Source organism: Chelonia mydas, chromosome 9 (genome assembly GCF_015237465.2).
Source record: "Chelonia mydas isolate rCheMyd1 chromosome 9, rCheMyd1.pri.v2, whole genome shotgun sequence".
NCBI classification, from domain to species: domain Eukaryota; kingdom Metazoa; phylum Chordata; order Testudines; family Cheloniidae; genus Chelonia; species Chelonia mydas.
Window position 1 is genome coordinate 15,129,255 of NC_057855.1, and position 436,113 is coordinate 15,565,367.

Consider the following 436,113-nt stretch of genomic DNA (forward strand, 5'->3'; position numbering starts at 1 on the left):
GATAATGTCCCAGTAGACTGCTCATTCAGGAAGGTGCAACTCTTCTGTTGGGAACAGCAGTATCTGGGATAGAAATCGGAATGGAACTTGGGTTAAAAAAAACAAAAAAACCCCAAACACCAGGAGTTTGGCCAGCTTGCTCATCCCTAGTTTAGTGAGTTTTAATTATTCCAAGGCAGTATTTAGTGACCTTGTGGGACTACAGCATCCATTAGGAAAGCTATAGAAAATTAATGGACTTTGACAAGCACTTACAAAGCATTCTCTTTATAGTCTGAAAAGATGGTCCCAATATAATGACAAAGACAGGCAGATAATCACTCTGAACAGGAAAAGGAAGGATGAACCCTTTTAAAAATCTTTAAGATTCCAACTCAGCAACATACTGGGCTTGATTCATAGCTATTTCTCCAGTTTTAGGCTGCTGTAACTCCACTGGCAGGAAACAGACTAATACCTATAAGGATGTAAAGGACAAAGTACTCAGTTAAAAATAGCCATTGCTAATATCAGAAAGAATTAAAACATTTATTGGGCATAAATATATTACATATACACTACAGATACAGTTAAGTCTTACATACATAGCGTAGTATCTGCAAAATCTATACATTAAAATAGATATGGCAGTTTTAATACAATGCATATGAAATAGTCTAAAATTTACAATACAAGAAAACAGGATTATTTTTTCTCTTAAAGTTGAAAAGCTTGGAATGTATGTTCCCGTAGTGAGGTAAAAACATTTTTATTTTTTTTTCAATTTAAAGAATTGTGCAAGGATAATGTTCATACACATTCAGTTAGGGCACTTTTCAATTGTGACATTGAATACTGAACTACTGTAGCCAACAAAACAGGATTAGAAAACTACAACATTTCAAGTTCATAAAGAAAAAGGCAGATAATATAAAAATGTTTCTTTCCATTTTTAATATATTTTAAATACTTATTTTTCCTTTTTTTATTTTAATTTATTTTTACACTTTCTTGGAGAGCACAGGGTTTTTGGGTTTGGTTCACATGACTGATATTTACTGGGCCAGGGAAAGGATATAAAGACGCACAGGGAACTAAAAAGCATCAGTAAATTGTTGCAATCATTGATAATGGAAGTAGAAGCGGGAATGGTTTAAAATCTGTAACACTTTATGGTTACATGAAAATGGATTATAATGGTATTACTAGGATTATAATGAATTATAATGGCAGTATATACAAAGTAAATACTGATGTCAAATTAACTTAATATGGGCCTGATCCAACTTGCATAGAAGACTTTTTCCATTAACTTCAATAGGAGTTGGATTGGGCTCTTTGATTACTGTGATTATAATGGATACCAAATGAATTAGAAATGCTTAAAGTGTTACAGATTTTTGTTCTCCAACCTTTGCTCACTGCTTGTAAAACTGCGCCATACTTTCAAACTTGCAGAAGAAAACAAATTATCCAAAGCAAGTTTTATTTATTACAGTATTTTTTTTAAAAACACACCAGGCTTAGATTTTGTAGCAGCACTGCGAAAACAGTATTCCAAAAATTCAAAAAGGGAATCTATTCAAATCTGTGGGTTTTCAAACTACAGATGACATTTCATTGTTTTAAAAAATACATCTTCCCCCCCATTGAAGACAGCTGTGTATGCTTTGCTCACAAAATAGATGCAAGATCACAAAGTTTCATATCACAAATAAATTTAAATAAAATGTAAATAAATTTGACAAGCCATGACTTTGGCAAAAACAAAAACTTATATTTAGCTCAATGCCATCAGTTTGCAAGGCTAAATTAAACTAATTATAGTCAATAACAAAATACAGAACATTTGTAATATTTGCTACATCTAGAGAGGCACATGGAATCATTCATTAATCTTAGCACTTTCTTTCAAGAGATGATTATGTTTTTTGGATACATGTAAACGTTTCAATCACTGATAACCTTTTTGTTTTTTGGCATTTAATGCACTAGATGCTCCCATCTTTAAAAACACATGAAAATGTAAGAAGGTTAATAATACTAGGAATGCTGCCAGGTAAAAAGTTGACCTAAAGTACGACAGTATAAAACAGACAAAATGTAACATGCTACAAGGGGAAAAAAATTAGTACATAAGTACACTTCTTTATTTTTTATTTTTTTTTACAATAAATAAAAGATTGCACTGTAATTGGCATTTAAAGTACTGGATGCAGTATATTGTATAAATAAACCTAAAACAAAAATAATGTGGGTTTCCCCATTACTTTGGTTAAGGGAATATTATGCTAATATAGGACACTGCATCTTAGACAATGTAGAGAGAGCACAAAACAGCTATGACAGAAGCAAAACCAAGTAGCAAAAATATACAAAAACAAGAGGAAGGGATATACATTGTGTATCTGTTGCACCCTTTTGGAATTGATTTGCACCTCCAGCTCATTACTGTCCCTGAGGTACTCATACATTGTTGACTTCAATATAAATAATCCAATGATTCGTGAGTTAAAAATCTAGTATTTTGATGGATTAACACATGTATGTGTGGGCCACTGCTGTAAGAAGAGAAATGATAAATTCGGATAACTTACTCTGGCTTTTGCAATGTATCAAATATTTTGACTGACTCTGTTTAAGGTACTTAAATTAACTGACCTAATTTGTGATACTCCCAAGACAGGTCTATAAAATGGATCTTCCTCCAAATGTGACTGATTGACTGTAAAGATTGTTTACACTGAGCGTAAATCTTACATAATCAGTAGAGGCAGTAAGCTGTCACCAGCTCTAATCTTAGAAATCAGGCTGAACAAAATAGAATATAATAAATCTATTGATTAAAAGTAGTTATATATACACACACAACAACAAACAAAGTTAAAGCAGCTTTCCAACAGCTGAACATGGGAATAACTAACTATTGCACAATGCCCTCTTACTTAAAGTTACTGCTACGAATCAAAATGCTTAAAAAAAAATCTATAATGCTTCATAATTTATATGCAGTTTGATTATCTGATTTCTTATACAGGCAGTTCATAGTGTTGTAACCATAGAAATAACAGATAATTAAAAAAGTTTTAGATGGCAGTACATTGTTTTGATTTAAATGCACTAAGCAGTTAAAATAATTGAGTGTACATTTTATCTTGAAAAAAACTGGGACAAATGTATTGTAGTGAATAAATCATAGGTAACATTGGTAATACTGGTCGGTGAAAGACTGGTACTGTTGACTAACACTGCATTCTAGCCTTATTACTATACACACTTGTGATTAATGTTTACAGATACAGAAGAGACAAAATAAGTGACTGAGGATTATAATTTACTAAATTGTAACATATATGAAAGACTATAAGGACGTCAGTGGGGAAAAAAAATCAAAACCAAATCAACCAAACAAAAAAAACAGTAAAGGTAAATTGATTGCAATTCCGAAACTTTGAAGGAAAAAAATCTTGCTTTTGGTATCTGGTTTGCTTATTTCTCCAGTTTGACCTCTTCCTAGTTTTGAATTTCAAAAAGGTGCACCAAAACACTGATTTATCTTTTTCCTAGCTAGAACTGTAAAAATAAGAGAAGTATATAAAATGCATGGTAGAACAAAAAGATTTCAAGGAATATCTGAATAAATGTGTGGATTATAATGCGTAGCATTAGTTAAATTTATACCTCAAACTTTCATTGGATTCTCTACTTCATAAAGAAGTATTGTAATATAAAGGCAAATAAAATTGACAAAAATGCAAAGCCAATAACAATAAGGGTTGCCCACTGTCCATCAGTAAGCATCATGCTCTTTATCTTAGGATCATCTATGCTTCCCAATTCCCCTGTAAGCATGATCTCCCTTCGTTGGAGCATAAAGGCAACAGACGGGCTGAAAGGTCCACTAAGTTCCTGTGAGGTATCCAAGCATCGGCGACATACGCAGACACGGAATCGGTAGTCTGTGTTGGTCTGAAGGCCTGGGATTTGGAATGTTGTCTCATCTCCCTTGTACACCTGCAAAACAAATTAAAATTCACAATCAAATTTAAAAATCAATGGACATTCATGTGCCAAAGATTTTTTTCATATCAACACCATTCATAAATAGCATTATGCTATCCTTGACAGAACATCATTTGTGAGAGATTTAGATTTCAAATACTCAGTTTACTACTTCATAATCTAAATAGTGGTATAGGCATTTTATGAAACCAACTGCCTGATCCTACATTACATACATAGCTACAAGTTCCAATGAAGTTTAGGAGAGTTTTAGTTCTGCAAGGGTTTGTCATCAGACCTTTAAAGCAAACCATTAAAGCTGAGTTCTTTCAGGAAGCATCCAAACTAATTTTAGGGCAAGAACTTAGTATGTCACAAGCAGTCAAAGAAGCCAGAACGTGGAGCAGAGAGGATTGTACAATAGATGGTCAAATATGGCAATTCTCCATATTCAGTACTTGTGAACATCTAGTGAACACACAGAGAAAGACAAAAACAAAGGCAGGAAAGATTTCAAGCAATTAGTCCATCTCAGGTGGCAAAACTTTCCGAACATTTTGGTGGTTCAGTAAATAATATAAACAACATAAAAGTTATCCTTTATCAACATAACAATATAAATACAGATTTGGGGCCAAATTCTGCCATATGATGCAGTCCACTCACAGGTCTGAGGGCAATATTTGGCCAACAAATGGAGAAAACCTGCAAAATCATGTTATTGGAAGGCAGTTTTAGAATAATCCTAAACTAGTTACAAGTTTTGTTTCGATGCAACTTATTTTTCAATTGTTTTCTTCATATTTCCCTTAAGAGTTATGGCCTATAACTTTACAATTTTACAGTAGTAGCAGTAGTCCATAAATGGCCCTAGCCTTTTATATATACAAAAGGATGAGATGTTTATTAGAACAGCATACACAAAGTGTTGGGAGTTTATTGATTGTTCAAAGCTAACAGTTACTTTTCAACAGAGAGATTCATTTCCTCTTTAATGACAGTCACCAAACGCTAGCATATGTGAGTAAAAATACATTGGTTTTTACAGCTGACAGGTGAAATCACTTTTCCAAGATTACCTACAGTATGAATCATGGCCAGAAATAAAATCTGATGATCTCCAAAAAAGAAGCAAAGGGCCAGAGATAAACTGTTTCTTGAAATATGTATGACATCCTGAGAGTGGGAAAACAAAATATACAAAGCATGTGGACAAGGTTGATCCAGTTGATATACTTGGACGTTCAGAAAGATCCCACACCAAAGGCTCTTAAGCAAAAGTAAGCAGTCATGGGATAAGAGGGAAGGTCCTCTCATGGATCAGTAACAGGTTAAAAGATAGTAAATAAAGGGTAGGAAAAAAAGGTCAGTTTTCACAATGGAAAGAGAACTAGCAGGTACTGGGACCTGGGCTGTTCAACATAGTCATAAGGAAAAGGGGATGTACAATGAGATGGCAAAGTTTGTATATGATACTAAATTACTCAAGATAGTTAAGTCCAAAGCTGACTGATAGGAGTTTCAAAGGGATCTCACAAAAACTGGTTTACTCAGCAACAAAATGGCAGATGAAATTCAATGTTGATAAGTGCAAAGTAATGCACACTGGAAAATATAATCCCATCTATACATCTAAAATGATGGTCTAAATTAGGTGTTACCACCCAAGAAAGAAATCCTGGAGTCGTGGATAGTTCTCTGCAAACATCCGCTCAGTGTGCAGCGGCAGTCAAAAAAGCTAACAGAATGTTAGGAAACATTAGGAAAGGGATAGACAATAAGACAGAAAATATCATAATGCCACTAAATAAATCCATGGTGCCTTGATGACTGTGTGCAGTTCTGGTTGCCCCATCTCAAAAAATGCCCATTTTAGATGTATAGATGGGATTATATTTTCCAATGTGCATTACTTTGCACATATATTAGAATTGGAAAGAGCACAGATAAGGGCAACAAAAATGATGAGGGTGTGGAACAGCTTCTATATGAGTAGAGATTAAAAAAGAGTAGGACTGGTCATCTTATAAAAGACACGACTAAGGGGAGATATAATAGAGGTCTATGAAATCATGAATGCTGTGGAGAGAAAGTGTTACTTATCTCTTCACATAATACAAGACCAGAGGTCACCCAATGAAATTAATAGGCAGCAGGTTTAAAACAAACATAAGGAAGTATTTTTTCACACAACACACAGTCAACCTATGGAACTCATTGCCGGGGATGTTGCAAATGCCAGAAGTATAAATGGGTTCAAAAAAGAATTAGATATTAGATACAGAGTTATCTGTGTGTTCAATTGCTATTCATTTGAGCTATTCCTTTTATTTGGATGTGCAATGTTGTATTTTGTTTTCTAGCTCTACATATAAGAAGTTTTCTGTCAGCTCAGTTTTAATTTCTCTTTTGTTTCCCATTTATAAACCAGAACTCTCCCATTCAAGTGAATGGAGCCTCTCTTGAGGCTTCCATTCCTGCTGTGGGAAAATTAAAAACTGATTAAACAGCAAGAGGCAAGACAAGCTCTTCAACCTCTGAAGAGATGGAGGCAGTCTAGTTTTTGCACAGGAGGCTTATGTGGCATGCAACACATTGTTTTGCGTTTCAGTGTTCAATAAAATACCAACCTTAACAATCCTTTGCTACATAAATTGTTGTCAATGGTTATGTGTTTGTAGGATTAACATTAACTCCATTTCACTTTTTCCACTTAAATCTCAACACTCACTCCCAGTTATTTATGCAGATTCATATTTTCTCCCACTTACTCTGATTCATACTCACTGAGTCATAAATTCTCTAAATTGTATTACCATTAACAGGTTAAGTTTTGGATACATTAAAAATTGGATAAAATGCAACCAAGAGGAACTTTACATAAGAATGGCCGTACTGCATGAGACCAATGGTCCATCTAGCTCAGCATCTATCTTCCTACGGTGGCTAGTGCCAGATGCTTCAGAAGGAATGAACAAAACAGGACAATTTTGAGTGAGCCACCCCATGAGGGCCAATCCTAGCTTCTGGAAGTGGGAGATTTAGGGACACCTGGAGCATGGCGTTACGTCCCTGGAGCATCTTGGTTAATGGCCATTAATGGACATATCCTCTGTGAACATATCTAATTCTTTTTTGAACCCAGTTATACTTCTGGTATTTGCAACATCCCCTGGCAATGAGTTCCGTAGGTTGACTGTGTGTTGTGTGAAAAAATACTTCCTTATGTTTGTTTTAAACCTGCTGCCTATTAATTTCATTGGACGACCTCTGGTCTTGTATTATGTGAAGAGATAAGTAACACTTTTTCTCCACAGCATTCATGATTTCATAGACCTCTATCATATCTCCCCTTAGTCGTGTCTTTTATAAGATGACCAGTCCAACTCTTTTTTAATCTCTACTCATATAGAAGCTGTTCCATACCCTAATCATTTTTGTTACCCTTATCAGTACTCTTTCCAATTCTAATATATCTTTCCTGTTAAGCGGGGTGCCTTTACAAAGCTTAAATTGAAATAGACATTCAAGACCTCAATAATGGACCAATCATCATGTTCTCCCCTGCATTTACATCTCAGCCAAGAAATCAGTATTTCATTACCAGCAAAGGCCTGGGTCAAGACGTGCTATGGATTTTTAATGCCTCTAAGCCAGCTATAATCTCTCCATATAACCTATTGATGAGGTTCATTTTAGAAAGCAATACTACTTGGCTCCAAAAGTTCAATAAAAAAATAAAACATGTAAACTAAGACTCATATTCTCCCCCTATTTCATGGTGTTCAACATTCATGGAGAGTTTGGCATCAAAGCAGTAGGTAGAAAAGACAGTTACCTTTTCCGTAACTGGTGTTCTTCGAGATATATTGCTCATGTCTATTTCACAGTAGGTGTGCGTGCTCGCCACATGCACCAGTGTCAGATGTTTTTCCCCTAGCAATACCCATAGGGGAGCACCCCTAGCAACCCCTGGAGTGGTGCCTCCATGGTGCGGTATAAGGGGCATTGCACGCTCCCCCCACCCTCAGTTCCTTCTTGCCAGACAACTCCGACAGAGGGGAAGGAGGGTGGGAAGTGGAATAGACATGAGCAACACATCTCGAAGAACACAATTACGGAAAAGGTAATTGTCTTTTCTTCTTCAAGTGATTGCTCATGTGTATTCCACAGTAGGTAATTCCAAGCTATATCTGTTGGATATAGGAGTTCACAAACTCTCAGGATGGAGCATAGCCCTGCTGAAGCCGGCATCTTCCCTGGTCTGGGAGAAGATCGCATAATGCGAGATGAACGTGTGAACTGAAGACCATGTGGCAGCCCTGCAAATGTCCTGAATGGGGACATGGGCTAAAAAGGCAGCTGATGAGGCTTGCGCCCTAGTAGAGTGTTCCCTCATAATCGACGGTGGAGGGATTCCCGCCAGGTCATAACAAGTATGGATACACGAGATGATCCAGTTGGAGAGCTGCCAACCCCTCCTGTGCTTGGCCGAGGCGATGAACATCTGTGAGGACTTCCTGAATGGCTTAGTCCGCTTCAAGTAAAAGGCCAGAGCCCATCTCACATCCAGCGTGTTGAGGTGGCGCTTCTCACTGGACACATGGGGCCTGGGGCAGAGGACCGGCAGGAAAATGTTCTGACCCATGTGGTAGGTGGAGATCACCTTTGGGAGGAACGAAGGGTGTAGGCGGAGCTGGACCTTATCCTTATGGAACACCATGTACGGGGGCTCGGAGGTCAGGTCCCTGAGTTCCGAGACCCACCTAGCTGACGTGATTGCTACCAGGAAGACTACCTTCCACAAGAGGTGCGACCAGGAGCACGTAGCTAATGGCTCAAACGGGGGGGCCCGTCAGTCGGTCCAGCACCAAGTTAAGGTCCCACTGCGGGACCGGGGGCCTAACATACGGGAAGAGACGATCCAATCCTTTAAGGAATCGGCCTAGAAGAATACCATGTGCCCCACACCGGCGGGTGGAAGGCCGATATGGCCACCAAGTGCACCTTGATGGAAGAGGGTGCCAGGCCCTGGGCTCTAAGGTGAAGGAGGTAGTCCAAAATGAGCTGGATCGGGGCAGTCATGGGGGAAAACGTCCCGCTCAGCTGCCCATCGGGAAAACTGAGACCACTTTGCCAAGTAGGCTCGGCACATGGAGGGTCGCCTGCTTTCCAAGAGGATGCGCTGAACCCTTTCCAAGCATGTCCGTTCCTCCCGGCCTAACCACTGAGCAGCCATGCCGTCAGGTGGAGAGCCGCTAGGTTGGGGTGGAGGAGGCGGCCCTGGTCCTGGGAGAGGAGGTCTGGGCAGGATGGTAACAGCCATGGTGGGGTGACCGGCAGGCTCGTGAGTGTCCCGTACCAATGCTACCTGGGCCACGCTGGGGCAATCAGGAGGACCCAGGCCTAGTCCGCCTTTATCTTTTCCAGGACCTTGCCGATCAGCGGGAACGGGGGAAAGGCACAGAGAAACTGGCCTGACCAGGGCAGGAGGAAGGCATCGGAGGTAGTGCCCTGTCCCAGCACCCCCGCCCCTGGAGCAGAACTGGGGACAGCGACGGTTCTGCCGAGTCACGAACAAGTCCACCTGGGGAGTTCCCCACTCTTGGAAAAGTCTGTGCACCACCTCTGGGTGAAGAGACCACTTGTGCTGAGAGGAGAAGTCCCTGCTCAAGCAATCTTCCCGCGAGTTCTGTGTGCCCGGAAGGTGATAGGCCTGTGGGCAAATGTCATGGGCTATAGAGAAGTGCCACAGCTTGAGGGTTTCCAGGCAGAGAGCAGAGGATCGGGCCCCACCTTGCCTGTTGATGTAAAACATCGAGGCCATGTTGTCCCTGAGAACTCTGACCACCCTGCCCTCCAGGTGTGAGCAGAAGGCCATGCATGCTAGCCGGACCACCTGAGCTCCTTGACGTTTATTTGGAGGGCCAGGTCCTGTGCAGACCACAGACCTTGGGTCTGAATGTCTCCCACATGGGCTCCCCAACACAGGTCCGATGTGTCGGACACCAGCTCCAGAGACGGGGGCCTCCCTCTGAACGGGACCCCACAGAACATGTTCCTCGGGGAGGACCACCATCGTAGGGAGGTGATCACTGGTTCGGGCACAGTGAGGACCTTGTCCATCCTGTCTCTGGCCTGGGAGAACACTGAGGCCAACCAGAGCTGTAGGGGCCTCATCCTGAGCCTGGCGTGATGAACCACATATGTGCACGCCGACATGTGACCCAAGAGTTGGAGACACGCTCTGGCTGTTGTCACTGGGAACCTTGTGACTGTGTCGATGAGCCCTTTCAGGGTCTCAAACCTGTCTGGTGGGAGGGAGGCTGTGGCTGATGTGGCATCCAGGACTACCCCGATAAACTCTATGCGTTGTACTGGGACTAACATGGACTTGGTGTTGTTTACTAACAGGCTCAGAGTGGTGCACGTGGTCAGGAGGAGTGCCACGTGGCCCTGCACCTGTGACCGGGAGCTGCCCTTGAACAGCCAGTTGTCCAGATAGGGGAAGATCTGGACCCCACAGCACTTGAGGTAGGCCACCAACAGACATACACTTTGTAAATACCCTGGGGGGCAGTTGACAGGACAAATGGGAGGACCGTAAATTGGTAGCGTTTCTGCCCAACCATGAAACGGAGGAAGTGTCTGTGCCCGTCAAATACATGGATGTGGAAGTATGTGTTCTGCAGATCGAGGACAGCGTACCAGTCCCTGGGATCCAGGGAGGGAATGATGGAGGCCAGGGAGACCATGCAGAACTTGAGCTTCATCACGTACTAGTTCAGGCCTCGCAGGTCCAGGATGGGCCTGAGCCTCCTCTGGCCTTCGGGATAAGGAAATAGAGGGAGTAGCACCCCTTGCATTTGAACTCTGCTGGCACCACTTCCACAGCTCCTAGGCCAAGGAGCCGCTCCCCCCTCCTACTTGAACAGAGCCTCGTGAGAGGGGTCTCCCAGAAGGGATGGGGGCAGAGGGTGGTTGGGCGGGGTAGAGGTAAACTGGAGGGTGTAGCCCAGGGAGATGGTGCTGAGGACCCATTGGTCTGAGGTCAGCCGTGACCACTCCGGGAGAAAAGCACTCAACTGGTTGGAGAAGGGAAGCTTTATTGAGGGTGGATCCCTGATGAGAACTGGTAGGTTCTGGTAGGTTGCCCTCATCAAAACTGCAGTTTCCCTGCCTGTTTGCCTTTGGAGGACCCAGGAGGGACTGTAATCACCTCATCAGGGGAGGGCGAGGAGACAGGCGTGGTACTTTGCGTGTCCACTGGCACCGGAGGATCCACCCCCTGATCGCTCTCCGGGCATGGTGCCGAAGACGTGTGTCCTACCGACTCCTTCCTCGGAGGCCTGGAGAGGGAGGCCAATGGCCATTCAGAAGTTCCGGCCACCGAGCGAGCCCTGACTGGGGGCTGCATCGGGGGTCATGGTGCCCACTGGTACCACTGTGCCGGCCACAGGGCCCAGTGCCACTGCACCTGCTGTGGCACCGGCGGAGCAGGCTGCTGGGCCTGGCTGGCCTCACCCATCGATGGACGACTACGAAGGGAGACCAGGCTGACATATGACCTGCCGCTGTCCCTGAACTGGGAGAAGTGGCAGCACTGGGAGTGGTGCTGACCACGAGACTGCAACCCCAATGTGGAGGAACGGTACTGTTGGTAGCAGCTGCTCTGTGATTGGCTCCGGCGGGCGGATCCACGACAGCAAGGCTCCAGCGATCGATGCCCGGGGCTATGGGAGCGGTGCCATGGCGGGGTCCTGGAGTGAGACAACGAACGAGAACAGCGTCGATGTTCATGTTGCGACTGACTACGGTAGCCCTGCTGAGACGAGGACCTTCGGCGTCGTCTGCCTCGGTCCTGTTGATATCTGCTCCTCGAGGCGGAGCGGTGCCTAGAGCCTCTGTTAGATGGAACCCAGCCAGACAACCTGGTGGGGGTCAATGGCGACCTGTGTGGACTACACACGGGACGGTCACTGAGCGGCGAATGGCATCGGGAACATTTCCTTGACCGAGACCGAGTTGGGGGCGACTGCGGAGATCCTGGTGGTGGCTTACCTCTGGACCATGGGGCCAACACTGGTGGTGCTCCTGGTACCGGCATGGACATAACGTCCTGAGCCGCTTGCAGGGCCTATGGCATGGAGGACATCTGGGGAAGCCTGCTCTGAACGGGCTGGGCTACTCCGCTTGACCTGAGTCAGAGGCCTAGAGGCCGATGGGGACCGAGGACTGCCCAACATGGGTCTAGCCTCTCCTGCAGTCTTGCTCCGGTGCTGCGGTGAAGAAGGCCTCTTCTTAGCCTTCTTGGTGTGCCCCGTGGACAGGGAGCAGTTCCGACTGGTAGTTGGGGCCGGTGGGTCGCAGCGTACTGACACTGCGGTACCTGGTGCCAACTTGGAGCTGCGTGCTGGAGTCGGGGTCAACGCCAACTCCATCAGGATGGCCCGGATTCTAATGTCTCTTTCTCTCTTGGACCGAGGCTTAAACGACTTGCAAACCTTGCAGCGATTGCTAAGATGGGTTTCACCCAAACAGCATAAACAATCTGCGTGCGGATCACTCACTGGCATCGGTCACCTACAAGTGTCGCACGACTTAAAACCTGGTGTGTGGGGCATGCCCCGGCCCGGGCGCACTAACTAAACTAATCTAAAACTAATCAACTACTAACTACAGGTACCATAAACTGAACGAACGAGTTCTGGGGACAAGCTGCAGCAAAGCTGGAGCAGAGCAGTTCCGAAGCATCTTCACTGGCGGCAAGAAGGAACTGAGGGTGGGGGGAGTGCGCAGCGACCCTTGTACCGTGCCATGGAGGCGCCACTCCAAGGGTTCCTGGGGCGCTCCCCTACGGGTACTGTTGGGGGAAAAACTTCCGACACCCGTGCACATGGCGAGCACGCACACCTATTGTGGAATACACATGAGCAATCACTCGAAGAATAATATAATCCTTAACACATGTAATCTGTCTTAAATTCTAGCACTATACAACATATTTTCTTACTACAAATCTCCATGATTCACCACATCTTTCTTCTCTTGTCATATTGGTGATCTTTCCTTGTCTTCCCATGCCCAAAAAAGAACTTAGCCATTAGGGTCAATATGCTATGCAACAGAAGGTGCCAAAACATGCAAACGTTGTAACCGTCTGTAGAAATAACCTGATGACTGAAATTCCTATTGCAAGTGCATGTCACTCTTTTTAGGTGTCTCCATTCTTATATCAACTAGTCATTGCTACCATATGGCCAGATAACAATCCTGTTACTAATGGCTGTTGGGCAGAAGTAACTGCCTGATTATCTCTCTATGCCATATGATTTGGGTAGTTAGTGCTTCAACCTACACAGAAATACAAGCTGTCAAACAAAGAAAAAGAAATAGAAATCTGAAGAGGAAACGTAGGTTACATGAGTAGTTGAAGGAGGATAACTTGCTTAGGCAATCCCACTCTTAGAATGTATCTATCTATTTATCTATCTTAGATACTTACATCCCCTGTCCCTCTTACTGTAGTACCTGAGTACCTCACAATTTTTAATACATTAATACTTACCAAACCTCTTTGAATAACTTATGCCATCAGGACTGTCATTTAATTTAATTTATTTATTTCAATTTTAAGAAACATAAATAATGCCCCTCCCAGGTCTCTAGCCGCCCTTGCCATAAATTAACACTCTTGCTGTCACAACCAGGACTCCTAAAACAAAATGAAAACCTAAAAAAAAAAAAAAAGAAATCTAATTAAATAGGAAGCTTACACTTAAATAATGGTAGGGCTGGGATGAATACAAACAATCTTCATATTATTCAAAAAGTTAGTTGGGTAAATTGATGATGTTACCTGTTTTCCTGTAAGGATGTTACATCCTAAGGTAACTGGGAAGCTAAATACAGTTAAATCACAGATAGAGAAAGATTTAGATCTTCATTATGGGGTAATAAATATAGATGACCAAGAAAGTCCAATTAAGCAGAACAAATGATGACACTTCTTAGAATCAGACCAGAGACTCAGAAGTGAGACAAGAGTGAATTTAAAAAAGGACTACAAACAGTTTGAAACTCAGTGCTGACCAAGAGTGAAGACGATAAATAACTACAACTCTCTTTCATTAGAAACAGCAGGTCAGTCCTCAGCTCATGTAAACTGGCATGGTTCCAAAGATTTCAATGGTAGGTGAGTTCAACGAAGCTATGCTGATTGGCACCCACTGAGGATCTGGCCCAGAAAGGACAACAATAAGGGAAATGGCAACTTTGGTCTTTGAACAAGAAAAGGAAATAGGCAGCTTGTTAAAGAAGTTTAGTTAAAATCTAACAGAACCAGCAATTATAAATTGTGGTGTATAAGGCAAATGCTAATGAGCAAGTTTATCAGCTTAATGATCAACATCTTAGAGCTTGTGGGAAAAAGGAAAATAAAAACCACACTAAAATAAATTTAAGAAATGTTTTGGTTAATATTTCTCTCTCTAATACTCTTCTAAGAGAGGAAGGAAGCCCCCTAACTGAGGTTCAGTTCCTTGCTCTGCGACACACTTCCTGTGCGACCTCACACAAATCACTCTTTGGGCTTCCATTCCCTGTCTGTAAAATGGGGATGCTAGCACTGCTCTACCTCACAGGGGGTGTTGTGAGGATAAACACAGTGAAGCACTATGGTTATGGGGGCCAAGTACCTAAGATTGACTGTAGACCCTTCACCTATGACTGTAGAGCACTTAGCACAATGAAACCCCAATCTTCAGGGTCCTAGGCACTACCACAATATACATATTTAATAATAAATAATAATAAAAATCTGAGTAGGTATTCATATGGTCGTCATCACTGTAACATCTTCTGGGTCAGGTGTTGATTCTAGCTATACATGAGCTGCCTATTAAAGCATGCATGCTTTGTATCCTCTCTCAGCAATGGGTAGGCAATTATTATTGTGTATACCATTGACACATGGCTGCAGCAGCTGCTTCATTCACATCTGGCTGCAGTGGCAACCCTGGAGTCATTACACAGACAAATATCCCACTGATGTCAATGGAAGTTTGTCTTCATTACAGTTCCAGGACCGGGTGGGGTCAATACAGAGTTTCACCCTGCTCTATATCAGGGGTTCTCAAACTTCATTGCACCGTGACCCCCTTCTGACAACAAAAATTGCTACACGACCCCAGGACGGGGGACTGAAACCTGAGCCCCGTTGCCCTGGGCTGGAGGGCCAAAGCTGAAGCCCAAAGGCTTCAGCCCCGGGCAGGGGGCTTGTAACCTGAGCCCCACCACCAGGGCTGAAGCCATCGGGCTTTGGATTCAGCCCCAGGTGATACGGCATGGGCTTCAGCTTCAGCCCTAGGCCCCAGCAAGTCTAACACCAGCCCTGGCGACCCCATTAAGACGGGGTGGCAACCCACTTTGGGTCCCAACCCACAGTTTGAGAACTGCTGCTCTAAGCAGAGAAGAAATCATTTTCTTTGACAGTTCTTTGGGCTGGGGCATCTCTCTCTGGAACCGACTAAATGGATCACTGAACTGAAGTTTATTTTATATAGAAGCAGAGGCAGATTAAGGTTTCTTGGGGTTGTGGGCTGGAGCAAGTGGGGAGCCCCCCACCCTTTCCGCTTACAGTCCTACCTCCATTCTGCCTCTTCTGCCTGTGGCCCTGCCCATGGCTCCACCCCATTCTGCCCCTTTCTCGCTCCGCCCAGCCCCGTTCCACACACAGTCAGCCCCAGTCTGCCCCTCCACGGTGGCCCTGCAATGTTGCTCCTTTCTGCCCCTCTCTCCCCGTGGCCTCAAGACGGGAGAAGCTCTGTCCCCCACCCCCATGACCCCAGGCCGCAGCAGGGAGTGAGAGCTCCTCCAGTCCTGGGGCCGTAGGCGTAGTTTGACGGTTATATTTGGGAGGGTAAAGCGCACCGATGCACATGTGCATGCTGAAGCAGGTCCCCTTGGTTCACGGGCTCTCTCGCCGCCAGTGGTACCTATGCTGCCGGTGGTGGTGGGGACAGGACTGCTCTGGTGCTGCTGCAGTTGCCTCCCTGCTGGGGCTGCTGCTGCCCAGGGAATGTCACATGCTGGACTCCTGCTTCCCCCCGCCCATTCCTGTATCCCTTTCTCTTCCCTTCTCCTCACCCCACTCACGGTTGTAGAGGAAAAAGGTGGGCACTAGGACCCAGGAGGCAGCATCCAGCTGCTGAGGCAGGACCCAGCAGTCAGTGGAAAAACTGCTCAGTCTGCTCCCCGCTAGCTGAAACATGCCAGGGGGCGGGACCCTCTTAGAAATAGAGGCGAGTGGTGCGTGACAGCCCCACCTACCACCTCACCTTTGTTTGGGAGGGAAACGCCCCCCCTGCACCCTCCCAAACTACACCTATATGCTCGGGGCTGCAGCTGGGGTTGGGCGCTGGGGCTTTCCCCGCCACCCGGTGCTCCTGCCGACGAGCAGGGTAGGTGTGCAGGGGCGCCCATTTTTACGGGGCCACTGGGCACGGGCCCTGTCAGCCCAGTGGCTAATCTGCCACTGTACAGAAGCAGGAGTTGTTGTTTGGGAGCTTGGGAACATAACACAAGTGTGCTGAGCTTTTCTGCTGGACCCCTCTCTGAACCTACCACCACAGCAAGTTATTATTATTTGTATTACAGTAGCACCTAGAAGCCCTAGTCATGGTGCAGGACTGCACTGTGCTAGGTGCTGTACAAACGTCGGACAAAAAATGAGACTTACAATCTATGTACATCATACACATCCTGCTGGACCTGACATTCAATACTACTGATCAGCAGCAATCAGACTGAATTCAAAGGGTTTTGTGGGCAACTCTTTCTTCCCCTCCATACTCCCTACCAGGAAAGTTCAATCCTGGTCATATAACAAAACGAGTCCCCCTGTTCTCCTATGGTTGTTAAGTACTGGGCACTAATGTTGCCAAATTGAAATGTGCCTGATATAAGTGTATGAGAAGCACAACGTGGCCTTAGTGAGAATGAGGCTTATTGTGAATACTAGGCGTGATTTTCATTATTACTAAAGCCACTTTACACTGACAGAGAGATAATGAGAATGATACCCAATATTTCCAATACTTTAATGTCTCCTTCCAAGCCAGTGCAATGCCTTTACTGTGGAATCTCCCACTGAAATGAACAGTTTTGAAGGCCCTATCATGTGATGTATTAAAATAAGAAAAAATATTTTATGCTGCTCATCAAGTTATTTTCTTTTGTGTATATGTCTGTTTTTTTTCTTTCTTGGTAATATTTAATTACTCTGATCCTCCACGAGGAAAATAGAGATACAGAATGCTATCCTGGTGATTGGAACGCGGGCTAAGGCATCACATTAGTTAGTTAGGTTCTCTCCTTAGCTTTCCTATTTCCACCAGCAGAGGGACTGAATCACTCCAGATGGCATTTTCACATCCATCTCCTGTTGGGAATGCTTCCAGATTTTTGAAGATGCTTGGAGGGTTTTTTCTTCATACATAGATTTGCCCCAGGGAGTAATCTCTATGCATGAGACAAACCTGTGAAGTAGTAGTGCGAGCCCTTCACTTTATCTTCGTGCACAGCTGAACTACTCCTGAGCCCAGTTTCCTGTGCGTTGCATGTTTTATACTTGTAGTGAACATTTACCCATATCAACATACTGGAAATGAAGGGGAGCTTAATGAATATGTCGATCGCAAATGATTCTGATGAGCACAATAACATTTGCCTGCAATTTACTAGCTATGCCACTTGTAACAATTTAAATATTTTCCTTTTATTTACAGTATATTTACTTAACTTAGATGCCATTATATAAAAGACTTTTGACTGCACTGACAGGAGAGCTTTAGGCAGGGTAATTTTATTTAGGTGGCAGCATACAAAGGTGCATTTGAGACAATATACTGTATATTTTCTACTCTTATTAAAATAATACAGAGTGAGTGGTGGAGCAGCACAGAACTGTCAGTCTTCCCAAACTCTCACCAACACTATTTATGCTTAAACTTTTTCTTTAGAAGAGAGACGAAAAAGTTTAATACTTTTAAAATGTTAACTTTTAAATCAAACATCAAATTCACTTAAAATAGTTCTAGATAGGCTTTTAGGTATCTATAAAAGATACACACACACACTCTGCACTTAATATTTAGGTCCTGATTCTTGCTACTTTAAAGACAGTCATTCAGATGCCATAATGATGGCATGCTATGAGAACATAGAAAAATAGGAAAGACTCCCATTGGGAACACTAAGCCAGTCAAGAGTTACTTTTAGTGTTAAAATACTGTATAGGCAGATAACATATACATATACACAACACACACACCGTGCACCAAGAATCTTATTAACATTGCAAAATCAAACATTTAGAAGTTAGGAAATACCACTATTAAGGGTGGCCATTTAACCTTAATTTGGCCCTCTTATTCATATACATGATACATGCTATTTTTTCCTACATGATCCCTGCCTCATATAGTGCACGATGGATGGTGCTTACTGAATGGATGAAGGTAGTAGAGTAGATTAGGGAGTTATTTGTAGGATCTCTGAGCCCTGTGAAAAATGCTAATGTGAGATACCAGGGCAGTGCACACAAAACACTACAGAATGTTGAGGGGTTTTAGCACGCTGCCAAAAGCAAGTTGTAGTTTGCAAACTATTGACGAGAAATGGCAATGGTCAGATCTGAACAGAGTTTCAAGAGGCCAGAAAATAGCACCTTGATCGAATAGTACCTTGGTTCTTGAAAACTGGAAGAATTTTTTATAATGGAAATTCTAAAGGCAACCTTAATATTGTTGTTGTTGCCACTCCCCCACAATTATGACAAGTATATTTAAGTAGCAAAAACTCATTTGGTATGGTGCTCAGAAGCGGAGAATCTGACTTAGAATCCTTATATAGAAAACATTCCTGTAAGAAAGGCTTAATTTCTTCTAAAAGGACTGAAAGATTTCTCTTTATGAAACTAGGTTGAGGATTATTATTATTTATTCAGTCTCTTAATCAGTCTCAGTGACTCCACTGCAGAGATAGTCTTAACAGTTTTGTAGAGAACCTTGTTTCCTAAAAAACCATTTCACAGATAACTGAGAATAGTCAGGTGGCAAGTTAAAATGTCTAATAAAAATAAATTATTTTTCTGTCTCATTACACAAAGCTATGGGGAAGGAAGAAAACACTTGGAGTCAGCTGTACTGATGGTAAGACTCTAGTGAATATTGTGCCATTACATTTTCTGTTGACATGCAAAGTAATCCAGGGTCAATTAAGTATATTGACTTGCTATTTGAAATGAAGAAAGGAAAATGAATTTTTGTTAATTAGAATTTTATGTAAATTAAATGTACCCTGAACACAAATTAGATATTCATATTTTTATCTAAATAAATATGAAACCTAGATGTAACAACAGAAAGTAGAGAAAGGTAAAATCAATTGGGTTCTCTCAACCATTCACCTACCAGTTCAGGACTGTTCCATCCAGTATGTCTTTAATGAAGTTTTAAATAATCAAAGTTACAGGACTTCTTACTTCCTTTGAGAAATTATTACACAGTCTAATGGATCTATAACCATATATTTTCTCTCTATCAAAATAATTTGTAGGGTTACAAATAGGAATATTATAGCAAAGCATCATTATCCCCTTAACCTGAGAGGCTCAGATGTAGCAAATTTTGCTTTGGTAGCAAACAAATCAGGGATAATGAGGTTACTAGGTATATCACCCCCAAGTCTATAAATGTGCATTACTATTTCCCAAAAGAAAAGATGGCCTGTGGTACCATCGATAAGCTAGACCTAAAATCTTGTGAGAAATCTCCTAAGGCAAGACACCACTGTAAATGATAAGACACATACTTGTGTTTACAAACTGAACTGACAAACATGCAGAAACTCAATGAGATGCTTCGTTAAATTACAGTTATGGTTAGACAGGAGTATGTGAGAATGTCACCTCCTTATTCAACATATATTTAGATCATGTCTATTTATTTTACTAACAGAACTCAAACCCAATTATTAGAGAAATATATATTAAATCTATATCTAAATTATCATAGATTATAGAAACTGGGTGCCTAAAGATAGGTTCCAAAGCCCATTATTAGACACCTAGATTAGTGGTCTGATTATCAGAATTGCTGAGCACCCAGCAGCTATTCAAAAGAGTTGGCTGCTCAATAATTTTGAGCAACCTAAATAAGGATTAAGAGCCTAACTTTAGGCTACTAATTTTGAAAACCTTGGCCCAAGTTTTTATTACCGCTAGCACTACAGAATCAATGCAGCTCTTCTGTTTTGCATACTATCAACATAATTGTCAGCTGAGTTCTAGCTGCAGAAGCTCTATCACAGGTGAAAATGCAAGATGCAGAAAGAACAAATTTTGACCGTTGACTCTGAGGCTGAATTTGAAGCAGGTTCACTTTTTGGCTCATAAACAAAGCAAATTTAAATGTCACTGCAAGAGAATAAAGACAGAGCCCCGTGGTGTCATTTACAGTCACTTTTCAGAGTATGACTATCCTTTAAATATAATGAAAAGGAACATTCCATTATCATCTTGAAATGGGAAAAGTAAATGTTTCTTTTTTATAGCATGGTTTTCAGGCACCAAGAGAAAACATAATAAGTTAAACCTTTGGATAAAATTCTAACTGGAGAAGTACATAAATAAGTAGTGCATATGGACCTGCCAGGTTGGGGAGAACAGATAAACTGGTTGGTCACATAGGTCCTTATCATACCCTCTACCTCTCTGGGCAAAGAGGACAAGAACACAGAATACCCAGGAGTGCCGGACTGAAGGAGGGAGTGCTACTTCCATGGTAACTTTCTTCCTCTCTTTAGACCTATTGTGAGTGGAAACTCAATTTCCTGCTCCATATGAAGGAGAAGCACACGCAGGGGACAGGAGGGCTCAGAGCTGTTAGAAACTGGGTCTCCCAGATTAGTAAACTGGTCATTTTTAGTAGTTTGAATGTAATTAACTAACACAACTCCAACAGGAATGTTTATTTTACCCGATTTTAATACATTCTTTCAATCTGACAGAGAGGAATGACTACTCGACACACACATCACCTCAGGAGTGAAGTGAACATCTCCCCTTCCTGGGCATACATCCTGAAATGCCTCTTCCTGGAGAGATCTTTCATTTAATATGCAGCAACAGATCATCATTAATGCTAATACTGTCTGTAAGTGGTAAAACTCACTTGGAGCTACAATTTGCCTAAGGGAATTACTCTCTCCTGCTAATATTTCCTACTGATATTTTGCTCCCCAGCCTATTTGTTACATAGATTCCTGATGCAACACACACTGGGTAGGAGGTGTGATACCCTTATTCACTGTACAGAGTACCTGATTCCACAAATGGTCCCAGTGAAGTCAGTGGGATTATTCACAGAATAAGGAAATGCTGAGCATGAGTAAGGGAGGCAGAATCTGGTCCACTGTTATTTCTAATTTGTACTCTGTCTTTGTCCCTATTAATTTGTGGGAAAACAGAGAGTAAATTGAAACAGATGGCTCTATGCTCAGTATCCACATCAACTGTAGATGTTGTTTTGCTGTTTAATGAAAAATATCACCACTGAGGCAGTGGATTGCATGTTGCATCCTCAGCTGGCTTCCTGGTATTGAGGGGCCAAGATCCATCTGTACCAAATGTGTTTTCCAACTATGGCACTTGATTCTGCGACCCTTAAGTACTCTGAGGGCAGGTCTACACTTAAAATGCTGCACTGGGCAGCTGCACCGATGCAGCGGTGCCACTTTAGTGCTTAAGTGAAGATGCTCCTGCACTGATGGGAGAACTTCTCCCATTGGCTTAGTTAATCGGCCTCCCTGAGAGGTGGTAGTTCTGTCGACAGGAGAAGCTCTGCAATCGCCGCAGCACTGTCTGCACAGGGGGTTAGGTCGGTAGAACTGTATTGCTCAGCGATGTGGAATTTTCACACCCCTGAGCGACGTAGTCATACAGATATAGATCTATAGTGTAGATCTAGGATAGGTCTACAGTGTGATCATTCCAACGGAGTTCAAGGAGACTCCATGTGGAATAAGGAACCACATAGTGTAAGCAAAGGTGCCAGAAAGAGGCCCAGAATAGTCATGCGGTGAGTAACAGGGAAACTTACTTAATATCAACAATTTTCTTTGAACATTCCAGAGAAGGATATTGCCCCACTTGGCTGCTGCTGACAGCAAGGCTTCTTTTAAAAACAACACCACCACCACCACCTTTTTTGAGTTTTAGAAGATGCAAAACTAAGATGACAAAAAATACCCTTACTTGTAAAACCAAGCAGGGCAGTTTAAAACTCCTAACACAAAATGAATGCTGAATCCTATATCATATAGAGCCCACCACCATCTTTATAAACACGCATTTATATTAATAGTAATATCACTGTTAGAGAAGCATGTCAAATCTCAAACATTCCTCCCATTCATTGCACAAGAAAAATGATTCTCTTACAAATGCTATTGAGCACGATGCTTTCTACTCTGAGTACGGTCCCACTGAAGTTAATAGGTAGCAAGGTTGAAATCAAAGGGAGTTAGATGCTTAAATAACATTGAGGATCTAGGCCTAAGTGTTTTGCAGATCAATCCTTTATGTTGCTTAGTTCTGTTCCAGAGAAAGGTGTTTCTGTGTAACTCACACACATACTCTTTTTCTCTACTTTGGTCATCACAAATAACTGCTTTAGCTTGAAGTTAAATGAGCAAAAAAGATGTTCCAGGTACCAGCTAGCTACACTCATCTGAAATAAATCAATTGGCAGCAATCAGAGAGATGCTGTCCCATGGACTTGTAACACGCTTTCCCAATTAAGCTGTTCAGCCCGAGTCTTAAATAGCTGCCCACAGATTGCTGCAAATTGAGTGATCTCTTGACAACTGACAGTTACTGACTGATATGTCACAGGGGAACAGTTTTTGCTTTAGTTGGTTGAACTGACTTCAAACTGTTTATTACTGTTAAAAAACCTGTTTTTATAATGTGTATGTCTGTTTTGAAGGAAATCTGAAAAGTGGATTTCTACTATAACTTTATCTATTATATGTACAGTAATCCTGAATATTACTGTAGTTAGGATTTTTCTTTAAAGGTGAACTAAATAGGAGCCACAATCAAGGATCAGGACCCCACTGTGGACTCTGCAGGCTAGCTTGTCATTTTCCCGAGTGAAAGGGGAAAGGTGTAGTTAGGCTGCACCTGGAGCAGAGTTTTACTTCTCCCTTGCTCAAAGGGGAAAGTAAGCTACTCTAGGCCTTTCCCAGGCACAGATTAATTCCACTTCTATACTCGTTTAGCTGCACTGGCCAGCGTGTTGGGGGCGGGCGGGGAGAGGGGCAGGCTTTGGCCACTCCTTTCCTGCCTGTGTATGAGGGGAAGTAGCAGCCTATCTAAACAGGTAACAACAAAAACATTCCCTCTGCCAGAGATATTAAAATAAATACACAGAGTCTGGGAGGGAAAATTAGAGTCTTTGCTGTCTGCCCCAGCCACACGCAATTCAGTTTTATGAACCATGCAGACTCATGGCCTTGACTACAATGAGGTTTCTAGGGATATCTACCACAGACGCAACCCCAATGCCACTACCATTGGTGAGAAACATAGTGTGGACTGCCAGCTGGCATTTTTACCTCTGTATTGTCTACTGAGACCAAAATAGCTTAGTGCCTAAAACAATTCTGAAAATTTAACCCAAGTGCTAAGAGAGCTGGGACCTTAATGATGCTCCCTTCCTTTGTGAGTCACCAGCTGTATTTCAAGACCTGTTTCTCTAAACAAGCAGCACGGAGTAAATAAAATCCCCCAACAATTCACATAGACAATTCACAAAACAAACTCAAAAATTCTCTCTGAAATTTCTAAAGTGATATTTAACTGTGTACCCTGGAACATGGCTATGTATGGAGGCAGAGTATTTGATAGTCATTGTTATGTCATTCATCAACAATTCTCAGTAACAAGCACTTCCACGAGGAAAGACCTGTTGGCTTCTGTTGCATCTCCGCACTTGAGCAGATCTCAGGTTTTTTACCCCTTAAGTAACCAAATGCCATGGGTCAGAATCAGGCAACACAAAGGGCCCAGAAAGCAGTCAGATCTCCCCATTTAGGGATTTCCCAGAATGGGAGAGTCCCAGCAGGCCTACAGGTAGGATAGCCAGTTCCTACACCAAACTCTTGCAGTCCCCAGCGTAGGAGGCATGTGGAGAGTGTGCTCTATTCTGACAGTCTCTGCCTGGAAGAATGTCTCTTATGGGCCGTAACCTGTTGGCATAAATCATCTATGCTGGGGCTGGTATAAAATCGGGCCCAGAATCAGAAAACTGCAACGAGCTCCTTTGTGCTATCACCCCCCACTCATCTGCATCCCATGGAATTTGGGCACAGTGAGAATGTGTGGCCATGTATTTGAAGCCCTGCAAAGTGTAGAGCTGGCTTCAATAACTATCTTTAATATAAAAAGAGTAAGATAAGCAGAAATAAGAACTGTGGTTTGTTGCATTTATTACCCTACCAATGAGCCATATGTCCATTTAATAAAGGTTACTGATCTCCCTCCTGCCTCCTACATTATTCAAAGTTCTTGGAAAATGCATTGGGGACTGTACACAAGCACCTGATCATTCAGTCATATATTCTTTTTGTGGATGTATTTTGCAGCCTGCACTTCTATCAAACCTTTTATCTGTGTTTCTCCAAAGCTTTTCTTTATAGTATTCTTCTGGAATCAGATGCATTCACACATATCGGTTTATTGCACTTATGAGAGTGCATAAAACAGATTACTAATGTAAATGTAAATGGCACACAGAATTTGTGATGAGAATAAACTGTTTTGAATAGTGAGAGTTTTTTTCTGAGTCATTAAGAGTGTGGATTCCATCCTCTTATTCACTGCTCTCAGCCACTCTCCATTAGTGAATTCAAGGTCTGAAAATGTCAGTTTTGGAACCAGTGCCAGGAGCTTTTTCCAGTGTGTTAGTTGTGAGCACAACAGCTAAACATTTCAAAGCATGAAGAGCTTTTAATTTTATGTTTCTTATATTAATGAGAAATGAAAAGCTTAAACGTAAGACCCTACCTGTTTATATTCAGATTCTCTTCCAACCACTACCTGCACCACATAACTGATAGGATCTCCTTTCATGGGTGGGACCATTTCCCATGTGATTTCACAGGCATTTCCATCCAACTGTGTCACTCGAGGGGCTGTAATAAAATTTGTGTATATTAGACGCTAATGTAAACAATGACATTGCAATAAATGATATATAGGCTTGGAATGATTAGATTTTTTTGCAAATGTCGATTTCACTGTACACACACAAACTGAAGAAAAAATATTTCCATCAATCATAATAGAAATTTACAGATAGGCAAAGTAAGAAAAATGCTGCTTGAGAACTCATTAATTAGAGTTTGATTTAGGGATATTTACTTTGTATATTTGACATATGATGTTGACAATTTGTGTTTTAACAGTTATAAAGCTTTAGCTTTTTGAATCTAAAGATCTACTGTCATTAAATAGGTTTCAGAGTAGCAGCTGTGTTAGTCTGTATTCGCAAAAAGAAAAGGAGGACTTGTGGCACCTCAGAGACTAACAAATTTATTTGAGCATAAGCTTTCGTGAGCTACAGCGTCCGATGAAGTGAGCTGTAGCTCACGAAAGCTTATACTCAAATACATTTGTTAGTCTCTGAGGTGCCACAAGTACTCCTTCTTTTTTGTGTCATTCAATAATTATTGTCTGACCCTGCCATAATCTACTATATCTGGGAAAATTTAAATAAATAAAAATAAAAAATGCTTAAAAGTAAACACAAAAATAAAAATCCAATTCTGCCAAGGGTAATTATATACCTTCTCTATACAAAAACCACAGAACGCTTTACAGAGAGAATTGGAGGACTTCACAAGTCTGGTAAGAGAAACTGGAATGTGTTTATATAGCTAAAATATTAAAAATACCACCTATACACTAGCTTTTTTGTAAATTTCGGACTAGATCCAGTAATCAGGCAAAACTCCCATTTACTTTAAAAATAGTTTTGCTGGAGTATGAGGTGGGGCCTTTAATCTGAATCAAAGTAAAATCAGAATTGATTTCTGACTCTTAAGGCCAATACAAGATCTAAATGAGACAAAATATCTCTTATTCCGCCTCCCTCCTCCCAAAAAACACACACACAATAAACTACAGAAGTGTAGTATGTGAGTGTAGCAAAAGCCTTGGAACTTAATAATTCAACTGTAATGGTATCCATTGTGCTTTTCAAGTGGACGGCAAGCTGACTTTCCATGGAATTCTGTAACACTAGTGAGCTACATCTGTACTACTGGAGCCATCTCTAAGAACATAAGAATGGCCATTCTGGGTCAGACCAATGGTCCACCTAGCCCAGTATCCTGTCCTACTATAGCGGCCAATGCCAGGTGCTTCAAAGAGAATGAAAAGAACAGGACAATTATCGAGTAAGCCATCCCTTATAATCCAGTCCCAGCTTCTGGGATCTCTGTATCATCTCTGTAGCATGGTCCACTTGTGAGGGCATGAGGATGTGGGCAGCAGATACTTGTGTTGGAGCTTGATTACTACTACCTCATCAATTATTTTGCTTAGGAAGGCAAGGTTGGAGATAGAAGGGGGCTAGGTGGAAGATAAATTTGAAAGATTTTCTGCAACAGAAAATTCTGTAGTCAATGAGAGTTTTGCCATTGATCTTTGTAGAGCCAGGATTGCACCTCAGGAGTTGTTTTTTTGGGGAGTTGGATTCAACCTAGAACCAAAATCATATGGATAGGTTCAAATACAGGGATTCATATATAAACCCTGCCCCGATCCTGGAAGTTTCAGGGATTAGATTTGAGGTTTTGGTTTAGCGCATATGCTAGCATCTAGGAAAGCATGATGTATCACAAAATGCTGTCTTCCTCACAAAATGATCTTTCATCAACTGAAAGCCATCAGATTTCACTCTATGCCCACCAGTAACAGCAAGCTGGCAGGTCAACAGACCACAGGGCTCTGAACGATGGCAATATGTTCACATGTACACCTGAGCATCTGTCCCCTGATGATTTCAAAACAACTGCAGCAGCATCCAGATTATAACAACCTTGCTGTTTGTTGCAGAGGGAGCATATGGCTGAAAAGTGAAACCGTGAGGCTGGAGAGAATGACACGTGCTGCAATACACGTCAGGGAGCTGTTAGCCATGCACATGCAAGAACATGTGCACATTAAAAGTAACACATTTCCCAGCCCTGTGGAAATACAGTAATATGAGAAGCCGTCAAAGAAACCGGTGCTGCTACCGCTGCTGTACAAATTACATCAACCCTAAACTAATCCATTACCACTGAAAAGGGGCCTTGTGCATTATATTCAGATCCAACTATAAATATACATTTGCTTCTCATATCAACACCTGCCTACTTGGAGAGACTGTGAATGGAAACTTTCATCTGAGCTGGTACACCTCTCACCCTCACACACTCTCTTAGGTTTTTGTCTGCCAGTTGCAGAACAAAACTGGCATCATATACATTTCCCCTTCTTTAAATGACTATGGACATTGGAGGGAATCAAAAATGGACTGTTTTGTTGCCCAACTCGACAGGACTCATCTCTTTTCCATTCAGTTTCACTTTCCTGTTGCAGTTTCTGTGGCTACAGTGTTTGCCATATTGTGGGGTCTACCACTGCCAGTATTCTGACATTTAGTTATCTCCCTGACACTCCCCCCAACATGTGTGGGATATCATAGCTACTTCACATTCAGTTCAGAATGTGAACCATGCCAAAACTAGGACTGAATACTTAGGCAGAAAGGTACTCTTCCATTTAGATGAAAAATGGAGTTCTGATCCAATTATATTTTGGATATGGGACAGCAGAATTGACAAAGAGTGCTCTCCACTGAACAAATATAATTTACATCTTAACTTTCTGTCACACAAGTACAGCTACAAAACAAAAAAACTAGTAGATTCCAAAAAACAATGGGGTAATCCCTGTAAAGATATTACCTATCACCAGGCTATCAGTAAAGATATTAGCTGTTTGAAGATACAGTACTAAAGCATTACATTGCTCCTGTTGGAATTCCTTGCAGGTGTATAGTAGTTTGTTTCCACTAATTTAAATTGGGTGGTTGCAGTATTTTCCCTCTAAATTCCATCATGATGGTGCTACATCACCACCAAAGACATTTACTTCAAATATACTGGAGCAGATTGACTACACATGGGAAAGAGCAAAGCAGCAGATTCACATGGTTATGATGTAGCCAGGGTGGCATGCAGAATGGACCTCCCTCGTGAACAGTCCCTTGCAAATCTCCTTCCTTTGGCAAGAATCAATATGGGAGGACTTAGGATTCTTAAATCCCTCACAATTGCATCTTCCAACCTCATTCATGGCCGACCTTGCACTCTCTTTCCGTTGACCTCACCCCTATAAAACTTCTGAAAAAGAATACCTTCTTCTGCATGTTGGATGTGTCCCCACCACTGCAGCCATCTTGTTTTCATATAGTGCAAGATTGCAACTTGCCAGGAATGTCTCTCTCCTCATTTGTGAAAAAAATCAAACCAATGGATATTTAAAAAAACACCATAACTTTTGACACTGGAAACTGCTTAGTTTCCTTGCCTCAGCTGTTTTTAACAGCCAAGTTTCTGCTCCATATAACAGGGTTGTAATCACTACTGTGCTGCACATTCATATCATCGTTGTCATAGACATCCTGCCATCCAAATAGAGGCCTTTTAAGATGCTGAATGTCACTGACACAAGACAGATCCGATATGTGACTTCTTTGGTTATAGAATCTCCTGCTGTCAACCAACTACCCAGATACATAAAACTATTCACTCATTCAATGTCATTTACATGGCAGCATTGGCATAACATTAGTTTTACAGGAGGCATGCATAGCATTGGTTTTATCACCACTGATCTTAAGTCCCATTGAATCTGAAGTTTTCCACAGCTTTTCCAGCATTAACTGTAGTGGGTCAGTAATCTCTCCAAGTAAGAAAGTATCACCTGCATACTCAAGATCCTAGAAAGATGAATCTTCAAATTTCACACCTCTTAACTTTTTCCTCAGTCAGCTTCATCAACAGTCTATTAGAATATTATATAATGTAGGTAAGAAAACACATTCCTGGTGTAAACCTGATTCTACTAAAAACAGTCTGTAATACAACCACGGACACTCACACAGCTAAATGTACAGCGGTCCAGTTCCTCCACTAGGCACTCCATACTGGCATAGCAGTATCCATAGTGCTGACTGATGCACTGAGTCAAAAGCAGCTGCAAAGTCTATGAACACGACATTAACTTTTTTCTGTCACTCTAGTCATTCTTCAGTAACATTTCCCAGAGCATATATGGACTGTAGATCCACCTGTGTGGAAACCACACTGGTTGTCTCTAATGTTTGGGTTGAAACAATATTTCAGTTGTTTCAGAAGTATGATCGTAAACACCTCCCCTGGGAGTGACAGCAGCATTATTCCATTATAATTGGAGCAAGCTAATTGCTCTTTTCTTTTTTTAAAAATGGGATGATACAGCCCCTTTTCCAATCTTCTGGAATGTGAACAGTTTCCCAATCTTTTAAGACAGCTCTGTGTAGCCAGTGAACTAAATCCGGGTCTCCACTATTTAGCAATTTTGATGAAACAAAGACTATGTGCTTCATCATTTTGTAACTATTTGATGGCAAGCATCACTTTCTCTAATGTCACCAGCCTGTTTTCTGATGGGTTCATTTTGGGATTAAGTTATAGTAGGAGTTGCATCATGGTGGAAATCTATTAATTAATTCACAAAAATACTCAAGCCAATGCTTAAGTTGTGCATCAATATCCTGGCAGTATTTTCCATTTTTGTCCTTAAATAGGGGAAGCCATGAGAATGGACATTCAACTACGACCTTCAAGCTCTCAAATACTGTCTCTAGCTTCGACACGTGGAAGAAAAGGACATAAAATGTTGGCAGTTTCATATATGTTTGATCTATTTCAGCAGTTTCATCTGCCACTCACAATGGAACCAAGCTTCATCTAAATCTTCTACTAGAGGCAGAGTCATCGGACCATATGATGGATCTTCCATAAACCAGAGATGAGGAAAGATCCCGATATAAAGATGGTATATGCACTTCTCCAACAATGTCAGTATCTGAGGAATGGATTGTGGAACGTTCAAGCATTCAGAGCCCCATTAGAAGAGTGACTTTCCTGGATGAAGAATTGGAAAGACTGAATGCTGACATATGTGGCGTGCAGGAGATACGGTGGAATTTAAACAACGAGAGCACAGCTATGACTTATAGAGGTCAGACTTTTTGATTGTTGAATGTCTGTGATACATTTGATGGGCACACTTGCGTTGTTCTAGTTTTGTTCCTGAGGGTGTAATCTGCACTACTGGCTTTGCAGGTTTATTCTCCATGCCGGATAATGGCCATTTTCAGTTTGAAGGTAGGATGTCTAGTAGTTATTAGTGTACATGCTCCACATGATACAAGGCATGATGCTGAAAAAGATGCTTTTTATCCCATGTTAGATGACATTGTATCTAGTACATCACCCCGCCTTCATATTGTCATCTTAGTAGATATGAACGTGAGAATTGGCTACAATGGAACTGGATCTGAATTAGCACTGGAACCACACGACCTACCAGAAGACAGATCAGATAATGGTGTGCGTCTATTAGAATTTGCTTCTTCACATGGACTATATTTAATGGCTACTTAGTTTCCGCACAAGAATTGCCGTAAGTATACATTTTGAAATCCATTGGGCAACAATGCAACCTTGTATCCCCATTCTAGTTTGGAAATGCTTGACTAAATTCATGTAAGATGTACATGTATTTAGGAGTGCTGATCTTGCTCCGGAATTTGATTGACTCCAAATAGCAACAATGATGTTCCATTTAATAAAGTTCCAGAGACAGGTATCTACTACATTGAAATACTTCAGTGTTGATAAGCTTTATTATGAAGCAATTGCTAATAGTTACATGGTAGAAATTTCCAATAAATATTCTATATCGGATGACCAACTGTCTATCACGGAGGAAGAGTGAACTTTATTTCAAGTTCTGATCGCAGAGATTGCTGGAAAACAACTAATAAGAATAAAGGAGCAACACTGCAATACAGATGATACTATCAAATTATGGGAGAGTAAAAAAGGTGTACTGTAGAATGGATACACTGGACGGTCAAAGTCGAATCAGCAAAGAGAGGAGGAAATGGGCAATAGAGAAAAAGAAATGTCTTGATTAAGACATCAAGACAGCCTGTAGGAATTATCATGAACAGGATAAAACACACTAAAATGGTCAGTATGTCATCTGAATTCAACTCAGTTCATCTAATGTAAAATTATATGTGGCTCCTGTATCTTCTTGGTAATGCAACTTCCTTGAAAGGTGCTGTAAAGTGTGATCATTTTATATATCGCAAAAGGGTTTTAATTATTGAATTTAGTTTGAATGCACTCTGCTTATTTCCTATGGAAAACAAACTTAAATGAGGCTATGCAGATGGGGATAATCTCCCTTCTTGTGCATACAAAATGTGAATGGGAGTTTTATACATTAAAGGAAAACTGAACTCTGGAGTGTTAACTGCATTTTCACAGTTGAACAGCAACATGTAATTCCATTAGTTTTCAAGTCCCATACGCATACCTACATATACATCCTATCAGTTATGCCCCTCATTAAAATATTTCACGGTAATGGTCCCACACCCTGTAACAATACTTTTGTTAGTAACAGTATTTTAGACTATCTCTGTAGAGTAATTAACCTCGTCAGGTTTACATGGGATTTTCTTTGGTGAGAATTTAGTTTCCTATCATAAGTTATTGGAAAGTTATTTAACTAGTCAACCACCATGCCTTCCCTCTTCCCCTCGCCCCCACAGAGCATGCATCAGATCCCATCATTAATCCATACCTTTGATGGCAGGTGGGACAGATTTGGTTGTGCAGAAGGTACATATTTCTGAGAACGGCCCTTCCCCAGCATCATTTACTGCCTGTATTCTAAATGTGTAGCAAGTAGATTCCGTCAGCCTTTGTACCTTGTAGGTGTGACTTGGTCCCCTGTATATCGGAATAAACCTAGAAACCAGCAAATAGAGAATGAAATCAATTGCACTTGGGGTGGCAACAGCTTTTCTGAATGTTATATGCATATAGGCTTTTTATACCCAACCATCCATACTCTGAAGAACTGTAGATCATATCACGGAAATTACCAAATACAATTACAAAGATTAGTACGTAAACAAGCATATATAATAAATCTATTATTAGATATTAGGAAAACCAACAGTTTAATGTATCTTCTGCAAATAATCCTTCATATTTCAAAATAATTATATTTGGAAAACATCTATCTATATGTTGCCTACTAGCGACTTAATCAAAATGGATTAAATTACTTTACCATACACCTTCATTACAGTACAGGGATCAGCAACCTTTGGCACGTGGCCCATCAGGGAAATCCGCTGGTGGGCCGGGCCGGTTTGTTTACCTGCAGCGTCCGCAGGTTCGGCCAATCGCAGCTCCCACTTGACGCGGTTCGCCGTTCCAGGCCAATGGGGGCTGCAGGAAGTGGTGTGGGCCGACGGATGTGCTTGCTGCCGCTTCCTGCAGCCCCCATTGGCCTGGAACGGTGAACCGTGGCCAGTAGGAGCTGCGATCGGCTGAACCTGCGGATGCTGCAGGTAAAGAAACTGGCCCGGCTGGCCAGCGGATTTCCCTGATGGGCCGGGTGCGTGCCAAAGGTTGCTGATCCCTGAAAAAGTAGAACCTCAGAGTTAAGAACACCAGAGTTATTAACTGACCACATCTGGAACAAGAGGTACACAATCAGGCATCAGCAGAGACCAAAAAAACCCCCCAAGACCCCAACAACAACAAAAAAAGCAAATACAGACAAGTACTGTATTAAACGTAAACTACTAAAAAAAAAAATAATAAAAGGAAAGCAGCATTTTTCTTCCTCATAGTAAAGTTTCAAAGCTGTATTAAGTCAATGTTTAGTTATAAACTTTTGAAAGAACCACCACAACATTTTATTGAGAGTTACGAACATTTCAGAGTTATGAACAACCTCCATTCCTGAGGGGTTTGTAACTCTGTACACTGATATAGTGCTGGTAATTTACAGCACTTCACAAACACAGGGCCCAATCCTGCAAACCCTGGCTCACTTGACTAGTCCTTACTCCTACAAGTAGCCCTGCCCCCCAGGCTAGGTCCTGTTCTCATTTACATCAGTTTAAACCCAGTGTAACTCCATTTAAATCAACATGCCAGGATTTGCAGAACTGATCACAGACCAGACAGATTTCTCTGTCCTGAAAAGTTTACAAATTGAAATAAAACAAGACAAACATCCAAGGCAACAGCTCAAAAGAGAGCATGTCACAAGATGATCAATATCAGGAAGGTGGGGGGAAGCTTGAAGAGGTAGGTTTTAAAGAGTGGTTTGTGGGAATGATAGAGACTGTCTAGTGAATGAGATCAGGAAGACTGTTTCAGATGTAGAGAGCAGTTCTTGGGGGAAGACAAGAACTGTAAAAGGAGATAGTACTTAGGCACTGACTTCCAAAACACTGGTTCTGGCTGGGCCAAACACAAAGAAAGAAAACTTACTTGTATAATACAATACCATACATAAAGTACAAGTTGCTAGCCAGAGAGAACCTGGATTCCAATTTACATTGCTGTTTCCACTAGAGAACATGTCAATAACAGTCATACATCAGACAGTGATTTCTAGTTTTTTATGCACTCTGTAAGGGTCTGTCCCTATAAAGGACTGAACAGAATTGGAACTGAAGTTACACAGGACAGCACAGGACACGCTCAGCCTCTTGCAGCAAATGATCCTTAATTCTCAGTTGGAGAACACAGCTGGTTACTTTTTGAATGGACCCTGAATTTACGGGACTATAAAATTCATGACTGAATCATGTGGTCTTCTGATGGTTTAATACATGCATTCAAATATTCTAACTCTTTTAGATGATTTGGAACCACTGGGAAAAAGACAAAATGATTCCTTTTGACTTCCCCTACCCCAAATCTAGAGTTCTATTCTGAATAATAAATCCTGGCCCTTTAGGCTTTTTACAGAATAATCAGGTCAGGGATTTCACAACAAAAGGGCTTGTACCATTAGCTCTCAGGGGACAGAAACCAATTCATGCTAAATTATGGTACAAATCCATAGAAGTACAAAGCACAAAAAGAGGTCAAGAATCATCTGCAATAAAAAGAAATGTTTAGGGAGTTCAAAATTGCTGAATTGTACTTTGAGGTCTAATTAGGTTTCATACTCCCATAAAGCTTTAATGACCCCTCACTTTGATTGTAAATTCTAGATCCATCCTCACAAGTTATGAAGAGTTTAGGAGAGATCAGACTAGGTACTTCTCCTTCAGCCACTTTCTGATTTGATATGAAATTTCTGAAGAGGAAGTGTACTTCTATTCAACTTTAGACACTGAGGTTTTCAGGTCGGATTGTCTTTGCTATCCCACACTTCTGACAGTAATGTAAGCATCAACAGGAAGTTTCAAGTGGCCAGGAAAGAGCCTGTTATCACAGGGTAAGTATTTTTAGAAGTAGTTTTATATTAAATGCTCAAAATGGATATAGCGTAACAGGCTGCAAATTTAGGCCTAGTCTGTGTGTGTGTACACACAAGCAGCATTCCCCTCACCCTGCACATCCCAACTTAAAGACTAGCTCAAAAGTAGTTCCAGCACTCAGGGAAGTGAGAGGATTCTTCATTCCTGCCAATCCAGGGTATGTGGATGGCAAGATGGAGGCAGAGTCCCAGCCTGCTGCTGCCTTTGCAGTGATGAGTAGAACTAGCTGGGTGTACGAAGGGATGCAGATTGAACCAACTAAAGGGATGATGTAGAATGTACTCTCCTCCAGGCTGGGAAGTTGTGGGTAGGTGTTGTGCTTACTGGAGCACAATGCTTTCTGGAGATGCCCAGCCACAGGGTAGCCTTGCATCACCCCCAAGGCAAGCTAGATTGTGTAATTTACAATCTGATCTTTCAAATAAAGGCAAGGAATCCAAAAGTGAAGGTTTTGTAGTGGCATTAAGAAGTGATCCAGTAAAGCACTTATGTTTGTGCTTAAATTTAAGTCAGCGGGACTACTCTGTTTGATGGGGGAATTCTCTGTTTTCCTGAGGACTAGTTTACACATGCTACGCTCTAATCCCTCCTCCCACCCTCCGCAGGAGGTCAGAGGCCCTCAGCATTTGCATGCACAATTTTTGTTTGTTAAAAGAGAAGATGTTGCAAATACCCATGCAAAGCTGTATTTGCACTAGTTTTTGTGGCACAAGTCAAGTCCTCCCGCAGTTTACAAGTGTTTCAGTCAGCCATCCAGAGAGCAAAAAGAATACCATGTGACTTAGGTCACCTAACACTGATAGTGAATGCACAGAGCAATGGGCACAGTGAATATGCTTAATTTTGTTTGCATCCAACATATGAAGAGTGGTCTTTCAACCAGTTATGCATCCATCTTATAGTAATTTCATCTATACCATATTTGCTTATGAAAATGATATGTAGAACTCTGTCAAAAGCCTTATTAAAGTCCTGAAGTATCCAGTCAGTTCCTTATCAGCTATGCTAGTTATCCTGTTTAAGAAGGAAATTAGATTGGTTTGGCATGACTTGTTCTTGACAAATCCATGTTGGCTATTAATTATCACCTCATTATTCTCAAGGTTTGAAGAAACTGATTGTTTAAAAATTTAGGCAAAACTCAGGAAAACTTACTGAGATTATTAACCTGCAATTTTCCACAGAGGACTATGGGAATGCTGCTGGTTAAGTTTTGAGTTGGAATTTCCGGATTTGCTCCATAAATTTCTGTTCTTCGTTTCCTAGACTGATTCTTATTCAGCCCGCTCTGACATTTGGAAATAGGCATAATTATTCCAATTACTCTCTCCCTCCCCCCCCCCCCCCCTTTTTTAATCTCAAGGAACATCTGTCAATGAAAGTAAAATGCTTTCCAGGAAGAACCTGCATCCTCACTGCAATACACAACACTGTAATGTTAGCTGATTTAAACCTTTAAAATGTTGCCATCCTTTCTCAGATGACTTAGAGGAAAACAGGCTGCTTTATTAAGTCAATCAGATTCAATTAGAGTTAGAGTCTGCAATAGCAATAATGGATCTTAATTCTGTCGGAAGATGCATATTGTGATTTAAGAAATGAAAACATTTCATCTTGATTACAAACATTTAAACTTCAAAACACAGCTGACTTTTTGATAATCATGTAGAATTCTATTAGAGCCTGCAGTAGGCACTTTGTATTCCTTGAGAAGTGATCTTCATTACATTTAAAAGCAGTGCGTTTTCCATTTGGCACTGAAGCTTTTAATATCTGAGAGACATGTTCTGCAGTCCCTACTCAAGCAGAACTCCTAGGGGAATGCCTATGGGAGTATTCCCTGGATAAGGATTGCACTGGATTGCACATATCTGGAATCATACTACATCATGCATTGTAAGCTATTCTATGCATTTACAAAGCACACGCTGTTCTGTTAGACACCACTGATTGTATGTTCCTGTGTTGTATAGCCAGTTAATGATTATTAAAGATAAGATTAACTTATTTTCATTCTGACTGTTGCTAGTGAACCGTTTTAAAATCTATAGCTAGTTTAAAATAATGTTAAGCTTCTTGAGCTCTATATAACCCTCCCAGCTTGTCCTCCTTGGTGAACTTCACATTGCCCCTGTCCCCTTTACTCCTGACATTCCAACCCTTGTTGTATGCTCATTTCTCTGCTTCTTGCACAATCCCTTCCATGCCTTTTTCCACACAGCCCCCGGTGCATGAGACAACAGTCCTGCACCCATCTCCCAGGCCGCCATCTTGTCTGCACTTGAGACTCTCTTAAAGGCTGCCTAGCGAGAATGGGTGTGATTTAGACATAAAAAAGTCTTCTCTGTTCTTCCCCTTCTTCTAACCTCTACCCATTTATCTGCCTCTCCTTGGACAGAGAGCAGCTCTGAGCAGTGAATCTCCCTTCATGGATGCTTCCAGGGTACATTATGAGCACCAACATAAACCGATCAGCAGCAGCAGCAAGGGCCGACAAATACCCCGGCTTTTCCTTTTGTATGAACATTTCTCATTTAAACAAAAGCAATTAAAATGCAGATTGGCTTCTGAAAACATACTTAATAAAGAAAACATATCTAAAAAATTTATGCTATCTGATGACTTTGTCATGAGAGATGGGAAACTCATACAAGCACTGAATGCACAATTCCAGAGACTGAGTTTCCCCTGCATGACTACATGCACTTGCCCAGGAGAACTATAAGTTTGTTTTCACTGGTTCCCCCAAGCCCCACCCAAATCTGCTTGCTCAGGCCGGGATAAAGGTAGAGAGAAATCTCAGCCAAGGTGGGCTCACTATCTTATTGGACAAATTGGATTGCTTGATAGATCAACAAAATTAGCAGTTGAAGGGAATGTAAGGATGTTAATGAAGCATGTTTCTCTGAAAACCTTTAACTCAGATTGGTGTAGTTATGAACATTGCCCCATATGGGTTATAAATTGGCTGAAAGAATGTAAATGCTGTAGCCCACCCTTGAAAAATAAACATAGGTTTAAATTATAGAGGAAAAAATGGCTCAGACATCCATCTGGGTGGACCATCTATGTGAACCCAAAAATTAGTCTGTGAGGTTTGAGAAACCTCTGGTTCCATGAGGCTTATTCCCCCCTCAGCCTGAGACTTTGAAGTCTGCAAGCTGTGAAGCTTAAAGTCAGGCTTTGCTCTGTGATGTGTGTGTGGGGATGGTGGTCAACTTTGCTGCCATTTTGTTCAATGGTTCAGTAAAAGATCCCAACAGCATTGTGTTTACCGTCGGAAGATCACACCATGCAAGAGTGAACCATTAGTATTAACACTACATTTTAACTTGAGGTAGTACTCCCTCCCACTCAATAAGAGCCAAAACCTGAAAACAAAAGTGACTTTGTCTAGTGAAGGAGACATCCCCCAGAAATTCCCCCCACCTTCTTACTTTATCACCTTGAATGATTCTCCCTGACATTCTGTCAAACACAGAAATAATTTATTTATTTACACAGATGAAAAGAGAGAACAGGGTGTCCTAGAAAAATTGTTCGGGAGAGATCATTGCTCTGATTTTCTCATCAATACTCTTTTCTCCTCAATAAAGATCTTTCTGGGAAATGGTAGGTATGTCACAGCTATTTTATTACCCCCACTTCAAGCCCTTCCAATCAAACAGAGGATTATGAATGTTCATCCACAAGTCCTCAACTCAGTTTAATCAGCTGGTTCCTCTTTGGGTTTTGTTTAGATTTTGGAAACACATTTTAATGTCCCAACAACTTCATTTAAAAGAAAAATCCAATGCACAGCACTAAATAAGAGAGCAATCTCGAGCAAAGTACAATGGCATAAATAGACGCCTGATGCTTTACTGTCTTGCTGAAAAATATGGTGCTATGCAATATCAATGGGCTGAAGAGAAATTTATCCTGGCAACCTGAGGCTTTTTTCTCCACAACAACAGCAACTGCCTAATTTAAAACCAAGGTTCATGCATTTCATGAATCAACAGCGGTTAATGGCTTAATAAAGCAGGATTATCACAACAGTAAAAATGTCCCTGTTTTCTGCACAATTACCACCCCCGCCTTCCACTTAGTTTTTTTTTTTTTTTATAGATAGCTCCTCTACTCTGTTTACAGAGCACATCAAACCCTCATCTGTTTTTGTGATTTTCTTTTCCCACCAGCAGTTCCACACACTGTGAGGCAGCACCTAGGAAAGCAGAAGCTGCAAAATAGGAACACAGTTCACCGGAGGAGTAAGAGAACATCAAGTTCTTTGCAGGGCTTGAATTGGAAAAACAGAAGCCAGATTCTCAGCTGATCAAAATGGGTGCTGCTCCACTGAAGTCAATGGTGCTACATCCAGTCACATGAGCTTAGGACCTGACCCCAAAGTGCTGACAGACCCTCACCTCTAGACTTCCATCAGCATGAAGTCATTCCTCACGCACAACCCTGCATCATGACGGACATTCAAATCCTGCCTATTTCCAGCCACAATTGGTCTGGAGGTTTACCCCCTTCCAGTCTTCAACTGAACATCTCTCCCATTGATGTGAGAAAGTGTCATTTTGTCTCTTCTGAGACCGTGGGGGCTGATGCACCAGAAATATGAGGGCAAGTGTTATTTTAAACACCTTCCTAGTGAGGGTTTCAGAAAGGCAGGGCAGAGTTAAATTTGCAGCCTGCGCTCCATAGGAGCCCCATGAGCTGGGAAATGTGTTGCATCTGTATATCCCCTGGCACCCTAGTCATAGCCCTCCAGTATGACCCATAATTAATCAATACCTAGACAGACAGAATTCATCTATACATGATGTATATATGCGCATGCACACATATCGTCCTAAGCATTGAGTTGACCAACTGTCTGGAAAATGCCAGAGATTTAAGAGCAGAAGTGAACACAGTATTTAAATATGGTTTTGTTTTGGCTGTTTTGTCAAAGTTTACTGTCTGAGTGGTACCAAATTTTTTAAAACCTAGAGAAATCACTGAAGTCAACAGCAGATTAACTGTAAATACATTTTTTGAACTTAATTTGTGCTGGTTTCATCAGTGTTATATACTGTTATTGGAGAAAATAGTTCGTATCTGACCCCAATGAGTTTAGCACTACTCCTAATTCTGTTAGCACTGGCACAGCAATTCAGTAACCTAAACAAATGTTTTCTTCCAAGTAACCTAAATGAAAGAGCTAGTGCACAGTATTCCAGTTTAAAAGTGTGCTCGAAAACAAAGCCCCTCACTGGTTTTTCTAAATAGCATTTTTTTAAACTGATCCATATAAACAAGTAATGTCTCCTATTAAAATAGGCAGATATTTACAACCATACCATTCTACCCAGCTAATATAATCAAGTGCTTCTTCCTTCAGTATACAAAGACAAAGATCAATCAAAAGAGAAAGAAAGATAAAAAGAGAAATAGGAAAAAATATTTCCTTTCTTCTGCTTAGTCACTGACTGTACTTTACAAACCAAGTGATTTGCAGGAGATCCATGTTGATAGGCTCTGCAGAGTAAACCCATGTTGTCAAAAGATTCGGATCTAACCTGCATTCTGTGGGTCAGCCTTTCATATGCAGCAGCATCTGACAATATTGTAACCCATACTTATGGCTATGTGCCACTTTTCTAATGACTTGGAGGCAATCGGTGGAAGACAGCTATAGCATAGTGTATGCATGTAAACTAGAAGAGCTTGCATTAGGAGGCCTCTGCATCCCAGGGAAGAATTTACCCTGTGGAGTGACAGCCAGCCGTACCAACATCCTCCCATGCAGTTTACAACGTTTGGGAGAGCTCCGATTTATGTTTGGTGCTTTATAAGAGTCCTGTAGGCATAGATGAACTGAGTCAAGGCATCTTCCAACTGCCTCAGCTACACTGCTCTGCCAGATAGTGCTTTTATGGGCTGCCTGACAGAGGGAAGGTTCCAATTGTTTTCTTACACTGCCCCTGGTGCTGAGGCCCTGCATAATCATTTACGCTCTTGGAAATCGCCATAGGGAATGGGTGGGTTTGCATACAGCCCACCTTCTCTGCTCACACTGAGACTGGAACTGGAAATTCCCTATTCTCAGAATTAGCTAACATTTATTTTATTTTTTATTTCCCTGTTTCAGAACCATTAGATTAAAAAGACGTAGAGACAGTAAGGCTCTCTCTTTCATGTACTGTTAGCCTGTCTACTTTAATGACAAACAGAGTCCTACCCTACATCCTCTATGCAAGCAAACCTCCCACTGAAGTCAAGTGGGAGCTTTGTGTAAGTAAGAAGTAAGGAGAGAATGGAGACCAGGTCTCTGCATGCTAGTGATGGATTAAATGCTGATTCCAACTTTCTGGTAAAGAGTAGCATTATAGGTATGAAGAGAAACAAAATAATATTTAAGCATAGATTCATAGATTTCCAAGGCCAGAAGGAACCACTGTGATCACCTAGTCTGACTTCCTATATAATGTAGGCCATAGAACTTCCCCAAAACAATTCCTTTTGAACTACAGCCTACCTTAAAAAAAATTCCAGTCTTGATTTTTAAAATTGTCAGTGATGGAGAATCCACCACAACCTATGGTAAATTACTCCAATGGTTAATTACCCTCACTGTTAAAATTTGATGCCTTATTTCCAATCTGAATTTGTCTAGCACTTCAACTTCCAGTCACTGGAACCTGTTATACCTTTACCTGCTAGACTGAAAAGCCCATTATCAAATATTTGTTCCACATGTAGGTTCTTACAGACTGTGATCAAGTCACTCCTTAACCTTCCCTTTGTTAAGCTAACCTACTTATCCTACTCAAGAGTGACCTACTTGAGTCTATCACTGCATGCTTTCTAATCCTTTAATTATTCTCATGGCTCTTCTCCAAACCCCCTCCAATTTATCAACATCCTTCTTGAACTGTGGACACCAAAACTGGACCCAGTATTGCCGCAATTGTTGCACCAATGTCAAATACAGAGGAAAAACAATCTCTGTTCTCCTACTCAAGGACATCCCCCCACCCCCGCATTTGTGCATCCAACGATAGCATTAGCCCTTTTGGCCACAGCATTTTACTGAGAGCTCACGTTCAGCTGATTATCCACCAGGACCCCCAAATCTTTTTCAGAGTCACAGCCTCCTAAGATAGAGTTGCCTATCCTGTAAGTATGGCCTACATTCTTTGTTCCTAGATGTATAGATTTACATTTGCCCATATTAAAGCACATATTGTTTGCTTGAACCCACTTTACCAAGTGATCAAGATCACTCTGTATCAGTGACCTGTCCTCTTCATTATTTACCACTCCCCCAATTTTAGCATCATCTGCAAACTTTTTCAGTGATGATTTTACATTTTCTTCCATGTCATTTTAAAAAATATTAAATAATGCAAGGTCAAGAACAGATCCCTGCAGGATCCCACTTGAAATGCACTGACTCAATGATGATTCCCTGTTCTATTTTGAGACCTATCAGTTAGCCAGTTTTTAATCCATTTAATGTGTCCAATTTTATATCATATACAGTTTTTTAACTGATATGTCATGCTGTACCAAGTCAAATGTTCTACACAATCTAAGTATACATCAACACTATTACCTTTAGAGATAACAGGTCAATTAGGTCAACAATAACCTGGTCTATATTGGCCATACAAGAATTAATAACAACAGAAATAAGTTACAACAGACTTACTACACTGTCTTTTATTTCACTAACATTTGATAGCATCAATGACTCATCACATACATATGTGAATTTTCATGTCATTCTCAGTACTGTTAGTTATTTTCCTAGCATAATAGTAACTGATAGTTCTATAATCCTTGTAATTAAATCTCATTTGCATGCCACGTTCATAATTGTTGACTGCAATTATGGTGCTCCATAGTACATATAGACAAGCTAATTCAGAAAGCTAAGTTGATTTCTAGCACACCAACTTCGCAGAATGAAGCTAGAACTAACTAAAATAGAGACACATTAGGGAACTATTTGCCACTCACTCTGATCTGGAGCTAGTAGGTATTTTGAATAAAAATTTGTTTTGAAATGGACAAGATATTATCTTTCAAATGTGGCTACTGCAGATGCACAGAAACCATCTTTTATTATGTTGCAGCAGACTGTGGGCTAGACTCTATTCGTATTTACACTTGGTTATACCAACACACTAAATCCTTGTCTACACTATGGGGGGAGATCGATTTAAGTTACGCGTAGCTGAAGTCGATGTACTTAGATCTACTTACCGCGGGGTCCACACTACACTATGTCGATGGGAGATGCTTTCCCGTTGACTCCCCTTGTGCTTCTCATTCAGATGGAGTATAGGAGTCGAAGGGAGAGCAATCTGCGGTCGATTTAGCAGGTCTTCACTAGACCTGCTAAATCGACCGTCGATGCATCGATCGCTGCATGTCAATCCCCCGGTAAGCGTAGACAAGCCCCAAGTTACACCACTGAAGTCACTGGAGTTACTAAAGATGCTCACCAGTGAGACTGAAAGCAGAATTTGATCCTGTGTGTTCAATTTTACTTAGCTCAGTGAGAGAAATTTATTAAATTAGGAATTCTTTGAGACTCCCACGGGGGAAGTAGATAATCCTGCACCTCAGAAGAATCCTAATATAGAGAATATTTTACCTTAGACGTCTAACACACTTATCCCTCTCCCCTCCCTTTGTCTCATCAGGTAAGACATATGTAAATGACTCACATCCACTAAAACAATATTAAAGTTGTGACTAAAAGCAAGAAAAGAAGGGAAATAGAGGTGAAATGTATCTAAATATTCCTCAGATTTTAAGACCTTCAGGGCAGGGATCTCATCTTTTCTGTGTTTGGACCGCATCAACAGAAAGGGGCCCCAATCCTGACTGGAGGCTTTGGACACTGTCCTAACAAATATGTACCAGTATGTGATATAACAACAGCCATCTGTACAACAGACAAGTACAGAAGTAGAACAGGATGCCTGAGACCTGAAAGACTTTCTGAATGTTAACTTCCCGTCAAGTTTAGGTACTGCAGACTAAACAGGAGCATGCATATGTCTCAGTCTTAATTGTGAATTTCCTTTTATCATCTTCTTTTCCACCCTGAGAATCTTCCATGCATTTTTTTGCACTAATGTTCATTTAGCTATTATTATATTTTGAATACATTTTACAACCCAGTAGGTCAGATGTAAATCATAATTGCGGCTAGACTGGGTGTAAATTGTCTTAGTTAAATTAAGAGAGTGAACAGTTTTCTAATTCAACCGCTTGACACCTGCAGTAACTACAAAATTTATGTTAGTGATCAGACAAAGGGAGAAATGTTTAGCAATGCATCTATCTGGGTCTATTTCTACAGTATTTCTATTCTTTCTCTCAGGTACATTATGGGTAGTGAACACAGATTTTATTTTAAAGCTGACATGCTGTAGAAGAAAACTGACCATTTCTTAGTAGAATGGGATATCATAGTTCTGTTCCTTCACTAGGGACTATGCTACTTAAACCCGACCACAACACTTATAAGGGTGCAGCCCTTTTCTACTCAGAGAATGTGTTGGACACATGGGATAGATATACTTATTTTAAACTCAATTTGCACAAAGTCAGTGAAACTTTGTTCTCACTGGCTAAGATAGAGCGAGAAATCGGAGAGTGGCCTCGTGGCAGAATGTTATAACAATTCTGAAGAAATGCATGTATCTTCAATATGGCAAGACATGTTTCCTAAACTTCTGAAAACCGAGGCCCTCTTCAGAAAAAGGATCACAGTTGCAGCCCTGCTTTCTGCTATATAAATTAAGATGTGTGGGTGTTTAACATCTCCCTTCTTTCTAGTCCTTCACGTCACCTCCACTGTAGGACATATTAGTGTAAATCTTTATGATACTTTCTCTTCTTTCTTACATGTTTTAATGAACAGTGAAATACTTACAATCATGAAACTGAAAGTGTCTCTGGCATCTGAGTTGGCAACCACTGAAATGAACTGGGAAGTTCACATCTCAGAGTTACTCAGACTCTCTGCAAACTCAGGCAGATACCTCTTTATCATTTACACTTCCTTCATATTTGGAATATTTTCTTCATAAATTTAACAGCTAGAAACTCTAGAGAACAACTGAGAAGTCTCTCTAGATCTACTAGGGATTCTTCTGTGCTCCCAGGAAGCATGCCTCACATTTTGAAATTTTTTCCGGTAAGGATGGATGGGATCAACGGAGGATGGGATAATCATATGGGTTTTATCTTCTGAAATGACTCTAGTGTTTAGTAATTACTATTAACAAAGGTGGGGAGTGATCCACATACCACATACTCTCTGAGTAACAGATTGCTACTTTAAACAGAGTTTTGGTTAGGTGGAATAAAAAAATTACAATGGCTCTTTTGTTTGCAAGTCTTGCTGCAGCATTTTACTAATGTTTAAAGTTAGGTATGATGCAGCATCATAAGAAAGCCATAGGGTGAAGTTCCAGACAAAATGAAGTCAATGGCAAAACTCCAAATGACTTTAGGAGAGTCAGGATTTCATCCACAGACTCTAATTACTATGATGGAGCATGTATCTCTTGTGGGAAACACAGGGCATGTAATTCCAGGCTCCATACCAAGAGAGGCACACAGTGCAAATAACATGTGTTGTCATTGCATAAGCACTGTTTACAGAGGTTAGGTGAATCCTATTTTTTTGGATAAATTATGCATTCTCCATTTGTTAAAGATTATATAGCCCTTGAACAGTGCAAATACCTATAGTCTAGTAAAATGTTTGTAATGGTTCAATACACACACAAATCATCTTTGTATATTTTTAAAGCAAACTACTACTATTAATAATGTTCTACTTAGCCATTTATGTATATATAGTTTACAGTGAAAGTATTACAGTTTAACTTCTTATCTTAGTGCTTATCTACATGGGGAAGTTATTCCAGAATAAATTCGGGTGTAAATTTAAAGAACAATAGCTATTCCAGAATAAGAGTATCTACATGAGGAGCTATTCTGGAATAGTTGTTCTACAATAGTAATTCCAGCCAATCTTCCTGTGTAGACTAGCCCTTACAGTCTGATTGGTTCATTTGGCCTTCTGAGAATAGTCACTGGCATTTTAGCTGAAAACTCGAAATGCAGACTTTTAAAAAGCATTACTTATTACTAGGGCCCTACCAAATTCACGGCCATGGAAAACCCGTCACAGATTGTGAAATCTGGTCTTTTGTGTACTTTTACCTTATACCTTTCAGATTTCATAGGGGGAGACCAGCATTTCTCAAACTGGGGGTCCCAATCCCAAAAGGAGGCTGTGGGGGAGTCACAAGGCTATTGTGGGGGGGGATGGGGGGCTGCGTTGCCACTTTTCCTTCTATGCTGCCGTCAGAGCTCGGCGGCTGGAGAATGGTGGATGCTGGCTGGCTGCCCAGCTCTGAAGGCAGTGCTACGGCCAGCAGCAGCACAAAAGTAAAAGTGGCAATACCATACCATGCCCCCCTTATTTCTGCACCGCTGCTGCCTTCAGAGCAGCCACGGGAGGTTCCTGGACATGGGTCTGACCTGCCCCCAGGAGTGGCCCCTGCAGGGGAAGAGGAAGTCCCATCCCTCAATAGCCCCTCCAGGACCTGCAGCTGGAGCCTGGCATTTGGTAGGTGCCCTTGGCCAGGGCACCCCCAGCCCTGCCCCTCCCCAGTTCCAGGCCCAGTGCCCTGGTGCTCGGGAGATAAAGGGGCCGTAGGCTGGCTGTGGGTGTGTGGGCACCCAGCTCTGAAGGCAGCTCAGATGCCAGGAATAGCACAGAAGTAAGGGTGGCAATACCACAACCCCCCTAGAATAGCCTTGTGACCCCCACATAAACCCCTTTCGTTTGGGATTCCCCCAGTTTTAACACCGTGACATTTCAGATTTAAGTGTCTGAAACTGTGAAATTTACATTTTTTTAAATCCTGTCACTGTGAAATAGACCAAAATTGATCGTGAATTTGGTAGGACCCTACTTATTACCCATCTGTGATAGGTTGGGGGTCCTGCTCCTGTTTCTTTTCAAGTCACAAACAACTTAGAGACCTTCTTGTGGTTTATTTCACAGTGTTCCCCCACTACCTTTATGTACTTGTGCTGCCCCATATTTACAACAACATACAATCCTTAGCTGCCTTGGCCAAGGAGGGGAGAGACAGAAGGGATCTTCCCCTCTGGGCTCTGACTCTGAAAGCCTGCACCCTCCCCCCACACCTTTGCACATCCTTCCTATCTTCAGCCTAATGGGCTACTGGGCCTCTCAGCTCCCCTCAGCCCATCCCAATTAATCAATTAGGCACAGCTCTTCTTAATCAAGACTACTCTAGAGCAACTAATTGGAGTTGCAGTGACCAGAGTGCTGGATCAGCTGCTGTTGCCCAGCACTCTATCACACACCTATCCCCTACTCCCTCCTTACCTGACAGGAAGGTTTTTTTCTTCCCCCATGCTCTTCCTCACTTACCCTGTGGGGATCTCCCTCCTCCCTAGGGTAATCATTCAAGTCCCTCTTGTGGGGTCTGCTCATTCTCCCCTCTTTTCTCACAGAAGCCACTGGGGGTGGGGGGTAGGTTGTCCCCACAGCTCTGTTTCAGCCCACAAGTCTTCACACCATGGGCATCCTGGGAGCTGCATTCCTCATTCTCTCCCTTCTTACTTGTGGCGGATTGTGTAGTCTCCCCGTATCTCCCTGATTACATGGGGCCCTGGGCTCTCCCAACCCTCCAAACCACACCTAGGCTTCTTCTCCCTGGCATTCAGGAGTGGAGGGATCCAAGGGATCCTTAACCTCTGTTAAGGAGATCGGATTGAAAACCACTGCTCCAGAGCAACTAATTGGAGCTGAAGCAACCAGAGTACTGAATCAGTTGCTGTTGCCCAGCACTCTGTCACACCATACTTGCGAATGACTTTCTTTTAAAACATATGTATAAATTATTCCTAATGTTCATTTCATATTCTAGTGGATTTATCTATCTACACAAAGTTATAAAATACATTTTTATTACTGTATATATCATTGCTAAAATAAACATAGAAATAACTGAAAGTAATCTGCAATTAATGGATTTGTTTATTCGGTCATTTCAGGACTAGCTCTTGTAAGTATTTTGAGCCACCAGTACAAGGGGATGTTAACCCTTTTTGACCTCAGCAACTAGTCAAAGTTCAGGACTCGGGTGACCAGATGAAACGGACAAAATACTGGGACACATGGGGGAAGCAAAACAAAACAAAAAACCGCTGGAGCGGCCAAAGCCACAATATCGGGACAAATGGCGTCCCAACCATGCATCGGTCGGGACGCGGGACAAAGAACTAAAAATTGGGAAATCTGGTCACCCTATTCAGGACCCTGGAGATGTTCTAGTTGGAAGGGGAAATTAATGCAGTCTGGTATTTTCTTTGATGCCATCTTGTTTATTTACAAAGAACATACAAAGTAGTGTTGCCAGGCATCTGGTTTTTGACCGGAATGTCCAGTCAAAAAGGGACGCTGACAGCTCCGGTCAGCTCCGCTGACCAGGCAGCTAAAAGTCTGGTCGGTGGTGCAGTGGGGCTAAAGCAGGCTTCCTGGCTCCACGCAGCTCCCGGAAGCGGCTGACCTGTCCGGCTCCTAGGTGCAGGGGCAGCCAGGGAGGCTCCGCATGCTACTCCCACCCTGAGCGCCAGCGCCACAGCTCCCATTGGCCAGGAACCACAGAAACTGCGAGGGCGGTGCTGGGGGGTGCGGGCAGTGCACAGAGCCCTCTGGCCCCTCTGCCTAGGAGCCAGACATGCCGTCTGCTTCCGGGAGCCGCCTGAGGTAAGTGCCGTCTGGCCGGAGCCTGCATCTTGACCCCTCTCCCACACCCCAACCCGCTGCTGCAGCCTGAGCCCACTCCCGCACCCAAACTCCCTCCTTGAGGCTGCACTCTGCACCCCCTCCCACATCCCAACCCCCTGCCCCAGCCCTGAGCCCCCTCCTGCACCCCAAACCCCTCATCCCTGGCCCCATCCCAGAGCTCAGACCCCCAGCCGGAGCCCGTAGCATCTCCCGCACCCCAACACCCTTCTCCATCCCTGAACCCCCTCCCGCACTCCAAACCCCTCAGCCCTCCTGCAGTGCAAAACCCTCATCTCCGGCCCCACCACAGAACAGCCCCCAGCCAGAGCCCTTAACCCCTCCCACACCCCAACTCCCTGCCCAAGCCCAGATCTCCTTCCCGCACCCTGAACCCCTCATTTCTGGACCCACCCCAGAGCCCACCCCCCCGCCGCAGCTGGAGCCCTCATCCCCTCCTGCACCCGAAACCCCTGCCCCAGCCCAGTGAAAGTGAGTGAGAGTGGTGGAGGGTGAGCGACGGAGGGAGGGGGATGGAGTGACTGGGGGGGTAGAGCGTCAAAGAAGGGGCAAGGCTGTGGCGGGGCCTCAGGCAGGGTGTTTGGTTTTGTGCGGTTAGAAAGTTGGCAACCTTAATACAAAGTCCTCCTTCTCCAAACTCAGAAGGAACCAAGAACAAAAGGAGCAGTTTCTTAGCTTACAGATACAATCCTCTTTAGTCAACACCAACCCAAAAGATCTCTTTCTAGCTTTTTCCGGGGTCATACACTGTGCTCACAGGTACTGCTTGGCTTTCTTGATTTTACCTCAGCCTCTCTCTCTGTTCTTGCCTGTTTTCAGTTTCTGGATATGTCAGTTTTCCCTCCCTCCCAACCCACAACTTTACCCAAAACAATACTCAGCAAAAAATCCAGGGCATGTTCACAGAATCCCTTTATCTAGGTAGAGGCTATATCCTTACAAGGGAGGGTGCTTTAATACCCATCAATCTAATTGAAGTTTTAACTCAACCCATAACGAGGTTTAATCAAGCTATAAACCCAAACCACTGCAACATCCGTCCTCTCATTAAAAGCTATAAAGTTGGCCTTACATAAAAGCCAAGTGCTCCCAATGTTCGCAATGTACTGTGCTTGCCAAAAACAGACTTTTCTTCATTTCCACTGAAGGCTGCACAAAACAGAGAAGACAAAAGATGCTAATCTGATCTTCCTAAATGTCACATAATGAAGAACAAATGAGACATGTGGCAGGTACATTTGTGATGTGCACACCTTTTTAAGCCACTACATTCATCAGTGCCGAAAGAGTTCCAAGTATCTTGTTTCATCATGTCTTGAAATCAGTGAAGCATTTACTCCAAAACAAGTTAACTGTTAAGCTTCATTATTGCTATAGAAAAACTAAGAACTATACTTAATGACCAAGACACACTAAACGGCATTGGCTGACTATTACTTATGTAGATAGATAAGGTGAGTGAGGTAATATCTTTTATTGGACCAACATCTATTGGTGAGAGAAACAAGCTTTCATAGCTGACATTGCAGTGATTGTACGGGTATGTTGCATCCATGCTGGCACAAAACTGATCTGGCCTGAGGACTTAGTCCTATAGCTATCAGGGGTGAATCAAGCTAATTACTGCCTCCCAAAAATCAATTGACGCACTTTTGTGCATGGACACAAGGTAAATTTCAATTAACTGAGGGAAAACAATCAGTGTAGCTTTCTCCAGTGCAGACAAAGCTTGAATAATTCCTGCTGCATCTTGGAGGTCCCCCATGCAAGCTATACTGTAAGGCAAGCTATACTGTAACCCAAGCTTGTGAGAGCTTACAGAATCACAGCACAGAATCACAGAATAGTATTTAGGGGACCATTTGCAGTGGAAGAGGTCTGGGCAGAAGTGATAGGAGCTGTTATGAAAATCAATCTAGCTACTCACTCTCCTGACTCCCTGAGTAATATGTTTTATTCTTACAAAGACAAGGTGGGTGAAGTAATCTTTTATTAGACCAACTTCTGTTGGTCCAATAAAATAAAATAATAAGGCAAGTTATTTCTCCTGTGTATAATCAGATTTAGAGCAAGTTAAAGGTTTATCATCTTATCACCTTCAGTGTTGGGTGAAGGCAAACAGAAGAAGCTTTTTTGAAGTAAGTTTCTTTATATCCCACTTCATCGTATGTGACTGCAGGTAATGGGCTCCTGCCAAGTGTCACTGTGCTGTGAAGCTGCTGTTTTGTCACTTATTATTTCAAGTGGGAATTTATATTAACTGAATGCCTCTTGTTGCTTATTTAGCACCGTGTTGCCATAAAGAGAGTAGATCTGGGAGGTGAGTCTGAGAATCAGACACCCCAATGGGAGAACAGCAGGTCTGAACTCCGCAAAATAAGCAATTGAATCAACTGGTTGTAGACAATGTTATTGTGTATAAATATGTCAAACAAGGTCTTTTATAAAAGCTTGTAATGTCCTACACTTGATAGTTATTAGGAGATACTGTATGTATACAGGTTATGCTTATGAACGTATGCATGGTTATATATTTAAAACATTGTAATTGTAACTTTTACTCCTGACAGAATTCTGTGCTTCTCTGGGGGTGCAAAATTCATATGGCCTGCATATTTCTGTGTTCCCCTGCACAGAAAAATGCAAAAGAAATCTATGGGGGCACACGTGCCTCTTCCCCGGCAGCCCAGACAGTGCATCTGTTCCAGTGTGCCTGGAGCAGCCTCAGAGACGCAAAAGCAGTGGATGTGTTGTTCCTTGACTTTAGCAAAGCTTTTGACACTATCTCCCACAGTATTCTTGCCAGCAAGTTAAAGAAGTATGGGCTGGATGAATGGACTATAAGGTGGATAGAAAGCTGGCTAGATTGTCGGGCTCAACGGGTAGTGATCAATGGCTCCATGTCTAGTTGGCAGCCGGTATCAAGTGGAGTGCCCCAAGGGTCGGTCCTCGGGCTGGTTTTGTTCAATATCTTCATAAATGATCTGGAGGATGGTGTGGATTGCACCCTCAGCAAGTTTGCAGATGACACTAAACTGGGAGGAGAGGTAGATACGCTGGAGGGCAGGGATAGGATACAGAGGGACCTAGACAAATTGGAGGATTGGGCCAAAAGAAATCTGATGAGGTTCAACAAGGACAAGTGCAGAGTCCTGCACTTAGGACGGAAGAATCCCATGCACCGCTACAGACTAGGGACCGAATGGCTCTGCAGCAGTTCTCCAGAAAAGGACCTAGGGGTTACAGTGGACGAGAAGCTGGATATGAGTCAACAGTGTGCCCTTGTTGCCAAGAAGGCCAATGGCATTTTGGGATGTATAAGTAGGGGCATTGCCAGCAGATCGAGGGACGTGATCGTTCCCCTCTATTTGACACTGGTGAGGCCTCATCTGGAGTACTGTGTCCAGTTTTGGGCTCCACAGTACAAGAAGGATGTGGAAAAATTGGAAAGAGTCCAGCGGAGGGCAACAAAAATGATTAGGGGACTGGAACACATGAGTTATGAGGAGAGGCTGAGGGAACTGGGGATGTTTAGTCTGCGGAAGAGAAGAATGAGGGGGGATTTGATAGCTGCTTTCAACTACCTGAAAAGGGGGTTCTAAAGAGGATGGCTCTAGACTGTTCTCAGTGGTAGCAGATGACAGAACGAGGAGTAATGGTCTCAAGTTGCAGTGGGGGAGATTTAGGTTGGATATTAGGAAAAACTTTTTCACTAGGAGGGTGGTGAAACACTGGAATGCCTTACCTAGGGAGGTGGTGGAATCTCCTTCCTTAGAAGTTTTTAAGGTCAGGCTTGACAAAGCCCTGGCTGGGATGATTTAGTTGGTGTTGGTGTTGGTCCTGCTTTGAGCAGGGGGTTGGACTAGATGACCTCCTGAGGTCCCTTCCAACCCTGATATTCTATGATTAAATCACTGCGGGGGAAGGCGGGGTTGAGTGTGCGTGCCTGCTAACAAGCAAGAGAGACTCTGTCCCTCTCGCTTGGTACAGTGGCTTGCCCGGGGGCGTGGATGGGTAGGTCTTATTATTATGAATGAGGAAGGCTCTTTCCCTGAGGCAGAAACGTAGCAGCCTGCCTGCTTGTTAATTGATCTCATTCTCTGAGGCAGAAATGTAGCAGCCTACCTATGTAGTAACATTGTTAATGTTCCTATTGTTAGTTAACTGTTCCCATTCTCAGTCAATTCCCCCAGGAGCATAAAGCCTGTAAAAGTTTTAAGGCCCCTAAATTGCCAGAGTGATGTAAAGCATTATAAATGACAGTAAGGGAATCAGCTAAGAAGATCTATGTGCTTTCTCACTTTTTTCCTGTGCCAAAGTGGCACAATGGGGTTAGATTACAGCTCAGGATTTATTTTACTTACTTGTCTTTTTAAATAAAAAGACTTGGGGACAAATAAAACATTTACCAAGCAGTCAATAAAATGTCAGGACAATCAGAAGCACGCACTTCCCAAAGTATCCAGCCAGGTCCAGGACAATGATTAGCAAAACTGCATGACTTTTATGTGTGAAAGTCTGAGCAATTTAAAATGACATTTTATTTTATTTTTTTTGCTGTTTGCTGTTCTGTAATATAATTTAAATGAAAATCCAGGATAACTGGAATACAGGGTATTAGTTACCAAGTGTTTGTAACTTAACTTTCATGCCTTTAGGAAATGCTGAATAGTTATTCGAACTGGTGTGATTATACTGCATTATTTTGACAAATAAAATATGCAGAATTTTGCAGAATTTTTAATTTTTTGGTGCAGGAATAAACTTTCGTGCAACTACAGCATCACTTCATAGCAGTGTGGTGTGGCAATCAAGCACCTTTCAGATGAGGTGTTTACATGACACTGGCTCCAAGCACATAGCATTGTCCAGTCAGGAAGAGACAATGGTGGACCATTAAAGTTAAAGGGAAAACACTGAAACAAAATGAAACGGGAAAGAAAACCCCAGTCTGGAACCCCCGCCCTGCTCTGCTTAACCATGAATTACCATAGTTTCAGAAAAAGGAAAAAAAGAATGCTAACGCTGTTAAAAGGGAAAGGGTTTTTGAAGTGAAGGCTATCTAGAAACTGAAGGCCAGGTATTTAAGTGGGGTGCTGTCCATGAAGCACTGGATCCCTTCTAGGACAGAGGGCCTGCTGGGAAATTCTTCAGAGGCAATTGGTAACTTGTTTTAGAAAAGGGAATTTAGCTAATATAGAAGTGTAAAGCCCGCGATTGTGTCTTTATGTTTATTTTCTGTGTAACCTGTGTTTACTTTTCTTTTGTATTTCATCCTTGCATCTATGAATTTTCTATTAATACATTTTTTTGTTTATTTTTAGCTCAAGAAGGTATCTGTTGCGCAAATTGTGTGGAGTTTGTGTGCTGAAAGTGAACTAATAATTGAGGGCAGGTTTGATGCCTTCAGGAGTGACGAACTAGAGGGGAAAAGTCTGGTAGTTAAGAACTCGGGGAGCTGGATTTGGGACCAGAAGAGATTGCTGAGGTCACCCTGCAAGAAGAAACTAAGCTGGTGGAAGCCAGGGTGGGACCTCATGCTTGTAGGCTGATCATTGGTGTCAGAGAACTGAACCAGAACAGCGTAGCATTAAGATACCCAGAGTTGCAAGGCAGGTGGTACAGAACCCATTATTGGTCTGGGTGATCTCCAAAACGGTAAAGAGAGAGTGGTCACTTTCATAGTGGTTTTATTACTTCCAATTTGAGCTTCTGAGCAAGATCTTCAGTGGGCAAAAATAAGCATAGCTCATTGAAGTTAATGGAGTGTGCCAGTTTATATCAGCTAAGGATCAGGACCTCTGTGTGAAGCTCTACAAGGATTATCTGCTTTAGATGTCAATTATTTTTCTGATTAAACTGGTTGAAGGCCAGATGTAATTAATAAATCATGAGCTAGCTGTAGCCAATCTGCATGTTGTTAAATTTATTCATTAAAGAGAGCCCACTATTATAGTGCTCTTGTGTGTCGTCTTTCCCCTCACCCTGTCTTATATCTTTCCACCGCTGCAGAACCCACTTTATCCATTCCATTTGTCAGGAAAAGCTGCTTGTGAAGCACATACTGTATAAGGCCTGATTCTGCATTTCTTGCATACCCAAAGCTTCAAAGAGTTTTTTGTAAGCCAGCAATACTGGATTAGGCCCATGCATTCTTATTTTGCAATCAGTGTGCAGTTACCAACCCGATACATTTATATTATTTTTCTAGTGTCCAGAAATATTCTAGATGCCTCACAGAAACACTTACAGACTAAGGCACCCCCCTATCTTGTCATTCAGGTACTTGTTATCCTTGTGACTAGTTTCTTAATTGCCATGTCAGTATCATGCGAATGCCACTTTTGGTGCAATATCACATTACTTTCTGCATTGTATGATATATCCCCAGAGAAGGGGACAAATTAGATATGATTGTGAAACACACGGACTGGTTTTCATAGGGAGGAAAAAAAAATCAGGATATTTGCTAAATGTGGACTATAAAATACTTTTGCAGTTCAACTGGTTTATGACAACAGTGAGATCACACAGATTTATATGCAGGCTAAACTATATGTACAGAACTTAGATCATATGTCTGTAGGTATAAGATAATAAGGAAAACAGCAAAATTCCTTACTGTGATTCATTCACATAAATATCTTATCATGATTCATTCGTTTGTCATGAACATTTAAGAACAGAAACATGCACCTCTTACCTTTTGTTTTTGTCCTCTATCTGCAAGATATATACCATGTCATCGACAGCATGCAGTTTGGAGCTGCTGTCTCCCCATTTCAACTTTAGGCTCTGAGGGCCTGCTGCAGCACACTCTAACCGAGGAGGTAAGGGTGGTAAGGGCCTGGTTTTTGCCGTAATGAAGTGGCTAAATGGTCCAGCTCCAATTTCATTGACAGCCTGGATCCTGATCCTAAAATAAACAACAAAAATAAAGCAGGTTTATGTAATGTGCTTTCAGAAGGCATATTATCTAAAAAGCCCCAAAGGGCAAAGCTGTTCTTGGCCTTCAGAGTTAAATTTGGTATAGCATCAATTTAGTAGCTCATATGTCCACTCCCAATAGTCTATATCCTGTCTTAGCAAAGTGAAGGGCTCTTTAACCTACCCACTCTTTCCTGCTCTATTACGATCTTCTTTACATCATAGCAGCAATGACGACAATGAGCAATGAACAGAAAGGAGAGATGTGCTATACTATCCAGCTTAATTTCAGGGCCTCAGGGCCACATTGCAATACCCTTACTCACACTGAATAGTACCTATGCAATGAGCTGTCCAACTGTAGTCAAGGGGACTGCATGAACAATAAGGCACTTCTCAATGTGAATAAGGGCATCCCAATCTACTTATGCATTCATTTTTGTTACCAATTTAAGGTCAGCCTTACTCATGGTGAGTAGTTAGTCACTACGCCAATAGTAACATTTCTTCAGTTGGCTCCTTGCAAAGAGAGAGACTATTCAGTGTGGGTAGCGTGGCAGAATCTGGTACATGGTGATTATGAAACATGCAATATTGAGACTGAGGTCCTCTTTTTCCTCACAAACGCAAACAGCCTGGAGAATTGTTGGGAAGGCTACTGCAAAGCTATCATCAGACGGTAACACCTTTTTGTCACTACAGACCATGACCAGATTTGAACCACCAGCTAAGTGGTGAATGGCGCCACACCCTGGTCCCAAGACACTGTATTATTCTAATCGATATAGCTCTTCCCACAAAGGGAGTTTTGAAACTGGTATGATCATATCAGAAACCCCAGAATCTAGCTGTTTCTCATACTCTGAAAACTACTGAGAATAAGATTTTTCAAACCAAGTGCCAAGAAAAATGTTAGTAGTACGTAGACAGATTATGGGCATAACTTCCAATATTACATGACCCCTTTGAATTTTGTATGCTTAAATATTCACAGTTAAAGATTTATTTATGAGCTCAGTCAAGAACCTGGTTCATGGACAAAAGCTTACTGAGCCATCTGAATCAAAATAAGTGACACTTGGGAGTAAGAGGAAGACAAATCAGCTATATAGTCCTACAGGTTTTCTTCTGGGAATGTCCCAGTGATTGGGTTAGGCTTCTGAACCCGATTGTTCCACCAGAGTAATGGCTCCTGGCTTCTATGACCATTTCAATCATTTACTTCTCTGTGGCTCAGTTTAATAATTTGGGGATAAGATCATCTCCTTCGATCGCAATATGTGAAACTTCATGTTTGGAGAGAGTTTGGAAATCCTTGAACTATACACTATATAAGCAGTAATACTGGCACAGACAGGGCAGATGTATGCTTCAAAAATCTGTTAACATCTAAGCAGAAAGGAGAAAAACCTAGTGGGCAAACAAAATGATTATGATTTTACAAAGAATGTCCTCGTTTAGATGGCTGGACAGATGCTACCTGCTTTGGAAACGCTATGCACAGCAGTCTAATTTTCTCATGGGCAAAGATTCTTGACAGGAGATGTTGCTTCTTTTGAGAACTACAAGCCACCAAGAAGCCAGTAACTACTAGCAGAAAAACAGTCATTCACAACATTGCCTCTGCCTACTACAAGAGAAGCAGCAGCTATATGGGATCTTTCCACTTGACATAACCACTTACTTAGATTAAAGAACTTGGAAAAAACATAGTATTAAAACTTCAAAGGATTTCTTTGCCTTAGAAGTTTATTTTCTCTCTTTCATTATAAAAAGCAAGAGGGAAATCATAGTCAATCTATGTAGGGAAAAAAATCATTAACAAATACATCAGTAAAGAGAAAGTCTTGCCTGCAAAGTATGCAGATGCAATACCCCCCCACACATAACATATTGCATTAATGCAGTGAGTTATACAAGGGGCAGAGCATTGTTGTGCTGCCCTTGAGAAGCCTGAGAGGGAGTGTATGATTTAGGGAGTCATGCTACTTTGCCTACTATTCCAGGGAGGAAGTAAACTGTGAAAGTATACGCATCTCAGCATATGCTCCCCAGTACACTAGTGTCCCAGGGCACATTGGTGACTCCAGCCTTCTCCCGTCCTGTTACTGCCCACCTTTGTGAGAGGCAGATGGAGTGGCTCTGCAGAGTTCACTTGCCCCCGTGCACAGGAAACAGTAGTACAGCACAGGAGATTAAAGGGGCACCTTATGCCTCCTCTACTGCCTGGAGCTGCTATGCAGGAAGGGCCCTGCTCAAGTTCAAAATCTTTTGCTTTGGAAAAACTCTCATACAAATCCTCACAATGCTCTCTTAGGCATGTATTAACATCTCCATTTTACAGAGGGGAATTCAGACAGAAAAGGGTAAATGTCTTGACAAAGGTCATGAGGTGAGCCAAAGGTCACAAAAGGAGCCAAAGCAGAGATAGTATTAGAACTCAGTATTTCCTGGCTCTCTGAGCTGTGCTCTATTCACTGTCTCTTCCTTGACAGTCTTGTGCTTTTCCATAATCATTTTGGTTCTACTATTCTACTTCTGTACTTGGAAGAAAAGCTACTGAGCGTCTAGCTTTGGCTGGCAGAATTTATTTTGAATATTTATTCCTACTAAAGAACTAATAGTCTGTCCCGCTTTCCATATACCCACATAACGTGCACTGACTTTAGTAGAACTTATGCACATTCTTAAGGGTAGCATAGACCTTTTAACTGAAAATGTTGAAATGCACCATTCTCCCATGTGGCATTGTGAGTAGAATTACTCATGGGATAAAAATAACATGTTTGAAAAAAGAGAGTCACTTTCTGCCCTCAGATGCATACCTGGAACGCTCATTGGCCTCATCTAGATTTGTATGTGTTCTGTACACGTCAGGGCTCAGAGCCTTTTCATATACAATATTTCTTCGAGGTGGCAATGTGTTTAGAGATCAAGTAGTCAGAATTCATTTTCATCTTTATTGCCTCTCACTTGATTGTTCTAAATTAGAAAGAACCATTGCTCTTTATTTCACTTTCTTCCTTTCCTGTTTTTAACTCTGTCCTGTGCTGAAATAAATGTTCCATTTTGTAAACCACTAAGAGGAGGTCAAGAGAGAAGCCAGGAAGATGTACTAGAAGAACTTTGGTTTCCAAATCATGTTTGTCATTCACTGTTTTAAAAATGTGTGGTTTCTGATTGTTCTGTTGCTTTTTAAGATGCATTTCTTTAAAAGTCGCTTTTTTGGATCCTCTAATTTCAACTTAGACAACTTAGTATTAGGAAGTGAAAAAGTGTAGATGTCATTTTATTTCCATTTCTTTACACCCTATTTTCTGGACTACAGTTTAAATTAAGAGGCCACATACTGCATACTAGATCTTTACATTTAAAGTCCTATATCATAGAAACAGCATAGTTTATTGAATGGACTGAACATTGAACTAAGAGCCAGGAATTCAGAATACTATTTCCAGTTCTTGCACTAATTTGCCTCAGGCAAGTTATTTTTCCTCTCAGCATTTATTTGCTCTGCAAAATGGGTCTGATACTACTTATCTCCCATACAACAGTGTTCTGAGGATTAGTTAGATAAAGTTAAAGTTTTCAATGTGCTAAGTAGCAGTAGCATTATAGTGATCTTCAAGATTTCTTTCAGACCAAACAAGTGCAAGTAAGGAGTGTTTCTTTATTTCTTAAGGTTCTGATTCTGATCTCTGTTACATGAGTGTAAATCAGAAATAACTCTACTGAAGAGAATGGAATTACACTAACGTAAAACCTTTGAGATCAGAACCAGGCCTTAACGTTTAAAAACTCAATTTCATTTTCACAATCTACGTTCATAGATTCACAAATAGTGTTCTGCATTTGTTGATGCAATGGAGGTAACTAACAGATACAAAAACTATGGTACGATTAAGACAAAGCAGGTCAAAAAAGCTAAAGAAAAAGAAAAAAGAAGCATAGACATTGAAACAGACTGACTACTTTATTGGTATTATGAGAAGCATAATTAATGCAGACTTTTTTCTTACTTCACATTGTATGCTCATTATTTCAGCTTCGAAAGTCATTGTATTAACTCCTAATAGCTTTCCAAGGTGAAAATAGGCGGAAATAATTTTCAATAGGAAGCTGAGAATTCATCATCTAGTAATGACATATGGATGGTGATATGTGCCTAAATTAAGAAATATCAGCTTTTTGCAGGGAGTTTAAAGCAATGAGTTCATAAATAGAGGTTCTACTACTTTTACATTTTGCAGTAAATAAACCAAACCTCAACAAAAACAAACCACCTGTCTCCAAATCATTTAAGCTTCAACCATTTCTCCATGACAGTATCATATTTTGAAGAAAAAATTATGAGAGCATTAGAAATTTCATGTAAATGTCATCTTGCATTTCTTAAACCTACTTTTAAACGATGGAGCTGTGTGCATGTAAGTTGTATGTACACACATATATATATACTCATGAACTAGGAAAATCAAAAGGATGGTGAAAACTGCATTCAGCCTCAAATCAAAATAAAAGGCATCTTCCCAAACATACACCTCGGAAAAGCAACAACTAGTGGTTTGTTTGACTCTACCAAATTAGAACTTGCCAGGCAAGTCCTCACTGATGCTATCACTTGTAAGTCTTTGCCAAGTTGCTACTGTCAGTGTAATGCTGGACATATGTGGCTGAGTGTATATCCATCTGTTCATACAGCTGGATACGATGGGCCAGACTACACTGGCCTTCATGTGGGTGCAAATGAGGCAGTGAGACTCAAGGAATATTTACACTCTGTCTCTCTTTTTCTCTGTGGTACTGTTATTTATTATTTGGATTAAAGTGGTGCCTAGAGGCTAGGGGCACATTGTGGAAGGCACTGTACAAGTACATAACTACAGCTAAGCAAATAATTCATATTTTGGTTTGGTGGCCGAACTGAAAAATCCCAAATCAATTTGGTTAGTTTTGAGGTTTCCTTGACAAAACAACAAATAGAAAAACATTTACTCAGATTAAATGAAAGGGTTAAAATGTCGACATTTTAAAAACAACATTTCATTTAGAAATGGTTCATTTAAAAAATGTAAAACCGAAATGTTTTGACATTTCTACTTTTTTTTTCTGCTGAAACTATTTGCTAAATTAGAACCAAAGTTGTGAATAGTTTTGGAGTCCTGAAAAATGCATTTTTCAATAAAATTTCTATTTACTGAAAAAATTTCACCCAGCTCTACATATAACACAGCTAGCCCAAACAGCTTTCACTCCAAGTCTAAGGCTACAGGCAACAGATACATAAGACATAAGATACATCAGAACAAGGAAACAGTGAAACAATCACTATAAACATCTATATACACACACAAGTTATTTTTATTTAAGACTTTACATTGAAATATTTGTGTTAAAAACCATTCATAAAGTCACTCTTACCCAGCCTTTAATAGTGATTTCTAAGGTAAACTTAAAAAAGCTGAAACAATGGAGGGTTTTTTAGGGCTACTTTCAAATGAACCAATCATAATTTTAAAACAAATATTTGGAAAATGTAAACAGTAAATTTGGGGGACATTACCTAATGCTTCTAGTCTTGGCATCAGATCTCTCTATCACTTGTATCCATTTTTGTATTTTCCCACTGGCTCTTTTCAATTAGATTCAGGAAACATAATTTTTCAGATCAGGCAAATTTAGAAACTCTTATAGGACCTTCAATAACCGATCATATTTTAAAATGTTCTTGACCCAGGAAAATAAATATGCTGAAAAGGATGTTATTTTCGGTTTGGTAATGGAATAATTTGTATAGTATTCCATGTGCAAGCTGGAAAATCACTTCTGAATTATTCTTAAGCAGCCTGACATGAGAAGAGTTTGATATACAAGTTCTCATAAAATTAACGCAGTGTACCCATTCTTGTGAAAAGCAATGTCTAAGAGCTAGGATAGCAAATATAAACTCTTCCATTTCTAGAAAGGAGAAAGCGCAGAGTGAAAAATAGGATTCATGTCTAATATTATAGCCTAGATTAAGCTGAATTAAATATTTTGTGGTAGAATAAGGTATTATTTCTAGTTTGACAGTGACTAACCTGATCCTTCAGTCCTTAAGAAGGCAAAACTGCATGATTAGACTCAAAATTCTACTTTATCTAAGGTATTAATATGGCCCCCATTGCCTAAGTATCTAAGCACAGGACCATATTTAATGCATTTATCCTCACAACAGTCCTGTGAGGCACCTTTATTCCCATTTTACAGCTGGGAAACTGAGGCACAGGAACGTCTGTAATGGAGGTGTACTTGAACCCATATCTCCCAAGTCTCAGGCTAAGACTAGACCATCCTTCCTCTCTATGAGCCTGCTTTTGAGCATTGAAATGAATGGGGAGGCTTTATAATTATTTTAGCTGGCGTAGTATGAGATCTGCATTCCTTCTTACTCAGGCAAAACTCCATAGTCTTAAAAAGGAAGAAAGAAGCATAATCTATTCAGGACTTTCAATGGTTAAATTACACACATAAATATTTATAAATATTTGTGAGCTCTGGAACACTGAGCCCAATTTTGCAGGTCCTTACTCTGGTAAAACTTCTACTGGTAGCTCAAGGACAGCTGGACTGAGCCCTTTGCTTCAAAACACACAAAGCTCAATCCTCAGAGATATTTTCATATGCATTTCTGTTTTCATTCAGAAAGGTCTTTCCCTTGACATGGTTTACAAATTGCAACTGCAATGTTTTTATTTCCATAGATGCTTATAAGCCAAACTTAAAATAAGTTATCCTATTAAAAGAAATACTCAGTAAGATGGCTAAGTATGTCAGTGATGCATGCGTAAACAAACACTCCTTAACAAGTCTGCCGAATTGCTTGGGGGTGTGGAGTGGCCGGTAGGGAGGGAGGATGGAATCACAACAGTACAGCATCCTTAATCAGGAAAAACAGAAAGACAAAACATAGGAACAAAGTGTACCTAACAGGAAAACAAAAGATAATTTCTCCCCTAAAATCCAGTAGTTAAAAGTAAGTTTTTCACCATTTTCAGCTGGCATACCATGGGCTATTTATTCACTTACAGTCTTATCAAATCATACAAAAAACAGTTAAAGGAAGTTTTGACAGAAATTCCATCTTTTATGTGATAAAAATACTGCTGCAATATGTAATCTCAATTGTTGTAACTGTACTTCAAAAATATACAAGGAGCTGTACTGCAGTAAGTACTCACAGAAAGTCTAGTAAAGAAACTGAACTAGTGGACTTGATGCAGAAATTATGGATGGAATTCTATGGCCTATGTTATACAAGAGGTCAGAACAGAAGAGTTTATTAACTTTCACTTAATAAAAAGTAAGGGTCCCTTTTTGTAAACCTTTACATGCTCAAGTACTTTACACCTCCACTGCAGTCAATGAGATTACTCGTGCTAAGTACAAATTAATTGTGTGAGTAAAGATACGCAGGATCAGGCCCTACATTTGAGGATGAAGATATTTACTTTTTTGCTATTACTGTGAATATACACATACACGCAAACACACAGAGTGATATACATACACACACACACACACACACAGTGATATACACATACACAAAGTTGGGAGTACTGAATAGGAATAAGGAACGGGTACATCCCCCGTACAAGGCATTGGAGAAGCCATTACTGGAAAACTGTGTCCAGTTCTGATGTCCACACTTCAAAAAGGACGCTGAAAATTGGAAGGGGTTCAGATGAGAGCTACAAATATAATTCGAAGAGTGAAAAACCTTTCTGGTGAGAGACTTAAGAAGTTCAGTCTCCTTAGCTTATCAAAGAGAATATACAGAGGTGACTTGATTGTGATCTATTCTGTAAGTACCTACACTGGGAGATTTCAAAATAGGTTTCTTTAATAGCACACAACCACATAAAATCTAATTATTGGAAGTTGAAGCTAAACAAATTCAAATGGGAAATAAGATGCAATGGAGGGTAATTAATCACTAATGTGCCAAGGAATGTGTGTGGTGTATTTTCCATCATTTGAAATCGTTAAATCAAGACTGGATGTCTCTTTCTAAAAGATATGACCTAGCTCAACCAGAAGTTATGGGCTTGATGCAGAAATTACTGGGTGAATTTCTATAGCCTGTGTTATTCAGGAGGTCTGAGTATATAATCATAACAGTTCCTTCTGGCACGAATAGCTATAAGTCTAAGCAACAAAGGCAAGATCTCATTAACATAAAATAGAGAATTCCAAAAAATTCCACTTCTTCTTTAGGTTCAGGGCCTAATCTTGAGAGAGAAGGAATACTTCCTTTGAGGTACTGCATGTTCTCAACACACTGCAGGATCAAACTTTGATTGGAAGACAGTGTGTTCAACTCTACAATTAATCCCATTTCCTTTTTTTAAATGAAAGCTTAGATACTGGAAAACAGCAATATTGGCAGAAAGAAACCATTTTAAAAGAATCCGCAATTTTTTTTGTGCCTGAAGATTTAGGGTTTTCTTTGTTAAACCTTAACCAGGCCTTCATTTTTGCTTATGTTGGCAATTATTTCTATTTACCATTTATGTCATTTTGAAGTCCAAGTTCCTGATTGCCCTAGTTAAATGGCTTATGAGTACAAAAATGAACAAGCCAATAATTTGTGCCTGCAAAAATGAAGGTCAGCACATGAAATTTTGCTCTAATGCGTTAGTACTAAGCAACTGAAATGACTGTTTCCATTTTTGTTACAGAAAAGCAGATCCCAGGAGTTGCATTTTGATATTACATATTTTTCCTCTCTAAAGAGCACAGAAATAAGCACATAATATACAACAAGAGCATCTGAAGCATTCCATTTTATGCCTTTGTTCAGTGACAATGTCTAACTCTGTCATGTGAATTTTAAACAGTCCATTAGTGTGCAGAGTAAACTTGAAATGCACATGGTTGACTATGGGCTTATATAATTAACAAACAGTATGAACCCTTTCAACAAGTCCCTAAACTGGGCTGGAGCCTTGTGACAAACAATTTCCCTAAATTACAAAGAGCTGCACTGAAGAAGAACACTTCAGCATGTACGGATTTTGCTAGCTACGAGTGAACTCAGAAGCAGTTGAAGCAGACATTAGTATTAAAAAGATGGTGGGTAAGTCATTTTCCTAGATTAGGACAATCTTTGTCCCAGTCAAAGCTGAATTTTCCAAAGTTCTCTGGGGCAGGCAGGTAGAGATAAAGTGCAGCTAGTCACATGACCAATTTGACTACCAACCAAACATATCCAAAGCATCTAAATTTTGGGACATATTTACAGATCTTTAAGCGGAAGACTCTGTCACATCCTCTCAGATCATCTTCAGGCTGTTTACAGGGAAGTGCTTTGCATATCTAAGGGTTTTATTTTATTTAAACTATTTTTATACTATCAGCTCAGTGTGCAGACTTACTTGGTAAACTACTGCTGTGCAAAATATGCATTTTTCCAATTTTGGTTCTTGCTAACTAGAGGTTTGCTTTGAGATTCTGGCTTCAAACAAACCCAAAACCTGGCAGTGAAATGCCACTGAAACCACAGAGTTTTGACTAGTTTTGCTGACTTTAAACTCAGACCAGGGTTGCCAAGAGATTTGATAATCTCCAAGGTCTTGCTTAATGTTTGGGTTTGAAAAGAAACCTAATGCCAGGTAACTTTCACTTGCTTTCATTGCACAAATTTAACACAGCTTTACTATACCCCCATATATCGTAAAATAATAATACTTCCAATTCAGAGTAGCTCAAAGGGATTTGCAAATGGCAATTAATTAAACAACCTTCTTATGTTATACCTACGTAATGTTATGTTATGCCTTTCTTATGTTATGCCTAGGTGGTAAATAACAACCTTCTTATGTTATGCCTAGGTAATATGATGATTGGTGTGCTAAAAATATCATGGATAGACTGGATATACACAGATGGGGTATGTGTGTGTGTGAACAAAAATCCACCAACAATTATTTTAAAAGTTTCTTTCTTCAGAGCTATTTTTATTAGCACAATACTACAAAGTATGGTCAGTGCTGCATGAGCTGCTTCTGCAACTTGCTTTGGCCCTTTGCTTTCCAAGACAGCTGAGGTATGGTATTTTCTGAAAAGTACAAGATGCCCCGCTGTGTATTTTTGCTTCCTGACTCAACACTTTCTTCTTCTTGTTCTCATCAGACCATTTTTAGAAGCTTGGTCCCACAGCAATCATTGTGACCAGTTAAATAGTTAATGTTTATGGTTTCACTTTTTCATTCAGATCAGAGACAATCACACTCCTAAGCTAAAATCACATAATTTAATATGGCGCCTTATGAAAAGTAAAGAAGTTAGAATGTAAACTAAGATTCAGGGCATAAATCATAGTATGACCTCAGTATAATACTTCTGCTCAGAGGGAGCCAGAACAAGAGTCTCACAGAAAGAGCTGCTGTATGATTAGTGAAGAGGAACCTAAAGCTTACCACAACTTTTAGTTCTGATCTCTTTTTCCAGGCTTTGGAGATCAGGACACCTACCTAACAGCAGCTATAGAAGAACAAAACATGAGCTAAAAAAAAAAACAAACAGAATTTTTAGATGCCCCATTTTCTGTGACCCAGTTACTAATATTAATGAAAAGTGCTGGCTGATTGTATAGAGTCACTTGGTGCTGATCAAAACCTTTTATTTTGTTTTAGTTGCTCCTGCATCTGATCTCACATGTAATAAGGAGAAAACAAGATGTTCCAGACCAACTAAGGGCAGCTCTTAAAAAAATTAAGTAGCAGCTCACAAGACAAACACAGGTTAGACAAACACCTGTCAGTCATGGTCTAGATAATACTTAGTCCTGCCTTGCGTGCAGGGGACTGGACTAAAAGACTTCTTCAGGTCCCTTCCAGTCCTATGATTCTATGAAGAGGAGAAAGAGATACATTTGATATTTTTCTATTGATGGCTCCTCTTTTAAAATTTCTAAAGTGAATGTAGTGCCCAGGCAACAGAAGCCTCCTCACACCATCCTGTTACTTCTAGGGACCACTGGTAGGGGGGAGAGTAGTTCCATCTCTATACCTAGTCAATCCTTTGAGACTGCTGATAAGGTCACAATTCTGATGAAGAATTTTGTCATGTTGACATTTGTCCAGCTGGATCTGAACTAAAACTTCCAGCTCATTTGATATAAGCCACTGATGGGTTTTTCAATACTAACGACTTTTGGTCATTATCAGTGTTGGCTGGATTTGAACTAGTGACCTGAAAGCGAAAGGCTCCATATCCCAGTAGCAATCCCTGAGCCATCCACTTGCAGTTTATATTCACATTTTACATTTCCACAGGCTGGTAAGAAGCTAGATGCCACTATACCATTCTCAGTGCTGTTGTGTTAAAATCTGAAAACAGAGTGGAGCATTCTAGCTAGGCTGCACAATGTTTGCATGATTATTCATGACAAATGATATTGCGAGTCTGTGCTGTGTCTAATTTCTTCAATTGTACAATCAGATTTTTCTGTATTACGTATCTATAAGAATAACTGTTTTTTTTTTAAAAAGAGCTTCCTTGACATGATCAATGCCACTGTGTATTACTATTCATCTGCTAATCACTGTTTAAGATAATTTAAATTCTAGCAGCAATTAGAAAGACATCATGAAAAGCATGAAAATCAGATTAGTTCAAAGGATGAATACACATTTGGAGAAGACATTTTAGAATAAAATTTAGAATTTGAGTTGTTAAGAGCCAATCACTTAATCCCAAATTTCATCTTCTTTAGTTATTTTTTTCATATTAAAGAGATGGCAAATATAGCTACTCAAAAGAACATACATTAAATCACCATTTTAAACTGTACACAACTTATTTGCCATATAAGAAAATTACTTAGTTAATAATACCTATAAACACTTAAAAGAATATTACTGATTAGAATCTGAAAAATGATACATTGCAATAAACACAGCACTATGGTAGTTAGAAGCATTTATCATTTCCAGATTCTGGAATGTACACTTGTCAACTGCTCTTGGGACAGTCTCTTTGGAGGACTGAGCTTTCCCCTAACCAGTCTCCCCTCTACTCATCTCAAATTAGCCCAGACCATCAACTTAGACTCATTTTAGATTATCAGCCCTTAAACTCCAGGGTTTGTAGTCTTCCTTTGTCTCCCTGTTAGTTTCTTAGAGGCAGACTGCCACAGGGCACTTGCCCCTTCACTAGCCCAGGCCTTTCTGCCTCCCCATCTCTCTCTGTTTTTCCTTTATTGCTACACTTGTCTTCCTTATTGGTCCCAGCTGTTGGTGGATGCCTCCATGACTGGAAGTTCTGGCAGCTATGCTGGGGGCTGGTGAGCCTGGTTGCCTGTAAGCCAGGAAGACTCTCCTCTCCCTTCTACCCGTGTTCAGTATGGGGTTTGTAAACCCCATTAGATTATTATGAATTTTATCTGTCTTGGTATTTGCTTCATAGATTAACTAATACAGTTTCCAAACACATAAGACAAAAACAAGGACAAAGCAAATAGAGAAAATAAAGAAGATAAATGGGGGCGGGAAATGGAGACAAAAGAAGATAGAAAAAGGTGAACAAAGAGAACGCATCTTCAAACCTGAACTATTCCAATTCACTCCATAAAGACATCATTACACTTTTGCTAGATGTTTAAGGATAGTGACTTCTTTTTCTTCTTTATGATACATCCTATAAAGATTCCCCTTATCTAGTTAATCTGTGTGATATCAACATGAGTTTTCATTACTGTACCGAGAAATGGCAGGATGATGACACTCACCGGTATGAGGTTTCTGGAAGCAGATCATCAATAACATAACTTGTAACGTTACTAACTGGAATGCTAATGTCACCAAGGTCTATGTTGTAAGAAGTAATCTCAGACCCATTATTGCACGGTTCTTCCCAGTTTAAAACAAGGCACACAGAGGGCGATATCTGATAGGCATCCATATGCTCATCCTCCAATACAGAGAGGGTACAGACTGCATCAGGTACTGATGCTGGAGTCCTGCAAGTTACTAGATCACTGTAGGGTCCAGCTCCTGCCTGGTTTATAGCCTGTGGAACAAAATAATGTTTTTAGAGCAACACACATTTCATTTCACAAGGCAATCAAATAAACTTAGACCAATGTACCTTGCAGCCTGGAAAAGTTAGATACCTATCACCTTAATAATTCATCACTTAATAATTTATGCCGTTTATCTGTATGAGAACAATTAATATCTTTCTCTATTATCCAGAGGTGTCACTTATATAGTCTGAAGTGTCTTTCAAAATATATATATAATTTCCCTGCATAACCATTTTAATCAAATTTAGCAGTAACCAATTTGCACCCTTCCAGTTTAACAGTGAGCCACTCTGAGCAATCTTTCAACCAGGTGTGCACCCATGTGACAGGGTGCCGTTAGCAGCTTCAAATTGGGATCTGTGGAAGCCAGTACCCTGGTCACTTAAAACACCCAGGGCACTGGCTGTGGTTAAGGTGGAAGGGAGTATTTACACTGCTGGTAGACTAACGAGTTAATGAGATAATTAGCGCACCAGCCAGAGAACCCAGGAAGGAAAGCAGGCAGTTTAAAAGATTGACTCAGGAAGCAGGAAAGGGCTCCTCATAACTGCTGCTATATTGTTGTATTATTTACTCCTGGGGGAATTCTGTGCCACAGCGCAATGCAGAATTTTGCAGAAATTAATGTTGTGTGCGCAAATGGGCTGCAGTGCTGCTGGCCACCATTAGGGGCTGCTGGACCTGGTGGAGCCCAGCTTCCACACAGAAGACACTGCTGGGGGATGGGGAGCTGGATGGTTCCCGGCAGCTGCAGTTCCCCACACACCTCGAGGGAAGGAGAGGGCAGCATGCAGGAAACGCCACACAAACCTAGGACCGAGCATCATACTGTTTCTCCCTCTGGATTCCTGGGCTCTGAGCGATAGGGGGCGCAGGTGCCTGGGCTGAGGGAGGCCCCCTGGCTGGGCTCTGGGGGATAGGGGGTTCGGGCATATTGGCTGGAGGGCTGGGCTCTGGGGGGGAGAGGTTGTGGGTGTCTGGCCCCCCGGCTGGGCTCTGGGCGGGGGTGCAGGTATCTGGGCAAGGGGGGAGGGGTAATGTGGGTATCTGGGTAAGGCTGGTCCCGCCCCCACCTGGTGCCTTCCCGCAAGACACCACCCCACCCCACCCCGCCTCTTCCCACCCCTGTTCCATCCCTGATGCCGCTTCCACTCAACTTCTTCCCCCAAGGCCGTACCCCTGCCTCGCCTCTTCCTGCCCCTGCTCCACCACTTCCCTGCCTCTTTCCACCCCTTCCCCCAAGCACACCCTGTCCCTGCTCCTGCCCCTCCTTCCCTCCCTCCCCATGCCTCCTTCACGCTGCTGAAGAGCTGTTCCGTGGCGTGCAGGATGCCCTGAGAGGGACGGGGAGGAGTTGGGGCAGGAGCAGGGAGTTAGGTGGGGGCGTGGGGCGGGTAGGAAGGGAGCTTGCCTATCAGTGGGCACTAAGCACCTGCTAATTTTTTTCTGTGGGTACTCCAGCCCTGGCGCACCCATGGAGTCGGCACCTATGCTCTGGGGTGAGGGGTTGTGGGTTTCCGGCCCCCTGGCTGGGCTTTGAGGGGGAAGGGGTTAGAGAAATAGGAACTAGGTTGTCATAGAGCAGCGGTTCTCAAACTGTGGGTTGGGACCCCAAAGTGGGTCACGACCCCATTTTAATGGGGTCGTCAGGGCTGGCGTTAGACTTGCTGTGGCCCAGGGCCAAAACCCAAGCCTGAGGACTTCAGCCCTTGGTGGCATGGGCTCAGGGATACAGGCCCCCCACCTAGGGCCGAAGCCCTTGAGCAATGACTTTGGCCCCCCCACCTGGGGTGGTAGGGCTCGGGCTTTGGCTCTGGACCCCCTGCCCAGGTGTGGGCTCAGGCTTCGGTCCCCCTCCTGGGCTCATGTGGTAATTTTTGTTGTCAGAAAGGGGTCACGGTGCAATGAAGTTTGAGAACCCTATTATCCTTTAGGTGCTTATTGATTATTTAATGTTTTGTTCCAGTATTTTTAAGGTATCAAAGTTAAAGCTGACTGGCCTATAATTCCCCAGGTACTCTTTGTTTCCCTCTTTAAAGACATGTACTATATTTGCCCTATAATATTCACCTCTCCTCCACGATTTCTTGAAGATAATTGCTAATGGTTCTGAGATTGCTTCAGCTAGTTCCTGAAGTGCCCTAGAATGAATTTCATCAAACTCCGCTGACTTGAATACACCTAACTTATCTAAATATTCTTTAACCCATTCTTTCCTTATTTCGGCTTGTGTTCCTTCCCCCTTTTTGTTAATATTAATTGTATTGAATTGTCACCATTAACCTTTTTTAAAGATCAGCCCTTCTAAGCCCTTTGCTATCAAAATCCCCATTACTTTATGGTTACATCTGCAAGGCCAGATGTTCTGCTTACTCAGGTAGATCTCCCTCTGACTTCAGTGGTCATTTGGCCTGCTTAAGAGCGGTACAGGGTCCTAATTTAGTGTGCCTACAGGGTCCTAATTTAGGAAGTTAATTTGAAAATTTCATACTAATTATTAATAATTTCATAATTCCCATGAAAATAAAACATTACCTTAGCATGGCATATGCTTTTTTCTAAGATCCCACATATAAACCACAACTAAAGCACTCACAGCTGTTAATTTTTTCCACGAGAAAATAAAGCAACCATTATATCTAACTCCTAGGCCAAATTCAGTGACACCAGTGGAAATCTGAAGTTTCAAAATCTGGCCCAATGTTTCTACCTTTGAAGTACCATCCATTAATCATCAGACTTTGTTATTTCAACTTTTCCATTGGTATACTCTATCACTTACACCGTTACAAAATATTCTAGTAAAATGGATAAAAACAGATTAATAAAACTTTGGTACTTCATTACTATGGTAATGAATTAGCTAGGGTTTACATGTATTATTGCTCTCTACTGATTGGAATCAGAACTGTTACGTGTTACAGTGCAACCCCAGACACGGAATTTGTTATAGCATAGGTCATGAAGGAGTTGTTCTACCAGTGAGCCAGAAATCTGTGCAGAGGCATAGTCTTTGAACAGATGGATTTGAGTCTCCATTACAATTCACACCAAACACCTTGCTTTGTCCGTGGTAGAGTGGGGCAGGCAAACCCCACCTTCCCCAACAGAAGAATAAAGATCTGCTGAGTTGGGCTTTTCAGTGTCTTAAGTGGGAGTAACATGGGCAAAGGACCAACAAGCATGTGTTTTCTCCCCTACATTTTGCTGTATCTGAATAATTTTGTTTACTATGCATGGGATAAATAGAAAACCTCATTCTGTTTTTCTATTAGATGTTTTGTTCAGCTGGTGTGCTGAAGGAAGAGATGATAAAGCTGCATTTGTTAGCCTTTATAAGCCCTTAAAAACAAATCCTGCTCCAGGGACATCTTTTATCTAGTGAAGCGCTCCTATAGCTGCTAAAGCGAGCCTCATTTTGCGGTCTGTCAATGACATTATGTGTCTCGCCTGTAAACCAGTGTTTGGCAATCTGTATCTTGCTCCAAGCAATTTGTTTTAGTGGTGCTTATAACTGTTTTATTGGACAACCTCATCAACATAATTGATGGGTATTTAATTTTCGTTTGCTTACCAGATGTTTCCTCCTCCGTCCCCCACCCCAGTAAATGTCACAATGTTTCCCTGGGTGGAGGGCATGAGTGTTTTAGGGAATTTTCACTAATGCTACTAATTTTTTTTTTTTTTAAATTTAAACAAAGACAAACTGGCCTCCCTCTAGTCATTTATGCCTGATTCTCTCCATTATTAGATTTGTACGGATTGAGATAATGATGTGTGTTTTGTTAGAAGAAAGAGTAACAAGGGTTAGACAAAATTCTTTATATCTTAGAGTGAAAAATTAAGTTTTCCTGTTAATGTCTCTAATAGTCACAAAGGAAAGAATGATTTGTATTTTTGCCCTTTATCCTTTTATTTATTATTTTAAGACACATACCCAAAGCAAATCTCCATTAATTATTAAACACTTCTCGTTTGCCCGTATCTCATAATTCTACTCTCTACCCTGTTACTGTTTAATGCTCTAATGCATTCTGAAATACACTTTGTAAGACAGATACTACTCTACACAAAGTAAGGACCAGCTTGGCAGGCAGAGGCCCTCTAGAATTCTATTGCATGGATTACTGGTGGGCTTTAATAATAAAATGTATCTATGTTGTTATACATTTTTCTTATCTTCTGACTATGGATTAAGTTTTGCTTGAGGCGTTAAAATCTGTTAGACATTAGTGTAGTGGAACATTTCTCTGCTGGATCATTTAAAATAAATGTACACTCCCCCTCCAAAAATACTATACAGTTGGCGGTTTCCATTTTTTAACACTAAAAAAATATTAGAGTTCCCCATGCACCACGAAACTGGTATCACAGTGTCCCCCCAGCTCAATGAAGTCTAAATGCCAATTTAGAAGACAGAAAACAAAAAGCTTTCCTTCTCAGGCATATGGAATGTGATCTCTGGCTTGCAGTGCCACTCCTCTCACACATGCTCTTTCAATTAGTTTCCCAAACTAATGACCATACAAGGTGTAGGTCCTGTGACAATGAAGTCAGACAAATACAGCAGACCATGAGTGAGGATGGGCTGTGGGACTCTATTTGAGGCTCTTTGGCTTTGAATCAGCTGCTGAAGAACTAGAGAGAATCTTACGGGACACTTGACTTGAAAGAGTTCAAAAAGAAAAGAAACACTTGACTGAGGGCTTGTGGCCTTCGATCAAAGTGATGAACCCTAGGTGGTCCAAGCTAAAAGATTTTCAAGGGAAACAATTTTCCACCCTTTGCCAGCTGGGTAGGTATATGAATTCTTGGTTGGATTTATTGCTGGTGTTCTGCCTTTGCACATAAATAAACCTTGTGGAGGAGTCTCCAAAGCTGTGCAGGCTTGGGTGTAGAATTTTGCCTCACTCTTTTTTGCTAAATCTCTTCTATTTTTTCAGGGGACTTGACAGGAGAAGAATCCAGTTCCATCAGAGGATTTATATTTTAATTTGGTTGCTTTTTATTGAAAATAATGGGAGAAGCGTAAATATCAAAGAGAAGAAAATCATTACAGAGACTCACTAGACAATGATATAAATTCAAGAGATGAGGTGGTGAAAATGGCAAGTACATTACATTGCCAGCTGCAGCCACCCATGTGCATAGGAATCTTATCAGCTACTCAGATGGTTTGCTTAACTTAATAAATGAAACAGATGTTGGAGATTACTGTTTAAGATAGGGGAATCTTTAACATCCATTTGGGAGGTAATGTCATTTACATACCATTTCCAAGCTTGAGCCAACTCAAAATTTGGGATTATTTTTTTTAAAGTTTAAAACATTATATTTCTATTTTAGTGCAAGAGTATCGCTATCTGGGCCGGCTGTTTGTCAACAGTATTATTCATTGAAATTAAAGCATGTGATGAACAGGAGCGATTTTCCAAGGCTGAAAGATCTATTAACTCCCTCTGTTCATCAATCTGAGTTGTTTAGAATCTAAATCGTTTGATTACGCATCAGTGCTACACAATTTAGGAGAAAGGTATATTTCTTCTGACTTACAAAGTACCTCATTTCAAAGCAGTTAATGATGACAATAAAAATCCAGTGGAAGTAAATTGTGTTTACATCTTAGATTTTGATCTATACAAAATATAATAAGCTTCTGTACCTGTAATCTACAGCAATAATGTGCTGCTGCTGACAATTCACTAATTTCAAAACTGGTATCTGTGCCATTATACATGAGTTCCAGAGATTCCTCATCTTCTCCCCACTCTAATCTGTATTCAGAGATGTCGGCACCAGAGCATTCAGGACTCTGCAAAACAAATCTTTGTATTTAGTAGTTCAGTTTAAAGATGGAAGCCTACCTCATCACGTTTGACAGGTTAAGGAGAAAAATGCATAAAAACGAGTTCATAATGAGAAACCATGATCACTGCAAATGGACACATTCTGAATTCGTGCCCCAGAATAGGTTACCAAAACGAAGCCTGTTTAGCAGAACTGTGCTAACTCTATCTGCTTGAAAGAAACTAAGGTCTGGTAGACACTGGGAATTTACATCAGCATAGCTATGTCTCTCAGGGGTGTGAGACGTAACTAAGCTTTTCTCACCCCTGGCGTAGACAGCGGTAGGTTGATGGAAGAATTTTTTCAACAGCCTAGAGACTGCTTCTTGGGGAGATGGATTACCTACACCGACGGGAGAACATCTCCTGTCCGCATTAGTAGTGTCGAGACTACACTGAAATGCGATAGTGGTGCAGCTGCAGTTGTGCCGTTTTAGTGTTTTAAGGGTGGAAAAGTCCTAATTCATGGAAGAGAGGACATTTACACAGCAGGCACTATAGGCCTTAATTTCTATCACGACTTTCACAATAAAAATTTCTCCCCACTCGGCTGACTTGGTAGCAGCACAGCCTTAAACCACACAGAAAAGTTTCAGAGTAGCAGCCGTGTTAGTCTGTATTTGCAAAAAGAAAAGGAGTACTTGTGGCACCTTAGAGACTAACCAATTTATTTGAGCACAAGCTTTTGTTTCTAGACCAGAATTAGTGGTCTCAATGCACCTGTGGGAGAGTCATGGTTAAATGACGTACTCAAGTCATTAAAAATGCATAATTATATTTCCCAGAAAATCATACCAACCGAAAAGTACTGCTTCTGGTTTGGAGAGAGGCCTGCAGCGCCCAGTGGAAGTCAGCCATCAAGCTGATGGGCAAGGTACAGGACAGTAGAGTCAGAGAAGCTAACACAGCTAAGGATGATGGTGAAATTTAAGCAGCGTGGCCCTTGATGTGGCACACACGTTAGTATCATAATATTATAAAAGAAGTTTCGCCTTTCATGCCTCCAAGTGAGCAGCAGAGGCGCTCTTCCTTGAGGACCCTCAGGACAATCTGATTACACACTAGAATCTATGTATGTCCGACAGAGTCCCCAGTTACTGGCGAGGGGAGTATGAAAAAAACCCACATAACTCACAGAGGAAGTTGGTGGCAGAGTTGGGAAATGAACTCAAATCTCCTGAGTCCCAAACTAGTGCCTTATTCACAAGACCATCTTTCATCTTTTGTACTAATGATTTAATGTGGTTTTGATATGAAACTAGGTAACACCTGACTATTTTGGGAGATTTCAGAGTAGCAGCCATGTTAGTCTGTATCTGCAAAAAGAAAAGGAGGACTTGTGGTACCTTAGAGACTAACAAATTTATTTGAGCATAAGCTTTGGTGAGCTCCAGCATCCGATGAAGTGAGCTGGAGCTCACGAAAGCTTATGCTCAAATAAATTTGTTAGTCTCTAAGGTACAAGTCCTCCTTTTATTTTGGGAGAGTCGCTTTGACATAGCATATCTCTCAGAGTTTGTTTGATATCAAGGACTCTAGCCTCACATAAAAAGTTGCAGAATAGCTGACTTCATGATTCCAGTTCAGAAGCCAGTCAGTGTATTGGATTCAACATGCTAAAATCCTGGAGAGATCATTCTTTACCGACCTATGACCTATATTAAGATGAAGTGATAGGAGATCCCCTTGTCTCCATTCTCAAGCCCCTAATAAACCTCGGTGACTCAAGATCAACTCTAAAAAAGAAAAGCAGGGAAGATTATTGTCTGTATGTACAAGAGTATTTTTGAGTGGGCTGAGATTGTGAACTGCTCTTGAATTAGCTTTCAAGTACCGATGATCATATTAGTTTGGATAAGCAAGATAGAAATCACACATACAAAGAGTGTTTGTCTTACCTCCCAGCTTACAAGTACACATGTGTCAGACACAAAGGAAAGGAAAGGTGCTTGGCACTGGCCGGGTGGTCCTGCTGCTGTGGTGACTTCTGTAGCTTCAGAATATGGCCCATACTAGGAAGGGGTGGAAAAAAATATTACACACACTTTAAAGGGGTTTCATAAGCCATACATAGAAATATTCTTAATATAACACATTTTCTTGAAGACAGATTAGGCCTCTAATATACACCTTATCAATGTAAAGCTTATCTTGGCATGCTTCACTTCACCTCACTGCTTATAAGTTGCCTTGCTTATTGAGAATACATGGTTTGCCTAAAACACCGTCAGTCCAAAGCTACTTCACAGGAAATGGCTCTCTCTTAGCTTTTATATGTCAGTCAGAACAGTTAGCAAATCAGACTTTGATATATACACCCAATTAATTAATACATAAGAAAGAAATGGATATCTTATCAATTTGCAGGTACTCTTGGTTTCGAATACCTGAACTAATTTTGGTAGTTTTCCCCCGTGATCTGCATTATTTAAAAGCTCTATGTTATGTAAGAGCTGAGTAACTGTCAGCAGGGACCCTACTGTTGAAGCATACAAATCTTTAGAAACCTAATAGATTTCTTGGGAGCAGTCTGATAGCAGAGTAAGCAATGCATTAGACTACTTAGTCCCACTGAGGATACATTTTCAAAATGCTGGAAATGATGCTCAGACAAAAGAAGACAGGGCCCAATCCAACACTGAAGTCAATTCGAATTCTTCTGTTGATTTCAATGGACACAGGATCAGGCTTTTAATTCCTAATGGGATTACGTAAATAGGTTTTTACGAGGAATCTGAAAAAATATATGTACCCTACGTTAAATGAAAGCATATCAAAAACTATTAATGAACAAAACAAGTTTTCCCTAAAATGTCCAAAGACCTACTTGAAATTACTCAAGTATCATTTGCCTCTATAAAGGTAAAGATCTTTTTTGTTGTTGTTAAAGATGTGTGGGCCAATATATCTCTTCAGTACAGTTCTCACACACTTTCAACGGTAGACCAGTTTAGCTGAACCTACGTTTAAACAGAAATGCCATTCTCAACTTTGCTTCAAAGGGCCACTCTGGATGGGGCCCTCTGAGTCTCAATGCACTGCCTTCTCCCTAAGTTTCTCCAACTCTTTCATTTTATTCTCCACTTTTCTCCTTTCCCAGATACCTCCTTTTCTCTCAACTTTTTTCCTTTCCCACATTCCCCTTTCCGTTTCATCCTTCCACTCACCAGCTATAGCTGAACTAGTGTATGCACTGCCAGGATAACTGTTCTCTCATATACATGTGAAGAAACATTCTGGAAAAAACCCTCTCCTGGCATCCTTCTTTGGACACTGCTGTTCATGCTGTGCAGAATGTTAAACCTTACCCCTCCGTCATTCAAAGCTCTCACTCTGAACCGATATGTTGTTCCAGGAAGAAGGTTGCTGACCGTGCACTCTAGATCGGGGCCATGATACACCTCAGAAATAACCTCTTCTGGTTCTGTCATTTCCACACTGTACTCTGAGACTTGACAACCACTTTCTGACACAGGGACATCTGGAAAGAATCAGTATCATTTATTTACTGTTGATATAAAGTCACAGATGTACGTGATGATTATCATACATTGATTCACCTTGTACCACAGATATATACTACCTCTAATGATTTCGCCTCTTTGATAAGTGTTCCACACCCAGACATATGTAAGTGGGATCACTCAAGTGAATCAAGTTATTCATGTCTTTCAATATTTATAGGATAAGACCCACAGCTAGTAGTAGCTATGTGTCCCACGTTGTAAAGCTCTGCTACTCTGGTATTCTAATACTACAAGTAGGCCCATTTATATCAATGGGCTCTACTACTGGTAGAAAGCACAACCCCCATGGTATACTACTGCACAATGGGGGCTGATATCTGCTCTTCCTTTAATTGCAAAGCCATAAAACATAAGAATATAAGACCAGTCATACTGGGTCAGATCAAAGGTCCATCTAGCCCAGTATACTGTCTTTTGACAGTGGCCGATGCCAGGCGCTTCAAAGGGAATGAACAGAACAAGTAATCATCATGTAAACCAGCTCCTGTCACCCGTTCCCAGCTTCTGGAAAACCATGAAGCAGTAACTGTACATTCCTTCAATACAGGGAAAAATTACACTAATATTGCTAAATGAAAACATAAGCATATGGTGACTTTTTAAAGTAACCTTAAAATAAGGAAATAGATTACAAAAGCTCAGTGGGGCTGATTTTGCTGTCAATACACACTGTTTTGTGCAGACCAATAATGGAATGGACTCATTAGCTTTTAAATAATTATAATACATAGCTCTTACATAATGCTTTTCATCCATAGATCTCAAAGCGCTTTACAAAAGGTAAGTCAGTATCATTATCCCCATTTTACAGATGGGGAGGAAGGCTCAGTCCTGCATTCTCTGAGCAATTCAGTAGCCTTGGCGAAATCCACGGGGATTAGGGGTGTGCGAGGATCACTTGGACAGTCCATAAGCTTCTTTTTTTTTTTAAACAGCTCACTGATATCGTGGGCTTTATTTTGGCTATTCACCTCCTTTGAATGGCTCTTCAGGAAATATACTATTATCTGCCACTGAAGCTACCCAGTTCTGAACTCCGCAAAGTGGTGCTCAGCCACAAAGTACAAACCAACGTGAGACCTGGAACATGAGTGCAACTTAGACTTTGTGCTGGACCTGAGATCATTTCCATTTGACAAATGTGTGTTGCGACAGACTATCCGGAGTTTAGCAGTGTCTTAGACACGTCTAACAAATAATTTAACAGCAGGATGTCACCACGCAATGACCTTCTGAAATGCCTAAATTACTATTTCATTCTCACTAAACAGGCAAGGAACTGCTTTTTATAAGAACTATGCTGGTCATGTCAACTTAGTATATTTGTTTTATTGCACATTTGCCTTAATAAAAATTTTAAAATAAAAAGTCACCTAATATTTTCACTGTGTTCTGGCTCAGTATAAATTACTGTGTGAAATTCTAAATGAAACAGTAGAACATTGTGGCTAAGAGCGCAGTGAAATAAAATGGATCTCAAGTGATGTGATGTTTTTGCAATGAAAGGCCAATGGTTAGAAACTCTGTTATAGTACGGACATAGGCAGAACTTCCAATTGACTTCAGTGGGAACAGACTGCAGTATCAGACCCAAAGGAAAAAATAAAGACAACTAATTTCCAAGAGCCTGATACAAAGCACACTGAAGTCAATAAAAAGTCTCTTACTGACTTATAGCAACTTACTTAGTCTTTAGATCTTGAGAGTAAATTCATTCTTTACATGGTGGCTCAAGTTTTGGTTTCAAAATAACCAGAAACCAGGTTTCTGCCTGACAATTAAAATGGCTGCAAGTACTGATCACTTACCCCACTGTAGCTGAACTTCTTTGTGTTTTGGTTTCCCCAACATTCTTGGTGGCCGACAGTGACCCGGTGCAACACTAAGCGTACGCACGGGTAAACTTTCAGAACACTGGAAAAGAATAGGACCTAAGATTAGTAATTCTGCTGAAAACTCATCTACAAACCGGGGACAACGATGTGAGTCATGATCTTCACAACAAAGACATTTCTAAAAAAATACTATTTTGCCAGACAAAAAAGAAACAGTGAGAAAAATGTAGGATCAGAGACTATCAAGTGGTTAGTTAACATTTCATTAATATGAGCATTATTGACACAATTTTATTAGCATCATTTATATACTGTTTTCACTGGTATTTGTGAATATTTTAGTAAAGGATTTTTTACCTTTTTACTGTATTTCTCATGACTCTCAAGAATACTGTGTACAAATGAGCTCTCAAGAATACTGGGTACTAATGAGCTTTCAAGAATGCTGAGTACTAAAAGGCTCTTTAATACAGCAGAGGAAGGCATAAGAAGAACCAATAATTGGAAGCTGAAGTTAGACAAATTCAAATGAGAAATCAAGCTTTTTTTTTTTTTTTTTTTTTAAACTATGATGGTAATTAACAATTGCAACAAACTACCGAGTGAAGAGGTGCATTTTCCCTCTCTTGATGTCTTCAAATCAAGACTGGATGTCTTTCTGAAAGATATGCTTTAGCCTAACACAATTATGCTTTAGTCAAGCACAACCCAGGGTAATTGTGTGAACATTTAATGGCCTGTGATACACAGAAGGTCAGATTAGATGATCTAATAGCCCCTTCTGCCTTAAACTTAAAATATGATTTTTTCATAATAGTACAACAGTAACAGCTGCGAGGACCTCTTCTTGATAACATTCAGTTCAAAAATACTATTTTCCTTTTCCCCCTATACTTCCCATGGTTGATCCCTGAAAAAGCACTTCATCTTAGGTATACTATGCACTCAAATGTTGTCCTTGAACCTAAGGGCAATACTTGTAAAGGTGCCTTGGGAGCCTAAGTTCCAGTGGGGGCCTACAGCACAAAAAGACAGCTAATGAGGTTTGGATCCTTCATATGCATTCCTGAGGAGAAGAGTCACTTGCATCCACTAGTTTGTGCAGCTCTCTACTGTAGTAACAATATCACCTCGACCTTTCAAATACTTAACCAGATGCTTAACTTTATGCAAGTGAGTAGGCCTACTGAAGTCAAAGGGAGTTTTCAGTAAGTAAAGTGTTCAGGATCAGGGTCTTTGTTAGTGTTATTATGTAGAGAAATGAACACAGTGCAACAGTACACTACATTCCAGAGCATCTGAGTCCACATGGATCCAGTCAGTCACAAACACACATGCAAGATCCAAACAGCAGCCAGTCAAACTGAGGAATCCATAACGTTTTTTCATTTATACTTTTGCTAAATATATTTACCAAATAATAAACTGAAATAGGGAGATGTCTGAACACAATGGCAAACTATGAACAACTACACAGAAAGCATAAAAATATAATAGCTGTACACACAAATTACTGGGTGAAATTCTATGGCCCGTGTTATGCAGGAGGCCGGAGTAGATTATCATAAAAGCCGCTTCTGGCCTTAATAATACATGAATACTTAGGATTTTTTCAATATGAAGTAGAACCTCATTAATTTGCATTTTGCTAAACTACAAGGCCCAGATTTTGCATGCACAAAGATAGCAGCACCTTTCAAAATGAAGTAATTTGCACAGGAGCATTAATAGAAATCAGTGAAGTTTTTACTATATCAATAATACTACAATTTTAGCCAAGTACATCTATTATTTAAAGCAGAAATACTAGCAAACTAAATGTACAAATTAAGCAAAACTAAAATGTAGAGCTAGGTGAAGCTCTGGAAAATACAAAAATGACAATTCTCCATGTTAAACTATTCTTACCTGACTGTGTCCACCAGTGCTGATACAGCATGCCCGGAGTTTATACAAAGTGCCTGGTTTCAAGTGAGTACAGGTGTATTCTGTAGCAGATCCACTATATGCCACTTCCCATTGATTTGCTGTAAAATTAAATGAACTCATTCAAGTTTGCTTTGAAAACAACGTGCACACCACACACACACTCGTACCTGGCTACTGTTCTTTAAGGGAGTTATATACGAGAAAGAAAATCTTTAACATGGTTTTATACAAATACTTGAATCCTTTTTTGTGAAAATAAAATGTTCATACATGATTAATGACGATATTATTTTTGCTAAAATAAATCTTTTAAAAATCAAGCTAAGTATAGTCCTGGAACCTTAAATTCCACTGTTCTACAGAAAGGGACGGGGATATGTAAAAACACGAAGAACTTCAAAACAAACAAAAACAAGCCAGGTACTCAGTGTCATCATAATCCAACCTGCAGGCCAGGACAGGTGGCACTTTAAGGCTGCAGATCAGCATCTGTGGCTGGCTCTTACATGGGGTGCAAAGAGAAGCAAGGGCCAATTACTTCTTCCTTCATATCTTCCCCTCAGCACCTATGTGAGGAGCAGCCACAATCTGGTCCTACTTAAAGATTACTTTATTTTCCATTGAAAAGGGGCCACAGTCAAAGTACTCCAGTCACTGGATTGTGGGGTAGCCTCTGATAAGTCACTTTACCTCTGTTGTTTAGTTTTCCTATCAATAAAATTGGTATAATACCACCTACATCACATGGATGTTTGCAGTGCTTAAAATGGTCTGAAAAAAGTGTGTGTGGGGTCCGATCACAATCTGGGAGCAGCAGCTTTAGTAAGACAGTTGCTAATGTGCACCCGTCAGCAACCTGGCTTGATTTGTTTCCTTTTTTTCCAGGTCTGCAACTCCTTGCGCCTGCCTGCATGCCACATCCCGCCCACTTTAAGCAGTGGGTGCTTAATTCATTACAGTTTGAAGTCTTAGGAAAAAGGTGCACAGAAACACAATGTAATAATAATAATATGATATTGGTAGTAATAATATTCAACAAAGTGATAGATTTTAACCAGGCACAAATGGCACATGCTTAATTTACATAGCCTGGCCTAGGAATCCATGATAGTTAATGAAACAAACATTAAACAGTTTAGTAACATTTTAACTCAGGCCCTGTCTACACTAGGAACACTTTACTGGTACAGGAATACTGGTATGCTATACCAGGAAAGTGCTCCTAGCATGGAAGTAGCTATACTGGCAAAGCTGTCTTTGTACTGGTATAGTGAAACCAGACCCTACGAGCAAAACAAGTTTTACTGGTAAAAGCACAGCTCTTTGCCTGTATTATTGTGTCTACAATAGGGATGTCTGCTGCCACACCTGGGTCAGTCAGAGATCACACTTCTTTGCATCTCTGGCTCACATAGCCAAGCAGACAGAAGTCTGTAGTGCAGATATAGCCTAGGCCAGAGATTTTTTTTTTCAATTTACGTTTTAATATGAAACTTGGTTTTATATTTAATGTTTGATAAAATTAATAAAGGGTACAGAAAAGATGCCAGACTAAACTGTTTATCTAATAATACCATCTATGATATTTGATACAATTGTTTCTTGTATTATTGTTATTACATTATTAATTTTAAAAATATTAATAGCTGAAAAAGCCAGGTTTTTTAACTGTAGAATACGTATAACCACAATGTATTGGAATAGATAGATTCTTGTCAATTTTACCTTCAGAATTTCCTTCAGAAATCTCCAATAGGTATTTTAAGATTTCTGAACCGCCATTATCTTGTGGAGAATCTGAAAAATGAGCAACACTTTTGTTAATAAATTAGATTTGAAAAATGGAATCTACAAGAAAATAAAGAATACAGTGACAGATTACAAAATCACACATATATCTAGTAAGAAAAGCACTTGCCAGATGCACTAATTACAGCATAAAGACCTAATGCTGCATGGTGCAGAGGGCTCTCTGGTCAGCACCTTGCAGATTTTATTCTAGTGGATTATACATACTGTAACAGATTCATTAGGGCACAAATAACCCAAAATAGAGTTGATGGAGGATATTTACTGCAAATAGCTGCTGTCTGACTGAATCCACAAGACTAAAGGTGATGATAAAAATAATTAGATGCTGCCAAATGTGGTATTCATAATTCTAAAGATAATGATTTTAGGATCCACTCTCAATCTACAGATCATTTCCAGACAACTTGGAATCTTAGAATACACTGTTGATTTGTTAACCATACCGCATACTTGGACTCAAATATTCTGCTCTTGCTACTTGAGTGGAATCAGGAGCTTTAACAGGTTATTGGAATGTATTTTTACTGTTTATGCAAAGCTGTGATTCCAGGGAGTCTGGTTTTCAAAACTGATGTCTGGAATCCTTTATCATCATCATTGGCTGATCGTAAACATGTTACATAGTCACCTCACCGAAGACATGGTTCCTGTCTCAAAGGGCTTACATTCTATGTGCAACATGACATGCTCAGGAAGGATCATGAATAGACTAACTGAGGTGTGGGGGAAGTTGAGAGGGAGAACAATGGTGACATTAAGAAGACTGCTGAGGTGTGGATGTGCCTAAGCTGTTGCATTACATTATTTGTTTAACCTTTCTTGTCCGTTTCACTTCTCATAGGCAAGACAGCAGAAGTAAGTTTTTAGGAGGGATCTGACGGAGGAAGCTTGGTAGGCAGGAAAGCACTAAGTGAGCACAGAAGAAGACTAAGGGTATGTCTACACTATGAAATTAGGTCGAATTTATAGAAGTCGGTTTTGTAGAAAGCATTTTTATACAGTCGATTGTGTGTCCCCCCACACAAATGCTCTAAGTGCATGTAGTCGGCGGAGTGTGTCCACAGTCCAAATAGATATTTGTGAGGGGTATTGAGACTAACATCACTGGTAAAGCAGATAGGTTGGGCAGGATATACATGATACAGGACCTCGAAAGCAAAGACAGGAAGCCTGAACTTGATGTACAATACAATAGGGAATCAGTGAATTTCTCAAAGGATTGAGTGTGTGTGTGAGTTGGGGGGAGGGAAGATAGCTGAATCACTATGCTTTCACTTTATAAATGTCTTTAAAAATATTTTTGAGCTGTCTGATTATGAAAAAGTCACAGCTTTTCACCACAGGTCTCGGGCATCTCTTAGAATGATCAAATGCTTATCTAACTTTCTGAACAGATTCACCTCTGGGCTGAGAAGCAGCATGTGAAATCTGAGCTTAAGTGCCCATTCGCATAGGTTTTGTTTACACTTAAATTATGTTATGCCATAAGAAAACTGTTACAGCAAACTGAATGGGTTAGCTTACCCCATTTAACACTGAAGCCATGAGATGTTATTGACCCTTTAATAATTGGTCTAGTAGGAGGTCCCGGCCTGTCTGGACTTGTTGTGCAGACCAAAATTTCACTTGGACAACTCTTTCCTTCCACATTAGAAGCAATCAGCTGAAACAAAAACACAACTAATGTAACTATTCAGTTCTCTTTTCTGGCAGCTTTGCATGAATTAATCTAATATAGTCCATACAAATATTGTTTATTAAAATAGACAGCACTATCAAGTCACAGCAAATTGTGTATGATTCTAACAATAGGTAACTGATCATAAAATTGTTTCATTAGTAAGTCCCTTCTGAGTTTTTCTCTGGCCCCACCAGTACTGTGTTGCAGTAAATTAAGATAAGAAAATTCTTAACGTCTTTTTTAAAGCAAGTGTCACATGGCAATCCATTGTTATTTATCCACAGAGAAGGTAAATAATGGTAGCTTCAGAACATATTACTGTTATTTGTACAGTATTACCATAGTGCTTAGGAGCCTAAGTTATGGACCAGGACCCCATGTGCTGTACAAACACAGAACACACAGCAACAAATACATGAGAAGAGTTACAGGGACATCTAACATATACTAATATGCACTTATTGAAGCACAAAAGATGCATCTGAAGCATATGCTCTATAGGCCAAATATTGAAGTCTTTACTCAGGAAAATCTCCGAGTGACGTCAGTGGGAATTTTGCTAGACTGATTAAAGACTTCAGGATTTGGCTCTAAATATGTTGCACAGGAATTGAATATTGAATCAACTATGACAAATAAATACAAACTAGCAAGTTTTTCTACCTGGGAGTGTGGTGGGGCAGTGCCCCACCCCCCTGAGAAGAAGGGCTGAACCAGGCCAGAGAGGCTGCGCAGACCCGCAGCCAATCAGAGAGGGCCTGGGGAGAGCCAATCACGGCAGGGGGAGAGGTAGCCAACCAGGGCCGGCTTAGGCCCTATATAAAGGCTGCCTAGTAAAGAGCATGGCATTCTCTCCCTGGTGGTCAAGGGAAGAGGACTGGCTCCTGAGCTGAAAGGTAGCACCTTGGACAGAGCAGTGCTGGGGAGCTCCGGCCAAGGAAAACCCCAGGCTGCTGGCCTAGCTACCAAGGGCCGGGCAGGTGCATAGGACCGAAGGGGAAGCAGCCCAGGGACAATAGCAGGGCAAGGGGAGAGAAGGAGGGCAGAGAGGCTGCCGCTACAGGGTCCCTGGGTCGGGACCCAGAGTAGCGGGTGGGCCTGGGTCCTCCCCTTCCACCTTGTGCTACACCTGGCTGAAGAGGAGCGTGGCCTGATCCAGGCTGTGGCTGGTCCCTGCAACAAGGGGCTAAACTCAGAGGCTGCAGCTGCCCACTACAGCAGGTGCAGATCATGGACTGCTGATAACACCAAACCCCTGGAAGGGGGTGAGACCAGAGCAGTGGGCACTGCCGGAGAGCAGTGTCCTGAAGTGGACATCACCGAGCAGGAAGCAATGCGGGTCTGGATGCCAACAGCTGGCGAGAGATGGACGGGAAACAACCGGCAGAGGGCGCTCTGCAATGGACAGAGCTGATTCCCAGATGTGCCAGCGGGAGGTGCAGTGGTGCTGAGTCCCAACCCCGTCACAGGGATCCTCAGCTAATCCCCTGATAACCCCCCTTTCAGTCATATCTTCCATCAAAGGACTCAGATTACAAAGATCCTCTCTGCTGAGGGTAAAAAGTTGGATGGGTCTCCCTCCATAGCCAGTTAATATTACCCCCTGCAGTCAGATGGCAGTGAGGGTGTGTGTGTGTTACTAGAAACTGATGTAAGTTCTTGGAACAGCTAGTCCTGAAACCCACACGAGGAGAGGATATTCTTGACTTAGCCCTCAGTGGAGCACGGGATTGGGTCCAAGAGGTAAATATAGCTGAACTGCTTGGTAATAGTGACCATAATATAATAAAATTTAACAACCTCGTGGGGAGGAAAACACCAAAGAAGCCCATTACAACAACACTTCCAAAAGGGGAACTACACAAAAATGAGGAAGATAGTTAGAGGGAAATTAAAAGGTACAGTCCCAAAAGTGAAATGCCTGCAAGCTACATGGAAACTATTTAAAAACACCAGAGAGCCTCAAATTAAATGTACACCCCAAATTAAAAAACATAGTAAGAAGACCAAAAAGGGGCTATCACTGCTAAACAGAGTATAAGAGGCAGTTAGAGGTAAAAAGGCATCCTTTAAAAATTGGAAGTCAAATCCTACTGAGAAATATAAAAGAGCATAAACTCTGGAAAGTCAAGTATAATTAGGCAGGCCAAAAAAGTATTTGAAGAGCAACTAGCCAAAAAGATGCAAAAACTAACAGCAAATTTTTTTTTAAGTACATCAGAAGCAGGAAGCTGCTAAACAATCAGTGGGGCCGCTGGATGATAGAGGTACGAAAGGAGCACTCAAGGAAGATACGGCCATTGTGGAGAAACTAAATGATTCTTTACATTGGTCTTCATTGCAGAGAATATGAGGGAGATTCCCAAACCTGAGCCATTCTTTTCAGGTGACAAATCTGAGGAATTGTCCCTAATTGAGGTATCATTAGAGGACATTTTGGAACAAATTGATAAATTAAACAGTAAGTTCCCAGGACCAGACGGTATTTACGCAATGGAACTCAAATGTGAAATTGCAGAACTGCTAACTGTGATGTGTAACCTATCATTTAAATCATCTTCTGTACCAGATGACTGCAGGATAGCTAATGTGACGGCAATTTTTTAAAAAGGCTCCAGAGGTGATCCCGGCAATTACAAGCCAGTTAGCCTAACTTAAGTACCAGGCAAATTGGTTGAAACTACAGTAAAGAACAGAATTATGAGACACATAGATGAACACGATTTGTTGGGGAAGAGTCAACATGGCTTTTGTAAAGGGAAATCATGCCTCACCAATCTATTAGAATTCTTTGAGGGGGTCAACAAATATGTGGACAAGGGTGATCCAGTGGATATAGTGTACTTAGGCAAAGTAGGCAGTCATGGGATAAGAGGGAAGGTTCTCTCATGGATTGGTAACTGGTTAGAAGATAGGAAACAAAGGGTAGGAATAAACGGTGAGTTTTCAAAATGAAGCGAGGTAAATAGTGGTGTCCCCCAGGGATCTGTGCTGGGGACAGGGCAATTCAACATAATCAAATGATCTGGGAAAAGGGATAAACAGTGAGGTGGCAAAATTTGCAGATGATACAAAATCACTCAAGATAGTTATGTCCAAAGCAGACAGTGAAGAGTTACAAAGGGATCTCACAAAACTGGGCAACAAAATGGCAGATGAAATGTTGATAAATGCAAAGTAATGCCCATTGGAAAACATAATCTCAACTATACATACAAGTGATGGGGTCTCAATTAGCTGTTACCACTCAAGAAGAGATTGTGGAGTCATTGTGGCTAGTTCTCTGAAAACATCCCCTCAATGTGCAGCGGCAGTCAAAAAAGGTTAACAGAATGTTAGGAACAATTAGGAAAGTGATAGATAATAAGACTGAAAATATCATAATGCCACTATATAAATCTATGGTACACCCACATCTTGAATATAGTGGGCTGATCTGGTTGGTCCATCCCAAAAAAGACCAATAAGGGCAACAAAAGCGGGGTATAGAACAGCTTCTGTATGAGGAGAAATTAAAAAAAACTGGGACTTATCAGCTTGGAAAAGAGATGACTGACAGGGGATATGATAGAGGTCTATAAAACCTTGACTGGTGTGGAGAAAGTGAATAAGGAACTGTTTACTCCTTCATATAACAGAAGAACTAAGGGTCACCCAATTAATAGGCAGCAAGTTTAAAACAAACAGAAGGAAATACTATTTCACAGAACACACAGTCAACCTGAGGAACTCGTTGCCAGAGGATGTTGTGAAGGCCAAGACTATAACAGCGTTCAAAAAAAAGAACTAGATAAGTTCATGGAAGATAGGTCCATCAATGGCTATTAGTCAGGGATGCAACCCTATGCTCTGAGTATCCCTAGCCTCCACTTGCCAGAAGCTAGGAGTGGATGACAGGAGATGGATAGCTCGATGATTGCCTGTTCTGTTCATTCCCTCCGAAGCACCCGGCACTGGCCACTGTCAGAAGACAGGATACTGAGCTAGATGGACCATTGATCTGACCGTTCTTATGTAAGACCAGCCCAGGGCTAAGTATGCTGCCCAGTCTGCTTACGAGGAAGGGACCAACATCAACATTTGTCTCAAACCCATCATGCAGTACTGGGTTGTGTTATCACTGCACTGTCAGTCCAGCCTTGAAAAGCCTAGTTTCAGTATATAAGTAACTTGCTAAACTGAAGCTACAGGGAAAACTACAGCCATCCTTTTTACTTATCTAGGGACAAGCAGCAGCATAAACCATGGTAAACTCAAGAGCACAATATTACAGCAGTTCATCCACAACATCCTAACTCTAAAGTTCATGTAATTTTTAATAGTCTTATGTGACATCGAGAGATATTATGTAAACTTGTCTTTAATGCCTGAAGCAATCCTCTTTGCGCAAAACTTTTTGCTTCATCTTTGACCCACTAACGTTGTAGTGCATGTTTTTGAGATGAAAGAAATTTTACCCTCTTTTGAGTTTACAATATTCATACAAAAATTAAACAGGGCTGTTTTCAGATATTTACTCTGTAAAATAATGGTTATGTGCTGGAAGCCCAGTGGATATGAACTTTAGAGGTAATAGCCTCTTTCCACACAATATGCAGTACTTGCAATAAAAAGTGCATGGAGTGATGCCACCTTGTGGAGAAATGATAAATTTACAGGCATGGGCTTTTCAAAGACCTGACAGCCTGGACTGTTATGTTAGCGAGCAGATATTTAACACTCCTCTTCCATAAAATCAGACATAGTAATCTTGGGCATTTTTACTAGTAAATAACACTCAGCACTTGTATTGTGCTTGACGTCTTCAAAGTACTGTACTTCTGAATTTTGTTATAAGTTAAAAGATATATTTTTATAACTCATAAAAATATATCTTAGGGAGCACGATCACTAGAAGAAGAAAATATAGGACATTAAATATAAACTTGTTAGACAATCAGAAATTCACACTTAATAGATGGGAAACCTTCAGTTTCCATATGTTGGGTGAACCTGTCTCCCTGAGTGTTTTCAGGACCTGTTTCAGTGTTCCTGTCTGGTTTCCAAAAACAGTGTTTCTCTGTCCCAGTTTCTGTAACCAGTGCAGTTTGGCCACCTGAGGGAGTTTCCAACAGCTGAATGAAATGCACCACAAGGACCACTGGAGCCCTAAGTCATGCTGTTACATGTTGACACCTTGCCCTCGGAGGAGGCCTTCCAGCAGTACCCCTGCTGTACAAGCCCTTAACCCAGCACCTCCCCTATGTGCACATAGTGAAATCTACAGGGTAAGCCCTCCACCATTACACTCTGTGGTACAAACGACTGTGTCCTCAATCAGTCTAAGCAATTAACATGTTCTGATGTAAAACATTTTAGCTATAACATTATCATTATTGGAAAAGAGGCCAGTCAAGGAAGGAGACACTTTTTCCACACCTATCAGGTTTTAATCAGAGGAAGGATTTGTGTTTGATAGCTCAGTTTTTCAGTGTTAAGGGGTTCTCATTGTGCAGATCGTTTCAAAATGCCCTGCAACAGAAAAAGGAAAGAAACAAACTTACCCTAAATTTGTATTGTGTGCTTCTTCTGAGATTTTTCACAGTACAGGTTAGCTCTTCTCCAGTGTACTTTGGGTGAAACACACTATCCTAAAATGTTAATCAAGAACAAACCAAGTTTCTATATATTATCATCAGCATGTATAGATGACATTTGTGTCATACAACACAACTACAATTCATCGTGTCAGTATGGAGTCCAAAAGTTTCTCTTGTTTTCTGTAATCTACCATTATCATGGTAATTATTTTCTAAAAGGGTAGAGTAACTAATTGAGCTGAATCATGTGTCATTTTGCTATAAAACAATGTGAGAAAGCAATTTGGTTAACAGTTTAATATATTTAATAGAAATGCAAGTGACAGTCTATTCCAGAAAGCAAGTATCGTACATAGACGTAGGCAGAATGTGGCAGACTGAATTGTTTTAAGGATGAATTACTCCAAATCCTATGACATTTTCCTTGTGGATTTCTAAGTGGGATTCTGCATGACTCTGCATTACAGACTTGTACCTGACTTTGCTAAGTCTACGAGGTCCGTATTGTGATGCGAAGCAGAACATTGTCATCTTAGTTATCCTTTCAGACGTGTGTGACTCAGGCATGAACAGCTGCGTAAGTCATACAACTCATGTATGTACACCTGCAAAAAGTTGAGCACACAACAAGATGTTGAGTGCCCCCATCTCCACCTGACTACAATGGGAGTTGAGGGCACTCAGCACTTCACAGGAGGGCTCAGGTCTTTGCAGGATCGCACCCTTACTCAATGATAAACTGTTTCTAGTGAGTCACCAATGTAACAGAAAGCTGTTTTTTCAAATGGAACTAGGAACACAATTTATTTGGATAACGAAAGCTTGAAAGAAAAAGAGAAAGTTTTTGTTTTGGTGATGCACCCCAGGAAATATCCCCTAAATTCAGACGCTGGCCTTTGCTTTGTATTTAGTATTTTATTTTTATTTTTTTTTAAACTCATCCTTCTTTTGAGGAGACTTCAGTGAGATCTTGTACAGTAACTACGTAAATATCAGAACAGAAATGTACTCAATAATACAGGGCATAGTCTCTTCAGTGGGGTTGTACCTGTACAAGTGAGAAGAGAATTTGGTCCACGCTATCCACTTTATAATAATACTAACACAGAACTTACATTATCTTCCTCCTGAATTTCCAGGGTGTAGGAAATCACTTCTTCTGGTGTACATCCTTCTGCCTTATTCCACTGCAATGTGATCCACGTAACACCTGCTCGAACCAATCTTGGTGCAGAAGGGGTCTGAGGAATATTACCCGATGTGTAGCACACCACTTCCTGGCTGTACCCACTGTACAGGAACACAGAGAAAGAAGATATCACAATTTTTTTTTCCAAACTGCACTGTTTGCATATATTGGTATAGAAATATATTGTTAGAATATATAGGCATATAAATGATATATAATCGCATACAAAAATATTACAGTAAAAGGACATTCAGACTGCAAAGTCAAGCACTCAGAAGTTAGGGAATGCCAGAATTAAGAATGCCTGTGCAACCTTAATTCAGACCCCTTGTCCACATGCATAACAACACAATCTTTAAGGACATGTTTGCATGCATTTATTTCTACAGGACCTCTTGCTCATTCAGTGCACAAAGTAAGGATGGTGCTCTCTGAGTGAGCAGTTAATCAATATTTGTTTTCTCCTCATTGTCCAGTATGTTGCCCTATGACTTACTGCACTCCATCCAAACCCCACACTAAACAGCAAATTATTAATTTCCTCACAGATATTTTTATGGATCTCATCACCATCAGACTGCTTCAAAAACATAAATTAATTTATCTCCCCGGTGAGGTAGGAAGGTATTATTAACCCCGTCTTAAAAATGGGAACTGAAGCACAAGAGTGAATAAAGCTAAAAGTGTCCACTAATTTTGGGTTCAAATCACAGCTCCTATGTACTTCAGTGGGAGTTGTGAGGGCTCAGCACTTCTGCAAATCTAGGGTCACAGAAAAATCAGGAATGCACAGTTATTAGCCACCTATAAAATTCTGGTTTAAATGACTGACTGACTTAGCATCACATAGAAACTCTCTGGCATAAGGCAGAGCTAGAATTCTCCAGAACAACATTTAACTGCCTTAATCATGAGACCAGGGTTCTGTTCTCGCATTCCCATGCTGAATTTGCTACACATCTTCCAATTTCTGCAACAAATGAGGCAGGGATCCTGCAGACAAAAGCCTCATTCACTACACAACCTTGATTCATCCCCAGGATATGGCCCATCCTCTGCAATGAATAAGTCAGGCATTGTGTGGAAAATACAATGTGTGATCATGTAATTAAAGACTGTCTCATAAGGCACATGCACAGGCAACCTTAATTCTAGCATTTCTTAACTTTTGTGTGCTTGATTTTGCACTCTTAAGGGGTTTTCTATTTTTGTGTGCTTTTTAAAAAACTGAGAAAATTGCAAACAGGAGAAAAACCAGAAATTTCTTAATGTGGTCCCATATTGACACAGTTCCTTAGCAGGGTTTGAACCTTTTGATTTAAAATAGACCTCTGCCACTTGAGCTAACAGAGCAACTGTGAGTAGTAGAAGTCTGTTAACCTCTGTGTGGGCCAGCCATTAGAAGAGGATGAGAGACATACTGAAAGAGTAGGTTTCAGAGATATTTGCTGAGAACAGACCTAATGTTAGTACTCAGGAAATGAGGGTTCTCTTCCTGGTCTGGAGGGAAGTGTATTCTGGTAAATATAGACCCTTCTGCTCCTGTCCCCTCATATATCCTTGACAAATCTGTCCCCTTGTTTTCCTGTCCCTCCGGCTTCTATTTTCCTCTTCTCTTGTCCCACTCCCCTTCTGCTCTTGTCCCTACCAGCTTCTGTTCCATGGGTCTGTCCCCTGCTAGCCTGTTCCTCTCCAACCCCCTCTGTTCCTCACCCAGGTCTACACTACAGACCTATATCGGTACAACTACATTGCTCAGAGGTGTGAAAAATCCACACCCCCGAGTGACACAGTTATATTGACCTAACCCCCCCATGTACACAGTGCCACATCGGCAGGAGAGCTTCTCCCATCAACATAGCTACCACCTCTTGGGGAGGGGGATTAACTACGCCGATGGGAGAAGCTCTCCTGTTGGCATAGGAGTGTCTTCATTAAAGCGCTACAGCTGTACTGCTGTAGCCCTGTACGTGAAGATAATCCCTGAATCAGGCTGCTTCCTTTTCCTCCAGGCTACCTGGGTTCCAGCAGGGGGATCAGTTAGAGCCCATGGGAGAGACCGTCTATCTGCTCTCAGTTCCACAGCAGGCTCATGCTAAGGAGCAACTGTAGGAATAGTCCTGCTTAGCCCTGGGATAGAGCATGCTCAGTAGGCTCTCAAGGGTGGAACAGAGCTCTGTGGGGAGTAGAACATGCTCAGTGGAGATGGAATGTTTGGATAATTTTGCAATTAGCCTCTAACAAGCCTCCGTTGAGTAAATGCGTATAACTACTTCTAGACAATTATCGGTGGCTTTTCACGGGGACAGCAAATGGCAATTCTCTGACTCTTGCCCCCTCCCTGCTAAGTTTCAAGCCCTTGCTCCAAAGCATGAAGGCATTAGAGCTTCTCCACTAAAAGAGTTATAATATAAAAGGACTGACCATGAATATAACCGCCCCAACCCTCGGCCCACTCCCACCTCAATAATGTGAGAAAAATTGGGTTTTGGAACGTGTCCAGAAGATTAACAAATCTAGGCTCTGGAAAACCAGGGATGGGGAGGACACATTCCAAAACTGAGCACCCTTCACGGACAATGCTCTGTCAGCAGTCCCCTCTCATTTATATTACACCTCTGCTGACAAGAGAGGGGGTGTTTCACAGAGAAAAGATGATCTCTCGGGGTATGTGCATAAGGGAATCCATGTGCAAACTGTTGAGAAATAAAGGCCAATGATATCTAGAGGAAGAAGACATAGACATTAACAGAGCTGCTTTATTAAACCATATATGGCTAGGAACTGCATTTTCAGGACTTTTAAAATGGCACGATTTTCCTCAGAAAAACACATACGTATCTCTCTGGGTATCTGTATTTTTTCCTTCATTCTTTTATTTCCCTCCTCAGCTAAACATTCCAAGTCACAAAACAATGAAAAGGGACTAATTATTTTTAAAATAAGTATTTTGTAAGCTTCAAAAATTATTTTAGCTTCTTCAGTGCATATCCGCCTTCCTCCAATGAGTTTGTATGTGGCAGCTAAAATCCCCACACAGGAAAACTATTGTGTATACTCTGGCATTCTAGCTGTTGTAGCTTCTTCTGTCCAGTGGTTTCTAGCAGCTCCCTGATCTTTCAAAACCCATTAGCCAGAGCTCCCACCGATTCCCACAGGCCTGAACTTAACTCCAGGTGCGAGGGAATGGAGAATCAGGACCCATCTTGCTAAAATCCCCTTGAGCAGCGTTAGCCCACTCTTGCCCCTATCTGCTATTCCATTTGTTTTACTCTGCTGCTGGCTGAGCCACCTAAGGCTTGCCAAAGGAGGAAGTGAGTACAAACTTTGCTGTAGTGCTGAAAGAAGACAAAGGAACATCACTTTAAACAAAAGTGGATTATTTTCCAAAATCTGTAACTCAACTTCCACAGGCTTGTTGCTTTTTTTGGTTCCCCAAGATCCCTAGTGGGAATTATACATAACAGATGTGTGTTCTTTTGGTATTAGAAACAGGCCACAAAACATCATTTAACACCTCCAAAGGGGTCTATCCTCTTAGATCCATTTCATCAGTCTGAAAACTTCAAGTCAGTTCCCTGTGAGGTGAGTGAAAGTTCTCAGAGGATCTATTCTAAGTGCACTATTTGTAGAGCAATAAAACTTTAGCCATTTAATAGGGAGCCCAAAGGGGAAAAAAACTAGCAGCCTCTCAGTAGATACTGTCATTTAGAATGCCTTTGCCATGGCAGAGATAACATCGATAAGAAGTAACTTACCTAGTGCCTATGTCATTCTGAGCTGCTAATCTGAAGGTATAGCCCACAGCTGGACAAAGCTTAGTCAATTTGCAATGCTTTTGGCTCCCGAAGTAACATTCTCTGAAACCACTGTTTCTTTTTCCCTAGAAAGAAAATGATCCATAATTGTTTCTTCTCTAAACAAACCTAATGAAATAAATCCAGACATATTTTATTGATCATTTTATTGCTTACTTTCTTAAATGACCAATTATTGACATTAGGGTTAAACACCTTTGCACAAATTAGCACCAGCAATATAAAAGAGGTCTAAACAATTTAAGCCATGGCAGCTTCATTTTAAATAAGTTTCTAGTGTGTATCGTATTCAGTCTGTAATCAGATTCCCACAGGGCTTCAGTCTTACTCTCGTGACACAGCTCTTCCAGTTCTGTCGCATCACTTATAGCGAATCCATCTACTTCAGTAACTCTTCCATTTATCCTATTTATGAATCAAAATCAGTATGAATACAAACCCAATTAGAGGTGAGATTTTCCCACAAGTCGGTGCCACCTCTCAGCCTGGCTAAAGAACTACACAGAGCCTGCAGCTACCAGTCCTTGTAGATGCCACCTTCTGACCTCAACTACAATTTTAATCCCCATTCTAGATCCTAATTTCTTCCCCACAAGGGGGCTCTCACTCCTCATGTTCTAGAACAGAGGTGGGCAAACTACTGTGCCCATGGGCCCGTCCTGCCTGGCCCTTGAGCTCCCGGCCGGGGAGGCTAGCCTCCGGCCCCTCCCCTGCAGCCTCAGTTCGCCATGCAGCTAGCGCTCTGGGTGGCGGGGCTGCGAGCTCCTGCTGGGCAGCGCCGCTGCATGGCTGGCTCCGGCCAGGCAGTGTGGCTGCCAGTTCTGCTGCTCTGAGCAGCATGGTAAGGGGACAGGGAGCAAGGGGGTTGGACAAAGGGCAGGGGGTAGTTGGATGGGGCAGAGGTTTGGGGGGCGGGGGGCAGTCAGGGGACAGGGAACAGGGTGGGTTGGATAGGTGTGGGAGTCCCGGGAGGCCTGTTAGGGGGCGGAGGTGTGGATAGGGGTTGGAGCAGTCAGGGGATGGGGGGGATTGGATAGGGGGTGGGGTCCCGGAGGGGGCACTCAGGGGACAAGGAGTAGGGAGAGTTGGATGGGTGGGAGGTTCGGAGGGGGGCAGTCAGGAGGCGGGAAGTGGGAGGAGGTGGACAGGGGGCGGTGGCCAGGCTGTTTGGGGAGGCACAGCCTTCCCTACCCGGCCCTCCATACAGTTTCGGAACTCCGATGTGGACCTCAGGCCAAAAAGTTTGCCCACCCCTGGTCTAAAAGGTGCAACATACGAGCAATATTCTACAGAGGGTCCGACCTTTGGCTCCACAGCACAAAGCACTCTTTACTGCCACCCTAAAGGTGCAGCGAAGTCTTCGCCCACCAGAGAGGAATATTTGGGTGGTGCAAAGCTGATATAAGAACAAGTGGCATGCCATGGATAGGAAGGGTGTTTATTAGGGATTGGAGAGGTGACGCAAGGCAGACAACATACTCAGCTGTTGCAGTGCCTAGCTGCTGGAGGTATAATTTAGAGCACCTTTGAAGCTGCTCTAAGTAATGCTGGGAGTCATTTCAGGCCTCAACTTACCCAGGCTTGGAGGAACAGCAAAGGGGCATAAGAGACCCTTTTCCCCCCACGTCTTCCCTCAGCTGCATCAAGGGTAAACTCAGTGCAACTAAGGATTGAGTCTATGGTTTCCAGAAGCCTTTCCCTCCCCCATCCCCTTTTTAATGAATAATTACCAATCCAATCCCACTCTTTAAATACTTCATTCAGTGAAAGAACTGAGCTCAGCTTTACACAAATATATTTCCTCGATATCCTGGACTTTCCTATTGTAAGCAACTTTGTTTGCACATCTGGTAACAATCTCCTTGGAAATCACTTAGGTTCTGAATTTAAAGGGGATCTGAAAAAGAGACTGCTTAAACCTCAAGTAATGTGATTGGTCTGTAGTGCAGTGGCTTTGAGAGGACTTTTAGCTCTTCAGTCTATGAAATATTAATGTAAAATTCATTGAGAATAAGGTTCTGAAGCAGCAGGACACGAGAACAGAGCACAGTCTCCTCTCCCAGGGAAGGAACAGTCATGCTATTGCCCTAAAATTGACCCACGAGCAAACGTAATCCTAATTTCTGCAATCTCTTCTAATGTGAAAATCCCATTATACAGCTAGTTATTTCTGTCACCCTTCTCTGGGCCTTTTTAACTTTGTCTTCTATCTGGGTAAAATTCACACTGTGCGGAGGGCGAATACAAGACCTGTGCGTTTCATGTACTGAATGCTGGGTAATAACATGAGAGGCCTCCATGTTTCTAAAATTAAACTGGCTCTTTATTGAAGAGAACTATTTACAGAGATGCTGCAACTGCACCAAGCAAGTAAGCCACCTGCAAACAGACTGACCTCCCGGTGCTTCCTCAAAACTCTTCCTCCTACAACCTGTGTTCCCCTTTCTCCAAGTGTCATGCAGGTTGCACCACTAAATCCTAGTTTGAGGGTTTCAATGACACCTAAGTGGTGAATAAATCTTGTGCTGGCCCCTCGGCAAAGAGGAGAATTTCACTCTTTCCTTCAGACTGCAACATGGAGAAAAAAGCATAAGAGACGGAAAGGACCAGAAAAGAAATTTCTTCCCCAGGCACAAAGCCTGAATAGATGAGTTTGGTGCAGGGGCTTCTCATGAAATCCTCCCCCAGCAAGCCAAAGCAGTAGAAGGTGTGAATGGCTGCTGTCTCCAGCTGCAGCTTCGTTAGCCCTTCCCCCCATTCCTTCCTCAGTCCAAGATTCAATCACTGGAGTCAGATTTCAGAGTAGCAGCCGAGCTAGTCTGTGTCCTCAAAAAGAAAAGGAGTACTAACAAATTTATTTGAGCATAAGCTTTCGTGAGCTGCAGCTCACTTCATCGGATGCACTCATTGGAGTGTAGCCCATGCAGGGTGCTCACATCAGTGTATTGGTGGAGCTTAAGCCTCTGGCACACTGGTGAGTCATACACAGAGTTCCCCAAATTGTGCCTCTCTCCCCCACACAATGAAATTCCATCAAATGAATGATGGACTTGTCTACACTGGCAAGCTTCTGCGCAGCGCTGCAAAAAAACCCACCTCGATGAGAGTCATAAGGCTATTTGCTCAGAGGCTCCAGCGCTCTATTGCTTTCTGCGCTGTATTTGGCCTCCGGAGCTGTCCCATAATAGTGACCACTCTGCTCATTGTTTTGAACTTGGCTGCCCCTCCCCTTTCAAAGCACCGTTTCTGAGGGCCCTTGCACGCTGTGCTGATCTGCTCTGGGGCACAAAGCAAACCGTTAATGTGGAATGCTCCTGCTGTGGAACCTGTGTGAGTGAGTGACAGATTGCTGTGCAGAGAGCCCGGGGGGTGGGGGTGGCGGGGGGCTGATGTCCGGGTTTCCCCCTCCCCCTGCCTCAGGACTGGTTGCTTCCTGCCACTGTCTGAACACACTCTCTGTCCCTCAAAACACACTGTCTCTCTCCCCACCTCCATAAACACACACACACACACACTCCTCCCTCCCCCCCCCCCCCCCGCTCACTTCAGTTGAAAAGCAGCTGGCAATGTGGTAGGATGCCCATGGAACAATGGGATTGGGAAACCTGCATCATGTGATGCTGTGCCTGCCCCACGAGGCATTGCAAACCCTTCCCAAAGCACCCTGCAGCCAGTTGCACTGTGGGATAGCTATCACAATGCACTGCTGTCTTTGTCAATGTGGATGTTCTCCAGCGTCACAAGCAGCAACAGCGGTTTAAGTCCAGCATTTTAATAAAAGTGGTATAACTTGTGGCGCAGAAACTTGCCAGTGTAGACATACCCTATGTCTAGAGGCCTCTGCAGTTGTGGAAGAAGGGCCAGGATCTTCCCCTGGAGGGAGTGGGACCTGTAATTTTGTTAGCATCAGAGTGTTCTGTCCAAGGATTCTACAAACTGATAACACTTCTGTAACTATTGAACCAAACTACCTTAGTGTAACTGACACTGATCCTGCAAGGATCATTTACATACTGTAGTCACCCGAAAGAAGTGAAATGGCTGCACATATTAACCTTGCACAATACGTTAAAAGCAACCAATTTATTCCCAGAAAGATGTTTGCAGAGCTCAAATGGGCACAATCACAGAAAGATGATTCCAGGAGCATCTTTCATATACTTTAGGTGACTGCATTTCCATAGCAATGATAGTGGACCCAGTTCTCCACTCCATGTGGCAGTAAAACACTTCTATTTTGATCGGATAGCACTTTGCACTCATCAGGCACATATACACACTATATGCATTATGCACAGTGCAGTGCCCTGGAGAATCAGGCTCTGTTTTGTAACGGCTACAGAAGCACATGAAAGGGCCTATGTCACAACTCTGAACTTCTAGTTCCTGAGAACGCAACAAGGAGAGTGTAGCACATCTAGAAAGTATATGTATAAAAGCTCAGAACAATCATGCAGACCTCCTGTGATGCACAGAACTTGAGAGTCACATGAGGGATGTTCAACACATTGACAAACACCCCTATCTTACTTTTAGTCATACAGTACCATTCTCCATTTGCTCAAGAACTCAGTTTAGTGCACAATCTATTAAGACATTTCCCAGCTGCCCTTGTTGTAATTCCGCTACACAGCTCAGCTAAATTAAGGAAACAACACTTTAGGATTTCAGAGTAGCAGCCGTGTTAGTCTGTATCCACAAAAAGAAAAGGAGTACTTGTGGCACCTTAGAGACTAACAAATTTATTTGAGCATAAGCTTTCATGAGCTACAGCTCACTTCATCAGATGCACACAGTGGAAAATATAGTGGGGAGATTTTATATACACAGAGAACATGAAACAATGGGTGTTACCATTCAGACTGTAACAAGAGTGATCAGGAAAGGTGAGCTATTACCGGCAGGAGAGCGGGGATGGGGGAGGGGAGGAACCTTTTGTAGTGATAATCAAGGTGGGCCATTTCCAGCACTTGACAAGAACAGTAGGGGGAGAAATAAACAAGGGCAAACAGTCTTACTTTGTGTAATGACCCATCCACTCCCAGTCTTTATTCAAGCCTAAGTTAATTGTATCCAGTTTGCAAATTAATTCGAATTCAGGATTTGTGACTCTTATCTAAACTGATGCTTATTTAAAAGATACTTATAGCTAGAAGTAGTTTATGACATATTAAAATCAGTTGACAAACAGTTATTGGACAGAAAACATCTTGGAGAAAGAATGGTAGGCGACGCTTCGCAGTTCAGGGGCAGCATGTCTCAGTATCTAGGTTACACAAAATCTATCCACCACACCCACTGTATTAACAAAAAGAAAAGGAGTACTTGTGTCACCCTAGAGACTAACAAAATAGCTCACCTTTCTTGATCACTCTTGTTACAGTCTGTATGGTAACACCCATTGTTTCATGTTCTCTGTGTATATAAAATCTCCCCACTGTATTTTCCACTGTATGCATCCGATGAAGTGAGCTGTAGCTCAAGAAAGCTTATGCTCAAATAAATTTGTTAGTCTCTAAGGTGCCACAAGTACTCCTTTTCTTTTTGCAGATACAGACTAACACGGCTGCTACTCTGAAACCTGTATTAACAAAGTGCAAGTTAGTAAGTGCCAGGTTATTAAGAGAAGGTCTTCTTTTTAAGAAACACACTTCTGCAGACTCAGATCCTTTTAATGATGATTTTATTGTACAACCCTTTAAAAACTTTCCTGATTCTACTACATCTGATGCATTTGCAGCAGTGGTTTTTGTTCCTCTTCTTTTTTGTTTGAACCTCAAGTTTATTTGATTATTTTTCTTTGATTATTAGTTTATAATGATTATTTATCTGGCAGACAAATGCGGACCTGAATGAAAATTCTGCCTTTGCTCCCCTCACTAAAAAAACCTCTTGTAGATTCGCGTGAGCGAATGATGAGTGGATTTATTAAGACATACAGTAAGGGGAGTCCTGGCTGAAAATGAAGCTGTCACGGGTGGTTCTGACACAGCAGTATAAATGGTAATTTCTGAATGAGAAGCAAAGGGTCATCTCCAAAGAATTCCAGCATATTATATCATGCAACTATAATTTTCATAAAGTTTGGTCAAACCTTTGCAATTGTGCAATCTCTTCCCCAACCTCCCCTTCCTCCCCGCCCCCAAAAACCCTCAGCATACAGTAGATGACAATGTTCAACTTTATAACAACATAAATCTGTTAATGTATAAATTTGCTGGCAGAGCTGGTATTGCACATGATGATGACCTAGTCCACGTTTATTGGTATTTACAATTACTCAGACTGCTAGCATTTCAGATTCTGTTGGCACTAATTGGAGAGGCTGGCTGATATTTCTAATGATCCTGGCATTAACAGCCTGGAAATAGTCCTTTTTTGAGATTTATGAAAGCTTTAATGCTGGCATAATTTTGGAGAACAATGGACAAGCTGGCACTGGCTGCTGTCCAGGAGTCTTACAATACTCCCAGAACCCCACCTCTTATCCTTCAAATATTTAGCTTCCAAGTTTTAATCTTATAAAGTTTCATAAATTACTTTCCACACACCTCATCGTTTCCTCAAACACATAGCTTCAGAGGGAGGAAAGACATGCCCTGTGACCCATTCACTATTCCTTCTTTCTCCAGTCCTAAATTCCAAGATGCCAATTCCACTCCTGATCTTTCCAATAGCAAATATCTGCTGCAGTGAGAGTCAAGGCCTGCTCCATGAAACTGGAACAATGCAGCTCCACCAGTCTGGTAGAAGTTGCAAATTAATTATAATAGAGAGTAACTGCAACCAGCTGAGTGGTTTCCAGAAGGAAATTAAAGTTTTTGTCTCTCTATATTGTAAAGGACCTTTAAAAAAAAAAAGCAGGAATGCCTTTGTATGTTCTATTATTAATCTCAGCCCAGTCATCATTTACCTTAGGTTCAGTGCAGGGGTGGGCAAACTTTTTGGCCCGAGGGCCACATCTGGGTATGGAAATTGTATGGCAGGCCATCAATGCTCATGAAATTGGTGTTGGGGTGCGGGAGGGGGTGAGGGCTTTGGCTGGGGGTCCGGGCTCCGGGGTGGGGCCAGAAATGAGGAGTTCAGGGTGTGGGAGGGGACTCCAGGATGGGGTGGTTGGGTGCGGGGTGGTTGGATGAGGGCTCCAGCTGGGGGTGAGGGCCCTGGGGTGGGGCTGGGGATGAGGGGTTTGGGGTGTAGGAGGGTGCTCCGGGCTGGGACCGAGGGGTATGGAGGGCAGGAGGGGGATCAGGGCTAGGGTAGGGGGTAGGAGTTGTGGGGGGGTGGGAGGAGGCTCTGTGCAGCGTTTACCTCAAGCAGCTCCAGGAAGCAGTGGCATGTCCCCCCTCTGGCTCCTACGTGGAGGCACGGCCAGGTGGCTCTGGTGCGTCCTTCTCCATTGGCAGGCACCTCCCCTGCAGCTCCCATTGGCCGTGGTTCCTGGCCAATAGGAGCTGCGGGGGAGGCGTTTGGGGTGGGAGCAGCTTGCGGACCAGAGCCCCCTGGCTGCCCCTACACGTAGGAGCCAGAGAGGGGTCATGCTGCTGCTTCCAGGAGCCGCGCGGAGCGCCCCCAACCCTGTTCCCTGGCTGGAGCGCCAGACCAGGCCAACCCCCAGACCCTGCTCCCCAGCGGGAGCTCGACGGCAGGATTAAAATGGCTGGTGGGCCGTAGTTTGCCCACCCCGGTTTAGTCAGTGTCTGTTCAAAAGGGGGATAAGGGAAAATCTGAGCCACAAGGAGCAGTTTTCACAAATGGCTCGTTCACTGCCATGCTTATTATTGCTGACCTCATATCGCAGGGTGCCCATCTGAATTCCAAAAGAGTTGAAAAGAGGGCCCAGTTCTGATCCTTTCAAAGGCAAGGGGTGTTTTTCTATTAAGCAGGATTGGGTATATAGCAGTAAGCATTAAGTTGGAGCAGTACTTAGTAAGATGCACAGATTTTATTGTTAAAGACCAGGCACTATTAAACCTTCAGCTATTTTAGGAAAACCATTTTTTACTAGTCAGACTCTGACACCTTTACAGGTCTAGGAGCTCATATGAAAAAGAAAAGAAAGGTGCCACTCTAATCTTTGTCATTCTTTACCATTTTCAAATTCTACTAAACAAACAAGCAAACCAACAAACATTAAAGCCAGCCTAATCCAAATAGGAAAACAACAACAACCCCCACCCCCTCACCCCGATTCCTAGTATGGATTGCAGTGGGGAATGTGTTGATGTTCTTAGTCTTCAGTTTCTTCTTGCCATATTGGTAGCAGATCCTGCAGCTTACGAAAACCCTTCAAATCCCTCATTTGGGGAAAAGAAGAAGAAACCAGGATAAAACTGGCATATAGAAATATTGAGGAAAGTAATAACGCTCCTGCTATGTGACTAGGATGGGACACCCCTTGACTTCACTATCTGAGAGCACAACTCAGTAAGTCTCACCACCTTTCTAGCAAGAAAGCAATATCTGCAATTCCGTTAAAGTAGCAAATGCCAATTTATTTGTGCTGTGATCTAAAACTAGTGATCCCAAAGGGTTAGTGAGGATTTTGGAAATCCCCACAAGAAGATGCAGGAAACCAGATAATAAAAACCACACCCCGCTAGGTCAATTCAAGTCTCTTCGTCTAATAAAACCTGTATCCCTTGAGAAGAAACAGTTTTAGAAGAGAATATTAACCCTATACCTCTTACACAGGCTCTCAGGTACCACCCTCATGTGCCTGGTACAGATAAAAACTGTCCAGAATCCAAGCTGGATCCTGTCCCAAATCACCCACTTATATGAAGCATTAGGCTGCATGACTGGGCCTTCTGGATAGTAACTGTCACATTTATTCTCTGTCCTACTGAGAAAATAAAATGATAACACACAGTACATGTAATGATCTGCTCTTTTTGGAAGACAAGAAAATCTGACAGAATGTTCTTTGGATAGCTACTTGAGTCACTTCTGGAGAGCCTTGGGAATGTGGTATGTACACCCCACACAAGGGCAGTTCTGTAGTCCTGCAGAATGCATTGTTCGTGTGCTATGTCCTGATGAAGTGCTAATGACCAGCTGTAATCTTTAAATAAGCACAACCCTGGAAGTTTCAGTGACCGTGGCCATCAATGGATTTAAAGTGCAGTCCTCTTGCTGCATTTTAGGGTACTGCCTAGTCCCTTGACTGGCCAGTGGCATATCCCTTCTGCAGTTTATTTTTAAATTTGAAAATGGTGCTATCTGCATTTCTGGAAGCATTTTAAATGCTCACAGTCTAACCAAAGACAGCTTGTAAAACAGTAAGATATTGCTTCAGACAGAGTTTAACATTAGACACACCCCAAGGTTTGAAACATACCACAGAGTGATAGCACCTGTTACTGGTTGCTGTTATGAAGTGTTAATAAGCTGCTAAAAAACCCATCCCTAGTGTGAACAGATTGCATGCTTTGTTCAGAGGTGGTTCTGTGGCAGTGGCAGTCCCATTCTTTTTCCAGGGGGAATGTGCCAGTTTGCATGAATTTTGGCCCGGTGCCTTCCCTTGATCAGTTTTATTGCTCTCTGGTTTTCACAATGCCAATTTTGTTTCTGTAGCGTGAGCTTTTATTCTTCCAGGAGTAGGTCTGATACTCTGTATTGCACTTCCCATGTTCAGAGGGCTTTTCACGGGGAACTCTCACGCCATCCCTCATTATGAAGGGGTGTAATTTTTTGAAGGCAGATTACCATTCTCAGGGTGGGTTTCTAATTGTATTTATCTGATAGATTTCTCATTCTCCATTCATGCAACGTTCCTTCTGCTTTACAGACACAATTTAATTTCCTTCTCATCACTGATTTTCCTGTGTTTATATTTTATTCTGTGCCCTGTAGCTAATGAATGTTGCTCTAGCTGAGACCTGGCTAAGCCTTTGCTGTTGCCTGGCAAACGTTCTCCTCTTCCCCTATGTATTTGTGTCTTGATTTCACTGAGATACAGTACAGCATTGTAACAGAAAGTCTGTGCTTTCTCTTACATGCATTTGGCATAACTATGTGAGAGGGTATAGAATACTGAATGTGCGCTCTGCTATGTACTTGGATGCCATAACTTGTGTAGTGAAATATGTACGTAAGTATACAGAGACATCAGAACTGCTGAAACGAAGGAGTCAATATCTTGCCTTCCGGAATACATTTCTTTCAGATGGAAAAACAAGATCCTGCAGAGACAACTGTCCTCTTCCACATCACCTTCTGTACTCTGGACCATAATCTACTTTCAGGTCATACATCAATTCAGCAGTCCATTTCTGTCTGCTAATATTATTTTTTTTGTCAATACACTTCAATCTATGCATTAGCTTTCTGACAACTAGGGTACTGCAACAGCCATCTTGTTTACTCCCCACTTCCAGTAGCTCTATATTTTAATCCACTCAGAGTCATGTCAAACCATTATGAGGCATGCCAAATTAATTTATTGTGTGCATTATTCTCTCATGTTCACTGGCTGAGGATCCACTCATGGATCCAACTTCAATGTTATTACTAGGGAAGAAATGTAATCTAGTAAACTAGACCAAAGGTCTGGGAGCCAGGACTCAGCTGAAACACTGTGTTGATTGGAGCAAGTTACTTGAGACTCTCTGTACCTTAACTTACACTTCTGCAGAAGAGTAGTAGTATTACACACTTTTAAAAGATAAAAATGCTGTGTAAATGCAAAGTATTCTTCTTCTTCTTTGTCAAAACCCTTTCTATGTTATTATTTAAGAGCTCTGTAACAGCGAGAATGTTTTTATTGACTTCTATGGGCTCTGGATCAGGCTCTAAGGCAGATGATGCAATTTACACCCTAACCAGGTATTCACATTCTATTAATGGTATGCTATCGGTTTCTGCTCTCTTTCATTCTCTTTTTGCATGTTTTAGAAATATCCCATATTTTGGCACCTCACCCTGGTTTGGTGATAGTCTCCCACTGAAGCGAAGAGGAGTTCTGCATGAGAAAGGTTGGCACTATTTGGATCCGTTTGCAGAAGGTGTGATGTCTTGCAGGACTTATGCCTCTGATTATCCTGGCCTAGATCTTTTTGGTTCTCCTGACTTGTTTTCTGCTTTATTCTCATTTTCATTTTCTGCTCTGCCTTCCCTGGATTATGGTGCATGAATGTGTGTCTGATGCTGAACAAGTAATATATGAGAATAATCAATAGAAGGATTTTTTCCCCCCACTGAACTCTTCTCCAGCTTGCATTTTATTTTATATTTTATTTTATTTTTAATGGTTGCTAACCTTTCCTTCCATTGTGCACTGTGGGCAGTGAGCCATTCTGCAGCTATTGTTTAATTTATTTAGTTCAGTGGGTTTCTCTTCATTCGGGGCATACTTGCTGTGATATTGCATAGAATGAATGTTTGTATAATGTGTGCTTCCAGATGTCAGACGTAGTATAATAATCTGGGAATATGTCAGTAGCCAGCAATTGAAGACTGCTCACAAAATAATATCCTTATATAAGGCAGGTAGATGTTTTTCACACAGCATAACTAAACAACTCCTTCCAGACCTCCCATTCCTGCTTTTGGCACCTCATTTCATGCTGGCCCCAAGCCTGGAAGCCCCTCTGTGATCCCACTGTGATTCTGTCCTCACATCTGTAAAGTCTCCTTTCAATACACACTTATTCCATGAAGATTATATTCCCTAGACCTCCCCTTGGAAAAGTGGTGCCAAAATAGTACTGGCATAATGGAAGAAAACAAGAGGCATGCTCAACAACTCTGCTCCATCAGCTGCTTTTTTCACTGCCCCCCCACCCCACCCCACGGATATATTGTCTACTTAAAATATAAGCTCTTTGGGACACAGACCTCATCTTCTTTTTATAGTCTCTGTAAAGCACCCAACAGCATGGCCACTATATAAATGATAACAGGTTTCAGAGTAACAGCCGTGTTAGTCTGTATTCGCAAAAAGAAAAGGAGTACTTGTGGCACCTTAGAGATTAACCAATTTATTTGAGCATAAGCTTTCGTGAGCTACAGCTCACTTCATCGGATGCATACTGTGGAAAATACAGAAGATGTTTGTGTGTATAAAAACAAATCATGAAAAAATGGGTGTTTATCACTACAAAAGGTTTTCTCTCCCCCCACCCCACTCTCCTGGGGTATTATAAGCTATTACCAGCAGGAGAGTGGGGTGGGAGGAGAGAAAACCTTTTGTAGTGATAAACACCCATTTTTTCATGATCTGTTTGTATAAAAACATCCTCACTGCATTTTCCGCTTTTATGCATCCGATGAAGTGAGCTGTAGCTCACGAAAGCTTATGCTCAAATAAATTGGTTAGTCTAAGATGCCACAAGTACTCCTTTTCTTTATATAAATGATACTATTAATTTGAAGTCAATAGGAATTTTCTATGAGAAAGGATTGCAGGATCAGATTCTAAGCTCTTTGGGGCAGGGATTGTGTTTTTGTTGTGTGTCTGACCCCTAGCAGAGCAGGGTCCTGGTCCGTGACTGGGGCTCCTAGACACTACTGTATTATAAATAAATTAATTAATAAACTGATTGCACCAAACACCTGATCAGGAAATAAATGAACGTTTAAGGTGCAAAATCAAAATGCTACACACAAGAACACGTACGGAAAATCAACTTCCCCCATCTTTCCTTTCTATTGAATGCCATCAGGAGTTCATTTTTCTATGGTTTGCTTCTCCAGTGTTTGATTCTTTTTCTTTAGACAACACATCCATCAAATCAGAATGTTATTTAATAAGTAATTTCATTTTTTGATGTTTCTGTAACTAGTTACCACTCACCTCATCCCACTCTAGCAGGTAGCTGGTGATTTTTGAACCGTTGTCAATGGGTGCCTATAAACAAAACAAACAAACAAAACATGAGATCTTGGAAAGACGTTTACAAACACATTTCCTTCCCCCAGCCAAATGGCTACGTTTTAAAATGAAACCAGAGATCTTGTTTTGCACACAGCTTGGCAAACATTTTAGTGGATAATAACAGGATGAAAGTAATTAAGTACCTTTTAAAAAGTAAGTAATTTTAGTGTTGGTGAAAGGTACTACATTAAGAGATCACAAATATGATGTCTTTAAAAAACCAAAAACCAAACTTACAGCATGGGCAGCAGCAATGCAAGCTGTCATACTATCTGGCCATTATGCCTCACCTGGAGGGACCAGATCTCGGGGTTTGAGGGCTGTCCAGATGCCACGTTCTATTTAATCATTGAGAATGCCAACAGAGTGCTCAGTAGTGCCACCTGTCTACCAGGAAGTGAACTGAAATTGGCAAAATTATGGGTAGGCTTGGAAGGATTAGATTTTTATTGGTAAATGTTGGCAAATGCCGATTTCACTCTACACACACAAACCGACAAAAATATTTCCATGGATAATAATCAAAATACACAGATCAGCAAAGTAAGAAAAACGCTGCTTGAGAACTTATTAGTCATTCAGGATATTTACTTTGTATATTTTGACGTGATGTTGACAATTTGTATTTTAACAATTATATAGTTTTAACTTTTTGAATCTCAACATGTATTGTCATAAAATAATTATTGTCTGGTCGTCCTCCCCTCCAATTTTCCTTCAACTGTGAACAGTTAAATCAATAAAAATACAAAATGCTTAAAAATAAACACTGATAATGTCCATCAAAATTAAAATAAATAAATAAATAAAATTTAATTCTGCCAACCCTAATTATAGATCATCAAACAGACATCATATGGTAACCAAATACCATCACTAGTCAACAAAGTTTGGATTTAGAACTGGCAAAAGGTTTCAAATCTTATTTCCAAACCTCTAATACATGCAGTTCCCCAATATATGTAATTTTTGAATATTATTTTAGGATATCTCAAACAATGCAATGAAATATTTTAAAACACATATTCCCCCAGTGGAAATCAACAGAATCACAGCACTAAATAATTTAAAATGGTTACGTGATTATAGGTAACTGTATTTCACTTTGTTTTTCTAGGTTTCAGACACTTTATGTCACTTACCTTCCATTGTAAGGTTAGAGAACTTTTGGTCCTGTGCGAGGATTTGGGTGGAAAAGGACATTCTGGAGCACAGCTGTGAGTGGTGAAGCTAATTGGTTCTGAACAGGATCCCTTTACTGAATTGTACACTGCATATACCCTGAAAATGAACACATATGAATTTATGAATTTGCTGACAATTAAAAAAGGAGCTTTGCATTTTCTCAACCACAGCATTTCACTAGCAAAGAATTCATACTGCCAAACTGCCATGATTTTTCACATCCCAGCTCTCCCTTGTATATTTTATTCAGTATGAGTGTTCAGAATAATTCACAGCAGAAGGTATGTATTATAGTGCTAGTCTAACTACTTCCACAAACTAATCTTTCCATTGGTGGAAGTTTCCGCCACCATTTTTCTTGACTACTGCAAATATTTGGCCCACTATGCTAGAATCTTCTTGAGGATATAGCAAGAGAGGGCTCAGAAACATGGGGTGAACTTTATTAACCCATTTGCTGCTGAACTGGCATTCAACTCTCATTCAGCAATGTTAATTTAAGTGCAGTATCCATAAGAATGTGCAGTTTGCCTCTTATAGCTGGTTGTCAGTAGAGTTTGTAGATCCTGCACTAATATGCACAGATCCTGGGTTCAAGATTTGCTGTGTGTTGTGTACTTGGGAGGAGGAAGTTTACACAGTGGTCAAACACATTTCCTTCAAACAAGCTACAGCTGAACATCAGCTTAACTTCAGTACCTGGAAAGATAATAGAGCAAATAATCAAGCAATTTGCAAACACCTAGAAGATAATAAGGTGATAAGTAACACCCAACATGGATTTGTTAAGAACAAATTGTGTCAAACCAACCTAATAGCTTTCTTTGACAGAGTAATAAGCCGTGTGGATGGGGGGGAAGCGGTAGATGTGGTAAATCTTGACTTTAGTAAGGCTTTTGATACTGTCTCGCATGACCTTCTCATAAACAAACTAGGGAAATAGAGCCAAGATGGTGCTACTATAAGGTGAGTGCATAACTGGTTGGAAAACCATTCACGGAGAGCAGTTATCAGTGGTTCTCAGTCAAGCTGGAAGGGCATAACGAATGAGGTCCTGCAGGGATCAGTTCTGGGTCCAGTTCTGGTCAATTTTCATCAGTGATTTAGATAATGGCATAAAGAGTACACTTATAAAGTTTGTGAACGATCCCAGGCTGGGAGGGGTTGCAAGTGCTTTGGAGGATAGGATTAAAATTCAAAATGATCTGAACAAACTTGGAGAAAAGGCCTGAAGTAAATAGGATGAAATTGAATAAGGACAAATGGAAAGTACTCCACTTAGGAACCAACGATCAGTTGCACACATACAAAATGGTAAATGACTGCCTAGGAAGGAGTGCTGCACAAAAGGATCTGGGGGTTATAATGGATCACAAACGAAATATGAGTCAACAGTGTAATACTGTGGCAAAAAAAGCAAACATCATTCTGGGATGTATTAGCAGGAGTGTTGTAAGCAAGACACAAGAAGTAATTTTTCCACTCTACTTCATGATAAGGCCCTCTGCTGGGGCACGGTGTCCAGTTGTGGATGCCACATTTCAGGAAAGATACCAATCTTTCAGAGATTCCTGAGGAGAGTAACAGAAATGATTAAAGGTCTAGAAAACATGACCTATGAGGAAAGATTGAAAAAATTAGGTTTGTTTAGTGTGGAGAAGAGAAGACTGATGGGGGACATGATAATAGATTTCAAGTACATAAAAAGTTGTTAAAAGGAAGAGAGTGAAAAATTGTTCTTTTTAACCTCTGAGGATAGGGCAAGAAGCCTGGCCTTAAATTGCAGCAAGAGAAGGTTGGATTGGACATTAGGAAAAACTTCCTGTCAGGATAGTTAAGCACTGGAACAAATTGCCTAGGGAGGTTATGAAATCTCCATCATTGGAGGTTTTTAAGAACAGGTTAGTTCTGCCTTGAGCACAAAGGAGTGGACTAGATGACCTTTTGAGGCCCCTTCCAGTCCTACACTTCTATGATCATTAGTCCAGACATTCCTCTAACCACAGTTGGCATCGCTTCCTCTTCAACGCCAACCCAGAGGATCCCCCTCACTCCCAACTTGTCTTTCTCTTCTTCAGGTAGAAAAAAGTGAACTGTGCGCTAGAAACTCTCCCATTTCTCCTGGACCTTCAAGGGAGTCACGGGTGCCTGCTCACTTTATCTTTTGCCTTTGTGGATCCACCACGCAGGATCACTGCCCACCGCAATCCCAAGAGTCTTCTAGAAGTACCAGAGTGTAACCTGACCCTCCATAAAAGTGAGACTAGATAACTTTTTCTCTCTTACTGTAGGTGTCTAGGAGTCCTCTGAAGGCTCCCTAGCTATTTTACTAGACTTAGCTTAGCATTACTTTCCTTACAGGTTTAGTGCTGAGCTTGAGGGGCTTCCTAGTTTCTGTAGACAGTGTGTATATGTGTGTGCCCACAGACAGGATTGGTGCATACCTCAATAAAACTAGGATCTACTTAGAACTCCAGAAAGAGAAGATGGGGCACTCCTAGCTTACACTTCCCAAAGTCCCAGGAGACTGTCACCAGGCCTCAGCTGAAGATAGTCACTAGAGTTTGCTGGATCGATACATGAGGTGGGATAGTCCTTTGGAAGCATGTAGTTATTGAAACCAAAAACCTCCCAGCCAACCTGAAGCGGCTGGTTCTTAGACAATCCCTTGTGGACTGAAATGAAGGACTATTTTGTAGAACCAAATGCTATAGGTTTGCATACCTGCCCCAGTACTCAACAGGTTGAAGACCTGTCAAAATTTTTATTTAAACTTAACAGTTTTATTTTCCCATGTAGATCTTCTGTACAGCAGAGCAAATTAGTCAGTTGCACAGCTTTCTGCTCAGAAACCGTTCAAACTGCGTCCAGACAGTGACTTCTGGGTTGCCTTTAGCCACTGTGTATTTGAATGTGGAGTTTAAAAATGGGCAATTACCAAATTTGTTTTGGGTAGATAAGAGTAATTTAACCTTTGTGGGGCAACAAACGAGCAACTTGCACTCATGAGAAATGCTTTGTAGAATTGCCTCTGGGATCTTCCAATGAGCAACTAGGAGTCAGAACAAATTTAATTAATTAACAGAGTCCCCACCGGTGGCTTGATTCATTGCGTGTTTGTCTCCTGTGCATCACTGCAACCAAGAGTCAAACCAACATCAACATCAGCTGTAGGCAGCAATTCGAACTAAGTGACTCCAAAGGGAGCCTCTTTTTAGCCAAGACAGCAAGAGCTGCATTGTGGTTTCTCCCAGTTAGAAGTTGTTCTTTGCATATTGACACTCGGGGCACATCTTCACTCACTCAAACTGCTATAACAGCACAGCTACAGCACTGTAGCACTTCAGTGTAGATGCTATCCATGGTGACAGGAGGGCTTCTCTTATACGGAAGAGAGGCAGAAGCTAGGTCAACGTGTTGGATCATATTAAAGAAGTTCTGTATTAAAATCACAAATGAGTTTGATTCCCCATAGTTTAAATTCCAGAGTATTACTAATTAAGAGGTCTCTTGGTTTTTGGTCTCTTGTTTTCCCTGTTTCTCTCCCTCTCTGTGTGAAACTTGCAAGCTGCTAACTGTGTTAGTACATCCTAAGACAGAGTCTGTGCTCAAAGCAATACTTTGTAACAACAACTACTCACACAGAGACTCCCCACCCTTTTGTTGTATTTATCAGGCTTTGTTAACAATTGTAATTAAAATAGAGGTAGAGGATGTATGTGGATGGATGCTTGGTGTGGATAATAAATGAATGATCAGGGAGGTGCCAGCCTAAGAATCCAGTGTCCATCGGCTGAAGAAGGTGTCAAGTGGAAACAACCAGAGGACTCCCAGAGGGCAGACTGGAATCCACCCAACAGCCTCAAGGATGGGAGAACCGAAGAACAACACGGAGCCATCAGGAATGTGTCATCTGCTGATTGATTCAGCAACAGCATGATGAAGCAATTCCCATACACTGGCATAGGAATAAATTGCTATAAAAATGGACTCTAGAAACTGAGAACTTTGGGGTCTGATTCTGCAAATCAACTTCCAGGAGCGTCAGATGTGCATCTGACAAGGCCCTGCTCCCTCCTCGTGTCCAGGCCAATGGCTTGGCACGAGCAACTCTAAGGCTGGTAACTATGATAACAACCTTGCAGAACCTGTGTGTGTGTATGTGTGAATAAATATGAAATTGAATGGAATGTTATACCTATAACTAACTGCTTATTATGATTCTTTCTGTATTCACAATAAATGTGGCATTTTGCCTTATTCCCTTTAATAAGATCCTGCTGGTTTTTATTTTATTGGTATAACAAATGGAAGAATTCTTCTGTCGACCTAGAGCTGTCTATACCAGAGGTTAGGTAGGCATAGCTACATCTCTCAGGGATGTGGATTTTTCACAGTCCTGACAGATGTAGCTAGGCTGATGTAAATTCCCAGTGTAGACTAGACCTTACTCCTTAGTGATTTCATGCCTGAATGGCTACTGACTCCATAGTGTCTCATGTTAGATTTGCAAGATCAGAGAAAGTCATGAAGAAAACCCTTACATTAGTGTTAGGGAAGTGGTTCTAAATTCCAAGTCACCTGTGTTTCTGGAGTTGTAAGGTAGAATGCACCTTAAAAAAAAGACACAAGTGCCTTCAATAAGTCCAGACTTCCCTATCACTGGTAAGTACTATATGATGGACACATGGAATCTCATCAAAAGATGAGGGGGGTTGTATTTGAAATGGTTGCAATAAAATATATTTCTTGAAGAAAAGTAAGATGTAGGTTCATAGTGAAGCTATGTAAGAGCCTGAAGGTTTTTTGTGCCTAATACATCAGAAAAATTTTTCAAGAACAATGTGGGAAAACGTAAAGCCTTAGAAATTTGGCCAAGGTCACTGAGACCTAGGATAATCTCCATATTAAGTGCTGGTCATGCAAGTTTATTTATGGACTTTACACATTTACTAGGGCTGGCCCGAAAACAAGAATTCTGTTTTGTAAACAATTTTAAGGTTTTTACATTTGTTTTCATCAGAATGAAAAGGAGACACTTTCAAATTTCTGATGAGAAAAAAAAAGAGTGAGACTGCACATCAGAATAGCCAATATCCCCGGGGTGGGGTGGGAGGGAAACCGTTAGGGCATTCACCTGGGATGTGGGAGACCCAGGTTCAAGTGCCTGATTCAGAGCAGAACCCCACATCTCCGGTGAGTACCCTTACCACTAGGCTATTGGCTATTCTGGTGTCAATCCATCTCCCTCTCCATACCTCCAACTCCGCCCCCACCCCTCTCACCTCAGATCTGACAAATTCACTACACCAAACACATGCCTTCCAGGATATTTATCAATAAAGAGTAGTATGTCAGGTATCTACAGAAAGTGCATAACTTGTCAAGATTCATAATCATTGAGAGATGTAAGTATGGGTAATATTTGAGGAATGATGGAATTATATTGAAAGTATGCTTTATGGACTTGGAGTAAAAGTTAGTCACCAGGGAGACATTATGTCTTGGTGATGGCCCTTTCAAGCATGGCAAAACATCAAAGACAACTGCAAGTAATCGAAATCACCTGGAGGTAAAAAAAAGGAACTTTACAATAAACACAGGTTTGCTCTGTCTGTGAATAAAGACAAGAAACTGATATATGAGGAGGAGGAGAGAGACCCTCTGCATCCTTTCACTGAGGAGGCATCTTGGAGAGCAGGGATGTTCTCATGAAAAACTGGATCCTAAGTTACTTTATTAGATAGGAAAAGTAACTATTAATAAAGTGTAGACACAGGTTCGCATTTTATGTTTTTTTTTTTATTGTAACCATTTGTTTCCACCATCTTGTTTCTAGTTAACACCCCATTCTATCTTAAATAAACCTCCTTTGGTTTCATTACAAGTGCTGTGTGTATTACAGGAGCGAAAGTTTAAAGTAAAGCTGGTAAGATGGGGTACTCTACTCCTTTGGGAGCAAGGATCTGAGATTTCTGTGAGTAGCCAGTGCCAGGGACTGGATATCACAAGGGAATGCTTCAAAGGGACTTGAGAACTTGTTAACCTGCAAGGCGAAGACAGGGCTGACACACAGTCACCATGGGCAAAGACTCCCTCCCGCTAGAGACACGGTAACTAAGGCTATGGCTACACTGGCACTTTACAGTGATGCAACTTTCCCCCTTAGGGGTGTGAAAAAACACCCCCCTGAGCGCAGCAAGTTACAGCGCTGTAAAGCGCCAGTGTAAACAGTACCTAAACTTTGAGTGTAGCCATGCCCAACGTGACTCACAGTCCTGGGTACCCTGAGAACTACCACAATTATCCGCTAATTATTATGGCTGGGACGCTGGTTTGGGACCCAAAAGCATGCTTGTTCCATAGATCTGGAAGGAGTTATTTACCCTCTTGCTCTTCCACTTGAAAAATAATTATAAGATATTCCTGGAACTCAGTCATGTATTTGTTTTTAAAAAGTTCTAACACCAGCAGATTGACATATGTTTGATATTTTAAATTCAGAAGCAATCTTCTGTTTATTAGGTTAAGCCATTACACAGAGTAGCAGCACTGATGGGAAAAAGTGTGCCAGACTTTGCCTTTGTCTAGAAAACAGAAGGAAACAATAGGCAGAAGGAGTGAAAGGAAATTTTGTTCAGGATATTGAACATAAATGAACAGGATGTGAATTTGAGGCCTGGGTTCATAAGTAAAGTCTTAAAGAAAGCCATAAAAATATGGATAATAAAACTTGGTGTCAAAATATCAGTGTGTGAAACTGAAACACGTGTTAACAATGAAAAATAACTGTGCAACCAACATGTAGCTCTATAATCTAAGGAGAAACACGACCTAGAAGTGAATGCCTTCTGTTGGGTGTTAATTTGTCGGTTTTAAAGAGGCATATAAACATGCAGTAAAACCTTTTAAAGTATCAAGTCAGCTTTATAAAAGCTGCAGATTAATTCTGACATTATCCTTATAGTTTGAATACTGATAACTGATCATGTATGAAGAGTATATCCTTCCATCAATCTGCATATAGAATCTTCCATTACAGACAATCCTAGTTCTGCAAAACAGCTGATCTGGGAATATGAATAAACAGCTTCAACAGAGTTTGCATTTGTCATGGGGTCTCAGCTTAAATTCTGAAATGCAATTTCAGTGCAATTTTGTGCACCAATATTTTTGTGCTCATAATTTCCTCATACTCACACAGAACGTTAGCACAAACTTTTCTTTTTCACCGCCAAGTTTTGCATAGCCAATATCTGCAATATTAGAATGTACTTTTCAAAATATGAGTCTGAGTGTAAAGTTAAAATCTAGGCAGCTCATAATCACAGAGCTGACCTAAAATATTCAGATGCTGGAAAAAATGGTCAAATCCATTTTTTTAGAGACCAGTAAAAGTCAAATTAATAAAGAGTAGGGTAGGCAATGGATGTAACCTACTAGGCAGCCAATACTACTTATAAAAAAAAATGGGAACACTTTGGTTTTATTTTCCTAACAAACAAACATGATGACACATTGGACAGATGCCAGTAGCTTTAGTCAAACACTTTGGTAAGCCTGAGATATACTTTCATACATAGGTACTTTAAGGCCTGTTATATAGTCTCTAGCCAGTTGATATAGCTACACATCTTTTCTTTCACTTTAGTGATGACAACACTATGATAGACAATGCATTGTTTGAAAATCTCTCTCTTAATTTACTGCCTGAGAGATGGAAAGCTACTACTAAATATTTAAGGGCTATTGAGAAAGTACTGTGAAATTCTTGAGTTATATCATGCAGAAGTCAAAAGACTCCATTTTCTTTTTTAGATATAATTGAACAGATTATATTTAAGAGATATTCAGATTCATAACAACTCACCTGACATGATAATCTGTTGCTGGCCTAAGGTCTTTCAGGTTATATTCTAATTCTTCTCCACTGCAGAAAGAAATCATCCATATATCATGAAAAACAGTACCTCAGTTAGTACAGCTATTGAATTTCTGACATCTAGGGGCTCCTACAAATGATGCATTGAAAAAATAAATAATTTCCAGGATAGGAAAATAAAAGTAAATAATATAGGACCAACTTGTCAACAGACTGGAAATCTTTACAAGTTTCCATATTAAAGGAAAGAGAAGTAGCTATGTTTTCCATTTATAAAGTAACCCTATAACATGGATTTGTTTCTACTGTCTTTATCCATACACACCCATGTCAATTTAACTTATAAGGCCTTTCAACTCTCCCTGAGTTATGCTGAAAACGTGACTCAACCATACCCCAGTTCCATGATGTTTTACTTTTATTATTGCAAAGTACCTGCTTCAGAAATGCTGAATCATCAAACTGGGTTGGTGAATATTATATCAAATATTATATCAAAAGATTCTAACATGGCTTGAACTTTAGAATCTTGCATTAATGCTTCAGTTGGGGCCCTCATTTTGAGGTCTTGTCCAATGTTATATGCTATATTTGGGCTCGGCAGGGAAGTACATAATCTCCATTACTAGCAACCACAGCCTGTGCCCATTCAAATCAATGGCAAAACCAGTGGTAGAGGACTGAACTTTAGGTATTGAATGGTTAGTTAACTAAGGGTTTTTTTTAAACTAACACCCAGGCTATCCATAAATCCTTCCAGTGTGTGAGTCCCTAAATTGTAGTGGCAATGGGAGAAGAATCTGGCCATGTATTGTCTTCTCTTCCAGGCCATCTGCTGGAGATGGAAAATTAGAATGATTCACAAATTGCTGAATCTGTGGAGGTTTTGTCTATTATGGGACTCTAAGAAACCTCTCGGATTATTAGGGCTAAAGGTCAACTCTAAGTCCAACAACAACTGTGGAGCACCCCTGTAACATCAGTACTTGGTTTATCCCCACTTTTATTAAAACAAAGAAAAAATAGCATCTCAATACAATAAATACATTTATTACAGTCAAGTGAGGTCTCATGGAGATGTGATACAAGAACAGAAAGTGTTTTGAAAGCAAGGAAGTGTCCTTTCAGGTATGAACATGTGCTTTCTGGGTTGACAGAGGTTAGAGATTGGCAAGGCAGTCCAATTCCCTGCAAATTCAGGATTGTTCCCTATGACACACTGGCACATGAGTTAGCGCAGCCTGACCTCTTGGGCAGATAAGATGGTCAATACTTTGCAAGATTTTCTTTTGATTACAACAATTACCCTAGCTACTTATAATGGAGTATATATATACACACATGGAGTATTGAGCGTGTGTGTGTGTATGTATATATATATCCTATTTACATTATAACTGTGTGATAAGTTACAGGACATGCTGAGAATGGAGATGAAATTGGACACAAAAGGTAATTATTATGCTACCTAGATTCCCTTTAGTGAAATCTGTGGAGGACAATTACTTCATAATAGCCAATCTGGCATCTCAGCTCTTTTTTCCATATTGGTGGTCGGGTGAAGAATATATGGAATTACACTACACATACTTGACCATAAAATGAACTCATAGGATCATAGAATTTAGAAACGGAAAAGTCTCACTAGAATTATAACTTATGTCACAGTTGGGTCTGGTGATAACAAAGTACACAGAGGATGATTTTGTTGGGGAGCCTATGTAATGCACTGGTGAGTGTGTATTACAGGTCCCCCGGTGTGCTGATCTGCAGAGGATATGAGCTGTTACAATCCCTAGCTATAGAGACATGGCTGCTAAACTCAAGCTGTAGCAGCTCATGGTTTTAGCTCTGGCAGGTGGCTGTCACACCTGGAAAGTATATATGAGAGGGTTTTGATAACTTGAGGGACAGGAAATAGTAACTCTATTCTTTGGAGAGGAATGAGGCAGAAAGTGACAACACGGGCCACGTCTGCTGGGGGGTGGAGGGAAGGGGTGGCCTCTCCCACACACATGCTCTCAATCAATTTTCAGGAAGCTTTTTCAGGTGGGGCTAGAATTACAAAAACTGGGACAAAATACTTTTTTGTGAAATTGGCAGGACCTGAAGAACCAGGATAGCTCATCTTTAACTAAAATATAAATATAGAACAACACATGAAAAAAGTACATAGTTACCTGTAAATTATCTTGTATTTTCCATCCCTCCCTTTGTCTGATAAGGCAACCTCGTAAGTACAAGTGTAAGGCAAGCCATTATTGTGTCTATCCACACTTAAAAGGCCAGTTGGAGGACACCATGTAAGTAAAACTGTTCTTGCTTGAATATTTGAAACCTATAAAAGAAATGTTAGTCAGTGTGAATTCCAATGTGTTCTCTTATAAGTATACGAAATATATTTGCTCTTTACCAAGTAATTGCTTGTAAATACCACCCCTAAGAGTTATTAAGGAAACTAAGTAGTCATTGATGAGAGATGAAGAACTGTAAATTTGTTAGTCTCTAAGGTGCCACAAGTACTCCTTTTCTTTTTGTAATGAACTAGAAACTGGCTGAGAGACAGGAAACAAAGACCTAGATTTCACTGTGCGCAGTTCAATGATAACCACTTCTCAGGATGCAACACTGATTCAAAAATATCCACAGTGGTATATACATAGACAGGAGAAACAAAATAATTTAGGAGTGCTTCAGTCATAAGCCAATCTCTAACTGACAATTGCTAAGAAGAAATTTCTCCTGCTGTAGGCTAGTTATTCCATCCATAATTGTCCATTTAGGGATTCCTTGCACCTTCTTCTGAAGCATAAACTGCTGGCTACCACTGGAGACAGCATACTGGACTAAATGGGTCACTGGAGGTGCCCCGTTAGGAATTATGATGGTCCCATCTGACCTTAAAATCTATGAGTCTATATGTCCAAATAATCTTAGTGTAGACAGAGCCTAAAACTAGCACAGCTTTTTTTTGCTCTGGTACATTCCTTAACAGGACAATCCGCTGGAATAATGCCAGAAGCATCATATTAGTCATAGGCCTGTACAGTACAGTAGCTTCCATTTGAACAGACTTCTGATACCGTGCTGAGAGAGGGAAAAAACGTTAATGCTTCTAAAATCAATGCTTACAGTGGCGATCCTGAAAAGAAAGTACGTACTTCTAAGTAACTCTTCTGAAGAAATCCCTGAGAAATCATTTTGTAGCCCTGAGCATTCTGCCACATAATCTCTTGAGTTTAGATAATGAAAATGACTAATCTCTTAAAATTGCAATGTCAAATGTAACAGTGAAAAAAAATTAGCCTATGTGAGGAGGAGCTGAGGTTACATTCCAGCGCACAAAGTTTTATGTTTCTTATTAATTTCTGCTACATGTCAACTTTCACAAGTTTTATTCTAGCAGATTTCTCCAAAATACTTATATAGCAAAAATCTCTGTTATTTCAGAAGGTGTAAGACGCTGAATGATTTAGAGACTCAGTTATAAATTTTCTATACTTTTCCACAGAAATCTGGCACTCCTCTCCCATTAATGATACCAGTACTTGCAAAACTAATGTGCTGTGCAACTGTACTTGGAATTTACTCTTTGAGGTCCAACACAGCTTGCAAAAATGTAGTTTCATTGGGAATGTGGTTGGAATATCCGAGTTTAAAGACGTACTTTCCTGCAAGAAAGAGCTCTGGAAATCTCTAATGTCCATAATGCAGATCATTTAACATCTCATCTGAAAAATACATTGCCTCTAGCTGAAAAGCACCCCAGCTATTGTTCCTGATCATGATATATTAAGCAGATGCCTTCTAAACCAAGTCCTAAATCCTAAGATACTGAGAAGGAGGTGAAAACCATAAAGTGTTTCTCATCTTAATGTAAACATTGCTCTCAAAGTTACCAACATTTTAGTTTAATGTCAGTAAACTTAGTTAACCATGCCCAAAGTAAAATATCTCTGCAACATAAGTTGAAATTGTAGAACATGAAATGTTAAGTCGTATCAAAAAAATTTCTCAAGAACCATTTGCAGGTTAGTCTTACACCAATTTTCCTATAATTTCTTGTTCTCCTACTGTTGTCCTAGAGGTAATACAGTAACTGTTTGCTTCAAACAACTCGACTGGTTAAAAATTGCACTGGATTAGCCAGACATCTATAAAAAAGGCCCAAAGTTTCAAGTCAGACAAAGCAATTGAAATCTCTTAGGTATCTTAATAGAATGAAATCATAGCCAAAACGAAATATATTTACAGTGAAAAAATTACATTTGATGTCAATTAAGTATTTTACAGGCCAAAGAGAATTTCACAATAAAAAGATCCAAGTGATCATTTTTTTTGGACATACATTATTACCAGATGAACTACTGTGAGATTTCTTCTGTTATTATGGACATATGCTTGCATAATTGTTTTTCATACATTCAGACAGGGATTTGGAACTTGATACACAATATCCAGCCAATGTTCCATTGAAATTTTTTTTTATGACTACTAGCTAGGACACACGTATATATGCTCTTTATTTGGTAAAAAGCTTTGTCCTTTAATGAACTTCAGTGATTTGAAGAAAGTGAAGTTTCTCTTAATGTAAGAGAAACAGTAAATCTTATGGGCTACCCCAAGAAAATACTGGAACACATTTAATACTCTGAAGTCAACTTGCACAGACTGGTTCACATAAGGATAAAAGCTTACTATGGCTACCAGCTAAGGGAGTTGTTCCATTAGCTGAAGTGCTACAGGTTTAAGCTTTTGGTGCTGAAGATCCAGGTTTCAGTTCTTCTACTGACATGTGATGGTGGTGGTGGTGAACACACAGCAACTGCTGATGTCACAAATTGAGTTTTAAAATAAACAGGTAGCCGACAATTAAAATAATTCCTAAGTGAACCCTGAAAGTGCCAAACAGGTTTTCTGACACCCTCGCAAAACCTGCATGGCATGCACTAAAGGTTATTTATACATAAACGGGATTAATTGTTAGATGAAGTCAGAAACTGAAATTCTGAGTCCACATTTTTAGCATGGCAAACCACAATAGTACTATCCTCAGGAGAGTGAGAATTTGGAACAAATAAATTTGCATGACTCAAGGGAAATACAATCTGCTGTCCAGTAAGCCAATAGGCTCAGTCTGACACCACAGTTTCCAGCCACACATTGTGTATCTTCAATATTTTCTTTGATGAGTGGCTAAGTTGCTTCTCGGTATGAAGAAATAACTTCTGTAAGGATCAATGAATATTATGCCTGCTATGGAGGAAAGAATATAGCCCCAACTATTCAACTTCCAAACAACAGGCATGATCCTGAAGGGTGCTCAGTGCTCTCAACTTCTATTTGTCCCAATGGCAGTTGAAGAAGCTGAACACCTTTCAGAAGATACTGAGAACTTGGGCAAGATCTGTCCCAATACCCCTTCTTGAACTGTTTCTTTATGCGCACGAGAGCATCATAGCTATTTCATGATGCTGGGTCCAAACCCACTGAAGTCTATGACAAAGTTCCTATTGTCAAGACAATGCAGTTAAGAACATAAGAACAGCCATACTGGGTCAGACCAAAGGTCCATTTAGCCCAGTATCCTGTCTTCTGACAGTGGCCAATGCCAGGTCCTTCAGAGGGAATAAACAGAACAGGTGATCATCAAGTGATCCTTTTCCTGTTGCCCAGTCCCAGCTTTTGGCAAACAGAGGCTAGGGACATCATCCCTGCCAATCCTGGCTAATAGCCAATTGATGGACCTATCCTCCATGAACTTATTTAGTTCTTTTTTGAACTTTGTTTATAGTCTTGGCCTTCACAACATCCTCTGGCAGAGAGTTCCACAGGTTGACTTTGCATTGTGTGAAGAAATACTTCATTTCATTTGTTTTAAACTGCTACCTAATAATTTAATTTGGTGACCCCTAGTTCTCGTGTTATGAGAAGCAGTATATAACACTTCCTTATTTCTCCACACCAGTCATGATTTTACAGACCTCTATCATATCCACTGTTAGTCGCCTCCTTTCCAACCTGAAAAGTCCTAGTCCTATTAATCTCCCCACATATGGAAGCTGTTCCATACCCCTAGTCATTTTTGTTGCCCTTTTCTATACCTTTTCCAATTCCAATAAATTTTTTTTTGAGATTGGGCAACCAGATCTGCTCGCAGTATTCAAGATGTGGGAGTACCATGGATTTATATAGAGGCAATATGATATTTTCTGTCTTATTATCTATCCCTTTCCTGATGATTTCCAACATTCTGTTAGCTTTTTTGACTGCTGCTGCACATTGAGTGGATGTTTTCAGAGAATGACTCCCAGATCTCTTTCTTGAGTGGTAATAGCTAATTTAGACCCCATCATTTTATATGCATAGTTGGGATTATATTTTCCAATGTGCATTACTTTGCATTTATCAACATTGAATTTCATCTGCCATTTTGTTAACCAGTCACCCAGTTTTGTGGGATCCCTTTGAAATAATTTTCTGTCTGCTTTGGACTTAACTATCTTGAGTAGTTTTGTATCACCTGTAAATGTTGCCACCTCACCATTTATCCCTTTTTCCAGATCATTTATGAATATGTTGAATGGTACTATCCCCAGTACAGACCCCTGGGGGACACCACTATTTACCCTTCTCCATTCTGAAAACTGACCATTTTTTCCTATACTTTGTTTCCTATCTTTTAACCAGTTACTGATCCATGAGAGGACTTTCCCTCTTATCTTACTCCAGCTTTCCAAAGCTTAAACCAGGAGGTCAGATTCTGATCCGTTTCATGAATTCTATTTCATTATAACATCTATTCTTCCTCCCTCAGCCAGTGCAGGATTGTTAACCAAATAATTTTTTCCAGACCAGTTTTATATGACTCAAGAGAAGAAGGAGCTTCCACTACTTCTCCATTGGAAATAGAATGCTTTTATTCTATTAAACACTGAACTTGCAGTAGTGGTATAAAATACTTAAGTGTGGTATTAATTCTAAACAGGAAATACTTCTGCAAAGGATTTGTTCATTTTTAATGCTGTCTTAAGTCTACCCTACCAAAATATTACAAACTGGAAGATTTCTTTATCATCTGGGGAGATGATTCCCCTTTGTGTACGGTCCTTACGCAGATGATAAGGCCCATTCTGTCAGAAGTACTTTTTTCCAGTTGAGTAACATGAGCCACTTTGTCCTACAAGCTATTGTATTTGATTTTTACAGATTTTTTTTTTTTTAAGGTCGAGAAATAACTACACATTCTTTGTCACAGGAGTTTTCTGTGCCTAGTAAAAAGCACAGCTAATTAGTTCCTGCAAGTTTCTCAACTTACATGGTAAATGTCTGCTTTATAAGCTACTGAAAAAGTGGTGGAGTAAATAATTATTTTACAAAAGTCCTTATAAAATAATCCCAACCCTTGCACCACTTTATTAAAGTTACAAGACTGATAAATATCAGTCCTTCCAGTCATTCAGGTCATGAACAAAGGCCAACGTTTCCGTACAAGTTTACTTCGAGATTTTGGGTTAGTGTTCACAGGCCTTTTGTGATGGGGGGGGGGGGGGGGTTATTGTATGTGTGCAAACTACACTGAATGAAGCATTCCTTTGCTCTCCAGAGGGCAATGTCTGAAAGACTTGTGGGTCAAATGAGCTCATGGCTTTTACGAGGTCAAGTTTTCCCTTTCAAATCATGGTCTGATGCTGCAGTCCTTTGTCAGGCAAAAATCACAATGACTTGAAAGGACAGCAGAACGGGCTCTTTATTATAAAGCCAATCTTCATTTGAACTCAGACCCAGCATACCTGTATTGCTTCTTTACTCACTGCCCCCCTCCCCCCCCACCACACACCTCCCCACTGCAGTTGTCAGCATTTGCTGAAAGGATGCAATAACCTTTCAAGCTTCTCTGTAGCCACTTAGATCTGTTCCATTGTAGTTGAACACAACAGCGGCACTCAGCCATTTTTGAAGCTTGGCCTCAGGTTTCTCCTCTCTTAGGAAGGTGGCTGCTTCAGAGAATGAGTACCTTGTCTGTGACACTGGGAACTAGAAACTCACTGGGATTTCAGGTTAAACAAACAATCCTGGGAAAAATCTAATCCTTTAAAAGAGCTGCCTTATAAAAGAGAAAATTTTGTTTGAGCTATGTGAAAGTTCCCAAAATAGGTGGCAACATTAGGTATTGTACAATGCACTCATTGCTTGAATTTCAGTCCACTTCCAATTGATTCACTGAAGTAATGCCTCATTACTTCATTGGTTTTACATACACGGTATTTCTTTTATTAAACAATTTTATTTTCTCTTTTATAAATGTTTTGCTTGGGCTACAAATATTTTACTACTATTGAAGCAATGGCATTACATACCGTTTTTCTCACTACCAACTACATGTACACATTATATACACGTAGAGTGTATACGTTACATATATGTACACACACACAGCAAATGATGGTAGCCTATGTTATTGTTATGAGCTGAGTGAAGACTTGTTATGGGTTGAGTTAAAACACCATTGAAATTGATAGGTGTGAACTCACTTTTCAATTAATATAACTATAAGCATATGCACCACCTAAGACAAAAGTTGTCTGCACCCACTCAGGAGCTTTTGTCTGAGTATTGTTTCGGATAGGTGTGTGTAGGAAAAAAGATCACCCAAACTCAGGTCAGACAAGAACAGATAGAGAGAGATGGAGAGAAAGAGACACCCTGAAGGGGCAGCTGAAAATATGGAAGAAACCTGGGAAAAGGTTTTTGGCCCAGGGTGCAGGCTAAGAGTGTGCTCTGGGATTGTGTGCAAAAGAGCTGTTTTCTGCTATTGATTCTCTCTGTGTTCAAAGTCACTGGACTTTGTTTGTTCTTTGTAAATAAACAAAACTGCACCAAACTAATACCGGACCATCAGAAATTTCTACTCCTACCTGGAACGCCCACAGGCCCTCAAACTTTGATTAGCCACTCAGGTGAAAAAAGGGAAACAATATAAGTTTATTATTAGCATGAGGTTGGGATAGCCTTGTTACTTATGAGTGTTAAAGTTACAGGGAAGTGCACGGGACATCCCAAGCATGTACCAATACAAGGGTTACACCACACCATCATGTAATCAGCACATGCCACATATACTACACACACACACACACACACACACAAAACCCAACTATAAAAGCTATTTTAGGAATGTTCTAGAGAGTTTAAAACTTTAATGGTACTGTTGTTTTATCCCTCTGCCTGTAAAGCTAAGTGTCTTAGATTTTGTCTACACTGGACTTTCGTTGGCAAAACTTTGGCCTTCAGGGGTGTGAAACAAACACACACCCTCGAACAACAAAAGTTTTGCTCACGAAAAGCGCCGATGTGAACAGTGCTTTGTCGGTGGGAGAGCTCTCTCCTGCTGACAAACAGCGGCTCCACTGCGCGCCTTTTAGCATAGTGGTGCATAGTGTAGACATAGCCTTAGTTACCAAGAGTCCAATTATACAGGATTCAGAGGTAACCATAAAAACTTCTAAAATAGCTTCTCTCTACAAAAAATACTCACAGATTTAACTTCAGAATTATCAGGATCTTCCAAGATTAGATATTCCTCCTCTCTAATGGTATCAGTCTCTTGTATCTAGCTCTGAAATATTCCATGATACTATGAGTTCCTTTCCCAGGTCTGAAGAAAGCTCTATGTAGCTCGATAGCTTGTCTCTCTTACCAATATAAGTTTGTCCAATAAAAGATATTATCTCACCCACCTTGTCTCTCTAAGCAGACATTAAAACAGTCATTGATGCCATTTTAAATATTGCCCACCCTGGGCAATAGGCCACTGTAACTTTGAGTGGGCACATTTGAGGAGCGGATGATTCCACATTTGAAGTGGGGAAAGGAAGGCAAGTTTCTTTTTTAAAATGGTGGCTTTGGGGACTAGTCAGAGGTTTAGAATGTTGGCCGCAGTCTCAGAGATGGATCAGTGGGCAAAGTGCCTTTGAGCGTATCCCTTCTTGGGCCTCAACCCATGGCCAGTCTTGGGGTGGAATCATACGATTCTCCCACTCTCAGACCAGGCCTTGGGCAGCATTCCCTTGGTACTAACTGCATCTCAACAGGTCTGATTGAGACTCAGACCTTGTGGTTCTGTTCCCTCCAGGGGCAATGACAGTAGCATCTAGTAACCAAACAGCCTTCCTTCTTAAAGCAGAGTGTTACTTATTTTGAACCAAAGCATTTAAGAGAAGACAGATCTTAAAAAATAAACCAGTCTATGTACATGCTTGTCTTTTGTTAAGGCTCGCCATTCCCCGGATCTGAGAAAGCCCCACTCCTCTAGGGGTCCCTCTGGGGAGTCTCTCTCTGTGTCAGCTTTTCTCCCTGAATAGCTGCTGACAAGTGAAACCCACATACCCTCCTCTCCTGAGAAGAGCTTTTTAACTGTTTAGTGTTCTTTTGATCTCTGAGCTTGCTGCCTGGCAATACAAAGCTTGCATCTTCATTGGCGACAGGATATAGGATCCTCAAAGCTAACAGTTTCTCCCACTGTCTAGTCACTGCCCCCCAACCATTTGTTTGGAGATTCTGACCAGGATCCACTTGGTTGCTTCCCTGCTTGTTTTTCCCAGAGCCTCCTATTAACCTAGAACAATACATTCATACTGGAAAGTCTTACAACCCAACATACAATAACAGCATCTTACTGACCAGGTCACAGACAGTGTTCATAAATTATTACATCTCAATATTCTTAGAGTACATTACATAGCAATTCCACAGCAGTCACAATAGTGAACTAGTTTTCCTCTGCAGAACTATCCACTGCTTATGAATATACACCAAGGGCATGTTAATTGCAATAGTAAAGTACAGAGGAGTTAGCGAAAAACTATGAGGTCAATCACTTTTTTCATGACACAGATGTTTCTGGGGAAAAAATTAAATTGGGGGGCTGGGGGCGGAAGGCTGCATAAACCATTGCAACTTCAAGTCAGCAGGGATTTAGATTCCCTATTTATTCCTTTATTGCGTAAGGCCCAAACAGATGCGTTGGTGCAGACTTTAAAGTGTATAGAGTCCAGACTATCATGTGAACATAATGTCTGCACTGGCGCATCTGTTTGCAGGATTGGGGTCTAAACTGCAACAGGAACACATCTTACACACTTTTCAATGTTATTAAATAATAAAATTTGGTTTGTTCTTGTCAGAGTTTTGGTTTTTAATTCCTAATTTATTATTTAAAATTAAAACTTGTTGGGGGCAGGGGATAGGAGAATTGATATCAAATAAATAAGTATTTTTATTATTTATGTCCTTATATGTGCATTACCTTATATAACACATAAAATGAAATAACTAACATTAATAAATTCATCCAAGGATTTTAAAGTGCTCTACAAATAGCCATTAATTAAGCCCCAGCATATGCTATAAGATACCTAGAAATTATGCCCACTGTATGGACTGTGAGTTTTGCTTCAGTGTGTACTTTGGACTGCAGAACTGTGATCCATAAAAATGTTCTTGGATGAAAATACATTTATACAACATTCTGGCATATAATAATTCAGAGGCCATCCGGTATTTTACCAGCCTTATACCATGGACAAAAAAATACACTTGGCATATTTGTGAAGTCATCTTTTTTTGTAAACCTGGAACACGTACCCGTGGTTTCTCTATTCCAGAAAGAATGTCTTGAACTCTTTTGGTTTCTGAGTCATATTCTGTAAAACAGATGGGAAAAAAGTAAATTACCATCATTAGATGTCAATAATGTCACCAAACTCTATATTCCTCCACCGTGAAGTTTTTACTAGGAAAGAGACAGAACAGTAGGACTGGTTCATCAGAAAACAATTTCTTGTGGCACAGTTTGCTCTTATGTAAGTAAGAATGGCAGAAGAAAAACAATGTATGGCTCCTTATACATGAATAGGAAAAATATGGTGTAAGAATGAGTGGCCGACGAAATTTTCAAGCCTTAATGACTGCAGCTACAGAGCTCACATCCTCAGACTTCCTAAACTGATTAATATTTGGTTTCACGTGGCCAAATCCCCCCCTCAAAACTTAGTTTTACAGATATGCAGCAAAAAGACCCAGGGTATTCTATAACTCAATTAATGTTAAGATTAATCTGGCTTATTAACCAAAAATATCTTTATTCTGTCATCCATGGAACTGAACTGCAAGGAGAGTCCTCACTTTCCTACTTAGAGCCTGCTCTACTGGAAAATTAATAGCCTTTTTATTTTAATGGAAGTCTGCTGACCAAACATATTACCTTTCAAAAAAAAAAAATTAAAGCAAAGTAATTATACCACAAACAAACAAGTAAAAACAAAATGAGCAGGACCCTTCATATAGCAGAATAAAATTCTGGCACAGGGAATGTAGAAACTCATGAATAAAAACGGCAGGTTCAAATTAAAACCTCCAGAAACGGCTGCTCCCCAAAAGGTTGACCTACTTCTTGAAACTCAAGAATTTGCCCATTTTTGTCAAAAACCTGCTTGGGAAAAAAAATACCACCACCATTTTAAAAAGTTCCATGTGCGAGCATGCCAAAAAATTAAAACTGGCTGAGTACAGACAGGCAAAACTTCAATGTAAATGCTCATCTCCTCCTGAAAGAATGTACCTCAGTGTATAGCGGGAATGACAGCCGGACTGCCTCCTATGATCTAGAGTGCTTTTCTGTCTCAGCCACTTGACAAAAATTAACCTAAGCTAATTCTGAATAAGAGGAAGATAGAAGGGCCATTTTTTTCCACAGTGTTAACACACTTTACCAGTTGTCTGAAGCGTATAAATTAGCATGCTTCAATACGGATAAGACAAATTTGACTTGACAACTATACAGATGGGCATGACCACGCTGAGAGGAGACCCAGATGTTGATCCAAATACAAAGTTCGTCAATGATTAGGGACTTTGGGGATTCAGTATTCCCTTTAGTCCTGTTGCAGAAGCAGCCCCGAGCCATGAAATTTGGATCCAGATCTGAAAATTTTGAAGGGGTTCAGTGCTGTGGGCCCATCTCTAAAGAATGTCAGTATGGAACTGCTTCTATGCCTACAGTGGGTAAGAGAATGCTGTTACTATGCCATTGGAAGTTTCTTTTATGGTCATTACATCACCCTAAATTACAGCCCCAGAAGCTAAGTTTGAATCCTTCTTGACCTTAAATCCTAAACATGTGGGCTGAATTTTCTCTCCTCGGTCTGCTTTCTAGCAAGGGTTCTATCTGTGGCACACTAACTAAGAGATGAAAATCAACCCTAAAGCTCAATGAAATTTCACTTCCCTCTTCTTGCGGAAAATGATCGCTTTGTATAGTAACTAAGCCCTTTTTGATGCCTTGAAGGGAAGGGCTGCAGGTTTAAGCCATTGCAAGTCCTAGAGCTGGATAACGAGACCTAAGAGAGTACGGTACCCCCAGCAATGACAAGAATGTAAAAGTATCAGCTTTCTAACCAAAGTTAACATATCCCGGATCCTAGGGAAGCTTTTGATTCCAGTTCATTAAGTACACAGTCTGCACATGTCTGCTACCTCAGCCACGCACACTCCTCCAGGCTCAAAATGGCTTGGTACCAGATGCACAATGCCTGTCCTCATGACTGCCCACATGCAGTAGTGGTCAGTTTAGAGCTAGAAACAAGTACAAGAAACTTCATCAGAGAACTCAGGCAAGTAAAAAGACCAACGTCGATGTAAACTCAGAGATGAGAAGTGGCAAGGTGACTCTCACTTCATTCATTCACTTATGAATGAATTTAATCCACATGACCAAACAGCTAGCTCTTTAAAGGACCACTGACGCTCAGCACTGGGTATGGAAGGTTCTGATGGCAAGATGTTTTTCCCACCCCGAGGGCACTCACATAACACTTAAAAATTAATTTATTTAATCACAAAAATAGTCCTGACCCCCATCGCTAACATTTTGCTGTAGAGTGAAATCAGCACAAAAGACTGCAAACCACCAACACTAGTGCTATGGCACCCATGCATGTTGGCGGTTTCATAGGGGGGGAATCAAGGTCTCATGAGTATCAGAGATTGATATGCCCTTTTTTGCACTTCCAGTTGTTTCTCTGGTTTGAAGCATTTAGGCACACAGTGGCAGGGAAACGTATTGAAACTTGCACTGCCATTACTTGTGCTGTTGAATGGACTATGTTCTCAGGGCAGTTAGTCCCACACTCAAATTACAAAACAGTTCCAAATCTGCTTTTATATCAGTTTAATAAACCAAGGAAGAATTTTCGTTTTTGAACATTTATTTAAACATTCAACGTCAAGGGTATTTCTGCACATATTTAACCAGGCAGACAATGGGATACAGAATGCATTGCAGTCCTTTTCCATATCAGCAAAAGTGCCAGGCTTGTGCAGGAAAAATATAAGACTCACAAACTTAATGCAAGTAATATGCAAATGTCACACCCAGTTGAGGACATCTGCATATTCCATTCATGACATTTGCATCATTCATTCATGATCCTTGCACTTTTGGAGGTATGGTTTACCTTAGGCTTACTCCATTGCTGCTAGTACCATAAACCATTCTACCTTTTAAGGAAGGAAATAATTGCAACACCCTACACACAGAGAGAAGAGCTGTCCATCATATGAACTTTCAGATCACTATACTATACAAAGCAGATGCCTGGAAGGTTTAAAAGGCACCAGGCTGCATTCAGACACAAAACAACAGCACAAACAATGATAATGATGATGACAGATCATACACCTTAAATGGGAGGAAATATAAACTAAAGAGACAATGGACAATAGAGATGCACATGAAAGGCAAGTAGTAACACCACCATAGTGGAACTGACATATGGCAAAACAGCAACAACTTTTTAATAATAATAAATAAAATATCACTAATAGTTTTTAATTATTAATTATTATTATTATAAAGGACAAAGTCAGTCACACAGGTGACAGTTCTTATAGCATTTCTTTAGGTTTTTTGTTTACTATTTGATGAACCAGATGAATTCTTATCAGGCTTCTGTAGGCTATTGAGGTCTGTTCAATAAAAAATATGATCACCCACATCCTTCTGGGCTACACTAGTCTGTGGGGAACTAGAGAGATCATGGATCCTTCCCTCAGCAGGATGCTGGTCCTATTTGTCACCAGATGGGGCCAGTCTCTTTGCTAACAACATATTCAAGTATCAAGCTTGAGCTCTTTCTCCTGGGCTAATAAGGAACCTCGGGAGCCCTTTAGAGACAGCCCATGGTGGGGAAAAAAGAGGATCTAACATGATTCTAAGTGACTCCCTCCGGTTAGCTGTAGAACTGCATTGCCAGTCTCTAGAAGGGGCTGTGCTGTGCTTGTAGAGTGGCTTCCACCCTTTAGGCTGAGGAGTACAAGTATCATGCAATGACAGCCAGTATGGTAGGGAAGGGGGATCACAAACTCTACTTCTAATGGCCAGCAAATTTTTCAGACAGAAATATGACCTATGATGGCTTGAGAAATTGGGAGTATGCCCATTTGTTTAAGAGCATCCAGCCTCAAATGGCCACTTTTGTTTGTTTTTAATCTCTGACCCCTTTCTCACTCTTCCTGGCCTGTCTGAAGTCAGCAAATGAAAGCTGTGTGCATCAGTCTCTCCACATTAATACTAGGAATTACAGGGCCAAGTAGCTGGCAAATACTGCTCTCCTTGTTTGACATCAGCAACAGAAGGTCAAGGAAGAACTCACTCCAACACTTTGGATCATTGTCTTTTTAAAAGCTTTTCTACTTCTCATCTGTTTCCTACATCTGCCATGGCAAAACTGTCCATCAGAGCAGGAAGTTGAAGGATTCCTTGAGTGCTCAGTGGAACCCTCCAAGGGAAAATATAAAACCCTCAGTTATTGTTTATGAAAAAGGGATACTTCTGAATGCCTACGAGATGCTATGGACAGTCCCGAGCTATAAAATTTGATTCTGAATCCAGATCCTGAATTACTCCCAAGTTCTGGGTTGTTTTGATTTGACCTTTTATAGTAAAGGGACCAGCTGTAAAATCTAGGCTCACATTCTGGTCCTCTTGCTTCCAAAGTTTGGGGTTTTGATTCTGACTCACCCAACCTCACCAGGAGTGAATTTCCCCGAAAAATATAGGGAGGTGTTCTGGAGCCTGGTGATTATTAAGACTGGAAGCTAGTTTTTGCTGAACTGAAGCCTGCTGTTACAGATTTCTGTTAGCACAAGTCCCTGCTTCTTCCTGCATGTACAGTACAAACATAATTTGTCTACCATTCCAACAGTGCTTTATAAAGCAAGGCAAGTTTAAAAAATACAGAAAAAAAAATATCAAAGTTTAAACTTTCCACAAATACTGGCTTTCACATTTGCTCAAATAGCAGCTGTTTACGCACAATGTTTGAAATAGCTACAAGCCCTAAACTAATTAAAATTTCTCACCATAAATACAGTTTACTGATTTTAGGTTTGTTCTGCATTTTTTCCTTCACAGAAAAAGAAGAGGTTCAGTAGATACTTAGCTGCTGGCTATAGAAAGTATTTACTGTTTCAACAGCCCCTCCATTCCAGTGCAATGACATCAGCATGAATGCCTTGCAAACCTTATGTCTAGTTCTCAAGCACAGCACCACGCTTGCAGATACGCCAGTCATAACACAATATGCTTTCTCAGAATTTGTTCCAGATTTACAAGGGGCTGTGAGCAGCTCAGATACTAGTAACGATCTTTTATCAGTCACATAAAGTGCAACCTACAATTTGAAAGACACTAAACTCCGTGACCTATGCGGATGATATCTTAAATAAGGACATTCCCTAAATGCTTGAAGAGAGCAAGAACAAACGTAAAAAGTGCAAGCATACATTTTTCAGAACTCAAGCACAGCATCCCTATTCAGGACAGCACTTACACACATGCCTAACTCCAACTGAACACAATGGGGCTTAAGCACCCACTTAAGAGTTAGACACTTGCTTAAGTGCTGTCCTGAATGGGGATGGAATTACGGAGGTGCTTCACAGCTTTCCGGTTACTCAAGGTGTATCTCCACACAACGAAAAAGAAAAGACAACCATGCCACAAGCGCAGGTCAACTGACTCAGGCTCGCAGGGCTCACGCTACTGGGGCCATGCAGACGTACCCTCAGTGCTCCTGCACTTTCCACAGTCAATATTCTGCCATTCAGTGGAAACAGGATCAGGCCCGAAAGGATAAAAGAAAAGGAGTACTTGTGGCACCTTAGAGACTAACAAATTTATCTGAGCATAAGCTTTCGTGAGCTACAGCTCACTTCAGCGATTCTTATTTCAATTCACTTTATGCAGCTCTGCCCAGTGCTTAATGAAACTAAAAGTATTCTGCAATATGGGCAAGTACCGGGCTTGTGAGCAAGCTGGTGTGCAGGGAAGTCAAACAGGCACAATGAGAGATACTCCTGTTAGGGCTATTTTTGATCAAATTAAAGTGGATATAATTTTTAAAAAATATTTTCACTTTCGATATTTTTTGTAAATTAGGAAAGTGCAAAGAAGAATATTGGTTGACTCCGCAAGTGGAATGAAATGCTGGATGCAAGGGTCAAATGGAGTGTGTAAGTAGTTTTGTTCTTTTCCACCTCTTCATTGCTACTGCTGGAACACAGCAACAACCACCACCTCCTACTTTACTGGCTAAAAATCTGAGTAAATTCCTGCTGTGAACAAGCAGTTGATCCACCAGAAGGCAAAATGGGTCTTTCTTTGTAAAATGCAAGTACAAAGTCTATATTGCATCAGTTTTACATCTCAAGGAAGTGCTTTGTGTCTTACAAAGACAGTAACAGATGCAGAGTATCACACATGGCTGCAGCTGGTTGTTTTTGAAGAAACACCAAATTAAACAGTGACATAACCCACAAAAATGGATAAAGTACAAGTTAGATCTGCTTGTATGGCAGATAACTTATGCACCAGTCCTTTTCTCCCACTATAATGAATAGCTACATGTTTGACCCTTTTAGCTAGTTTTCTGTGTCAGAAATAGTCTTTTATTTTTGGACAGCTTCTACTACACTATTATACAACAGAAGTCTGCAAGATCTTTGGGCGTATAAAGTAAAGGTTGATACTTTCAGAAAAAAGGAAATAAGGGCTCGCTAAACATGGGTTCATGAACTGTGTGTGTAAAGATTTATGAATGTGGCCACTCAACTTTTTGTTTTTGTAATGTGGATATATCTGTCACACTAAAATAATCTACAAATAAACAGTATTTAGAGGCCCATGTCAGTCAACATATTTAAGTGCGTGTAGTTTCTAAGGGCTACATTTTCAAAGGACCCTTTTAAATTGTGTTGGCAACCTGTTTGAATAGGCAGACTATATGCAAGGTATGTAAAGGTATAGATCTCTCTTTGCACATTCCCATTTGCGGATATGTTACAGTGGCCATCAGGATTTGAACTGGGGAGCTCCAGAACCAAAAAGCATGAGTGTCCCCACAGCTGACAATGATAATAGACTCATCCTTTGTGGATTGGTCAAAGAGGGAACACTCAGCACACTTTGACCAATGGGTTAAACATTCAGATTTTCCAAGAATAAAATAGGAAGAGATTTTAAAATGAAATTACTCTATTGTATTGTTTCTAGTATATGAGCATCATATACAGTGCTATGCTGTATCTCATTACACTTTACAGAGTATAGCTTCAGCTTAGAATGTAGTACGTGACCATAAAAGATCATAAACAAAAATCATCCCTGATATAACTCCACTGTCTTCAATAAAAGGATGTTTTTTGTCATTCCTTCTAATTGTGAAATACCAGGTTGAAAAAGCAAAAGCAATGGCTTTTCCTAAACGCTGCCTTGTTTAATTCCAAGAGTTGTCTCCCCAGTCCCACATTAAGGCTGGTGAACACAGAACTATAGAATAAGTGTGAAAGTCTGTTGTTTTGACAAGCATTTACCTCTGTTCTTACAATTCTTGCTCATGGAATTTTTTCTTTTCTTTACCTCTTCTGATTGGGACATATTTGTAATATTTGTATATATATGGTAGATCACAACAAACTCTCCCCTGCCTATCCTTTTCTGGAATTATAACTTCTCTGACTGGAGTTGCCTTCGTGTTATTTAGTACTTCTCAAACACCAAGGGACAGCACTTACTGATTAGAGAAAGACAGAGACTGGGAAGTCTTTTTATATCTCTTATGTATGGGAATGCAGGTACAGATATAGGATTTGAAAGTAACATTTGTGTGAGCAGTCAAGAAGGAGAATTGCAAGTTATTTTTAACTCCGTCCCCAAGCTCCAACAGTTACTGGTGTAATGCAATGTCCTCAACACTCTGTGATGAATAATGATGACAGTACCACCACAACCTAATGGTAGCATTTATGTATTTCTATTAATTGCTATATTCCATAGTGCTTTTATAGTGAGTAACTATTATTCCCGTATTACAATCTGGAAAATGGAAAGACCGAGCTTAAGTGAATCACCTAAGGTCACAGAGTGAGACAGCAGCACAGCCAAGAACACAGCCCAGAACTCTCAACTTCTCTGTGGGCGTCTCCTTCGTGCTCTTTCAGATACAAACTTGGACAAAGTAAGGTAACCATTTCTCGGAGAAAAGAGGTTCTTAAAATACATTATGCCCTTCTGTAGTGGTTGGGATGTGTGTCAGTTCTACATACTATCCTTCAATTCCCATCATTTATTTGTGCACTATTTCTTATTTTCTTTCTCTTGGTTCTCCTAATTTATTTTCTGTCACTTGAATCTGTGCTTGTCTCTCTCTCCCCCCCTTCATCAGTTTTCAGGAGTGATGGCACACTCTGGCAAGAGAGTCAAAAGCAACCCTGCCAGGCTGATGAACAGAGGAGTCATTCAGAGAAGGCACCTTCTGAAAAGATCACTAAGTTACTACTACTACTACTACCAGTTACCACAAACACCACATGGTCAGAAAATCCCAGGGATTACCCCAGTCCTAGCCAAGATATGCAGAGCAGCAGGGTGGGAAGTCAGGATACTAAGCTTTCTTAAAAATAACAGTGACCCATGAGAAATCCTCATTAGTGCCAGCTGTGAAGTGAAGTTATCTGGACTTTGCTGGTGCAAGTTTTCTCCTCTGACTGATAGGGTTCCCTTAAATCATGGGAACTGGTTTCTCTGATGCCAGGAGAAGTAAGAGGCTAAAACCCAACACAGTTAACAAAAGGAAGTATGGATTTCTTTTTTCCCCCTTAAGTGCATTCAGTGTTAATGAAAAGTGCCAGGCTGACAGCACTGCAAATTGAAGCCCTCTCTTCAGCCACAGGCAGTTTCTCCTGCTACGTGCCTCAGTGCCGGCTCTAGAAAGTCCAGAGCGGGAAAAAGCAACTTTGTCTTTCTACCCTTCAGTCTTCGGTTTACCTGTGAGGCAGCTAACAGGAATGCCAATTCTGGGGGTGGTCTTTGTATCCTCTGGGAATTTAACCAAGACCAATAATTCACATAAGCTGCAGACAGTTACAACTTTCAACTGTTACTGGCATAGCTGGGATTCAAACCGGTTATCTAGAAGTGAAAGGCTCTGTATCCCATTACTAAAAAGAAAAGGAGTACTCGTGGCACCTTAGAGACTAACCAATTTATTTGAGCATAAGCTTTCGTGAGCTATAGCTCACTTCATCGGATGCATTCCGATGGAGTGAGCTGTAGCTCACGAAAACTTATGCTCAAATAAATTGGTTAGTCTCTAAGGTGCCACGAATACTCCTTTTCTTTTTGCGAATACAGACTAACATGGCTGCTACTCTGAAACCTATCCCATTACTGATGCCCAAATGACAGCCAGGAAATATTTTCCTCTGAAATAGGGTTCCAATGAAGGGAAAGGCACAAGGGTGTCCATATTGAACCTGAAAGAACTTATTCTTTCTTAATCTTCAGAAACATAAACATGCCATAAGTGGCCAAAAAGCCTTTGATAATCCACCTTATTATACACAATAACAGCTATTTTATGACCAAACAACCAAAAATTGCAAAATAATCTGCAAATCTGCATATTTGCACAGGAAAAAAAAATCAGACTGCACAGTCGAAATGAACTCCATAGGAGCCCAAAACTTGGTCTGGATTAAAAAGAGCTCCGCAGCCAGAACTAACAATCTGCTTGGCAAGGAACCTTGTAAAGCCATTGAGTTTACTAAAACAACATGAAAGGCAGTAGAGCACTTTACAAATGCAGAGGCAAGAGGCTGCCCATAATAGCCTGAAAACCTTTAAGAGATTACCTGGGGCCAATTCTGCCCTTAGTTATAACTGCGCAGCCTCACCTGAGGGCAGGTCTACACTACGGCAGGGATCGACCGTTGGAGATCAATCCATCAGCGATCGATTTAGCGGGTCTAGTAAAGACCCACCAAATCGACTGCAGATTGCTCTCCAGTCGACCCCTCTACTCTACCCCCAATGAGAGGAGTAAGGTAAGTCGACGGGAGATTTTCTCCCATCGACCGCCCGCGGTGTAGACCCCGTGGTAACTCGACATAAGGTACGTCGACTCCAGCTACATTATTCATGTAGCTGGAGTTGCATAGCATAGGTCGACTTACTGCAGTAGTGTAAACATAGCGCCAGAGAAGTAATTAAGGGAGGAATTTCCCTTTGGATTTTACTCTGAGGCAGCCAAAGGGGATGGTAGATGTCAGTGTTTTAGCAGTACTGTGTCTCTCTCAACTATTTATGGATGGTTGATCATTTGTTAGCAGAATCTAAGCACCCCCCTCAGAAGAGGGATGCAGACTGATGCTGAAGTACACATTCAAAGCCATCATGGATTCAAAGTTTGATTTACTTGCAAACATCAGCCCACGCTTGCCAAAGTTCAATATATAAGGGCTGTCCTTGTTCACACAGCTGGGGAGCCTATGAACCTGCCTCCCTAGAGCTGGCCTCGCTTGCTCCCTCCCAACCAACTCTGGGCCCCTGAAAACAACCAGAAACTGGGTTCCTGGTGCCACTGAGAGGAGCCATGTTACCATGCCAATTCAGTTGGCTTCCAACCTTAGCATCAAAGAGCAGGGTTCACTTTGTGAATCTAACTCCTCTAATGAGACACAAAAAAGGGAGACCGGGGGGGGGGGGGAGGGGGGAATGCTTAAAATATTGTGGATTCCTTCATAAACAACATTCCTATAACCTCTCTTTCATGAGAGTTTAAAGTTTACTTGAGATAAGCCGTATGAATAAAATGGGGTAAAAAATGAGGAATGCTGAGAAGTAGGAAGAACCATATCAATAACATTCCCACCTATAAATTAGTGCTGATCACGTTGAGAACATGCACAAAACCTCATTTCTTAGTCATTTTTGAGGGCTGGCTGGCTGGCTGGCAAGTTAAGCGAGCTCTATTGTTATTCTAAAGGCTAGATGGATAGTCACATGATTCATTGCTGCTCCAGTAAAATGTTTTTATAGGAAAACGCTGTTTCTTCTTTTTATTCTTCTCATCTATGAATGTAACATTCAGGGTGCTTAAACACTGGAATAACATGGATTCTGCAGCAATTGTTTCTTTGCTGCAGAAACGCACGTTAAGTTATTTTTGCAGCTGACAATGACGTTGGTGTAGAGAAACAGCGTGGGTCCAGAAGGGGAGTGAATATATTGATGGGATTAATCATTACAGCTGTTTGCAGTATTCTTCCACTATAACAATTGGTCTGTCTGTCTGTCATCAGTTTCCAGAAGACTTGCTTATGCTGTTGCTATCCTCTATGCTTTTGGCCCGACACCAGTAGTTCTCTTTTGAAGCGTGTGGCATCTTCCTGGGTCTGTCTCTGTGGTACACATTTCTGTCATGGTACAGAAGTGACTTCTTTGTGCATAGTAGCTGTAGTTAAATAATGAGTTCAGAGGACTACTAAAATGTAGCACCATCGCAAAAATAATGATCAATGATCCAGGTGTTCAGATCTTACAGTGATGGTAACAGACTGGATAAATGCAAAGATAGATGGGCTGACAGATCCATTTGCTTCAGCAACAATATCAAGAAACAAAGACAATAAGAATGGAGAAACATGGGAAGTCTAAAGCTAACAATATTTTAAGGCAGCAAAGTTGTTATTTTTTATTATTATTATTATGGAAGCGCTAGTCATGACTCTGTAGTTAAGGATGAGTTCTGTTTTGCACTTGCAATAGGGATTCAACATCTGCCATATATGAAAACTACAACGTAAGCTCCCCAATTTTAGAGCATTCACTCTTTGAATAAAGAATGAATTTTCTGAGAATTTACAAGTAAATTTGATAATTAATGATTTCAAATTAATTAAAAACTGCATTATTTAGAAAAGCACCCTTAACTATGGTCCACTAGTGATGTCATGAGGGAAAAAATATTCAAAATGTGTCTTTAAAAATCACTAACCTAATCTCGGACCACAAATACAATACCCTAATTGCAATTGTTGCATGACACCAGTAGAGGGCAAAATTAAGGTTGTTTGGGTACCTTTAGATGTTCCTGGGTTTATAACATTTGAGTTTGAGATGCATACAACATCCCCGTAATTTCCTTAAAATTGATATATATTCTCAACTCAATTTTAAAAGTTTTTTTCCTGGGATTTATATTATCACAGAGCACAGAAGCTACAGTCATGATCAGGATCCCACTGTGCTAAGAGCTGTAGAAACACACAGGAAGAAACAGTTCCTCCCCCCTCAAGAGCTTACAGTCCAATATGAAGGAAGAGACAACCAAACGTAAGAAACAATCTGATGGATGCATAGTGAATACAAGAGTAATTACAATAAGAGCAAATGCTTGCACAGATTAGTTCTGCATGCATCTTGATGGTTCTAATATCATTTGAGAGTTTTTGGGTATTTTTTTTTTCAGTTACCGCAAACTGTCGATCAACCTTTCTATTATTATAGTTGGCTGATTTCTTATAACAAGCACTGCAAAAAAGTACTTGCTTTGTTTACAACTGCCCACAGCAATATCGGGCTCTAGTTAACTCTACCCAGCTTACTTCATTAGCTAGCAGAGGGTCTTTAAGTGCTCCACTTAACTTGTGTGAAATACTCATAATGAAACCATGAAAAACCTCCTAGGTTAGAGCTGGTTGAAAAACTTACAATAGAACCGTTTTTCAGTGTAAAATGCACTTTTGTTGTAATGAAATTTTCACAGCACTATGTAAATTTGGTCAAAAATTTTCAGTGGGAAAAAGTAAAAAAAAATTTGTTTCAACTTAATCTTGTTTTGACATATTACAATGTTAATTTTATTATATGGAATATTCTGTGCATTATATTAATATTTTAATACAAATAAAGTTTTTCAGAATTTTTGTTTCATAGAAAATTTCAAAATTTTGGCTTTTTGTTCTGATTCAGACCAGTTTTTTCTCCAAAATGTCAGAATTTCCCATGGAATGGAAGTTTCGGTTCCCAACCAGCTCTACTGGTTTCATTAACAATGCATTAAATGAGATGCAAACTTTTTGAATGAACCTCTGGTACTGTTTCAAAGTCAGCCTGAGACACTCTATGTTTTTTTCATGAAAAACCATGAGAAGTCTTCGATTTCAGACTGCTTCAAAATAACACCAGATGAAAATGGGAGGTTTTGAAGGGGTTGCAACTGAACTTCACTTTCACCATTTGGGTTCACTGAAACCCATGTGCATTGAACTTGATTGACTCAAAATGCAAGAAAATATATCACAGTGGCATTGCAACTGTGGTTTTGCAAAGAGTCAGAAGTCAGGCAATGAGGAGAATACCACAGCAATGGGTGATGTATAAAAAGAGAGTGATTAGGTACATCGCACAGAGCTACAAGGTTCAGAGCTACTTTTCTGTTTCACTAATCACTGTAAGAAGCCACTGGGCTACAGCAAGAAGTGTGGTGGGAGGCTGCTCCCTTTCATCCAGCCCGAACATCCATCGCTGGACAAGAAGCCTACGCCAAAATACTGTCCTGCTGATGGGGAAGCACAGTTCATTAACGGCTTCCAAATTAATGATATTGCAAATCTAAATTACACTACAGTCCAGCCTGAATGATAAACTATGACTATCTGAATTAGAAATCTATTAAGTAGAACATATCTTCAGGGCCAAATTTGACTAGAGTTATGATCCTAGTTGGAGAAAAAGAAATGAGCTAGTAAAGAAGCAAACAGACTTTGTGCACATTTTGGTTTATGGCTGAGTTTGGCTTTGAAATTACAAACATTCCATCTGCTCACCAGCTGTGTTCCCTAATCCCCTTTAATAACTACAGCTTGCACCTCACCATGAGAACCCAGAACTCTTCAAAATTTTACTTCACACTCACTGCCAGGATTGGTTTTTAGACATTTGTCTCAAGTGAATGCAGGACAAATAAATTTCACTGACAGGTGCTAGCTTTCTAGTGTACAAGAGAAAAAAGAACAATATGAAGTTATCAGGAACACTGAACTGGTATGGCCTACACCCTACACTCAAGCACAGTGTGTACAAAGAGTCCACAACCAATTAGAAATATAAATTAAATGTAGCCCCCAAGCCCTGCATCTAATACTGCAATTAGCATACTCTACATGAACAAAACAGTAGGGAACACTGAAGATTTACAGGTTAATTTTCACCACTGAGAACCTTTTCAGATGTTTAAAATGTCTCACTGAAATGGATTCCTGAGTACAGCTACCTGAAAAGAATTCAATAAAATTAGGGGAATTCCAGCTTGATATAGATGAAACTCAGACCATGTTTGCTAACATTTTGCTACAGATCACAGATGCTTACCCTAGCCTAGTTTTAAGCAAAGCAGAGTCAAGTTTTTGTCAAAACTAAAGGGAACTCAGTAGCTATCACTAGGGTTCAACTTTGAGTTTTGGGGTTCATTTTGCTCCAGTTTTGGAGTTTGCTCATTCAAAACCACCAAATTAAAATCTGATGGTGCAAATCCAGGTCATGCCAAACCCATGAAAAAGTTCACGTGAACCTCTGTGAACGATGCCTTTAGCACAGCTTCAATTCTGATGTCTTTTTACATAGAGCAGGTCTAAGTCTTGCGTAATATAACTGGGACGGAAAGGAACTGCACTGCTCATTTAATAGAAAGCTGAAGCCATTTGGTTCAATGCAATGCCAAGACTTTGTCTACACTACAAGTGCTACAGCAACTCAGCTGTAGAGTTGAGGTTGTATAGATGCTTCTATATCCACAGAAAGGGTTTTTCCATTGATGTAGTTAATCCATCTCTCTGAGAAGCGGAAGCTAGGTCAATGGAAGAGCTGAGTCTATAGTAACCATTAAGTCAATCTAGCTACGTCATTCTGGGCACAAATTTTTTCACAGCCCTGAGCGACATAGCTAGGTCAATCTAATTTGTAAGTGTAGACCAAGTCTAAGTGAGAGAAGAATCTCAGAAACCTTACAGAAGTACCACTCAGTGCATAAAGACAGCAGATTACAAAACTTTTATTCATTCACACTGGCATCTCAGATAAGACACACCAGGTTACAGAAACCTTGGACATCAATTTCCACTCTGCTTCAGAAGGGAAACTTTAAAGCTGGCATTTTCAAAGGAGCCTAAGAGAGTTAGGGGCTCACATTCCATTGACACTCATGGGATCTGGGCACCTTTAAAAACCCCAGCCAAAAGTTTTGAAACATCTTTTAAAATTTTATTTCTGATTGTTAGACCCAGTAGTGGGGTTTTTTTTTTTTGTTTGTTTGAGTTTTGCTTTGTTTTTTAAATACATAGTGAGGAAGGCAGAGAAGTTTCCTCCCTCTAAATACTCATTCCCCTGGCTCTCAATGTTCCAGATCCTCCAAGCCAGGGAAAGCATTTCCCCCCATCCTCTGTATATACTTTTCTATAGTCTGCATTATCATGTGCTAAATATATTACAATATACTGTTTATTTTGGTCTGAAATTTTGAGACCTTTGTGTGGTTTTCTTCTCCCAGCATAGGGATTTCTGGTAAATCAATATTAAAACACGATGGAGAAGTGTTTGACAATTTCTTTTGTTGGTCTAGTGTCTAGAAATAGTTTAAGTTCCACACACAGGGGAAGCAGTGTAGTAGTGCTTTCCACTGACCTGTTAGAGATCTGGATTCAATTGTCAGTTGCAGCAGTGTCTAAATAGCATTTGGGGAGGGGAGATGTCCCTAACATCCTTCAGCAGCTGCCTTTCTGATAAACTGTGGGACAGAGGTCATAGACCTCAAAAGCCATCCTATCCAGTCTTCCTCCCCCAGAAAGATGGTGGTAGCAATACAAGCCAAGAGCAGGAATAAAAGTAGATGAGGGAAAATAATAAAGGAGTCTACAGGGCTTTATCAGGAATGTGGCGAACAGCCCTGTAAAAAAAAAAAAATTCTAGTCACAGTAAAAAATGTGTTATGCAGTTAGAAATAGGGACAAATGAGAACACTGAATCTGAATCCCACAATCCAGATCTACACTTTGCTAGTCTAACCTCTCTCTCTAACTGAGAAATCAAATGTAAACCTCCACGGACTCTGACAAGGCTCTGGCTTGGGCTTAAATTCAGTGCTGGACCCCATTTGTTATTCTGGAGTTTCTGTATCAGAAATATACTGCAGAGTTTATATCTAACAAACTCTCAACGTGAACTTTCAGCAGGTTCCCAGGGGGCCAAATTCTTTTCTTACTTATGCCCAAGGAACCCATAAAGTCAATGAGATGTGTGATTAGGAGATCAGAAATTTGGCCCACTGCTGTTAAGCAGAGTCGTGAGGTTTCAGTTTCAATCAGTTTCATCAAGCTTTGACAGTTTGCATAGATTTAGGCACAAAGAACATAGACTGTGTATGATTAAACTAAAATTCAAAATGAAACCAATTGGTTTTGTTTATTCTGCTCTGTTGCCTGTAGCTTTGTTCACGTTAGCTTTTGTGGGATCCAGAAAGACCTTTCAATGTGAAGGACTGTCACAAAAATTTTGTTACAAAACCAAACTGGAGCATGAAATTAAGTCTCCAAAATTTTGTTTCTATGCACAGATAATAAAGGGTTTTATTTAGATTTTCAACTACAATTTCAAAGAAACTATAAAAACATTGGACTCTGTAGTTCTGCTTGTTTATGTTCAGCCTGAAACTAGCTGAGTTTTGCAGGATGGTTAGTTTTGAAACTAAATGTTCGCAAGGCTTGGGTATTAAAGACATTATAGCCTAGTGCAGTAGTAAAGTGCAGGATTTCGTAAAGAAGATTGCAAGTTCAAAAGCTGATGAGATTCTGATTTCATTTAAAATTCTAAATAACTATGGTTTTGTCCCTGAACTACGGGTACTGTATGAAATTCTCTCCACGGACCCAATCCTGAACAAGCACGCAAACCTTAAAACGCCGATATTCCCTTGAAATTGTTTTGCACCACAGTGGGCCTAAGGAAAAGAATCCTCAGTGACAAGGTGCTTTGTAAGGCCAATGTAGGGTGGGTGCCATGTAGATAGCCAATGTCAGAAATTCCTGGGTCTGGAGTTGCATGGAACAAGAGACAGACTACACAGCTCAGCACTGTGAATGGGCCCTCTGGCCAGTCCCCTGCTTGGTTTGTGATATGCCTCCTTTACCCCTTTTCATTTTCTCTGCAGAAGCCTATTTTAGAAATGGGCTTCCAGTAAGCAGAGGGGAAGGAGTGCTACGTGAGTTCTCCGAACATTTGTTCCCCAGCAAAGCATCTTTATCAGCTGTATCTGAAAAACATCTTAACAGTTCTCTTTGCTGAAGCAAAGACATAAATTTAGTCTGGTTTTCATAATTTTTTGCATGCATGTAAACTTTGACATGAACTTGAGAGTGCACTTTGCTTGAAATGTCAATATGTTTCTAATACATTTATGGGGCTATATGAGCTCACTCAAGTGGCTAATATACATGACTGTTATTGGCTTTGCTTTACTAAAGTATCTGAGTGCCTAGTGGATACAGCTGACTTTGGTACACAAGGCTGCATGTTCATGGCATAGGAGAGGTACAACAAATCTTTTAACAAAAATGTTAATATTTGTTTTGTTCCGTACAATATGGATACATACAGTCTCAGTACATATTTTAAAGAAAATATAAAAGCAGCAATAGAAGATAAAAAAAATTTAACATGTAGAAAACAGCCAAGTTAGAAAATGAAAAATGCCAAGCTCCATATAAATGTGAGAGCTATTTAACAAAAAGAAGAAGATGATGATAACGGCCCAATTCTGCAATCCTCACTCAGACTGAGCAAGCACTTACTCCCAGGAATAGCCTCACTGACTTCCCTATGATTATGGACTGCAGAATAAGACCCCAATCTTGCAACTGAACCCAAAAGAGCCTTTAAGCCTGCACAGGGCCTCACTGAAGTCAATAGGGGTCTATCAATGCATATGCAGGATCAGGATCTACATTAGATAAAGAACAACATGTGGAATATATTAATACTGCAGCTATAGTTGAAGACAGAAAGAAGGACAACTTCTCCCTGCTTACACCTAAATATGCCTGAAGTCAAGGTGACCCAAAAATCATAGCACATGCAGTTTATTCAAGGTAAGAGAAAATACAAAAACAATGGCGGAACAAGTCCCTGAGATTAATTAAGCTTTTCACATTCACAGATGAACACTTCTCACTATTCTTGATCCATTTATTTGCATCTGTCTATTTTAGGTACTTCTTTTGTCCTTATCACTGTAGTATCTGAGTGCCTTACAATTGTAAATGTATTTATCCTCAGGCATAGACAGACTAAGGTTACTTATGAACTACAAAGCATATAGTGTAGACACAGCATATGCTGACAGAAGGTATTTTTCTGACACGGTAGCCATACTATCTCCCCAAACAATGTTAGCTAAGCCAACAGCAGAGCTATGTTCCTAACAGGTGTGGCTTTTTCCACATCCCTGACAGCCATAGGTATGTCAGTATAAATTTTAAGGGTAGACAAGGCCTAAATGACTTGCACAAGTCTATAGTGGAGCAGAGAATAGAACATAGGTGTCCCATGTCCTAGGTTAGTGCCCTAATCATAAGGTCATCCTTCCTCTCACTCTTACTAAACCTAATTACAAAAAATGAATTTATATTTCCAATTTTTCTGAAATAACTTTTAAGTAGATAAAAAATTGACTGGTTCATCCAGATACTGTTCTTAGTAGAGATCTGTGAAGGAGGGTGCATTGACTAGAAATATCGCTCCATATTTCATACTCAACATTAATCTATACACTCAAGTTTCAGCATGTTACTTCTATATTTGGGGTAAAGGTTGTGTTTCACTGCTCAGCGGAATACTGAAATTCGCATACAATGACAAATCTATTTAAATCTTCACCGGGTGTTTTTTTCAATATTAATGAAGTCTACTGTCGGCTTTGACAGTTTGTCTTCAGGAGACAAATCTGCTCTGTCTCCCTATGTTACAGAAGCAAATACACTGAATGAAACAAAGAGTTGCAAATTCGCCAGAGGCATTGATGAACTAACAGAAGAAACGTTGTTTATGACGTGTTCTGAACACACAGCATTTTTACATTGCCACTACTGAGGTACTGTTCTTATAGTCCTTGGCCAAGTGAACATAATTATTACTATTTCAAGGTGCTTGCCTCAGTGATCAAATGGTAAACAATTAACTGGAGGAACTCACCTTTCTTTAAGCTCTGGAATATTTTTATAAGGAGAACTTGGCTTCCCTAACTTTCCTTAAATTCATTCTACTCAAAAAACATTGTTAGGGTTTCTTATGAACCCTACTAGTCATTAAACTTAAAGTGGTAAAGAAGACTAGAATGTGATCATGTGTACAAGTCCATGAATGCATCTAATATTAAGACCATACCACTGCCCACATGCTGAGCAATATTCTCTCATTGTTTACTTGTACAACACCTTCTGTCTCTATCCATCTATCAGTCTTATGCTTAGATGGCAAGCCCACTGGGGCAGAGCTGCGTTTTTGTTCATTGTTTGTACAGCACCTAGCGCAGTGGAGTCCTGGTCCATGACTAGGGCTCCTAGGTGCTACAGTAATACAAATAATAACGTATTTGCCTCCTTCTGGACACGCCACAAAACCACCACAGATTCTTGCTCAATTCAACATAATTGTGAAGTTCAAGTTCAGGGCTGGAATAGCAACAGTTTGACCAGATCAGGAGTGAGAGGTATTGGAGGATAGCTGCCTGCACTGTGTTACCTCTACCTCAAGTCAGTACTTCATTTCCCTCACTTTCACAAGCTCTAGAGACATTTGTGAGTGTAATAAAGATTTATTTTTAAAAGAAGAACAGATTTATGAGGCCTAACCATTTGTAAAGATGACAGCTCAGCATTTTAAAGTTGTAACAGAGACAAGTATGTCTGTATCAAATTGTGAACTCCATTTTGTATCGTAGCCTCCATTTTGCAATAGGACCTCCATTTTGTATGGGGTGCTGAACACATCGCCTTGCCAAAGGTAAGATTATTGGATTGCATTTCAGACAGCCGCCCTGACCAGGAAATGTACTTGACACCTCACCGAAGAACAATCACAGAACAATCTGGAGCCATCAACTTTAATTGTCTCTCAACTGCTGGCTCAAATCCATGGAACAATGGATCTTCTAAACAGAGGTGCCAGCATGGCTGCTGGACCTGCAGCTTCTCAGCTTGGACACATGGGAAAAGAAAGGAGTCTGTGTTTAAGTGGGGGTGATTCTCTGAGCAGGGGAGCAGACCATCACCATATGTAAGTCAGAATGCCTGGAGAGATAGAAGGCATTCTGCCTAGACTGAAATACTGACAAATAAACCTCAGACTCAGAGGAGAGGTGAGATCAGTCTACGGGAGGGTGTGAGTGTTGTGTGTCAGGACTTTACTTATTTTGCATAGATCTGTACCTTTCTAGGGCTTTTTACAAGTAAAGTGACTGTGGTTAAGAAATGCCTTATCCAAGCCTGTGTTCTTTGCTTCCCTGCCGTATCGTCCCCAAAGGGGTTAAATTAGAAGCCAGAGTCCCCACAGCCATGTGGAACTTTGAGGGAGCAGGTGTCAATGACAGGGGAGGAGGGGGAATTGGAAGCACTGTTTTCAGGGACTAGGTCAAATAGATTGTGGAGTCGCACATCCCAAAGAAGGACTCAGATGAGAGGTTTGAGCCTCAGTGTGCCCTAGGAACCCTAGAGACAGAAAGAGTGATTTGACTCTATCCATACCTAGTGGGCTAAGAAGTATATGGGGCCCGGCTGCTGGGTCCACTTGCAGGAGACTGGTGCGCATACAGTGCGATACCACGCCAGGTTGTGACAAAAATATTTTACATATAATCTTAGCTATCTTGTAATACTCTTGATTTCAAATTTTGTTTTTTCACATGTATTGTCTCTCCATGTTAATTAGTCTTACCAGCTATTGTACCTAACTTGTTAATCAGACAGTCATTTCACAGGTGCACAGATGCATACCATTCTAGGTTATTGCATTAAATAACATACTACAAGAAAATTCATTCTTCTTCTTTGAGCTAGAGTGACTCAGCTAGTTCTGCACCCAACTTTATCACCTACTTCAACTGGCCTGTTGTAATAGACTTAAAGATTATTTATTAGCTACCATAAATGAAAGCGTAGCTTCCGGAAATATTTTCTAAGGATATGTTAGGCAGCAGATAGATATTTATTCTAATGCTAAATAAAGTTTGACCTAAAGTCATTAAACCAATTCTTTATGTTTCCGGAAAAAACACATTGGGCCACATTTTCAAATGCAAGCTTTAAATCTGGGAGCACAATTTCACAGAGAACAGTTTCTGTATGTGCAGGGTTTTTTTCCTTTTTAATAATCATCAGGCTAAGTGAAAAAAACATGGCTGTTTGCACATGCTATGCTATATTTGTATGTGCAAGTCAACTTATGCCTAGGTTTTTACATGCACAAACCCAAGTTTGCAACTATTGGTCATGGGGAAAAAAAATCATTCCTTTGATTTCTGAGGTTTGAGTTGAAGCTTCCAACAATTTGGCCCATGCTGTTAAATAGTTTTTTTAGATTGTAGGGTAAAATTTTCAAAAGCACTGACATGACTTACGAGTAAGTCCCATTTTCAAAAGTGACTTAGGGCCAGGTTTCTAAAGGTATTTAGGCACCTAAAGATGCAGATAGGCACCTACTGGGATTTTCAAAAGCACCTGGGCATCTAATGCCCTTTGAAATCCATGCGAGTTAGGTGCCCAGGTGCTTCTGAAAATCCCACTAGGTGCCTATCTGCATCTTTAGGGTGCCTAAACACCCTTTAAAATATGGCCTTTCGGCACTTTGGAGCCTAATGTCCCGTTGACTTCCAGTGAGACTTGGGCTCTTAAGTACCTACTTTGGAAAATAGAACTCAGAATTCTAAGTCACTAGACTGAAGGGTAACATTGTCAGAAGCGCCTGTTTTGCATAGATACTTAAGTAACTAGCAGTTGCTGAGCTGGACAGTCAAATGTGAATATTACTCCCTATCTTTTAACAAATGACTGAAACCTAGGATTAGACATGAACATATTTTATCAATGGTATGTATGTGTATATGTATAATGATGGTACAGAAAGCTCTTTGATCTATCTTCAGCTATTCTTTTAACTACTAAATCATCTTCTAATCTTCCCCTCTCTCTTTGTTCTCCACCCTCTGCATTAGAGCATGTCAGTGCCACTTACAAGAGACCACCTGCTTGCAGAAATGAGACAGAGACAGAGCTAGTAAAGCACACTCCCCAGTAATCCTGTGGCTGCATTCATCACTCCCTCGGCAGCTGTTAGAGCCATGACTGCTTGCCTGATATGTCTAAATAGGAAACAGCATGACAAGATGTTAGGAACAGAACTGTACACACAATAGCTTCTGCAAACCAAAGTATATTTTAAACCATCTCAAATTTATGAAGTTACCTCCCGACCCCCACAATGGGTTTCTTAATTTATTCTGCCATCCCATTTCCAGTTTCCTCCCTATTCTTGGATGAGGACATATGTAGGGATTCCATTTCTTGTTTCTAGTTTTATTTTTGGCTACTTCAGTATCTTAAAGTTGCAGGGAAAAATCTGTTTTTATGGGTTTACATGTATTATAATTACATCAGTTTGAGCAATGAAATAAACATAAGCATTATAAAACTACTCAAAGCCAACCTATCTTCCCACACTATCTATAACCACACATGCAAAACCTCATAGCCTATTAGGCCGTTGCCCTACATGACCAAGAAGGAAATCATGGCGTTTCTGAACAGGAAGTGACACAGGCTGTAATTTACAGAGGACAATGTGAACGGGACAGGAATTCCACTGACTGCTCCTCTGTAATGGAACCTTGCCATTAAAAAAAAAAAAAAAGATTATTTAAGACAGTTCTTTAAAAAGTTATAATTATGGTTTAAAAAACAGAATCCCTAGAGCATATGCCTAAGAGTGCCGGGTCCATGCAAGGCAGTACTCAAGCTATCTCCAGTGCTCAGAAGGATTTGTTGCACTTTCAGCAGTTTGTTCATATTAAAATCAATCAATTTTCCTTCTTCCTCTCCACATCCCTCACCCTCCCAGGGTCACTCCTACCTTTAAAGCACATCTCACAACTTTCCAGCAAATGCACCATTCTCCGTTACTGACCATCAACAACTTCCACCTTAAGGACGCAATCCTGCCCCCACTGGAACCTGCTAGTCATAAGAGGCTGGGAGGAAAATCTACTGTAGCAGTCAGTAACTCACTCATGCGCCTAAACCGAAATTGTCATCTCTCTGCTAGCTGGGAGATACAGAGACGATAGCATCATGAAGCTTGGCCACAGAGCCAGTCTTAAATAGGAGTTTTTAAAAGAAGCACTGGCAGATTTTTAACATACCAGTAATTATGAATAGCAGTATATCCTGAGGTGTTTAACAAAGGTCATAAATAATTAGTTTGATGGGCTTAAACAACAGATTTTCACATGACTATAAAAGCAAGATCTTCTGGCACCTACGCTGCATGACCATATTTCAACCATTTTAAGCTGTAACCTAGTGATAGCGTATATCTGACCTGTGAAACCCGGCATCGTGCGTTCTCTAGGGTGCTACAGCTTTTCAACAAATCCAGAGAATCTGGCTCAAAAGAAGTAAGTATAAGCCATGCATTCAGAAATCTCCAGGCATGAACTATGTATGTAATTCTTAACTTAGATCTGTCCTTTCTCACAAGATACATAATCATCAAAATAACTTAATGCTGTATTTTAGTCAACATTTTAGTTCAAGCAACACCATCTCGCTGGGTAAAAAAAGGAGAGATAATTATTTGTTATATGCATTTAAAAACATTCTAACATAACAAATAAGAAATATGCTTAAACAACAGTGTGTTTTCCATAAGAAACGATGCTCCCATTAGCAGCCCCTCCTTTCTCATCCCACCTCACTACTCATCTCCCACAAGCTCTGTTGCCATTTTTGTGGGCTCCACCACATTGATTTAAACCTTTTTGGGCAAGGATTGAGTCTTATTTGTCTTCAAAGCATCAAGCAAAATAATGGCACTGTAAAAATAATAGATAATTTGTTATAGGATAGAGGATACTGCTCAGGCAATAGTTACTAATATGAAAAAATGGATATCCAAATAGGATATTACTTTAGCAAACATAACTCACAATTACAATGTATTTTATAGTTCTGTACATTTTGGGTGCTACTGTAATAATTAATAAGCTCCCTTACAGAAAAAGTATACAGAATTCAATAGAGAACAATATGAAATCTCTAAAATCAACCCACAGAAACAAGATCATTCTCTGTTAAATACTATGGAGATTTTAGAGTAGTTTCTACAGAACCTTATTTGGGCCCAGATTCAGGAAAGTATCCCCATTCTAGATCACACTTACTCATGCTTTAAAGGTGCATAAAGCTAAGCACATGTTTAAGTGCTCTTCTGAATCACGGCTTCAATTTCTGTAGAAAGCTATTGATTTCATTCCCATTCAAAGAATAGGGTTTTTCCACAAGGGCGCTGTCACACCATTCCTCTTATTTTAAAAACATATATTATTATTACCACCACCAAGCCATCCCTTCTACCACCAACCTCTCTCCCCCTCCCCGCAAGCTGAATCAGCTCTTTGGAAAGCCCCATACTTCTCTAAGCATGGGAAGGAAGCAATGAAATATTGACACGAGGCCGAGTTTTCCAAAGTGCTCATTCAGTGCTGTGGCGGAAAAGTGGAACACTTAATATACATTTTAAAGATTGAGTGCATCTGTAGTCTGGGAATTACAGACCCTGTGATTTGTATCACACTTTTTCCAATGAATATCATGTATGAATACAAAAATTGTTCTTGCATGGTATAGAGCATTTGTTCCTCCATATATTTATTATTTAGTATTATTATGGTAACATCTTGAGGCCGCATCCAAGTTTGGGGCCCTATTGTCTTAAGTAGTGTCCAGATGCATAATGATACACAGTCCCTGTGTTCACAATTTAAAGACCAAGGGTAAGAGGGGGAAATTACTTGTTTAAGGTCATACATTTTATTTTGCTTTTAACTGTCACCCAAAGTCAGAGCCAGGAATAGAATTCATATCTCCTAATGCCCAGTCCAGCACCCAATCCATTAGACCACATTGCTTCTCCAATAAAACAGCCACTCCAATTACCCTTTAAAAAGTGTCAACTTAGGAGAAACTGCTACTGACAGCATGCATTCAGCTCTGTAAAAGACAAAAGCTTTAAACGTGTCTGTCAGTAAAAACACAGTGCATGCAACCCAGAATCTGAACTGAGAAGCAACAGAGAAAACCTCGGATTCCCAATTTAGAACATAACAACTGTTCTTCAAAAGCCCATTCCCTTGAGGAAACTGATTTCTACACCATATAGTCTAGCATTGGTGTTAAATAGAGTTGTTTCTGCTCTCAAATGAGACAACCAGAATCCACTACCTGAGAGTTTCTGCACCAGTTATGTATAGGGATCCTAAAGCACCATCCCTTGGCAGCCAGTGTGGCAACAAGACTGTTGTTGTTTAAATGACAGCAACATGCCTGCCAAAATCACATCACAGAAGCTGGCTTACCAGATTGCTTTGAATATTCAGAATGAGCCTGCCAGCTACTATTTCATATACACATCAAGCAAATTGAGGATCTAACCTCCAAACTTTAAGTACTATAAAACACATCACACATCTAGTTTTGTGAATTTATGCAAGGAAACCTATCACTTATAGCGCTTCTGTTTAAAAGGTTTCCCTCGCCCAAATTTGTACCTTCCTGTCCGTCTCCTGAAATCCCAAAGATTTTTACAAACATTTGCTAAGTCACTAAAGAGACTGTCAAAATTATTCTTTTCATCCTTTCGGTACTAATAGTTTCCCCCCAGGATTATGTGTAAATTTGGAAGAAGAAGCAGTCAGCCAATCAAACTTCTGACTGTTAATAGGCTTTGATCCACAAAGAAGAGCTTGCAATTTAAACAACTTTGCTACTTGTCACTTTCGGCCATTTTATTTTATTTTAATGCTTTAGTACTGGGTTGGTTCACACTAATAAAGTTATCAGACTCGATGTTTTAGGTTGCTTTTAACACTCATCCTAACTACTAAAAGAGATCATGTTGTTTAACCAGGTATCGATAAATCTGCAAACAATTCAAGCTGAAATACACGTAAATACAAAATAGCAGCTGTAATTAGAGGGATGCATTGTGCAAATATCAAATATGGAACCTGACATGGGGCTCTATTCATTGTGAATTATTCCAAGGCCCCTCTGATTACCTTTCTGCATATCTTGCCACCGCACCTGACAAGTCATTTAGACAGAAAAATGTTCAGTGCAGTGGAGGCTTTTAAAATATATAAATTAGTATTGTGACATGTTTGGCTCCAGGCCTTCCCAAAAAGCACTGCCATGGGCTGAAAAGCTCATACTAACGAGCAGCACATTCCCTGTGGAAAATTCCTCCTAATTCTGAGGAATTGATTTTTATTCCCCTTTTGTTGCCCATAAGCAGTATTTGGGCCATGGACTTAATGCCAGATGATTCTTAGACTTATTTCAGTGCAGCCATAGTTGGGAATGAGCTTGTCACTCAATTTCAAAATGCCAGCGAGTTGTTTGCTTTATTAGGTTGGGAGGAGATAGAGTGATGTTAATTACCTGGTCTCCTGCCAAGAAGGATTTTTTTCCCAGTTTGATGGAAGACACCATGTTATTTTCCATCATTTGGTCCCTTTCCACTTTTAAGACTCTTCTTGGCTGACAGAGTGGACGTTCCATGGCCCTGACTTCACTAATTTTCTTGGCATTTCATTTGTACTCATGTTCCGCAGCTGTGGAGCAGTACCGGCCTGCAGAACTCCCTGGCCTTAGCAACCACAGAGGCAAAACTGTAATGCTGAGAGGCCCCATGATAAAAGAGGAGATGAGAAATGTCCAAAATCCAGAGAAAGGTCCATTTCTCAACATTGTGAGCAAAAGGAGGCACAACGGCCACTGGCAAGAATCAGTATTGTAGGTCTAATTCCTTGTTCAACAGCAGAACATCAAGTCCAAACATAGTTTACAGTGAGAGGCCTATTCTCTTTGACAAACAACCCATTTTGCATTGTCCCTGACAAAGTGGTGAATAAATGAATACGGACGCCCTCCCATTCATTTCTCAAGGACAGCTCCCCTGGCAAGATACTAAAAACCTGTTTTAGTTTTCTAATTTAAACTATAGACATTAAAATTATCTGTTGCAGTCAATGGGCATGGCAAAACGTTCCAAAGCAAAATGAAAGAAAAGCCTTTGTCTGCAGCCTTGACATGCCAGACCCTATTAACATTAGACACTGTCACAGAAACAAAGGGAACTACTGTGAGGACAGCACAGGTGTGCTGTTTCATAAGCTTCATCGTGGCTACAAAATCACGTAGGAGGAAGAACTCGGTCATGCCAAGACAACAAACATTAGAAATCTCCCTTTTTTATTCCCTAGGTAAAACACACGTGTCTAACAAAACCTAACTAATTCCGACTAAGCATAGCATGATGCAACATTTATGAACACAAAAGGTACACACAATTCATATATTTGCTGAGCCAGCTATATAGACAGCAGAATATGAAGAGGCAGGAAAGAGTTATATTTTACTGAGATACATGCATCTGATATGGGATTATATTTGTATCCCCATTATCTTCTCTACTCCTCTCTTTCTCCCTCTTTCTATTTTTCATCCAATTTGTCTTTTCTGTTATAGTTTTTACATGCCTGAGTCTAGCAACACCCAGTGCAAGCCTACACTCAGATTCCTCTCAGGCTAATAATTCAGCATCAGAACTATGTACTGTATTAGCTGCTCAGACGCTTTCTTTGGAAGGAAGGTTGGCAGCTGAAGTGGGGAAGGGCTGGAATTTTCCCATGCCTCTTGAAGATCTTCCTTGGAAACTCAGTACTTCGTGGTAATTATATTCTATCTAGTCAGCAACACTAGTAATCAATTTGAGATACTCAATATCAGTTGGGTTTATAGCACATGCCATCACTTTGCGAACCTAGTAACATGAAGTTTGTATGGGATACAATATTCTGCAATACTAGCAACAAAAAAGTTCCTTTTCCATTTCCATTGAACACAGCTGTACAAAATTAAGGGGCCAGCCTGGCAGCCACTCTGCACATGGAGCTACTATTGGTTTCAATGGAAAATTTATGAACAGCATGGTGTGCAAATTAGGCCCCTCGATTGGAAGACCCATAAGAAAAATCTTTCCACGTTCTGCCAATATAATGCACAAACAACAGCCATTCAAAGGATATAAGATTACAAAGTGCCTGGCCTAATGCAAGAGTGTCCCCCGCTAGGAACTTATCTGCCCCTCCACACATTTTCTTCTGAAAGCTCTGACTCCCTTCTTTGGGTTTACTCTCCTGTTCTGTTGCTTCCCTGTCCTGGAAGCTGTTTCATTTGACTCCCATTTGTGGAGCACATGATGCTTTTACAGAACAGCAAATGGCTTCAACAGTGAAATTATCTTTCTCTGATAAGTTTCACTGCTGTCCACACAGTACCACTGTTTTCCTCATCAGAGGTGAGTAATGACAATCCTATAAGTTTACAGTGAGAAAAAAGAATGATGGGCAGAACTGTGGTGGGGTGGGGGGGGGACAAATAAATAGGAAGACGTAATCCAAATCTCTAGCCTCAAGTAAATCTCCCTCGAGACTCAATAGCTACATCTACACTGCAAAGAAAAAGCCGCAGTGCCGCGTCTCAGACCCCGGGTCAATTGACTCAGGTCACAGGGCTCACTGTGTATCTTCAGGCTCGGGCGGGAGCCCAGGGTTCAAGACCCTCCCTGGGTTTCAGAGCCTGGGCTCCAGTCCAAGCCTGAATGTCTTCATTACTACTTTTATCCCTGCAGCCTGACTCCCTCTGAGATGAGCTGTTGCAGACGAGGTTTCTTCCATAAACACCATTCTGAAAATTAGACAAGTAGAAGGGCCCTAAGACATCCTTAACCTAATAATTAGGATAAAAGGCACACACAGGTCAAGGAAAGGTAAGAGATTTCTAGACCTTAAATTGTGCGACTGTCTGAGCAGGTATTATTTATTTATTTTGATTTATACCAAAGTGTTTATTTGCACTAACACAATCCTACAATTCAAGATAAAAAGCCCACCTATAACAATCCCAATATAAATAACAAAATAATCAGGGAACTAGGTAATCAAATACAAAAAGACCACGCCATACTCTCCAAAGGCCCTAGCAACCCATGCCACGTGCAGAAGAGAATCAGATTATTGACAGTTATTGTAAAATTCAGGATCCAAACAGCATTAGAATCTATTAACACCGTTACAGTCCAGATGGAGTTGAAGGTGGCAAAATTCTATGTTCTATTACAGAGCCAATATTTAAATACTGACTTATCTTTTCACAAATATGAGTTGTCCTCATTTGCTACAGCCTATCAGACACAAAACAATGCAGAATCTTACACAATACTTTACTAACAATCAGATGCCCCTATAAACTTATTAGCAGAAATGCAGTTGAAGTGGCCTGGTGGGTGCACTCAGGTGTAACACAGCCTGTAGTCAGGTCTGCCATAAGCAACTGGTGATACTAAAAGCGAGCAACAAATTAGTGTGCCCCAAAGACTTTCAGGGCACATTGTGCCTTGAGAGATTACCTTAAACAGTAGTAAAATAATGCAACACAGCAGTGCTTAGTCAGCATTCAGGAATTACTTCATGCCTTCAGCCTACCACCACAACTATACTAAAACAGATCCAGGCATCACTGGACACTTCCTTCCCAGCTCACACGTCAGATGACTATTTCCTTGCCTTTGCTCTGTTGCTGAACTTTAATGCTTTTACCACGTCCCCTCGCACATACACTGCACTTTGTTGTTCCAATGAGGACTTCTTTTTTAAATTTCCTGGCTTAAAGTGTCTTAAAACATTATTGTCCCCAATTTTAAAAGCTGAAACAGATGTGTGTGCATGTCTCTCTCTCTCTCCTTTACTATAGTAATTCCGTTCAGTTACACCCATGCAATCTCATGTGACTTTTACATGGGGGTAGCTCAGGCGAAAACTTGGCCAACTGTGTACATATATATATTATACATACCGTGTACGATATGTATACTGAATATCTAAATATAGATGCAAATGGGAACTACTCTGTAATAATTTAATATTGTATTTTCACCAAGCTACTGGGATGTTTACTGTATGAATATACTGGGCTTGTTTAAAAGCAGAGAAAAACAAGCAGGAAGGAAAGTGAATGGCTTAAGATCAGCAACTTCTGTGCAAACACTTGAGGCCTGTTAAGGGACAATGTCCTTACCAGGAAAGGCTGGCGCACACCAGAGATCAAAAAGACTACAGCAATTTGCAAAAGGGTCTCTCTCTCAAGAGACGGAATGTTGTTCAGGAGTCCCAGACTAAGACGCAGACACCCGTTGGAGCGTCTGAAGAAGTTAAGCCTGTCTAGCTCACCATCAGGGGATGGTTAGACTTAAGGTAAAACAGACATGTATAGAGAATTATTTTAAAATCCTGTTTTTCTAAATGTTTTGTTCTTACCACAAAGCTAACAATTCCTTGGTTTAAGAAGATTGTTTGGTCACTATATTCACCACTTGTCTCAGATAGTGAAGATAAGGGAGTATAGCTGATACACAGGGTGTGGTAGGCTAGGGCTCGGTCTAAGAGTGAGAGAATTGTGGAATACCACCTCTAGCAAGACAGGTAAAGGTATGAGGCCTGACACCTAAAGGGATGCACTCAAAGACACTAGAGGGTGGACAGAGGTGCAACTAGCCTAGTACCTGGGACACACACATTACATTATAGGCTGAATTCTTTGCTGGTGTATAAACTGGCACAGCTACATCAGCAGAGAATTTTACCCAATATCTATATCCCTATATTGGGAGGGCGGGATAGCTCAGTGGTTTGAGCATTGGCCAGTTAAACCCAGGGTTGTGAGTTCAATCCTTGAGGGGGCCATTTAGGGTTCTGGGGCAAAATTGGGGATTGGTCCTGCTTTGAGCAGGGGGTTGGACTAGATGACCTCCTGAGGTCCCTTCCAACTCTGATATTCTATGAATCTACATTAATATATGGAAAGAGCCATTTTAAGTCACAGGAGCAAATATAAATGTATTTACACATTATGTGCTTGCTCACTCCTTTGTCTACATTCTTATTTTACTACCTTACCTTATTTCTGTTTTACTCTGTAAAATATTCATATGATCATTTCTATCAGGGATGTTTTAGGGAAACACTGCTTTATTGCATGTGAAATTAAAATACATGTAACTAAGGAACAATTCTCCTTCAAACAATAATTTCACTGTATAGTGAGAGGCTGAAAACTCTCAGTCTGTTTAGTTTATCAAAAAGAAGATTAAGAGGTGGCTTGATTATAGTGTATAAGCACCTTCACATAGAGAAAACACCAGACACTAAAGAGCTCTTTAATCTAGTGGAGACAGACATAAGAACCAATGGATGGACGCAAAGCCAAATTAAAAATAAGGCACAAATGAGGGTGATTAACTACTGGAACAAACTACCCGGGAAATGGTGGATTCTCCATCTCAAGACTGGATGCTGTTCTTTAGACAAAAGTTACTGGGCTGGATACAGGAATAACTGAGAGAAATTTAATTGCCTGTGGTATACAGGAAGTCAGACTAGATGATGTAATGGTCCCTTCTAGCTTTAAACTCTATGAATAGTGTGACAAAGTTCCTCCTCTACTTTGGTGGGTCTTGCGCTTATTGGCGGATTTGCTCGCCTTGGAGCTTCATGGCAGCCCTCAGTTTGGCCGTTTTCATGAATCCACAGTCCAGGTCAACTCCTCCTGTAATTGACCAGGAGTTGGGAGGTTTGGGCGAACCGGGCCCGCCCCCTACTCCGGGTTCCAGCCCAGGGCCCTGTGGAATGCAACTGTTTAGAGTGCCTCCTGGAACAGCTGTGCGACAGCTACAACTCCCTGGGCTACTTCCCCATGGCCTCCTCCCAACACCTTCTTTATTCTCACCATAAGGACCTTCCTCCTGGTGTCTGATAATGCTTGTACTCCTCAGTCCTCCAACAGTATTTATTCTCACTCTCAGCTCCTAGCGCCTCTTGCTCCCAGCTCCTTACATGTGCACCACAAACTGAAGTGAGCTCCTTTTTAAACCCAGGTGCCCTGATTAGTCTGCCTTAATTGATTCTAGAATGTTCCTGATTGTTCTGGAACCTTCCCTGTTTCCTTACCCAGGGAAAAGGGAACTACTTAGCCTGGGGCTGATATATCTGCCTTCTATTACTCTCCTGTAGCCATCTGGCCTGACCCTGTCACAACAGTTAGATTCCAGAAATCGTTGAAGAAACCATTCTTGATTGATGGTACTCCTGGATTGATGAGGTTTAGTCATTTGTGGATTTAAAAAATTTGCCAAGATTAAGCATTTTTGTCCTAGAATCTCTTTCAAATCAACCATTTTGGTTTGCATCACACTCCCCATGAGGCATATTTCTTCAAGTAGAAACAGTTCTAAATTGTCCAATAAATCTCTTAAATCTAACATATACATACTGAGATGCAGTGTAGGGACACAAAGTGCAGAGTTGATTTACAATTCAGAGGTGCTTTAAGGATTTACGTGAAGTGCAAAGTCACTCAGAACCAGAAAGCTACCCAGATCACATGCCGCAAAAAGATGTTTTTAAGAATGGGATTATTAGTGGGAGATACCCACGAAAGACAGGAGGGAGATGGTTTCCTCTTAAGTGCACATTTTTGCAAGCCTGAAAAGTGCAATAAAGAGGAATTTAAAAACATAAAAATAATAATCTTTCAGATTACCATGTGAGTCTTGCTCGTTAGACTTTGGGCTGCTTCTTGCTCTGCGCTCTAGTTTTTTTACTCCTGGTGCTCCCGCCACACCTCCTCCTCCACTGCTTGCTCCATTGTGACTCTTCGCATAACCATTGTACACAGTTGTGCAGTTGCCCAGGTGGCTTTTGTAGATGGATGAAGGAGGGCTGTTGAGGCGGTTCTGGCGATCAATCTGTCTGTCTTTGAGTTTTTTGTGCTGTGGTTTGCTGTACTGATCTTCCCTGGTAATGTAGCTGGACATTCCATATAGTGGTATAATTTCTGAAACAACAAGAATTTATCCACATTACCTTAAAACTAAAATCATCATTATTGAGAAACAGAATCACATCCTGACCTAGATCTTATCAACCCCTCAGCCATCTCTAAATAAAGCTATGAAAAACTTGCCTAAGATGGGTTTTCACAGCAAACCTGAGATTCAGATGGGTTGTTTGCAAGATTGGCAAACCCACTGCATAAACCCTGCCCACATATTATTTCAGGTTTCGGAGAACACTTCAATCTCTTTGGTCACTCGATTACAGACCTAAAAGTGGCAATTCTTCAACAAAAAAACTTCAGAAACAGACTCCAACGAGAGACTGCTTAATTGGAATTAATTTGCGAACTGGATACAATTAACTTAGGCTTGAATAAAGACTGGGAGTTGATGTGTCATTACACAAAGTAAAACTATTTCCCCTTGTTTATTTCCCCTCCTACTGTCCTTGTAAACTGCTGGAAATGGCCCACCTTGATTATAACTACAATAGGTTCCTCCCTCCAACCCCCCGCTCTCCTGCTGGTAATAGCTCACCTTTCCTGATCACTCTTGTTACAGTCTGTATGGTAACACCCATTGTTTCATGTTCTCTGTGTATATAAAATCTCCCCACTATATTTTCCACTGTATGCATCCGATGAAGTGAGCTGTAGCTCACGAAAGCTTATGCTCTAATAAATTTGTTAGTCTCTGAGGTGCCACAAGTACTCCTTTTCTTTTTATGGATACAGACTAACACGGCTGCTACTCTGAAACATGACATAATGTGATTAGCATGGGAAATCAAATAAATGCAGAAGTTTTGCTCTGAGTCTTTGTGCTTCTTATTGGACCTCACAGCAAAACCCAGGAAGAGCTAAAACCCAGGCAGACTGAAATTGAAGAAAAGGTTCCACACAAATTAACAGCAACCAAACCTACAAGGTTTGCACAGCCCTAGCGTCACCAAAATGTGTTGCCGTAGACGGGGTTTGAGGTCAGTTATTGGCTGTGTCCTTCCAGGTTTTCTAGGACAGCCAGACTTTGCAATACTCTCTACCACCAGCCACAATGGCTGATTCATGTAGCTGCAGCAAGTGAAGGCACACCATTATGTGGGAGCTGAGATGAGCAAATGGGACCATTAGGGAGGAAATCTTAAAAAGAAAAGTTAAAATACATAAAAGTTTCAAATAACGTTAATATGAACTTCCAGGAATGGCTGCGTGAAATTTAGTCACTTGGGTTTGCAGGAAATTATGCAAACATTTTTTTCATTTTTTCCCTGACAAGGGTTCATTACCTTTGGATTGTGCTTTGAGCTCGGAGTGTGAACAAATTCAAGTTCAAAGCAAAATGAAAATACACTTTTGCTTTATTTCAATACAAAACGCCGAAGAGACCCAAGTTTCGTTAAAGCCCAGTCTAGATTAATTCAATAATCACCCCAATTTGCAAACTGAGCCAGCATTTTGGTTTCCAAAGCAAACTTTCTGCCCAGCTCTAGTGTTAATCCTTTGTTTTTGAAGTTTGCCATACATACTGTAATTAGAACTTGTTGAATTGCTCCAGTTGCTTGGTTCTTTTACTTCCTTTCTTTTAGAAGTGTCTTGTCATTTATTTTTCCTTATCTAGTAACATGATCACATTAAAGTGCTAACATAAAGTAGCTTTCTATATTTAGTATTCCAAGAATGTGGTACACTAAATGCAATCAATGTTATTTTGGGGGTTGGAGGACGGAGCTGATAAGGAAGAATTTACAAGTAGCATTTTTCAGAAAAGAAAATCCAATTTAATTGTCATTTTGGGTAGTGTATAATCCATTTTGCCTTGAAACATGTTGGGGACAGTGAATTAATATTCATTAATACAAGATGTCATTCAGGTAACCATCAGAGTTTAGATTCTTGTAGTATTGCAAACATATATGACACCACTCCAACAAAGTGGGCATCTACACTATTTTTGTGCACTGTGAATTTGTGCCACTGATTGGTAACCCCAGGTTACAGAAATATTTACCACCTACAGTTCTAGCAGCTGGTTGTCCGAATGTCTACCTAATGTACTGGAGCTTTTGTATTAGCTTCCCTATTAAGCAAAACAATTGTATTAGAGATAAGCAACTTGTGCCTTTGTAAAAGGGAACAGTAAAGTTCCTATCCTACCTGATTGGATACTATCCTACTGATATATCATGCCTAGAAACTGTGGCAGTATCATTTAGCTTTTTTTTTTTTTTTTTTTTAAAACAATGTCCTGACATTTCTAGAACAACCAATGTACAAAAAACTAGAGTTGGTCGGGAATTTTCTGTAAAATCAACATTTTCTGAGGAAAAGGTGGTTTTGGCAAAAAATTTCTATTTTCCCCATGGAAAATCAAAACGAACATTTAGTTTGAATCAGTTCAACATTAATCTGCATCTGTCTGAGCTACTTCAGTGCCTCATGGGAGTCAGTTCGGGTGCACTGTGCCACCATTTTCCCCTGTGGGCCAGGGTCCCTGGCTGAACTACACCTCCCATGATGCATGTTGGTCTCCCTTCTGGCTAAATTGCTGTGGTGCCTCAGGACAATGTTGAAATGAAACGTGTTTCTACTGAAAATGCCAAAGTGAAACAGTGACTTTTCAGTTGTAAAAATATTGTAATTTTTTACAGGATGGACACGCCACAATTTTGTATTAGCTCTCTGTGAAACATACACAAGTTAAGGTATGTGAGCTCTTGAGCTACTTGGAAAATTTGTTCCTAATGTTTTTGGCTATGATATTGTTTCTGATGAGGCAATGACATCTAACAGAGACAGAGTGTAGAGTTTTTCTTTTGTCTAATCAAATTCAGGATAATACTCCACTCTTGATGAGAAAATTAAATATAATAATCAATATAAAATTAAGAGGGGGAAAATAAACCAGATAGATACCCATGTCTATAGCTCTCAAAGGCAAAATTCACTCTGATGATTCAGCTGATTTACAGTTTCATAGTGTTGTTTAGAAAAATTCTATGAATTCTGTGAAATTCCATAATTTGGCAATACAATAAAAAATGTGAATCTACAAAGAGAAACTTGCCATGTTAAGCAATTCAAGTAGTTTTGCTGATGCAGGTACAGTAACTTCATTTCTTTTTGGTTAACACAGTTTTAGACCACACAAAGACGATCTCAAGGGTGGAATAGACATAATAATGCACAGTGCAGACAGAAATAAATTGTGCTTTCACTCCTTTCACTTGAATTATTTACTTAACCTGTAATGATTAGGGCGGTCACGTTACCCTTGGGGACCAGATAGTGCTTTTGAAATGACCTATTGCACATTTTAAAGAAGCAGATTAACCAGAAAATCCCTTTTTGTTATTTCTGAGAAGTCCACTGCAGCTCTAACACGACAAAGGGTCAGGAAGGTGCATCATCTTCATCCATTAGTGTCAAGAGGAAACCTTCTATTAGCTTCCGACAATGATTGCCATAAGACTTGTCAAAACTAATCCCCCTTTCCTATGGCCCCCTGCCTCCATTCCCAAACAAGGGTTGGCAAAATTTGAATACAGGACAAAAAACGCTATGTCACAGTGCTGCAGGATGATACAACAACTTGACTCTCAGAAGCACTTTGAGTCACAGGAGGGAGTACTTTTTTGCCCTTATAACAAAACTGAGTTGGGAATTAGGTTTGCATCCTGCACCCTATGTTTTCAGGATGTGATGTTTTCGAGTTCTTTCAGACTGGGTGCATCCACTCCCCAATACCTTGTCCATTCTGTAGATTAAGGAAGGAGTTCAGTTCATGTGGGGGAAACCACTGAACCAACAGTACAGTTCATCTGCAAATCTCCGCTTTCCCAGCACTGCAAATACGTTGGATACACATCTAAAACACAAGGATTTCTTTCTGCTCACCTTGTTCTCCATATATTGTAGGGGGAAGATGATGCTGTGGGAAAAATTGGGGTGGCATTTCTCCAGGGCCAGTGACAGGAGGGTAGAAAGCCGTATGAGAATTGTGAATGAAATGGGGGTGGTGTGCCAGGTAGGGAGGTAAATGGTGGGTTGGAGAGATGGCGGAGGGATAGCTGGGAGGATAACACTCTGGAGACTGGGGTGTAACCACCACCCTGCGAACGCCCGTGTTGTCTTCTATCACCTGAAAAGGGAAGCAGGGAAATTAATACATCATGTATCATTTCAAATACCATTTTAAAAAATAACATTATTCATCTAAATGAGCTCTCCTTGGCTAGGATCATAACCCACGTTTCTACAGTTACGATCAGCACAAGCAATCTTAGCGGTACTGTGGTTTCCAGTGGAGACTCAGCTAGCCACGCTAATTAATTAATAAACCTATTGCAGTTGGTTAGATCTGCAGGGGTAGTAGGAGAGAAAAGTAGCACAGTAGACGCTTGTTTACAGCAACACCTTGTAAGAGCCACCGCCGCTTAGGGGCAACATTTCCCCAACTGCGAATCGTCCATTTGGTAACAAGAACATAGCCGCCTTATAAAGGCAACATTTGTGACGCTGGAACGTCATATCCAGGGGCAGAGATGGGAGGAATGCAGGGGCATTGCCCACAGCAAACTGCACTTTTCCGCTCCTCTCCCGACCCTGACCCTTCAGCACAGCTCCAGGGCACACAGGCCCATCCTCTTGCCCTGCCTGACCGAGCCTGCCCAGGAAAAGCAGACAGGGCGATGCTCAAAGGCTGGAGTCAGCAGGAGGCCCTGTCCAGCCAGGGGCCAGTACTCATGGGGTGCATCTTTCCACTCCCTGCCCAACCCTGGCCCTTCAGTGCAGCTCTAGCGCACACAGCCCCATCCACTTGCCCTGCCTCACACAGCCTATGTGGAGAGCATGTTTAGTGGGGAGTTTGGCGGGAGGGTCTGGAAGAAAGGGATTGGGGGTGGGGGGGCTCTGGGGAGCAGCAGAGGCACAGCTGGAAGGTTTCCTCCTTGCTTTTCTCAGCATCTGGCTTACAGGTGGCTGGGGGGGAGTAGGGGGGAGGGTTTGCTATTTTGTAGTGGGGCGTATCAGGGATCCCCTGCCCACGCACTGAGCTGTCCCCTCCATTTCAGGTGCTGGCGGTGGGGTGTGGGTGTGCTGTTTTGCAGTGGGGGGTTGTGGGACCTCCCTCCCCAGAGCACTGACCTGTCCCCTTCTGTCTCCGTTAGGAGCTGCCCCCATCTCCACTGCAGACTGCACATGGTGCCCTCCCCATCCATCCATTCATTCCTCGCCAGGGTGGAGCATGAAGCTGCCAGCAGGAGCATCCACAGCCTGTCCCCGGCAGCCAGGCTCACTCAGTCATTTTGCCGATTGGGGGCTCCCCTGCCAGACCCATTGTTCCCCTGCCCCATTCCCCAAACTTGGGTTCCCCCCCCCCCACAATTTGGCTGCCCCACCTCTTCCAACACATTCAACTCTTCATACGCCTTTGGGTAGATGACACTCCCATACCAGCAACAGCTGCAGAGGAGCAACATAGCAAAAGGGCACCGATATGTTGCTCCTAACGAGTGTCTACTGTTTCTGTATTTAGAGCACAGAACAATTCAGACGTTACCAGAAAGTAACAAAATAAGAATGACAGGTTTCAGAGTAGCAGCCATGTTAGTCTGTATTCGCAAAAAGAAAAGGAGTACTAGTGGCACCTTAGAGACTAACCAATTTATTTGAGCATAAGCTTTCGTGGATTCCACTGAATGCATCCGATGAAGTGAGCTGTAGCTCACGAAAGCTTATGCTCAAATAAAATAAGAATGTTTTCATTAAGGGGCAAGTTTTGCCTTACATGAGTTATCCCACTGACGTCAACAGGAGAGAGAACAAGTATTCATCTCCACAGGCAAATTGACCTGCATACCTATAGCAGAATACTGTATTCTGCTAGTTTTTCTGGAATAGCTCCCAATGTGGACACTATTCCAGAATAAAAGTGACTTTACTCCGGAATAATTACTCCACTTAGAAAGTAGATAAATTATTCCACAACAGACTGTCCACACGGTGGGCTCTGCTGAAATAGCTATTACATAATAGCTTATTTCAGTATACAGCTATGCCAGCCAACTTTCCCTGGTAGACAAGCTCCTAGATGTGGATGATTTGGCCCTAAGTATCTTGGGCAAAACATGGGGCAGTGTGTGTTATTAAAGGGGCAAACATTTTTAGCATAAATAGTAATTTTCAGTTGTTTATAATTTTTTTTAGTGGTTTTACTTTTGGACTGAAATTTGGCATGTTTGTTCTCAGATTTGGAGACAATATTTTTTTTCTTATTTAAGCCAACAGATGCTGTCATTTTGGGGAACAAAGACTGACAAAAACCCATCATCATTTGAAAAAAAAAATGTTTTAACCTTTTATTTATTTTCTGAACAGCACTAGATCTTCAGGGGTATGTGAAGATTGCCCCAGGTCATAGGTCTGTTTGTTGATGGTTTGGTGAAAATTGGTTGTGATTTGTCAGAGGTATAGGAATTATAAAATGTACTTTGCTCAAGTAAACTGAGTTTAATACAGTCATGTAACAGCAGCTAATTATTATTATTTACTATTTGCAGTATTATATGGCCTACAGCCCCAGTCATGAACAAGGACCCTGTTGTGTTAGGCACTGGACAAAGACAGAACTAACAGACAGCTTCTGCCCCGAAGAGCTTACAATCTAAGTATAGATAGATTTTTGTCTCACAACTCCAGCTGCCTAACAGTTTTTAAGTTGTCAAATCATGGCAAAGGAAAGTTTTAAGGAGGGGTTTGAAGGAGGAGATAGTTTTGCGGATGTTTACTGTCAGTACTGGGAAAATTTGTAGGGAGTGCTGCCTACATCCCAGCATGTGAAGGTGCATATGGAGGGAGACACAGCGAGCTCGGAATTGAGCAATGGAGACGAATGACACAGACTACCTTCTGTACAATAAATCAGTTTCAGGGTTCTGCCACCTACCACACAGTTAAAGGAAGGATGTAGGGAAGAAGCCAGGGCTTCTGCCCCATTGACTATCCATATAGTACACAGTGTCCTGGAAGTACTACTATTTGTATCTAGGTGTTGTTATCACAGTTCATTCAGGACAGACTCAGTCAGGTTCACACTGTTAACATGAGAGACTATTAATCAAACAAATACACACAGGAGACCCTCCACCTTTAAATGAAATTTTTACAGAGGAAAAATTAGAGTCAAAAGCATTGGTGTGAATTTGAGTTTCTTATGTATTACTAAGTGTCAGTATAATACCTGGTAGGTGCTACTCTGTATAAACCAGAATACAAAGCATTTAGTTTGATATATCTGGTCATTAACCTTTAACCCTACAATGTAGGTCAGCAATTTGAAAATTGTCATTCTTAGATTTCAGAGATTTATAAAACTCCAGACAGACACTGAATGGGACTTCAGGGATTCATTTAGATCATAAGATTACTTTAATTCTTGTAATTTCAGACTGTCGATCTTTTATATTCTGCTCTCTTCAGCTTTCATGATATCCCTTATTCACCAGCCATGTATCAGTTCTGGCCAAGACATTGAAGAGAAATTTGGGGAGTGTCCAAATGCTCAGATTTTAAAATAAACACTTATTTGTGTTGTGTAAGAGTTTGTAATGAAATGTCAACTCTACTTATCTCAAGCTTAGATCACGTTCTAACCTGACTGGCGTTTAAAGCCCAAAAATTCTAGTCGGAGACAGAACAAGTCTTTTCATCATTTGGCTTTAATTAGGCCAAGCCTGAAAGAAGGCTTGGAATGTACCAGGCAAGCTCAAGCTCTTATCTGCAAAGTTAGATTAGATTTTATATATATTTTGTGTTTTCGATGAAGGAGATATATAAATATGTCGACAAACAAAACGAACAGAAAGACTGTGGTGCAATGACAACTGAAAATTAAACTGTGATCTGTCTTCTAGAAGATGAATCCTGAAAAAAAAATGCTCAAGACCCTTTTGAAGACCTTCAGGTGAATTTCTGCCACTGGATGGAGCTAAGAGATATCAGCACATTTGAGAGGTCAGGGGATCAGCTAGTTTTATAACCGACTGCATCAAGGAGCGAACAGAGCACATCTTTTATTTGTTTATTCCAAATTCATAAATGTTGGCAATTCAATTGTGCCTGCAAGCCACACGGCTGTTCCAAATCAAGCCCATATACACCAATGCTCTGTTTACATGGGCAAAAGATCCTCTTCATGACCAAATGTGGGATTTTCAGGTGAAGCATGCACCTGTCAATTTTGCAGGTGCAGGTCAGATGTCTACTTATGACATTATGTTCTTAACAAATAAATGACAACCCTGTATATTATATGTCAGAGGGTAGATAACTAAGCAGAAGTTAAAAAAAAACTTCAGGTGGTTTTGATTTTGTAAAATTCATGTTTGACAGATTTTGGTTTTGCAAATCCATACTTGGAGATGAAATCCAGGTCCCATTTCATCCAAACCTCCCAAATAAAAAGGGTTTAGTCCCATCTAGTTTTGCTCCATTTGTCTAAATAGCACAGAGAATAGGGAAAGTTAAATTTTGCGATTTAAAGAAAGTCAGCAAATGTTTTTGTTCATCTATACCTGTTTGCCTATATTGCCTTATAGACTGTAAGTTCCTTGGGGCACGGACTGTTTTCTATTATGTGTGTGTTCAGTGCCTAGTACAATGGGTCCCAACTCTGACTGTGGCCTTTAGGTGCTACTGGAATATAAACAACAACTAGCTGATAATAACTTGTGCCATCACATTCACAGCTGCCTATTCTATACATATTGAAAAGTATTCATTTGGTACCTAGAACCTTCATTATCTAGTCTGCTTCGAAATTATAACTAGTAGAAAGGCTATTTATCGTTAGTTTTTAAATGCCTTCTGGTCTAACTGGCATGATGCATCTTTAATTACATTATTACAGCATAATTTCTGTGTTTCCTTCATGTTTTGTTTTGGGGGTGTAATTATTGGGTGGGGTAAACTTTCATTGAAATTTGCATGGACATTCATTTGACATAATAAAATGTTCTCTCCCCACTGAGCTCCCACTTATCATCTTGCCACATTCTTGACACCAGTACAGTTTTTAATTTTACTCTCATTTGGTTTTACATTGATGTCATCATTAAGTCACTATGACAATGCCAATTCTATCAAATTGTGGTTGTTAATCTATTCTGAAAACATAACTGCTCTGTATGTTCATCACTGCTTTTGCCCCCACTAAATTAATATCTTAACCAATTAACAAAATTGAAAGATGTTAATTCTACCCATAAACTTTCATGTTCTCCTACAGAAAAAATTGAGAAAGTAGCTGAAACCTACGTTAAGTACAGATATTGCATAAACTTTTTAAAAGGAATTTAATATAGCTCACATATATTGTATTATGTCCATACAAAGGACTGAATCTTAGTTGTATAGAACTCATTTTACATCTTCATTCAAAGTATACTTTAACTTACACACCACAAAATAAATGATACTTCAGAAAGTGTAACTGGAACAATAATTGTTACATCAACATGGTTAATTTCTGATGCACAGCAAGAAGTGCTGATTGTGCAATACTTTATGATGGGGGTTAAACAGTCTGGTTTTTAATTGATATTTTGGGCATTTCATGAACCCATTTGCAAATCAGTTCATATATCAATTTTTAGCCAGGAAAAAGTACTGAATAATGAGCTTGTCTCCAAGAAACTGGGTGCCTTAACATTTTTATTTATTCACTTTGATTTAGTAGACATGTTTATCCAAGATCATGCCAGTCCTGACAATTTCAATGCCAGATTCTTGGCATCCATCACTTAAAAACACTCACTATTAAATCTAGACGTCTAACTTAGCTAGTAGACAGTAGGAATATGCACATTGGCTTCAGTGACATGGTAAATCATTATGGCACTTAAGAAATAATTACTGTATATGGGGTTGATATTTATGATTACTCTACAACATTTACTGTAAGGATATTTGCAATCTGGCAAATCTGCCTTACACAGAGAATTAAGAAAATTAATCTGCTTAGTTTATCAAACAGAAAGTTAAAAGGTGACTCAATCACAGTGTGTTCGTACACAAAGAGAAGAGTTGCTAGCAGAGGACTCTTCAATCTAGCAGGCAAAAACATAAAAGATCCAATGGCTGGAAGCTGAAGCTAGACAATTTGACTGAAAATATGGTGCTTTTTTTTTTTTTTTTTTTTTTTTTAAGTGAAGGTAACTAGCTGTTGGAACAACACACCTAGGGATGTGGTATATTTTCCATTACTTGAAATTTTTAAATCAGGATTGGATGTCATAGACTTCATGCAGAAATTACTGGGTGAAAATGTATGGCTTGTGTTATTCAGAAGGTCACACTAAGATGATTATAATGGCCCCCTTTGGGACTTAAAAAAATTTGTGAATGTATGCATACTGTTTGTCATGTGAGTACAAATAAATCGCACAAGCATGGAGGGACAAAAATCAGAAAGGTTAAGGCACAAAATAAGTTACGACTCCCAAGGCACATAAAATGCAATAAGAAGAGGTTCTATACATTAATTAGAAATAAGAAAAAGACCAAGGACAATGTAGGTCTATTACTTAAGAGGAAACAAGAGCAAATAATGGATGACACACAGAAGGCTGAACTGTTTAATGCCTTTTTGCTTCAGTAAGTTAATTGTAACCAGGTGCTTAACTCAATTAATATTAACAGGGCGGATCTTGGGCCAAAATAAGGAAGTTGTGGAATGCCTGCCATTGAAGATTTTTAAGAACAGGCTAGAGAAAAACCTGTCAAAGATGATCTAGTTATACGGAATCATGCCTGCATGTGGAGGGGCGGGAGGGTGGAGTGTTGGACTACAGGACCTGCTGTGGTCCCTTCCACCCCTACATTTCTATGATTCTATTTCAATAGGCATGTGATTTTTTTTTTAAACTGCTACAGCTATACCAGTGTGGACACTGTTATACCAAGCCTATTTTGCTTTCCGAACCAGAAGAAGCTATACCGGTACACAGTAACTGCGTTCACACTTGAGGGGAGAAGTTCCCACTCTGCCTATACCCGTCTATTTAAAACATCAAATCTTTCTAGTGTACACAAGCAGTTAGAGTTTTACACTGGCGCCGACCGCTGTAGTATCCATGTAACATATAGGAGGTCAGATCTAATGGTCCTTTCTGGATTTAAACTCTATGAATCTGAGCACCTTCCATGTAAAATCAACAGTAATAATGACATTTCTAGCCAGTTTCCCTCGACCAAGGATGCTTTAACTTCAGTTCTCATATACTTCATCCAAAGCTTGGTGCTCTGAGCAGTACACGGACACCCAAAAATTGTTAATTTGGTTTGTGCACACCATTCCTATGCAATGTTTTGAGACATTACCAATGTCTTAATATGATGACACAAACCAATTATTTAATGAAGATCCTGCAAATAAAACTATGTACTGTATTGAACCAAATTTCAGAAATACACCCAAAAAGCTACAGATGAGAGGAGAACTGTAGTGTGCAACCCCCTCAAAATATATGACATTTACAGAGCAGCTCTTCATGGATGGAGCAGAAGAAAGGTACATTTCTTTGCGAAGACTGGAAGGGGCATGTTGGGGGAGACAATCTGTGTCTGTTAGCAAATAGTCCCCCGATCCTTTCATTCTCTCCTCTCATGAGGAACGTTACAGAAAGGTCCTGACATGGATAATAATAATATTAATGATGCTTCTGTGTGTTTATATTAAACATGTGTATGGACTGAATTTGCCCATTTCTATGTGTCAACAGTGTGCTCTTGTTGCCAAGAAGGCTGATGGCATATTGGGCTTTATTAGTAGGAGCACTGCCAGCAGATCGAGGGAAGAGGGTAAGGATTAATAAAGCAGGAGGCTGAAACAGACACAAGCTAGGGATGAGCTACATACATACACAACCATAAAAGGGGAAGATAGCACTTACTGTGAGAAAAATAATATTGTGTGCACTTCGACAGTGTCTTATCTTTAGATCCTGAAGTGCTTCACAAAGGTGGATAAATGTCATTGTAATATGGCAGAGGGGGGTAATGGAGGCAGAGTGTCACACAGCAAGCATCAGTGGAAACCAGGAGTAGATCCTACAGCCCCTGACTTCTTTTACCCAGCAGCTTCCCCATCACAAAGAAGTTGGCTTGCTGAGATGAAAAGGAATCTGGTTGATGTCCTACAGTACAAAGTGACTGGCTATACTGTGCCTTGCTAAAAAAACAAGAACACCCCCCCCCCCAAAAAAACAAAACAAAACAAAAAACAAAAAACCCACCAACAAAACATGGGTGATGAGAGCTGTTGGTGCATGTTTATTTTTCTGGATTTCTTCTCCCCCGCTTAAGACCTTACAGCGTGAAACATTTTCTTGACTTTTATAACAGAGACAAACCCCTCTTCCTAATCAAGACTACTCACGTAGTCCTTGAAGTCTAGAAATAGACTCCAGCTGTTTTACTGTTCACTGCCAATAGACTTGGTCTTGCAGGGCAGAGAGACATCCTGCCAGCTCCCTTTTACCAAACGTTTTTGCAATGTTGCAGAGGTAATGAAGCATTTTAATCCTGGGTTGCAGTCACTGGATGGCAATGTAATGTTCAAGGCTAATACACTCAGCTCCAAAAGCTTGGCATAACAAAATGGAAAAAAGTTTTATGGCTCTCTCTTAACAGACATGGTTATTTCTCCACAGGGTTATTTGCTTTCTGCCTGAGTCTGAGATGTACACTTTGAGGGCAGACAAAAACCAAAATAAAATGTATTTTTATTCACATCTTGGAGTCCCACTTATTTGCTTTATATCCTTGCCCAGGCTCTGCCAAAAGAGACAGAACACAATTCAAATTATCATGCAATAAACCCTATTAAATACCAACACAACAGAGCAAAGTCAAAAGCGAACAACACACACACAGCTAGTACATCATCAACATCAACCAACCAATTTGACTGCTATCTTCTTTCAACTATTATTTAGCATGAAGTCATCTGTAAGGCAAAATATTCATTTTCCACATGACAGAAAGGACATTCTGAGGCTTTTAAAAATTAGTATATAGTTTTCCCTAAAACTTTGCAATATGCATTTCCAGCTGCTTTTCTTAGAAAGAAAATATATTTTAGAAGGTACTTAAAAGGCTTCTTTGGTATAGTTTATTACTGGTGGTCTGCAGAAATGCTTGTGAGTTGAAGTGGCACTGGGTTCAGAAACAAGTACAATCTGTGGATTATTACTGCCAAAGGCAATTTTTGGGAGACACTTCTGTAATATACTGCCATTTATCTTGGTAGAGCCTGAACCAAGATGAGTGAAAAGGAGGAGTTTAGTACTAAAAGGTGTTAAAAAGAGGAGAAAACAAATTCAAAGAGAAAATAAGCAAATCTGTTTTATTTTTTAATAAAACCATTTTAATTATTATAATCTTGTATTTTTTCCAGTACTGTCCACCAGTGCTCAGAGCAAATTTTTTATTTTATTCACTAAATTACAAGATTTTTAAATGGCATTTAGGTACCCAATTCCCATTTGTGTCTGAAAAGATTCCCCTCAGATTTCTGTAAAGTACCCTTCACAATGGCCCACGGTATTTTTATAATACTTAAAATGCAGAAAGAAAGAAAGACAGAAAGAAAGACAGAAAGAAAGAAAGAGATATAGATATAAATATAAATACCCACATCTAATCACCCACATCTCCAAACAATGCCCTTAGAAAAATGATGAGTTCTGAAGTGTGCCCTAAGTATTAACAACTTTGGGCTCTGTTGGACCAAATGAAAAGGGCAGCAAGGTCCAGAGTCAAAACTCCCTCATGGAAAAAGCCCTGCCTCCAGCTCCCGCCCACTGAAAACAAAGGACACCTCCAATGGTACCACAATGGAAAAGAGGTGACCTCTCAGGTAGTCAGGTCTCAAATCAGTTACCCCTTTTCATTCCACTTGGAAGCCAATCAGAAACCAGAGTGGACTATGGAGTATCAGTGTAATGTATTCTCTGTATGACGCTCAGCGGCCAGCAATATTCAGCACCAACTTCAGCTCATGAATGGCTTTAAGGAGTATCATCACTGTTATGCATACTATACGAGATAATCTCAAGGTGACTAGAGTTCGGTTGCATGAAGCAAGGTCATTTCTCAGTGTGCAGAGAAGAAAACAAAATCAATGGCTCTTAGCCACAGCTGCTACCTGAACGCTCAAGAGCAGCCAGGATTTAAGAAGATCCCCAAACGGAGAGCCTGCATAAAAAAGGAACAGATGCTTTCTCAAAGGTTATGATCTTGCATATGGATTCATACGCACCAACACACTCTCCCTCACATGGAGGTCAGCACTTATGTAACCCTTTACATCATCGGTGCTTGCATCAGAAACTCCAACAAACCTGGTGGCCCCATAGAAAATGATTCACATGGTGCCCTAAAACCCATCTCCAGCACTGCTGGCCCCAGAAAGCCTAAGGAATTGTGAGGAAGCTAGAACTCTGCCACAGAAAAGCATAGTGTACTATCTGCTAGGCCTTAGACCAGCCTACAATCAAATTTTTCATGAGGTCCTTTGCAATAACATATTGGTAATCACTTCCCCTGCATTTATGACATTTTGTCTCTGTACTTGAAAATTAAAATCCCACCAAATGACTACAGTATTTTGTGGGATGTAAATGTAATCCCATCGACAGTCTTTCAAACACATATGGCTATTACAGATTCCATTTAAACTCAACCCATACATTGTTTACTGGAGGGGAAAAAAAGACAAAATCCAGTCTATTCCTATTAAAAATACAAAAAGATTTGATATTAAATAACCAAAGAAAATCTTGAATTATTTTAAAAATTCATGTAATTTAAAATATTTAAACATTAAAGGTATGTGTACACTTCAGTGGGACTTTTACCTGACAAAGTCCTATAAGTCACTGAAATGGCGATAGGATCAGGTTTATTGTATCACAACCAGAATCAGGCTATCTTGTCCAACCTCTTTACTTGAAAACTCATACAAGTTTGCAGAAGACGCAAAGAAAACAGATTTTTAATAATCTTATGTGGATGTCTTATATAGAATAACAATTACTGTTTTTAAGAGACCAAGAAGATTATACCCTAAAACATGACATTTTTCTTAACACACTTGCTTTTTTTTTTTTTTTTTTTTTTGCCTTTTTTATAAATTAAAAAATAGGAGACAATTCACAGCCTTTTAAAAAACAATATGCATTAGTTATTCTGCATTATTTCCTGGTGTGATGACAATGATGAGCAATAATACCTTTTGCAGGCAGTATAAATGCACTGGGTTCTTCTCCTCCCCACTTCTCTCTTGGCTCGTACACTTCCTAACTCATTAACTGAAACTTGTTGGATAGGAGATATTTTGAGGAGTTTATTGTCTACACAGTGTGTATGTGTAGCTTTTATTACTAGAATATGGGTACAGATGGTATTTTACTACTTTGTATATATACAGATGTAGAGGGGGAAGAAGAGAATTGCTTTACCTACTGCGGAAATGGTAGTCACCTCTGAGTGAAAATGCATTATACATTTGCCAGCATAACTACACTGTCCAACAGGAAGTGAGGAACATCCTAGCCAGACTTTTGAGAATCAGGGTTATTGCCCTCATATGCAAATGTACACCTTAAAAATCAAAATTAGATTTATGTTGCTGAAGAAACATACCTGTGAGATATAACCTGGAGGCACATGTATAGGGGGAATGGATCCATTGGGTGACATCATGGGAACCTCTGCCGGTCCTAGTTGGAAAAAAGAAAATATATATATATATTTTAAACACAATTAAGCACACATAAATTGTACTGACAAACATCACCACGTTAGAAACCTGTAACAACTGAAATTGAACAGTTCAAATAACTTCTAGTGTCTGGCTAATTTCTCTTGGGCCAATACACTCAAGATGATGCCACTGCCATATAGCTTTTAAAAATACTTTTTAAAATTATTAAATGAATGTTTTCAGTTTAAAAGAACTAAAAATGCAGCCTTTATGCTGTTATCCACCCAGCAAAGAAGATAGAGGTAGGCAGTAATGTGAACTCCCCCTTCCTAGGAGTTCACATTACTTCCTAGGAGTGCACATTACTGCCACAATTCCTATATATCATTAAACTGAATGAATTTTCCTCTCTGAGAGATCTAAGGAAATGGGGACTGCACGTTCTAGACAGCTCCCAAGTAAAGCCTCCAATTATAATAAATTTCACATATATGAAAGAGTCTTTTCAAGAACACACTAGGACCAAACTCTTTATCTCAGCAATTCAGACTAACCTTGGAATGTGACTTATGTAAGCAAGAGCCTTATAACTTCCACTCAGAAACCCAGCCCCAGATGTACTAGCTCCATTTTGAGATATCAAATACAACTATAATAAAGTAAGTGCCATAAGTATTAGATTATTATGAACTGAGCCACACAACTAAAAAGTAGCCAGGTAAAATGGAAAATAGAAATTGTTCACTCAACAATTTAAAGCAATGTTTAAATAGCCGCAGTTAAGATTAGGAAAGGCAATTAATAGAGATGCAAAGTTGTCAACAACAGCAGAAGTTGTCCTGATAGCAAAGTGCCAACCAAATCTCAAGGGATTTTTTACTGGATTGTTTCGAAAAAGTATGATGCTATCTAAGTAAATTCTTATTACAGATCAGTTACAAGTGATATGGTAAATAAATATTGTAGTGGCACCTGCCAGTGGTGCTAGATTAATAAGGTGTATACAGTGAAGCAATCTATAATATCCAAATACACTTGAGAAGAGTATGGGAGAATTCTGCTCCCAGTTACAGCACAGTAAATGAAACTGTAGTTTGGTCCTATATTTCTATACATGAATTATCACCTTCGCTGAGGTCCAACACAGCAGTCAGTTAATAGCATACCTCAGCACTACCCAGCATTTTAGAAGAGGAGTCTACGAATACTGCATCCAATAGCAAATGAAGGGGGGAATGTAGATAGGCAGAATGTAATTACCTAAATTGGAATTTGGCCAGGAGGCTGGCACTGAGTCCTCCTAAAGTTAAGAAAGGTTCTGCAAGATCTCTCATCACCAAAAATTGTCTGGACCTTGTTTTCATGTTTCATTGGGAAGATGGCACCAACAGCAGCAGTGTCATCTAATCACCAGCCCCACTTTTTACAGCAAGCTGGATATTTCTTCTGAGATTTCCTGTGTAAGTAATAACCAGATCTGACCCTGCTGAGATATTCTCGCTAAACACCTCAGAGAAACACATGACATCTGTCAATGGACCAGCTGCAACACAAAGTGATACAAATGGTGATGCAAGTTACACATTGGTAAATGCATCTAAGCTCCCGCCAACCCTCCAAAAGGTGCAGGGATGAGGTTATAGCATGAATAGCAACCAACGAAGTCTTAACTAACCCTGTCTCTATACACCTTATAACATCTGATTTTCCTTTTGCTCTCTCTGCATTTAAATTACACCAACTGACTGGCATGTACCATTTACATCCCCCTTCTGAATTTGGCTCAGGTTCTCAAATTAAATAATTTTTCATCCATCGATTTTGACATTAGGGGTTACACCAGATAGACATAGCTCTGAAATATGATTAACTTGGAAGATTTTGCCAGACAAATAAGAATTTGATAAAGCAGCTTCTGAGATGATCTCGGGACAAAAATATGTGGTCCACACAATGGGCAAGACATTAACAGAAAAAGTGCTCTTGTATCTACTAGCCCCCTTCCTTTTCCATACCTGACCAACCGGGGACCTTACCTGCTGTTCATCCTTTTTCCTAAGGACAAATCCTGATGAAGAATAAAGGAAAAGAGATAATCCATCTAGGCTTTCCCCTTTATATAGTTTGAGCCTAATAAATCCTGGCATTTCTTTTCCTTAAAGATCACATATTGAACTCTTTATCTTGCATATATTTAAGTGGAAATGGAACAAAAGCAACATGGTTAGCATTAAGTAGCAATAAATTTGTGGGAATTATTGCCATCTGCAATGGCTTTATTTTAGTTCATCAAAAATATGAAGTGGTGACCAGTTCAGAGAGGCATGTATCAGAACTCCCGTTTGGATAATTAGATGGGAATAAATTAGATGGGAATAAATAATTAGATTAGAATAAAGCCCTGGCTGGGATGATTTAACTGGGACTTGGTCCTGCTTCGAGCAGGGGGTTGGACTAGATGACCTTCTGGGGTCCCTTCCAACCCTGATATTCTATGATTCTATGGGGAAAATGTAAATTGTCTATGTGGTTTCATTTGTATAACATATTTTTCAATTTCTATCCTAAGCCACTGTAGGCTGCACACAACTGCCACGTTTCACCCCAAAAGTGGTTGTATTTCAGCAAGGAAAAATGTATAGTTTATATAGATATATATAATATCAGATACATTTAACACACATACAGTCAATTTTGCTTATGGAACTTGACCTACATCACAATAATGAGGGTAAATAATTAAATACACCTCTACCCCGATATAACGTGGTCCTCGGGAGCCAAAAAACCTTACCGGTTATAGGGATTAGAGTGTACGAAGAAATAATGTGCTTTGAAATAATGTGCTCCACCCCCCGGAGAGCTGCTTTACCACGTTATAGCCGAATTCACATTATATTGGACCGTGTTAAATTGGGGTAGAGGCGTAATTAAAATGGTCACGGGTACATACTGCAACATGAGTCATTCGCTGGGTTATTTTTACTTGAACAACTGTTAGAAAAAAATTACTGCATAAACTGAAAAGACCATAACTTAGCACTTAAGTGACCAGTAATTCAGTTGCTATATAGAATTCAGTGAATGTTGCTTAATGCAATAAACCCTGAAAAACATTTCATCCATTTGAAGCCCTCCCCAAATTGGGATCCGCTTATAGCTGGAGGGGGTCTAACATGCAATGGCTGCCCTGTGATTATTTCCAATCACATAGAACTACCAGCTCTGAACTAAATTTAAAAAGGAACATTTTTAGTACTTGCAAATACACAGCAGGCTCTAACTACTCTTCAACTAACCGAAACACACTTAACTCCACTTCCTTTAGAACCATTTACACTAAAACATCTGCCAGTTGCTCATATGGAGCAGCAATCTTCTTGCAAGAAGAACTCAAACTCCTGTACAACAGATGCTGTTGACTGTAACGCTACCAGTTCAATAAAAATATCATGTTTTATCATCAAAATGTGAACCATGCAAACAGTCTCTTAACCTCAGGCATGACCCTTAAACTGTTAAAGTCATTTGGATAACAGTTTTTAAGGAATGTCAGACAGGTGAATGATTTGCTGCTAGAAAATCTTTTCTTCGCTGCCTTGATTTCAAGCCTCACCAAATTACTTTAGCATACATTATTTCTTCTCTCTCATCACTGTTATCAAAACAACTTCCAGGGGTATTGTATAACAGACAGAAATCGTCTCCAAAGGGGGACATGTCCTGGGAGTTGTTAAAGTCTGTTCTCTGTAATAAAACCACCTTTAGTGAGTATTGAACAAATACAAAAGGAACTGTCATTTTTAGGGAAATTAAATATTTATTGATTTTAAGAAAAATGGGACTAACAGCTGCAGTTCTACCAATTCTGTTGTTTCGAGTCACAAGTGCATGCCCGTATTTCCTTAAAGGGTTTGAATGCAATGAGTTTTATTTCAAGTTTCTGAACAAAACCACAACATTCAAAGTGAAATTTAACTAAAAGAGCCAAATTTCACTTTGTTTTAATGTGCAGCCATATATTGGTGCCAGGTTCACTTGAATGGTTTACTAAACCAGGGCTGTGTCTTGAGTTTGTAACAAAACCCAAAGCCAGAGGAGTGTGGGACACCTCTTCTTGCAGCACAATAGTCCAAATTCTGCTCCCAGTTACACAGGTGTAAATACAAAGTAACTCCATTGACTTTCAAACGCCTGCCCCCAAATGCCATGGCCAGATCTGTTCAAAATGGAGGAGCCCTTTAAAATGTAAGACTAGGAGGAGTGGTTAAGTAGCAGAGATACCCCAACACACACACACACATACACACACACACACACACAGCAGGCAGCCAGGAGACTGGGGGAGGTGTGAGGGAGGGTATGAGAGTGCACTCTTTCTCTTCTTCCCATAACCACAATGGGAGGGAGGCTTCAAATTTATCAGACACATATTAGCCAGAGGCCATTACAAGATGGCAACCCTGTGGGAAGTACCTGGGAAGATTCCCAGCATCCTCCCAAACTCTCAGCAGATGACAGCTGCAGGATTGATCTTCTCACCAACTACTGACCATGGACCTTCCTTGCTGGTGCTCCTCTCCCCGCTTTCTTCTGCGCTGCCCATTGACTAGTAGGTTTAGTCCTGTGGCAAGCAGCTGCCTGATGAAGTTTTAAAATATTGTGCTGTCTGTAAAGTGCATTTACCTCTATTGTACAACATAAATAATGCTATTTGTAACCCTAAATGTGTCATTGCTTTTTGATGCTATAATGTAATAATACAGCCCTGATGCATGAATTGTAGATTAAAAGTGTGGCTTAACAACACATTCTCCACTTCTGTCTCTCTTCAAAAATGTGTCCAGTTCTGTCATGAGCAGGTTGACAATTCTCCTCTCTATTTCCCCCTCTGTCACCAAGTATAAAGTGATGTCTTGTTTCAGGAAATTCTGACTCAACTGCTTATAGGCTCGCTCTCAGACCATGACTCCTTTTAAAATTAATTACTACACAATGACATTTTTGGCAGAGATCGGGTCCTTTCCTGTTCCTGCAGGACCTTTTATATACACACATTTAATTAAATCTCTCTAGTTTACTCTTTTTTCTTCTTCTAAGGTATAGAGGCCAACTCTAGTTAATTTTTTCTGCCTTGGATCATTTCAGTTACTTTGCACCATGCCTTTGCAATTTGCCAACTTGTTTCTTCTCGTGTGGAATCACACAGAGTCTTTCAAATGAGGCCCCACGAGCATGGCACTATGTTATTCTTCCTTCCTCCACTGTTCCACCTAAATGTATTACTTGTCTTGGTTTTATTGCTAAACAACATTCAGTGTACAATATTATTCACAGTGTGTTCCAGGATCTGGGCATAGGCTCTGTTGTGCGATACCATTAACCATTTTACCTTGGCTTATTATTAGGACTCGGAACCCACCTGGCTTCAGAATAAACTTCACATTCAGACCACATTCACTGAAACCTTCACTGATTTTCATGAATTTAGCGAGAGAATTTGGGTCAACGTACAATTTTACATTGAAATTAGTGAAATTAATGGAGAAATTACCTGACACTTGCTGATTTCAGCTGAGTTTCACTTTGAAATTGAGAGGTGCTGGGAACTCAAAATTTAGGAGGAGTGTGAACTTACATGGATTGATTGGCTCAGTAAACACTGACATAAATCCCTGCAAAGTAAATCCACTGAGTTTTGTTTAGCTTTATGATTATAATTTGAACAGAAAAAGTGCCGTGCATCACTCCCATTCATACTAAAATTTATATGATCTCTGCTTGGAATACAGGGCACATCTCGGGAAACGCATTTGTTAAGCAAAAGGTGTGACCAAAATGGGGAGAAGACAATTAAAGGTCATGTTGGCCAGTGACATACACCTGCTTCTCTAAAACAAATGACCAGAACTTTTTCAGAGAACAGAGCAACCCAGGTCTCATTGACCTTGGCAGCAATCCAAGAGTTTCCACAAAGATGAGCAGCTGTTCCAGAACAATTTCCTCAATGAAGCAGGCAAAAACATTCACTATCGTGAATACAAGTCATCTCTTTACACTCCATTATCATCAAACAAACCTATCATCTACTATAAGGTGGACACTGCAAAGGAGAATCAGACACATCTGTTCACCTCTGGGGCGAATGGGCTTGCTCCCCTTTGCTGGTCAGGTTCCAATAGTGTTTTTTTCTTTGCCTACACAGTGAAGCTGTGTTAGTTAGCACATGCTTGCTGTGGCATGATCAAAAGTGTAAATCATTCAGACTATTGTATAAAATCCTAACTCTTCATCATATTAATCTCAAATACCTTTTGTCTACAACATGTGGCCACAATTTTAAGGTGAGATATTTCACAAACCATCAGGGCTATATCAGATGCTGTATATGTTCCTGGAAAGCCATGAATCATAGCGGTCTTATGAGTTGGAGCTTTTGAACCTGATTCTCCATTGCCTTGCCTCTTGTGGAGTCATTCCCCCCTGTGCTTAATAGGTATAAAATGTTACTAAATCAGAATGGCAGTGATTTCTATGCACTGGGCTCTCTCTCTGCACAGTTGTAAATGACATCACAAGGTGTAAGGTAGTTGAAAAATCAGGCCCTCTGTCTCTAATCTTGGTTAGCGCGACACTAGATCTTAATGTCACTTATCCAGGACTCAATGTTTTTGATTCCAGACGTTGGATTAGATTCCACGTTCAGGAGAAAAAAGGAGAAACTTCTTTTTGGTGGCAGGAGCTTAAAGGGGGAAAAAAGAGCCACTATTTGTAAGCTTCTTAGGAGGGTTGGAATATGAGAAACAATCCACTCTGATAAATCAGTGTTAGCACAGGTGAGGCACTCAAAGGTGCAAAATAAATACAGTAATACAATCTACCAAAATACAGAAGTAGTAAAGGAATTTATCACATGGCTTATCACCTCATATACACATACATTATGCATATATAGACACATGCTGTGTACATACGTACACAGCAGTCAACACTGAAAAGTCCTTAAATGATGCAGAGATGGGAGCCACATAAGCGTCTGGATAAATAAACAGATGTGACACACAAAGGCAGTATTAACCAGCGGCTGATGCACTGTGGTATACTATCTCCCGCTTCCTGAGGTTAAAAATGAATATTAGAGTGTGGTAACTGCTGACTTAATAATGAACACCTCTGTGTACACAGACAGACAGACAGGTAATCCCTTAGGATGGATATACAACACACTCGCAGAGAATACGTACACAGAATCTAATCTGTCTTGTACTGTGTCTAGTCATATACATTTTAATTAGCATTTAAACAAAAGTGCATTTTCTTTAGATCCCCCCCCCCCAAAAAGAAGTATTTGTCTGCTGTGGTAATAATGTATTTAGGCTCTTCAAAAACTGATCATTTTGGGACAATTTGGGGGGATTATGTCTCGGAAATCTACAGGACTTTCAGTTTTGCCCTCTCTGAGACTTATAAACAAAGGGTGAAATCCTGGCTCCACTGAAGTCAATGGAAGCGTTTGTAGCCTCAGAAAAAGGATGGATGAAGGTATCTTAACCTTACACACAAGAGGCACTGGGTGGCAGAGAGTCACACATATGTATCAAAGCTTTAGGTTAAAAACAAGTATGTTCTACAGAGTTCTTTCGTAGAAAGTCTTATGAAAATGTTTTTATCTGACCTGCATGTTTATTAGGTAGATAGTATGGCAGTTTGGTGGGGGATGGGGACAAGGTTAAGGCCATCTGGGTATTTCTAAGGATGCAGGCCAAACTTTGTTGTTGCTATTGTTTTTGAATATATAACTTAAAATAAAACATGAGATGATCATGCTGTCGGTGCCAAAAACAGTCATCAAGGCTGATGATTGTGCTTTTGACAAGTCAAAGGCCTCACTATCTTCTCACATCAGTTTTACATGATTTTAAATACCATTCACTTGTTATACCTGGATTTACATAGGTGAAGTCAAAAACTGATTCTACCCCCTACCATCCAAGTTATAAAACCTTAAGAAAAACTTTTCAAATTAACATACAAAAATTGAGTTGTAAGTGCAGTTACTCAAGTTGTCCAGGCATATGTGGGGTTTGGACACAGATTAAAATACCTTTGTTGTTGCCAAAATATGCCTGCCCAAGTCCTCTGTAACTTTGCTAGGTTCTTTTGCTACACATTAGTGTGAATTCCACCTTTATTAGGAGCGGTGCAGTGAAAAAACAACAACAAGATTTTCAAGTTCATTTGCCAAAAAGTATATTCTAAAATAATTAAACCAAAAGCAGCATTTTTAAAAAAGGTTAGCCTTCAGTATTCCAGTGCCATTTCTCTATGAATATCTAGAGGTATTATTATCTGCATATCTAAACATGCAGATCTGGTTTACCTGTTCAGCACACAGATACTACACTGATGGGTGCTATAGTAAAACCCAAGCTCGAGTCTGGATTTGATTGATGTCAAACATGTGTAGAGAAACTGTCTCAACCAAAAATCAGACCAAAATCACTTAGAATTGGTGCCAAGAATATCAAAGAGACAGTGCTTAGTGCATTCTTTTGGTCTGTGTGCATGAGATCTCTTTGCTCTGTGCTACCGGTCTTTCAGAATACATTACTTGACCTGCTTTTTCTACTTGACCTACAAGTACACAATGGGAAGCTCAAGCAGCTTATACAAAGGTGGATCTGATCTGTAGTTAAGGAGCAGCATAAGACTACATGAGCTAATATTTTTAATAGCAGTAACCAATCCTTAGAAATATTTTAATAATTAACATAACAAATCAAGAGCTTTCCTAATCAAGAGCATGCTATCACATAAGTATGCATATGTGTCCCAGATATAATTTTCTACTTTTAGGCACGTTGTATGTAAATAACAAATTAAGGTACACAGTAACAGGAAATTAATTATATTAGGTCAGTCTCACTGAACATTTTTTGTCCAAAACTAACACAATAGGACATGTTTATTATGAAGAGGCTGTATTGCACCCATAACTGAAGTTGAAACTCGTTTAAATGCTCAATGTGGATCTACATATAACCACAACAAATGGATCCCACCTGACATTTTGCATACCAGATGTTAATCCAGAATAGGATCTTACAATCTGGGAGAAATCAGACCAGATGTTTTAGAAATAGTAGAAGTTCCACAAATGAAGAGGTTTTACCTTTTACACCCCTACTGTTGGACCTTTTCTTCAGTCATCACATTCTTCCCCAGTAATATACCTTTTCTGCAGCACTGGTGAGATTTTTTATTTTCACCAATGCTAGTTTTTATTCTCACCCTCACTAATTTATCCTCATATAGGCCAAACACTTCAAACTCATATATTTAATTTTAGGCATGTGAATAGCCCCTTGAAGTCAGTGAGACTACTCATGCACTGCAGAGATAACCTGAAAATCTGGAAGGGCCCACAGCATTCAAATAGACACACTTGCACGCATCATGAGCATATTTATACTGGTCCCTTTAAAGCCGGGTGCAAACAATGCACCCTCAATGGTGTGCACACCGCACTGAAAATGTGTAGTTAGGTTTGTAGTTAAAAACACCCCTTTGCATGGGCAAATGCAGACCTTTGCAAGCATAGCAGGTGAACATGCATTTATGTAGATGCATTAATTGCATAAGCATTTTGCTAATCTGTCCTTCCAATGTTGCAAGCAGCCACCCATTCACTCTTCACAACTATCTTCTGCCCAAAGCATCAATTTAAGGAGATACCACTAGAGCATAGGAATGTTCAATTGTAATAAGCACTAATAAGATAATTAGTGTGTTTTACAGGTACTAGCAATATCAAATGTATTAAGAAGTGCTATGAAGATTAACTGTTTTGCTGCCCTAACCTGCATGATTACTTAACATGAATAAAGATTTCTGTTCAGCTGCTACAATAAAACTCTTCTGATGGTTGGCTCATCGGTCACCACTGCATAAACACTTGCAAAGAGTATGTTGCAAAAGTTTAAGCATTGAAAATAGGCATAATCCCATGGCAATTCACCAGCTGGGTTACAGTCTGTAAATCTCAACTGTTTAGACCATAAAACAAGAAACAAACATCTGTCTAAAATTAGTTAACTAGAACAGCAAATGCTGTTAAAGAAATTAGGATTACTATTGAAAGAAATGGAAAAAACCCCAAATATATTGAAAATCAACCATCTAAACTAAATCCATTATCCCACAAAAACACTGTGCACATGATCAAATTCTCCTCAGTAACCTGACACGAGCAAGCTGTTGACTATATGATGAATAGAAAGACAAGGTGGGTGAGGTAATATCTTTTACAGTATTGGGCTATCTTCTGTTGGTGAGAGACAAGATATTACCTCATCCAGGTTGTCTCTCTAATAACCTGGGACTGACATGGCAACAGCAAACACAGATTACATGATGAATTTCAGTTTAGACTTTCCAAGACATTTAGATAGAAAGCAAATGTATCAACCCCTTCCTCATTCAGATCACAGGATGGACCTGTTCTGGCGATTAACCAGGGTTGTGTAGTAAAGGAGGTTGTTGTCTGTAGGATCCCTGCCTCATTTGTTGCAGAATTTGGAAGGTGTCTAATGAACAAGTCACAAAGCCACAGAAAAAGAAAGGAGGGTCTCATGGTTAAGACAGTTGAACGTTGCCCAGGAGAATTGTCTTCCATACCCGCCTATGCCACATAGTTCCTTTGTGATGCTATCAAGTCACTTAAACCACTCTTTTCACAGGTGGTAATTAATTGTGTGTTCCTCATTTTGCACGTGCATGATTTGCAGCCCTGGGGTCTGATTTGCAGAAGTGTTGAGGATTCCCACCTGCAACTTAACCCAATAAGAGTTTTGCTTGATCATATTAAATTGGGCACCCAAACTTAGTGGATACCTTTGACCTTAAAATCTCTGTCCCTCAGTTCCCTATCTATAAAATAGGGATGGTACCCCCCCATTTCACAGTTGTGAAAATAATTTCCTCAATATTTGTGAAGCACTCAGATACTAGTGATGAGCGCCATAGAAATACTCATAGGAAAATGACCAATTCTGTATTCATAGCAGGTTTTGAATAATGTGCAGTAAATAAGGCATGGAGCCCCCTGTTTAACCATGAGAAAACGAAATATTGAATAGCTGTTCACTAAGTGAACATGGTCCACCCCTAGCACTGAATGAGACAAACAGTATGTCATCATGTAATTAAAGACTATCATAGTGCATATTCAGTACTCAAGGGATAGAACTAAGACTGCCTGTACAACCTTAATTCTGGCATTTCCTAACTTTTTAGTGCTTGATTTTGCCTACAATGTTCTTTTAACGATTTATATTATAATATTACACACAAAAAACTATCACTGCAGCAGGTACATTTTCAAATAGCATCGGCCCTGAAACAGAGGTACCTCTATCTGCAGAACAGATACAGTTGGAAGGCATGGTTTTGTGCTATCGTAATCCTCATTACAACAAACACATCGACTGGCACAAAAAATCCCAAAAACTTCAGGTCAAGATTTTTTTTGCTAAATCCCAAAACCCTGTTTTCATGCAAAATTGTTTATAAATAGATTATCTTTTCATACATTAGTAGTCTTCCACTTACTATGCACTTCCATTTAAAATTATAAAATGATCAATGCACCATACCTTTATAAAAGCACTTCGTTGCCTACTGATTTGTCCAAATTAGCAGCCAAATGAAACATTCAAGGGCCTATTCCTACATCTAGGGATTCCCAAATTCCTAATGGGAGTTTATGACTCTAGAACCAAACTTTTCAAGCAGGTCCATACACTTAATCTCAGACATGGTGCAAAATATATCTGTTTAATCAGGATTTTTAGGTTGTGAGGAATTTAATGCACTCTAACAGAAACCAAGATGGGGGCAGCTTGATTTTTATGGCCAATATTGATTATGTGTTAAGTAATGTCCATTTTAATGCTTATATTCCAGATAGCTATGTACCATATGTATTACTGTATTAAGTGCCTGATGCTAATATAGATCATTTGTTGGCAGGGGGACACGAAGCCACTAAACGCTGGATATGCTGTAACCACCACAAGGACACATGCTTTTGCCATTGCAACCTCAAGACAACAAAACAACATGTGTCAATGATGCAATGCTTTTTGTTGTGGGTGTTAAATTAGTGGCATGTCACACAGAATGCTTTCATTTACAGAAGTTTTGCTTTGATCACATCCTCTGTGAAAGATGACTATAATCACACTAATACCAGTTTTTTGTGATATTAACAAAACAAGACATGCTCGAATTATTATTTATAATATAATTATTACATTACCATGGCAATACCAACACGATTGTACTGTCAGATGTTGTGTAGGACAGCAGCAGACACTACCAAGAAGATACTTAAAAACAAAAACTTATAATTTTGACACATATTTTCATTAGAAGATAATTAGGTAACAATGGTTATTTGGTACTCATCCACCCACAGCAAGAAACACTGCATAGCTAAACTATGCAACTAAAACTAAAGCCAACTGGCAAGCCAACACCTTTTTGGCCCTAGGAATGACTAATAATTGGAGCAAAGAACTGAGGTGCCAGGACTAATGGGTTCTATTCCTGGCTTTACCACCAACTCAGTGGGGCCTTGAGTGAATCATCTCTCTGGATCACAGTTTACCCACCAGTAAAATGGGTAATAATATCTACATACTTCACAGAAATATTAAACCGTGAGGCTCACATCATCATTGGTACTTCATGTTGAGACCATTAGGTGACAAGCACGATGTAAGCACAAATAAATCAAAAAGTGATCACAGAAATTAGTGTGTCACTGCCCATACAGGAGAGAGCGCAGCCCTGATTCCAGGAAGTGGTGCACTGTAATCTACATTCTGGGAAACCTGAGTTATGATCTAAACCTGGAAGTACAGTTTAGAGTCATCACACCTCTACCTTCTCTTCATCTTGCTATCCATCCGTTATTATGCCAGCAGCAACCTGTCCCTCAATTTGCATATGTACAAATGCTAATTTCAGACTTGAGTAGTGACAAGTATTAGCTCCCATTTGGTACTCACAGGAACCTCAATGAACAGCTTTCTCTATGGTCTAGTTTGGAACTACACTTCCCATTTTAATACCTTTAAAAACAAACAGTGTTTAAAAACTTGCTTCTATGCTGTGATATCACTATATTCTACAAAATAAACATAAGTACCAAACATACAGACTCATTTTTCTATGGCCCTGGACATGCAAACCTCGCTAATCTAATGGCATAGCACGATGCAACAACAGAATTTGACTAAATGCCTAAAGTTCTCTTCAGTACAGAGAACATTAAAGAATTAACTGTTTACAAAATGTAAATATAGTAAATTAAGGTTTCAGAGTAGCAGCCATGTTAGTCTGTATCCGCAAAAAGAACAGGAGTACTTGTGGCACCTTAGAGACTAACAAATTTATTTGAGCATACGCTTTCGTGGGCCACAGCCCACTTCATCCGATGCATAGAATGGAACATATAGTAAGAATATATATATATATATATATACACACACACACACACACTGTGATACAGCAGGGCCAGAGAGCAGCAGGAGAGTGTTAGAAGGGAGCCTTATTTCCTGTAGAGGGAAGAAGGTTTGCTATAGATTAATTAAAGCACCTGAATCCATTCACCTGATAAAACCCCCCTACTCCAATCAGACAGAAGGAGTTGAAGCAGAGTGGATTGGTGTTGGAGCAGAGAGCAGTTTGGAGGAAAGCAGAGGAGAGTTTGGAGAAGTGCTGCAGTGGGCTAAGAAGACCAAGACCCTTGGTAAAGAGACACCTGGTTTGTGCAGAGGGAGGGCAGGAAGCCCCACAAGCTGAAAGGGCAGGAGAGGGAAGTAGCCCAGGGGAAGGAACCGCTAGTTCAAGTGGTTTAGTGCTATCCCTAGGGCCCTTGAGCTGGGACCCGGAGTAGCGGGCGGGCCCAGGTCCCTCCCTCTCCACTCCCTTCCTCTACGACACTAGTGGGGCAGTTAATACCCCAGTTCAGGGGCAAGAAACGGTGCCCTGAACCCCCCCAAGAAGAGAAAGCACGAGACCCATCATAGTAGTGCTGGCACTTTGCCACAATACACATACAGAGAACATGAAAAGATGGAGTAAAAGGCTAATTAATTAAGATGGGCTATTATCACCAGGAGAAAAAAAAACTTTTGTAGTGATAATCAAGATGACCCATGTAGACAGTTGACAAGAAGGTGTGAGGATACTTAACATGGGGAAATAGGGGGGTGGAGGGGAAGTATGTGGGTTATTGACAAGGTTTTTAAGATGTATAAGAATAGCAGTGTCGACTCAGGGGTTTATACTTCTTTGGCTTGCTCATTTTCAGCCAAGAGGAAACAAACACTTTCCTTTCAAGAGAACTTGTTTGTATCATTCACTCAGCTTGGCAAGGTTTTCACGGGTGCAGTTATCGTGGAATAATTACATTGATATGGGTCTCCCAAACAATGACGTTCCCAGAGGGATTACCACTCTAAATAACAGAAAGTCAGCTATGACTAGAAGTCTGGAATCTGTAGAAAGCAAACGGGAAGGCGGGAATGCATCCTCTTTGCCAATATTTAAGGAATGCTCTTGACTTCATCTTAACAACTATAAGTTGAAAACCTAACTAAATATTTGCATGTCTTTGTACTTGACCTTCTATGTTAAGATTTAAGAACTCAGTTACCTGGCTTAACAGTACAGCCTTGAATGGATTGAGGAGTTTTTGTTTTAAACATTTGTTGCTTCAGTATTATGGATATAAAATCTCTCCCCACCAAAAAAAATTTATTACAAGGTTGGGAAATGCAGCTTATTGAATAAATCTTTTTTAAAAATTTTGAGTCACAATTTAACGTTTTTAACTGAATGAAGGTCAAAGTGGTAATAGGCCGAATTCATCTCTGCTCTGGCAAGAGCAAAGAGTTTGCACAGCCATTAGTGTGGGACTGCTGGGAGCTACAAAGCTAGGTTACCATGCATTCTCATTGCAATGGCCCCTATAGACCACTCCAGATACACAGAATTGCTGGGGCAGAAGAATACACAGGCCAACCTCCTTGTACTCCAACCTAACTCCCTCCTTCCTCTCTGCCTGCCCGTATTCCAGAAATCTTCTTGTGCCAGGAGCTGATAGGGAGTGCATAAATTTCAGGGGTTCAGAGTGGAGAGAAAAGGGAGTTAAATCAGTGCTCTGACCCAGATGTGCCAATTTAGCTGGTAAAAAAACCACTGATTTCATTCAGGGCTATTTTCTGGTCCCAGAACATCACTCTTTACAACATTTTTGCATCTAAACATGTGATATTTGAAACATGTTTGTGTTTCAATGAGAAAAATGATTCCACCACCACCACAAGAAACAGATATTATGAAGAGGTTTCTCATTCACTAATAAGACCATATTAAAGAAGGTCCGTTTTCATTCAAAAATGTTTCTTGGAAGAAAGAAGTAATACAGTATTTCACAGGAGATTCCCTCCCTTTCTTCCCCCTAAAGCTGGTAAATTAGTCCAATTTAGTGAAAGGGAATGAAATATATGAAAACCCATAATGAAGTTTTTAGATATCATTGTGAATATGAGCTACAGTTCTGCCTCCCCCGTCTCACACACAAAGGTGGAGATTGTATATTAATCTGGGAGCATGTGAAATTCCATGGACAAATTAATGATAGACAGTGAGGGGGGTCACTTGATTTGTAAAAATCTACAGAATCATAATTTCAATAGTGTCATCCTCTGTGGAGAGTCGGGGGGGACTCACTGCCTCGCCAGTTGGTGGAAATTTTATTAATATGTCATCAGAAATAGGTTGAGTTGCATATCATTCAAAAGCCCTTTCTCCCACAAACAAAATGGTACCAAACATGGCAAACCTGGAACAATTATGTAGCTCCACAGACAAGAAATGTTTTTTAAAAATCGACTGTTTTAAATTATACTTTAATACGAGTATTCAAACACACCGCCCTCACAAACTTAAACTGTGTTATCAGTTAATGCTCAGATACCTGATAAATTATTTTAATGCTACAGAATACTATGAATGGAAAGTTTCAGAGTAGCAGCCGTGTTAGTCTGTATTCGCAAAAAGAAAAGTAGGACTTGTGGCACCTTAGAGACTAACAAATTTATTTGAGCATAAGCTTTCGTGAGCTACAGCTCACTTCATCGGATGCATTCAGTGGAATTCACTTCATTGGATGCATTCAGTGGAATCCAGTGAATGCATCTGATGAAGTGAGCTGTAGCTCACGAAAGCTTATGCTCAAATAAATTTGTTAGTCTCTAAGGTGCCACAAGTCCTCCTTTTCTTTTTATAAATGGAAGGAGTACTTCAAGTTGATTAAAGAAGCAGTTCGGTAGTACTGAATATCAGCTTTATTATGCCAAAAGAGTTGTAATGAGGCACTGGTTAAGATGCTGGTATCCAGCCAGAAATTAGTGGAATCCATCCACAAAATGTATGCACACCGTTACATAACATGCATTAAATAGTTAACTATAATCCCAATGTAATTAATTACAAAATTCTAGTTTTTACTTTGCTCTTGATAATCTTTAAGCATGAAAGGGGAGAGGAAGAGTACCAACTAGCAGCTGAATCTTTGGAAAATACTATCGCGAGGATCTGGTTAAAAACAACACTTGGTGGCATCTTATATGCTATAAGTAGCACACCCATAAACTAAATTTGACAAGGCTGGACAGGAAATACATTGAGCATCAGGAGAAAGTTGAAGATGCTGGGACAAGTGCCAGCTGAGGGTGAGACTCGCCTTATACTAGGTCCCCTGGCATGCATTTTGAGAACACCTGCTTCTTCTGTAGTAAGCTGGAAGCCCGAAGGCATGCATTAAGCACAATTTCAACATGTGAGACAGGAGAGAAACTGTATCAAGCAATGTGATATATGCCATCATGTGCCAGCAATGCCCCTATGCCATGTACGTTGGCCAAACCAGACAGTCTCTACGCAAAAGAATAAATGGACACAAAGTTGACATCAGGAATCATAACATTCAAAAACCGATAGGAGAACACTTCAACCTCTCTGGCCACTCATTAAAAGACTTAAGGGTGGCAATTTTGCAACAGAAAAGCTTCAAAAACAGACTCCAACGAGAAACAGCTGAGCTTGAATTAATATGCAAACTAGATACCATTAACTTGGGTTTGAATAGAGACTGGGAGTGGCTGGGTCATGACACATATTGAATCTATTTCCCCATGTTAAGTATCCTCACACCTTCTTGTCAACTGTCTAAATGGGCCATCTTGATTATCACTACAAAAGTCTTTTTCCTCCTGCTGATAATAGCTCATCTTAATTAATTAGCCTCTTACAGTATGTATGGCAACTTCCACCTTCTCTGTATGTATACGTGTGTGTGTGTGTGTGTGTGTGTATGTATATCTTCTTACTATAGGTTCCATTCTATGCATCCGATGAAGTGGGCTGTATCCCACGAAAGCTTATGCTCTAATAAATTTGTTAGTCTCTAAGGTGCCACAAGTCCTTCTGGGTTTGTTTTTTTGGGGTTTTTTGTATCAAGCTGTCATTCTTAACAAGAATGTTGCATGGAAAGTAAAGGTAAATGGGTGCATGGACCCAAACACGGCCCGTGCATACCACATTGCGTACCACAGAGTGCTACACCAAGAATATACGTAACATGTTGCATCAAAAGGTACAAGCAACAGAAACAAATACTGATTTTACTACTACAAACCATGAGGTGCAGCTGGAGTTCATTAATTGCCTAGCAGAGGCTCTAATGGATGGGAAAGTAGTGACAATGGCCAATGCAGAGGCTGAGTACAGAGAAATGTGCACTTTGAACGGGACTGAAGAGGAACAAATGCTTAGCAGAAAGGCTAAATTGAAGATGAAATGTGGGATATGGATGTAGTTCAGCAATTCTATCCACAGAAATGAATCACAGCGCATATCTTAAAAACTAAAAGACCTGGGGCTATCAAAAGTGGAAAAAAGCATCTCTCTCAACAGTAATGTGAAGACTCTGCTTGAAGCTGCCAAATGTTTATGGAAAAACATTTTGTTTTGCAGTATGTGAGAGTTTCAGGGACCACAGCTGATGCCAAACCTGAAAAAACAATATTGCATGCCTGTTGTATCAACTAGGCAAGGTACTAACAAGCTTCAACAAGACTTTATTTTCAAAGTGGAAACCTCTTTACCAAGCTGCTGCTGCTGCACCCTCTGTAGCTTGCTCCCAGCCTTTCAACTCCTCCCTCCTCCTTCCTGTTTCCTGTCCTTTCAGACTCCCAACAGCCCGTGCTCCCAATTCTAATAATTACAAGCAACATCTAAACACCAATGCCCTGTAATTCTTCTTTAAGTGATGCATCAGCAGTCACAGCGACTTCAGCATCAGCAAGTATGACAATAAGCATGTGGAGCACAAAGCTCCCATTTTATCACAAAGCCTCACTATGAGTGCTTGAATGAAAGGCAGGTTTCACACACACACACCAACTGTGTGGCATATGTGTAATCTACCACTGCAAGTACCTGTCGGAAAGTCCAAATTATGTTACTGGAAGGCATTTGATTCAGCCTCCAAAGACACACTCTTGCTCTGAAGGTGCTTGAAATGGCTGAGACAGTCACTGAGGTCATAAATATACTGGAGGCATTCGAATGCTGAGTTTAACATTTGAAGACCAACAGTACAACACTTGCAGAGCTATGCAGGCGGATGTTTTCCAAGAAGCAGACGAATGAAGAAAAACTGCCACCAACACAGGCTGCATTTATACCTGCTATCAAGAGAGCAAATTATCAAACAATGGAATGGCTCTCAGATGATGAAGTGCATCCAAAACTATCCTCCTCTGTCAAGTATGGATGGATTTTGGAGGATAGACTGATCACACCAGTTGAGTGTGAAATACCATGCACTCCTGAATCAATCCTTCGGCTAATCAAATGCTCCAGGGCAAAGACCAGATGCTCACCATTCTGCAAATATTTGGCTAGCAGCCTGCATTGTATGGAGATGTGCGAGTGCACTGTGGGCGAGGATCAGTGTGACAACTAGACAATGACTTTGATGAATAAATGTTTCCAGTTCTTCATCTCAAGGCTAACTTTCCTAGGATTACCAAAGGTCAATGTGTTGTGGGGTTTTTTTTAATGTAGGCAATGAATCCCTGTGTTAAAGTTTCATTAAAAAAAAACCTGTTAATTTTTATTTTCTCAAATATATAACTACATAATTGTTCTAGGTTTGTCGTGTTTGGTACCATTGTGTTTGTGGGAGAGACAAAGGGCTTTCAAATGATACCCAACTCAGCCCATTTCCAATGACACTGTATTATCAACATTTTCACCAACCAGAGAACCTGGAGCTGGGTGCCAGGGAGTGGGAGCAGCAAGTATTCCCTGCGATGGCATTGAGGGTGACACCACTGAAATTATGATTCTGTAGATTTTTTTTACAAATCGAATGACAACTCCCTCACCTTTCCGTCACTAACCTGCCCATGAAATGAGATTTCACCACTTCGTGCTTCCCAGATGATATAATTTAGTTATAATGCAAAAGTAAGGCTTTAAGAATGAGGCCTCCAGACCAAACCACAATTCCAAGGCTCTCACAGCTTGCTGCACATTTTATTAATAGCATCTTACACAACAGTGACTAAAACAATAGATCGGGTCATACAACTCAGCACATCAATCCTTCCAGTCACAACTAAAACAAATGAAAACAATCAAGACTGGGTGACTCAGAATTCCCATCACTAGTTCTGAAGAAAGCCCTGCTCACGTAATAGCTCTTACTGATTGAGTAATGATGAAGTTCTGTCCCCATGAAGAACTCTGGGCTTGTGACTCAGCTACTTCCACTGTACATGGTTGTGTAAATTACAAATCCAACAGTAACTTTTTTGGTTTGTGAACATCAGTATATAATCTAGGGTAAAAACCAAAGAAAATATACGCTACACTAGACAGTGATGCCAATTGCAACTAAGGACAGGCATTTTATTGAATTAGGAAGACTAAAAAAAACCCCAAAAAACAGCTTTGACCATACGTTAATTCTACTTGAAGTTTACAAGAATTGCAACTCATTAGCTCTTTTCTGGTTTAAGTCTTCACTCTTAGTATAATCTTTCTACTAGAAATTTAAGATTGCACAGATGCTCAGTAACTTATTTATTAAGTGTTTGAGATGCATATTAAGAAAGCTTACTGAAAGCGCACACAAATATGTAAATTTCTTGCCTCTGTTTGCATTATGACTGCACGCCTAGTATCACTGAATACTTAATGCAGTTGCTTCAAAAGCAGAGATCTCAAGTTTGACCATCAGGGAACATGCTCTTTACCCTCAAGGACTCTACTGAAAATCAAGAAGCCACAGAAGTTATGGCTGTGTCCCCTTTCTCTCCACTCTTTGAGCCGATGCTTGGCTCTTCCTCTCTTGTAACAATGTTATGCACTCCAGACTTGGGAGGCAGGTTAGTCATTCAGAGATTGGAAGGAGCACGATGGTGAGCATGAATGCGTGTGACAATAGCATTCACACTTCTTTTTTTATGACTCAAGGTACTTAAGAAAGGCTATAAATTGTGAGGTTATAAATTGATAAGGTTATAAGTTGTTCCATACTACTTAATTTCTTTAATTCTCCTCCACTGATGAACCACTATGGTGAGAGGAGAAAATCAGACAATCTTTAGAAGATAACTTAGTCCAGTGATGATAGAAAAATGTGTACTGCAATCACAGCTCTCATACTTCAGTTATGGAGGTGGGGGTCTCAGGAGAGGACTAAGCATTTCCACAGTCCTTTTCATTCTACCCTACCCTTCAATCCCCACTAGAATTTCCACCTCCATGAGCCTCCCATCTTTCAGCTCTACTGATGTTCTCCATGAGCAATGCATACTTCTCCAGCAGCTGGCAGGTTTGTCCTTTTTAAATAATTCAGAACATTTCAAGGCTTCTTCATCTTAGTTACAGTTATAAAGTGCAGAGGAGAAATGAGGGCTGACACTTTTCTGCTGAGACTGGAAGCCCCAATGACATTTTATTCTAGCCTCTGAGAAGCAGAAGTGCATGAATCTTTAAGTCCAGTACTGAACCCAGGATGTCTAGAAGCTACCAGAAAACAATAAAATTTGTTTATATCAAAGTTATTTACTAGGGAAAAAGGTCAATAATGAATAACACTTTGCACTTCCATAGCATCCAAGAATCTCAATAAAACTTTTCCTGAGTTAGGTAAGTAGGATTATTCCTCTTTTACAGAAGACGAAATTGAAGAATATTTGCCCTCAGTCACACAAGTGAGTGGAAGAGCCAAGATAGAACCAAAGTATCATGATTTTCAATTCTGTGCTCTAATCAGCATATCACACATTCTTATTTCTTGGAGGGCCTCAATAAGTCCTATAACCTTCCATACCCGCTCAGAGCAAACAGTTATAAAGACTTCTCGGAAAACATGGCTTATCATTGTGCATTCTGCAGTACATCTGAATTATATTAACTCAGCACAGATCCTATTGGCAAAATTATATTTTCCAAAACATAGTATTTCAGCATAAATAAAAGCTTATTTTGTACCATATGTTTTAAAGAACTTTTTTGCAATATACATAATTATGAGACGTTACTAATGGCAAAACTTGAATCTACAAATCTGACAATTAACAATTTAAGGTCAAGTATCAATACATTCTCTGTACTATTGTATGATACGGACTCTGCTGTTTGCTGCAGTCCTTTGTGTGTGAAATCAAAAGACATGGGCACTATCTTGCAATATATTAAGTGAAAACATCTCAGTTCTGGGAATTCCTCCGTTTCATAGTGTAAGCAAGCACTACTACTAAGCAAGACCTACACTTTTTTTTTTTTTTTTTTTTTTTTAAGTTAGGGCAAAAATGTGATTAGCCTACTTAAAGGGATAAATTCAAAACACCCTATGGAAACGTATACAAAAATATAGGTGATTGTCTTGAACTGTATTATTTGATAGGGAGTTGAGATCAGCATACATGAATATACGGTCAGTCCAGTTTTAAAAACTTGGGATTCTAAGATGGATGATGAAATTCCTCATTTGAAAATTCAAATCAGCATGGAGGTATATATTTATATTGTATATGTATGTTAAAGGTATATTTTGAGGCCTAAATACCCATTTGAGCACAAACTAGATTTTTCACCTAATTTAAGCGTCTAAAGTTGAGAACACAGTCTCTACTTTCAGTTCAATTCCACATTTGCGGGAGTTATAGATAACCAAGGTATGAGAAGCTAAGAAGTTCACAGGACAAGTGGAAAAAAAAAAAATCAACAGTGCAATTCTCTGATGGTGAAAGTTTCGAGGCTTGCATGGTGCCATTACTCTGTATTGTCATGCAAGGTAAATACCAAGGTTCCATCTTCCATCCCAGAGTTGCAGAGGCAGTCTACCAGGGTCCTGGCTGGGAGAAACTGCCCTGGGTTGCTAAAGTGACCCCCTCTGGCTGATGAAGGAGCATGACTGATAAATTTAAAACTGGAGATGTCTTTTGCTAGAAGACTATTGGCTGCAGTACAGTGTTTATAGATTATGGTTCTGATCTTTTCAGGTGCTGGGAACCTGCAATCATTAAATTAATATTAATTAATCTAAGTATATTACATCAACACTTATCTTTATCACACAAATTTGAAATCTCATAAAAAAATGGCAAGTTAGTTTGACAGAATCTATTTTCCGTAAACCCATGTTGACTGACATTTATTTTATTACCCTCCTTTAGCTCTTGATTAATGAGTCCTGTATTCCATTATCTTGCCTGGGATCAATGTCAGCCTAACAGGCCTACAATTACCTAGGTCATCCCATTTACCCTTTTAAAATATTGGCATAACATTAGCTTTCTTCCATTCTTCTGGAACTTCTCCACTGTTTCAAGACTTATTGAAAATCAGAGACAGTCCAGCAAGCGTCTCGGCCAGCTCTTTTATACCTCTTGGATTAGAGTTATCTGAACCTGCTGATTTTAAAATGTCTAACTTTAGTAGCTGCTCTTTAATATCCTCCTGAGATACTAGTGGAATGGAAAGAGCATTATCATATGATGAGACTACATCATTTGTTTTTTTCCTCAAATACAATGCAGAAATACTTATTGAACACTTCTGCCTTTTCTGTATTATTATTGATAATTCTACCATTTCTATCCAGTAATGGACCAATATCATTGTTAGGATTCTTTTTGTTCCTAATATACTTTAAAAAGCTCCTCCTTTTAGTCTTTAACTTTACTGATCCTTGTGTCCCTTTGCTTCCCTTATCAATTTTCTACAATTCCTAGCCTCTGATTGATATTCATTATTATCAACTTCCCCTTTCTCCCGTTTGTTTTTATTTTCACACACACAACTTGTTATAATAACCTTCACTTCCCCTCTAAACCATGGCTTTTTAAAACACACACACACACACGTCTTCTTCCTCAATCGTGGCTTTTTATGTTCTTAAGCAATTCCCAATTATCATTGACATTTTTCTGATTAAATTCTTCCTCCCAACTGATTTAGCTCATAATTTTTTTCAGCTTTACGAAACTGGCCATTTTAAAAGACCAAGTGTGTATGTGTGCATTTTGCACTTTATTCTATTTGCACATTATAAATGTGATCAAGCCATGATTACTTGTATCTAAGGTACCATTCATTTTTAGCTCTGTAATCAGTTCTTTATCTGTTAAGAACAGATCTAAGACAGAATAATTCCGTGTTGGTTGCAACACTTTTTTTGACGTAGGAAAATACAAAATAGTAAATAATATATGAAATAACAAACAGTGGAAATAAGGAAAAGTTATCTTCAACCAACAGGCCATGAAGGACTTTGCCTGCATTTATTCTCTCAACATCACTACCCCAGGATAAAAATATTTCTAAGTGCTCATGAATAATGTACTAAGACAAGAAATAAAGAGCCCTGTCCTAGGACGCTCACAGTCTAAATGGCAAACACAGACAAGACAAGATAGATGCACCAGCTGAGCCACAAAAAAGTGCCATCTTAGTGTGTTTGTTTTCATTTCTTTAGTTCTAATTATAAAAATTTTCCTCATCCCTTGTTTTTATTTTCCCCTGTCTTTTATAGAATGCTGGGGTGGAGAAAGCATTTTATTGACCTGAGTCAGTATTATTAGACCCACTTTATCAATGGATAAACTCATGTTAAGTGTTTTTACCTAAGGCCAAGTCACAAAGTCAACAGCAGAAATCAGGAGATCCAGTAACCACTTAATCACATATTAAGTCACGCAGCTTTGTTCTTTTAGTAAGAATCATTACATTGATTTTTTTTAAATAAGCAGGAAAATCTAAGATTCAGGAGTCAGGATGAGAGGCTGGATTTTCACAAAGGAAAATTTTTATACAAAGGATTGCTTTTCCATCGTTCATCTGCTTCTGGAAAGTAAAAATAAATTGACAAGCTGTAAATCAAGTTAACGGTGAAGGGAAAAAATATTTTTAAAACTCCTTCAACTTGTCCCGTAAATTCTACTTTCTGTCCCAATTTTAAATGATGCAAGGGTCAAAGACCAACAAAGAACCCCTTTACCATGTCAAGAACGAATATCTGCAGCTTCCCCATGATTCTCTCACTCCTGATTCCACTTGTAGAACTTCAAGAAAATTGAACCATGGTTCTCCAAACCAGCAGAATGAACACCAGCTTCAAGCTGTCTATCATACTGAGCCAAAGAAACAAGTTATAACCAGTAGTTATTCAGTCTTCGGAATGTGTGTAGTTTTACCATAGCATGAAGAATCTGTGCTGTTACGCAAATCATCTCTTCCTCCACTAGAAAAAAGGTGCAAAGTTCAGAAACTTAACTATTTTATGGGTATTTTATAGTCAAGTAATACGGCAGTGAATGCAGAAACCAAGCTCATTTATAGATATTTTACAGTATTGTGTGCTATACTCAGGTAATTAGCCAGTATTTTATCGTGCAGTATATCACAAGAACCTCAGAAAATGAATTAACTTCTAGCTACAATTTATAACGTCCTGTGAAGTGCCTATAAATTTGTGTATTCAGAAGGCACAGTAGAGGAAATAATTAATGTACGGTCTTGCAAAGAAAGTGAAAGGCATGTGCAAATTTAATGTTTTTACTGTCTTGCCATTTAGTTGTGGTTCTGTTTTTTCTCTTTAAATCTTCTTGCCATAAACAACTGACTACACTTTATGACAATAATCTCTTCAGAATCAGCTGTAAATATAGAAACGAGTTGTTGAAGCAGTGACTTTTTTCAACAAACACTTAATAAAAAGAAAAGGAGTACTTGTGGCACCTTAGAGACTAACCAGTTTATTTGAGCATGAGCTTTCGTGAGCTACAGCTCACTTCATCGGATGCATAGCTATGCATAGCATTCGATGAAGTGAGCTGTAGCTCACGAAAGCTCATGCTCAAATAAACTGGTTAGTCTCTAAGGTGCCACAAGTACTCCTTTTCTTTTTACGAATACAGACTAACACGGCTGTTACTCTGAAACCTGTCACTTAATAAAAAGTGCTTCCTTGTTTATCTCCTTTTACATGGGGAGAGTTGTGGACCAGTGGTACAGAACGCAAATCTGAGACCAATTTTGATCCCAGTTTTAAAAGATTTCCTCTTTGGCCTTCGGTAACTCTGTGCTTTAGTTTCACTATCTGTAAAACAGAATACGTCATTCAGTTGTGAGAATTAATTAATAATTGTTTGCAAAGTGCTTTGAAAATGGAAATTGATGAGCCATACTCTAAAAGGGAACCACAGTGCTTATTAAGATTCCATTTTTTAACTACAGTGCGGGAACATTTCTTTTTTCAGTGTAAAGGGGAATTTTAGTATAGTTGAAAGTAAGAGATTAACACAATCAGGCAATGCAGATTTTATGAAAGCTTCCCTATCCAGCTCTCCAAACGCACCTCACTCCTGACAAGCACTAACTGATCTGTACTGTTCCAAAGATATTGCACTGATTTATGGAAAGGATAAGTTAGGCTTGCATAGAGGCCACTGGAGTCACTGGGACTGATATGGGTTCAACACAAATCCTATTGTAGAAGCAGGGCACTACTGTAGTAGTTTTGCATATGGATCAGTGTTGACAAGGAGTAATACCATAACAATATCATATTTAGAACCCAAGTCTCAGAAAACAAAAGGACATGTATAAACCCATCATACCTCAGCCTCTAATAACTGAATTTGTAAAAGAAAATTAATTTTGTTAGAATGAATGTCTCATCTCATCTGTTAGGGACACAGAAGGAATAAATTTTGCAAATAAAATTAATTGTGTATTAATTCTTACATCTACAGTTTTTGCTCAGGGAAAAATTGCAGTGTGCCCCATTCTCTTTGCAAGAACCAAATTTAATTTTATCAAAAACTGGCAACAAATGGTAAAATCAAGACATTGCAATAGTTCCTTCTTTTTACTTCCTCCCCTTTCTATCCCTCCTTTGAGAATGTCATCTTTGGTTCTTATTTGGTCACTAACAGTTTGGTGAGATTATGGATGGATCAGTGAAGGCTGAAAGAAATATTTCTCAAGTCAGAAAGTCTGAACACAAGAGAACCTATTCAAGCCATGATGGAGTGCCTCACAGAGACTGCAATATGTTCGGAGTTGGCAAACACAGATCTGTTTGGACAGTAAGGACAGCCATCCACTCAGCAAATATCAGCATTCCTATTCGTCCACAGCAAGGAGAACCAGACACTGCAAGCCCTTCTCTAGGTTTCTAGCAACCCCTGGGGATAGGTCTCTAGAACAAAAAGGTCTTTGTCTGAAACTTACAATTCAATAAGCACAACAGCTTTTCAAAAAGTGCTGTCTCTCTGCTCAGCACTATGATTAGATCTAAAAATTATTAAAAAGTTAAAAAACTGATGGAAAATACTTTAGAACTACATTTAAGCGCATGCTCAGTAACTTAATCCTCAGACAGAACTACAAATCTGTCTGTCTAGATACTTATCTGGTCCCCACCAACGCAGTATTTAAATGCCTTCAGATAGAAAGGCCAGTGAATGACAAATGCATTGCACAAGGCTATGCCTCATTAAGAATTATTTTTGGAAGATTTTGTTTTTAAATCACCGGCAACCAGCACAACAGCAAGTTTCAGCTTTCACAGGGAGTCCGAGGCTCTTAAAAAAAAAGGTGACAATGTTTGTAAGGGCTGGAAATGTACATAAACTGTCGTGCCCAGGGTAGCATTCATTTATCCCAAAGACCGCAACTTAACTGTCAGCCTCCCCTAATTATGCTCCTGTCACTGATTGTTATTAGCTAGCTCACAGGCAAGGCAATGAAATAGGAACGGTTCATATAATGGTCTTTCAATTCTGGGCTCTTTTCTTTTCATGTTACAGTAGAAAACTCTACCATGTTAATCAATTTCTCTCCCTCCCTCCCCCCCCGGTTATATTTGTAAAGGCATTGCTTCTGCCTTTACAGAATTTCAAACTGATTTGGGAATATGAAATCAGCTCTCACTCCAAGAAATTGAAATGTCTCATTAGCACACAAAGAATGTGACATGATGGGCCTCCATTAAGCCTCCAAGCTAGCAGTTGAACCATTTCGCTTTTCTTCCCCCCATGTACACTTTCAACTATTACTAATTTTTGATTTATAACTATTAACCTTGATAGGGAGGCCTAGTTCACATTATATGTACTTGACAATGGTCCCACTTCGATCAGAACTGTCTCAGGATTTTAAACACAGTTAGGATGTTCACAGTCCCAGCCAACAGATACTTATACTACACTAAAAAACCCCAATACATTAAAGAATGTTTCGGTTGCAAAGTCGTGCACCCAGGCTCCTTGTCTGAATCCACTCCCTCCAATCCCTACACCCTCTACAGTCTGACTCTTATCCCCTCTACATTCCAGTCATGCTGTTTCCTCCTCCATGCTACTTGAGCACCAACAGGAGAGACAAGGAGGGCACAGGCAAGGCAGTGTACCAGTGCCCAGCCCTAGCTCCAGTGCACAAGAGCTTAGAAGCAGGAATTGCAGGGAAAGTCTTGCTCAGCTCCTGCATCCCTGGGCTGGAGCATGCTCAATGCAAACGGAATCTTCGGAGAATTTAGCTGCTAAATTCTAACTACTCCCTGAGTATGTGCAAATTGAGAATTTTCAGAGGCTTTATAACTTGGCCAAATTTGGGGTATTTTTCACATCCACAGCAAAAGACTTGCTTGACAGAAGGGCAATCCTCCTGCCAAATTTCAAGTCTCTAACACCACCAGTCTTTGGAGCAGAGCATCTCAACAACATTTTCCCCTAATCTCTCTCAGAAAAATCTGAACCATTTTTTGCTGAAATGCCAGCAAAAAAAAAAAAAAAAAGAAAAAAAAAAAGGCAGCCAGAGACAGACATCTGGCATAGGAAATTTCAGCTTGAACAGTTGAAGTTTGGCAAAGTTATAAGAAAGTGAAAACAGTTTCATAACTGACAGTGCCAGGCTGCCTTAACTAGAGGTAGTGCTACCATCTCTGCCTTTAACTTATTGAACTGGTCTCATCACTAAAGATGCTATGCTAAACAGGCAAGGGGCTTGTGTCCCTATTCTGATTTTTTGTCCCTTTTTTGCCTTCGGCACACTCTAAACTTGAGCCGGGAGAAGCTGATGCAGGAAGTAGGGGGAGCAGTCAGCCTCTCTCAGCCTCGTGGTTGGCCTGCACAGCAACCAGGGCTGCCAACTCTCCCAATACTGTCTTGAATACTGAGATTTTGCAACATTGCTATCGACCTCTTGCAATCTTGTGAAAAGTTCCCGGCAGTTCGGGATTCCTGCCGGCATAATGGCTGTAGCTGCCACAAGCTGCTGCTGGGAGACGGAGCAGAGCGCTTTGAGCAAGAGGCAGCAGAAGGCACTGCTCTGCTTGCTGCATCTTGCCCCTGCTTTTCTTGCTGGGGTCAGAGACAGCCACCCAAGAGGCAAGTGGAGAGCAGGGAACCAGCTTGTACCCGTCATCTCCCTCTATCTACCACTAAGTGGGATGGAGAGAAGGGGATCCCAGGAGAATGCCCCCTCCCCACTTTCCTATCAAGCCTACAGGGAGTCAGCTGCAGCCTGCTTGCACTCTCCCAGAAATGGGCAGGGGCTGGGACAGGATGGGAGAAAGGGGGTAGGAGGAGGAGAGGAAGAAGTGATTTGGAGCTGGGGAGAGGAAGCTCGGGAGGGGCAGTATTTAGGGGTGGGGATGGAGACCTGGACAGGAGTCAGGAGCAATGTCCTGGGGACAGGAGGAGTTGAGCCGGGGTGGGGTGGGGATCTGAGCAGGCCATAATCCCAGGAGGGAGGGAGAAAGGAGCTGAGCAGGAAGCTGTAAAAGGGGTGAGAAATGGGTAGGGGCTGTGCCCAGCGGAAACAGAAAGAACAAAGTAGGGGGCGGTTGGAGGGAAGTGATGCAGAGGGCAGGGCACTGGGGAGTGAGTGGAGATCAGTGCCTGGGGAAGGGATGGTGTGGGGGTTTTCTGGGGAGAGGGAAAGGCATGGGGGCGGGGAAGATGTCCCATCTTTCAAACACAACTAAAAGGGAGGAGGTCCACCACCGTGTGTGCGCTCATGTATATATTGTTTGTGCACTGAACGAGGAATTTCCTGAAACACTCACTCACAGAAGGGGGTTATTCCACCTCAGGAGTTCAGAAATCACGAAACCGACCAAAAACAGCACGAGGGGTTTACAAAAATAAAATAAAAGCCCATCATGATTTTAAGCCAATCTCACTCCTCCCTCCCTCCCCCCGTCCTGTGATTTTTGGACTTGCGGGTTGGCAGGCAGTATTGTTCCTCTCCTCTCCACCATACACAGTGGACGCATCAATGTAACTTCATGGGAATTAGGAGAGCTCTTTTTAAAAAAAAAATTTTTTTAAAAGCTTATAGAAAAATTCTAAATTCTCACTAATAAAACACCACCCAGTCTAAATCTAAATGCATACACTTCTGTTTAAAAGGACAGAATACAAAATTCTGTCTAAAAGGCTTTTCTCCAAATGTGGGTTTAGGGTATTTTTTTTAAACATACAGTATAACAAAATTATTTCCACAGAAACTTTGGAACTTTGTTCAAACCATCCACTTGAATAACACAGCCCCATTTTAGCCAAATTTTGTTCAAGCTGACTTCAGCTTTCTGTTTAAATAAACCTTAGGCTACACAGACATCATTTGCACGAGAAGGAGACTTTTTTTTTTTTAAATTAAAATCTGAAGGTCTCGGGTAGACTATTGAATAAAGAGCTGATTTTTAAATCTGCAGGATCCTTTATGACCTTGCTTCAAAGGGTGGATTTAGACCGACTAAGCCAATGGAAAACAAACAAATTTAATCTTCTCACCAACACTGAACTACGTATGGAAAATAACTCTGGGAAAAGCCTTTCACTCTCAAGCTGCTACTTAAAAAAGGGGGAAGGTGAAAAAAAAAAACTATTTTAAGAAAACAACCTGCCCCCATTGGCAAAGTTGACTTCTCTCACCCTCTTGCTGGCTTTGTAGCATTCCCCCTCGCTCCTCACATTTTTTATTTTTAGTATAATGCAAGCCATATGGCCTAGATTGACAACCCTGAAGACTAAGACTCCTCTTTGGGCCAAATCTCACATCCATATTTAGGCACCTGAACACCTGGGGGGGGGGGGGAGGTTAGGCGTTTCTGGCCCTAAAAGGTGGCTGGGCACTAGACCTTAAACCTGGCACTGGTCCAGGACATAATACTGCATATCCTACACCCTAGAACAGTGTATGAGGATACGGTCAAAAAAATATTTGGGTGAAAAGAAACATTTTTGTTGAAAAATTTATTTTATTTTATTTTCAAAATAGTGGTTCTCTGCAGTTTCTCAGAAGCTTGGAATGTTAGAATAAATCCCAGGAGAGATGGCTTAGCGGGCAGAGAGCAGGTGAGACAGTCAGATGTAATTTATCCTATGGATACTGCCACCACAAATTGTATGTGATTTAGATAGACAGATCACTATCACAATTCTTCCATCTATCACTGAAATGAAGCTTTCCCTTTGGTGAAATGCAGCAGCTGTTTAACACACAGTAAGAAAATGACAGTCTAGGGCAGAAAGAGAAGAAAGGTACCATAAATTAATTGAAACTACAGGAGAAAATTTATGTAGGCTGAATATATATTGGAATTCACCCAGAACACCATATCTAACAATCCCATCTTTTATTCAAGCTTTAAAGGGGAAAGGGGTAAAAGGTCTAAAAAAGGAGAAAGCAAATTATAAAATTCACACACTTAAGAAAAAAAGAATCACAATATGCCAGCACTTGACTTCTTTCATGTTTTTCTGCTGTGTATATTAAAGTGTATCATTGCCCTTCTCCTACAAAGGAATATCCAATTTCCTAGTGGACAACCTGATGAGCCAAGTCATTTTTGGCACACAAAAAATGCATAAAAAACCCCCGAGGAAAGAAAACTTTAAAAACAATTATTGACCTAAACATTCACAAACGATTAAACCATTGGATATTTATGGACAGCAATTTACATGCTATGCATTAGAATAAATTCCAAAGCTCTAACTCCATATTTTAAACCACTAAACTTGGAATTTAAGACCTATAGCATCAGCAATCTCTTCATTGAGATAAAACCCTGTATTTAACCAGAAACCATGCCTTTGTCCATATATACAAAGTAGCTTTTGTACTAAAAGGAAAACCGGATAAAAAGCATGGAGAAATTGTAATAATCTCTATACTAGAGATTATTTAATTTATACTGAAAAGAACCCAGGCCTTAAGAGTTTTATCTGTGGAGCTTTCTAAGCCCCATGAAGAAAAATGCACAAAGTAATCCTAGTAATTTGATGTTTACAAGAGTATCATACTAAACCACTTACAGGACAGGCTTATATAATACATTGTTTCTTCAGTCTTTTCTGTTAAGCGAGTTGCCTTCTGTTCATTATTTTATCTCAGAGTAGCAATTCTATATAAACATGCCAAGCATGAAAAGAATTCTAATCACACCAGGTAGAGAAACCTGGAAGTTACCAGCCATTCTGGTCCCAGTTTGCTTCAACACATGCTAATACTGTGTGAATCATTTATACAAAAAAGCAGAAATTCAGCGTCTAAATAGATGACAAAGAAAATTATTTTATTTGCATGAGTAACTTCATTTTTTGGAAGCTTAACCTGGTTATCTGTTCATCTTCGTGGCGGAAAAGACACAGAGTAAAACAGCTTTCCTCTGAAACAGATGGTTTTAATACTTGGTGTTATGAGCAGAAGCTCCTAAAATGACACAAAGTTCTTGAAATGGTCAAGTACAGTACAACTTTTAATGAAGTATCACGAATGACATCACTCTACCTACATGCATTTCTAAACACTGATGTTTTTACTTTTTTAAAATTTTAAATATGGAATTAAGACAACCTGCTAGAAATTAGCCTTGTAAGCTCTCAGCAGCCTGACTGGATTCCTTGTACCACCACTACTCATGATAAGCATTAGAGTCATTATAAGCAGAAGATTTCTGGGTTTTAATGAAGCATGCTTTGCCATCTGGAGACTGAACAAATCAGAAGCAACTTCACTACAATCATGGGAATTAATTACACCGGAATAAAATCATTTAAAATTATCTCAAAATCTGGACTTTACTGTTTTAAAATCTTGAAAATAGAACAGGTAATCATATTTTATTTCATTTTGCTTATGCCATCGTAGATTAAATGAGAACTATTGAATTAGTCAATCTATGATGGTTTTTGAGCAAGAAGCAGTTGATTCCAAGAGGCAGCCAACAAGTACCAAAACCAGACTAGAAATTGGATTAAGTGACTGCATAAATACAGAGCTTTAAAATAGAACTCTATCAGTTTATGTAGGTGTTTAAGCTATGCTCATCCCCACAGTATCTGAGCAAGAAAGTTCATTGGTGTAAACACCAGTGCTGATACGCTTAGTCACAATATTAGTCAATCCGCTCTAGCACTCGATCTACACGTCTCAGGAACATTGGCCCTTTCCTAAGGTTCGAAGTGCTTTTCTGTTGTGGGGTTTTGTAGAAATACTACAAAACCCTCAAATAATTTCTGTATTCCTATTATCATTACAGGCCGACTTCCTTATTACTTAGTACCAATACAGAAATCAGCCGGTAATTGTAGTAGTAGATCATTACCTGATAAATTTACATACACAGAAGTGTAGGGTTTTTTAAAATTATTATTATTAATTTTATTTATTTAAAACATACTTTTTGGGCCTCAAGAATATTTTGGATTTGGTGACGGCACAAACCCATGCCCATACCTGCTCTCAGGTAGATGTGAATCTGTAAAAGAAAGAATAAGTGGAAGCGGGGAGAGAAAGAATTTAAATTCAGAATGGATGTTTCTGAATATCTGTACAGCTGATCAGCTTGGGGCAGACTGCTTACTTTAGAACAACATTTGTTAACCCTCTTGCACTTACAGGTGTCCAATGATGGCATAATCAATCTTCCAGTAACCAGTGTTTGACAGATTGATCCAGTGGGCACATGGGCCAGGATGTACTATGTCCTAAAGCAGCATGATGTACTATTCTTCTCAATTTAAACATTATGAAAGTAGCTCCCTTTCAACCACGAGCCAGTGGTGTCCATTAATGCAGTCAGCCATGAGAGGACTTCACTTGTACAGGCTGGGACATCAGTCCACTGGCATTAGGCTTCTTTTTCTGCTTTCATGGTACTCCACTCAGCCATGGCACCACGAAGCCACTCCATCTCACAGATGAGCACTCTGTGAGTGACAAAATGGGGAGGAACAGGCACCACACAAATAAAAAACAATAAAAAGAGCAAAAAAGAAGGTAAAAGAGAATAAACAAAATAAGAGGGTGGAAAGGGGAAGAACAGAAACAGAAAAGGGCAGCAGAGAGATTATGGACAGAAAAAGAAGAGCAGATAGTAACAAGGCATCAGAAGACAGACTGGGGTTGGATCTATCTGCAAATCGCCACTGCAGCGTTTGAAGTGTAGACCTGCCCTTAGGAAACCTTGTTTATTGATACTGTGCATCTTACAAAATGTGAAAACAAATCGGTTCACAACCGCCAGCTCTTTTTTTCCCTCCAAATCCCAGCTCCTCCAAATGTGAGGGTTAGAATTGAATCCCTGGATCCAAACCCAGTGCGAGGTCTTGCTTCTGAATCCCAATCAAACCTGGAAGTTTTCTAGTTCTGGTTCAGAAGCGGCTGAAATTTTCTGTAACTAATTCATTATGCAAGATTTACATACTTTGTGCTAAAATGTCCCAGGCTTCAAATCCAAACTCCAAACCAACCGACTTTCTACTGGGATTCAAATGCAGATTCCAAACATTTTCTATTCAAAAACTAAATATTAAGGTCCCAGTCTTTAAAATGTAGCATGTGTACACCGATCAAGCAGCAAAGAATGCGAGTAATCATATACCCCCTATCAGTAATTTGGATCTTTAAAGATGATGTCAGTGGTTCCAGCCACACAGACTTCCAATCAATGTTGACAACCAGCCAGGTCCTCCTTAGGTATTAAGAAAGCAGGGCAGTCCAAGAACAACTTGGAAGTCAGGCTCCACATCTTTGCTCCACATCTTGGGGCTAACAAAGAGGATTAGCTTTTTGGGTGGTGTTTGTTTATTGCTAACATAAATGTCATGGGGTGCACCACTCACCACCAGTCTAGTGCCTCCTCCTGGTCACTCTGGGATTAGCTCTTGAGGTCCATGCCCCTTCTGTGGCTTGCACGCCGTTGTTCTCTCTCTCTCACAAGTAGAGTTGCCAGACATATGGTTTTCAACCAGAATGCCCAGTCAAAAAGGGACCCTGGCAGTTCCGGTCAGTGGCGCAGCAGAGTTAAGGCAGGCTCCCTGCCTGCCCTGGCTGCGTGCGGCTCCCGGAAGTGGCTAGCATGTCCAGCTCCTAGGCGCAGGGATGGCCACAGGGGCTCCGTGCGCTGCCCCCATACCAAGTGCTGGCACCAGCTCTGCAGCTCCCATTGGCCAGGAACTGTGGCCAATGGAAGCTGTGGGGGTGGCACCTGAGGGCGTAGGCAGAGCCGCCTGGCCCTTCTGCCTAGGAGCCAGACATGCTAGCCACTTCCGGGGGCCGCCTGAGGTAAGTGCCGCCCATCCAGAGCCCGCAGGCCAAACCCCGTCCTGCACCCCAACCCCCTGCTCCAGGTCGGAACTCTCTCCAGCACCCTAACCCCCTCCCAGAGCCCGTACCTACTCCCACATCCCAACCCCCTGCCCCAGCCCTGAGCTCCTTCCTGCACCCCAAAGCCCACACCCCCAGCCGGAGCCCTCACCCCTTCTGCATCTCAACCCCACGTCCCAGCCTAGTGAAAGTGAGTGAGGGTGGGGGACAGTGAGCAACAGAGGGAGAGAGGATGGAGGGAGTGGGGGGCAGGGACTTGGAGAAGGGGCGGGGCAGCAGTGGGGCCTTGGGGAAGGGGCAGGGCAGAGGGCAGGACAAGGGTGTTCGGTTTTGTGCGATTAGAAAGTTGGCAACCCTACTCACAGGTCTGCAGCTCGCCTCTTGTCCCAGGAACTGCAGCATCCTCTTTGTGACTCAGCCCTGCGGCCGGCTCACTCAATATTCCCCCCTTCCAGGATAGCAAAGTTCCTTCTCCCTAGCAATCACAGACAGTCTTCCCTCTCACTGCCCCCTGATACCAGTCCCTCAGTGAGTGGTAGGGAAACCCTCTACTCTGGTTCTAGTCCAGGGACCCTCAGATAAGCAGTTCTGGGCCTTCCTCCACCCCTGGACTGCTTCCTACCACACCTGGTTCTCCTCTCTCTCCGAGTGTACCAGCTCCAAAACCCTCTTCCTAGGGAGTGAGTGATGGCTGGCTGGCTGCCTTCATGCAGTCTTTCCCAGCAGCCCCTGTCAATTGTCAGCTACCTGGATTTATATAGACTCCACCTGTTCCTGCATAGCTGAACCTGCTTCCAGTTAGTTCCCTGCTTCCTGGCTCTCCCTCCAGGAGCAGCCCATGGAGTTAATTGGCCTGCCTGGCCACCTTAACGCCTTTCAGTCCTGTGTGGGGTGGTCACCCCATCACAATAAGGAAAGAATGCAAAGAAGTTATGGTGCTCCCTATTATTTCTTTTGTGTCTCTCACCATCAAAATTAATTTTCAGCCAGGATTGTATCTTATTTCATGAACCATCAGAGAATGTGTTCACAACTACCCACAACTCTGGTTGCATGTGAAGTCGTCTATTACTGCAATCCATTACTTGAAAGGTATCCTTGAAAGGCCACATGCATCAATAGCCATAACTACTTACATCTTCAAACACCCCACCACCACCACCACCAAAGGTAGCAGTGCAAAGAGTGGTTGCAGTCTGAATAGGCATGGTTTTTTTGCACATGAAAAGTACTAAGCCTATTCTAAGTTATTATTTTTTGTTAGTTTGGGGTTGGGTTTTTTGTTGTTGTTGTTTTGCATTAACACCACATACCACTTTTTAATTGGCTTAAATAGTTTGGAATTTACAAATGATGAGTTTCTATAATTTCTAATTCCAAATTCTCTTTTCCCATATCCTCCTGAAACTAAAGTATTAGTTGAACACAAATAATTTCTACCATACATGGAAGGTTTCTAAATAAAGTTCCTAATTTCAGAATTATTCTGATCTCTAAAGAGAGTTTAAAGCTAACTAAAGAAGATTCATTTGGTAGGGTTTTCATGGCTTCTCTCTCTCTCTCTCTCTCTCTCTCTCACTCTCTCCAACCAATCAAGCTCTAATATTCATAATGCCTGGAATTTTTGTATTTCTCCTGTAATAGAATAAATTCTAGTACTTCTTAAACACTTAATATTATCATCCAGATTTTTATGATCAGCATTAGTATATCTTTTTACTAACAGATGCTTCTTTCGTTTGATACACAGTGAACAATACTCAGACTATTTTCCTTGTCTCACCAGAATATACAGTACTTGAAACCACATACAGACATTTTTGATACTCTTGTGCATACAATATTTGAAACATTTTCAAATGGTAACAATGAAAATAAGCAATAACATTTGCCACATTTGTAAAAGCTATGGAATGAAACACTGAAGTCTAATTTAGAGCAGACTTCCTGATTATTAATGTAGCAGAGATGCTGCAGGCCTGAGTTAGTGGGACAGATGCTTTCAGCTCACTGGTTGAGTACTCCATGTTAGAATTTAGGGAAACAATATAATACCATCAATTATATGTTTCTGTAATTAAAAGGATGGTATCAACTTCAAATCTAGTCAATCAAATAAAAAAATAGTTGTAGATATGACAATCTGTCCCTAAGATTTCCTGCCACTTTGTGTGGATTTGCGATTTCTTATTTTAAGTGTTTTTCTCTCCCCTATTGTTGTGTGAAAGATCTATATAAAAATAGGAAAAAATCTCCTTAGTGACCATATAGAGAAAACAATGAATGCAAATATTCACAAAGTACTACCAAAAGCATAAAGTAAACATACAGAAGAACTTCTTCCAAATCATTTTCAGTTGTTATAATACTCGGAGGGGTTATTTGCAGCAATAGTAAATAAACCGAATGATCAGAGAAAAGTGTGGTTTTTAAAAAATTGATCAAGTCCCTTTGCTTTCATTTAAATTTACCTAGTGTCACTTTGTAAAAACAAAAAACACAATAGGGATAGAAGGAAAGAGTATAAACGCAGGTATAACACAGCGAAGTTCACTGTACCTACTGAATGCTCATGTCCGGGGGAGCGATAGCTCAGTGGTTTGAGCACTGGCCTGCTAAACACAAGATTGTGAGTTCAATCCTTGAGGGGGCCATTTAGGGATCGGGGCAAACATTGGGGATTGGTCCTGCTTTGAGCAGGGGGTTGGACTAGATGACCTCCTGAGGTCCCTTCCAACCCTGATATTCTATGATTCTATATTTCTGCAATGCAGTCAAACACATACTACTTTAGGCCCTGATCCTACAAATGTCTGTTTGGTCAGATACCTGTGCCCACATAGAATCCCACTGACTTCAAAAGGAGGGGTGGGTCTGCCTTCACCACGCCAGCTACAGGATCTGGGCCTTAGTGTTTATGTATTAAATTTTAGATTATGAAGCACTGATCACAAACATACAATAAAGATAATCCACAAAATTATAGCTAAACAAAGCTGCCATTTGTGATAATCCAGGTATCAGATCACCCTGTATGTTGCAATGGTTTTCTTTAAAACATGAAGCACATTATGCATTGAGAGGTGCTGTAGTAACTCCAGCTAATGGCCTATCATTTACATCTTATTAATCAATGGTGCATTATTAGCACTTTCATTAGTGGAACCTTTTGTTTTCTCTTAAGCACTCCCTTGGTTAGTGAACGAACAAATACTTACACTGGAAATACTTTATGTAAGGGTTTTGTGAGGATGTTTGCAAACTGTTTTAAACAGAAGAGTATTTGTATATATTACATAATATACACACACACGAGAAAATTGTGTAAGGAAGAAAAATTTCTTAGATGACTTACAAGTAAGGTTTTTACTCTCAAATGGTTTTTATTTGTTTTCAATTAATTTTGATTACACAAAATTGTATAAAATCAGCTTTTTTGTTGCCATTTATTCTAATGTACATTTAGAGAATCATCTAAATGAGGAGCATAGGTTTAGTTGTGCAAGACACATTAACAAATAATGACAGTTGAGCATTAAGCCAATGCAATAAAATATTTCCAATTTTCCAAAGCAGTTTTCTCTAAAAGTAGAGAACAGTTACGACCGCCAGGCTTGTTTTATCAAAGGAAAATACTCGTACTGGTAGCTCTTTAAAAGACCTGTCTAGATATGTAATTTCAGGGGAAGTGTTTATGAAAGCTGCATTAATACTAAATGAGCTCACCATGATTAATGTAATTACAGTAAATATTAAGGAATTAAATTAATAGGCAGCAGGTTTAAAACAAAGATAAGGAAGAACTTTTTCACACAATGCACAAACTATGGAACTCATTTTCAGGGGATACTGTGAAGACCAAAAGTGTAACTGGGTTTAAAAAAGAATTAGATAAGTTGATAGAAGATAGACCTATCAATGGTTATCAGCCAAGATGGTCAGGGATGCAACCCCATGCTGTGGGTATCCCTAAACCTCTGACTGCCAGAAGCTGGGACTGGGTTACATGGGATGGAACCCTCGATAAATTACCCTGTTCTATTCATTGCCTCTGAAGCATCTGGCACTAGCCACTGTCGGAAGACAGGATACTGGGCTGGATGGACCATCTTGACTCAGTACAGCCATTCTTACCATTACATCATCCTATCACATTACAGAACTACTGAATTCCTAGGAATGACAACCACGCTATATCTAGAATTCCTAGAATTCTTTGGCACCATCAGGCCAGTATCATGACAACAGCAACTAAATTCTCGAGTGAGTTTGTCAGAAATCTGTTGCTAGCATAACTATACATGGCAGTTTGGCAGATAATAAATGGCAAGAAATAAGCATTGTCTATAAGGCTTCCAAAGCAACAGATTCCATTTCACAACACAATAATAAATACAGTGAAAAACTATACTGATTATAAAACACCTCAAAAGCATATTAATGCTTACACATTTGCTGTTAATCCTGTGGAAGGATTGCATGTGTCCTGTTTTCCCATATGCCAAGAGACAGCATACAGCTGGAGGAAACAGGAGTGCCATGCTGAATTCCAGTCCTGCATTTTCCCCTGCCATTCACATTACTGGGCATGTGACACTTATCATATGAGAGTACTGGGTTTATGAAATGCAAAGTAACCTGGGTGTGGCCTTCTGCTCAATGGAGACAAAAGAGACAGAGTTTTGCTGCCACCAACTCAAACTGCAGACCAGAATTGTGGAAAGGTTTGCTAAAATTCATGATCCTTTCAAAACCAACCTGGGTATATTTATGAATTTGCATCCATATCCTGCAAAAATTACTCTTTCACATGTTTCATTGTGAATTTTGCCCACTCCAGTGGTGTCACAATGTGAATTTTTGTATTTTATTGAAACCTCAGAGTGAACCTTGGTGGTGACTTGAATCCATGTAGATAAAAACCAAAGGAAACACTCATATGAACTCCTGCAAAGGACGTGTGATACTTCACACAGCTCTAATGGTTACAGTTCAAGTCCAACAAAACAGAAGAGAACTCCACGTAACCTTAGGTGGGTTCAACATGATATACTGTTTGTCAATGTTACAGCAGGAGCACTAGTTTTTCAATTAAGTATTACATTCAAGGGTTAAAATAAGGCAAAAATTTGGCCCAATTTTGTAGCGGTCATTCATATGGGTAATTCGTATCCAGAGAAGCATCCCACTGTAGTCAGCTGACTAAGTAACAAGAAGTTCTGTGAGTCAGTTTTTCAAGTTTGAGCCTATTATGTGTTATGCATTATCAATTATATGGGAAGCGTGGCCTAGTGGATAGGACACTGGTCTTGGACTGAAGAGAGCTGAGGTTTATTCCCAGTACTGCCACTGGTCTACTTGGTAATCTGGGACAAGTTACTTTACCTCTGTATCTCAGTTTCCCAAACTGCAAATTGGGAATAATGACAGTGACTTACTTTGTAAAAAGCTCTGAAATCTACTGATGAAAAACACTGCATTATTATTTAAAAAATACTGTGTCATTTGCAAAATAATAATGTAGCAGTATAAAACCAAAAGGGACACATTCAGAACTAATATTTTTTTAAAATTTAATTCTCTGCTAATCCTTCCCAGTTGAGTTAGCCAGTGCAGCATGCCAACTTCATCAAGTAACTACACATCACAACTTGTACTGATTATGCAATATGTAACATAATCTGTGCATGCTTAAATATGGAGAACAGGGAAATAGTAATTTTTTTTTCTATTTTTAGGGGAATATAACTATATGAAAAAAGTTTAAAGAAATAACAGGTTACTTTAGTATGGTTTTGGGCAGCAGAAAGTCAGAACATGTGACCTCACACAGTGTTTCAAAGTGTCACAGGTTTTAGCAGTCAGGTAAAATTACACTTTAATCTGAGAACTCTCATAATAATTAATAATTCATTTCCATTTATAGGGTGTGTATGCCCAAAGGCCTCATAAAATACTTTAGTAATATAGTAAATCTTTCAAAACAATGCAATCACTTAAACATGTAGCATTAGACATACTTTTTCATTTGATGGCTTCATCTAGTCAGAAATGTGCACACAGAGCCCAATTTCTAAAAAAAACCTGCAAAAATGCACACCGATTCTGCATTTACAGAAGCAAATGAACACTTTAGGCTGCAGAACAGCATCTGCAATTTTGGCAGGCACTTTTCTTTGAAAATTGAGTATCCAATAGAACAAAAAGTACATACAAATGAGCTTCTCAGAATGTAAAACAACAATAATGCAGAGTTTATAAGACGAGACCAGTGTGACACAACAGAAAAGATGACAGCTGGCATATATCATTCTCATTAGCATCTGCAGACTTATTTGTGAATAAATTACAAGACTGCCTTGCAAAGCAATCACAGGATTCACATATTAGCCAGATGTTTATATCTTACTTGGGCAAAAAGAGAAGTTTAAAGATTAACCAGACGTACGTAGAAAGGAACTGGTGAAGAAACACTATGAAAATTTTAGGGTCATGAGAAGTTTTGTGGTTTTTTTGTTTGTTGTCCTGTTAATAAATATAAGGGCTTTATTAATTGTTTGCATAGTGCTGTAATTTTGCTTGGCCCTTTTGTAGAGATTTATTTAAAAGACAGTCTCTGCCTCCAAGAGCTTACAATTAACAGAGTGAAGCCAGCAATCCCTTAATCATGCTAGCTGTTATACTGAAGTAGCTAGGGCTATTTACCTGGGTAAGAATTACTTACATTAGTAAGGGACTTGTAAACAAGGCACAATTCTGTACTAGTGTTCCCACTTAAGAAATTCAGGGTCAGGCCCAAGGTACAGAGAACCCCCACTGGCTTGGAATTAATTGAGAAGCTTAACAGTAACAAGTCACCGGGACCAGATGGCATTCACCCAAGAGTTCTGAAAGAACTCAAATGTGAAATTGCAGAACTATGAACTACAGTTTGCAACCTGTCCTTTAAATCAGCTACTGTACCCAGTGACTGGAAGATAGCTAATGTAACACCAATATTTAAGAAGGACTCTAGAGGTGATCCTGGCAATTACAGAATGGTAAGTCTAATGTCAGTACCGGGAAAATTAGTTGAAACAACAGTAAAGAATAAAATTGTCAGACACATAGAAGAACATAAATTGTTGGGCAAAAGTCAACATGGTTTCTGTAAAGGGAGATCGTGTCTTACTAATCTATTAGAGTTCTTTGAGGGGTCAACAAACATGTGGACAAGGGGGATCCAGTGGACATACTGTACTTAGATTTCCAGAAAGCCTTTGACAAGGTCCCTCACCAAAGGCTCTTATGTAAATTAAGTTGTTATGGGATAAGAGGGAAGATCCTTTCATGGATTGAGAACTGGTTAAAAGACAGGGAACAAAGGGTAGGAATAAATGGTAAATTTTCAGAATGGAGAGGGGTAACTAGTGGTGTTCCCCAAGGGTCAGTCCTAGGACCAATCCTATTCAATTTATTCATAAATGATCTGGAGAAAGGGGTAAACAGTGAGGTGGCAAAGTCTGCAGATGATACTAAACTGCTCAAGATAGTCAAGACTAAAGCAAACTGTGAAGAACTTCAAAAGATCTCACAAAACTAAGTGATTGGGCAACAAAATGGCAAATGAAATTTAATGTGGATAAATGTAAAGTAATGCACATTGGAAAAAATAACCCCAACTATACATACAATATGATGGGGGCTAATTTAGCTACAACTAGTCAGGAGAAAAATCTTGGAGTCATCGTGGATAGTTCTCTGAAGACGTCCACGCAGTGTGCAGTGGCGGTCAAAAAAGTAAACGGGATGTTAGGAATAATTTAAAAAGGGATAGAGAATAAGACAGAGAATATCTTATTGCCCTTATATAAATCCATGGTACGCCCACATCTTGAATACTGTGTACAGATGTGGTCCCCTCATCTCAAAAAAGATATACTGGCATTAGAAAAGGTTCAGAATAGGGCAACTAAAATGATTAGGGGTTTGGAACGGGTCCCATATGAGGAGAGTTTAAAGAGGCTAGGACTTTTCAACTTGGAAAAGAGGAGACTAAGGGGGGATATGATAGAGGTATGTAAAATCATAAGTGGTGTGGAGAAAGAGAATAAGGAAAAGTTATTTACTTGTTCCCATAATATAAGAACTAGGGGCCACCAAATGAAATTAATGGGCAGCAGGTTTAAAACAAATAAAAGGAAGTTCTTCTTCACTCAGCGCACAGTCAACCTGTAGAACTCCTTGCCTGAGGAGGTTGTGAAGGCTAGGACTATAACAGGCTTTAAAAGAGAACTGGATATATTCATGGAGGTTAAGTCCATTAATGGCTATTAGCCAGGTTGGGCAAGGAATGGTGTCCCTAGCCTCTGTTCATCAGAGAGTGGAGATGGATGGCAGGAGAGAGATCACTCGATCATTACCTGTTTGGTTCACTCCTTCTGGGGCACCTGGCATTGGCCACTGTCAGTAGATAGGATACTGGGCTGGATGGACCTTTGGTCTGACCCAGTATGGCCATTCTTGTGTAGGCACCGTGTGCAATGCTACTGGACGAATGCAAGAACAGATACTGTGCACAATTAATATGGCCTATGAATTCAGAATCCTAGTTAGCATAATAGCCAGCTACCTAAAGAAAACAGATCATCATTTTTAGGAATTAGGGATAAACTTAAGAAACGGTGATGCATCTTCTACAATGCTCCTCTCTTTTTTAGGTGGTTTGGTGGAAACACTGAATGCTGAACCCAGTATTTGTTGTTTCTAAGTCTATTCTGTTAATAACTGGGGATGTTAAAAAAAAAAAAAAAAAGATTAACAAAGCATTTTCAATGGACCTTTCAGGGGGTTTGCCCTCTTACTGTGGTGTGTGCAATCGGTACAGATATTGCTGCACACCTTCCTTTTGGTTTAATTATGAAATACTTTATATATAAAATCTTGAAAATCCCATTTGTGGACAACCAAGTAAGGGATAAAGGGTGGAACCCTGCCAAAGAGCTGCTGCTCATTTGCCAGTCTACTGCTCTAATAGTTTTGGTCAGTCTCTACCAGAAAGTATTTGTTGGCTCACATTTGTGAAATTTTTAGATTATAAACAAGCTTCCGGCAGGAAAAGAAATATCAAAGGTGTAAATAAAACCACAAATGTTAACTGAATGTCTGGTATTCTAAAGCCGGACAGGCTGGAATGCATTTTCTTCTGAGTTGTAAGTCATGACCTTCTTAACATTTATACTTTCATTGATCAGCATGTACACCAGGGGTGGGCAAACTTTTTGGCCGAGGGCCACATCTGGGAATAGAAATTGTATGGCAGGCAATGAATGCTCACAAAATTGGGGTTGGGGTGTGGGAGGGGGTGAGGGCTTTGGTTGGGGGTGCGGGCTTGAGGGTGGGGCCAGAAATGAGGAGTTCAGGGTACAGAAGGGGGCTCAGGGCTGGGGTGGGAGAGTGGGATGCAGGGTGGGATGAAGGCTCTGGCTGGGGGTGCGGGCTCTGGGGTGGGGCTGGGGATGAGGAGTTTGGAGTGTAGGAGGGTGCTCCAGGCTGGGATCAAGGGGTTTGGAGGGCAGGAGAGGGATCAGGGCTGGGGCAGGGGGTTGGGGTGCGGGAAGAAGCTCAGGGGTACAGGCTCCAGGCGGCGCTTACCTCAAGCGGCTCCTGGAAGCAGAGGCCATGTCCCCCCTCCAGCTCCTACACAGAGCCATGGCCAATGGGAGATGTGGGGGTGGCGCCTGGGGCGGGGGCAACATGCAGAGCAGAGCCCCTGGCTGCCCCTACACGTAGGAGCCGAAGCGGAGCCATGCCGTTGCTTCCGGGAGCCACATGAAGCGACCCTGCTCCCCGGCTGGAGTGCCGGAGCGGGGCAAGCCTCAGACCCTGCTCCCCAGCGGGAGCTCGAGGGCCAGATTAAAACAGCTGGTGGGCCAGATCTTGCCCATGGGCCATAGTTTGCCCACCCCTGATGTACATTGTAAGCTTATAATTAAGGCTTACATTTTTCATTTTGAACTGATATTTACCTGGTGAGTCTCTTAAAGGGTTTAGTGATTTTTTATTTTTTAAATGTGAGTGACTTTTCAGTAGCGATCCTGATGCTAATCAGTCTCACAAGACATCACAACTCTTCTGCTCAGACCTAATGGATCCTCTTAGCATGAATCTGACTTAACCATGAGATGGATGACCAACAGCAGAGCAAGACACAAGCTAATGGCTAAATGACATTAGGCACCTCTACAAGTAAACAAACCCTAGTGAAAAACATCACACTGTACAGCCTCCTTTTATTTACACAGTGAGTCATATTTTAGAACCCAGAATAAGTACATGCGCCAAAATGGCATCACACCTGTTTTGCTGGAGAAAAATCTACACGCACAAAACCCTGCATTTGAGCAAGGAAACCAGGCAACTGTGTATGCAAAACAGATTTATGCGCTATCACGTGATATGTACGTGCAAATATGAGTCCTTGAACGTACAGTGCAGCGCGCACATTTTTGCAGGTGAACCACTGCATCCTGCTTTGAAAAATTATGGTTAATTAAGCTCTTTATATTGTCAACTCTGGAAACAGGGTGTAAAAATAAATGCATAGTTACACATGAATGTGCGATGACATTTTAAAAATACATATTAGCTATTTAAGGAGTGCTGGAAAAGGTCCAAAATATAAAGATTATAAAAGAAAAAAATTGGAAATCTAGGAATTCACACGTAGGTCTCAGATATCCTACTGTCTATAACTACAACTAACATTTTCTTATGTGACAGTCAGTGGAGAGGTCATTGCTAATATAATCCCAACAGATGGGTATGGGTGCTGAAGGGGAAGCAGAGGTGATCCAATTCTGTCTACACCTGACTCAGAATCTGATGATCCAAATGTGGCAGAACACTCTGAACGTGCATGGTATTGCACTGCTTTTCAGGACTGGCACAACATTCTGTGCACATTGATTACGACGACCTTTATATCTCAGCAAAAATGGAATTAGCCTTGGAATAAAAACAGTTTCATAGTGCCTGTTCACTCAGATAAGCACAGTAAATAGTGTGCACAGTGTATATATAAATAGCAGTTGAAATGAACACAGAGATGGGGAAAAGATAGATATTAGGATACAAATTTCCCAGGAAAACATCACAGAGCAAAAACGATAAGCAGCTTCCTTACATTTCATATATAAATCTAAGACAAAGCAATTACAGAGGTATTTAAATAAAGAATTCCACATTCTTTGACATGCCCTGTTTTCTCAAGCCTGGTCTACACTAGGAAATGAGGTCGGTATCAGTATGTCACTCAGGGGTGTGAAAAATCCTTCCCCGTGAGCAACACAGTTAAACCAATGTAACTCCCCAGTGTAGACAGCACTGGCTAGATCGATGGGAGAGTTCTCCGGTTGACCTGGCTACCACCTCTTGGGGAGGTGAATTACCTACGCCAATGAGAGACCCCTTCTCCTCAGCATAGGTAGCATCTTCACTGAAGCACTACAGGAGTGTGGCCTCAGCAGCACAGCTGCATTGTTGTGGAGTTTTAAGTGTAGACAAGCCCTTAGATTGGTCCACACAAAGTAAGTGCTTGAATGATTTTATATTATAGTTAAAACCTAAAACATTTTAGCAAAGAAAATGAATGCAATTTAAAATTGTTATCTTTGACTGGCTATATCTTGTTTTACTCGTTTCATCTAAGTAGACACCTAATTAATTTTCTACGTGCCAAACACATTACGTGCAATTAAACCATTCCAAAACTGAAAACAGTTGTGCAATATGACTCAGTACGACTTTCCTTCTGTATTATACTGTAGTATCTGAGGTATAAGAATTGTATGGAATAGAGTGGGCTTGAAACAAAACCCTGGATCCAAACATCCCTGTAATTTGGGAAAGGACAGGCCTTGATCCAACCCTGCAGCTATCATCTCTCTCTGTTGTGGGCCAAACCAAATCCCAAATTGAACACCCCAAACTCTGAGGAAACTTGAATCTGAATTTTGTAGCTTGGGCCCACCTGTAACAAGAACAGTTGCCAACTCTCATGATTTTGTCACAAATCTCATGATAATTATTGTTTTCCTTACAGCTCCAGCTCCTGAAGTCAAGTGGTTACGTGATGATTTCAGCTTTCATTCTTAAAAGAAAAAGTAAGTTTCTTGCCCTTGTGGCTGTGGAGAAAGCTTCAAAATGTGACCGCCAGTGCACCCTAAAGGCCCAAAAATCAGAAGGCAAATAAAAAGAACACCAAATCTATTATTTTTACATAATCTCATGATTTTTGGCAAGGTTGACTCAGGATTTCTGAACATTTGGGGCTGGCAATACTGATCCCCTTCTATTATAAAAGGGCATAGTTATAACAGTGGCAAGAAAATAAAAGTCACAGCTTATAAGCATATTGGCATGGCTAAAATAGCTATTGGCATAGGGAAACACACCATATGAAATACTCTGTAAAATGCTGGCAAATTTTAAACATGCATGGGTGACCAATATAAGCTTTTAGAAGTCAGTAACTTTGCTGGGAAACAAAATGCCCAAGCCCCTAGGAACTCCCATGTTTCTGTGGTGATTTAACAACCCGAGCCTCAAGTCCATGAAATTTGAACTGTAATCAATGTTTTAAATTATTTAATGACATTATCATGACAGTTGGTCTCAGAACCATGGGAAGCCAACGAATAATAAAGAATTCTCCACTGGCATCTGTTGAAGAGGGGACATGTAATTGTAATGATTTCATTACTAAAGGCCAAATGACGTTCAGTCTTTGCTCTCTCTACTCATTTCGCACAGGCCACCATAAGTTGGTCAAGACTTTTAGTCACTAAACAATTCTAACCAGTGAAGTAAAAGGCTCTGAGTCCCATTACCAGTGCTTGTAGCCACATTTGCCACTTCCGGCTTTTCCTGCAACCTAAGTTCCCTGTAAGCTGCGCAACCGTGCAGCAGTCTATTTAGCGCCACGCAGGTGCTCAGGGAACCCACCCACGGACCTGCTGCGGCTGGGGTGGCTCCCCAGCCCCAACTATGCCGTGGGCTGGACCTGCTGTGGCTGGGGCGCCCCTACCCTCGTCTGAACCTGGTTGGCCCGACGTGGCCCAGCAGGGACTCAGCCACAGCCCAGGCGGCAGCCCGACCCAGACCTGTCACAGGGCGCCCCAAACCCCGAACCCAGCCCAGCCAGACCTGTGGGGGCTGGGCGCCTATCCTGCAGCCTGAGCCCCAGAGCTGCTGCAGGGAGAGAGAGCTGGGGGGAGTCCTCTCTCCCTGCAGTAACCCCAGAGCACCAGCCTGCACCCCAAACCCCTCATCCCTGGCACCACCCGAGATCCTGCACCCCCAGCCGGAGCCCTCACCCCTTCCTGCACCCCAGCCCTGAGCCCCTTACCCCCAGCCCTACTCCAGAGGCCGTACCACCAGCCGGAGCCCTCACCCCCACCTCAACCCTCTGCTTCAGCCCTGAGCCCCCCACACGCACTCCAAACCCCTCGGCCCCATCCCCACCACATTAATTTTGTTATGTGCACCAATATGAAGGTGATGTGTCACACATCACCTTCATATTGGTGTACATAAGAAAATTAATTCCGCACATGGGTGGGAAATATTAGAGGGAACACTGACTGCAACCCCTCAGGATTGTTTGTATTGTTCAAGCTTTTCCTCTGGATACATTTTTCCTTTGTCCTTTATTCTTATCATTCATCTCCTATCGGTATCTCCTCAAGCAAAGCTTTTTTAGTGTCAACCAGCAGTCCTAAGTTTCTTGCATTTCTCTGACAGCTTGAAAAATAAACATCTGAGAAACTTCTCCCAAAATCTAAAATATGAAAATTCACCAACTATCAGCTGGTAAGGCAGCTGTGAAACAGATGACCCCACTAATACCGGAAATCAAACTACAGTCTCTACTTACTGATGTTCAAGCAATTGTACCAACTTCTAAAAAGCTATTTTGATCATAGTAAACTATTCAATATGTGATCTTTCAAAAAGGAAGGATTGGTTGCTTTTTTTTAAAATGAGTTCTTGAGACAATCACAAGTAATAAAGAACTTCTTGTGCCCCCTTAGATTCCTACACAGTACCAGCTTTTTTTCCTTCCCTCCCTCCCTCTCTAGCTATACAAACTTACTTTGCCTGTCCAGCATAGTGTTCTTTCAGGCCATTTTGTTAGATACACTAGCTGACTGGTGCCCTTTAATAGACTATATTTGTTGAAAATATTCCGTTGTGATGTCAGATGTATATTATACTGCCGCTTGCCAATCAAGCATGGAATTATGATTGTTCTGGTGGGGAGCGGGGAAATGAATTCTTACTACCAGTGTCCTTGCGTGCATTCTGCTGTACAATACATATTTTCCCATGTGTACTCAACAGAAAACAGTTCCACTTCCAGGGAAAACTTGGGAGGTGTGTGGCAAATTGTAAATCCTTTAAATCATCTGTTTACCAACTAACAGTAACAAAATCCTAGGAAATTATTTTGATGCGCTTGGTATTCATGTTGGGAACAGTGTGTGTGTTTGCATCCACAAAATATTTTAGTAGTAAAAAAATAAGGCAGAAACATTTTCTTACAAGATGTTAAAATTTTCCAGCTGATAGATCACCCTTAGTCACAACATAACTATTCCATCATACGCTTATAACAGATGTATCTATTCTTGAAGGCAATATGGCAAACACCACACCTACAAGTCCATAGGAGCATTACACGGTTTGCAGATGTAGCCAACATGGGGGAGGGGGATGGCACTTTCTTGTACACATCTGTCACTTGTGGGAAAAATCCATGCTGGTGTTTTGTCAAATTGCCTCTATTAGTAATGAATACAGCTGTTTTGTGTTGGGTAATAATCAGTGTTGCAACACTTTAAGTAAATTAACTCCAGACAAAATTATGCCATGCTGTTCATGCTCAGCTGTAATTCTGATTATCCAGGGAAATGCCACTGTGCTTTTAAAAAAATGTTTAATGCAGCTGTATTTGCTTCAAGGAATGTTAAAAGAATTTGTTTTTCTCCCATGTATATTCTTCACTCTACTGCAGAGTGTGTTTTCAGACTAACACGTTTGCTCAGTCATGTAGCACAAACATTCATTTTACATAAGGCAGTATTTCTCTGTGCTTTGAGCCTGAGATTAGACTACTGGTCACCTGGGTCCTAGTTTCAACTCTGCCATAGATTCACCGCATGTCCTGAGACAAGTCCCTGCTGCTCCGTGCCTCAATTTCCCCACCAGTAAAAGGGGAATTATGACACTTACCATTAGTTAAGTATACCAAAATCTCTGGATGGAAAAGAATTATCATTAATATTACACATTCACTTGATGACTCACACTAGAATAACTCAGTGCAGGGACACTCCAGGAGATAAACTGCAAAAACTATATACCATTCTTGTACAATATGTTCATGTCTCAGCTCTCAATGAGGTTATATCAAACATGCTTTCTCAGATGCATTTCAGAGAAACATTAACAAATATTAAACCTATCTTCAAGTTAATTATGTGATGAATTTTTAAAACCAGTTGCTGTAGGCACACCACTTCTCCCTTTTGAAATGCTTGCATTACAACCTGAGCATACAGTTTTTGTATACTTTCCCCACAAAGCTCAGTTTACCACCTTTGTAAAGGTACACAAAACAAATCAAGCACAGAAGCCCTTTGTATGCCTGTTCTGGATGGATATCTTTGTGCTGTTATTGGCAAAGGCCTCCATGGACCCTCTTTCTTCAGTGACTGAATGCATCAAGAGTTTTATTTTACAGCAGACACAGTAAAATATTTAACATTACAGAAACATCATTTGCACCATTAAAATAAAATACTTGTGGTCATATTTTCATTATAAACACCATCACATTTTCAGGAGATTTACAGGCAAGTGAAAAGAATGCAAAATGTTCCCGTGGACTGATTTTATTTTTTATTTTTTGCACAGTTTTGGCAGACAGGTGGAGGTGGGGGGGGGAGGGGAACAGTAGCTGTAGGAATGCAAAATTTCTACCTGGAAATTTCCATACACACTTGATTCACTCACACAGTTCAAAGCAGAGCGGAACCATCCGATGACGTTGCCTTTAGAAATACACAAGCAGCTAATTTCTAGGGCAAAATCTGGCCTACAGTACATTTGTTTGTATTTCAAATACCACTTTGGTGGGTGCAGTTCTTATTGTCTCAAGCAGAGCCCCAAAAAAGGGGATGAAGTAGACAGAATCCTCCTCCGACTCATAGCTAAAGGATGGGACACACACACACAGCTCATCTGTGACCCTTACTATAGTCCATTGCCCTTGCAGAGCTGGCTGTGCACCAACCACTTTCCTGGCCTACACACAAACACATGCATGTCCCACCACTTGCTCCCACCTAGTGAGCTGACACAGAGTTCAGTTCCTCAGTACACACAGGGCTGTGTAGCCTTCTTACATGGCCTCTGAAGCTTGGACCCTTCCCACGCAGGGGAGTCACAGCAGCCCTACTGCTTTCGGGTGCCTACCATAGCCTCTCCACAGCAAGAAGGACTTTTCCTTTTAAGCAGAGCATCAACGGAAGCAGATTTTCAGTTTACACATTGTATTGCACTGAACAATCTGGAACTTTCCTGCTACTTCACTAGAGACAGTTTCTCTGTTTCTAAATTCACTCTAAGCAGGTTCCACTGTACAGCTCTTCCTTCTTCCTCTAACTGAAATATTGTTGGACAGTTAGTACAGGTTAGTACACAATGCAGATCCGTAACGCTCTTCCTACTTCCCTTAAGGAAATACACGGCAAAAATGCATGCATGGTCTTCTTTTTAAAAAAAATACAAAAGCTGGATAGGGAACTTCAGTATAGGGAAGAGTTTGGGTTCATGGCATATAGCAGAAACATTTACATGACAGACAGAGCCAGTGTGCTCTAAGATAGGGGTCTCAAACTCAAATGACCACGAGGGCCACATTAAGACTATTACATTGGCCCGAGGGCTGCACCACTGACCCCCGCCCCGCTGTCCCAGCCCCACCTCCACTTCACCCCTTCTGTGAGGCTCCGCCCCGCCTCTTCCCTGCCCCCATTCCAACCCCTTCCCTGAAATCCCCACCCCAACTCTCCCCCCTCCCTGCCCCCCAAGGGGTGCAGGAGGGGTGCAGGGTGCAGCAGGGGGCTCAGGGAAGGGGGTTGGGGTATCCGTCTTATTATCTATCCCTTTCCTAATGCTTCTGTAGCCAGACAGCCAGCCCCCCCCTCAGACCAGCATTGCTGGAAACACACGGGAACCAAAATAACAGGGCACTCAACATAAATTCCAGCACAGCCTTTGAAGCTGTGAGAAGCACAGGTGTGCTGTGACAATGTGCCTCTGGGAACATATACAACGATTAGGCTCACAGCAGACAGAGAAGCTGTGACAGACATGGCTCTTAGCCCCTACTAAATAGCGTGATGCACACACCCCAACATCCTAGGTGGGAAAATATTTACCCTGATAAAAGAAGTGTCCAGTAGTCGAAACTTATTGTTTCTCCCTTGCAAGTGTGAACTACTCTTGCGAGAGCTGGCGTCGCCCAGACAGACCAGCCCCAATTTGGCATAAGAAAGGAGAAAGAGAATAAAGGAGTACAGAGGTATAAGTATGGGACCTACAGCACCATGATTTTTGAGTGCTTTTCACTATCTATCTGCTGGTCAGATAAGTGACAGCCTCCCAAGGCTTCTGCAGCTAAGAGGGTCCCTAAGCCTTGTCCCTTATTCGTCTTTCCGCGGAATTGAGTGACCGATCCTGGCTTGGCACCGCTGGAATCGAGAGATGCAAGGAGGGTAAGAAGCACCCACACCTGATCTCCTATCTTTAGTGTACACATATTTTGAAATAGAGCTCTATACTTTATTTTCTTTCTTTGGGATTGTGGCTTCAGTTTTGTAACTTGTTTGTGTGTGTAACATCTCTACATTTAAATAAGTAGGCACTAGCAATTTTGTAACCACATGATTAGAATCTAGTTTAATAAATTTTGGTAACCATTGTGCATAAGCCTGACTTGTTTCTCTGGTTTACTGTAAAGCAGCCAACACAATTAAAGAACCTCAGCCGTTTTGGCTATAAAGCCTGGCCATTAGGTGAGAGTACTAAGAGCCTAGCGTTGAGTTGTGCCGCCTCCACGGGGCAAACTCTTGGGGCACCTGTCAGTCAATCCTGGCTGCCCGCTGCGAAGGAGCTCTGAGCTCTAGCAGTTAAAGTCACGGGTGTGGAGAGGCTCTTAGTGCTGCCATTGGAGCACCTGTCAGTCAGTGTTGACTGCCCGCTGCGAAGGAGCTCTGAGCTCTAGCAGTTAAAGTCACGGGTGGTTAGGACCTTGGGGCATCCGTCAGCCTAGCCCGGGCTGCCCGCCGCGAAGGGACAGTGCGTCCTAGCGGTTAAAGTCACGGATGGTATAAACGGGCATAGCTGGCACCTCACCAAACATCCCTGGCCATCGGCTAACAGCTTCCTAACATTCTGTTAGCCTTTTTGACTGCCACTCCACATGGAGCGGATGTTTTCGGAGAACTAGCCACGACTCTTGCATCTTGTGGAGTCTTTACACCTGTGCAAAGAGAGCACAGTGGGGCTTGTCTACACGTACAGTGCTGCAGTGGCACAGGTGCAGCTGTGCGGCTCTAGTGATTTAGTGAAGATGCTAGCCGAAGGGAGAGCTATGAGGTGGTAGCTATGAGAAAAGAAACATAGTGCTGTCCAGAGAGGGGGTTAGGTCAGTATAACTACATCACTCAGGGGTGTGGATTTTTCACACCCGAGTGACATAGTTATACCAACTTAAGTTTGTAGTGCAGAGCTTGCCTAAAGCATTGCCATTCTGATTTGGTTATGTTTTATATGCATTTTGCACGAGTGAAAATGACTATACAACGTGTAGTATGCAGTGTTGTTGTAGCAGTGTTGGTCCCAGGACATTAGAGAGACAAGGTGGGTGAGTCAATAACTTTTACTGGACCAACTTGAGAGAGACAAACTTTCAAGTTAACACAAAGCTCTTCTTCAGGTCTAGGAAACTAACTCCAAGCGTCAGTGCTAAATACAAGATTTGAACAGATTGTTTAGCATACATAGTGGACACATATTTCAAGGGACCTTTCAAGGTGAAGTGGCCCATTAATACCCCTCCAATGATTGGCAGGAAAGGAAGGGGGGAAAGCAACTGGGGGTTGTAATAAGCCATAAATCCAGTGTCTCTGTTCAAACCATGACTTTTAGTATCTTGCAAAGTTATGAATTTAAGCTCCCAGGCTAATCTTTTGAAAGCCTTGTGCAGGTTTCCTTTGAGGATGCGGACTGACAGGTCAGATATAGAGTGATCACTTTGTAACAAGTGTTTACCTACAAGTGACGGGGTGGTTTTCTCTTATCTTTTTCCTGTGTAAGTTCATTTACCCACAAAGTTACTATAGGAGGATGAGGTATACCACATGTTGTGATAGGCATGTGTAGAAGGATCCATGAATCTTGAAAGGTGTAGGGATCAGTTCCTAAAGAGGAATTCGAAGCTTCAATACCATTACAAGAAGACTACAAATGCATTAGAAAGGACTGCTCATATCTTTTGAAAATCTCTGCTACAAGGCTGCTGGAAACACTAACATAAATATGAAAACCAAGATCTGAGAACTAACCCTCCTTATCTGCAACATTATGCTGATCTGAGAGTGAAACAGCCAACCACAGTGAACAAGTGTGATTACAATGAAAAATCGAGGTTATTGTGAGGGTTACTTTTTCTTGGTTTTCCCTATGCACAGTGCACTATTATACTACATGAACACACAAGACAACAGGCAATGAAGGCCTCTTTGGGCAAAGAGACAATTTTTCATTATCCAACTATTGCACCTGGGTCATTGCAGCATAAGACTTTTTGCTTACCCATTGTAATATCTATTCCCAGACATCACAGCTGGTTGGACTGAGAGGGGTGATTTTTTTTGCTTTCATTAATTGTATTTGCACCTATGAAAATATTTCTACATCAAATAAACCAGTTACTGCTTATTTTAAATTAACATTTTACACCTTTGTTTTAAGTAGGTAAAACAATTTAATAATAAAAAAAACCTGTTGGAGAAAGTTTCTAAAGATAAAATGCAGTTTGTGCAAATGTAACAACCTGTTAAATATGAATTAACAAGATCAACCATATCATTTGCTTGACACACCCATCCAGGATACCATGGAAAATAAACTAATACAAAACAATGTGCACTTGCTCTTTGCTGTATTAGAGATGGCCACAAATGGAGATGAGACACGGGGCCGGGTGGGTCAGTAATCTGAGGTGACACTGAGTATTCTCTCTCACACGTGATTGGCTGGCTGGCTCTTGTTCACATGCTGAGGGTCTAACTGATCACCACACGGAGGGTCCAAAAGCAGTTTCCCTGACTGGCACTGACCTTAGGGGTTTTTGCCTGCCTGTGCTGCATGGAGTGCGGGTCACTTGCTACGATTCTCTGGGTATATCTCACTTACTCGAGTCCCTGCCATTGTATGGGCCTCATGAATTGGTGCACCGTGGTCACTCCTATTCTCTGTCTGTGGCCCCTAACCATCTAGTCTCTTGTGGGCTGTAATACTTTGGTCTAATTTTGTTTGCTGGGTTTAGTGTGAAGGTGCCGGGTAGTGTTGATGGCCAGGAGGTAAGACCAGATGATCTGGTGGTCCTTCCTGGTATTAAATTCTATGTCTCAAAAGGAAATTCAAATGAATGTTTGCACCTCAGTTGCAAATCTATCCTATTGCGTCTGAGTAAAGTAGTTCACATTATGCAGCATACATACGAGTAAAATCAAGAAGGATTAAGTGTGAAATAATAGATACCTAAGACCTACAATGTGCTATTCATCCATAGATCTCAAAGTGCTCTGCCAAAGGTGAGAAAGCATCATTATTTCCCATTATGCATATGGTGAAACTAGGCACAAAAGGGTTAAGTGAACTGTCCTGTCATGCGTGAACTAGCAACAATGCCAGGAACAGAACCTAGGTCTTCTAACTCCAGGTCCTATGATCCTGCCATTGTACTATGCTGTCTCCACTATCAATCTAACTTTATATATACTTGGTTCATCATTTTGTCTCAATTTGAACATGACACTTATAGAATATAATTAACACTATGGTGTAGTTAGTTGAACATGTGACGGTTCCCCTCCCCACTACCTTATATGTTGGTGTCATTTTGGGAACAATTCAAGAAATCCTACTCTTGTTGAATGAGTGGGTGGCAAAAAGCATTTCCCTAGAGAAGATGATTTTCTGGCTGAATTGGCCAATCCATGAAATTGTTTTTAATTATTTTGTCTTGGCTAAGCAGCCAGGAAATTTGTGACTCATCCTTATGGCCTTTCCAAGTTGGGGTACAAACTGTCACATAAGTCGCTGCTGTAAACAAAACTGGCCTGCTTTCAAGAACATTCCTTCGTGAAAATGTTTAGCCTACAGTTTTACATTTTATAACTTCTCTAAAAGATCTCAAGCAAGATTTCTCATTTGATACTTTAAGGCAGCCCTTCACTGTGCTCAGAATGATGCAACGCAATCCAAAGTAATTCTCAGGCAACCCTTAAAAACTCTTTACTACAAGATCTGTTATGCACCTCTGACCAGGCTTCAACACTGACTTTATTGTTGTAAAGAGCCTTGAAGAGGTATGTGAATGAAGAGGTAGAGAAGTACAGTGTTGGGCTCAGTGATGGAGAACCTGAAATATTAACACAGTTGGCCGAGCATGGCACAAGCAGGGATATGTTTCTTAAAGGCCTCAGTCACCAGTCTTTTACAGCATTGCATGTCATCCTGTTAGTCAAACTACAAAACTTGTATATAATGATAGCAGGCCATGCTTCAAGTCTTTAAAGTATCAGTCAAGCAAGCCACACAGTTATAGAGTAGGGTTGCCAACCCTCCTGGTTTCGCCGGGAGTGTCCTGGAGTCGGGCTCTATCTCCCAGTTTGGCTACTGACGCCAAACCAGGACATTTTAGGCCGCTAAACCTCCAGCAGTGCAGTGGGGCTAAGGCAGGCTCCTTGCCTGCCCTGGCCCCGTGCCACTCCCAGAAGAGGCTGGTACCTCCCTGCAGCCTGTGGGGGCGGGAGGGTGAGAGGGGCACAAGGGGTCTCTGCGCACTGTCCCCCACCCTGAGCTTCGGGGGCAGTGCCTGTGGGTGTGGGCAGCACACGGAGCCCCACCCCTACCCCAGGGATGTGCTGGCCCCTTGGAGTGGCGCGGGGCCCGGGCAGGCATGGAGCCTGTCTTAGCCTCACTATGCTGCCGACCGGGAGCCAACCGAGGTAAGCGCTTCCCACCCAGAGCCTGCACCCCGCTCCCTTTCCTGCACCCCCAACCCCAGGCTCAGCGCAGGGCCCCCTCCCACACTCCAAACCCCTCGGCCCCAGCCCAAAGCCCACACCCCAACTCTCTGCCCCAGCTCGGTGAAAGTGAGTGAGCATGGGGAAAAGCAAGCGATGGAGGGAGGGGGGATGGAGTGAGCAGGGCGGGCCTTGGAGAAGGGCAGGACAGGGGCAGAGCCTCAGGAAAGGGGCAGAAAAGGGGGTGAGGCAATGGTGTTTGGGTTTGTGTGATTAGACAGTTAGCAACCCTACTGGGGAGATATAGCTGGCGGTGCTGAGGGACTGTGGAAAGTGCTGAGAGAGGAGAATCAGGCCTACCATATGCAAGAGGGACTAGGAGACTTCTTGGTTTCTGAAAACACTTTGCATACACTGTTGACACCCACACCACACTCAAGAGGCCTCTGAATGCTGTGCAAGACTGGGACATTACTATGCGATTGGCGTTACTGTAACACAATTATTATTATTGCTACAAAAGATAATAGTATCTACCACAAACCTGCCATCAGTTACTCCTTGCCTGTCCAATGTCTTGTCATGTTTTGTGATAAGACTGTATGTTTCCATACAGAATTTTGAAAAGGTCAGAGTTTAATTCAAATTCTGCCACCTGTTAGACCACTCCTTGAAAAATCTGCTATCACCCTGGTGTACATATGAAGTGACAGATTTTGAACAACACTTATCTGGAGACTTGAATGGTTCTCAATATAAATTTTGTGTGTTTTGAATACTAAAAACTCGAATGAGGAGACTTTATGCACGTCGCTGAGAACCTACTCGCACAAGTCATCTCTTTGATGTGAACAGAACTACTGGCATAAGTCAATTCTCACCAGCACACTTGGGTCCAAAGCATCACTCGGAACAACACTTAGCCCGCCTAGTGTCTTTCTGACGTTCTGTATTGGGCAATAAAACTTCTTATTTATGGATAACTTCCTAAAACAAAAGGTCTATTACAGAACTAGGAGAGACTCCCTCGAAATCTGCCTTTAATATAACAAGACATTTGCAGCAGATTAAGGGACAAGGATACCACATTATTTCCTCCTCATGCTATCATCTGAGGGAAGAGGAAAACATAGTTCAGGAACCTCTGTGATGTTCACTTCATGGTATTTAATGTTTTAACTCTTTTGGGGCACAGTGGATGAGGCCAATACCCCCAGATCCCAGAGAAGGGAAAACACTCTGAAATAGTGCAGTTCTATTCCCTTTTGCTATTTGAGGATGTTTTCAGTCCCATGTTGCTCTTCTGTGTTCCACTCTGCACCTGACAGCTAAGGAAAGCAAATAAATATGGCATGAGTTCTCAGACTGGGCACCATGACTCCCAGGGAGTAATGAACTGATATCAGGAGGCTGCACTCACCTTGACCTTCCCCTTAATGCTAAATAGAAGGGGGATGCCAACCAGATGGATGGAAGCGGCATCTGATTGGGTTCTTGGCATGTACTCCTTGGGGAATTCTGCACCACTCCGCGTGTGCAGAATTCATGTCCCCCGAAGATTTCTTTACTTTCCTGTAGAAAAATGATTTTCTGATAGGGAAGCAAAGGGAAGCTGCAAGAGCAGTCACACACCACACCCTAGCTGTGCAGGTACATCATTTCAGGCACCCGGAGCAGCTGGCAGACAGGTAAATCACCACAGGGCTGGGGACACCCCAGTCAGCGGCTCCTATCCTGAGCCGGGTTCAGCTGCTAGTTCCAGCTGGGCTGGAGGCAGGAGAGGATGGGACTTCTTCTTCCCCTGCAAGGAGTGGCTGGGGCTGTGTCAGGCCCACCCACAGAAACCTCCCCCAGCTGCAGAAAGCTCAACATCCTCCCCTAGTTCCTGCCCCCATCGCTCCTCAGCTGTCGGGGGAGGGGTCGCTCAATGGGGAGCTGCTCTTCCCTCCACCCAACCCCTGTGCATCTGGACCTCCCATAGCCAGACACCCCCACCAAACCTCCCCCTTACACTCAGAACCCCCCTAGCCCTCCATACATGAACTCCACCTCACTGAACCTCAACCCTGCATCTGGAGCTCTCCTGCCTCCAGACCCCCACCCCTGCACCCAGACCATCCCCCACTGAACTCCCTGCATTCAACCCCCCTCGACAAGACACACCCTTGCACCCCTTTGAGCCCCCACATCCAGACCCCCATGCCACTGACCCTAACTAGCTGCACCCAGACCCCCATCCCACCAAGCTCCACTCCCTCAGCACCCAGATCCCCGTGCTGAGACCCTCACACCCAGACTCCTCTGCTGATCTCCAACCACTTTCACTTGGAACTCCTTCAACGAGCCTCTGTGCATCCAGATCCCCTACACCTAGACTCTCCACTGAGCTGCCTGTACCCAGATTGTCCCAAACAGAATCCTCTCTTCCCACACCTGGATTCCCCCCACACTTGGATCCTGCCTGGTTGAGCCTGCCTGCCCCACACCCGGTATGCAGTGTGGCAGGGCCCCAGAGTGTTTCTGGGGCAGGCCGAGGCCTTGTGCTGTGTCAGGGTTAGGTGCAACCTCACCACTAAATCTGTATCCCAGGGGTGGGTGGTGGGGAGGCCGCAAGGTGATCCCCACTTTCATACAGCCCATGGCCTGCGCTCCCCACTGCCATGCTGGAGCCTCTGCATTTATTTTTTGATAAATAAAACTTGCAGAATTTTAAAATATTGTGCGAAGAATTTTTAATTTTTTGGCACAGAATGCCCTCAGGAGTATGGTATGGAAAGGGCTTGGGAAGCACTGAAATAGAACAGTATCTAGCCATCTTTATATTTCTGATCAAAACACTAGACAGTGTTTATTTTATTAGGGGTAACTTCATTGACTGAAGTATTGTTAAGTTAGGCCAAATCTAGAAACAGTAGTTAGCACTTACTTCACTAAATAGATGCAGCTAGTTAACTAAAAAGAGATTAATTGTTATGACAATTGTACTTCAATGAGACCTCAGTTATTAGAATTGTAAGTAATTCTGTACTGGAAGCATTTTGAAAAAAAGCCATCAGAATGTTCTACATGTTAGAGAAAAAAACCTTCCAGTATAGAGTAATAACCACACCCTCTCCAAAAAAGCACTTTGCAGGCCAAGATTCCTTGGCTGGGAAAGTATAGTAAAGCACTCCATTAGAAAGTTAAAAAAAACTCTCTCACAAGCAGAGGATACCAAATCACTGAGGAGAAAAATCCTGTCCTTTAGGCTGAATATTTCTCTTCTCTTCTCAAAAAATATGACCAGGTAAAAGACACATTTTAAAATTTAAACAAATTCTGGTGCCCTGGAACACCATGATCTAGTGATATAGTGTATCACAAATTGAATATGAGCCAATAACATGATGCACTTTTGAAAAAGGCAAACATCATTCCAGGGTATATTAACAGGCGTGTTCTAGGTAGGACACAGGAGATAATTGTTCTGCTGTACTCTGCAGCAGTGAGGCCTCAGCTGGAGTGCTGTGTCCAGTTCTGGGCAAAGATGTGGACAAATGTGGAAAGTCCAGAGGTGAGCTAGAAAACCTGACCTATGACAAATGATTAAAAACCTGGGCATATTTAATCTTGCGAAAAGACGACCCTGGAAAGGGGGGAGCGGGGGGCGGACACCTGGTAAAAGTCTTCCAATATGTTAAGGCTGGTTACAAAAGGGACAGTGATCAATTGTTTTCCATGTCCACAGAAGGTACAAGAAGTAGTTGGCTTACTCTGCAGCAAGGGAGATTTAGGTTAGACATTAGGAAAACCTTTTTAACGATAAGGATAGCTAAGTACTGGAAGAGGCTTCCAAGGGAGGTTGTGGAATCCCCATCACCGGAGGTTTTTAAGAAAAGGTTGGACAAGCAATGGTCAGGGATTGTCTAGGTTTACTTGGTCCAGCGCAGGGGGCTGGACTTGATGACCTCTCAAGGTCCTTTCCATTCCTACATGCCTATGATTGATAGAAGGGGGCACTGGCCCCCATAAAAATAAGCAGAGAGGAGAAGGGGATCCAAAGAAGAAAAAACCTCAATGAATTAAAATGAGTTATGAATAGAGCAAAGGGGAATGACACAGGTACATGCCTGAGAGACATAGAATCATAGAATATCAGGGTTGGAAGGGACCTCAGGAGGTCATCTAGTCCCTGCTCAAAGCAGGACCGATCCCCAATTAAATCATCCCAGCCAGGGCTTTGTCAAGCCTGACCTTAAAAACTTCTAAGGAAGGAGATTCCACCACCTCCCTAGGTAATGCATTCCAGTGTTTCACCACCCTCCTAGTGAAAAAGTTTTTCCTAATATCCAACCTAAATCTCCCCCACTGCAACTTGAGACCATTACTCCTTGTTCTGTCATCTGCTACCACTGAGAACAGTCTAGAGCCATCCTCTTTGGAACTCCCTTTCAGGTAGTTGAAAGCAGCTATCAAATCCCCCCTCATTCTTCTCTTCCGCAGACTAAACATCCCCAGTTCCCTCAGCCGCTCCTCATAAGTCATGTGTTCCAGTCCCCTAATCATTTTTATTGCCCTCCGCTGGACTCTTTCCAATTTTTCCACATCCTTCTTGTAGTGTGAGGCCCAAAACTGGACACAGTACTCCAGATGAGGCCTCACCAGTGTCGAATAGAGGGGAACGATCACGTCCCTCGATCTGCTGGTAATGCCCCTACTTATACAGCCCAAAATGCCATTGGCCTTCTTGGCAACAAGGGCACACTGTTGACTCATATCCGGCTTCTCGTTCACTGTAACCCCTAGGTCCTTTTCTGCAGAACTGCTGCCTAGCCATTCGGTCCCTAGTCTGTAGCGGTGCATTGGATTCTTCCGTCCTAAGTGCAGGACTCTGCACTTGTCCTTGTTGAACCTCATCAGATTTCTTTTGGCCCAATCCTCCAATTTGTCTAGGTCCCTCTGTATCCTATCCCTACCCTCCAGCGTATCTACCTCTCCTCCCAGTTTAGTGTCATCTGCAAATTTGCTGAGGGTGCAATCCACACCATCCTCCAGATCATTTATGAAGATATTGAACAAAACCGGCCCCAGGACTGACCCTTGGGGCACTCCATTTGATACCGGCTGCCAACTAGACATGGAGCCATTGATCACTACCCGTTGAGCCCGACAATCTAGTCAGCTTTCTATCCACCTTATAGTCCATTCATCCAGCCCATACTTCTTTAACTTGTTGGCAAGAATACTGTGGGAAACAGTGTCAAAAGCTTTGCTAAAGTCAAGGAGCAACAAGTCCACTGCTTTCCCTTCATCCACAGAACCAGTTATCTCGTCATAGAAGGCAATTAGATTAGTCAGGCATGACTTGCCCTTGGTGAATCCATGCTGACTGTTCCTGATCCTCTCCACTAAGTTCTTCAGAATTGATTCCTTGAGGACCTGCTCCATGATTTTTCCAGAGACTGAGATGAGGCTGACTGGCATGTAGTTCCCAGGATCCTCCTTCTTCCCTTTTTTAAAGATGGCCACTACATTAGCCTTTTTCCAGTCGTCCGCGATTTCCTCCGATCGCCATGAGTTTTCAAAGATAATGGCCAATGGCTCTGCAATCACATCCGCCAACTCCTTTAGCACTCTCGGATGCAACGCATCCGGCCCCATGGACTTGTGCACGTCCAGCTTTTCTAAATAGTCCCGAACCACTTCTTTCTCCACAGAGGGCTGGTCACCTCCTCCCTATGCTGTGCTGCTCAGTGCAGTAGTCTGGGAGCTGACCTTGTTCGTGAAAACAGAGGCAAAAAAAGCATTGAGTACATTAGCTTTTTCCACATCCTCTGTCACTAGGTTGCCTCCCTCATTCAGTAAGGGGCCCACACTTTCCTTGACTTTCTTCTTGTTGCTAACATACCTGAAGAAACCCTTCTTGTTACTCTTAACATCTCTTGCTAGCTGCAACTCCAGGTGTGATTTGACCTTCCTGATTTCACTCCTGCATGCCCGAGCAATATTTTTATACTCATTCCTGGTCATTTGTTCAATCTTCCACTTCTTGTAAGCTTCTTTTTTGTATTTAAGATCAGCAAGGATTTCACTGTTAAGCCAAGCTGGTCGCCTGCCATATTTACTATTCTTTCTACACATCGGGATGGTTTGTCCCTGTAACCTCAATAAGGATTCTTTAAAATACAGCCAGCTCTCCTGGACTCCTTTCCCCCTCATGTTATTCTCCCAGGGGATCTTGCCCATCAGTTCCCTGAGGGAGTCAAAGTCTGCTTTTCTGAAGTCCAGGGTCCGTATTCTGCTTCTTTCCTTTCTTCCTTCTGTCAGGATCCTGAACTCTACCATCTCATGGTCACTGCCTCCCAGGTTCCCATCCACTTTAGCTTCCCCTACTAATTCTTCCTGGTTTGTGAGCAGCAGGTCAAGAAGAGCTCTGCCCCTAGTTGGTTCCTCTAGCACTTGCACCATGAAATTGTCCCCTACATTTTCCAAAAACTTCCTGGATTGTCTGTGCACCGCTGTATGGCTCTCCCAACAGATATCAGGGTGATTGAAGTCTCCCATGAGAAAAAGGGCGTGCGATCCAGTAACTTCTGCGAGTTGCCGGAAGAAAGCCTCGTCCACCTCATCCTCCTGGTCTGGTGGTCTATAGTAGACTCCCACCACGACATCACCCTTGTTGCTCACACTTCTAAACTTAATCCAGAGACTCTCAGGTTTTTCTGCAGTTTCATACTTGAGCTCTGAGCAGTCATACTGCTCCCTTACATACAGTGCAACTCCCCCACCTTTTCTGCCCTGCCTGTCCTTCCTGAACAGCTTATATCCATCCATGACAGTGCTCCAGTCATGTGAGTTATCCCACCAAGTCTCTGTTATTCCAATCACATCAAAATTCCTTGACTGTGCCAGGACTTCCATCTTCCAACCAATGCCAAACACACCAGCATATAGGAAAGATTTGGGGTGAGCCACAGAACCGCCCACTGGGTCTGTGATTACATGGATCTAGTGGTTGGGAACCTCGGTAAAAACTGAAGCAGCAACTGTAAAAAAGCTGCACTGCAACCTGTCTACAGCCTTCCCATAAATGGGGTAGTTTTCTTTCCCTCACACCTGGCATCCACAAAGCATAGTAGGAGGGAACAGCACCAACGGCACTTATTATTGGGGAAAAATGCGTCACATAAGAATCTGAACACAGTGGTAAAGTATGTTAGTTTTCAAAAGATATATCGCAATATATAAACACCACATTACAAACACAAAAACAAGTGCCATCAGGGAACAGCTAAACAAATCCATCCTAAGAGGTGATGTCTCAGTTAAACTGAGCTGGAGATTTGCCATTGTTTTCCATTAGACTTAGGCCCTGGATGCAATAGAAGTATCACCTATCTATAAATTATTGCATCAAAATACATAAATATTCATAATGGTGTTATAATGTACAAAATAAAGAATAGGTATCCAGATTATGAAAGGAATCAACAGCATGTTCTTAAAGTACGATATTTTCTTCACCTGACATTTAGTTGTTTAGTTGTTCCTGACATTTTGGCCATCATTCAGCTCTTACGAGGAAAGAGCAGAGATAATAAAATCTTTAAACCCAAAAGAAAGCTTCAGGAACAGCTTGATAAAACAATTACGTGTTCCTGACACATAACATTTCCTTTCTGAGACTTTCCCAAGTGGAAATTTTGGAAACCAAGCACAAAGTGTTTAAGTCGCAATTAAATTGTTAAACAGGGATCAAAGTAAGACATTATATGAATTACTCCCTAATTGACTGCATTTGTAGTAGAGCCATGCAAACTGCTATAATAATATTGACTGTATGCTTTATACAAAACGTGTGTTCTCATCGGACATACAGCTCAATGCACAATAAACACCAGTGCCTCATAAGTAATGTAATGTTGCCCAACAAAACACATGCTTGCAACCTCTGCACGATACCTGCACTTAATTTTCTGGAAGTTAGTTTTCCTACCAACATTTCAGACCTATGTCATCTGTGACTACTACTCCAGAGACCAAGAGATCACTTTTCTTGGGAACCTTCTCAAGTTAACTCTGAGTCTTATTTCCAGGGAAGTGAAAATACTTTCATTGACTAAAGGCTTTTAGGTCTACAGTTTATGGCCCAAACAAAGGCAATAAAATGTGACAGGAATCTAATTATATTCATAATTTACTTTTCATGAAAAATTCACGCAAATAGGGGCATCAGAGAGAAAAAGAAACATGAATAATAGGATAAAGATGTGTTTATTACAATCATTGGGGAGATTTTCTTTCTTTTTTTTTTTTTTTTAAGCCTCAGGCTATTATTTATCACTGGATATCTGACTGCATCTTGTCTTCATTGTGTCTAGTCTCCAGGCCCCAATCCTGCAATCTGAGCCATGTGGGTGGTTCCTGAAGTCTGCAAGGAGCCTCGTTATAGTCAGTGGGTTTCCACATGCACACAGGAGTAGGCATGCATGGATCATATTGCTGGATATGGGCCTTGGATTGTAAGATTTTTAGGGCAGGCTCTTTGTATAAAATTAACAGGGTGCTTGGTGCTGTGTAGTAAATCTAAATAAATAAATAAATAAGGTTAATAAGAAACCACATATTTGTAGTTTGCAGCTTTTTAAAAAAAAAAAAAAAAAAGAAGGAAAGAGCAAGACATCCACAATCTGTACAAAAGCTTCCATAACACAACTCTGCATGTCACTAAGCTTGTCCAATTTTAAAAAAGCCACCCACATACAACTTGTTCTTTTTGTGTCTTTTAAATTTTTCTTTACATGGAATTTGCAACTGACACTAACTTACCCTAAGGCTATACAAATACAAAACACAAATCTTTATCTGACAGCTGAGTATAATTGATAATTGAAGCTGTGTTTATAAAGCTAACTTTGTGCTGCAATTCTATCACAAGCTAAACAGGGTCAGGCCAGGTCAGTAATAGGAGTGGAGAGCTCCAGGGAAAATGCAGGTTGCTGCAGGAACTGTTATTGACAATTCAGTAGACCAGTGCAGTATCAAGATCATACCCCAGCACGGTGCTAGGGGCCACAGTGCTATGTTTAAAGGAGATTTAAAACAAAGATCCCGACTACTTGTGGTTATGAAAGATACTACGATGCTTCATGTCAGTAAATAGTTTAGGTGTTCTGGGCAAATTACAACACAACACACGTAATTACATTCTGCTTGCCAATCTGTACACTGTATATGCTCCCTCAGAAAGACACAGTATCAGTCTTCACTTTCTGTCCTGAACTGTTGTGTAGAGTTCTGCATTGTTATGGCTCAGTCCTGCTCCCACTGAAGTTATGGCCAAACTCCTATTGATTTTAATGGGGAAAGGCTCAGACATTAAAATGGCTGACTTGTTCATCCTGCAAAGCACTATAATCAAAACAGGCAATGGTAGCTGAGAACTACTACCATTCAGAGAGCTCTTTAAGTGAAACACCATTTCACTACCTGTAAATTAAAGAAACACCACTGAAAGAATCCAAGGCCCTTTTCCTTCACTTCCCCTTGGCCTGATAATCTAGAAGTAGTCCAACGGCAAGAAGCAAACAAGAGTCTCAGTTCCGCCCAGATACCCAGCTCCCAGTTTGTCTTGTAAAGTAAGATGTCTCCTAGTAAGGTGTGTAATAACTACATCAACTGCAATCACAATGAGAGAGTTTCTGTAAAGTGGGAGTTAGAGCAATTTTTCTAGTCAACATCCTTTGGGCCTCCTACGTACACACCAGAAGTAAAAACAGTAATATGGTAATTCTTTAGCACTAAATGCTGAAGGCACCACCTGACAGGATGGCACAGTCTGCTCCAGCTATTTTAAAATAGAAAAAGCAGCAGCAACCAAAGCATCTAGGCGCCAAGAAAATTACGATACTATTAATTATACGAATCAAGTTTCTTGATATGCCTGCAGGATTAAAGTGGGACTTGTTTTAGTTGGATTTCATACATTAACACAACTGGTTTCAACTTAACTGTTCTTCAAAATTGTATTTCACAGTTCTTTGACCAATTAGCCACAAATTAGGCTCATTCCATTTTGCAGCTGACTGATAAATGTTCAAAATATGAGAATTGTCCCTCAAGAGAAACCAATTACTTCTTACTTGTTAAATACTCTTAACACACCCTTTTGTGAAAATCCTGTAGGCAAACTACCCAACGTTTCCTCACCATTTGTAAATTGTTACCAAAGACAGGAAGGAAGCTCTAGCCTATGGCATAGAAACAGCCATGCTTGACTAACACGGTTTGAAGTACCTGATGGCCAAGTAACTGTAGTTCTAAAACTAATTAGGATTACCAGTCATTGCATATAAATAAAAATGGTCTTTAAAATATCCATTTGATTTAGAATATACCTTTCTCAAGCATTTTGGAAATAGGGCCCAAAGAAATAGATGCAGGGAATTGGAATGCAAAAGTTATTAGTCCTTCCCCACTTCCACCCTGCCTGTAGCTTCTCTCTCAGTTCAAAGCTCTTAGTTTGAACAATTGAGAATGACTGGCATTGTGTTTTTGTTCCCTCTCTAGGCACAGCTCCAGTATTCGCAACATAATTCCGCCAGAAATTTACAAAAAATGTTGTTATGAGATAATATCTTCTGCTGGGAGTTAAATAATATTTTACACTGTTATACCATATTCACCTATGAAGACATCAGCAGCGGTATAAGTGGTGTCGGGAGCACACATCCTTCTAAACCTTTGATTCCTTGTTTTTATAAGGATTATATGATCTATGACTGGCCTCATTTCACAGTACCACTTTCATGTTCCAGTGGTTTTGAGATTACAGTACAAATGCAAATCAGCTCTCAAAGTAATAAACAGATCTCACAATTTACACAAGAGCTGGCATAACGGGTTATGTTTTGTTGGTCAACCCTGGTGACCTGCACCACATTCTCTATTACCACACATCACAGCCACATACAGAACCTGTAGCCAAACACACGTTTAAACTGTAAAGATTACTATCAGAAGCTTCCAACCCACATGCTCATTTACTTTGTATTTGCAAGTTTCCAGATTTTCTGTTAAGTCACGAGAATTCTATTAAACTTTATCACTCACTTTCAAGTAACACCTCAAGGCTCAAAAAGACACTAGGTATTAGAATACAATTCTGGCCATTTAAGCGATTTTTAAGGCTGGAAAATATCCTGGCAACACAACAGGAAAACAACTTGTCAAAATACAAGCTGGAGAAGGAGGAGAAGTGGTAACCTATTTCCTTTATGCTTGTGCAATTTCTGAAATAGCATAAATACAAAGGCAAGGCAGATGTAGTGACTTCATCTCAATGCCATCCAATGAGCACTTTTCTTATTTTTCTCAGACTATTCTGAATAGCTATTAGAAGAATGAGTGCCAGTGATGATTGTCTAAAGGCCTCGTCTTCACTGCTAAAAAGGTGTGTTTTTTACCTGAGGGTAACTAACTAACAGCTGTCTCCAGGTAAAAACAGAGTTTTACCATTTGGCAGTTTACAAGATAAAATTCAAGTGCCTTCTCTCCACTATGTTTTTACTTTGGGACAGCCCATATACATTAGTTACCCAGAAGTAAAAAATGTACCTTTTTTGGCAGTGAAGACGAGGCCTAAGGGCTTGTCTGCGTGGTCCATTAGTGCGCACCAGTGGGATGCGAGTTCTAGTCTGCACCAGCGTGTTGTGTACTAACTGGTCTACGTGGACCCTGCTGGCATATACTAAAAGTTCCCTAGTGTACATTTTCTGTACATTAAACTGTACCAAATTCTAGGTGGGATCACTTTCGCTCTCATAATGTTTCTTTAACCTCCAGGTGATCCTATATCATCATGAGGAACACATACAACTTCTCAGAACATAACTATAGAGCATCACCTGGAGGTCACACAAACGTTCTGAGAGTGAAAGTGACATGATTGAAACACTCAGAGTGGAAGTGATACAATTCACTTCATCATCACAGTCAAGTGCTACAGCAGAGACTTTTAACATGTGGCATGTATTTCTTTTTGATGGTGTGTATAAGTTTGAGTACATTTAAAATCCAGCAAAACATAATTTTTCCATCAAGATGTTTTCAAGGCAATTCAATTCATGCAAAAATATGACACTGCCGGGAGGTATCACTGATACAAGTCCTGACTTGTCTCGGGCCTTTAGGGACATTAATACAAAAAGCCCTTATAAAGTTGAGTGGCATTGTGCTTCCCCATGTCCCCAATCCACAAGTCCTACCTGGGTTCCATGATGAGCTGACAGAAGTTCTTGAATTGCTCCATGATATCTCTCCCACCACTGAACATAGTGATCTCAGCCTTGTCTAAAGTTTGAGGGCAGCCTTAGTTCCCCAGAATTTTCAATGCAAACCCCATAGTGTCACCAGCATGTTCCTAACAGAGGCTTTGGGATAAGCCTTGGCTGTATTTGGAAGGTCTGGTAAGTTATTCCAAGTGGGTGACTCGTGTTAAAAGCACAGAACCTTTTAGTTTGTATTTGGCTGGGATAAGATTTTGCCTACAGGAGGAGGAAATGGCTGCCTGAGCCATTTTATATAAAGTAATAAAATAATATTCAATATAATTGTTCCAAAGATAGTCACAATGGAACATATGAAGTTAATAACAGTTTTGAAACTGGCTGAACTTGTTAATATTGCTTTGTGGCAAATATAAAGTTCCATTTCTACAAGAAAGCAGTTCTTAGCATTCTAAAGTATAGAAATCATGTCATTACTACACACAAAAGAATGATACTCCTGATTGTAACAGTTTCCCACTCCCTGACAGTTGTGTATGGAGCACACATTTGCCAAATACACTTGAGAAATAGAAAGGTGCCACCGGACTCCTTGTTGTTTTTGTGGATACAGACTAACACTGATACTAGTCCTTAGAAGGCAGCAAAATCTGGAAAAACAAATGATCACACAGACATAATGTCTTCTCCTCTGGAATGTCTAAACTAAAGATTGGGCTAAATGCAACAAATAGGCTACTGTCCCTAGCTATTTATTCCACCCTAACTTGAGGTCTTTGCTTTTGTTAATTTGATGGTTTAGCCAAAATATTAGTGGACAGCAGTGGACAGTGGACCTCTTTACAAATAAGCCAGCAACATATGGCACAGACTGCACAGAGGGGTACCCAAGACAGAGCTGACATGGACACCAAATTGCTCCTTGCATCTGGATACAATACCCTCGCTTTAGATCAAGCTTCATGTCAATTTGGATTAGACTTGCCTGCACTGGTTTTAGGCCTGAGGATCAGACAGCACTTCAGATACCAGCACTACAAATCCATTAGATGTTTGCAGTCCATTCAATCAATTATCAATCTGAATAATTCAGGTGGATTTACAAAACCTGGTGTCTGTTACAGACATCAATCAGCTTGTAATCAAGTCAGCATACTTAAAGAAAAAAACAACTGTATTGCATCTAATCTTTTTCCCCAGATATAAAATTTCTCCAGAAAACTAGATAAAGCTTTTCCTGTAAACGCTAATATTTCTGAATTACAGCAGCTCATACTAGTTACATTGAATATTATACAAAGCTATTATTTTGCAACTCACTGTAGGATTTTTGTTGCCACACACAGAATTTGCATTGCCTATGCAAAGCAAACATTACTGAAATGGTGAAAGGGACAAAGAAGAAACAGTGATAAGGAAACAAGCCATTTATCAGGGAGACAGAAGGTAGGTACTGTAGCTTAATGAAACTGATCAAATCAATTTCTGATCTGGTAAAACTGTTAAAAAATACAACTGGAGCGAGTCTTGCTTTACTGATTTAGGACGATGGTTGTATTTGTGAACTGTATTAAAAGAATACAAGGACTGTTGGATGTGCTTCAGTTGTTTGTTAAATGCAGTAGTACTGGCAGAGCTGTCCCTTGGGAACGGCGAATCGGAGCACCCGCTCCAGGCCCCGTGCTTTGGGGGGGCCCCACAGGCTGGTGCAATTGGCCGGCACAGTCAGTACTGGAAGTGACGGGTCGGTCCCAGGAGTGACAGATTCGTCACTTCTGCCTCAGGCCCCGCACCGCCTTAGGGACGGCCCCGAGTACTGGGCAAAGAATGTGGAGTTTGGATTTTAAAATACTGACACCATTTATTGGACTGTAATGGAACAACATTTGGAGAATTATTTACACTTTTACAGATTGCTATATAACAGTTCTAGTATTCCTGCAGAGCTGGATATGACATTCCCATAGGGTCACACTGAAAATTCTTTACGAAGAATGTCTACACTGAAAAGAAAAACCCATGGCACCACGTCAACTGACTTGGGTTCACGGGTCTTGAGTTGTGGGACTAAAATATAGTAGTGTAGATGTTCCTGCTAGCGCTGAAACCCAGGCTCTGAAAACTGGTGAGGTGGGAGGGTCTCAGAGCCCAGGCTCTAGCCCGAATCTGAATGTTTACTATTTTTAGTGCTGCAGCCCGAGCCCCACGAGCTTTAGTCAATTGACCTGGGCTCTGAGACACAGCACCGTGGGCTTTTTATTGCCGTGTAGATATACCCTATGTTGTCCAAACATATAGTTGCCATTTTCAAACAGCTCTGCTTTGTGTCTGCACACACCAATTCCACACTTGCTGATCCAATCAGAAATATGTGCTAGCAAGTGAGATAAGTAAGCACACAGGCCCAGACCCTCAAGGGTATTTGAAATCAATGGGAACTAGGCACTTAAATACCTTTGAAGACCTGGGCCGCAAACTCCAACTACAAATTCTGCACATTGACAAACTCAAGGATCTTTGAAAACACAGCCTACACTGTGTATTCTAATACTGCTCTTGAAAAGTAGCTATTCATCTATGGGCTCGAGATAAATCAATTTCCTCGGTGGTGGATTCTTAGAGATTAAAAAAAATTCTTCAGTTCACCAAAGTAATTATGTTTGAACTGTTAAATTTAATGAAGTCCTTCTCTGCTTGATTCTGCTATGAAGCAAAATGGCTTGTTTTTATATACTTGTAAACTCGAATCGTCGGAGTTTGAGTCTTAATTTATTTCTCATCCTGTTGATGATTCATCCTTTGCCCCTCTCCTCCACATTATACTGAAGCTGCTCTGTTCTGCTCCTGTTGTGGGAGGCCACGTCAGCAGGAAACAGTGCTGGTTGCCAGGTCACATTCATGACTGTCTGGAGCAGTCAGCGTGCAGCACAGAGTCCATTTCTTTGGTTTTCAAAAGTGAAGAGGGCTCCGAGCCTGGAAAAAGACTAGCCTCTGAATATACATATCACTATATAAGCCCAGCGTTTCAAAGCTACTGTATGTTTAAAGTTTCCATATTTCAAAGTATTCCAAAAATATTTCCAGTTACACAGAGATTTCTCTCTCTCCCTGGAGTTGGTAGTGTACAACATCCAAATTAGGTATTTGGAAAGGACTAATAAAAGCCAAAGCAAACTTCATAATTTTGTTTGTCTGATCTTTTTTAAAGGCCTGCCTCAAGAGGATTGCATCAAATAAAGAGTTGCTGATTTACTATCCTTACATCAAAATAGATTTTTTTTAAAAAAAGGACTCAATATACAATATTCAGTAAATTAAACTGATATATTGCAGGTGAGAGTTACAAAATATTAATTCCACACATACACACAAAAATCCTTGGGTATTATTTCTCCATTGGAGTTGCAGATTTAAGATGGAAAGGAAGTGCAAACAGTTTATTCTCAGAGCAAATGAAGCATCCTCCTGTTTACTTCTGATTTCTTGTACAGCAACCTACACTTAGGTTTCATTCCAGCACCCTGGTGTGCCTGATTTACAGTTTTACTGGCAACACCATGCACACACACACTCCGAAGATGTCAGTTCCTTTGTTAAATGATACTTCAAACTAAAAGGCAAAAGTATAAAAATGCAGTACTATCCCCACATATCTGGAATAAAATGAGATTAGCAACTATGGAGAGAAGGATTTAGAGGAAGAAAGTTTCCAAATTAATGTACCTTTGGGGCAAATACCATGGGCAAAAAGGGGGAAGTCAAGCAAGACAGGGCCACTTTAAATACTTTTCTTGTAAGCATTAAAGGCAGTAAGATTGCTGTCTTGGGGCTACACCTTTTTGAAGGGTACATACGCTAAGAGTAATATCACAATGAGCGGGACATGACTGAAAAAGGAAAACATTTGGGGATTTAAAAATGCCAGAATGCTGAATTTACCAAGAGAATAAAGCAAATAAAGCAGAAACATGGGTGGCAAGATCTCTGAGGGATGATATTGAGTCTGCAGAGAGAAGAGACATAAATATTTTGGCTAACATAGCGGACACCGTTTGGATAGGAGTTAAGAACAATAAAGAGTCACGTGATTGTTAGGAGTGACTACTGACCTTCCCTGTAGTTTTTTTCTGGAGAACATTTTTGCAGATGATAAATCCAGGGCAAAAGGTTGGTTAATAGGAGAGATTTTAATTAGCTGAACATTTGCTAATTGGATTAACAAATATGTAACCGTAATACTCTAAGGAAGGTGACATAGTGTAAGCATGCTTTCCCCAGACTAACTAAGCAACTTACACAGAGTATTCTGGGGCTAAAGCTAGGAAATGAGATGATGCATCCCCCTATTTAGATTTGGGAGGACTCAGTTTTGAGGTAATTTGGGGGGCAGTTGAGGGGCTATAATGTCAAAGTAAACTAAAAAAGCCTGAGAGTCACGAACCAAAATTAAGAGCATACAAGTAATCGCTATACAGTGCGTTAACCAGAAATGAATCATCACAAGCTGGAGACAGGACACCAGCACACCCTCAACACTGAGAGTATAATACAAACAAAGAGTAACACTTTCTATTAAACAGCACATTTCAGCCACACGGCTCCCAGCGCAACTTAATGACTCTCCATATCAGCAAACACAGTTAGGAAAAGTGACTAGGCAAAAATCAGAAACAAAAAGCATAGGCGGACCATAGCTTTTCAGGATGCAGACCCCCACACATGAGGCCTTACCCATCACTATCTATCCATGACACAAATGCTTCTGGACACCTCCTGCCTGCAATCTCTCCTGACAACTCTTTCACACCTTGTTTCCCCTCCACACTGATTGAGGCTCTGGTGGATCACTCCAACCCCCTATATCAGGAAACAAAGTGAGTGAGCTGATGGCAACTTACCTAGTAGGGCTGGCAAGTTAGGGAACTTGAGCCTAACCAGCGGTTAGCATTGGATTCAGTTAGAAATTAAGCATGTCAGTCTGGCTGGTGAGTTGTAAGGTATATATGTTGGTGCCTTTTTTTGTCTCAAGGGAGTGCTGGATCCTCTGAAGCCCAATATGTAAGAGTACCCCACGGTGGAGGAATAAATTAGTCCAGAAATGTATGATTAAAGATCAATTTAAAGGGAACAAATGTTGGGTGCATTGGTTGCTTCTGCCTCCTCTATTTTCTATATATCTCCAATATGCTCGGATCAGTACATTACTTCATAACAAAAAAAAAATATGATTTTACACGCGCATGCAAACTAGATTTTCAGAAGTGCTTGACACCTGATTTTCATAACTGCTCAATTCCCATTTAGGCACCTATATTAAGTGCACAGATTTTCAGAAATACTCAGCACCTTGCAGATCCTATTTCAGAACAATAGATGCTGCAGGGCACAGAGCACTTGAAAATCTGACCACCTAGGAGCCTACATGGGAGCTCTTTTGAAAATTTGGCCCAGCATATCTCTTTCTTCAAACTCCTTGCATATTGTTAACTAACTGACTGCTGCTGAATATTCCAGGTACAGTATGCCCGGGTGCCATGTACTTCCTGTGCTATTGAACAGTCCAGGTACATTCCAGCAATCCACTGCCCTCAGTGGAATGTTAATAGACAATGGCCGCACAGCAAGTACAGTGAAGTGCTTACAGGAGTTACCTGCCCATGAATTTGATGGAACGCAGGCTAAACAAAGTTATAGTTCTGGCTTTCTAGAAATCTTTTAAAGCAGTATGATTTCAGCGCGGATATTTCATCTCACTCAAAGTAAACTATACAGGTGCACAAGTGACCAATCTAGTAACCATGTGTGTACCTGCACAGCAATGGAAACACTTTCAGGAAACAGTACAGCTGTGCATTCATTCCCAGAGTTCACTCAGAGAGAACTATCTGTGCCTTAAAACATGCAACCGCTAGTTGGATTAGTATTCTTTTTATTCTGTTTTCCAAAACTCTCCACACATTTGCTCCACCCTACATTTCTGACCCTATATCCATCAATTCCCCTGACTGCTCCCTCCACTCCTCCAATCTTGATTTCCTCTCAGTCTCCACCCAGCAACACTCCACAGTTATCAGCCAGTTACTCATTTGCTTGCACGATGTCCTATCTATTTTCAACTATTTCCTTCCCTCAGAGAAACTGAGTCACTTCCTCTCTTCCAATCTCACACACTACAACATTCTGTCACTTTGGACTACAATGGACACTAACGTCCAGGTCCCCAGCTAGGAACACACACTTCTTCCCACATTACTACTGTAACTAGCCTGCAGGAAGAACAAGCAAACAAACACACTACTTGCTCTTTCACTGTTTTCCCAGTCAGTTTTCTGTTTACTCTGCTCCAGCTCCACATGTCAAAAATCACATCAAACTGAGAATAAGCCTCTTAGCAACTTTTCCTCTTAATTTACAACATTATACAAATATATTGAAATAACTTTTGAGAAGAAAATTTGCAATAAATTAAGGATGACTTCTAAAAAAAACTCATTAATTTGAACCACGATTGGAAGTTTCAGCATGTAACTTGCTTTCCTTTTAGGATACTTGCATTTAGGACCACAAGAAGCTAAACAATGCAGTTTAAATTCACACTCACTCTTTGTTTCACATGACAAGAAAAAACAAAGAGCCCTTTAGCTCTTTGAAACTCTTTATTAACTGGAAAAAAATACCACTTCAGGGAAACAAGCAAACAGCAGCGTATGAGCATGTGCCCTTTTTCAGTTGTATTTTCATTCAAATCCCATATAAAGCCAGTATTCAGAGTCAATGACAAACTATTGGCAAATACTAGTTATTGTGGTTTCACAACAGATCAGAAATCCTAGATGTTTATAATTTAGCCTTTATGGTTCAAAATGGGAAACCAAAAGAGAGGCAAGTAAGATCTGATCTACTACAAAAATAATCAATCTCACCTATGGTTATGACCTTACCATATCATAACATGAATTCGTCTTGCCTGTGAGAACAGAATAAAACATGTTACAAGCATATATATTTTAACCTAAGATTCCACCAGGTTTAAAGTACCGTCTCCCTCACCTGGGTAGTACATTTTTTCTGATTACGCAGAAAGTGACAGTCACAAACATGTTTCACACACCACTTTTCAATGGTTTCCCAATTAGCATCTGTGGACAACACTGCCTAAATAAAATACACTCAGCAATTTGAATTCCTCTCTCAAAAATTGCTCTTGTTCTTGCTATTACATTTCTCCCTCCTCTTCCCTCCTGCTCTATACTTTTTGTTAAATGCTTTTCACTTACCTAACTTTTGTGTGTAAACATTTACAATAGCAAACTTTCAGTTTGGCTTATTTGTGGCAGAAAATAAGCTTGGGTTTCATTTAGATTGATGGCAGTATAAAAATAGGTTTAGCAATAACTCTGCTATTTTGTGGTGCGATCGCTGGTTAGAAAGTGTTACACCGTCTGTATCAGGGGTTTTGTACATATGTAATCTCAGCATGGAGATGACATGCAAAATTCCAGTTGTGCCAAAATAATTATTTCGTCCATATTATTTATACCATAGTGCAGTATGCATGACAACTTGGCATTATTGGCTTCCAGAATGAAAAAGCACTGAACAGATGTTTAACTAGACGACTCCAACCCCCCCAAACTAATCCACAGCCTTGGACTTTTTTAATAGATTAACAAGTGAGATTTTCTAATGCAATATCTAAGATTCAGCATGAGATATTAAAAATACTTGACTACAAACATCAACCCGAGATCAGCCACTAGGGATGGGAACATTTGTTTGGATAAAGTCAGAAAACACTCAGAGGTTCATTCACAGCTCTAACCAAGCTTGAAATGATTTTGTTCTAAGATTCAAAAAGTAGAATTACTTTTTCATAGTCTAGGGTTTGTTTGTTTTTTCCCTTCTTTCTTTTGCTGCTGCTCCTCCTCAATTTCTGGGTTCACAATTAACGGATTTCCCAAATCCTTACCCAAATGCCTTTAAGGGTTTTAAAGTAGATTATGAACAAAATGTATGTTTTATTTTAAAAAAAGAAAATAAAGATGTCAGGGGGTAGGAGATAAAGAAGATTACAAAACCTATTTTGCAAAACAACGATTCCATGAAAAAAATGTAATTAAATGAAAGCAAAATTTGTTTTGTTTTTATTAATTATTATCTCCTTACCGGGTCAAAACCCAAAGAAAAGCATTGAGTTAGTGCACAAGAACAGAAAAGTGAAACTGACCAGTCTACTTTAATTTTACATACTGAGAGATCTATCGCTGCTTTTAGTCACATCAGAATCCAACTGGCCCAGCAGGAGTTTCATGAGGCTTTGTGATCCTTAGGAAGAAGCCCTTTATGCACTGCAACATATGCTCTCTTACACAGACAACCCGATCCTTTAGTTGGTGCAAAGTGCAACTGGATCATAACCCTAACTCTGCATTTCCATACTTTAACATGTTTGTATTTCTTTAACGTTTAGTCTCAATTCCGAATTTCCTGCAGTTAGAACATCTGAATTTGGGATAATTACAACACCTCTGTAATGTACTTTTTCCCGACTTCCATTCCATTTTCTTTTATGCTTTCTGTACCACAGAGTTGTTATTTTGATAAGTATTAATCATCATCTGGTGATGTCACTTTTTCTATCATGATTCTTCGTTTTATTTGGATGTGTAACAGAGTGGCAGAATTCTCCTGTTGCTCTATCCTGTTAGCAAGCATTTGAATTCAGGTTAATCAGTGCTAACTTCTGGGTGCAGGTGTGGGTCACCAGACTTCACCCTGAATAGAAGGGAAGCAGGAACAGAACACCAGCAAAAAGAAACATGAGAGCACACACTAGGATTTGGGACAAACAGGACAGAGAGAGGTCGTGAAAGAAGGAATTCTTAAGGCATTCAAGTTTACAGAGCAAGCATAGATTGGAGTTCATCTGAGATTATTTTGAATTTACCATTTTTTTTTATATGGCAGATCTCAGAAAAGGTTACAGAATGGTTTCGGCCATTTGACAGCTCTGGACAGTATTAAGTCAAGGTAGAACATTCCTGATCTGCATATGAATGTACCAGGTAAACTTCCAGTTGTAACATCCCTCTTAATGCAAAGTTAATGGACAACATCAACAAAGCAGACAATCAGCAGTGAAAGTATGAAGTTGACATTTTGTGTAACTTCACCCATAGTTCACCATCAGTTCTAAGAGAGACTGAAAAATTCTGCTTTTGCTATGATAGGGCAACACAGTGTTGGTGCACAGTCACTGAATCCCATAAATATCTTGCTACATGTAATATATACCAGGTTTATTCAGATATTCTAAGACAGTACTGGTATTTAAAATGTGGTTTCATTTAAAATATATCTGGGCCCTACATACTAAAAAAGTCTAAATTTTTAGGGAAAAAACACAAAAGGCCAAACTCTTACTGGACAAATTTAAAAGTTTCAATTACACAGCCGCCTCCATGTCATTAACCAGTGACTTACCTCATGTGTACACACACACACACACACACAAATAGGACAAGACTGAAACTGAACATCTTCTATCGGAGCTATATATCTTTAACAATCAGGTGATGAATTCCCATTAAGAAAGGGAAACCCCTCTGAGAAGCAAAAAGTATCCAAACTTCTCCAAAAATGGCACAAAAGTAAGTTACTTTAAAGTCTGAGACTTTCAAAGGAATATTTATGCTATTCAAACTGTTAGAGCAAATGCTCAGAGGGTGCTATAAGCAATTTCTCAAACACCAGAGACATAAATGTATGTCTCCTCTTTTGTTCTTTTAAAAATATTAACAGGTTTATTGAACAACTACACTTTCCAATGTTTTAAGACAGATATTTCAGAGATTTAAATTCTACAAATTTTTTTTCACATGAATTTTTTCCTTTAATATTTTGAAAATGTCTTTAGATGCATTAATGTTTTTCTGCATTTGCCAGTTTCTATTTGTTTTTATTTATACATTATGATTATGTTGTACAGTAGGGACAAATGAGATGATACACCCATGTATGATTAAAGATAAGAATCAACAGGTCAAAGGTTTTGCATAAGTATTGCATAAAGAAAGCTATCCCAGAATAGGATATCTGAGCTTAAACAGAGGATTCTAAAATCCTTAGAAAGCAATACAAAAATGTTTTTTATTGAGATAAGTAAGTCTCTATAACCAAAATTAGATACAGCTGCTAAATGGACATGTGACACAATGTAAATAAAAGCGTTCGGATTTCCTGAATGGGAAATGTGGAAGTGGGCCTGTCATAGATTAGTTACATTAAATCAAAGTGCTATTAAAACAGCTCACCCAGTTTAAACTGATTAAGAATGATACAGCATATCATAGGCAGTGCTTCCTAATTTGCACATTGGTTAAATATGAATGCATTCCATTTACAAACAGATCTTCAGAGAGCATGTGGCAGCTCAGAAAGCAGAAATAAACAGTTTCAACTCCACGTAGAACTATACAATCATGAATTGACTTGACTGATACCTTTTTATTCCATGCAAAACACAGGGCCTTCACCACTGCCATTCATCTTTGGCGGTCTCTTGCTGCAGTCTTAGGTTCTCCCCGTGTCATTTTAATGATTTTCAGTTCTGCTTCTGTTGTGCGTCTCCAAGTTGTCCTTGGTCTACCTCATCGCCTCTTGTCCTAGAGATCCAGTCCCATGCCTGTCTTGTTATGTTGTTCTGGTCTTTCCTCCATGCGTATCCTAGCTACCTCCATTTTTGTTCCCTGATTTCTTGTCCTATCAGTTTCTGTTTCATCCTCCTTCAAAGCTGTTCATTTTTTATTTTTTCTGGCTATCTGATGTTGAGGATTTGTCTCCAGCAGCTGTTTATTTTAAAAAATTGAGTTTATATAGTAAGGTCTTGATTTTACAATAGTGTTAAGTATTCAAAGTTTAGTTCCAGGGACAAGATTTCTGTTTCTTCAGCTCGACTTTAGGGTTGCGAAAGTATGTCTTGTTTTCGCTATTTTAGCTTTAATGTCTTCATCTGTTCCACCTGTTTTGCTTATGATGTTGTCAAGATATGAGAAGTGTCGGACCTCTTCTATGTCAGTCCCAGAAAGTGTTATTGATATTTCTTGTTGTGTGTTGATTCTCATAGTTTTTGTTTGCTCAGGGTTGATTTTCAGCCCTACTAACTGTGCATAGGTCAGAAGATCATTTGTTTTTGCAGCATATCTTTGTGGGAATGAGAGAGCAAGTTGATGTTGTCTGCAAAGTCGAGGTCTTCTCTAGCTGCTCTGTGAAAGTCCATTGTATAGTCCTTTGTTGTTCTGTGGTCTCATTACCCAAGCTATTACCAGTAGGAAGGATATGGGTGACATAAGACATCCTTGCCTGACACCAGTAGTTAACCTGAATAGCTTAGTCAGTTCTGTATTATGAATTGGCATGTCATATTTTCATAGAGGCTCTGAATGATATTCACAAATTTCTGGGGGATTGCACAGTGGCGTAGCAACTTCCATAAGACTGTTCTGTCCACTGTGTCAAAGGCTTTTTGGAAATCTAGGACAATGATGTATAGTGGTGACTGCCATTCGATTGACCAGCCTATGATGATATATATGGTTACTATGTAGTCTACTCACGGTTTCTCCTGCCTGAGTCCTTGTGGTCTTCTTGTAGCCTTAAATCTACTGCTTTCTTTAGTCTGTCTAGGATAAAGTGTGTAAGTATTTAACTATGGAAGGACAGCAACTGAATGCCAGTCTAGTTTTTACACTGACTGAGGTTTCCTTTGTTTGGCAGCTTCACTATAATGCATGGAAAAATAGCCATAAAGTGGCTCCAGGAAAGTCACACCAATGTAATGGGTAATAACGTCTGCCCTCACGACTGGGACCATATTCATCTTCAGAACCACAATCTACTTTGTGTTTTCCTGTCATTCGTAATTTAAAACAAACCAAAAAAAGCACATCAAACAATATACAACAAAAGTTTCTTGGTGCTCTCTCAGCTGAGTAGGCTAGTATTTTGTGAATCTGGCACGAAAGGATAATAAACAAGTTTTAGAATGTCTCGTTTCAGAAAAGTTCACTGACATTTAATGACAATGCTCTAAGATTTGCCATTTCTCAAAATTTAAATTATAGTTATATAATTATCTTAATGACAAATTCTACCATGAAATAGGCTCTCTCCATCCCCCCACAATATTCTTTGAGGATGGAAAAATAAACAGAAGCTGTGATCAATAATTTTAGAATGCATCTGGTCAGCACTTTAACAAGAGGATCAGGCAGTTTAAATACCATAAACCATTATTCCGTTTTAAGCCTCAGTTTCACGCTTTAATCAATAAAACAATACTGCTAAGAAACAAACATTCTTCCTACAATTTAAGACTTGATCATAGTAATGACATGGTCAAAGCCAAAATCAGGGACATTTCACATGGTCTTGTAACAAGGCATTGGATTTTACTCTCTAGTACTATACTTTTAAGAGTTAAGATCTTCCAAAGGAGGGGTCAATATGTCAATCACACAGTTGAGGCTGCAGCAGTGCCATAAATTGACCTTTTAATTCATGAAGAGAGTGACAGTATGGAAGTGAAAGGGCATGAGATCTTTTAGTACTGATTAACAACTGTTTTCAATTTCAAGTTAGCCCACAGCACAGTCACAGAGCCAAGTGAGGTCAAAAGAAGACAGGTCCGACACTGCCACCAAGTTTCAAAACTGAGGACTAGAAAAGCAAAAGGTAAAGAACAAGGTTCTCAACAAAAATATAATGAATGTTCCAATCCTGTAAAATCTTTCTAATTCGATTACTTATGTGTGTTAGGATTAGTCACAGAAGGAAGGTTTTCCAAGGTTAGGCTTAGAGAAAAAAAGAAAGGCAGAGAAAGATGCCCCAACTTTAAATATGCCTCTGGGGTCTCCCACACTGAACACAGATCCAATCACATTTAAAAAGCAAAAACCTTAAACAGACACTTTTCTGGATTTGTAAGTAAAGAGCCAGAAAAAGAAGAAACTGTCATTTAAAGACAGCGCAAACACTACAGCAGTCATTGGCTTGTTGAATTGGTTCTGACACCACTATTGTGCCATTGGTGCAGAGAAACGTCACACAGCAGGAGACGGGATGGCTCAGACAATACAGATTTAGGTGTAGCTCATTGGTTCAAGTCTAGCCAAGTTCAGCAATCATTGGTATCTGATTATTTCGTGCCTTACTGTAAAAATAAAGCAGCGGACGCAGTGGACCTCTTGGTGAAAATGTGTATGTGTTACATCAAAAACTATCATCAGAATGGGCATCCTTGTCAGCAAATTCAGGAGCACCTGCCCCAGACCTGTCTCCTCTCCAAAATAAAATCTTTGATATCTTCTCATGAATGTCTAGTGTCAGCTCAAGATCAGCAGGGCTAAAACAGAACTCTTCATCTCCTCTCCCAAGCCCTCTCCCCACCTCCTTTCTTGATCAAAGTGGACAACAGCACCATCCTGCCTGTCACTCAGGCCTGTAACCTGGGTGTCATCCTCAGCCATCTCACATCCAGGCTATGTCTAAATCTTCCAGATTCCTTCTGCATAACATCTCTAAAATATAGCCTTTCCTACCCATCCACACAGCTAATTTTCTCATCCAGGCTCTCATCATCTTGCATCCCAATTATGACAACATCCTTTTCTCTGGTCGTGACAAATGCAAATTTTGCCCTGCTCACATCCACCCAGAATGCTGATGAAAAGATCACTCTGCTAGCCTGTGGCTTTGACCAGGTCACCCCTCTTTGTATCCCTCATTCACTACTGAAATGTTGACTCCTACCTCCCATCATTCCACTATGCCCATTCCACTATGCCAGCTTCCTTCGCTCACTTGTTAAATTTTCAAACAAGCACCTTTGTCCTTTCTCCCATGCTGCTGCCGCTCACACTCAAGAGGTGCTCCCATAAACATCTGCAAAGCTACCTCATTATCCTCCCTCAAATCCCTCCTCTGAAGTGATGCTTACACAAAACTTGACAGGCTGCTGATGTACCGCTACCTATCATCCTGATCATACTGTCTCATTGTTTCCATGTACTATGTCTGTCTGTACCCAGCTGTTGTCTCTTGTTTTATACTAAGATTGTAAACTCTTTGGGGCAGGGATCATCCTTTTCTCCCCCCTGTTTGTACAGCACCTCACCCAGTGGTCCATAAGCGAGGCTCCTATGCACTATGATAATACCAAGACTACCTCTATGAATACTGATAGTTTAGATTCAAAAGCAGTATAAAGAGCAGTGTATAAGGTTTTGTCATAAAAGGTTTATGTAACAGTATCTGTACACTACACTACAAAAGGTTTTTTCCTCCCCCCTGCTCTCCTGCTGGTAATAGCTCACCTTTCCTGATCACTCTCATTACAGTGTGTATAGTAACACCCATTGTTTCATGTTTTCTATGTATATAAATCTCCCCACTGTATTTTCCACTGAGTGCATCCAATGAAGTGAGCTGTAGCTCACGAAAGCTTATGCTCAAATAAATTTGTTAGTCTCTAAGGTGCCACCAGTCGGAGAACACTTCAATCTCTTTGGTCACTCGATTACAGACCTAAAAGTTGCAATTCTTCAACAAAAAAACCCTTCAAAAACAGACTCCAACGAGAGACTGCTGAATTGGAATTAATTTGCAAACTGGATACAATTAACTCAGGCTTGAATAAAGACTGGGAGTGGATGGGTCATTACACAAAGTAAAACTATTTTCCACTGAATGCATCCGATGAAGTGAGCTGTAGCTCACGAAAGCTTATGCTCAAATAAATTGGTTAGTCTCTAAAGGTGCCACAAGTACTCCTTTTCTTTTTGCAAATACAGACTAACTACTCTGAAACCTGACATAAATGTGTGTGTTTCTTTAGCATTTGCAGGGCAAAACTTCCAATTGCAATTTCCAAAACCATACTGTATAAATATAGGAGTGATATTCTAAACGTATTTTAACACAAAATGCTGATAAGTGTTAAGTGGCAACCAAACCCTATTAGCACAAATACAATAGCAACAAACTACTGAAAACACTAAGAGGCTCCAAATGACTTCATTTTAATGGGATGTCTGTATAACATTTTGAACAAGAAAAATATTAAGTAGTATACTGATAAAAATGGAAAAAATGCAAAGTACCAACCAGAATAAAGTGCTGTGTCCCAAATAAAAGGATTACTCAGCTTTATTAGCCTGTTAATTCTCATGTAGGTCCTCCCCTTATCACACAGCATGTTGACCATTAATCTTAACAAGTGGTTTTAGATTACTCACACCAAACAAGCTGTAGCTACAGTACTTTCACTTGTATTATTAAACTAATTAATCTAAAAAGTGTTTCCATATAAAAGAGATAAATAAGCACATCTGGAAACAAATCAATAGAAACTGCAGAACAGCGTTCAACTCTACTTTCAAGATCAACAAATAACAGTTTTTAATGATAATTTTTAAAACTGATTTTAAAACGTCACAATCACAACTGGAACTGGCACAATTTATCCTAATTTTATTTCTTATGATAGATTTGCAGTTATGGAAAAAGTGATGCAATCAATTGATTGTGACCTACTCAAATTAGAAAAGCAAAGCATTTAGGAGTAAACCCTCCATTGGTGTAGCTCCACTGACTAAAGCATCTGTTCTAATTTACATGAGTTGAGACTCTAGAACCGCTTTTTAAGTTCAATTGTGCAAATTCAGTTAGCTCCCAGACCCTTTGCCTTTAGAGAGCTGGAGGATCAATACCTAGTTTAAGGCACAAGCAAAAGTAGTTTTGGTGGTCCTACTCCACTCTATTCATTCATATAATAAAATATCCCTACAAGTTGGCACAATTAATTGTATTGGAATCCATACTGTAAATCAGGGTTGAACAGTGCTAGTGCAGCTGTTTAGAGAAACTTTCATAATGCCTAGCTCAAATCATTAGGTCCTTACTTCCATGAGCATTAACTTTAAGCGAACAAAAATACCCAGCCTCCAGCTGATTTAATGAACATGGCTCACATATGTATGATTGATAACACTACATTTCCCAGACCACAGAAGCATCACACGCAGTAATGGTTTTACAGGAGTGAACTCTGCCTAATAATTTCTCTCATGTACACTATTAAACACAAATGTGCTCTTCTTCAACATCAAGCATGAATATTTTCTTGACAAAACACTTTTATAGTGTCCATTGCAAGGAAAATCCCACCTGACATTTACCTTTAAATTTACATATGATTCTCAAAGAAACCTATGGTGTAGAAAAGCTGGAGTGTAGGACAGGAACTTGTTTAGAATCTATAATTTCTTTATAGGATCATTCTTCTAAATGCTAAAGCCATAGAGTTGGTTACATGATTTTGTAACAATCCACTTTAACTGATTTAGACACCGAAATGGGTAGTCTGCGTTTGGCACATGGAGATAGAGACTGACCCCATTACCTGTACATATGTAGTGACATCAGCAACAGAAGATAGGGAGCCACAGACTTAGAGATGCCAGCATTCTCCACAAAAAGAGTAGAACATGTAGAGGAAAATCTTGATCCGGCATTGGGAAAGTTATTTGAAAATTGTCCTGTTTCTTACATAGTCTTTCCTACCCATTATGACCTCACCTGGTCAAAAGTGTCCTGTGCAGATTTGAAACCACCACTCTAGTATGGGACTAACTAACGCCTACACAACTGCCAATATACTGCCATGTTATTTTGGAGATTCTACTGAATGATCAGCATACTGAGAATGCTAACAAACATCATGAAGAAATCAAAACATTTTAAAATGCATATATGTATACACCAAATATTGGTGAAAATGGCTATGAAGTATAATTGTTATGCTAGGTCCCTTAAATGATCTAAACCAGTGGTTTCCAAACTTGTTCCACCACTTGTGCAGGGAAAGCCCCTGGCGGGCTGGGCCGGTTTGTTTACCTGCCACGTCCGCAGGTTCGACCGATCACGGCTCCCAGGCCAATGGGAGCTGCTGGAAGTGGCGTGGGCCGAGGGACGTACTGGCTGCCGCTTCCAGCAGCTCCCATTGGCCTGGAGCTGCGAACCGCGACCACTGGGAGCCGCGATCGGTCGAACCTGCGGACGTGGCAGGTAAACAAACCGGCCTAGCCCACCAGGGGCTTTCCCTGCACAAGCAGCAAAACAAATTTGGGAACCACTGCTCTAAACCATTTCCCTTTAAACTTGGAGGTAAAAATCAATGTGCTTTTGTTAGACAATTCCTATGCCCTAGAGAAAATGTATGTTCTTCTTAGTCATATTAGATAGAGTGCCAAGCTGGCTAGAAACCTCAACTTGTTTAGTACTTCATATAAGCTGTTTATAACAGCAAGGCTTTCAGAATAGTTAGAGACCTCCCAAAACTGCAATAAATATTACCAGACAGGGGAAATAATTTTGTAAAAATGACAACAGTCATAAGAAAGTTTTGATCTATTAATTTCAGTGTCTGCATAAATTACTTCATGCACCTCTAAATGAGCCGACGACAAATTGTTTAGAAACAATTTGGCTTCTATAGCATACTGTATAATTTCTGTGTTTCTCCTCGATTCTTTATCACTGTAGGCCTGGGTAGAAATGAGTAATTGGACATGGGTGAGGCCTCATTTTTTGGGAGACAGGATTAGCGGGTAAATGAATCAGCAGGCTGGAAACAGAAAGTTGGTAAGATAAGGGGAAACACCCAGGGAACCGATTACAATAAACAAGATAACAATGGAGAAGATAGGTCTGGAAAGGAAGATGAGGTAAAGAGTAAGTCATGCACGGCCAATGAGAGATTGGTTCCTACAAAGTGACCAAGCCAATCCCCAAAAGTGTAATGCATGTAACGTGTAAACATGTATAAAGGAAGAGGTTCGCTGTGTCACTCTGGATATGTGGTATATATACCCCTTATGCCCACTCCCTATGCTTGAATCTGATCAACTCAGAGTAGTTTTGCTGTATGCCAAATAAAGAAAAGTGAGTGACGAGTCAGGAGCTGAACTGAGTTATTGGGGAACTGAGTGGAAGAGGTCCCAGAGAAACCCCAACAATCACTAGAAACACTTGCATGTAAACAAAATCATTGTTTCTTAGGGCTAGTCTACACTGGCAATGCTAAGCCGCTGCCGCGGCAGTGCTTTAACATGCCTTGTGCGATCGCGGCGCAGTGCTGGGAGCTCTAAAAAAAAACCCACCTCCACGAGGGGCATAGCTCCAGCACTGAGGCACTGTTTACACCGGCGCTTTACAGCGCTGCAACTTGCTGCGCTCGGGGGGGGGGGGGTCACACCCCGGAGCGAGACAGTTGCAGCGCTGTTAATTACCAGCGTAGACAAGCCCTCAGACACCCATTCAGTCCTGTTGCTTATTCCCCATCTGATTCATAATCCCATTTCTGATATCAGAACTGGTGGCTGTGGAAATGAAGATGTCACTGACTGAGAATTATGGCCTCAAGTGAGAAATAAGAGAGAAAAGCAAATTCACTCTTATTAAGCAAAGATCCTGCTTTCCTGTAAATATCGCTAGTAACATAAATAAGGAAAGTACTATAAAAAAAGAGGAAACTGATAAATATTTGGCCTACATGTAGATAGTTGATCTTATCCAGCAGCAAAACCAAGTAGAAAGCCTTTTGCATTCAAATATTTCTCCCTCATGGGGAAGTCAAGCAAAAATTAATCATTCCAAACATTTAATCAACACTGCCAGGTTAAAAAAAAATATTTCAGAAAACGGAGAAGTTCCTTACCTGGGTTAGATTTATTAATGTATTATTATCTTAGACGATAAAATATTTTAGTTTTAGTAATCCTACTTTCCTCAATGTGGACCACATACTGGACTAATACATTTCACTTTATTTTGATAGTTAATTTCTACATACTTTTCACTTTCTGCTTCTTACGCACTACTATAAAACAGCAATGTCTGGGCTGCAAATACTCTGAAGGATTATGCATTAGTTAAAAATGTTTCCACCTGAATTTTTATTATTATATTAATTAACGTAGATATGTCTATTGATCTTAGGTTTTGCAAAAGATTACTTTAAAAAGTGAAATGCTGAGGAGTCACTTTTTACCTAGTAGCATCCATTAGAATTTGTAAAACTCCATGATTCAAACTGAGGCACTGAATTGAAACCAGTGTTTCAATAAATCTACAACATACACAGTAATCCTATACACAGCCTCCCACTCATAGCAGTACACAGGTTTGTGGCACAGCATTTCACACTCCTGTATGAGTTATAAATCCCTAACTTTTCACAAAATAAAGCCAAATAAATCTGTAGACTCATGTGTACTACATTTTACTTTTTTAAAAATTAAACAAAGGTAGATATAAAGAAAAACCCATGACTAACCCACTGAACACATACATTTAGGGATGCTCCATTATCGGAAGGCTATTATTTAGAAAAAAAAATCTCTTACCTTGAATGCACTGAAGTGTTCCATCCTCAGCCCTTATTGTAAAGGTTTCGCCTGGATTAACTTGAACCAAAATGACCTGCCAAAATAAATATATTCATTTCAATCTAATGCTCAAATCTCATTGGGTATATTCATTCCAAACATTTTCTTACCTAAAAAGTTATGCACTAGACAAGATGTAAAGAGTAAAGCAGGCTTGATTAGCCACAGCTTTGGGTACTAGCAGAGTCCTGGAATTAGTACAGGAATTGAAGTTTGTCTAAATCACTAAATTTATTCTGAAAATAACAATATTACCCAAAAGGGCTGGAATGTAAAGATGAAAGCTGGAATTTTAGGCCCCAGGCCTGCAAATTCTTAAGCAAATGATTGTTTTATTGCACACAAATCATCCCATTGAAGTCACTGGGCTGCTAACTTGCTTAGAATTCAGCAGATGTGTCTTTTCAGGATTGGCACCTGAGAGTGGATATTGCAGGACAGTCTGAGTGACATATTTTGGGCCATATGCTTTTTCCACAGGAGTAAGAACTGCCTCACTGTATCCAACCTGGGACCCATCCAACATGATAAGAGATTCTGGCCCTTTGTATTTGTTTTTACTGAAAAGCATCCAGGCATAAATGGGAATGGGTGCAGTAAAGTATATGAGCAAACAATTTACACTATTAAGAATAAATAATAAGCATTTTAGAATGAAAGGCTAGGTCCCACTCCTGGTTTCCCACTGCTCAAGCCACCAGATAATGGGAATGCTACAGGGACTAGAGAAGTATCCTAAGGCGTAATACTCACTGCCCCTCTCTGCTAACTGTACAGAAAAATTGTTTCAGAATGTGCTGCATTTGCCTGTTTTACTCATTTCCAGACACAAATGTGGAAAAAAGGCTATTTTTATAGTGAGGCTGTAAAAGAATGTTTACACTACATGACTTAGTAAGCAGCAATATCCTGATCACAATGTGGGGCTGTCTGTGTTTATTTTAGTCAGCCTCAAATAAGGGTTGTCCCTGATAGCAGAACACTCATTGACTTCAATGGAAGTTCCCTGCAGATCAGACCCTAAATCAATACAATCATTAATAGTACCAGTGTGGTTTTAAACTAATATACAATTTGGAGTCTGTTTGCCAACCATTGTGTGGAGTTTTGGTGTGCACAACCTCCACTGATATCAGTAAGACTCACATGGCTAAAACACCAGGGCATGTTTTGACAACTTACCCTTCAGGGTCTCATCTTTAAAGAAATGTTTTATTTGGAATAAGTTGACGTTTTACCACATACTATATATTAAACGTGTTACATACACAATACTTTATTTCAAACATAATGTCCAATAGTCTCAGAGTCTGCGGTTATTGTAGTCATGTAAAGAGAAATTCTCATGATCATTGAGCTAGAGATATTATCTGATATGAAAAATTCACTTCTGGATCCAGATTTTGATCACTCAAAATTCAGGATTACTTGGATCCAGAGTTTGGCTCAGCCTAGTATGGAAATTGAGATTCTGAACCAGCCCTTAGGTTCTGGGGTGTTTGGTTCCAGCATTTTAGTCTAGGCCTGTCTGCAATATGGATGCTAATTAAAGGATACTATGTCATGCTTTTTGAAATCTAAGTTAAAGGCATACCATAAAATAATTACTGAATATATGAGACTTCAAATTACAGTAATCCTGCAGAAGCCCACTGTCATGGTTAAATTTTTAACACATAAATTATAAGTCAATTAAATAAATGACAATATGTGAGCCATTATTTTAGGTTTGCAACAATAGTTGCCTCACAGAACATTAATTAAAGTGGAGTTGAGCCAGTAGACACAGATAGGGTTGACAACATTGTAATTTTAAAAACCTGACACTCCAGCAGGAGTGCCGGAACCTCCCCTGCCCCACCTCCTCCTCCAGGAGGCCCCGTCCCTTCTCCCACCATCCCACCCCTTCCCTGAAGCCTCCCCATTTGCCCCTCTTCCCCTCCATCGCTCGCGGCTTTTCAGCACTCCCCCTCTCTTCCCCTCTGCCCGGGTCAGGAGGGACTCGCCTGCGGAGCTGGGGCTGGGAGCTGCAGCTATCCGGCACCTCCCCTACTCACAGCAACTGGAATTCGGGTGTCCAGTCAGTAGATCTGACCAAACACTATCAGGTCCCCTTTTGACCAGACTTTCTGGTCGAAAACCGGGCACCTGGCCACCTAGACACAAGCCACAATAAATGGTTTGGAGGAGATAAAAATAGAGACACAAAAGCCATTCCACCCATAACCTGTGCAAAGCAACACTTAAAAACTGTTGCTTTTCTGCCTCTGAATAGAGGTGAATAATTCACAAGAGGGGGTGCTTACTTTATTGCCAAAGAAATCATGCAGAGCAAATGGATGGGACTGGATCAAGAAAATAGGGGCCTACACACAGGAGTGAGGCAAGGCAGCAGGCAAAGGGTCCATCATCAAGACCTTGTTACTCCTTTTATGTATAGGGTTTTTAAACAGTTGTTTCCGGATAAGCTATTTATCTGGCAATATAACATGGTAATGGGTAGATTAAGGTGAATCAGGACATGGATCCACTGAATTTCTGGGGGGGCCCTAGACAGACCCCCATCTCCTCAAACACACACCCTGAATTAATTAATCTCCCTCTTACCTCCACCTCCTTATCCTTCTCCCCAAGTGAGGCAGCCTACACAGACCATGCCCACTCCAGCCAGTGGCCGCCTGACCACAATCAGCTGTGCAGTGCACTTCCCTTACTTCTCTGCCTCTAACTCCTGTATCTAGGTCTCTTTGGACTGCAAATCCTGATATTCCACAGGAACCGCCACTAATCCATCCCTGATCATGTTCACTTACATTCTGCCATTAATCTTTTAACTCAGCAGAGTTATGTTGGTCCATAGACTTACTAGTGACTATTATTTAAGATGCAGGAGCCTTTGAGACAGTCACTTTTACAATGTCAATCATCCATCAGTCAAAATGTCCACATTCTAATAACGTGAGTTTTGTTTTTTTGGCAATTAATGCATTTGGAAAATTACTGCTTTTGAATTTAAATTTAAAAATACAAAACAGTTAACATTAAAGCTGTGTTCCCAACAGCATCTCTAATCAATGACACAGTTAAATAAAGCTGCAATACCCTTTTCTTAATATGCAGGTCCTCAGTGACCCAATAAACTGTGCTACTGAAGTAAAGGAAAGAAAATACCACACCCTCACATTTCCCTTTACTGTTTATGGCAGTTGCTTATGGTCATATTATAGGAAAACATTCAGAACACGCTTCTTTAGCAGTCACACACTTACAAATTCACAATTGTACAGGAGGCCTTAGGCAATTCAGAATGTGCAGGTGAATAGAACCTATTGATTGCCACCATGCTTCAGTGAGATTAATGACTGGATGAGAAGCTTTTCAACATCCTGTTAAAATACTACATTTCAAGCTTTTACTTCCTGCAATATACATTGTTTCTGAGTTGCTGTGGTAGCCTGATTGTAATCTAGAAGTCACCTCACTGTATTAGCCAAGCTTCAACATCCTAACAATCAATCTCACTTACATGCAAAATTCAACATCATCTCAGTTTTGCTAGTTCATTTGACACCAACAAGGTGTCATCAAAAGAAGACAGCTTATTGTCCGAACATGGGAGGGAGGCTGTTGCAGACTCATTGCCTTGGATGAGGGGAAAAGCTGATGACTCTTCCCTGACAACCGACATTAATGAGACGGCAACAGGCCTTGCATCATACAGCAGTAGTACAGTTAGTCAGAGACACTTTTGTATCATGTGAACAAACCCTTCTTTTCTGCTGCAAAGCAGACATCAGTGTTAAAAGTTCTCAGATACAGAATATGAAACACAGAATCTCTGTTCAGACCAAGTTGTTTTTTTCTAGGACTCATTTACTCACTGAAATATTACTTTCCCTAACCTCCAAAGTGTGGACAGTTACTTTCAACACACATGGGGATAATCTGAGATGTCAGTTTTTTCTTGTAGATATTGAGAGATGTTTAAAAGAGAAGGCCATTAAAGATCAATACCAGGAGATAAAAATCATTATAATGGATTCAAAGATGTACTGCCGAGGTAGCTATTTGTATTATGATCTATACAAACAAAATAAATATACACTTTATAACAGTTTGAAAGACATCTGATGAAAAATAAATTAACATTACCAAAGATCTACACCAAAAGAAAACAAGAGCCAGAAGTACAGGAATAGTCATTCAACATTATAAGTTTTTTGAAATTTACAGTGATTTCTATTAAAGTTTAACATGACTGGAAAGAATTTCCTAGGACTGAATCATCCACAAAGGTGTAAATCCAACATCTTTCATTTTAGGCCTTGTCTACACTGGCAAGTTTGTGCACAGTAAAGCAGCTTTCTGCTCTGTAACTCTCAAGCCACTTAGTACGCAGGAACTGCGCAGTTGTAGCACTGTAATCCCCCCGCCGCCCCCCCGACGAGAGGCATATAGCTTTCTGCGCCAGAGCTACAGCACCATGCTGCCAGTGTAGACACCCTGGTTGATTATAGTGCTGCAACTGGCCTTCGGGAGGTATCCCACAATGCCTGTTCTCGCCTCTCTGGTCATTGGTTTGAACTCTACTGCCCGGCCCTCAGGTGACCACCCGGCAGCCCCACCCCTTAAATTCCTTGGGAATTTTGAAAGTCCTCTTCCTGTCTGCTCAGTGACGCGTGCAGTGGTCTCAGCGTATCTTTCCAGGTGACCAGGCCTGCTCCACGCACCAGGTGAGCCCCCGCTTGGAGCAATGTCAAGCTGCTGGACCTCGTCAGCATTTGGGGAGAGGAGGCTGTCCAGTCCCAGCTGCGCTCCAGCCACAGGAATTATGATGCCTACAGACAGATTTCACGATGCAGGACAGAAAGGGGCCATGACCGGGACACACTGCAGTGCAGGGTCAAAGTGAAGGAGCTGTGGAACGCCTACCACAAGGCGTGGCAGGCAAACCACTGCTCCGGTGCTGAGCCCACGAGCTGCGAGTTCTACAAAGAGCTGGACACATTACTCGGCAGCGACCCCACCTCCACTGCGAAGACCACTGTGGATACTTCAGTGGCTCGCATGCCAGTCGAGAGTGGACCGAGCCAGGAGGAGGAAATCTTGGATGAGGATGTGGAGGGGGAGGGGGACCCAGAGGCAGAGGATGATGCGGAGGTCAGTGATGCATGCAGCCAGGACTGCTACCGATCGGTCACTAACCAGTTCGGAGTGGGAACTGTGTTGGGCTTGTGTTGATGGAACTGTGCTGGGCCATTAATCCTATCCTGTTCCGAAAGGCCATGACTCTGGGTAACGTGCGTGACATTGTGGATGGCTTTGCACAAATGGGCTTCCCTAACTGCGGAGGGGTGATAGATGGCACACGTATTCCAATTCTGGCACCAGACTACCTAGCCATCAAGTACATTAATCGCAGGGGGTATTTCTCAATGGTTCTCCAGGTGCTTGTGGATCACTGTGGGCTCCAACAGGTTCTCTTTTTTATCCTCCCCACACGCCCATTTATGGTACCTTGTAAATTAAATTAAACAAGGTCCAGCTCCAAGGCATTGCTAAAATGGCTGACATTTGAAGAGTTTAAAAATGCATTATGAAATGGAAGAGCAGCCTTTGGGAGTGGCTTTGAAGCTGAAACTTTTTAGGACAGTCAAAGCACCCACTAATGGTTTTGAATATTCTTCCATCATCACTTCTGAGTTTTCTTTCTCTATTTCTGCTTTGGGGGTGGGGTGGCTATTTGTTCTCTTTTAAAGGTGCACTCAGTCATCTTTTCAAAACACTAATGATCTATAAACTGCCTTATCATCTGGCATGGAACTTTGGCAGACACATGAGGGCAGCTTCCACCTCTTCCACCTCTTTTCTCCTGCATTTTGTGTCTCACATTCGACAACATTTGCCTGCATGAAGCCACTCTTGTCAGAGAAGAAAGCCATAATTTCCCTGTAGAAGAACTCAGTTTGTCTTTTGCAGTTTCCCAAATCCATTCATATCTAAACATCAGTTGGGTTTTTTTTTTTTTTTTTTTTTACTAAAACAGTTATCACCATCTCCACCATAACCAATAGCAGCAGGTTTACTGATCAATTATAAAGGTAGCAGGAACTCTTCAAAAGCACACATGGAAATTAGGCACCTATCATGGCTGCTTTTAAAAATCTCCCCCTTAATGTCTAAATTCAACATCATAAGTAATTCCGGGGGGGGGGAAGGAAGGAGCGGGAGGAGAGGAAGGGGTAGAACTGCTTTTTCCATTTCATCTCCCAAGTACAAGATCATTACATTATTTCTTTCTGGGTCTCTTATACAGTTGCCATAGGTGATTTGGGTGTTAAAATAGTTTATTTATTATTATTATTACAACATTACCTGGGAGGAACCCTTTATGTTGCAGTCAGCAATCCTAAAATGGTCACAATGGTGACCTAAGTGTCTAATAGATCTAACTCTTTCCCATCTTGATGTAAGTTTCTCACCTTTAGAGTTAATGAAATTCTATCTTGCATTCATATGACACCTTTCATCCCGGGATCTCACAGCACTTTGCAAGTAATACCTAACTAAGCTGCAACTCATAATATTCCTATCAGGTACTTAGGACAAGCTTTTTAAAGGTATGTAGGCACCTAAAGATGCAGACAGGCATAGCTGAAAGTCCATCTTGGTGCCTAAATACCCTTAAAAATCCAGCTCATAGTTCCTATTATTCCTGTGCTGCAGATGGAGAAAGGAGCATACAAATACACAGGCATAGTTTGACTTCTCCAGCCATGCCAACGGGGTTGCGCATGGGGGATAAAGTCCATGCCTGCCTGAGGCTTGAAGTTTGGGGGGTACTCAGCTCAAAGCAGAGTCTTTGTCAGCTATGCACAGGAAGAGTGTGGGGGAGGAGGGAGGGGTTGATTATGTCAGGAATGTGGCACAAACTCCGGTGGGCTGTGGCCCCTTTGAGAGTCCAGACAGTGGCATTAACAGCCACCATGAACTGCTGGGCTGCTCTACACCCTGTCTACTGCTAGAGGCAGGATTCAGTCCCTCCCCAATGTCCTCATGTACTAATCACCACACAGAGCCTGTTTAGTCTTGTCTGTGTTGGGGATAGGGAATTTCACTTATGTGATTTACAGCACCACTCACCAAAACAGATGGATTTTCTGAGTCCCCATCCCACGGTGAACAAGAACCCAACAGCTTGTGGTCTCCCAGTACAGCATGACATTAGCAATGCTACAGTTATGGTCAAGATGTTACAGACAGCACTTTTTAAAAATGTATTTCAATTTTCAAAGGCTGAGCCCCTCGTCAGGAAGTGACAGATTTAAGATGGATGCACATACTGTACAAACCCAACACTCCTCCTCCCCTCACACACAGGTGGACAGAAGACTGTTCCATTTGGCACTACTTCCAAATCCTTTAATTGACACTGTTCTCTGCAGACAGTGAAAAGAAAGACGTGAAACATATTTTCCACCAGCATCCCCACTCCCACCGCCACTACCACCACTCCAATCGCACAGGAATCAAATGGATTCTATGCAAGCCTCTAATTCAGGGCTTACTTATGCACCATGACATCAGTGCTATATAACGAGCCAAGTTCAAGAAATCCATCTGGGACAAATAGCAGCCAGGCACATTGTGACTTCTTTTGTTTATATACACTAAATATGTCTTGGTGGTAAGAGAACTTACTTGAAGATTTATTTCCCAAGTCCTCCAAAACAACAAAACAATATTCTGCATCCTGGAGCAGCTTTGTGACTCCAGTTCTCTTCCCAAGGTTATGCATAAGTGATTTTTAAGAGAGCTCATTGTTTCTGAAACCTAAAATTAAAATGAGTACTTGTGGCACCTTAGAGACTAACCAATTTTTTTGAGCATAAGCTTTCGTGAGCTACAGCTCACTTCATCGGATCCGATGAAGTGAGCTATAGCTCATGAAAGCTTATGCTCAAATAAATTGGTTAGTCTCTAAGGTGCCACAAGTACTCCTTTTCTTTTTGTGAACACAGACTAACACGGCTATTACTCTGAAACCTAAAATTAAAATCTAAGCAAAGACATAGTAGTCAAAGCATAGTGCCTTAAAATAAAAGAAACTGAAAACAGCATAAGGAAATAAAGGTGTATTGTATACTACAGCTCATCAGCCTGCAAACGCACCCTTAACTTACGAGACCATGCCCCCTATTTTTCACCCAGAGAGGAGGCAGTGATTGAAAAATCAATTTGGAACCAGCTGCTCCTTTGCTCCGGGCCTGGCTGCATCCATAAGTTGATCACTTATACAACAGTCTGCTTTCCAAAAAAGTGCACTCCTTAAACTACAGAAGTGATTAAAAGAACTGAAGCAGAACATGCACAGTATTTGCATTAAACACTAGACTGGAAGGATATGAGGACTGACTTGCACCATACCTTACACCACCTTGTTAACGGAAAAATATTTATTAACTGAACTTTTGCACAATAATATGCCATTCACTGTCATCCTAACTGCTTCCTATGCCACCCACGAAAGCTTATGCTCCAATACGTCTGTTAGCCTGAACTGTTAATTTCCATCTTTCCATCGGCCTGAGTCACTACCATAAGAACATACACAAAAGCATGAGTGGTACAGAGAAAGGAAATAAGGAAGTGTTATTTACTCCTTCTCATAATACAAGAACAAGGGGCCACCACATGAAATTAATAGGTAGCAGGTTTAAAACAAACACAAGAAAGTGTTTTTTCACGCAACGCACTGCCAACCTCTGGAACTCCTTGCCAGAGGGTGTTGTGAAGGCCAATACTATACGGGTTTCAAAAGGGAACTAGATAGGTCCATCAATAGCTATTAGCCAGGATGGGCAGGAATGGCGTCCCTAGCCTCTGTTTGCCAAAAGCTGGGATTGAGTGACAGGGTATGGGTCACTTGACAATAACCTGTCTGTTCATTCCCTTTGGGGCACCTGTCATTGGCCACTGTCAGAAGACAGGGTACTGGGCTTGACGGACCTTTGGTCTGACCCAGTATGGCCGTTCTTATGTACCATAACATTTTCAATGCCGCGTTTTATGTACTTTTTTTTTTTTTTTTTTTTTTTAGGGATGTGGTACGAATTACAGTTGTAGTGGACTGCTCCTTTACAAAGAAACCTGTGCTATTCCTCTCACTTCTGAGAAGGTTCACTAAATGCTGTTAGAGTCTGATACTCGCTACTGGGCAGAATCAACATGTCTGAACTCTTTAACACTCTCTGTCATAGTGTGTAATCACAAACTTTGGATCCCAGACCAGCTCCAGCTCCCTTTACTATTGTGAGTATTTCGAATTATTCTAAGAGGACTTGGGAGAGTAGGTACAGCAGATTTGGCCACGTGAAATAATTAGTGTAACAGAAATAAATATTTAAAACTAAGGGCTGGTCCACACTACAGGACGAGATCAATCTAAGTTACACAACTTCAGCTATGTGCATAATGTAGCTGAAGTCGACGTACTTAGATCTACTTACCGCGGTGTCTTCACTGCGGTGTGTTGTCTATTCCCCTTACGCTTCTTGTTGAGGTGGAGTATCGGAGTCGAAGCTAGAGCAATCGGCGGTTGATTTATCGCATCTATACTAGACATGATAAATCGACCCCTGCTGGATTGATCACTGCCCATCGATCCAGCTGGTAGTGTAGACAAGACCTAAGACAGTTAAACCAAGCTTTCCAAAATGTTATTAATCCATTCTCACTTTGTGACAAGTGCGGTCTCACGGCTATGGAGTTCAGGCTTTAAAAACTGAAGTTTATGATGACTGAGTTGTAATAATCTTCACTATAGTGTCATCATCACAACACTAACATTTTTTTAAAAAGCACCATTTACCTTTTGGTAACTATCTATTTAATTTGAGAAATTAATATAGTCACACAGTATTTAAGTCTACCATTCCCTGGCATTCTGTTGTAGGACGCTTGCTATCTTAGCAATATATGCTTTGGCAATACATGTATTTTTACATTAAAGAGAGTGATTTTAGTTTTCACAAAGATGACTATGCTCTTTTAAAATGATGATTAATGTTACTAAATTACATACAGTTTGCTAATTCTTGCTAAGTTTTGCATATATAATCTCACACAGTGAAATTTCAAAACTGGCCAAATTCATTTTGCCTACGTCCCCATTCCTGCAATCTGATCCACAAAAACTATGCCCATATGAAACTTGCAGACACTCTATGTCAGCATGAAAATATCCCACACGGATCAGGTGGCAGGATCAAGGCCTAAATTTGGGCATAAAAAGCCCTAATTGACACAAGTGAACAATCAGGTATGTGTACAAAACAGGTATGCGTACAAAACACACCTAAGTGATCAACAGCGAGTGCTGTTGCTTATTTTGTATACACAATTTTCTGTTTAAATGCACAACTATGGATTTTAGTGCGTGCATGCACGTACATACACACACTTGGAGTGCATAAAAATCCACAATTTGCCCTGAAACCAACCATCTCTGTGCAAAATACGTATCTGTACACACAACTATCACACGTGTATGCAGTTACGTGTTTTGTACATACAAACAAATGCCTAGCTGCAGGTATGAAGACAGGTATTTGCATGCAGACATTTTGCAGGGGCCATTTGGGCCTCGATCCTCAAAATGTGACCCTATCAACAATAGATACCACTTCACTCTTCATGTTCCAAAGTTATTTATATGATGAATAATGAATAACTTACAATAGAGATAAATTCTTATACACAGTGTTAGTTCTTGACCTCAGTTTGCAGTCCCATTCCACTTCTGTGGGACAGCTAAACAATTTAGGCTATTCTCTCTCTGTGGTTTACTCTGATAAGGAATGTTGTTGCCCTACTCTTTCTTCAGTTTACAAAAGACGAGGGGAACAAAAAGGAAAAATCATTTCAAGAAGGGAAAAAGTCAGATAATACATGATAACAATAAAGCTTCCTCATTTGAGGCTCTCAAATACTTGAAGCCTCAGAATAATTCTCTGTAGTATTATCCACCTTTCTATACAAGAGACGACACTGAGGGTAAGTGACGTCACACAGGAAGCCTGTGGCAGAGTCCAGAAGAAAACTGAGATCTCCAGAGCCTGTTATTTACCACAATACCCTTATCTTAAAGGAGACAACTCAAAATGACCAGTTTAGAAGTAAGGGAAAATCCAGTATCCCTTCGTAACACAAGTACTCCACTGGGCAGGCAATTCTAAGCCTCATGATATTTGAAAGCAATATATTGCCATTGTTGAAAACAAAAAGAAAAAGGTAATTGTGCAAGAGGATGGCTGGGCAGAGTTCAGTCATCAGCATCCTTTGCTTAAAGGCACCATTCACTAAGATGATAAAATTAAACTTGCGATGTTTAGAAAAAAAGTATGTTCTGAGCTCCACAGACGGGCTTTCCAAAGAACACACATCATCCATGGGTTACTTCTGTAACTCTGCCTGCCATTGTCAACAATCCTGGATCTCATTTCTTTTTTAAAGTGATTGGAACAGTTTGAATTCCCTGTGTTTAAACCTATTGATTTTAAATCTTGCTTTAGATCTTCCTTGGACTGATTAAATCCTAAAATGCCTCCCAACAAAGGCACCTTAGACAGGTCATGCTTACAAAGCTTTGTGGCTCCCCTCTTGAAAAAAAAAATGCATATCATCTTTTTCCCACAGAAAAGATTGTGCTGGAAGACAATGTATTTTCTTTGGGTATGTCTACACTACAGCTGGGAAAATGCTTCATAGCACGGGTAGACAGACATGTGCTAAAGATAACTGTGGCAGCACAGTCGGCAGCTCAGGCTAGCCACCTATGTACAATCCCATCCGATCCCCTAGGTACCTATTCGGGCAGCTAGCCCAAGGTGCCACCCGTGGCAGGCCACACTGCTACCTTTAGCACGCTAGCTCGAGCCCAGCTGGGTTGTGTCTGTCTACTCATGCTGGGAAACACCCTCCCAGCTGCAGTGTAGACATACCCATAGAAAACTCATTTTCTTCTTCCATAGATATCATTGTTAGTTCTGCTGTGAGTAACTCCTTTTTGATGTCACTCATTACATCTGAGTTTTCCTGTATTCTGCAGCTAAGGAGACATCAGCAAACTGAGCTGCTTTGTAAAAAGTCATCTACTGGTATAGAGAAGGAAAAGGCCTCCAAGGAATATATACCATCTGTGATATGAGAAGCTGCTAAAAGGCTGAATACACATGATAACTTTAAAATAACATGCATACATACTAGGCTGACCAGATAGCAAGCGTCAAAAATTGGGGCCGGAGGTGGGGGGTAATAGGTGCCTATGTGAGAAAAAGACCCAAAAATCAGGACTGTCCCTATAAAATCGGGTCATCTGGTCACCCTAATACATACAAACACAGAGAAGCTGATTTAAGTCTCCCAGTGAAGGCTCTTTTACATATAGCAGGAGTGGCCAAACTTACTGACCCTCCGAGCTGCATACAACAATCTTCAGACCTTCAAGAGCTGGGGTGTGCTTGCCGGTGCTTGGGACTTCAGCCCCGCGGTGGGGTGGTGGGACGAGAAAAAGGTTAGCCTATGTTCCTGATCTATCAAATAAAGCTGCACTTGATTCAAAAGAGGATCCTGTATTCCCAGTCTGGTTGACCTTTATCTGTTTTTGTGAACAAAATGCAGAAGCAATTCAAAACAGTAAACCGATCTGAAGGACTGTATCACAAATATTTGTAGCTCCTTATTCATTCAGTTTCTAAAGAAGTCCCGTTAACAAGTCCAGATGCAGCTGTTTAACTACTGTGCAGGAATGAAGCCGTTAGAAGCCTGCAAGTTCTTGCAAGGTTCCCAGCAGAGTACGCAGATTGGTTGCACTCCACTATGAGTAGAAGCTAAGGGCCACTCACTGAGGTAGGACCAGAAAAAGGGGAAGTTAAAATCTCACCCTAAATGTGAGGGCAAGTACAGTTAAGTATTAAGCAGAGTCTTCTATATGCCATAGTGAAATGATACATCTCATGCACACTGTATACCAACTCCCTTCCTTACTTGCGAAGTGCACAGAGTAAAAAGTGATGGGCACAGAACTGGTGTGTCTGAAGAAACACTGGTGTAGGTGTGATCTTCATCATGATAATTAGGCACCTCTCTTGGGGACCTACTAACAATATTAGGCAGAAGTGACTTGGTGGCTGAGCGCTTATTAACACAAGATCAGATTTCCCTATGCCCCGATCTGGCTCAATCCTTTTAAACTGATGACTAAACAAGAACAACATTCTGCACATACAGTGTTCAGAATTAGCCTCTGTGGAAAAAAGTAAGCATAAAAGGTGCATCAGTTTTGTAAACATCATCTGGAATATTATAAATCATTTCCATAACTTTTCCATCATTAGAAGTACATTGGAGAGTTGTAAACACATGTCTTAAAACCACAGCCATATATTAGCAAATACTGCAACATTCAAATTCCAAAACAGAAATTTAATTCAAGAAATCTATTGCACATGAGTTTAACTAATTTCATGGAGCTCAATTCATGTCTATTTCACCTCAAAATTCATGTCTCAGATTCTCTTTTAAAACCTTACCTGAGGAGAAAAATCATCATTAGTGGAGACTAATCTAGATTCAAGATGATGGTTCAGTATCTTTTCAAAAAGGATTCAGGTCTGGATTTTGAATACCTCAAAGTGAAGTGATATCTGGATCCAAAGTTTTGATTCAACCTATTATAAAGACAGCAGGCCATTTCATGGAACCTAAGGCTAGCAGGGACCACCAGATCATCAAGTCTGACCATATCAATGGCTACAACCATCACCTGCATACTAACCCCAACAACTGAATTTAGACCAAGGTAGAACAGCCCTCTGGATGCTGAACTATCATGTGCCACAGGCAGAAAATAAGAGGGACAGTAATGTACAATTTGCATAATCCACATACAGATCTGGGTTGGATTTCAAACACTCCCAAATTTTACAGGTGTTTATACACAGGTTTCAGTTCAGGTCCATCCCTATTAAGTTTTTATGGCCAAATTGTTCAAACGTAAGTGCCCAAAATTAATATTAATATGGAACTAGATGCCTAATGTCAGGCACCAAAGTTTAACAATTTTGTCCCATTATTTTGAATTCCAGTGAATATATTTAAACACCAGATGGAACTGATCATTGCAAAAGCAGTGATGCAATACAATATCCAGGCCTCAGTGTAAGCATTCCAGTATTTGGGCCAAATTCTGCCCTCAAATACATGGAACAGTTCTCCGTGAAGTTAATGGGAACCAAACCCATGCACCAAAGTCACTATCTGGCCTGTAAACAGGTCACATTCAGACCATTCAATAGCTCTTAAATTCCGACTCATCCCACAAAGCTTACTGACCTGCTGTGATCCGTCTCCATTCACTATATGAGGCATCATGGCTACCTCCCCATTCAGCAATGGTGGCAGCTCCAGCGGAATTTGGTCGGTCATCATCATTGTGACGTACATTCATGGAGAATTTTCCTCAACGGGCTTCCTGCAAGACAGACATGTTTTAAATTAATTTTCTTCTAAATGTAAACTAAGAAAAATCTATTCACGCTTCAGTAGAGTGGTACCCTGCCCATTAACCCCACTTGCTTAGAAAGGTATATCCTGTGGCAAGGGAAACTAGATGAGAGGACTGTTAATGGCTTTCAGATCATGTCATGGATAAATTCATTGCTTTCTAACAAACATTCCAGAATTAGTATTCAGCAAAATAAACATGGTGACGTCTTTACTCTTTTTCTTCAGGGCTTTTCAAGCATTAATATCTTCAGCCAGAGCCTTCATCCCAGATCTGAAATTTCTGAATGACAGTATGAGTAGCTTATGGTTCAGTCTGTTGATTTGTAACAACACAATGCTCACTCTGTAAGGTAGTTCTTGGAACCTGCTTCCTTTGCATATTTAACATTCATAAGAGGTTCTATTTCTCTTGACATTACGATACAGCAAGAGCCAAGTGCTTTTAATCCCTTGATAGCACTTCTACAGACAACATGAATTGTAAAAAGAGCAAACTTAAAATTTTCAGTGGTCCCCACTTAATTGTGACACAAAGGAAGAGAAAGCTCTTGCCTAGAATCTTATCCAATATGTAGGAAGTGGACCACTGTGTAGGACAGCAAATAAGAAGAATTTGTAATGAAACACACCACCTTCACTATAATACCATCCCTCGCAGATAATTATTTGAAACGTTACATAAGAAAAGTTGCTAAAAATCAGATGAAAGCTTTATAATAACAAGTCTTATAATTCAGTTAATAGTAACATCATGCTGTTTTACAAGGCAATAATCCAGTTCCTTAATGAATAAATGATAGGACCTAAAGTCAAGTAATTTATCACAGCAAAGGAAGAAGACCTTTGTACAAATCCCCATGATCCTAATGCTAATCAAATTTATTTAATGCTTTTCATGCCAAAGCCTGTGGCAGCTTAAAGACTAACAGACGTATTGGAGCATAAGCTTTCGTGGGTGAATACCCACTTTGTCGGATGCATGGCATGACCGACAAAGTCGGTATTCACCCACGAAAGCTTATGCTCCAATATATCTGTTAGTCTATAAGGTGCCACGGGACTATTTGCCGCTTTTACAGATCCAGACTAACACAGCTATCCCTCTGATACTTTCATGCCAAAGAATCCCAAAATGCTTACAAATGACTAATATACAGCATCAATAAAATTCAGGTAGGAAAACCTAACAATTGTGGTGAAGCGTAGTAGCCAGGTAAATAACTGGCACACATAGTGCTGAACAGCTCTGTGCAGAAGAGAAATTTTGGGGGGGAGAAAAAAAAAAGGAAAACCTATTCATGGGGAGAGTGTTGTAGGATCTAATGTCTCCATGGAATAGACAGAACTTTGCCCTTTAAAGTTCCAGCTACAAGAGCCATACAACATAAATAGTGTGGAATTCAATTTATCTACTATAGGAAGGGTGAGAAGCTAAATCAACCCTGTCGGGATTAGAACCTGTGGCTCCATGGAGTCTAGATATTTACAACCTGATACACAGACCACTAAGCCACTCCCTCTCCTGCTGCTAGTGTTTAAATTTAGATTTTTAAAAGCCATGTTTAAATGTAAATGGATGGGACACTGAAATATGCTCTCTCTTCACCATTATATACTTATTTACTTAGATCTGTTGAAAATGAGCCCATCCAGAGCTCAGCATTAAAATCCAGTCAGCTGCAGAGCAATCTAATAATCAGAGAATAAATCAGACCATGAGTGAATATTCTGATTAACTGAGACAGCCCACTTGTGTACTGAGAATGATTCAATTGCCTATTTAAAACTCTGCACCCCCTTAAGCTGAATAGCGTTGAACCTTTCACTCTTATCATGTCAAGCATCTTTACACATAGAAAGTGATGGTGAACCAACCTACATCTCTTCTAAAACAAGTGTCCTGCTCAGCACCATTACCCTTCCTCTGGCATACATCTGTAAAGGCTATTTTAATGTAGCTGGTGCCAAATTTTGCATGATTCACATAGTTCTTTCTGATGTTCTCACTATCCTGAAAATACAGCTTTTCTAATTGTCACTCCAAATTGATATAAATAGAGGGTATCTATTTCAAAATGACAGATTCTCCTTCTTTTATCTGAGACCCAATTATAGGACACAAATTCTCACCAAGTTGGAAGAGTAACATAACGTAACAAACAAAAGGCAGACATATATCAACTATTGACCAGCTAAACAATAAGTCGATGTCTTTGTTTTTAAGTCTCATTCTAGGCCTGGGTCAAGCATTAGTGTGGGCCTATATCACAACCCTATACCATTTGCCCCACATATTGATTGACCCACAGTGACTACACACATAAAAAAGGAATCTGGAAACCAAATACCTCCCTGGCTCACAACATCAAGCACCATGATCCAACCCATCCATCATCTGCCAAAATCTCCTTGGCTCTGAAACGTAAAGCTGGCAGCTGATAAAGTCTTCTCTACTTGTCATGTGACCTACAAAAGTCTGCTTGAGGCCCTGCACACCTTTCTTCACCAAGGCAGTTTTGCCAATTCTCACAATTTTTACTGCAAGTCTTGCAATATCCCAGGGGCTTCTTAAAGCCCCAGATCCTGGAGCCAGGTGATTACATGAAAATCTCAGCTTTCATTTTTTTAAAATTTTCTAGCTCTCAGGATTGTGGAGAAAAGTTTGAAAATATGAACCCTACAAACTCAAAACCCAGAATATAATCAAACTCCAAAATTATTTAAAATCTCACAATATTGGAGGTCCCACAATTCATCATTTTTAATCGCTGGGGATTGGCAATAGAACCAAGGCCCTGCAAAACCTAGCTGTAACCATTTTGTGTCCTGGTTGTACAGATCACTTAGCAAAAAACATGACTCTAGTTGTTTTCCAATTAAAGTGGATTAATTCATGCAACAGCTAATTGTATCCCTGGTCCATGAAGACTTTCATTGTGAGTTCATCAATCATACATAGAGGATAGCGTCACAATAGTGAGCCTTCTCTGGCATTTACTGGCAAGCCAATCTAGAGCACATATGTCCTCAATTCATTTTTTTGAGTGTATACATATAACTTCATGAAGGAGTTCTGAAAGGATTGCAACGCTGACAAGAGCCATTATAAACACATTAAAATGCATGTACAAATAAATGACAAATCCATCCAGTCTGAATCTGGAAGTTTGAGTTTTAAAAGAGAGATTTTTTATCTCAAAATAATGCAATACCATTTTTATTTATTTAAACATAGATTGTAGTTTGAAACTATATTTTTCCATAGTAAATTTCTCCACTCCAGGCACAACAAACCAATGTGCTGACGTGTATTTGCTGAATGTCATTATTTAAAGGTTAGTAGTTACATTCTCACTATGGCCATGTCTACACTATCCTTTTTTTTTTTTTTTTCCAGAAAAGTTTCCTCCTATTGCCAATACTGGTGCAACTCCACCAATACTGGCAACACTAGTTGTTGACAAGGCACTGTTGGCCATCATCATTTTCCAACACGGTCATGTAGACCTGTTCTCTGCATGGTTAGATAGCATGCTGTTGAAATCGCTGGCAACCATAGGAACCTTCTTTACACTAGGTGGAAGTGCACCAGGTTTTTAACAATGGTGAGAAATTTTCACCAGAAAGCCTTAGTGTAAATACAACAATTGAAGTCCCAGTTGAAATTATACCATAGACTTTAATGTATCAAGCCCTAAAGTGTTAGAACCAGCTTCAGATACTGACCCATTAGGTTTCTCTTTCGGACTGATTCTTGATTAAAAAGAGGAAAACAATTTATTTTTCAAATTTGCCAACATCCTCCCCATGCCCCCATGCAACAGCTGCTCTCACACAACCAGTTTCATTAATTTGATTGTCATACACAGGTCAGTATGCAAGAACTGTGATCAACTTTGTCTCTAAGAAGTCAAGCATGTTACTTGCAAGAAAACTCCAGGCCCAGGGGCTGGGAAAACAAATTCCGAGTTCAGGACATGAGAACTTCTCTGCTTTCCTTAAAATATGAACTACCATAAACTAACCCAAAGCCTGAATCAAACAAAACCCCAACGTTTTTTCAGGTTCTAAAAAGTTGAATAAATTTAAACTTTTAGAAAATATTTCCTGAGTGTCTGCATTCCCAAGGTTTGGCTGAAACAGGATACGGAAATACCACTATTCAGTGAGAGAGACTGTGTTTTTTCAAGCTAGTTATATCCAGGAAATACTAGAAATTTCATAAGGTTTTCAGCTCAGTTTCTTGACCAAGGAAGTAAGGATAAGCATCCAAGCTTTTGGATGCTTCTCCACCCAAACTAAGTTCCAAACCTTTTGATGTTTACTAGTCAATACTGTGAACCTGATCATAAAATCATAGAATCATAGAATATCAGGGTTGGAAGGGAACTCAGGAGGTCATCTAGTCCAACCCCCTGCTCAAAGCAGGGCTGATCCCCATCTAAATCATCCCAGCCAGGGCTTTGTCAAGCCTGACCTTAAAAACTTCTAGGGAAGGAGATTCCACCACCTCCCTAGGTAACGCATTCCAGTGTTTCACCACCCTCCTAGTGAAAAAGTTTTTCCTAATATCCAACCTAAATCTCTCCCACTGCAACTTGAGACCATTACTCCTTGTTCTGTCATCTGCTACCACTGAGAACAGTCTAGAGCCATCCTCTTTGGAACCCCCTTTCAGGTAGTTGAAAGCAACTATCAAATCCCCCCTCATTCTTCTCTTCCACAGACTAAACATCCCCAGTTCCCTCAGCCTCTCCTCATAAGTCATGTGTTTCAGTCCCCTAATCATTTTTGTTGCCCTCCGCTGGACTCTTTCCAATTTTTTCACATCCTTCTTGTAGTGTGGGGCTCAAAACTGGACACAGTACTCCAGATGAGGCCTCACCAATGTCGAATAGAGGGGAACGATCACGTCCCTCGATCTGATCTTCTACTTCGTAATGCAATGTCCTACCTCTCACAAAATAAGTTGATGATCCTTAAGTTTCCTTATTGATTCAATATATGAATTCGTAATACATATACTAGTTGCATGTGACAACAGATGGAAACTTAAAAACACAGAAGAACAAAGTAGAACTATCCAAAACAAATTTCCATGTATGATGAATTAACGTGACCCAATTTGTTAAGACAGTTATCCTTAAATTCCAAGAGGAGTTTAAACATATTGAGACAGCCTAACGATCTAATTTTTCTTAGAAGGTTTTGACTTCACTTTAATTATGGTACAAGCCAAGATAATTCATGATATTTCCACCTTCTCTCTTTTACAAAACTAAAAAACCTCTTCCTGCTAAGGTAGACAGAATTCCAAAATGAGAACCTAGCAAAGTAATAGTTCTTCTAAATATTTAGCTTTATGAACTGGTTTCTATTAAAAAAAATGGTTACCTACCTTTTGTAACTGTTGTTCTTCTAGATGTGTTGCTCATTCCATTCTAGGTGTGCGCACACCCACGTACGCGGCCATCAGAGATTTTTGCCTTAGTGGTACCCGTAGGACTGGGTGTGTTCTATCAATGTAGAAGGCCAGCGCCAGTCTGATGTCCAGCGCATGCAACTGTGGTCCTCATCTGATTCATGAGGCTTTGGACAGAGGACCACTAAGTAAATGTCTTGGCCAGTGTGGAACTGCGAAACGACCTTGGTCAGAAAAGCCAGGTGCAGACGCAGCTGGACTTTGTCCTTATAGAAGACTGTATAAGGCGGCTCCGACGTGAGCGCCCTGATCTCGGACACCTGCTGGGCCAAAGTTATAGCAACCAAGAATGAGACCTTCCAGAAGAGAAGCAGAAGGGAGCAGGAAGCTACGGGTTCGAGCAGCGGTGTGTGTGTGGTGGGGCAGGGGGGTGTACATGAGCTTTGAAAGCACAAGTTTCAGGTCCCACGGGGGGGACCAGGTCCTGGACATGCAGGTAAAGGCGCTCCAGACCCTTCAGGAAGCACGCTGTCATGGGATGGGCAAAGATCGACCTGCCCTGAAACGGAGGACAGAACACCAAAATGGTCACCAGATGTACCTTGACCGAAGACAATGACAAGCCCTGGAGCTTAAGATGCAACAAATAGTCCAGAATGTCCTGCAGTGGGGCTGCCTCTGGACGAATGTGCTTGTCCAAGGCCCAACATGTGAAGCGCTTCCACTTTACCACACAGGTATCCCTGGTAGAAGGCTTCCTGCTGCCCAGCAGGACCTGTTGGACTGCAGCAGAGCACCCTCGCTCATCCATACTTAGCCACGAAGCAGCCACGCCTTCAGGTGCAGTGATGCCAGGTTCGAGTGCAGCAGACTGCCGTGGCTCTGGGACAGCAGATCTGGTCGGAGAGGTAACTGCAGCAGGTCGGCTACTGAAAGACTCGGCAGCATGCTGAACCAGTGCTGGCGAGGCCACTCTGTGGCTATGAGGATGACAGAAGCTTTGTCTTGCTTTACCTTTAATAGGACCCTGTGGATAAGCAGCACTGGCGGAACAGCGTATGTCAGCGTTCCCGACCACGGAATCAAGAAGGCGTCTGATAGGGATCCCTTGTCCCTGCCATGCAGCGAACAGAATACGTGGCACTTTCTGTTCCATCTAGATGCAAACAGGTCCACCTGGGGAGTCCCCGACCTTTGGAAGATCAGGCTGACCACCTCTGGATGGAGGGACCATTCTTGGCGAGACGAAGAGGTCCTGCTGAGGTGACATGCCAGAACACTGTTGGTTCCAGGTAGGTGGGTGCCCACCAGATGGATGGCATGCCGCATGCAAAAGTTCCGGAGGCTGAGCAACCCACGACACAGGACCAAAGACCTGGCGCCACCCTGCATGTTGATGTAATACGTTGCAGCTGCACTTTCCATGAGGACCTGCACAACCTTGTCTCTCAGGTGGGGCAAGAATGCTTCACAGATCAGGTGCACTGCCTTGAGCTCCCTGACATTGATATGAAGGGCTAGATCATGCTGCAGCCAGCGGCCCTGGGTGTTGAGCTCACCCGGGTGGGCCCCCCAGGGCAGGTCCGAAGCATCCGAGACCAGGGTGAGCGACGGTGCTGGGGACACAAAGGGAACTCCCTGCAGCACTGACTTGGGACCTAGCCACCAGTCCATGGACAAGAGGACGTGGTTCGGTACTGTGACCATTCGGTCCAGGGGGTGCCTACTGGGAACGTAAACCATTGTCAGCCACATCTGCAAGGGTCGCAAATGAAACTGTGCATGACTGACCACGTACTTGCATGTTGCCATGTGGCCCATCAGCCACAGACATATGTAGGCCGTCGTGATCAGATGCCTCCTTATGTGGGCTATGAGATTCGACATGGCTTAAAAGCGCGCTTCCGGAAGGAAGGCCCTGTCTGACATGGAGTGAATAACCGATCCGATAAACTCTGTGCACTGGACCGGCATTAACATGGACTTTCCTATGTTTATTAACAGGCCCAGGTCACTGCAGGTGGAGCACACCAGATCGAGGCTTCTTTGCACCTGCTCTGGAGACCTGCCCTTGATGAGCCAGTCATTGAGATACAGAAAGATCTGGATCCCCGACGTCTGAGGTAAGCTACTACTGGCACTACGCATTTAGTGAACACCCTGGGGACCGACGACAGGCCAAAGGGTAGCACTGTGAATTGGAAGTGTTGCCTGTCCACTATGAAATGCAGGAAACGTGTGTGTCCCAGGAATATGGAGACGTGGAAGTAAGCATCCTTGAAATCAAGAACAGCATACCAGTCCCCTGGATCCAGGGAAGGGATAATGGAGGCCAGGGAGACCATGCAGAACTCCATCTTCTTGAGAGACTTGTTGAGGCCACGCAGGTCCAGGATGGGTCTGAGGCCCCTCTTGGCCTTCAGGATTAGGAAGTATCAGAAATAGAATCCTCTTCCTTCCATTTCCCGAGGAACCACCTCCACAGCCCCCAACTGCAGGAGCTTGTTGACCTCCTGAACCTGGAGTTGCTCATGAGAGGGGTCCCTGAAGAGAGACGGGAAAGCAGTGGGTCGGGAAGTAGGGGTATCCAAAAACTGCAGGGTATAGCCTCGAGCTGCTATGTCCAGAACCCAACGGTGACGTAACCTGACGTAACCCACAACCAGGCCGGCTGGTACGGGAAAGACGGTTGAGGAAAGGATAGGCAGGATCCAGATGGATGACTGGGGTGTCGCTCTCGAGCACACCCTCAAAACGATCGCTTCTGGCCCCCCGGGTGTTTAGTGGCTCCGGGCTAGGCTGGCAAGCGGGAGGAAGAAGGGCGGCAACGGCTAAACCCAGCATCCCTTCTTCTTGCAGATCCCTGATGGGCTTGCCAAGGTCTTGACGGCGGTGGAGGCCGGAATGGCTTTCTGGCAGACTGTGGGGGTATGCATGCCCAATGCGTGAAGGGTAGCCTTGGTATCCTTCAACCCGTGTAGCCTGGCATCTGTCTGATCAGAGAACAGCCCAACTCCGTCAAAGGGGAGGTCCTGAATCGAGGCCTGCATCTCCTAGGAGAAGCCCACGTCTGGAGCCAGGAACCATGTCGCATGACCACAGCCAATGCGACCACCCTTGCCGCTGAGTCCCATCCCATTTGTAGAGAACATCTGGCTGCCGCAGTACATTCCTCTACCAGCGTGCCAGATTTTTGAGCCTGACCCTGAGGAAGGGAATCCGAGAACTTTTTAAGACTGTCCCAAAGATTACCATTATATCGGCCCAGCAGGGCCTGATGGTTTGCCACCTGGAATTGTAGGCTCGCTGTTGAATAAATTTTTCTGCCAAATAAATTGAGTTTTTTGACTTCTTTATTTTTTGGAGTGGAAACGGTGGGGACCTGCTTGTCCTTTTCATTGGCCACAGACACAACCAACAAGCCCGGAGGTGGGTGAGTATAAAGGTAGTCAAAACCTTTGGCCAGGAAAAGTATTTTTTCTCTGCCCATTTCGAGCTGGGCGGGATGGAGGAAGGGGACTGCCACAGTGACTTGACAATCTTGAGGACCCCGTCGTGTATGGGCAAGGCAACCTGGGCGGGCGTGGAGGCCAAGAGGACATTGAAAAGGGTATCCTCCTGCTCCGTCATCTCGTGCACTTCCAACCCCAAGTTCTTGGCCACCTGCTGGAGAAGGGCTTGATGCTCCCTAAAATCATCCGGGGGGCTAGCCCTGGAAGGTCCCGGGCCCGCCTCGTCCGGGGAAGATGAAGAAGACTTTGACTCCAGTGGAGGCACTGAGGCTCGGCTGCCGCAGGAGAAGGAGGTTTAGGGGTGGGTACGGGATCCTCTACCCTGACCTTGGAATGGGCTTCCAGTACCAGACCCAGTGCCAGTAGGACCACTGGCTGTTGCTCCTACGCAGCCCCCGAGGAGTGATGTGAAGGGGGCATCGTCATCACGGGATCACTCCACGCTCCCCAATACAGCCACTGCAATGGCCTTGCTGCCACTGCAGTGCCCTGGATGACGGAGCAGGCTCCAGTGCCCAATCCCATCGCTAAGACCAGGACGATGAGCTGAACTGGGCCTCTGTGCCAGAGGAACCACCTTCTGGCAACCAGGGAGGAGCCGTTGATGCCTGAGTCTGTTTACTGGTTGTGGCTAGCCATGATTGCTGGCCAGGCATAACTGACCAGCGACTGTACTGGGGAGAATGGTCTCGGTGCCTGGGAGACTGGCGTCAGGGGGAACGGTGCCGGGGGACCAGCAATAAGATGGGGAGTGTTCCCATGGTGACAGTGATCGGGACCGACATCTAGAAGGAAATCGGCGAGAGGGTGAACGATGCTGGTCACAGTATGCGGAGCATCGACTCCATGCTAGTCCAGGACAAGGAGCTTCCAGTCATCACTGTCCTGTTCCCGACGCCACTTGCTGATCACCACAGGTGTCAGACCTGAATATGGAAGATGCCTGTATGTAATTTCTTGTGATGTGGGACACCATTGCACACCAGTGTCCACATAGTACTTGCCAGGATGAGGATCATAATCCAAAGGCAAGGAAACCAAGACAACTAGAGACCTTCATCCTGTTGCAGCCTTCATCTGCCTTCAAAGCTATTGAGAGGAACTGTCTCTTCATCACCTGCTCTGCCACTGAGGACTTGCTAAGTGGGCAGAAAGAGGGGGAGGGAATTGTATCACTGGTCATCTGGAACCTCACCTTCCACACCTTGCTACTTTAGATGACTCTGCCAGCAATGACAGAGACTCCTGATGGCATTGCTCTCAGGATCATGGGAACACACAAGCCATTCCACCACATCAAGGTCACAATCCACTGGTGCATATTTCAAGGATTCCAGTATTTAGAGATCCAACAAAGACAACAGGAAACAGAGAAACGGGAGAGGAAAGAATGCACTGCAGTCTGACTCAACAATCCAGCTCCAACCCTTCCACTGGGAAACGTCTCCCCCAACTGTGACAAGACATGTGGATTCCGGATTGGTCTCATTAGCCACCTGTGCATCCACCAGCAATAACTGACTATCACTTTACGGAAGACAATCACCCTCGAACTCCAAGGGATTGCTGACAAGGCAGTCCTATATCTCTTCAAAGTGCTTTACAAACATTATCTAATTAATCCTCACAACCTCCCTGCAAGACAGGTAAGTAGGTACTATACTAATGTTACAGATGTAGAAACAGGGAAAGAAAATCTCAGTGACTTGCCCAAGGTAACCCAATGAGGAGAAAGCTGGAGGGCTCCAGCAGAGAGCTAGAGCTAGAATTCAAGAGCTCCTAGCTTCCAATCACATTCTCAAACCACTAGATCATCCCATTTCTTAGATCACCACATATGAGTTTAAGATTGTACATTATTGCCACCACAGAAACCCAGAGATTGCCCACAAGAAGAGAAAAACAGAAGAGGATTGTTGCAGAACACTTCCTCCTCAATTACCTTTAATATGCATGGCTTTTAAACAATTGGTTTTTAAATTTTGCAAATTACTTCTCAAGATGAAGTGAACATGGTACTGTATCGTCCTAAGAAAGAAATCCAAACAACCAAATCTGGGTCCACCACACATACTATTCCAAAATACCAGTTTTATCCAAAGAATTCTGCAACAAAAGTTGCTCTGCCTTTTTATCCCAAGACATCTATTGCCTTTAAAAAGTAATCATCCCGACTCACACTTCAGGATCCTGACTCTGCAAATGAAGTTGCACTTCCTGACCCACCCAGAGATGCTAGAAATAGCTTTTAGATAAGTACCGACAGTGACTAAAAAAGTAACATAATAGAATCTCAAATGAAAACAACTAAATCACTCTCATGGTAACAACTGAAGAAGATAATCTAGTTTGCTGTAATTCTCACATACATGCACATGACGGAAGGGGATTTTCTCCATTTTGAATGTGCACCTGAATGTTCTAAAAAAAGGAGTACTTGTGGCACCTTAGAGACTAACAAATTTATTTGAGCATAAGCTTACAAAAGCTTATGCTCAAATAAATTTGTTAGTCTCTAAGGTGCCACAAGTACTCCTTTTCTTTTGTGGATACAGACTAACACGGCTGCTACTCTGAAACCTGAATGTTTTAAGATACATATAGTTTACATATAATCTAACAGACTCTCCTTCCCCACCATTTACATTCCAGCAACACTAACCATCTTCCGCAGGAAGTTAATTCACATCCTTCCGATCTGCTCATTGCCAACACCTACCCAAAAGCAAAGTAGCCAAGGACAGCGTGGACATTGTAACTTCACAGGAAATCATCAGAGGCTATGTATATCATGCTGGCAAAACAGAGAAGTTAAGAGATAATATAAAAATAAGGCCAGGTCTACACTACAAACTTACAATGGTATAATGGCATTGCAAGGGCTGTGAAAATTCCACACCCACGAGCGACATGGTTATACCGACCTAACCCCCGGTGTAGACAGTGCTCTGTCGATGGGAGGGCAGCAGCATTTTTAGTGTAGACCTGACCTAAGTGTCTGATCCTGGGAGGTGATGAGCACCCTTACTTGCAAAGAGGCCAAACCTTGAAAGGTTCAGACCTCTGCTAAAGACCCCTGGAAGGTTCTCAGTGCTTATAAAGATTTGTCCCCTTAAAGTCATTGGACTTAATATGTGAGACGTGTTATCTGACACTTCATAAGAACTAAAAGAACTAGTACTCAAATGTTTCCAGAAGTACTTGCAGTAAGAAAAAAAGTAAATAAATAAAAAGGAGGCTTGGTAAGGGAAAAATTCATTTTATTTCATTTTCCTGCATTGAACAGGCAATAACTGCAGTGCAAAGTATTCTTCCATAAAAAGGAATGTTTCCTTGGTACAGTTTAGTACACTTCTAGAAAGCATGTCAGTTCTTTTAAATGTATGAGCATTGGTAGCACAGTAGTTCTGTCTTGCTAATTAGAGAAGTCAGATTCCCAACATGATAAGATTAGGGCTTTTCAACTGGGATGATTTTGAACTGCCTCTGCTGGAGAAAGAGAACTGAAAAGTGCATGTTAGGCACCCAGCCACTTCAAGTTTTCCCATTAGTAAGGCTTCTGACCTTCCTAAAGTGCTTCTTTTATGTGTTATTATTAATAATACTCAGCACCCGCATACTAGCTTCAAAGTGCTTTTACAAACCCCAGTTAATGAATCCAGTCAGCCTTTCAGATGTTATTATTTAAAAACATATTTCACAAAATGTATCTAAATCAACATGTACAATGTGATTCTATTTTTATTCCAGGTGAACAGTATACTCCAGCTCTGCAGCAAGTGCAGCTGTATGCAAGAAAAACTCTTGCCATGGCTTGCCACTTGAATGCAAGCAGGAGTGGTGATAATTGTTCATGTAGGAAAAGCCTCTTGAGACATGAGCAGTACCTGGAGGTATGCACACAGCTGGCTGGTCAGGGAACAAATAGTCTGGAATTTGTCTTCTCGTCTGATGTGTGTTCATTAGCCTAGTTAAATCACATCTGTCCGAAAGACGACTTAAACCTAAAAGCATTCTTTCTTTGTCTAATTGCAAACATGGTAGGTTAATCTGAAAGCAACCCAAGAGACAGACCTATTTGTAACAATTCATATGTTTTAATTGGATTGGTTAGGATAAGACAGATCTTTGTGCCAAACTGATCTTCATCCTTTATTTCTTTTCAAAACGAATATAAGACGCAGGAATGTCTGATTGAAAAACTAACTGGCATTTTAGAAAATGGATGGCCATTGTTTCTCTACAACAGTGTCACAAATATCAGATTACCCTATCAGAACTGCCATGTAGAAAACACTCAGATAAATGAAAACAAGTGTTTAAGTTTAAAAATATATATACAAAATGCAGTTGGTTAAATGTTGTATTACAACTTTAAAACGGGATAATGGTTGGGATTGTCTAAAGGACCTACGTAGAGCTGGATGGTGGACAACAATTCCTTTCCCACAATAATTTTTGAAGTTTGTTTGTTTTTTCCCCACATTGGAACAAAAAATAAAACCTTCTGAACATTTTCGCAAAATGTAATTTTGTCAAAACCTACAATTTTTTTTATTTAAAAAGTCAGTTTTCAGTTCGGACCTGTCTTTCTCACTGGAAAGTCCAACCTGAACCTCAGAAACTTTCCCCTCAGAGACTTCATCAAAATCAATACATTATTAAGTAGCATATTTCAACAAAAACAACAAAAGTTTAATCAAAAATATTCCAACCAGCTCTACACCTGACTTTGGACCACCAGTCCCTCTGACTCCCATTGAAAATCAATGGGAGTTGTGCTCCTAAATCAGTTAGGTGCTTTTGAAAATCCCACCCTCGAAGTCTAATCCAACAGCGACTTCAATGTGGCAGCACTCACACGAGTGCAGAATTAGGGCCAGAGTCGGCATTATTAATGAATTAAGCCTCCTGTATTTGGGAAAGAATCATTTTCCAGTTCAATCTCATGTACTGTATGGAGAATAGGTTACTAGGTGCAGTAGAAATGGGCCTAAATCAGCAACTTGACGCCTAACTTTCAATTTCGGAAAAGGGGCGAAGGAGCAAAATCTGTTTTAAATTTGCAGCTTTGGCCCATCTCTGATCTAAATAGGTTACACCATTCTATCCCTGGGAAGGGAATTTTAATTTACTCAGTGAAAATTTACCATAACCACAGGTGCTAAACACTATTCTAATTTCTAGCCCAGCAAAAAAAAGTCAATTTTGTGCACAATATCATTTTTGAGAATCAATTTTTCCAGTCTAATGTTTGCACTATTTCATTTGTTGAAGCCAAAGTAAATAGAAAAGAACCTGACATTCAATAAGTCAATTATACGGGAAGGAGGCACAGAGAACATCCAACATGTTGTTAACTAGGTGCAAATATCATGACTACAACAGCATAACAGGAAAGGAGACGTTTAAGAATAAGGAAATTAGTTTAAATGGCATTATACTATGAGGCAACTAAAACTAATCAATGTATGATACCTCTGACAAAGTACGAGAACAAAGTCAGCAGGCTGGTACGCAGAGGAGTCCTTAATCATTAAAGAAATAATGCAACTCTGCTAGCCTTTTTCCATGTTGTTTTCTACTGTCCCAAGATACCTTGTGCAGTGTTGAAAATTTACAAACATTCTTCCTGGTGTGTGTGTGGCCCTACACAATTAACATGCCAAAAAGGGATATGAACTCAGATAAAACACAATGGCATCAAATTCATTCACATCCATGAGCTACACCAGGAGCAAATCTGACCTAATAAAATCAATTAAGATCTATAATGAGAACACCTGAACAAAATAACCCATGGATTCACAGCATTCCATTTGCGTGGATAGTATTATAGCTAAATTACCCTGCTTTTCTGATAAATCAGTTACTTTATAGATACACCGTTGCTCTGTGAAATGAAAACAGTGCTTAATGGACACTGTCATTCAAACTGTCATAAGCTTATATCACTGAAATTACAGATAGCCAAACTACAAATAAAACTTTAAGCTATTTTACGAGAATTTTTTTCTTTACCTGTTTATAAATGTCTTCTAGGAGCTAAAAATAGTTAGTCTTTCCTTGCCTATTGTATCCCTTCTCCTTCTCCCAAACAAGAGCATCTTTCTTCCTCCTTTTCTAATGATCACAGGATGCACCATACCACCTCTTTAAATAAAGACACCAGGCAGACCTAACACCAGGCGGACCTAACACAGCAGTGGCTATTGGTGGTTGCTGGATTTTCAAATATTTTGTGGAGCTTAACAAATTATAACAGTTTTAAGATTGACTCGGGATCAAACTGACCTTTTTGGCATGTCCCTTTAAATTTCTGCCAAATGATTATTTTATAAAGGTAAAAACATGCATACATTTCATAACCTTGCATGTGACTTCCCTCAAATATGGATATTCATCTGCTTCCTCTCTCCCTGCTCCCTGAATAAAAACCATTTGAAGAACAAGAACAATGTCTATTGGCAAGATTGTGGCCAACTTCCACACAAGTTCACAAGATGAAAGGGGTAAGAGCACATTGAACCATACCCACAACCCCTCTGCTCTTCTGAACTACTACAAACCACCTCAAAGAGCGCAGGAAAGACGCAGGATCATCCTACTCTGCAGCTTATCGCTAAAGAGCTGGCAAGCCACAGAAGGAAGAGTGCTGTGCCACTGGGGGCCTTCCACTGAAGTCAATAAGGCATAAAGTTGAGCAGGGCCTTAGGTCAGCAGTTCTCAACTAGGGGGCCGCAAGCTGGTTTCAGGGGGACACAGGGCCCTGCGGCTGAAGCGTGAGGCCCCAAGGCCCCACGGGGCTGAAACCAGGAGCAGAGCCATGGGGAGCACGTGCAGGGCTGATGTCAGAAATGGAGCTGCAGGGCCGGAGCTGCGTGCCTCAAACCCCAGTGCCCTGCAGGGCTGAAGCCAGGAATGGAGCCATGGGGCTGAAGCTCCGAACCCTGGCACTCCCCCCAGATCTAAAGCCAAGAGCCCCGGGGCCCTGCGGAGCAGAAGCCCCAAGCCCACCCCACCCTGCAGCTGAGCCCTGAGGGCCCCAATACACACATGGTGGCTGAAGGCAGGAGCCCTGAGGTCCCCCCACTGGGCTCTGGAGTTTTACTATACTATGAGTATACAACATACTATACAACTTTACTATACAACATACTATAGTATGTTGGGGGGGTGTCTCAGAAAGAAAAAGGTTGAGAACCCCTGCCTTAGGCTATCTGTATCACAGACAAGCATGTTTCTCACATGTAATATTCATATGAAGACCTGAAGGCAGATATGGTACATGCTTCACCTAAATTTTTTTAAGCCCACAGCTAGTGTCTGAAAAGTATTTAGGGTCACAGTTAGATTAATGTCACAGTTCAGCGATGCAGAATCCTCCCCTCCGACCTTACCCTCCTCCCCAGTAAAACTGGTTTGTTAAGACCATGGAAGCATTTCTTGTCTCATTTAAATTATTAATATTTTGTATTATCACACAAAAATGTCAAAGGTAAGCCAGTCATAATTCATCTACAGTAATTGATTTCAGACTATTGACATGGATCAATTTAACTAAAAAGCTACTTTCCCCCCACAAGATTTAAATGTTTATGTACATCTCTAGCAAACAAGCAACAGAAAATAAATACAGCAGATTCCATTAACAACTTGCTTTCTGCACACCTTTTCGCAAGGCAGTCTTCTTTAACTTTAGCCATTTACTGTTAGTCTGGCCCCCTAGTTGAAGTGGTATTGACAGTGAGTAGTACATTGTATTATTGTGGGAAACCACTTCACACAAATCTCCCATTCAACCCAGGGATTGAACAATAGGCATTCACAGAGAGAACCTGGAACAGCTACTGGAATGGAGCACCTCTGTATAGTAGCTGGTGGAATTTCTATCACTGGAAATGTCGAACCACTGTAAACGTCACATTCTCAGGCTCTAATTGCCTGGATTTCAGAATAAAACAAAGCAAATACCTTCCAATATCAGGAGGGAAAAACAGGATAGATAAAACATCCTCTTGTGCTGCCTCAGTTTGGTACAACAGAGAACAAAATGCTCCAATAACTTCTTTGATTTTCTGAGTTATTTTTGGAAAAAAGTGTACAAAATGGTACAACACAGAAAGATACAATGCATTTTGGTGGTTTTATGTATGTTTGAGGTGGACTAAAACACCACCACTTAACAGGCAGTAATTATGTATTCAACTGAAAATAATAAAAAGATATCTATCTCCTCATGGCAAAAAGAGCAATTCACTGGATCTTAAGAGGAAAAGCAAACCACTCAGCTTTTTCATATTAGTTACAACTGTAAAATGTCAGACTATTAAAAATAATGATGCTTGAAAACCAATAACAAAAAGGTAGTTACTGAACACTTTTTATTAATAAAATGTGAAGTTGAAGAAATAGGGCTGAATTTGATCTCACTCCAGTTTTACGTGACTGCAATGCCAATGACTACACTGGAGTTAGTCCTGATTTACAACAGTATGCAAAGTTCCGGGAATGAGCGCTCACAGCTACAATCCAGACTGGAGATAGATCAGCAATTTTTCAAAAGGCAACAATCTAAAATTCTACCAATGAATCTCCAGAGTTGAATAATAAGGTCATAACTTGGTCAGATGATGCTCCTCTGGATGACACTTTCAAAGAGACAGTACACTTGCAGATATCTGAAGTAGTTCCTAAAACAAAATAATTTTGGACTTCAAATTGCTCTACAACAGTGCTGGAAGAGACCTATTATATTAAGTCTATGATTTTGCGAAAGCAAGACTGAACCCTCAAATCCTGCTGTGTACTGAACCCTCAACCCCTGATGTGTAACGTATCAGATAGCAAACTGACGCAATTGTAAACCAGACCTGAGCCAAAATATGGTCATTATCACACAAGACCTCTGATTTTTTTACTTACAAATAATTGCAATCATCCGATGTGTAATAAAACACTTCATGAAGAAAATCTAGTAATAAACTAACCTATGTATGTAAACTGCAGAACATCTAAGTCTCACTGAAGTTAGCACGAGTCAAATTGGACTCCTTAATTGTAAAAACATTAGGACAAGGACCAAGTTTTATTTGTCTGTACAGCACCAAGCACAACAATGAATAAATGAGAACAGTCTTACCAGCATCTAGGCAATCTTGTAGGTTAGTAATGCAGCCCATGGGCCTGATTCTTAAAGGCCTCTTATACTGCCAGAGCAATTTAAAGCAGCCTCAGTGTAAATGAGAATCAGGCCCTAGGTATAACTAGAATGTTTTGCTAGAAAGAGCAACTATATAGCACCAGTTCTCTTCCCACCTATCTCCATTCCCTTTTTTAACTGGCATTATTTTATCTTTGAATCTACCCTTCTCTTGCAAAGCTAATTCAGCACATCTGGCTGCAGGGTCTCCTGTCAGTCACCTCCAGAGGCGCTGATTCATCAGAGCAGTGGGAGTCAGAGGTAGCTGTTGTCAGCAAAACTAAATTAGTACTGTTCCTGGTGATAAGAAGTACGGCCAATTACTAGACAAGTTTTTATATTAAACTAGAAAATGACTCCACTTTAAAAAAAATAATACACAAAACCCAGCACTGTTGGCCGAAATGCAGTCCGGGTGGCACTGAGCCAGGGGAAACAGATGCTCTTCCCTCAGTATGCCCAGTATGCATTCAGGAGCAACATTCCTAATAAGTGGGAGTTATTGGTTAATAAGTTATGAATAACTCTTTGTAAATTAACATTTCTTAATATTCCAGCTTTGGGATTTACTGCAACTTTCAAGGTAAAGAGGACATGAAGAGGCACCAAAGTCTTTAAAAAAAAAAAAAAGCAGCAGCAAAAGGAAGGATGTCAGCAGAACTTATGCAAACCGTTTTTCAAGTATTGAAAAATGGCTGAAAAGCTCCAGAAAGGTCACTTGAGCTCCACTACACAAACTAAAATGATCAATTCATAGCACATTATTTTCAGAGCGTCTGGACAACTATCTTCTTGAGCAAAGTTTTCAAAAAAGGTACGAAAGGGGATTTAAAAAAAAAATTTAAAAAATCAGTTTCTAATACAGAAATGCCCAGAGGCCCCAAGTGAAACCAGGGACCTATTGTGCAAGGCTCTGTAGAAACAGAGTAAAAGTCATTGCCACAAAGAGCTTATGGTCTAATTTAAGACAGCAGCTGTAACAAACATTCAGAAGGAAAAAGGAAGAGAGGATGCAAGAAACCTTAACAACATGCTTTTAGAGAGGCCGCCTATATACACAGCTGGATGGTTTCGAGACAGTTAATTTATAAAAACAAACAATAATAAATTATCAAATATAAACACACAAGATAAATAACTGAAGTTCGTACTTGCCATCTACCTACGTTATCACTTGGCAGTATCATGTAGGCATCACAGTCAAAATGGGTTCTGAAGAAAGATTTGACGTAGGGTGGGTTAGCTACTTTATGGATCAGTTGGAATCAGGCATTCCAGGCCTGAAGAGAGGAACGGAAGAAAGTGCAAAGCTAAGGACAAGAAACCTGTTTTAATGTAATGGAGACAAATAAGGGAAGAATTCTGAGAAATACAGGGCAATAATGAGAGGTTCAAAGCGAACTACTCTTTGGACTAACTTCATCCCTAAACTTTACTGACTTCACCATAGTGACACCAGGGATGAATGTGACTCCTAATTTTTAATAAAAGCTACAAACAAGTAACTGTGAAGGATGTATGAGATGGTTATGCAGCTCTTGGTTGACTATTTTCAGTCTTTATTTCCCCAATGATACCCAGCTCTAATGCATTCAAATTAAATGCTTTAAAATAAAATTATTCATACGCATATTTAATCTTAAGTCTACACCTCTGGGGCAGACTTATGCCGTTTGGGTTATTCATAGTATGCATTCCAATGAATGGATTCCATTAAAAAAAAAAAGATGGCTATAACTGTCTAGCTTCATGCAACAGGCATATCCCCAATTTCACTTTTATTTAGGATACTTAGGGGTATATTTTCACAGGTGTGTATGGGAGAACAGGGTGTAGGAATGTGTGATTTGCATTAAAATCCCTGAGAATCTTGCAGTTAAAGCTCTGCTGTATTCTTGAGAGCTGTCCAGTAAGTATTACTTAAGATGAAAGCTCGCTTTTGCATGAGGGAGGCAGCTCTATGGATCCTACTGTAAATGGCAATGTTGATGTGGTCAGGGGAATGAGAGCTTCATTGGAATTGCTGCAGAATATTTTTCCCCATCCCATTCTGTTTTCTCCCTCCTAGAGGATAATATTGTATACACTTCACAGGGCAAGTTCTCCCTGAAAAGAGAGAAATGCTTTCAAGTCTGCAGAAAACTATACATGCCTGCATGTGTTTAGTGTATATGTCAGCACCTCTTTGTAATTCTACTCAGCAAAGAAACTGCTTGGAATAAACTGCATTAACAACAATTTAAAAAAAAAAAAGTCTACTCTTTATATAAATTGCTTCCATGAAGCGCAATATAATTAATTTTTAAAATGCCAAAATGAAATCATCTCTTAATTGTGTGTTTTATATAAGTGAGACACTTAATTATATTAACAGGCATCCTAGGCCAATAACAGGGCACTTAATTTATGTTCGATCCTTTTTTTCCTCCAGCTCAAATACCATCCTAATATCGTTAATATTGTCATAGCAACCTAATATTCTCATGAAACAGCAGGGAACTGTAAACTTCCCTGTCTTCCTATTGTAGGGAGGATATTTCTTTCAGCCCTCCTGCTGAAAAGCCTTTCATACCACAACTATACAAGAATTCTCTTCTTTCCACACTCCCATCTATCACCACTGATTATTAGTAAAGAAATTTACCATCTTCTCAGGTTAACTTAACAGTTACAAATAACCAGAAAGCCTGCCACAGCATAAAACAAAGGCTCATGTATTATACAGTCCTAGGGATGGGCTAGCTGAAAGGACACGGAAATTAATCATGGATAATCTTCAAATGAATGGCAAGTACAGTCCATTTCAGACAAGGGTTCAAAAGTCTTGACATTTATTGAGACGTCTCAAGTCCGCAAGCCTGAGGTGAGAAATTTCTTGAGACCAGACTGTCTCACCGGATTTCTGTCTCAGACAAAAATGCCATAGCACATGCTTTCCTGCAGCATTTTAGTGATTCTGGTTCTAGTCCAGCTAGAACTCACAAGTGCAAATGTCTGAGAAAATAGGGGAGAATAATTCTGAACATTTAAGAGTCTCTAAAACTGTGGTTAGAAATCAGCTCAAGAAATAGGCAAAGACTTGGCTGGGGTGGGAAAGTGGGAAAAATGATGTGGTAAAAAATAAAAAGTAAGCTGTTTTTGAGGCCAGTGAGTAGGTAGGAATGATGCACAATTCCGCCATAATTCCAGCAATCAGAGAGAGTCAGATGTTGAAGCTCTTCAAAAAAGAGTTCAGAACAACTTAGAGCTGGCCTCAGCAATGAGACACAAGGTACTTAAAGCTGTTGTTTTACTTGTGCAACAATACTGAGAAAATCTATTAGGAAGTTTTTGTTTTCTGCAATGTCTTACATAATGTACGAATGACTTCCCTCAATTTTCCCCACTTCACCATGTTTAATCTCTCTCTCTCTCATCTTCAACATTTTCTGGACATATACATCACTTTGCACAGCACAGAAGAAATCTGAGCAGATCCCAATGGAGTGAAAGACCTTATTCTAGATCCATGTCTTTTTTGAAGGAGTTCTTCCACTTCAGCACTCCACAGCTTTAAAGCAAACAGTAGTGATTAGTGACTTTCAGTACCACCAAAGTTCCATCTCTTTTGGACCAAAACTATAAGGATTATAACCTCTCTGTTGACATGTGAGGTTCTGGAGAGTGTCACTTGTAACAGCAAATGAGGACATCTTGGCAGCAGCTTCTCTTTAAACAATTGGAGTAGAAGCTGAAGGAACATGGGCAGAAACAGATTCTGTCAAGGGAGTTTACTTGGAGTCATGGAGCCAACCTGAAGCCATTTACTTCAATAAAATCAAACTAACTTAATTGTGGAGCACATTTTCAAAGTGGTGTGTTGAAATGTAGTTGTGTTTTGAAAATCTACATCACAAGAGGCCATTTTGATCTTGATGAATAATGGAAAAGGCATATATTCTGCTGCCTTCTAAAATCCAGAAAGGACATTGCCCATGTACGTATCTATAAGTCTGTGTTAGCAAGCAGGAGACTGTCACATTTGTACCACAAATAGAAGTGTACACCCTATCTCCTCCAGCATTCACACTCTTAACCCCTACATGAACACACTTGTTTGACAGCACAGAGCAGAAAAACATGCGGATTTTTTACTAACAATGTGAAGAATATATCAACAAACAGAACCCTAGTCCATTAAACCATGCATCTCCAAGCTCTACTCTCTCTCAAATCTGGAGAATAAGCTGAGTTCTACCCTTCTTGGCAAACTTCTGGTTTGGGGGCAGGGTGGATGTTTTTCTTTTGTTATTAACAACTCTTTTCCTACAGCCTTTCTGAGATGTTGTTTTCATTTCCAGTATAAAAATCAAACAATATTATCTGATCGCTCAACTATAACACATCCCTCAGTTATTTTTCTCATGCATATCAAGTCTATTCAAGAAATCTAACATAAAGACTCTTAACAGCAGTTATTCAAGCAAATGGAAAAACACAACTCTTAAGTCACCCGTGTGTGTGTTTTTCGTTTTTTTCCCCCCAAATCTGCTGATGACTATGTAAGCACTGCATGGTGTTCCAGGGAAACCCTCCAAACCTCTGTAGACAGCTGTACAACATCTCATCCCCCACTCTTAACGTTCACTAAGGAAATTTCCTCATCCTTAATGAATTCTGACCAATATTTTCCACTGCCTGAGAAAAGCCCTGTGGTCAAAACTTCACATCTAATCTTGCTTTGTGTTCCTAGTTACTGACTTTATCAAAAACCCATTATGTATATTCTAAATCATGGACTTTGGGGTATACATCTTTTTCTGAAGATCATAAAACTATTGTCAAACAGGGTAGCCAGAGCAAAACATTCCACTTACTACAGAAAACGGGTTAGATCAGCTCATGCATAATTATGAATCCTGCAGCCTTTCAAGAAGTATTCCTTGTTCACTGTAGTTTTAAAGAGAAAATAGTACAGTGAAAATCCTATTTATTCAAAAGCTAACTCTCTGAAATTCAACACCATGACAAGTCACTTCACCTCAATGCTCTCTCTGTCCAGGGAAGAAGAAAACAGATTTCATGATCATTTAAAAGAGAAGCCTGAATATTGTATAACTTTTGTCTTTGAATCTGAATTCCTGTTGCTGAGAAGGCAGCTGAAAGCTTTCTATGTTTTTATGTTGCTGTTAGTTTTAAGACTCCCATCTCAAAGAATACTTTGTGAAAAAATAATGAATGAGATAATGGTGTACTTAAAATGGTCTCTCTACCGTATTTTTAATAAGAATGCTTTGATATATACATCAAGAATATCGCCTTTGTACATTTGTCACGTTGGTTAAAAAAGAAATTACCAACAAAGTGGCTTTTCTTGTTTGTGACAAACACTTGTGTGTTGATCCTGTTATTTGACAGTTGTCCCGAGAAAGCAACTGCCTCGGTCTTATCAAACCAAAAGGAAGTTACAGAATGCGTGTCCAACTGCATTAGAGTTTCACCATAAGTGGTGAAGTATTTCTTGGTGGTAAGTGGCTTACAATATTCTTGGAGATTAATGGAGGAGACAGAGCACAATTGCAAGGCCTTGGTGATCCTCACTGAGAGCAACCACACTCCGGGTGCTAAGACAGCAGAATTTTTAGACTAGCCCATGAAATGAAAACTTGTCATCGTAATTGCTCTTCTCCACAAATAGGACCCCGACAGCGTTACGTTAGAGAGGACCATCACTGGAAAAAGAGTGAAACACTGGAAGTGTAGTTCAGAGCAGGACACTGGATGTCAGGCCTTCTATATTCCAGTCCTACATTTGCCACCAACTTATTATTTGTATTCCAGCAGCACCTTGCTGCTCAACATACTGGGCACCATACAAACAGCAAGAGACAGTTCCTGTCACAAACAGCATACAATCTAAATGGACATCAGAGATGTGGGGGCAGGGGAAGGGTTATAACACACACAATCCTTGCAAACCACTGTTTGCACTGCTTGTTAGTTCCACAAGTTGTCCTGTTTTGGTTTTTCCAACGAGTCTGTGGGGTGTTCTTTATTTTAATATACAGATATTACATTTATTACACAGCATGGGAGGAGAGACATGTCAATGATAGGAGGGAGAGAAGAGAGACGCATGGAGGGCAGGTAGAGTGAGATTGTACTGGGCTGAAGCAAGCAGCCAATTAGAGAAGGAGAATGTCTAGAGTGAAAACTATAGAGTCTGATCACACTATCAGATACAAAAATCCCTGATGAAACTGCTGGTGCACCTGCTCTTGCTGCATCTCTGGCTGGCTTCACCCTGAAGTTGCTTTCTCAAGACAACATGGGGTCAAGGAGAAGGGTATATGGACCCTAGTGCCCATGGATTGGGGGGGTGGTCTCACTGCACAGGTCTGGGTATGGTTTGCTGCTTGCCTTTAGATAAGTCAATTTAAGGTCTCCATGCCTCAGTTTACTCATCAGTAAAATTGATATAATTATACTTGCTGTCATCACAGGATTAATTAGAAGACTTAATTAATGTCTGAAAAATAGGTTTGAGATTAGAAAGTGACGTGTGAGAGACATTCAAAGTACTATTAAATAAAATCTCTTATTTTCCTCTCTGATTTTCCATAATTTAGCCTGAAAAAAAAACTCTGTAGCCTGTTAAAAGTCCCCTTCATATTCTACACAAAGCACATCTGTACATCAGAAATCATTACATAGCGTTCACATCAGAGAACCAAGCGTACTTAGGATTCAGCTCTGAACAGTGGCCCCTGGCACATACCAAAGATTCCAAATCATATTTTGACATCAGTATTAACACTCTCAAAATTGGGTTTCTGTTTTAACATGTTACAGTGTATACCAATCCCAAAATGCAACCTCCGAGTTTCAAAACGTAGTTTCAGGAAGGGTTTTAAGAAAAGATTTCAAAAGCATGATCCTCCTGCTTCTAAAAAGCACAGCTCAGCTATAAGCAAATTACTTTGCAAATTCCTCTATTCCTTATCACATGGAAGACAGCAAAAGGAACAAAACCCTTTGTGAAGGTCTCACCTCATGATTACACTGGCCTCTGTCTGCAGAGTTTGACAACAAGCTGCTACATCAATGCTGTTAACAATAACTCTCACAGAGGTCTATGGGTAGAGGAATCCCTTTTTAGAATACTGTTGCTGAAAACAAGTGCAAAGGAAAAGTTATGGTATGTAAATCAGAAGTGCATAACAGAATGAGAATGTACTGATGGGACTAAGCCCTTGTTAGAAATGTCCTTTCGGAAAAAGCGTAGGCACATTCATAAGGGAAGAAGAATTCTGGCTTAAATTCACAAGAGAAAGCACCCACAAAATTAGGCTTGCAAAGGCATTTCCTCTGCAGGAAGTTGCAAGCACCTCCCTGCCACACCTGGGGCTGACTCCAAAGGTAAGCCACTGTAATATGAGTGAACCATGAAAGGAAAGAGAAAGAAAGAGCAGCAGCAATAAACACACTGGAGTTTTATGTTGCATCTTGTCCTTTATGTTCAAACAGATCACAGACAGTCACTTAGAACTTACTCATAAGAAAGAAGTCTATTGTGAACATAATGAATCTTTTTACCATCACACACAGAAGTAAAATATGCACAGCTGAGTGTGGAAACAGGGAAGGTTTTGCATTGGCATGACACTCCCAACTAAAGGACTGGGTTCCATGGAAAATAAACTACTTCTTTTATTAGCACCACACAAACTTTTCTTCCTCATCAAAAATAATTTTTAAAAAATCCAGCAACTAAATAATGACAAAATAAGTTTAGGTTTAGGCTTAGGCTTGAAACTAGACAAAGGTTTCTAACCATCAGAGGAGTGGAATTCTGCAACAGTCTTCCAAGTAGAGCGGAGGGGGGAACCTAACTGTCTTCAAGACTGAGCTTGATGATATGATGAAAATGACTACAATGGCATGTAGCCAATCTGCAGCTGTTATCTCCAATGGCTGGTGATGGGACACTAGATGCGGAGGGCTCCGAGTTACTACAGAGAATTCTTTCCCAGTGACTAGCTATTGGGTCTTGCCGAAATGCTCAGGGTCCAACTGACCACTGAAAGAATTTTCTCTGGGGTCAGATTGACAGAGACCCTGGGGAGGGGGGGAGGGGGGAGGTTTGCCTTCCTCTGCAGCATCGGGCACAGGTCGCTTGCCAGTTTAAACTAATGTAAATGGTGGATTCTCTGTAATTTAAAGTATTTAAATCATTATTTGAAGACCTTGTAACATAGCCAGAGGTTGTGGGTCTATTACAGGAGTGGGTGGGTGAGGTTCTGTGGTCTGCTATGTGCAAGAGGTCAGACTAGATGATCACGATGGTCCCTTCTGGCCGTAAAGTCTACAGGCTCTTGTTTTCCGGTTTTCCAAACCTAATCTTTCTGATCAATTAAATAAAGGGTGGGGAAAACACCTAATTCAAGTGCTAGTTTTTCCTCAAGTTCATTGGCTTTTCTGCCAAAATTGTTACTGGAAAATGAAACTTCTGGGTTCATGAAATATCCTGAGCAAATTATATTGAATGTTAGGACACTTCCGATACTGTAAATACTCTCTTATCTATATCATTATGCGCACAGAAGTTCATTTTCAGCGTATGAGTGAGTGCATTACTCACTAACAGACATACTGACAGGGCTATTCTGTCTACTCATGCATTCCAATTCACACAGTGGTAGCCATGTTGCAACATGTTTCAGTAAATCAACTCTTCAAGACACTCCACACCAGTCATTATATACAGTCCAAATGAAGAGAGAAGCCTATCTCCTAAGCAACACTGGCCACCAAGAATGTGTCTCCCAGGCACTCTGCTCACCTCACTGTCCACCCAAAAGAACATATAACTGCCTATAGTAGGGCGTATTCACTGTTGGAGTACTCTCCTCATCTGGATGTAATTTCGTCAGGCTCTTCAGCTCCAGCATCTCCTGCTGGCTGTCTGCCTTTGCCTCCAGATCTTCTGTGACTCTGCCCTCCAGGCAACTGATGAAGTTCAAACCCCTTCCGCAGAATTACGAACAAGTGCAAACGAATCTGAATAATTCTTCTGCCCCACTGAACTACTGAAGTCTTCTTCTACATGCAACATCCTATCTAAGGGCTTCGCCTTGTAGGAATCTACACTGCCTCTGTACCATGCTGCTTCCCCCCCATAATATCTTGTCTGGTACCCTGGGAGATTCTCTGGTAGAGAGAGACCTGTCTCCTCTGCATTCTCCCCACAACTGAACTCATTCAGTCCACTTAGTCCTGCCATGAGTGCAGGGGACTGAACTAGATGACCTCGAGGTCCCTTCCAGTCCTACGATTCTATGATTCTACTTAGTAGGGCTTAGCTCCACCCCCTCTGAACAGGAGACAATTAGTACTCACCTGCCCAGGTGCAGAGTTTGACTAATTGGGTGCATACCCTAGCCTTGCAGGTGATGGGGTAAGCTGCATCACACCACAGCAGTCCAAAGGTTATGTTCAACAATCCTCATGATGTAAGGCCGAGACACCTAAAAGAGCACCTTCCTCAGGCACCACCAGCCTAGGACAACCATGCTCCACAAGAACAATGACATTGTCAAACTCAAGGGCAAAACTCTGAGAAGCAATGGACAGACCTCTCAGCAATGAGGATAGAAAAGGGAAGAGGAGAAGATGACACATTCAGAAAACCAAAACAGTTCCAGTAACCTCCTCATCAGGAAGGAGAGACAGAGTCCAATAAGTGGACTCTTTCCTGCTTTAGTTTGTTTCTGAGAAGTCCTCAGACACTACAGTGACGGAGATAGTGATAGAGAGTGACTGTATGATAACAAAGCCTTCTTGCATAGCAGGCCTCTAAGTTACAACTCACCAGCATCATTTAGGCCAGGGTACATCTACAGAACAATAAAAAAACCCCACAGCACTGGGTCTCAGATCCCAGGTCAATTGACTCAGGCTCGCAGGGCTTGGGCTGCAAGGTAAAAATAGCAGTATACACATTTGGGCTCTGAGACTTGGCCGCCTTACAGGGTCTCAGATCCTAGGCTCCGGCCTGAGTCCAATCATCTACACTGCTATGTTTAGCTTCATAAGCCTGTGAGCCCGAGTCAGCTGACCCGCACCAGCGCTGTAGCTCTTTTAGTCCAGTGTAGACATAACCCAAAGTCCTGCCGCTTTCCCTACTTGACCAATTCAAGCCTTAAAGATTTGGTATCTAAGCTGATGAACTCACATCTCTAACATTTCCTGCTGAATAACTGCTAGTTCGTGTTTCTTAACTGGCAACAAAGCAATCTTAATAAGACTGTCTGTATTAAATCCTTGTATTAAGGCATTCTTACTCGCAAGCAGCTTCCTCTCCCTTCTTATGATGAGAAACTCAAATTCCATGAAGAAGGCAGCAGAAAAGTAGTTGAGGTAATGCCAAAGAAGCCTAATTTGGAAAAAAGCCCAATGAAGTGAGTGTGGCTGAATGAAAAACTCAATGCTTTGTTTAACTCAAAGGACACAGGCAATTTTTGACAGTGCAGAGTCAACTATGGAACTCTGTCCTTTATCAAAATCTTTAATAAATTTTGGTACTATTATTATGATGAAGCGTTATTTTATGGGAAAAGAACACTTACCCCACACTACCCCTCTCACACATGCTTAAGAGAGTGTGTGTATCTTACTACTCTCTCTCTCTTTTAAATCTGTTTGAGCTTCCATATTTCTTCTTTTAATTTACTGTTTGTGAATTTTTTTTTCCATCTGAGCCTTCATTTGTAATCATGAGTTTAAAAGCATCAACGATTATGGAGCATTAAACGAACATGTTGGCAAACCTACTTCTCTGATAACATTTAATATATTTAATTAAAAACATTAACTCAATTTCCAGTGAACTTTATTCACAGCACCTGACAAACTTATGGCTGAACTGAATACATTAAAAAGTTAATTGTTTCCAAAAAACATGCCAAGCCCTATACAAGGTTTCTTGTGCGCTGATCCTTCATGCATGTTACTGCATATAATCTAGTCACCCACACAAAGCACAGATTTCTGTGGGGATTGTAATGCAGTGCCAGCCACAGGACAACAACCACTGTAGTCTATGAGGCAGAACGGTAGCCCTAGCTAAGGAAGATTTGGGATATATCACTAGCCCCTTTCTCTAGCATGCCTTTGTTCCATTTTGCCCTGATTTATTTAGGGCCAGGATAGAGACACCTCCATAGTGTCCATCCCTCACAAGGAGTAGGCAGACATGCGATTTTTATGGATACTACACCCTCACTCACCCTTTACCCCAGTAGAGGAATTTGAGTGGTGTAGAAGACTTTGCATTCCCCCTTCAAATATAAGAACATAAGAATGGTCATACTGGGTCAGACCAATGGTCCATCTAGCCCTGAATCCTGTCTTCTGACAGTGGCCAATGTTAGGTGCTTCAGAGGGAATGAATAGAACAGGTAATCATCAAGTGATCCACCTCCTGTCACCCATTCCCAGCTTCTGGCAAACAAAGGCTAGGTACAGTTTAGAGCATGGTTTTCCATCCCTGCCCATCCTGGCAAATAGCCACTGATAGACCTACCCTCCATGAACTTACCGAATTCTTTTTTGAACCCTGTTAGAGTCCTGGCCTTCACAACATCCTCTGGCAAAGAGTTCCACAGATTGACTGTGCATTGTGTGAAGTAATATTTCCTTTTGTTTGTTTTAAACCTGCTGCCTATTAATTTCATTTGGTGACCCCTAGTTATTGTGTTATGAGGAGTAAATAACACTTCCTTATTTACTTTCTCCACACCAGTCATGATTTTATAGACTTCTATCATATCCCCCCTTAGTTGTCTCTTTTCCAAGCTGAAAAGTCCCAGTCTTATTAATCTCTCCTCATATGGAAGCTGTTCCATACCCCTAATCATTTTTGTTGTCTTTTTCTGTATCTTGTCCAACTCCAATATACCTTTTGGAGATGGGGTGACCACATCTGCATGCAGTATTCAAAATGTGGACGTACCATGGATTTATATAGAGGCAATATGATATTTTCTGTCTTATTATCTATCACTTTCCTAATGGTACCTAACATTGTTAGCTTTTTTGACTGCCACTGCACACTGAGGGGATGTTTTCAGAGAACAATGCACAATGACTCCAAGATCTCTTCTTGAGTGGTAACAGCTAATTTAGACCCCATCATTTGATATGTATAGTTGAGATTATGTTTTCCAATGTGCATTACTTTGCATTTATCAACATTGAATTTCATCTGCCATTTTGTTGCCCAGTCACTCAGTTTTGTGAGATCCTTTTTTAACTCCTCACACTCTGCTTTGGACACAACTATCTTGAGTAGTTTTGTATCATCTGCAAATTTTACCAACCTCACTGTTTACCCCTTTTTTCAGATCATTTATGACTATGTTGAACAGTATTGATCCCAGTACAGACATCTGGGGGACACCACTATTTACCTCTCTCCATTCTAAAAACTGACCATTTATTCCTATCCTTTGTTTTCTATCTTTTAACCAGTTACTGATCCAAACAGAATATTTTCCCCCTCAGTATTTTGGAATATTAAACTTATGGCCACTTAACACTCACCTTATAAACAGTGGAGTAAAGCTGTATGTTGGTGCCGTGGGTGTTCTACCTTATATAGCTTTGATGATTTTTCTAAAGGAAGAACTGTTCACAACAATCCTTTGAATGACAGACTCAATAATAAATATTTAAAGTTTTAAGCAAAAAAGGTGAGTATTTTATACTCTAAGGGCATGTCTACAGTGCATTAAAAGACCCACGGTGCCGAGTCTCAGAGCCCACCCAGGTCAAATGACTCAGGCTTGTGGGGCTCAGGCTCTGGAGCTAAAAATAGCAGTGTAGACATTTAGGCTCAGGCTGGAGCCTGTGAGGAAGATCTCAGAGCCTGGACTCCAGCCCAAGCCCAAACACCTATACTGCTATTTTTAGCCCCACAGCCCAAGCCCTGAGAGCCCATGTCAGCTGACCTGGACTCTGAGAATCATTGCCACAGGTTTTTCTTTGCCATGTAGACAAACCCTTAGTTCTCTTAGTTATTTAAAAATACAACTGTCAAGGTTCCTTCCCCACTCTGAACTCTAGGGGGTACAGATGTGGGGACCTGCATGAAAACTCCCTAAGCTTATTTTTACCAGCTTAGGTTAAAACTTTCCCAAGCTACAAACTATTTTCCCCTTTGCCCTTGGACTTTATTGCTGCCACCACCAAGCGTCTAACAAATATATAAGAGGGAAAGAGCCCGCTTAGAAACGTCTTTCCCCCCAAAATCCTCCCTAACCCTACACCCCCTTTCCTGGGGAAGGCTTGATAAAAATCCTCACCAATTTGCATAGGTGAACACAGACCCAAACCCTTGGATCTTAAGAACAATGAAAAAGCAATCAGGTTCTTATAAGAAGAATTTTAATTGAAGAAAAAAAGTAAAAGAATCACCTCTGTAAAATCAGGATGGTAAATACCTTACAGGGTAACCAGATTCAAAACATAGAGAATCCCTCTAGGCAAAACCTTAAGTTACAAAAAGACACAAAAACAGGAATATACATTCCATTCAGCACAGCTTATTTTATCAGCCATTTAAACAAAACAGAATCTAACGCATATCTAGCTAGATTACTTACTAAGTTCTAAGACTCCATTCCTTTTCTCTTCCCGGCAAAAGCATCACACAGAGAGAGCCTTTGTTTCTCCCCCTCTCCAGCTTTGAAAGTATCTTGACTCCTCATTGGTCATTTTGGTCAGGTGCCAGCGAGGTTATCCTAGCTTCTTAACCCTTTACAGGTGAAAGGGTTTTTCCTCTGGCCAGGAGGGATTTAAAGGTGTTTACCCTTCCCTTTATATTTATGACAACAACCAACAAAAAAAATAAAGCAGCAGCCCCTAAAATTACCATAGAAAACCTAATAAGCTGATCAAGAAAACGCATCACCCTTCAATGGCATTTTCCTTCCCAAAAGCAACTTTGCAACATGGCCTGAAAGTTAACAGATCTGGGCTACTTCAGGCCAAGAAGAACAATGTATTTCTAAGGAAGGAGGCTGTGGTATTGATTCGACTTGGCAAGTAGCCCACACCAGAGGAAGGCAAAAAAGAAACCTAGCAATATGTCCTGCCAATCTCCTCAGAGAGGCAAGACAATGTCTTCATGATCCCTAAGGCAATCAATTTGCCCTAAAGCACGAGATTTGGTCACACCTGTTTAAACATTTATAACTACAAACGTAAGCATTGGTTATATTTAAATGCCCTCAGTGGTTTCCTCTTTCTTTATGCAATAAACAAAGCTTTGACCAGGGCATTTAAGACTAGCTTGCTGAAAGCCATTCAAACTTGACAGTCTGCATTCTGAAAATATACCCATTCAAAACATGATTCTTCTCTCAGAAAGGTCAGTAATGAAACTCCCATCACCTTCAATGGGGAAATGATTGAGCTCTCAATTTCTAGAATCTACATTCTTACTTCACAATAGTCCTAAATATCACTGATTTTTGTTATCCTCCTGTGGAGAAATTCTCTACCACCCAAGACTTGCTGCTGCAATTTAAGAGTTAAGTGTAGGCCTTATTCTGCTAGTTATCAGTAATAGTCTCTTTGAAATGCAACTCTACACAGAAAAGTGACTGTAAAAATTGCTTTTGAGCTCTGTGTAAGCTCAAAAGCTTGTTTATTTCAACAACAAAAATTGGTCCAATGAAATATATTATCTCACCGACCACGCCTCTCATATCCTGGTACCAACATGGCTTCAACGACAATGTAAAAACTGCATCTTTCTACTCCATAGATCAGATCTCTGCACCTATGTAGAGTCACACCTAATTACTTTAGTGGCAAAAATAAGATTTCAGGGCCAGATTTTTAGAAATATTTAGGTGTCTTGACTTCCATTGATTTGAATGGGAGTTAGGGGCCTGAATACTTTTAAAAATGTGGGCCTTTCTGCTATAACTCCTGGTAGCAATGAAGAACCAACATAACTCAGGCCTGGTCAATACTACCCAGTTAGGTCGATGGTTGACATAAGCAGTCTTGCAACCTGCGACTGTGTCTTCACTTAAATTTGGCTCCCACAAACCTAAGTGCTCTGCTATGCCTATTTAATAACATCACCTTCCTGAGCAATGTAGAGTCACGGTCGATGTAGTTAGGTCGATGCAGTGAGTGTGTAAACACTGCATTACTTACGTCAACTGCCTCCAGCAGCTGTCCCACAATACCCCAAACTAACTGCTCTGGTCACCATTGTGAACTCCACTGCCCAGGGATCAGGTGGTCAAGCCCCAAGAATTTTTTAATTTCCTTTTCCTAGTTCCCCGGCTTGACGAGCACACCTAGCTGCTCTTCATTATTGAATGTAACTGCCCTTTTGACCCTACCAACTACATGCTCCAGACACACTCCTGCCTGGAGCAGACAGGAGATATTGGATCTCCTGGGCCCATGAAGGCACAGCTCTGAACCAGACGCAGAAACATGGACAGCTATGAGCAGATTGCTGAGGGGATGCAGGAGAAGAGCTACAACAGAGCCCAGCAGCAGTGTGGTGTGAAAGCCAAGGAGCTGCAACAGGCAAACCAGAAGGGCAGAGAGACCAATAATCAATCCAGTGCCAAGCCACACACCTGCTGCTTTTACAAAGAGCTGCATGCCATACCTGGCAGAGACCTCACTACCACCCCCAAGGGCACCACAGAAACCTCCAAAGAGCCCAAGTCACAGGCCCCTGCCGTGAACAGCGAGGAGGAGCATGAGGAACTGGCGACCAGGGAATCCAGCTCACAGTGAGCCAGGACCAGTTTTAGACTCCACCGCAGTTCAGCCAGTCCCAACAGTTGAGCATGGGCTAGCTTGATGCAAGGGAAAGAACCTCTGGTAAGTATGCAGTTTACTTTGAATTTACAGGGATGGAATCCCCAAAGTAGCAGGACACATCTTTTGATTTACTCATTTTTATTTGTGCTAGAAGAGGTAGTGGAACAACCAGAGAAGTAGAGTTGCTATCTGCTTGTCATTTCCCTCCAGCGTTAGGGAGTGGAGACCCATGCAGAGAAGGCTGTTTAAGTGAACCAGGATGTCCTGTGAATCCTCTGTAGAGCTCTCAGAGAAACTTTCATGGAGGTAGTCTGCAATCTTCTGCTGGAGGTTTCTGGGGAGGGCTGCCTTATTTCTTCCACTGAAGTGGGACACTTTCCATACTACTCAGTGATTACTTCACCAGGCACCATTTAGCCTAGCAGCATATGGGCCTGGGTAGCATCGGGATGCCAGCAGCAGCTGCATTCTCTCTGACTCTGTTACCCTAAGGAGTGAGATAGCAGCTAAAACCAACAACCCCTGTGAAAAACGGTGCCAGTATTCAGTTTCATTGCCCTATACCAGTAGTATCATGCAACCAAGCCATTCCCTCCTCACTTCCCCAACCTCCAAAGGGCCACCCTCACCATGGCTGGTGCTGTGACTGGCACCGTGCTCAGTTAATCCCTATCAGAAGTGAGAATGTAGTGCTTACAGCATTTGGGGAGCACAGAGAGTGAGTTCAGCACCTTAAGTTTTGATTTCCATCATGAATACACTGACAATGATACCACTGACTGTTGTACATGTAGCTGCTGCCATTGCAGCCTTCAGGGTCTCCTCCTTCACACCCATGGAATACTTGAGCGAGATAAGGAGGAAAAAGAAAAGGACTCTGGGTGAGATCCTGCAAGCCTGTGCTACATCAGACAACAAGCACAGGGCTTGTAGGATCACCCTTGCAGACGCTGTGGAAAAGGATAGAGTGGAGAGGGGAAAGGCACAGGAAAAGGAGAGGGACGTGCAACAGGACATGCTTGCACTTCTCAGACCACAAACAGAGATGCTGCAGACCCTGGTGGACCTGCAGTCCACCCCTTGCTTGCCTCCTTCTGCAGCCCTTAGAGAACTCGATATCGGGACATCTCTATAGCCCCCGTCAACATTCCACATAGCATCAGGCTCAGTGCACTACCCCTAGCACTCCACCCAGGGGGACATTAAAGACAATCACAGCTTCACATACACTGACTAGTGAAAGCTACGGTTGATGTATGTGTTTCTGAAATGGAAATATCTGTTCTTTCCCTTTCATAAGTTCTGTTCCCTTAATTTGTTAAGTTTGAAATGGTTGTTTTTAATTGCCTAGTTCATGTTACAGAATAAAATTCTATTTTTAGGAACAAAATTTATCTTTATTAGTTCACAACATATGCTGACCAGTGCTGAGCAGGTCAGATAGCAACGAATTTCATGTTACTGCATTGTGTCACACAACCCATAACATCATTCACAAACAATATTAATAAGTGCATTGACAATGTTATATTCTTGCATACACAGCAATCACTAAAAGATTCATACTGGGCCACAAACGAGCAAGGCCAGGTAGAGCACACTACAGCAACTCACACTATTTTGGCTTACTATTAAAATGGTCTTTCAAAGCCTCCCTGACCTGTATAGCTCTGTGTTGCGCTATTCTAATAGCCCTTGTATCTGGCTGCTCAAATTCAGCAGACAGCTACTCCATCTCCACCCTGGCAGAAACTTTTCCCCCTTTGCATCATATATTATGCAGGACACAGCAGGCAGCTAAAACCATTAGGATATTTTTCTCACTGAAGTCCAATTTTGTAAGTAAATACCACCAGCGACCCTTCAAACAACCAAAGGCACATTCAACTGTCATTCTGCACCTGCTGAGCCTGATGTTGAAGCAAGCACTCCTTGGTGCTGTCGAGGTGGCCAGTGTTTATGAGCATGAGAGCAAGGGGTAGGCTGGGTTGCCCAGGATCACTATTGGCATTTCAACATTCCCAATGGTGATCCTCCAGTTGGTAAAGAAAGTCCCTGCTTTCAACTTTCTGAACAGTCCTCTGTTCTTTAAGATGCGTGTGTCATGCACTGTCCCTGACTACCCCACACTGATTTTGATAAAACATCCCCAGTGATCCACCAGTGTTTCCATAACCATAGAAAAGAAGCCCTTTCTGTTGAGGTACTCTGTGGCAAGGTGATCTGGTGCTAAAATAGGGATATGCGTGCCATCTGTTGCCCCACCTCAATTTGGGAACCCCACTGCTGCAAAACCATCCATTATGTTCTGCACATTGCCCAGAGTCACAGTCCTGCATAGCAGGAGGCAATTACTGGTCCTGCACAGTCCTATTCTCTGAATTGGTACTTCTCTCTTGGTGCCTTAGAGAACACCCAGGTACAGCAAGATTAAAATACACCTCTACCACAATATAACGCTGTCCTGGGGAGCCAAAAAAATCTTACCGCATTATAAGTGAAACCGCGTTATACCGAACTTGCTTTGATCCCTGGAGTGCCGCTTTACCACATTATATCTGAATTCGTGTTATATCGGGTCGCGTAATATCGAGGTAGAGGCATAGTTAAAACTATTTGCTGATAGTCTATTTCTGGCAACTGCAGTTTCACCTCAAGAATCATTCTCCTGAGAATTTAAGTGTCCATTATTCCCAGTCTTATAGGGTTTTGTCCTTTGAATGTTTCTACCATGTTACTTGGTTTTAGAAAACTGATTCCAGTTTATCCTCTTGACTTTATTTCTGCCAACACTGGAAGAACAAGAAAATGAATGACTTGGGAGTTAAACATTATGGGCCAGAAATATCAGTCTCCCAGATTCACTTTGCCTTGCTTATGTAGAGCAAAGTGAACTCACAGCAGAGAGAATTACTCCTTGGAGAATTCCCACAGGGGGAAATCACTGCCTGCATAAAGTTAACACCCAAAACATACTGCCATTTCCCACACCACCTTTGTCCTCCACCTCCTGCACCAGAACTCCTCTGTCTGGCAACAGGGTGTACTTGGGTCAGAGAAGCAGCTCAGCTCAGGTGGAGAATCAAGCCCTTTGTATCATTTTTAAGCAGCACACTTCTTTAAAAGAAAACACCACTACTTAATTCTTTTATTGTACAATAGAAAATAAAAAGGGACAATTCTCTAAAACACAAGTAAACCTCTGCTACTTTTATTTGTGAGTTCACAAATTTGTATATGTCTCCTGAATAAAGATAAATGTAAACAAATGTTGCAAAGTTTGGAAAGAGTTCTGAAATGTCTGTCCCCCTCACGATTATATGAGCTATGCAGTTTTCTGTATGGGAAATCCAAGTGAGAGATGGAGTCAATATAAATTTCAGGCTTCAGAGAAACAGTCTCCTTAGAAGTCAGATGCTGGAGAGTTGAAGCAAGGAACTCCTGAATTTGAATCCCAGCTCTGCCAATGAGTTTCTTTGGACGGGTCACTTAAGCCAAAATATTTAAATTTGAGTGCTTAACTTTAGGCACCAAACTCCATTTTCAGGTGCCTAAATAGGAGGCCCAATTTTCAGATGTTCTGGACATCTGCAAGTGCACAGTCTTATAGAATCTGCAATTGTACAGCATTTCAGAAAAACCAGGCCTCTCATTCAGGCACTAAAGTGTGGAATTGGGTGCCTAAAGTTTGAAAATTTTGGTCTAAGCTTCTCCATATCTTGGGTTGCACCATCTGTAAATCAGAAGTAAACCATGTCTGCCTGCCCACACCCTCACAGAGACGTGAGAATTAATATTGGTACAGTACATTAAAAAGTTGTAAAGTAAAACACTAAGTAACAGCTATATTTAGTTTTATGAAGAAGACGCCATTTTTAAACTAACTGATGTGACCTGCCTGATTCTTGCAGCAAAGTTTGACTAATCCCAATGAGTCCCAGTCCAGCATACAGTAAGATTCCAAAAACCATCTAACCAAACATTTTTTCTCACACTCATCTCTCAACTTGTGAGAAGTCTCTGTGCAAAAAATGAGTTGACATTTATTAATCAGGATTTCTGAGAATACAGACCTATTATAGAAAGTTAAATAGGTTTTTTAAAGCGTTTATGACTAATAAATGTTCTTTCCTCATTCAAAAAGATTCCCAATCTAACAACAAGAGGACCATGAAAATATTTGGATAGTTTTTGGAAACATCTTGAACAGCTACATTACTCCAGATCCACTTTGATATTTAATTTTTTTTTTAATGAATATTTCAAAATCTGTCTGGTTAAGGCAGTTGATTATCAAAATCCCAAATCCATGCTCTCTGTCATCACTTATTAATGACAACTTTTAAAGACATGTGACTACTGTTTTGTTGAAACAGCTAAGTGATTTTGTTTTACAAACAAAATTACTCAAAATCTTCTATTAATGAACAACAATATTACCTTATTACCTACCAGTCGTGCTATACAATTTCGAGCAAGCAAATAGTTTGAAAACACTAATGGGGTAGGATGTTCTACTAATTTTCTAACTAAAAAAGCATCAGAAGTTTTCTATTTTTGATAAAATATGGGAACTAACATGGCTGGACATAATAGATTGTTAGGAAATCATCCATTTTACCCGTGTTAGATATTTCTAGGACACCTATCACGGATATCTAAGCATCATACTAAGAATCTAATGAACATATAAAGCTAATCTGAAATGAATGTCACCACTTTGGTCACCTTCTATGTCACTGCAACCATTTAAAATATGTAAAGTCCTTTCAGACACCAGGCTAACTTTAATTATATGTACTGAGCTTAAGTACCACCATGCCTTTGATTTCCCTTTCCAAGAATTCTAGCAAAACAGGTTACTGTGGAGTAGAAATTTCAACATGCAAAAATTCTGATACTAAATGGCTCCTTTGAGTCCCAGGAAATAGCAGTAGTATCTTCTGTAAGGGAATAACGTTGCAAAGTTTGTGAGTGTTGTCCAAATAAGTCTTTCCTTAACAAACCAACCTGATCATGTAGAACAAGGTTTTCTATTATGGGTCCCAGACACAGAACCTCTGTGTCAACAAGGACAATTTTCACTGAATTCAATGGGATAGGTGCCCACTTCCACCAGGGCTTAACTGGGTCCTAGTTGTCAGAATTTTGCATAGATATTACAGTTATGGTTAGATGAGTAGTATTGGAAAGAAATTTGGGCAATAACAGAGATTTCTTTTGTTGTTGTTTTAAGTGAAACAATTACTGATTTAGACAAAAAGAACTGTAGGTTAAAATTCAGAACAGTTGGTATGTAAAACCCCATCAGGATGTTTTTCCCCAGACGCAAAATATATCGATTGTTTCTAATAAAAACTTTTGCATTATGGTAATTGAAATGGAAAGGTCTAAAGATGGAATGGAGTCCCCAAAGTTCAGCTCTGAATTTTGAATTCCCCCCAAAGTCTGTAAGTGTTGAGATCCCAGGATTTGGTTCACGCCTACCTCTAGAAGAAACCTAATAGATTATACAGTTCACACTTCCGCAAGGCAGGGTATAGAGGACATATCTGGGAAGTAACAACAAGTACTGCAATAAATTCAGCCAAAATCAACAGAGTTAAGCCCATTAACGCAAGGCACACAATGTGGTAGACATTGACTACATATGTAGGAAGACACAACAGTACATACCAACCCAAAAAGTGTATGTTCTAGGCAGGCTTTGCCAAATGCCGAGAAGCAGAGCAACACATTTCTTTTTGTATGGACTCTAATATTTGGGACTTTTCTTTTCCCAGCAAAAAGATCTAAGCTTCTAGTAGTTTTCAAAGTTTTAACATCCTTTCCAGAAATTGGTAAGTATATAAACACAGATATCTGTCTTTGATAATTTGTTCATAATTTGGCTTTGTTTTTACATTATAATTGCTGCATATGCTTCAAAAAGTGCTACACTCCCTTTCATGAAGATCCCAGTCATAAAAATCCCAGTGCAGCCATCTCATTTGTTTCAGCAATATACCCCACAATAGTTTATGCTAAGGATTTTAATGTGACTAGTAGATTAGAGCTGAGCTGTATTCCATCTGAACTTCTGTTTATCTTTCTGGTACTACAGTAATTACCTTTGACAAACAGCAGACACATATTAATTAACAAAAATGACCAGGCTTTATCTATGAAGTTCATTTTTCACATGTATCTGAAGTTCAGCTTCTGTTTAAAGAGTGATTTAATGCCAAATTCTAGCAGTGAATGACCAGCAAAGATCCATAGCCCACAAGAGAACCAGCATGTGGCTTTAAAGCCATATCCACATACCAAGGAGAGGAAGGATGGCCTTGGTATTCTCTCTGTGGGAGGAGACTCAAGAGATCACTTCAAACATAAAAGGTACAAGAGCCAGTGGACAATTCCGAGGAAAGAGGAAGTAGAGACCTAAAAAGGAAGGTGATTATAAAGACACCATAGGGAGAACATCAAAAATTCTGAATATATATCCAAACTTCCCTGAGACAACCACAAGGTTTTCTGAGGTCCACCCATCTCTAACCACACAGGGAAAGTTACTACTTCTCTACACAGCAGCACATTTAGCCAGGGTTGACAACTTCCTGGGAAAAAGTAGCATAGGACAGCGTGCTGGTAAATAACAGTTTAAACCCGGTTTAAATCAGGAAACTGGGGGAAATTATTGCATCAGTGTCCAGCAAGTTAAGCAACCAACTTGAATGCTTGAATGCTGCACAGCCAGATGGACCTGGACTGGTTGTCTGCAACTCTGCATGCTTCTTAATGCTTCAAGCCTGCAAATCTGCATTACTGACATTCTCACATAATCAAATTTTTTTTTACTTTTGTGTATATAATATTGAAAAACTGAAATGTGAGTCATGATATGAACCAAAATGTGTACATTCACTATTGTAGTTACATATATGAGTATTACCCCCACCACAATTTTACTTATCTGTATAAGTGCAAATTAATCTACAGATCTACTGCTTTGAATAAATATCAAATTTGAACAAATATCAACAATTTGAATATATATCTAAAGCTAAGTGTAAATGTGGTGTGCATTAATGAAACAGTTTTTAAAACAGAAAATGCCTTAAACTGAGACTAACTAGTTTTTCCCTGGGTGGTAAAAACCACCTCTGGTAAATACCATGCCAGACCTGCATTTAGTAGCCCTTGCTGGAACAGCAAAGGGGGGGAAAACTGATTAGATGAAGTATTTGTTAACGATGTTTCAGCTACTATAACATTTTTGTGTTTACTGGGGGGGGAGGGGGTTGGAGAGGGAGGGCGGGCACAGAGAGCATTCACTGACATTCCTTAGCATTTGGATTGCTCTTCCTAAGTGCTGGTTGCACTACAAATGTCTAAGATAGCTCATTCAGTGCCAACTTCTCCCACTTCCACTATTATATCTCCAAAAATATTCCTCTCTTGTGCTGGAAAAGTATATCAGTGACTGCTTCTGCTTTGGAATCAGGAAGGTGTTTTGTTGCCAAAGACAAGTAGATGTGACAGGGTCATTATTTAGCATTCAGTGATTTGAAAGAAAAAAAAAAACAGACTCTGAGACTCTTTGTATTTAAAAGGAGGGGACCAGTCAAAAGCTGCAGCTGACGCCGCTTAGTTTAACATAAAATAACGGCATCAATTGTACAAGATGCATGTCTGCAAGACCTTAGTTGTTGCTATCCATTTGGTTTTTAAAAACTATCATATGACTGTGGCCACTAAAGCCAGAGTCATCGGCCAAACTTTGCATGCATAGCAGCTATGAGGGGTTTCCTTCATCAGCTACCTTAAAGAAATGCATTGATTTACTTCACACAAGAAAAATCAGACTCAAAGAATTATAACGTGGCTTTAAAATCATATGAACACACAAAGAAAAACAAAACCAATGGATTTTGGACATTTAAAGGGATATTGTTCATATCCTGCAATTTTTGCATGCACAAAATTCTTATCAATTAGGAGTTTTACTTTCGTACATTCAGTCAAAATATATTCCGTCAGGTCAGCCAATGAGACTCTTTTGATAGTTATGGGCATAATTCAAGAATTACTATAGGCTGCTACTCTGAAACCTATAGGAAAACTAATTTCAGTCTAATTTACCTACCTTGGGTCTGATCTGGTACGGCAATTCCTGTTATCTATTTCAGTTAGAACAAATAAAACTCACTGTTTAAAATATTGAAGTGAAAAGTGAGAGGAAAAATTACTAGGACTAAAACCTCTCCAATGCATCATCAAGGATCTACAACCTATCCTGAAGGACGATCCATCACTGTCACAGATCTTGGGAGACAGGCCAGTCCTTGCTTACAGACAGCCCCCCAACCTGAAGCAAATACTCACCAGCAACCACACACCACACACCAAAAACACTAACCCAGGAACCTATCCTTGCAACAAAGCCCATTGCCAACTGTGTCCACATATCTATTCAGGGGACACCATCATAGGGCCTAATCACATCAGCCACACTTATCAGAGGCTCGTTCACCTGCACATCTACCAATGTGATATATGCCATCATGTGCCAGCAATGCCCCTCTGCCATGTACATTGGTCAAACTGGACAGTCTCTACGTAAAAGAATAAATGGATACAAATCAGATGTCAAGAATTATAACATTCATAAACCAGTCGGAGAACACTTCAATCTCTCTGGTCACTCGATTACAGACCTAAAAGTCACAATATTACAACAAAAAGACTTCGAAAACAGACTCCAATGAGAGACTGCTGAATTGGAATTAATTTGCAAACTAGATACAATTAACTCAGGCTTGAATAGAGACTGGGAATGGATGTGTCATTACACAAAGTAAAACTATTTCCCCATGTTTATTCCTCCCCCCACCCCAACTGTTCCTCAGACGTTCTTGTCAACTGCTAGAAATGGCCCACCTTGATTATCACTACAAAAGGTTTTCTTCTCCCCTCCTCCCCCCGCTCTCCTGCTGGTAATAGCTCATCTTAAGTGATCACTCTCCTTACAGTGTGTATGATAACACCCATTGTTTCATGTTCTCTGTGTATATAAATCTCCCCACTGTATTTTCCACTGAATGCATCCGATGAAGTGAGCTGTAGCTCACGAAAGCTTATGCTCAAATAAATTTGTTAGTCTCTAAGGTGCCACAAGTACTCCTTTTCTTTTTGCGAATACAGACTAACACGGCTGCTACTCTGAAACCTAGGACTATTCACTGTCGACAGGAAAAAATATTCAAAAAAATATTGTTCCAAACTCTGTATTACTCATTACATCTGTGTTATAATTATTGGTATCATTATCAGATGAGATACTAACCCAACAAGAAAAAACAGAAATTATGCTACTTAAAAAAAAAAAAAAAAACCCAAAAACAGTAAGTTAATTTGGCCTGAGCTTCAGAAAACCAGTTCACCTGAAATCAAGTTCCACCAATTTTATGCATTTCTAATGATGGTACCAAAATGCCAGTGCAGTTGACAGAACATTAAAACTTCAGTTTGCTCTCATCGCTAACAGATTTTCCATAATAAAGTTCCATGAGTTAATTTCTCATTCAGAAAAAAAGGGAGATCAGTGGTAATCTGTAAAGTGACACTCTCGCTGAAGTAAGCGTATTCAGTGTTGCCTCCTAACCTCGATATTAGTTTGGGGTTGTGCATCAAAGTATTAGCATTTACTAGTATTAAACATAGTTTTTCTTACCATTTACAAACTTAACCACCACACTGGGTCACCAAGATTTGCTTTTTGTCTTTCAAAACATTTCCTGTACACAAACTGTAATTCTTTATTATAGGAAAGTGGAATAATTACACCCTTTTATGCCATATTAACATTTTGGCACAATCTTCAGTTAGTAGACATTTTCAGAGGTGTACTCAAAGAACATTTATAGATTCCTGAGGCTGGTGTCTTGTCATTTTCATTTTGGAGAGGAGGGGGAAAAAAAAAGAGAGATATATCAAACACACTCCTCAAATTAAAATTACAGCACGGCTTTAAGTAGGACACCAAGCCTGAAACACGCCCACCCCAAGCATCAAACTGTAAAGAAATTCAGATTCAAATTCCAATATTGACAGGTTTCAGAGTAGCAGCCATGTTAGTCTGTATCCGCAAAAAGAAAAGGAGTACTTGTGGCACCTTGGAGACTAGTCTCTAAGGTGCCACAAGTACTCCTTTTCTAGTTCCAATATTGTAACTCTAAACTTGCCTGCTATACTAAACTGAATAATACCACTCCACAGCCTTAGGGAAGTTTAGAGTTGGATTAAGATATTAGTTAAATCTTACAGTTTGGGTCTCTAATTAAAAACATTTATTACCATAATTAAAAAATATTTTACTCTACTTTTGCAAACAAAATAGGCAGTCTGACCTAGTGGACAGAGCCCTGGACTGGGAGTTTTCTTCCCTGTTCTGCCACAGGCTTTGCTTGTGACTTTGGGCAAGTCATTTCACTTCTCTGTGCTTCAGTTTCCCTAACTGTAAAATGCAGTTAAATTTACTCCTTTGTAAAGTTCTTTGAGATCTGCTGATGAGGTGCTATATAACAGCCAAGTATTATCACTATTAAAATTTGGCTAATGAATAGGTAATGGGATATACAGCCTACCCAAGACAGTAGGGGTGACTAAAGGTGTTACTCCATGATGCCTGCTTTGTGGCCTGTGTGATATCAGTTTCAAGTCTGCAGACTGCAAGATCTCCAGACTGTCTTTCTTAAATGTTTAGAAAATGCCTCACAAATTGTGGATGCTACTGCAAATAAGTCAGTCCAGCTCCTCAGGGATATGTGTCTATATATAAAAAAAAATGCTATCAACACTCTGGACACAAATTAGCACCCTTGTTAAGGGAGTGACCACAATGCAAAATACCATGTGACCTGCCCCATTCCAACACTTCCCAGCAAATGCTGTTTACGTTTTAATTGCATTAAATTACTGCAGCCTCAGTATAATACTAGCGTTCCAGACAGAAAACAAAAAGAGGTTTGTTGGCACAAAAAAAGATGCATATGAAACCACCACTGGTTTGCAAGTCCAGGTCAAACTCAAGCCAAGGTTAATTCTGCGCTGAATGTTCATACAACTCTAAAAGGGGAGCATCCGGTCATTCTATAAGCCTGGAGTACTTGTAAGCTAATTCTCACTTTGTTTGCAAGGAATCATAGCCAGAGTTCTAACAGTGATCCTACGGGTTCCGTTTCAACACCACTCTACTTCTTCATGCTCTTCAATTAAGTAAATACTAATAATGACAGAGTCCAAACTCATAAACAAGGAAAGATGGCTGTTTTGTAAAGTGGTATAGAGGCAGACACACTCAATTATTTCTGTTAAGTGGCTCATACCCAGACTCTGTCACCATCTGGAAGTTTGCTTGGCTTTTGTTTATATCTCTAGCACTGATGGATGAACACAAGCTCCCAAATTATATTAATACAAAGAGACAAAACAATTTCTGTCTTCACCTGAACAAGAGCTCTGTGTAAGCACAAAACTTTGTCTCTCTCCCCAATAGAAGCTGGTCCAATAAAAGGTATGACCTCAGCCACCTTGTCTCTCTAATGTCCTGGGACCGACATGGCTGCAACAACACTGCATAATCCATGTTGTCTCATTTAAAGTGAAACCTGGCTTCAGATGCACTGATTTATTTTCCTGTTCCTGTCAGAGAAAACAGCTTTGTCAACAAGATCCTTTGTTCCTATGTTGTAAGAGAATAAATCAGATGAAAATGTGCATGACTATTTAATCCATATTCTTCTGCCCAAGAAATATTAACCACTCACTGACACAAGCATTTCTACAGCGAAAGAGAACATTGCGAGTCAATATCAAACAAAGCAAGTTCAGTGTGGCTCGCAAGCGATCAGTTAGATAATACTTCTACTACTTACTTGTACATGCTGATTTTCCAATTCAAAGTATTGGGGCTAGCATAAACAGTGATTCACTGTTATGCATTCCAGCTCTAAAGTTGTAAAGACCCAATTTTATTTTTTTCAATCAACATCTTTCCTACTTTGGAGGTGCACAAGTGAGTCTGCATCCACAAAGAACTCTTAACTAGTGTAAAATGTATTTCACATTAATCAAACCCCTTCCAGTTGTTTTGAATATATCATTTTGAATACATCATTTCCATGCAAATCCCTTCACTTCTTCAGCAAGATGAAATGCAGATGTTTTGATTATCATAAATATTCTTTGAATGCAAAAAATTGGCCTGGTTACCTTTTCTTAAACTAAAATGGAAATATGTTGATTGGCTTCATGTAAACACAACAGTATTCAGTGTAATCTGATTTATATTAGAAGTTAACGTATTAAAGGGGAGAGAATAGGCAATGTACTCATTGTTGATGACTTTGGATCCAGTCCTCCAGTCTTTACTCAGGCCTGTCAGGCACTGCCTTCAAGACTGCAGGATCAATCCCATATTTATGGAGAAAATATACACTGTTCAACTTCTATTGTTCTAGCTCTTTAAATATTAAATGTAGACCAGGCCTTAGATTATTCTCAGTTTGAAATAACTAAGGCACTCAGGAGTCTGAAAAATCTCCCCCCCCTGAGTACAGTATTGTAGCTATATTGACCAAACCACAAGTGTAAGTGTAGACTTAGCTAGCTGGACAGAAGAATGCTTCCACTGCCCTATTATCGCTTTGGGAGGTGTTGTAGGCTCCATCTACACTATGTGTTACGCCGGCATAGCTTCAGCACCGTAGCAATGCCACGATAGTCCCATAGTACAGCCATGCCTAAGCGTTATATCTAAGGGCACATCGTCACTAGCAACGTTAAAGAGCTGCCACAGCAGCGCTTCAACATGGCTTGTGCAGTCGTGTAGCTCTCCCAGCGCTATAAAAAAAAAAAAACCACCTCCACGAGGGGAATAGCTCCCAGCGCTAGTGCACTGTCTACACTAGCACTTTACAGCACTGAAACTTGCAGCACTCAGGGGGGTGTTTTTTCACACCCAGGGGCAAGTAAGTTGCAGCACTGTGAAGTGCCAGTGTAGACAAGCCCCAAGTGTATGACTCTTTGGCATTAGGCAAAAAGGTGAAGGCCTTTTCTAACATGCCTGTAAACCTAGCTGTTACTATTTATCAGTTGATATGCAGAAAACCAAAAAATATTATTTTTTTAAGATGTATAATCCTCTTTACCACATTTTGAGAAAGCACCAAATTTAAAAAGATCAGTTTATTAAACTAACATTTGTACTAAAAAAAAAAAAAAAAAAAAAACATTCTTCAAATAGGGTTAATATATTTTTGGATAATTAAACAGCAACTGAAACGCACAATTCTTAAAGATGACTAATTAATAAAAAGCAAATTTTACATGCCCAGAAGGCAGCCACTCTAATTGCATGGTTCCCTTTTTCATGATTTATTGCTGACAGTTCTGCAACTTCTCTATGACATATATACACGCACTATAGCAATGTTAACATTTTCACATGACATGGTTCTTCTGCACTTGACTAATTCTGCACAAAGCAACAGTAGGGTGGCTTAGCTCAGCACAACAGAAAGAGAATCAAAGGTCATATTTGTTATCCTAACTGGTGAGGGCCCAAGAAATATTTTCAAAGATATTGAACTCTAAGGGAAAAGCTGGCTTGTCCAGTAGGAAGAATGCTAGAACGAGGACGAACCAGAGCTATAGCAGCTGACCAGATCTCACTGGGGTCATTTTATACCATCATGCATGCTAGCTTCCCTCTGTACACACACTAGGTACAACATTCTGCAGGTGTGCAAGGGCCTGGAGAAGGGGAAATAAATCTCAGTAATTTTCCTTTCACTTCGATGGTAGTCGTACACCTAAATCTCTTAAGTCAGCTTTGAAAATCAACCTTCAATATTTAGTAATGCTCCAGCAACACCCAGTCATGGCTCGAACAGACTATAGCAACCACATTAAATGTTCACCTATTAGGGTTACAAGTAGTTCCTAAACTGAGAGATTAGAGAAAACAATATTTTTCTATTTCTCTCCTCTCCCCCTGGCCCGGTTGCCTACTTTGTGCATGACAGCACTTTTGAATAACATCAGCTTCACTGTTTCCCCTGCAAAGTCAAGTCAAATTCCTTTATCGTTTGTGTGGTTCTTAAATCAAGCATCAGGGGAGAGAATGCAAAAATTGAATATATGTTCAGATTATCTTGGGCATGGTAGGTAGAATAGAAAAGCAAATTCTGTTCTACTTAAAATTGAAGACTTAGGGACTGGCTGAAACTCAGTGATCTATACTTGAATTTACATGTTCATACTCTAGAATGAATATACTAAACGGTACCAAATTTGAAAATAGATACAGTAGTCTGTCCTTTTAGTTTCTTTAGAGAAGAAGCATGTGACCCATCACTTTAATATACCCAATCCACTACGAGGTCAATGCTGCATCCCATCTGCAGTAAGGGGTTGATTTTACTGTATGAGATGAGGCAGGAGACCTGGGGGCCTGCATTTCTGTTTAATATATTTTAAATGGTCAATTAAATTATCAGTTGGTTTTGATTTGTCCAGGGAATGGATTACTAATGAAGTTGATACAAGTTTTGGGGTCTGAAAAATCATACAGAAGATATTAATTAAATTTTCACTAAATTGTTTGTGTCTGTCAACCAGAGCAATCTACAAAAACCAAGAGCACATGAAGATCCTGTCTGTGTGTTCATATTAACACCATGTGTAACCATGGGTACTACAGAGGTGTAAATGAAATAACATTTTCTTAATGAACTTCAAATTTCCTACATTAATAAACAGTCAGGATAGCATTGCAATGGAACACAGTGTGTGAGCATCCAGTATTTAAATAGAGTTTCATCTGAATTTTGAGACCAAATTTTAACAAAAATAAATAAATACCCTCACATACACACTAAACACATTTTAAAAGATTCCTGGTGAAAAATGCCTTTCCGCCCCGCTTAAAGAAAACATTTTTGACTATGGGTGGGGAAAAAAAGGTATTTCTCAACACTTACATTCTGAAATCTTTAAACATAATTATTCTCAATGGTATCTTGCATGCAGTTTCATCTCTCTCTGATCCAGTGTTCAGAGAAACACCTTTAATCTCATGTCATACAACTAAATCCCACATCCTCATGGGATTTAGGTGCCTAAATACTTTTGATGATCTGGGTCTTATCCACTTCGATGAAAAACCAGAAACGTTCCATCCAACATGGCCCTATTAGAGGAGGCACCAGCAAAAAAAAAAAAAAAAAATAGAAAAGAGGTAGAAGGCCTCACGCACTAGCCTTCTACTGTCTTGAGCCTGAGCATGGCTGAGCAGTCAAGGCAATGAACTAAGGCAACCATTTTTCACATAATTAATAGAAAAATAACTCTGCAGCGGATAGAAGAGGAGAAAAGTGGACCGATCCAGCTTGCAGTTCCAATATACTTTCTGACTTGACTACAAAATATTTTCTGACCATCTGGAGCTAGACCAGGCATTGGGCCAAAATTTTGTAATTCCTTCTCAAAGTAAAATGACAGATCAGTAACTGCCACATTGCTAATGCATAGCCAGAAGGGAGCACCTCATATCCTATCCAGCACTCCCTGGAGTTTTACAGATGCAGTAAAACCCAAGTGTTTCCAAATAAATCTGTCCTATCCTCAATGCTAAAACGGAACAGTGATAATGTCACCTTTGAGCAAAGCCAATCGTAGTCACATATGAGACAGGATGTTAATAGGTTTGTCCATATTTCATTTACAACATACTGTAGGTTCTTAAATGATGACAGGTTCACAAAGCCAACAGTCTCAAAATTTGAGTAATGCTTGTCTGGTGCCCCGAAGGAAGCACTTATCACTGCCATACAGACAACGCCTGAGAATAGGAACAGCATTTCTAACTCTCCAATGGTACATAATATCTGATTCCAAGTCTGACAGAGAGGAAGATATGAAATCTTAAAATTATCACTGGTCCATCTGTTTAGGAGGGGGTTCTTTGGCACTTGTCCAACAAATCATCTACACCTTGTCATGGATCTTGTACTATTGTAATTATCAATCCCTAACACAACAGATCAAAAGTGCCCCAAAAACGCCATATTTATCAGAAATGGTGCTATGCTCTCTATTCTCAGACTGCTCCCTCCCTTCATCTTGCTTCTGCTTACACTTTCTCTCTTACCCCTCCATATTCTACCTCTCTTATCTTTTCTATTTCCGTTTGCAGAGCAGATAAGTACCAGTAACCCCGTTCGCTTTGTCTCCTCATAACCAATATGACACTTTAAAGTATGTCACATTTAATAAGCTATGTCCCAAACAACCTACTGGCTGGATAAGGGACATGAAGTTAGCTCAGACAGATATTTAAAACAATAGCACTGCCAACAGAAAGACTGTGCAATAGTTAGCAAATTGGAGAAACTGAAACTGTCACGCCACAGCTTGCTCAAGATCTAGGGTATTCTTTTTACTGAATGAGCAAGAAATATAAAGAGGAAATAAAACTACTGATGTGTAACTTCAGTGTTTATATGTTTATATATAAACATTGTCCTTGAAGGCCAATCCAACAACTCCCAGCGACATCTTGATGCAGGCTATTCAGACAACACTGAAAATCAAAATGTAGTCATCTCTAAATGGTAAACAGATTTTTGTTACAGAAGTTTCTCAATGACCTGGCTCACTCCTACATCTTGTGTTATTATCCAGAACTAGACAATCACTGCTGTGAAAAAGATCAGAGATCCCTTTAGTTATGTTACCCACACAGCTCCTTGCAGTAGGGCTGCATTACTTGCACAAACATAACCATTTCCTAGCCATTGTGCAAAGCAGTTTAACAGATCTGGATGCTCGTGCTAAGATCATCTAGGGGAAAAGGAAATATAACTGATAAAATGTGGCCCATATAAAAGCTTGTAAAAACACTAAGAAAATCATGTAGCTACAGCATTTCTCTCTATTTCAACACTGCCAGAAAGCACAGCCATTGTCACAGCTCTGCATAGCAACCACTGCCACCTGTAACATATCTCCATGTGATTAGTGGATTTTAAATGAGTTACAGTGCATGTTCTATGTCTAAATAAGTCTCAGACAGACAGACAGACAGAACCAAGACATGCATCTTCTGTTTGGTTATTATGAAAGCACCAATGAACTGGCCAAGTCAGCAAAAATATAACCCTGTTAGAACAGTTTATGGAATAGCACAAAAAAATCCTCAGCCATATGCTCAATAGAGCCTAATTAAACAATAAATTACACCACAAGCACAGGGTATGAGAAACTAACATCAAATCTGTTAAATTAAAGCCCAGGCAGAGTATTTATTTAACAGTTTGGGTCATTTCCCCACCTTTATTTTGGACCAAGTTCCGTGGGAGTTTTGCACCATTAAGTACTACAGAATTTGACCCTTTGTTTCTTTTTACCTAACACTTGAAATATCATGCAACTTATGGTACACCAGCAGCATTCCAGGTGTTCCACATGAAATCACATTAGAAGAATCAAATTCTTAGACTTTCATTAATCAAAGCTGGAACATACTGTACAGTGACAAAATCTGAATCAACCATGAGCTCCTTGCCTATTAACAGGATTTATTATCCTCATGTAATAATAATGGCGTGGTGTAGCACTGAGAGTGTCTTATTGAATTCTTATTATAGTGGCGCTGTTTGTGCGGCTCTAGGTTCTTCTAAGGTTTCTTATAACTCCAGCCATAACAATTTGCAACAGACTAAGGGATGGCTTTAACAATGTCAGTTTGGGAGAGAATGTTTTTATATTAAAAATTTGGCCCTAAATTCAGGTTGATAAAAAAGACAAAAAGACTTTGCTCTTATATATTGTTTAACAGACCAGTTTTGTGTGGCTCTATCAAGTTTAAAAAAAACCAAAACATTGAGACTCAAGTACATACGCATGAGACAACCATGCTGGCTCTAAAGTAACAATTACAGTCAGATATATAATACTTTTTTAAAAAAATAAAAGCATATTCCATTCCTTTGAAAACATATCTGCATTTTCAGCATTCAAAATATGAAGTAAATAATATGCATTTTGAACATTTCCTTCTCTAACTTCCACCAGAATTACTTTTTGAATAGCAGTTAAAAAGCAAAAGCAAACACACTTAAACACACAAATCACAGTTAAAATATTTTCGGATTAACCTTAAACTGGAAATTAAAATTGGAAATTCATAGCTGAGGCTCACACTCTTTCTTAGCTCACCATTTATTTGCACCTTAAGGACACTGCACACAACAATCCTACATCAGGGAGGGCCTCAGCACAAACTGATTTGATATTCTGTGTAAACTGCAGTACCTCAGGCAGCTGCATACAGCAAAGTGAGTTATGGATTTAATACCAGCCCGAATTATGAGTTTACTGGATTTTGATGGGGTGTAGATTTTAACCTAGCTATACTAAGTCTGCATATCTGTAACAGCTCTCCAGGATGGGTGAGGTAATATCTGTTATTGGAACAACTTCTGCTGGCGAGAAAGACAAGCTTTCGAGCTGACAGCTCACCCACCTTGCTCTCTAATATCCTGGGACCAACACAGCTATAACAACACTGCATACAGGTCTCAGGAGTCAGAGACCACTATTTCCCCATGAGCTTTTTAAAATGTCCATGACTTTTGACATTTTGTGGACTTGTGCGTGCCAGTGAGTGGGTGGATAGGAAGGTGAATGAACAGGTAAATAGTTGAACAACATTTATGGAGCATTTGCACAAAAAAGCTGATAAAGATCAGCGAACACGCTGCAGGGGGACATACCCAACCAGGCCAGTGGATACAATGAACTGAGGATCCACAAGCATGAAAGGCACAATCCTATTTTCTTTGAGGTTACAAAACAAAGCAAAAATAACACCTCCTACTGGAGTCACTAGGATCAGGATCAAGTCCTAGAAGACAAAGGCAGTATTAAACTAAACCAGGTATAGCACAAGAGTGGTTAGTAATAAGGCAGTCTAAGCGTATGTCTACACTATAAAATTAGGTCGAATTTATAGAAGTCAATTTTTTAGGAATCGATTTTATACAGTCGATTGTGTGTGTCCCCACTAAGTGCATTAAGTCAGCGGAGTGCGTCCACAGTACCATGGCTAGCGTCGACTTTCGGAGCGTTGCACTATGGGTAGCTATCCCACAGTTCCTGCAGTCTCCGCCGTCCCTTGGAATTCTGGGTTAAGATCCCAATGCCTGATGGGGTAAAAACATTGTCGCGGCTGGTTTTGGGTATGTCGTCAGTTGCCCCTCCCTCCGTGAAAGGAACGGCAGACAATCGTTTTGCGCCTTTTTTCCATGCGGATGCCATACTGCTTTCAGCAGACAGTGCAGTAGGACTGCTAACTGTCATCATCGAACCACCGCTTCAACTCTGCTCTCCTGCTCTTGTCTCAATAGCGAATTTCTCCATGTTGGCTGTCATTGGCTCCCGCTTCCACTGCAACTCTGCTCTCATGAATCCACCTCGCAGATCCTCTCGTCATTCTCTATAAATATCTATTCTCGAGGCATCCGTCATCAGCCACCACTTCCGCTGCAACTCTGCTCTCCTGCTGACGCCATACCACGCAAGCATGGAGCCCACTCAGATCACCGTGGCAGTTATGAGCATTGTATACACCTTGCACATTATCCTGCAGTATGTTCAGAACCAGAACCTGCAAAAGCAGGCAAGGAGGTGACGGCAGCGTGGTGACAAAAGTGATGAGGACATTGACACCGACTTCTCTCAAAGAACAGGCCCCAGCCTGTGGCAACGGGGCAGGCTCATGCCGTGGAACGCCGATTCTGGGCCCGGGAAACTAACACAGACTGGTGGGACCGCATAGTGTTGCAGGTCTGAGTTGATTCCCAGTGGCTGCGAAACTTCACATGCGTAAGGGCACTTTCACGGAACTTTGTGACTTGCTTTCCCCTGCCCTGAAGCGCAGGAATACCAAGATGAGAGCAGCCCTCACAGTTCACAAGCGAGTGGCAATAGCCCTCTGGAAGCTTGCAACACCAGCTACCGGTCAATTGGGAATCAGTTGGGAGTGGGCAAATCTACTGTGCGGGCTGCTGTGATTCAAGTAGCCAATGCAACCACTGAGCTGCTGCTATCAAGGCTAGTGACTCTGGGAAATGTGCAGGTCATAGTGGATGGCTTGGCTGCAATGGAATTCCCTAACTGCGGTGGGGCTATAGACAGATGCATATCCCTATCTTGGGACCGGACCACCTTGGCAGCCAGTACATAAACCAAAAGGAGTACTTTTCAATGGTGCTGCAAGCACTGGTGGATCACACGGGACGTTTCACCAACATCAAAGTGGGATGGCCGGGAAAGGTACATGACGCTAGCATTTTCAGGAACTCTGGTCTGTTTGAACAGGTGCAGGAAGGGATTTACTTTCCAGACCAGAAAATAATCGTTGGGGATGTTGAAATGCCTATAGTTATCCTTGGGGACCCAGCCTACCCCTTAATGCCCTGGTTCATGAAGCCATACACAGGCACCCTGGACAGTAGTCAGGAGCTGTTCAACTACAGGCTGAGCAAGTGCAGAATGGTGGTAGAACGTGCATTTGGACGTTTAAAAGCGCGCTGGTGCAGTTTACTGACTCGGTTAGACCTCAGCGAAATCAATATTCCCATTGTTATTCCTGCTTGCAGTGTGCTCCACAATATCTGTGAGAGTAAGGGGGAGACGTTTATGGCGGGGCAGGAGGTTGAGGCAAATCGCCTGGCCGCTGATTACGCGCAGCCAGACACCAGGGTGGTTAGAAGAGCACAGCAGGGCGCACTGCGCATCAGAGAAGCTTTGAAAACCAGTTTCATGACTGGCTAGGCTACGGTGTGACAGTTCTGTTTGTTTCTCCTTGTTGAAAACCTGCACCCTTGGTTCACTCTACTTCCCTGTAAGCCAACCGACCTCCCCCCTTCAATCACCGCTTGCAAAGGCAATAAAGGCATTGTTGTTTCAAATTCATGCATTCTTTATTAATTCGTCACACAAATAGGGGGATAACTGCCAAGGTAGCCTGGGAGGGGTGGGGAAGGAAGGAAGCACTGGGTGAGGTGGTGGAGGAAGGGAGGAGGGAAGGATAAGGCCACATTGCACTTCAAAACTTATTGAATGCCAGCCTTCTGTTGCTTGGGCAGTCCTCTGGGGTGGAGTGGTTGGGTGCCCGAAGCGTCCCGTCCCGTCCACCCCGTGTTCTTGGGCATCTGGGTGAGGAGTATGGAACTTGGGAAGGAGGGCGGTTGGTTACACAGGGGCTGCAGCGGCAGTCTGTGCTCCTGCTGCCTTTCCTGCAGCTCAACCATACGCTGGAGCATATCAGTTTGATCCTCCAGTAGCCTCAGCATTGCATCCTGCCTCCTCTCATCACGCTGCCGCCACCTATCGTCTTGATCCAGCCACCTCTCCTCTGTTCCCGCTACCTCTCCTCTCACCTGTCCTCACGTTCATTTTGTGCTTTCTTGGACTCTGACATTGTTTGCCTCCACATATTCTTCTGAGCTCTTTCAGTGCGGGAGGACTGCATGAGCTCAGAGAACATTTCATCGCGAGTGCATTTTTTTCACCTTCTTATCTGCACTAGCCTCTGGGATGGAGATGATAGGGGGAGCGTTGAAACATTTGCAGCTGTGGGAGGAAAAAAAGGGAGAGTAGTATTTAAAAAGACACATTTTAGAGAACAATGGGTAGACGCTTTCACGGTGAACCAAGCTGTTAATATTACATAGTACATGTGCCCCCCTTACACACACCCAATTCTCTGAGATGATCGCTTCACCCTTCCCCCCACCACGTGGCTAACAGTGGGGATGATTTCTTTTCAGCCACAGGCAAACAGCCCAGCAGGAACGGCCACCTCTGAATGTCCCCTTAATAAAATTCTCCTATTTCAACCAGGTGATCATGAATGATATCACTCTCCTGAGGATAAACACAGACAGATAAAGAATGGATATTCCTTGAATGCCAGCAAACACCAGGACCATACACTGCCATGCTTTGTTATGCAATGATTCCAGACTACGTGCTACTGGCCTGGCGTGGTAAAGTGTCCTACCATGGAGGATGGAATAAGGCTGCCCTCCTCAGAAACCTTTTGCAAAGGCTTCTAGAGTACCTCCAGGAGAGCTTCACTGAATTGTCCCCGGAGGATTTCCCTTCCATCCCGAGACACGTTAACAGACTTTCCACTAGCTGTACTGGCCACGAATGCATCCAAAGTCTTCAGGGCAAATTAATCATTAAACACACTTGCTTTTAAACCATGTATTATATTTACAAAGGTACACTCACCAGAGGTGCCTTCTCCACCTTCAAGATCTGGGAGCCCGTCTTGGGTGGGTTGGGGGGTACTGGGTCCAGGTCCAGGGTGATAAACAGATCCTGGCTGTTGGGGAAACCGGTTTCTCTGCTTTCTTGCTGTGAGCGATCTACAACCTCCTCCTCCTCATCATCATCATCTTCCTCACCCCCAAAACCCGCTTCCGTGTTGCCTCCCACTCCTTGGACTGAGTCAAAGCACAGGGTTGGGGTAGTGGTGGCTGCACCCCCTAGAATGGCATGCAGCTCATCATAGAAACGGCATGTCTGGGGCTCTGAACTGGAGCGGCCGTTTGCCTCTTTTTTTTTTTTTTTTTGGCAGGCTTGCCTGAGCTCCTTAATTTTCAAGCGGCACTGCTGCGGGTCCCTCTTATAGCCTCTGTCCTTCACACCACTGGAGATTTTTTCAAATATTTTGGCATTTCATCTCTTGGAACGGAGTTCTGATAGCACGGATTCGTCTCCCCATACGGCGATCCGATCGGTCCATGCTGGAGCTCTTTTGCGATTCTGGGACTGCATGGTCACCTGTGCTGATGACCTCACCACGCTGGCCAAACAGGAAATGAAATTCAGAAGTTCCTGGTGCTTTTCCTGTGTACCTGGCTAGTGCATCTGAGTTGAAAGTGCTGTCCAGAATGGTCACAATGGAGCACTCTGGGATAGCTCCCGGAGAGCAATACTGTCGATTTGCACCCACACTACCCCAAATTCAACCCAGTGATGTCGATTTCAGCGCTAATCCCCTTGTCGGGGAGGAGTACAGAAACCGATTTTAAGAGCCCTTTAAGTCGACAAAAATGGCTTCGTCGTGTGGACGGGTGCAGGGTTAAATCGATCTAACGTTGCTAAATTCGGCCTAAACTCATAGTGAAGACCGGGGCTAAGACAGTTACCAGTCCTGACATTCACGGGAGGGACAGTGCCGATCTTTGTACTGAACGAGTCCAGAATTTTGGGTGAGAATGCAACGGTGGAATGCTAGGAAATAGTCTCGATAACTTCTATGACTTGAGACGCCAGGACAGATCCACTGTGACATTTCCCGAACTTTAACACAACACATCGAGAGTCCACATAAATATGAAAACAGTCACTTTATTTTTGACCATATAAGTTGCTCTCTACAGAGAGTCAGCTGATATGAAGCACCTTTTTTATTTGCTCTTTTATTTTATTGGCAAACACGGCCTGAGGATATCAAATCAAGCATTGTGCACGGAAGTCACACAGGTAACAGCTGTTCCAGCATAAAAGCAGGGAGACTCAAGCACATGGACAATTCTCAGAAAATTCTGTTTTGCTGTGATCCTCAGAGTAGATAAAACCGAATTACTGAGACTACCAGAGCCCCTATAATAATCTAGAGCAAGAATTTCCCCTGTTTTGGCACAATGAGATATACTGTTCTGTCTAACAGCCTAAAGAGTTATGAATCTAAATGGCAATATATTCAGTTTTTAAACCTACAAAACTAATCCTTGTCTTTATGTCCAAGACATTTACTGTATTACTTGTCTTCCAACAGACAACAGGACTGTAATTTTCCAAACAGAGCTGAAAACATGCAGAAGTAGAGCATAAAAAGTTAATTCTCCTTAGTGGAGCATTCACTTAAATTAACAAATCATTTTGCACCGCACAAGATTTAAGATTCCATTTTTTCTTTAAACTGTTCTTGTAACAGTACCCTTTTTGTGTCTCTGATGCCTCTTCCTTCTTCTCCAATACCTAATAATGTCACTTATTTAAAGGGGGGGGGGGGAGACAAAAAAAGATGTTCAGCTCTACAAACACAGCGTCAAGCATTTTAGGGTCCCTTGCTGACAACACCCACTGAAATTTGTGTTTGAAGTTTAATTTCGGACGTAAGTTTAACTCCTCATTTCTCCACTCTCCATCGCTGTTGGCAGCACTATGCACCCTCCCTGCCACCCAGAGCACAACCTGGGTGTCCTGACTCCAACCTCCCTCTTAACCCACACATCTAGGCCATGTCCAAACTTTACTGTTTTTTACCCTCTATAAGATCTCCAAAATACATCATTTTCCATTTGTCCAAACAACTAACACTGCTATTCAGAAACCCATCATCTGCTGTCTCCTGCTACTAAAACCCAACTACTGAAACCTCCTCCACTTAAACCTCCCTAATACCCAACTCATTCCCTTCAGGTCCATTCAAAACACTGTGAAGATTATCTTGTCTAGTCATTCTGACCATATTGTTCTCTCCTGCCTTCTCCCCCCGCCCCTCCCCCAAACCCCCACAGGATCCTGTGCAAGTTTCTGGTCTTTACAACTTAGCTCCTTCCTATTTATCCACTTGTGAAGCATCCCCTGCCCCCAACTCTACCAATGATGCCAGCTTCCATATCAATTTGTTCACTTGTCCCACAAGCGATTTCACTTTCTTCTATGCTGCTCCTTATGCAAGGAATACCCTCAGCAAATTAATCAGAAAAACCACTGCCCCACTTGCAAATCTCTCTTCAAGACCTACTTCTAACTGATGCCTATGGGAAACTTACCAATTGATTATGGGTAGGTAAATGGCCAGCAGGCACTTTTGACATTTGTATTTTTTTTCTTTTTATACATAGGATATAAATCTAAAACAGCTATATCTGCATAGAGCTGGCCTATTTAAATGAATGTTTTTTAAAAGAAAATTTCAGTTAGTACAGTCATTAGATCATTAGTTCTTCAGGAGAGGGACCCTTTTTTCTTGAATCTTTAGAAGACTGGGACTCTGAGGCTGTCTAGGGTCTCTAGGTGCTATCATAATACAAATAATAAATAATATCACTGCATAGTAAAGATGACTGAACAGCTGCTCTTTCGGTTGACTGTACATGGAAAAATGACAAATCTATCAGATGTGTGCTTGATTAATGAATAAGCTAGATGGAGCAAATCCACTGAAACACATGATGGTCCCCACAGATGGAAACATCTCATTAGCAGAAGGAAGAGTGCTTTGTTTTTTAACATACAATAAGATAAACAGTTACTTCCTTTAATGCATTTTGCTTTGAGATACAGTATTTTCAGACAAACACTTTCCACCATTACAAAATAATGCTTGCAACAGTCCTCTTCAAGGCAGACCTTACAACAAGTTCCCTAGTCAATCTGCCAATGCAGAATACTTGACAACAGCTAGCAGTGCCCCGTTACTGAACTCAAGAGATGACTCAGTGGAAACTGGCATTTGAAAAACTTGTTGTCATCATCCTACACTAGGTGCAATTGAATAGGAACAAATTTCTCACTTTTGTTAACGCAATAGCCTTCCAGCCCAACCACACTTAACTATGGTATGGTGAATTAAAGTCGCATTTTCAGGCCCAACACATTTTGCTTAAAAATGATTTTACAAAATCTAATTTGAATAGAAAGACTTTCATTAATTGTATGTGACTGGAAAGAGGGGGTTTAAAATAGACTGTAGAAATAAGTATTCCCTTGAAGTGCTGGAAACCCAGACACAACAACATTATGTTAGCACCAGCTAAGTTAAATGGAATAGCAACTGACTGAAATGGACGAATATAGTTTCACTATCCAAACTGAGGAATGTTCAGTAAGCAAAAACACAGTAAAAAGTAAATCAGGTTCCATCTGGCAATGCAACTGTTCCTATAGAATTGCTACAAAAGAATGAGCACGTTACACTATCTTGTGCTGTCCTACAAATTTATTTTTAGCTGAAAAAACAAACTTGGTTCAAAGTGCATTCCAAGCTTCTGTTTTTATGATATAACACTAGTCAGTAATTTCAGCACTTGCTATTAGCTTAACCCATCCACAGTGTCAGAAAGTTCCAATTTATTTTGAACTACCATGCCACATTAGTTACCCAGCTCTTCACACTGTGATCACTCCACTTATTGAAATGTATTCACTTGTAAAGGTTTCAGTATTTCCACCCCAATTATAAAAAATAATTAGATGTCAGAGACCCACAATAGGTAATGCTGTGCCCTCTATAAAGCAAAAAACATTACGGGGGTCAGGGAGGCAACTCAGCCAAGAGGCAATGACTATAAAAGGAAACAATTCCTCCACTGGCTAGATGGGACCACACTGGAAAGGGGCTCTTCCTAAATCTGGTAGAGAAGTACCTCCCAGTCTTTCCTGCCCCAGCACAGTTTCACTGGCAGTCAGGGGCCATGACTGTCATTGTTATGCAGGTCACAGCCCTGGCCAGATATACCACCACAAAAGCCACTAACGCTGTAGGTAGTTGGTATATAGCCCCACCGCCACTGTACTGACAGTTCATTCATCCCTACACACATGGGAGGGAGGAGGAAGAGCTTTAGGTCAGTCAACGAAGACATCTCTGGCAATTTCATAAGCTTCAGAAGAAAAAAAACTAAACAAAAAACAACACAACACAGCGTGTTTTTATTAATCATTATTATTATTTGTATAGCAATCACATCTACAAGTTACTGTCCAAACAAAGAGAACACACATTTTCTGCCTCAAGTAGGTAACAAACTAAATGTGGGAGAAGTAAATGTGAAAAGTGAATGAACGAAAAATTCTCTGGGTGCCAGCAAGGTCTTGCAGAAACCTCCTCATCCCCTCCACACATCCAGAAGGGGTTTTGGTGGACAAAGGAGGAATGTATAAAAAACATCAACCTGTTCACTGAGGAGACATACCATATAGTAACACGAATCATCAACTATAATTCCCTTCAAGAAAGTTGTCCTCTAGCTACCTGCTTACTTAGGGTTTTCTATAGCACCCATCTCCACTCATGGAATTGAATTTAGAACCTAAACTTAGTTTGCTAGATACAAACTATTAATTGTGTATCCAGACATACATTATATGGTGTGTACAGAACACAATCAACCACGGGTGTTTTGGCTACCCAACCACACTGTCAAACAGGAAGCTGTTTCTCCCTCAGACCCTTTTCAAAAGTGGCACAACCAGCTGACATACTCAGGATCACTCTTTACTCCTGGGGGGAACTCTGTGCCACTGCGCATGTACAGAATTTATAATCCCCACAGATTTCTTTGCTTCCCCACAGAAAAATTACCTTCTGACAGGGAAGGACAGGGAAGCCACAACAGCAGTCATGCAACCCTCCCGAGCAGTAGGTTTTGGGTGCCCAGGGCAGCTGGCAGAGAGTTAAATCACTGTGGAGCGGAGGGTGGGACTGGGGAAGACCCAGCTGGTGGCTCCTACCCTGCGCCAGGCTCAGCTTCTAGTTCCGGCTGGGCTAGGGAGGACGGGACTTCCTCTCTCCCTGCACGGCATCCAGGACTGGGTCAGACCCACCCCCAAATTTCTCCCCGAGTTGCAGGAAGCTCTGCAAACTCCCCCGCTTCCCCACACACACACACTCCCTGCACCCATCACTCCTCTGCTGCAGGGGGATGGATCCTTGTATATGGAGCTGCTCCCTCATCCACCCAACTACCATGCATCCAGACCCCCTCATACCCAGACCCTCCCACTGAGCTTCACTCCCCCATGCTCAGAACCCCCCCCCCCATGAGCCCTTCTCCCCCTGCACCTGGACCACCCCGACAAGCCACCCACACCTGGATCCCCACCCCACTGAGCCCCAACCAGCTGTACCTGGATCCCCACCCCACTAAGCCCCACTCCACCAGCATCTGGACCCCCACTGAGCCCTCACACCCAGACCCCCCTGCTGAGCTCTATCCCCCCCCACACCCAGACCCTCCCTGCTTAGTCCCTACCACCTTCACCTAGACCCCCCTGCAGAGTCCCATTATCGTTGCACCCAGAACCCCCCAACAAGCCCATGTGCACCCAGATCCCTCGCTTATCCAGATCCCGCACTGATCCGCATGCACCCAGATTGCCCCACACAGAACACTCTCAACCCACACCTGGATCCCCCACACTAAGCCTCTCCACACTTGGATCCTGCCTTGTTGAGCCTGCATGCCCACACCTGGTGCACCTGGCACAGAGGGGCATGGCCCTGAGGTGTTTCTGGGGCAGGTCCAGTCCTTGCACTATGTCAGGGTTATGTGCAGCCTCACTGCTGAGTCCATGTCCTGGGGGGGGGGGGGATGCACAGTGATCTCCCAGTGATCTCTCCAGTGGTCTATGCTCAAGCTTCCACATTTATTTGACAATAAAGATACAGCTTTGACAATAAAGTTGAGATTCTCACATAATTTTGCAGAATTTTAAAATATTGTGCGCAGAACTTTTTATTTTTTCGCATAGAATGCCCTCAGGAATAACTCTTACAATGTGAGAACGCCAGGAAGGGCTCAGTGGCTGACACACAACATGACTGTAGCTGACTGCCCACGCAAGAAATTGCATAGGTTTTTTGTGAACATATGTCAAGGCCTAGGTTCCCTCTAAGCTGTGCGGCTGTGCCCACAGGCACTCAGGGCTGCGGCACGGAGAGATGCCTCTCCCACAGTGCCCCTCCACAAGCCCTGACCCAGCCCAGCCTGGATAGTACTCGGTTTATTCTCTCCCCGCCGCGCCTACTCGCTCCTCTCTGCTAGCAGGCTGCCTGCCAGTGACGGGGGGGTGGGGCAGATGGAATGGAGCCTTACAGCAGTGGCCAAGACTGCGGACGGACCTGCCGCAGCCAGGGGAGAGGCGCCCCTTCCCTGGCCCCAGCCCAGGCCCAGAGATGCTGTGGGGGATGCTCTCTCCCCACTGTATCTCCAGAGCCCCTCCTTCACCGCAAACCCCTCATCCCCAGCCCCACTCCAGAGCCCACACCCCAGCCAGGGCCCTCACTTCCCCCCACACCCAAACCCCCCTGGCCCAGCCCCTCATCCGCGGCCCCACCCCCAGCAAGAGCCCTCAGCCCCCACACCCTAACCCTCTGCCTCAGCCCTGAGCCACTCATCCCCGGCCCCACCCCCAAGCCCATACCCCCAGCCAGAGCCCTCAACCCAACCCTCTTCCCCAGCCCTGAGCCCGTCATCCCCAGCCCTGAGCCTGCACCCCCAGCTGGAGCCCTCACCCTCTCCCGCACTCCAACCCTCTGTCCCACCCCCACCACATGAATTTTGTTACGTGCACCAATATGGTGGTTGTGTGTCACACATTACCTCCATATTGGTGTACACTGTGATGGGTTGGATCACAGAAACCCCGTTGGAGCTGCCAACTGATGTGCCAAGACTACTTCTGCCCCTGCTTTCCTGCCCTGGCAGCTTGGGACTTCAGTGCCCTGCCTGGTTTGAGCCAGACCCACTAGCCTGCTGCAAACCCAGACTCAGGTCTGAACCACATCCCCTAACAGCTGTGGAGTTAATTGAAAGCAGCTTAAGAAGCATTCCTGTCTTTAACACTCAGATGCCTAACTCCCAATGGGGTCCAAACCCCAAATAAATCCGTTTTACTCGTTATAAAGCTTATACAGGGTAAACTCATAAATTGTTCGCCCTCTATAACACTGATAGAGAGATATGCACAGCAGTTTGCACACACACACCCCTCCCCCCAGGTATTAATACATACTCTGGGTTAATTAATAAATGAAAAGTGATTTTATTAAATACAGAAAGTAGGATTTAAGTGGTTCCAAGTAATAGCAAACAGAACAAAGTGAATTACCAAGTAAAATAAAATAAAACCCGCAAGTCTATGCTTAATACAGTAAGAAAACTGAATACAGATAAAACCTCACCCTCAGAGGAGTTCCAGTAAGCTTCCTTTTACAGACTAGTCTCCTTCTAGTCTGGGTCCAGCAATCACTCACACCCCCTGTAGTACTGTCCTTTGTTCCAGTTTCTTTCAGGTACCCTTGGGGGTGGAGAGGCTATCTCTTCAGCCAGCTGAAGACAAAATGGAGGGGTCTCCCGGCGGTTTAAATAGACTTTCTCTTGTGGGTGAATACTCCCCCCTCCCCGTGTAGAATTCCAGCTACAAGATGGAGTTTTGGAGTCACATGGGCAAGTCACATGTCGACGCATGACTGAGAACTTACAGGTAGCAGCCATGGTTTACATCAGGGATCTGAAATTCAAATTACCAGGAGGGCCGCATGAAGACTAATACATTGGCCCGAGGACCGCATCACTGCCCCTGCCGCCCCGCCCCCACCCTCACTCCACCCCTTCTATGAGGCCCCGCCCCACCCCTTCCCCACCCCCATTCCAACCCCTTCCCCAAAGTCCCCACCCCAACTCCGCACCCTCCCTGCCCCTATTCCAAGCCCTTCCCAAAATCCCCACCCCTGCCCCGCCTCTTCTCCGCCTCCTCCCCTGAGCATGCGGCTCCCCGCTCCTTCCCCCTACCTCCTGGAAACTGCTAAGTGCCGCCAAACAGCTGTTTGGCAGTGGAAAGCGCCCGGAGGTAGATAGAGGAGCGGGATGAGGCGCGCTGGCGGGGGGGACACAGTAGGAGAGGGGACCTTGGTGGCCACAGAAAATAACTGGGAGGGCACAGGGGAGCTTGGCGGGCCGCAGCAAATAGCTCTGTGGGCCGCATCATGTTTGAGACCCCTGGTTTACATGCTACCTTTAACATCCTCATGTACACTTCTTATCTGGATTGGAGGCTTCCAAGATCCATTATCCGTTAAGTGCTTCTTGATTGGGCACTTAATTTGCACATTCCTTTCTCAAAAAGCTGACCAAATGCTTTACTAAAGCTACTTAAAAATCTAGCAAGTACACAGTCAATATTCATAACTTCGAATACAAAAATGATACATACTTACAAATAGGATGAATAGATTCAGTAGATCATAACATTTACAGAGATAGATTATATGGCACATGTAGCATAAAACATATTCCAGTTATGTCATATATACATTCATAAGCATATTTCCATAAAGCCTTATGGGGTACACCGTCACACACATAACAAAATTCACTCTGCACATGCTTGGGAAAAAATAGAGGGAACACTGGTCAAGTCTCTGACAGCAAACAGCTAACAGACTCAAGCATAAAACTCACATTCTCAGTTTATTTCTGTACATTGCCTGGCTATGGCTTAGTCGAGAATCCATCTGCTATGTTCTTATCTTAGCCCATGTTCCCCCCTTTGGGCATAAAGGGCCAATTCAAAGACAGTATACAAGTTGTGAGTGACTAAGTTGGTGCAGTTTACAAAATTCTCCCAGCCCTATGGCACATAAATTACACCAGCCTGGACCCCGTTAGACCTACTTACCACTGTGTAACTTGCACATCACCTCTGAATTTAACCCAGTACGTTCATAGAGAACCACTACGTGCTTTGTATTTTTTTCCCTACATAAATTAGTACCAAGCAGAGAGCAGTGAGTCTAATCAAGAATAATCCCCTTCTGCTGGCTTTTTCAGTATTGCCAAGTCCAAGCGTTCCAAAGGCACAAGTCATGCCATGCAAAATCAGGAGTTTGGCTTAAAAAATCATGAGATTTAAAAAAACAAACACTGGGTTCTTTATATCTGCCTTCTGATTTGGGAGTCTTTGGGGGTTCACATTTTCAAACTTTTTTTTTTCATTGAAATGAAAGCTCAGATTCTCAATTACGAGATTCCAGGAAGTCAGGCTTTAAGAAAAGACACCCAAAATCATGAGACTTAGTAATAATGCTCACTTCCAAGTGCAAATGCACAATTCAGGCTTGATTTTCAAACTTACTACTTACATTGTTAGATACCTAAGACAGGTATTTGGGCGTCTAACTTTACGCACAAGTCTCAAGTCCAGAACCTTTGTGTTTTAAGCTCTGTCATCTTTGCTCTATTGATTTGACCTGGAATGTAGGTACTATTACCTGCTATATGTGTGCTCTAAAGTAGAGTTCCTGAAAGCATTTTTCTTTGCTCATGTCTGTTTAGACAGCTCTTATTATTTGATTTCCTGGATACTCTCTAACAGGAAATCTATTTAATCCCTTCAAGTATCCATGAAAGCTGTATCTTCCTTTCCTTTCCTGTTCTATTACTCTACACTGCTAAATAACACTCAAGAGACACGTGACACTAATGAGGCACCCGGGCCAGAGACCAAACTTCCTACAAGTGAAGTTACTTACCATGTTATCCAGGCTGCCCGCTGACACTCATCTTTTGTCATAAAACAGGCATGTACTTCCCTGACAATGGCATCATAATACACGAGCATGGGCACAAGTAGCTAAGCAATCGAGCACTAAATATGGATCAATGAGATGGAATCCCAAAACAAATCAAACCTGTCCATTCTAATTCAGCTTCTGCATCCAAGGTTCAGGAGCTCTACCATCACACTTTATAGCAGGGCTCAGCTTAACTAACCAACAATACAAAAACGTGGAAATCAACAGATGTGGAATTTGCTTTGTTCTATAATGCAACTGAATATTAGTGTTTCATTACAGGAAGCAGGAGGGGAAGAGTAAAAAAAAAAAGTTACTATAGTAAAGTTACCATCCCTATGCCAGGCCCTGACAAAACTGGCTAAAAACTCATTAAGTGGGATGTGTCTGAATTTTTTCTGGGGTGAGGGAGACTGTTCCATGACATTCCAAGCGCTTCTAGGCATAGAGAGCCATCTCTCTCACTTATCTTTTCAAAATATGCTTCATGAAGCATACTTCCGAAAGCATAAAGCACATTTTTAGAGACAAAACATACTCCTTGTTTATAATTCATCCTTCCCTGAGAATCTAATACACGTGTTCAAACTAAGTGTTCAACAGACCGTTCCAAAGAATTCCATATAATCCTATATAAAGCAGCTTTATGTCATATAACCATAAGGAGAGGAAAGTTATACACTCTTTAGCAAGGGAACAACTACATCCTAAAACTTAAATCATAGAGTAGAGAAAGCAAGGAGTCATATAGCCTATCGATTCCAGAAAATTTCCATGTTCGTCTTTTATGATGAGCAAAAAAGCAAAGTGAAACATTTAAATTAATTGTTGGCATTACTCCACTGAAACCAACAAAGTTACACCAGGGATGAATCCAGCTCAAATGCAATAGGAGGTGCCTGGATAGTGGATGTCAATATTAGCTGCATTGTTTGCTTTCTCCAGAGAAAAAAAGCAACACAATTATTATTCATAATGTTAGATTTATGTTTTGTAAGTCACTCTGATAAGACGGCATTGTAATGATCTCAGTTTAGTAAATGGAAGATTATCCCAAATGGTAACCATCATTCACTAATAACTGCATGCCGCTATAATTATAAGTCAGTATTACTCAGAAAGGCAAACAGGGAATGCTTTCCATACAGTAATTATAACATGTATTTTTATGCAGCTAACAGCTGACAAATACAAGGGTACACTATTTGTCAACGGCTTGTGAGTTTCATAACAGATTGTGTAATATAACTTAACAGAAAATTAGTGATCATATAAAATCTATAATCTTCTCCAGTCCTATTTCCAGCTTATTTGTTTATAATTTAGTAGACAAGGGAAAACGTATTTAAATTTCAATACCTTACCTGTACTTTTAACACAAATAAGCTACGCAGCATACCAAATTTCACATACATCAGGAAGCTGCAAGTCATAAAGACTCAATTTTTGTCCTCAAATGCTTCGCTGAGAACAGCAAACACATATAACGGCAAAATTTAGCCAAATGTGTTTAGGAGGATTTGTCTTGCATCCCCCATTTAATTGCCATGATTTGCACAAAGAATATTTTACATGCAATATACTAATAGGTAATTTTAAGAAGTTGCAAAGTATTTTAATTTGCTCTAATTCTTTTATAAATTTACCATATAGTTCTTACAGTTAAAATATCAACATCATAAATTAAGGATCCTTTTAACTTTCATTCTAAGTCCTTCAGACAGCTAATTCTAGCTATATTTTACCGAAATCTATCTCAAAAACATTTACTATATACACTTCTGGGACCAAATCCTATTGCCCCTACTTAGTCATTACCTTGGGCAAATTCCCATTGACTTCAGTTTATAAACAGACCTGAACAGAGTCAAGTACCAAATTCAATGTTTGGCTTTCTGTCATTAAATTACAATAGTCTACTTAAGTGTTAAGTGCTATACTTATTCCAAAATGCACATCTATGCATGCAGTTTCTGTGACTTTTACAGCTCTGACAAAAGTGTATTGACAGAAAATGCTGTTATTTTTGAGAATACATTTTTGTTAGAAAAGTACTCTTATATTATACTTTGTTAAAATTGACATTTTGCTGTTTATATGTTAAAGATGCATATCGTTTTCAACTTTTGTTTACTTAGAAGATACTGAAGGGGTGAATTACCTTCTATCTACAGTACAGTTTATTTGTAACAAGATTATTAATTAGTTTAAACACAGAAAGTGTGTCACTCAAAAAGTAGTATATTTTAACCTTTAAACTTTTTAGTATTATACGTGATGGCAACCTATCTTTTCACAAGGAAAGGAAACTTAAATTGTCCTTCAATGCCACATCATTAATAAATTCTACAGGCTTTTTTGTGCAAAACTGAAGTATAGAGTGATTGCACTTACCTTCTAGTGAACATACTGATACTGTCATGGTTTTGCATCCGGATTATGGGCACAGATTTAGTATATGTAACAGCATGCTCTCAAAGGAGACTAATCTCTCCAGTGTGCTGTTACAAATTCCATAACAGAGCACAAGTTTAAATTATCTTTTTCCCTGGATATCTGTAATCCAATAAAGAATTTGTTATGCTGAGGGAGGATATGTTTAGAACTGATGATTAAAATGCGAACTAACACATCTCAACTGGAAAACTGTTTAAGGAGTTATCTATTTTCAAATTCACGAACATTCCTGCCTGTAGATGGCCTGTTACCGTTGTGTATCTATTGGCTCCTATTTCCACTTTGTTGTTTGAAGAACTTCCCTCTTCCCACATACCTTCTGTCTCCAGGGGCAGATCACACGGTGACACTAAACCATGGTCATAAACAACCCTACTTCTTTCAGAGTAGCAGCCGCGTTAGTCTGTATTCGCAAAAAGAAAAGGAGTACTTGTGGCACCTTAGAGACTAACCAATTTATTTGAGCATAAGCTTTCGTGAGCTACAGCTCACTTCATCGGATGCATTCTTCTGATATTCTTGTTTAAAAGGATTCCCTGTTGCTCAAGTGCTGTATCTTGGTAGTGCCGGGAAGATGAACTAAGCAAGTTAACTGCTGATTTGAGAAATCCTTCAGCTCCACGTCAGCTTATACAGCAGAAATGAAAATTTCAGTCTTGCTGATTTGCAGTATGTTTCACCACACAGTTATGATCTACAGAGACACACAAGTCCCCAGATTTAATGGCCTGATACCAAACCATTCTTTGTGGAGGGTCCTTGACTCTGGAATTAATTTGCCTGATACACAGAGTCGGAGTTTGCCGGCCCTTGTACTGATCTCAAAGGTCAATCTCTTTTCTCAGGCTTTTGCTTGGGCAGCAGAGGTGGTTAAATGGATTGAGAGACAAAGATAATTTTGGCTGAACAAAGTCACTTGCTGTATTCAGTTGTGCTACTTTTTCTAATAATATATATTTTAGAAGTTAAAAGTAAGGTCTCAATACTGAAACCATTTACTCATACTGTAAACTTGACTCACGTGTGTTTGCAGAATTGGGCCCTAAATTTTTGAGCAAAAAAAACAATTAAACAGTTCACAAATGAACTGCCCCTCACTCACACACACACACTCTTCATATATTTACTTGTGTAAATTTAGGGGGTTAAATTTACACAAGTCCAGATTCCCCATCCCTTTCCTTACGGGTGCTGATGGAAGACAAAGTGAGCAGATAAATGAAATTTACATCTGATGAAAAATTTATGTGCACGAAGTTTCTGATTTATTCTGACTTCTAGGTGATTACTACCATAACCTGAAGAGCTTTTATGAAACTGGGAGCCAGAGTACAATCACTTCCAATTAAAAATTTAATTAACAGACAGCACTATTGAGAAGATAGTTTCAAACTGCAAGCTTCCCATAGACACAATCTCAAGCTTCCCATCCAACATATATTTGTTATTATTGAGTATATGTAAACTATATACTCAGTTACAACAGTCTGTTTTGGAAGCTGACATTCTTCATTTATCTCCTGGCCAGGTAGTGGCTAGGATAACAGTGTGAAAAATCTCACCAATGTCCGAGCAATGACCTCAAATGAACCCACATGAGCAGATCCACTTCAAAAATGGTAAATGATTCAGCTTCCATGCCTTGGGCTACATTAACAGCATAAGCTACTCAAACAATACCAAACTGGGATGAATACATAGGGCACTTTTGGGCCAGTAGAACCCTGTGTCATATTAGGCTCTGAGATGTAACCACCAAAACCCAGCACCCTTGAGACTGATGACGGGCAGAGCAGATATTGGAAGAAACTGGGAGAAGATCACTGACAGGTTGCTTCTGTGTAAGACTCCACTGAGAACAGTGTATAAGGAAAGAGCACTCCATAGCCTGAATGACCCAGGCATGCTGCCAAGAAATATCTTCCTCTTGTGGTGGCAACAACAGGATACTTCCCTAACTAGCTCCTCTACCATTGCCCAGGGACATGCAGGTGGTAAGAAAGGAGTGGGTGAGGGAAGCAGAATGCTGCTACTAATAGAAGGAGCCATCCAACTTACCAACCCAGCCGACTCCTGAGGGATATGGGGGATGACGATAGGGATAGCATATCTCTTACCAGGGAGGCTGTCCAGCCAGCACTCTGCCCATGGTCTAGACTAGGAAAATAGGTCATGTTCAAAAACATAATAGCTAACGTTGTTAAACACTATCTACACTAGAGTTTAACGCCTTTTAAAAAACATTATCTAACTGTGGTCTACCCTAGGCTTCTCAGTAAGGAAAACAGTTAGAGGGTAGAACGAATGTGATGAAGGCACAGGGAACCAGGAAACCTGAAATCTGTTCCCAACCATGGCACCGATTCTCTGTGGGACCTGAAGTTACGTAATTGCTCTGTGCCTCAGTTTCCCCATCTGTGAAATGGAGATAGTGCCGCTCTACCTCCTTAAAGTGATTACAGATACTCAGATGGAAGGTGCTATAAAATGCAAGTTATATTAATTATTATTATTATTAAGCCAATGTGTAACAAATTTTTAAAAAATTCTAATGAATATGGATGGCATGAATTGCTCCTTACTTTAAACTCCAGACCACACAACCTTAGCCAAAACCTTAGTATATAAACGGAGTATTTGACAGGAGTGAGAGCTAAGCTGAGTCTGAAAGAGGATAAACTTAAAAGAGAATTATATTTTTCAAGCTCTCTCCTGGTAACGTTCCATTCCATTTTTAAAGGTGTCTGGCAGAAAAAATAAAGTTTCCAGGATTTTTTCTTTACAAAGTGGGAGGGAGGGAGGCTGGAGGATGTTGCCTGGGTCGGTCTGTCTGTCTCTCGCTCTTTTTCTCCAACGTGCCCCCTGGATCCAGACATTTTGGAAAGAGTTTGTAGATAGCTGGAGACTCTGCTGGTGCAACGAGGAGGAGCCTTGGCTTCTTCACCCGAGTGACATTCCCCAAGCCGGGCAGAGGGGCCAGACAGTACGTGCTGGCCGCAGAGCGGAGGTTCTGTCTCCCCCCCTGCACCCATCGCCTCCTGCTCCCAAACCCAGCCGCAGGGCACAGATTTCCAACCTCCCTTCTAATCTCTCACACACACCCAGCTCCTCCTGCAGGGAGCCAGAAGCTGGGGAGGAGGGAGGCTCCACACACACACACACAAAAACCTCTTCCAAGTTTAAAGCCGATTTTCCATTCCGGCTCAGATTGCCATGGCAGGATGACTATCAAAGAAAGGCGAGAAGAGGAGGAGGCGGCGGCGGCCGTGGGGGAACCGAGGAGAGGAGACGGGGCTGGTGCGGGGATGAGGATGGGGAGGGGGCAGGGAAAGGCCAGGCAGGCTGAGTCCGGCAGCGCTCCGCGGAGCCTCTCTGGATTACTAGGCTCTGATGGAGTGTCTCCCGGCTCCCAAACAAACTGCTGCTTCCACTCCCCGGGCCGAGCCCTGACACCAGCCCCTTCCCCCAGCCTGCTCCAGAGGAGGCGTCAGCATTTCGCCGCCCCCACCCTCCTCCGCCTTCCCCCGGGCTGTAAAATTCCCACTTTCCACCCTGCAGATCCGTCCCCCCCCCCAAAAAAAATCCTCCCCCCGCTCTGCGCTGCAACGTGGGGTAGCAGGGGGGCCGCCCCAGGAGCAGACAGATGGTCCCGGCTGTGTCTAGTTCCCCCGTTGCCCCCGAGGGCTGGGGGCGTTACACAAGCCCTAAGGGACAAGGGGGTGCATAAATGCAAGGGGGGGTCAAGCCACGAAGGGGGGGGCACGAGGCCCAAGCTGGCTGGTCTCTCCTCACGGCACCGGCAAATGGGGGAAACTTTCTGCAAAGTGCTGCCGCTTCCCGTGCTCCGTGCAAGCCCCCGGCTCCGGGGCGCGCCCACCCACCCGGCCTCGGCCCTTCCCCGCCGAAACGAGACGGGTGTGGGACGGGGCGGGGAGCCGCAGACTAACTCCGGGGGCTGCGCTCGTCCTGCCCCAACTCCGGGCTGCGGCAGCCGCGGGCACTCGGCGCGAGCCCCGCCGGGGGGGCGCTGCCGCGCGGAGCGGCCGGGCCGGGGGCGCCGCCTTACCTTCGCAGGGGCTGAAACGGGGGCGGGGTGAGCGGCCCGGGCGCGGCGAGCCCGTCGGCGGCAGGCAGTCCGGTGAGAGCCCGGCGGGGGCTACCAGGAGAGCTCGGAGGGGGATTCCGCCATGTCAATGATGTCGGGACCACATGGGGACTTGCGACCAGCCCACACTACCATACAGTCTGGAGTAGCAGCTACTGTGGAAAAAATCCGCGGCGGGAGAGGAGAGGGAGAGGAGAGGCGGGCGGGGAACGGGGGGCGGGCGAAGGGAGGGACCCGCTGCGCCGGCCCGACGCGCTCGGCAGCCCGCTGGCCGCCGGGCAGCTGCCCCGCCTGGGGCCGTCTTCAGCGCCCAGCAAGTCCCCGCCTGGCCCCTTGCCCTCGCCCCCGCCCCCGCCTGGAGCCGCACGGGCCCGGCGCCCATGCACACCCCCCCCCCCCCCCCAAGCAGAACCCAGCTGGGCGAGGAGGGTGTTTGAGGAGGGTGTTTGCGGGGAGTGGGAGCCTGGAGCAGCCCCTGCCCCATTGTCCGTTCACACACACTTGTCTCCTTCTGCCCGCCCTGCTCCTCCACTCCCCTCTCACCCTGCCCGCCTCCCAGCCCCTGCCCCATCCCCTCCCTCCTGACCCCAGTCTCTGCCCCCATCCCCTCCTGCCCCATCCCCTCCCTCCTGACCCCAGTCTCTGCCCCCATCCCCTCCTGCCCGATCCCCTCCCTCCTGACCCCAGTCTCTACCCCACCCATCCCCTCCTGCCCCATTCCCTCCCTCCTGACCCCAGTCTCTACCCCACCCATCCCCTCCTGTCCCATCCCCTCCCTCCTGACCCGCAGTCTCTACCTCATCCATCCCCTTCTGCCCCAGTCCCTGCCCCATCACCCCTTTCCCTCCCTCCTGATCCCCAGTACCCTACTGGGGAATCCTGATTCCGTCCGTCTTGTGTAGATTGTAAATTCTTTGGGACAGGGACAGTCTTTACTTTTGTGGATTGCAGAGCACACTGCCAGCACAGGAACCACTAAATACATGCATACAGTTCTGCTGCCAAGCACTCCCTCTTCTTCCTGACCATGCAGAGGCCCCTGCAGTAATGAGAGGGAAGAAACACCTCTACAGATTCCCCCTTGTCAGGTCCTTGGTATGGGATTAGGGAGAAGAAACATCTTGGCATCCACCTTCCATAGTCCCTGGAGTGAGGAAGCCACCTCAGTGCAACCCACTAGGGACCTGCACCTCTGCCACAGAAAGGGCAAGAAGTAACCCATCCCAGCATCTGTGCAGTGGAAGAAAGAGATGTTTTCCTGGGTTGAGTTTAGAGGTGGTTGAGCCAAATTATAGAATCATAGAATCGTAGGACTTGAAGGGACCTTGAGAAGTCATCTAGTCCAGTCCCCTGCACTCATGGCATCATACATTTGGGAGGGAATGTTGTGGTCTTGTGAGTTAATTCAGGGAAGCAGGAACAAGCGGTTCATTGTGGAAGGGACAAATCAGTGACCTAAATTAGGTAAAAATGTAAAAAGATAAAATTGTAGAGTAGTCACGGTCAAAGTTGTGTAAGAGAAGATAAAGATAGATGCAAAGAAGAGAAGAAGGTTATCAATTATCACTGAGATAAACCTGCCTGTATAGCTTCCCAAACTCATTTGCAGTTTGTCTCTCAGATGGGCCTGAACCAAAATGCTGGATCCAAACACACTCTAATTTTAGGGTATATGAAATCTAAATATGTATGCACTATGTCTCCAGCTACCCTGCCTCAGCCCTTTACACTGGCATAGGTCTGTATAAAGCTTTTTCAGTTCCCACTGGTTTCACTTTGATTTTTAGGTTTGAGCACAACTCCAAGAGAAATTCAGTTGCAATGACCATACTTTGCCAAGTTTGGGAACAAAATGTACATAGTCAATTTCATATGGTTTCCAGTCTCACCTGAAACCATAAAATTGTCCAGGTCCATATGAAACACATCAAGGCTGGTCTGAGTTTGGGATCTGAAACCATTATAAACATATTCCTGATATACTGCCTTCTACTCAGTCATTCTGTACCAATAACATACAGCACAGAGTAACTCAAGGACCAAGTGTAGCCAGCCAGTAGTAAAATGGCTCAACAGAAATCGTACATGCTATAACTTGGGGGGGTGGAGGGGCGGTTAGGGATGAATGCGGGGAAAGTGGGAAGGGAAAAGGGAGGGGACTGTTGTTGTTTTTAAAAGAACACACAGGGAGAGAGAAAATTATTTCCTCAGTGACTGAGCTTATAAAAAGATCATCAACTTTTCCTGGGCCAGTTGACCCAGGAGCAGCATTAACAGGTTCCAGAGGGAACCATATCTCAGCCTCTACAACTGAAAGGGATGAGAATTACCCAAATAACTACACATCAGGGCTGAGCAAACTAGTTTGGAGAAAATAAAAACTGACCTGAACCTCCATCCAAATAAACAAACAGCGGTTGAACCCTGAAGTGTGAAAAGGCACCTTTAACTTCTCCATGTTCATTAGTTTTCATTGTTGTGTGTCTCTCCATTGCCTGATTCAGACTCAAAGGGAAGCAGGGAGCATTGGAAATCTCATGAGAAAGTCTGCTTTTGCTAAATTTTCAGCCTAATTTTGGAGACGCAAGAAGTTAAGATAAACTTCCAAATCTGAGGGTGCTTTTCTAAACCTCCCATCACTGCTACACATTCTACTGCCTTAGAGGCCAACCTTTTCCTTTTTAAAGACTTTGCCAGCTTCTGTCCTTCCACTTTACCCTATCATTAATATACACTATTTTCTTTGTCAAAAATAAGATTCTTCTGTTTATTCCCGGAAGGGGTAGAGCCTGAACAGCAGCAGTGCAGGTCTCCCTCACATCACGCTGCCAAGGAGCAACAGTGCCTAAGCCCTGATGCAGAAGAAGAGTCAGAAAGGGGCATTCAGTTTCCAACATGCCCATACCTTCCTTGGATCTCACTGCTGAGCCTATGCACCAGTTATGGTGGTATCTGTGATGTGGATAGTTGTCCACAAGGAACTGGATTGAAAATATCGACTCCTCTCTAACAGGCACTGAACAGCCATCAGACAGTAACAACTTGAAGTCACTATTGACTGGGGCTGGATTCAAACTGGTCAAAGGTTCTGTATTCCTTTTTCAGTCCCTTCAGCCATCTGTCCCACTAGCTGAGAAATTCCAGAGAAGCGGCTGTGGAAGGAGAAGAGCTCTCTTAGTACAATCATAACTCTGTGTGACGTCTTAGGTAAGACATCATTTCAAAGGCAGCGTGGACGCTACAAGAGATTCTTTATTCTCCCAAGACATCCTCTCTCAGGTTTCTGGTGGGATTATGCTTTAACTTAGACTGCTTTAATAAACTGTACATACTGTATTTGGGAAGGCAAGTAGGCTGGGATCTTGGCATCAGTTCTGTTTAACACTGTACAGAGAAAGCTTTGATTAGTTTGTTTGCTAAATATTGTTGTTTTACCTGAGGCATGCTGCCTTCAGTCATTTTTTCAAATACCACATAACACTGGTGTGTACAGATGATGTCGCTACCCAAACACTGGATAGACTGTACCACAGGACCTTTTTCTCTACACATTATTATGCCTTTGGAATAGCTGTTGGGTGGTCTGACTGAGTATTCCAGTGGCTAATGCTCTTCACTTACATTGTAAGAGACCTGAGTTCAGGCTGAGACCTGAGTTCAGACCTCAGAGCCAGGAGAGGCTGAGAGTGGGGAAGAGAGACACATTTGGCTTCACCTGACTCTGTAGCAAACCCACTAACTAGCCTAGGGTACTGATGGATTCCAAAGCAGTCCCCAATCAGGTCTTCCTCTGCCAGAAAGGTTTTTGTGTCGTGCGACCTTGGAGTGGGCAACGTACACAAATGAAAGAACTGAATGATTCTCTTCAAAGAAACTCCAGATCAAAATTACCCAGGAGGCATTTTTCCTGCTTTAAGACCATGTACAGTAACTTACTTTTAATGTTGTATATAGAAGTGGCTGCAAAGGGTACAGTAACCTGCTTTACTTGTTAATAAATCCTTTTTCAGACCTCTATACTAGACCTTTTGACGTACCGTAAATAATAAAAGGGTTCTACAATTTAAATAGTTAATTATGCAAAGAAAATCATACCTTTGCTGCTGGCTGCAGCGTCTCTTCTCTAGGTCTGTTATCTGATTAAATGGAAATTGAAATGTAAGTACAGTGTTAAATGCTGTATATTGGAATAGAACTGAATTCCTTCCATTTTCACTCTTCTGCTTTCTTTGCATCATGGCTCTAGGGGGGACAAGCACAAGCCAGAAGAAATGGGTAGGTGGAGAGTAGAGGTCTTTATGACAAATCTTGTTGTGGGATCCAAAATTCTGCAGGTGACTAAGTCTTGCAGAGCTAGGACATATAAACATTAGCATGAATCAGGGTTTCTATGTGTACATCTGTATTTCGAGCAAGTGAAACCCAGTCATTGAGTAATTAAATGCTCAAAACGTACTTCAGTAATTATTACCTCCATAAAACAAAGTAAGTTCCAAAAGACAGCCTGAATTCATGTTATTATTTACACAAGTCTTTTCCCTTTTTAGAACACCTGTGACAACACATGCTGAAATCAGAATCCAGAATTTTATTGCCAGGGTGAACTATGAAGATTAATTACTCCAAGATTCTAAAATAAAATTGTCCTGGTCTCTTTTTTAGTGGACTACATAGTAATTTGGCTTTACACATTCATCTAGGGCACAATCCTTTGTACACAGAAGTTATTCGGTGTGCTTCCATGCCTTAAACGGGCTTTGGAGCAAAGCCTTTAATTTGGTGTTTGAATCTTTCGGGCTACTGCTATGCCAGAGGTTCTCAAACTTTTTTTTTTTGTGGCCCACTTGAAAATTACTGAGGGTCTTGGCAGACTACTTAATGATCTTTCCAAATGTTGTTTGTACCATTAGCTAACTATTGTAAAGCGCTTTGGATAAAAGCACTGTATATATATATATATATAAAAAAAAACCTTAATAATAGTAAACTTTTTTTGTTCTTCAAATAAAAGCACACAACTCATATTTTAATATCAGTAGTCTTACCTTTCTAATGTGATGGATGTGCCCTCTCTCCCCTACCGTGGCAGTCCCCAAGCTGGGGCTGGGAAGGAGGGGGTCTCTTCCTCTCTCCCCCACCGCAGCAGCCCCCGAGCTGGGGCTGGGAAGGAGTGGGGGGACTCTTCCTCCCTGAGCTGGGAAGGAGCAGAGAGGTCTCTCCCCCGCCATAGCAGCCACAGAACTTATGCTGGAAAGGAGGGCCATCTCTCCCCGGAAGCCACAGCCCTGGAGCTGGGGAAAGTCGCCTCTTTCTCTGGCCACCACAGCCCTGCAAATCCTAAATTCCCCCCACCCCCTTTTCTCACCTCACTGCCCCCTCCCACCTACCACCTCTATTCCCCCGAAGGCCACCACCTCACCTTACATGTGCATCTTCTCCAAGGTCCAGGCACCTAATTATGTGGGTGGCCCTTCATTCTCTTGTGTGCAACCGCCCAGGCGCGCACCTTAGAGGGAACTATCCGCGGGCCACCTGAATAGAGCTCATGGACCACTGGTGGTCCATGGACCACAGTTTGAGAACCTCTGTGCTAGGCAATATCGACTTGGTTCAGCTCCCTTAGAAGTCAGTAGAAACACTCCCGTTGACTTCCACAGGAGGTAGTTTGAGCCTTCTATATGCAAGTCAGCGTAGTTTCATTATGCTAACGGTTTAATTTGTGAGGTATCAACAAAGGTAGCTGGTGTTCAGGAACATTATTTTACTAGTTGTGCCATAAGCTTTGCAAGGGCATCATAGGAAGAATTCTTTTAAAATGCTCTCTCTAATTGTCCCCTCAGTCAGAAGCATCTTTGTTCTTGTAACATGTCTTCATGCAAGGTGAGGATGTGCACAATACATTTTTTGCATTATTTTGCCTACTTTGTGTTTACTAAATAAATGGTTCCCACCTGCCAAGTGTTTCCAAAGAGCATGGACATTTATCCTGGTCAAGAAGCTTGCTACAGAGATTACACATAAGTGGTGCTCAGGCAAGACAGTAATTTCTGACAGAATGAAATACAATTTCATAGCTGTCTCAAAATCATCCGTCTTCTCAGTTTTAGTTCCACTTCTGCCAAAGACAAGGATGCTCTTTTGATTTTCCTACACATATTCTAGTCAAATTCCCTTAGCACTATGCAATTCTTTTGCTCCCTTGGTTTTGTTTGTTTGTTTGTTATAAGCTCTTCCTTCAGCTGAGGCAATCTGTCATCAGTAAAGAAAGCAACAGAATGTTGCTTTCATTGTCAAAACGAAAAGCAGGTCCACAGAAAAATTCTTGCTGGAAGTTTTTGCAGATTGGTATTAATGAAACAACTGAAAATGAAGCCTATGATACTAATCTTATCCAGTTGCTCCTGGTCATGTGGTAAATTCAGGAAATTCATAATTAGATTCTTATATCCCCAGTGTTTCCCCTGCAGCACTTTTTACAACTTTCAGTTTCTGCTTTCTTCTCATTAAAAGAAAAAACCTACATAGGGGCTGACTGTTGAAAATACAAAACACGGATTATTTGAAATAAGCTTAATAGACTCTACTCACTGTAAATATTCAGATGTTGTCATTTCTGGACATACTGCTCTTAAATTGATCCTTTGCCCTTTTCTAATACAGTAGTTTTTTATCAGATGGTATCCCCTGCCTATTTACTACCTTCCCTTTGTCAGGTTTTTTTTTTTCTTCAGCTGATTGTGCAGACCCTTTCATATAAAGGGCAGTCAAATCTGACAAATCCAAAATGCTTTATTGGCATGTTTATTTTTCATTGAAATTTTTGCTAAAGAGGAAGCATTACATATGGGTTCTTAATCAGAGAATCATAGAAATGTAGGACTGGAAGGGACCTTAGAGGCCATCTAGTCCAGCCTCCTACACTGAAGCAGGCCAAGTATACATAGACCATCCCTGACAGGTGATTGTCTAACCTGTTCTTAGAAAGTTTCCGGTGAGGGGAATCCACAATCTCCCTTGGAAGCCTATTCTGGTGCTTAACTGTTGTTACAGTTAGAAAGTTTTTACTAATATCTATCGTAAGCCTCCCTTGCTGTAGATTAAGCTGATTACTTCTTGTCCTACCTTCAGTGGACACAAAGAACAATTTTATCAGATTCCCCCATCACTCTTCTTTTCCCAAGATTAAACATGCTCCTTTTTTAAAATCTTTTCTCATAGGTCAGGTTTTTTAAACCTTTTATCAGGTTTATAGATCTCCTCTGGACTCTCTCAAATTTGTCCACACTTTGCTGAATACTGGACACATTATTCCAGATAATACTTCACAACTGCCAAACAGAGCAGAACAATTACGTCCTGTGTCTTACCCACGATACGCCTCTTAATACACCCCGGAATGATACTAGCCTTTTTCATGTTTTTGGCTTATATTCAATTTGTGATCCACTAAACCCCCCAGATCCTTTTCTGCAGTACTGCTGCCTAGCCTATTATTCCCCATTTTGTATTTATGCATTTGATTTTTCCTTCTTAAGTGTAGTACTTTGCACTTGTCTTTATTACATTTCATTTTATTGATTTAAGATCAATTCTCCAATTTGTCACGATTGTTACGAATTTTAATTTTGCCATCCAAAAGTGCTAGCAACCCTCCCAGATTGATGTCATCCACAAAGTTTATAACTATGCTTTCTGTGACCCAGTGTGTCTGGGGTAGCCCTCACTGGAAATGCCAAGGGCAGGGCAGGCTGCAAAAAGGAGAGCAGATACTCCCACGACTGGTGGGTAACACTGAAGTTAAACTCCTCCACCAGTCACAAACTGCTTCTGATCCCCACGCTGGTTATCAAGAAGCAAAAAAAGAAATCACACAGCCTCCTTCTTGCATTCCAGTTCTCTGGCTCCCAATCAGCACCTAGGTCTAGTACAGTGAGAAGTTATTTTAAAACTCTGTGCACATATTCAAAACATTCTTCTGACCCCAAAGGGTCAGCCACGTTACCAGGTCAATATGAGTTTGGATCTTACTTAAAATATCACACTGCCAGCCAATCCTTTAGCATCTAAAACTAAAGATTTATTACAAAGAAAAAAGAAAGAAGTAGAAAAGAGTTTGTTAAATGGTAAAACAGTCACATACATACAAAGACCTCAAAGTCCATATATCAGGTTCTTAGCAGTATTAGTGAGTTTTCTGTCTTGAAAGTCCCTCTGGAACACATCCACAGCTTGGATGTGTCATTCAGTCCTTTGTTCAGAGCTTCAGTTTGTAGCAAAGTTTCTCCAGAGGTAAGAAGCAGGAATGAAGACAAGAAGCAGGACTGAAAACAAATGGAGATGATGCAGCTGCCCTTTATAGTCCTTTTGCCATGTGTCTGGTACTTCCTTTGTTCCAAACACAAACTCACAGAACATGGCATTGAAAGGCTTTAGAGTTCTCTCCATAGGCATGCCCCTGCATGCCTTGCTGAGTCATAAGATGTAGTCCCTGGCCCTTTCAATGGGTCCATTGTACAGTTGATGGCCCTTGATGGGCCATCAAGCAGGCCTAGTGCTGATGCCAATATGTCTGGGGGTGCCACCCAGAAACACATTACAAGTTTGAAAATACAGATATACTCTAACTCATAATACAAAGGTGATACAAACAAAGGAACAAGATTATCATACTTGACAAATTATAACATTTTCACCCATACCTCACATGGCATATCTGGTCAGATTCCTTGCAATTTTGTAATATTGGTATTAACAATATCATAACGTGTCTCCCAGATTCCATATAGTGTTACACTCTCCACTCATTTACTTCATGTCAGATATCATTATACCAATGAGACTTTTCCTAGAACTTCCAAAAGGGTACACGAAGGTGGCTAAAAAGTTGCTTTAAAAATGACTTGAGCTATGAAATGATTACCTAGTTTATAACTTTTCCAGAATTAAAAAGTAATGCCTGGGATAATTTGTATATCAGCATCTTGAATCTGGATAGTCAATTTTCTGTGTGGCCTTGGGAAAGCCACTTAACCTAAGTGTGCTTCCTCTTTAGCAAAAATTTCAAGGAAAAATAAACATGCCAATAAAGCATTTTGGATTTGTCAGGTTTGACTGCCCTTTATATGGGCACTGAATTGAGCTGTTAGTCAATATAATTAATCTGTATTACAAGACACTTTATAGTAAATACTCACTGCTGTTTTGAGAATAACTTTTAAACAAAAAAATCACAAAACTTTTGGGATGAGGAAATCAAAGGAAGCTTGAATTTCTGTCTCATTATAAATCATGGTCTCTGATCCATGAGAAGAACAAGGCTATACCCCTAGTTTGCACCATTATTTAGGAGAAGAACATATAGCAACCAGCATCACATTGCTCTTTTACTACCCCCAGCAGGGCCGGATTATGGATTAACCTTTTGTGGGCCTGGCGCCAAACATATTTTTGAGCCCACATGTAGTCATTATAGGCCCTTCCAAGTGTGGGCCTGGTGCCACGGCACCACTGGTGCCATTGTAAACCCAGTACTGACCCCCAGTATGAAAAAATAAAATAAACCTTCAAAACAATCATTTTTTACCTTTTCATTTATAATTGTGAAATACAGATGACGTACAGGGCCAGACTCTTCCCTCAGATTCATCTATGAGACATATATAAACAAATGGCTTGACACCATACAATAAGAGAAGGTCAGGCTAGGGCAAAGTATAGAGGATATTAGCCCAGGCACGCATGTATATCAGAGAACTAAACAGAAATTATAAGTCCTCCCTCTCTCTTAGTCATTTATAGTTTGTACTCCAAATATAGGACTTATTCTGATCAACCTCCAAAAATCAAGGAGGAGGAAAAATAATAGTTCCAGAGAAATCTTTATTCTGGCACTCACTGACTTTGGCTACAAACATTTGAAAGCGACCAGCTTTAACTAAAGCATTTACTGAATTTGGAAGGTTAGGCTTAGGCAGGACATTTCAAACAATCCAATTAAGCAATACTTTCTACCCTAGGGAAGTCTCCCTTCCAAACATTTTCATCATTCCACATGGGCTTTCCTTCACAGAAAGTCTTGGTGGTTCTCACTGATTTTTCTTCATTTCTGCTCTTTTTTGAATATTTTTGTGATGTTTAGGGAAGCTGCTGTACTCCTTCTCCCAGATGTTTCCAGTTCTGAGAAGCATCCACCTGCAAAGGGTCTTGTCCCCAAGGAAAACTAATTCCAGCCTCATTTACTGTGCAAACAGAAGTATGTCCAGACTATCTAGATTGTTCTCCAGACTCTGACACTCCTCTGACTTAGTTGTGAGCTGAAAGAGCATTCTGGATATTACCATGTCAATGAGCATGCCAAGCACAAGAGTGTAATTTACTTACATCTTACTTACGAAAATAAAATATTGGACTATTATAGCAGAAAGTGTGGGGAATTGGTTGGCTCATGGGTATGGAGCCTTTCATTCCTAGGTCACAAATTTTAATCCAGCACAGCACAGTTTAATCCAGCACAGTTTGGTCATGAGCCAAAATTGTCCCCATTTGATGATTCTTCAGTGGACCCACAAAATGTATTATGACAATTCGCACTAACTGGCTACATTGTGGGCAGTCCCAGAAGAGGTTTATGATTAAATTGGCCATTGAGACTGAACTAATCTGTCACCCACAAAAGAGGTTCCCCCAGGTCAGGGTTCAGACATCAGTAGGGTAGCACGGAGGATGCTTGCACAGCCACTACCTGTATTTTTAACTGTGCTGAGGATAAATAGAGGACTCCAATGTCTGGGATTGGCATCTTTCACATGCACTACATTCATCTCTAAAGAAGAAGAAAAGAAATTAGGGCATTTCCTGAGTCATGAACATAGGCCTTTCAGCTTCCCTGCAGAACGATTTTCACTGCAACCGGGGTTAACTATTTCCAACTGTCTTGTTATAGTTAGACAATATCCATGTGCACAATGAACTGTGATCTGCATTGTTGCAGAAACAGTCACTGCTGGAGAAAATGGAGTGAAGCAACATTCAACTGCAGTATGCAATGGTTACTATGGAATGCCCCAGTGAGTCAGGTATGGGCCCCAGTGCTTTAAAGCTGGGAGCTGTAGTCTCAGTGGGCACATGACTAGAAGTAAGCATGTGACTTACAGGAAACCAGATATAAGGCATCCTGCTGCTCAGGCAGGGGCTGCAGACAGGAGTTTTTAACTACTGAAGAAGGTGTTTGTTTATAAACACAGTGAGATAACTAACATACATTAGCTATAGTACTGTAAGATCCTAGTGGAAGCCAGACCTCTACCCCCTACCCATGGTTGACCTCGCTGTGACGTTTCACTCCAGATTCTTTATGAAAATATGCTTATAATATGGATCTGACATAACTGAGATATACTTTATGCAAGATGGCTCATGTGAGATATCATTGGAAAGATTATGACTTACTGAATGTAATTATCCAATCTGTATGCCTGTATCATTTCTGTATCTGAAGTTTGGAATGTTAACTATGTATCTGTATTTCAATTGTGTTACTTTGGGTGTCACACCCACCAGCCCTTCAGGTACAAACAATGGAAAAGCCAGACAGGGCTAATGGCCCATTAGCAAAGACAATTGACTGTCAAAGAGCTTAGTCTTCCTGTGGACGCTGAGACAGCCTACGAGCAATGACTGCCACAGCCATGCAGAGACATGGGTCTGAGTCACCTGGTACTGGACACCCTTCCTCCCCTTTTGGAATGCCAGGGTTTTTCCACTGGAAAACAAAGGATTCCTGCCTTATGCAAATCTTATGTAAGGGTGGGGAGGAAAACAAATGGGACTCTCCTCTTTTGCCTACCCAAGAAAGAAGACTGCTGAAAGTACCTGAAGCGACAAAGAAACCAACCTGAAGGGAAAGGCAAAGGTCCAGTCTGTAAGAAAAATAACTGGAATTCAAAGCTACAGAAATTCTGCATCCTGCCTAAATTCAAGATTTAGGGTGAGAAATTACTATTTGTAACCAATTTCTTTAGTGAAACAAGCTTAGTTTGTGTGTTTGGTTTTATTTGCTTAGTAATCTGCTTTGTTCTGTCTGTTATCTCTTTTATTCACTTAAAATCCACCTTTTGTAGTTAATAAAGTTATTTCTTGTTTATAATATAACCCAGATGGTACAATTCATAACTGGGGGGGGAGGAGGGGAAGGCGCAAGGGGCTGTGCATACCTTCCTCCACATTGAGGGAGGAGGCAGATTTCATAATATATCTTTGGGTCTGCACTCCAAGGGAGGTAGACACCTGAGTGCGAGGGCAAGTCCCTTAAGATGAGCCTTCCCAGAACTGATCTCAGTGTCTGTTTTGTTCTGCAGTTGGGTGTGGCCCTGCCTGTGTATGTGCTTAATAGCTCTCCATAGATGGGACTACACTGAAGACCCTTGGAGAAAGGCTGCAGAGAATGAGACGGTATTTGAGTCAAGTCGAGGGCTAACAGAATACACAGCCCAGAGCAAACTGGGAGACTCTGCTTCACAAAGAGAGAAAAAAGAATTAAGGCAGAAGGGGTATGAGTGACAGGTATATTTGTGAAGTCCCTGCTGCGCAAGGGGAGCAACTCGTTATACTTGTGTGTCTAATAAGCCAGACCTCAAGTGGGGGATATTGCTTGAACTGTATGCGTGTGTTATTCATTGGGGAGCCAAGAAGTGGAGACTGAGTCAACAGGCACATGACCCAAGAAGTTGGGGGTGAAATAACCTTAGTACCACTGGATTTTCTGCAAATATATATCTTCATCTTCTGCAGCTAGAGTCTACCTCCCAGAAGGAGAGTGCTGCAGGCAACACCAAATCATTATGTACTAATAGCCATCTATATTAGAAACACACTAAGGAATTTGTGGTCAGCTAGGATTTCATGCCTGCCAGAATGCTGCACACCCTGGCCACTGAAAAGTTTACAGCAAAGAAAAGAATTCAGCTCTTCCTGCTCCAAAAACAAAAGCCCCTTGCTCTTGAACTGAAGGACTATCTTCTCTATTTGTTAACAGTGCAGGGTACATGATTCAGAGGTGAGCAAATCTGTGTCTGCAAATCTGACCAAAATAAAACTTGCTTAATTCTGATGAGCAATCCACTGTGATTAAAGGAATTAGTCTCTTTTTTAAAAAAGGTATGCAAAAGATTTTTGGGCTTCTTTATGATGGCCCGAAAGGTTTAAAAGCCTGGTCAAGTCTGTTCTTCCTTGGTTTTGCTGGAGGACCTCCTGGATGTCTGAGTTTCTGAGTAGCGCATGCTCTTGTATTTTAGTTAAAGGGATCAGCAGTGCAGAATCTTTAAAGAAATCCTCTCTCAAACGGTCCATTAGTCACTGCAGTTAACTACGTTAAACAAACAAACAAACAAATGTAAAACAGTCTGACTAAAAATACCTTCCCTTCTCAAGTGCTTAGCTTTCACTCTCTTGGTGAGTGTGGTGTTGTCATTTCCCTAAATCTCCAGGCATCACAGAGTTTTTTAATTTGGAGGTATGGGAGCAGGGCAGAGGGAGAAATGTTGGTTACAATAATGTTGGTTTCTCTACTGTAATGGGGTTTTAGCCCCATCCCTTGCAAGGCAAGAGAAAGAAACCAACTAGTCATGCTCTGCACCTGTGGCATGAGTCTCCTGGCGAAAGAAGGCAGAGTTAAACCTTATAAGTAGACTGAAGGCAGTTATTTGTGGGAGGGAAGATTGGGCTGTCTGGCACAGAGAAGCCCTGGGATAGGGCTTAACAGGATACAACAGAAGAAGAATGCTACAGCAGCAAGAAGAAGAAATGCTACAGGAGCAAGTTAGGCTGCTGTGGGAGAGCCAGTAAGGGTACTACAGTGAAGCCTGAGAGGGAGTGGAAGGAGGGTTTGTACTTTCATGTGGGATTTTTTTGTGCTACCTAAGAAAGGGTTTAGACTTTTATGTGATTTGTGCGGAGACCAAGCCACAGAACACCGAGAGGGACAGCCAGGAGAACATGCAGGATGAGAAGCCATTGCAGACCAAGGAACTGGCCACCTGGGAGGTGAAGGAGGTAAAGTTCCCTGCAGTGTTGTGTTCAGGTGTGAGAGGGTGCCCTAAAGCTGTGAATGCATGTTTATTTCTGCCCTTGCCCCTAAGGTGGCTGGAAGGAACATTGGCATGGAGAGGAGACATTCCCCTCAGCTCTGCCCTTGGTCCACTGCCTCACCAACTAGGCAACCACTGCTTATGGGTTTCCATGGGCTCCAGGGAAGAGGGAAGTGAAGAGGGGCTGTATCATGGAGCCAGCCCTATTTCCCTTGCTCTTATCTGCTGCTTTTTTCTCTCCTCTATTTGTGCAGTCAAGAGAGCATTTGGCCTTTGTGATCTTATTGGAATGTTGTCTTTTTACCTGGAGAACCAACATACATGATAAAATGAGGATTCCTAGAATAGGTACCCGTGATTGTACCCTACTGAGCAAGAGGTTTAATATAGCCAAACCACTGGCTTTGTTTAGACTCCTCCTAATAACTTGTTTGAGTGTCTCAATTCAAGGAAAACCTGCAGGAGTAAAAAAAGCATTTAGCAAAGTTTGTCTTGACTTTCCATCATCTTCAGATGAAAAGACCTGGGGTTTGTAAACTCAGTGTTTAGTTAAAATGCTTACTACTGGTATCATTAGGAAAAAGGAGAAAAACGAAGCGAAGATCAAAATATCTGCCCTCTGTGGACTTTATTTTCTTCAGCGCCTCTGAACTTTGGTTATAAGAACTGAAGTATAATTTAAAAGATATCCCCTTCATTGCTTATACCAAGTTAAGAAATATTTTTTAGGAAGAACATTTTCATTCAGAGTGAACTATTTGACTGATAAAAAGAAAAGGAGTACTTGTGGCACCTTAGAGACTTGCAGTTTTTAAGACATTATATCTGCCTTTGAAACTGTGTAACTAGTGGCCTTAATATTTCTGATTTGGGGGGGGGGAAGATTCCTAGATGGTTCTTCATTAATTCTGTCCTCAAACTGATTATACAAAGAATCTATTGGTCAAGTATGTATTTATTTGATCACGCACACACAGACCTAAGCCAACACATACATTTCCAGGGTCTTGCTATGGAGATAATGGAGCTACAGTATTGCCTGGCATGGATTGAAAAGTAAACAGCAAAACAGGAAAAGGAAGGTTAAAACTAGATTAAACAAATTGCAGCCTTCAAGTCTGTGCAGTCATCTGGGAACTTGACCTTAGTGAAAAAGAGGTGAGAGGGAGACCTAAAACAAATAAAATACAGGCCTCTCTTGTATTTTTAAAAATCTGCCAGCAGCTGTGTGGTGAAATTCCTTTAACACATTAGTATGTAATATAAAAGCTATAGGCTTGTAGAATTACCTCTTCATTCACTAAGGAAAACAGAACACAAGCAAGATATCAGGATGTCCTTGGCCACTGGGACTCAAATTAGAATCTGTGTTCTCCCACAAGAGATAGGATGAGGATGTGAAGTAAACGGCAAATGAGCTGATTTATCTCCATTTTAGTGCAGAAATAGGGTTTCTCTTGGGATGCCTGCCTACTACCACTAGGGATTTATGATACTCCTGTAACACATCCGCACAGACTACAAATATTTATGAAAAGGGGTGTGAGGATCAAGGTGATTAAAATATAAAGCGTGGGCCGTTACCAATGTCACATGACTTCTGCTACCTGGAGCCAAAATTGTGGAGAAAAATTCATGAGATGTTGGCACTCTCAAATCTAAATCCTAATCCTGATTTGGTTTTAAACGTGAATCCTAGGCTAAATCTGACATAGATCATATCTTTGATAACCTCTAACAAAAACAACGGGTATGGAATCTGGCACTTATTTTGTTTCCTTCCATTAACTATGACTAATTAGCCAGGAACCTTGCTATTTTTCCCAACCAAATGCAGAGTGAGATATTTGCAGGTTAGTTGATTTGACCAAGAAAGGATTCTCCAGTCTCTTGAACCACTGATTCAGGTGCTACAGTTTGGAAATAGGGGGAAATAAATTGCATGTCTTGCAGAAAAATTTCTGTTTGTACTGCCTGCCCCTTCAACTAATGAATACTTTCCCCATCTGCCTGCTTCCATTCCAGGCCGCAAGGGCCTCTATCTTTAAACTGGCTTCTCCTTGATCTTCAGGAGGGTGAGGGTCAGACAGTATTTTTGCAGTCTGCCACTGCTCCATCAATACAAATGGCTTTTTGTGGGGAAGGGAGACACGTATTCCCTGCCTCTCATTGGGCAGAATGAGCAGGTAAATGCACCATTACTGCTGCAAGTTCACGAATATAAATGTTCCTGGAAGCAGCTCTGGTACTAGCCTTTGTGAACACACCAGTTGGTGAATATCAGACAAACTGGACTGTACAGAGCTTCATGACCACCTAGAACTAAAGCAGTGTCCCCGTATGCTACCAGCAGTGGGCTGATGGAGGTGCCATCCTTTCAGATGGATTGTATAACTGAGGACATGAATTCTAATGGTCCTGAAAGACCTCATAGATTTTTAAGGCCAGAAGGGACTGCCATGATCATCCAGTCTGACCTCCTGCACATCACAGGCAAAAAAGCGTCACCCACGGTTCTTACAGAACTTTTCCACGAGGGGTGAATATGGGTGCCCTAGCTAAACTCAAACACAGATAACTGCAATCTCCCCTACTTAAGTTTCCCTTGCTGTTTTAAATAGATATTACTTTCCATTTCCTACCCTTAACCATCACAATGCTGCTGGCACTGGTTAGCATGCCCCACTAGTGCCTGCATTTCCACTTTCAGTGTTAACATTCCAGTACAAATTAGTTTAGAGTCTGGTTCTTCAAGATGACTAGTAATGTACACGTAAGGTATTACAGTAGCGCATATGTGAAATGTTTTAAAATATTCAACTGAAGAAATTCATTTTTTTTCTTTTAAAGATACTTGTATAATTCTCCTCCACCATTCTTAAAAAGCCAGTAACAGAGGAATCCAGTCTTACTCTTCCTATGTAGGAAGATCTTTCTCCTATAAAAAGGGGTTCCGAAATAGTTGTCTAGCTGAGCTGTTTCACCATTTTATTGTGTAGCAACTTCTCCACATAGCGACTAGAGATGAAACTGGAGTTTTAAAAATTCTAGTGGAGTGTTTTTGTTGCTGTGAAAATGGAACAGGTCCTCTAACATATGCCAACAGAACCTTGTTATACTTAACCTAGATTTTCTTACAAAGGATCACAGTGGAGGTCAGTGCTAGGGCGGTTTGTGCTCTAGCTATCTGATTTGTACCTGACCTATGAACAAACAGGGGATTTCAAGTTCCACTACAGCCAGTATCTGATCTTTCACCTGCACAAATATTTGCTCTGAAAAGCATTTTGAAAAAATACACATTATACATGGACATGATGTAACTTCCGCTTATATGATCCAAGGAGACCAAAGGTCCCTCCATTTAGATTACATCTTCAAATGCCCTTTCTAAATTTGAAGCAATGACAATACAATGGGCCTTGTTCTTCAGGTTGTACTAGCCAGTGGGGTTCTGGCAGCATTTTTATTGGCACCTTTGTAGATAGATGCAGGCATTGGCTTCCTGGCTGTTACCTGTACCTGGAATATATACGGAAATATAAGGACAATAATGAGGAATATAAAACATGCATCTGGAAGGGACCTCCTGGGTCATTGGGTTGTCTGTGATAGCTGAGGACCAGACACAAACAAACTGTGAGTGGGATATTATAATGCCCATTTTACTATCCATAAGCTCTTAACCCCACCCCCAATCCGCGCAATGGCTGTCCAGGGGAACTGGCACATGTCTATTTTAATATTTATGGAATAGGATGGGTTTACAGCGGGACTCCAAACTCTGTGAATAAGCCAAACTTCGCCCACTTCAGAAGCCAAAATGAGGCATCATTCATAATGTAGATTGTGCAGATCTGTGATCCATCCTCTATTTGGTAACAGTGACATAATTTAAATATGAACATTGTTAACTATCATCCTCTGCGTTATTGCCCCTTAGAGATGAATGGGGCAGCTCATCTCTCTCATAACAAGTGTCCTCTCTGCAGCTGCAGACAGGCATCAGTGTAGGCCTCTCAGTTTACACTCAATGTTTTCAACATTTTCTTCATAACCATAAAAAAAAAAAGCCGAGTCATTGTCCTGGCCCAATTCAAGCCCTGCCGCTGGACCATTCTAACCTGCTCTAGGGTTGTTTCAATAAATGCAGATTGAGAGAAGAAAAGAGGGAGCCACTGAGAGAAAGGAGGCACCAGACAGAACCAGTGCTAGACATAAGCAGCAATTGCTTAGGGTCCTGAGCACTCAAGGGACGTCACCCCTCCCCCCCCCTTTCACTTTTTATTATAAGAACTTGCCTGGTTTAGTATTGTGTGTGGGGCGGGCGGGGGGAATATTCCTGCTTAGGGCCCCCAGTGGGTTAGCACTGGCTCTGGTGTCAGTTTGTGATCTGAGCAGATGTCAGACTGCTAACTCAGTCTAGGGCTCTGTTGGGAAGTATGCATGGGACAGGCTTCCCTCTGGCTATATGCAGTCCTAGGATTCCTGGGCCTTCCCAGAAGAGCATGGTGGAAAAGGGAACATTATATAAATAGCCTCCTTTTGGTCAGAACAGGAGAGACTGTGGCTGGAGTGGACACTAGTTCTCCCAGAAGAGAGGAGAGACTCTTTGGTGTTTGAGTGCTAGCTCTTTAGAGAAAGTCTGGGACCCAAGCAGGAATGCCTAGGAGGAAAAAGCCATGAGGAAGGGCTGTTTGGTTTTGAAATCTTTTACAAGATCTTCATTTTCTTTGTTTGGGCTTTGCTAGCAGAATGCCAGGAAGAGATCTAGCTTCTCCAGAGAAAGAAACTCTAAGGAGAAGCCATGCTGCCTGGAGTTCTGAAGAGCTCCATAGGTGTAGCTTTTAATTGATGCTCTGCTTGCTACACATGCAATGATAGCATAAAAAAGTAAGCTTTCCTGTTACTCGTATTTTCTCGCACTGGTGTTTCTTATTTCAGATGCAGTCTTTATGGCATATATTAAGAAAAAGCCTAATTATATTAAATTGGGGGAGGAGAGGGAAATGGTTGTTGTGACAGGTTCCCCGCAGAGTGCCACCTGGAACTGGGGGTACCACTGAGCCCCCTGACCCACCAGCCTGGGCTCCCTTTTACACTGCACTGCTGTGACAAGGTACACAGCCTTCCAGCCTTCATTTTCACCAGCATACATACAGACAGGGACACACCCAGCTGCAGTTACAAGCAGGATCTCTGACCAGCCCCTTCATGGGAAAGCTACTCCCAGATCCTTAGGCAAGCACCACCTCTGGAGTATAAACCCAAAATTATATAGTCTTGTGCTGCACAGGACACTGTACAGTGTAAATTCATAAAATTTGCCCCTTCCCTCAATGTGGAGAGGAATATGCAACAGCCTTTTGCCCTGAGTTATAATTCCCACACACTGGTTTATATCAAACAAAAATAAAGTGATAGCAAACAGATCAAAGCAGATTACCTAGCAAATAAACAAAAAATGCAAACTAAATTTAATATACTAAATAGATTGGATATGAATAGCAGATTCGCACCCTAAGAGATGATACAAGCAGGCTGCAGATTCTTAAGGGGCAAGCTGCACTTGCTGTAGGAACAGCTAGGAACCCCCAGGTGTTTCATTCACAGGTTAAAAATCCCTTTAGCCTGGGTCCAGCACTTTCCTCAGTTCAGTCTTGACATACAGAGATACATAGTTAATATTCCTAACTTCAGATACAAAAATGATACATGCATACAAATAGATAATCATATTCAGCAAATCATAACCTTTTCAATGACATCTCACTTATCTTGCATAAAATACATTATAATATCTGTGAAAAAGTTCCTGCTCTACCTTGGTGGGTCTTGCGCTTATTGGCGGATTTGCTCACCTTGGAGCTTCACGGCAGCCCTCAGCTTGGCCATTTTTCTGAATTCACAGTCCAGGTCAACTCCTCCGGTGTCTGACCAGGAGTTGGGTGGATTTGGGGGGAACTCGGGCCTGCCCTCTACTCCGGGTTCCAGCCCAGGGCCCTGTGGAATGCAGCTGTCTAGAGTGCCTCCTGGAACAGCTGTGCGACAGCTACAACTCCCTGGGCTACTTCCCCATGGCCTCCTCCCAACACCTTCTTTATCCTCACCATAGGACCTTCCTCCTGGTGTCTGATAATGCTTGTACACGTCAGTCCTCCAACAGTCCGCGTTCTCACTCTCAGCTCCCAGCTCCTCACATGCACACCACAAACTGAAGTGAGCTCCTTTTTAAAACCCAGGTGCCCTGATTAGCCTGCCTTAATTGATTCTAGCAGCTTCTTGATTGGCTGCAGGTGTTCTAATCAGCCTGTCCTAATTGTCTCCAGAAGGTTCCTGATTGTTCTGGAACCCTCCCTGTTATCTTACTCCAGGAAAAGGGACCTGCTTAGCCTGGGGCTTATATGTCTGCCTTCTATGACTCTCCTAAAGCCATCTGACCCGACTCTGTCACATATCGTAATAATATCACTGTGAAGAATGTGGGGTGCAGTGTCACAGTTGTAAAGTTTTATTTTTGTTTTTTTTTAAATCAGCCTCCTTTCAAAATAATACTAATGGCTTTTAATACTAACACTGAAGCTTACACTTTAAAAAAAAAAAAAAGGTAAAATCCCTTGTGCTCTTACTTTTAAGAGATTCACTGTGGCCCCTGTCCTGCAACTGGATTGTGTAGGCATACCCCTGGGTCTAGGTGGATTCAGATGCAAGGTTGCCATCTCAATTGCTTCAAGGACTGCGAATAGAGATGAGTGGCACTCAAGAGTTGAAATTCTAATCCCACAGAAGTCAGAGGGAGTCTTGCCATTGACTTCACTAGCACCAGGATTTCACTCAAGATAATGGAAACTTGGTGCTTATTTCTAAATTTGTTTTCCTCAGGTAATAAACAGAGTAAACGGAAGATAAAGCAGTACCAAAAACTGACTGTGCTACAAGGAATGTTTCTGCTATCTTGCACAAAGTGGTAAGTATGAAAACTCTCTCAAACACTACATCATCCTCTCAAAATGCTGACCAGATATCATGGAAGAAATCAACCTCGTCTTTATTATGGAAGTAATCCTCTCCAGATTGGAGAATTCTCTTAACCCAGTGCTACAGTGGTTTATATGCATTCTTGTGAAGGATTTTGAGCCTTACCTATTCTTAAGGATGAAATTTGATTATGAATAAGATCTGTCTTGAATATGGACTTTGACACGTGGTATAGGATCTGATTGTTATTTACCAGGTTCAATTCTTTTACAAATGTGATATGATTGTAAGTAGGACATAATTATGCTCTTGCAATGGACAAAAAAGAGGCTCTCACCATGAGGTTCCCCCCTTACACGTACTTAGTGCTATTGTAGCAATAGTTTGCCATTGCGTTGCTCTAGTTTAGATGCATCTTTCTCACTGCACTCCTATGTTGCAAAGGCACTCAAACATTTTTATTCCCTTTTTTAGGGGGTGCAGGGAAATCATCACAAAACCTTTCCCTAGTTCCTCTCAAAATTAATGATGCATGCAGTGGAAAATACAGTGGCGAGATTTTATATACACACAGAACATGAAACAATGGGTGTTACCATACACAGTTATGCATCCGATGAAGTGAGCTGTAGCTCACCAAAGCTTATGCTCAAAGAAATTTGTTAGTCTCTAAGGTGCCACAAGTACTCCTTTTCTTAGTGTAAATCAAGGCACTTCCACCTTGCTGAGTCTGGAAGATAAACCCTCACAGCTCCAACAGAGGTGTGAACTTCCTCCATTAATCTTAATGAAGTGTTAACTTCAATGCTGAGCTGCAGCCATTTGTACTGTAACAGAACCCTAGGAAACAAATGCCCAGCTTAAGATCTTACCCAATAGCTACTAGGAGTCGGGTCAAATTTTGGCTTAATTTCTGGGAATTGGGAAGAGCCCCGCTTCACATGCCAGCCTTGCCTCCCATTTAAGATGTATTGTCAGATGATGGGAGGGGGGAGGGGGAGGAAGCTTGTACCCAGTGAATTCATGTGAAAAGTATAGTTGGGATGCAGTAGTGTTGTAGCCATCGATCCCAGGACATTAGAGAGAAGGTGGGTGAGCCTTTATTGGACCAACTTCTGCTGGTGAAGGAGCGATCACTCTCTGAATCTGATCTATCATCCTCCAAGGAAACCTACACAACATTTTCAAAAGATGAGTCTGGGAGCTTAAATTCATAACTTTGCTAGACACTAAAAATCATGACCTTAATAAAAAAGACAGTGGATTTATGGTTCATTACAATAATCTGTAATTCATCATCCCTCCTTTTTCGTCCTATGACTACAGGGATAGTAACAGGCCACATCACCTTGAGTGGTCCCTTAGAATATGTGCTAACTATTTATGCTAAACTATCTGTTTGATCTTTTATTTAACTGTGACACTCTCAGTACCTTTCCCAGACCTCAGGAAGAGCTCTGTGTGGCTTGAAAGCTTCTCTCTCACCAACAGAAGTTGGTCCAACCTATTCTCATGAAATAGGGCTCATCTGTGTCAGCAGCCTCATCTGTCCTCTCCATTTCTTGTGACAGTCTCTTTTCAGGGTTTGGATAGGGACACTGTTCAGAATGGTGGTGGGGCCAATGCAATGTATCTCATCTGTGCTAGCAAAAGAGGACCAGAAAGATATTATAATCCAGGCTCCATTATATATTATACACAGCCCATCCGGGGTGGGGACACCACTGCCAAGGGGCTCTGCTGAGCAACTCCAGTGCTGCTGGGGAGGAATATACTGGGGGCCAGAAATGGTGCATTTCACTGGAAATCCACCAGGTTTGTGGCGCAGTCTCTTGTCAGCTTCTGTGTATGTCTATTGGAGAGAGGAGCATACTGTCCACCACCACACCTATCCCTTCTGGGAAAACTAGCCTACCTAAGAATAAATAAGGGAGGAAGGACAGTCGTGTGGCTAGTTCACTAGACTGGAACTGGAATGGTGTGGCTTCACTTCCTATCTCTGCTGTAGAGGGATTGCTGTGCCCATCTTTCTTCATCTGTAAAAAGGTACTCTGTGTATAAAGTAACTAAAGCCTGGCCTACACTACAAACTTAGAGAGACATAAGCCACTTTAAGTCAATCTAATAACATGTGTGTCTACGTTACCGAGTCCCTTCTGCTGACCTAAGTGGCCTGTAAAGTCAACTTCTGTACTCCACCTCTGCGAGAGACGTAGCACTTGATTCGACAACCATGGGTCAACATGGGGCTAGTGTAGCCCCTGCTTTGTGTAATTTGAATGAATTGGCCTCCGGGAGGTGTCCCACAATGCTCCACTGTGACTGCTCTGGAGAGCACTTTCAACTCCACTGCATGTCAGCCAGGTACGCAGGAAACAGCAGCTCCTCTGTTAAAGCCCCAGCAACTTTTGAATTTTCATTTCCTGCTTGATCATTGTGCCGAGCTCATCAGCACAGCTGATCATGGAGTCTCAATGCCGCAAATGCTCTCCAGCATGGAGTACACAGGGCAGTGGTGGATCTGATTGCTGTGTGGGCATAAGAGTCTGTGCAGCCAGAGCTCTGATCCAGCAGAAGAAATGCTGACATCTATGCCAAGATTGTGCAGGGCATAGGGGAGATGGGCTAAACCAGGGACATGCAGCAGTGCCACGTGAAAGCAAAGGAGCTTCGGCAAACGTACCAGAAGACAAGGGAGGCAGTCATTCTGGTTCTGTCCCCCAGACTTGCCACTTTTATGGGGAGCTGCATGTGATTCTCGGCGGTGACCCCTCCACTATCCCAAAACGCTCCATGGATACCTCCCAGGAGCCCAGGATGACCTCTAGCAACAACGAGGAGGACATTGTTGAGGAGAATGTGAAGCAGGCAAGTGGACAATCCATTCTCCCCAACAGCCAAGAACTGTTTTTAACCCTGTAGCCCACCCCTTCACAGGACCAGTTGGCGGCAAAGCATGATGCCAGGGAAGGCACCTCTAGTGAGTACACATTTCCAATCAAAGTGTAGGGATTACAGGGGTTATTTTTTATGTTTAATCTGAACAAAAAAGTAGGTGTGGTGCGTATTGATGGCCACTCCAGCTACGCAGAGGGGGCTCTCTGAAAAAGACTGTTTTTGTGCATGGAGGTGGCCCAGGAATTCTCTGTGGAGATCTCTAGGAAGCTTTCATGGAGGTACTCTGTAATCCTTTGCAGAAGATTTCTGGGAAGGGCTGCCTTATTTCATCCACCACAGTAGGACACTTTCCTGAGCCACTCTGCTGGCATCCTTGCAGCACACAGCACTGCAGCATAAGGACCAGGTCTGTACCCAGATGCTTGCAGTATCTGCTCCCTTTCTGCTTCTGTTACCCTCAGGAGAGTTATATCACATAGGGTCACCTAAGAGAAATGTGGGAAATTTTCAATGCTAGCCCTTAAACCACAAACAATTCAACAAGTAATCCGCCCCCTGCTTGGTGAAATTTGGGTCACACAACCACGCTTTCCCAAACATGCCATGGTTGTGGTTGGAAGGGAAACACTGGAGGGAAGAAAAAAAGGGGGGGGTTTGGCTTCCTGTTTGTCTCCCTTCCCCCACATCCTGGTGTTAGTTTTTTTACAAAAGCATTTGGGGGGCTTTACACTGATGCCTGTTCTCAAGCACCATCCAGGTTGCTAGGAGAAAGGGGGCTTTTCTCTAGTTCCAACCTGGGATCCCAAGGATGTCTTCACAAAAGCAGCAGCACAAGACCTCTTGCTCATGCCTCGTGGCCTTACTCACCATGGCTGGAGCAGCAAACCGACTCTTGCAATAGTCAGCGGTTGTGATTATGTTGAAACCTTGTCTGTTGGCACATCCTCTACACCAGGACAGAGATTTATCCAGATTAAAAGGCGGAAAAAGAAGACTCAGGAGGACATGTTCAATAAGTTAATGCATGGCTCTGAGAGTGACAGGACGGGCTCAGAGCATGGAGGATTACACTGTCCGAGAACCTGGACATGGACAGGAGAGCATGCAGGGAACAAGTGTGCCATGCAGGAAGACATGCTGCGGATAACGAAGGAGCAATCACATGTTGAGGCATCTGGCTGAGGTTCAAGAAAGGCTAGCTGGATGCTAGAGTCCCTCTGCAGCCTATGCTGAACCTGCAGCCATTGCTCAGTTTTACATCCTCCTCCCCCAAATGTCCTGGGGGTGGGGGGAGAGGGAGTTTGATATCCCTTGCACTCAACACCGGGGAGGGTACAAGGACCAGAAGGTGCCCATTCCCTCACCTTTGATTGTTATTGCAGTGCATTTGTAAGCAAACTTTCTTTGTTTTCCCTCCACAGAGTTATCAGCCCTTTTGCCCCAGATTATGTTACTTTTCTTTGTTGTCTTTTTGTGTTTGTGTGCATAATAAAACTTAACGGATTGAGGAGAAAAGGCTCTTTATTCATTCAACACATGGTTGTTGGTGGGGGTGGAGTTTACTGGGGAGAAAATGCAAGGGAGGGGACAGTTTGGTAAGGAACAACACAGATAAGTGTCACATTACTCTGGCTCATTGCTGAAACTGGTTTTCAAAGCCTCATGGAGACAGAGCCCCTTCATGTGCTCTTCTTATTACCTTGGTGTCTGGCTGCTCAAAATTGGCTGCCAGGCAATCTGCCTCAACCCTCCACCCCAGCAGAAACTTTTTCTCCCTTTGTTTCACAGATATTATGGAGCACACAGCAGGCAGCAATAACAACAGGAATATTGCTTTCACTGAGGTCTAACCTAGTAAGCAAACAACATCAGCGACCTTTTAATTTGTCCAAAGGCACATTCCACCACCACTCTGCACTTGCTCAGCGGATGGTTGAACCAGTCCTTACTGCTGTCCAGGCTGCCTGTGTAAGGCTTCCTGAGCCATGGGAGCAAGGGGTAGGCTGGGTCTCACAGGATTACGATTGGCATTTCAACATCACCAATGGTTATTTAGTCTGTAAAGAAAGTCCCTGCTTGCAGCTTTCTGAACAGACCAGTGTTCCTAAAGATGCATGCGTCATGCACCTTTCCTGACCATCGCACACTTATGTTGGTGAAACAGCCCCTGTGATCCACCAGTGCTTGCAACACCATTGAGAAGTACTCCTTATGGTTTATGTACTCTTTGGCAAGGTGGTCTGATGCCAAGATAGACTGAACACATATCCCTATTACCCCACTGCAGTTAGGGAAACCCATTGTGGCAAAACTATCCACTATGTCCTGCATGTTGCCCAGAGTCACTACCCTTCTTAGCAGAAGTTTGTTGATGGCCTTGCAAACTTGGATCACAACAGATGCCACGGTAGATTTACCCACTCCAAATTGATGCCTCACTGACCGGTAGCAGTCTGGCATTGCAAGCTTCCACAGAGCTATCGTCACTCGCTTCTTCGCTGTCAGAGCAGCTCTCATTTTATTATTGCTGTGCTTCAAGGCTGAGGAAAGCTGGTCACACAGTTCATGGGAAGTGGCCTTACACATTTGAGAGTTCTGCAGCCAGTGCTTGTCATCCCATAGCCGCATAACGATGCGGTCCCACCAGTTAGTGCTTGTTTCCAGGGCCCAGAAACGGCACTCAGCTGTGTCAAGGTGATGCGTGGCTATCACCAGGAACTGTGAATTGCTCTGCTCTATGTATTCCAGCAGGATTGCATGTGTGGCATCACATGGATCCACATGGCAGCTTCTCTATTGGCTGTGTAAATACTGCAGGATAAGGTGCAAGGTGTTTGTGATGCTCACAGCAGTGTACAGCTGAGCAGAGGCCATGCTTTTTGTGCTATGGCATCCACATGGGTAACCCAGGTTTGTGAAAAAGGCTTGGTTTGTTTGCTGTTGATTTCAGGGAGGGAGATAAGTGCATCATGGGAGGCTAATGTCATGTTCCCAGAACCACGCGTTCCAATGATTTGGTCCCATAAGGCAGTGGTTCTCAAACTTTTATACTGGTGACCCCTTTCACACAGCAAGCCTCTGAGTTTGACCCCCCTTATAAATTAAAACACTTCTTAATATATTTAACACCATTATAAATGCTGGAGGCTAAGTGGGGTTTAGGGTAGAGGCTAACAGCTTGTGACTCCCAATGTAATAACCTCACAAATGCTTGAGGGGTCCCAACCCCCAGTTTGAGAACCCCAGCCATAAGGCATTGCAAGCGCAACCCAAAATTCCACTTGGCTACGTGCACTGTGGGATAGGTACCCACAGTGCAGTGCTCTCTGCGTAGATGCAAGCCCTGCTACAGAGGATGCACTCTGCCAACACAATGAGTGTAGTGTGGACATGCAAGATTGACTTGCTTAAATTGGAGGCTCGATCTTGACTTAACTTTGTAGTGTAGACATGGCCTAACTCTTGAGTTATTGGGGTGTTACAGTGGTAGGGTCCATAACAACAGAGTGATAGATCCCTCCCCTATTCAGTTGCAGGGAAGATCTGCTGCTCAAGTGTCAGCCATGTGTGACGTTAGCATTCCAACAAAAAGAGGGTGAGGATTTGAGATTCCACCTATTTCAAATGTCAAAGCAGGCCAAAAAAGGGTCTCACTTGAAATAGTAGTATGAGGCTGTCTTCGTACTTCCAAAAAGAGCAAAAACTAAAGCTGATATTGCTGAGCAATTCACCTTTTTTAAAAAAAGCAGTACATAAAAACAAGGGAAGACACTTCCTGGCATTGAATGACTAGATTCAATGAAGGCCTCTAACTCAGCTGGTCACTAATGGCCAGAACATGCCAAGCCTCCATGGAGGTCCCTTTGCTGATATAAACTTTGAAAATATAAAAAAAATCTAAAGAGCAAAAGTCCTAACTCTGTTTTAAACAGTTAAATGGCCATATTGCTATGGATGCAGAGTTCTGTTTCCAACACTTGACTCTTTCCTGCAGTTATCAGTACAGAAATGAACAAGAAACAGGACTTCATTCCTAAACGAAACGCCTAACTCCCACCTTCTGCGTTGCTCATAGCATAAGCAACCTTGGGGATCAGGCTGATTCTGTGTGCTGGTTTAGGCATGTTGTACATTCTCCCCACTCTGTTTTAACAGGAAAATTCCATTAACTGATCCCCTGTTCCCATAATTTGGGAACCCATTTCCTAATGCTTCCCTCCATCCAATCGTAAAGCATAGCCATTTGGACTGAGTAGGTTGCAGAGTGATTCTTGTTTCTTCAAGGCCAGACTTTAAAAATGGTGAACATCCAGCAGCCCTTGTAACAATATTTATGGCCAAATTTGTCAGAAGGGCTCAGCACCCAATTTGAAAATCTGTCTTGTGGGTACAGGGCTGTTCTGCAACTTCTGGCCCTCATGAGGGATGGGGGGGGGGGGGGAGGAGGAGGGGTGGTGGCAGCACAATAAAACAGCTGTGCTTGAACTGGCATTGTCCATTAAGATATATACATTAATTGTATCTTCCATCTGTTCTTTATTAAATTGACTTTACACAGACCAGAAACTCATTAGTAAGAGAATGAACGGCTCTACATTTTGCAGATAAATAGGTACATTCCAATAGCTTTCTCCACTCCTTCCCGAAACTGGAAGAACTGCCTATTTTTGGCACAGTCAAATATACCGTTGTATGTAGTAGAATGGGAGGGAAAAAACATAGTACAGAAGAAAATATCCAGAGTGACATAGAGAACAAGCGAGTGCAGCCCAAACATAAATAAGTTGTTACTTTGATTTGCATAATGTAACTGTAGAGCTTGCATTAGTTCAAACTTCAGACTGAGAAACACACTGCATCCCTCAGCTACTGAAGCTCTAAGTTTACCAGAAGCCACAGAGGAACAAATTGGTGTGGGTTCTCTTCCTTTGCCCTCCTAATTAAACTCAGGGCTAATAAGTTATTATATGCAGAGACACACAGTATTTTTATACATCATAGAAACCCATATAGAACATATACATTAAGGACTTTGTGGGGAGATGCTGTGGAGACAAGATAAAAGGAGCAGACATTTTGTTCAGTGATCTCAGAATGCCAAGCTTCTAAGATCCACAAGCCTGAATCATTTTCTCTTCTCTATCATTCACTCTTATTTCTTGTTACCTGGCCCTTTTCCTCAAATGCAAAGAAACCTTTGTTAATGCAAAATTAAAGCTGCATGGTTAAAATCATAAGGCACCAACGTAAATGTTAACCCAGGGTGATGGTAGAAGAAAGTGAACCTGATAGGGCCATCCTTACCCAGGCAAATCTAGCAGGGTCAGGCCGAAAGGATGAAAGTTGATTCCAGACCTTGAGGTAGGGACTCCATATGTGTAGAGACCCATAGACTACAGTAGGACTTTGCATAGGTTCGTGTGTTTATGCTCATAGGGACCACTACAGAGTCAGGGCCTATGCTGTACCTTGATGTAATTATCCTTATTACCCTCTCCCAAAACACCAGATATACAAATGGTGGAGGGTAAGTTCCTACATAGCCCCAGCTTAGCCTCTACTCCTGGGTCCTATTGGAATCCTATATGGGACATTAGAAAAGGCAGGAAAATATTAAACTGTTTTTAATATGTAGAACCATAGAAGTTAGCTAGAAGGACGATTAGGCTGTCTGGTATGATTACAGTATATGTAATACACTAAGAAACTTCCATAGTGCAGCTCACATCTTAATAGATTGTGACATGGAGGGGAAGTGTCCTTGAGACAGTTGTGTGAGCCACCTCTCCTCCAATTTGTGAGCACATGACATCCCCATGGCAACCACAACACTAACTTCCATGGAAAAGTATTAGGTAAGTATTAAGCTGTCTTCCAATGCAAGTTAGCAGCTGAAAACAAGGAGGCCAGCTCTATGTGACCAGTCATCTCTCTGTGGACCACCAGTGTGCTACAAACCACTGTTTTGGAACCACTGCAGTTAGGGCTGGCAACATTCTATTTCAAAAAATGAGGGACTGTTTTATTAGCACCCCCACCCCACCTCCTCCCAAAATTATTAATAATAAGCAGGACTCATATTCCCAGTGGTACTTTTTGCAGCACTCAGCAACTCCCAATCTTGTTGTACAGAGATGAAAAAATGAGGGACATTCCTTGTAAAAAGGGACTGTTGGCAACCCCAGCTGTAATACACAATCATGTAAATAATAATCAGTCATTCCAATGGAAACTTCCCTTTTACACAATGCTCAAAAAATGAGGGTCACATGACTCCATTCAAAAGAGTCTATTCTGGTACTTTTTTGGTTAGTATCAGCATTTTAATCTACTGCCTGTTCCTTCCAGATAGGCTTCTTTTGTGCAGGACTCATAAGAGACATGCATGTGTATGATGCAAGATGAGTCTCAGTGGGACAGAGCACACTCTCTTACTGCTCTCCTAGTGGACTATCTGCGGGATTAACTCACCACATGGTCTGATGCCCCTTCCTGCAGTTGCTCAGTCCAGCATCCCACTCACTAGCACTGTGGCCTCTCTCACACTGCTGGAGCAGTAGCTCTTCACATCTTTCTTAGCCCTCTCTGAAGTCCCCACCACCACTTTCTCAGGTATTATCAAAGTCTCCTTCCAAACATACCTCAGGCTACCCCTAGCATGCCACTCCTGCAGTGGCTTGTAGGGGAACACGGGCCCACCCTCCATACTAGGTACTAATCCAGGGATCCTTTACCCAACAGTTCAGGTCTTTATTCTCCCAGCCCTTACTGCTCCTTCCCTGGACTGCTTCCTATACTGTCTATTACAGGCTCTTCTCTCATAACAAGGGTCAAGGAGCGTGACTGCAAGACATCCCCGCTTCTCCATTGCCAGCATCCTGGCTCTATAGAAGACCTGCCTGTTTCTGCCCAGGTGAGCTTCATACCCAGTTACGCCTCACTGCATCCTAGCTCCCCTCCAGGTGCAGTCTATGGCTAATTGACCTCTCTTGCCTGTATTAACCCCTCCAGGGCGAGTGTGGGGTGAACACCCTGGCATACTCACTTCCACTAGTAATGATAAGGAGATGTAATTTACTAAGCCAATGTAGAACTGAAGTAAAATAAGTACGTTCTACAGACCATTAGCTACTAATGCTCTGCTCTTAGTTACAAGTGTAACACCCATGTTGTCACATAGGGTGGCAAGAGACTTTTATTCTATTCTCATTGTGTTCCCCCCTGGGAAGACTTGGGTGGGTAAAGTTAAGATCACACAAGATGGGTACTTGGATTCTAATGCTTTAATCCAGGGATCATGTCTATCCCTAGGTTTCTCCAAAATTTAGCACAAATGGGCCATGATCTTGACAACCAGTATCCTACCATGACAAGTATTATAAAGAAAGCAGAGTTTGACCCATCTAATTGAACAGCTCATCTAGCACTAAAGGAGTGTTTTCATTTGAGAGTCGGAACAAAAAGCAGAGGTAGGTACATCAAGTGGCAGAAAACCACGGTGAGGCAGGAATGACAGCAAGGGAAAGGTTGTCACAGAAGACACCCCGGCACCATCTTCTCTTCTTCTTCACCTGAGCTGGCAAGGCCAGCAGCTAGTTAGGGACTGAAAACTAGTTTGGATAAAATAATAAGTGACCTGAATTCTTACTCACAACTTGAACTGAATCCAGAACAAAGGTTTAATGCGTATCCTTAAACATTCAGCCCTGTTATTTCAGTATATTTTGCACAGCTCTGCACTTTCAGTTCCAGCCTGCCATTGTATTTTTATAGAGAAAGCTCTGTAGCCACATAAAACGATGAGAGTCTGGTAATATATGAACATGGATGTGGAACAGTACTCACTGAATAGCAGCCTCAATCTGGCTCTTCCCATCACCCTTCTTGATTATTTCAGCCTCTTCTCCAACGTGCCTGGTACCCTAAAAGGGTCTGATACAAGTAAAATGCAGCTAAGATTCTTATCCTCACTAGTTTTCTGGCAACAGCACATTTTTCCACTCACTCACTGTGTCAAATTTAAATATCTTGTCTTCACCTTCAAGGCCCTGTGCATCTCGGCCTGGACACATCTACATTAGGTTTTACCTTGTGGCCAGTCTTATCTCTGTCGTTTGTTCTGCCAGTAAGCCAGCTTGTATACCTTACTGATATCCGATCCCACTTCCATCTCCATGTTTCCCCATACGTGGAATGAGCTCACAATCCCGTTCCATCAAATCAAAGATCTCCTAAAGACTCCACAAGAGCTACAAACCCATAAATACTAGCCTATTTGGGATGTTCTCCCTACCCCAACATTGCACTAAAAGAACAGAAATCTCAGTTGTCTCTCTTCTCTGGTTTGCCCAAGGCATTCTGTCTCATTTGTATATGTCATTGTGTATGTGGGATCTTCAGACAAGATCTCTAATTGCTGTGTCCTGGGTAGTGCTTAGCACAATTATAAGCAATAGATTTTTCTCTAACTTGCTTCTCCCCTCAATTATTCGCTCATTTTTCTTTTTAATAAACTGAATGCCATGACAAATACACAGAATTTCTGATGGTGGGTTTGATTCTGTAGTCACGACAGAGAAGCACGCAGAGGGGATGTAAGACTGTAAAATATTTCTGATCACAGGATTTTTCTAGGACACAGCAACATAGAGCAAATGACTGTTTCAAAGAAATTAATCACGAGAGCACCTAATTGACTTGTTGAAATGCTACCCATTTAAACCCGAAATAAGAAACATAACTTCAGAGCCTTACAAGGCCATTGAAATAGCCAATCTAAAAAGCTATTTAAACTGGGGTAAATATTAGCGCTTACAATTTAGTGCAGGATAAAAACAGACCATGACTCAGCCATAAAGTGCCCAATCCTGCAAGGTGATGCTGAGCTGACCTCCACAGAAGTTGTGGATGTTCAGCTCTTAGTGGGATTGAGTCTGCTATATTTGAAATCATGGTGAACTTACCCCTAGGCTGACCTATACGTGCTAATAATTTCTGCATGTAATTAGCTTTTTAAAATGTTAAAAGCAGTGTAATAAGGATCAAAAAAATCCTGTGGTTTTACAACAGATTAAGGCGAGGCTGCAGTGTTTACATGTATTTGCACTAAAATGCAGTCGGTAACATATCCATAGAAAATAAGCACAGTGCACATAGGCTTCATGTTCAGCTGCAAGAATAAATCTGTTTACAAAAGGCAATCTGTAACCGACCTGCCTGTTGTTGTTTTTTTGACCTCCCATCTGTTCGAATTCTCTGGAACTCAGACCCTAGATAGCAGTCAGGATAAACTTGCTTCAGTAATACCATTTAAAGCGACTATGTAAAAAATGATACTTTTGGCCCCAGTTCAGCAAAGCTTTTAGGTGACTGCGGGAAGTCGCACACTTAAAGTTACGCGTGTGCTTTGCTGAACTGCAGCCTTTGTTCTCTCCATCTGCTGCCTGAGTGTTTCTAAATGAGAAAGGTTTCAGAGTAGCAGCCGTGTCAGTCTGTATTCACAAAAAGAAAAGGAGTACTTGTGGCACCTTAGAGACTAACCAATTTATTTGAGCGTAAGCTTTTGTGAGCTACAGCTCACTTCTACTCGTGGCACCTTAGAGACTAACAAATGTATTTGAGCATAAGCTTTTGTGAGCTACAGCTCACTTTGAAGTGAGCTGTATCTCACAAAAGCTTATGCTCAAATACATTTGTTAGTCTCTAAGGTGCCACAAGTACTCCTTTTCTTTAAATGAAAAAGGTTTCTCTTACTGTCCAAACAGTAAGGAATTTGCTTTACATCCAAGGATCTCAAAATGCTTTACAAATATTAATAACTTAAGCCTCAAACATCTCCATCTTAAGTATTGTGATCTCACACAGCAATTCAAGTTCAGGAATGACTCAGAGTCCGGTGTTCTCCAAATTGAAAGCCCATTATTAATGTTAATACTGCAGGGACAATATACAGCAGTCGGCCTGCACAGCAGTATGACACAAGGAGAGCACATCACCTCCATGCTCTGTTCTCTTCACTAACATCCCCTGAATAGCAGATCATATGCAAAGTCTCATTTCTCACCTTCAGAGTCCTCCGTGAATACAGCCCATATTACCTATATATGCTCTTAACCTATCCCAACCTCTGCATTCCACCAGAACAATGGAGCAGTCAATTCAATGAAATTTATGTCTATAGAGGACTTATCTTGGCAAGTAGCCCCTAAATCTGGAACTCACTCCCTTAAGAGATCAGGTTAAGCATGAAACTTGACACTTTCAAAGCACAATGCAAACCCAATGTATTCTGCTCTGCATACCCTCATTATCATACAAGCTGCCACTTACGTACCAAATTCAGCATCTTTGTTACTGGTGATGCTGTAAGCGACAGAACAGAGATTCCAACCCCTCTCTCTCCCAAAAAATCATAGGTTGTGTTTGCTCTTTTACCAGTCAAAGGAGTAATCTCTCAACTTGTAAAGCTGAAAAGGTTGATGTGAAATTATTGAAAGTAAATGCAGAACTCCCTCATGATATTCCACTTGTCATCTTTCTGATGTTAAATAACCCAGGTAAACATCAGCTAGGGGACTTGGTATTAGTCACTTCCTAATGATGGCCACGGTTTTAAAGATGTGATGGACCTGAATCAAAACCCCATACCCAAACTCCCCTGGGAAAGGTCAGAGTTAGTTCTAAATTTTTCACTTTGGGCTCATCCCAACCTGGGCTCTTAGGTCCAGGCAGCAGAACTGTCATACATTTGAGTGGGGTTTGTACCAGGATGACGATGAAGTAATTAACACAGCTGGTACATGACATGAAAGCAGCAACCACACACACTATCAGGAAGTTTATCCACAGAAAATCTTTGCAGCTCACTTACTGTTCCTGTCAAGCCAGGCACTATGCCAGTAAATGTCACCCAGCGGAAATACATCACTGCATTAGTAGCTCCAGAAAACAGAAACAGCCGAAGTGGGGATGAGAAAAAGACTGCCAAATACGTTTTAAAGCAGTCAGGGACTGTACCACGTGGAAGGGAAATTATGCAAGAATAATAAAACCTCGTCTGCCAAAGAAAACCAAGACTCATTGAGGAAGTAGCCTGTGCCAGTACAGACCCCAAAGGAAAAAGCCGTACTGCTCTAGGAGAAGGCAACATAGTTGGATTCAGTATTTGCCTTACTGTATATGCCACCCCCCACCCTGAACAACTAGATCATTCCAGGTCAGGCCCACCCAAGCATGGTGGTAATCAGCCCCAAAATACTCACTGTGCAATGATCTCTGGTTACATACAGACTGTATACAGATACCAACATTGTTAACTGTACCATGTACATGTGGCATGGGAAAATACAGGTCATATTCCAAAAATGCCCCCCTCTCCTCTTTGGCTTGAGCCAAAAGGAGGAACTCTATTTGTTGTCATTAGTAATATGATTTAGTGTATCCTTATTATAGATTAGTAATTAGAGGAGGCAAATCACAAGCCCTTGAAGATCTGATGCCATTCACTCGGGTACATTAGTATATCTGTGTAGGATTTTAAAATGGAAGGATTAAGATCAGGAATCCAAGCCAAAGGGTGCATTTACCATGGATTATATAATAACAAGAGTCACATGGAATGTACGCCTGTCCTACTTCAGATAGGAAAGTCTTTCTCCAGGGAGCCATTTCTGAGGAAAGTCTCCTGAGTGGGAGTCATTGTTGAGCCACTGGACTGGACATAGTACTGTAGAAAATAATAGAAAACAGCCCAAAAGATAATGAAGGTGTCACACTGCAAAACTAAGGGGTCAAATGCAAGTGCTATGCTAGTGGACTAACTCCAGTGGAGCTGCCCTACCTTCCATCTGGTCTGAAAACTGTTACAAACCTACAGAGTGAAGCAGGCTCTGTCAGAAATACTCTGCCTGTATTCGTCTTCTCTCTCCCTCCGGTTTCAAACAGGACTGTGTTCACATGAACGAGGTGCCTTGTAGTTCGCGCTAGCAGGCTCTACACAGGGCAGTTGCAGCACAACGCTTTAGGGCGTGCTGCAAATCACACCCCCTTAGTCTGCACGGCAGGGCCATGTAGACAAGCCCTACAATGTGCTCTGTAGGTTGTCTGTCATTTTAATTAGTCCTGTCAAATGTAGTGCTTTTAAAACAAAGTATGAGATTGAAAACCTGAGGCTGAGGTCCTCTGTGTAATCACAGCCCAAACACAGACCAATTAGCTGTACAACAACTTTCCCCATCACTGTGACTCTCCCATGACCCAGAGGGACTGCCAAAATAGCTGACAGTGTACTTCAATCTCTAGGGCCCATTCAGTCCCAGACCTCTCTGCTGACACTGGTAGCTAGGTTTCCAGTGATCACATGTCCACTAGGAAATGAAATGACAACAGCAACTGAAACAATTTTATACAAACCATCTATGGGATAGTAGTGACTGAAAGTCATTATTGATCTGGGTTGGATTTGACCCAGTGACCTAGAGGTGGAAGGCTTTGTATCCCATTACTAATTCCCCACTTCCCTGGTTTTAAAACCAATATGGGCTATGGAACCATATGCTTCTCCAGGTGTAATGAAGAAGGACTTGGCTAAGTAGAGCATTCATGAAGTTTTAACAGGTTAATACTGGCCAGTTTATTTAATATACTTAGCTCAGTTCCTGTTGGCTGATGTTGACGTTGGCACTGTTAAGCTGATGAAAACATTGTGCAGATGTCTTTTGGTGATCCAGTACCTCCCTAGCACTTGTAACTATCAAATAATAAACTCTCTACAGTTGTTCTGGTTGGGTGATTCACTAGAGATCTTTTACTCTTGCTTCTCTATTTCCTCTTTAATATGGCTCAGCTTCTTAACTAACTTCAGGCCTTTTCTCTTTGCTGTTCTAGTTGCTGGGCACACCTAACCAAAATGTGTAACTTCTCAGCGATTACTTGCTGATAGATGCTAGCAGAAATGTATACTCTGCTTGCAGACATTAGTGCATCACCAAATCAAGACTGGGGCTCCTTTGTGCTAGGAATTGAATAATGATTCAGGCCTTAGCCTTTTTAGGTTGGGCCAAGGACCAGAACTGATGAAGGCAGAGGGAGCAGGATACATCACAGAAGTAAAATTGTCAGGATGACAACTCATTAGTGCCTTTATTTATGTATTTATTAAAATGGTTATTTATATTAACCCTAATGTTTAGATTATTTTATTTTTTTCCTATTTAACCCTGCCTATATATATTTAACTCTGCCTTATTTTATATATATAAATATATATATAAATATATAAATAACACATATATATATATAAATATATATATAAATATATAAATAACACATTTTATATTGACATAAATTTAAACCCCTGCCTTTTGTTAATCTCTGTCTCTAGTTATCAGATCTAATCACAACCTTTCCTATTTTTGAGTGTATTAGCTATATCTAACCCTGGCCTTTTGCATCTATTTTTAACCTTCAACCCTTGCTCAAATTATGTTAAACCTTGCCTATGTCCTTGAATGATGTAAAGTAGGTGAATGGCAGGTTGGTGAGGAAAAGCTAAGTGGTACTGAAGATGTGTGCAGTTCTGGTGGCACAGGATGCAGGTGACTATGTCAGAAGAGCAGCTCGTCAGAAAGCACAGAGTCTGTGAAGGGGCAGCCTCTGGGAGAGAGCTGGGGGGCTTTGGAGCTCCATTACCCGAAAGCTGTTGGAGACAGCCATTGGTAGTGGCACCATGTGATGGGAACACTTCTAGGTGCCAGTTATCTCAGTGGCTACCCCTAGAGGTGGGAATGACAGCAAGTAGGTCCTACTTGCAACTCCTTGCTTCTCTCCTCACTGGGGAGGAGGCTCTGGGTTTCTAGAGGAATTAGGGGCTTTGGCATTCCATTCCCAAAAGGCCTGTGGAGGCAGGCATGGGTGTGAGCATTGCTAGAGACAGTGTCCCCAGGTGCCAGTGCAGGAAGCATTTATAGGTGGTCTGCTGAGAACTGGCTGGTCACATGAGGCTGACTCCCCTCATTTCTAGCTGCTAAATCACATGACAAACACTTTCCCAATATTACTTTTTCATGCAAGCCCTTGCTATAGTTGCCACCAGGATGTTATAGGATCATGACCGGGACTGAAGAGATCTCAAGATGGAGGTGTGATGCACGCTATAAAAGTGTAAGAACTCTTGCCCTTGTGTATTTCACCCCAGCTTCAGGGATGGTTACTGCCTGGATCAAAGCAAATGAAGCTCGTGGGAGGAGGGAGAGAATCCAAGGGCTGGAGAGGGAATATGGGGGAGTGACTATCATGATGCACCTACTCCTCAAAGGTAGGGAAGAGAGGGTGACTATATAGTTCCAGATATATAGATAGATAGATAGATCTACTTTGAAGCTGCAGCCTTTTTTCTTCTCTATTGTGTTTTTACCATGTTGTCTGAAATTCCAAATGGGAGTGATACAGGACTGACAATAGAGGATCATTAAATCTGGATGGTCCTCTATTAAAAGACAAACATCCTAGACAATAGACTGGCTCCCACCCAGGAGCAATGTTCCTTCTAATTTTTGACAGGTCATGTGTGCAAAAAATTTCTTCTTTGCAAATTGTTGTGCTTCTGTGAAAATTTTTGTGCGCGCGGTGTTTTGCCGTGTGTGCGGGGTTTAGGATCTGTGTGTGCGTGCAGACGCGCACAGCTCACAGGGAACAGTGCCCAGGAGAACTGGTTTGTCAGGGGAGAGGCAGCAAAGTCACCTGGTAGGGGTCTAGGATCACCTGACAGAGGGACTGGAAGTTTATAAATGGGCAGAAGCTGCTTGACTTGTGGTTTTTGGCCATTTTCTCCAGCTCAAGCAGAGGGAAACGGGAGGAACTCTGCTTATCAGAACTTAACCGACCATGTGAAGACCATGTAAAGAGCAGTGGTGTTAGAATCCCATGCAAAGTGTCTGTGAATGTTATGCATTACACCTACCACATGGCCCTTCAAGAGTTAAACTGTGGTCCTAGAACATGCACATCGCTGGAATTGTAGGAGAGGGTATGTTTAAGTTACAGGGAGTATTTGAGGTGTCAGCACTGGTCCCAGGAACTGGTTGGTGGGCTTTGTGGTTGTAGCTCTCAGGAGGGGTGCCAGCTAGAGGCCCCAAAATAGCATCAGGGCCTGGACTTTGTTCAGAGGCTGGAAGCTTAACACACTTAGTGGTTCTGCAGCTGGATCCCCTCACAGCAGTCTGGTGAGTGGTCAAGAGGGGGAGCTTGACTAGACCTGTGGCAGCTTACTCCATGAGTGGTCTAATTGAAATCATTAGGTGTACTCACAGAGTAAGGTACTACTCAGTGTGATTAAAGATAACAGCATCTGTCCCTTATTTCAGTGGTTTTTAAGTTTGTATTTAATACAGTACAGCTGTAGCATGGTATCAGATTTGCTAACACAGGCAACACACACCAACTAGTTTTCTTAGCTCCTTCTTGCCCATCAGAAAAAAGGTAAAAGTTGCTTTAAGTAGAAAATATTATAATGTAGTACAACTGGGCTGCTTAGCCATAGCAGAATGGACAAGATGCTACAATAAGATCATGTTTGACTCTCGTGTTTATTGTTAAGAGGGGCGGCATGAAAATAGGTTCTCTTCACTGGTTTTTAAAGAGAACCAATTGTCAGGACTAACACATTAAAACATAACCCTCACATCTATGGAAAATAACATAACTTCATACAGCACTTAAAGCTTAATGATGCTTGCATGTTCTGCCTTTAGTAACATTTAGGCATGTTATTTCCTTGAAAACTGTAAGGCCCTTGTTAAGGAGCCATGCAGCAGAATAAACATTTGTGTAATGTCTGTGTGACTCACACAGACACAAAACTGTTCTTGCAATTAAAGTCAAGGAAAACATCTTAAAACTCCCTTCAGCTTAAGTGTCTTAGGATAGCCAGTGTACGCTCAGTATATGATACATGGCTGCTAACCACAGAGTCTAGGCAGCTTTCTGAACTCAACTTACATGCTATCAATAGAAAGCCTTCTAAATGCAATACAACATTCCATAGACTCCAACTCTTACCTAAAAGTGGATTTACATTTTCAGCCCCTAGTTTGTTTCAGTATATTCAATCTGGTACCATTTCTTCATTTACAGACCAATCAGGGAAGCTCTGTCCCTAATAATGCCTTCTGATTGCACATGGATGGTTGGTGTCTAGAGTAGACATTTACCAGCAGCTGGTAGCTTGAAGATACGGGATCTATTCTTTGCTGTTACATTTCCTGGAGACCTGCAAATGTCAAAGCCTTCTAAGTGCCCCTCAAACAAAACAAGTTAGCAAGTCAGCAAATGTGGCCCAGCACATACTCATGATATGTATGTTAAGATACTGCATTTCATTTCTTTACCTGATGGCTCGGTGAGAAAGGAAAGCTTGACTGAAGCATCTTGGCGCCTCAGCATTCTCCCTACCGCCCCCCGCTCCCCATGTACTGTGTTTTACTAGGATGCATCAGATGTACTTTGCATTCAACTCTAGCAGGTAAAGTGGATGAAAAGGGTATTTCCCCTTCGCTGATGAAATATAAGACAACCCATTTATGGGACCAGAAATTAGTTGTTCACTCCCCAAAAGAATGGTGTTTTTCTGGATTTACACGAGTGTACCCAAGATTTGAATTTGGCCCAATAAGAGTTTGATTTGAGGTAGGAATGAAAAAAATTATATTCAGGATTTCAAGATTTGGGCCACAGTGAAGTAGCTCTGTGAGAAGAGTGGAATAAGGAATAGGAAGAGGATTGATTAGATTATTGTTATTATTAATTAGTTTACTATTCAAAAATCCCTTCATTATACAGGGGTTTGGAGCAGGATAATTCTCTCTCCCTTCACCACATAGTTCTTTCCTATTTTATCTGCTGTTTTCTCCTCATTGTTATCCCAGAATACCTCTGCCCACAATAATCACCCCCAGGCAATGACTGTCTGGGTGGCTCCTTTAGCTTCCGCCTCTCTAGAGCAGTCTACTGCAAATTCTCCAGGAAGCTGCCAATTTTGTCACCGTCCTGTAATCTATTCCTTTGAAAACTATAAGGGGCCTTGTAAAGGAGTGAGACAGAGTAAGACAAACATTTATATTGTGTCTGTGTGACTCCCACAGAGATAAAACTGTTCTTTCAGCTCAAATACTTTGAAAGATTCACCAACTCCCTTTATGTTCCAATCTTCTAGAATAACCAGTGTATTTAGCTAAAAGGATTTGTATGACTCCACACCCCATCTGGAGTATGTAATAATTTCTCACTGAAAGATAAAGAAGATGACCCAGCCCTGGACAAGGAAGTTATAAAGAGAAGGAAGGGCAGCACCCAATATAAAAATGGGATTTTCATTTAGTTCAAATTTTGGCACCTGAGCTGGGATTTTCAAAGGAGCCTAAGTGAGTTAGGTACCCAAATCCCATCAAAAGGGTCTAAAATCCATACTTAGGCATCTAAAGATTTTCAGAGGTGCCAAATAACCACATGAAGTTTACAAGACCTGTGGAACCTCAGCAACTCTGCAAATCAGGCCGTTTGAAAAATGTTGGCCCAATGGTTAATTTTTGTAATATATGCTACTCTTTTAAGGGTTGATATGTCACATGGGCTTAATTTTTCTAAAATGACTAAAGGTTGAACCTCTCTTGTCTGACACTCTCTGGTCCAGCAACATCCATGGTCCGGCATGATTTTATTTTATGTTTTTTATGCTTTATCTACTTATTTCCTTGTGCCAAGACAATAAAATTGCGTAACAACACTAACACTTTGTTATGAAGTGAGCCGGTAAACCTTGGCTAGGCAGTGTTGCAAGCGTTGTTCTGTTTATTTGCCTTGGTGAGATAAAAATAAAAAGAGACCCGCTTGCTACAGTATTGACCTCCTGCGGTTTGGCAAATTCTCTGGTTCTGCATCCGGTCAGGTGCCGGACTAGAGAGGCTTAACCTGTAGTTAACCTGTTCAGCGAGTGCTGGACACCGACTCTAAAAATCAGGCCCCTTTAAGGTGTCTCAAGTGGGCAGCCAAAACTGAGATGTCTCAAATAAAACTAGTCACTTCTGAAAACTTAGATCTTGATGCAGTGTATCAGAATTTCATCCTGGGAGGTTTAGGGGGTTTCCAGTGTTGTTGTATTAGGTATTTAGTAACCCATCAGAATCATAGGAACCATCGTTCTTGTGAATTGTACTCAGGTTCATTAATCCAAACGTCAACAATTCTGGCTGGAAGATAAGAAGTCTCTAATATTAAATCTTAAGTGGCTTTCCTTCGAAAAGCTCCAAATTGTTGGAGCGCTCCTTAAGCAGAGAGGGGATCCTCCACATTTCCAATACTTATCTGCATCTTTAATACAGCTGGACATACAGGTGGGAAACTCTACAAAGAACTTTGGGTTCTGTGATATAGTGGAGTGAATTGGCTGGTTCAGCAGCAAATAAAAAGTCAGTGCCTCCAGATTTCATTCTGGAGAACAGTATACCCACTGTGACCCAGGGACCCCTCAGTGCCAACTAGCAGAGGTCACACCATACCATAACTCTCATCAGACCTGACATACTCATTACCCCAACTCACTGTTATCAGAATCTGTCTACAAGGTGTTGTGTAAGGTGTCACATACCAACTGGCCAATACTTTAATTGCATGATATATGTACAGGTGATGTATAAAGAATTGTAGGAGTGTGCTGGAAATACGTTCCTAAAAATGTGTTTGGCAGGCAATGTTTAAGCCCAGCTTGCCCTAGACAAAGGAACGTTGTTTTGCCAGCTTGACTATGTCTCCACCATAAATTAAGCAAGGTGAGACCAAAGACAATGAAAAGTATATTTACAAGTAAGGTAAACAAAGCCATCAGGTGAGCAAGAGCGGGAATATGATCACTGAACAATCATGATGGGGGATGGAGAATGCACACCCAGAAAACCTTCTGGCCTCTTGAAACAGGGTTAATGAACTTTGGGAAGGTATAAGCAGAGGCAAAAAGCCATTGTGTCATCCATCACTGGAGTGGACCCTGTGGAGACCTGAGATTGGGAAGTGTATTGGTGTCACCCTGAAAGAAGTAACCAGGCTAGTGGAAGCTTTAGGCAGGCTTCTGGTGTCAGGGCTCTGAGCCAAAGCTGCACAGCACAGAAGAACCCAGTGCCCTTTAACTAACAGACTCTCTAGCTTACATAACAACTGTGAACAAGCCGCTGTTCTTATGAATTTTGCTGTATTCTTTCCATAACAAGGTGAGCTGGCCCTTTAAGAGGACTGAGGTCAGCTGCACCTGTGCCACACTTAACTCACCTCCTCAGGCAGCGGGAATGAGTGCTGACGTCATGTGATGGGGCACATCTGAGTAAGATCAGTCCTGGGGGATAAGAACAGGCTGTGGCCAGAGGGAGAGCAGATCTGGGAAGGTGAGACTTCAGGGACCAAAGAGACCTGGGAGTTGGTGCTCATCAACTGTGGGAGGACAGGGAGTTTAGGAAGAGGCCTTGGGAAGAATTAGCGCTGGGTGAGGCTATAGAAGCTAAATAACTTGGCTGTTTAGGGTTCCTAGAGCTGGGATCCCATAGTAGAGTGTGGATTTAGGATCCCCTATACTGTCATCTTCTAAGGGGGGGGTTCAGTGACCCCTGCTATTAAGAGGAGGATGGGGAGATTGTGCATACTGCTGCCTAGTGAGGTGATGTGGTGACCCTGTGAGCTGGGGGTGGAAAAAAGGACTGACTAAAGCCCAAGAGAGCTAGAGCAGAGCCTAGGAGAAGGGCAGGCTTGGATAAGTCTGTTGCAAAAGAGAAGAGCCCCTTTGGAGGGAAGGGCTGTGTCCCACAGGACTGGGGTGAAAGACTTGCAATGGTTATGTTTGGACTTGGTTTCTACCCCTGGAAGGGTGGACCTTTTGTAACTTGTCTGGAGGGCCAAGTCACCTCAGTGACCTAAAGTGCAGAATGTTGGTAGTTCCCCTGAGAGAAGGAAAACTAGTGTGTGCTAGGAAGGTCTACACAGGCCAGTTAGTGCACAATATGGTAGTGCATACTAAAATGTACACCCCTCTGGTATGCACTAAAGCATCCTGTGAACAAGTCCTTAGGTTGCAATTTTCAGCCTGACATGAGAACAGGTAACTGAGCCATTGCACAACTCCCTTGCTGAACATGATGCATAAAACTACTTTCAGTGCAGAATATAAGTGGCAGTTTAAAAATGACTGTATTGTATTAAACTGCAAGCAAGGAGAGCATACATGCCTTCTTCCTGAAAAAGCTACCACTTTCTCTCTTTCCTTTAAGGGATGGGTGTCGGAGTCCTTACTCACGTTGGTGAGGAATCGCTCAACTGAACCATCCCACTGAAGCCAATAGAACTATCCTTGGGTGAATACACCTTACTCATGTGAGTAAGGGGTACAAAATTTGACCCTTAGTCTATGTTTTGTGCCCAGCCCAGGTTATGAGAATTAGGAAGAATTAAAGGTGGGGAAGCTAGATTCTGATTCACATACCACCTGTTTCCTGGTCTGAGATTAGTAGCTCATCAAGTTGACACAGACATTGCCCTCCAGAAATCTCTGAATACTTTTTTGTTGTAGTAATCACCCCATTATCATCACTAACAAGACTGACAAATCTGTCACATCCGAGCTGAGCTAACTGTTTTCCTACTTACCAAGAGTACTTAGCTTTACAGTAGTTGTAATGTAATTTATGCTTACAAGACAAAATATAAGTTATCAAAAGATTTAGATAAGAGCTCTTCATGCTATAGGCAGAAAAATATCAGCCACACAGACTAACACCTCTGTGAATGGATCCTAATCAGCTGCTAAAATTACTTATTGCACTAAGATATTGCCTCTTTTTGACCCAGAGAGCTAATCAAATTCTGGGGTGCTGGGGATATTGCAGTTGGAAGTAGAAATTTATGGAGTCTGGGGTCTTTTTTTTTTACGCCATCTTGTTTATTTACAAGAAATGTAGGAAGTCCTGCTTCCCTGAATTCAGGAGGAACCATAAAAACAAAAGAATCAGTTTTCTTATCTTATAGCCCTAAGTCTGATTAGACAACAGCCCCCAAAGTGCGCTCTCTAGCTTTCCCCAGACTCACAGGCTCCTGCTTAGCTTTCTTGCTTTTATGCCTCTGTTTTTCTCTGTTCTTATCTGTCCCCAGTTTCTGTGTCTTCTCTCCCACCCCTGCCCCCACCTGGGCACAATACCCAGTGGAAGCCCCCACCTACATGGTGCTAGTTTCTGGGCAGTTTCTGTTAGCCTTTGGTTTAGGTGCGGCCCCTTAACTGTTTCTTACAACTATCTTAAGTGAAAGGTGTGTTCACACATCAGCTTGAGCGAGGTTTAACTCGGTTTACAACAATCTATTAAGCAGGAAATCTAACTGATACAATCAGAGATGGAACACATTAATTGCTGTCTGATAGCCAAAAATAACAGCATTGCAATAGCCCCTCTAAGATTAAGGCCTGATCTACACTACAGAGTTAGGTCGACATAAGGCAGCTTATGTCGACCTAACTGTGTAAACATCTATACTAAAATGTTCCTCTTGCCCGTGTAAGTCGCCCACTATGCTGAGCTAATAACTCCACCTCTGGGAGAGGCATAGCGATTGGTTCGATGTAGTTAGGTCGACCCAGTGGCTGTGTAGACACTGTGTTGCTTACATTGCCTGTGGCTGCCTTTGACGGCTGGACCCCTGCTGCTCCGGGGCTGACAGCAGGAGCCATTACAAGGGACACGAAGAGGCAGTTTAATTACTGTAGTGGCTGTAGGTCGACCTAACTTAAGTAAACTTAATTCTGTAGTGGAGACATGCCCTGACCCTGAGATTCTACCGTTTCTCTTTATTGTCAGTTACTTAAGACTGCCGTAACATAACATTTATTTTGATCTATGTATGTGGCTTAGGGCTGTGAAAAAATTTGCATGCTAAATGACATGGCTAGGTCGATTTAACCCCGGTGTAGACATAGCTAGGTTTATGGAGAATTCTTCCATCGACCTAACTACTGCTCTCAGAGAGGTGGATTAACTATATTGATGGAAAGACGACACCTTCCATTGATGTAGGAAGCATGTATGCTACCGCAGCGTAGTTGCTACTGTGTCACTGTATCACTTGTAGTGTAGACAACTTTATAAGCATTGTGGTTTAAAAAAAAAAAAAAAAAACAGCCACCCAATGCTTTCCTAACTTCAACTTGGCTAGCAGAGTTTTAACCTAGAGCAAGATTAGGGTTTGTTTTTGTTTTTTTTAAAACAAGATTCCAAAAAAGTATTGGAAGTATTAAAAAAAGTTTGTGTGTGCATGATATTAGGTCTCGTAAAACTGCAGATTAACAGAGTTTGGCAATGAAGTCTCCATTTATATGCAGAGGAGGTTTACCATTGCACAGACCATGCAAGCTTCTCCATACCTGTCAATATAACTCACAGACTGAAGAACGGCAGTCCATTAGGGTTTGTCTCTACTGCAACCCTACTGTTCCTCTTTTTTCATCAAGATAGCTAATTTGAGTATTTCAGTATAAAGCCTAATAGAGAACAAGCACAGGTAGCTTTTAATCATGATGTAGCTAGTAGGTATCAACACCAGGTGGTGGTATAGGTGGGACCGTGATTAGCTACATCACAGTAAAAGGAATAGTGCCTGGTCTCCACTAGGGCTTAGCTAATGCAAGTTAGCTATCTCGATAGCAAAGCACTTTTTTTTTTTTTTTTTTTTTTGCAGTGACGATAGTGTGAGGCTGACAGACTCACTACATAGGATGCTGAACAGACATCTGTGAGTAAAGATTTTTGATCACCAATTGCCCAACTTCAACCTGAACAAGTGGACTATGGGTAAAGTTCCTTAGCCCTTTATTGCCCCTTGAACAATCTAATCTCCAAAACTTTAACAAAAGTTTTCAAGTGATTTACTGCTGTAACTCACCACTACCATAGCTTTTCAAAACTACCTTTGGCAAGTAATTTGTCCTCACTGAGGTTCAGTAAAAAACCCCCACAGGAAACACAGCTCCAAGATCGTGCACAGAGCAGAATATTGCAGAATATTTTTACTGAGAGTCTTTGACAGAGTTTTTCAAACTGGCAAAAATGCATGGTATTCCATTTAATATGAATCTTACCAAGTACAACAAAGGGAAAGGTCTTTTTGTCTATCATCTTCAAGAGGGACAAGGAACCTTGAGGCTCATATGTAATGTACAGCACATCTGTGTAATCTCCATAAAGTTTTTCATGGTGATGGCCATATTTCAATTAGCCTTTTCAGCATAAATGCCTCCTTTACTCTTCATCTTTTTGCCTATGCATATTACTGTAAAACAAACATACACCAAAATAAGTCCATCCCTGCTTCTCCACCAGAATAGCTGAGTGCAGGCAGTCAGCCTTCCCCTGTTCAGCCTGTACTCTTGTTCTAGAAAGGGGAAAATTAATCAAAGCTTAGGGAGTACTGCTGGGTGAATAAAGGATTTTTCTGTTTGCTGGCAATTCTGAAAAATAAAATAAAAAGTACCCCCCAAATCACTTTTGTTTGAACCAAACACAATTTATTTATTTTTTTGGAAAATCAAAACATTGGAAAAAGATTTTGGAACAAACAAAATGTTTAATTTTGATTGTCTTGATTTCTGAACATTTTTAAATGTCTTTGATTCTATTTTAAATAAAACTCAAGGAAACGTTGGGAAAAAAAAGAGTCATTATGAAATGAAACCAAAACATTTCATGTTGAAAACGTCAAAACAAAATATTTTGATTACTTTTAGATTTTTTTTAAAGGAAAAAATTTGGTGAAATTAACATAAATTGCACAACATTTCCATGATGCTGAATCTGCATTTTTTGCCCCCCAAAAAGTTTTGATCAAAAATTTTTACCCAGCTCTATTAGGAAGTGCATCGTGACTCTATTTAAATATTCCCTTTCACAGGGCCTTCCCTAGGGAGGAGTGGGGCCAGAGGCGGAAGGGATGGATTAGTCTCTTCCGGGACCGACTGCGCTGGCCAATTGCACTGGCCCATGGGGCCTCCCAAAGCACAGGGACCAAGTGGTCACCCCGATTTTCCCTATCCCAGTGGTGGCTCTGCCCTTTGATCACATCTACACTACTGAGTCAAACAAACATGTTAGTCCCCCAACAAAACTCAGCTCATGTTTTAACTGTGTCTCTGGAAATTACTATGCGAGCATTAGTTGCAATGTAGATGGGACTTGTGTGTTTTACAGAAATATCGTTTATTGTTTAGGGATCTTGCTTGTCTATTTTGGTCTTGTATGGATAAATCAAATGCTGTTCATGCCATTCTGGGCACTCCCGATCTAGGTAGGAACAGCTAGCCATGCAGCCATAAAGGGGTGAGAGAGGAGAGGGTGCATGTATTAAGTATTACTCAGCTTGTGGCAGCAGGGGGGGGAGAACAAATCTCTGGGCTGGGAGGAACATAACCTAGCTGCCAGCATTGCAGAGGCAGGGAGTGAAAGTGGTGGAGGCAAGGGGTGGAAGACGATGGGGCAGCAGGAACTGGCAGAGCTGGGGGAGAGATGGATGCTTCTTCCCTAACGTGCAATATTCGTGCTTTCAAAAAGGCTAAATAGAATCTGGAAATCTCTTCCCCCAGCATTCACAATCAGACCCTTTTTATAATGTTTTAATAAAATAACTGCTTGTGTGTTGTTGGGGGCTTGTCACCCCTGAATCCCTCCTCTGATACTGGCTGAACCAGGTTGGTGGTCGTCCCCATTGCTATAGTGGCGTCCTGGCACTCCTCAAAGAGATCTTGAGAGCCTAACAAGATCTTAGGCATCTCCCAGTCCAGCTACTCAGGTCCGTGGTTGCCCAGTCCATGAATGTAGTGTTATTCTTCCTTGCCCCTCACCACAGAATTGCATCGAACCTCCTGGCTATCTAAAAGCACATTAGGCTGCATGGAAGAGCAATCCCTGAGGGTTGAGTCAAGGTCTTCCCCGAATGGACAAGTTCTGCTCTGCACTGGACTTGCTGTTAGTATTCCAGGCCCATTGTACTGGATGTTCAGTCCCTGGATCTTATTCACAACGCTGCTCAAAATTAAGTCCATCTCAAGTAGGTACTTGGACACCCAGCTGTACACCAAAAAGGTTCTCTTGATCCTGATATCCAAATTCAACTGGGCTCGATAATCACCAGTGCCCACGGGATGGCTTCAGGTCAGCTGGAAGCATATTCATAGGCAGAATTTTGAGTCTTCACCCCTTTGTACTCTTTATAGAAAGTAACAATGGAATGGCAAAATAGAAAGGATTCTGTGACTCGACTGAGCTCTTGACCTTGAGAAACCCATCCCTGCTGGATAAAGCAGAGCTGCAGCTAGTGTAAAAATCTTACTTAATCAATACTAAATATCTTCATCTTTCCATTCATTCCTCAATTGTGATAGTGAAGAGGCTGGCCTATATTCACACCGCTACCAGACTTCCTATTTACCAGTGAAACTCTGTGTTTCATGGGTTGCTGTCTGTCATTAATTCATCTTTCATAATTGTGCCCCAGAGAGGGGGAAATTCTAATGTACCTTAAACATCTCCTCATTTTCTAATTGTTATTGTTGTCTGCTCAGATGATACTGAGGTGTCATTTTTGATTGTTTGTCACTGAGTTATGTAAATCCCTGAGGATTCAACCATGACTTAAAACGTCTTCCCTTTTTAGCAGTCTTTCCTTGAAGGCCACTTGCTCCTCAGATTATTTAATTTTTGTGTTCTTGTGACAAGTGCTAGACTGAAAGGCTACCAGCTTGAACAGTGACCCCAAACAAGTAACAACCAACAGAGTACAAGGACTTTCAGTCATTAGCGGGGCTGGATTCAGCCTGGTGACTGAAAAAAACCTTCAGTCCTGCACCAATTGCCTGAGTCATCCAAACTCCAGTGTATTCAATCATTTGGGAAAAGACTTGATAGCTAGTTTGTGTGGAGTGCATATGGATAACTGGCTATAATCTTTGGTACCTGGGAGTAGGAATGAGGTAGGGATTTCCCTTTGGACTGATCTCTGAAATTTATATTCCACTTGTTTTTTGGGGGAAATACTTACCTGAACCAAAGTGCTGGATCTGAACACCCTTAATTTTCCATTTTGAGGTGGATGGGGGTGGGAAGAATGGACTCAATCCAAATCTGGGATTCAGCTTTTGGTGACTGGCCCTTACCTCTATAAGAGAGAGAACCCAAAAACCAGTTCTAAAAACCTCTGAACTTAATGGGGAGTGTTTGAAATCTGAATTTTGTACCCTAAGACCACAACTGGTAGAAGAATGTCAGTAGAAGTGTTCTACAGTCCTTTGTTAATAATATGTCAATTAGAGAGCCTAAATGACAGGGCAGAATGAATGGTGATATTTTTTGATGCGCTATAATTATGTCTTTCCCAGGATATTCCTGCAGGCATGTTAAAATTGGAAAGACCTGTCCCATTTTGGATTCAAATGAAAGTATAATTTTAGAAGTAACCTCATAGCAACATTGCTGTAATGATCTGAGCGGAGTATATTCACTCAGACCATTTCACTTATATTTTACTGCTGGTATTTTTACAAGCTGCTTAGTTAACTATCTATGGGAATCTATCAACACTCAAAGATATTTCTGCGTGTCTGCTTTTACGTAGCTAGGCGAAACCTGAGTATTCATTTGGTGCCTTCTGGTAGGTATGAGCTAATAAAATCTGTATATTAATTCCTTCTAGTCAGTTTTTCCAAGTCCCTCTTGCCAAGGGCCCTCCTCCAGTACAGATATTTGATATAATTTAGAATGTCTATCTTAAGAGTTTTCTGCAGCTGACCATCACGATAGTATCTGGGCACAATTATAGGCCAGCATTTATTTTTGGACATACATCTGCATTGCAATACTTCTGGAATCAAAACTCAGTAATTGTGATGGAAAGGGAGTGTCATACAACAACATCATCATGAGATTTTAGAATATTCCCAGCAAACCAATTCCTTGGGAAATAAACATTCAGTACTGCTATGGGGCACTCCAAACAATACAAGCAAACTCAGCACAGTTTTCAAATACAAACCACCTCTGGAGCTCTAAACTCTCCAGTGAGATTCATCCTTTCTCCAAAATGAAAGGAATCATTTTCAAAGTCAGAGCACATCCAAATTGCAGGGAGAAGAAACAGAATGCCAATGGCTCAAACACTTTCAAGGTCAGAAGGGACCATTGTTACCATTGGCATGACCTCCTGCACATTGCAGGCCACAGAACCTCACCCACTCCTGAAATAGATCCCCTAACCTCTGGCTGAGTTATTGTGGGCTCTGAGAGGGAGTTTGGGTGCGGGAGGGGGCTCAGGAGTGGCTGCAGGCTCCAGGAGGGAGTTTGGGTGTGGAAGAAGGTGTGGGGTCCAAGCCGCACTTACCTGGGGAGCTCCCCAAAAGCTGTGACATGTTCCTCATCATAGGTGTAACCAGGCAGCTCTGCGCACTGCCTCTGCCCACTGAGGCTCGTGGTTCCCAATCAATGGGAGCTGCGGAGCCGGTGCTTGAGGCAGGGTCAGCGCATGGAGCCTCCCAGGTCACACTTCTGCCTAGGAGCTGAGGGACTTGTTGCCACTTCCGGGGAGCCAAATGGAGCCAGGTAGGGAGCCTGTCCGCCTCGCCAACCGGATTTTTACCAGCCTGGTCAGCAGTGCTGACCGGAGCCGCCAGTGTCCCTTTTCAAATGGGGTAGGGTTGCCAGGTGTCCGGTTTTCAACCGGAACTCCCAAGTTGCCGTGCAGGAAAACCTTGTCTCTTCCGGAACGGCCTGAGCTTTTTATATGTGCAATGCAGGTTCTGGGGCAGCTGAGGTGGTGGTCTGTGTTACTTAGCTGCCCCAGGGAGATACCGATGAACCCAGGAAGCTGAGTAACACAACGCTGCCTCAGCCAGCCCAGAACATGCATGGGACATAATAATAAGTAGGGCTGTCAAGCGATTAAAAAAATTAATCACACGATTAATTGTGCGATTAAATCGCACTATTAAACAATAGAATACCATTTATTTAAATATTTTTGGATTTTTTTACATTTTCAAATATTGATTCAATTACAACACATAATACAAATGTACAGTGCTCACTTTACATTTGTTTTATTACAAATATTTTCCACAGTAAAAAACAAAAGAAAGTATTTTTCAATTCACCTAATACAAGTACTGTAGTGCACTTGCTTTATCATGAATGTTGAACTTACAAATGTAGAATTATGTACAAAAAAAACCTGCATTCAAAAATAAAACAATGTAAAGCTTTAGCGCCTACAAGTCCACTCAGTCCGACTTCAGCCAATCGCCCAAACAAGTTTGGTTACAATTTGCAGGAGATAATGCTGTCCACTTCTTGTTTACAATGTCACCTGGAAGTGAGAATAGGCATTCGCATGGCATTTTGGAGCCAGCGTTGCAAGGTATTTATGTACCAGATATGCTAAACATTCGAATGCCCCTTCATGCTTCAACCACCATTCCAGAGAACATGCGTCCATGCTGATGATGGGTTCTGCTTGATAACAATCCAAAGCAGAGTGGACCAACGCATGTTCATTTTCATCAATTGAGTCAGATGTCACTGGTAGAAGGTTGATTTTCTTTTTTGGTGGTTTGGGTTTTGTAATTTCCACATTGGAGTGTTGCTCTAAGACTTCTGAAAGCATGCTCCACACCTTGTCCCTGTCAGATTTTGGATGGCACTTCCGATTCTTAAACCTTGGGTCGAGTGCTGTAGCTATTTTTAGAAATCTCACATTGGTACCGTCTTTGCGTTTTGTCAAATCTGCTGTGAAAGTGTTCTTAAAACGAACATGTGCTAGGTCATCATCTGAGACTGCTATAACATTAAATATATGGCAGAATGCGGGTAAAATAGACCAGGAGACATACAATTCTCCCCCAAGGAGTTCAGTCACAAATTTAATTAACACATTGTTTTTTTTAATGAGCATCATCAGCATGGAAGCATGCCCCCTGGAATAGTGGCCAAAATATGAAGGGACACAAGAATGTTTAGCATATCTGGCATATAAATACCTTGCAACGATGGCTACAAAAGTGCCATGCGAACACCTGTTCTCACTTTCAGGTGACATTGTAAATAGGAAGCAGGCAGCAGTATCTCCCGTAAATGTAAACAAACTTCTTTGTCTTAATGACTGGCTGAACAAGTAGTAAGACTGAGTGGACTTGTAGGCTCTAAAGTTTTACTTTTTTTGTTTCTGAGTGCAGTTATGTAACCAAAAAAAAATAAAAATCTACATTTGTAAGTTGCACTTTCATGATAGTATTTTTCAGTTCACCTCATACAAGTACTGTAGTGCAATCTCTATCTTTTATCATTTTTACAGTGCAAATATTTGTAATAAAAATAAAAAGTGAGCACTGTACACTTTGTATTCTGTGTTGTAATGGAAATCAATATATTTTAAAATGTAGAAAAACATCCAAAAATATTTAATACATTTCAATTGGTCTTCTATTGTTTAACAGTGCGATTAATCGAGATTAATTTTTTTTGAGTTAATCGCATGAGTTAACTGTGATTAATCGACAGCCCTAACAAGAAGCAAAAACTTCCCATTCAAACCCTGCAACCGGCGGCCGCAGCTCCACCAGGGGAGGCTTAGCCTGCCTGGCCTATTATACTTACCACCCCCCAGTGCCAGCTACAAAAATTGCCTTTTTGTTATATCAGATGGCAATTTTTGTCTAGTTGTAAATGCAGACAAACATTGTCTCGTTTCATGTGGTTTGACTTTAAACTAAATTGCCTTGCAGGCAGAAGATGAGAGGTGAGGTGACTCTTACTACTGACTAGCATTTGTAGTAAAGTCTCATGTTAAAACAAAGCAGGAAATAGTTTGTCAATAATAAATCATTAGCAGGTGTCCTGAGGAGGGAAAGGTTGAGAGGGGACTTTAATGATGTTGTTTTCTTCAGTGTTATTAGTACCTGCCTGGTAGGATTAATGTCCAGCATTTGCTAATGTAGGTCAAACATAAATGATTGCACTTGAATAGTAACTTGAGAAGAGGTTGCTGTGAAACCAGACATTTCAGCAGGGAGATCAGTAAAGTGGAAATGTCTAGGTAAGAAGATCAAGAGGATGATGGATGTTTTAAAAAATGTTTGGGAAATGTGAACTTGAATAACCTTTCTTTGCACAAAGCATAATTATATTTGTATGTACGAGAAAATGTGCCCCTTACTTAATTGGTAGTTTGTAGACTCCACGTTTTCAAGTCTTCTGTAAAATTTGTCAGCCCTGCATACTTTGGAAACCACAGCTTCCTTCACATTTTTCAGTGTAAAGATGATTTGGCTACATTTGTTTATGGGATGTATTATCAGAATTAAAGCCCTCCATCTGTGAGAGGAATTGGTGGGCTCAGTTCAGGTCCTCATTTATAGCTTCTCACATTACAATCCTAACCCCCACCCCATTGCAAATGATTCTAATTGCCACCCTTGTTGCCACTCTCAGCAGAGAGGCAAATAAATAAATGATCATGGGAACAGATTAAGCCCCTTGTGCCTAGAGGACAGATTTGAGGTACATAGGTTCTGCCTACACTAGACTTCTTTCAAAAGATTTCCCACTGTTGCTATTACTGGTGCAGCTCTATCAATGGTAGCAATGATGGTGCTGGGGTAGACAAGCTGCCAGGGTTTAACTATCCTAGTCAGAATAGGTCTAGATGGCTTGGTTTACACCAGTGCTTTCACCACTGCTACCCCTGAGGGAGCAGAACTGGGGACAGCAATGGTGCATTGATTTCAGTGGGAGTTTTTTCTGAGTGAAGACTGCAGTATCAGGCCTCCAGCAAACTGCTCTCTGCAGATGGACACCTGGACCTAAATGGAGCCAGGGTTTGCAGGATAGAGGCCTGTGTTTGTATATTGTGTTTATTTTTTGGAATGCCTCACAAATAGTTGCTAAAACTGGATGAAAAACTCTCAATATATTCAAATTTTAGCAGGTGAATCTGATTATTTCAAGAGTGCAGTTAGCAGAAAAGGCATTGAAAAGAACATTAGTGCTTTCACAAAAAGGAGATGCATGTCATAAAAGGTACTTAAATAATTGAAGAAGAAAATGAAATAAAACTTTGAAACTATAGATTTGTAAATGAAGGTGTTTTGCTGGGCAAAAGAATAATTTTGCCAAGTAGACTGTGGTTCTCAGTGCTATCTAAAAGTACAATTTTACTCTCGGTGGAGACTAACCTGAATGGGAGAGGTGAGCGGGTATGGGCAGGCAACAGACACGGTCTGTCACTTCAAAACACTGGAAGCTTTGATCTTCATCCTTAACCGTCTATGATCCTTAGAAGGGCTGACCTGCATATTTAACTTAAACTGTACTTCTAACATGTGGTTGACAGCTGGAGGAGGAGGGGAAATAGCCCAGTGATGAAAAATACAAGTTTATTGCATAGCTGTAATTCAGATCCACCCAGCTCCTAATGAATCCTTATTGTTTCATACAAAAACACCAAGCAACATTCAGTCCTTGTGTAAAGCTGCATTAGGTTCAGTGGGATGGGGATTACATGTCTGCTTAAAGTTAGGCACATGTTTAAGTACTTTGCTGAATAAGGGCTTTTATTTTCTCTCTAGATCAAGACTGTTTTAGGTAGGTCTCTTGCCCCTGCCTTTCCACCCCCTCACTTATTCCCTCTCCTTGGCTGGCATACAAAATATTCCCAATCTCAATAAATCAGCTGTCACCTGTAGCCAAATATCTTGCAATAGATCAGTATATGCTCAGATTGCTTAAACGAGATACCCCAACTCCCTTTTTCATAAGGATTGCTGAAAAGTCTTTAGATGGGATGAAACTGGGGGTAGGGGAAAGAATGGGAGTTTCTACATCTAAATGGTGTGCAAGAATTAATCCACTCAGCTCCCATCCAATCAAACAGGAAGCACATGGCAAATCTCTGTTCACTCAGATGTTGTGGGTTAGTGCCTAGCATTCTAGAGGTGCCTTAACAACTGATGAAATATAGTTTTTATAGCTGAAGCCAAACGGCTGTTACTACCAATGATTTGATTTCAGAATTGCTTTTTCCCTTGGTAAGGGCTCTGAAGAGGATACTTGATATTCATTATTTGCACCGTAATGCAGAGCGCTCCCTGAAGTGATCACCATAAGTGGGTGCTAATGTGGCATCGTGTTTGGAGGTTTCATTTAGGGTGACCATACATCCCGTTTTGGCTGGGACAATCCCTTTTTTGAGCCCTGTCTGGGTCCTGACCTTTTTTGGCAAAAGTGGGGTGTGGAGGAATGTGCGGGGTGAGCAGCGATGCCAGCCCTCTGCAGGGGGAAGGCAGGGCTTGGGCAAGCAATGACATCAGCCCCACCCGAGGAGTGGGGGCAGGGCTCAGGCAAGCATCTCAGACCAGCCTTGAGGGGTGCTCGGGTGAGCAGCTCATGCATAGGTGTTGGAACTACGGGCACTGGGGTAGTTGTGGTTTGATGTGGTTTCCATTATATACAGGGTTTACAGTTTGATTCAATGGTTCTCAGCACCCTCAGTATACAAACTGGTCCAGCACCCCCTGGGCTCAGGACAGCCCCACACCGAGGGGTGGGGGAGGAAGGGCTCAGGCTAGCCTCACGCAGTGTCCCATCTTCCCTTTGGGAAATATGGTCACCCTAGTTTCAATGCATGCTTAATACGTGTGCTACTATACCTCTGAGGCAACCATCCCATTCATGGCTTTCTCTGGGTGTACTGGAGGCTACCGCGTAGCAGGATGCAATACACAAAATAAATGTTGATAACTTAATGCTAACATAAGGCTTTGTTGTCCCTAACTGGTCCCCTATGCCCAGGATTAAAGCCGCTTCTGTTCACATGGGACCTGATCCACAAACCAATTACAAAGTCTCCTATTGATGTCATTGGCCTCTGGATCAGCACCATGGATCCCACTGAGCTTTAGCTATGTTGGAGCACAGAACATTATGATCCTCATGAAGTAATCTAGAATTTGTACTTACCATGATCTGTGTGTAGATGATGCCATGCAGGCTGCTGGGATTTATGTATACTGAGCTGGCTAATCCTGGTAACAGCTGGGGTTCATCCTGTAAGAGGCTGAGTACCGGAGCCCCATCCAGCAAAACACTTAAGCGAGTGCTGAAAGTTAAGCATGTGAACAGTCTCATTAATGTTAATGGGACTACTCATGGGCTTAACTTTAAGCAGATTCTTAAGTGTTTCTCTGAAATTGTGGAACTTATCAAAATCATTCTTTAAATAGTTATTTCCCCCCTTTATTGAAAAAAAAGTTTTCAGTAGGAAAACACAGATTGAGACGTATTTAAAAATTCTTTTGATTAAAAAATTAGACAAAAATGGTCCAGCTGAATGCTGAGAAATGGAAACAACTTCAAAATAATTTTTCACATTTCCCCATTATGCAGCCAGCTCTAACATGAATTCAGGTTTCCCCAATATACCAGCTTTGCACCTAGGTGGATAGGGTGCAGTCACACCGATATGTTCTTTCATCTTCTACAGAATGCCTATGTGTCTGGCTGCCTTCTCTCCCAAGTTACAGACAAATGCCATTGCTGTGGCTTGTGAAAGTGTTTGAGTGGAAGCCATAGGAGACCTTTTCTCTTTGAACTGACCAACTTTATACTGTCAGCATTGCTTAGCAGAAGTGAGGGCTCCTGTGGTTTATGCCAAAGTGAAAGTAGACTAAGCAGGATAAAGCTCATGCAAGGGTAAATAATTACTACTTACTAGACAATATTACTCCAGATGTAGCTGTCAGCTATTGTACAAACCCTTGATAATCTTGGTTAATGCTTAAAACTTTCAAATCTAGAACTGCACAACCAATTATTTACCTGATTAAAAACAACATTTTGAAGGAGAACAAGTTCACTGTGTACCCCCACGTTAATCAAAACATGCTTTACCAATGACTAATATTATGACAATAGCATTCCAATAAGTGTGTAGAAATGTTTCAAGATTAGCGAAGATTCTGGTTTACCATATATGCTTTTGTCCCTAGAAGGCAGATAAATAAAATGAAATTTACTATTTCAAACACTTTTAGCAATTTATCAAATGAAATATGAAGTATCACTGAAAGAGTTGTGGCTACGTTTAAGTATATGTCAGATTACCAGCTCCATGCAGTCACACTCCATCACCCAGTGCACAGCACAGAGACAAGGCATCTGATACTTTCGACACATACCTATTGTAGTACAGGTAAACCCAAATTTGATTAACAATATTACCAAAGAGCCTTTCGCACAAAATCCCTTTGTATCCCCACAGCACAACGGGAGGCTGTTGGATTCTCCCCTGATTTTATAAAACCCCAGCAGTCTTGCCAACTCTTTTGATTTTAAGGCCAGGCTCATGACGTGATATTTTACTTAAAGCCTCAGCTCCTTGAGTCAGGTTATTACAGGAGACTCAACTTCTATTGAAAAAATAAAATATCTAGCCCTCAGGTTTGGTAATTAGAGCATGAAAATGTGACCCAAGTGTAACCTAAAAGGCTCCAAAACCAGAAGGCACATTTAAAAAAAACAAAAACCAACAGCTTTGTGACAGGGCCACTCACCTCACATGAGTGCACCTGTTGCCCAGGTGTGTCTACAGCTGCACTCCCTCTGCATTGTGCTGCTTGCGGTGACCCCTGCTGGCAGTTAAACTTAGGAGAATTTCAGTGACTCAGCCCTCCAGTTGAGTCACATACCGTCCATGTTCACAAACAAAACAAACCCCTCCTGGGGTGCAAGTCCAACAGGACTCTCTCACAGTACCCTGGGCTGACCTGCCTCTCAAATTGTCCCTTCTGTGGTATGGAGCATTACCCCCAGGGCTTCCTCCCTGGGAGCTTTTCGCCTGTTGCCTCAGCTCTCCAGTTGGGCACTCTTTATAGTTCAACCCCCTTCTGGAGTGGTATATAAAGTCCCACAAATGTTGACCCTGTCTCTGGGACTTCAGCTCTGTGGCTGTGGGCTACTTCCCTTTTCAGGGCTTAAGCCACTTCCCTAGTTGCTGGGGGGCAACCTAGGCCCACCCACTACTCTGGGTCCAGACCCAGAGAACTTATAAGTAGCAGCTTCCTGCTGCATCCCATTAATACTGTCTGCATTTCCTTTGACCACTTCCCTGTCGCCCCAGTGCCTTCACCCTTATCTCAGGGCTGAGGTTTTTCTTGCTAACCTTCCTTACTCCAGCCTGCAACTGCACTCTCCAGGAGCTCCTTTTATATGCAGCTGCTGGGCTCTGATTGGCTGCTCCCTGCAGCCTCTCTCTGATTGGCTGCTTCCCCCTCAACCTCTCTAGGCATCATGGAGGACTCACTGTGGCATTACACAGGGTACAATCTGGACTGCTGAACAGCTGTGTCCCCTCAATTCTCCAACATGGGGGGCCTTTTACACTGCTTTGCTATGGCAGCAACCACTTATGGTCTGCTCACACACAGCCTCCAGCATGTAAATAACTCCTAGCTATATGCTATGAGTGCTATGGCCAACCATTCTTGAATTACACTGCAGGGCAAAATCAGGAAGCTCCCAGTTCCAGACTTTCTCTCAGAAATGTGTGTCTTGTACTGTCCAGTCCTCTTCCGGACAATAAAAGCTCATTTAAGTCCATCACTATATTAATAGAAAATAGTATGCACAAATCTGTTATTTTAAATGGAGTTTCCCAAACACTTCAGTCCAAGCACACTGTTTAGATAAAACAATAAAACAAGTTTATTAACTGCAGAAAGATAGATTTTAAGTGACTACAAGTAATGAGGCATAAAAGTCATAATTGATTACAAGTAAATAAAAAGTAAAAGACTAACTTAACAAGCTAAGTGAATTCAAAGCAAACATCTCTCATCACATATTCTAGCAGTCCTATGGGCTGAATCGTTCAGTCACTATCCCTCCCTTAGTCCAACGCTGTTTCCTTTGTTCTGCTGCTGTTGTCAATGTTGTGAGTAGAGGTGGAGGGAGAGAGAACTTCGGAGGTCTGTCCCTCATTCTGATATTTTTTCCTCTTTTTTGAGAATCATCTCCACTTGGGGTTCAGGAGACAGAAAGTTTGTGGGGATGGGAACCTCCAGCTGCTTCTTTGCCAAGATGCAAATTTCTCGCTCACACCTTTATTCCTGCCAAAGAATGGCCATTTGATTTTGTTGGTTGATATACCCATTAAAACATATTGTTTTATAACTAAATAGAGCCTTTACATGACATTTGGCACAGATTTTTGCTACCTAGGAGAGTGTGCTATAACTACAGACATTTATACAAGTAATTATATAGCTTAATATTTTCAAATTCTTATTAATTAATTGTACATTTTTAGCATGTTAGAAAACAGTGAATGATATATTGCTTATTTACTAGATAATTAACTTTTTGCTTATGATTTGTGTCAAGCTGCATTAGGATGGCCAGTGGAATTTAATTAAACACACACAAACAGCATATAAAATTCATTTTTATTAAACAAAACAAGCCCTCAATAAAGTACATGACTTATTGTGCCATATTTATTATGCTTGACCTCAAAAGTTAAATGTTTTTCCCCTGTTCTTTCTTTATATAGAAAAGCAGCCTTTAACTCAAAGCTTTAGATTGAGGCTCATGGATTCAGTTTATTTATTTTTTATTTAAATGTGTTAAGAGATTATAATACATTTAGGCCTTAACATATTTTATATTAAATTCAGATTTCATATTAAACGGATTTATTTTAAAGAGAAAAATTTATTATAAATTAAATGACAAAATAAAAACATCCCATTTAAATTAAAAAAAAAACCCTTGATTTAAATTTTTTTTTTGTCCACCCTGTTTTCATAGAATCATAGAATCATAGAATATCAGGGTTGGAAGGGACCTCAGGAGGTCATCTAGTCCAACCTCCTGCTCAAAGCAGGACCAGTCCCCAATCAAATCATCCCAGCCAAGGCTTTGTCAAGCCTGACCTTAAAAAGTGATATGCAGATGCTTTGGGACTCCAATTTCTTCCATTGTCCTCTCCCATCACCAGGTGTCTCCACTGATGAAAACCAGCCCCTTCATGTGGTTCCCAGAGTTGTCACGCTATATATCAGCTCCCTATTTAAAGTACGTTTTTTTTATAGCCACCAAGCTGCACCCCATCAGTTTGGCTAACAAAGAGGTAGCATGGGTAATGGGTCACATGTAACTGCACTTGCTACATATTCCTAGGAGCAGCTCTCTCAACTTCATTGACTTCAGGCAGGGTTGCCACATAGCTAAGACAGAATTTTGGCCCATTGACTTCAGTTGGATTGCATAGGTATAAACTGAGAAGAGAATTTTGCCCAAGGAGTATAGTGAGAACTGAATGAGGCTTTCATGTTCTGTGGGACTCTATATAGTCACTGCCTTTAGGTGGCTGTGAATTTTATTTCTTCCTGAAATTTCAGTTTGATCTGAATTCAGCAAAGCTTTTCAATTTTTGACCAAGGTAGAATTCATAGAATCATAGAATCATAGAATATCAGGATTGGAAGGGACCTCAGGAGGTCATCTAGTCCAACCCCCTGCTCAAAGCAGGACCAAAGCAGAAATTCCACCAGCTCTGCAAGGTGAGGGCAGAGAGCGAGTAGCTCTGCACAGTAGCATATTTTGAATATGAATATTTGTAAAATGAAAACTGATGAACTCTGTTCTTTGAAGGCTCGCCCCTCAGGCAGGGAACAAAGTGAAAGCCTGAGCCTCCAGTTGATATGGAACTGCACCCAGGAGTAAAAGTCTGCAGGATCAGGCCTTAGATTAGGGATCGGCAACCTTTGGCATGCGGCCTGCCAGGGAAAGCCGCTGGCGGGCTGGGACGGTTTGTTTACCTGCAGCATTAGGGTTGCCGAGGGATGTGCTGGCCGCTCTTCCTACAGCGCCTATTGGCCTGGAATAGCGAACCGTGGCCAGTGGAAGCTGCGATCGGCCGAACCTGCTGACGCTGCAGGTAAACAAACTGGCTCAGCCCGCCAGCGGCTTTCCCTCAAGGGCCGCGTGCCAAACGTTGCCAATCCCTGCCTTAGATGAATTCATTAAATGCCTGATTTACATTGCTAGCCAGTTGTTTCCTGACTAGCAGGTGCCAAAATATAATGATAGTAAAGAGGGGCTGTTCTCCCACATGCACATGGGAATTCATAGAAGAGAATTGGAAAGTTTGGCAAAAAAGAGTGTAAAATGTACAGCTACCTGGTGGCAGCTGTAGCTGATTCTGTGGATGTTGTAGATGGCTATTTAATTTTATGTTGCTCAATGTAAAAGGAGTACAAGTTACGTGAAAACCACAGGTTCATTTAAAAAAAATACCAAGGCGTTTAAAAGAATGTTTTTCCTTTTTTTTTTTTCCTCCTGGCAGGTTGCAAAAATACCCTCCAATAATGAAATGAAAACAAGCTGAATGGTTACATTTCATGGAGGAGGGAAGATATAGTTGCAGCCAGCTGGAGCATGTCTGGGCCAGTGTCCCACTTCTTTTCTTTCTGCTAGTTTAGTGCTGCTCCAAGAATGCAGACAATGCTGTCTGTCACTGTTTCAGATTTGATTTCCACACTCAGAACTATACTTATTAAATGAAACCCCATTGTCAGGCTGGCACATTTCCCCACTGCTCTTTTAGGTTTTACTTTTGAATTGCTCCTATGTGCCTGGGTGCCATGCTCACATGCTGGAAATGAACTAGTGCAGTACGGAATAAGGTACAAATATGAAGGGAGAGCATTGTATTGTCTTAATCAAGCTTGTTGTATTAGCTCTGTATCAAATCTTCCAAATTTCTTTTGCAGTCTCATCCACAGCTAAGGTGCACATAAATCTTTGTTGAGGGTGGACTCAGCAATGAGGCAGGGAAGGATGGGTTTTAAAAGAGTCTCATGACTGATGGATCAATTAGGTGTTCAGCTGGAGGCTGGTCTGCAGGCAGGGTACTGACTGTACTGCTTGTAGGAGAAAACTTTTAGATAATCAGGGCTTGATTGTGCAAAGTGCTGAGCACCCAAGCCCTGGCCCAGCAAAGCACCTAAATGTGTGGGTAGTCCTACTGTCTTCAATGGGACCATTCATGTGCTGAACTCAAAGCATGTGCTTAACTGAGTGCTGGATCAGGGCCAGAATGTTCAGTATCAACAGGACTGAACTCTCAATGAAGAATAGGAAGTGGTTAACAGTGGTCAACAGAACAGGAAGTGGTCAACAGAATGCAGGAACATCCATCTGGGGAAATATATATTGGAGGAGAAGTAGTAACCATAAAAATAACAAAAGGTCAGTTCATGTCTTCTGAAAAATACCACGGAAGACAGGAAAATTATGAACAATATCAATAAAGCTCATGGGAAATACAAATACAAGAGATGTCCAGTGCTGTGGATTACAAGCTCTTTGGTCTTTTCAACCTCACTTTAAACTAGGCTCATGACTTGCAACCTTTTCATTAGGCTTGTAGCCTTTTAATGGCCATTGATGTGACATGATTCATTATTCAATAAGTGCCAACAGTGCCAAATAAGAAAGTGAGGTCCATGCTGTGACAGGTTCCTCCCAGCCTGGGCTCCCTTTCACACTGTACTGCTATGACAAGCTGCAAAGCCCTCCAGCCTGCACTTTCACCAGCATTCACACAGGTAGGGACACACCCAGCTGCAGTTACAGGCAGGCTTTCTAACCACCAGCTGTAACCTTGGGAGTTCAATACAAGCCTGGAGTGGCAAGTATTAATTTTAGAATCCTTGCAGGCCCCCACTTTCTGCACTCGGAGTGACAGAGTGGGGATTCAGCCTTGAGAGCTCCTAACTGCCAAGAAATTTGGCCTTGACTCCTAGTGCTACCTGTACATTAGCCTTGAGTCTTCCATGCTTTTTCAGAGACAGTGCCTGATAAATCTGCACACAAAGTAGGGATGTCACAACTTTAATGATGATTATTTTGACACCTGGCCTTGCTGTTCAGGTAACATGTCTGTGCCTGCATAGCTTTTAACTATACCTCACACTGTAACCAGTCAGAATTTCACAGTCATAAAGGAGGAGCGAATTCAAGAGCTTATACTCCAAGGGTTTGACTCCACTGAAGTCAAAGAAAAGGTTCCACTTGATTTCAGGGGGTGTTGAATCAGGTCCTAATATCACAGGCCCTTGTTGCATATGCTAAAGAAATATCCCATTTAGCTGAAATAGTATTAGGGCACAAAGGATACACAGGGCCACTTATTTATCTCATTTGAATGGGTGTAAATCTGGAATAGTTCTGTTTTCTTCAGTTGAGTTATTGAAGTGTAAATCTGGTGAGAGTGAGTTCAGGGTCTGGCCTAACCTTGAGCAGGTCTGACATGCCACTAAGTAAAGGGAAGTTGGTAGTCATAGCTACTGTGTTATTGGCAGTAATCCGCTTTCCCCATAATGATTGATACTCACATTTAAATGTCCAAATTGGAGCAGTCTTTTAGTGAGCTTGATCACAATAGCCAAAGAACCACAAAACATGACAAAACTTGAGCAAAGGTCTAGTATTTGTAGAACCAGATGGTACCACTCGTAGTGCAATGGGTCCTTGCAGAGAGACATAAATTCCTTGTAGGGAAAAGGGAACAAAACTGCATAACCAAGATAGTTGGTCCCTGCAATTCCAGCAAATGAATAGTAGCAATATGGACCAAGCAGGATGGAGACAATTGCAACAGCAAATTGAATTGGGGAGCCCATGATGCTCAATATGCCAAAGGTGAAGCTAGCTTCCCACTGAAATTGAGACAGAAACATACTATTACTCTTCTGACTAATGAGAGAAAAAAATCTATTAAAAACCTTTGACTAAAGAGAGTGGGAGATTTCCTATTACTTCACTTCTTTTCTATTCTAAACCCTCATGTGACCAGAACAAGAAACATACTGGAGGGGGAAATAAGCAAAATCAATATCATATATGCCACTTGCTATAAAAAATGATGTGGATTCTCTACAGGCAAGATGAATGTAGGGAAACCAAATTTTGCTAAAAACACTAGAACAAATTAGAGCAGATGTATTTTATTTCTGCATTTGTCATGTATCACAGAAAGACATAAATTGCAGTGGGCGGCCTTAACTTCCAAACTTGAACACTAACAAAAATCCCCATTTTAAAGACAGGAAGTAACTCTGGAACTAGTAGAATCACCAAGCTGGTAGAACGTTTAAAGCTTGTTCGCTTTAAGCCCTGTATAGTGTATTTGATCCACAATTTTAGTTGCAAAATATGCTTTTTCCTCTTGAATATATCATCTGGATTAACTCTGCAGTTCCCCTGACTTCTCTGCTGTATTTAGACACCATATTGAATAATGACATAAGCTTACAAGTGATCTTTGTGTTTGTCCTCTGTCAGCCAAAAGAATAAGTACACCAGCAATAACAGCCTGTGGATGAGGGAAACAGACAGTTACACCCGTAATACTTCGTAATGCTAGTAGTAATTTAAACTCTGAAATGCTTTGCAAACGTTTTAATTGTTATCATAACTTGATGGGCCAAATTCTGCCTTCATTAATGTTCATTAAACCTGCATCGCTCCCAGTGGGGTGGCACAGGTGTAACTGAGGGTAGCAATTAGACTGAGGTTGACTGTATGTGGTGATGATGATTTGGGAACTCTGTCTGTACAGCCAATGAATTCTGGGTCATATTATGAAGTTGTTACTGTGAAAATTACTGTGTCACTGAATATCTCTGGGTACATGTGGAGTCCACCATGGGCTGATGGCTTTTAGCACATACCCATAAGATTATGGACAATAGAGAGTTGTTAACCTTAATGACTCTGATTGCACAATGGGTATGCTAACAAGGTTGGCTGAAGCTCGGAGAACGAGTATACGCCAATTCATCAATAGGAAGTTGATGAGGAAGACCTGAGTGGTTACTATGCTGAATTCCCCACTGGAGGCACAACTCCATTTATGCTAAATATATCAGAAATGAATTTGGCTCACTGTACTCAACTTTTTGCCAGCCCATGAATCTTGGATCTGCCTGTATCTTTGCTCCTAATAATATATTGTTGATGAATGGAACCACCAAAGGCAAATGTGTCTGAAACAAGACTCTGAAGGTCAGAAGATCAGAAAATGGCATAATTTGGGCTCTCATTGCTGACACAGAGGCAAATGTATCAACAAGTTTGAAAACCCAGAACCTTGAGCAATATGGTTTTGTGGTTTGTTTCCCCTTTCTGGCATGTTAAATGTTTTAAGACCTAGATTTTAATATTTCATGGCACTTTGTATTTAAAATTTTTGATTTAGGGAATTTGAAAATACTTCTCCTGAGGCCGAGCCTGAAATGATAATCTTGGCATAGCCATAACATAAAGTTCTCATGGATAAAAGCAGAAACATCTGGAGTCATGAGTGGTAGTTGGCTAAATTAAGCAGAAGAAAAGCCACAGGCAGGGGATCCTACAGGGTTCTAGCCAGAATAAATTAGGCTACAAAATAAGAGTACTATTAAGAGCAATTGTAATACTGAGGCTGCACTATAAGATGAGGGCCAAACTCTTTCACAATCTTCTTTGTCAACTGAGAGGGGTTCAATTTACACTTAATGCACATGTGGTTGGTGGAACAAAGGAAAAACTGAAGATGGATAAAAGCAAGGGAGGGATTATACATCATGCTGGTTTAGCTCCAGGCAGATAATTTAAACTAGTAGATGATCAGTTTCCAGTTTGTTTTAAATACTCTGGCAAGAAATGTTACTTTCTATCCCAAAGTTTAAAATGCCATAACATTGCAGTTTTGTAAGCACTGCCATTTTGGTTTTTTTTTTCTTAATTCTTAATCTGATCCAGTGTAGCCAATGGGATTCTTTCCATTGACTCAGGGTCTGTTTTTAAAGGCATTGTTCAGCGTTGTACAGCCAAACTCCCTAAACAGGCTGCTGCCTAGCAGAATTTTCAGTCCTCAAGTAGTTGGCACTTAGCCACCTATCTCCCCATTCACTGCCTGGGGTCATGTACTCACCTAAATATGGAGGCTGCAGAATCCTGGGATCTGAGTACTGCCCTGCCTAACAGGACTTTCAACACAAGCGAGGCAACCTTTAAGTGATAGGAGACAGGTCAGCTTCTGTGCACCAGTGTCTGTCTGCAACAATTACACTGCAGTCTTACACCATGTTCACCTGTTGCAGCTGCTACATCTACAAGGCCAATTCCATTATCTAGTTCGGAGCTGGAGAAGGAAAAGGAGTCATATTCCTCTCCCACTGGAATCTCCCCTCAGCACTGTCAGTACCCGAGGCCACAGAACATGATGCACTCCGCCGCCTGCTCCTGCACTCCAGACATTCAATGGATAGAGAGAACGGTGAGTCAGATTTCCCTCCGTGCTGTGTAATCTGTATTTGTGCTCAATCTGTGTTCTTCCCATATACGCGTGCACTCAGCACCAAGTGCGTGATCCTGGTTTGACCCATCCTCCAGACCGTTCTCCATGGGCTGCCCATCAGTGAAACATCCTTCTACCACCATCAGCTCAAATTCCCTTCCCCATCCCCTGCCCCACACGGACCCAGTCTGGCCTGAGCCTCCCCTACCAAATGCCCGTAACCCACCAAAATGGTACACTTCCCATGACTTTCCCCAGCCCCCATGTACCTCTTTTGTCAGACCCTCCCATAGCACCCAATCACTTTCGTGTTACCAGACCTTACCTATCATTCAGACACATCTGTGTGTCTATTCCATCCCCCTTATGCAATCATCTTTGTGCATCAAACCACCTCCCAGCAGCCCCCTGTCTCTCACCTTCACCCCCCCGCCCCCAGCAGCCTTTCCTACTCCATTGAACCAATCTGCCTTTTACAGTTCTGTTTCCACTCGGTCATGACTTGGCCATAAGTGCAAGGCTAAAGTAAAGATGACTGACTCCAGTCTCAGCACATCCTACCAAACAGGCCCCTCACAAACAGTGGAGTGCCTGGGATGTCCTGTGACAGCTGCCACCAGGCTTGGAACCACTGGCTAGAAAATCTAAAGATGCCTGGTGGTTTGCACAGAAATACCCCCTAATGCACCATATCCCAGTCATTGTGGGGCTCAAGTTGGGGCTCTCAAGCCTTCCAGGCTCTCTCTACAGCGCAGCTGGGAGAATGGAAGTCCTGGAATGGGCTTCTCATGAAGCCCAGAGGCTGCCCCACCATGTGGGCTTCTCCGGGCCAGGAGCCCTAGGACATCCAAACCCCTGGGCCAGCTGATTGCCTGACTCCCACAGCCTGATGAGTGAACTGCCCTGAGAGTCAGGCAAACTGGAGAGCCAGCTGGCCCAGGAGTTTGGAAGCTCTAGGGCAGACCCTGTGGAGGGGTGTCTCAGAAGCCACAGACCTTGGAAGTCCTGGCAGCAGCTTGTGAAGCTGACATGATTCTTGTCAGTTTCACTGCTGCTCTTTTAGCAGCTGCAAGGGTCCATGGTGTGTATTTCATTTCCTGAGCTGGTGTTTCCAAACCAAACCTTTGTTGGAATTTCTGGTTCACAGGAAATAAATAAATAAATAGGTTTCATTCACACTTGGAACAAAACCAAATTTCAAACAGTTGAAAATTCCTTCAAACCAGAAATTCCGAGTTTCAGCCGGCTCTACTTAGCACTCACTGTCTGTCTCTGTACTTTAGGATGAATGGTGCTGGATCAGTGGGCAGGGCCAAACATAAGCAATGTGAAGAAATCTTTCTATTACCATGATATGGTATCTTGGCCATCACAATGAAAACAAATCTGATCATACATGTAACAACTTATGTGTTCACTAAATTAGCAATGGCATTACCAGCTTCAGGACTTGGAGCCAGAGTCTTCCGTCCAGTTTTAAGCTAACCTCCCTCTTGAAGGCAATGAAAAGTTCTGCTTAAAAACTGATGAAACAGCATAGTTCTTCCTTAGTTCAAGGGGCTGTGGAATCAGAGCTGAGGCAAAGTTGGAAGTTTAAATTTAGTGGCTTGGATAAAATGGGATCTATAGCTGTACCACCCTTATTTTCACTTTGCTAAACCAAACCCGCTCCATGTTTGTCCACATCTCTTTGTGGAATGTACCAGAGGAAGTGGCCACAAAAGCATCCCTAAACAAATGACACTGTTAGAAACACCCTAATCCCATCAACAGCAATGTTTTAAGTAAAGCGATACCCAAAACTGCAATTAAACCCTGGTGGAAGGAATAGGATGAGGATCACAGAACATAATTCAATCAGTTCTGGCATATTGTTTTAATGTAATTTATTATTTGGATCCTAACATCTGCAGGACATCAGTAACTCTCAAAAACGTCAGCAATCCAAGGCGCTCATAGTAAAGGATTTTTACTTGAGCATCTTTTGATGCCTCTTTTCTAGTAAATGAAGGTAGAAACTGGTGGGTGATTTCATGAACCAGGGAACTGAAGGAAAACTCCAAGCCCCCATCCTTTTAAAGCCCTTTCCTCAGGGCTGAATTATCATCAAAACAATCACAAAACCAAAAGCAGATCAACTGAAAAACACTGGGCAATAATCCCCCAAAGGCTCCCCACGCTGGAACCAGCTAGTAGGGAAGAAGGAAGGACACCCTTTAATTCTCCTTTTGACCCAGCTTCCCCTTCCTTTTACACTCTACCCAAGCAGCAATGGGACCAGCCTGGAACTTGTAACCCTTTACAGGCTGCAATCTCTTTACTTTGTTACAAAATTCTGCCCTATAACATACAGCCCCCTGCAATGAGCTGAGTTCAGTGGGGATGCACTAGGTGTAAACCAGAGCAGAATTTGAGTCTTAAACTATTATAGAGATTTCATGGGTCTGTGGCTGCATAATTTTTAACTCAAAAACTTGCTGCACTTGTATACATCTTCATGCATAGTTTGAAACCTAAAACATAAACAGGCTTCTGCTGAAACTAAAGGACATGAACCCAAGAGCAGCAAATCAGTGTGAGAGAGGAGCCAAATTCTGATATCACTTGCAAGAGTATATCTCCAGTCATGTTACTTCACATTGACACTGGTGTAACTGAAATCCAGATTTGGCCCAGAGTTGGAGAGTTTAGTTTTTGCTAGCAAAGAAAAATTGTGAGAGCCAAATATCCTGAAACAATCAATATCTTAACATTTATTGCAAAGTTAAATCTTATCAAGGAGTTGCAGGGAGCTCCTGTATTTAATTTAATGTTGAATACTCCAAGTACTTCTTTTTAAAGAGCTTATATTAATAGGAATCAAATTCAGACATGGTTGACTTTTCTTAGAATTTCAGTAACTTCTCTAATATCTTTTCCCTGCTAACATTTTTCTTGTGGCCTACCAAAGTTCCATTCCAGATGGGACAGGCGATTCGAACGCTCCAGCCAGCAAACCAAGGCTTATAAGAAAAAACAGGAAAGAAAGCAAAAATTCCAGAGAAAATGCTTATAATCCCAAAGGTAATAAGTGTCCCTCCGGTACCCTCATACAGGCTCTTTGTTTTCATTATGAGTCTCTCTCTCTCTCTTCCTCTTTCCCTCTGCTTGATTCACATCAAGGATTAGTAACTAAAGCCTAGTCAAAGACGTTTCATTATAAACAGAAGTTTCTTAGAGACTGTAGTCATGACGCATGCAGATTGTGTACCTACCATGACAAAACATTATTCTAGTTAACTTAAATTAATCCTACGTAGCCACAAGTGGAATCAAAAAGGCACCTAATGTGCCCAATAACATAAAATGGCTTTCTTTAAAAGAATAATCCCTGTCCACTTTCAGCTGCAGAAAAACCCATCTAGTGATTTCGAATTACTTCTTCATCTGTCTTCCCATGAGGAGCGACCACTTCCTAGTTTGTGGAGAGCCAGAAATTTGCTGACAGCACTATAGTCATTGTTTCCAATTCTGACCAGTGTATTAGAGCCAAGACTGAACCCAATATCCTTTGTGTCTTATAGGTCAGCACGTGCAGAACACAGATGCATATGTCTCTGCATGTGACCATGCTCACCCCTAGCAATAGGTATTTATAACATAAAATTTGTGTCAGGAGGTTTTCACTGGGGATTTTGCTTGTTTCTGTTTTAAAATCAAGTGCCCTGCGCAATTCATGTTGTTAACTTTCGATCATCCCCCCAAAAACAGGCAGATAATTTCAGTTCCACGCATGGGACAGAAGAGGGGCTTGGGAAGATTCTGGGGCCTGTTCCTGCTGCCAGGGGCCATTGACTGCAATCGGAGCAGTACTAGTGATTACCACAAAAATTACACGGTTTACCGAACAGGTTCCCCAGTTGCTCCTGTACCTGCAACGGCAAATATTTTGCTTGAAAGGACTTAAGTCATTATATTTGTTGCACATTATCACACGTAACTTCTGAGTCACAACTGCACAATACTGAAAACAGCGGAACTCATTTCAAACATGCTGCCCCTGGAGAGTTGCCATGGTTATATGATCCTTCAATTAGGGTGGCCTCTGAGATGGCAATGGTATTACATAGAGGCGGAAGGGAACTATTTTCCAACCCTCCTGAGTGAGTAGACACATCTCTACCTGTGTAATGTTAGTTTATTTGTGACAAGAACTGACAGCAAGTTCAGGGTCACTACTGTGTCCAATAGGGTGACCAGGTGTCCTAATTTTATAGGGACAGTCCCGATATTTGTGGCTTTTTCTTATATAGGCGCCTATTACCCCCCAACCCCGTCCTGATTTTTCATACTTGCTATCTGATCACCCTAGTGTCCAATGGGCCCAGCAGAAGGGCTGCAAAACATCCAGCTGTGGCTCCCTAATTCTCAGGCTGCAATTTTGTTGGCCCTGGCTGCTCTAATATACACCAGCTGGTAACAAACAGAGATCCAGCTCTCTTCCTGCCGCTTATGTCCCCTAGGACTAGGTAGAGGAGGGGGTGCCATGCCAGTTCTAAGCCAGCTGAGGACTTCCCCAGGTTGGGAGAATTCTGAGCTAGCAAGATGTGACAAGATTCCACTTGTCATGGCTGCAGTTGTGCAAACAGGCTAGAGAATCTAGCCCTGGAAAGTCAAGGTGGCATGGGACTAGGGTGACCAGATAGCAAGGGTGAAAAATCGGGACAGGGAGTGGGGGGTAATAGGCACCTATATAAGACAAAGCCCCAAATATCGGGACTGTCCCCATAAAATCGGGACATCTGGTCACACTACATGGGACACAATCCTTAATGCAATGGGTTGTAGACATTTAACCCCAGAAACCAGATGACCTTAGGAGTAAACAGTGAGGTGGCAAAATTTGCAGATGATACAAAACTACTCAAGATAGTTAAGTCCCAGGCAGACTGCAAAGAGCTACAAAAGGATCTCTCAAAACTGGGTGACTGAGCAACAAAATGGCAGATGAAGTTCAATGTTGATAAATGCAAAGTAATGCACATTGGAAAACATAACCCCAACTATATGTATAAAATGATGGGGTCTAAATTAGCTGTTACCACTAAAGAAAGAGATCTTGGAGTCATTATGGATAGTTCTCTGAAAACATCCACTCAATGTGCAGTGGCAGTCAAAAAAGTGAACAGAATGCTGGGAATCATTAAGAAAGGGATGGATAATAAGACAGAAAATATCATATTGCCTGTATACAAATCCATGGTATGCTCACATCTTGAATACTGCATGCAGATGTGGTCACCCAATCTCAAAAAAGAAATATTGGAATTGGAAAAGGTTCAGAAAAGGGCAACAAAAATTATTAGGGGTATGGAGCATTTGCATATGAGGAGAGATTAATACGACTGGGACTTTTCAGCTTGGAAAAAAGATGACTAAGGGAGGATATGATAGAAGTCTATAAAATCATGACTGGTGTAAAGAAAGTAAATAAGGAAGTGTTATTTACTCCTTCTCATAACACAAGAACTAGGGATCACCAAATGAAATTAATAGGCAGCAGGTTTAAAACAAACAAAAGGAAGTATTTTTTCACACAACGCACAGTCAACCTGTGGAACTCCTTGCCAGAGGATGTTGCGAAAGCCAAGACTATAACAGGGTTCAAAAAAGAAATAGATACGTTGATGGAGTCTAGGTTCATCAATGGCTATTAGGCAGGATGGGCAGGAATGGTGTCCCTAGCCTGTGTTTGTCAGAGGGTGGAGATGGATGTCAGGAGAGAGATCACTTGATGATTACCTGTTCCGTTCATTCTCTCTAGGGCACCTGGCATTGGCCACTGTCAGAAGACAGGACACTGGGCTAGATGGACTTTTGGTCTGATCCAGTGTGGCCGTTCTTATGCTCTTATACTCAGGATTAATAGGAGCTGCAATAACTCAGTAAAGCGGGGCATGAAGGTAGAACCTCAACCTTAACTTTGAATGTGTGCCTTTGATGGATTTCACAATATTAATTTCACTGGATAAGTCTGGGGTTCTTTTGGCACTTAATTGATCTATGGGTTGTCACCATAAGATTGAAAAAGTATATTTATTCTTATGACACTGACTTTCTTTATGAAATATTATCCAAACTCCAATTTAATTAAATTAAAATTAGCAGGCCTTTTATTTTTTTAAATATGCACAGTCTGTCTTCTCTTAGATTACCTTTAATCTCTGCTATTAGCAAGTCAATAAAGTGACACATGGAAAATTATACGCTATTGGCTCTATTAGGAATGCAAGTTGCAAGATGACTTCATGGTCTTGAATGACAACATAAGCATGCCAGATGCTCATAGTGCGTGACCCCTTTAAAGACTTAGAAAGATCATACACTACTTTAAAATGTAATTTCCTGCATGTAGAGTGAAGAAAGAGAGCCTAACAGCTTAATGTTATTTAGTGCTTCCCATCTAGTGTGAATGTCTTAATAACAAATCACAGCTCTGATCTCCTTTTTGGCTGCATGTTTCCAATACACTCTTTAATGCTTTTCTCATGACCGGAATGGTTAACATTCCATATTTTCTTGCTGTTAAGTGGTAATCAGGGTTGTATTTCATTCCCTGATGAAGAGGGACCTTTGCACAGTAGCGTACAAATAATTTAGTCCTTGGTCTGAGTCATGCTTTGACTTTTACTGAATCTTTTATCTGGAGGTTAAAGCAACCTGGCAAGTCAGTAAAAGAGCAGATAACAGCACAGTGTGAAAACCAAGCAGTATAACTCCTGCAATGTCCTTTCTGCAGCTTCTGTTCTGCAGTTATGTGGAAGTCAGCACCTTTAGGAGCTCTGCTATCAGCGGCAGGGAGTCGGGGCAGCATGGAGGCCTCTGCCTCCACTCATCACTTTCAGGCAGGTCCCTGGGGGTGGTGGATTTCAGTAGCCAGGCCCCCTGCGCACATTGTGGCTTCTTCTTATAGACCTGAACGTCACAGATTTTCTTGGCCCTTTTGTCCACCCCTCCCCCTTGGGAGAGTGTGGGGAATAAACAATGATCCAGGCCTTTGTCTTTAATGAAAGTGTGCCCACAACAAAATACATGTAACAGCATTTTGTACACTCAGTTCTACTCCCTACCTAGATGCCTACATATTTATGCATGTAACACAGTACAAATCTGTTCCCTCCCATAGTGTGTGAGGGATGGAGCTAGATTAGGAAGGGAACCGTTCATGGATTTGTTTTGAGAAACCCAGAGGATGTTATTGTACTGGAGATGTATTAGTAATTATGGAGCAGAATCTATGCAATAGTGGCCATAACCTAATGAGAGCAGTGGTTTCTCTTTTTAATTTAGTACTCCTTCTGAGTACCAAAATGATAGCACTGGCGAGATAAAGGCTTGTCTACATGAGAACGTTGCACCAGTTTAACTTAAATTCATTTAAAAAACAATTTTGTTCAATGGGTGCAAAATCCTGCACAGACACACATTAAGGTTTGAGTGGCTTATGACAATTTAGCTTGTGACAAGGAAGTGATTTAAGCGAAATCAATATAAACTACTTTTAAAACTGAGATACGTGTCTTTGCAGGGTTTTGCGCCAGTTTGACTAAACTTATTTAAAACCATTCCTTTAGCAAAAACAGATGCAAGTTTGTGTAGAGACCAGGCCTAAGTCATCAGTTTATTCACAGAATAGTACAGGAGAAACAGTGACATAGCAAGCTTCTCCCATATGCCCCATCAGCATGTCTCTGCCCTGCTTTCAAGAGGCTACTTCTCTGGTGGCCTTCCTATCCTTCACTTTTCTAGTTGAGATTGTCACCAAGGGCATAACTTGTGTTAATTTCTATGGTGTTTTCAGGAATGTGGTTAGCTGTCCATTAGCAATCAGCCTCTTAATTGTAATGCAGGTGGTAACAAGTTTTGGTCACTACAGAGCTCAGTTGGGTTTGAATATTTAGGTCTGTACGCCTGGCAATTTAAATGGAGCAGCAACAGCTGTCAGAATGAGCTAGACAGACTGGAATATAGGCAGGTAAGTGCAATTCTGTAAAGATTCATAGGCTAATGAAGGAACTGAGCTTGAAAAGATGGTACACTATGAGTAGGAGGAGGTTCTAAGGCCCCGATACAGCAGTTTTACACTAGTTTGACTGATTTTCAGTGGTGTAAGTGAGAGAAGAACCAAGCCCCAATGTGTATGGTTAATCAGACTTTTCATAAGGTGTTTTGATAACTTTCAGCTATATCCATGATCAACACTAGGTGCTGCTATGCTGCTACTCATATGAAATATACGTTAGCAAAGGTTTGAAACAGTATTTGCAGCAGTTTCCACACTCCTGTCTAATGTTATTATCTACATTCTGTTGGTAATCATGCTACTTTAATGCACATTAGCTTAATAAATATTTAGTTTTAGTTTTTGAAGTGTTGCTTTGCATCCCTGTGCATTGCCACTACCTTGAAGACACACACAGGAAACAAGCTAAGCAGGATACGCCCCAATGAGTAATAAAATTGAGCTACTCTAAATGTTTCAAATTGTCTTCATTCAAATATTTACTTAAACTCTGCTTCTAGATTTTTTTGTAATCCAAGGGGAACGATATCATTAATGGGATGATTCTTGGAACAGACCGACTGTGCTATCAGGCCACAGAATTTTGTTTATAGGGGAAAAAACATGAAGAAAAAAAATTGTTTAGCTCCGTTGAGTTTTGGGCTTTCTACTCCTACGTGTTTGAGTGGGAGAAAGGACAAATCTCTAGGACATGGACTTTCCCATGGCAACAGAAAACGGAAATGACTTTAACCCCATCTCGTGACAGATGATTCATTGTTCAGCCTGCTGCTGTTTTCTAAGCATTAGAACAGTACAGTGGGAGGAAAAGCCAGGCTGTGCAATATCATATTCTTAGCACTTGGGCTTGTGGGAGAAGACAACTTGCTGGCTTCTGTTTTCAAAATTTCACTATGGAGACTCTTGACTATTCTTTTACTTTACAGAGAAGCAAAACACATGTGAGTGCTTTCTTTTTCTTAGCCACTAGAGGGCGAGTACTAGGACATTTCATGGAGGCTCTCACCTCACTATGAGATGATTGAGATGGTAGAAGATTGGATTTCAAACACCCGTTCAGGCCCGCTTCACCCCCATCCTTTCCAAGCTTTCTTTCTCTTGCCAGTGATAAAGTTCTACTTGCTACTTTTCATTTTGGGATCTTCAAAAAAGCTCAGAACTAATTCCACTTTCCTTCCCAGTCGCTATACACACAACGCTTGAGTCTTTTCTGCCTTATATCAGGCTTCAGTGACAGATGGCATATTTCTCCTGAACACAGATTTCGGACTCCACTGACTGAAGTCTCCCCTTTCATAGGCTCCTTCCTAAGTGGCTGCCACATCAAACTGCTGGTGACATAGTGGAGACTTATTGGTGCACCATCTCTATGGTCCAGATTCCCTATTATGCCCAGTATCTGCTCGAAACAGCAGAGGGTGGGAAGTTTTGCAGAGGAGCTAACTGAAAGTCCCTAGTTCTGGGGCTGGAGAGCACTCCAAACTAAGTACACAGTCTGGTAACTACTTCAAGGGGCTATTGGCCAGCCAAGGATTGCCAGAACAAAGCATGTCCGACACTTGACATGCTCCCTATGCTGGGGGCTGCAGAGGAGTAGCATAGGAGTCACATAGAGATATCCAGCAGCTTTCTGGCCCTTTTCCACTGCCAGAGTGGTGCAAAGGGCCCAAACTGAAGAAGAGACTCTAATTCTGAACATTGTTGTTATTGACATAATTGATAGTGCCCAGGAGCATTTGGCAAATAGTAAAATGGCATCGCTACTTTAGCACTACTTCTCTTGAACAGAGACGTTAGCATTGGAGAGATGCTGAAACAGCCAATATGATCTAGTTCAGTCAAACTGCGGGGTTTGTGAAGAACATCCCAATTTAGAGAATTGTGAGGACCTGACAAAGCTAGGCGATCAGACAACGTGACAGGAGATGAAATTCAGTATAGGCAAGAGTAAAGTATTGCATGTTGGAAGGGACAACTTGAACTACTTGTGCAAGGTTTGAAAAAACAAGAAGCCGACGGCATTATTCTTTGCTTAGGTTTAGGCTGGTATAACTCATCTGAGTTCAGTGCAATTCATACAAGCTGTAAAACCATCAAGAGTCAGGTTCCTAAATTTATTTGAGGACTGCGCAATTAACAAAAAATAACAATGGCCAGGGTTGGTCAGGAAAGCAAACAAAAGGTTTGGTTGTAATAAGAAAGATAGAGAGGCTTATACTAGAAATATTTGTCACCATAAACTGATGGCATACCCTGACTTTAAATATTGTGTTCAGTCTTGGCCAGTGCTTTTACTAAACTTATGCTATCTATTTGTCAGTTCTGCATTAGTTCCCTATCTAGTGTCCCCTATTCCGGAGACTGGATACAGCAACATCATAGCTAAGGTTTTAACAGCAGCAGCAGCATAAACTCATGTTTAGCGCTACCTACAATTGTTCCTTTGCCTTGTCTCACTTTCTCATAGTTGCTATTTCTTCTCATCATCTTCAAGGCACATTCCAAAGACATGTAGCCTCCTTGCAGACTGAGCACCACCTCTTTGGCTAGGTCTTTATGTCTTTCTGGCTGGATGTTCAGTCTATGTCTGTCATTGTCAATCCTATTGTACCATTGAGGTTGTCTGTGATCATGTGATTACCCATCGTATAGTGGCATTCCTTGGCCGACATGCTTCATAATTCATTGATCTTCCATCATAATGATATGTCTGGACCAAGAAAGCTGCCAACGCCAAACCAGTGCTGATGGAGGTGGTTACTGCATTCATTGCTGATCTTGTCTTGCCACTTAATATGGAGCAGCTGATGAAGGCAACAAGAATCAAAAATGGCAATATGCCGTTCATCAGCCTTCCTCAGCATTCATCAGTACAACTGATCTCGCAGACTCTGGCTGCTGCCTTTCCCTGTTCTTTCCTGGACAAAGAGGGTGCCACCTTCCACTGCTGACTCCACAGAGCTGATAATGGGTGTGGAAATCATGCCTGTTCTAAACGGGCTGCCTGAGTCGACCACCAGGATACCGTCTCTTTCTTATCCACACCTGCTACAAGTCAAGAATAAATTCAGGAGTCTGGTGGTTAAGCTAGAGAGGACCTAAGGTCACAATCAACTTTGCTTAACAGAGCCAGCTACCAATATTATCATGTAGACTTATGTTAACTTGATAGGTCCACAGAAATCAAAGGGCATTCAGATTCAGCTCTCTAATCTTTTATGAGCACATCAGCCAGCATCCTAGTTTAGAAGCAAAGAAATTATTTTATAAAATATTATTCTTTTTAGAGCATTTTAAATGGCCTAAATGTCTTTATAATACTAATACCTAGCTCTTGTGTAGTGCTTTTCATCAGTAGATCTCAAAGCACTTTACAAAGGAGGTGACTATAATTATAGAAAATGAGAATAAAAACAGTTCATTGTGCATTGGCACTGGAATCCCCATACACCTCTTTAAGTGAAAGGAGATATTACCTGGAGGGATTTCTTTGTGTTGCGTGATAGTGATAATAGCTAGTTAACAACACAGAATCAGAGAAATAAGAGCTAAGTGATTTTTGTGTGTGTGCTGTGAAGTTATGAGGCTACCTTGTGGTACAGGCTTTTACTACTAACATGCTGGAATAATAAATGATCAACGGTAATCAATCATCCATTATTGCTGAGCCTAGAGACCTTCTAGGCAAGGTTGAGAGCTTCCTAACAAAGCCTGAGCCTGCTGTCCTTTGATCCCTATTTTCTTTAGGATCCCTTTGCAAGGGTGTGATGGGTTAGGTCACTGAGACCCCCTTGGGACTGCCACCTGATGTGCTGAGACTACCTCTGAGCCCGTTTTCCCTGGCAGCTTGGGATCAGTACCTTGCCTTGTTGAGCCAGACACACTAGACTGCTACAGACACAGGCCCAGGTCCGAACCATGTCCCCCAAAAGCTGCAGGCTTAACTGAAAACAGCTTAAGAAGAGCTCCTGTCTCCAACACCCAGATACCCAGTTCCCAATGGGATCCAAACCCCAAATAAATCCATTTTACTCTGTATAAAGCTTATATAGGGTAAACTCATAAATTGTTCGCCCTCTATAACACTGATAGAGAGATATGCACAGCTGTTTGCTCCCCCAGGAATTAATTACTTGCTCTGGGTTAATTAATAAGTAAAAAGTGATTTTATTAAATCTAAAAAGTAGGATTTAAGTGGTTCCAAGTAATAACAGGCAGAACGAAGTAAGTTACCAAGCAAAATAAAATAAAACACACAAATCTAAGCCTAATACAGTAGGAAACTAAATGCAGGTAAATCTCACCCTCAGAGATGTTCCAATAAACTTCTTTTACAGACTAGATTTCCTCTTAGTCTGGGTCCAGCAATCACTCACATCCCCATAGTTACTGTCCTTTGTTCCAGTTTCTTTCAGGCATCTCTTTGGGGTGGAGAGGCTATCTTCTGAGCCAACTGAAAACGAAAATGGAGGGGTTTTCCAGGGTCTTTTATAGTCTTTCTCTTGTGCAACATAACAGCTACAAGATGGGGTCTTTAGCAAACTGGGCAAGTCACATGTCTACGAATGATTCTGCTTTTTGCAGGCCAATGCCATTGTTTACATGTTAGTTTGAATGTTCCCAGGAAAGCTCAGATGTGGGCTGGCATCTTCTAAAGTCCATTGTTAGTTAAGTACTCCCAATTACTTGAATAACTCCTTCACACTATGTTGACCAAATCTGTCTTATGTGCTTTCTACAGCAAACACTTTAAATACAAGCATAGAGCCAAAGCTCATAACTTCAATATAAAAATGATGCATGCATACAAATAGGATGAATATATTCAGTAGATCATAACCTTTGCAAAGATATGTTACATGACATATCTAGCCTAAAACATATTCCAGTTATGTCATATTTATACTCATATGCATATTTCTATAAAGCATTATGTGGTGCAACGTCACAAAGGGGACTGGACTAACTCAAGGAGAACAGGGGTTTAAAAAGCCTGCTCGTAAGAGACCAGAGGAGTTAGTGAACAGAAGCAGGAAATAGGGGAGTTTTGTGAGGGAGAGAGAGAGAGGGAGCATGACAGCTAGGTACACCTAACAAACGTTTGCTAAATGTCGGTCACTAGACACCCCTCCACCCTCAAAGAACAAAACAACTACAAACAAAACCAAACAACCAAACAACAGAAACAAAACTTTCGCAAGAATAAAAATAATGCAGACAGAAGTCCAGCAGCAGAGTGGGGGCTACCCAGTTTATTGCATTGAATGCAGCACAAATGATTACCTGCCTTGTGGGCAGGTGGTGTATGAGTCCATTCAGTGCAAGCAACTCCTGGCCCTTAGAGACTGAGTATGGGCTCTTGAGACCAGAGCGACTGAACTGGAGGAGCTAAGGCAGACAGAGAGGTACATAGAGGAGACCTTCCAGGACACAGTAGAGTAGTCCTACCCCAGTCTGACAGCCTCTGTGCTGTGGGGGAGGGTGAAAGTCTCGGGGAAAAA

General features: G+C 41.4%; 2 protein-coding genes and 1 long non-coding RNA gene across 6 annotated transcripts; all 3 read right to left on the reverse strand.

The window, feature by feature from the left end:
* Positions 1-509: 509 nt before the first annotated feature.
* Positions 510-355,458, reverse strand: FNDC3B (fibronectin type III domain containing 3B). The gene is made up of 26 exons (XM_037908819.2): positions 355,097-355,458; positions 281,993-282,131; positions 267,557-267,632; positions 178,123-178,199; positions 166,315-166,558; positions 162,127-162,420; positions 129,394-129,452; positions 119,928-120,085; positions 117,736-117,795; positions 109,823-109,961; positions 108,600-108,653; positions 95,744-95,868; positions 91,912-92,086; positions 90,761-90,847; positions 85,061-85,199; positions 83,450-83,521; positions 81,704-81,822; positions 79,769-79,874; positions 77,742-77,914; positions 76,332-76,445; positions 74,250-74,399; positions 68,291-68,571; positions 55,295-55,507; positions 32,024-32,190; positions 25,112-25,239; positions 510-3,993 (listed from the first exon to the last, which is right to left on the reverse strand). Exons 2-26 carry the CDS (start codon positions 282,101-282,103, stop codon positions 3,682-3,684), a joined length of 3,633 nt encoding a protein of 1,210 aa, XP_037764747.1. The 5' UTR covers positions 282,104-282,131; positions 355,097-355,458; the 3' UTR covers positions 510-3,681.
* A 46,736-nt stretch (positions 355,459-402,194) lies between these two features.
* Positions 402,195-414,380, reverse strand: LOC122461652. 3 transcript variants are annotated; one of them, XR_006283734.1, is made up of 3 exons: positions 413,756-414,380; positions 412,164-412,302; positions 402,195-402,441 (listed from the first exon to the last, which is right to left on the reverse strand). It is a non-coding gene; the product is annotated as an uncharacterized LOC122461652 (long non-coding RNA). The 3 variants fall into 3 exon arrangements; XR_006283732.1 differs by lacking the exon at positions 402,195-402,441 and adding an exon at positions 402,859-404,320; XR_006283733.1 differs by lacking the exon at positions 402,195-402,441 and adding an exon at positions 402,859-404,451.
* Positions 414,381-414,946: 566 nt separating this feature from the next.
* TMEM212 (transmembrane protein 212) lies at positions 414,947-425,660 on the reverse strand. 2 transcript variants are annotated; one of them, XM_043522967.1, is made up of 4 exons: positions 425,496-425,660; positions 420,523-420,582; positions 419,603-419,926; positions 414,947-415,309 (listed from the first exon to the last, which is right to left on the reverse strand). In XM_043522967.1, exons 1-4 carry the CDS (start codon positions 425,658-425,660, stop codon positions 415,304-415,306), a joined length of 555 nt encoding a protein of 184 aa, XP_043378902.1. In that variant the 3' UTR covers positions 414,947-415,303. The 2 variants fall into 2 exon arrangements, with proteins under 2 accessions (XP_043378902.1, XP_037764973.1); XM_037909045.2 differs by lacking the exon at positions 414,947-415,309 and having other exon boundaries at positions 418,875-419,926.
* Between the last annotated feature and the right edge of the window lie 10,453 nt (positions 425,661-436,113).

What these genes read in the sequence shown, in the direction of transcription:
- FNDC3B (XM_037908819.2), bottom strand. Translation starts at nt 282,103, where the DNA reads ATGTACGTCACAATGATGATGACCGACCAAATTCCGCTGGAGCTGCCA. An exon ending in ATGGAGACGGATCACAGCAG is followed by an intron (nt 267,633 to 281,992) that starts GTCAGTAAGCTT and finishes TTATTTTGGCAG; the next exon opens with GTCATTTTGGTTCAAGTTAA. An exon ending in CTCCAGGTTATATCTCACAG is followed by an intron (nt 166,559 to 178,122) that starts GTATGTTTCTTC and finishes TTCCCTTTTCAG; the next exon opens with GTGATAGAAGACAACACGGG.
- TMEM212 (XM_037909045.2), bottom strand. Translation starts at nt 425,660, where the DNA reads ATGAAAACAAAGAGCCTGTATGAGGGTACCGGAGGGACACTTATTACC. An exon ending in CCATCTGGAATGGAACTTTG is followed by an intron (nt 420,583 to 425,495) that starts GTAGGCCACAAG and finishes CCTCATCCACAG; the next exon opens with GCTGTTATTGCTGGTGTACT. An exon ending in GACAAACACAAAGATCACTT is followed by an intron (nt 419,927 to 420,522) that starts GTAAGCTTATGT and finishes TCTCAATTTCAG; the next exon opens with TGGGAAGCTAGCTTCACCTT.